Source organism: Trachypithecus francoisi, unplaced genomic scaffold, assembly GCF_009764315.1.
Source record: "Trachypithecus francoisi isolate TF-2019V2 unplaced genomic scaffold, Tfra_2.0 Lachesis_group11, whole genome shotgun sequence".
Lineage (NCBI taxonomy): Eukaryota > Metazoa > Chordata > Mammalia > Primates > Cercopithecidae > Trachypithecus > Trachypithecus francoisi.
The window spans coordinates 102,692,131-103,268,846 of record NW_022681456.1 but is presented as its reverse complement, the minus strand read 5'-3'; the positions used below and the strand labels follow the sequence as shown (position 1 = coordinate 103,268,846).

Sequence of the window (576,716 nt, the reverse complement as noted above, 5' to 3'; positions counted from 1 at the left end):
GTGATGTAACATCAGTGCTCAGTCCTCTCAAATTCTTAAGCACATTTTATTTGTTTAGCTGATGCTCTGTGTAGTAGTTTTTCTTTGGGAGAGAAGAAAATGTGAGTAAGTGCAGAATCTTGCTTCAAGTCTGGCATGAGACAAGAAAATGTGAATAAGTGCAGAATCTTGCTTCAAGTCTGGCATGAGACATAGTGTCCCACTATGTCTCTCCTTTTGATCCCAGAAAAATTTTCAAGAGAAAATCCACTGACTGTCTCTACTCCCTCACCTCTAGTTTAGTTGATACATTCTCTCTGTCAATTTAATCCCTGCCTGTGACTTAAACTACTACTTATAGGTGTAGATGGTTCTCAAGGATGCCATCTAGTCCAGTCTGCTCTCCAGAACTTTGAGCTTGTGTATCCATTTCTACCTAGATGTTACAGAGTCCTGAACTTCATCTTGAAACTTCTAGTTTCATCATCAAAGTCAACATGTCAAATCTGCACTACTCATCTCCCTCTCCTCTCTCCTAAACCTACCCCTCTTTAGGCTTTCTCTATCTTAATGTTACTACTAGCTATCAAGCATTCTAAAGTAGACATCATACTAGACTCTTTCTTCAATCATCCCACTCAGTCATCAAACCCTATTGAATTTACCCTCAATACTATAAGGTAGCCCCTCATAATTTCTCACTTAGAAAACTGCACAAAACATCACTCTATTTCTTAAAGATGATTTTGTGTTTGTATTCCTCACCAGTCTGTGAGTTCTCTGATAGTTAAGACTATTTTCTTCACCTCTTTCTTTAGTTCTGTCTCTCTAGAGACTAGTATTTAACGTAGTTGATCAGTTATCTACTGCTACATAACAAGCCACCCCAACATGTGGAGGTTACAAGCAATACTTCATTTGCTCATGATTTGCAGGGCTTGTCTGATGGCTAGTCTCTGCACTACATGGTATTGGCTGAGCTCACTCATGCATCTGTGGTCAGTTGGCACACTGACTAGGGACTGGGCTGGTCTTATTTGGCCTCATGTACATGTCTGGCAGTTCCTGGGGCTGTTGGCTGGGGTGTCTTGGTTCTCTGCCACATGGCTTCTCAGCTTTAAGAGCGCTTGCTTGGGTTTCTTGGCATGGCAGTCCCCAGGCAGCAAGAAGACCAGAGCAGAAGCTGCAAGGTCTCTTGAGGTCTAGACTCCGAAGTTGTATGATATCACTTCCACTACATTTTAAAAGTCAAAGCAAGTGGCAAAGTCAGTCCAGATTCAATGGGTGGGGAAATAAACTCTACCACCTGACGGGAGGAACAGAAAAGTCATACTGCAAAGGAGTATGCACACAGGGAGGAATGATTCACTAGAGCCACACATTGTTTCTGGAACAGAGTTAAGCTTCATAAATGCCTATAGAATAGACTGAATGGATGGCTGGGTGGATGGAAGGATGGATGAGAGGCAGTACACCATGGTCACTAGAACACTGGATTAGGAATTGTAGTCCTGAGGCTGATTATCACAAATCATTTGACCCTGGGCAAGCCACTGTACCTTTTACCCATGTCTTCTCACCTATAAAATAAAAGTAGAAGACTGGATGTATTTGTTTTATAGCTAAGGCTGTCCCTGAGCTACATTTTATGATTCTATAGCTCTTAATCATATCATTATGTCACAGGTAACAAAAATTGCTTTCTTGAGCTGACTTGATTCATCCATGGCTGTATATTGTTAAGGAAAAATCATGTTGGTGCTCATTTCATAGGAACATCCCAAATGGTGTTTCTATTGTTAGTCAGCCAGCTAGAATCAAGCACATGCCCATAACAGGCATTCTCTCCACTCAATTTTTTTTTTGTGTGTGTGTCAATGGTTCCTTTGAAATGACTATCAAGACTTTCTATTTAACACTACTAAAAACGTAATTCGTGCCCTGTAATACAATTTAGAATATATGGGCTTCCTCTCTGTTTATCCCCCTTAATGGAGACAGTTTGGGAAATACTGTTGTGTGCTTAGAAAAGATTAGGTTTGCTTAGGATTATACTTAACTTTGCAAAATATATTCTTTTAACTCTTTTCAACTTGGTCTCTGTTTGATATAAATAAAACCTTTCAGCCTGTGAGTTTGCAAAGGCTTAATTGCCAGGTATTAAGTAAGTTATTTCCTTTGCACACTGAAAATAATATTTAATCTTTCAAACCCCTGAAAGGTCTTCAAATTATACAGTAAGATAGAGTTGAACTATACAAATATTGTTTGGGTTTTACTTTGCCAATCCCTTGTTTATTGTGAAATGGTACAAAATGCTGTTAGGTTTTCCAATTTTCTGTTCAATACCAATTTACACCATTCGTGGTAGGATGGATGGGGAGGATAGAAGGCAGGGTTGATAATGGCCATAGGTGTTCAAGGTCATTGTATCTGATTTAGTAAATGCAGACAATTAGTCTTTTGATATCCTACCTGAACTGGTCTCTTCCTATACTATTTAAGGCTGGTTTTATTTAGATAGCATGTCTTTTTTAAAAGAGTCTACATGGAAAATGATGTTAATAAATCTTAAAAGAGAGCCAGATACAACTAGTTCTCATGTATTCTTACCTTGGTTAACTCCAAAGTCTGTGTTAAAATGAGCAATTTTGTTCTGTGAGTGGAATTGCTTATAAAATGAACAACTGAGTTATGTGACTCTTGCTTTTAGTAAATGACAAAACAGCTAAAAATACAAAACATTACAATGGAGCAAGAAGGATTAAAGTACAGATCACATCCTGAAAGAAACAGAGCTTATGGGGGAGGAGGAGGGTGGTGGCATTGAAGGGAACGGAGAGGTGATGTCCCAGTGGAAGCAGATGATGCCACGTGGTTCAGCAGCCCATTAATACTGACAGCACCTCCTGTGCTGAGGTAGTCAGTCACTGCTGGTACAAGTTTAAAATAAAAAGACATCATGGAGAAGTAATGCAGTAGAGTTTTGTGTAAGGGTGTTAGTTCTTCGGGGGAGAAGGGGAGATGAGGTTGGAAGTGTAAAGGAGTTAGCTTTCATTATTGGCATTCAGTTGGTTTTCTAGACATCTGATGTCTAGATGTCCAACTCCTAATACAGTGTTCTAGTGCTTAATTCCTTGAATAACGTCTTAGTATTATGTAGAGCTTACTTATTACATGACAATATTTATTGTTATTTATTTGTAATCATCCTACTTACAAAAATGATTTGAAGCACCTTAAAAAGCACAGATATAAATTCCTCAAACTACTAAAAGAAGAATAAAAGTAAGAACTAAGTGTTAGTAGAGATTGAGGTGGGGGAAAATAATTATATCAGAAACCAACAGCTAAGGAAAGTTATGGTAGCTCTGAACTTCTTAATGGTCAAGACAGAAAGTTTTGATAACAAAATATTTTTCTTGGCCTCCAAATAATCTTAAGAGCAATTTTAGTCATTTTAGAGATGAACATAAGTAATTTAACAACCACATGAAAGCAAATTGTGAGAAATGATTAAAGAAAATCTCATCCAACCACTCTAAGATAACCATTAACTTTTACTTTATTTGTGATTTTATTATTTCGGAGACTGCATGTTGCTTTGTTGCCCAGGCTGGAGTGCAGTGGTGCCATCTTGGCTCACTGCAGTCTCAACTTTCCTGGCTCAAGGGAATCCTCCTGCCTCAGCCTCCCAAGTAGCTGGGACCACAGGCATATGTCACAATGCCCAGATATTTTATCTCTCTGTGTGTGTGTGTGTGTATATATATATATATATATATATCTACTGTGTGTGTGTGTGGGTGTGTGTGTGTATATATATATATATTTTTTTTTTTTTTTTGTAGAGAAGAGAGTCTCGCCATGTTGCCAAGGCTGGTCTTGAATTTCTGAGCTCAAGCAATCCTCCCTTTGGCCTCCCAAAGTGCTGGGATTATAGGCACGAGCCACCACACCCGGCAACTTTTATTTATTTATTTATTTTTATTATACTTTAAGTTCTAGGGTACATGTGCACAACGTGCAGGTTTGTTACATATGTATACATGTGCCATGTTGGTGTGCTGCACCCATCAACTCGTCATTTATATTAGGTATATCTCCTAATGCTATTCCTCCCCCCTCCCCCCTTCCCACAATAGGCCCCTGTGTGTGATGTTCCCCTTCCTGTGTCCAAGTGATCTCATTGTTCAATTCCCACCTATGAGTGAGAACATGCAGTGTTTGGTTTTCTGTTCTTGCGATAGTTTGCTGAGAATGACGGTTTCCAGCTACATCCATGTCCCTACAAAGCACACAAACTCATCCTTTTTTATGGCTGCATAGTATTCCATGGTATATATGTGCCACATTTTCTTAATCCAGTCTGTCACTGATGGACATTTGGGTTGATTCCAAGAATTTGCTATGTGAATAGTGCTGCAATAAACATACGTGTGCATGTGTCTGTATAGCAGCATGATTTATAATCCTTTGGGTATATCCCCGGTAATGGGATGGCTGGGTCAAATGGTATTTCTAGTTCTAGATCCTTGAGGAATCACCACACTGTTTTCCACAATGGTTGACCTAGTTTACAGTCCCACCAACAGTGTAAAAGTGTTCCTATTTCTTCACATCCTCTCCAGCATCTGTTGTTTCCTGATTTTTTAATGATTGCCATTCTAACTGGTGTGAGATGGTATCTCATGGTGGTTTTGATTTGCATTTCTCTGATGGCAAGTGATGATGAGTATTTTTTCATGTGTCTGTTGGCTGTATGCATGTCTTCTTTTGAGAAGCGTCTGTTCATATCCTTTGCCCACTTTTTGATGGGGTTGTTTGTTTTTTTCTTTTTTTTTTTTTTTTTTTTTTTTTTTTTTTTTTTTTTTTGAGACGGAGTCTCGCGCTGTCACCCAGGCTGGAGTGCTGTGGCCGGATCTCAGCTCACTGCAAGCTCCGCCTCCCGGGTTCACGCCATTCTCCTGCCTCAGCCTCCCGAGTAGCTGGGACTACAGGCGCCGCCACCTCGCCCGGCTAGTTTTTTGTAGTTTTTAGTAGAGACGGGGTTTCACCGTGTTAGTCAGGATGGTCTCGATCTCCTGACCTCGTGATCCGCCCGTCTCGGCCTCCCAAAGTGCTAGGATTACAGGCTTGAGCCACCACGCCCGGCCGTTCGTTTTTTTCTTGTAAATTTGTTTGAGTTCTTTGTAGGTTCTGGATATTAGCCCTTTGTCAGATGAGTAGATTGCAAAAGTTTTCTCCCATTCTGTAGGTTGCCTGTTCACTCTGATGGTAGTTTCTTTTGCTGTGCAGAAGCTCTTTAGTTTAATTAGATTCCATTTGTCAATTTTGGCTTTTGTTGCTGTTGCTTTTGGTGTTTCAGACATGAAGTCCTTGCCCATGCCTATGTCCTGAATGGTATTACCTAGGTTTTCTTTTAGGGTTTTTATGGTTTTAGGTCTAACATTTAAGTCTCTAATCTATCTTGAATTAATTTTTGTGTAAGGAATAAGGAAAGGATCCAGTTTCAGCTTTCTACTTATGGCTAACCAATTTTCCCAGCACTATTTATTAAACAGCAAATCCTTTCCCCATTCTTGTTTTTGTCAGGTTTGTCAAAGATCAGATGGCTATAGATGTGTGGTATTATTTCTGAGGGCTCTGTTCTGTTCCATTGGTCTATATCTCTGTTTTGATACCAGTACCATGCTGTTTTGGTTACTGTAGGCTGGTAGTATAGTTTGAAGTCAGGTAGTGTGATGCCTCCAGCTTTGTTCTTTTGGCTTAGGATTTTCTTGGCAATGCAGGATCTTTTTTGGTTCCACATGAACTTTAAAGCAGTTTTTTCCAATTCTGTAAAGAAAGTCATTGGTAGCTTAACGGGGATGGCATTGAATCTATAAATTACCTTGGGCACTATGGCCATTTTCATGATATTGATTCTTCCTATCCATGAGCATGGAATGTTCTTCCATTTGTTTGTGTCCTCTTTTATTTCACTGAGCAGTGGTTTGTAGTTCTCCTCGAAGAGGTCCTTTACATCCCTTGTAAGTTGGATCCCTAGGTATTTTATTCTCTTTGAAGCTATTATGAATGGGAGTTCATTCATGATTTGGCTCTCTGTTTGTTTGTTACTGGTGTATAAGAATGCTTGTGATTTTTGCACATTGATTTTGTATCCTGAGACTGCTGAAGTTGCTTATCAGCTTAATGAGATTTTGGGCTGAGACGATGGGGTTTTCTAAATATACAATCATGTCATCTGCAAACAGGGACAATTTGACTTCTTTTCCTAACTGAATAGACTTTATTTCTTTCTCTTGCCTGATTGCCCTAGCCAGAACTTCCAACACTATGTTGAAGAGGAGTGGTGAGAGAGGGCATCCCTGTCTTGTGCCAGTTTTCAAAGGAAATTTTTCCAGTTTTTGCCCATTCAGTATGATATTGGCTGTGGGTTTGTCATAAATAGCTCTTATTATTTTGAGATACGTTCCATTAATACCACATTTATTGAGAGTTTTTAGCATGAAGGGCTGTTGAATTTTGTCAAAGACCTTTTCTGCATCTATTGAGATAATCATGTGGTTTTTGTCTTTGGTTCTGTTTATATGCTGGATTACGTTTATTGATTTGCATATTTTGAACCAGCCTTGCATCCCTGGGATGAAGCCCACTTGATCATGGTGGATAAGCTTTTTGATGTACTGCTGGATTCAGTTTTCCAGTATTTTATTGAGGATTTTTGCATCAATGTTCATCAGGGATATTGGTCTAAAATTCTCTTTTTTGTTGTGTTTCTGCCCGGCTTTGGTATCAGGATGATATTGGCCTCATAAAATGAGTTAGGGAGGATTCCCTCTTTTTCTATTGATTGGAATAGTTTCAGAAGGAATGGTACCAGCTCCTCCTTGTACCTCTGGTAGAATTCAACTGTGAATCTGTCTGGTCCTGGACTTTTTTTGGTTGGTAGGCTATTAATTATTGGCTCAATTTCAGAGCCTGCTGTTGATCTATTCAGGGACTCAATTTCTTCCTGGTTTAGTCTTGGGAGAGTGTAAGTGTCCAGGAAATTATCCATTTCTTCTAGATTTTCTAGTTTATTTGCATAGAGGTGTTTATAGTATTCTCTGATGGTAGTTTGTATTTTTGTGGGGTTGGTGGTGATATCCCCTTTATCATTTTTTATTGCGTCTATTTGATTCTTCTCTCTTTCTTCTTTATTAGTCTTGCTAGCGGTCTATCAATTTTGTTGATCTTTCCAAAAAACCAGCTCCTGGATTCATTGATTTTTTTGCAGGGTTTTTTGTGTCTCTATCTCCTTCAGTTCTGCTCTGATCTTAGTTATTTCTTGCCTTCTGCTAGCTTTTGAATGTGTTTGATTTTGCTTCTCTAGTTCTTTTAATTGTGATGTTAGGGTGTCAATTTTAGATCTTTCTTGCTTTCTCTTGTGGGCGTTTAGTGCTATAAATTTCCCTCTACACACTGCTTTAAATGTGTCCTAGAGATTCTGGTATGTTGTATCTTTGTTCTCATTGATTTCAAAGAACATCTTTATTTCTGCCTTCATTTCGTTATGTACCCAGTAGTCATTCAGGAGCAGGTTGTTCAGTTTCCATGTAGCTGAGCGGTTTTGATTGAGTTTCTTAGTCTTGAGTTCTAGTTTGATTGCACTGTGGTCTGAGAGACAGTTTGTTATAATTTCTGTTCTTGTACATTTGCTGAGGAGTGCTTTACTTCCAACTATGTGGTCAATTTTGGAATAAGTCTGACGTGGTGCTGAGAATAATGTATATTCTGTTGATTTGGGGTGGAGAGTTCTGTAGATGTCTATTAGGTCCGCTTGGTGCAGAGTTGAGTTCAATTCCTAGATATCCTTGTTAATTTTCTGTCTCGTTGATCTGTCTAATGTTGACAGTGGGGTGTTAAAGTCTCCCATTATTATTGTATGGGAGTCTAAGTCTCTTTGTAAGTCTCTAAGGACTTGCTTTATGAATCTGGGTGCTCCTGTATTGGGTGCATATATATTTAGGATAGTTAGCTCTTCTTGATGAATTAATCCCATTACTATTATGTAGTTGCCTTCTTTGTCTCTTTTGATCTTTGATGGTTTAAAGTCTGTTTTATCAGAGACTAGGATTGCAACCCCTGCTTTTTTTTGTTTTCCATTTACTTGGTAGATCTTCCTCCATCCCTTTATTTTGAGCCTATGTATATCTCTGCAGGTGAGATGGGTTGCCTGATTACAGCAGACTGATGGGTCTTAACTCTTTATCCAATTTGCCAGTCTGTGTCTTTTAATTGGAGCATTTAGTCCATTTACATTTAAGGTTAATATTGTTATGTGTGAACTTGATCCTGTCATTATGATATTAGCTGGTTATTTTGCTCGTTAGTTGATGCAGTTTCTTCCTAGCATTGATGGACTTTACATTTTGGCATGTTTTTGCAGTGGCTGGTACCTGTTGTTCCTTTCCATGTTTAGTGCTTCCTGCAGGATCTCTTGTAGGGCAGGCCTGGTGGTGACAAAATCTCTAAGTATTTGCTTGTCTGTAAAGAATTTTATTTCTCCTTCACTTATGAAACTTAGTTTGGCTGGATATGAAATTCTGGGTTTAAAATTCTTTTCTTTAAGAATGTTGAATATTGGCCCCCACTCTCTTCTGGCTTGTAGAGTTTCTGCCGAGAGATCTGCTGTTAGTCTGATGGGCTTCTCTTTGTGGGTAACCCGAACTTTCTCTCTGGTTGCCCTTAACATTTTTTTCTTCATTTCAACTTTGGTGAATCTGACAATTATGTGTCTTGGAGTTGCTCTTCTCGAGGAGTATCTTTGTGGTGTTCTCTGTATTTCCTGAATTTAAATGTTGGCCCGCCTTACTAGGTTGGGGAAGTTCTCCTGGATGATATCCTGCAGAGTGTTTTCCAACTTGGTTCCATTCTCTCCGTCACTTTCAGGCACCCCAATCAGACGTAGATTTGGTCTTTTCACATAATCCCATATTTCTTGGAGGCTTTGTTCATTTCTTTTTCCTCTTTTTTCTCTACACTTCTCTTCTCGCTTCATTTCATTCATTTGATCTTCAATCACTGATACTCTTTCTTCCAGTTGATCGAGTCGGTTAAGCTTGTGCATTTGTCACGTGGTTCTCGTGTCATGGTTTTCATCTCAATCAGTTCTTTTAAAGTCTTCTCTGCATTGATTATTCTAGTTATCCATTCATCCATTCTTTTTTCAAGGTTTTTAGTTTCTTTGCACTGGTTATGTAGTTCCTTCTTTAGCTCTGAGAAGTTTGATTGACTGAAGCCTTCTTTTCTCAGCTTGCCAAAGTCATTCTCCGTCCAGCTTTGTTCCGTTGCTGGCGATGAGCTGCGTTCCTTTGGAGGGGGAGATGCACTCTGATTTTTTGAATTTCCAGCTTTTCTACACTGCTTTTTCCCCATCTTTGTGGTTTTATCTGCCTTTGGTCTTTGATGATGGTGACGTACTGATGGAGTTTTGGTGTGGGTGTCCTTTCTGTTTGTTAGTTTTCCTTCTAACAGTCAGGACCTTCAGCTGCAGGTCTGTTGGAGTTTGCTTGAGGTCCACTCCAGACCCTGTTTGCCTGGGTATCAGCAGCAGAGGCTGCAGAAGATAGAATATTGCTGAACAGTGAGTGTTGCTGTCTGATTCTTGCTCTGGAAGCTTTGTCTCAGGGGTGTACCCAGCTGTGTGAGGGGTGAGGTGTTGGTCTGCACCTGGGGGGATGTCTCCCAGATAGGCTACTCTGGGGTCAGGGACCCACTTGAGCAGGCAGTCTGTCCGTTCTCAGATCTCAACCTCCGTGCTGGGAGAACCACTGCTCTCTTCAAAGCTGTCAGACAGGGACTTTTACATCTGCAGAGGTTCCTGCTGCTTTTTGTTTAGCTATGCCCTGTCCCAAGAGGTAGAGTCTACAGAGGCAAGCAGGCCTCCTTGAGCTGCAGTGGGCTCCACCCAATTCGAGCTTCCTGGCGACTTTGTTTACCTACTCAAGCCTCAGCAATGGTGGGCGCCCCTCCTCCAGCCTTGCTGCCGCCTTGCTGTTAGATCTCAGACTGCTGTGCTAGCAATGAGGGAGGCTTTGTGGGCGTGGGCCCCTCCGGGCCAGGTGTGGGATATAATCTCTTGGTTTGCTAAGACCCTTGATAAAGTGCAGTATTAGGGTGGGAGTTACCCGATTTTCCAGGTGTTGTGTGTCATGGTTTCCCTTGGCTAGGAAAAGGAATTCCCTTCCCCCTTGCACTTCCCAGGTGAGGCAATGCCTCGCCCTGCTTCAGCTCTCGCTGGTTGGGCTGCACCCGCTGACCAGCATGGACTGTCTGACATGCCCCAGTGAGATATACCTGGTACCTCAGCTGAAAATGCAGAAATCACTCTTCTTCTGTGTCCTTCATGCTGGGAGCTGGAGGCTGGAGCTCTTCCTATTTGTCCATCTTGGGTGCCCCCCCACAACTTTTAAGTATATTAACTTGCAGTCTTTGTCCTATACAAACACATTTTAACATTAGATCAATTGCACTACATTTTTTATTCAACTTTTATTTTTCCATAATGGCTAAATATTCTTTAAGTTTCACTGGTGACTGCATATTAAATTGTTTTTAGACTATGAAATAATCAGTCATGTTGTTATAATGTCCTTTAACCATTTCAGTTTTGTTGACCTTGTTTTTAGCATTCTACTATTGTATAGAATCCTGCAATGAATGTCTCCATGTGCATAATTTTTTTCACTTCTGAGGAATTATTTCTTCATTTAGTCAATAAATACTTATGAAGAAATTCTTTTTGTGTGTCAGTCACATGTGATGGATTGCGGACACAGAAGTCAATATTTTCAAGGTACAGAGGAAAGGGACATAATGCTGTTTGCGCATGGAGATACCAAGAAAGGCTTCGGTGAATGTGATGCTCAGATAGCCCCAAATAATTTTTTTATAAAGTGCTTGTCAAATGCCCTTCCAGTTAGGTTTTATCAAATCATAATGTCGACATGGTAAAAGATTTACTCCTTCCTTCTATTGTCAAACTTATACCAATATTTGTGTTATCATTAAATCTAAAGATATTTTAGAATGCTTAACGTTTACCTGCAAGTTGCTCTAACTTACTTAGGTTGTATTTGAGGATAATGTAGAACAGAAGCTATATAGAGTCTGTTCACGATCTTCATGTTTTCAATTACATGGAATGACATGGCAGACAAAATACAGACCTTGGAGTCCCATTTAAAAGACGTCTCTGCCACTAACTAAGCTTGGGTGAGTTACTTAATCTTGTTAAGCTACAGTTTTCTCAGCAGCAAGACTAGAATAACAATCAAGACTTTGCATGATTATTGAAAAAATTGAATGAGAGAATGAACAAAGCATGTGGAATATAATAGGTGTTTTGGGAATAACTATGACTGCTTATTTGCATATTGGGTTTCTCTGTTTAGATTTCGGGAGTTCTTTATACATATTAACTTTCTGTACTATTTAATGGAAATGACTGCTGCAACATGTTGCTCTCCTATTTTCAACTTACAGCATAATATCTTCATATTTTAATTTTTGAAACTGAGTTTCACTCTGTCACCCAGGTTGGAGTGCAGTGGCACGGTCATGGCTCCCTGTATCCTTGACCTCTACACCCAAATGATCCTCCCACTTCCCAAGTAGCTGGGACCACAGTCACATGCCACCACACCCAGCTAACTTTTAAATTTCTTATAGAGATGGGGTCTCCCTATGTTGACCAGGCTAATTTTATATTTTAAAAGCTCCGTACATTTGTTTTTATTTTCTTGATGTTTTAAAGCTGAATCAGTTATTGTTCCTCTACAATTCTGTTAAACATTAGCATTTTTTATTGTTTTTCTACTGTAAGATAATAGAATTCTTTAAATCATCTGAGATCTATTTGGGTGTATAGAAACTTAATGTTTGACATCACAAATATGAGTTGTAATTTTATATGTTTTTACAATAAAAGCTACTGCCTCAATAAATGCAAGTGTTTTCTTTTCGGTACCCAAGGCCACAGATTTCCCAAGTAAGACACAATAGATCTGCAAATTGTTGAGGTAGATGAAACCACACACCTGACGTTAAATCCATGAAATCATAAAGGCTGAGATAATATTTACAAAATTAGTCATGTTGACAAACAGTAAGCTCTGTTCATTATGTATTTGCTTGTCATAGACCACTAAAGGAAAAAATTAATATTTCTTAGAACTGTCTCTATTGTAGTCTGAATCTAAAACTTCAAATGAAAATTCTGGACAATTGCAAAGCCTAACTTACATGATCTGGAAATTTAAATTGTGTTTTTTTGGACATGATTTTGAATTAATATCTTATTTACATTTAAGAGCTGAAAGATAAAGGAAGAGTAACTCAATTAAAAATTTGTGTTTTTAACAGGAGAAAACCCTTTTGCAATCTAGCCTTATTTATTTACATAGCTTCATCTCCCATAGCTTTGACCTTTATACTAGAAGTTCTCAAATTTGAAGAGCTTTTTCTACCTCATATGCCTTTGCACATGATAGTCTGCTTAGGTAAGTCTTATAATGGACTTTCAATTTTTAGAGGTCTGATCAGCTTCTTATTCTTCTAGACCCAACATAAACACAAAAACTTCTCTAAAACCTTCAGGCATTAATGCCTGACTCTCTCCCTTGGTCACCTGGGTAATTATATACTTTCTCTGTTGCATGAAGTTCATTGCATGTGCCTGGTAGGAGGTATTCATTGATTTTGGAGCAAGGACTCTTAAATTAGACATGGGCTTCAGTCCTAGTTCTTCCATTTATTAGCAATGCAACCTTGAATAAGTCAAGCAACCTCTTTATGTCTCAGTTTTCTTACCTGTAAGATGGGGATGACAATAATATCTCATAGCATTGTGAGAAATAAATGAAATGATGCATGTTAAACATCTAGTCCAGTTTCTGACACATAATAAAGACGTTGTGGATGCTGGTTACTCTCTGTTTCTATAACTATTACCTCATTAGTTATCTATTGCTGCAGCACAAATTACCCCAAAACTTGGTGGCTTAAAACAACTAACATTTATTTTCTTAGTTTCTGGGGATCAGAAACCTGGATGCAGATTATTTGGGTGCCTGTGTGTATTAGTCTGTTCTTGCATTGCTATAAAGAAATATCTGAGACTGGGTAATTTATAAGAGGATAGGTTTAATTGGTTAATGGTTCCATAGGCTGTACAAAAAGTCTAACACTGGCATCTACTTCTGGGGAGGCCTCTGAAAGCTTACAATCATGGCAGAAGGCAAAGCTGGAGCTTGCACGTCACATGGGGAAAGCAGGAGCAAGAGAGTGGGAGGGGAGATGCTGCTGCGCACCTTTAAATGACCAGATCTCATGAGAACACACTCACTATCATGAGGACAGCACCAAGGGGATGGTGCTAAATCATTCATGATAAATCTGCCCCCATGATCCAATCACTTCCCACCAGGCCCCACCTCCAACACTGGGGATTACATTTCAACATGAGATTTGGGTGGGGACACACATCCAAACTCTATCACTGTGGTTCAGGGTTTCTCACAAGGCTTCAGTTAAGATATTCGCCAGGGCTGCAGTCATCTTAGAGCTCAACTGGGGAGGATACACTTCCAAGCTCACTCAAGTGACTGTTGGCAAACATCAGGCACTTGCTGCTGTTGACTGGAGATATCAGTTCCTTGCCACATGGGCCCCTCTGTAGGGCAGCTCACAACATGGCAGCTCACTTCCCTCAGAACGAGCCAGTGCGAGAGTGAGAGGGGATGCCAAAGTCAGAAACCACAGATTTTTTTTTGCCATCTAATCTCGGAAGTGACAGCTCATCATTTTCAACTTTATTCTGTTCATTAGAAGTGAGTCACTAGGTCCAGCTCATGCTCAAGACCAGGATATTACACAAAGGCATGAACACCAGGAGGTAGAGATCACTGTGGGGTGTGTGTGGGGGGGTGCATGTTAGAGGCCACCTGTGAAAAATGGGGCTATAGCTTGTTTACTAATTTTTGTGTTTTTATATTTTCAATGCTTCACATAGTATCTGGCTCAACACAATCTTACCGATATGGCTAAGATTTTCTTCATTCTGGGAAATATGAGAGATTCCTCATTGTCAATTGCCCACATAGCATTGATTTTGTTGTTCTATTTTAAGGGAACAGCAATTACCAAGGCAAGACATCATGAAAGGTGGAAGAATGTCGCCCTCAACCTGTCCCACCCTTTGGGACAGGTGGGATGGACTGCCGGATAGCATGTGAGAAGAAGATTAAAACAAATGGGGGAAATTTACACACATCATTTATTTATCTAAAATGTTCTCCCTGTCATGGTCTATTCCCTCTTTAAATTTTGGAAAGAAAAGCCCTAGCATAAGCTGTGTTCCTTTTAAAAATTATTACATGGTACTGCATTTAAAAGAAAAGGAGAAATTAGATTATAATTAACCAGTTAAGAGTTACCTTTTCTGATATAGCATGTGGTTGTAACCGTGGTTTAAGTTGATCAACCACCTACCAGTTGGCTAAATAAATTCCTGATATGCCAGGCATCTGGGATGAACTTCCTTCGGGGAAGCCTTTAGTTCATGGCTCATAAGAATGAATCTTGTTTTGTATGATGTCATTGAGTGTGGAGGTATGCTGATGGAAAGATGGTGCTTAGCAACCAACTACTTATTTTCTTTAGTCTTCCTACAGGGTAACCACTAAGTCTCTCTGCAGGCCACTTAGAAAAGATCTGTGTGCCTCCTTCCATTCTCACAAATTTAAATTTTCCCTGTTGTTATTTTGAATATCTTCCATGTTGATGCTTAGAAGTCATTACAGCAGCCCCTAATAGCTATTTTTAAATCTTTAACTGTTGATAAGTGAAATTGAGAATATTTTCTTTCACAATCCTTTTTTTTTTGAGACAGGGTCTTGCTCTGTTGCCCAGCCTGGAGTGCAGTGGTGCAATCACGGCTCACTGCAGCCTCAATCTTCCAGGCTCAGGTGATCCTCTTACCTCAGTCTCCTGAGTATCTGGGACTACAGGCACACACCAACATGTCAGGCTAATTTGTGTATTTTTGTAGAGATGGGGTTTTGCTATATTGCCCAGGCTGGTCTTGAACTCCTGGCCTCAAATGATCCTCACACCTTGGTCTCCCAAAGTGCCAGGATTAGAGGCAAGAACCACCATGCCTGGCCTTTTTCACAATCTTAGGCATAAGCATGGTAGACCATAGACCCCAAGTAAGTGGAAGCTACTGTAGTAATATTATTACAGTGGTTTCCTCAAAATGACCTGTGAGGTGATTGTTTCACATCAGCTCATGCTCAGGCCCTGTTATTTCTGCATTTATGTGGACACAGAATCCAGGAGGAATAAGCAGTGGTGGGCATATGAACACCCCTCACTGGAAGGACCACCTTGTCTAGGGCGAAGACCTTTTTTGACTGTCCATGATTCTGTTTTTTCCTCTTCTCAATACGTAGGCTGCTATCATTCTTCTAGACTAGCCAACTAGTTCGCAGAGCTTCTTCCCATCCGCCTTGCCATATAATGCGAGAGCTCATCCTATGGCCTGACTTGAGATGTGAGGCTGCCAACACTCTTCCTTTCTCTTCCCTTCTCTTTGGAGTCATGGAGCACCTATTTCCACTCACCCATCCATTCTTTCATTTGTTCATTCTTTTAAAGAAAATAAGATAGGGTTCCTGGGTTCAAAGAGCTTGCAGTCTAGGGGCAGGTGTGGTGGTTCACACCTGTAATTCCAGCACTTTGGGAGGCCGAGGCAGGTGGATCACTTGAGGCCAGGTGTTCAAGACCAGCCTGGTCAACGTGGCAAAGCCTCTTCTCTACTATTAAGAAAAATACAGAAATTAGCCAGGCGTGGTGGTGCATGCCTGTAATCCCAGCTACTTGGGAGGCTGAGGCACGAGAATCACTTGAACCTAGGAGACAGAGGCTGCATGAGCTGAGATTGCACTGCTGCACTCCAGCCTGGGTGACAGAGTCAGACCCTGTCAAAAAAAGATTATGGGTGCAGTAACATCTGAGCACACATGGCCCTGACAGAGTGGCAAAGCAGAGGCAGCGTGAGGGGAGCCGCTGTCCAAAGGTTTTGGAGGGAGAAGAATGAGAAAAGCCTCCTGGAACATATGATGGGGAGGATTCTGACGGGTGGTGATGGTGAGGAGAACATTCCAGAGCATGGAGAAAGGTCCAAAGATATGCAGGAAGAAGCTGTGAATGAAGACAGTGAGGAGTCCAGTTCGCCTGGAACGCAGTGTGTGGTGGGAAGAGCGCTGGGTGTGGGATGTGGAGACTGGGTTTCCGTTCCACCACTTTCCCAATAAAAAACAAAACAGTGCCAGACTGGCACTGAACAGATGACTTAGCCTTTCTAAGTCTCAGCTTCCTCGCCTGAAAAGTGAGGTCTTCTACTCACACAGCTGTCGTGACAGTTACATGAGACCAATGAGCGTACTGTGGCTAGATCATTTTTGAAATATTAACAGATGCCCATCTCCCTTCCCTGTTTGCCCTCCACAATTTCCACTTCTCTCTTCCTACTCCTGGCCCATTCTCCTGGCCACAGGGCAAGAATGTGGCAGAGCACAAAGGAGAGAAAAAAGGGAGTCTCTCTCTCTCTGTTTCAAAATCCCACAGCCTTAGGGGAATGGCAAGGACTCTGGAATTATCTAAATTGTTGAGAGTTCGATGAATATTAGGATTCTCCAGATTGTCACCTGGATTGACCCCAGGAAAGATGGGGCAGGGTGGGGGTATTGAGGCAGTGGTCCTAGACAGCAGGGCCGGCACAGCCTCTTTGACAGGTGAGTTCTAAAACCCACCTTGTCTAAAGGACATGTGCCTGGACCCCCATCCCCAGAGGTCACACAGCTTTAGAAAGGAAATGGCTCTGCCATGAGCCTTGGCAAACAAGGCCATAGAGAGCCTCACCGAGAATCCCACACTCTACCCTAGCCAGAAAACCACAGAATGATTCCCCTCCTCCAAAGGGTGGCACCAGAAGTGGCCAAGCGAGCTGGAGGATCCATGCCTGAGGGCCCACAGATGACTCGGCATAGACGGACGCATGGAGAACCAGGCACATCCCAGACTCCACAGCAGCTTGACATTGTTGAACCCTCGGATCTTCTCTTGGAACCCTCGGATCTTCTATTGCAACCCTGGAGAAAAAGGATTCAGATTGAACGAATAATCAAATTTCTGCAGCTTCCAAGAAATAGGAACCCTAAGTAGAAATGAGGTTGTTAACAGGAAAAAATACTCAAGGAAACATTTTTCTTGCACATCAGACTTGTGAACCAAGATGTGTATCCACTATGGTACTTTACAAAGTTAAAACTTAACATTCAAAAACTTAACATTGATGTGCAATGTGAAGAACTAAAATTGAAACAAAGCTGGAAAGCTAGGGGCAGATGGGGTGTGCACTGCCCTGGAATAGTGTCCTACCAGGGCTCTGAAATGGAACCTGGCTGTTAGGATTCTTTAATTCCCTATTCTCAGCCTCAGAACAGTAAAACTGCGGCACAGCTGTTCTGCCTGTAAAGGGCAGCTATGTAGGGCAGTTTTCCCAGAAGCTTTCTGTGCTCCCAAAGCAGCTCCATAAAAAAGTAAGTGTTCTAAATATCAGGCACGTCGATACTGACAACCACAGCAAATTCAACGCCAAACGTTTTTATCATTGAGGCAGATGGCGGCCTGTTTGTGAAACGGCACTTCACAGAGCAAGGGTGCCCTGCCACACTTGAAATAGCAGGGACCACTTATCATCCTCAAAATCAGAGGAAGCATCAAGTTCTCAGAAAACCTTCGGGGCAACTTAACTGTTTCTCAGCAGCAGCTGTCTGGGTGGAGACCTCATTCCATATCTGGTGCTGCGTTCCCTTCCTTAGCTGAGCACTGTTCATTGATTCAATTAATTAGTATTTACTGAACACACTCTCTGGGCTGAACACCGTGATAGGAGCTGGTGATACAGCCAGGAACTAAAATAATTATTCCAGGAACTTAAATAACTATTATAATATATTAGTAACAATAAACCTTTAAGATAAGAAAGTATTCATCTCCTCATTTTACAGATAAAGGAATTGAGACTTAGTAGAAGGTCAGATCAGCTTGGATGGGCAGACCAGAATTCAGATTATGCTGGATCTAAAGTGCATGCTCCTAACCACCACATTCCAGGGTCCAGTGAGGAATGAGGATGAGCAGGTTGGGATTCCAAGACAGAGTGAGGGGAAACTATGATTAGGTGCCAAGCCCAAAGTTGAGAGGGCCCTTACCTGCCACAGAGGGGCAAGGCCGCTTCCTAGAGGAAGCCACATTGAACAGAAGAATCATTAAACTAAGTGTGTGAGTCAGAGGATTTGTTCTGGGTCTCGGGTCATGGAAGTTAGTCTACTCTCTTTATGAAATTTACATTCAGTGCTTATGTTTTTCTCATACTTTTCTTCTGTGGAACAAGAATCATTGCTTTTTATTGAGGGTGGATTATTTTTTTAATACCTGTCTTCTTACCCTGCAAATATAAAGATAGAACATTCTTGTTCACTGACTGTGGATACTGCCTTAGGGGTGAGGCGGTGGGTGGGGCCAACGCCGTCAGGGCCAGCGGTCATGCAGGCAGTGCTCTGGCTTCTGTCCAGCCCCCAGTTAGTGCTATAACCTCTGGCCCTAGAACAAGACTCCGAGCAGGCATCTGCAGCCTCTGAAAGTGCCATGAGATGTGTCTGTATGAGGCCACCCTGTCTCACCCATGGCCAGCATGTGACCTCACTAAGAGTCTGTGGGGACTGGAGCCACAGTGAAGGAGGGAGTGTGCTGGACAAGGCAGTGCGAGGCAGCAAATGACCATCATTACTGATTTGCCTCCAACAGCAAAGAAAAGGAGAGTCTCTGTTTAGAAGTAAAATTAGACACAGAGAACCAACGCACTGTCCTATTCTCAGCTCTTGAAGATGTCCAGAAACTCCTTTCAGCACTGCTACTGCTACCTACCGTCTTGTCTTCTGTAATTAAATCTGGTTTTCCCACAGGCATCAGGATTAAAGACAACTAAGAACAGTTATTTAATTATGCTTTCCACATTGTGTAGTTACAAATGTTTCAATATATTCCAGAAATTACTATATGTGTTTATTTTTAAAGTATATTTATAAAGTGTAGGTTTAAATATACAGTACCCCTGCTAGTTTGAAGACAATATATTGTACAATATCATTTTCTCTTTTTGATTGCAAATATGTAGTATTTCACCTAACAGGGACTGAATGCATTTGGGAAAGAAGATAGTTTGGGAATCTCACCATTTGTGATGTTTCTTCAGAAAGTATTAGAAATGAAAGTATCGTATCCAGTCTTAAATCGAATTTTAGTAACACATCAATTCAGGAAAGAATGGCACGCATGTGTAAAGGCAGTTGTGATTTTCTATGAGTCTGTTTTTTGGGGTATATTCGATCTGTAATTCAGTGATATGCACCAAACTGGCAGATGTTTTCTTCTTTGCAGCTACTGATGAAAGAAGGAGTCCCTGTTGTACTCTAGGAGCTCATAGAGTTGTTTAATACTCAGGGAGAAATGGGGCCACCCTCTGGGCTTTTGCAGCTTGCTTATGATGTTTTAAAAAGCCCTGCCTGGAACAAAACAGGCAACATTTGTGTAATTGTTAACAGATTCTTAGATCTTTTATAACTGAGATAATCTGTACAAGGAAAGAGGCTCTCTTTATTCTTTTAATGGAATCAGGACCTTGTTCACTTATGCTCTAACTGTCCATCAGGACTGTGGAGTGTGCATCCGTGTGTCCTGCTGAGCAAATGCTCATAAAGCAATACCCCACAAATTAGAAAAGCCTTTGCTACCCAGAGGCAGGGCACAGGGAGCTCAGAACTGAAATCTGTTATTGATATCTGTACAGGTGGGTTAGACAGGGCACCCTGAGGGATGCCCAAGTGTGGGAGAGAGGACTTTGAAGTGGGCTTTGGGAAGGCAGGTTCCTGACCTTCTGCCCTTTACAAATTTCATGGGCTTGGTCTAGTCCCATAACTTTCAGGAGCAAGTTTCCTGGTCTAAAAAACACATTGGAGCAGGGTTTTTATACCGAGGTGAGTGTACTGTCAACTTTGGTAACTGTGAACACGGACCTGGATCCAGCTTATGTAAGCTCAAGTCTGGCAGTATTACTTCGCAGCTTTGTGACCTTCAGCACGTCACTTAGCCCAGCACTGCAGTTTTGGTTAAATAGGTTTAAAGCCTATCTCATACATTATTGTGGGGACTAAATGAGTTAATATTTAGGGCCTGACATCCAATAAATGCTACACAAAGAAGCGTTCCTGTTGGTGGGAGTGTGAATTAGTTCAACCATTGTGGAAGACAATGTGGCAATTCCTCAAAGACCTGGAGGCAGAAATACCATTTGACCCAGCAATCCCATTACTGGGTATGTACCCAAAGGAATATAAATTATTCTTTTATAAAGCTTATTCATTATGCATGTGTATGTTCCTTACAGCATTATTCACAATAGCAAAGACATGGAATCAACCTAAATGCCCATCAATGGTAGACTGGATAAAGGAAACCTGGTACTTATACACTGTGGAATACCATGCAGGCATAAAAAGGAAAGAGATCATGTCCTTGGCAGGGACATGGATGAAGATGAGGCCACTATCCTCAGCAAACTAATGCAGGAATAGAAAACCAGATATCGCATGTTCTCATTTGTAAGTGAGAGCTGAATGATGAGAACACATGGACACATGGTGGGGGGGCAACACCCACTGGGGCCTGTCAGAAGGGAGAGCATCAGAAAGAATAGCTAATGGATACTGGGCTTCATACCTAGGTGATGGGATGATTTGTGCAGCAAACCACCATGGCACGCATTACCTATGTAACAAACTGGCACATCCTCCACATGTACCCCTGAACTTAAAATAAAAAATAATAAAAAAGAGCAGTGTTGGCCGGGTGCGGTGGCTCACGCCTGTAATCCCAGAACTTTGGGAGGCCGAGGCAGGTGGATCACGAGGTCAGGAGATCAAGACCATCCTGGCTAACACGGTAAAACCCCGTCTCTACTAAAAATGCAAAAAATTAGCTGGGCGTGGAGGCGGGCGCCTGTAGTCCAGCTACTCAGGAGGCTGAGGCAGGAGAATGGCGTGACCCCGGGAGGCGGAGCTTGCAGTGAGCCAAGATCGCACCACTGCACTCCAGCCTGGACAACAGAGAATTTCTCTCTTTCTTTTTCTTTCTTCTTCTTTTTTTTTTTGTCTCACCCTGTCACCAGGCTAGAGTGCAGTGGCGTGATCTCGGCTCACTGCAACCTCCACCTTCCAGGTTCAAGAGATTATCCTGCCTCAGCCTCCTTAGTAGCTGGGATTACAGGTACACGCCACCACGCCTGGCTAATTTTTGTATTTTTAGTAGAGACAGGGGCTTTACCATGTTGGCCAGGATGGTGTAAATCCCCTGACCATGTGATTTGCCCGCCTCAGCCTCCCAAAGTGCTGAGATTACAGGCGTGAGCCACCATGCCCGGCCTGGTGTTCTTATAAGCCTCTTGGATTCTGAGCTTATAAAGGGAACTGCTAAAATATCAGCAACAAACTATCACGACTACTTCATGTGAATCAGTTTCCTCAGTATTATGAAACCAAAATGAATTTAAAAATTAGCTGGATATTGAGACTTATATAAGAATGCTACCATCACTCTCAATATTATTCTTTTTTTTGTGGTTATTAAAACAGCCTTATTTTTTCATTGATTGAGTTAATAATAAATGAGTTTTATGAATTTGTATTTACAAAATATAATTACACTGACAAAACAGAGCTTTTGTGTAGTCTGTAGCTGGGTGACTGACCTATCTGTTTTACCAGTGACTGTCCCAATTCTTGCCTTAAAGTCCTTCATTATAAAACCTCTCTGCTGTTCTGGTCAAACTGGGATGTCTAGTCACCCTGTCTATGTATTAGAGCGCTGTGTAAGATTTAGTTTGAAAAAAGGATTTTGCTGCTAACATTGTCTTAAAAGCACTGAGATAGACGGTCTGTGTGGTGAGCAAATAATTTGTTGTTCAAACCAGGACACCCTGGAGAGTGAAGGGTCGTAAACCAGGTGAGAAGCATACACCCTATCTCTAAGGTTCCTCCAAATTCTGAAAGGCTAGTACGCTCTTTGATTGCAAGGTAAGTAAAAATGTTTCAGTAGAAATCATTCTGGATATTTCACGCCATTTTATGCTACAGGATCACTGATCTGAGCATAAATTCACATTTTTAGTTTGATAATAAATATAGAAGATGTACAAGATGAGTCAGAAAAGAATATTTGCGAATACCTGGTTAGACCTGGGAACTGGTTGTTTAAAAAGATGAATCCTTAATGTCAAATGACTTTCTCGTGATTCACTTCATTTCTCGTGGAAGCTAAATGAAAAGGAAAAAATGTTAATTGATGGTTGTAGTAAGTCAGGCTCCGGTTGACTAAGGCTTTCTTTTGTCTAAACCCATCTCCAGGGTGAATAAATAGAACTACTCCATGAAAGAACAAAATTGATGCGGTCTGTTACCTCTGGATCATCTCAAGGAACAATACTTTCAAAGCCTAGCAACTTGCAAACTTCCTGTCTGAGAAGGATTGGTGGTAGGGGGACACTTGGGAACATAACACCCCTGCCCCACACACCCCACATCAGCTGCTTAGAAGACAGGAAGCAGGATCCAGGTCTCCAGGAAATGTGTTTTATGGGATCTTTTCCACACACATTTGGGTCTTCAGCAACCTGCACTAACCTGCTTTATTTTAGTGACTATTACTAACTTTTTAAGCTCTGAATCAGCAAACTCTCTCCCTTACTTTTTTTTTTTTCCTGAGGACACTCAAAGATCATCCATCCCACTTTAGTTAAAGTAGAAATAGTGGCATGGTCACTGTGGGTCTGGTGGTGTCATTTCAAAGCAAATGAGATACCCTTGATGATTCTGGCAAGATGTGGTCTCCCACTGTCGGTCTCTCCCCAATATACGATGAAGGTACTTTTTAGGTGGTAAAGGAATGTCCTTGTCCAGTGGTAGTTAGGAGTAAATACTCTACGTTTTATATTTTTTCTTTGCATGTTGAATATCACACATGGTATAAATGATGAAACCTATCACTGCATTATTCCCAGGCCTTTTCCTTAGTGCATCTCTGCTGTTAGCATTTGCATGAATCTGCGTCATCACTCTGATTCATCCTACTGAATACTCTATTGTTTCTGCTCCCTTTTCCCCATCTTCCAACATCCTACTCAGGGCTGTTTCGGGTGATTCTGAGACCCATTGTATCTTCTACAGATGAAGCACTTTCCTGAAGTTCCTGGAGTATAGTCTTCTGATCAGTGAATGTAAGCAATGTACATGAAGTTTATATGCAGATTTAAGTCTATGGATTTAAATGATGGAGAGCATCCTTTTTCTTTTTCTTTTTTAAATGGTTAGTAATTGGGCTTTTAGTAGGACCATGATGAAAACAGGGAGGGGGCTTGTTTTAAATAGTTGCATGTAAACACACACTAGAACTTTCAAGTTACTTAAGGTCACATTGCTGACTGAACAGATCACAGATACTAAAAACCACTCCTGTTTACTGAGTGACCATGTTCTACACAATTTATATTTATTACTCACTTTATCCTCAGAGCCACTCTATGAGGTAGGTACATTTATTGCTCCCACAGAATTTCGGGACCTTATGCAAGTTCTCCCAAATGGCCAGTTGCAGAGTTACAACAGTGAACTGCTCTAGTTTGCGTGAGGGTTCCCAAAAAATAAACTCCCAGAGTTAAGACTGGCTAAGTCCTTGGCAAACTGGGATGAGTTGGTCTCTCTCTAGGTAGGACCAGCCTCTGAGTCCAGGAAGTCAGGCTTCAGAGGGTACACCGCTAATGATCGTGTTATATTGCCTGTCATGGATGTCTTCAACAGTAAGTCACAGTTTGCAATGGGCATGCCTCAACTTTTTCCTGAAGTAAATATTCAAGAGCTTGAATAAGCCATTAATATTAGGGTAGGCTTGGGAGCATCCTCACGGACAAGGCTTCCCTGCTTCCCTTTTTAGTTGTATAAGCCTGAGCATGTAAAGTGTTCTTATGTAAGTCAAGTCAAAATTATTATTTCCCCCCTTCAGGTTGTAATTTCTTGAATCCCTTCTCTTGTTTTTCCTACTTGCAAACCCCAATTTCTGAAGCTTAGTGTTTCCAAGCACCACTTTATCCCCACCTAAGGAGAGAGCTTTTCTAAAGTTGCTGTGTGCCATAGAGCTCTGCTGTATCAGGTGGAGCATTCTGGCTATCTGTGACTTTAATCTTCTAGTTTACATGATTAAGAGTACAGAAAATTTACAGGTTTTCTTTTAAATCCCTAAAAGAGAGGGCCAACAGGGTTTCTTTCTTCTCCAAGAGCAGGAAGAATTTCTGAGCTCTGAATTGGAGCTAATGATTTTCCCAAGGAGGACTCTCGTACAGTCCTCCTTAAAGACCCAAGCTTTACTTGAATATCTCCCATGATGGGATTCTTGGGAGACCACAAGGCAAACATTTACTTGCAGAAAGGAGTAATCATGTCAAAGTTCTTCCTTAGACTGTATTGTGCTAAGATATGTCCCTGTGCAACGTCATCAATTCACTCTCCTACTTTCTGAAGCAAACTTCTTTTCTTTCAGATAGACGAAGGCCGCTTACGTGTTCCCCTTTAACTTTTTCTTCTCTAGACTAAAGATCCTAGTTCCTTTACTTATTCCTCTATGTCAGTGGTTTTCACATATTTTTAAAAAATTAAATCTTAGGTTGAAATGACAGGAGGAAACCAGTGTTTAACAAGGTAAAATATTTCCTTACGATAAAGTCAATTGAGCATAGTCATGGGACGATACATTAAGAACAAAAACATTGACACAAAGGCTTATAGATAATTACTGCAAATTTGCATCAACATCCAGTTATCGTTTGTATTGAGGAAATCTTGAGTTGCAAATAGTATTAGTTTTTTTAAAGCAGCTTCCCTTGCAATCTTAAGGTTCTCTTTAATTAAACTGATATAAATGTTTGAAAGAGGACTACTGGGATATTTTTGTTTGAAAATTTAACTGCTAATAATACGTATCAACTGCTTGCTTTTCTTATGCTATATACATAAATCATACAGGGAGCTTACAATATGTGCCAAAGCTGTCTTTAACATGATGTCACCATGACTCAGCATGTCATGGTAGTCTCTTCTTTTTATATAACTGATTATTATATGTAAAGGCATGCAGTGAACACACACGCCAGAGCCTTATTTGACATTTATTTGAGTGTGGCATACGTCTACTCAACAATCTGCACAGAAAGAGAGTGCCCATAACTTTATGTAAGCGGATAGACATGCAGGACTGCATTTGTGTGTGGGTGTTTATAATTCTAAGTTATTTTTATTCTCTTCTTTGTTACTGTCTACATTATCAGAATGTTTCTTAATAAGCATGTTACATATTCACTTTACTCCCAGAAATTATATATATTTAATTTTAATTATCAGTATATGCATGTCTTAATACTCTAATGATAAAAAAAAATTATCGCTGGGTGTTGTGGCTCATACCTGTTGTAATCCCAGCACTTTGGGAGGCCGAGGCCGGCAGATCACTTGAAGTCAGGAGTTCAAGATCAGCCCGGCCAACGTAGTGAAACCCTATCTCTACTAAAATACAAAAATTAGCCGGGCATGGTGGCATGCACCTATAATCCCAACTACTAGGGAGGCTAAGGCAGGAGACTCGCTTGAACCCAGGAGGCAGAGGTTGAAGTGAGCCAAGATTATGCCACTGCACTCCAGCCTGGGCGACAGAGTGAGATTCTGTCTCAAAACGAAAACAAAATTGTCAAACAAGAAATTACAGAGAAAATCACTAATATAACTAAGAGGCAAGATTGTGGGAATGTTTCTTCCTACTGCTTTTCCAGGTTTTCTCTTTTTTTTTTTGAGACGGAGTCTTGTGCCCAGGCTGTAGTGCAGTGGACGGATCTCAGCTCACTGCAAGCTTTGCCTCCCGGGTTTACACCATTCTCCTGCCTCAGCCTCCCGAGCAGCTGGGACTACAGACGCCCGCCACCTCGCCCGGCTAGTTTTTTGTATTTTTTTTGTAGAGACGGGGTTTCACCATGTTAGCCAGGATGGTCTCGATCTCCTGACCTCGTGATCCGCCCGTCTCGGCCTCCCAAAGTGCTGGGATTACAGGCTTGAGCCACCGTGCCCGGCCTCAGGTTTTCTTATAAAAATATGTGATTTATTTTGATTATCCATTAATCTTTATTTAATGGGATAAAGTTAAAGAATTACTGCCAAACATAGACATTTTAGGCAGGACGCTATTTTTAAAAATACTATTACAAAACTGCAGTAGTTCTGATGATATTTTCAAATAATTAAAATATACACACAGTGATGTTAGGAGAAGCATTTTTCTGAGAGCTACACAATGATCATATAACAGGGCAGTGCAAGTCAGTGAAATGAAAGCCTGCAATGGACTGAATTTTGATACCTAATATATCTGAATGTTTACATATATTTTTAAAACATTTAAAATGTAGCTTAGAGTAAGATTTAAATTAAGGCATTTGCAGAACTACAAAATATCACTACGTAATGTAATTTGAAAACCTATGTTCTATTAATCTAGTATAAAATATCTATTCTGTAGATTTTGTTCAACATCTGCAGAACAAATAACCTAAATTGCATTTTATACCTCTTGGTATTATTTTAGGTTATGGAGCATGTTGATTTGCTAGAGCTGCCGTAACAAAATACCATAGTCTGAGGGGCTTATGCCACAGCAATTTACTGTCTCAGATGTCAGAGGTGAGAAGTCAGAGGTCAAGGTATCGTCAGGGCTGGTTTCATCTGAGGCTGCTCTCCTTGGCTTGCAGATCGTTGTCTTCTCCCTGTGTCTTCATGTGGTCTTCCCTCTGTACATGTGGCTGTGTCTAGACTTCCTCTTCATGTAAGAGCACCAGTCATATTGAATTAGGGCCCATCTTAATGACCTCATTTTAAATTAATTACCTCTTTAAAGACCCTATTTCCAAATGTGGTCTCGTTATGAAGTACACTGGGTTAGGACTTTAACATACGAATTTTGGAAGAAGACAATTCAGCTCATAACATGGAATTTCATAATTTTCTATATCCTTGTTAAAGAAACATCTTCCTTTTATAGAAAGAAATATCTCAATCTTTAGTTATATATTTATGTGCAGATACATTTATAGAAATAAATGTATTTATGTGTCACATATTCTGCACTTATATTAAATTGTTAAATATCTTTAAAGAATCATTTGGCATTTTAAGAAAAAAAACTGTTTTGGGGGGTTCTGGAATGACTTCACCTTTGGCTATTTGCAATTATCACATGGACTTGTGTAAACCATCCAGTATCAAGTTAAAAGAAAATCAGATCAATGGTTAGAAAAATCAAAACAGATGCTCATTAGATTCGTCGAAGTCAGAATTAACTCCACCTTTCAAATTTTGTGGGAATTGTGTTTAACATCTGCAGAACAAAGCAAATATATTTAATTCACCACAGCCTCTAGTTTATAGTTCAAATTTGGCCTCTCTGATCTATTATATTTGTGCTAAAAAGCTAAGGAAGTAAGTTATAAAAACAGAGAAACTAGAAATATTAATTTTTCTAGTCCAAGATAATCATCCTTCTTAGGTTACATTTTGTGTAACTCAGGGAAGTTTTTGGTTTTAAAGTGGAATACTGTTCATTCTCAACTTACAAACCATCTGTGTTCCAAAAATTCATTTGGAAGTCAGTTATTAGGCTCTCTCAAGAAATTTTCCCATAGAAATCGTGTTATTTATAATGATTACACTCCTAGGCCAGCCCATAAAACCCAGTGTAACTCCCACCACACAAAACATGGTATTCATAATACAGTGCTATGAAACCTCCTTACCGAATAAAACACTGCCTTGCTGGAAAAAGAAATAACGCATGAGAATAATACATATTTTAAAATCTATCAGTGTGCTTTTCTTGTTTATATTTCTCTCTGTTTTGCCAGAGACATTCATTTATATTAGGGAGGTTTAGGATTATTACCGCAAGAATGTGTAGTCTGTATCCAGTGTTTGACAAGTGGGACAGAATTTTTGAGAGCACAGCAAGACAATAGTCTTGAAGTCTAGAATTTATCTAGAGAGGAAATGTTTTTAAATTTCCTAAACACCCATGGCATAGCTACATATCTACATGGAGTTTGATTTTTAAGGTACTGTCAGCCAGGGCTGGATAGAACTCAAGAGCCTCATGGAAGAGGCCACAGGAAAGTGGGTGGGAATCTCCCCATTCTGCCCTGATGGGTGTGGAGGGAAGGAGAGACAACTTAGAAAAGCAAGTCTTGAATGTTAACGATCAAGGATGCATTTAGAGAGATGCAAGGAAAGGTCAAAATAAGAGAAGTTGCTTCATTTCACTGTCCATTTTGAACTCTGGCATGGAGACATTCACATGCGGAGGGAGCTTGCTGCAAGGAGACACAGCCTTGCTGCTCACTGATCACGCCCACTGAGCAGAGTACAGCCCGCAGGCTCGGCTGCCATCGTCCCTCAGTGGACTCCAGCGTGACAGTTTCAGGGACTTGACCAGACATTCTGCAATGGGCAGCAGTAAAAACCAACAGGATAAACACACATCCAAGACTCCTAAAAGGCAAAAGTTACGGTCACTGGACAAATGTGTGCTCTTCACTTCTCTTCATTTCGGTCCACCCCCAGCGGTGTGGGAGGGAGCTCATTAAAAGTATTAGATTAGTTATATGAAATAGAAGGGCTTTATTTTCTTTGTGAATCATTGTACACTTCCTAAATCAAGAAATATTTTTATCATTTTAAAAACATCAACTATATGCACCTATTAAATGTTTAACCTCCGTCTTTAAAGGAATCCTATGAGATTACACCTTTATCACTGAGGAAATTGAAACATTGTGCCCAAAGTTACATCGTTTCTGAAAGAAAGAGCTGGGATTTGAATCAACATTAGCCATGCTATGAAATAGGCTCTGGGCTGAGCACAGTGGCTCACGCCTGTAATCCAGCACTTTGGGAGGCGGAGGTGGGTGGAACACTTGAGGTCAGGAGTTCGAGACCAGCCTGACCAACATGACAAAACCCATCTCTACTAAAAATACAGACATTAGCTGGGTGTGGTAGCATGTGCCTGTAATCCCAGCTACCTGGAGGCTGAGGCAGGAGAATCCTTTGAGCCCGACAGGTGGAGATTGCAGTGAGCCAAGATCAGGCCATTGCATTTCAATTATAGTTTGGAGTATCTGGAGCTTATGTCCCCTTATCTCATTCTTTTCTGGACTGAGGAAACAGTTTGGCCCCGAGTGGTGGCTCTCAGGGCCTGGGGCTGGGAGTGGATGAAGGTCATCCCTAAGGTTGAATGAAGCCTTAGGGGTCAAGGCTTCTGGCTGGTCTAATTTACCAATGATGTTTTTCAGTTTTAGGCTGCTTCATAGATACAGTAATTATTTCTTCAGGAATTCACTTATCTACTTATCAGCACCTAACAAGGGCTGCTCTCTTCTGTTATTTCCCACATTCCTAAAGTCTTTTTCCTTAATTCCACTTTTTCAATGTGACAGCTTCATAAATGGTATAAAATGACACATCATAATTTGATGCATCTTCCTGGAGCTTCAATTTTCCTCAATGATAATTGAATCATTTTTCATATTCAAATAAGGCACATATATAATAAGAAGGCAAAAAGCAAACCTGGTGTGAAATTTTAAGGTCTAATACAAGACTGCTAATGAGAGCTGCTTTGGGCCATACTCCTAGACTTCCGGGGTAGGCGCTTCATGAACTCTGCTGTTTACGGTAGTGTATTTTGTTGGAACACTTACAGAGCCGGAGTGCTAAAGTAAGTATTGAGGGGCTTTTCCGCTAAGAATAGTAGATAAACCAGACTTTCCCCGTAACTAGGGCAGGGATTTACCCCAGGAAACAAAAATATAGAGGGAGGGAGACAAAAAAAATTGAACAACGATTTTAAAAGCTTAGCACTTAGTCATCAGGAATAATTAGCTAAAATAGGAAGCTACCAGATGGCTTAGCCTTGTTATTAAAATCCATCTGTGAGCCACATTACGAATTGGGGAGCTGACTGGAGGAAGATTTGTCCTCATGTCAGCTGTCCTGTTTCAGCTCCAGAATTGCCAGCAAAGACTTTGCTCCTCGGTCCCTCTGGGTAGCAGATGCCATGCTTTCTCTCCCTCTCCCATCCTCTCAACCTGGTTTGCTTTTGAAAAGGTTTGTAAACTTTGTTTAGATTCTCTCTACAAACCTTTGTTTGACTTTATATATACAAAAGAAGAAAGCCGTTCACCTACCACATACGTGATAACTTTTCTTGATTATTTCTGGATGGAAGTGGAAAATGATCGGGGTAAGATAGAGCTGAGGGAAGGGAATATGTAAAATGCAAGTGCTGGTGATACTACTTTAGCAAGTAGGAGTGGTGGGAGGGTAACAAGAACAAGGTGGCATTGTATGGGTTTACTTGCTCTTTCCGTTCCATTCCCTTTGGCTTAGCAGCCATTCTGTCACCTCAGGATGGAAATTAATGGTCAATAGATCATCTCTCAGCTTGGCAGCAGTATTGGGACCATTGCGTGAAGTGACACATGGTAGGATTGCTTGTGACTATAAACACGACTGAGTTCTCCTTTAACTCTAATAGGGCCTTGTCTTGTCTGTTTTCTGCTGCTGTAACACAATACCACAGACTGCTATTTATAAAGAACTGAAGTTAATTTGGCTCACAGTTCTGGAGGCTAGAAGGCCTCAGAACACAGCACCAGCATCTGGTGGAGGTCGTCCCATGGCAGAAGGCAGGAAACAGATGCAAGTGTGAGGGCAGAACTTACTGTTGTATCAAGAGTTCACTCCCACAGTAACTAATCCATTTCCACGATAATGACCTTAATCTATTTATAAGGGCGGAGCCCTCATGACCTAATCACCTCTTAGAAGTCCAGCCTCTCAAGACTGTTGCATTGGGGATTAAAATATCAGCACATGGACTTTTGGGGGTACATTCAAACAGTAGCAGGCCTGCAACTTGAATGTGAAGATTAAAATGATTTCACAGTAGCATGTGTTACAATATGCATATGTGTGTTGCTGATTAACACATGAAAGTCAAAACACCCCAAACTATTCGAGAGACACCTAATTTAATAGCTCTTAATTATTCCCAGAGCTAGGTGTCACACTGGTGTTTAATACATATATGTTTCTGTCTTAAGAGTTCTCCTTTTCGGCCGGGCGCGGTGGCTCAAGCCTGTAATCCCAGCACTTTGGGAGGCCGAGAGGGGCGGATCACGAGGTCAGGAGATCGAGACCATCCTGGCTAACACGGTGAAACCCCGTCTCTACTAAAAAGACAAAAAAAACTAGCCGGGCGAGGTGGCGGGCGCCTGTAGTCCCAGCTACTCCGGAGGCTGAGGCGGGAGAATGGCAATGGCGTGGGCCCGGGAGGCGGAGCTTGCAGTGAGCTGAGATCCGGCCACTGCACTCCAGCCTGGGCGACAGAGCAAGACTCCGTCTCAAAAAAAAAAAAAGAGTTCTCCTTTTCTTCCCCTGACACCAAGAATGTCAGAAGATTATGAAACCTGTCACTCCATGGGTTCTGTAATGACTAGATAAAATGAAAACACATATAAAGTACTTTGCGGAGTCCCTGGCACATGGTGAGAGCTCAGTGAATCTTATTTGGCACCAGAGTAAATGCTCAATGAACCATAATCATTGTTGTTCTAATTATGTGGTCATTAAAATCTTCCTTTGTTCATCAAATACCTGGAATTCTTAGATATCACCAAGTGTTGAAATAATGACAAATATTTTTTTCTAGTCCTTGCAAACTCTCTGCCCCTTTTTACATGACATATGCTTCTAGATGCTTTGGCTACAAATCGGTGGTTATATTAAAGGTATAACTACTTAATGAACCCAACAATGTGAGAGGTGCAATGTAAAGTCATGTAGTGCTCTATAACTTAATCAACTCAATTTCTGCAATATTTTGTCTTAAAGGTTTGGTAATAGAAAAGGAAGACATGAATTCCAAAGGGGAGAAAAACCAAAGCTCAAAGTGTGTGCTAATTTATTATTGTCGGTAGAATAAACTTGGGAGTTGTGACTGAGTTGTCAGACAAAACCATACAAGATATCAAAATTTCAGCTGTGTATTATTTTACTACCCATAGGACCTATGTAGACATGACAGGATAAAAATGAAACTGGAATACAGAACTGAATCAGGTTCAAAGCATTTTGGAGTTGGAAGCCAATCAAGTGCCCAGGTCCATCAAGTTATCAGTCTGGGTAAGAGTTTCAGGCTTCCATGAGATAAATAGAGATGAAGACCATTTTGGGTATGAGACTAGGAGGGACATGAAACCAATACTTCTTTTAAGTTATGGGGTTCCTGTTATAGACTATATATTGGGTTCAATGTGTTTCCCCAGAGTTGTTAACACAAATTCAGGCAGTATCCCAGGCTGAAGCTCTGGTGGAGAAATAACTTCATTTAGCTAAGAAAGTTTTCCAGTGGGTAGACCTAGCACTAATTATAGATGTTTAAGAAAATCAAACTTATAGCTTTAGTATTTTTATAATAAAGAATCTGATATATCTATTATTTTATTTCATAATATTTAAGAACACTTTTACTTATTGTCATAGATCAGCCTTATCATTGCATAAGTAATTTAGACTTGTGCTTTTAACTTAACTCTTAGCAAGCTTATTGAGTACTGGATGAGTTTAAAAAGCATAAAGTACATCATATTTATAGGTTTACTTTACTAGAATAATAAAGTCTTGAAAGTACTTAGAAAAAATTGTTGTCAAAATAGTAGTACTTAAAAAATACTAGTTCTTAAAAAAATACTGTTTAAATAAGAAAGGAATACTGTATTAATGCAGTTAAAATGATTTGCATTTTAAAAGTTTATAAATAGAACAAAATATTATTCTAAACAATTTTCAAAGAAATTATTATAAAAAATTTTGCTTGTAAATAAAATAAGATTTTGAAGGTGAACTCAAAAGCCTAAGGTTTTTAAATTTGTAACTTCAATGAATTGAAAGTTATTTCTTTTCAACTTATATAAACTTACGAGTAAACTTTTCTGCCCAGCAAAACACTTGAGGGCTCAAAAAAAGTCACGATAACATAACTATGTATATTGGAAAGCAGGAAAATTGTTTTTGCTGCAATGGAGAAGATATTTAGGTAACACACACACACACACACACACACACACACGAACTACAACATCAGGACAGGTAAATGGTAGCTTCAGACCAAGCTGCTTCTCACACAGGTATAAGAGAACATATTGTAGCTAATCCCCTCATATACTAAACAAATTTAAACAACAAATTGAACTTTATTTATTTATTTTTTTAAATTTTACTTTAAGTTCTGGGATACATGTGCTGAATGTGTAGGTTTGTTACATAGGTATACATGTGCCATGGTGGTTTGGTGCATCTATCAACTTGTCATCTAGGTTTTAAGCCCTGCATACATTAGGTATTTGTCCTAATGCTCTCCCTCCCCTTTCCCTTGACCCCTCGACAGGCCCTGGTGTGTGACGTTCCCCTCCCTGTGTCCATGCGTTCTCACTGTTCAACTCCCACTTATGAGTGAGAACATGCGGTGTTTGGTTTTCTGTTCATGTGTTAGTTTGCTGAGGATGATGGTTTCCAGCTTTATCCATGTCCCTGCAAAAGACATGATCTCATTCTTTTTTGTGGCTGCATAGTATTCCATGGTGTATATGTGACATATTTTTTTTATCCAGTCTATCATTGATGAGCATTTGGGTTGGTTCCAAGTCATATATACCCAGTAATGGTATAAATGGCATTTCTGGTTCAAATGGCATTTCTGGTTCTAGATCCTTGAGGAATCACCACACTGTCTTCCCACTCCCACCAACATTCTAAAAGTGTTCCTATTTCTCCACATCCTTTCCAGCATCTGTTGTTTCCAGACAGCAAATTGTACTTTAAATCTTAATGATTATCAAAATGATGGTAATGTCATAATTTGGGAGAATTAAACATTGCTGATGGCAAATTTTAACTGGTAAATCTTTTCTATAATAATATGACAAAGCATTTCAAGAACCATAAAATATTCCTACTTTATTTATCTTACCAAAATCTCACTTACTGGCATTTATCCTAAGGAAATGTTACAAAGAAAAGAAAATTTGTTTTATATTTGTCTTTAATCCATCCTGAGTTGACTTTTGTCTATGATGTAAGGGAGGGGCCCAGTTTCAATCCTCTGCATATGGTTAGCTAGTTATTCCAGCACCATTTATTGAAGAGGGAGTCCTTTCTCCATTGCTTGTTTTTGTCAACATTGTCAAAGATCATGTTGTTGTAAGTGTATAGCATTATTTCTGGGTTCTCTATTCTGTTCCATTGGTCAATGTATCTGTTTTGGTACCACTACCATGCTGTTTGGTTACTGTAGTTCTGTAGTATAGTTTGCAGTCAGGTAACAAGGGGCCTCCATCTTTGTTCTTTTTGCTTAGCATTGCCTTGGCTGTTGAAGCCCTTTTTTTGTTTCCATATGCATTTTAAAATAGTTTTTTCTAATTCTATGGAGAATGCCACTGGTAGTTTGATAGGAATAGCACTGAATTTATAAATTGCTTTGGGCGGTATGGCCATTTTAACAATATGGGTTCTTCCTATCCATAAGCATAGCATGTTTTTCCATTTGTTGTGTCATCTCTGATTTCTTTGAGTAATGTTTTGTAATTCTTGTTGTAGAGATCATTTACCTCACTGGTTGGCTGTATTTCTAGGTAATTTATTATTTTGTGGCTACTGTGAATGGAATTGCATTCTCTATTTGGTTTTCTGCTTGGATGTTGTTGGCGTATAGAAATGCTCGTGATTTTGTACCTGAAACTTTGCTGAAGTTGTTTATCAGACCAAGGAGGTTTTTGGAAGAGACTATGGAATCTATATCTATATCATAGATATAGAATCGTGTCATCTGCTAACAAGGATAGTTTGGCTTCCTCTCTTCCTATTTGAATGCCTTTTATTTATTTCTCTTGTCTGATTGCACCAGACAGGAGTTCCAGTACTATGTTGAATAAGTGTGGGGAGAGAGGGCATTCCTATCTTTTTCTGGTTTTCAAGGGGAGTGTTTCCAGCTTTTGCCCATTCGGTATGATATTGCTGTGGGTTTGTCATTGACGGCTCTTATTTTGCAATATGTTCCTTCAATGCCTAGTTTGTTAAAGGTTTTTAACGTGAAGCGATGCTGACTTTTATCAAAAGGCTTTTCTGCATCTATTGAGATGATCATGTGGTTATTGTTTTTAATTCTGTTTATGTGATTAATCACATTTACTGATTTGCATATGTTTAATCAACCTTGCATTCCAGGGATGATACCTACTTGATCATCATGGATTAGCTTTTTGATGTACTGCTGGATTCAGTTCGCTAGTATTTTGTTGAGGATTTTTGCATCTATGTTGATCAAGGATACTAGCTTGAAGTTTTCTTTTTTTTGTTGTGTCTTTGCCAGGTTTTGGTATCAGGATGATGCTGGCCTCATCGAATGAGTTAGGGAGGGGTCCCTCCCCCTCAATTTTTTGGAATGGTTTCAGTAGTAGTACCAACTCTTCATTACACATCTGGTAGAATTGGCGGTGAATTTGTCTGGTCTTAGACTTTTTTTGTGGTAGGCTTTCTATTACTGATTCAATTTTGGATCTTATTATTAGTCTCTTCAGGGATTCAATTTCTTTCTGCTTCAGTCTTGGAAGATTGTATGTGTCTGGGAATTTATCCATTTCTTCTAGGTTTTCTAGCTTGTGTGCATAGAGGGGAAGATATTTTCAAACTATGCATCTGACAAAGGTCTAATATCTATAATCTATAAGGAACTTAAAAAAATTTACAAGAAAAAATCTTACTAAAAAGTGAGCAAATATGTGAACAGATACTTCTAAAAGAAGACATACACATAGCATTTGAAAAAATACTCAACATCACTAATCATTAGAAAAATGCAAATTAAAATCACAAAGAGATACCATCTCACAACAGTCAGAATGACTATATTCAAAGTAAAAAAATAACAGATGCTGGTGAGACTGAGGAGAAAAGGGAATGCTTATACATGGCTGGTGGGAGTGTAAATTAGTTCAACCATTGTGGAAATCAGTATGGTGATTTCTCAAAGAACTTAAAACAGAACTACTATTTGATCTGACAATTCCATTACTGGGTATATGACCAAAGGAATATAAGTCATTCTACCATAAAGACACCTGCATGCATACGTTCATCACAGCACTATTCACAATCACAAAGACATGGAATCAACTTAAATGCCCATTTATGACAGACTGGATAAAGAAAACATGGTAGATATACACCATGGAATACTATGCAGCCATAAAAAAGAATGAGATTATGTCCTTTGCAGGAACATGGATGGAGCTGGGGGCCATTATTCTAAGTGAACTAACGAAGGAACAGAAAACCAAATACCGTGTGTTCTCACTTATAAGTGGAAGCTAAACATCAAGTACATATGGACACAAAAAGGGGAACAATAGGCACTGGGGCCTACTTGAGGGCAGAGGGTGGGAGGAGGGTGAGGATTGAAAAACTACCCATGTTTATTACTACTAATGTTTATTACCCAGGTGATGAACTAATCTGTACACCAAGCCTCCATGACAGGTAATCCACCTATATAAAAAATCTATACATGTACCTCTGTACTTACAATAAAATTTTTAAAAAAAGAAAACTTGTATACATGAAGATATTAATGATAGAACTATGTGTAGAAGCAAACATTAGAAATATCCTAAATATTCAATGAGAAAATTCTATGTTAGGAATACACAGGATATTAAAAAAATTAATATAAAAATGTTAAAGGCTGTGAAGCAACCTGAAGAAATGTGCATGACATAGAAAAAGGGGAAAATTTGGAAAGCATAACTTGATTTATGCTGGGATTTTATATGTATGATCAAGTGTTGGAAGGGAACATAGGAAAAAATGAGTGATTTTGTCTTACAGAAATATTTTTGTACGGTTATGTGTGAAATCAATACTGTTTTTTGGGTTAAAGTTTAACCATGCTTCATAATCTTTACTTTGTTGACATCCTATTGTGGATCTACCATATATGAATTTATCTATATTTAAATCAGGACCCTAGGAGTTTCTAAGCAAGTTCATTTGGAAAAATTTGATAACTCCTATGGCTATCATCTTTAGTGGAGGGTGCATCTGCTGCATTCCTGCCTTGTATTATCTCTTTTTTTCTGGCAACAGCCCTCCCCCGTCCCCTCAATTGGATTCAGCCTTGACAGTATTGTCAATCAAAATGTTTTGATGCTCCCTGGCCAAAGGAAAAAAAAAAATCACCTCTAGTGTCTGTTCCCTGGAACCCAAGAGCTACCCAGGTTCCAGTTGATTCTAAAATCTGACTTTCAACTTCTCTTTTCATTCTTGTAGTTATGCTATATCCTTCTGATAAATTTCTATCTTTGCTTACATAAGACAGAATTCCCCCATTGGTATTATTTAGGTATCCCCTTCTCTCAGGTTCTACTTTCTAGATGTTAAATGCTATGACAGTAGATGACAGGGGGAGTTCTCAATTCTGACTTTGAGGTTGAAGAAGGGTTCTCATAGGAAGTAGCACTAATAATTAGAATTTCTACCAGCAGTAATGGGGAGGAAAGGGCATTTTAAGAACAGAGAACAGTCTCACAGTGTTGGGAGGATATGTGAATATTGAGAAACAGCTAATAGCTTGGTGTTGCCAGTGCTCAGGGTACCTGAATGAGCTCCTATGAGCTTCTTAGTTTGAGAAAACTTTTTTCTTCTTTGTGGTACCAATGTTTACCACAGTGTCTAAAATATATAGGGTTGGGCTGGGCACGGTGGCTCACAGTTGTAATCCCAGCACTTTGGGAGGCCGAGATGGGTGGATGACCTGAGGTCAGGAGTTCAAGACCAGGCTGGCCAACCTAGTGAAACCCCATCTCTTTAAAAATACAAAAATTAGCCAGGTGTGATGGCAAGCACCTAAAATCCCAGCTACTTTGGAGGCTGAAGCACTTGAACCCGTGAGGGGGAGGTTGAAGTGAGCTGAGGTCGCACCACTGCACTCCAGCTTAGGTGACAAGAGTAAAACTCCACTTAACAACAACAACAAATATATATACATATATATATATATATATATATATATATATATGGTTTGATATATATATATTTGCTGAATAGATGGCTGAAGTAGGGAAATGAAAATAGATTTGGGTGGAAAAATGAGATGTCTTGAAGTGCCTTGCTAAGGCATTTAGATTTCTTCTGAAGCCACTAGAGAGCTATCTGTGTTTAGAGTAGGGGAGTGAAACCATCAGATGAATGAGAATAGAGAGAGGGAGAAAACTGTGTGATATTGACACAACCTAAACACTGGAGCTGTTGGAAAAAAGAAACGGGTCATTCTGTAAATGCGTGGGTCATATGTGTTGCACACTGAAAATGTTAAAGTGGAGACTAGCCATCTGTTTGGGACATGGTGTAGAAGATTCTCCTACCCATTGAGTGGGAGTTTGGATCAGATGGTATTCCAACACCTCACACTGCAGACTTCATTTAGCTTCTGAGGAACTAACGTGTTTCGTTGACCCACTGGAAATAATCTCATTGTTTTGTGATGTTACACATCTTTCTATTGCCAGGTCTAGTCAAAAGGTGCTAATCTTATTTGAAAGCAGTCCTGAGAAACAAGGTGACTGATACATTCTGGAAAGAGTTTGGATTGCAGGGACTTCTTCCATACTGCTTTATGCAAATTAGTAGAACTGATGTCTAAAACAATTGTAGGTTGCATTTCTGCAGTGATATTGGCTAATTTTTCAAGTTACTGGAGAGTGGAGTGATTTTTGGCTCTGAGGATGATAGTTTTGTATCAGGAACCTCAGGCGGGGGCTGGCCAGATAGAAGGATTGAGCAATGAACCTTATCCTGCCTTATTTTTAAGCTTTATCATGCTTTACCTAAGCAGGGTCTACCCTAGAAATTCTAAGGATGAGGCATCAGCAGCAGTGATAGCTGATTCATATTCATTGTCTCTCTCATCCCAATTTCCTTTTTTCCCAACCAACAATAAACCACTGGTAAAGAAAATCCTCAAGAATTTGCCTTCTCCACATACTGTTTCTCTCCTCTAGTAGGAATGGGAATTTGTAATTAGATGTCTTTTAGATATTTGCTTTTTACTCAACATATACAAGGACAATAATCTCTTATAAGAAGGAGAGCTGATATGAACCACGCAGTCTGTTCAGAACAGAAGAGGGTTGCTGCCCCAGTGCAGAGAACCCTTGCTAGGAAAGAAAGGCATCTCATCTAGTATTGATGGATTTGTTCACTGGGAAATTTATTTTTATAGTAATTCAATTCCCTGTTTTAATTCTTCTCTATTTAGAAATCATAGAAAAATAAATGTGGACATTTACAGAAATGGCAGGAAAGGCAAACAACAAATGAAAATAGATTAAATAAAAATATAAAAATAATCTCAAAATCCTAGTAAATGTGTTTTCCTAACTTGTGCTCTACCATGTTGAACAAGAAGTAGACATAAGTGAAACTAGAAACATATTGTGCAGTTTTTCAGTTTAAAACAAAACCAAACCAAACCCACTGTATTTCTTTTTCCAAGTTAAATTCTTCAGTTATACCAGTATGCAGTAGCAATTACTGGGTAAATTCAAAGGAGCTTTACTGTATGACCAGGAATACATTTCTCTTGGTCTGAAACAATCTATTAAAGGAAGGCTTAATCTATGCTCTATTATCTTCGTGGTTAAGATTATTATTATTGACTGAACTATTTGGGTCTGAGTTGGTGATGTTTCCAATCAAACTGATAAATGTCCTCATGCCAACTATGAAAGGTGGCAATTTAAGACTTGGTTCAAAATGCAACTACAGCTTCAGCTAGTAGATTCTTGTTCTGGAGTAAAAGGTAGAGGCAGTCTAGTCTAGTTCAGAGCCATAAGTCTTCTTTGCCTCTTTTGTGGTCTGCTGTTCCCCCATTCTCTCCCCACATCCCTAGGGTGGGAGGAGACTCATTCTGGAGCACTCCTCACAGGAATTCCTGTCCCAGGAGCACCCCTCTCTATCTAAAAAAAAAAAAATCCTCATTCTATTAGAACTTGATTGCTTTACTCTTCTGTCTTAAAGCTCAGAGCCTTGACCCATTACTATGCAAACTGGTAAACTGATGTGATCACAGGCGTTCATCTGTCATCCTCCCAGGTAACAGTGACATTTTAACACATGTCTGCTGTAGACTTGTCTTAACTGAGGAGGGACTAAGGGGGATGGGGAAGGGTGCTCAATGTCAGCTGCCCTCTGAAGGGAAGGTGGAAAGACGTTTTGGATCAAAGTCCTCCAAATCAAATGTTTCTTTTCCTTTTGCCTAGTTTTAGACCGATTATTGCTCCAAATCAGTCTATAAAAGAAACTCCTATAGTGGAAAGTATAATTTTCCCATAGATTTTTCTGTATCTTTGGTTTTTCCACTGAGAAATTTTGGTTATCGTTATTCCCAGCTCTTGTGGTGATTACAAGTTGCCCTCTGTCCATCACAAAACAACTTATTGGGCAGGTGTCAACAGGTAACCATGTGGTGTAACTGCTTTTCATCAACACCCAGAGATGGATTTGTATTAGGCTCTTAATGAGGTAGAACCCTTCTCAGCCTCTGACTACCTATCTCCTGGTTTAACTCTTCCACCTTAAATGCATTTTACTTTTCCTGGGATTTTATTAAAATTGTGTAGCTTATATGACAGCTAATAATTCTAGTTTGTGGGAAGGAATTAAGTGGCTTATGTTGTACCTTGGCAGTAGTACATTTGGAAATAAAAGCAGACTCAAAGCACTCTGATTAATCTCGGAAAATGAGCTGCCTTCCCCAGTGGGTATGCCTTCCGCCTTGGCAGCCTAATTCCCGATGCCAGAGCCTGATCTTAGGGATTTTTCATCTTTTTTTTTTTTCTCCCTTCTGTTGTTGTTTTCTTAGAAGAATGAACTAAGCACTACAGTCATGGCAATTTTCCTGTATTGAATTAAGGTTGTGCTTTCATTCTTTCTGAACTCCCTTTGATCTAGATGTTTTGGCTGCCCTTGGGGTAAGGACTGAGCAGCTGCAGCTCGCTGAGCAATGTTCTATGGGATGCTACCTGCTCCTGTGCTGCCCTGCTCACTCTTCCTGGGTTGTGAATGTATGCTTAGCATGGGACCCACACTCTTAAGTTTGCTATGAGTAAAAGACATAGTCATCGTAGAGTAGCATGCTATAAGCCATTTCCAAGCAGCATGGTAATTTGGGCTGAAGCTGCTACAGTTATGGTTAACTCTTACCAGCTGGCACAAGAAAAAAAATGAGTTAAATAGATTTGAGCCCACGGATCCTTGCAGAGAATAATGGATTACATAAGGGCCACTATTTATGGACTCAAAATGCTAAAATTTCAGTGATGCCATCTCTTCTACAAATGCAGTACTTCCTTAGTTCATCTGCGCTGTGAATTCATATTCTCTAAAAATCTTTGAATAAATTACAATAAATAGAAAGGCCAGTTGTTAAGAGAGCAACATTGCACAACATTGCATATCATATCAGGAGACGGAGGGATTAGCAGCGTGTCTGTTTGGGAAATGACCTGGTAGGCTGGAAAACAGACACCAAAGCTTTAATGAATAGGCCATCAGTTTAAATTCAGCATGGCTAGTGGTGGATAAATGTCACTGCCCATATGGCTTGGGTTCTTCGGAAATGTCACTTACTTCTTGCTGTGTGAGACAAGCACATATAAGCTATGTGCTGTGGGACTAGGTCTGAGAGTCATAGAAAGGGAAAGAGTAGCTGTGATCCTAGTAATTTAGTATCTTTATATAATATCTATTATCTAGCTTGAGAATCATATTGACATCATTAGATCATATCAGCACCACTTTACAGATGAAGAAAATGCAACCCAAAGAGATTAAGCAATATGCCCAAGTTCATGCAGCTAAATGGCACAGATGCAATTAAACCTGAGGCCTCCAAATGCCTAGACTGGTTCTGGCCCAACTCAAGTGGAATAGAATGTTTCTTCCCCAACTCTGAACTTTTCAACTTGTGGGCTGATCCAAGTCTGTGAAAACCTCAGTGCTATTATTAGGAATGTATGAGTCCATAGGTATAATTGTGGCTTTAAAATATCTTCTACATTTAGGCACAGTTGTATTTCAAATGTATATAGATGCCCCTGTGATTAACTCTTAAAATTAATTAATTAAAATATAAATTTATTGAAAGCTTTCTGAAAATATAGTAGCATCTGGATACTATACATTAATATACACACCTAAAGTACAACCACAATTATGTGTGTTTGCGTGTGTAGGGGGGTACATAGTTTGTGTTTGCATGTGGGGGGATATGACTTCATGACTGTATTTTAAGTAAAAAGTGATCTTGTGCAAAAACGTTAGGAAGCCCTATCTGGTATAGCAAACCTAGAATTAGAAATTAAGTTGTTTTGCTGCATCTTTTTCTTTCTCTTTGTTGCTCAAATTAGTGGATAATATACTGCAAGGAGGAGGCTGTATGTCATTCATCCTTCTTTCATACAAATATCCCCATCTTCCCAACAATGGCGGTTCAGTCATTCAAGTGTGGAAGACAAACTGGGCTATAGACGATAAAAAACAAGATTCTCCATGTCCTTTGTTAGTAACTGGAAACATCTTCTAGAGGAAGTAGATACATCCTAAAACTCACAGTGCTTAACATTCTAATTACTGAGTGCCCCCACACCTGAGCAGCAAGTCCTACTCTTCAGCCTGAGCTCACAAACAAGAAACAGGGCGGGCCTGAGAGAGGTGCAGCAATCTTGGAAACAAACAGATATATGGACACTTAATGGGTGGGGAGACAAATAATTTACGAATATGCATCCATGTGGCTTGATAAGGTTGGTTTTCCAAATTAACGTTTTGTACCTTGTCCATGTTGTGCAGTCATGGGGCAGGAAAGGCATTAAGAGTTTTCTTTAACTTCCAAGAATTGGAAGCCCCAAGAGATGTTTCTTTAAAAAGGCATTGGACCTTTTGAAGCCAGGAACTCCGTGTGGTAATCTGGGTGTGTTGTATTGACAAAGATGGGAGAAGCCTGCTACACCCAGAAATCAGCTTAAAACATGCCTAGGGACACCCACACATATAAAAGGCATCAAGAAGACTCCATGGAAAAGACGCAGTGTTCCCTGACACTGTTGGGGAAAACAGTTACAGTTTCTAGGTTACTTTTCTTTTTATTTATTCTTTTTTTTTTTTTTTTTGAAGAGTCTCACTCTGTTGCCCAGGCTGGAGTACGGTGGCATGATCTCAGCTCACTGAACAAGGATCATCGCTTGAACCTCTGTTTCCCAGGTTCGAGCAATTCTCCTGCTTCAGTCTCCCCAGTAGCTGGAATTACAGGCACCCAACGCCACTCCTGGCTAATTTTTGTAGTTTAGTAGAGACAGGGTTTCACCGTCTCTACTAAATGGCCACCTACTGCATGGCCAGACTGGTCTCGAACTCCTCACCTCAAGTGATGTGCCTGCCTCGGCCTCTGAAAGTGTTGAGATTACAGGCATGAGCCACCATGCCTGGCTAAATTGCTTTTCGGTAAGATACGGCATCGTCTCAGTCCAGGTGTGTACGTGGATGAGAGGGGAGAAACCAATCCACCTATTACTTTGGCATTGGTGGGTTTAAACCACCTTCCAAGCTGGAGACTCTTTCTACTTGAACGTCACTCTAATTTGAACCTGCTCCCTCTGTAATATGAATTTCCTCATCTTGAGCAATATTTCACTGGACACTGCCTTTCAGCAAATCGTAAGTGGATGGTTTGTTCCCCTAGTCCTGGCATAAAACTAGAAAGTACAAAAAGCTTGAAGTTTATTTGAAAAATTCAGATACAAAGACTTTGGTCCTCAGAAAACATTTCTCATTTTGTTTTCCCGTAAGAGCAGGGTTTTGTCTGTCTTGCTAAATGCTAACCAGTACCTAGAAGACTTGCCAGGCCTATAGTAGGCACTCAGTAAACATTTGTTGGGTGAATAAATGAATCCACTTCCCTCCCACATCTGCTCCTATCATGATGAGATGAAAATGCAGAGGAGGCCTGGCGACAGTTGTTAGGCTGGGCTGCTTTCCACTGGCATTCTCTTCAGCTGCAGAAAGGACAACTAATTGCCACTGCTGCTTCATTTGTATCAGCCTTTCACCATGAACATTGTTATTTTGCCTCTTCTGCCAGCGATCAAATTATGCAAGATTAATTAATCAAATAATTAAGTGAATATAATTTCTTTCTTGCCCTTCCTTCCTTCCTTCCTTCCTTCCTTCCTTCCTTCCTTCCTTCCTTCCTTTCTTTCTTCCTTTCTTTCTCCCCTCCTTTTATTTCTCTCTCTCTCTCTCTCTTTCTCATTTTTCCAGAGTCTCATTCTGTCAGCCAGGCTGAGTACAGTGGCATGATCATGACTCACTGCAGCCTCGACCTCTCCAGGCTCAGGTGATCCTCCCACCTCAGTTCAGCTGATCCTCCCACCTCAGCCTCCCAAGTAGCTGGGACTACATGCACACATCACCGTGCTTGGCTATTTTTTTTCTTTTTTTGTAGAGACGAGGTTTTGCCATGTTGCCAAGACTGTGTAATATTTCTGATATTAGGCTCTCTGGAGCTCTCACATTCAGTCTCTTGCCTTGAGGGGCCTGAAGAGTCAGCCTAGAATAATTTGAATTTGGCTCTATACTGAAAACATTTGTATAGAATTGAAGTCTTGTAATTGTCTTAAATTTAGATATATTAACTAAATAGAATCCATCCCATCAATTATAAATGATTTAATTTGTTCATATACTTTGTCTTATTTTTGAGATTAATTTATGTCATGGGTGTATTTTTCTGATCACACACAAAAAGTTAAAATATTACCTAACTGCACCAAGAACTTCAAACAGGATGTGGCATTTAGAAGACAAGACCAAATTTCTTCTTCTGAGGGCCTAAGTAGCACATCCCGCTATATATACATACATACCTGTGTGTGTGTGTGTGTATATATATTATATGTAATATATATATATAATATAATATATATATATAGAGAGAGAGAGAGAGAGAAAGAGAGAGAGGGAGTGAGAGAGAGTAGGAAACAAGAGAATAATCCAAGGTATCATGGTATGAGTGAAAAGAGCAGGGGTTCTGGGGAATATGTGTTTGAATCCTGGCTTTCCTATTTACTGCTCTGTAACCTTGGACCATTTAGTTATTTTAGTTTCCATTTACTCATCTGAAAAGGGGGCATACCATTACTTTCCATGGGTCATTGTATGGACAGAATGTGCTAAAATACATGCAGTACCTAGGACAACACTTGGAGAGCTGGAAACGCTCAATATTAGTCTCCTGGACTCCATGAGCATCTTCAGTGTCCTAGAGGAGAGACACCCCTGTGTCTATGATGCCTTTCTCTTTTCTTTTTCTTTTTTCTTTTTGAGACAGAGTCTCACTCTATCACCCAGGCCGGAGTGCAGTGGCACCATCTCAGCTGACTGCAACCTTTGCCTCCCAGGTTCAAGCAATTCTCCCACCTCAGCCTCCCGAGTAGCTGGGACTACAGGAATATGCCACCACACCTGGCTAATTTTTGTAGTTTTAGTAGAGATGGGATTTCACCATATTGACCAGGCTGCTCTAGAATTCCTGACCTCATGATCCACCCGCCTCAGCCTCCCAAAGTGCTGAGATTACAGGCGTGAGCCACCACGCTGGGCCTGTGATGCCTTTCTTAGGAGGGAGGATAATTGGAAAACAGATATTCTAAAATCTCTGCCTTCATTTAGCAACTTGAAAACAGTACATGAAAAGGAACTAAGAAATTTTGAGGCCTTATATGTGTGTATGAGGATATATCCTGCAATGGTTTAGATGGAACACATCCATTTTTTATTCATCTTCAAGGCTTATTATGAATCTTTAGATATAGAAAAAGGACCAGCCAACTGCTTGAGCTCTCCCCTCTACTAGATAGAGCAGGCGATGCATTAGAAATTGTAATAATCTGACACCCTCTGCCCAGGAAAATGCAAAGGAAGAGGTCAATTACTGTCAATTTTAATTAGATTCATTTATTCCTGCTCTTTGGCCCATTGAAATGATGATACATGGATGAAAATTCACAAATATTTTAGTAAGCTAAGACCAAGGTGCTGTTCTTAGCTTACTAAAGCTATGTTCTCTCTACTTTAAAGTGAACATAGCTGGGAATAGAGGGGCTCAGAGATGGGGCATTGACTGAATAAATCAAATGGACTAAGAATGGGAGTTCAGGAAAGAGTTCAACCAAGAGGGCAACTATTTTAAAATAAGGGTTTTCAATTTGCAAATGAAGTTCTCAATTTTAATTCCCTTGAAGTTTTAAAATGTGTGGGCATTTGTTCTTGCTTCTCAGGATTGGAACCACTTTCTATTAGGGTGAAGATAGCAAGCACAGAAGCATATGACTTAGGCTCAGTCACCTGGATGCTCCCAACTAGGACTGTGAACTTTGAGGGAATGTTTCAAAGTTACAAAGTTGGTTAAGAAATGTTTCCCAGGGGCAATAGTAACTATTGTCTAGTGTAGCTGTGTCTTGCTGTGGCATGGATGGAGGTGTCAGTGGCAATGTCTTCCACAGATTCTTCATGTGGATTGGTCCTACTGAATGGTCTTCCATGACTTTGGCCTTTTCTCCCTACCCCAAGTTTTTGTTCTCCAGCTCTCTTATTGATTGTGTCATCTAAATCACATATATTTCTAGTAGTTTCCTCTTTTGTTAAGTCCGAGAGTATTTCTTTTGCTTGCAACCAAGACCTGACTCAAACATACTGAGTTTTTAAAAATTACTTTTACATTCAACTTTTCAAGAATACGTGTTTTGTAAGGAAAGATACACCTATGCTTACATCTTGAGGGGATATAAAAGAGAGTTGTGGGCAGGAGCAATGAGGCAGATTTGTAGAGACTTTCTAGAAGAATATTTTAATAGTGTTTGGAAGGCAGCAGTGGATATGGATAAGCCCAGAGAAGGTGAGAATACAGGGCAGGTGATAAGCATATCAGTTATATACAGCCTGGTCCTGGATCCTTTAAAATAAATAATTCTTAAAAAAAAAAAAAAAAAAGAGAAAGAGATCTCTAGTCTGACTGGTTGGGTGCTATTTCCTGTTCAGCTCTTCATGCAATAACCTCACTAACTGCCACCCAATTTCCAACCTCCCATTCCTGGGAAACACAATGGGGAGGGAGGAAGTTGGCTAACTCGAAGAAACACCTGGAGACGAACAGCAGCTTTTTTTCAGTTATGCTTTTGACTTGGACAGGGAGTGGAAATTCTACTGAGGGCCCAACAGGTGATCTCCTTTGGGCTATAGGCAAAGGCCACATGCTCGAGCTACTAGTTAAGCTACCTGTCTTTGTGTCCCAGCCAAACACAATACACAACCTATCTGAATAGAAGACACAGTGAGTCATGCAACCTCAGAATCTCACTTTCGTGAGAAGGCGTGTATCTGTGCATGTGTATGTAATCTGCTCATGGCCACAAAATAGCATTTCTGGCTTTCTTAAAGGTAATTAAACATCATGTCCCAAAGGGCTTATGAGAACACTGCCAAACTGCTGGGAGAAATAATAAAATATCAGGGCTTGCAGTACCATAGAGAAACGAGAATTTCTGTAGCCGGCTAAAAAAATCAGACTCTCCTGGACTCTTGAACAATTGGGGTACATAGAGCCATTTGGAGAGCACTAGGGTACTTCCTTCTTGATTTGTTTTGCGGTCCTCAGCAACTGTCAGTTCCTTGAGTCAAGCTGGTTAGGACTGGAAACAAAAGATTTTTGTTTGAACTTTACATTTTTAAGATATAGAAATGGCAACTTCAAGTGATGACAGGGCACACAATTGCTGTTCAAAGTCAACAGGAAACTTTAAAAGCATACGTTAGAGTCTTTGCTTTCCTGTTTCTCTTACTGTGTGTTCTATTAATGGGTGGATGAGGACTGTGATGTCACGGTAGTCACGAGTGTTTAAGCATACAGTAGGCTGTTTGTTTAAGAAACTGCTTAGTTCCTCCACTCTGTGTTAACTCTTGGTAACTTTATACTTTGTTATAATTTAAAAATTATTTTAAAAATTGGAAGAATAGCACAAGGAACTGATACATATGCTTTATCCAGATTCACTGATAAAATGAATATTTTTCCTATAGAGAAAAGTATTCACATATATAGGAAAACAAATTTATATATGGATATATATGTATACCTATTCCTATTTTTATTCTGAGCTATTTGAAAGCAAGTTGGAGCTATCTTGACCCTTTATGCCTAAATAGTTCAGTATGTAAGAACAAGAATATATATAATTACAGTATAGTTATCAGGTTCTGGAAAATTAACATTAATATCAAACTTGTATTTAATCAACAATCCATATTCCAATTTTAATTGTCCAAATAGTGTCTTTTGCAGTATTTTTTTTCTTACCATGCAGAATGCAGTCCAGAATCACATATAGCATTACTTGTAGTCCAGAATCACATAGAGCATTACTTGCCATGTCTTTTTAAGTTTCCTTAATCTGTAATACTTTTTCAACCTTTCTGTATCTTTTTGATCTCAGTATATTGAGGAATCTATTACTCTTTAAAGAATGGTACCCTGACATTTTTCCTCCTAACTTCTCTAATTCTTCTCATTACTAAGTTCCTGCTACGTGTTTTAACAATTGACTCTGGCTCTTATCTCTATTAATCTTTCTGATTTCCTATTTGTTCCTTTCCTCCATTCTATAATCAGATTTTCTATACTCCTTATAGAAAGTGAAAAATTGTTCCTATCAGTGTACTGAAATACAATAGCTGGTTGCAAAACAGTCCAAGTGCTTATGTGGACATAATTGTTTTACTTTCTTCCTTTTATTGATTAAATAATTTGAAGGCACCTCTTTAAAATTAGACGTTTATCCATCCAGAAAGCCTAGGACAGTTTGTGTAGCCACCTAGATTTTTCTGTAACAACTAAACGTTAGGCTCATTTGTAAATATTTCAGCAACTTGACACTTTGGAGATGTGCATGTCAGAAATTATTTAGGATCTGAATTCAATTAGGATAACTCCTTAAATCCAGTAAATGCAACCATCCAGACAGTCTCAATCTTCTTACTTCTTTACACGGAATAAGGCAAGGCTCCCAAGTTAGTTCCTTCCCATGAGTTTCCTCCTTGAGCAATTTCTCTTCTTGGAAACACTTGAGAGAAGGAGCTGTCCTATCTCACTGGGGCCCAGATGATCAGTGCTTGGCATTCCTTATCCTCTCTCCATGGTATTTTCTTGAGTCCAGTGGTCATTCTGGCAATTGGTTCTTGGCAACACACAAGATTCAACTTACCACTCCAAGGTCGGTAAATAAGAGAATAATACATGGAGATAAACTCTTAATAATTATCCCTGTTTTTATAAAATTTGAGTGAGGTCAGGATGTTCAGAGTCATATTAAAAATTTCTCAGCATTCACTATAATCTGTGTGAGAACTGGGACTCAGTGTTCTGAGAAAAGAGCCATGATTTCTGCCCAAGACCCAGTTCCTGAATATCTGAGCAAGTTACTTTATTTCCTTTAATTTATTCCTCTATAAAATGGGAATAATTATATCACAGAGATAATTTATGAAGCTGCTGTAAAAGTGATAGCAAAGACTCAAGCACAGCATTCCGTAAATATTAAATCAGGACAATAATAATTTGTGAGATTTATTGTGAACTGCTGACCCTGTTTCACACAAAAGGTGGCTTACTGATAGAACGTATTTACCTCCATTCATTTAAAGCAACCTCTACAAGAAATTTTTATGAACAATGATTCTAGGTTTTTGCTGTCAAACAAGCTTGATTAAGCAGCATTATTCAGAATATCAACTGGCATTATAATGAAATTGGCATTTGTGGCGGCTGATAAAAAAATGAAGCTATTGTATGAGCACTTTTTTTTTTTTTTTGAGATGGAGTCTCACTCTGTTGCCAGGCTGGAGTGCAGTGGTACAATCTCGGCTCACTGCAACCTCTGCCTCCTGGGTTCAAGTGATTCTCCTGCCTCAGCCTCCCGAGTAGCTGGGACTACAGGCGCCCACCACCACGCCCCGCTAATTTTGTGTCTTTTTAGTAGAGACAGGGTTTCACCATGTTGGCCAAGCTGGTCTTGAACTCCTGACTTCGTGATTCGCCCTCCTCAGCCTCCCAAAGTGCTGGGATTACAGGTGTGAGCCACCGCGCCCGGCCATGAGCACATTTTAAACATAGTGGAGCCTTGTCTGGGCTTGGTACATGTTGTCTGCCACTCCTCTTATGCCTCAAATGCATATAATTGCACTGTGCATGGTGGGAGGAAACATATGTTCATACCCTTCTCACACACGCATACCACATACCAAACGTTGCCTTTCCTTCAGTCCTTCATTGCCTTTCCTTCCAACTGCTCTGCCACCCATTTCTCTCTACACTCCTCGTCCCACACAAGCCAGTCTTCTCTAATAACAATGCTGTCCTGGACCTGCCATCGTCTCTCTCTACAACAAAACATGTCCAGCTCTGGTCTCATACCCACAGAGTCTTCTTCCAGGTGACAACCATTTGAACTGCTAAGCCAATCTGTTCTAATGAGATCATGAACAATACTGACTTTATGTGTTTCCTCTTCTCTTGCCTATTTCAGCAAAAACTTCTTGTTGTTAGTGTCTTCAAGGATCATGGCAGAACCAGTGAGAAATATTTTTGGTGGCTGGAACTTTCTTTTGCCTTTAAATCACGCTGTTGAGGTAGGTAGTCTGCAAGGGACTAGCTGTCAGACACTGCATTTTTTGCTAATTGAGAAAACATTCTGACTAAACTCATTCCTTGAAATAGGGCCTCAAGTCCAATCATTTTTGGCGATAGAGAAGTTGAATTCAAGGTCAAAACAATGGAGATTGATAGTGACTCCCTTTGTTTCTAAGGTCTCTGGTCTGGACATTTCTAGAAGATGCTTTACCACTCATCTAGGATAATCTTCATGTCTTACCAGAAGAATACCACCTGCCAAGCTCAACTAGTATATCAGCAAGATCTTCTGTTAGGTCAGAATAAATTGCATTTTGATACTGTAGAAAAAAATGACTAAGTGAAATCACCAATTTGAACTGTTGAGGTTGTTGGAATTCCTACTTATGGCATCCAAGGTTAGTAAAAGTCATAATTGCAGGCTTAGAAGGTATATGATTTTTTTTCATTCATTAATCTGTCCTTGTATGTATCATCTTCTTTCCTTAATAATTCACTTTTTACCTTCTCATTTTTGCTTACATGTATTTTTCTTTTATCACTCCTTTACCCCTCCTTATGCTCCCTGAGTTCCTTTCTTCCCTTTCCACAGGCATCCTTTTTTTGTTTCAAGAATGGTTGCTGACTTTTTTTTTTTTTTTTTTGAGACGGAGTCTAGCTCTGTCACCCAGGCTGGAGTGCAGTGGCGCGATCTCGGCTCACTGCAAGCTCCGCCTCCCGGGTTTACGCCATTTTCCTGCCTCAGCCTCCCGAGTAGCTGGGACTACAGGCGCCCGCCACCTCGCCCGGCTAGTTTTTTGTATTTTTTTTAGTAGAGACGGGGTTTTACCGTGTAGACCAGGATGGTCTCGATCTCCTGACCTCGTGATCCACCCGTCTCGGCCTCCCAAAGTGCTGGGATTACAGGCTTGAGCCACCGCGCCCGGCCTTTTTTTTTTTTTTTGACCCATTTCTCAGTTCTTTCATCTTTCCGTCCTGGCTCTTCCTATCCAATTTTAAATGCATCTTCCAAACTTTTGAGGATGAAGCCCACGTTTCTCTGTCTCACTACAACAGGCTGCCATTGAGACAGGAAATGAAACAATCAGCCCTGTGCTGGCATGAACTTCACCTTAACATTAGCCACATTGGAGCCACCACTGAACATACTCATACTAGAATAAAGTTGTCCTGATCAGCATCATGGTCCTGGAGGGCATTACTGCTTCACACTATGGTTACCTCCCTGCCTGCGTACACACATGTACAGACTCATATAGCCACACATACATATTTACTTCTTATACATGGGATTTGATATGGCCTTTAAATTTGTAGTTTGCCTTTACGGAATTTAGTTGCAGTACTTTCAGATATGCTCCCTCAACTGAATCAGTTTTAAGTAAAACATAAATTAGTGGATGGGGACTTAAATTTGCCAATCCAGATAAAGTGTACAGAATCATTGTAATATGAGCTTTGTAAATAAGAATTTGCTGGAATAAATATGATGCCTTGGGGAGATGTTGGCAATATCATCACCTAATTAAGGAGAGAGAAACAGTGACACCACCTTTGGAAGGAATCTAAGATGCCATATAATTCCATTTTATTCTTGGGAAACCTTGATTACCATGACATAGGTGATCCAGATAAAACATTAATTTTAAGACCTTGAGGGAGGGAGAAATTGACTTGTCTCCAGGCCCAGAGCATATCAGCAGAGGGATCAAGACCGGATCCCTGTTCTTGGCAGTTTGCAATACAGATATTTGGAAATGTTTTCCCCCCTGAGAATGTTACTATGAACTTTATTCTTAAAAAAGATTCTTCATACAGTCTTAGATAGAGCATCTTTATGGTAGCTCTCTGACCACTCAAACAGTATTCATTGAGATGAATTCATATGAAGACATGTGGTAGAAAATAAAACACTTGGAATCACTTGATCGATATTGTTAGCACCTCTACAAATGACATAGTCTTTTTTCCTAGTAACTTATTCTCATTAGGCTTGACATATCCTAAACTTCTATTGAAAGGAGAATAACAACTTTATTTGAAGTGGGGCAAAAGTTCACTGGCCTGGAAATTATTAAGTGGTTTGTCTACTAACGTTATGAGCAGTCATTTACATAAAGGCAGTGATAATAGGAAATTTCTCACAGCAAATGTACAGTATACTATAATTTAGATTTATTGACTCATATTCATGTGCTTTTAAAAATTTGGGGCAAAGTCAGGCCGATTATCTGTGGCAAGATTTATGTTTACTCATTAGGCCACCCTAACAATTCCATGAGTGTTAAAAATCATAAATATAAGAGTCAAAAACTTATTAATTATGTGGTTCAACTCCTCATAAGGGCACTGAGACCTTGAGAGATGAAGTGAGGTCTTCTGATCCGGAGATTCTTGCACTCTTCTCTCTGCTGTCTAGTAAGAAGTTGTTGCAGAATAAATCAAATCAATTTTCTCTGACCCCAGGAGGACTCTTGTTATTATTTTTTCAGAGTTGAGCATTTTTTTCCCCTGAATCTTTCTTAAAACCAAGGACTAACATTTGCTGGCAAAGGCTAGCATGAGCTATACAGGATGTAGCTGTAGAACAAGGAGTATTTCCTGTGCAAAATGTACTGGCTTAATCAGAAATTGCATCCTTGATTTCATATTAAGTTGGGAGTTAAATCTTCCCACAACTTGGTATGTGGAGCCAGATATCTGTGAAACACTTGATATCCATGAAAATGGGGAAGAGATAGACATACTCTAGGAAAAGGAGAAGCACAAATATTTTAGTGTTCAGCTTTTAAATGCACCAAATCTGAAAAATCCACAGAATGAGACTGATTTTCGAATCCAAAGAAAATATTTACACCGTTCTATTTACAAACATAAATAGAACCATATGAAATCGCTTTTTCTATAGGCCCAATATATTTAAATATTGGCAATTTCTTACAGTTCAACCAAATATTATATAATAAAAATCGTGGGAAACTAGAACATGTATATACATTTCAAGTGACTATGGTTTTTGCTTTCATACTAGGTTTCTTAAAAATTAATTGGACTATTATAGGCCTTAGTTAACGGTATATAGATTCTGGAGAATAGCAGTGAATGGGTAAGCCATGCTTGTCTGTTCACATTGCTTGGATCTGACCTCCATAACTGCATGGTTTTACCTCCACCAAAGCATTATTTTTTTCAGTATAATCTCCTGGTATTGCAAGGAAGCCAGCTACCTACTTCAAAGGGAATCATCCTGCTGCGGTGTCTAGGCAGTTCTACTCGCCTTCTACTTTGCCTTTTAGGGCCCCTCTTTTTTTCTTTGCTCTGGCACTGATGTGCTCCTAGAAATGCTCCATTGTCTCTTTGTTCCTACATGCTCCAACGCTTCTGCTCAGCTAAATGATGGCTAATAGCAGTGGGATAGGCTGCCAGCTATTATGGGTGCTTTGTGTGGAGCCTATCTGACCTTTTTATTATATAAAAGTGTTAAACCAGTTATTAACGGAAGAGAAACTGAAAAGAAACCATATAAAGAAAAAAGTGGCAAAGCAAACCTACTTATAAATCAGCCGTCCTTTAATTATCTTGGAAGCAAAAACTTCCTCATTATGAATGATGGAAGAAAGTACGGTGGAAGGCTTATCACCTGAGGATAACCCCGTGTCGGCATCAATTATAGGCTTTCTGGATTAATGCATTGAGATGTTGATTTCAGGAGCTCAGACCAGACTTTAATGGTCAAGAAAGCACTCAAGAGAGTGATACAGAAAAGCTGATTCAAATGTGAACTTTGCTGAAAAGGGCATTACTATTTGGTAACTCAGGTCTTGATCTTAATTCAAACAGGTAATGTAACCTCAGACAGCAAAAGAGCTGATGTGTATTTGAAAATGTCTAGATTCCACTTCTTAAGTGCTTTCAAGTTTCCACCCCAAAATGTTAAATTCTAAACTGTGCGTGCTTTTATCTCTTCTCATTTCCTTTACTTGTACAGTATATAGTAAAATTTTTGTTTGAAAAACACCAGACTTGTTTTGGCCCCCCGACCCTCTGAGCCTTCACCCAAAGCACTCACTAAGCTGAATAAGACATTTTTTGAGGTCTGAAAGTGTCTGGTTCACTTTCTTTTATTGCTATTTTTCCTTTGGGTGCACCTCTGCATTTCAATACGTATTATTATAAATATTATCATTTCCAGGCCAAAAACAGGCAACAAGTTCTGGAGGAACACAATTTTGCAGACTATAGATTTTTAGAAAAAATTGGATTAGCTGTGTATAAGCATCTAACTTTGCTTAAAATAGAAAATATCGAAATGTATCACTAGCCCAAATCCCCATCTGACTCAGATCCTTGAAGGTTGCCCTCCATCAGTCTGCCAGAGAGCCCCATATTCTATTCAGTATTGCTTTCTTGGTTTTGTAAAATACAAGGGTCAATGTCTCTAAGGAAGCTGCTGTTTATTTGGTAAGCCTTACTAATCCTTTCCCATTATAACAAAAAGACAATACAGTTTATCACAGAAGTAAAAACATACTGTTGCCGGATATTTTCACATGCTAACTGGCACTAGAGTCTTGTACATTTTGTTTTCATGAGATATCCAGGTTACATGAATAATACACTGGGAGGTTTGGGTGATTTCTCAAACATTATTTTTGGTAGTTACAGAAACCAAAACCGAGAGGAATGTATATGTTTGTGAACATTTAATTACATGTCTATGTGCACAGGAATGAAAAAAATCATTTAACCAATACCTAAAAGAACCTTGTTAGGATGATGCTAACTTGTGGTCTGTGCATTTTGAACCAGATGCTAATAAGCTTTTGAACCTTTTTGATACTGTCACTCAAAGATATTTTGTATTCTTTTCTTTTTCTATTTATCTGATTTGACTGCAATCCACTTTGTGGTGTTGGCTGGGTTTTTGGGTTGAGTCAAATTTTCCATACAACACAAAACTCGTTTGCTCTCACTCTGAGAATGTTCCTTAAATCAAGAATAGAGCACTGAGGAAGGGCTTGTATTAACCTGTCTTGAAAGCAAGTTTGTGTCTTCTTTTTCTTCTTCTTTCTTCTCTTTTAATAAGACTAATAACTAGAGGTCTTAGTTGAAATAATGGAGATGTTGAAAGTGGATTTGAAAATGCATGGTAGCTGCCTAATCATGCTTGAACTTTCTAGTGGCTCACTTGCCTTGTGCTTTTTAATTGATGGGGCAGACATACCAAGTGTTTGGAGATGAACTGATACATGCCTGGATTTATGTGGCCCAGAGGCTAAGTTTGAACTTGCTAGCTAGTGGGAGAGCAGAGGGGTCACGTTCAGCTCTGGTTGAGGCTGAACTGCTGCTATGCAGTTCATATGGGGGAGAAAAGTCATTTTCCAAAAGGCATTTGGTCTGCAACAGAACCACAACTTTTAGTCCTCTGATATGCCAAATGCAGTACTAATGTAATTATCTGGATAAATCAAACCACAGATTGTTTCATACTCTAAGGTAACTATGAGCAATATTGACAATGGGCCCATGCATTTTCTTTTCTTTCCATAAGCTTTCTTCCCCCGCCCCAGACCTCACCTTTGTCAATTTCCTTCTCTTTCTTAAAAAGTGTACAAGCTCCTTGTGGTTCCTTTCTTGTAGCCCCTTGGGGACATGTGAATTTGTTGGACTTACTGCCTTTTTCTTCAAATAACATGTAGTCCTCCTTAAAACAGTATTAAACTGACTGATCCCTATATTTTAATTTATTAATGTAGGGGAGGAGTAGAAAAGAATGAAAAGAAGAAAGCAAATTGATATTTATTGAGAAACCGCCATGAGTCATGAATTTTGCTTGGTATTTTGTGAACATCTTCTCACAAACTTCTGTAATATAATTAAGATATTGTAGGTTAAAATCATTATGAATAACAGGGAGTTATGTCAGCAACATGGAGTTCTCTGGCTTCATTCCTTGCCCGCAAAAGAAATCCAATTAGCAATTATCCACAGGCAAGAATTCCATCTTGAATATCCCAGAATTCAGGAGTGAGGCTGAGACACTCCTTTGAACCACAGAGTCTAAAAATGCCACGAATGAATGGTAAGAGAATCAGTTTTCTTTGACTGCAGTCCCCCTTTTCCAGACTGGCATGGCACTACATGCAGAAAGTTCTCCTGGGTCCACAGCTTCTGCAGTGTGAGGGATGAATTGGAGGTAAACATTCAGCATCTGTACCATTCTGAGACCCTTTGCTGGAGACTTGCTCCTGTCTCATCCTGTAAGAAATATTGGGAGTGCCAGCAGGGCTGGACCACCTGGGGTTAGTTGGAGCTAAGGACGTTGGGTAAGGCTCCATAAGAACCAGTGCATGGATCTCGGTAGCTGCTCTGCATTCCAATCAAAGAAGAAGCCACAGCAGAGAAACTAGCCAACAGCATCATGCTGCAGGCAACACAGCAAAGATTCCAAAACACAGTACCCCCCAGCCAGGAAAGACAACCCGTAACCTGGCCCAATTATACCTGAGAGTTCAGCCAGTGGTCTCACCAGACCACAGAGCACAGCCAGCAATACCATTTAACCTCCACACAGGAAGTGACCCAGCTCAACTAGAGAATCCCACATCAAGGCCTGCCTTTTCGGGGTTGCAGTTAGCCAGCACATACAGAATCCCAGGCTAGACTAAATAGTAAAGGCTATCACCACCAGACAGCAGCTGCAAAGGCTGGAAGAGATGGCCACCTCTTTAAATATGCAGACATCAATGTAAGGACACAAGAAAATTATGACAAATCAGGGAAACATACCACCACCACCAAAAAAAAAAAAAAAAAAAAAAAAAGTGAAGCTCCAGTAATGAACCCAGGAATAAAGGATATCTATGAAGTGACAGATAAATAATTGAGAATAATCCCTTTAAAGAAATTCAGGTAACTACATGAAGATACTGATAGAAAATAAATACAATTTGGAAAACAATTCATGAACAAAATGAAAAGTTTGACAAAGAAATGGAAACAATTTTTAAACACCAAATAGAAATCTTAGAGATATAAAACACAACAACTGAACTGAAAAATTCAATAGAAAGATTCAATGGAGATTTGATCAAGCAGAAGAAAGAATCAGTGAGCTCAAGACAAGACATTTGAAATTATCCAATCAAAGGAGCAAAAAGAAAAAAAGAATAAAAAAACTTATGGGATTTATGAGATAGCATCAAAAGAGCAAATATTTGAGTCTTTGGAGTTTAAGAGGCAATAGAGAAAGACAAAGGAGTAGAAAGCTTTTTTAAGGAAATAATAGCAGAAAACCTTCTAAACCTGAACAAAGATATAAATACCCAGTACAGGGAGGTTAACAGGCACCAATCAGATTCAATCTAAATAAGACTACCCCAATACATATTATAATCAAACCATCAAATATCAAAGACAAAGAGAGGATTCTGAAAGCCGCAAGAGAAAGGTAGCAAATAACTTATGAGAGAATTTTAATGTATTTAGCAGTAGACACTCAACAGAAACCTTACAGGCCAAGAGGAAGTGGGATAATACATTCAAAGCACAGAAAGAACACAACTCTGCCAACCAAAAATACTGCAGTGCTGTCCTTCAGAAATGAAGGACAGGTAAAGACTTTCTCAGACAAACAAAAGCTGAGAGATTTTATCACCCCAGACCCATCTTACAAGAAATGCTAAAGGGAGTTCTTCACACTGAAGGAAAAAAATGCTATTGAGATACACAAAAACATGAAAGTGTAACTTACTGGTAAAAGTAAGTACACTGGTAATAATATTTGGAATAGTCTAATATTTTACTGATGGCATGTAAATCACTTACATATTTAGTATAAAAGTTAAAGGACAGAATTATTAAAAATAATGATGACAATAATTTGTCAAGGGATATGAAATATAAAATGTTATAAACTGTGGCATAACAAATTCAAAATGTGGGAGTAGAGTGAAGTGTAGAGTTTTGTTTTTGTTTTTTGCAACCAAAGTTAACTTTTCATCAGCTTAAAGTAACCTGTTATAACTATAAGATGTTTTTTGTAAGCCTCATGGTAAGAGCAAAGTAAAACCTATAATAGATACACAAAAAATAAAAACCAAGAAATCAAAACATACTACCAGAATCACTTAACTAAAAAGAAAGATAATAAGAGAGGAAAAAAGGAATAAAGAATCTACAAACCAACCAGAAAACAATTAACAAAATGGCAATAGTATGTCCTTACCTATCAATAATTACCTTGAATGTAACTTGATTAAATTATCCAATTAAAAAAGTGGTTGAATCAACTTTTTTTTTTTAAAGACCTAACCATTTTTTGCCTAGAAGAGACTAAGACTCAGTTCGCTTGTAAGGACACATATAAATTGAAAGTGAAGGGATGGAGAAAGATATTCCATGAAAACACAAATCAAAAGAAGGCAGGAATAGTTATACTTAAATCAGATAAAATAGAATTTAAGTCAAAATTGTGAAAGGAGACAAAAATGGTCATTATATGTTGACAAAAGGGTAAATTTAGCTAGAGGATATAACAATTTTAAAGATACATACACCCAACATGAGAGCATCTCAATATATACGGCAAATATTACAGATCAGAAGAGAGAGACAGATTGCAGTATAATTATAGTGGGCAACTCGAACACCTATTGTTTCAGCAGTGGACAGATGATTTAGAAAATCAACAAGGAAACATCAGACTTAAACTATACTTTAGGCCAAGAGAATATAATGGTCACATAGAAAACATTTCATCCGACAGCTGCAGAATACACACTGCTCTCAACTGCATGTGGAACTTCCTCCAAAATAGATTATACGTTCAACCACAAAATAAGTTTATAAAATTTTATGAAGATTGAAATCATATCACGTATCTTTTCTAAGTATAATAGTGTAAAACTAGAAATAAATAACAGGAGGGATTTTGGAAAAGTCACAAATACATGGAAATTATAAAATTTATTGAGACAAATAAAAATTGAAATATACCACATCAAAGCACATAGGATATAACAAAAGCAATTCTCAGAGGGAAGTTTATAGTAATAAACGGCTATATCAAAAAGAAGGCTCTCAACCAATCTAACATTGTATTTTAAGGAGCTGGAAAATTAAGACAAAACTAAGCCCAAATTTAGTAGAAGGAATGAAATAATGAAGATTTGAGCAGAAATAAATGAAATAGAGACTAGGAAAATAATTGAAAAGATCAAAATTAAGAGTTGGTTTATTTTTATTTATTTTTTATTTTGTTGAGACTGGGTCTCACTCCCATCACCCAGATGGAGTGGCGTGATCACTATCACAGCTCACTGCAGCCTTGACTTCAGGTGATTCCCCTGTCTCAGCCTCATGAGTAGCTGGGACTACAGGCACATGCCACCACGCTTGTCTAATTTTTCTGTATTTTTAGTAGAGATGAGGTTTTGCCATGTTGGCCAGGCTGGTCTAGAACTCCTGGGCTCAAGTGATCCACCTGCCTTGGGCTCCCAGAGTGCTGAGACTATAGGTGTGAGCCACTGCACCTAGCTAAGAGTTGGCTTTTTAAAAGATAAAATGGAAAAATCATTAGCTAGGTTGAGAAAAAAGAAGAGAAGACTCAAATAAAATCACAGATGAATAAAGATACATTACAACCGATACCACAGAAATAAAAAGGTTCATTAGAGAATATCATGAATAGTTATATGCCAGCAAATTGGAAAACCTAGGAGAGGTGGATAAATTTCTGTACAACCTACTAATATTGAATTACAAAGAAATAGAAAAACTAAACAGACCAATAATGAGTAAGGAGATTGAATAGCAATAAAAAGTCTCCCATCAAACAAAAGTTCAGGACCTGATGGCCTCACTGCTGAATTCTACCAAAAATTTAAAAAAGATCTAATACCAAATTCTTTTCAAACTCTTTAGATAAATTAAAGGGAGAGACTACTTCTAAACTCATTTTACAAAGCCAGCATTACCCCGATACCAACACTAGACAAAGATTCAGTAACAACTATAAAACTACAGGCCAATATCTCTGATAAACGGAGAGGCAAAAATCCTCATTAAAGTACTGGCAAACTGAATTCAACTGCACATTAAAAAGATTATTCACCATGGTTAAGTTAGATTCATCCCAGGGATGTAAGGATGGTTCAACATACACAAATCAATAAATATGATAAGTCTCATTAACAAGATAAAGGATCGAAACCATATGATCACTTTGATAGATGCAGAAAAAATCATCCGATACAATTCAACATCCTTTCATAATAAAAACTTTAACCAAATTAGACATAGAAGGAATGTATCACAAAATAAGGAATGTATCACCATATATGACAAACCCACAGCCAACATCATAATGAATGGGAAAAAGTTTACAGTTTTTCTGGAACAAGACAAGGGTGCCCATTCTCCACTTCTATTCAACATCATACTGAAAGTCCTGACCAGCAGAGTTAGACAAGAGAAATAAATAAAAGAAATCCAGATAGGAAATGAAGAAGTTAAATTGTTCCCATTTGCAGATGACATGACCTTGCATATTAAAAACCCTGAAGACTCCACCAAAAAAACTGTTAGAACTAATAAATTCAGTAAAAGTGCAGGATTAGCATTTCAATATTCTAGCAGCAATCGATCTGAAAAAGAAATAAAGAAAACAATCCATTTACAATCACTAAAAAGAAAATATAATACTTAAAAATAAATGTATCCGAGGAAGTGAACTATCTCTCCACACTGAAAACAACAAAACACTGATAAAAGAAATTGAAGAACACATATATACATGGAAAGATATACTGTGTTCATAAACTGGAAGAATTCATACTGTTAAAATGTCCATAGTACTAAAATCAATGTACAGATTCAATGCAGTTCCTATCAAAATGGCATTCTTCAAAGAAATAGAAAAAATAATCCTAAAATTTATACAGATCCACAAAAGACCCTGAAGAGTCAAAGTAATCTTGAGGAAAAGTAACAAATCTGGAGCCATCACACTACCTGATTTCAAAATACACTCCAAAGCTAGTGTAACCAAAACAGCATAATACTGGCATAAAAATGAACACATGGACCAATGGAACATCAAAGAGAGCCCAGAAATGAATCCAGGCACCTATGGCCAACTGATTTATGACAAAGTTGCCAAGAAAATACAATGGGGAAAGGGCAATCTCTTCAATAAATAGTGCTGGGAAAACTAGACATCTACATGCAGAGGAAGGACATTAGACCTTCATCTTTCATCATATAAAAAGTAAACTCAAAATAGATTGAAGACCCAACACTATTAGACTATTAGAAGAAAATATAAGGGAAAAGCTCCATGAAATTGGTCTGGGAAATGATTTTCTGGATATAACTTCAAAATCACAGGCAATAAAAGCAAAAATAAACAAATCAGATTATGTTGAACCAAAAGCTTCTGTAAAGGAAACAATCAACAGATTGAAGAGGAAACCTACAGAATGGGAAAATATATTTGTACACCATACATTTGATAAGGGGTTAATATCCAAAATAGATAAGCAACTCAAACAGTAAATGTAATAAACCATACTAACAGATTGAAGAATAAAAGTCACATTCGTATCTTATTAGATGCAGAAAAAGCACTTGACAAAAACAGCCTTTCATGATAAAAACTCTCAACAAATTAGGTACAGAAGGGATTTAACTCAATACAACAAAGGCCATATATGAAAATTCCCCAATACAACCAAGACCATAGATGAAAATCCTCCAGCTATCATCACACTCAATGATGAAAAACTGAAAGATTTCCCTCCAAGGTCAGGCATAAGGCTAGGATGCTCATTCTTACTGTTTCTATTCAACATTGTACTGAACTTTAGCCAGATCAATTAGACAAGAAAAAGAAATTAAAGGTATCCAAATAGGAAGGGAGGAATTAAAATTATGTTGCTGATGACATGATCTTATATGTTGAAAACCCTAAGAATGCCACAAAAAAAACCTGTTAGAACTAATAAATATAGTAAGATTACAAGATACACAATCAACATACAAAAATCCATTGTGTTCTATACACTAACAATGAACTATCCAAAAGGGAAATTGAGAAAACAATGCTATTTACAAGAGTATCAAAAAGAATACAATATTTGGCAATAAACTTAATCAAGGAGGTGAAATACTTGAAAACCACAAATCATTGATGAAATAAATGTAAATAGACATAAATAAATGGAAAGATATTTCATGTTCATGAATTGGAAGACTTAATATTGTTAAAATGTTCATAAACTAAAGTGATCTATAGAATCAATGAAATTCCTTTCAAAATTCCAATGGCATTTTTTAATAGAAAAAAACCCTAAAATTTACATGAAACAACAAAAGACACCAAATAGCCAAAGCAATCTTGAGAAAAAAAGAAGAAAGCTGAAAGCATTAGACTTCCTGATTTCAAAATATATTACAAAGCTATAGTAATTAAAACAGTATGTTACTGATACAATTTTTTAACAAGGGTGCCACGGGTACCCAACGGGGAAAGAATACTGTTTTCAACAAGTGTTGTTGAGAAAACTAGATATCTACACGCAAAAGAATGAAACTGGACCCTTAACACACATCAAGCACAAATATCAATGGAAAAATTATATATTTAAATGTAAGACCTGACACTGAATAACTCCTGGGAGAAAACATAGAACAGAATCTTATGACATTGGGCTCAGCAATATTTCTTGGATATGACACCAAAAATCACGAGCACCAAAAGCAAAAACAGATAAGTGGCATTATACCAAGCTGAAAACCTTCTGCACTGCAAAAGAATCAATGGTCAAAAGGCAACCTACAGAATGGGAGAAAAATATTTGTAAATTATATATCTGATAAGAGGTTAATATCCAAAACAAATAAGGACCTCCTACAACTCAATGACAAAAAAGCAAATAACCCAATTTTAATAATGGACAAAGGATTTGAAGACAAGTTTCTCTACAGAAGACATACAAATGTCCAACAGATATTTATCAAAACACTCAGCATCACTAATCATCAGGGAAACGCAACTCAAAACTATAATAAGATATAACCTCACACTTGTTAGGGTAGCTATTACAAAAAAAAAATCAAAAGGTAACAAGTGTTGGAGAAGATGTTGAGAAATTGGAACTCTTGTACACTGTTGGTAGGAATGTAAAATGGGGTGCAGCTGCTATGGAAAATAGGACAGAGATTCTCCAAACAATTAAAAATAGAACTACTATGTAATCCAGGAATCACACTTCTGGGTATATATCCAAAAGAATTGAAATGAGAACTTTGAAGAGGTATCTCCACCTTCTGATTCATTGCAACAGTATTCATAATAGCCAAGATATGGAAACAACTTAAATGAATAAAGAAAATGTGGTATACACATACAAAGGAATATTATTCAGCCTTTAAAAAGAAGGAATCGCATCATATGTGACAACATGGATAAAGCTAGAGGACATATGCTCTGTGAAATAAGCCAGTCATAGGAGGACAAGTACTGCCTGATTTCACTTATACAGGATATCTAAAATAGTTAATCTCATGGAAACAGAGAGTAGAATGGTGTTTGCCAGGGACTGGGAGGGAAAGAAAAATAGGGAGTTGTTGTTCGGCAAGTATATAGTTTAAGTTTTTCAAGGTAAGTTTTAGAGATCTGCTGTACAGCTTGGTGCCTATAGTTTACAATACTGTAGTGTGCATATAAAATTCTGTCCAGAGGACAGATCTCATGTTAAACGTTCTCACCACAAGCAAACAAACCAAAAACACTAATCTAGTGGGTTTTGGAAGGAAGCCTCTCTAGACAATGGTTGTAAGATCTGAAGTTTAGTTCCTGGAAGTACAAAGAGCTAGCCCTTTGACTCTTCTGTATATTTTCCTGTGTGTAACTTGGGGATGATTTCTGTTAAGGAAACCATTTGGAGGAGCAGATCAACTAAGAGTATTATGAAATAAAAAATTTATTCTAGGGATCAGACTTCACACAATTGTGAGAGCAGCTGGGAAATTTCTGGTCCAGAAGGGAGAATTGGAAAATTACTTAAGTCATTAACCATTCCTCCTGAAGCACTGGCAGTGGTGGACCTCTTTTAGTGATAACAAGTACCAGAGAGAGCAGCTTGTTCTTCATCTTGGATCAGTAAAAATTTCCCTGAGACAATAGGTTTAGATTTGTAAAAAGCAACATAATTGAAGTATGATTAAATGTAATAAAATACACCCATTTTAGTCTACAGTTTGGTGACTTTTGGCAAATATATACACTTGAGTAACTACCACCACAGTCAAAATATAAAACATTTCTATCACCCGAAAAAGTTCTCTTCTTTTCCTTTGCATTTGATAATTCCCCACTCTTGGGCCCAGACAACTGTAGTCTTTCAGTCACTACAAACTATATTTCCCACGTTTTAGAATTTCACATTCATGGAATCATACACTATGCTCTTTTGTAAGTGACTTCTTACATCCATTATGCTTTTAGAATCCTTCAGAATCTTTCAGAATCTTCCTTGTTGCTTTCATCAGTAGTTCACCACTTTTCATTGCTGAGTATTATTGTATTGTATGGACCACATGTGCAATATAATTCATTTGCTAATTTATTAATTTAGTTTATTAATTCAGCATTTGAAATTATTCTAGCAAGGTAACTTTTTAAAATTCCTTGTGATTTCTACATATACAAGCATTGAAATAAAGACTTTTTACCACTTCCTTTCTGAGGTGTAAGGCTTTAATTCATTTTTCTTGCCTTTTTGCACAGACTAGAACCTCCAATACATTTCTTAATAAAAATGGTATCCAGTTTTATAACTGCTCGTGGTAGAAGGATAAATCTGATGTTTATTACTTTGTCATAGGTCCTTGAGTTTTTGTAGGATTTATATGCCATCTTCTAGTATGTATGTGTCTTACCAAGGTTTCTTGAGTAATTACTGTATTTTACTCAACACATTCAATCAGCATGATATCCTCCATGTATTTGCAGAGCATTTGTTCTGTGGAATGGAGATATGACCAAGGTCCTTTGGACTAAGATTGGATATTGAGAGTTGATATAGCTTTGAACAGTGGTAAAACAGTGAATGTCTATTGGTGGCCCTTCAAGTTGAAAGCACAAAGCTTTTGGTGGTTTTTGTTAACAGGCTAAATAACAACCACCACAAAATATTTACCAGATTAATAACCATGCAAGGTACTAGCAGAGATGTGTTGATTTGTTCCAGTAAAAAAACCCACATCTTAAGAGCAACTGTGATTTGACTCACCATCTTATTGAATTTATGATCATACACTGTCACTTTCCAGAATCCATCTGTCTTATACTCAGAATTAAAAGGTTATTTGAACAGGGCTGTGTTAGGTATCACCACTCCTCCATCACTCAATTTCTTGATAATGTCATTAATCTCTACAGTCCTTTCAGGACTGTTGTATTACTTTGGGTTTAATATTTTGGTAGGTGGAGGAAATTCTGGGGCTTTCCACTTGGTCTTTCTTATCATAATAGCTCTTATTCAATAGGTCAGAAAACCAATACAGGGAGTCTGCCAGTTGTTGAATATGTACATTTCAATGATACCTTCTGTAATTTGAAAATAAACATGAGATAGTATTGGAGCTCCTTTACTACAATGAGACAGCTCTGGTCCAAAATTACATGGATCACCTAACCTCCATTACTGCCTAATCTGACTATTGAGCTACAGTGACTTTGAGTCTCAGGAATTAGTGTCAGTTCACAATCAGTGTTCAATAATTTCCACCAAATCTAGTTACTTTCACTTCTTCAATGGACAGTCACAATTATAAATGTCTGTAGTCCTTCTGAGAAAGAATAATTACAATATAAATTATTGGCAATATATCAGACTGAATGCTGGCTTCTACTAGAGGCATGGAACATCTCCAGGCTACCTTTATCTCTGATGTCTTTATACCTATACTGATATTTCTATGTACCTCATGGATATGGTTTGAACAACTGTCCCCTCCAAATCTCATGTTGAAATTTCATCCCTATTGTTGGAGGTGGGGCCTAGTAGGAGGTGTTTGGGCCATGGGGGCTGGTCCCTCATGAACAAGTTGATGCTGCCCTCATGGTAATGAATAAATTCTCACTCTAATAGTTACCGCAGTATTTGATTGTTAAAAGGAACCTTGCACTTCCTCCTGTCTCTCTTGCTTTCTTCCACTTGCCATGTGATACTGGCTCCCCTCAGCCTTCCCCAAAGTCCCCACTGGAAGCAGATGCTGGCATCATGCTTCCTGTACAACCTTCCGAACCATGAGCCAAATACACCTTTTTCTTATAAATTACCCTGTCTTAGATATGCCTTTATATCAACGCAAAACAGACGAATACACTCACCCTAACCAAGGTTCTTTTTCAAGGTGGGAGAGAGTGGTGAAATGCAATTATAGGAATTTGAACTCTCCAATTTTCGTCATCATTTCTTCTCCTCATAAGCCTGCAAGCTGGATGATACTGGATTTCTACTTTGTTTTCCTCTATAAAACGGACTTTTCTTACATCACATCCATCTATAGGTGGTTTAAGGGAAGAAAAACTTTTTCTCCTAGGCTCGGCAACTAGGGTCCTTCAAATTAAACTGACAAAAGACAGATTAACAGAAGAGTTGATTTCTATACAGATGCCTTCACAAAAAAGAGGTAAAGACTCAAAGAAGGGGTTTGACCAATGAGTTTATATGTCATTTTAACAAAGCAATACATTCTGGAGAAGAAACCAGACAAAGGAAGGGAGAGGGTTTGGCTTCTAGGGCAAGTAAATTGTGGAAAGGTAAATATATGGGGAGAAAGAATGGAAGATAAGGGTTATTTAGTAAGGTTTGTTATGCATACTCTGCGTACTCAAACTGGTGCCTTCTCCATTGATGTGAGTCCTCTTCCTTTTCCTGGTATGGGAGAGGGAACCATTTATATAAATGAAAATGTGTCCCCTGCTTTTATACTGAAAGGGGAGGGTTGAAAGCTTTTCCTGAATCAGTTTTTCTCAACTAACTCCAGCTCAGAATAATCCTTATGCCAAAGTGGCGTATTTTGAAGAAGCACCCTTTAATCCCTTCGGTAGCATCTATCATTCTCCTCTTCCTAATTCATAAAGATTGATGGGAAACATTGCTGATAAGTTTACTTAATAGGAAAGAAACAAAACTATTATTCTATTATAGCTTTGTTGAAGCATTTATTATGCTTTATTTTGATTTTAACTAGACTATGCAATTCACAAGTTCTTAAAAGCAAGGACTTGTTATTTCATCCTACTATCTCTACACCTATTGTAATTTTGGCACACAGTAGTAGACACCAATTAAATTTTGTTGAATGTAGACCATGAACGCATGAGTGCAAATGTAAACTAGTGTTCCTGTCAGTAAAAAGCCTGAGTTCTAATTATAAAATTATGCTGATTCTCCTGGGTTGGTAGTGACTTTCGGCCACTGAGTTTTAATGTTTTTTTCTAAGGAACTAGCCATTTCAGGACTCATTCAATATGGGTTAAGAAAAAAAGTCTTGATACACTGAAACCAATTATGTGAAGAAAGAGTTACCAGAGTTATTAAAACAGAAGTAGCCTGACATCTCAGCTTTTGAGAAACAGAACTCTGAGTTAACACTAATAGTTTTAATGATTCCATGTTTGAAGTCTGAAGTTCTGTGAATGATTCACCTTAAGCATATTTAAATGTATTAACCCCTTTGCTTCTGGCAATTTATGTTTGGAAACGTCTTCCTTATGATTCAGTTGAGGAGTCTGGGAAGCAAGTATACAGCCAGGGCCGAGTTGCAGAATCCCAAGGGAAATGAATGTAAGAAAGAACTGACTCCTCTCCTGTGCCTATTTCCCACTCATTCTACACACGCTCTTCGGTGAGTGGATCAATCCCTACTGAAAAAAGGATCTACAAAGTTGCTCTTTTCAGGAAAAAGAAAAGGAAGTAGGAGGAGTATGGTAGGGAATATGGTAGGGCCAGGCATAGCTTGCCTTTGTATGACTGCAAAATGTCTACTAATTGGAATATATCGTATCCTTTCCTCATTTTCATTTAATCCAAGACAGAGGGATGAGGCACTAGCAGGAACAAACTCCAAGTTTCCCTCTTTTTATTCTATTCCAGTTTTTCCTTTGTTGTACCTTACCTCAGATTTTTTTAACACTTCCTCTTCTTCAGAGTGCTCAGTTCTTAAGCTTCTCTGATAGCAGAAAACAAGTGTGTCTTATTCACCATTTACTCCCACAGCCTTGTTAACACAAATAAAATATTAATGTACTTATTCAGTTTAAACTTTTACACGAAATATATATGTGCATTTTTTTTTAAAAGGCAAGTAGTACAGAAGAGCATAGCATGCAAGCTATTTTATCCATCCTTCCTTAACCCCCTCCTTATTTCCATGTGCTCCCAAAACCACCTTAAACAATTCCTGTTTTTAAGACAGGAAACAGTGCCTCATGCTTATAATCCCAACACTTTGGGAGGTTGAGACAGAAGGATCACTTGAGGCCAGGAGTTCGAGGCTGCAGGGAACCATGATCTGTGTTCCAGTCTGGGAAACAGAGGGAGAAAAACAAAAACACAAAAACCCCCAACAATTCCTCTTTTTAGTCCTTCTAGTCATTGTTTTCATTTTTACTGATTTGTCAGTTTTATACAATATCTTTGACTCTGCAATATAAAAGATGAAAAATGTACTTCACTTACAGCATCTCTCAACTCTTTCTTCCAGGTCCGAGTTTTTACAGTTATGTCACCGTGTTAGTTGGTTCTCACACTGGTATAAGGAACTGCCTGAGACTAGGTAATTTATGAGGGAAAGAGGTTTAATTGACTCACAGTTCTGCATGACTGGGGTGGCCTCAGGAAACTTACAATCATGGTGGAAGGTGAGGGGAAAGCAAGACATGTCTTACATGGTGGCAGGAGAGAGAAAGCGGGGAACTGCCAAACACTTTTAAACCATCAGATCTTGTGAGAACTCACTCACCATCATGAGAACAGCATGGGGAAAACCACCTCATGATCCAATCACCTCCCACCAGGTCCCTCCCTTGACATGTGGGAATTACAATTCAAGATGAGATTTGGGTGGGGACGCAAAGCCAAACCGTATCAGTCAAAATTTTACACAATAAATGATGGTTGAATGAGTAAGTACACATTCCAATTTTCCCTCTCATCTCTTTACCCGAACAATGGTACCCTGGTTTATAAACTACTGGAAGCCAGCCCTTGCTCTGCCCAAAAATGAAAGAGCTTTCAATGCTGAGCCATTTGGTTTTTTTTTAGTAAATCCCCCCAATACGCTCAGTGATCACCTTTTTAATTAAAACATTATCCTTCTCAGAAACATCTGAGTTTTAACAGGTCTCAAAGCCATTAACTGAAGGAAGAAGTCCTGATGCTGGAACTTTAAAGCATTGAGGCTTGTTCTTTAAATCCTCCAGGATGTCCTGTAGCTTCTTAGTGAGCTGCTGATTTGGGCTGGGCAAGACTAAGAAAGTGGAACTTATGCTTAGTGACTAGGGATCATCAGCTGTTTTTATTATGTCTGTCTTCTGAGGCTTTCTCTTTGGCTGTTGTTGGATGTATCAAAACAAAACATCTCCAGGAAAAAATATCAAAGGACCTAAAATTAATGTGTTATTTCAGTTTTCTTCTAAGCCAGCAAAAGAAAGTCCCTCTCTGACTAACGTCTGATAATACAAACCTCCCAGGCCAGCCCCTTTAACGTGCTGATTTAGGGCTCATGCCCGTTTTCCTCTCTCCTCATTTCATCTTCGTCTCTCTGATGCAATCAGCATGCTGGCCTTAGGCTCACCTCGGTTTTGTTTTATTTTTTAAGGGGGAAAGAAAAAAACTTTGGTTTCTCAAGAGGATATAAAATTAAACTCTTCTCCTCTTTTACAGCAGATTCTCTAAATCTTAGAGTTCAAAAGTTTTGATTTAAATCCTGCCTTAGAGTGAGTCACAGAAAAGGAAATTCTCATCAATTATCTACTTTGATAGCACTGTTTGGTATTCATCTGTGGGGTCCTAGGAAAAGTATTCAACTCCGATTGAAAAATCTTGCTTGAGTCCTTGATGTACTATCTGCTTGCTGTGTGACTATGGGTAAGTCATCACAACTCTCTGGGCCAAGTTATCTCAACTAAAAATTGAAGATAGTAACATAGTACTTAGCTCACAGGGCTGTTGTATTGGTGCATTTAAGTCAATAAACTTAACTCAGCTCAAACTTAACATATCTAAAATCAAATTTTTGATCTTGTTTTCCAATCCTTCTTCACCTCCAGTCTTTCCTATCTTAGCTGATTGCAACTCCAATCTTTCAGTTCCTCATGTAATGCTTCACATGGTCTTTCTCTCTCACACCAGATCCATCACCTCTTACCAGATTGCTGCGGTGGCCACCTAACTGGTCTCCATATTTTCACCCTTGCCTCTCTAGGGTCTATTCTCAATACTTCAGGCAGATCAAAGCCAATCACATTACTCTTCCATGCAGACCCAGCCTTGGTTTCTTGTTAGAGCTGATATCGTACTGGCTCACACTGGAACGAGGGTGTGAGTATTGAAATCCTTCTGTCTCCTTTGGTAAATATCTTTTCCCAGTTTCCTTCCCTTGAAATTTCCCTAATATCCAACAGGGAGTGTCTTCACTAACTCAAGCAGTAATGCTTGGCACTTCAGGGGGCCTCTAGGATACTGCCTCTGGGTATTCATCTGATTAGCTCTTTTAGCTTCTACAGCTATCTACTCAAGGGTCACCTTTTCAACAAGGCAGTTTCTGACTGTCTTATTTACAATGGAAACTCTTCCCTCTTCCCCGCTGGGAATCATTGCCCTCCATTGCAGTATCTCCATCTGGCAGACTATAGACTTCACCTGTCTATTCATCTATTGTCTGTCACCCTTCTCTGCATCAACTAGAATACAACTGCCCTGAGAAAGAAATTTGTTTGTTCTGTTTACTCTTTTACCCCTAGTCCTAGAACAGAGGACCATAGCAAACCCTCAATAAATATTACTTGGATGAGTGAACTACTCACTGTCCAGTTTTCCCATTTGAATAATAAAAAAAACTGTATCCCAGATAAATTGTGGAAATTAAATCATTGATGTCAAAGTACCTTGTAAGATGTAAGTCCCTTAATAAAGATTAGTTGTCATCAGCCTCCCCTCATTGGTAAACATTTGTGGACCACAGGCACCATATTCTCCAACACTACTGCCAGCCATGGTCTCCATGTTTGAAGGGACTCTAAGTATTCTGTCCTGGTGTCCTGGGTGCTACAGATCTGAGTGGCCCATGATACTGCTTATGCCCTGAATCCTGAGTGGATCAGAGACTTCTTAAGGTAACCAGGGCAAGGAGTGTGGATCAGTAGCCATGAGGAGTATGTGATGCATTCTTGCTATCCCTTCAGTGCTTCTTCTGTGGGCATATACATGGACAGAGCTGGCATCAGCATTCATTCGTGCTGCGGTACTTGCATCAATAAGCCCTTTAAATGGGAAGATACCACAAAAGAGGAAGAAGTAGACACTTGCTTTATTCTCCATGTCTGGAAAGCAAAGTCCAACAGTAGTAACAGGTTCAGCATATGGTAATGTCTACATAACTTCACAAGGATGTTTTTAAAACTTAAAGATTTGCTCTAGGAGACCATTTGGAGACACGGCTAAGTAAGGGTCACAGGAAAGGCAAGAAAAAACATGCAGTGAGCTTTGGAGAAAAAAAAATCCAAGCCTACTGAATCCCCATATAACAGTTCCTATTGAACTTGATGATCAATTCTCACTTCTTAACAAACAAACACAGAGAGGAGTGTACTATATATTTGGAGCCTACACTGTAGCCCTTGCCATCAAGTAAAGCTACTCAAGATCTGTGAAGACACGTGGTCCATCCCACCGAAGGCGCCTTCCTCCTCTTGTGCCTCACACCCTGTACCTTACTACCTCGTATGCTTGTTTATTTGAGATGGGCACCCTTTAGCCAGTAATAAGATGAATGGTTGATGCTACAAGGATAGGAGTGTTTAGATTTGCACAGTGATACATAGCTTTAAGTTAGCGGAAAATAATTTTGGCAAGCAGATCTGTCTCCATGTCATAAAAATATTTCTCTCTAGTATTTTGTTCTGACAGCTCAAACAAATATAATATGAGAATACTACCTGTGGCTTGTCTTTTTTTTTCTTTTGGTTTCTAATGCTGAATTTATAATCTTCTCTAACTTTGTGTGACCACACATATTTAAAATTCCTGTATCAATTTGACTCACTGCCACATTTCCTTCTGTGGGGAAGAGGAAGCTGCAGACCTCAAATGGCTTTTACATAGCCAGCATGACAAGTTCCCTGTGCATATGGAATAGCAGATGCCTCCTTTCAAGGCTGCTCTTGACATTGTGGTTGTTAATGATTCTTCCATTTGGGAATATTTCCGTTCTGCACCAAAAACCTATCTAAGGGGCAAAGGAAAGTGGTGAAAATGGGCACGATACAGATGCCAGCAAGTTTCCCAGTTGGTCATGATCAACACATCATTCCAGAAAGGATAACTCTGGGGGGGCGGGGGGATTAGGGAGGGGAATAAAAACAAATGTTGGCAGACCCAAGCTTAGAAGAAAAACAATACTTTCACCGAATTTAGCCTCTGCTCTCTGTCATAGAAAATTATAATAAGTACATGAGAATTGCATTCAATTTTGGTCAAGTATTATTCTTGGAATATGCATTAGTCAGAATTGGCCTCATTAGAAGGGCACTTTTTGAACAGCAGTGTGGTGGTTCACAAGGCATGCAGACTCCTGAGAGGGTGCGATGCGGGTTTAAGAAGCTTATTTCATGTCCAATATCACTTACATTTCAAACTAGGACTCAAACCAGGGCTTATATTGAAACTTCAATTGACAAGAGGTAGAGCAAAATACATTCATCTATAAACATGCAATAATGTTATCAGAATTGCCACAACCCATTAATTATAAACATAAGCCTAGCTATTGACACTATGGCTCAGGCACTGGGCTTTCTTTCCCCTGCTTCTGAGAAGTCAACATTTCCGTTGAACCTATGCATGCATTAAAATTCTCATACCAGTCTACACTGAGGCATGTGTTTTTATTTTGCTTTCTATTTATAATCTTTATTTTGAAAACAACAATTGTGGTTTGGATTTACCATGAGGCTGAATTTTACACATGGAAAGACTCATTTTTTTTGTAGACTTTTACTTCATTTTTAGCTATATTATCTGATTTGCTATCATCCCATGAGTATAAAGTATATACAGTATACATTACCAAACGCATTTAATGGATGAGGAAAATGAAGGTAGAAGAAAAGTAGCCTGCCCAAACCAACAGTAAAGCTTTAGGGGTATTTCACTGAGTTAGAACTGGTCAAAGGACTAGATTGGGAGAGACGTAGAAGAAAATCTTACCTATGTTTTACCCAGGGCAGAAAGACTAAGCAAATTAAACCTTGAATGGGTTCTGTATCTTGATTCTTAATAGCAATTCCAAAATGTGGTAATCCAGAGCAAAGAAGCCAAAAAGTCAGAAGATATTAAATCTATTTACCTGTGCTCTGGTGGAGGATTCAAGCCCTCACATCAGAGCAAAGGTATTTCCAGCTGACTTGGGCTTTCCCCTTAAAATGTATCTGTTGTCCTTCTATGATACAGACAAGGACATGTTTATTCTAGGCGGTGCCAAAACTGTTTATGTCTTCAAGACGGGTGCTGACTCCAACTCTAGCACCGAGGTACTTTTGTAAATGACTACTTACAGGAAAAGATTGACCTAATTGAACCCACTGAAGCTTTAATCCAGATTTGAGGAGTGTATATTTGAGGAGCTGCATGTCTCTGAGGCAGCAGAAAGAGTACCAGTGAAGCTTGGGCACTTCCCGTCTTCCAAATGAGTGTTTCTCACAGGATTCTGGTTTTCTGCTTCTGACTTAAGCCAGAAAGTACACAGGTGTGTGTAACTCAGTACTAAAGTTAAAATCTATAAACTTTTTCAGGCCTCACATATTCAGGTTTGATTTTATTGTGGCAACTAGGTTTTAGGCAGGTTCTTATTTCTTTTGAACCAGGTCATCTAGCCCATATTTTTCCATCAAAGAATCTCGGTTAACTTTGATTTTTAATTCTCAGACACCCTACTCACTGAACCACCCACCCCGCCTTCATACCCTGCTATTTTATTCCATATAAGGCCTTGAAATGTACTCACCTTACTCAGTGAAAATCCCTCTGGGGCGAGGAGCTGCCAGAGCATTAGAAATGTGATCTAAAGTCGCTATGCTTGTGACTGGTCACGTCCAGGTTGGAAGGTGTCAGGTATAAAATGAGAAAAAAAAATTTTATCTCACAGCGCTTATCAGACCATCTTCTTATAAGACTTTTCTTCTTTAGTTTTTAGTTCATTTCTTGGTTTTTCTGGAAAAATGCTGCAGTTATGTTGCTCATGCGGCCAAAAATCTGCACTTAATTGGGCACATAAAAAAATAGCAGACAGGAAGTCTATTTCCTCACAGAGAGATATTGTGGTTTATGGACACTGCTTTCATACTGCAAAGCCAGTGCATTATTTTACTTTTTAATACACTCCTGGTAAGATGTCCCTGGCAACCAGAGAACTGTCAGTGACCACCAGGAGCAGTATCAGCACAGGTAGAGGTACTCAATTACAAAATATTAGTTTAATATTGGTTTGATTTTTGAATCAACCTTAAGTTTCTGAATTTTTCTAGGTGCTAGAAAAATAGAGAATTTAATATTTATATATGCATTGAAAGGGATATATATATATGTGTGTGTGTGTGTGTATATATATATATTCTCTAGAGAGACTGCATCCCACAAATCAAACTGCATGGACTATCCATGGGTTCTGGGAAAACATTTAAGTTGCCTGTGTGACTTCCCCTGCACACACCCTCATTCCTCTCCCCTTGGGAACCAGACAGTTTCCTGAAGACTATCCAATTACAAAGAGGAAGGAAGCGCTCATCTGCAGATTGACCATGCTTACTTTTCCAGTTGTCTTTCAATCTCTATCCTTCACATTCTTTGTTTTCATGTTCGTATCTCCCATATTTGAGTGATAATAATTAAATTCCCAAGAATTCAAACTTAGATTTTTAGAGTCCAGCTTACTATTTATAAATGAGGAAAGTAAGACAAAAATAATTCAGTTTTTTTTTTTTTTTTCCCTAAGGACATGGAACTTGAGCAGCAGAAACAGGACCGAAACCTGGCTCTTCCCTTATGCCACACTGTCTTTCTATGTGAGTGGAAAACTAAACATGAAATTGCTCTTCTCTTGTCACTTGCTTTGAGTGACTGGTACATTTGGTTTTGTCTAATGTACCCTTTCTATCTGCCTGTCTTGGGCACATTGCCTCATAATTTGGAAAAATATATAAGCCCCACATTTTTTCTAGGGCATGTGAGAAACTGCCATTTGTTTTAAGCAACCTAGTGTCATCAAGTTAGTGTGGGCCTAATCCCACTTAAAAGTTAAATGAGGGCTTTTGTGTAATTGTTTTGCCTTCTAATTCAAACTAAGCCACAGGTAATCGAGTCTTTTCCTAATACCCCAGGCTTTGTAGAAACTAAAACCTATCCGGTTTGTACAGGTATCACTAGCTTCAAACTGGAATTCTGTAATGCTCTGGTCAACTCAACCCATGGAGGAGGTTTACATCATCTAGTGTTTTTGCATAGCCCTTTGTCTGGGACTAATTCTGACACTTTGCCTGCCTGCCAGAGAAGATAAAACTTAACAGTCTTTCTCCAGGCTCTGTGATGGGAACTTGATCAAGGAGAAATCAGAGTTTAGACTTAGTCTCAGTTTCTCCAACTTGTCTCTGGTTCTTTGGCGCAGTCTTCAAAGGAGTAAACCTAACAGGAAACAAACTATTGCATATGGTCACGGCTGGCTGTATTTTGATTTGAAACACAATTCCCATCCTTTCATTATTATCTAGGGGAATCCTAGGTGGGGCTGAATATCTCTGCCAGCTGATTTGGGAATTTGGGAGTGGGGAGTGGAATGGGCACTTTCTTATTTCTGCAAGAATGACTGTTCTAGATTTTCTTGGTGCAGCCTTAGTAGCAATTACCTCACACAGAAAAGGAAAAAAAAAAATTATTATCATTTATTATCAAGTTACTACTAAATATCAGGGCTGGTTCCAGAATCTTCATCTATATTATCTAATCCTTCAAATCACCATACAAGGTATGTTTTATTATGCTTAGTTTATAGATAAAGGGAGGAATCAAGTTCTTTCCATCACTCTCAGTCTAAAGTCCAAATCTCTTAACAGGAAGAGGCAGGAAAGTGTCGTACTTAAGCATACAAACCCTACAGCTAGGCTGCCTGGCGTTAAGTATCCGAACTGCCATTAGTAGTTATACTAACTTAGGCAAGTTACTTAGATTTTCTATGCTTCAGTTTCTGCATCTGTAAAATGGGGACCCAACTCTATATGATTGTTAGAGGGTTAACCATTTAATAAATTTAAAGTGTGTAGAGCAATGCCCAGCACATTGTTTTAAATGTTAGCTAATATTCTTATTATTACAATTATTATTACTATTATTAGCAATAGAATGTTGAATGAGACTTATCTCAGATTTCAGCTAAAGCCTCAAAGTTGAGAACACTAGATGCTAAGGTACCTCCACATTTTAAAGAAATTCTGCAGGACTTCCTGAAATGTCGCTCAGTGGTCCTGATTGCATCCCCCACATTACCACTTAATATAGAGAAAAGATTAGACATTCCAGAATCTTTTGAAATAGAGAATGCATAGGACTAGTACATTTTCAGTAAGTAGTGCTGTAGCATTTCCCCAAGACAAGTAAGAGGTCCTGAGCACCACAAGGCCCCTGAAAGAAGAGACTGAGGCCACATCCTGGAGGCTTGCTATGCTAGAACATCTGCAAGCTGCTCCACTGTTGCCCCTGAAGCAGAATGTGGGAAGAGAATTCTGGGAAGTTTGGAGCCTGACAAACAGAAAGATTCGTGCTTGCCTCTTACCGAGTAGATTCTTACAGAGCAGCTCTTTATAGTACAGTGAGGAAAGAGAACTAGAATGGCCCTAGGTATCTCAGTTCCCTGCCCAGCATGCTTACTTCCCTGGGCCTTGCAGCTTAAGGTGCTGGGCAGGGCCAGAGGAGACATGTTTCTGGGCAAGAAAACACAGAAGAACTCCGTTCTAAAGTTGTGAGTGTGACCTCTGCAGCACAGATGGCTATGTGGACAGCCTATATGGAAAGCCTCAAGAGAGGACATCTTTTATGTGGAGGCATAGTGAAAGGAAACAGACATTGTTGAAGAGTGGGGCTAAAAGAGCGATAATGATTGGCAAGCTCAGGCTGAGAGTGGACACATGCTTGTGGGCCTAAGGACAGCTTGGAAGACTGGCTCTACAACCAGGAGTTGAGTGGTTGTGGCTGGGAGTGAGCATATCACCCACCGGCACTCTTTTGACTGCAGAGTGGGCTATAATTTAATATTCTTCTCAGTGTGGGGCAGAAAAGTGGAAGAGAGTCTCCACTATGAAAGAATCCTTCCTCTGGGAATCTAAGTGACACTGAGGTCCTTATAAAAATCAGAACTCTTAGGCTTAACATCTATATCAAGACCAGAGCCTTGCTGTGATTACCCACACATGGAACTGAGCAGAAACAAATGGCCTGGAAGGCATTCTTCTAGTTATAAAGGAATTGTATTGCCAAAGAAGCCAGAAAACTGGCTGGCTAAAACCTGTGACAAACCAACCCAACTCCTGAATCCATAAATCGACATCAGCAAGAAGCAGTGTATGAAAGCTGTGGTAGCCCCAAGAAGGAATACTGTCCAAAATCCGCTTTAGATGTGGCCATCGAAGACAATGGACAACAAATCTTCCCAGAGAGCTGAAGCCATGGCTCCCAAATGGGCTGACCGAAGGATTCACACCACCAACAGGGTAGGAAGTTTCCACAATTCCTTTCCAACAGGACTTGATAAATCTTGTAGATCGATGACAGCTGTGTGTTTCTCATTTTCCCTTTTCTAACAGAAGTTTTTGCTTTTGTCATCTTGTTCCTGTCCTTCATTTTATTTTGGGTGGATTCCTTGTCTGTTAGTTTATAGCCACCATGTCCCAAAGAGCCACATTGAGACCTAATGTAGAGAGTTGATCTCATCCAGAGAACCCTGACCTAGATGCAGGAACTGGAAGAGGCTTTGGGATCACATTCCTTGGGAGGCGAATGAGGGTTTCTCTGGAGAATTTGGCAAAACTTCATAAAAGGGATGGAATGTCGCTGAGACTATTAGCTGTCCATCAATATTTGTTTTTTTTTGTTTTGTTTTGTTTGCATCTTCTTGATTTTAGGTGGGTACAAGGGCACTCAGAATAAAAATATTTTGCCAGGCTCCCTTGTAGATGGGGTGGCTATGTGAACATAATAGGCTATGCCCAGAAGTGAAGAAAATAATTTCATATTCACTTCTGTCTTAATGGAGGGGGTATGTTCTTCCTCCTTCCTCCAATCTGTTGCTTGGAATTTGGGTATGGTGAGGAGCCATCCAGGACCATGAAGACAGAGAATACCGTAGAGTGGTGGAGCTATAAGACAGAAGTACCTGAGAACTTAGATTTTTGGAGAGCCCTGGACTGCCCACCTGGACTGTTACAGGAGAAAGAATTTTCTATCTCCTTTCTGCAAAAGCTCTTTTGGGTCTCTGTTATACACAGCCAAATTTTTATATTTGAATTCATTTGCCTTTAATACAGTCTGTAATATATGCTGTCAGGGAGTTTATAATCCAGACCCTTCTTTTAATCCCTAAACATTAATATCAATTCCTTATATATTTTTGGGCTGAACAACACAGAGCTAAAACGTTTATGAGCTCAGGGAATTTGCTTATTTTGTTCACAGCTGTGTTCTTGGTACCCAGTAGGCTTTCAGTCTTTATTCCTTTGCTCTATGCTAGTAACTGGTCACTTAATTAAGCAATTTAGAAACGTTTATTAAGTACCCAGTATGTGTATGACTCTGGACTGAGACACATAGAGGCTAGAAATAATAATAACTAGTATTCTTTCTTTCTTTCTTTCTCTCCCTCTCTTTCTTTCTTTCTTTTCTTTCTTTCTCTCTCTTTCTTTCTTGCTTTCTTTCTCTTTCTTTTCTCTTTCCTTTCTCTCTCTCTTTTTCTTGCTTTCTCTCTCTCTTTTTCTTTCTTTCTCTCTCTCTTTCTTTCTCTCTTTCCTCTCTTTCGTTGTTTCTTTCTTTCTCTATCTCTTTCCTCCCCTCCCTCCCTCCCTCCCTCCCTCCCTTCCTTCCTTCCTTCCTTTCTTCCTTCCTTGAGACAAAGTCTCACTCTGTTGTCCAGACTGGAGTGCAAATGGGATGAACATGCAGCCTCCAACTCCAGGGCTCAAGCAATCCTCCTGAGTATCTGGGACTACAAACACACCACTCCTGGCTATAATTAGCATTTATTGAACACTTATTAATTACTAGGTATTACTCCAAGTGTTTTACATGTGCAGCACTTAATCCTTGCCATAAACATATGAAACTAGTTCTATTACCATCCCCATTGAACATGGTGAGAAACTGAGGTACTCAGAAGTTATCTGACTTTCCTAAAGTCACACTGAAGGGAGTTTCTGGGACTAGAATTCTGACAGTTAGCCCCATATTTTCTGTTCCTAAGCACAGCACTCTACTGCCTTTCCAAAGGATATGGGGTATTATTCTCCTTGTTAAACAGCTAATTTAATTTCAAAATACCGTCGTCTCTTCAATGCATATTCTGGAAAATGAATGTTCGTATTTTAAAATTATAAAGCCCATTTTAGACAGAAAGTGTTATGCATTTGGCTAAAATAGCAATTATTTTGTCAGATAGTAATATAATTTCCAAAAACACTAATTTTAATGCAATGGAATTAACTTTCTAATACACAGTTATTTTCTAACTTTACAAACTAGACAATTTAATTTCCTGATCTTTAAACAAAGAAAATTTTAGTGTCTTTGCTGATTATTTAATAACAATTTTGGGAAAAATAGAACAGCATATTTTTCTTTGTAATTACTACTTATATAAACTAAGCAAAGAACTAATTGTCTTATTTGAAAATGATTGTCTAAAATGATATTAAAAGGTATGTACAAAATAATTGCTTTTCTTCAAAAACTAAAAATGATTTTTTGAAAAGATAAATATAGTTACCCAAAGTACAATTCTCACATGAAAGTCTTGACTGCTAAATTCAAAATAGCTTAAAAGCTAGATGGAATAAAAGAGAAATTGAAGACAGATTGCTTATATTCAGAATGCTTAAAACAATTGGACAATTTCTGTGGTGTAAATGCTCCCTCCCACCATGGCCAGTTTCAAACTATGAAGATGAGGTTGTTGAATGTAGACTTGGGAATCTGTCACAATCTGCTCTGCAGAGCTCACAGGAGCAGCCCAGCACACCACTGGCTCCCAAGTCAGCCAATCACGTTCCAGATACAAACACATTTCAAGTGCCTTCTCTGTGTCTTGGGTTGTTCTGGACACTTTAACAGGCACTACAATACAAATAGAGTGTGCCCAAGACTATATGAGTAAGGATGTGTTGTGCAAGTTTAGAGAAGCAACTCTTTCTTTTTGAGACAGAGTCTTGCTCTGTTGCCCGGGCTGGAGTGCAGAGGCGTGATCTCAGCTCATTGTAACCTCCGCCTCCTGGGTTCAAGCAATTCTCCTGCCTCAGCCTGCCCAGTAGCTGGGATTACAGGTGCCCACCATCATGTGTGGCTATTTATTTTTATTTTTGTATTTTTAGTAGAGATGGGGGTTTCACCATGTTGGCCAGACTGGTCTTGAACTCCTGATCTCAGATGATCCACCTGCCTTGGCCTCTCGAAGTGTTGGGATTACAGGCATAAGCCACTGCACCAGGCCTGGAGAAGTAACTCTTGAGCAGAAGGACTACGGAAAAACCTAAAGCAGTTTTGGTTTTGGAGGAATTTAGGAAGGCAAGATGAGGATACACAAATCATTGCAAGTGCCTATTGCATGAGTATTAATTAGCAGTGCCAATTGCATATTTTAGGTGCTCAATAACATATATTATAGTCCAATATGAACATGCTGTTCATCCTACATAGAAATGCCAAATAGTTTTCAAAAGCAGTTTGCACCTTTAGATTTTGTGAGCACCTGTTTTAATTAATTTAGTCTGTTTGTTCTTGCATTGGCAGAACTCAAGTTACTCGGTTTCCTGTACTTCCTTCTACTCCAAAGGTAGCAAAATCAGTTAGAAGAAACTTCCTGATTTCTCTAACAGAAATGAAGTCTAGATCCATGTGGAATGGGCTTGAGAGTTACCATCTGAGTGAATCGTCACACGTTATAGTTATATATTCCTTCAATGTGAGAACTGAGGCGGAGACTACTGAGAGACTCAGGACTACAACTGTCATTTGCAAAATGTTTTCAGATATCATTCAACATGATATTGAATTCTTGTGTAGAAGTAAATATGACACTTAGTTTATCGATGCGGTTTTTGTGTGTGAGGCAAATGGAAAGGAGTAGTACATCAAAGCTGTCTCCATCTACAAGGAATCCTGACATTTCACCAAATCTCTTCTTGCTGCACTTTTTTTTTAACCAGTTTTCCTTCTGGCTCTATAGAAAGGTGATGATGAGAAGAAACAACAGCCGCAGCAACAACTTCCCTTCTTTATTAAAATAAAACTCAGAACCTCTGTCCCTGACTTTTCAGTGGGGCTGCCATGTCAAAGGAGCTAATGGGCTCAATAAATATACCCTTTGAAACTCTCTCCCTGTTTTAATGGAGGGGAGTGTTCAGTTCTACTGGGAACTGTTGGCCCTGGCAATAGTCCATGGGATACTTTGGAAATGCAATAGTACTCTAAGTGAGAGACTCACAGAGGAAGAGGGAAAGCCAGAGAGAAAGGCTAGAAGCTGTTTGATCAGCTGCCTCTTTCCACCTGAGGTTTTCCTTCCAAAGTGAACCTTGGAGATTTATAGATAAAGTTTCACTTCAAGATAGCCACCACCACCACTACCGCCACATTACCCAATCACTAGGGGCCTTCAACTGTGTTTTTTTTTTTTTTTTTTTTGGTAGACAGGTGAACAAATTCCTTTTCTTTCTGACTCATTAAAGACAGTATCAAACATTTTTCTTAAAGTTCTTGCATAGTAACCTTTTGCCTACACCAATAAAAAGTCTACTAGAAAATTTAAAACTTATCAAAACATGAGTTTTTCAGTACTGATCTCTTATCAAAATGTACTTAACATCAGTTTCACATTATAATTTGTCTGGAACATCTAATGGGACACTTGGATTTTAATTTCTTTCCTTAGCTTGCATTTACCAGCAGTTTGGGCATCAATCTTACACGCACCAGTATGGTAGCGAGCTTCCAGTTATCCCTACTGCACGCAGATTTGGTTAAATCCTCCCTCTGCCAATAGCAACTTTCACTTTTCCTGTCAATGCATGTGAGCTCTCTAGTGGTTGCCTTCATACCCAGGTTTCCCTGCCCTTTTGCCTTCTATTTCTTTAAGGCTCTGTGAGAGCTCCTGGCTCCCTGAATGCAGAAGGAATTTCTGGATTTTTTTTTTTTTCAAATATTTCTCTCCTGGACTTAGGAGGGAAACAATTCTCTGCTCAGCGTGGACTTAGTCCACTCACCCTATCCCAGGGATCTTTACTTTGCGCTCCCCCTGCAAGTCCCTTTCACCTCTTCCACCTCGTGCAAATGATTCTTCTTGTCATTGACTGTTTCTCTGTACTATTAAAGTTGTCTGTGATCTGTTCACCAACTTTATGTCCAGGCTGGTTCTCTTCTTGAGTCAAGCCAATCTAGCCTCTGGGACTGGTTTCTCTTCCATCTCCGTAGTCTTAAAGGCTGCGACCATCACCAGGATCCTGTTTTTTTCTTATCACTGCCTCTCCAGGAATGACTGAATATAATCAAGACATCTCAAAGGTCTGCACCCCAGGGAATCCTCCACTTAATCATCTTTTTAGCTTCTGTGTCCAATTCATTTTTTGACCTTCATAGCTCAGGTTATCAGCTTCATTAATCACTCCAGTACTCTAATCATTGCCTTATTTGTGTTTTTCTTTTCTTCTTTCTTTCAACAGGAAGAAAATTTAAAATACAGAGGAAAAGACTTTTACATACAGTAATGACAGTATATTCAGCAGTAGGTGTGACTTTCCCAATGGGAAAAATATTTGCAACTTTCAACACATTATATTTCACATTATTGGTGGTACTTTGTAAGCAACTGATCTAATCTGATAACAGAGTAAGTGGTTGGAACTGAATGTAAATCTGGATGCATTTATATGGAGGAAGTAATTAGAACTATATGAGCAAGGAGTTCATTAGTGCAAATATAAAATTTTAAAAAGTGAGTTAATTAGTGTTAAATTATACAATAATTCCTGGCTTAGATAACTTCCATTGTAGTTTATACCACTTTAATGTTTACTTTTATACTATTAATAGGGTGATAAAGTACATTATTCTCATTTAGAGCAAACTTCATTGTGAAAAGTAAATAGACTTTTAAGTCAACACACCTAGATTTAAAAGTCAGTTCTATTTTTTGCTAGATGTGTGAACGCATATAAGTTAACTTCATTCTTCTCAGTCTCCATTTCTTATGTAATACTAATACCTGTATTGAAGTTGCTCTTGTACCATTTAGATTAAAGTAAATTAAATGATACAACACGTGTACAATGCCCAGGATAGTACCTCATACTTAGTGACATTAAGTAAATAGTAGGTACCACATATTAAAAGATAACTAATGATTTAAATATGGGTGGGACACCTCTGTGTATATTTGCCAAGACTTTTTGTTTCTCAAATCCCTTACTTTTGAGTAATTTTCAGACTACTGAATGCTAAGATTCAGACTTGATATTTTTATAGCATATTAACTAGGTATATTTTCTCTTGGAGGAATTTACTCCTTTCTAAATATGGGTATTGAGTTAGAGTTTAGATACAAATTTTGATTAATAAAATTACTAATAATTTATGCTTTTGTTTAGTAGTTATTAGGGATAATACATGATCAAAGAAAATTTCTTCATCTTCCTGAAAATTGAAGAATTGACAAAATTAAGAGGAAACTTGACTCCTAGTTAAAAGCCTGATATCTCCTTCTAAAGTTCAAATCAATAATTATTTACTAAGTGGGGTGTATTAGTCCATTTTCACACTGCTGATAAAGACATACCCGAGACTGAGTAAATTATAAAGAAAAAGAGGTTTAATGGACTCACAGTTGCATGTGGCTGGGAAGGTCTCACAATCATGGTGGAAGGCAAAAGACACATCTTACATGGTGGCAGGCAAGAGACAGAATGTGAGCCAAGCAAAAGGGGAAACCCCTTATAAAAACATCAGATATTGTGAGACTTATTCACTACCAGGAGAACAGTCTGGAAGAAACTCCTTCCATGATTCAAGTATCCCCCACCAGGGGCCCCTCCCACAACATGTGGGAATTATGGGAGCTACAATTCAAGATGAGGTTTGGGTGGGGACACAGCCAAACCATATCATGGGGATAAATATACACAAATAATCTGAGTAATTGGGTTCCCAAGTTGAGTGGCAAGATGGTAGAAGAAAAAGGAAGGAAATAAAGTAGTACTTTAAAATGGTAGGAATTAATTACTTTTTCCTTACCTAAATATTTCAAAATGATTGTCTATATTGGAAATATTCTTTAAAAATGTTCCTTTAGATATAAACTTAGTAAAGGAAGAGTCCAAAGTATTTTACCTATCCTTGTAAGTATGTATTCTCCCATTAGCAAAGAACAAGAGATAATTTATGCTGGATGAAGAAGATACAGATTTGATTTGCTAAGACTTATGTATTTCTTGGGAGATGAGAAGACTGGTTAAAATTTTAGTAGAATGATAAACATACTAAACTCCTTTTTAAAATGGCAGTTATTGCCAGTTTCTATAGCCTAATTTTGTCAGTTACTGTATTTTAGCATAATAGTGTCTTGCTTATGCCACAAAAAAGCATTATACATGAAGCCATGTTATAGCCATTTCCTTCCGGTGCTTACAATAACTGAATCTCTTTGGATGGGATGAATAAAAACTCACTATTCCAAACTTCACACTGGGGTGGGCTGTGTTATAATGAGACTCTGGTGTGCATGTGATGTTTTTCTTTGTTGACAGTTTTTGAGAAGATCTTGATCTCCTAGTGAGTAAATTTACCAAATCACTCACCCTTTAAAAAATTCAGAATTTATTTCTTGCCTCAGAGGGTAATTTCTGGCCCCAAAGGTAATTTTTTTAGAGGATTATTTGAAAGTTAAATTAACTTTCTTCTTTCCTGCCCCATCCCATGCCAATTCAAGAAATAGAGAACTTTAAAAAAAAAAAAACTTAAAGTTCTAGGGTACATGTGCACAACATGCAGGTTTGTTACATATGTATACATATCCCATGTTGGTGTGCTGCACCCATTACCTCGTCATTTACATTAGGTGTATCTCCTAATGTTATCCCTCCCCTGACCCCCTCCCCACAATAGGACCCGGTATGTGATGTTCCCCTTCCTGTGTCCAAGTGTTCTCATTGTTCAATTCCCACCTATGAGTGAGAATATGCGGTATTTGGTTTTCTGTTCTTGCGACAGTTTGCTGAGAATGATGGTTTCCAGCTGCATCCATGTCCCTACATGAAACAGAGAACTTTAAGGTTTTAGGATTAGTAATTCATTATATCTCCTGGAACATGTAATGTATAGTGATGTTGGTACTCTCATTTCCATTTTTAAGGAAGGAGGGGAAGGTGAGAACTCAGAAAGATAAAGAGGTGGGCAAAGTATTATCACCCCAACTCATATCTTGTGTTAGTTGCCATAGTAGCTTTTCTCGGACAAGCTATTGCTCAGTGTTTGATGTTGTTAGATTATTTCATTTAAATTTTATTTGTACCTAAAATAAGCCACAGGGTCATTGTTTTTATTTTGCATTTTATTTTTTTAAAAAAACAAATTATCTATTAATTCTAATGGCTTCTCAGTACATTGTACTCCTCTAAAATTGTTCACATTGCATCAGAATTCTAGTTGCTTTTTTTTTTTTCTGTCCTAAAACAGTGATGTGAACATGTCAAATGACTTAGTGGTTCTTCTGGCATTAGTAACTGAAAAATTTGAATGCTTATCTGAACTTTATCTGAACTATCTTGAATTTTCTTGGGTCTATAAAATTGGAACTGAAATCTCATGGAAACTGGCTTTCTCCAGAAATTTTTGGTGAGCCAGAAATACTGTGAGAGCAGCCTTTCCCGTGGTGTTTTGGCATTTTTACTTTGGCCCCAGACAGAACCAGGAAGTTCAGAGGTGAATGAGAATGAAAAATAACGAAATGGTAAGAGTGATCTTTTTTTTTTTCCTACTTCAGAAAGATTCAATTCAGAATTCTTTTAAGAACATGTTGAGTCAGTCTTAACAACTACAGACCTCATAGTATGCGTTGAGAGATTTGGGATGCCATGAGTAATTCAGCCCCTCTAAGGTAAAGAAGAAGAAAATTAAAAATTACAATTTCCTCTTATGTTTCATACTATTTACTAAAACATCATTTTTTTGGAACTGCAGATTCTATAAAATTATTGGTCCATTATATTAGCATACATCCCTTGTCTGTAGTGATAACATGGCAGATACATTAATGAACTAATATCAACTTTCCTTAGTATCCCTTAATTCAAATTTCTACCACCGGGCAGAGTGAATTTCTATAGATTCTCATATTTGGAGGTTTAGAATCTATCATTAGAGTTTACAAGAGTTTTTAGCATATGGATTGTCACAGATTGTCCTGGTATCCAAGTTTCTATTTGTAAGCCAAATCATCTAGAAGGTATATTAGTTATTTTCCCAGAAGCATCCTGAAGGAGAGGGGCTTTCTTGTTTATTAAGGTGGCAGTTCTCAAATCTTGGTCTACCTATGGCACTTTTAAAAAGAGACATACTGGCCCACCCCCAGTCTACTAAGTCTGAATCAGTGAGGGTGAAGCCTATTGGGCTATATTTTTATTAAGCTCCATTGGTGACTTTGATATGCAGCAAATTTCTCATCAGGCATCACTGATTTAAATGGTCACTTACATGTCATAAGCTTTTCACCAGGTTGTAAAAGACAATTCAAAATGGCAATTTATATAAGCTTTGATTACTTCATCTCATACATTATTCTCTGCAATCCTTCTCAAAAACTGTGTACAGAGGCTATCACTTTCATCCTAATTTTATGGTGGAAGGGACCAAGACTCAGAGTTTCAATCATTTGCCCAGTTATGAAGCGATAGAGTTGAAACACAAATCCTGCTTTTTTGTCTTGAAGCTCTTGACTTGTGACGTATGACACTGATGTACTGCAAGCAGAAAAAGGAACAACATTCATTCCTACTTTAAAAAATGATTTAAAAAGAACTTACAGTGAAGAAAGGTATAACATTATAAACAGCAATAACACTGAGTATTTGACAGACATGTATTCCTGTAGTAGTTTGTTCTCGCACTGCTATAAAGAAATATGTGAGACTGGGTAATTTATAAAGAAAAGAGATTTAATTGGCTCATGGTTTCACAGGTTGTGTAGGAAACATGGCAGCAGCTGCTTCTGGGAGGCCTCAGGGAGCTTTTACTCATGGTGGAAGGCAAAGTGGGAGTAGGCGTCTTACATGACAGGAACAGGATGAAGTGAAAAAGCTGGGAGGTGTCACAGGCTTTTAAACAACCAGATCTCACTATATCTCACTCACTCACTGTCACGAGAACAGCATTGAGGGAATGGTGCTAAACTATTCATGAAGGACCCACCCTCGTAATCCAATCACCTCTTACCACACCCCACCTCCAACGTTGGGGATTACAATTTGACCTGAGATTTGGATGGGAACACAGATTCAAACCATCTCAATTTCTAAATGCCTTAATTATCTGGAAAGACAGAAGGGTAATTTGAGGACACTGTCCACAAATAGCTTCTTTCAGATACCTATTCCAATTAGTGGGTGTTCAGTGAATGCTTGGTAACAGACTATTGATGTGAAGTTTTTGTTCTTTTTGCAAACCTTTGCAAATCATAGCAATTAGAGTATTAATTGCCATTGCTAAGAAGTATTCATCTGTCTTGCTAGCCACTCAATTATTTCCATGTTCATTTTTGCATTAGAGGCTTGGAAGACCAAAACTTATAAATATTTACATTATAACATAAATATTTATAAATTATAATAAATAACAAATATAAATATATTATATTCCTGTAGTGCTCTAAAAATCCAAAGTTTATGAGCATCTGAAGATTTTCAAACGTTTTGATGAAATTAATGCCCCCCAAAGAGTCTTACTTCATTGTTTTTGCTGGCCATATTTTAAAAGCCATTCCCTTCCAGTGATCTAAAGGACTGGACTTTGAATAAATGATGGCCTTTGGGTCAGTCTGTCTGCTCTGTGATTTGTACAGGATTGGCATATATTGCCCTGGACTTCATCTCAGATATTCATTTGGAATGCAGTCACATAGGATAGGGCAGAGTCAGGGAGCATGCCGGGGCAGGGAAGGATGATTTTCAAGATGAAAGATAGCCCCCTGAAAAAGTCGATCCTGAGAGTAAAAAAGTAAGTAAGATTTGGCTGTGATTAAAGTAGAAGTGTGTAAGGTTACTGAAAAACACCGAAGTGTATAATGGTTTCAACAAACTGCCCTTAGGAGGGTTTAGCGAGTGCAGTTGGCATTCATACAAAAGATAACCTAACCTGACACTAACCCTGCCAGTAGTTCAGGGATAATATTTTCACTAGGATGAACTGCTCTTGAACTGTTTCTGTAATTTATTTGGTGCAAACAGGCTTTCCTTCAACATCAGACATGCATGTCTTATGGCCACCCATTTGTTTATTGTAAAAACATATTTATTATAGCCAATGCAAGCAAAACCCTCCTTTCCAGTGGTGTTTTAATTCCCCTGAAGCCTTCTCATACTGTGTACCACAGCCCTGATGATGAAGTATACGCAAGCTTGTTCCAAAGCATGTCCCATGTTTTCTTTGGCCTTACCTTCAAAAATCTATTGCTAAAGAGCAACTCCTAGTGTTTTATGACCTTTTTACCATGATGGTGCTTATCCTTTGGACTTGAAATGATTTTCTTTCTCTTGACGAAAATGTCAAGTGTGCCTGAGAACCTGGCCAGAAAGTGGACATTGGGTAAGGTAGTGAGAAGGGAGAACAGCTGCCTGTATACAATAGAATAAGTATGTTTCAGAGAATCACAGGAGTACAGTAAAGTAAGGAGTATAAAGTAAGGAGTATAAAGTAAGGAGCATGTTTTAGAAAATCACAGGAGTATAGTAAAGTAAGGAGTATAGGAGTATCAGTTGGTAGAATCTATGTGAAGAACCACAATGTATAATCAGTTTCATCATCACTGTTACTAATATTTATCCTCCATGAAGTCATAAATACTTAGCCTTTGGACTGATCCTGAAAGTAAAGGAGACTTTGGATGGTTCTAGAGATTATGGTCCCTATGGACACTAATTCATTCCCAAAATATTTTCTTGAGTAGCTGCTATGCACCAGGCAGTAAACAAGAAAGAAAAAAAAGTTTAATTTTCTTCACCAAATCTGCTTATTTGTTTTCCATCTGTGACTACCCAATCCCCATTTTGTATTAGCGAAACAACTAGTTTTGGGTTCATTCCAAGTCTTTTGGATGCCAACCATCTTTTTGGATGCCAAAAGAGTCCAAAGACCTGATGAGCATTTTAGATCTCATTTATGAGCATGATAAGCAAAGGAAATGAGGAATGATTCATCTGTTCATCTGGCCAAGGAACATCTTAGAGTTGAAGTGATTCTACAGAAGAATTAACACTAGATTGTTGCTAGCACAGATGACACCTTTTTGTAAATGGGGAAAAAGTGCCCCTCCCTCATGACTTTATTTCAGTAGAGAATATTGCCATAATAAATATGCAAATCCATGACATGTATGATGTGAATGTCATTCTTAGATATTCTTCCTTGTACAGTGTATAGCCATGTGCAGTCATTCTATAAGGCAGCTTTATCAGGCAGTTTGGAGGGAATGTAAACAAATTGGGGCAATACATCAATATTAATATGTATTCTCCTAACAAGGAACATCTGCTGATAGTATTCTGTCACAAACCATTTCCAATAAATCTCTCCTTTTATACGGTTCTCTCTCAAGCACATATCTAGCTGGGTGCTTGGGTTTATCTCTAGTATTTAAACAAAAGCTATTTTTACTACCCTTTATCACTAATCACTCTTTCCTCTCTTTGTAAATTTCCCTACAATTTTTTCTCAGTTGAATGTTCTGCTTCTCTGATTAGTCTAATTTTATTTTACTTTGCAATTCTAAAGCTCTCTTAATCAAAATCAAGTGGATGAGAAAGTCCATGAATTACCTGCCCATAAGACACTAAATCACTGAACTACATATCTAAACAATGTTTGTGTCATGGGAATCTAGAGTCACAAAATCTCAAACTAAAAAAGTAAAAGTTTATTTTCCTGCTTATATTCTAAATGTACTTTCTATTACATTTGCCACATGTTTACAAGGCAGAAAGAAAGTGAATGCAAAGTAAATTAGTGAGGCCCCATCTCCTTTCCTAGCTTCAACATCTAGTAACAAGAAAACCTCCATATCTAAAATTTTAGATTGCTTTTATACCAGGCAACCACCTCATGGATTTTGGGAAGATAAAACTGAGTTTGTTTCTTAGAATTTGGTTAATTTCTAAGAACACGTTTTATATAATAAGACCATGTTTATTCCAACCCAAGACCTATCTGGAATACTCTAATGCATACAGTGTTACTTACTAAACACATGAATCCTTCAACTATCTGGAGACATTTGTATAGTATTCCATAGTACCTCTCAGTTAACATAGACATTTGGGGAAAATTGAAGAACAAAACTAGCAATGGTTCTCATAAAATTTTCTCCATAGAAGTTTGGATTTGGAAAGTCTGGCTTGTTTATCTATTAACCATTAACTGGTTAGTTCTGTAATATCATGAGACCAATTGCCATCCTTCACTTCTTTGTTTTATATCTTTTCACTAGACCCCATTGATTTCTATTTCAAAAATCATACTTTAGTCTGTAATATGGCTATTCCAACCCATATCATAGGATACTACTACTTATCAAAGGCTACTATACATTAAATATATCTGTCCTCAATTATTTGGACAAAATAAATGTACGAGTGTGTACAGTAGGGATTAGGAGATGCACTCCAAAAACCCTAAGAGCATCCATAAAAGAAGCTTAAGGGCTGCAAGGGGTTAAGACAAGGAACCCAGCAGGAGAGACTCATGGTATTGTGTTCTCATTTCAATCAGAAGAATTTTTCTTTTATGTGTCTAATAACTTGGATTTACTTATGAGATTTCTATTAAGAAAAGATTCAATAACTTCCATGAATTTAAAAGCCATTTGCTTAGGAAATGCTTTGGTATATAATCCTTAAGTTATTACCGTATAGCTTCCTTATTCTAACCTTTGCCTCCACCTAAATTCTTACCTCTTCAAGGCAGGCATTGTGTCATAATCAACTCTTTAGGTGGAGCAATGAGTCTTAAACAAGTGCACAATAAAATTGTTAAAATAAGTCTATAATTGGCCGGGCGCAGTGGCTCAAGCCTGTAATCCCAGCACTTTGGGAGGCCGAGACGGGCGGATCACGAGGTCAGGAGATCGAGACCATCCTGGCTAACACGGTGAAACCCCGTCTCTACTAAAAAACACAAAAAACTAGCCAGGCGAGGTGGCGGGCGCCCATAGTCCCAGTTACTGGGGAGGCTGAGGCAGGAGAATGGCATGAACCCGGGAGGCGGAGCTTGCAGTGAGCTGAGATCCGCCCACTGCACTCCAGCCTGGGCAACAGAGCGAGACTCCGTCTCAAGAAAAACAAACAAAAAAAAAAGATTCTATAATTGTATTTATAGACACTGAAAACAAACCAACTGTCACATTTTAAATACAATTTCTAGGGATATTAGTTAGATTTAGACTAAGAGTGGCCTGAAAAGAATAAGGAAATCATAATTGTAAAATAGATAATTCTCAAAGAACAATGATTTTAAAATGCTTTAGTGAACACTGGAGAAAGGACATCCTATTCAATAAATGGTGCTGGGAAAATTGGATAGTCATATGCAGAAGAATGAAACTAGACTCTTATCTCTCTCACCATATACAAAAAATTAACTTAAGAAGGATTAGGCCGGGCGCGGTGGCTCAAGCCTGTAATCCCAGCACTTTGGGAAGCCGAGACGGGCGGATCACGAGGTCAGGAGATCGAGACCATCCTGGCTAACACGGTGAAACCCCGTCTCTACTAAAAATACAAAAAACTAGCCAGGTGAGGTGGCGGGCACCTGTAGTCCCAGCTACTCGGGAGGCTGAGCCAGGAGAATGGCGTGAACCCGAGAGGCGGAGCTTGCAGTGAGCTGAGATCCAGCCACTGCACTCCAGCCTGGGCGACAGAGCGAGACTCCGTCTCAAAAAAAAAAAAAAAAAAAAAAAAAAGGAAGAATTAAAGACTTAAATGTAAGACTGGAAACTGTAAAAATTCTATAAGAAAATCTAGTAAAAACTCTTGTGGACACTGGACTAGAGAAAATAATTCATGATGAAGACCCCAAAGCAATAGCGACAAAAATAATAGACAAATGGGACCTAGTTAAACAAAAAATTTCTGCACAGCAAAGGAAATAATCAACAGAATAAACAACCTACAGAATTGGAAAAATATATTCAAACTATACATCTGACAGAGAACCAATAACCAGACTCCACAAGGAACTCAACTCCACAAGAAAAAAAGCAAACAACCCCGTTAAAAACTGGGCAAAGGACATGAACAGACATTTCTCGAAAGAGGAAATACAAGCAGCCAACAAACACATGAAAAAAATGCTCAACATCACTAATCATCAGAGAAATGCAAATCAAAACCGCAATGAGATATCATATTCCACCAGTCAGAAAGGCTATTATTAAAAAGTCAAAAAGCAACAGATGTTGGCCTGGATGCAGAGGAAAAAGAACACTTATACACTGTTAGTGGGAATATAAATTAGTTAAATCTCTATGGAAAACAGTGTGATTTCTCAATGAACTAAAAATAGAACTATCATTGGACCTAGCAATCCCACTGTTGGGTATCTACCCAAAGGAAAATAAATCATATGTAAAAAAGACACCTGCACCATGTTCATCACAGCACTGTCCACAAGAGCAAAGTTATGGAATCAACTTAAGTGTCCATCAGTGGTTGACTGGATAAAGAAAATGTGGCACCTAATACACCATGAAATACTACTCAGCAATAAAAAATAAATAAAATCATATCCTTTGCAGCAACAAGAACGGAGCTAGAGGCCGTTATCCTAAGTGAACACAGAAACAGAAAACCAAATACTGCATGTTTTCACTTGTAATTTGGAGCTAAACAGTGGGTACACATGGACATAATGATGGAAATAATAGACACTGGGGACTCTGAAAGAGAGGAGGATGGGAGGTGGTCGAGGATTGAAAAACTACCTATCGGATACAATGTTTACTGTTTGGGTGATGGGTGCACTACAAGCCCAGTCCCTGCCAGCATGCAATATACCCATGTAACAAACATGTATGTGTACTCCTTGAATCTAAAATAAAATAAATAAAAATAATAAATGAAAAGATTTAATGAATGCCTGGAATGGCTCCATGGCACTGTCTTAAAGTGGCATTTCATGTTCTGAAACGTTTGATGACTCTAACGACAGCTATATTTCATCTCTGTGGGTGACAGTGAAAAAGTAGTTTTGGGATGTGTATTTATCTGTACATGTACATTCTGAGTCCAAATGTGTTATCAGACTCTTTTGTGGTATTCCTGTGACCTGGGCCAAGTTACTATGTACAAAAACAAACCACATTGGTTTCCAGTTGCCCTCAAAAATCAGAGAAAGGTGAGAGGGAATTGGTGCAGCTGTGGCAACAACTTTATTACAACCTTTTTGTGAGAGAATAAGGGTATCTAATGAAAAAATACCTGGGAAATTTGAGTACAAAATAATTAGAAGCTATGAATATCTGGGTACGGGATTTTTCATTTAGTAGGAAATGTTTAGTTGGAAACTTTCCATGTTGATTAGTTGTTTTTTCTTCAAAATCTGGATATAAATTTAAATCTCTCATTTTCACTAGTTTTACTGGAATTATTGAGTTCTAGCTTTAATGTTACCTTGGGTCAACTTGCTTTAATCATCTGGGGACCTAGCATTCAATCCTTTCCAGCACAGATTACTTGATGGAGAATATCTAAGTGTTCTTGGGAAGCATTAATCACACCCCCATTGCCTCCTATGAAAAATTTGCCAGAAGCCCAAACCAATATTTAGACTATTGACATTAATTCTGTCCCTCTCCCTCTCTAAGGTGGTGTAGTGTAACTTTTAAGATCAAGTTTTTATACAAGCAAAAACATTTTCAGATTTCCAATAATTTTATCTTTCATTTTATGCCAAAGATATAAATTTACATCCAGCATTTGCTACAATCACATGGCCCTCCACAGCTACCCAAGCAAGCAGCCAGCAGAAACAGGAAGTTTAATAAAACCCTATACTTCTATAAAATGTAAGCTGACATGTGTCGTGAACCTGGACCTCCCCCTACAAAACTGATAAACATTTTCTTTTTAAAAGTTGCCTATTATCCTAAGTATATTTAATTCCTTAAGTGACTAAGGGAAATGACACTTCCAACAGTTGCAGTCTTTAATATGAAAATGTATGTGGTATTGTTTTCACATTAGCTGACATGCTATTTCAAAATAATACATTTTTATATCAGCTTACCAATTTCAAATAGAGCATAACTTCTATATAATGATCTTTATAGTAATGTGCATATATTGGAATGAACTGACATTTTATCTGTACATTATACATTATCATGTTTTTGCTTGTCAGAGAAAAAATCTTTTCACAGTTTTCATTGTGATATTTTATTGAACATATAAATATAAAATTTTCTTACCTATAATTCTATATTAAGAAGTGATAATTTAGAAAACTAATATGATTCTGAAATATGTGCCAGAGGTTGTAGGCAAGGCTCTAAGCTGCTCTTTATGTTTTGTAAAGACTATGCCCTAACTTCTAAAATTTAATTGAGCAGAGTTGAAAATAAGTTATAGATAGTCATAAAGAAATAAATGTAACTAAAGAGTTAGAAATGAGAGCAGTGAAGAAATTAAGAGAGTATTTAAAGTCATTGATCATAGAGGTCATTGTTAAAATCTGAATACATGATTTGCAGTTTTAAAATAGGTGCAATCAAGGTGTTTTTTTTTCCCTCTCTTCTTAGAAATCACCCAAATCAATAAGAACAGGAAGTAAAAACCTAAACCTAGAACTTAGTTCTATGACAGGAAGAGGGCCCTCTAACTCTGAATCCTAACAAAGGAAGAAGGTTGCCAGATCTTCTGAAGTAAAACAGGGACACAGGCAGATGCTGAGAGAAGACTCCAGAGGCTACAAATCTCATTCAAGCCTGGCAAAGCCCAACTCTTCTTTATCTGGGTCAATATTACTTATGCTAGAAGTATGGTCTAATAGCAAGAGCTTCCCTAGACCGAGTTTGGTAAAAAGAAGAAAGGGAAGGTAGGGCTGAATGAGCAAATACAAACACAAAAATAAGTCATATCACCAGGAAGCAGTCTACTGGTGCAACAGGTTGGAGGGGAAAGCAGGCATTGTGAGAAGCCCTAAAATATCAACTTCTGTTAGCTAGAGAGAAGTAACCCTGTATTCACAAACTAGTATCCCAAGGAGAATTCCTGCCAGTCTAGAATATAGCCCTCACCTCCCTCAAAGTATCACCCTATAAAGAGCTACTTCAGGAAGAAGTAACTTCATTCAAATAGGAGGTGATTCTTTTAAATAACTTACATAGAACTATCCAAATATAATATAAGGAAAAAAAAAGAATGGCAGGTAATAAACCCTCACCAGATAAATATTTCTACAGAGTTCTTTAAAAACTGTAAACAAGTTATTTACCATGAAATTTTAAATGTTAAGAAGTTAATGCTTCTATAAAACGGGAATTCTAAGCATAGACATGAGAATTAGAAAAATAGGGTGAGGCAATAGAATACAATGAAAATTGGACAGGCAATCTCAAAAGAAGTGAAAGAGAAAAATAAAACCATCATAAAGATAAAGGCCATGTTTGAGCAGCACACAGAAGAGACATACTAAAAACACAATAAGAAATACGGAATATTGTAAAGGGAGCAAAATAGAATAGAAAGTTAAAAGGAGATTAAAAAATTAAGAAGGAAATGATAGATGTGGAAAACAGATATGAAAGATCCAATATACAGAATATCTAACTTAAAAAGAATGTTGCCCCCAAGAACATAAATTGTGAAAGAAGAAAAATATTTAAAGATATAATTAAAGAAAAGTTTATAGCAATATAAGTAGCCTCAGATGTATTGATTAAAGGAGTGCACCTATCAGGGCCTTAAAAAAATAACTTAAAACAATGAACACAGAGACATATCATAGTAAGGTTTCTGAGCTTTAAAAATAAAGAAAAAAATCATTTGGGCTTCCATTCAAAAGCATAATAAGTTTATATAAAGAGTGAATACTAGAAAAGAAAAAAGAAATACTTTCAAATATATTTTTAAAAAGTATAAACTAAGAATTTAATGCCTATCCAAATTTATTTATTAATGGGAGAACATTCTCTGGAAGAAAATTTTTAGTCAACCAAGAACTAAATGGAGAGAGGGAAAAAAAAGTACTGAAATGGTACATTGGATACATTTAACTGCCAAACCCATACAAGGGAGAGTATATTTGTCAGTATAGATTTAAATATTTAAAACACTGAAAATGTAAAAAACCAACAACTAACAGAAAAGACAAGCTTAAACTTGTTAAAAGACAAATGACTGAGGAAAACATGCTCAGTCTCACTCATAAGAAAAGAAATGAAAAATCAGTGATATTCCTTTTTTTTACTTATCAGATTAACAAAGATCAAAGAGTTTGAAGTTATGCAATTGGTGAGAAAGTGTGGGACATATAAACTTTTATACACTGCTTTTGGGTGTATAACTTAATGTCTATGGAAAACAATTGTGAAATATCTATAAAATAGGAAGTGCCTATAATCTTTGGCCTACCAATTCATTGTTAGGAAATTATTCTTCAAAAATACTCCAGTGTTTGCAAACTACTTATGTCCAAAGTTATTTATTTCAGTGTTGTTGCTAATAGCAAAATATTGAAAATAACCCAAATGCACATCTTTATGGGACTAATTAAATAAATTTTATAACATATACAATGAAATACTATGCAGTCATTAAACATAATGAGGCAGCTCTGTATGTAATGCTATGAAGCAATGTCCAAAAATATTAAGCAAAGTCAGTATAGAACAGGTCAAAAAGTACATGGCAATGATACATAAAAAATGATAAGAGACAAACAAAAAGACATAGAAAGTATCAAACACAGGATAAACATCTCTGTGAAAAAGAAATTCAATAGAATGAAAACAACAGAAGATATGGGCCTGCTGGAATCCCAGATTGGAAGCCCATTCCAGGAGTTGGCATAGTTTTGGAGTTGAATGTGTCCTTGGTATAAGATTGCCTGGGGTCAAATCTGAGTGTGTCTGTACATTAGCTGTATGATCTGAGACAAGTCTCATAGCTTCTTAATGATACGAGGTAAAGATATTGTAAAAGATACAGCATGCAAATATTAAACAAAAGAGAGCGGCTATATTAATATTAGTATCAGACTAGATAGAATTTATAGCAAAAATTACTAATAGAAATGAAGACTTACATCACATAATAATGAAAGTCATGATCCATGAAGAATGTATGTTATGAACTTCTATATAGTTAGCAACATAATTTAAAATGATATTCAATAGAAAAAATATAAAAGGGTTAGAGATGCTTCAGCTGAAAAAAATTATGTGGCTCTATACCCCCAAAATAAAAATATACATTCTTTTCAAGTACATATGAAATATTAATTTTGAAAAATTGATCATGTTCTAGGTCACCTAGAACATCTCAATAAATTATAAGACATTAGTGTTATATAGACCACATTCTGTGACCACAATGCTGTGGTTTTTGCCATTACTCTCAAAAGCAAAAACTGCAATTACCTTTGCACCAACCTAATAAATGAGAAATCAATATTGAATAGTAGTTTTAAAGAATCCATATATGTCTGGATTTTAAAACATATTTTATGCTTTAGGAAAATATTTAATTATCAATAACAATGAAAATAATACTGAGGGATACAGCAAAGTACATGATGGCAAAAATAGAACCTTTAACAGAATTAACGTAAATACTTAAATCAGTTAAGTGTTAAACTCAGAAAGTTAGAAAAATAACAACAAAGAAAACAAAAACATATATCTACTCTAAGGAAATGACAAAGAACATAAATTAATAAGTAGAAAATAAACAATAGAAATAATAAAGCTAAAAGCTGGAGCTTTGATGAAAACCTTCTGAAAATAAAAAGCACAAGTAATTGGTAATAAAAAGAAACAAATATAGATATTACAGATATTACAAATAATAGGCACATACTGTGCCAACTGAAAATTTACATGAAATGATAATTTCCTAGGAAAATAGAAGTTACCAAAATTGACGGGAGAAAAAATAAAAAACTTTAATAAACCAATAACTATCAAATAAATTAAATTGTTAGGAGTCTTTTTCCCAAAAACAGTAAGCCAAGACAGCCTACATGTGTGTTTTAACAAACTTTCTAAAGACAAAAATCTGCTGTTTTATAAAAATTATATTTAAGATTTTTAAAAAAGAAGAAAAGTGGCCTGGTGTGGTGGCTCATGCCTGTAATCCCAGCACTTTGGGAGGCTGAGGCAGGCAGGTCACATGAAGTCAGGAGTTCGAAATCAGCCTGACTAACATGGGGAAACCCTGTCTCTACTAAGAATACAAAATTAACCAGGCGTAGTGGCTAATTCCTGTAATCCCAGCTACTCGGGAGGCTGAGGCAGGAGAATCACTCGAACTTGGGAAGCGGAGGTTGAACTCTGTCTTAAAAAAAAAAAAAAAAAAGAAGAAGAAGAAGAAGAAAAGCTGGTTGGCTTAATTTGTGAGGTTAATATGCTGTTGACACTCAAACTAGGCAAGGACACTATAAAAAGAAAACTGTAGCATAATTCTCACCTGAATATAAAATCAAAAATTTGAAATAAAATATTAACAAATTGAGTTGATTCATGTATTAAAAATAGACATCATATTCTAGTAGTATATGTTTTAAGAATGTAAAGCTGTTTTAATGTCAGAAAATCTATCAACCGTATTAGCACATAATCAAATCATAGATGCAGGAAAATGCAGAAAAAGGTAATAAAATTGACACATTGATTTATTTAACAAACACTGATTTAGTATCTACTATGTGTTAGGCATTACCTAGGGCATTGGGGATATAACATCTAAATAAATGGAAAAATTGTCTGCCTCATGGACTTTGCATTTAAGTGGGTGAATCAGAAAATAATCAAATAAACAGAAAAACTGTATAATGTCATGAGGCAATAACTACTCCAAAGAGCAACAAAGCCAAGTAATAAGATAGAATGTAATGAAGCATGCTACTTTGAGCAGATATCTGGCTGAAGTGAGGGAGTGAGACACACATATTTTCAGTGAGAGAGCACATCAGGCAGAGAGAAATACGAGTGCAAAAACGAAAAGACAAGATTTTGCTTGGATCTAGAATCAAGGAAGAACATTTAGAAGCCTGCTTGACAGGCATGAGGAGCAATGATGTAGATGGGAGGGTTGAGCCAGAGAAAAGAGCTGAGATGGGAGAGATTGCTAGAACTCAGATCATGTGGGATTTTGTATCCCAAAGTAAGGACTTTGGATTTTATTCTAAATGTGATGGGAAAACTTTGGAGGGTTTTCAGAAGAGGAGTGACATGATTTGGTTTGTGTATGTGTTGCTTTTGTTGGTTTGTTTGGTCTCGTTCTATTGCCCAGGCTGGACTGCAGTGGCACAGTCTCGGATCACTGAAGCCTTGACTTCCTGGGTGGGCTTAAGCATCCTCCCACCTCAGCCTTCTGAGTAGCTGGGACTACAGGTGCACGCCATCACACCCGGCTAATTTTACTTACTTTTTGTAGAGATGATGACTCACTATATTGCCCAGGCTGGTCCTGAACACCTGGGCTCAAGCTATCCTCCTCCATCAGCTGCCCAAAATGTTGGGTTTAAAGGTGTGAGCCACTGTGCCCTTCCTGATTTGTCTTTTAAATAACCTCTCTGGCTATCATATAGATAAAAATCTATACTAGGGTGAATATAATAGATATGAATCCCATGGAAATGAGACTAGGTAAGAGGGAATGGCAGTATCTCACATGAAATTACTTGGTAGCTTGTACTGGGGTAGTTGCAGTGGTAAGAATGATTGAATTGATTTGTGGATATGATATGTTTGCAAATATATTAGTTAGGGCTCTTCAGAGAAAGAGAACCAATGAGAGAGAGAGAGATAGGTTTATTATGTGGAATTGGCTCATGTGATTATGGAGCCTGACAAGTCCCAAGATCTGCAGTTGGCAAACTGGAGACCCAGGAAAACTGATGGTGTAATTCCAGTCTGAAGGCTGCTGGTTTAAGACCTGGGAAGAGCCGATGTTTTAATTTGAGTGCCAAGGCAGAAAAACACTGATGTCCCAGTTTGAAAGCAGTCAGGCAGGAGGAGTGACCTCTTACTTGCAGAGGATTAGCCTTTCTGTTCTATTTGGGCCTTCAATTGATGAGATAGGGCCCATTCACACTAGTGAGGGCAATCAGCTTTACTCAGTCCACTAATCCAAATATATCAGTTGCATCCAGAAACACCCGCATAGACACACCCAGGATAACTCATTTTATGAGGCCATCATCATCCTGATACCAAAGCCTGGCAGAGACACAACAACAACAAAAAAGAGAATTTTAGACCAATATCCCTGATGAACATCGTGGCAAACCAAATCCAGCAGCATATCAAAAAGCTTATCCACCACGATCGAGTGGGCTTCATCCCTGGGTTGCAAGGCTGGTTCAACACACGCAAATCAATAAACGTAATCCAGCATATAAACAGCACCAAAGACAAAAAACAAAACCACACGATTATTTCAATAGATGCAGAAAAGGCCTTTGACAAAATTCAACAGCCCTTCATGCTAAAAACTCTCAATAAATTAGGTATTGATAGGATGTATCTCAAAATAATGAGAGCTATTTATGATAAACCCACAGCCAATATCATACTGAATGGGCAAAAACTGGAAACACTCCCTTTGAAAACTGGCACAAGACAGGGATGCCCTCTCTCACCATTCCTGTTCAACATAATATTGGAAGTTCTGGCCAGGACAATCAGGCAGGAGAAAGAAATAAAGGATATTCAATTAGGAAAAGAAGAAGTCAAATTGTCCGTGTTTGCAGAGGACATGATTGCATATTTAGAAAACCTCATTGTCTCAGCCCAAAATCTCCTTAAGCTGATAAGAAACTTCAGCAAAGTCTCAGGATAGAAAATCAATGTTCAGAAATCACAAGCATTCTTATACATCAATAACAGGCAAACAGAGAGCCAAATCATGAGTGAACTCTCATTCACAATTGCTTCAAAGAGAATAAAATACCTAGGAAATCCAACTTACAAGGGATGTGAAGGACCTCTTCAAGGAGAACTACAAACCACTGCTCAGTGAAATAAAAGAGGACACAAACAAATGGAAGAACACTCCATGCTCATGGATATGAAGAATCAATATCGTGAAAATGGCCATACTGCCCAAGGTAATTTATAGATTCAATGCCATCCCCGTTAAGCTACCAATGAGTTTCTTCACAGAATTGGAAAAAACTGCTTTAAAGTTCATATGGAACCAAAAAAGAGCCTGCATTGCCAAGACAATCCTAAGCCAAAAGAACAAAGCTGGAGGCATCACGTTACCTGGCTTCAAACTATAATGCAAAGCTACAATAGCTAAAACAGCATGGTACTGGTACCAAAACAGACATATAGACCAATGGAACAGAACAGAGGCCTCAGAAATAATACCACACATCTACAACCTGATCTTTGACACATCAATCTGATCTTTGACAAACCTGACAAAAACAAGAAATAGGGAAAGGATTCCCTATTTAATAAATGGTGCTGGGAAAACTGGCTAGCCATATGTAGAAAGCTGAAACTGGATCCCTTCCTTACACCTTATACAAAAATTAATTCAAGATGGATTAAAGACTTAAATTTCAGACCTAAAACCATAAAAACCCTAGAAGAAAACCTAGGCAATACCATTCAGGACATAGGCATGGGCAAGGACTTCACGTCTAAAACACCAAAAGCAATGGCAACAAAAGCCAAAATTGAGAAATGGGATCTAATTAAACTAAAGAGCTTCTGCACAGCAAAAGAAACTACCATCAGAGTGAACAGGCAACGTACAGAATGGGAGAAAACTTTTGCAATCTACTCATCTGACAAAGGGATAATATCCAGAATCTACAAAGAACTTAAGCAAATTTACAAGAAAAAAATCAAACAACCCCATTGAAAAGTAGGTGAAGGATATGAACAGACAGTTCTCAAAAGAAAACATTTATGCAGCCGACAGACACATGAAAAAATGCTCATCATCACTGGTCATCAGAGAAATGCAAATCAAAACCACAATGAGATACCATCTCACACCAGTTAGAATGATGATCTTTAAACAGGTCAGGAATTAACCGGTGCTGGAGAGGATGTGGAGAAATAGGAATACTTTTACACTGTTGGTGGGACTGTAAACTAGTTCAACCATTGTGGAAGACAGTGTGATGATTCCTCAAGGATCTAGAACTATAAATACCATTTGACCCAGCCATCCCATTACTGGTTATACACCCAAAGGATTATAAATCATGCTGCTGTAAAGACACATGCACATGTATGTTTATTGCGGCACTATTCACAATAGCAAAGACTTGGAACTAACCCAAATATCCATCAATGATAGAGTGGATTAAGAAAATGTGGCACATGTACACCATGGAATACTGTGCAGCTGTAAAAAAGGGTGAATTCATGTCCTTTGTAGGGACATGGATGAAGCTGGAAAACATCATTCTGAGCAAAGTATTGCAAGGACAGAAAACCAAACATCACATGTTCTCACTCATAGGTGGGAATTGAACAATGAGAACACTTGGACACAGGAAGGGGAACACCACACACCGGGGCCTGTCATGGGGTAGGGGGAGGGAGGAGGGATAGCATTAGGAGATATACCTAATATAAATGATGAGTTAATGGGTACAGCACACAAACATGGCACATGTATACATATGTAACAAACCTGCACGTTGTACACATGTACCCTAGAACTTAAAGTATAATTTTAAAAAATGAAAAAAAAAAGAAAGCCCAGAAACAGATACTTGCATATGTGTAAACTTGAAATATTACCAACATGGCACTATAAGTCTGTGAGGAGAGGCAGGACTAGTCAATAAATGGTACTAGGACAGTTGCTTAACTATATGGAAAAAATAAAATAAAATTGGATCCCATTCTCACACCATATACAAAAATAAATTCCAGATGGATTAAAGATCTAAATGTTAAAACAGCTTTTGGTGAAAATAAAAAGTATATGGACTATCTTCATAACATTTATATGTGGAAAAATTTGTTAGACACGACACAAAAAGTAGAGCAAAAGGTTGGAAAATTTGATGACACCAAGATTTTCTTTTAAACTCTTGCATTCAACAAAGACACAAAACATAAAGTGAAAAAATAAACCATATCCTTTGAAAAGAGATTCATAACCCATATTAATGCTAAAGAATGAGCAAAATGTGCACAGGCAATTCAAGAGATAAGTAAATGAATAATAAGCATATGGAAAGATCCTCACCCTACTAATAATTAGGAAGATGAAAAAATAACAGTTAGACATCATCTCAACTTGGCAAAATTTAAATTATAAGAGTATCAAGAGTTGTTATGGTTTTAGAATAACAATAGCTCTCATATACTGCTAGTAAGCACGTGAATTTGTACCACTACTTTGGAGAGCAATTTGAAATATCATAAAGTTAATGATGTTCATACTCTCCAACTTAGTAATTCTACTTCTAGATTTATAACTTTAGGAAAAGTTCATATGTGCAGAAGGAAATTGGTGTAGCAATGTTTATTGTCGCATGGTTTCTAATGAAAAATATTTAAAAGCAGAAATGCCATTTAATAGGAGTATAGATTTGGAAATTGTGATATAGTCATATAGTGGAATTCTATATAGCAATTTAAAATGTGCACTAGAGATACTTGTGTGAAGATGAATATCAAAGAAGTAAGAAGACTGAGAAGAGTCTAGGGGGCGTAGCAAGATGGCTGAATAGGAACAGCTCCAGTCTCCAACTCCCAGCGCGAGCGACAAAGAAGACCGGTGATTTCTGCATTTTCAACTGAGGTACTGGGGTCATCTCACTAGGGAGTGCCAGACAATCGGTACTGGTCAGCTGCTGCAGCCTGACCAGCGAGAGCTGAAGCAGGGCGAGGCATCGCCTCACCTGGAAGCGTAAGGGGGAAGGAAATCCGTTTTCCTAGCCAGGGGAACTGAGACACACAACACCTGGAAAATCGGGTAACTCCCACGCCAATACTGCGCTTTAAGGAAACAGGCACACCAGGAGAATATATCCCACACCTGGCCGGGAGGGTCCCACGCCCACGGAGCCTCCCTCACTGCTAACACAGCAGTCTGCGGCCATCTATCCGCAAGGCAGCAGCGAGGCTGGGGGAGGGGCGCCCGCCATTGCTGAGGCTTAAGCAGGTAAACAGAGCCGCTGGGAAGCTCAAACTGGGTGGAGCTCACAGCAGCTCAAGGAAGCCTGCCTGTCTCTGTAGACTCCATCTCTGGGGACAGCGCACAGCTGAAGTCCAATAGGGGAAGCAGTGGGGGCCGGTGCAGACGCGAACGACTCTGTCTGACAGCTTTGGGGAGAGCCGTGGATCTCCCAACGCAGAGGGTGAGATCTGAGAACTGACAGACTGCCTGCTCAGGTGGGTCCCTGACCCCTGAGTAGCCTAGCTGGGAGACATCCCCCACTAGAGGCAGTCTGACACCCCACACCTCACAGGGTGGAGTCACCCTTGAGAGGAAACTTCCAAAGGAAGAATCAGACAGGTACACTCGCTGTTCAGCAATATTCTATCTTCGGTAAACTCTGCTGCTGATACCCAGGCAAACAGGGTCTGGAGTGGACCTCAAGCAATCTCCAACAGACCAACAGACAGTCCTTCTGACTGTCAGATGGAAAACTATCAAACAGGAAGGACATCTATACCAAAACCCCATCAGTACGTCACCATCATCAAAGACCAGAGACAGATAAAACCACAAAGATGGGGAAGAAGCAGGGCAGAAAAGCTGGAAATTCAAAAAATAAGAGGGCATCTCCCCCTGCAAAGGAGCGCAGCCCATCGTCAGCAACGGATCAAAGCTGGTCAGAGAATGACTTTGACGAGATGAGAGAAGAAGGCTTCAGTCCATCAAACTTCTCAGAGCTAAAGGAGGAATTACGTACCCAGCACAAAGAAACTAAAAATCTTGAAAAAAAAGTGGAAGAATTGACAGCTAGACTAATTAATGCAGAGAAGATCATAAACGAAATGACAGAGATGAAAACCATGACACGAGAAATATGTGACAAATGCACAAGCTTCAGTAACCGACTCGATCAACTGGAAGAAAGAGTATCAGCGATTGAGGATCAAATGAATGAAATGAAGTGAGAAGAGAAACCAAAAGAAAAAAGAAGAAAAAGAAATGAACAAAGCCTGCAAGAAGTATGGGATTATGTAAAAAGACCAAATCTACGTCTGATTGGGGTGCCTGAAAGTGAGGGGGAAAATGGAACCAAGTTGGAAAACACTCTTCAGGATATCATCCAGGAGAACTTCCCCAACCTAGTAGGGCAGGCCAACATTCAAATTCAGGAAATACAGAGAATGCCAAAGATACTCCTCCAGAAGAGCAACTCCAAGACACGTAATTGCCAGATTCACCAAAGTTGAAATGCAGGAAAAAATCTTAAGGGCAGCCAGAGAGAAAGGTCGGGTTACCCACAAAGGGAAGCCCATCAGACTAACAGCAGATCTCTCGGCAGAAACTCTACAAGCCAGAAGAGAGTGGGGGCCAATATTCAACGTTCTTAAAGAAAAGAATTTTCAACCCAGAATTTCATATCCAGCCAAACTAAGTTTCATCAGTGAAGGAGAAATAAAATCCTTTACAGATAAGCAAATGCTTAGAGATTTTGTCACCACCAGGCCTGCCTTACAAGAGACCCTGAAGGAAGCCCTAAACATGGAAAGGAACAACCGGTACCAGCCATTGCAAAAACATGCCAAAATGTAAAGACCATCGAGGCTAGGAAGAAACTGCATCAACTAACAAGCAAAATAACCAGTTAATATCATAATGACAGGATCAAGTTCACACATAACAATATTAACCTTAAATGTCAATGGACTAAATGCTCCAATTAAAAGACACAGACTGGCAAACTGGATCAAGAGTCAAGACCCATCAGTCTGCTGTATTCAGGAGACCCATCTCACATGCAGAGACATACATAGGCTCAAAATAAAGGGATGGAGGAAGATCTACCAAGCAAATGGAGAACAAAAAAAAGCAGGGGTTGCAATCCTAGTCTCTGATAAAACAGACTTTAAACCATCAAAGATCAAAAGAGACAAAGAAGGCCATTACATAATGGTAAAGGGATCAATTCAACAGGAAGAGCTAACTCTCCTAAATATATATGCACCCAATACAGGAGCACCCAGATTCATAAAGCAAGTCCTTAGAGACTTAAAAAGAGACTTAGACTCCCATACAATAATAATGGGAGACTTCAACACTCCACTGTCAACATTAGACAGATCAACGAGACAGAAAGTTAACAAGGATATCCAGGAATTGAACTCATCTCTGCATCAAGCGGACTTAATAGACATCTATAGAACTCTCCACCCCAAATCAACAGAATATACATTCTTCTCAGCACCACATCGCACTTATTCCAAAATTGACCACATAATTGGAAGTAAAGCACTCCTCAGCAAATGTCAAAGAACAGAAATTATGACAAACTGTCTCTCAGACCACAGTGCAATCAAACTAGAACTCAGGATTAAGAAACTCAATCCAAACCGCTCAACTACATGGAAACTGAACAACCTGCTCCTGAATGACTACTGGGTACATAACGAAATGAAAGCAGAAATAAAGATGTTCTTTGAAACCAATGAGAACAAAGATACAACATACCAGAATCTCTGGGACACATTTAAAGCAGTGTGTAGAGGGAAATTTATAGCACTAAATGCCCACAAGAGAAAGCAGGAAAGATCTAAAATTGACACTCTAACATCACAATTAAAAGAACTAGAGAGGCAAGAGCAAACACATTCAAAAGCTAGCAGAAGGCAAGAAATAACTAAGATCAGAGCAGAACTGAAGGAGATAGAGACACAAAAAACCCTCTAAAAAATCAATGAATCCAGGAGTTGGTTTTTTGAAAAGATCAACAAAATTGACAGACGGCTAGCAAGACTAATAAAGAAGAAAAGAGAGAGGAATCAAATAGATGCAATAAAAAATGATAAAGGGGATATCACCACCAACCCCACAGAAATACAAACTACCATCAGAGAATACTATAAACACCTCTACGCAAATCAACTAGAAAATCTAGAAGAAATGGATAATTTCCTGGACACTTACACTCTCCCAAGACTAAACCAGGAAGAAGTTGAATCCCTGAATAGACCAATAGCAGGCTCTGAAATTGAGGCAACAATTAATAGCCTACCCACAAAAAAAGTCCAGGACCAGATGGATTCACAGCTGAATTCTACCAGAGGTACAAGGAGGAGCTGGTACCATTCCTTCTGAAACTATTCCAATCAATAGAAAAAGAGGGAATCCTCCCTAACTCATTTTATGAGGCCAACATCATCCTGATACCAAAGCCTGGCAGAGACACAACAAAAAAAGAGAATTTTAGACCAATATCCCTGATGAACATCGATGCAAAAATTCTCAATAAAATACTGGCAAACCGGATTCAGCAGCACATCAAAAAGCTTATCCACCATGATCAAGTGGGCTTCATCCCTGGGATACAAGGCTGGTTCAACATTCGCAAATCAATAAACGTAATCCAGCATATAAACAGAACCAAAGACAAGAACCACATGATTATCTCAATAGATGCAGAAAAGGCTTTTGACAAAATTCAACAGCCCTTTATGCTAAAAACGCTCAATAAATTCGGTATTGATGGAACGTACCTCAAAATAATAAGAGCTATTTATGACAAACCCACAGCTAATATCATACTGAATGGGCAAAAACTGGAAAAATTCCCTTTGAAAACTGGCACAAGACAGGGATGCCCTCTCTCACCACTCCTATTCAACATAGTGTTGGAAGTTCTGGCTAGGGCAATCAGGCAAGAGAAAGAAATCAAGGGTATCCAGTTAGGAAAAGAAGAAGTCAAATTGTCCCTGTTTGCAGATGACATGATTGTATATTTAGAAAACCCCATCGTCTCAGCCCAAAATCTCCTTAAGCTGATAAGCAACTTCAGCAAAGTCTCAGGATACCAAATTAATGTGCAAAAATCACAAGCATTCTTATACACCAGTAACAGACAAACAGAGAGCCAAATCAGGAATGAACTTCCATTCACAATTGCTTCAAAGAGAATAAAATACCTAGGAATCCAGCTTACAAGGGATGTAAAGGAGAACTACAAACCACTGCTCAGTGAAATAAAAGAGGACACAAACAAATGGAAGAACATACCATGCTCATGGATAGGAAGAATCAATATTGTGAAAATGGCCATACTGCCCAAGGTGATTTATAGATTCAATGCCATCCCCATCAAGCTACCAATGACTTTCTTCACAGAATTGGAAAAAACTGCTTTAAAGTTCATATGGAACCAAAAAAGAGCCCGCATTGCCAAGACAATCCTAAGCCAAAAGGACAAAGCTGGAGGCGTCACGCTACCTGACTTCAAACTATACTACAAGGCTACAGTAACCAAACAGCATGGTACTGGTACCACAACAGAGATATAGACCAATGGAACAGAACAGAGTCCTCAGAAATAATACCACACATCTACAGCCATCTGATCTTTGACAAACCTGAGAGAAACAAGAAATGGGGAAAGGATTCCCTATTTAATAAATGGTGCTGGGAAAATTGGCTAGCCATAAGTAGAAAGCTGAAACTGGATCCTTTCCTTACCCCTTATACAAAATTAATTCAAGATGGATTAGAGACTTAAATGTTAGACCTAATACCATAAAAACCCTAGAAGAAAATCTAGGTAGTATCATTCAGGACATAGGCATGGGCAAGGACTTCATGTCTAAAACACCAAAAGCAATGGCAGCAAAAGCCAAAATTGACACATGGGATCTAATTAAACTAAAGAGCTTTTGCACAGCAAAAGAAACTACCATCAGAGTGAACAGGCAACCTACAGAATGGGAGAAAATTTTTGCAACCTACTCATCTGATAAAGGGCTAATATCCAGAATCTACAAAGAACTCAAACAAATATACAAGAAAAAAACAAACAACCCCATCAAAAAGTGGGCAAAGGATATGAACAGACATTTCTCAAAAGAAGACATTCATACAGCCAACAGACACATGAAAAAATGCTCATCATCACTCGCCATCAGAGAAATGCAAATCAAAACCACAATGAGATACCATCTCACACCAGTTAGAATGGCAATCATTAAGAAGTCAGGAAACAACAGGTGTTGGAGAGGATGTGGAGAAATAGGAACACTTTTACACTGTTGGTGGGATTGTAAACAAGTTCAACCATTATGGAAAACAGTATGGCGATTCCTCAAGGATCTAGAACTAGATGTACCATATGACCCAGCCATCCCACTACTGGGTATATACCCAAAGGATTATAAATTATTCTACTACAAAGACACATGCACACGTATGTTTATTGTGGCACTATTCACAATAGCAAAGACTTGGAATCAACCCAAATGTCCATCTGTGACAGACTGGATTAAGAAAATGTGGCACACGTATACCATGGAATACTATGCAGCCATAAAAAAGGATGAGTTTGCGTCCTTTGTAGGGACATGGATGCAGCTGGAAACCATCATTCTTAGCAAACTATCACAAGAAGAGAAAACCAAACACCACATGTTCTCACTCATAGGTGGGAACTGAACAATGAGATCACTTGGACTGGGGAAGGGGAACATCACACACTGGGGCCTATCATGGGGAGGGGGGAGGGGGGAGGGATTGCATTGGGGAGTTATACATGATATAAATGATGACTTGATGGGTGCTGACGAGTTGATGGGTGCAGCACACCAACATGGCATAAGTATACATATGTAACAAACCTGCACGTTATGCACATGTACCCTAGAACTTAAAGTATAATAAAAATATATAAAAAAAAAAAAAAAGAAAGAAAGAAGAGTCTGAATTTTCCTGGAGAGTTTCCAGTGGAGATGCTTGTAGGAACAAATTCCTATTTAGATTAGGAAATTCAAGAAAGTAGGGGTTAAGTAGATATATGAGAGTTATGTTGGCTTTCCATATTTGCTTAAAGTGGGAAAATGGATTGTGTGGGGCTTTGGCTAACACCCGAAACCAATGTGCTTAGCCAAATGTAAATGTGGTGTTGCAACACTGATGTGAGAGGAAAGGAAATTGTTAATGGGGTGGAAATGCTTCAGCGTGATTAGATAGCCAGTGAGCCAGTTACACCTGTGTTGGCTTGGGGTGAGGTCTGCATGGATTTGCAAAATGAAAACCTGACTTACATTCTAAATAGATTAAAGACACTGATGAATTCAGGCCAGTTTTACTCTGCAATTGAGAAAACTGAGGCTCTCTTCAGTAGTCATCTATTGAAGCACACTGCTTTGCAGTGCTTCGTTGAAGAAGAAGCAGTGTTTAACGCCTATCAGCCTGGAAACCATATCTTGAATCCAGTGTTGGCACTCCTCAAATTGCAGCTTCCTGGTGGCAACTAAACAAGCAAGTTCATATAGCAAAGGCAAGAAAACTAAAAGGTCATAGCATCCCTTCCACGTTTAGCATTCTGTCTTTGACCACTTCTAGTTTCTGAAATAAACAGAAACTTTGTAGTAAAATCTTAAGAAAATGTTTTAATTTTTTTTCAAAATAACTCATGCATGCAGTTGCAGAAAATAGAAAAGTAAGGAAAATCTTATGATGGGAAACAACATTCTTCTTTGAGGTGTTACGGTCTGTTAACGAAAACAGAATAATTTAATACATAATATATAACTTGGCTGTATGTATTTTCAGCACTGTTGGTATGGTTTGGCTCTGTGTCCCCACCCAAATCTCACCTTGACTTATAATAATCCCCACATGTCAAGGGCAGGGCCAGGTGGAGATAATTGAATCATGGGCGTGGTTTCTGCCCATGCTGTGATAGTGAGTGAGTTCTCATAAGAGCCCTTGGTTTTATAAGGGGCTTCCCTCTTCACTCAGTACTCACTTTCTCTCCTGCTGCCCTGTGAAGAACTGCTCTTCACTGAAATTGTAAGTTTCCTGAGGCCTCCACAGCCATGCAGACTGTGAGTCAATTAAACTTCTTTACTTTATAAATTACCCAGCCTTGGGTATTTCTTCATAGCAGCGTGAGAATGGACTAATACAACTGTATTTTAGAAAACGTGCTAAATTAAAGATGGTTGCTACTTGAAAAAAAAAAAAAGTAAGAAGACTGAAAAAGCAAGTTGTGGAATGATACATTCAGCAATATATTATTTATGTAAACTTTTGATACCAGCAAATATAGGCACATTATGTCGTATTATCTACATTAATAGATATATGTATCTAGTAAATATATAAATTATCCATGGGTCTTATAAAACACTAAATCTATGACTGTGGTGGAATGCAAGACAATAATGAAATCAGGAAGGAATACTCAAACAACCTCAACCGTATCTGTTAAGTTTTCAAAAAACTGGAGCAAACATTGGCATTTTGTCTTGCTTTCATACAGCTGTGTGGTGAGTGGATGCAAGGGGATTCATGTTTTGTTATTTTCAGCAGAGGGCTGCCCTACTTCAGACAGAACTATTCACATCATAGTCAATGTGAAGGGTATCCTATGGAGCCGTGTGGTCCACAGCCTGCCTGGTAATATGAAGCAGTATGTTCTCCTTTGTGTGTTTGAAATGTTTTGACATATTTTTAAAATGTTTAATGAGGTGAAAAAGCAAGGTGCTTCACAGAGTGTATAGTATCCTGTTATTTGTTTTATACATTTATGCTTTTACAGGCATACCATCTTTCTGGAAGAATAACAGCAAATTGCTATCAGGTGTGCCTGTTGTGTTTGATGGACAAGGCAATGAGAGAGACTTGTATTTATTGTATACCCTTTTGTGGCCATTGACTACATTATTTATTTTTAAAATAAAATAATATCAGGCCAGCCATGGTGGCTCATGCCCATAATCCCAGCACTTTGGGAGGCCAAGGCTGGCAGATTACTTGAGGCCAGGAATTCGAGACCAGCCTGATCAACATGGCAAGACCATGTCTCTACTAAAAATACAAAAATTAGCTGGGCGTAGTGGTGTGCACTGGGTGCGGCCCGCTACTTGGGAGGCTGAGGCAGGAGGTGGAGGACACAGTGAGCCAAGATCATGCTGCTACACTCCAGCCTAGGCAACAAAGAGAGACTCGGTCGCAAAATAAATAAATAAATAATAAATAAATAAATAAATAAACGTATAAAAAATATTTTTACTACATACTTTTATTTTGTACTCTTCCATAAATTCTTTACCTGATAAGTCAACCCTCCCCAGAAAGGAGTTATTTCTCTTTCTTTTTCCTCTTGAATCTAGGTTCCCAATGTAATAACTTAAGAAAGAGTTTGAGTTTTATGTGTGTATATAAATATACATGTATATGTGTCAGTGTATTTTTATATTTATAAGACCATACGTATGTACATACACAGTCATGTGCTGCATAATGACATTTCAGTCAATGACAGATGGCATTTATAATAAGATTATAATGCAGCTGAAAACTTTTAACATTGTAGCACAACATATTACTCGTGTTTGTTGTGATGCTGGTGTAAACACACCTATTGGGCTGCCAGTCATATAAAGTATAGCACCTACAATTATATACACTTCCTAGTACTTGAGAATGATAATAGACCACTGTGTAACTGACATATGTATTTACTATACTGTACTTTTTATCATTATTTTAGAGTGTACTCCTTTTATTTTATATATAAATATATAGTATGTTTATATATAATAATATAATAAAAAATCTATAATATGTTTATATATAATATAAAATTCAGCTATATATTTAAATATATATCTAATGTCATATATTATATACTATATTTTATTTTATATATATATAGTTAGCTGTAAAATAGCCTCAGGCAGGTCCTTCAGGAGGTATCCACAAGAAAGCATTGTTATCATAGGGGATGACAGCTCCATGAATGTTATTGCCTCTGAAGACCTTCCAGTGGGGCAAAATGTGGTGGTGGAAGACAATATTGATGATCTTGACCTGTGTAGGCCTAGGCAAATGTGTATATCTGTTACTACAAAGGAGTGAAAAAGTTAAAAAAAAGTAAGTTTATAAAGTAAAAAAGTTGCAGTAAGCTAAGGTTAATTTATTATTAGGAAAGAAAAATTGTTTTTATAAATTTGGTGTAGCCTAAGTGTACAGTGTTTATAAAGCCAACAGTTGTATGTAATAATGTCCTAGGCCTTCACATACACTCACCACTCACTCACTGATTCACCCAGAGCAACTTCCAGTCCTGCAAGCTCCATTCATGGTTAAGTGACCTATACAGGTGTATCATGTTTAATTTTATACCCTGGGTTTTTGTTTTGTTTTGTTTTGTTTTTTGAGACAGGGTCTACCTCTGTTGCCCAAGCTGGAGTGTAGTAGCATGATTTCAGTTCACTGCAACCTCCACCTCCCGAGTTCAAGCAATTCTCCTGAATCAGCCTCCTGAGTAGCTGGGACTACAGGCACGTGCCACCACAGCCCAGCTAATTTTTGTATTTTTAGTAGAGATGGAGTTTCACCATATTGGTCAGGCTGGTTTCGAACTCCTGACCTCAGGTGATCTGCCCGCCTCAGCCTCCCAAAGTGCTGGGATAACAGGTCTGAGCCACCATGCCCAGCCTTTATATCTTATTTTTACTGTACTATTTTTATGTTTAGATATCTTTACATACCACTGTGTCACAATTGCCTATAGTATTCAGTACAGTAACACACTCTACAGGTTTGTAGCCTAGGAGCAACTGGCTATACTATATAGCCTAGGTATGTAGTTGGCTATGTCATCTAGATTTGTGTAAGGGCACTTTATGATATTTGCACAATGTCAAAATCACCTAATGACCCATTTCTCAGAATGTATCCCCATCATTAAGCAAATCATGATTGTGTATACACACATATACACACGCATACCAGTTCAGGATGGTTTCCAGAAATTGAGAACTGAGTTGGGTGGTTTTTAAAGCACACAGGACAGTTAGTCCCACTTCTCCATGCAAATACAATCAGTATCTTCTGGCGCCTCACCTGGCTTCTTGAAGACCAAGACCATTTCACATTTGTCTTTATATTCTCAGCATATGAAGCAATGTTTGGTGAATGAATGGACTAACATTTCTCAAATTATTCTTTACATCTACATTATAATTGTCCACAGTCTACCATGTGTTTCCAGGATGAACATGAAAGCACATCTGAGAAACCCTAACCATCCTCACAGAGGATGATTTGTTGGAGAATGAGACATTACAGTTTTCAAATTAAATATATTTCAATTAAAATGATGGAAACTGGAAGTACCAAAGTTATAAAACAATTTCCTATAATGGATATGTCCCTCTCAATTGGGAATAAATTTAGAAGGTGTGGCTTGTCCTTAAATGAAGGACTGTGGAGAAATTTTGAAGTCTGAAAATAAATGAGCTGAACAGATTTCCCCTTCCTTCAAATTCTTAAGACAAACTACAGTTTTCATAAAGTACAAATTCAATACTGGAATTCACTGAGTTGGGTTTTTTTTGCTCCTGTTTCCTGTGTGGCATCAACTTCAGGAGCTTTATTAAAACAGTGTGTCAGAGGCCTTGATGACTTAATGCCCAACTGGGTTTTAAAGTCTTAATTCTTCATTCAAATAGTAATTAAACTCCAAAGCTTAACTCAGTTAAGACTTTTTTTTTCTTTCTTCGAACAGGTAGCATGCTTGTCACGGCAGGGGGTTCCTAAACTCTCTAAGCCCTGATTAAAATATTTTTTGCAAACATGGTACACAATCACCTGATATTATGTAGTTGCTTTTTTTTTTTTTATCTCACAGTAAAAATGTAAGCTGATAACAGCAAAACATTTTTTTTTCTTTTTCACTAATTTAACCTACCAATTAATTTTACTGAAGATCTATTTCCTTGGAAAAGCAACTCATACTTACTACAGAAAATTTGGAAAATACAGGAAAATATAAAGTAGAAAATAAATAAAAGATCCATAGTCACTTAAAGATAATTCCTGTTGAAAGATTAATACATTTTCTTTATTCACACTTAGTCATTACTGCATGCACAGATTTTTGGTTTGGGTTTTACATCATTATGACACACTACAGTTAGCATCAGTTTTTGTTTGTTTATTTTGTTTGTTTAAAGAAAATGATACAAGCTAAAAACATTTGTAGGTCAGTAGAGCTGACTTATATTTTATTTTTTAAAGCAAGATCAAATAAGTCCATTTTGGTTGCATTTTCTTTGGCATAGTTCTTGATTAGTTTCTTTGGTTCTTTCTGATTTAGGTCTTAAAAGCTACGTGTTGTAGCAGAAAGAACGGAGACTTCAGAGTTCTAGTTTCACCTCCTAGTAACTATGTCTTAGGTATGTTCTGTTTAACAAATATGTATGCGGTCCATATTTATACATTTTTTCGGTATGACACATATTATTATTTAATCTGCTTGAAGCAATGTACTTAACTTCTAGAAACTCCTGTTTTCTTACTCGTAAAATGTTAATAATGTATTCGCCCTTGCAGGGTTAATGAAAGAAGTAGAGAAAAAACATGAGAAGCGTGTACCACCAAGTAAACATTCACTGAATGGTACCTATTTTAGTCACTTAGAAAAATCCTCATAGATTTTAAACAGACTAGCCTCGAGATATACAAATAAGCACTATTAATGGCAGAAATGAAAGTAGTTAACTCCAAAGGATTAATTCATTGCTGAAGAAAGTATTTTTCATGAATCAACAAAAGGGTTTCTGAAAGATTTCAGACTATCTAGTCTTTGCTCATGAATTCTGTTTAAAACAAGAAAGTTGAGCCAAAGAAGCAAAAGAATGAGGAGGAGGGGTAGGAGGAGGAGGGAGAGGAGGATGAGGAAGTCAGGAATGGATGAATAGGGTGAGAGAAGGAGAAGAAAGAAAGAAAACAAAGAGAGAGAGAGAAGAAAGAAGTAAAGAGAAAAAAAGAAAGAAAGAGAAAAGAAAGAAAGAAAGAAAGAAAAAGAAAGAAAAGAAAGAAAAGAAAGAAAAAGAAAAAGAAAGAAAGAAAAGAAAGAAAGAAAGAAAGAGAAAGAAAGAAAGAAAAAGGAAGGAAGGAAACAAGGAAGGAAATGAAGGAAAAGGAAGCAGGAAAGACAGAAAGATGGATTTGACTCTGGAAGATTAAAGAAATATATGCAGTGTGAATTGATTAGAAGAAAATCAAGTGTCTATAATAGGTGAAGGATATAAAACCAAAGATAAGAGGAAATCTGCTATCAGAAGAGAAGAAAGTATTAAAGGGTAGTTGCATAACTTGTGTCAGTAAAGGATGACTTGGTGAACCAACTCAGCTGGGTGGGATGGTCACTATGATAGTATTTCAATAGACAGACCTTTCAGGGACAAAAGCAGACCCCCAGCCCCCGCCACTAATTGCCCTTTTCTGACATGGAAATGTGGGGCAAGTGTATGTTACCTCCAGTCCACTGGGTTACTACCTTCTGAGAATAGTGTGACCCTAGTGACAGTGTATCTTTCACAAAAGCCCTAATGTTGGCCAGACTGTCATACCACTGCTAACCTCCATCTGATTTCCACCCCCAGAGCACCTCCGAAAGGAAGAGGAGTTCCGAGAAAGTGAGGCAGGGAAGCAGTGGTATGCCTTCTTCCTATTGAGGTAAGTACTGATTATAATGAAATAACCTCATTGTTAGATTTGTCTGTCTAATTTTTTAAATAAACACTACCAGAATTTTTTTCAATTGTATGACAAAATTTTTAATGGTATGATGAAATGACATATTTATTCAGCAATACTAAGTTGCATTAACTTGGAATGTTGTTTTCTTTATTGTTTTTAAAAGAGATCCTTTTAAAAGGTACCCACTGTAAATATTTAATGCATGCAGTATGTAAAGTCTAGTGAAAAGAGGAAACTGTGATCTTGAATTTGGAGTCAGGCAGAGGGCTGCTGCAATATTCCTGTGAATCAGTGTCAAGATAGAAAGCCACACTTCAGCAGCTTTTCCTCAGATTCCTTCTCATGGAGACAATGCCCTTTTAACTACAAAGAAGTGGAAATTCGTGTTAAGCTTTTCAATGCAATTATCGAAACCTGTAGGTGATACTCCTAACTCTCTGGTTTATAGATTTTGGTTTTATCTTTTTAAGAGAATTTCCAGCTGAGTGTATAGTCTACCAAATAAAAAGTGTGTTTATTTTTATGGCACACTTGAATGTTTTCTATTCCTTTCCTCTTCCTTTTGCTCCTCTTGGATAGGTTTGACGTGGTTCCATGTAAAAAATGGGCCAAAATCATGAAGGTCTTTAATTCTTACTGATTTTTTCCATTCCTTAACAACTATAATCAGAGTCAATTTAAACAAATTTTTAAGCTAGGTTGCTTTTTTGTTTCTTCAGAAATATGAAAATCTCCATCCTTACTTAGAGAATTTTAATCGGAGGTATTCCTCTCATGTACACTATTTCTTTTTATGAAATTTGGAAAACAGCAAAAAGTCACTGACAGCAATAAATCTAAAGATACAAAAAGCACAAAATCTTCAAGCATAATTAAGATAAAATTAGATGAGTAAGAAAGTAACATCAAAACAGAAAAGCAGTTTCTACATGAGGCCAAAAAAAATTTTTTTTAATAATTAAATATAAAATAATGAAATGAGAAGGGAAGTATAAAAAACACATTTATAAGAAATCAATACAGTTAGTGTATAATAACTCTTAAAAGAGATGTATACCAGAAGAGGCAGAAACTATAACAGTAGTTCTTTGTGATACCCTATTTCTAAGTGTTTTCTTTAAGAATGAGGCTTTAATTATCAAAGGAATGTTTAAAATGAATTACTACATACATGTATTACCTAAAACAGTCCATTGTGAATACCATATATCAATCATTTTATACCTTTGAAGATTATACTCTGACATCTTCAAAGTGATCAAGAAGAATCAAATTCAAACCCTAGGGTATAAACAGTAACAGGGAAAGGTCAGGTTGAATTTTTTTTTCCCGTGTTTGTAATGGTGAGAGTGGGTTTAATTCTTGATGGAACAAAGTGAACCTTTATTTTGATAGTTTCTCTTCTTTAGAAAATTGGATGAAAACAGCTGACTTATAGCAGGAGAGAGAATTTCTTGCTGAAAGGAACACACATAATGCTTAATCAAATTTTTCATGGCTTAAAAAGTGTCACAGAATTCTATATAGATAGAGTAGAATGCCAGCTGGCTTGGGCACAAAGCTCCTAGCTTTGTTGAAAATATCCACACGCAGTGAAAATGTGACATTTCTTTCAATATCTTCCTCTCTCTTTTTCAGTATACTGCAAACATTTTCATGATGGGTTTCACCCCATGAGCTGCCCAGTTTACTAATAACATTACGAATATTGTAGTTCTAAAGTCCTTGGCTTGTTTTAACTGGCATAACCTGTTTATTCTTCTTCCAAGAAATATTTTATGTCTAACTTTCTTCAAATTCTGATGCATACTGATAACAAAAGGATCTCTGGTACTTTTTGTGTTTCAGATTAGAAAAGAAAAAAGAAAAAGATATTCACACATTGTGTATAGTCCAAAATAAGCAAAACTGAAAGGCTTCAAGCATCTGGTTTGCTGTAGCTTTCAAAGTGCTCAGCCTTTAAAGGAGATTCTTTTTAAAAGGAGTTTAACAATAGAATAAATTAAAGGAATAAACATTTCTATTATGAGAAAATAAACAACTTTTTAAAAGCATTTACTTTCTTTTAGTTACCATGTACAGTAATTTTTTTCCTGTTTTTATTTAGAAACTAGTGACTAGAAAGTTCTTATTTTAGGTAACTGCAATAATATTTTCTTGGTTAATTAAAATGGTACTCTAGATTAGAAATTGATGATGACATGGTTTGTTAATCTTCCTCTATGTTTAGCTTTCAACTGAAAAATAATATGCCATTAGTCTTCATTATTACATGGCCCAGAAATAGTAACATAGGTTTTTTTTTCCTTTTTTTCAATTTCTAAAATATGTTTCTGTTTTAATTATGAAGCACTTATAAAATTAATTCTTTCTTCATATAAAGAAAAAGTTGCAACATCAAATTCAAGATTTAGAGATTTGTCAATCTTTGCTGAAATAATTTTGCAACAAAATATTGAAATAATCGAAATCTAATTGTATAGATGAAATAAAAACATATAAATGTGTGTTGAGATCCCTAATGTTTGATTTTTTTTTTTTTTAAGCTAATTGCTGCCTTGGTAATTATAGGTACTTTGGATTTAGTTGTTGATCACACTGTTTTTTGTTTTGTTTTGCTTTTTTTTTTTTTTTTTGAGACAGAGTCTTACTCTGTTGCCAGGCTGAAGGTGCGCCATCTCAGCTCATTGCAACCTTTGCCTCCCGGGTTCAAGTGATTCTCCTGCCTCAGCCTCCCGAGTAGCTAGGATTACAGGCGCGTACCACCACAACCAGCTAATTTTTGTATTTTTAGGAGAGACAGAGTTTCACCATATTGGCCAGGATGGTCTCCATCTCCTGACCTCGTGATCTGCCCACTTTGGCCTCCCAAAGTGCTGGGATTACAGGCGCCTGGCCCACACTGGTTTTTTAAAGGTTGTGTAGCTATATTGTGATAAGGCATTTCTTTAAGAAAAAAAAGATAAAATTTTTAACTTCTAAATATCCTATATATGAATTAGCATCATTAATCACAAAACAAAGATATATTAAATTTCAATGCTATAATAAAGGTGCTTCCTGCTTATAATTTTGTTATTATATTCAAAAAAAATTTTATCTTACTAGCTTACAAACACCTTGGTAGCAATTTATTTTTGAGTGGGTATGGTGGCACACACCTGTAGTCCTAGTGACATGGGAGGCTGGGGTGAGAGGATTGCTTGAGCCCAGGAGTTCAAGGTTGCAGTGGGCTATGATAGTGTCTCTGCACTCCAGCTGGGGTGGCAGAGCAAAACCCTATCTAAAAAAAAAAATAAAAGAATTTACCTTTGTATCTACCATAACATGTAGACACACAACCTTGTACATAGTGGGTGCTCGATAAGTAATTTTTCTTTAAAAAAATGTAAACCCAGTATCATTTCATGTGAAATGATTTCATGCAAACTTTCCTGTTACTTCCCAGAAACAAACAAACAAAAAACAGAAAACATTGTATTGAATAGGTCTGCCTCTGTCTGACCTTACTTCAACCCTGAGTACTTAGTCAGCCTTCAGCACAGATTTTTCTCCAACTTCAGTGTTTGTTTGCTAATTAATTCATTCACATTTGATGTTTCATTTATTTATGCTAATATACATATTCTCTATTCCTAAGAGACCATTATGCTGGTAAAGATGATTACCTTATTTATACCAATGATCTAAGGACCAATATCTTTTATTTTTCTCCACTTTAATAGCTCTGGAAAAAATTTTAAAAAGTAACCTCCAGATGTAATAAAAGCAAAATTACATATCTATACCTCTTTCCCATTAATATCTGATTTCTTTCAGAAATGAGTAAGTGGTTTCAAACGTAGAATAACAAAATTATCTTTTTAAAATATAACAGTTTTCATTCTAAAGGACTCCAGAATTCTAGACTCTAAAATACACACACTTCCAGAATTAAAATTCTATGGTTATGACAGAACTTCATCATACCCCCACCAGCTTCATTCTACAGTACTCTTTTTGTACTAAAGAAACACGAATTATTGAGAATAACAGTTGGATGAACACTCCTCTTCTTGCTTTGACCGTAAGGACAATAACAGTAGCACCTTCATTTTTAAGGAAGTATGAAAGAGTTTTTCCATCAATGTCCATTTTGTTTTTCATCTATAGAAAAATTGTTTCCATGGAGATTACTAGTTACCTTCTCTCTACTAGTATTTGGCTGAGGTGATTGGCAAGTGCAACTTATGCTAACAAAAGACATGGAGGTTAAAGACCTGCCATGTGCAAAAAACCCCCTGAAACCTAAGAAGGTAAGGATGGTTGAGTCAGTCAACCATTTGGCAAACACCCGTTTGCCAGCAAGCTGATCTGGTAAAAGCCAATGAGACAGAAAAGGCATTCAGAAGGGGATACACCCATGTCCACGTCCCTCCTCACTCTCTGACTCACTGCTACCTTGGGTATTCTATTAACAATTCTGGGCATCAGGTTGTTCAAATGAAACTTCTAACCAAAGTATTTGCTGACCACCTACCTCACAGAAGTATTGTGAGGCTCAGGTATTAAGTTATTAATCTATTATAAGGCAATCTAAGCACATAAAGTGCTGCATAAGCACTAATGATACTGACTCAGTGAGAAAAGGGAGCACGCTGTACATTGAATCACCTGCATTGTTTCCTTCTTTCAGTCCTTTGTGGTAATTTCCTAAACAACAAAAAATGTGCCCTTCCGGGATGACTGGGTCTAAGCTTGCTCCTGGAAGGTAACTAAGATGATTGAATTGAAAAGTCATAAAGCTATGGGCCATATTACATTTTCAATTTGGGAAAAAGATATTTTTGAATTAATAAACTTTACCATTATTATTTTTATTATTGAGACAGGGTCTCACTCTGTTGCCCAGGCTGAAATGCAATGGTGTGATCACCACTGGGACTCCAGGTGTGCACCAGCACACCTTGCTTATTTTTAAATTGTTTGTAGAGACAGGTCTCACTAGGTTGCATTGGCTTATCTCAAACTCCTGGGCTCAATCGATCCTCCTGCCTCAGCCTCACAAAGTGCTGGAATTACAGGTATGAGCCACTATACCCAGCCAACAGACTTTTTTTAAAGAGTAGTTTTAGGTTTACAGAAAAATTCATCAGGAAGTACAAAAAGTTCTTGTACACACACCCTCCACCTACCCCCTCACCCACCCCACACAGTTTCCCCTATCATCTTGTATTAGTGTGGTACATTTGTTACAATTGTTGGTGTTTAGGACAGACAATCCCAAAATACAGCATGTTGGCATTTGAGAAAACAGCAGAAGCAGGAAGGTCACTTTTACCTTCCCCTCATTTCCCCCCTGCCGGAAGCAGGTCAGAAAATCTAGGAAAGTCACTCTCTTACTTTCTCCCGCCCTTCTACCTTCTACCCCGAAGCAGGTCATAAGACCCTCATGCAAGAGGTGCCCTCTCTAATACCAGAAGAAAAGAACATTCTTATTTCTGATGACCCAGGGACACAGAAAATATGAACAAACAGACCTTGCTAAGTTCCCCCCAGTTTATTACCATTAGAGCATACCTCCTTTGTCCAATCATACTTTTCTACAACCATCCACCTCGTCTCAAACCTAAGCATAAAAAATGCATGTTTGCCTATTCTTTTGGGTCTCCATTTCTGAAGGCGTTCTTAATCATGTAAAACTTAAATAAATATGTAATCTGCCTTGTTAATCTGCCTTTTGTTATAGGTGTCTCAGCCATGAAAAGACTAGAATAAAAATGCTTATTATCCTGATTATCCAGAAAAAAAACAACAAACAGATAGAAATTTACAATGAAAGAATATTCTTCTGGGGAGCAAAAATTATTTCAAGCAAATAAGACAGGAAGAGCCCTTAAAACTCTTGTCTGCAAGTGGTGGATAAAAGCCTGAAGTCAAACTGGGGGTGGAAATTTGAAAGACTGGGTCAGAGAAAAAGAAATTTTAAATGAACACTAGAGGAGGGGAATTTTGACAGTAATTAGTATCTTTCAAAAATAAGAGCTTGCAAATGTTTGAACTGTAATTTCACGAAGTCAAAAGGAATCTTTGAGAAAAGAAATGTTCAACCAGCATACTGACTTTCTAATTTGATTAACATTTTTCTCGTGCAGAATCACCTAAATCTGCCCAGGGAAAGCCCTTTACATATTTCCCTCCATGAAGTATCTTGTGATTTATTGTAACTACCAGTGAAATATGGAGCATTGTGAATGAATTAAAAAAAACATTTTTGTGAGAGTTCTCATTCCTTAATGGGCCCCAACAAGGAGCTTGCTGTTTTTTTTTAAATAAAAAACAAAGTTGAAGGCCCTAGTAATGAGATCACATAATAGAAAATAAATATATAAAATATCAGGCTTCATTGAATCTTAAGAAGTCATCAAGTCAGGTTGGGCATGATGGCATGTGCTTGGAATCCCAGCACTTTGGAAAGTTGAGGCAGGAGCAGAAGCATTGCCTGAGACCAGGAGTTCAAGGCTGCAGTGAGCTATAATCAAGATTGTCACTATCTAAAAAAGAGGAAGAAGAGGAAGAAGAAGAAGAAGAGGAAGAAGAAGAAGAAGAAGAAGAAGAAGAAGAAGAAGAAGAAGAAGAAGAAGTCATCAACTGTAAAAAGCCTGCTATCTTATTTATCACTAAAGAGAAAATTTTTTCAGTTATAATTTTAGGAATATCTTAACTTAGAAAATTTTAAAATATGAATAAATGTGCTTAGAGCGGATGGAATACAGTTTATGGTGTAATCTAAAGGAAGAAATGCTTGATTCTTTCAGACTTCATTTAGAGATGTACTAAACTGCAGGTAACCATTAAATCTTACAATATATAATATTTTCACATATAATCTCCATTAGAGAGGCTTTATTTCTTGCTATTATGTTTTGTTCCACAAGATAGAAGTTATTTATCAAAAAACATCACCAGATTGTCTCAATTTTAACCATCTAATTTTGAGATGCTCTTCTTATCAAAAAATTTTTATATTTTGAATCAGTGTCAGATTGACTTGATTTTTAAGAAGTTACATGAACTGACTAAGACTCAATTTCCTGAACTGTAAAAAGTGTATTATAACAGTAATATAATTTTAAGGGATTGTTATGTGAGACAAAAGAGTCATAAGCGTTGAACAAATATCAGCTGTCAGTTATTATTTGGCATACAAGAATCAGACTGATTTGAATTCACCTTTTGACTCTACCATTTTCTAGTCATAATAATTTGGGCAAATCAAATATCCTCTCTGCCTCATAAATGGTCATAGTGACACTGGTCTTTCAGGTTCTCAGGAGGCTTCAATGAGCTGATAAAATATATCACCTTCCCTACATTATGTCAGCCATATTATGCTGATTAACAAAAAATTTCATAGTAGAAAACGACATTCATTGAGCATTTATGTGCTCAAACTCTTTGACTTCTATGCTCTTTGCCTCATTTAACCTACACGATAATCCAAGGAGATAGCCACATTTATTATTTCTATTTTATAGATGAGGAAACTGAGGCACAGAGTAGCTAAGTAGTGGTCACAAAGCTTTGGCAGAACTGCTTATTGAGCCCAGGCAGCATGGCCCCAGAGTGGCACACAGCTCAAGCCACTTCTTTATTTGCCTTAACTTCACCACTAGGAAGAATACAAGGCAGCCTTGTAAAATGAACAAGGCCTTCTGCTAGGCCAAAACATCGGGGGAATAATAAGCCAAGATATGACTGGTCACCGCAGATGTGCTTTCCAGTGGGAGGCAAAGGCAGGACATAGGACGCGCCGTTAGAGGTGGGGGTTGCTCACAGCTCTAGTACTTGGCACGCAGCTAAGGTTGAGTCATTGACAACTTCCTGCACAGCCACATAAGCTGAGGAATAACATGGAAGGTATTTAACAATCTGTATGAACACGTAAACCCTGTGAAATAATGAGCAATCCGTCACTATGTTAACAAAAAGAGAAATAGTTCTAAGCACATTTGAACATTTGTGAAGACAACCATGTTCCAGGATGAAAGGAATGTACTACTTACACTTGAAAATATGTAATAGACAAGTCATATGAAGTTCAAGGGAAAACAGATTGACTGAAATGATGTAGGGAAAGGAGAAAATTGAACTGTACAGGCCTCGGAAAATGACAAGAGAGCTGGTAAGAATGGAGAAAGTATGAAAACTGAAAAACCACTTCAGCTCATGAACTCATTTCCCCCTGTACTTGTAGTGTAGAGTTTTAAGACTTAATTTTTCTTTGTTTCAAGTGTGTTTATGTGGATTCCTAAGTAAGATTGTAAACTCTGGTGACTGATGTGGTGCAGTGGAAAATTCACTAATTCAGGCCCAGAAGAGAGGGGTCTAAAACCTGGTGTGCCTCCCCAGCCAGATGACCACAGGCAAACCATTTACTCAATGTCTCAGTTTCTTCATTCGTGAAATAAAAATATCTACTCAAAATAAGAATGTATGTGGAAGAAACTTATAAAATATGTCCTACTATGTAAATATAAGGTATTCAGAGGTCGGTGGAGAAACAGAACAAGAGACTAGAAGAAAAAAAACCCTGTAGATCAAAAGATCGAGATTAAGACTTTGCCACTTACTTGCTTCATGACACTGGCCAGAATACAGTGATGCACTCAACCTCAGTGAACTTTAAGATTCCTTATCTACAAAACAGGTTAATAGTACTAACGACGCCAATGGATATCTGTGCAAGTTACATCAGTTCTGTAAGGTAGGGAGTATCACTCCCTATTTTACAGATAAGGAAACTGTGATATAAGATTTCTTCCTGTTTGTTATAATGATTCCCATAAAACCTGTAACAGTTCTCCACCTGCAACAAAAAGTAAGTACATGTTGGTTGATCACTTTTATGTACATAGCTTTCTTAATGGAAGAGACTATTTATCAGATAGAGAATCTCTTATCTAGCCATGAAGTACGTGCACGCTGTAAGATGCCTTCATGGGGTGATTGGCACAGATGATCTCTCAATGTTCCTTTCAGTATGTGATTCTGGGAAGTCAAATTGAAATTGAACAAAGAACATAACTGGCAAAAATGAAATTACTGCTTTTCTGGAGACAGTGCTATTTGTCTGAAAATGTTAAAATGTAGATGGGAAGGAGGAAATAACAGGTCTGTGATTCATGATACTAAAAGCTAAGAAAAGGTGGGTTTTCCTTGTGGCTATAAAACAAACAAAAAAGCATATAAACCCAGTGTTTAAATGTTAATTTGCTACAGTACATCAAATGTTTATGGCAATAATTTGATGGAAGCATCCTATTGAAAAAAACAAATCCTTTCCCATGTCAATATGCTTATAAAAGAAGATACCCAACTGTCTCCAGCAATGCGTATTTATATCTCTGCAGAAAATAACCTGACCTTATTTGCTGCAGTGACCATGAAACAGTGCTTCCATAATGGTAATATGAAATATTTCAGAAGAACAGAAAACCTTGTGGTTTCTTAGATAAAAGAAAAGACTACCCTATCTTGCATTTCTCACATTTGCTGCTATGGACCTGGTTTATCTATTAACCAGTGTACCTGGGGTATTCTGTCACCAGCCTTCAGACTTACTCAACTCTCCACATTTTAAAGCAGAAATTGGAAAGTGAAAAATGGTTCACACATTATCTCATATGTTACAGATTTTAGAGACATTTTGGCAAACAAATTAACTAAGCTTGATTATTCTTCTGAAATAGTGTCCAGGCACAGGACACATATCTCCTCAAACTTTCTTCCTCTAAATGCACTTTTATCCACTTCAAAGTCATCTTATACTGCAGCATAAGTCAGAAAGGAAAAAAGAACTCACAAAATGTCACAGCATTCCATTTTACAAACTGTAATAACTAGGCTGTTCTGTAAAATGTCTGGTCAGGAAAAGAGCTGAAACTACTAACTAAAGTGAGGGCTGAGCTTCTTTTGAGAATTAGAATTCCTTGTACTTTTCCAAGTCCTAGATGGCATAGATAACAGAAAATTAATTTTAATGCTATGATATGCTTAAATTGGCAAAGATCAGTAGTCATTATGGACTGGTTTTTGTTCATGACTTAATTTTGCCATTCTAAACCTTTGAGCAGGATTTAAAATACTTAATACAGCACTCCCCAGGCTCTGGTGTTTACCTTACTTCAAAACTCCATTTTTCATGATTTCACTTTTCTTCCACAGAGAGAAGTTAAGTAAGAGGGCTTTGGGTCAAGATTGTGACTGGATTCAAATCCTAAAGTTTTCGCTACATTGTGTGCCTGTGGGTAAGTTATTAGGCGCCTCTGTAAAATGGAGATGATATCTCACAAGCATGTTGCCTTATGAGTAAGTGAGGATTCAATGAGATAGTATATGTAAAGTGCTCTAGACAGTGTTTAGAAGAATTTTAGCTTTTAATGAATGTTAGCTCTTATTATTCCATCCAGATGAAAGTATATTAATATTTAGATATTTTTCTAGTCAATGCCAAATACTTTTGTGCTTTCTTATTTCTGAGTTACAATAAAAGTTGGCCAGTTACAACTATGTGGAATTTCCCAAAGGAAATATGTGAAATTATACATGCAAAATAAAAATGTTTTAATGAAATGAAAATCTGAATAACCTTAGTAAATTGTTGGGTTTTTTTTTTAAATTCTAAAGTTTTTTGTAACTCTATAAAGCATGTCTTTAAAACTCATAAATAGGAGAGTTTGGAATTGATTTTGTAAGTGGTGAGGAGGAAAGACATTTAGAACAAAATAGAATTTTAGATTTGAAAAAGACTTTAGGTATGTAACTGTAACATTGATGCTATCACCTACTAGCTTTCAGATCTTAAGCAAGTTACTCAACTCTTTGTGCCTTAGTTTTCATGTCTACACAGTGGTGATATTATTAGCACCAACCTCATGGTGCCACTATAAAGATTAAATGAGTTAATGCATTTAAGTATAGAACAGTGCCTGACATCTCTAATGAGTTCTCATTAAATGTTAGCAACTATTATTAATTCATTATTGTTATTTTACAAATGACAATATCAACATCAAGGGAGGAAGTTCATTTCCCAAGGTCATATTTTAGATCTAATGGTAAGGAGAAGGATCCAGGGCTTTTGACTCTCAGTCTACTGATTCTCAGTCTACTTCTCTTTCCACTCTAACACCAATTTCTTCTTCATCTTGGCCTTGCCTCTAGATTTGCTTCAGTTCTGTCACCCTGGATATGGGTTTGTTTTATTCATCAATGGTCTGGATAATGAAGATGTGAGGTCTAGTTATTGGTCTTTATGGTTGGTAGTGTAGAAAGATTAACTTTTGAAAGTGAAAGAGTTAAGTTTCACATGAGATGGAACCTGAAATTTGTGTTCAGTTACTATTTATGGCCTTTTCTCTGCTTAATAATTAGATACTAAAAAATCTGCAACAAAGCAAGAGATGAAGATTAAGAAAAATTGTCAAGAAGGAAGGAGAATTGTACCAACCCCTCTAAGAATTCATGAAGTGCTTGAGCAGACTACTTTGACCTCTTCTCAAACCTGCTAAGCATGGACATACAATAAGAGCACCTTTGGTGCAGATAAACTGGAGAAGGGGCCTGTTTGTATAGTTTTCTTTGAGGAAATCTTCCCTGCAGGAAGTATGCAGCAAAGAGAAAGGCCCATATGTTAAAGTACATTTTCTTTTTATCTCTTCGCACATCCCTACTTTGCCACCCCCTTTAGCCTCTACCTACTCAATCTCCTATGTCACAATTCCAGGTGCACTCATCAGCATGCAAAAAACACATATGAAGGTGGATATATTTGCATATGAAGATGGATAAATCAAATCTGCAAATGGATAATGACATGGGCAAGTCATCAATTTATACTTGTAAACAACTTTTCAGTTAGACCTTGGGAACAAGGAACATGATATTCTCTCTACAAACTCATGTGGCTTTCTTATTTGAAAGTTTTGGAAAGATTTTTGGTTTTGTTTTGAGGAAATTTTCTGAATCTATTTTGAATGTTAGAATTTGGGCATTTGCTAAAAGGAAGTTGCTTGAGCTTGGATGTCTGTGCTAAGATTTCTTTAGGGACAGCTTCTCCAACTTTTTCATCAAAGTCGTCCTAACCACAGCTGAGAGTGAATACCAAGGAATGGGGACAAAACCTGAAAAGGTCAGTCAGAAGCAGCATTTTTTTCATGTTTCATGTATGTATAGGACAGGAGTTAAGAACCTCTTGAAGCAAAATCATCTGATTTAGAATTCCTGTTCCACTAGTTACTAGCTGGGTGATGTTGAACAAATAGTCTTTCCCCTACTTCAATTATTTTATCTGTTAAGTGGTGATGATCATAGTACGCTCTTCATAGGGCTCTTGTGAGGGTGGATTGAATGAGTTAATTTAAGTGCAGTACTCACAACAGGATCTAGCATACAGTGAACATGCAATTAATGCTAACTCTGATTATTTTGAAGATAATCACTTGTGTTCTTGCTGTGATATACTCTGGTTTGTTTAAAATAAAAATAAAGGATTCCTACTCCCCCCAAATCATCAAGTCATTTATCCATTTATTCAGGAAAAATATATTAAGGGCATACTGAGGACGTACACTGTGGTAGGCATTGTGAGAGACACAAAGATAAGTAAAACATACAGTCAGTGCTCAGGGAACTTAAGGTTTTTGAGAGGAAATGCATGAAGTGGAGAATGGTCTCAGTAACAAAACTAAGTATTTACTGATCAAGTACAATGTACCAAGATGTAGGTAAATTAGCTAGGTTCTAAACAATCTTGCAAGGTCGATGTTATTTTCACCCTTTAACAGCTGTAGAAACAGAGGTTCAGGAGAGTCAGGTAACATAAAAGAGCAGGGATTTGAACCCACATCTGTCTGAATTCACAGTCCTTGACTTTTCTGCTTTACCTCCATAATTTTAATCTGTTAAGTTTGTGGTCTCGGTGTGGAAGCTGGAAGCTCCAGATAATGACTGGTAACCAAGGAGGGGCAGAAATGTGAAAAATTTTGTAGGAATGTTTAGAAAATAAGAGGAAAAAAAGATCTCAAAGAAAACCCAGATAATTGGATCCAGACTGGAGAGCCTAGGCCTGGGCAAGGACAATGGGGAGAAATGGGTGTCTTCTCTTGTGCCAGCTCTGCTTGGGGGTTGCTGCTGGGAACCCTAGGTAGAGCAGCCATGTTGGTCACCTGGACCCAATGGGAAAGGGCTTTGTCCTATCAGCAATGTCTTCTGCGGGCACAGGAGAGGGGAGTGGCGGCGCGGTATCTGCAAGCCCCAGCCTAGGGTAAACAGTGAGCCAGAAAAGCAATTAAAGCAGAAACATATGAGGATAATTAGAAGGGACAGCTCTGAAGGGTAGAAGGAGGCAGTGAAACTAAAACAGAGAATTTTAGCTATTTCTGTCAATCCCTTGATGTCTGGAAAAACATTCTTTTTGGTCCAGACTATGGTACCACACCCTGAATAAGACCGAAACCATTCTCAGCACTGTACCCCTAGTTTGGATTCAATGGCATCTCCTGGATTCTGCTAGTGAAGTAGCCTGAACAGGACACAGGCCTATGGACATCTCCATTTGGATGTCCTGCAGGAACCTCAAACTTGACTTCATCACAATTGAATTCATCATCTTTCTTATAAAAGCCTGCTCCTTTCTCAATGTTTGCCACTGCAGTTTAACAGTACCAAGTCCATTCAGTCATCTAAATTAGAAATGAGCTCTTATTTTTTAATAATAAAATGCTTCCCTCAAGCTTTCTGTTTCTGTTCTGTACTACTCCTTCCATTCTCTATTCAAATTGTCAAGTGAGTCAGTTCTTTGAAGGAAGATATGTCATTGTCATTATGGAGAAAAAGGACACCGTTGTCCCTTAGAAGTCCAAAGAAAGCCCAGGGAAGCCGTTGAAGCCAGTCTTAGGGTTATCAAGATTAGCTCCCATCACCTTAGAGCAATCTAGGAAGAAACACTGGAAAAGGGAGTCATAAAAATTGAAGGCACCCAAAAAGTAGAATGGAAAGGAACTGAAAAAACCTTTTCCTACTTTGTTATTCTGCTTGGAAAAGTTACTCTTAAGGAAAATGTGCATAGAGCTTTTGAACACTGGCTAGAAAAAGATGAAGACTGAAAAAGCAAACTGGATAAGTCACTTTCTTCTTTCATTCTTCTATCTCTACTACTTCTTTAACCTTTTAGATGTGTATCTTCATTAGACATGACAGAAGTGATAATTGCATAATTTGACTTTTCATTAAAGCCCTTATAAAATTGGGTTTTATCGATGTAGCCCCAAAGCCTCAGTGCAATATTTATATTATGAAAGCACTGACATCATTTTATATAATTTAGTGTTCTTGGCATACTCAATTCAGAAGAGACCAAAACCAAAGGTGCTGCAGGTCAGTACTGAGGTACATTGGCAGGGCTGTCTGTGGGAAATTTCTGGATGTCTGGTTGGGCTTAGATTAAAGGTGCTACAAATTTCTAAATTACATTTGCCCTAAGTTTCCTGGAGTTTTTAAAGGATGAACCATTCACAGGTCAAAGTAAGGGACTTCTATGATGTAAGTTGATAAATAAGTTGCTCTTTTGAACTATGTTTGTTTACTGAATTTTTTTTTTAACTTGTCATGCTACCTGGGGCAAGTTATGCAAGCCACTAGAGCTTTAGCTTCCTCATATGTACCGTCGGGGTAATAATACGGCTTAATTTGTTGGATTTTTTTTGAGAATAATTGTGGCATGGAGTAAGTGCTCAAATAATGTTAGCTGACGGATAGTAATTAGAGTAATACTACTACCAATGCACTATTAATTTTGAGACAAAGGAATTAACCCCTAGAAACTTTGTCTACTTCTATTACAGGGAGGAATAGTGAAAGAATATCTGCAAAATAACTTTACAGAAAAAGTTTGGATTTCACCTTGTCCTTCTTCGCCACCCCTTCTTCTATTCCTATTAAATCAAAGTACAGTTGGAATGTAATCTAAGAAGTCAAATAATGCAATGGGAATGATAATAAAAAACAGCAGCTACCTAGGTTATCTTCTCTCCACCCAAATCCTGCTCCCTAGAGTCAATCTTTCAACTCTTGATTTCTTCTGACATTCTAAATCACACAGTGATATATTTTCTTTCTTTCCTTGTATTTCAGTATTAGAATTTATCCTTGACTTCTGAGTATGGGAGATAAGAATGCTGTTATTTCTTTTACACACACACACACACACACACACACACACACACATTCCTTCCTCATTCTAGAAGATTTACATTACGTTCAATATCTATGTTTTTCCATTTTGTTCACTACTAAGCCATGTGATGTGCTATGATTGCATTTCTTTTCTTGCATACTTTTTTGGTTTTCCTTAGTGGTAACACATTGTCTTAGTGCATTTGAGCTACTCTAACAGAATACCTTAGACTGGAAGCTCATAAACAACAAACATTTATTTCTTACAATTCTGGAGGCTGGAAGTCCAAGATCAGGGAGCTGGGAAATTTAGTGTCTTGTGAGAGTCATCTTCTGGGTTGCAGACTGCCATCTTCTCATTTGATCCTCACTCTCTCTACACTGTATCTTCACATTGCAGAGAAAGGGTGAGAATGCTTTCTGGGGTCTTTTCTGTAAGGGCACGATTCCATCATGAGGGCTCTGTCCTCATGACCTAATTACTTCTCAAAGGCACTACCTCATAATACCATCACTTTGGGTGTTAAGATTTCCAAAAATTAATTTTAGGGGGACACAAACATTCAATTCATAACACACATAAATGTTTTCTATTTTGATTCTTTGTTTTGTATGTACTTTTATTATTAGTGTATACTGAAATTATCTATCTGATTTATGTATAAAACTGCTGTCAATACAATCCAATATTGTCTCCTATCCTGCATTTTTTGTCCTTATAAGCTTTTATGCTTTAACTGTAATTTTTGTGAGTCTTGGTAGGGTGTGTAGATAAATGCAAGAGTTCAATCCACCATATCCGACCAGAAATTCTAATCTGCTTATTTCTATTAATCTTTTCGACAGTGGGTCTTAAAAGTGGAAGGATCTACCTTGAAAGCCAGAAGCATGGATAACTACAGTCATTCTAAATAAAATGAAATTTTCCTTTCTGTGACTCCCTGTGGATCTTCACAGCTAAAATAAAGAGACAAAATATATTTCTAGAGCATCCCACAGTCCAGTGGTTCTTGCATGGGGTGGGAGCCACCTCCAAGGGGGCATTTGGAAAGGTATGAAGACTATAGTTTTCCTTCTGACTGAATCCCCTTCTCTTTGTGCCAAGCCATGATAGGAAGAATTATACCATCCCAAAATTCAATAGCATGACCACTGAGAAACAGCACCAATCCTTCCCTCAAGAGGGAACCCAGGAATCTTAAGATCCTCCATCATTTGGGGATGTGAGTGGGCTTAGGTGTCTGAATTTGGCTGTAAACATTCTGTTCCTTAGCTGTATTGAATTACACATGGAGGTGGTATCTTAGTCTGTTCAGGCTGCTATAACAAAATAACATAGACTGGGTAGCTTATAAACAACATAATTCTCCCCCCACAGTTCTGGGAAGGCTGGAAAGTCCAAGATCAAGGCTCCAGCAAATTAAGTGTCTGGTGAGGGCTCATTTCCTGGCTCACATACAGTTCCTTCTCACTGTGTCCTCACATGGTTGAAAAAGAAACGCAACTCTGTGGGGCCCCTTATAATCCCATTCATGAGGGTTCTGAAGTCATGAGGTGATCACCCTCAAAGGTCACACCTCCTAATGCCATCATATTGGTGATTAGGTTTTCAACATACCAATTTTTTGGGGGGGGGAAGTGGAAACACACATTCAGCCTATGGCAGGTAGCTGCAATGCTTGAGGTATAATTGGTTATAAAATTACATGTATGTTTGAGTTTCAAGACTTCTGCAAACTATGAACTTTTTGTTTTTGTTTTTGTTTTTTTGAGAGAGAGTCTCACTCTTTTGCCCTGGGTGAAGTGCAGTGGTGCAATCTCGACTCACTGCTACCTACGTCTCCCAGGTTCAAACGATTCTCCTGCCTCACCCTCCAGAGTGGCTGGGATTACAGGTGCACACCACCACACCCAGCTATTTTTTGTATTTTTAGTAGAGATGGGGTTTCACCATGTTGGCCAAGCTGGTCTCGAACTCCTAACCTCAGGTGATTTGCTCACCTTGGCCTCCCAAAGTGCTAGGATTACAGGTGTGAGCCACCATGTCCAGCCCTGTGAACTTCTTAAGAAAAATCAAGTTGTTCTTGCATTCACCATAGCTGTGGACACATAGCAGCTTCTAAAGAAATATTTGTGGATAAAGTCGAGTTCTGATTTTGCCATTGGGACGATAGTTGTGGCGCATTAACTTTAGCAAGTCAGACTTCTGCAAATTAGCTTTCTAGTGAAAAATTTATGTGGCACATATTACTATTACTCACATATATATAGTAATGAAACTTACTTCTTTCAAACTCTGTGAGGAATAATTGCTACATGACTGCAAAGCACCATGAGAGTGTGAAGTATTATGTAAGAAGGAGGTGAGGTAGGTCATTATTACATAATGCAGCTCTTCCTATCATGGTTTGGCTGTAATGTGGAAGGCCTTGGAGGCAAGCCGCAGTGTGTAGACAGTGTCATCAACACACATCAACTCTGAAAAATGAATACTCACCACTTATAATCATAGATACAGCTGGGCCCACAGGAAACATCTAACCTGCAATCAATCTCCTCCTCACTGTGGTCTGGCAGGATGGGTGATACCTGTCTTCATGAATTTTTGTGTGGGGAATTCATTTTTATTTCAAAATCAAAATCACAAACCTTTGTTGACCAGCTGAAAACGTGCTGATGTCCTGTCATGCTGTCACTTGTTTTCCTAACAGCAATAGACCATCCATGGCCACTGCTCTTAATTTCTATGACAGCATTTTTCATGCAAAATGTTATTTTGTTTCAAAGTAGTTTCAGAATCTGTATCATATTAATCTTCCAATCATCTTGTTAAGTGGTTCATAAAAGTGGCTAGACTCCTATGGGAAAGACAGGTAAGCCCAGGGTGTTAAATAATAAGTTTACCTTATATTATGAAAACATGAATAAAATGAATGATTAACAAACCCATGCTGAACATGAGTAAAAAACATCACATTATTTGTGTTATTAAAGTGCTATTTGTTATAATATAAATATTTGGTTTGGTGTGTCAGTCTATCTATTTCAAAAATCCTTATCAAGGGTCTGCAATGTGTCAGACACTATGGAAAAGCAGTATGTGAATTATGCTGTATTTTAAATCACCTTTGAAATATACAGAGAGGCCTGCAATTGTGTGGATTGTATGAAAATAGAATTTTAAAATTTTGTATTTATTTTAATTTTTTAAGAAAAAAATTCTTAAAAGATATATATTGTATGTAGAATTAATAGACCTTGCTTATGATTGACAGCAAAACAAACAGGAAAAATACGTGTGAGAAAGAATAAAGTAAAATACTATTTTTTAAATAGCATTCAACCATTCAACAAGAATATTAAATGCAAAAATGCCTGTTTCCACTTTGTTGAATATTCAGAAACCGAGGTCAAAATACTGCAGAATAATGTTTACTTAAAAGGGAAGTGAGAATACTTAAACAAGTTCCAGCAGGATTAAAAATTTTAATATATCTAAGAAGCAATAATATTAATGGAGGTAAATTGTTTTATAATTTTGAGTCAGAGAAGCTAACAATCATAAAGAAAGGAATAAATAAATAAATGGATAAGCATTATAAATTTCTACAATCAAAAGCAAACCTATATAGACTAGTGGCAAACTGCACATAAGTTTCATATTTATCTAATATATGGCAATCAATATATCTAAGATATGAGAAGCATTTACAAATTAATAATGATAATAAGATACCCTAATAGAAATGTGAGCAAAGACCCTAAACAAGCAATTCACCAAAGAAGAGACCAAGAAATGACCAAGAAATGTATGAATGGCTATTCTTCTCTTGTAACTAATCAAAGAAATGGAAACTTGACATTCTTCAGACATTCTTCACAGATTAGATTTGTAAAGGTGAAAATATTGAGCACCGATGCAGTGAGAAAATGAACGTACTAATCGGTGGAGACAAATTGGTAGTCGTTTTTTCAGACAGTAGCCTGAAACAGATTCCAAATATTTTTAGATGCATTTCCCTTTGCCCATTCCATTACTAGGAATCCTGTTTAAGAACAAACACGTGCACTTAGAGCTAGCAGATCACAAAATGGCATCATTGCAGTGATTCTTGAATGGACAGGTGAAAAGGGTGTCAAGAGACGATTTATCATTCACTCGTCTCTCCCCTTCTTCAAAAATTTGACTTGCTTTTGCAGAAGCCATATTAGAGTAAGGTAGGAAACCATGTGTACTTTGAGAAAGAATCCCAGATGGCTTGGAATCACCACCCCCACCCTTTTTCTTTCCAGATTCTTGTCAGATTGAGAATCATGGCTGTATTTTTTTCCTTTTTCCAAAAATAATATATAAATATGAGCACAGAAAAAATGTCCAGAAACATGTTAATTATAATTATCTTTGCAGGAAAAATATTTAGGATTTTATTTTTTGATTTTTTATTTGTTGGATTTTTTATTAATGAAAGCCCTAATTTTCATTTTTAATAATCAAATAAACAAGAAACTTGATATCCTTGAAAACGGCTATTGGAGAAGTCAGGTGACAGCAATCTAATAGACAACCACAATCAAAACCAGCTAAAAAAGTCCCTAACAATGGGTATCTTTTGTGCTAAACCATAATTACATGCTTCAACCCAAGAAGCTAGATAATCAAGTGCATGGCATATATAATCTAGAGAAGGAGAAAAAGTTAAGAATAAACAGCTGGAAAATAACAGCAAGGTGTCAAAAAAGCCTAAGTTTCTAAAATCATGAAGTATATTGACAGTCATAAAAAATGGGTGCATTTAAAAATTATTAAATAGAAATTGAGGAAAAAACATATATCTTTATATGATAGACAGAAACCTTGGCATTCATTACCCCAGGAAGAGAATGGGGACAACATATATAAATGGGTTAAAGAAAGAATTCTTACATAATAAAATTAATACTAGATTATTAAGAGAAAATGAAGAAATCAGGATTATGATTCTAAATTTTAGTTTGACATTAGAAAATTGAACCACACATTTCCCTGTAAAACATCTTTTATTTTTCTTGCCAGAGACAAGAGACCTGAGTTGAATGAGTCTGGGTCTAACCAAAATGGCAAGGCTTTTTTTTTTCCATTATAAATTCCAAATTAATGGAATACAAAGTAATGATAGCTTACCATTTATTATTTGTGCTCAAAATTGGTAGTTTAAGGATTTAAGTGGAAATATTAGTGGAATAATTTTTTATAGCTTTGCTAAGAAGATTCAAAAACAACACAAAAGTTAACGTTAACTCAATTTTTTTTTGTTTGTTTTCTATGAGTTTGGTGTTCAAGTGAGACTAGTGGTTTAACAGAATTTGGCTGTGCCTGTGCCTGGTTCTTCTGGTTTCTGGAATTGGTAAAGTCACCCCTCTCCCCAAATAAAAAGAGAGAAATTATTAGAAAAGAGATGAACAATTGCTAAGGACAAAAAGGAGAAAGGATTGGGGTTAAAACTAGAGTATGGCAAGTGAGGAATGAGACAACAGTTTAAAATATGTTGAAGAAAGAAAGATTCTGGCCAGGCCTGTGGCTTATGGACGTTCTTTTATTTCAGCTTCCTATTCAAAGAAATACTCTGGCTTGTCACTGTTTTTACAATCTGACATCACATATTGTCCAAAGAAAGAATTTTCTTAAATTAGATGGAAATTTCTTTTGCAAACTGATCTTAATCTGCACTTTTGATTGCTGTTCTTCACTCCATTCTTATCCAAGAATTAGTAGAAATCTTCTTCCTGAAAAGTTATATCAGTCATTACAATTATCCAGGTATTGGATTGCTTAAATTCATAATTCTTTGCTCCAATAGTTCCCAGAATTATGACAAATATTCTTTTGTTAATATGTTTCTTTCCTTGTTCCTTTTTTGCATGAGCACACAAATGCCTTTTCTGTTTAGAAATTCACCCGATCTAGGCTCTGTTCCCCCACAATCTCCACCCCTGTTGAAGTCATAAGTGTCTGAATATGACCTCGTAGTCTAGACTTACTGCTGATGTGTGTATTGTCACGTACAGGATCTTATAAAGTCAGCGACGTGCATGTAGATGCAGGCCTGCTAGAGGATTTTGCAAGGTAGATGGTGACGCACAGGTCCATGTTTTGTTCACTGGGCAGGATTGACCCCACAGGCTGTAAGATTGGTTACTATTTTCCAAATATTTCTAATGGAAGAATTAACAATGAGAAAGTCAGACCTAATTGCTCTTATTTCATCAGTTAGTAACAACAGGCAAACGTTTCTCTTTTAAATTAGTTCAGATACTTGTCTTAAGTAACCATTTCTTTCATTATGAAGGTGTTTGGTTTTTGAACTGTTGCTTTGTCATGCAGTTCTGTGTTTCTCTGAAACTTAGGTTTGAAGAGATTTAAGAAAAAGTTTGCATAATATTATATGCAGTCCAAATGGCACAGGAAAGAAGTACCAAACACCTTCATGCAGCTATTCTCTGTCTCTAGTCATTTTCTCTATTCATCTGTTATTCATTCAACCAACATGCATTGAGCACATATTATGCACTGAGTATAATTAAAGCATTGAAGCGAAGATGAATAAGACATGTTTGATACCCTTACAGGCCTCTAGGATTGACTGAGGCCCCCTCATGTTATAAACTACCACACAATGAGAAAAATGCTAATGGAGACATTGCATCCCCATGCTCATGAATGAGAATGATCATAAGAAGATGCACATAAGGGGGTGATGTTTATGGAATCTTCAAAGACCGAGCAGGAATTTACCAGGGGCACAAGAGGGGAAAACATTTCAGGCAAATGCACCAGCCTGTCGAGGAACATTGAAATGTGAACTAGCATGGCATGTTTGCAAGAAGACAGTCGAGGCTGAACCTAGGGAGTGGTTCAGTAAGGCAGTAAGGCAAAGCAGGGAGATAAAATTAATGGGGGAATAAGGAGCCAGATCATGAAGGGCTGTTTATGTTCATCAAGGAAAGGAGGTGATGTTTTTTCTTATGGGTGTTCCAAGTCTCTGAAAGGTGTTAAACAGAGAAGTACCATATTTTTGTGCTTTTGATACCAGAAGCAAAAATGTAGGCTACAGATTCAAGAGGAAAAAAAGGTAGGAGAGCCTGCCAGCAGTGAGACCTGGTAGGAGGCTACTGCAGCAGAACAGGCAAGAAATGATGAGGCCTGGAAGCAAGACAGCAGCAGTGGTGCTGGAGTGGATTCCACATATATCCATAGTCACAGAGACTGAATGACTGATTGAATATGTGAGCAAGGAAGGGGAGGTGATTCTGAAGTTTCTGACTTGGACACTAAGATATAATTAAATGAAAGGAAGTTGGACTGGAAAGATGATAAAAGAGAATTTAATTTTGGATATGCTACGTTTAAGGCATTTGTGATAGAGTTAACAGGATATCTATTAGGAGCCAAGCAAGTCTGAAGTTCAAGAGAGGTGTTTATACTGAAGATAAAAAGTTGAGAGTCATAAATACATGGTGCTTGATATTATAGGAGTGGGTGAGATTACCCTGGGGGAGTGTATAGAAGAAAATAACAAGTGCAAGTCCCAGCACTTTGGGAGCTTGAGGCAGGAGGATCTCTGGAAGCCAGAAGTTCGAGACTAGCCTGGGTGAAATAGTGAGACCCTGTCTCTACAAAAAAAAAAAAAAAATTAAGAAGCCAGGTGATATGGTTTGGCTATGTTCCCACCCAAATCTCATCTTGAATTGTAGCTCTCATAATCCCCACACGTTGTGGTAGGACCTGATGGGAAATAATTGAATCATAGGGGCAGCTTTTCCCATGCTGTTCTGAGATCTGATGGTTTTATAAAGGGCATTTCCCCTGCACATGCTCTCTTGCCTGCCACCATGTAAGTTGTGACTTTGCTCCTCCTTCACCTTCCATCATGATTGTGAGGCCTCCTCAGTCATGTGGAACTGTGAGTCCATGAAACCTCTTTTTCTTTATAAATTACCCAGACTCAGATATTTCTTCATAGCAGTATGAAAATGGACTAATATAGTCCTAGCTACCCAGGAGGCCAAGGCAGGAGGATCATTGAGCTCAGGAATTATATTTCAGCCTGGGTGACAAAACATGACCCAATCGAAAGGAAGGAAGGAAGGAAGGAAGGAAAGAAGAAAGGAAGATAGGAAGGAAGGAAGGAAGGAAGGAAGGAAGGAGAGAGGGAAGAAGGGAAGAAGGGAAGAAAAAGAAAGAAAGAGAGAGAGAGAGAGGAAGGAAGGAGGGAAGGAAGGAAGGAAGAAAGGAAGGAAAGGGAGAAAAAAAGTGTAAGGACAAAATCCTATCTTGGAGAAAATTCAGAGTGTAAAAGAAACTAGTGTAGAAAAAGAAACTAAGGAAGGAGAAGATGGAGCAAATAGAGGTAGAAGATGAAGTAACTGCCATATAAAGGCAAACATTTCAAATGGCGCTTGGTAAATATTTTAACTTTTTTAGAAAATAGGTTGAAATAATAACTGAAAAGTGCTCATCAGATTTTAAGGCTACAAAGTCTTTGGAAGCCATCACAAGAACGATGTTTTGGGAGCAAAGGAGGGAGAAGCCAGATTGCAATGAATTCAAGAGCAAAAAGGAGGGGAGGGAGTAACAACATGGGGGGGTTACTTTCTTCAAGAAGTTTGAGTGTGAATAAAGGAGAAGAAGATCTCCTCCTCCTCCTCCTCCTTTCTGCTTCTCCTCTTTCTGCCCCTCCTCTTCCTCCTCCTCCTTCTTCTCTTTCTTTGTTTTTAAGAAAGGAAACATTTTTCTCTAAAATAAAGGAGACAGGCTCTATCCCATAACGGTGCTCTGATTTGGGAGATTGCTATAAACATCCACTTTTAAGAATAATTTTTTCATCTTAGGTTTTTCTCATCTGTAGTTATGTTTCCAGGAGCACAGTTTGATCTATGGTAGACCGACCTCTATGTTAATAGCCCTTTGTCCTACATTAAGATTCTAGTCTATTTACACAGAAGAGTATGTGGAGTGAAGCCAACAACTAGAAATAAAGGAAAATCACTCAGCAAAATGTGTAAGAGTGTAACACATATCATAGTATTTTTGATTATTTTCTCTTTACTAAGTTTATTTGATGGATCAAGCATTAATTTTTTTTTTTTAGATGGAGTCTCACTCTGTCACCCAGGCTGGAGTGCAATGGTGTGATCTTGGCTCACTGCAACATCTGCCTTCCGGGTTCAAGCGATTCTCCCTGCCTCAGCCTCCCAAGTAGCTGGGATTACAGGTGCCCACCACCACGCCTGGCTAATTTTTGTATTTTTAGTAGAGATGCTGTTTCACTATGTTGGCCAGGCTGGTCTCGAATGCCTGACCTCAGGTGATCCGCCAACCTCGGCCTCCCAAAGTGCTGGGATTACAGGCATGAGCCACTGCACCCAGCCTCAAGCATTACTTTTTAAAGCTATTCAACATGCACTTATTTTGTACAAAGTTGAAAGTGTTAAAGGTAATCTAATGACAATTATGTACTAACATACCTGAGCCTCTCTCTGTTTCCTTACATTTGTAGAAAAAATGCAATGCATAAAGTGATTCGAATCCATATGGTTCTCAAGTTTAAAACCTATTTCAGACATTACCTTAGCCAGCTTCACAGCTCTAAAAAATTGTTTTTCTGAACTCTATATTAGCACCTTAGGCGGAAAGTAAGGTGTGTGTCATGTTGAATTCTGCCTTCTATTCCAGACATCACAGCTTTTGCAAACAGGTTTGTCTGACCACACGGTTTTTTGAGTCCCACAAATGAAGTACCCTGTTATCTACTTTTCCCACTCCCAGCCTCTGTTTTACAGATGAGAAAACCTGAATGTATATCTTTACAGAGTTTGAAGACAGAGAAGAATCTTGAGGACTAAGGTTGCTTTTTGCTTGTAACTAAAAGCAGGATGACTGGAACTGGCAACAGGAAGGCTGTCTTGAAACCAGGCAGATTCTCTCTCATTTCTCATCTCTCTTTCATTTTTCTGTGTTCAATCCTGCTTCCTCTATGTCTTAGTCGAAAAGGTAGAATATAGCCCTACTTTATACGCTATAACACTAAATATGTCCTAAGCATAAAACACCGAATCTCTTTGTCTCCAATCACAGTTCCAAACCCCTGAGAGAAAGACAGTGGTTCGGCTTGTAAGCTTAATGGATGCTTCTTGTCTGCTGCACAGATACAGCTGGTTCACTGAGACAGTGGTATTGCTATAATGCAAGAGTTTAATTAATGCAGGACTAAACCACGTGCAAGACGGGAGTTGATTACTCAAATCAGTCTCCCTGAAAATTCGGAGACTAGGGTTATTATTTTAAGAATAATTTGGCAGGCAGGGGGCTAGGGAATGGGGAATGTTAATTGGTTGGGTTGGTGATGAAATCATAAGGGATTAAAGCTATTTTCTTGCAGTCTTCAGTTCCCGGGTGGGATCACAAGACCAATTGAGCCAGTTTACAGGTCCAGGTGGCACTAGCAGGTGCATAAGAAAGCAGGGTCTGAAAAATACCTCTGACACTAACCTTAGGTTTTACAATAGTGATGTTATCTATAGGTGCAATTGAGAGGTTATAATTCTTGTGACCTCTGGCTCCATGACTCTTGAGCCATAATTTCTAATCTTGTAACTAATTTGTTAGTTTTACAAATGTGGTTTCAATACTCAAGCAAGCAAGAAGGGAGTAGTTTTTGGGAAGGGCTATTATCTTCCTTGCTGTAAGGTTAAACTATAAACTGAATTCCTCCCAAAGTTAGCTTGGCCTACACCCAGGAATGAACAAGGCGTGCTCAGAGGTTAGAAGCAAGACAGAGTAAGCTATGGCAGATTTTTCTTACTGTCATGATTTTGCAAAGGCGCCTTCCAGTTTGGGTTGAATGTCCTCTCAGAGTACAGTCAGCTGTGGTCCAAAAGTACAATCACATTGCTTAACATGGCTTCCAGGCATATATCTCTGTAGCTGGAAGGAGAAATAGTTAAGGGGATTAGTGTAGGCCAAGCAGATATTCTAAAATGTGTCAATTAGAAAAGCTACTCCCACCTTGTGTTCATCAGGAAAACGACTCCCATTTTGCCTCCGCTCCCCATCCAAAACGCACTATTCTATAGGCCGAGGTTATAAGGGAGAATTCTTGATGCACTTCTCTTTTCACTACATGATTTATCTTTCTTGACAATAGGCTGATTATCATTAAGTAAACTGTAAGAAATACCAGTCCGCTTCTTTTTACACACTCTAAATCCCTTTCTCCTACTTTCCTATTCATTTCTTTCTGAGAAATTAAAGACAATGCTGCATGTATGTTAGAGAGACAATTTTTTCAGAAGGTCTTAGCCTGGTAGTAGCAATTCCTTCTTTTTAAAAAATAAATTTTACTGTGTATATTTGAGTTTTTCATGTTGTTGTGGGATACATATAGATAGTAAAATGGTTACTGTAGCGAAGCAGGTTAGCATATCAATCATCTCACATAATTACCTTTTGGTGACAAGAGCAGCTAAAATCTACTTATTTAACAGAAATCCAATCCAATACAAATTTTTTATTAACTTTATTCCTGTACATTAGATCTCTAAACCTGTCCATCCTTCACATGTGCTATTTTGTATCCTTTGACTTATGTTTCTCCATTTCCTCTCCCTGCAACCCCACTAGTGGTAACCACTGTTTCATTCTTCGTTTCTGTGTATTTGGGTTCCTTTTTTTAAAATCCACATTTAAGTAAGATCATGCAATATTCTGTGTTTGGCTTATTTCACTTAGTATAATGTCCCCAGGTCTATTCATGTTGTGGCAAATGGCAGGATCTTATTCTGAATAATATTTAGTGTGTGTGTGTGTGTGTGTGTGTGTGTGTGTGTGTGTGTAGCATGGGACTGTGGATATCTTTGGTGATTTCACCTCCTTTGAGTATATACCCAGAAGAGGGACTGTTGGATCCTATGGTAGTTCAATTTTTAATTTCTTTAAGAACCTCCATATTCTTTCCCATAATAGCTGTACCAATCTACATGCCTACCAAAGGTATAATACAGTTCCCTTTCTCCACATCCCTCACCAACATTTGTTATCTCTTGTCTTCTTGATAATAGCTCTCCTTATGTGTGTGACGTGATATCTCATAGTGGTTTTAATTTGCATTTCCCTGATACTAAGTGGATGTTGAATACCTTTTCATACACCTGCTGGCCATTTTTATGTCTTCTTTGGAGAAATATCTGTTCAAGTCCTTTCCCCACTTTTTAATCAGATTGTTTTTCTGCTGTTGAGTTCTTAGAGATCTTTATAAATTTTGGATATTAACCCCTTATCAGATAAGTGGTTTGCAAATATTTTTCCCAGTTTGCAAGCTGCTGTTTCACTTTGTTGATTGTTTCCTTTGCAATGCAGAAGTGTTTTAGTTTGATGTAGTCTCATTTATTTCTTTTTGCTTTTGTAGCATGAGCTTTTGGTGTGATATCCAAAAACTATTGCCAAGGCCAATGTTGAGGAGCTTTTCTCCTATGTTCTCTTCTAGAAGTTTTTTGTTTCAGATCTTACATTTATGTTTTTTATTCATTTTGAGTTGATTTTTGTGAAGATTCAATTTCATTCTTTTGCATGTGGAGATCCAGTTTTCCCAGTACCTGCAGCAAATATTTATTAAAGAGACTATCCTTCCACCATTGTGTCCTTTTGTTGCCTTTGTTGAAAATAAGTTGGCCATAGAAGTTTTTATATATTTCTGGGCTCTATATTATGTTCCATTGGTCTATGTTTCTGCTTTTATGCTAGTGCCATGCTGTTCTGACTACTGTAGCTTTCTAATATACTTTTAATCAGAAAGTGTGATGTCTGAAACTTTTTCTCTCTCAGTATTGCTTTGGGATTTTTTTTGTGGTTCCATACAAATTTTAGGATTTTTTCTATTTCTGTGAAGAATTGCCATTAGAATTTTGATAGGGATTTGTTTTTCTTTTTTAAAAAAACAGAATTGCGAGTTACAGGTGCAGATTTCTTACAGGGATATATTATGTAGTGGTGAAGTCAGGACTTTTAGCCTACCCATCATCTGAACATTGTACCTAGTATGTAGTTTTTCAACCCTCACTCACCTCCCTTCTTCCCCTCTTTTGGAGTTCCTGGTGTCTGATATTTCAATCATTATGTCCATGTGTGCTTATTGTTTAGCTTCCACTTACCAGTGAGAACATGCAGTATTTGGTTTGCTGTGTCTGAGTGAGTTCACCTAGGATAATGACTTCCCACTCCATCCATGTTGCTGCAAAGGATACGATTTCATTTTTTTTTTTATTGCTGAGTAGTATCCCATGGTCTATATACATGACGTTTTCTTTATTTGGTCAACCATTGATGGACACCTGGGTTTGTTCCCTGACTTTGCTATTGTGAATAGCACTGTGATAAACATGAGTGCAGGTGTCTTTTTCACACTTCTTTTCCTTTGGGTGGATGCCCAGTAGTGGATTTCTGGGTCCAATGGTAGTTCTATTAGTTTTTTGAGAAATCTCCATACTGTTTTCCATAGATGTTTAACTAATTTACATGATCACCAATGGTGTATAAGCATTCACTTTTCTCTGCATCCATGCCAACATCTGTTTGGTTTTTTTTTTTTTTGACTTTTGTTAATAGCCATTCTGACTGGTGTTAGATGATGGCTCAGTGTGGCTTTAATTTGCATTTCTCTGATGATGGTGATATTGGACATTTTTTTCATGTGTTTGTTGGCTGCTTGTATTTCTTCTTTCGAGAAATGTCTGTTCATGTCCTTTGCCCAGTTTTTAATGAGGTTGTTTGTTTTTTCTTGTGAAGCTGAATTCCTTGTAGATTCTGGATATTAGCCCTTCATCAGATGCATAGTTTGCAAATATTTTTTTCCCATTCTGTAGGTTATCTGTTTACTTGTAATTGTTTCTTTGGCTGTGCAAAGGTTTTTAGTTTAATTAAGTCCCATTTTCTATTTTTGTTTTTATTGCATTTGCTTTTGAGGACTTGGTCATAAATTCTTTGCCTAGGCCAATGTCCAGAAGAGTTTTTCCTAGGTTTTCTTCTAGGATTTTTATAATTTCAGGTCTTACATTTAAGTCTTTAATCCTTCTTGAGTTAATTTTTATATATGGTGAGAGATACGGGTCCAGTTTCATTCTTCAGCATATGAGTTTGATAGGGATTTCTTAAGCTCGACCACCATGTTAGAAACACGAGGGAGATTATCTCTAGAACACGGGGACAAAAGAATCAAAACACATGACCCTTGCTTTCCCAAAATGGATTTCCAAAATATTGAGAAATAACATATGCACATATGAACTAAATAGAGAGCAAAAGCAAATATCTAGCAACATGAGCCACACTGCATATTGATTACTGAAGAAATGGAAAACAAGGACAAAGAACAGGAATCTTCAGGGAGATTTTTCTCAAGAAGGGAAAATTTTAACAGGTCTTAAGGTAATTATGTAATTATGCTTCATAATTGCATAGTAACTATGCTTCAGAGGTCGCAAATTTATGGCCCATGTTTTGTTAGGCCAGCATGATGTTTTAAAAAAACAACTTGGATTTGAATGCCTATATATGAAACATGCCTTTTCCAGTTTAGCCATCCTTGGTGCCACTATGTGGTGTTTTATTCCATCATTTACTCTATCGTGAGTATATCGTTTGCCTGTTCCCTGAGTACATTTAAATTTGTATCCCCTGGATGTAAATTGTCATAAAGAAGTGGGCAATCATTCATTCTTGGAAGACCAGTATGTGCAAAGGCAAAGAGATGTGAGCCATAAATGTGTGTGTGTGAAATAGGGATGTAATAGAAATTGTCATATATGAAGCTTAGAGACTGTTGGTGGAATTATAATAGATGAAAAATGGTTAGTTTCAGAAGGACCAAGTGACTGAGACCTATAAGTACTAGGCCAGATAATTTAAATTTCCCCATTAAGCAGTTGTCTACTACTTTAAGTTCTTGGGTTCAAGAGTTATTTGAGTCACTTAAAAAAAGATATTTGACTGCTATATAATAGTTAAACTTGATTGAAGAGAAAGATACAACCTTGAAAGCTTTGTAGTACTCTAGGTAGAAAATAATAGTTTGGATAAAGGGGGTAGTTCTGGAGGAGAAAAAAAACATAGAAAAGAGAGAGTCCTGACAAGTAAGAAAAAAAGTGTTAGACAAGAACTATACAGAAACAAGTTATGAAACTACTGTTTCCACAGAGAGTAAGAAAATTGGTGAGAAATGGCAGGAACTAACGTGCTGTTACAAAGGTGGCAAAATAAATAAAAGCTGGTTTTCATATTAGCACACAGCAGCTCACAATCCTGTTCATGGGTTTATTGCCTTCCAGCAGTTACTCACGGCTCTAGCTACTTGACTGTGCCTCTTGTCAAGAAAGAAATAGGCAACCATATGGGGTCTTCCGTGTTTTATTCATTAAAGCTTCTTTTATTTGTTGTTCTAATGTATTTAATTCACTAAATTATTACAGATGTTTTATATTACAATACTACTAAGAAAAATACGAAAAGATGCCCAACTTCTTTTAAGCCTGGTAGAAGTGGAAACATTTTTCCTTCTGCCTGTTCAAGTTTCAGTTGATCCTTTCTGAAAATGCTGACTTAAAATGGATGGTCTCTAACAATTTTAAGTAGTGAGAAAGGGGAACAAATTATAAGTGACATTTTGAAGAAATCATTATACATTCTGCTTTGGGAGAGTTCAAGACATTGAGAATTTGGAAGCCTCATGAAAAGCCCACAAAGTGCATTATTTTTTTCCTAGTATCTTCAATACTATTTGAGTACATTAAATATATAGAAATGCGTATAGTATGTTAGCATTTTTTGGTTGTATTTTTGGAGTGTGTGAAAATCTAAGAACCAGCTTTTGTGGATGGCTTTTGTGGGAAGTACACTTCATGTTGAACAAAGGGAAATAGTCTTCCCAAGCAAGCACTGCATTTATGTGTGATTCATATATGTGGATTAGACCACTTAGGAATAAACACAACAAAGAAAAGAAACTTTCCCTCTGGGCTTCATGATTTATATGAATTAAATTTGTCACTGTTAAGGTAGATCCAGAAGGCTCACTTAAGATTGTACTCTCCAAACCCTGGGCTGCATTAAAGCTTATGATATAGCCACAGGTAACGATGTTAGATTTCTCTTTGAACTTGTCTTCTAATTGGAGCCCTGTCACTGCAGAAAGCAGTTTAAATTTAATTAAGGAACAGGAAACTCCAAAGTCTAATTTTGTCCCTGAGCTGCTGTATGGGTTGTCTCTCAGGACTTTAACAGCTGTCGAGTGAAGGTTTGTGAGTGTATACTAAAGCACAACCCAGGGAACATCAAAATCACAATCTAGCATTGTGGCTTCTTTCTACATAGGATAGCTCTCCAATTCCATATACATCACATTAAACCATTAGACTCCTGCTTAGTTTGATGCTGTTTTTAAGGGTACCTTCAAATAAGGGCCAAATTTAATAATAATATAAATTAGAACTCAAACAAAGAACTCAATTTTCCTTTCTTCTAGTCTAGATGTAATTTTCCTAGTTGTTTTTGGTGCTTAATCCTCCCAAAATAACCAGCTCATCTGAATCTGCAGAGAAAAACTGAAATGCAATTAAATTAGAAAACGCATATAAAAAATCTTTGCAGAGTTAGGAAACTTTAAAATATTATCAAAGTACAATTTCAACAAAAACAAACTTCCCAAGACGCATTTATAAATTTCTCTAAGATTGATGCCAACGGGATAGCAGAACTCTCCTTCCTCCATTAGCTCCTTGGAGCAGGCACAATATGCATTCATTTTGAACAGATTGCCTGTGGAGGCAAGAGCTTCGCAAGGTACTGACATGGGAGACTTGCACTAATATTAAATAAAATTTACAGGGGCCATTGGTTTGGGCTGAGCTCCTGCATTAGGCCCAACAGCAAAGTAACCTGGAGTTAGTGATGCTGAAGTTCCACACCATCAAGTCAAAACTAAGTTGTTTATCTGATCTTCTGAAAAACCAGGAGAGAGAGATTTAATGGCTAAATCTCCCAAAGAGGCCCATTTTAGCAGGCATGATAAGGGAGTCCCCACTGCTTTAACCTTTATAAGGAAAGTAACTGAAATGATCAATCCCTTTTTGCTCTGTTTCTGCTTTCTTCAGCTATTTTCTGCCCATAAAGCCAAACTCTCCTGCTCAGCTCATTGGGACGCTCATTCCGTTTTGTAGAATGAAGTGTTGCCTGATTCTAGAATTGCAAATTAAAGCAAATTTGAACTATGTTTGTTATAATTTTGTCTTTTGACACTAACCATGGATGTTCAACTTTTTTTCAGTGGAAATTATATTTGCATATAGAAGAGACATAAAATAGAATTAGTAAGCATTCTCAAATTGCCAACAATACTAACACTTTTTAAAAGCTAGCAGTTTTATCTCAAATGAATAAAACATTGGGATAATTCTGTAGAATCTTTCACTCCTCTTCCAAGTATGTTGCTTTGAATAAATACAGCTTAAGAGTCTCCCTAACATATTGTTACCATGTTACTATGTGCTGCAAATGCAATAGCCTTAAAGACCAAATTCTAACCACAACCATGTATTTCCTTTGTTTTATATATTTAGGTCAGGCGCTTAACATGGCTTTAACATATTTCCTTTGTGGTTTAATTTCCTTTGTGATTATTTATTTTATTTAATGAGAGTGTAAAAATGTCCCAAGGACTGAAAACAAATTGCAGCTCCTTTTTAACATAGGCACTAAGAAGTACTCTGTTACTTTGCCTTTGGGTCAATATTAAACTTTCAGGATCATTTCGGGTAAAAAATGCAACAGTGAGACATTTACATTTTCTTAATAAAACACGGGAGACTACATTCACTGGCATTCTTTCACACCCTCTTGGGCCCAAGTCTTATAACAAACAAGAAATGAGAAAATATGGACTCCTCAGTGTGCAATGCCACTCAGCAGCTCATAATGGCTCCCTGGAGATACGGAAGGATTCCTGGAAGTCTGAAGAAGGAAAGGTGAACTAAATTATCAGGGCAGCACCCCAGGGTCGCTGTGAGCTTCCTACCCATGCAAAGAGAGATGTGTATCCAGTTTGTAAGTGCTAAAGCTGCAAAGAGATTTTTCACTCCAAATTTACTATCCATCCTATTAACGTGTGTTTGCTTTGGACACTTCAGCTTATATCTTGATAGTGAACAGGTCTGTTTTAATGGTATGTGTAATTTTCAATTCTCATTAAAGGTGTTGCTTCTTAAGATAGGAGTTTTTGTGGGGTTTTTTTTGTTTTGTTTTAATAGTCACTTACCTGTTCATTTAGTAAGTAACAGAAATATCTTATGCTTTGGACTTTATGAACATAATGTATTCATCAAATTTTAAACTGCATCTCTACTAGAATATCTTTTTATTTTACCTGGGACTTAACAAAACTTTAACACCTGGATAAATTTAGAGTTCTTTTGAACTAAATGAAATCACTCCAAATCTAACCATTACGTTACAGCTGTTAATAGTTTTAACAACTTTTTTCAGTTGCCCAGAAGGAGGAAAATGTGGTCCATTTCACCTCCTTATATAAAATAAAATGAATTTCAATGGGAACAATAGTTTAAAAAAGGGAAGTCCTGTTTATTTTCATAGGACTAGCATTTCAGTTAATTAAAAAACTAAGAATCATTATGCTTAAATTAAATCATTTTCCTTAAATTAAAAATAAGAATACCGTAAGAAATAGATCAAAAATTAGTAATGATTTTCTTCCAATTCATATTTTCATTATGGGTAGAGAATATATTTTGAAATGACATGGAGAAGTGTTTTCCTAATAACATTTATTGTCTGAATCACGAAGTGCAATTTTCCTAAAATATAGTAAAAGTCAATATTATGTTAAATTAATAGTAAAAAGAAACATATAAAGACAATTTTAAATAGTCATCTTTTTTAAGAGGATGTAGTATAGTCAAGAAAAGAAAGACATAATTATATAATAAATATTATTCTGAAAATATACAAAATTAGTAAACAAAATCAGATATTTTAAAAGCTGGTTTAAAAAATTTAGTATTATTAAAACTTTCATAACTTCTTTTCTTCACCCAAGAAAGTTATGATCACAATACTGCTTAATTTGTGAGGATGTGTTTTACTACATAAACAGATAATTGCATACAAGCATGATTCTGCAGTTCAATTAACAATGTTTAAGACCAACCATGCTGATTTAAATAAAAATATTTCCCTAATAAACTCTTATTAACTTTCTTTTTTCATAAAACATATGTTTCCACTACTTCCAAAGGTCTGGTAATCGTTCATGCAAATGAAAAAAAAAGTATGTTTTCCATACATGCATAAGTTGTTCCACAAACATCTGGTAACGAAACTTTGAAAGCTGCTAGATTCTGAGCCAGCCCAGGTGTTCACTACAACATCTCTAGAACTAAGCAATTGCTCGCAGTAATTTGTTGCAACTCGTATTGGCATTTTTATGGTTATGATGAGGCAAAGGGTGATGACATCATGTACTAATGTTATGAAGGTGCTGTGAATTCAGTGTGAAAATTCCATCAATGAGTGATTGTTACTGAAATTGACTACATTGGTGGCCATCACATGTTGCCAACTGAAACATCTGGGCACAAAGTTAGCAGTGGCACACCTTGTAAATAACTTAATTGAGATTAATTGCCAGAAGTTTGCAGCACTGTAGGCAGTTAATAAGTACCATTTCTCATTCTTCTGCAATGTTTTCGGCTTAAGAATCTTCTATTTTTGAATTCTGTTGTAGTAACTTGTGATGAAAGTAAAACATGTAGAAAATGTATGATGAAACAACAAGACCATAAGGAAATAAAAAACATTATGTAAGGAAGAAAACATTCAACCTTCTATACCTTCTTTCATTAATAAAATTTTTTTCACAAAAATAATTTTTAAATTTATGTATAAAACCATTTTTCAAAAGAGGAATAATTTGAATAAAAGAGGAAAATGTTGAATAATTAGATATAGGTCTCCATTTGTTCAGAAACAAATGTCTAGTATTTTGCCCAAGTTGTAAATGTCAAACGCTTGTTGTGTTGATAAAAACATTTGAAATTATTATATATAATAAAACCACACGTTTGAAGAGACCAAAAGGCTGTTCTGTGGAAAAACTAGGAGACTAAGAAACACAGGTCTTATTTTTGCTGTAGAGATTCTTACACATTTAGAATAATTTTTTACTCAGCCTCTTCATACTTCATAAATGCAGAAAAAGGTAGCCAAAAATATAGACTGCAACAAAGACGTTGCAGTCAACACAAATGAATTGTTGTGTGACTAATGTAGCATTGCTCAGCCTGAGAAGCTGTTCAGTAAATATTAACATCAATTCCTTGTTCTTTCCTTCTTAGCTCTCCTTACCTTTGAATTTTTGCTTCTTAAAAAAAGTTTTGCTAATGTAAAGCTGTTTAAAGATACTGAATGTCGGTATTTTCAAATTGGCTTGAAATAATGAAAACCCAATTAATAAACCAAAGTTTATATTTGCCTTGAAAGTACCACAACTTACATTGATATACTGTGATATAAACTTCCATAATGCCCTTAATATTTTTGAAACTTTTATATTTATTTTTTAAAATATTATTTTGTCCTGTATGTTCAACATGAAGATCCATACAACTAACCTGTTTTAGAGTTTAATATTAGGAAGAAGTTTTCCTAACTAGTATGATTATTTTTATTATATTTTAAAAACCCATGTAACTAAAAAACCCATGTATCTTTTGGCTTGACTACGAAGGTCAAAGCTACTTTTTTTTTTTTCTTAAGTCAATAGCTATCCTGAGGTCAGGCCTTCTAGTACAACCGAATTGCCTTTTCTGCTCTTTCCCTTTTATATTTCTTGAATGTTGTGCTTTACCTTTGCTTAAATCATTAGTTATATCTGTTTTCTATATAAATTAGATGGGGTTTAAATAATACATACTCTAGTTTAGAATACCTAGAACTATCAGCTGGTATTCTCCCATACAAAATATTTATGATTCAAAAATTCTATTCTTCCTAGAGCTGTGGAATGTTTCATATCTGAATTTTTTGTTATTTATAGCTCATTATAGCAAAAATCACACTTTATAAGAAGAATATTTTACTTTGTTTTTGATAACAGAGTCTCTTAGGTTTACAAATTAGCTTTTGATATAACCACACAACCAAGGTTTTACAAAAAAATATTTAGTTTCTTTTTCTGAACAGAAAAAAAAAACCCTTCATCTCTATACCTCTTCATAGAAGTAATTGTGGTACTTTGTCATAATGGACGTATTGTTCAGGCAGAGTGAGTTAAATGCGCTATCCAAATGCAAGAAAGGATTTGATTTAATCTTTGCTTTTGTTAGGAACACGCATGGAGAGTATGGGCAAAGAAGCAGTTTTCACTTATGGTTTTAATCTTAAATGTTTGAATCCCTGTAAGTTTCCTTGAGGATAATATTTTAATAGTATCAGAGCAAATTAAATAGCATGGAGAATATGCGGCAGGAATAGCAGACAATTAACAGAGTCATATGAAATCAATGACAGTTGATTTTTAATCACATTTTCACTCAGCTGGTTTTCACTACAAATGAATTTATTTTATAACAAAAATATAAAAATATTTTGGAGTTGCATACAGAGCTATATGATTTTAGGGTCTATCTCCATGGTTTAAGGAATAAAATAAGTTTTAGTTCTTAAGGATCTTGCTATTAATAACAACAACTGCATGTATTAAAGCTATACAAGAGCTTAGAGGAGAAAAATGAGTCAGGGATTTGGCTAATTAACTGCAGAATTGCCAATTCAGGAAGACTGTTAGGAGGCAGTCCTGAACAGCACTAGAAATAAAGAGGGAGATGTGATAAAAATAATGAAGGAAGGGTCAAGCTAAAAAGTATTTCTCAGATATAAATGAACAGTTCCAATTCTTGTTTTGGTGTAGCATTTGCCAATATGTGCATACTCTAGGAGAAAGTAAATTCTTTGGCTAGTTTTTTCAATCCAAAGCACTTGCAATGGCCTTGAGAAGGTCTTATTTTAAAAAGTGGGATGTAGCGGCCAGGAGCGGTGGCTCACGCCTGTAATTCCAGCACTTTGGGAGGCCAAGGCTGGTAGATCACAAGGTCAGGAGATGGAGACCATTCTGGCTAACATGGTGAAACCCCGTCTCTACTAAAAATACAAAAATTAGCCGGGCGTGGTGGCGGGCGCCTGTAGTCCTGGTTACTCGGGAGGCTGAGGCAGAAGAATAGCGTGAACCTCGGAGGTGGAGCTTGCAGGGAGCAGAGATCGCGCCACTGCGCTCCAGCCTGGGAGACAGTGCGAGACTCTGTCTCAAAATAAATAAATAAATAAATAAAATACAATAAAAATAATTTTAAAAAACTGGGAAGTAGCAAGATAAATAAAAACTGGAAGTAGCATGGGAATGGATTATAAAGATCCATTCTTTCACTCAACTAATTTGGTAGCATCCAATTATGTTTCAGGTCCTCTGCCAGAATCTAGGAATACAGGGCTGATAAGGCTACTACTGCCTCATCCTGTAATTAATATTCATAATAATGATCTTAAATTGTTGAAAAAATATTAAATTACCTTAGTTAAGTTTCATTACAAAAGACTGAGAAGTACAGACAACAAGTTGACTTATCGTGTTAAAAGTCAAGACAGTGGTTACTCTTGGTAGAGATAGGGGCTGGGCAATGAAAGAAGGGATCACAAAAGTGGCTTCTGAGAGTCTGGCAGTGTGTTTCTTGACTGTGTGTGGGTCACAGGAGTGTACATGAGTGTATTTGCTTTTTGAGCATTTGCTGACTTGCACATTTGGGACTTTTCTGAATTTTCACTTTAATAAAGATTTACATAAAGTTTAAAAAAAAGGCAAGGAAATATTTCATAGGTAATTGAAAGATATGTCTTCCTTTCCTTTTTCAGCCAAACTTCTTCAGCTTTCGCTAACTCCTAAAGCCACTACAACATTCCAACAGATTCCATCCAACAGTCCGGTGATCCAGCTCTCTGTAAGATTGCTAATGACAGAATCACCATCTCCCACGGCCACTCTTCAACCCCCTCCTGTGTGGTTCTGGTCCCTTTGATGCTTTAGCTATTCTTTCCTTTTGAAACTTTCTCCTAATTTGGCTTTTGCGACGCTGCACTCTCGCAGCCTAGTTCTAATTATTAAATTGTTCCTTCTCAGCCTCCATCGCTAGATTTTCTTCTAACCACTTCTTAAATACTCGTGTTCTGGGTTCTACCCTCAGCCTGTTCTCCTCCCTTCTTTCTGGTTTTAACTGCAGTCCATCAGTAATGCTCAAATCTGTATATCCATCTCCAAACTTGAGATCTAGTTTTATATTTTGAATCGTTCACTTGGCATTTCCATCTACTTTTCTTTTAAATAACTCAAACTCTGTAAGTTCCAACTGAAATTATTGTCCAAATGTCAGAATTCTGATTTTCATCATCTATTTCCTGTCTCAATTAGCAATCTATCCTTAGCCCAGTCATCCAAGGTAGATATTTGTGAAAAATTCTCTTTCTGTCATTTTTCTCTCTCAATCCCTACATAAATAAACCACCATGTTTGTAATTAGGACCAATTAAATAATTTTCAAATTACCCTCTGTTCTCCATTTCGTTGAAGTAGGTTTAGTTTGGACCCTCATTTTCTCCTTGTTCCATTTTCTTCTTTTTCTTTTTATATCTTCATAAATAGGTCCTCTGTCTAAGATCTGGATATCCCTCTTGTCTGTTATTCACCCTGCTGCTGTAGTCATCACACTGTTATCAATACTATATACAGCACAATTCAAAGAGCATTTCCTGGTTAGGATGGCAGCATGAGCATAGCTGTCTAAATCCTCAATTAACATCTTCCTATTGAAATTCAAGAATAGTTTAACCCCAGCATCAGTACTAGAAACTATGGAAGGGTGTCATTGACCTGTCACAACACACAAGAGATTCCTAATAGTTTTAGGGCAAATGGAGCCATGTTGTGGAAAAAGTCAAGAGAACCTGCTCTTATGAAATAACAGAGGAGACCAGGTGCAGTGGCTCATGCCTGTAATCCTTGCACTTTGGGAGGCCAAGTGGTTCACCTGAGGTCAGAAGTTCGAGACCAGCCTGGCCAACATGATGAAAACCCGTCTCTACTAAAAATACAACAAATTAGCCAGGCATGGTGGTGGGCGCCTGTAATCCCAGCTACTCAGGAGGCTGAGGCAGGAGAATCACTTGAACCCAGGAGGCAGAGGTTGTAGTGAGCCGAGATCATGCCATTGCACCACTCCAGCCTGGGCAACAAGAGAGAAACTCCATCTCAAAAAAAAAAAAAAAAAGGAAAGAAGTAACAGAGGAAAGATCAGAGGCAAATCTATAAACTGAGACAATGGACAGTAATCTTTTTGAAAAAAGGACAAAATTTAAAAGCTGTTGAATGAGAAAAGGAAGATTTAATAAACTAAAAATGCAATGGGCTTTTTAAAAAGTCTTCATAAGAAAAGAAGCAACATTGCAGAAAATACAATTAGTTTTCAGAGAAACAGGGTAGAGAGATGAAGGGATGAGAACAAAGATGATTGATCTATATTTTTGCCATCATAAGCAAGAATTTAAAGACCATTCTTACACATGAATCTTTGCATGTTATCTGCTTATTTCTTTAAAAATTTTTAATTGTAGAAATACTTGGTCATAAGTTATGCACTTAGAAAAAGTCTGGAATGTGTTATCAAATTATCTTACAAAATGATTATATAGATTTATCTGTTTACCAGCAGTGCTTAAAAAATATGAAAGATGACCAGGCACAGTGGCTCACGCCTGTAATCACAGCACTTTGGGAGGCCAAGGCAGGCAGATCACTTGAGGTCACGAGTTCAAGACCAGCCTGGCCAACATGGTGAAACCTCGTCTCTGCTGACAGTATGAAAATTAGCTGGGCGTGGTGGCATGTACCTATAATCCCAGTTACTTGGGAGACTGAGGCAGGAGAATTGCTTGAACCCATGAGGCAGAGGTTGCAGTGAGTCGAGATCACACCACCGTACTCCAGAGTGAGACTGTGCCTGAAAAAATAAAAATAATATAAAATAAATAAATAAATAATACAAAATACAAAACCAAATTCCCTCATATTAAATTTCATATAGCTATTGTAAATGTTTAAATCCTTATGTTGCTATATTGTTTTAAATTCTATTAATGTTTATCTTCAATATTTGAAAATATACATCTCAAAATTTGTTGATAGTTGCATTAAGTTTGCATCAGCGATTCTATTATTTAAATTGAACTCACTGTTGAACTGCCTTTGGTACTCATCCCGATTCCTTTTTTACTATCATTTCTCCTTTATTTTATTGTTTATTTGGATGCATCTCTCATTGGGCTGGGACACCTCTTTGAGAAATTTTTTATTAAGGATATTTGGGTTTTTATCCATAATATGTGCACCCATATTCCTCTTCCTTGGTTCCCTTAACACTCTAACAATTGTATCTATAGCCCAATTTTCTTTAGGAATAATCACATTTTACATAAGATGTATCTATACTGATAACTCCTAGATGTTAAAATATTCAATGAACATGAGCTTAAGAAAAAAATGAATATTTGGGTGGTATACTTTCTGAGCCATACATATAAGAGAATGTCTTTCTGTTACCATCATATGCAAACAACAATCTAGCTGGGCATGACTTTTGTTCTTTTTTTATGGTCTCCTGTCATTGCAGAGCGGAAGCCAAGGGCTACCACTCCTTGTTAGAATTTGCAACAAGAAGCAAGTGCTTCTTTCTGCAGCCAAATACTGCAGAAAAGTGCAGCGGATCAGAGAATCCATGTTGACCAAATGCACCAGCACAAGAGTGGAATTGAATCTTCTCTAAGAGAGCAAGGGATTTTTTGACAAACTCCATAACGAAGTTAATAGTTAACTGGAGTGACTCATGCCTGCAGTCCTAGATACTCGGGAGGCTAAGGTGGGTGGACTGTTTGAGTCCAGGAGTTTGAGGCTGCAGTGAGGTATGATTGCACCACTGCACTACTGCCTGGGCAACAGAGCAAGACCTTGCCTGTAAAATAAATACATAAATACTTTTTTAAAAGAAATTAGTAAGACTTTGGAAAAGATCTGTCGCTGTGAAAAGTACATCAACCATCAGCTTGAACACATGGTTCAAGAATATCCTGCAGTTCAAACCTAGCTAAGTGACGTAAGGAGCCGGCAGAGAAATGGTGGAGTAATTGAAAGGAACAGACTTCTGTCTGAGGTTACAGAAGACAGAACATGTGAAACTAGAAATGGAAGAAAAGTGCAGCAGCATGACTGATGGTGATTCTTTGGTTAAGATTAAATAGAGCTTACAAAACCGAAGCAAGAAACTGTTCAGATGGACAGTTGGAACTGATGTTGTGGAACACACATTACTCCAATCAAAACTGGAGAAGTCCAATGTGATTAAGGACATGTACATGAGAATTATTCCAGAATCAGCAATAGATTCATATTAAAACAGGGTTTTTCATGCTTCTGATTAGTTTTTTTAAAACTTGTAATTACATCTCATGTTGCATAGATTTCAAAACATAATTATACCTCTTACGGCATGTTCAATGGGTATTTTTTATACGCACACACACATATTCTATCATGGTGATTATGATGGTTAAAGCCTTTATATTGAATATAATGCTTAATAAAATTATTAAATTTTTTTTTTTCAAAAAAGGAGCACTCAGGAGTCTACCCCTGTAGGGTAGACGGGCATAGTAGCTCACATCTGTAATCCCAACACTTGAGAGGCCAAGGTGAAAGGATCCCTTGAGTCCAGGAGTTTGAGACTACCCTGAGAAACATAGCAAGACCTTGTCTCTATAAATAAATAAATAGCCAGGCACAGTGGCGTGCACCTGTAATGTAAGTGCTACACTACAACTACTTGGGAGGTCTAGGCAGGAGGATCACTAGAGACTAGGAGTTCGAGACTACCCTGGGCAACATAGGAAGAACCTGTCTTTAAAAAAAAAAAAGTTCCCTGCCTGGTGGTGTGTGCCTGCAGTCATGGCAACTCAGGAGGCTGAGGCAGGAGGATCACTTGAGTCCAGGAGTTTTAGGTTACAGTGAGCTATGATCACATCATTGCACTCCAGCCTGGGCAACAAAGTGAGACTCTGTCTCTAAAAATGTAAAAATAAAAATACAATTAAAAAAATAAGTACATAATTTAAAAAAAAAGAGAGATTTATAGGACACAAGAGGAGAAGCCACTTCTCTGGAGGATTTAGAAACTAATGTGAGCAAACATGAGATTCACAGTCGCTGTCATGAGAGTTCTTGACAACTACCTGTCATGGTGTTTCAGGCTGAGCTCTTGAGTTTTGAACTCCCTGACCTTTGTTTTTTTAGGTCTTCCCACAGTTGAATAAGCTCACAATTATTATAATAAACTTAATATCTTAATTACATGAAGTAACTTCTGTTTTCCTAGATGATTTCTGATTGATATAATATAGAAAATGTATTTGATAAAATTCAACATCCAATCCTTAATCAAAAAATAAAACCCATAATAAACTAAAAATAGATATTTAAAAATATGATAATAGATTCGTTAGGTTCTATCATGTTTAATGATAAAACATTATAGGCATTCCAGTAAAAGTCAGAAATAGTACATGATGCCTGCTAATACTACCACTATTTGCTGATGTATTTCTGTAAACTTTAGTCCACAAACAACAGGGTGTAATTAGAGGATAGGATAACAAAATATTCATTATTGTCAGATGTGATTTTCTTTTACTCTATAAAACCTAAATGAATTAAAATCAGTAGAAACTTATGAATTTTTCCTCATGCCAACAAAAACAAAATCCAGTTAGGAAATGTGATGGGAAAAATTTACAATAGTAATATATAGGCACACACATATGTGTGTGCATACCTATTTACATCATGATCAAACTTAGCAAATCCATAGAAGGTGCATGAAGTAATCAATAAAACTTTTCTTAGAGAGACAAGTCTTGAATAAATGGAAAGACACATTACATCCTTAGATGTTGAAGATTCAGTGTGATGACGGTATCAAGGGCCTTCAGACTGATTTTCACCAGACTAGTCAATTATACTGGTTGTGTTTCAATTTTTTAATAAACAGCACCATTCAAATTCTTACTCCCTCAACAATAGCATAAAATGTTTATGGTGTCTTTCTATTGTTTAAAATTAGAAAAAAAAATGGCCATTGTTCTCAGCCTTAAAGATATATTGGTGATTGAAAGACTTAATCATGCTAAAATGCCAATACTATTCAAAACCATCTACAGATCTAACATAGTCTATCAAAATCCCAAAATTTTCTTGTCTTATGCTGAGTTAGAAAAATTCACCTTAAAATTCATATAGATCTCTCAAATCCAGGAGTTCAAGGTTGCCGTGAGCCATGATTATGCCACTGCACTCCAGCCTGGATGACAGAGCGAGACCCTGTCTCAAAAACATAAATAAATAAATAAATAAATGGGAAAAAATTTACATAGACTCTTAAGGGACCACAAATGGCCAAAATAATCTTGAAAAAAGAAGAAAGTTGGACATCTCACACTTCCTGATTTCAAAACTTGTTACAAAGCTAAATGAATTAAAACTGTGGTATTGGCATAAACACAGATAAATAGACCAATGGAACAGAATAGAGAGCCCAGAAATAAACTCTTGGATATACGGTCAAATGATTTTCAACAAGGGTGTCAAAACCATTAAATGGAAAAGAACAGTCTTTTCAACAAAAGATATTGCAAAAACTGGATATCCACATGCAAAAGAATGAAGTTGGAAACTTACCCTATGTTATGGTTTGGATGTGATTTGTCCCCACCAGAACTCATATTGAAATTTAATCCCCAACGTAGCAGTGTTGGGAAGTGAGGCCTAGTGGGAGGTGTTTGGGTCATGGAGACTAATCCCTGATGAATGGCTTAATGTCTTCCTGAGGGAGTGAGTGAGTCCTCCTGCTCTTGGGAATGAATTGGTTCCTGAGAGATCAGTCGTTAAACACAGTCTGGCTTCCTTGGTTTCTCTCTCTTGCTAACTCTCTTGCTATGTGATCTCTTTGCCCCACTTCTTTTCAGCCTGAAGCCCTCACCAGATGCAGCTGCCCAATCTTGAACTTACTAGTATACCAGAATTATGAGTTAAATAATCCTCTTTTCTGTGTAAATTACCTTGCCTTACACTGTAAGATATTCTATTATAGCACCACTAAGTGGACTAAGACACCTTATATCTTATATAAAATTAATTCAAAATGGGTCAAAGACCTAATGTAAAAGCTAAACCTATAAAACTCTTAGCAGAAACAGAGACACTTCATGATATTGGAGGTGGCAATGCTTTCTTGGATATGATACCAAAACACATAAAAAAAAGAAAAAATGATAAATTTGGACTACATCAAAATTTAAAACTTTGTGTATCAAAGGACACATTTACCGGAGTGAAAAGACAATCCATGGAATGGGAGAAAAACATTTGAGAATCATATGTCTGATAAGGGGTTAGTATCTAGGATACGTAAAGAACTACAACTCAACAACAACAAAAACTAACTCAATTTAAAAATGAGCCAGGATCCTGAATAGATAGATATTTCTCCAAAGAAGATACACAAATGACCAATAAGAACATAAAAAGATGTTCAATGTCACTAATCATGCAAATCAAAACTACGTGGAAATACCACTTTATACTCATTAGGATGGCTGCTATCAAAAAAAAAAAACAGAGAATAAGTGTTGGTGAGGATACCCATAAAATGAGCACTGTTGGTAGAAAGGTAAATTGGTGCAGTCACTGTGGAAAAATAGTATAGTGATTTATCAGAAAAATTTAAAAAAGAATAACCCCATGATCTAGCAATTCTACTTCTGGGTATATACGCCAAAGAATTGAAAGCAGGGTCTTGAAGAGATACTTGTACACCCATGTACATAGCAGCATTATTCACAAAAGCCAAAAGGTGGAGACAACGCACGTGTCACTGATGGATGGAGGAATGGATAAACAAAATGTGGTGTACGCATGCAATACAATGTTATTTAGCCTTAAAAAAGGAAGAAAATCTGACATGTACTAAAATGTGGATGAACCTTGAGGACATTATGCTACGCAAAATAAGCCAGTCAGAAAGAGACAAATACTACGTAATTTCACTTACATGAAGAATCTAGAGTAGTCATGTTGATAAAGACAGACAATGGAATGGTGGATGCTAAGGGCTGGTGGGATGGGGGAAAAGGAGATTTACTGAATGGGTCAGAGTTTCAGTTTTGCAAGATAAAGGGAGTACTGGAGACATGGTGATGATAGTTGCACGACAATGTGAATGTACATAATGCCACCGAACTGTACACTTAAAGTGGTTAAGAAAGTAAATTTTGGCCGGGCACGGTGGCTCAAGCCTATAATCCCAGCACTTTGGGAGGCCGAGAGGGGCAGATCACGAGGTCAGGAGATGGAGACCATCCTGGCTAACATAGTGAAACCCCATCTCTACTAAAAAATACAAAAAACTAGCCGAGCGAGGTGGCGGGCGCCTGTAGTCCCAGCTACTCGGGAGGCTGAGGCAGGAGAATGGCATAAACCCCAGAAGTGGAGCTTCCAATGAGCTGAGATCCAGCCACTGCACTCCAGCCTGGGCAACTGAGCGAGACTCTGTCTCAAAAAAAAAAAAAGAAAGTAAATTTTATGTTAGGTATATTTTATCACAATTAAATGAACAAATAAACACATGCTTTCATACATAAATACTTGAAGCTATATTAGATAGATATTTAAGGAAAGGAAAACTAGAGATTTTTAATTCTCTTATGCTTTCCCATTTTAGATAATAATTATAACCTAATTTCCCTAATACTCCCTTTTCTTCCCTTTAGGATACCAGCCAATGTTGTGAATTTTCCTACTGTCAGTAGTCTTGGCACAAGACAAACTTTTCACTCCCTCCTTGTTTTCTAAAGAGTTCAGGCATTCAGAGAAATTCCTAAAGTAGACACTGTCCTTCCCCTCAGATGGCTTAAATTCCATGGGGGTATATTAACAAGAGAAGAGGCAATCACAGTAAAATGTGGTGGTCTCATTTCCTAAAAGTTCACCCAATGTCCTGAGGGTGCTGAAATCATGAATGCACAAGTAGGTGACCAATCAAAGTGACTCTGATAAATTGCATAAAGCCTTTCAATTCCAATTTGACCAGACATACATTAAAATACAAAGTACAATAGCCCATCAATACTAGAGGCTATTTTTTGTTCCAAATAATTATATAGGTAGGAGGGCAGGGTGGAGAGAACATGATTAATATGTAGAGGACTCCTCTGTTGTTTACACAGAAAAAAAAAATTCAAGCTATAGGGTCTATAAGTACGGGCAAGAGATATCGGTTTAGTAGGTGTTTCAGGGGTCAAGAAAGATATTATTGTAAAACTCATGTGGCAAAAATATGCTCCTAGATTTTGTTTTTTGGTGACCAAGAAATGTAAGTCTATGCTACTTATAATGTCATATACTTAATTTGAGTAGACAAATTAACAGATGAACTCAAGACAACTCCAAAACTTTCTATACAATTGATTGAAAAAATTGCCACAAAAGCAGATGCTTCAGCTTGGAAAAGTTTCCTTTATAGCTTGGTCTCTGGTTTTTGTACCTGTTAACCAAGTTAGGGGAAAATATTACAATATATTTGAGCAAATGGGACTCCATCACAGTCATTTTCAGTTAACACATAAAATATGTTTTTATTAGGGAGTTATATTTTATTCTTTTTTTTCTTCAATGGGATTATTATCGAGTCCTTCAAATGTTCTATCTTTTTTTATTAGAAAGAAAAACGTATAGAACATATTACATAGAAGAAAGGTTACAATTGTCTCCGTGTTAAGCAGAAATTTTCCATTTGCTAAAATTAGGGTACATTTAAAATTTTTAATAACAACTAAGTTTAACAAGCCTTATTTTCCTCAGTGGTGGGAAGACACCTTGCAGCTCCTCCCATTTATTGTGATGATGTAATTCAAGTCTGTTAATCTTAAGTGAACAATATAGCCCTCTGATTTTCACTTTTAACAATTGCAAAACATTCTAGTAAACAAAACTTTGCTTCTGTAGATTTTTGAAGGTATCAAGAATAATGAGCTCTTCAAATGTATCTGAATTAATTTACAAAAGATGAAAAGATAAAAAACTATTTAGCTTCATAAGGATTTTGACTAGGATTTTTTAATTTAAGATTTTTGGTAAACATACCAATTTATTTCCCAAATCTCCTTCGCCTGGGTCCTGAATTTCAATGAATGAAGTCATCATCCTCCTACATCAGCTCAAAACCTCAGACTATGTTTTGACTTCTTTCTGTCTTTACCCCACTCACATCTACTTAGTTTTTACCCATACCAATTCTACTTTTACAGAATCCCTTGCTTGCCTTCTTTATTCTATCTCAAAGCCTACAAGATTAATGAGATAGCTTTTTAACAGATCTCCCTACCTTTGGGAGCTTATTTATCAGTCCATCTCACAAAAAACTGCTATTTCAATTTTTTTTAGTATAAAATGCTGAAACTGATCTTTTACTCCTATAACAACTTCCTGTTGTCAGTTTAGTTTTTGGAGTATGCCTGGTATTCAGTACTCTCAAAGACATATTCACTGTATGACTCTCTAGCCCTATTTCCCACTACTACTATTACCTTTCATACACCCTCACCATCTAGGTCCTTTAATTTTGTGCATCTATGATGTATTCTTTATCTGGCATGTGCTTTCATTAATCTCAATATGCCCAAATGATTTCTGCCTCACCTGTGAGACTCAGCTCAAATTCTGAACTCTGTCTGAATGCCTTCACCTTTTCATTCACTGAATTCTCTTAGTATTTTATATGTAACTCCCACTTTATATAATTTTTATCATGTATTAATTTTCATTTACACTTTAATTCCTTGATAGATTTCAAGCTTCTTGTAAGCAGGATTTATAGGTACTTTATCTTGTTATATCACACATTCTAATTGTTCAATTAATATTCACTGAATAAATCTGTATGCAATGTTGGAAACCCTTGAAAATTCAGGTGTGAGATATGTGAAGGAAGGCTATTTATCCACCAGTGGATATTATACATTTTTAGCCTAAAAGAGAGACTTGACTTCAGCAATGCAAAAATCATTGTCGTAAAATTGAAACTATTATACAGAATTTACTAAACTTATTACATGATCTCTCATGTGGTAATTGGTTAATTTTTCAATATTAAGAATTCCATGTACAGGGCACAGATACAACAAATCTAATAAACAACTTTCATAACCTGTTGTCTTGCCTGTTGTCTGGTTCTGGTTATTTGACATTGGGTTTTCCATAGGAGACATCCAATGCAGGAAGCAAAAGAGTTGATTACTGCACAGTGCCCTCTGGTGAGCCACATGGGTAATCTAGAGGGGGAAATTCAGAGTTGAGAATATAATTCACTCTCCATGCCTAGGATGCCGGTTAGTGCCAAATAATTATGTCACATTTTGTGATGTGATCACTTCTCTCAATTGTATGCTCTCCTGTGTCTACTAATTCTTTCCATGCGGGTCATCAAATGGCCATCAGTTGGTAAAATTTTCCTCCTCATTTAGCCAAAAATGGATCCAAAATATTTGTAATCTTACTAACCCAAGCTTTTCAAAAAATTGTGCTATTACTTCCACTGTGACATTTCCCTGCATCTTCATATACCCCCAAAGCATTGTATGAAAACAATGGTAAAGCATGTTGTATTAGTCTGTTCTAGCATTGCTATAAGGAACTACATGCAACCAGGTAATTTATGAATAAAAGAGGTTTAACTGACTTACAGTTCCACAGGCTATACAGGAAGCATGGCTGGGGAGGCCTCAGGAAACTTACTATCATGGTATAAGGTGAAGGAGAAGCAGGCACATCTTCACATGGCACAGCAGGAGAGAGAGAGCTAAGAGGGAAGTGCTACACACTTTTAAACAACCAGATCTTGTAAGAACTCACTATCACAAGAACAGCAAGGGGGAATCTGCCTCCAAGATCCAATCACATCCCACTAGGCCCCTCCTCCAACACTGAGTATTACAATTTGACATGAGATTTGGGTGGGGACACAGAAGCAAACCATATCACATATTGTCCTCAGCTTTCAGGGAAGTCAAATTCTTTGTAATTGACGTGCTAAATTCTCTACATTCACATAAACAAGTCTTATTGCATATATAAAAACACGGAAATTTCTCATTCTTAAAGAGAAGTCCGGCCGGGCGCGGTGGCTTAAGCCTGTAATCCCAGCACTTTGGGAGGCCGAGACGGGCCGATCACGAGGTCAGGAGATCGAGACCATCCTGGCTAACACAGTGAAACCCCGTCTCTACTAAAAAATACAAAAAACTAGCCGGGCGAGGTGGCAGGCGCCTGTAGTCCCAGCTACTCCGGAGGCTGAGGCAGGAGAATGGCGTAAACCCGGGAGGCGGAGCTTGCAGTGAGCTGAGATCCGGCCACTGCACTCCAGCCTGGGCGACAGAGCCAGACTCTGTCTCAAAAAAAATAAAAAATAAAAAAAAATTAAAAAAAAATAAAAAAATAAAGAGAAGTCCAAAAATCAAATAACCAATCTTATAACATTAGAAGTACTCTTTGATTTGGAAGTAACCAATCTAATAACATTAGAAGTACTCTTTGATTTGGAAGGACCACATGTCTGTGTGGCTTTTGACCATATCAAAACTGCCATATTGCTGGGTGATATTATTTATTACCAGCTGACTGAATACCATTCACAGCTAAATCAATAGTGAAAGCTTCAGAACAGGTATGAAACTGCTCAAACCTCACATTCTAGGAGGTACACAAATCAATAATGAAAGCTTCAGAACAGGTATGAAACTGCTCAAACCTCACATTCTAGGAGGTACACAAATAACCCAGTGTCTAACGTTCATTAGCTTCTGAAATCAACTCTATTCCATTTTTAATTCTATTCCTAACTTCAGGAATCTGCATTTTGTAAAAGTTATACAAATAATGGATGATCTTCAAATAAGTGTAAATATCCCTACTGAAAAAAAAAGACTTGTAAAAATATAGAATAAATGCTTTCTTGTTTAACTGAGTGCTAAACTTGTTAAAAATAACAAGTTTGATAAATGTCCCCATTTATCAAAATTTTGACTCTTCAAACTCCAAGCAACTGATTGATCATCCAGAACCTTCTAAAATAGAAATGTAATTTTTCTTTATGTTCTCTATCATGCAGTTGAAAGTTTAAATTATATAAGAGCCAAAAAGGGGGTAAGGAGGAAACTGGACGGCCAGTGTGAGGGTGCAATTTTTCAAAAAAGAAAAAAAAATTATATAAGAACCACATCCTCTCTTGACTCTCTATCTTTTGTTTTTGTTTTTGTTTTTTTTTTGAGATGGTGTCTCGCTCTGTTGCCCAGGCTGGAGTGCAGGGAAGAGATCTGGGCTCACTGCAAGCTCCGCCTACCGGGTTCACGCCATTCTCCTGCCTCAGCCTTCGGAGTAGCTGGGACTACAGGCACCCGCCACCACGCCCGGCTAATTTTTTGTATTTTTTAGTAGAGACGGGAGTTCACCGTGTTAGCCAGGATGGTCTCGATCTCCTGACCTCGTGATCCATCCGCCTCCGCCTCCCAATGTGCTGGGATTACAGCTGGCCGTGAGCCACCGCTCCCAGCCGACTCTCAATCTTTTAATTGTCTGAGGCCATTTATGTGCAAACTCAGTAAACTGGTTTTTACATATTGTTAGTTTATTTTGCTTTCAAATAAGAAAGCCTTCTGTGAGACGCTTTCCTGCTGGTTTCTGCTGATTTGTTACTTAAATGTGGGTAATAGTTTCCTGAATTCAGAGAGGAGTTCAAATAAAATTGCATCTAAGTTCATTTAACTGTAAAACTCTGTTTCTAATGATATCAGACATTAATGAATAATGATTTTAAACCAACAGATATTAACTGTATGTGTAATATATATTTAAACTCAATTTTTGTATTGCATATTATGTAGCTTAAAAGGTACCATAAGGAGAAATAGTATAAATCAAATTTCAATTTCCCCATAGAAATAATTTACTCAGTTTTATTTTTATTTTGTTTGTTTTTAATCTTCTCTTTTGACTACATTTGAGAGGGAATTTCTGGCTAGCACAGGATCCTTTTCAATTTGTTTCCGTATAATATGCAGCAGATATACTTGATTAATGAACTGATTAGCAACTTCCTTAATTACTTTCCAGTGGTTTTTTTCATTATTAAATGTTCAGTCTTTGAATAAATATCTACCAATATATACCATCACCATTTGATCAAATACAATATATCTGTGTTTTGTATTGTATTGAAACTGTCTAAAATAAAGCAAATACTTATATATCAAATAGGGAAATTGACAGCATTGTGAGTGATACACCACAATATTATAATGCATTATATAAAGTCCTTAGTTTACTTTTTCTTATATCTAATTTGTTTTGGTGGATAGCATTCAAAAAATAAAAGACAACCACTAAGTCATAGAATTTAAATGGCATATTTTAAATGACTTTGACAATTTATACATAATGTTGACATCTTATCTTTATATAAGGCTTTACAATGTTTTTAATTAATAAACTTTATTTCTTAGAGCAGTTTTAGTTTCACAAACTGAGCAGAAAGTACAGAGTTCTCATATAGTCCCTGTCCCTATACATGCCTTACATCCTCCACTACTAGAGTACATGAGTTACAGTTGATAAACCTACATTGACACATCATTACACACAAAGCTCATGGTTTACATGAGGGTTCACTCTTGATGTTATATATTCAATGGGTTTTGACAAATGTATAATGACATATCCATCACTGTAGTACCTACAGAATAGTTTTACTGTCTGAGAAATTCTCTGTGCTCTGCCTATTCATCCTTTCCTCCCGCCAGTCCCTGTCAATCACTGATCTTTTAACTGTCTTTATGGTCTTACCTTTCCCAGAATGTCATATAGTTAGAAGCACAGTATGTAGCTTTTTGCAGATTGGCTCCTTTCACTTAGCAATATGCGTTTAAATTTCTTCCTTGTCTTTTCAAGGCTTGATAGCTCATTATCTTTTAATGTTGAATAATATTCCATTGTCTGGTATACCATAGTTCATTTATCCACTCACCTTCTGAGAATCTCATGGTTCTTTTCAAGTATTGGTAATTATGAGTAAAGCTACTGCAAATATCCATGTGCAGATTTTGGTGTGGACATAAGTTTTCAATTCATTGGTTAATTACCAAGGAGCATGATTGTTGGATCATATGGTAATAATTTATTTAGCTTTTGTATATTAAACTTGCATCCTGCAACTTTGTTATAATTGCTTATTAGTTCCAGGAGGGGTTTTTTTGGTTAATTCTTTCAGATTTTCTACATGGTGTTTCTTATGTGAAAGACATTGTTTTAGATGTTGTGGATACAAAAATAAACACATAATCCATGTCTTCAGGGAGTTCATAATACATAGGGCAAAAGGTATAAGGGAATTACTCCAATGTGGTTTGTGAATGGCTATAATATTGGTATAAATGAAGTGTGATGAGGCTTCAGAGAATAGGCAGCTAATATAATCTGGAATTTTCAGAGAAGGCTTTCCAGAGGAGGTTGAGGCTGAGTTGAATCTCCAGGGATTTACAGATGCTATCCAGGAGACCAACAAAAGGAAGATTATGTCTGGAAGAGGAAACAGCATGCTCAAAAACAAAGATGAGAGTGCTTCATCCACAGAGAAGCTTCCCAGTGGTTTAATGTGCTAGACACTGAGATGCACCCCCAGATTCCTCTTCAAAGAGGATTTCCTATGCAGCTGCAGGAAGTATGGCCAGTAATTTATAGCTGTCAGCTCTTTTCCTGTCTGTTCAGGTGCAGACAGCAGTGTTTTCCAAGGTCCTACTCTTACCAGGGCAATCTGCATCTGGTAAAGGAGAGAAGTCTGAATACAAATGCAGGACAACTCTGATAGACATATCTATTCCAGAGCTTTCTGCTGAGTTGGCTGAAGTTCTGTTGTGTCTGTATCGCAGTTCAACTTCTCTCTCTGACCAATGCTGTTTCACTTCACTTCCTATCAAAGGTTTGATCCCTAATAAACATCCTGCATGCTGAAATTCTTGTCTTGGCTTCTGCTTCCTGAGAATGCAATACATGAATTTGGTACCAGGACTGGTCCAAGAGAGTAGGTGATGGGCTTTTGGCCTAAGTCATTCATTGCCTCCTGGCATTATTTGTGGTAAATGGAGCACAAACAGCTATTATCACAAGGTAGTAATCAAATTGTTAACATTTTCACTGTTTGTGAACTGGCCAGATGAATCATATATTTGAGATGTATGGGGAATAAAGTAGCGATAAAGATAAAGGAATTGGATGGCTATTGCTAAGCGGTATTGATGCTCTACACAAAGATAATGAAAAAATCAGAGTGAATAACAAGCAATTAAAAACCAAGTGAGTTTGTCAGAGGGCCCCTTTGATGGCATAAAAAAGCAACTCTTATTTCCTGCAGGAGGAGGCTGGAGAAAGATGAAGACCAAGACTAGGACTTTATAGTCAGAGTAGCTGAACTTCAAAGATGGTTATATGCCAACCAAGCTAGATGGTCAACAATAAGCAAAGTTGAAATGCTAGGATTGCCAAGGAAGAAGGTTGAGGAAGGGAAAGGCTGAGGAAAATATGCATGCTGGAATGAAAATACAAATAAGGATGGAAGACTGAGAGGAATATGTTCCATGGGAAGGCCCAAAGGATATGCAGTTTACCAAGGCTATAATGAGTGAGCTGGTGAAAGAAGCAGTAGCAGCACTAAAAAGCAGAGTAGTGATGCTCCTCTTTAGGCCAGAGGTCACTGTGCAAGAGACCATTACAAAACCTGACTCATTGACAACAAAGAAGTTGATAGAATCCTGGAAAAACAGAGGCCAGGTGTGGCATTTAACTGCCAGAAGCCAGGGATTTTAAATAATTGTGATCATCAACAAGGTCAGAATGGCAGCACAGAAAGAACCACAGAATTATGGAACATATTAATAGAATTTGACAGTGCTAGGGACAAAATAAATTGGTAGTGACAATGGAATCACTCAGCATATACTGTTAGAAGAAATCAAGCACGAATAACAGAGTGACACTTTATTGTGTCATAATCCCTTGCCCAGTTTACGGGCCTGAGTCAATTTTCAGACCTGTATCTCACTCATTGAAGTGTTTGGGTCTCCTGGGGATGGACCCTGTGATGCCATAGCAAGTGCACCTGGTAATGATTCCCTTAGTCCTTCTTCAAAGGGATCAAAGGAGATTTACTTGGTGACATGGTTTGGCTCTCTGTCCCCTCCCAAATCTTGTCAGAAAATGTAATCCCTACATGTTGAGGGAGGAACCTGTAATCTCCATGCGTTGAGGGAGACATGTGATTGGATCATGGGGGCAGTTTCCCCCATGCTGTTCTCATGAGATCTGACGGTTTTGTAAGGTAGTTTTCCCTGCTCTTGCTCTTTCTCTCTCCTGCTTCCTGTCAAGAAGGTGCCTGCTTCCCCTTCTGCCATAATTGTAAGTTTCCTGAGGCCTCTCCAGCTGTGCAGAACTGTGAGTCAATTAAACCTCTTTCCTTTATAAATTACCCAATCTTAGGGAAGTTCTTTACAGCAGCATGAAAACGGACTAATACCCTTGGGTAATGCGAACCAGCTGGATATTTAGTTGACACTGATACTAGGAGAACCACCACATCATCAGGGCCTTAATTTATAGTTGGAGCATGTGAAGGCGAGTTTTAAAAATGGAATTCTGTCCAGGTTCAGCTTATATTGGGCCCACTGGTTGCAACAAGGACCACCTGACTCATAAAGCTTAAAGTGTTAACTATCTCTTCCTGTACATAAAAAGTTTGCTAACCCCAGATCTAAAGGACACAGAAATGGTCATACCCATCCCTTGGATTCACTCGTCTTCCTTCTGAAAAAATAGGATGGATCCTGAAGAATGACTATAGACTTCCTCAAGCTCAACCAGGTAGTACTAGCCCTCCTGACAGTTATTATGCCAGATGTGGTATCTTTATTAGAGTGAATCAACATGGCCTTAGGTACATGGCATGTGGTCTTCGGTTTGGTGAATGCATTATTTTCCCTCCCACTCAGATTACAGGATCAAATATCATTCAATATGCATTCACATGGAAAGAATAAATATACATTAACAAGGCAGTAGCAGCCGTGAAGTAGAGGAAGGACAGCGAAAACATTTAAGGAACTGCATATGTAAAGAACCGGTGGTTATTCCCCTCTACATATCATCCTACTCCTCATTATAATAAAATCCCTGAGTTTTAGCAGGCCACAAAGCTTCCCAGACAAAGAGCGCAGTTAGAAACTTACCCTGTAGCTACATATGGCTATGTGGCCAAGTTCTAGCCAGTGAGATGTGAGAGTAAAATATTTACCTTCTGTGCCCTGCTCTGATAAAGAAGAAGTATGTCTTTTACTTCCCCCTTTCCCTTTTCCTGCTAGTTAGAATGCAGACATAATGAAATTGGAGCACATATATTAGACCATGGGAAGGACGCATATGTTGAAAATGGGAGAACAAGATGTAAGGAAGTCAAGTAGTGTCTCCTTACATGGAGCCACTATATCCACCCTGGATTGCCTAGGCTTATGCTTTTATGTGAGATTAAAAATAAGAACTTTTCTTGTTTAAGTCACAATTATTTTGGAGTCTTTGTTAAAGGAGCTGAAACTAATGTTCTAACTAATGCAAGTGCTTACAAAAACAACTGAGCAAGGAGGTTGGATAGGTTGTGTGGAGGACAGATGACAACTTTGTTTTGGAACACAAGAGTTCTGATTTCTTGTGGGACATCTATGTACATATCTAGTAGGCAGCTATAAAATCTAGTCTTAACTGAAATCTATCCTTAGCTATTCTTAGATAATTCTGGACTGAATAATTAAAAAAAAATACCAAACTTTCATTGGATCATCACATGTGGATATGGTAAATGGGTTTTGGGTGGGTATGTAGAATACATTAATGTAGATTGAGAAACAAGTTTATGTAGAAGATACATGTGTATTCCAGAATTATTTACATTAAGGTGATATCATTTGTGATGAATAGAAAAGATTACCGGAGAATGCCTAAATCCAAGTGAGAAGAGAACAAAGGATACAAACGTGCACCATAGCTACAATGAAGAAGGTGAAAGGAGACTGTGAACTGCATAAAGAATAGTCTTAAAAGTCAGAAAATCAGGACAGAATAATTTTGTTGAAGTTAATACAAGAGTAAATTTCTATAGACAGTGACTTGCTCTCTCAAATGCATGTGTATTTTAGTGAATAAATATAATTATGAGTTAAATATCTCCCATAGCTATATGTAGTGATTATAAAGCATATTCATGTCACTACAGATGATTAACAATGGATATTTATGTTATTATTATAAATTTAGGGTAATGTTGCCTATGCAAGAGGTAATCATATAGTGATTAAGAATTGATAACATTTTCTTAGAAAGCAAAGAACATGGTGTTATTCATATTATTTTAATAGGATTCTTATAATCCATATTTTACTCAGGAGCTTAATTATCAAATATTTCCATAAGGGATTAACTTGTGGGTACCTTACAAACGTAATTGTTCTAAAAATATCACTTCATTAAACTAAAAGCTAATTTTATTGCTACTTAATCTTTAGTGAAGGCATTATCAACATTTGTTAAATTGTATAACTTTGGTAGAAAATTATTAGGCAAATTATCTATGACTCTAGGGTTTAAGATACACATCTTAAGCAAACAGTCTAATAAGTGTATGAAACTAATACGTAATATGTATAATAGGCAAAATAATGCCTTAGTTCTTCGTGAATTTCCTTTTCCTCTTAAAAACACAGTGGGTTTGTAACTTACTACCAGAGGAAGATTTAGACAACTGCAGACTTAATACACTCTCTGACTTTATGTCCTTATAACTATGTCTTCAAACTTATAAAAATGTTATCAAATAAAAATTTGACTAGTTTTTTATTTATTTGTATTTTAAATTGGAAGCCAAATATTCTTGAATTGACAATATAACAAATTTACAGGCAGAGTTAGGCCCCAATAGAGATAATTTTCTTTCAGATGTTTGGGTAATTTTTTCTCAAAGTTAGGTTAAAGTTTGATATAAGAACACAAAGTTCCCTTTTATCATTAGGATCATATGAAATCCCTAACCTAAAGAAAGAGGAAAAAGCAGGAGGACCTTCCACTACTCACATACAACACTTTACTTGTTCTTGTCAAGTTAAAAGAGTGATCAGGCTCTCAAGAGAGTGCTGCTTAGGGTTCAACTGTGTTCTTTCAAACTCCACTTTTCAAACTTTAGAGTTTTCTCATGATGTGTAAATTTTGTGGTGCACCAAAAATTTTGAAAAAGTTTAGTTCAAACTCAATTTATCTTAGTCATAGTAGCTCTTGCCTGGCTTTCTGCCCAGAGTATTGCTTGCTACATCTGCAAAAGTGGTGGAGTAACTACTAAGGAAGCAATACAACAGTTTATTACAGATGTAAAGCCTAGCTTGCTTTTTGATTTTTTAATGTGTATCATAAAAAGTAGCATTTAGTTGGAGAAAATATTAACAAACCATGCATTCAACAAAGGTCTAATGTCCAGAATCTATAAGGAACTTAAATCAACAAGCAGAAAACGACCCTGTTAAAAGTGGGCAAACGACATGAACAGACACTTCTGAAAAGAAGACATACATGTGCTCAACTAACATATGAAAAAATACTCAAGATCACTAATAATCAGAGAAATGCAAATCAAACCCAAAATGAGATGCTATCTCACACCATTTAGAAGAGCTACTATTTAAAATAAAAAATAACAGATGTTGGTGAGACTGCAGAGAAAGGGGAACTCTTATACACTCTTGGCAGAAATGTAAAGTAGTTCAGCCCCTGTTGAAAGCAGTTTGGAGATTTCTCAAAGAACTAAAAATGGAACTACCATTCAATCCAGAAATCCCATTACTGGGTTTATACCCCAAGAAAAATCATTCCGCCAAAAGGACAAAGGCACTTGTATGATCATTGCAGCACTATTCACAATAGCAAAGACACGGAATCAATCTAGGAGCCCATCCATGGTGGACTGGATAAAGAAAATGTGGTACATAATCACCATGGAATACTATGCTGCTATAAAAAAGAATGAAATCATATCCTTTGCAGCAACTTGGATGGAGCTAGAGGCCATTCTCCTAAGTGAATTAGTACAGAAACATAAAACTAAATACTGCATGTTCTCACTTATAAGTGGGAGCTAAACAATGAGTATGCACAAACATAAAGATGGAAACAATAGACGCCAGAGACTACAATAAGAGGGAGGAAGTGGGGGAAGGGTTGAAAAACTATTTATTGGGTATTATGCTTACTACCTGGGTGATGAGTTCAATCATATCCCAAACCTCATCAATGTGCATTATAGTCTTGTAACAAACCTGCACATGTATCCCCTGAATCTAGAGTAAAGGTTGAATTTTTTTTAAAGTAAAATTTAGCAGCCAGAGGTATGTTGTTTAATAAATGATTAAAAATTATGTGAATATTTAGTTGTTTAAATTAATCCAGAATATAAAAATATTCCAGCATAAATTTTTAGTTTTAGAAAGTTTAATTTCACAAATAAAAGTTATTTGTTTATTTATGTTTTTTAAGCATGTAATGAAGAGTAAAGGAAATAGAGTGGACACATGTACCTTCTATTGATAGTCACTACATTTTTTAGTTATTTGGAGATAATAGTTGAAGGCAATTTACCATATAAATTAATTTTATGAAATTATTGTAATGATTACACAGATGAAATCACGGCTTCTCTTCTCTTTCTGGCTTGGGCTTTCTTTTCTGTATTAGGCTCTGAGATACTTGAAGCAATTTAATGGAGTGATTCTTCCCCAGTTGTGAGTTCAGCTAAACCAGGCAAGCCAATATGGTGACCAGTGACAATTTTCAAAGGAGTGAGAAGTTAGGGATCGTGTGTCTCCTAGGTAATGGAGATTTCATAAATGGGTTATGTGCAGTACTGAATCCAAAGGAGACCTGATTAGAGAAAGGGCCAGAAAAGTGTTATTTAAAACTTTCACAGCTTACTCTTTAAATACTTTGCATATACACAATGTTACAAATAAATATTTGAAATACTTTTCTATTGGTTTAATGTGGGAAGCTGAGTGGCGCACGAATCTGAGAGAACTGCACTTTGGAAGAGTAGCTCATATTCAACCTTACTCTTGCATGAGTACGGACACAGAATAAAGTAGTTATGGCTCATTTCCATTTTTATAAAAAGACAATTCATTTTCTAACATTTAATAAGAGGTTAGAAATACAGAATCTTTCTACCAGTTAAAACATTTGGGATTGCAAGTAACAGATACCCTAATTCAAACTAGGTTAAACAACAGAATGGATTGTTCACATAAATGAAAAGTCCCATGGAGGTGAAGGAAGCTTTAGAATTGATTTGATCAAAATTTCAGCTCCATTTCCCTGCATGATATCAATTTAGTTTTACTGTCTGCATCTGCTTTGTCCTCAGACTGGTTTCCTTTATAGTCACAAATTGGTTGTTAAAAGCAGGAGGGGTTACAGGTTTCATCACTTATAGAAAGTTCTTCCTGACAACTATCGAACAATTGTCCTGAGATTTGTACTTGTTGGATAATCCCTGAAATAATTCGTATGATTAGGGTAATGCTATGATTGGCCTAGGACAGGGTTGTGCACTCACAATAACTGTGTCAAGGAGGTTGGGGTAAATTTTAGCTTAGACCAATCAGGACTCACTCTTGGAAAAGCAAGGTGGGGGGGTCAATCTCATTGAACACAGCTGAAAGCTACACAATGTGGTAAGGGTAAAATGCATGTTTGAGTAACAAGTACCAGGTCCACTGTAGTATACTCTTGCGCTCGCCAACCATTGTAATTAGCATGTATCTTTCTTTTCTCCACTCCCTCTCTTTCACTCCACAATATGTGATATGGTTTGGCTCTGTGTCCCTACCCAAATCGTATCTCCAATAGTTATACCCATGTGTTGAAGGAGGGACCTGTGATCCCCATGTGTCGAGAGAAGAAAGTGATTAGATTATGGGGGGCTCCCCCATACTGTTATCATGATAGTGAGCGAATTTTCATGAGATCTATGACTTTATAAGTGTTTGACAGTTCCTCCTTCACATGCTCATGCTCTCTCTCTCTCTCACCTGCCACCATGTAAGATGTGCCTGCTTCTTCTTCTGCCATGATTGTAAGTTTCTTAAGGCCTTCCCAGCCATGCAAAACCATGAGTCAATTAAGCCTCTTTCCTTTACAAATTACCCAGTGTTGGGAAGTTCTTTACAGCAGTGAGAAATTGGACTAATACAATACGTTAGGCTTACCTGGAGTTACCTTCCTTATGGTCTAGCAACTAATGACAAACATCTTCTCACAATATATGCAAAAAGCAATGAAAAAGAAAGGTCAATATCACTGCAATAAAAACTCCCAATTAAAAAGGGGACACAGGTTGGGCACGGTGGCTCACGCCTGTAATCCCAGCACTTTGGGAGGCTGAGGCGGGCAGATCACCAGAGCTTGGGAATTCAAGATCAGCCTGACCAACATGAAGAAACACTGTCTCTATGAAAAATACAAAATTAGCTGGGCATGGTGGCACATGCCTGTAATCCCAGCTACTCAGGAGGCTGAGGCAGGAGAATTGCTTGAATCCGGGAGGTGGAGATTGTGGTGAGCTGAGATTGCACCACTGCACTCCAGCCTGGGCAACAAGAGTGAAACTCTGTCTCAAAAAACAAAACAAAACAAAACAAAAAAACAGAAAAAAAGGGGGACACAGTGGTTTCTGATCCCTGTCATATTCTATAGACAGGAATAATTAGAACTGCTGGTTGGCAGTCGTATGTGTTCTTTCAGCAGTTACTGTTTCGCTCTCTGTGTCCTCCACTGCCCAACCTGAGATGGTCATTGGGGAAGATCCTCTTTTTGGGAGGTTGCATCATTTTGCCAGCTCATTTCCTATTAGGTTGAGTTTAGATATTTGAGGATACTCCTAAGATTAAATAGTTACAGGTTATCATAAGCCAGCCTTGAGGTTTATTTAACAATACACTTTCCCTTAAATATTAGGTTTTAGAACTATTTGCTTCTTGTTATTTCTGTAGGCAAGTAACCGTGGCAGAGACCATGTCTAGCCCTAGGTTTTTCATCTTGGAATTTGTTTCCCAGTTATCCTTCATGTTCTGCTGGTCTAAATTTAGTTTAATAGCTTATCTTGATATCTTCATTGGGCATATTTAAAAAATGAACTTGCAGGGTAGAGGGAAAGGCAATAATGTTTTATTCCTTATCTCCATAATGGGCATGATGTCTATAGTAATCTTCATAATGAATATGATTCTCTCCTTCGTTAAGCAGAACATTAAACTTTTCCACCTTTGACATGCTATGATTACTGAAATTTTAGACATTCAGGTTTGAAATTTGAAGGGTACTATTTCTAAGTGTGTAAGCTACAGGGTTTGCTAGCTTCTTATAACCTTGCTCATGTAAGGTAGGAGCCGTCTCTGAAATATATTATCCAATCTACATATGGTTAGCATCATTGATTCATTAATGAGAGTCTATTTTTAACTTCCATTACCTTAATTAACAAACCATTAATTTCACCCATTAAAACCTATTTTTAACATTCTTTTTTTGATTAGCAAGGTCTCAGGTAATGACATATAATAATAAGCACTAATGGTGGCTACATTTGGAGTGCAGTTCTTCTAATTACCTATCAACCAAATATTCCTAGAGTATAAATTCCATATTATGGCAACTGACAATCATTAGAGGGTAGGGTAAATCTTGAAACACACATGTACATTTATATCACATTATATACACTAAAGTATTTTAAGGTGAAGTATAATAATAACACATTCAAACGGACTTAATATTCAGTACCAGTAAGGATAAATAGAAAAATCAAACTCTACATTAATTTGACTTAAAAGCTGCCATAACAGAAGAAACCAGTAGATTAAAAGGAAGGAGGCAGAAAAGTGTTTATTTAAAACTTTCACAGTTTACTCTTTATATCCTTCTTCTTATATACAAAGTTATAAATCTTTGCTTATTTGATCAGGGTTCCAGCTTTTTTATTTTCTTGGTTACAAGATGACTGCCCTCAGTAACAAGAACCACATGCTTTCTCATTTATCAAGGGAGAGAAAGGAGCCACATCCCACAATTTTGGGGCTAAAGTCCTGTAATTGGTGCTGATTTGCTCAACCCTGAACAACTTCTTGTGGCCAGGGGAACAACGTAGGTTGGGATTGGGTTATCTTAACTGGACTATGGCGATAAAGGTGAGGTTAATTTCACCTAAATTTCTTAGGTGTACTCTGCACAATGTGGGAAGAGTGGAATAAATGTTGGGAGGGCAACGACAGTGTTCATTAGTATCACTTTCAAAGCATATAAATATGTAACAACTATATTGTTAGTTGCAGTTAAACTAGATCTAAGAATATGTAATTGTGTCTGACATCATTTTTTATGTTTGATTCTTGATAAATTTTAAGTCCTCACCTGTTCCCTTTTGTACCATATCTGGATCTCAGCAACTTGATAAGAAAGCTTGCCCAGATCCAGATATGGTACAAAATAGGTGTTTCCTATTTTGGTGCTGGTGGAAAATTCAAGCCATACAGTCCCTGCCCTGTGTGGGCTTTTTCACCCAAGCTCCATGTCCTAGCCATGAAAAAAATCCCAACAGCTTTTTCTCCTACCCTCTCAAGTCATTTTAAAACTGCTTAGGAAGTCTGCTGTACTCTTCCTAGAAAGCCTCATTATGTAAGTAATAAACCTTTTTATACCCTGTTGGTGCATATGTGGTATGCTAAGTCTTGAAATATGAGCCAAACTTTGGGTGAGGGTTCATCTCATTTCTGTGGGTGACTGCAACAGCACATAAACTTCAAGGATAGTCAGTTTAACTTCCTGTAACCTACCTGCTGTGGTCTGAATGTTTTTGTCCCCCCACAATTCATACGTTAAACTTAATCACCAATGAGATAGCATTAGGAGGTGGGGCCTTTGGGAGGTGATTAAGTCATGAGGACAGATGCCTCATGACTAGGATTAGTGCCCTTATAAAAGAGGCTCCAGCGAGCCACCCCGTCTCTTCCACCACATGAGGACACAGCTAGAAGGCACAATCTATGACCCAGAAAGAGCCCCACTAGACATCCAATGTGCTGGTGTCTTAATCTCGGACTTCTTAGACTCCGGACCTGGGAGAAATAAATTTGCATTCGTAAGTTACTCATTTTTTTTTTTTTTTATAGCAGCCTCAACAAACTAAGATACCATCATTGTAGTGTCTCATTATTCTTATTACCAAGTGCCCAATCTTCCTCTTGATGATTAGAGTCAGAAACCTGGAATATATCTTCAGTTCTTTCTTCTTCTTCTTTTTAGACAGGGTCTTGCTCTGTCATCCAGCTGGAGTGCAGTGGCACAATCACGGCTCACTGCAGCCTCAACCTCCCAGGCTCAAGTGATCCTCCTACCTTGCTGGGATTACAGGTATAAGCTACCGTGCCTGGCTTCTTTCCTCTTTTTTTGTTGCCCATGTGCCTTTACAATCCTTTCTGCCAATTTCATGGCTAACATCTTGGCTCAGGCAGTCATTAATTCCTCATTTTATTTTATGTCTTCTAACTGACTTATTTGTTTTTCTAGTCTTGGCCCCATCTTTCCTACCCAATAGTCCTTCCTCTACACTGCTGCTGAATTCTTCTCCAACCTTGCTTAACTAATCCAGCAATTTCCCACTACCTTCAGGATACAGTTCAAACTCCTTAACACGGTTTACAAAACTCCTCATCATCCTGCCATCTACATTTCCCATTTCTCCTGCTGCATACCTACATACCACAATGTTTGCTTCTATGGTATGCTTACCTGCAAAATATACTTACCTCCACAGTTCATAGACAAGGAAATATACACAAAGGTATATGTTCCTTTTTCTGGAGCATACTCAACGTCTTTCATTAGCTTGGTCGATTCCAACGTATTCTTCAAGACTAATCTTGAGCTTTGATACATTCTATGAGAAGTACTTCCTGTTTAACCTAGGCTGAGTGAGGTGTTTTCTCCATATTTTAGCAATAAACTTTATTTCAGTGTTTATTATCACTGTAATATCTGATTTTATTGTATATTTTTCTACATGTGATTCTCTTAAGGGCAGGCACCATATTTTTCATCTCAGAAGGTCACAAACTATTAGGAAAATGGGCTTGCAGATACATGTACAACAAACAATAATAATTCAAGATGGCTCATGGAAAAAGTATTCTGAAAAGTAAGAGAGACACATGTTCTAGAAGAGACAAGAAAAGGCACAATAGAGAAATTAGAGCCCTCATACATTGCTGGTGAGAAAGTAAAATGGTACAGCCACTTTGGAAAACAGTCTGGTAGTTCCACAAGGGGTTAAACATAGAGTTACCATGTGACCCCACAATTCCACTCTTAGGTATATATCCAAGAGAAATGAGAACATATGTTGACATGAAAACTTGTACATGAATGTCAACAGCAGCATTATTCATAATATTCAAAAAGTAGAAACAACCCAACCGATGAAGGGATAAATGAACTTTGAAAACACGCTAAGTGAAAGAAGCCAGTCACAAAAGACCACACATTGCATGATTCCATTTATATGAAATGTTCAGGACAGACAAAAGCATACAGACAGAAAGTGGATTACTGGTTGCCAGGGCTGGGGAAAGCAGGCAGAAGCTTGGGAGAAGTTGGGGCCAAAAGGTATGAGGTTTCTTTTTGGGGTTGTGAAAATACTCTAAAATTGATTGTGGTAAAGCATGCACAACTCTGTGAATATACTAAAATCATTGAATTGTATAGTTTATAAGGAAAAAGAGATTACTCTGGGGAAGGGAGAAAGATTTCATGGAGTTGGTAGGATTTGAATTCACTGATAAACAAGTGATATAAAAAGCAAAGTGATGTGCTGTAGTGAATAAACAAGTCCTTCTGTTGGGCAGATCTGGCTTTAAATCTACTTGGTCAATTTACACTTCCTAAACCTGTAACCTCATCTAAAGTGTAAATATATTAATATACCTACTTTGTAAAATTATTGTGGTAAGTTATATAAGGGATTTAAAATATTTAGTCTAATGCCGGGTACATAGCAAATATTAGTAAGAAATATTAGTTACTCTTAATATTATAAATCTGTTTAGTATTGAATGGGACACAGTGAACGTGTAGATACATCAACGGGAAGGAACTCTCAGAAACTTATCTGGTTTCCAGCAGAAAGAGATATGAGAGACAAAATAATATAAATGTAACTTTATTAAGTTTAAGAAATATTTATTGAATACCTTTTTCCTAACTACTAGACACTTTCCTAGACTGCTGGATATACAAAGACAAATGAGAAGTGAGTAGATTGCTGGATATACAAGTGAGAAGTGGTCCTTGACTTGGTAGTCTAGCAGACAGATAAACAAATATGCGTAAGAAAGCATTATATTTCTTATAATAGAAATGTTTTTTGTATGCACAAAGAAGGGGGTGGGCTGGAAAAATAATGTAGTCAAGGTGACTTGCTCAATACTGAAACTGCTCATTAACTACTTAGGCCAGCACTTATGGCACACTTCTTAGGATGCCTTGCTAATATTTTCCGCTTCCAGTACAGAAGAGAGATTACAGGTTTAAGCCAATTTTATTCAACAGCTGAGAAACCCAGTGTCCAAGGATTAAAGAATACTTGTTATACAAGGAATGCGAATATTCCAGAAATTTATGCCCAAAGTCCCCAGGTTATTGTCTTTGTTTCTCACTAGACTGTAAGCTCCTTGAAGACAAATATCTTGAATGTTACCTTGTTCACTCTTGAATTGTCAACACTTGGCCCAGGACTAGGTATGTGGTATACAATCAATAAAAAACCGTTGAATGAATTTTTTCAAATTCCTCCCATGACAAAAACGGAAGAAACATTCACGAGTGGACTGCTAGTTGACTGTTTCTCTCATCACTATTTACAGTCTGAAACGGACAAAGACATCTATATAATCATTCCTTCCTTTAAATAAATAATCTGTGAGTTACGCTATTCTTTTCCTATTGCTTCAGGAGAAGCTATTAGGTAGAAAGCTTTTAAGAAAGGCTTTGCAAGAAAACTCTTCAACAGAGACGGCACGTATGAACTGCTGTGATCTGGAGTTGAAGACAAGAACAAAAGTAACTCTAGCGCATAATTCTTTGACCGAAGTCATCTTACTGCACTGGTCGGCGGAGGCGCTCATCCTACTTGCATCCGGTGCTTGAGAGTTCAGATAGGCAAAGGTGAGAGGTAGCATCTAGTCAACATCCATTTCTTGAGCACTTACTACATGTCACTCACTTTGCTTAGTCCCCGTTTTTACTCTACTCTGCTTGGAAGTTGTGAAGAGATTTGGCGGGATCTTCTTAGGACCAATCCTACAAAGTTCCGGATGGAACTCATTTTGATTCGGGGGACGGTTTATTTGCAGGGATGAGGTGGAGAAACAGGGCCTGCTACTCAAGAGGAATGAGAAAGTGTAACTAACAGGAGGTAGACTGGGAAGGAGCAAGGCAAAGTCACCCCTTTTCACAGGGCAACGCTCCTAAGACCATGCTCAAGCTGGGGTGGCAGGGCTCTGAACGTGGGGCCCCGACCCGGGTCTCAGCCTGGGGCCACGTGATGCGCGTGTTTACGCTGAGGGACGGGCGCTGGGTTGGGCGGGCCTTGCCGGAAATCAACTTCCGGGGGCAGAGGTGTTCGAAGCCGGGTGGTGCGTGGGCTACTTCAACCTGTGTGACTGGGCCGCGGTCTCACCTCAAGGGCCTGGGGCCGTGCCTCGGGTGTACGCGTAGGGTCTGTGTGCTGGGGGTGGCTCACAGGGCAGCGTGGGTGAGCGGCGCAGCGGCGGCAGCGGAGAGCGAGAGAGGGGAGCAGGTAAATGAACGTTCGCCTTCCGGGGCCTGGGTCTTGGGGTAGGGGCTGCGCGGGGCGGGCGGAGAGCGCCCCACCCGGAGGAGGAGCGCGGCCGAATTTCCGCCGCCTGCAGCCCGCCTGCCCCGGCCTCGCCCTTGGCGGTCGCAGCGACCGGGAGTCAGGGGGCGTGACAACCTCCCACAGGAACGGAGCCAGCTCCCGGGGCTGGGAGTGCCCACTCGTTCCTGCGCTCGCCGGTAGGTACCGGTACCTGCACGTCCCAGAATCGAGTGTTTTCGAAGGTCTACGCCCACGAACACGTGATTATTGTGTCACCGAAGCGCCTATCGAACGGAGAACTTGAATCTTGCTTAGATTTCACAGAACGCGCCTGGTTTCTGTATCCCCTTTTACTTTGCCAAGTACACCGGGATAAAAGCTCTACAGCGTCCGCCAGCCACATTTCCTTAGAGTTTCTTGGGCCACATGTTGCAATAAAAGGGGCATTTCAGGGTCAAGCTAGGAGCCAGTAACTTTGCCAAGTGGTGAGGTATCCTGTATCCCCGTTAGCGCGCCTCCCTTTCCCAACAATAAAGATATTTCCTCCATCTGCGCGTGTCGCCAGCTGCGGAGGAAAGCTTGGGACATGAAACCTATTTTTGGCTTCACTTTAAGGAGTGGAACCCTATTAAAAGCTGCGCTGAGTGTTTTTTTGGTAGGATGATGTTGCTGCTGCTACTCTCACTTGCTTCCCTGATGAGAGTTGGGGCAGAGCTTGATTTCCTGGAGGGTGAAGTCTTGGTCACAATTTTAGGTGACTCAGCGGCCCCTTCCGAATTCTGACTCTTTCCTTCCCTACCCTCTCAGCTATGCGGATACTGTTGCCACCTTTCTCTGCAAATGTTAATCCGGGTGGGAGTTGGATGATGGTTTTTGGAAGCAGTTTGCATATTGCGTGGTGGAGTTATTGGAGTGGGCTGACATTTGACTTCACAATTTAAGGCAACCCCCCCCACAATATTTAGTTGGGTGGGGTGACAGGGACTGACAACAAATTCGCTGTTGTGTTCTCTGCTGTCGGAGAGTTCTACACTTCACAATCACCTGATTGCCCTCTGCTACAATTTCGGTTGTGTTGAGGGGATTGTTTATACTGTCTGTACCTGTTAGGTAAATGTAATAAGGGGCATGCCAGGCAGAGTGCACCTGCGTGGTGCTGGCTAACCAGTAAACTGTGTGGTAGAGAATTGCCTTGGTTACGAAGTTTGGTATCCTCCAGGCTGCCTAGGAGGGTGTTCTGTGGGCTGGGAAATCTTATGAACTGGTTTCTTAGCAACAGTATAAGCCCAATGGAATAAACATAAAGAAAACAAAGTGATGAAAGTTACAACTTACCTCTTTTATTAAATGGAAAAATGTAGCTTCTTTTTGGAGTGATCCACTCAAAACTTCTGAGACATTTTTGTTTATTTTGATCATCTTAGTACTTAATAACAGACAAAAGAAACTGCAGAAAATCATCCCAGAGGGACATCACTTTGTTTTTGGGTGGCATTAAAAAAGAGAAAAAAGACGTTTAACAATGAGCTTGTCTGAAGCTTAAATGGACAAATAGGAATTTTGTGTGGTAGGCATTTTATGTTGTACTCTTATCTATAAATGTGTAAGATGTATGCATTAGATATGATTGTTATAAATGAAGATAGTAGAAGACGGGGTGAAAGTGGAGTGGGGTGGATGAGTGGATAAGACTGGTTCCATTAAGTAAAATGGAAGGGGAATGTTTTAGCTAAGTTGTTCCCAAACTCTGGGTCATAATTACGGCACTCCTTTATCAACCTGTTCCTTGTGTTTTTTAATCTTCCTTGAAAGTTTATCAAATGTTCTAATTTTCTGTCCAAACAATGAGCACTTAATTGAAAAAGACATCTCTCTTTAGATTAACTCTTTGTGTTTATGTATATCTGTTTCTTATTTACTAATAATAAATTAATATTTTAGATTTCCAGTATTTTAAGGATTTTTGGTCTTCTTACTGTTTCTCCCTGCCCCATTCCCATACCCAGTAAGTTTGGTTTAGCTCATTTAAATTGATCCTTGTTTTTAAAAAGGGCGTGTGTTGCTTTTTTTTTTTTTTTAAATTAAGGTTTATTGAGGTATGATTTATAAGTAACAAATAATTTTTATTATATTGCTATATAAAGTCTGACAAATGCATATGGTAATGGAACCACTGCCACATTCCAAACAAATAACATTCCCATCATTCTAGAAAGTTTCCTCCCCTCACTCATAGGTCCTAGCAACCACTGATGTGTTCTCTGTCCCTATGTATAGCTTTGTCTCTTCCAGTATGTTATGTAAATGGAATCATACAGTATGTAGCCTTTTGTTTCAGGTTTCTTTCACTTAATGCTTTGATTCATCCATGTTGATGCATGTTTGTTGATGCTTGGTTGTTTGTTACAGCTGAGTAGTATTTCATTGTGTGAATATATTATAATATGTTTATTTGCCATTTGATGAACAATTTTTGGCATTTAGGAATGAAGCTACTATAAACATTCATGTGCTGTTCTTTGTACATTAAGTACAGGTCTTTGTGTAGACATACGTTTTCATTTCTTTTGGTTAAACATCTAGGAATGGAATTCTTGGACCATGTGCAAGTGCAGGTTTAACCTTATAAGAAGTTACTGACTGCGCCCGGTGGCTCAGACCTGTAATCCTAGCACTTTGGGAGGCCTAGGTGGGCGGATTATGAGGTCAGGAGATCGAGACCATCCTGGTCAACATGGTGAAACCCCGTCTCTACTAAAAATACAAAATTAGGCAGGTGTGGTTGCGTGTGCCTATAATCCCAGTGACTCAGGATGCTGAGGCAGGAGAATTGCTTGAACCAGGGAGTCAGAGGTTACAGTGAGCCGAGATCATACCACTGCACTCCAGCCTGGTGACAGAGTGAAACTCTGTCTCAAAAAGAAAGAAAGAAAGAAAGAAATTACCAAACTGTTTTCCAAGGTAACGGTTTCATTTTGCATTCCCACAGCTGACGTTTGATGTTCCAGTTGCTCCACATTCTGGTCAGCACTTGTCATTTTATTTATAATATTAGCTGTTCTAATATGCATTTAGTGAAAACTTATTTATGTTTTAATATGAATTTTTCTTCTAACATATTGAGCATCTTTTCCTGTGCTATTTTTTGCCATCTGTTTATCTTCTTTGATGGAATGTTTGCTAAAATCTTTTGTTCATTTTTAATAGGGTTGTTCATTATTGGTTTGCAAGTGTTTTATACAGTCTGGATACAAATTCATTATCATATGTATGTTCACAGTGTTTCCTTTGAGTCTGAGTCTGTAGTTTGTCCTTTCATTTTCTTAACAGTATCTTTCAAAGAGCAGAAGTTTTAAATTTTGATGAAGTACAGTTTATCAGTTTTTTTCTCTTATGATTTGTGCTTTTTTGTCATGAGAAATTTTGCCTAATCCAAGGTTGCAAAGATTTTTTTCTTACGTTTTCTTCCAGAACTTTTATAGCTTTAGATTTTAGATTTAGGTCTGTGACCAATTTCTCGTTAATTTTTGCATGTAGTGTGAGGTAGGGATCAAGTCAGTCTCTCTCTCTCTCTCTCTCTCTCTCTGTATGAATGCCCCAGTCTTGCAGCACCATCTGTTGAAAAGACTATTCTTACTATCTTTTCTTTGTTAAATTCTCTTGGCTTGCCTTGTCAAAAATCAGTTGACTATGTTTGTGTGAATTGCTTTGTGGACTCTATTTTGTTCCATTGTTTTGTGTGTCTCTTTGGCCAAAACCTCAGTCCTTTTTATGGTAGCGTTATATCGTACCTTGAAGTCAAAAAGCCTGAGTCCTCCAACTATGTTGTTATTTTTCAAAAATTTTTGAGTATTCGAGTTCTTTTTCTTTCCATGTACATTTTAGAATCTCTTTATTTCTATATAAAAGCATTGTGGAAATTTTAGTAGGATTGCATTGAAGTTATAGACCAATTTGGGGAGAGTTGACATCTTAAAAATGTTTTCTAATCCGTTAATAAAATACCTTTCCTGCCCCACTGCTGTGGCTCATACTTGTAATCCCAGCACTTTGGGAGGTCAAGGTGGGAGGATCGCTTGAGCCCAAGAGTTCAAGAGCAGCCTGGGCAACAGGGCAAAACCCCATCTCTACAAAAATTAGAAAAATTAACTGGATGTGTTGCCATGCACCTGTAGTCCCAGCTACTTGGAAGGCTGAGGTGGGAGGATTGATTGAGTCTGGGAGGTTGAGGCTGCAGTGAGATGTGATCATGCCACTGCACTCTAGCCTCTGCAACAGAGTGAGAGCCTCTTTCAAGAGAGAAAACAATGAAACAACCTTTCTACATTTATTTGGTCTTTGACTTCTCTGTTTTTAAGTTTTAGAGTAAAAATGTTACACATATTTTGTTACGTTTGTATCTCAATGTTTTACATTATTGGGTGCTGTTGTAAATGGTAACCTTTAAAAATTTTTAAATTTCCAATTATTTATGTACGTGAATCAGTATTTTAATATTGATCTTGAATTTTTGAATTTTACAACCTTGTTAAACTCACAAATTAGTTCTAGTAGCTTTCGTAGCTACTGCTGTCTGCTAGTAGAGACAGCTTTATTTCACGTTTTCTCATTTGTTTGCATTTTATTTTGTTTTCTTGTCTCTCTGCACTGGCTAGGACCTCTACTAATATTAACTAGAACAAGTCAGATCAGCGCAGATATCCTTGCATTGCTCTTCGTCATAGTAGAGAAGGTATGTAGTCTTTTACCATTGAGTAGTTAGCTGTAAGTTTTTTGTTGATATCATTTTGACCCAGCTGAGGAAGTTCTTTTTAACTCCTGCTTAGAGCTTTAAAATTTAATCATAAATGGATGTTGTATTGCTTTTTTTGGTTGTGAACATGATAGTTGATTATAGTAGAAAGTTGGAAATGAAGGAAGACTATTAAAAAAGTTACCCCATTTTCAGTAATCTGAGGTAACTGCTGCAAACATTGTGGTAGCTTTTGTTGCAGTCTTTTCTTTTGCAAACATATTTTAAAGACGAAATTGTTAATATTGTTTTATATTTTGCCCTTTTCACTCCGAATCACATTGTGAGTACATCATGAATTATTTTGAGAACTTGATTTGTAATGGTTGTGGGTTATTGTGTTATATGGATATGCCTGTCATTTAATGATTTTCTTTTTGTTAAATAGTAAAATTCTATTTCAGTTTTCCCTGTTGAAATTAACATTAAATATTTGTGCTTAACTCTGATAATTTTTCAAAGTAATTTATAAAAGTATGATTATCACTCAAAGTATATATATATGTTTTCAGGTTCTTACTGTCCACTGCCTCTGTTTAGTGTTCTTGAAATTTGTTCTTTAGGCTATTGTAAGAAATTTGGAGTCAGTATCATTAGCTTTTTGGGCATCACTTTAAGGTAGAATCTTTGAGTTTCAGAAACAGTTCCTTGGAGATTGGTCTAGTTCAAACCATTTTTTAAGAGGTTTAGAGTCTGTGATCATTAAATAACTTTTCTGCCTGTGCTATTTGGTTTCTACTGATCTACACAGAATTCCTGATGAACTATGTATAATGTAATATATCACCTGTGCTCTTCTTTTGATTAAGAATTATGGAAATCTTTGTGTCTAGCATCATGTAAAACCCTTTATGTATGTCGTTTTACTGAATTCCAACTGCTACTTTTTGGTAGTAACATTTTTTCCATTTCATAGACAAAGGAAACTGAGTCTCCAAGTGAGCAAACTTACCTAAGTTTGTATTAACAGTAAGTGGTAGAGCTTGAGTTTGCTCACATGTCTTCCTGAATCTGTGCTTTTATTCATAGGCTATACTATGAGTATTATGTTATTTTAGGTATTTTGTATATATTATGTTTGTTTTGAATATATTAATTTTAATGCTAACAATAAATTTACTAAGCAGATTAACAAATTAGCATGAGATGTTTTCAGTACTTCTGAAATGTTTATCCAAATTTATATCCTCTTAAATCTATTCTTATTTTCTGAGTGGCACAAAGATTATTGTTGGCTATATGCCATCCAATTTTACTTAAATAATTAGGACCGTATCTACTGTGACTAGTAGAGGATATAACAATTTATTTTGAAATATGAGGAATTTTGTACTTATAGGTTTAATAAATGGAGATAAAAAGTAATGTTAATTACTTTATAAAATGAGCTCTGTTATAATTCTGGTAAAATAATTTGTTTTCCTTAGAAGGATAGGTACAATTTGGTATTTACTTTCAACATGGACTATGTGAATGAAATAATGTTTGTGAAGTATGAAATCACTTTTTCCGTGTATTCAGAGAAGGCTGACTTTTCTGTGTCTACCATCTCCTACGTTTTTTATTATGTTCAGACCTGTGGTTAAAGAGTAGATCTACATAATCATTTTAAAAAGCTGCTTAGATTTTATATTATGAGAGTTCAGAACTTCTGCAATTGTAGTAAAGACAATGCTGCAGTGTTATGCAAGATCCATTAATTTATGAATACGCTTCACTGACAGACGGGCTTATATGAATATTATTTAAAATCTACATGCTTAGACATCAGTAAAAGATAATGATTAGAAATGAGATTAAGTATTATTTTAATTATGAATTTTATACAGACAACTTAAAATTAGGTTAGACCTTTTGTTAGTTTGCCCAAATTGGGCATGAAAAACAAAATAAGCCTGTGAAAGCTGAATGGCATTAAATGGGCCACCCCGAATCAGAAGACAAGTTGAAATGAATACCTATTTTCCATTTTGCTGAATGAGAAGAATGTTTAATAAATGGTGATAGTTTTCATGAGATGTTTAGATATTTTAAGTTTTGTCTCTTGTTGGTTGTGCAGAAGAGATTTATTAATTTCTCTTTTTATTCAGTCCAGGAATTTATGACTTATGAGTGGAGTGTTGAATCCATTTACAATTAATGTATTTACTAGCACTTAAGATAACCTGTCATTTTGCTATTTTTTCTGTATATCAAGTAATTTTTTTGTCACTCCTTAATTACTATGTTATTGCTTTCTCTGCCTTTTTTGTATTAAGTATATATTTTCTAATATACCATTTTAATTTCCTTGATGTTTCTTTTTTTTAATTTTTATTTTTTAAGAGACTCAGTCACCTAAGCCGAAGTGTAGTGGCACCATCATACTCACTGCAGCCTCCAGCTCCTTGGCTCAAGTGGTTCTCCTGCCTCAGCCTCCCTAGTAGCTAGGACTACAGGTGTGTGCCACCATGTCTGGATTTTTTTTTATTTTTTGTAGAGACAGATTCTCACTCTGTTGCCTGGCTGGTCTTGAACTCCTGGCCGCAAGTGATCCTCTTACCTTGGCCTCCCAAGTGCTGGGAATACAGTTGTGAGCCACTGCACCCAGCCTTGATGTGTCTTTTACTAAATATTTTTTGAGTTATTTTCTTAGTGGTTGCCCTGAGACTTCCAAATAGTACCTTATTTTGTAACAATCTATATGGATTAATATTAACTAAATTTAAGTTTACAAATTTTGTTCCTATATATTCCCTCCCCTTCCTTCATGCTATTATTGCTACGTCTTTCTGCATTAATACAGTGTCCATTAATACTGATTTATAATTCTAGATTTATGCAGCTGTCTTTTAAATCACATAGGAGAAAGGAACCACAACCACACATACATTTATATTCTCTTTTATATTTACCTCTGTAATTATCTTTACCAGTTTTCTTAATTTCTTTACGTAGATACAGGTACTGTCTCTTGTCCTTTCAGTTCAGCCTGAGGGACCCACATTAGTATTTCTCGTAGATAAGATGTGCTAGCATGCATTCTCTTTGGTTATGTTTATCTGAGAAAGTCATAATTTATTCATATTCGAAGAATAGTTTTGCTGGAATTAGAATTCTTAGTTGGCAGTGTTTTTCTTTTAGGAATTTGAATGTATCTTTCCACTGCCTCTGGCCTCCATGGTTTTTAATGAGAAATCAGATATGAAATCTTATTGATGATTCCGTATTTGTGGTGAGTTGCTTCTCTCTTGTTGCTTTCAGTATTCTCTCTTTATTTTTTGAAAATTTGGTTATGATGTGTTACAGTGTGGATCTCTTGAATTTTATCCTACTTTGAGTTTATTGAGCTTCTTAGATGTATAGATTAATGCTTTTCATCAAATTAGAGAAGTTTCCTCTTATTGTTTCTTCAAATATTCTTTCTGCCCCTTCCTTTTTCTCCTCTTTTTCTGGTACTCTTTTTATGCATATGTTGGTATGCTTGATGGTTTCATATAGGTCTTTGATTCTCTGCTTATTTTTCTTCATTCTTTTTTCATTCCGTTCCTTAGCCTGGATAATCTCAATTGACCTGTCTTCAAGTTCACTGATTTTTGTGCCAGCTCAAATGTGCAGTTGAACTCTTCTAGTGAATTTTTGAATTATTATACTTTTTAACTCTGCAATGTTTGTTTCTTTTTTTGTAATCTCTGTCTCTTCGTTAATAATCTCTATTTGCTGAGATATTGTTGTACTTCATATACGGTTTTCTTTAGCTATTTGAAACCGTATCTAATAAAATATTTAAAGAAAACATTTTAGTGTCTTTGTCTGGGCTTAGTGTCCAATGTCTGGGCTTCCTTAGGGACAATTAACTGCCTTTTTTCTCTCTCTGTATAGATCATCCTTTCTTGTTTCTTGCATGTCTCACATTTTTTTTTTTTTGTTGAAAATTAGATAATTAAATAATTTTTAATGTGGTAACTCTGGAAATCAGATTCTCCTCCTCAGGATTTCTTCTTGTTTGCTGCTCTTGTTATTTGTTTGCATAGTGACTTTCCTGAACTGTTTATGTAAACTTTGTATTCTTTTTCTGTGTGGCCACCAAAGTCTCTGCATGATTAGTACTGGACAGCTAATGATTGGACAGTTATTTTTCTAATGCTTGGAAGCAATGAGTCTCCCAGCCTGTGCTGATGGTCTCTGTGTGCATGATGGGGCATGCCTTCAATGCTTAGACAGGCAGTTTGTAACTCTGCTTTAGCTTTTAGTTCCCACTTGTACAGAGCTTAAAGTGTAGCAAGAAGTCAAAGCTTAGGTCGCCTTTTCAGTTCTTTACTGAGCACTTGCGTGAGCTTGGCCATCTGGAGTTGAAGGAGTATGTTGGATCTTATCAAAACCCCCTATTGACATTTCATTACCTAGCTTTTACTTTTAAGATTCTGGTCAGCTTGTTGTTTGCCCCAACTGTTACTGACACTTCAGGCAACTTGATGTTAAATAGTTGGCCTTGTTTGCCTTTGATAAATGCCATCTGGGGAAAACGTTATTGGCACTGGGCAAGCTCTGAGTCAGGTCAGATAAAGACAAGTAAAGGAGTGGTGTTTTCCAGGGAACTGCCAGACAGGTCAATAATGACAATTTCTGAGAATGGGGTTTTGGAGGAGCTCCAACCCTATTGTGCCCCTCCTGGTAGCTGCTAGGCTGCTGGATTTTATTGTGATTTTTGAGCCTCCTAGTTTTCAAGGCCCTCATGGTACTGGAGATAGAGGGATGAGATTAAAATGCCATAAAACTTGTTCTTAATGAAAATCAGCGATTTTTCTGTAGTACATTCTCCCTAGATTGTTGCAAGCCTTTGATTAATTTCTAGAGTTCTGAAAAAAGTTGACTTTGACAATTTTTACCACTATTGTTCTTGCTAAAATTTATGGAGGAAAGGATTTTTGATTTCCTTAACTCCACTATTACTGCTGATGTCACTGTGTAGTATTTTAATAGCCCAAGTTCTTCTTAATGTCACCTTATCCCAATTATACTTATATTCCACCACTTTGCTTCATCTTTATCAACTATGCTATACAGCTTCATATAAGAGATCATTTGGGGATTATTCTAATTCAGATATGTAAAATCTTCCCATATGTAGCAAATCATTTAACAATATTAGGCATCTGCTTAGTGCTGTGAAAATTCTATAGGATAAAAATTACACTGTTCCTATATTTAGGGAGGTGTCTGCAGTATAGTTAGTATTTTATACATATAAAAAAAGTTGAATTATTGATTACATGAGTGAAAGAGATCTGATAAAGTAGAAGGTAAGCTACTTTTATTAATAATAAGTAGTATGCTGTAGACATAGAGCATTATTAGCTATTATGTAATTTTGTTTTTAAATAATTTGGGTCAGTTTTAAATAGAGGAAATCTTCAGCTTAGGCTTGTGAATTATGGCTAAAAATTAAATTGAATTGCCAAAATGATTGTACTGAATATTATTAGTGATCGTTAAACACTGTGTGCTATGCCTGAACATATTACTTGGAGAAATTGGATTTTCTGGTTAATGAAATTTCCTAGTAAAAGAAAAACAACCAGAAGCCCAGTTTTTCCTTGATTTTGTGAAAATATCTAGACATGTATTTGTGGGTTTTGATGACTTAGTTGTTGAAGGTAAATGACCTCTCCTCCTGCCCCTTTTTAAAGCATTTAGCTGAATGCTTATCAAGCTATGGTATCTGGCAGTCATACTTGAGAATACTGTTTTCCAGTGCTGCAGAAGAGAGTCACATGCTTGTTGCCCTCAAATAATTGGTAAGAACATGGGGTTAAAATGTAGTTGTATTGTATCTTTGGGCTCTTACAGTATGAATATATGTAAGTTTTTGTGTTTAATTTATATCACTTTTCTGCATGAGGAAGACATAAATGGTTTGCAAATGTTGTAAATGATTACTAGAGATGCCTTTTCATGCTCATATTAGCCAGGCCCTGATACGCATTTATTTTTATTATTAACTTTCTGATTAAAAATAAAATTATGCATACTGGCATTTTTGGGGGAAATAATGCTATTATTTATTTCACCATTCAGAATGCAAAATTAGCAATTCCGACTGTAAGCAATTTCAAATTTTCACACTTACCATGTATTTAAGGATACAGACGACCTGCTTTATATTCCTGCATTTTTTTTTTTTTTTTTTTGTGAGGGAAAGTCATGTTAGGTATTTCTAAGATGTGTTTTTCTCTTCTCTTTACTCTCCTTATTACATTTGAATCATGTGTAGTTTTAAGCTAGGTATTTATTTACCAGAGAGATGTCCCATGTTTGGGTGGTATATATTGCTGCCGAAGGCTCACCATGACATTGCTCAAGGTGAAGAGAGGCCTTAGCACCACTCTTTGTTACCATCATTTGGATTTCAAGTCTCGGCACGTCATTCATAGGTTACAGTACCCTCATGGTCACACATTTCTTTCAGCTCTTGTCATTCCACTTGAAGAGAGACCATTAGATGTTCTAGAGATGGCTGCATTCAAACGTTTAAAACCTTCGAGAGAATATAGTGCATTAGGGAGACTATTATTATGACTATCGGGAGGATAATACCAAGAGTTTGGAGTATGCTCCTTACCCAGGGTCCCCATAAACCATACCTCTTAAACTCAAATAGATCAAAGAATGAGCTAGATAAGAAGTCTACTTGCTTAACTAAGTAGTTTTTTCATTAATCCCCTGCAACTGAATTTCTATAATGCCTGATGTTTTCTCTATAGGCCATAAGTGCCAGTGGCTGCACAGATACTTCTGTGTTTAGCCACTTTTACTATTTAGCATAACTTTTACAAGAGAATTTAAAGTCTATTGTATAATCATAGCCTTTACAGTATATAAAGCCTATCATGCTAACTAGCCTATCATGAGGGATACATTTCTAATCATTGCCTGTTTTATTCCAAACCATGGAAAAAGGACCTAACAAACGATGCCCTTCCAGAGGAGTGAAGGCCTCCAGGCAGTGTTTTCTTTAACCCATGATGTGGGTTAAGAGGAGTGAATCAGTGTTCTGTTTCTGACTGATTATGAGGCAAAGTTTCTCACTCACATTGGGCCTTCATCTTTTATCTATCAAAGTGTAAGATTATCCATGTATAAGGCTGGCTGCAAAATTCTTCACAAATAAAAGTATATCCCATAAGTGCACACAACAGACCTTTTTTCCACTTCTATTCATAGAGGCATAAGCAAGGAAAAAAATATTTAAAGATAAGAGTCTAATGATAGTAGAGAAATCTTGATCTACGATCTTGGGAAAAGCTCTTCACATCAAGGATGCCTTCTTCTTCTGGGGAGAAACTTCTCTAGTTAGCTTTATGTTAAGGATTTTGATGAGTGTACAGTTCCAAAAGTGTGGAGGGACCCTTCACAGTTGTGAGATTATGAACCCAAGGTGCAAGGTTCCAAAGTTTTGTTGCAGAGTGGATGGCAAGGGCAGTCTTACTCTGATGTTCTCAGAAGATCCAGTCTTTGGATTCTACATTGTAAAGGGGTTGATTGTCCTCCAAACCATAAAAAGCTTTATTGACCTGATGAAAATACACTCTAGTAAAATAATTTAGTGTTGTAACATCAGCCCTCTTGCATGGAAAAGTTTTTATACAACCAAAAACATGCATTGAAAATGAATGAAATCGTTTTGTAAAATGTTTAAATGGCCCATCAGGTAGCCGAATGTACTTGAAGCTTTGATTGTCTTCTCAGGAATATAGAATAGAACATTGGTTATAAACTATTTTCATAATTTATAAGTCACCACATCAATATATTTAATTTGGATCATTTTATCTTTTCCATGATGAGTCATGTAATGCAGAACTTTTAATAATGAAAGGTTTAAGGACTCAATAAGGACAAGGCAGCTGTTCTGGTTTTTCATGAGTCTGTACTTAACATTGGATTTGATTCTCCAAATTAGATGCATAGAACTGATAACTGATGGGTAATCATAGGTAATTTGACTTAGACCATGCATTTTATTCAAATTGTGTATCTAAATAATTTCAATATTTGGTCATTTAGCATGAAAATCTGGCAAAGTACTTCCTTGGTATTTAATTAATTTTTGTTCTACTTGGATCAGCAGTTTTATAACCCAGTCAGTCTTTTCATGAAAGTTCCAGGAATTCTTACCCAGCTCAAATGACATGATTCTAAAGCTATTAGAAACCTGTATTCAAGAGTACTTTTCAGGGTCCTCTCTATCTTTCATGAACCTCCTAAAAGACGCCATGCTTTTGAAATTTTGAGAAACTGCATCAGCTTTAAGCAGTTAACTATGGAAATGATTTTAAATAGTTATAATTAACAATACAATTGACAAAGAAATTTTGTTATTTCTGTGGTCTACAATAACATAATAACTTTAATTATGATTGATAGCATATACTCAGACATAATAGAATTTTAGAAGTCCCATACAATTTTGGAACATATATTAATATAATTTACTAAAATATAACCTGGAGACTAAACATTATTTTTATTTTGACAAAGTTTCCCATGTAACTTAGCCAAATAATCCTGTTTACCTGTCTCTTAAATGCTTCAGGGGCCCTCTGGAGGATTCCAAAATTCAATGTCAGAAAAGACCATTTTAAAGGTGAAATTTGATTTTGAGAAGCCTATCAAATATGTTAAAGGTTTAAAATACTTGATATTATGATATAGAATCCAGGTTACTATAAGTCATTCATTTAGCCAAAATGATGACTTAAAAATCCTTTTTTTTTTTTTTTTTTTGAGACGGAGTTTTGCTCTGTCACCCAGGCTGGAGTGCAGTGGTGTCATCTCGGCTCACTGCAAGCTCCGCCTCCCAGGTTCACTCCATTCTGCTGCCTCAGCCTCCTGAGTGGCTGGGACTACAGGTGCCCGCCACCAAGCCCGGCTAATTTTTTTTTTTGTATTTTTAGTAAAGATGAGGTTTCACCATGTTAGCCAGGATGGTCTTGATCTCCTGACCTCGTGATCTGCCTGCCTCTGCCTCCCAAAGTGCTGGGATTACAGGTGTGAGCCACCACACCTGAGCCATTATCTTTTAATATTTCATGAAAATCTTGTTCAAGAGAGAAAGCCAAATTTCACCCTTCATTAGTCTGTTAATGTTAATCCCAATTTATAATAAATCTTATAAACAAATCACTTCAATCTTAGTCTGACCAGAAGGTGAGATTCTCATAAATCGTTTATAACCTTTTACAATTTTTGTGAAAGAGAAGATTAGTGCTTTAAGAAAAACCTTGTTGTGCCTTTATTCCCATTTTCAATTTATGGAAAAACCGAATAATACTGCTTTAAATTTGGCCAATACGTTCACACACAGAGTTTCTTTTACAACATTAATTATTTATTATTTCCTCTTCTTATTTTTTGAGACAGAGTTTCACGCTTTTTCCCAGCCTGGAGTGCAGTGGTGTGATCACGGCTCACTGCAGCCTGAGCCCCTTGGTTCAAGTGATTCTCCTGCCTCAGCCCTCTGAGTAGCTGGGTTTACACGTGCCCGCCACCAGGCCTGGCTAATTTTTGTATTTTTGGTAGAGACAGGGTTTTGTCATGTTGGCTAGGCTGGCCTCGAACTCTGACCTCAGGTAATCCACCTCCCTTGGCCTTCCAAAGTGCTAGGGTTACAGGTGTGAGCTGCCATACCCAGCTCAAGATTTTTTATAACACTTTCACAACTTGTTTAAAACTTTAGCTTTATTTTATCTAATTTTAAACAATCCTTTAACTCTTTAAACTAGGCAAGAATTTATATTCCCATGCTTTCTTATAATCTTTTACCAAAACACATTTCGTTTCTCAGTAGTCTCAATTATATGTTAAAATGGTAATTCTTAACAGCTTTCACTTTTGGTGCATACATTTCATTATTCCATTCATAACTTCTATAGACCATCTACAACATGCTTGGACTTTCTGACTTATCCTAAACATCCTTCTTTTTAAACAATCAGTCATTTTTCACTTTAGGACAATAATTTACGTTACAAGATCCTTTCTGTTGTAAGATCTCTTTTCTTTATAACCTTCTTTGTATAGCTAGGGGACTTGACTAATTCCATATGTCCCCAGGCCTTTAAAGTCAAGGCAGTGTATGACCTTAAAGCATTTAACAAACCTAGTATCTGACCTGAATAATTTAGACCACATATCTTTATTTTTGCCAAAAATCTTTAAAATGTTTTATTTCCCAAAGATTACTAAAATCACCTGAACTAAAAGGCATTACAATTTTTATTTTTCTTTCAAAATATTTGATTTAAGTGCCTATTTTTCTTTAAACCAATTAATTAGAGCTCTTTTACATAAACATTACACACACAACACATGTATAACTACACAGACAGAAGATTATTACAGTTGTTGTAAGTTTCTGTTTACCAGTTTCCAAGTTTTTAAATTGTATTACCGGCTATAGGATGAAGTCTTTGGAAGAACAGGGCCAAGAAAGGGTCTCTGGTGCCTCCTGTTTTCCCCAAGGAGACCCAGGCTGTTAGAGCTTGTATATCTGCTTTTAATTAAGCTGACTTTTAACCATAGCACTCTTTAATAACAGTTTTTCTAAATTTTTTATTACCTGACTTTAGCCAGGCCAAACAGCTGATATTTTTGTGTTTAAAGAAAGAAAAATGGAAGATGATTTGTAGAGGTTAAGATAATTTAAAAATAGTAAGGGTCACCCAAATATGAATGAGAAAGTACTCTTTGCCTAAGCTGGGAATTGAACCCTGACCCAGCAGCCATTTTGATGGCAGAGACTGAGAAAGTATTATCAAATAGTTACAAGGTCAACCTTCCAGGGACATACAAAACAAGATGGAGTCTCATCTATTTTTTCCTTTTTTTTTTTTTCCTTTTTCTTCTTTCAGGGATCTGCAGCAAAGATTATTACTGACCAGTTTGCTGGGACATCTTGAATAGCGTGCTTCCAGGGTTTTAGGCACGTATTTTATCCTAAGGTATCCCTCTTTATGACAGAACAACACAGAAAGACAAAGCACACTAGATTAACTACAGCCTAAGACCAGCCTCAGAATTCTTTTTTGTGTTAATTAAAACTTCACAGAGGAGATAAATAGTGATTTTTACCATTCATTTAACCCAGTTTGGGCAGAGAAACAGAGGCCAGAAATCTGAGTGGTGAGAAATTCTTACCCTTTTGCCAACATGCCAAGCCTCTGGGTTTCCTTTCCCTGAGTGGTCCTAGTGACCTGGCTTACCACACCATAACCCTGAGGGCCAAGCCACAACACAAAGGAAAATTATCTTTTTCCATTCTGGCCAGTGCAAAATACTTGTGACAAAACATAGACATTAGCGAGTCTGCCTAGCACCCAATATCAGACTGGCAGGGCTCAAAATTGCCCCCAGATGGTCCCCATCATCTCTAAATCTTTTTTAGAAGCTTCTGCATATTAATAGGCATCCCTAGATGAGATTAATTTGGGAAACTTCATTTTTAAATACACTTCTGTGTATTGTTCACTTGGAATGTTTTACTGTAAGTTATGTTTAGTAAGATTTTGTCATTTCTGTAAGACTTTATTGTCTCTTGGGTCTAGTGTATAGCTGGAAGGAACTCAGTTTTCTAGAAATTAAAGATCCCGTTTTTTACCTAAAGTGTTGGCTTTACTCTCAGGTTCTCTTGATTAACTTAGCCGTATTTTTTTTTTTTTTCTCCTCTACCTAAGCACACCAGTAAAATGAAACAAAGGGGTGGAATATAAAAATCCCTGTGAATTTTCAAATGCAAAATTTTATAACCCCTACAATATTACAGTTTCTTTCTGACCCAGTCAGATGTAAGAGACCTCTAACTGGACCCTAGCCAGTTAATTTCTGGATTAAATCCATTCCTGGACCCAGTCCAGTTTCTGTCATGACTTCCAAACCCAGTTTGGATTAGAAATTTGCTCAAAGAAACTTGGAGAGCTCAAAACACAAATCCATGGAGTTCAGAAATCCAAAAGAGAACTTACTGCAATCCCCAGCCACACTTAGATCAGTGGACTCAAATAGGTCCTGCATGTACCTTGCTTGTTCACTCAGTGCTCCTGGGGGTCGTTAGAAGCTGTAGTTTGGATCCTGCTTCTGACACTATCAGTTAAAAGTAAAGCTTCAGCCAAATTAAATTTAAAGGAGTTTAACTGGGCAATGAATGATTTGTGAATCGGGCAGCCTCCAGAATCACAGCAGATTCAAAGAGACTCCAGTGTGATCACATGGTAGAAGAAGATTTATACACAAAAAAAGGAAACGACATACAGAAATGGGAAGTGAGGTACAGAACAGCTTGATTGTTTACAGGTTGGTGTTTGCCTTATTTGAACACAGTTTGAATGCTCAGCAGTATATGAGTGATTGAAATACAGCCACTGGGATTGACCAAGACTCAGGTCTTTTACAGGCGCATACCCTTGAGTTAGGTTTTCAGTCTTGTCACTCTATTAAGTTAGATGCAGTTCAACCACAAGGACTCCAATATGGAAGTATGGAATCCCTCTTAGTCTTCTTTAACACAAGTTTTCTATCATCTTGGGAAAATGTAAGCAAACTAGTTATTTATGTGTTTCCCTTGGTGAACAAGTCTGTTTTTTTATTAATGAGGCACTACTAGCAGACCTTTGATTGATGCATAAGCAAAGATTTACTAGTTCAAAACTGAGTCTATGAAAGTTAAATAATGCAGAACTGAGATATGTTGAGAAGCAAAATTCAGTTTAATAGAAATCTTTGAGTCCTGACTATATTTCAGGTGACTGTACTAGGCATTGGGGGATACAGGAGTAAGTGCCACCCTAGGTCTTTAAAGACCTCACAGTCAATTATTTAAGAGTTTTAATAAACAAATAAGTTATAGTGAGGTTATTGATTGGGAAGGAATGGGATCCTGAAAATTGGAATGGGGATGTATGGGAAGACCCTGATGAAGCTGGGGACTTTGAATCCCTAAATTCTGATGAGCCTTCTTTGCCAATTGAAGAGACCTCCACACCCTTAGTGGGAATGGCCTCTTTACCCACCTCCCCTCTGTGCCTCCCACCCCACCAGGGGAATTAATTCTGCATTGCCTAAGGAAAACGTAATGGCTTTCCCTGAGGAGGTTCCATGCAAGACAATTCTCAAGACCCCTCCCCACCATTTCCTCTTTGTTTCTAGACCTATAACTACACTCAGGTTTTAGTAGGCCCGTAAAGATGAGACACAAAGTGTGACCCATGAAGACATGTACTACACTCCGAAAGAAATACTGAGTTTTCTATTTATACAAACAAAAGTCCACGTGTGATAAAAACATTACCTAAAATGTTGGCTTTACTCTCAGGCTTTACTCATACACAATGTTATGTTTATGTGTATGTGTATAAACAAAAGTCCATGTGTGATAATGGATATTAAGGGTATAGGATAATGCCAGAAGGAACATAAAGCTGGATTAGACCAAATGTATTGATGTGAGTTCACTAAGCAGAGATTCTGCTGCTTGGGGAATTATAAAAGGCTCTAACACTTTGTTTTCTTCATTTGCTCCCGTCGTGAAAGGGACAGTGTTTTGTTCTTATTCCTGCTGGAGTAGACATTGGATATAGATTTCCCTTCCCTACATGCATTGCTTCTACCAAAACTACCAGACATGGATTTAAAGAATGCCTTATCTACTATCATGGTATTAATATTACACACAACATTGTTTCTGATCAGAGAACTCACTTCACAGCAAAAGAAGTGTGGCAGTGGGCCCATGTTCATGGATTTCACTGGTCTTAAGATGGTCTCTACTATAGTGAAACAGCTGGCTTGATAGAATGGTGGAATGGTTTTTTGAAGACTCAATTATGGTGCCAGTGCCTTGAAAGGCTGGTGCAGGATTCTCCAGAAGGCTGTGTATATGCTGGATCAGTTTCCAATATATGGTGGTGGTTCTTCCATTGCCAGGATTCATGGATCCAAGAATCAAGGAGTGGCACCAGTCACTATTACCTCTAGTGACTTGCTAGCAAAATTTTTGCTTCCTGTTCCTGTGAACTGTCTGGATGAGGGGCGAGAACAAAGACAACTAAGATGGCGCATTTCCGGGTTCTTCATCACCAACTTACCCGCATGCGGGAAAATGCAGCCCGCGCCCAGGAAAAATGCAGACCAACTGCGCAGGTGCAACGTGAACGTCCCATGGAGGAAACTGAAACTCACCTGGCCACGCTTGTGGAATGCCCCGACACGCCCGTGTCCCGCCTATTGCCCTCCCAAGCCCTAGACAGAAAAGCTGCTCCCGGCAGCCGCGCGGTGTGAACTTCCTCGGCCCCTCCTCATATGCGGACCTAGGAACCTCGCCTGAGAACGCCGGAGCGACTTCCTCAGCCTCCACCGCAGGAGGCCGGTGAACCTCGCCCTTCCCCCTTCACATTGGCTAGCTAATAAAGCTTTTGTACTTCGCCTACTTGCCTCATCTCTGGTGCCTGATCTGGTGGTCGCATAAAACAAATCATGAACTTATGCCTTGATGACCCAGAGATCTTAGTTCCAGATGGAGGAATGCTTTTACTAGGAGATAAAACATTGATTCAATTGAATTGGAAGTTAAGATTCTAGGCTGGTCACTTTGGACTCCTCATATCTCTGAATCAGCAGGCAAAGAACAGAGTTACTGTGCTGGCTGGACTGATTGATCTTAACTACCAATGAGAAATTAGATCGCTGTTCTATAATGGAGGTAGAGTATGTCTGGAATACAGGGTATCCCTTAGGATGTCTCGGTCAGTGGAAAACTACAACAACCCAACCCAAGCAGGAGTACTATGCCCCAGATACTTCAGGAATGAAAGTTAGGGTCACCCCACTGGGTAAACAGTCACAACCAGATGAGGTGGTTGGTGAAGGCAAAGCAAATACAAAATAGAAAGTGGAAGAAGATAGTTATTAATACCAGCTATTAATACAGAAACAAGGCCTGTAATTGTCATGTGTATTTCCATCTTATTTTATTATGTTTATGTGTATGTGTATAAAATAAGTATCTTTGTTTTCTTTCCTTTTTTATTCCCTTATCATGTATATAAGATAGTTTGACTATATATAATAGTATTTAAGTATTGTTAGTTTTACATCCTAGTGTTTAAATTACAGGATATCAAGGAAAATAGAAATATCATTCAAAGTCTTTACTTCCTCTTCTTGGAAAGGGGCTAATACATTTCCAGTTGTAGTCAGGACAGTTGCATCATGTTAGGTGAAATTATGACCTTGTTATTTTCTTTATTTGGAGACTAAATATGATTTGAGGAGATGCAGATGTGTGCCAAGTGGACTTGTGATGCTTAATTTTATGTGTCAACTTGACTAGGCCATGGGGTACTCACAGATTTGATTAAGCATTATTGTAGGTATATCTTTGATAGTATTTTTGGATATTAACATTTGAATCGGTAGACTGAGTAAAGCATATTTTCCTCCCTGATATGGGTAGCCCTCATCCAACCAATTGAATATGTGAGTAGAATGAAACAGTTGTGTAATAAGAAACTGCTTCTTCTTGACTGCTTGAGCTGGAGTGCCAGTCTTCTCTTGTACTTGGACTGTATCTGACACTATTGGCTCTTCTGATTCTCAGGCCATTGGACTCAGACTAGAACTTACACCATCAGCTTTCCTTGTCGTCAGGCTTAACACTATTGATTCTCCTAGCTCTCCAGCTTGCTGACTGCATGTCTTTAGATGTCTTGGCTTCTATAATCTCATGAGCCAATTTCTGAAATTAATGTTTCTCTATTTACATACACAGATATACTTCCTCTTAGTTCTCTTTTTCTGGAGAACCCTGATTAATATACTTACCAAAAAAGTAGAAAATTCGTTGATTATTTCCTTTTCCAGTATAACCAACAGTTTGTGGTTGGCATGATGTAATGTCAAATATGAAGCTAATAAAATTTTGAAATAATGTAGGATTATCTTACCACTGTGCCTATTAAGAAGAGTGGTCTTTAGCTTACTTCATAATTTGCCTTTATTGTTTGTGATATCCCAAAAGCAACTTAAGAAATAAATGACTGTATACCATGTAAAAGGAAAATGAAAAAAATAATGAAATGCTTAAAATGCCTAGTACAAGCAGAATTTATAGTAAATATTTTAGAAAGCCAGACATAGACAGAAGCAATGTACGTACACTGTCAAGCTTATGAACATTTAACAACAGTGACACATACCTGCTTTGGCTTCAATATATTTGATAATTCTCAGGAATTGGTACATCTTTTTTATTTTCACCACATTGCCGTTTTAGGTTATAGAAGATAGTCACTATGCCCCTGTTTTCTCTGTTGAGGGCTAAAATGTTAATCAGATATACTGGGGAAAGACAATATACTTAAAATGGAATCTTATGCTGAATAATGCTGCTTAAATTAAAAAGAGAGGAGAAATCCATTAATAGCAATACTTAGTAGTGCTTAATCGTCGTCGTTTTGTTGTTTTAAGTGAAGAATGAGTTAGCATGAAGACTCCAGGATTTCCTCTTTGATCAAAAGCTTTTAGGAGAGAAGAATGATCCTTTGTGTATTTTCAGCATTTAAAGCTGTCTAATTGCCACACATTCTTTCCGTTGTGATTGTGTAGCAATGCTGAGGTCTGGAATTATGCAGATCATTTAAGCTTTCTTTGTTGTTCATCAGCTCTCACTACAGTCCTTTCTCTGTGTTTCTCATGTTGGATTATATGGCAAGCTTTTGTTGGTTCTTATTTTCAGAAAATGTATAGTCATTTTCTAAGCACAGCACATACGTATTTCTCTTGCAATTCAGTTACTTTAACATGGTTTCAGTAAGTAAAATAAAATATATATAGTGCCTCAAAAATATCACATAATTCAATTATGCTAACCAAAATTGTGCCATCTTTTTGGGAACTTATGTGTAATGTACTGGTGGACTTTGTCTACTCTCCCAGAGGAAGGTAATCATGATAATTGAATAAAACACCATTAATTGGTTTTGTATGTAGAGAAGTTGGGGTGTGTGTTCCTGCATGTGTATAAACTTTAGCATTCTTTTTATATAGTTATATATTTTTATTCATTCTTAAGGTAATAAGCAATTGTTGAGAGCAGTGTTCCTATAATTGCTCTCTTTGTCTATGAAACTGAAATTTCTTGATGGCTTTAAGTGTGTTTGTTCAGGAGAGAGAAAATCATTGTGAGGGAAGTAAATAGAATGTTACTTTCATGTTAAGGGATTCTTTGTTTTATCATTTTAGAATATCAACATCAGGGAATATCATAAGCATCAGGAAATCACTTGTAATGATGATAAAGGAAGCAGCACTTCAGAGAATTGCACTTACACATAAAGACCTGTCAGAAAATGTTTAAAATTAGAAGCAACTCAAATGTGTATCAACTAGTATCTGGATAAAGGAATTACAGTACATTCGTACAGTACTACTCAGCAGTAACAATGAACATTACTACTATTGCTTCCCTGTTACCCAAAGTGTACACGTCTTTCCCTCATGATAAGGAAATTATGTCCCGAACTAATCTCTTAACGTACTACTAGGAAATATGCAAAAATGAGCAAGATGGTAGTATTGTGGTACTGACAACAGAGGTTCTAGAACAGATTAGAATACATAATTGAATATATGTACATGTAAACACAAAATATATATATGTAAACACACAGATTTGAAATTTTTAATTCATTATATCCTTTAAATATCCTGGGGTGGTAGTAGTTTGCAGATAAGCTAAGTTTAGTTGAACATACTTGAGTTATACGTAGCTTTTGGAAAAATTTTAGGAAATTTTCTGAAACAGCAATTTTGAACTGACTACTCAATCTTACATTCATTTTTATAGGTAGCCTTCAGATGTTTTCCCGTGTATTTGAGAAGTTGAAGTCAGTAAGTGAATCAAAAGATACTAAGTATTTATTAATTAACTATTTTTCTGTGCCACAAAGGGACAGACTTTTTAGAATTGCTGGAGAAAGGCAGAAGATAAGACTGTAAAGGTAAATTTGAGCCAAATTGTGAAAGGACTGTAGGATTTCATGGTAGGAATAGATTACCAGCAGCAGAGTAGGAGAAGTAAGTATGGGCATGATGAAGGCAACCCTAGGCAGGGGAGGATAAAACTGTATGTAATCATTATTTTATGTAACTACCTGAAAAAAATAAGGCTTTAGTTTGGATGCAGGGTGGTGGTATGCTCTTACTTTCAAATTAAAAATAAGATACAGACGTTTACTAAGCAGAAAGATGATTATAATTTGGAAGAACCTGATAACTTCACTTTCCATGGCAGCTTAGTTTACTGTAGAGAGCTTAAAAAATCTTGACGGAGGTGACATCCTTTTCTTATCATCTAAGGTTGTCTTCCTGTTTACCTATTATAACTGTCCCCTCCTATTCCAGTCTCACTCATTTTCTAGTTTGGTGACTCCATGCTCTGTTCTCACTTCCTCCATCTTCCGTGTTTGATCCCTTTAGATATCCTTTTTTCAAGCTTACCTGCCTGAGACACTTTACATACACATTGCACATCTTTTTCCCCTAATATCTTACTCCTTTCACAGTTTGATTTCGGTAGCAGCTGTAGTTCTACCTAAGAGATCAACTTTTTCTCTGGCCTTTCAAGGGAATGCCTATTAGACTGTTGGTCTACTGTGATCTTTCTACTCCCATTCCTGCTAGAGGAAGGGATTTAGCACTAGTGACAAGCATAGAGGCCATGATAAAAGTCTGTAACAGAAAGCTCGTTTTCATTGCTTCTTTTTGTATATTGTAGTGATTTAAAGATCAGTTTTAATTGAGGTGTATAAATAATTAAAATCACCAGTAACTCCTCGAGCTGAAAGACAAAATAAAAAAAAAGAAATCACCAATATTTAGTATATAATTTGATGACTTTGACAAACACTTACATATGAGAAATCACTACAGTATTATGTGGAATATTTAATGACTGCAAAATGTTCCCTTGTTCTCTTAGCACACTTGGCTAATTTTTTGTATTTTTTTAAGTAGAGACGGGTTTCACTGTGTTAGCCAGATGGTCTCGATCTCCCGACCTCATGCTCCGCCCACCTCAGCCTCCCAAAATGCTGGGATTACAGGTGTGGGCCACTGTGCCCTGCCCCCAATGTAATCATTTTTAAGAGTACAGTTCATCAAAGCTTATGAGATATGTATACATTTGAATATTATAGTATCTTGATTAATTTATCTGTCATTATGAAATTTTTCCCTTTATACTCTAATATTCTAATTTGTATAATATTAATATAGGCATTTCAGGTTTCTTTTGATTGATGTTTTCATGGCGTATCTTTTCAGCCCTTTAATTTTATCTCTTGTGTTTTCATAGTAAAAGTGATTTTTTTTGTAGGTGGCATACAGTTGGGTCTTTTTCATTCAGTCTGCAATCTCTGCTTTTAAATTTAGTCGTTTAGACTACTTACACTTAATGCAATTATAATTTCATGGTTGAATTTAAATATATCATTTTACTGTTTGTTTTCCTTTTTTTCCTTCTGCTTTTTTCCTTGTTTCCTGATTTATGTTGCGTTTGAGGATGCTTTACTTTTAATGATTTCATTTTAGATCCACTGTGGACTTTCTAGGTATATATCTTTGCTAATTAATTAATTAATTAAATGCTTCAGTGTCTACACTTTCACAATTTGGCTCAAATTTACCTTTACAGTCTTATCTTCTGCCTTTCTCCAGCAATTCTAAAAAGTCTGTCCCTTTGTGGCACAGAAAAATAGTTAATTAATACTACACTACTACTATACATCTTTAACCTATTAGTCTATCAGTATTTTTCCATTTTATGTACAGTGTAAGAACTTCACAACAATATACCTTTATTTCATCTCTCATTGTGTTATTGGTACGCAGTTTACTTCTACATATTCTATAAAGCCAACATTTAAAAAAAATTTTTGCTTTATATATTCAGTTATCTTTAAATTTTTATATTTACCCACCTGTTTAGTATTTCTGGGACTCCTAATTTCTTTTGTGTAGATTCAGATTTCAATCTGGTTTTATCTTTCTTCTCCCTGAAGAAATTTCCTTGATATTTCTTTTAGTACAGGTCTGGTGGCAGATAATTCTCTTACCCTTTGTTTATCTGAAAAAAAGAAAATTCCTCTTCAATTTTTAAAGGTATTTTTTCTGGGCAAAGAAGTCTGTACTGCCATGTGTTTTTTCCCCTTTAGGTTGAAAGACATTTCTCCATTATATTCTGGTTTACATGGTTTCTGGCAAGAAGCCTACTTTTATTCTTATTTTAGTTCTTTTGTAGTAATGTGTTCTTTTTTTTTCTGGCCTAAATGCAAATATTCTCCTATATTCGTTTTCTGTAATTAGATTTTGATGTGCGTTGGTATGATTTCTTTATGTTTGTTCTTTCTTGCTATTCTTTGTCTTCTTGGATCTCTGGTTTTATAATGTTCATGAAATTCAGAAAATTTTCAGCCTTACTTTTTAAAATAATTTCTTCTGTATCTTCCCTTTTTGGGGGTCTCCAGTTACACAAGTTTTAGACCACTTGAAATTATCCATTTTTTCTCAGTATTTTTTCCTGTCTGTACTTTGTTTTGAATAGTTACTATCGCTGTTTTTTTTAACTTCGTGATCTTCCAGTGTTTAATATGCTGTTAATCTCATCTTTTATATTTTTTATTTCAAAGTTCTCCTCTGTAAGTTTCATTTGAAACTTTTTCATATCTTCCATGCCTCTCATCATCATGACCATTTTTTCTCTACTTTAAGTTATAAAACATATTTATAATAGCTGCTTTTACGTATGCTGATTCTCTCCATCTCTCTCATTTCTGTGTCTGTTTCTGTCAAGTGATTTTTCTCCTGGTTATGGGTTATAGTTTTCTGATTCTTTTTTTTTTTTTGAGACGGAGTCTCGCTCTGTCACCCAAGCTGGAGTGCAGTGGCCAGATCTCAGCTCACTGCAAGCTCCGCCTCCCGGGTTCACGCCATTCTCCTGCCTCAGCCTCCCGAGTAGCTGGGACTACAGGCGCCCACCACCTCGCCCGGCTAGTTTTTTGTATTTTTTAGTAGAGACGGGGTTTCACTGTGTTAGCCAGGATGGTCTCGATCTCCTGACCTTGTGATCCGCCCGCCTCGGCCTCCCAAAGTGCTGGGATTACAGGCTTGAGCCACCGCGCCCGTCCCTGATTCTTTATTTGAATGTTAATTCTTTATTGGCTGTCAGGCATTTTGAATTTTTTTTTGTTGATTGCTGAATTTTTTTATTTTAAATAGTTTTGTATTTTGTTCTGATTCTTTGCTGTGTCACTAGCAATCAGTTTGATTATTTTGAGGCTTACTTTTGAGATTTGTTAGCATGGCTCCAGAGCAGCCTTTTGTTTAGGTCTAATACAGCCCCAGTACTAAGGAGATTACCCCCTGAGCATTCAGCTGAATGCTCCATATGATACTAGGTTTATCCACTCCGACTGATAGGAATACAAACTCTTGCCAGCTATGTGTGAGCTCCAGATGGTCTGTCCACTCACTTTTGTTGTTCTTTTCCTGTCCTTAGGTAATTTTCTCCCACGTATATGTAGGTTAGAGCTCAATTTAAGACTTGAGAAGACCTTTCTGTCTCTGGAGCTCTAATTTTCAGATGCTTGCACTTGTAAATTCTAGCTGCTTTGTGAACTCTTAACTCTGCCCCTTTAACTCAGTGAGAGGTCAGCTTTACTTGGCTTCCCCCATCATACACTTTGGAAACTAACTGGAAACTGGAAACTGACTCCAGTTTGTAAGTTTGGCAGTTATAACCTTGTTTCCTTTCTTTTGGGAATCACAATTTTGTACCGTTGTCTAGTATTTGCACATTATTTCATCTTGTACATCTTTTGTTCAGTTTTCTAGTTGCTTTTTCTCTTTTGTTGTTCATTTTTCTAGTTGCTTAGAAACTAGAGGTTAAATCTGGTCTTCATGTGTCCACTTTGGTTGGAAGTAAAATGCTATCTGTATACTGTAATTTATATTTCCTTTCAACCTTTATCATAATTTTACTTTGAAGTAACCACAGTGTGAAACCACAGGGGTGGCAGTGGTGGTGGTGGTGCTTGTGCTGGTGAGATGTCTGTGAGTAAGCTATTGGTGATATATAGGAAGTACCTGTTTTAATTTTTCATTTACTCTGTTCATCTTTTATAATACTTTATAAAGTAAATCTTATCACCCTGTCTGTTAATCTTTGCATAAAATTTATACACTAGGGATATGTACCATATTTTTCGGTAGTTTTTAGACTTCTCACTTGCTATTTTTACTAAGCCTTGAAAAACCAGACATTTCTTATTTCTGTATCCATAATAAATCATGGTATTCAGCTGCTACTTAGAATACAGTTATTTTACCATAGAATGAATTCTGGTGTACAAATTTTATGTTTGGTTAGTTAGAGATCCTCAGTATAGTTACAGGATTTCCCTTTTCGTTTTCTGCAATGGATCTTAATTAGTCATTCTTTAAAACTGTTTTCTTTCTGAGGAGCTGACAATCCTAGGGCTTTTCATCCTTGGCATTGTTATCCTTTTCATTGTGTTGGAACTGTGTAAGATAGCTACAACTGCACCTAGGTGGCTCTTAGTACTTTTGTCTTTGTAGGATTTATATATGTGATAACAAATACTACCAATAACATCATCTCTAAAGATTGAAGACTGTAGATACATAGAATTTAAAATTGTTTCTTTTGTGAACTCATCTATTTTTCCATTCTTCTTGTTTCTTCTGGAAATTATATGTGTTCTTTAAGGTTATGCAGGGTCTGACAAGGTGAGCTTTGCCAGCCTGTCCAAGGATAACGTCAGCACCTTATGTAAAATCAAAGTAGAGGGGGAAAAAACCTAGTTAATTTTACTGGCAATATGTCAGGAAATTGAAAGCATGATGAAGCCTGTGTTTGCACATAAAGGTGAACTTGTAGCTCTTGCATGTTTCTGGGTTTTATGGTGTTCTTATCTCTCGTAGGGACAATATAAGCCATGTTTAAAAATGATCTTTTGCTTATTTGCTTAAAGGAGTAGGTGGACAATTGGTGATGCTGAGGGTCGAGATAAACTTTCTGTTAAAGTATCTAGTACCTGTCTGATATTTCCATATGTAAATGAGTTTCTTTGTCATCTTTGCATTGTACTCTAGATAATGCTACATGCTAGCCTGACTGTGGTTTCACTTGGCTTCCTTTTTCTGTCTCTACCTGTTCAGTGTACCTAGCTTAGCTTCTAGCATTCCAGTGTAACTACCTGCCACTCATTTCCTGCTTTCTCCTTTTGCCTGTCTCGTAAACAATATTGTCTCCTGTATATTTCTTCCTTTCTCTTTTGAAACTTACCTCAATATGGTATATCTGATGTAATATCTCACTAGGCTATTATTATGTAATTTGATAAATTGAGTAATTGTATTAGTGATGCTGCTACTGATGCAAAATCAGTTCTAGGATATGTTAACTTATACTATTGTAGTGTTAAGCACTTTTGAGTTAGATTTAATTTAATTTATTTTATCTTCAGAGTCAATTTTTAAGCTTTATCTAGAGTCTTACTGTGAGGAAAAGAAATGTCTTCTTAAAAGAAGTAGGCTCTTAAACTGTAAGATTCTCCTTGGAGAAAATTATTTCTCTTGAAACTCAGGCCATTGGAGGTATGTTTGCAGTGTTTCCTTGGTAGTTCTCAATCAGGTATTTTCATGGATGTTCTGCTTGTCTCAGAAAGAGAGCCTAAAGTGGAGTCTTTTACTTGGGGAATGCTTAAGTGCTCCACAAATCAGTGACCAGAATCGTTTCATTTTGTGCCCATGTGGTTTCTGTGGGTGGTTTGTTGTTTTAAAAACTGTTTCAAAGAAGTGCATTTTTTTTCCTGGCAATACGTGTGTATCCTGTGTAAGTATTTTTCATTATTAATAATTTTGAGAAAAACCAACTCCAGGTCATAATGCAGTTGGCATAAGTTAGGGGTTTTGGGTCTGCTTTACCAACAATTTATTAACCTGAGGTTCCCAAAGGGCATGTTTTGCACTGTCACCAACCTTTTTTTGGAAATTATTTTTGTCCATTTTGTGTAAATCAGTAGTTTCAAAGAGAAGCTTATGAGACTTTTAGGCTTAATTTCTTCTAGGCTTATATACTGCTATTGGAGGGGTATTTCCTCTCCTTTTCTTTCTCTCTGTATAGAAATTTCCATTTCTGTTTGTGACTTGTTTATGATTCCAGCTTTTTCATTGTGCTTTGATTTTCATCTTCTTCCTCATTTAGGCTTAGTGGTTAGAAATCTTGTCGTTAATTGAATTTCAAAGTGGTTAAGTTTTTGTCATTTTCCATTTTCCTGTCCAACAGGGAGGGTTTGCATCTGTAGGTACACTGAAACCTTTAATAATGAACTTGGGTTTAAAGAGAAATTGAATTAAATTCTTGAGTTGTTTCAGAAGTTGTAACATCATGCTATTCACATTTCTGGCCACAGTGAAAGTTTTTGTGAAAGTGAAGTTTTGTAGGAAAAAGCTTCATATGTCATCAGCCCATAGTCTTGGAATGGATCTTTAGGAATTGGCTAGCGCAGAATTACAACAGTAAATAGTCTGCATAAATTTTCTAGCTAACAAGTGAATATTATTTTTAATTAGGAAATAACCAGGAATAAGACTTGAGAGATCATCTCTCCTAACTTACTAATTTAAGAAAGGAGGAAATTAGACCCTAGATATTAGGTGATCATCTTAAAAAATGCTGTAATTTAGTTGGAAGAATTAGGACTAGAGCCCCATGCCCTGATGCCAAGTTTAGTGCTGTTTCCACTACCTTGGGATCTCTTCTCATCCTATTCTAACAAAATAAAAGTTTGAAGTGTAAGATACAAGATTCTCGTTTGAAAATATCCAAATACATTGTATTTTTGCAATATAAAATTGGAGTGATGAGAGAAGACTTACAAATTCATGTGCCATTTTCCCCCTTGATCTGTAAAACAGTAGTGATAGTATCTGAGGTTGTCATTTGGTTATTTTAGGAAGGAAATTGTGTGGCCCTTATTTTGTTTGAGTTTCTTCTTCATCATATTAAGGTAATTTTTAAAAGTTCTTAAGCTAGAAAAACATGCAAATAAGAACCTTCTGTATTGGCTGCTGTTGACTGCCTATTTAACATTACCCCTTTTCCCACTACCCGCCCGCTTTTTTTTGAGACAGAGTCTCACTCTTTTTGCCTATGCTGGAGTGTAGTGGCATGATCTTGGCTCACTGCAACCTCCACCTCCTGGATTCAAGTGATTCTCCAGCCTCAGCCTCCAGAGTAGAGTGGGAGGGATTACAGGCACCCGCCACCACACCTGGATAATTTTTGTATTTTAGTAGAGACGGGGTTTTGCCATGTTGGCCAGGCTGGTCTTGAGCTCCTGACCTCAGGTGATCTGGCCTGCCTCAGCCTCTCAAAGTGTGGGGACTACAGACGTGAGCCACCACACCCAGCCTCCCACTGCCTTTCTAACAGATTCTCTGTTTTGTTTAGGCATCTGACCCTCCTTTATGTGACTCAGAGAAAGGAGACCTCATTCCAAGTTCTAGGATTGATTCCGGTAAGTCTAAGTGAAACATAGTAATTCCTTTTCTTTGCTGGCAGTGGGTTTAAGGATGGGCAGATCACAATCTCAAAATATTTTTGTCATCTTGCTTCCAGTCTGTGGATGAAGCTAAATATAGGAGGCCAGAGCCAAGGGAATTAGAATTTCTGAAGCTCTGACTTGCAGTACTTAATGACTGTTCTACCTTTGGCCTTCTTGTTACATGAGATACTAGTTATACATCTTACTGATTTAGCCAGTTTGATTTTGGAATTCTGTTACTTCCAGATGGAAGTATTTTGTCTCATGCATCTAATACTTGTGAATGAAGATTCATAATGATGTAGGTTTTTGGCAGTTAAATGGTTGTGACTGGAACAGGGAAGACTATTAATAGGTTGGAAACTAGGAGAATCTTTTATGAGATTTTTAACTGGGTGAATAATAAAGTCGTGGTTCATAAGGCATCATAAACTAACTGTGATTTACCTTTTATTCTTGTAGCTCCACCTCATTTCTTTTCCCAGTGACCTCTTAAATTCAGTGGATTCTATTTGTTCCTTATCCTCTTTGACCTCTATGACATATATTAGACCTGTCTGTGTCTTTCTGTATTTCTGGTCATGCCTTTTAAATTTTATTTACTGACCTGTTTTCCTCTACTTATCCCTTGAATAGTAATGGTTTTCTATGGTTTTATTTTTGGCTTAATTAGAAATATAAACATTATTTAGAATGGTTTTATCTTTATAGAAAATTATGATAATAATATAGAGAGTTCTCATAAACCTCACACCTTTTATTAACATTTTACATTTTTGTGGTACATTTGTTTAAATGAATGGCCAATATTTATACATACTTATTAACTAAAGTCCATACTGTGTTAATATTCCCTTTATTTTTATCTACTGCCCTTTTTCTGTTCCAGGTTGCTGTCTAGGTTACCATATTACATTTAGTGGTCATGTCTCCTTAGACTGCTCTTGGCTATGACAATTTCTTAAACTTTACTTGTTTTTGATGACCTTGACAGTTTTGAGGAGTATTAGTCAGACACGTCTTGGCTGTGATGGTTTCTTAGACTTTACTTGCTTTTGATGACCTTGACTGTTTTGAGGAGTATTGGTCAGACATTTTGTACATTGTTCCTCAACTGAGATTGATATGTTTTTCCTCATGATTAGACTGGGGTTAGGGTTTTTAGGAGGAAGAGCATAGAGGTGAAGTGCCATTTTCATCACATCGTATCAAGGGTATTTACGATCAACTTATCATTGCTAAGCTGTAACTTATTGTGACTTATTGTTGATGTTTACTTTGATCATTTGACTAAGGTGGTTTTTATTAGGCTTTTTCACTGGAAAGTTATTCTTTTTCTCTCCGTATTGTACTCTTTGCAATGAAGTCACTATGTGCAGACCACACTAGATGGGGAGTTATTTTCCACCTTCTTGATAGTGAAGTAGCTACATAGGGTTTTTTGGAATTTTTCTGCATGGATGACCATGGATATTTATTTTCTACTTTGCTGGGCCAGTTTTAAAATTGTTGATGTATATCGATGATTTCTGAATATGTTTATCCTAGCGATTATTTCTACCACTTTTTTTGAACTCTTCCTCTTTCCAGTCAACTTCCTATTAGACCTTTTCCTTTTGGTCTTTTGTTGAAACCTCAAACTCAAATGTGTCCATATTGCCTAAGCGCAAACTAATTATTCTATACCTCATTTATTTCATTTTATGCCTTTTTACACCCAGACTTGCTTTTTCTTCCCACTTACTGAAGGTAGAAACTGATGGGATCCTTTAGTTTTCCTTTTCCTTATTCACACTTCCTTATTACCTCTTACTTTGGATTGTTAGTTTATTGCATAGATTTCCCTCAAACTAGCCTATTCTACTTTCACACTGTTATCCACATTGCCTCATAGCCATTGTTTTCCATTACGCATGTCACTTACTCAAAATACGTCTTATTTCTCTTTTCAGAATTCTTCAATGAGTTCTGTGTTTGCCTCTAATTGATTTTAGGTAAATTACTTGATCTTGCTCTAGCATAAGTTTTCTTATTGAAAAAGAGGAGGTGATACAGGGATTTTCTAAGTATTAAAAGTGATAGTGTGTCTAAAGAGTTTAGGAATGTGTCTGCAACAAATTAGTACACTCTAAAAGACAGTTATTTTTATTGTTCTTTGCCTCCTCCCAAAGTCCTTATCATGACTCTTCATAATTTTGCTTCTAGCCACCTATCTAGTATCTTCATTTGTAGTTATTCTCCCACCATAGATACCTTATCATTCAACAATTCCGCATTATTTGTGTTATTTTTGTTTTGCTATGCTATGTGCTTTATAAACCTGTCCTTTTGGCTATGTCTTCGCCAGGAATGTGCTTATCTTTTTTGACAAACAGGAAAATTGGCTTTTACTTATTCATAGTATTTAACTTAGATATCCTCACCGATGGAGAGTACATTACTATCTTTCTCAGTTGTTGCGTAGATATATTGTGTACCATATATATGTTTGCAAGTCTGTCTTTCTGTTAAACTGTGATATCCAAGGACATAAGGACTTAATTTAATTCATTGTATGATTCCTAGCACTTAGTATTCACTCTGTTAACACTTGTTGTGTAGATTACCTCACAAATACAGAATTTTTATTGATGGTAACCAGGTTTCTGCTTGAACCCTTCTAATAGCGGGAAATTTATAGTTGGAGAGCCAGTGATTACTTGTGGACAGACCTAAATTTTAGGAAGTTATTTTCATACAAGTTTGAAATCTGCCTACCTTTAACTTTCATTTGTCTGTTCTCTGGACCCGTAAAGAGTTAGTCTCTGCATTCAGCATTTTCAAGTATTTGGGTACCAAATATGTGTTAAGCACATTTCAGAAGTCTTTTGGTTGGAAATGAAAGAAAGCTGAAACATGTTAGGTTAAAAGAAAGAAATTTGCTCATTAACTTTGTCTCCAGACTTTTTGATTGTTCACCTCTACCAGGAATACATTTTTGAGGATGCATCCTCAGTATTGGTATATTTATCTGTACATTTGATACATATATGATTATAACAGTACATTATGTACATTATAAAACACAGATTATGGCACTTTTCAAAGGATAGTGCAACATAAAAGTATCTTATTTTATGCGTTGTAGTCTTTTCTTCTCACATTCTGGTGGATTGTCTTACACATCGCTCTTCTCGGAGGTGTATACATACCATTTTAAAGGCCACCTATATATGTAATCAAACTCTATTATGGGCAGGTTTGGAGCTGGTCTTAGAGATGACTGAAGATAGCTCTAGGAGTTCTACTTTTTTCATTGCTGCTACTGCTGCTGCTTCTTTTTTTTTGATGACTTTACTCTTTCAGACTGGCTTCTTCCTGGGGCTAGGACCATGGTTGCTGCTGGCTTTGGGCTAATTTATTCACAGCTTCTATTGATTAATTCAACAAATTATGAATGGAGTGCATATCCTGAGCCAGGTACTATTCTAGGTGTTAGAAACACAACAGAGAGTATAAAAAAGAACAGTATTAAAGTGGTAAGTGCTATGCAGAGAATTAAAATAGAATGATGTGACAGTAATTAAGTGACTAGGAAAACCTTTGTCTAGCAGAGACATTAAAGTTGAGATATGAATCAGAAGAAATAGCTAGCCATGTAAATATCAGGAGGAAGAGCATTCCAGGGACTGGCTAGGCAAGATTTCTAAAATGAGCCTGAACTTTTGCATGTTTGAGGAAGTAAGAGAAGGCAGTTGTTGAGTTTAGAACTTAGTAGGTAAGGAGAGTTTTGTGATCAGAGAGAAACAGGGTTTTTCTTCTTCCATCTCTAGTTGGAAACATCCCAGGGAAGGACTCTGATTGATCCAGCTTGAGTCAGTTTCCTGTCCCTAAGACTGATTATTAATGGTGGGGACATGTTTTGTTTTGTTTAGCTCATGTTGGACTAATTGTCTAGTTTATGGCCAGAAGAAGGTTTGGAGGAAGGGTTTTGAGTTGACAAAATTAAGAGATGCTACTTATTATGGACATTGTGAGCCAAGAGCTTTTCATTATATCAGCTAAGAGAGAACTCTTACTCTCTTACCCTACTTGAAGATACCCATTCTTTATCTTTGTTGCTTTTTAATCCAGGCTAAACTTTTCATTATTCATTCTTCTCGGAAATGATTCTTTAACCACAAGTATTACTTTAACCTCGCATTGTACTTCTGAGGGTGACAGATGGAAAGACAAGATGGAAATGTCAGTGTATTTTAGGTATAAATCCTTTCCTTTCCCTTAATGTCCATTTGTGTATAAAGGATATGTGTAATCTGGAGTCATTCTGTACTTCATTGCCTAAGGCAGGGAAATTGGCCAATGTATTTTTGATAGTGCTTCTTAAATTAAGTTGAAAACTTAATCCTCCAAATATTCTGGGTAAGCAAGTTTTGGGTGGCATATTTTTGCTTCTTGGCTTTTGGTGGTATTAAAAGCTTTGATAACTTTGGTAGTGAGGTTTGTATGGTTGGAATTCTGTGCAGCAGTGAGTGGACATAATATTAAATAGTGGTATTTACTAGTGGGAGCAAAACAGTACTAAATTTCGATGTTTCTGAAATGGTGTCGTTGCAATAGGTCAACAACTACATGCATATTTCTTGAAGTCACTGGAAATAGGTGCCTAAAAAGAAGCATGAGGCTAATTTCTACAAAGAATTGAATATGAGATATATTCTTATTAAACTGTAATAATTATGTATTTGATTTTTTAAAAGAAATTATTATTTTTTTTTTTGGAGACAGGGTCTGTCTGGGTCTTTCACCCAGGCTGGAGTGCAGTGGTGTGATCATGGCTCAGTGCAGCCTTCACCTTCTGGACTCAAGTGGTCCTGCCACAACAGCATCCAAGTAACTGGGACTATAGGTGAGCACTACCATGCCCAACTAAATTTTGTATTTTTTTTTTGTAGTGGTGGGGTTTCACCATATTGCCCAGGCTGGTCTCGAACTCCTGGGCTCAAGTGATCTGCCTGCCTCTGCCTCCCAAAGAGCTGGGATTATAGGCATGAGCCACTGTACCTGGCTTTTATGCCGTTATTTAATTTACAGTGTTCAAACTAGCTTAGGTTTTCCATTGTAAAGCCAGATTTCTTACATTAGAGTACCAAGGTAAGCCTTCTGTGTTTGAGTGTTTAATTTAGATGTGAAATATTGTATAATATGGATAGGCCACTATACTAGAGGCTCTAAGAAATAGAGCTCTATGGTGAATTTCTTTTCTTTACTATTATAGAATTCTAGTAATACTTTTCTGTGTTGTAATTTTGGGTTTGTACATGTGGGTTGTGAGAAATAAACTGGAAATCCTGTCTCTGTGGGTTGGAATCTGGTGTGGCTTCAAAAGGCAAACAAAATATGTTAGCATTTACATGCCAGGTCAATTTTTTAAATGGACTTTCCATAGGTTCCAAACTTCTGAGGCGAAATAATATAAAGTAATATTGTAGTTGCAGACAGACTCCTGTTGGCATACATTTGGTTTCTTAATTTATGATGGGACATCAATAGCTGATTAAGCAAACAACCTAAAGAAATATCTTTGTACATCCCAGCTTGTTCCTGCTCATTTGTGACAAGTTGTTTGGGAAAGAGTTTTGAGATGGCATGCTAAGACTCGATATCCTAAAAGTCTAGTGGGTTTTCTTTGTATTTTAAAAGTGAAGAGTGTATTTCAAGATTGAGAATTTTCTGCTTTTTATAAAAAGGACTTTATAATTGGAGTAATTTTAGATTTTTAACTGTACTTAAGTGAAGATGCACATGTTTTTATCCCCTCCTTTCTTCTATTAATAATTTATTAGGTAATTTTAAGAAAGGAATATTATAGTATTATGGTGGCCAGATTCAGAAAGGTCTAGGTGAATTTACTGTCTTTCAGTTCACGTTATTCTTGTTTATATGAGTGGCTGGAGATATCACATATAATTTGAGGTTTACGTCTGGTTTTCTGTTAAGTGAATCTGATTCAGGCACAGCTATCTTCAATGGTGATTTTCCCAGCTGTAAATTAGGAACTTGGCATTGAACACCATGTGGTTTTGTGTAAGCAGAATTCAGATTGTGATGTTTTCTGTCACTTCATAATTCTAATTTTAGATTTTCAAAGTAGGATAATTCACTCCAGAAAAGTCTGAAATCTGTGATTTTCCATACACTGCCAGGTACATTGATGTCAGTGGTTTGAATCAAACTGAATATCCTTTATAAAAAATATGGTGGATCATTTTATCTGTCTACCGATAGAATTGTGACCATGGATTTTGTGTGTTTTTTTTTTTTTTTTAATTTATAAAAATACAGGTGATTCTTTGTATTTGCATTTGAAAATTTCTTGGAAACACAGAATACAGTGATACTTATGGACTTTTCCTGCAGTGGTAGTAAATGTGAAGAGTGAGGGATAAGTTTAGAGCACAGGCCTCTTACTGGTCTTTTGCTTTACTTACATTTTTTTTTTCACTTTTCTAATTACTTGTCTGAATTGCACAGGGTTTCAGTTTGAATATTGCAGGTACCATGAAGTCTTTCTTAATAGAAAATTATAGAAAATTTTCTTAATAGAAAATTGTGTAATGCCATCTACTAGATTATAAATGCCTTGAGCATAGGGGTTACTATAAATTCATCTTTGTATTCTATTGTACTTAGCTTCTCACATAACAACTATTATAGAATAAGTATAATGAGTTTGTTGAATTAAATTAGATTGACCTGAATTAGAGGGGAGGAATTAGACATTGGAAAAACAGGGATGAACTTAGAGAAGCTAAGTTTTGTGGTCATTTGAGGTATCTTGTTAATTTAGTTTTAAGTAATCAAGAATGGTGATGTTTTATTCATCTCTAAAACTGTTATGACTGAATGGTCAGAAATGATAGTATGTCTTGTTCTGTTACCAACTAGCAATTTACGTTTCAGTAAACTGCTCTATGTAATAATTCTGGTGTTAAAAATACCATTACTCAAAAATTAGCTGGGCGTGGTGGCACGTGCCTGTAATCTCAGCTATTCAGAAGGCTGAGGCAGGACAATCTCTGCACCCAGGAGGCGGAGGTTGCAGTGAGCCGAGATTGTGCTCCAGCCTGGGCGACAGAGCGAGACTCTATCTAAAAAAAAAAAAAAAAAAATACCATTACTGGTTTCAGGGGATACATCTCATGAATTAATTTTTAGACTGATTTCCTAAGTCTTTTTTCCCAACCCTCTATTAAAAAAATTAATGTGTAATTTACATATATCACAAAATGTATGGATAGAGGGTGTATAGTTTGCTGAACTCTGATAAATATATACCTGTGTAACAATACTCCAATCAAGATACAAACATTTCCATTTCCTCAGAGAATTCCCTCATTCCCCTTGTAGTCTTTCTCCATACCATTCTCCCCCAACCCCTGGTGTCTACTCTTCTGATTTCTGTTACGTATATTAGTTTTGCCTGTTCTTGAACTTCATATAAATGAAATTGTATAACATGCATTCTCTATTACTGGCTTAATTTATCTAACATGTTTTTGATTTTTTATTATATTTGTGAAGCTTTTTGAATAGTGTAGTGAAAAATGTTAGAGAACATCTTGTTATTGGTGAGAAAATTCCTGCGAATGTTAATATTTAATTCAGAGATTAAAGAAGAATCTATGTAAAGTGACAATACCTACAATATCCTTTTTTGACCCAAATGGGAAGTAGTTCTTTTGATATTTTGAATATTGAATATTGGAATATCTTTGTGAATACAAGGTCCGGTTTAATCTGGAAATTAAAATCTTCATTTGTTTGTTTTGTCAGCATAAGTCAGTTTTGTCCTAATTATTGAAAACTGACTTTTCTGAGAAGATCATCTTTCAGGTTTGGGAGGAAGAAAACTATTCTTATTTAGTTTTTAAACTCATATTTGTTTTTTTTTTTTTCGTGTTGTTAGGTAAGGTTATGTAGACATGGGCCTCTGTTACTTTGACAGTGCTTTTGAAACAGCTCATAGTTCATTGGGCGACATAAGTCAAATATGTATTGCTTAACTCTTGGTATCATCTTTATTTTTTCAAAATTGTAAAATACTGGTAAAATTGATCATCTTTACTATTTTAAAGTGTACAGTTCAGTGGCATTAAGTACTTTATATTGTGCTGCCATCACTATCATTCATCCATAGAACTCATCTTGCAAAATGGAAACTTCATCATTATTTCTTAATTTAAAAAACATTTTTCAAAAAGGGATTATAATACTAGCTTCTTTATTCATTTAAATTGGGCCTAGTAATTAAGTTTATAAAAATATTTTTGGCTAAAATAGATAGTCATGAAAATGATATGGACATGCTTTATCACATATTTGTAGTCTAGCCTTTTGTTATTAGACCCAAATCTTTTCTTTTTTTTTTGAGACAGAGTCTCGCTCTGTCACCCAGGCTGGAGTGCAGTGGCCGGATCTCAGCTCACTGCACGCTCCACCTCCCGGGTTCATGCCATTCTCCTGCCTCAGCCTCCCAGGTAGCTGGGACTACAGGCGCCGCCACGTCGCCCAGCTAGTTTTTTGTAGTTTTTAGTAGAGACGGGGTTTCACCGTTTTAGCCAGGATGGTCTCGGTCTCCTGACCTCGTGATCCGCCTGTCTCGGCCTCCCAAAGTGCTGGGATTACAGGCTTGAGCCACCGCGCCTGGCCGACCCAAATCTTTTCTATGAATGCGTGTCTCCTTATTGGAATTTATTGTAAATTTTTCTTAAATCACACCTTTAAATATCCTCTTTAATTTCTAAGTATAGTGATACAGTTGCAAAATAGTCTCAGTGGAGATTGTCCTAAATTTTTATAGTATTGTGTCTTGACAGAATTTTTTTAAAAAGCAAGTAGTCCTTATCAAACTGTTGTAAGTAGTCAACTTTTTCATGGGAACAACTACTTCCACTGCTATCTTACAGATTTTTAGAGATATTTAGTAAAATTATACATTAATAGATATAACCCAGATAAAAATGTTTGGAAACAAAAATAGTTGTTTCTTGATAGTTTACAATTCAGCTAATGGGAGCTTAAGTGCTAGGTCTTGTCTTATTAACCTCTACCCCTTCCTTCACACTGTGAGAATCAAAGGTAATGGAGAGCATTGGTTAATATCATGACCCATGAATTTGTTATGTGGCAATTAATGAAAAGAACTTGTAGCATGGATAGTAAGTTGATAATTTGAAAGTTTTTTTTTTTTTAAAGTTTCACTATCTTACAGCTACCAATTGTCAGTCTTCTTTTCTGTTGTTACAAATAGTGAGTTCATACTGTAAAATAAAATTATAGTTTTTGTTTTAGTTATTGCTGTGTAACAAGCTACCCCAAACTTAGCAGCTTAAACAACTGTGTCATTTTCTCATAATTTTGTGAGTCAGGAATTTGAGAAGGGTTTTGCTGGTCTTTGCATAACTGGCAGAGTGCAAGTTTGATTAGGTGTGTTCTTGTTCTGTCTTTGTGTGCTCTCTCCACATGGCTAGTTGGGGCTTCTTTATAGCATGGTAGTCTCAGAATAGTCAGATTTCTTATATGGAGGGTGGTTTTCTCCAGAGTAAGTATTCATAAGACAGGAAGTGGAAGATGCCTATTTCTTAAGGCCTGGGCCCAGAAAATGGCACATTTCTCACTCATGCTACCAGTCAAAGGTTCCACAAAGCTCACCCACATTCAGAGGTGGGAGACATAGACTTCTTCTCTGTAGAAGGCACACCAAATAATTTGTGGCCATTTAAAATCTGCCAAAGGTTTAAATGGTGTATATAATTAATGGCATTCTTATTTTTAAAATCCTGAGAATATTTCTGGTAGATGTCAATATTGAAGGCTATGGAAGAACACATAGGTCTCCATTTGACTGATTCAAATTATAAATGAGTATGAAACACCTAGAGAGAGTAAAATTGACAAAGGATAGAATGCTGAGCACAACTTCTTTATGATAAGGAAATTATCATAAATTTTACAGTAGAATTTCTGTAAAATTTCTATTTATTAATCCAACCCTTGTTCTCCCACAATTAGGTGTGAGTTAATGCCTCATAGCATTAAAAAAAAAAGACAAGGAAAATGAAATTCAATAATGTGTACAGATGAATTTGAGTTACAATCTTTTGGCATGCTGCAGATCCCATTTGGATTCCTGGTAACAGACATTTTAGACCACAGTATGAGATACTTTTGTTAAGTGGACTAGGTCTGAGTATCATGTTTGAGAAGGCAGCATTTTAAAATGAATTTGACATTTATAAGTAATTTTTTTCTTTGGTACTTAAGCTGTGCATAGTGTTATTTTTGTATATAAGGAGGTAAATTTTACCTTGGATTTTTAAATATAGTGTCTTGTATCATCTGTAATGATAAAGAACAGATTTTCTCAGTAACATTTTTTCAGTGACAGTTTTTCATGACCAGTGAATGATAGCTGAAGAAACTGAAAAATTTCTGAAATTATCAATATAAATCATTTATTTCCACTAGACTTTGCTATGCTTTGCTGTTCAAAGTAAATATAACTTTTCCTAAGATTAGTCAACATTTATTGAGTTTGCGTCATGCTTGTTAGATGCTGAGAATAGATCAAAGTTTGATCTCTGTGTTTTATTTAATTGATATCAAATGAACTTAATTAGTGATGATGTTGAATTTTTTTTAATACAAGAATGAAAATGCCCTTTCTCTTTGTGATTGTTTGGTACTAGTTATTAACTTTGTTCCCATTTTGTATAAATGTTGTGTATTAGAAGTTAGAGGCAGTTTTCTGTGGAAGAGTATTTCTACTTGATTTTGTGTTATTTAATATATAGATGTTTTGAATAGCAGCATAAAGTTAAATGTATAAATTTAATATTATTGCTGTATTGTAATCTTTTTCTGTTGAATTTTTTGGCTTGCATTATTATAGTCCAGTAAACTATTTTGTATCTGTTATCTTTATGGTGATGTATCTTTTCTTCATATAAAATAAAAAACTTTGAGAACTCTGCATCCAAAATACTAAATATAAAAGTTTATAAATTATATTAAAATATGTCTCAGATTATATAGAGTGATACGTAGTCATTGTTACCTTCAAATTAGCCACTTGGTGAAATATGTCACTTTTTAGTTGCTAGACTATGTTTAAAAGCTGTAAAATACTGGCGAGCCACAATTTAAGACCACATAAAATGTGAAAAGATGGTTTATGGAAACAGATTAGAATTTATTTTCATTATGGAATGCTTTGTTTTCAAAGTTTGTTGAAAAAATATATTTTGATGTATAATAAAGGTATATAGTATGATGTTTGTGAGATTATTTTTCAATACTTTAAAAATACTTTTTTTCATAAGTAACAATATAATAGTACATTTCAAATAAAAAATTTATTCAAATCTGAATCTCCCTTACAAAGCTAATGATTTTATATCCCCCTTTAATGTGTTTTATTTGAATGTAGTAGGTACGCTTTTTAGAGACTTCTTTTATGGAAAATTGTAGGTAGAAGTATATACATGTAAGGTAAGTGTACAGTAATGAAAATGGAAAATCAAGTCACTGAAATTTTGTTTGTATATCTCATATTATATTGTAAGTGATTTAGTTATTTTCTTTGATTTTCATGCAACTCGAAGTATATCCCTCACTAATAGTTATGTTTAATTTCTCCCATCCATTTATGTTAATACATACATACATGTGTACTCACACACACACGCCCCCCCCCACACACATTTTCTTTTTTAAAGTTGTTGTAGGCAGAGTAATGTCCTTCAAAGGTATTAGGTCCTAGGAACCACAAATGTTACCTTATGTGGAAAAGGGTTTTTGAAGATATGATTAAGTTAAGGGTCTTGAGATGGAAAGATTACTCTAGATTATCTGTGTGGGTCCTAAATACTATCACAAGTGTACTCATAAGAGATAAACAGAGGCATAATCTACAGACATACAGCAGAGAAGGCAGTGTGAAAAAAGAGTAGAAAGAGATTTGAACATACTAGCCTTGAACATTAGAGTGAGGAGGCTACAAACCAAGGAATACCAGCAGCTTTTAGAAGCTGGAAGAGGCAAGGCTTGGATTCTCTCCTAGAGCCTCCAGAGGGAGCCAGCCTTCCCAACTCTTTGATTTCAGCCCAGTTTGAACTTCTGGCCTCCAGAATTGTGAGAGAATAAATATCTGTTGTTTTCATCCACCAAGTTTTGGTACTTTGTTACAGCAGCCACAGGAAACTGTTACGAGTGAATATACATTTTTGAAATCACTGAAAGATTTAATTATAAAATAGGAAGGGATCGCCGTCTTAATTGACCCTTTTCCTTTGACCCGCTCCTCTCTTCCTTTGACGTGAACATATTCACATGTGGACTTCTCTATTCTTTTTACTATTATTACATCCTTATACGTTGGGTCACAGCTTTAATATCAGCTCCACAGATGAGCCCTCTTTTACCACTGAATTCTTAATTTTTTCCCTGTATCAGTCCCTTTTTTGTTTTCTGTAGCATTCATCATGTACATTCTTGGGGTGAGGAAAATCTTAACCACCATTGTAAATCTACAAGCTAAAAAGAAAGATATATTTGTATGAAACTTAACAGTTGAGTGGAAAGATATACCACACAAACAATTGGTAAAAATATGTACAGTGCAGAGAAAGGACAGAGTTGATATCTGTTCTATATGATAACTTCTTAGATGACAAAAAGGAAACAAACAGCACTATACGAAAATGAGCAAAAGATATGAAGAAGCCAATCCAAATGGCCAACAACATATGAAAAGATGTTCTAACTCACTAGTGTGATATATAACTTCATCATATTGCCTCCTTCAGCCCCCACCTTTAATGAAAAGAGAGAGAAAGAGAGAAAAGAACCAGCAATAACATTGTATTGGCAAGAACCTAAGGAAAGAATTAGTTTTATATTTTGCTGGTAGAAATGTGAATTAGTAGAGCCTTTGTAGACAGTGGTCTGATAATATCTATTAAAAATAAAAAATGTATTTATGCCGGTTGACCTTACAATCTTACTCTTTGAAATCTAACTCATAGAAACATGCTTCCATATATAAGCATTTCTGTATGAGCATTTGTTTCTAGTGGCAAAAACTGGAAATGCAATTTATGTCTATCAGTAGGGGAATTGTGAATGTATTTATTATGTATCTACATAATATATCTGCATAATAGAATCTTAGTAGTCATTAAAAAGAATGAATCAGATATGCACCAGTAAACTTGGTGGGATTTGCATGGGGAATTATTACATGAGAACAACTAAGATGATTAAAAATGTGTGTGGCAGCCAGGCACAGTGGCTCATGCCTATAATCCCAGCACTTTGGGAGGTCAGGGTGGGCAGATCACCTGAGATCAGGAGTTCGAGACCAGCCTGGCCAAAATGGTAAAACCCCGTCTCTACAAAAGTACAAAAATTAGCTTGGCATGATGGTTGGTACCTGTAATCCCAGCTACTCGGGAGGCTGAGGTGGGAGAATCGCTTGAACCCAGGACGCGGACGCGGATGCGGACGCAGAGGTTGCAGTGAGCCGAGATCGCGCCATTGCACTACAGCCTGGGCGACAGAGTGAGACTCTGGCTCGGAAAAAAAAAAAATATATATATATATATATGTGTGTGTGTGTGTGGCATCTTGTATTAAGAAATGTAGTGATAACACCATTATATATGTAGACATATGTATGAGAATAGAGATATATAGTAGGTGGTTAACTTGGACCATTTTAGTGGGCAAATGTTGTGGGAGAGAAGTTGGAGAGCGTATTTGAGGTAGGGAAACATGCCTACTAATTTATGCTTTAAAGTTAAAATTAACATTTATGTGTTTATGTATAAAGATTTTTTAAAAATTGCATGTGATGACATTAATTTAGTATAGCTCCTGTGGAAAGTGATGCAGTAAACCATGTCAAGCAGTGTTCATACTCTTTGAGCTAATCATTCTATATCTGAGAGTTCATATTAAGGTATTAAATTTAAAGAAGAAAAATATTAATGTGTAAAGACATCATTGTGGCATTAACTATGTAATATGGAATATTATATGCTAGGAAAGATAATAAAGTTTATCCAGCATAAACTCATGCTGAAACTTTCTCTTTTTGGACTTTAAATCTAGAAAAATGGTCACATTGATGGGATGTTACACACATGTAAATAATACAATTATGAAGACTACAATTATAAAGGCTATTACTTAGAACTATAGATTATATAATAAATGAAAAAGAACTTATAATTGCATGTACAATTAAAATATATATGTATTTGAGTACTAGAAGGAGATAAGATAAAATGAAAACAGCGTGAGGGGATTATAGTAAATTGTTTTTATCTTGTTTTGACAGTAAAATCTGGAGAACAGCATTGCTCAAATATTAGCAAAATTTAGAAGAAACACTAAAATTTAATATCTAGCTCTTTTAACTGTGGAATATATTTTCTTTATAATAAAACAATTTTGTAATTTTGCCGTAGGCATTGGCAGAATGTTTAAATTTGGAATTAGATTGGTGTTTCTATCAATAGTTACTCTGAAAGCTGCAGTGTCATGACTCATTAAAGATAAATCTTTGATTTCATGTGCCATATTTCTTACTGGGGAAAAAAACTAGGTCTAAGTCCATTTTACTCTTTCTAATAGTTTCTTTCTATCTGTTGATTCCCTCTTATGCATGTTTTCTACCATTTTCACAGTGTTCTTGTATTAATCACAGTTTTTAAAAAAGTTTTTGTCTTAATGCTTTAATGTATAGATTATCTCTTGGTCTAGTTTTGTTGATTACTTCTTGACTTTTTTTTCCTTTTTGTTTATCTCACAATTTTTGCCACCCGCTGTAAAAAACTGAGATGAATTGTATTTATTCTCTGAAATGGGAACACCTACTCTTCTGTCAGGTCATTGGTATGTGTTTCTAAAATAAACTAATGTGTTATGGAGCTAAGGCAGATTGGTGATAAATTTGTAAAGCAATTGAAGGAAAAACGCAGTAAGTCAAAACACATTTTAAAAGAGACACATGTAGTTTATTTTATATAAATGGAATTTTTCGTTATATGACCTTTTGAGATTGACTTTTTTTTTTTTTCTTCACTCAGCGTAATACCTTTGAAATCTCTCCAACTTGCGTGTGTCAGTAGTTCTTTCCTTTTTATGGCTGATAAGTATCATAGTGGTAGTGATGTGGCACAGTTTGTTTAGCCATTCACTTATTTTAGGACATTTTGGTTGTTTCCAGTTTTTGGCTGTTACAAACAAAGCTATGAACAATCATGTACTGGTTTTTGTGTGGACATAAGTTTTCATTTTCCTGAGATAAATACCAAGGAGTGCAATTGCTTGGTCTTATAGGAAGTATATATTTAATTTTTAAAGAAATGGAACAACTGTTTTCCCAAGTGGTCATACTGTTTTACACTCTCACAAGAAAAAGTGGATCTTTCAAACCAGAAATGTTGGAAACAGCCACTTTCTCCACATCCTTGCCAGCATTTGGTATTGTCATTACATTTTATTTTCGCTACTCTGGTAGGTATGTGGCGGTGTCTCATTGTGGCCTTAGTTTCCGTTTCTCTAAAGACTGGTGACGTTTGACATCTTTTTATTTGCTTAGTTGCTATCCCCTTTGTATATCTTCTTTGGTGAAATGTCTCTGTCTTTTATCTATTGAAAAGAACATGCTTTCTTTTCATATGTGCATGGAACCTTCACCAGGATAAGCCATATCCTTGGTCATAAAACAAATTTCAGTAAATTGAGAAGCATTTCCTGTTCTTTTTTCCTGAAAAAGTTTGTGTACAATTTGTGTTCTCTCTACTGACTCCTGAAACTTGTCTGGTTTCAGAGGGTGGGAGGGTTTTCTGCCTTTCCACCAAGTGTCAGCCTGCAGTTTTGCTTTGTATGAAGAATAGTTCTAGGATATGAGTAGCTAATCATTTCCTTCATTTCTCAGGTAATCTAATCTATCCTCATCTTTCTCTTGAGTACTTACTAGAGTTCTCGATGGGCATTTGGGTTGTTTGTGGGATTTACTGTTGCAAACAGTGTTACCATGAATATTCTTGTGCAAGACTTCTGGTATACATGGGTGAGAGTTTCTCTAGGGCATGTTACTAGAAGAGGAATTTCCCAAAGTATACCTGTGTTCTTGTAGGGCATGGTGGCTCACACCTGTAATCCCAGCACTTTGGGAGGCCAGGGCAGGCAGATCACCTGAGGTCAGGAGTTCAAAATCAGCCTGGCCAACATGGCAAAACCCTGTCTCTACTAAAAATACAAAAATTATCTGAGCATGTTGGTGGGCACCTGTAATCCCAGCTACTTGGGAGGTTGAGGCAGGAGAATCCTTGAATCCAGGAGGCGGAGGTTGCAGTGAGCCGATATAGCGCCATTGCACTCCAGCCTGGGCGACAGAGTGAGACTCCTTCTCAAAAAAAAAAAAAAAAAAAAAAAAGTCATATTAGGACTGATCACCTTGTTATCATATAAAGTTGTTATACTGTCGTATTAAATATACTGTCATATTTTTCTTCTAATTTTGTCTTGAGGTCTCTCAAGTGGGTGTAAACTCTAGCCCTGCCCTGAGGGGATGCCAGGGGATTTGGTCATATGGATGCTTATAATGGGCCTTTCACAGGATACTTCTTTATCCCTGTGGACAGCCTGGGTGTTTGACATGTGACCAGGTGTCCTTCTCGTAACAAACATGGAAGTTTGTTTATACTGTAACAAATATGGAAGTTTGTTTATACTGTAACAAACATGGAAGTTTGTTTATACTGTAACAAACATGGAAGTTTGTTTATACTGGCAGATGCCCTTTTGGCGCTTGCCTGACCTGTGTCCAGTTTATTCTTAACAAGTTAGCTATTCTCTAGGAGAGCCCTGACCAGGAAAGAAGTTAGATTTAGATGTGTTGGTCAGGTGAGGCACAGAGGAGGCAGCACAACCAAACATAGGAAATAACAGAAGCAGTATATTACTTACGGATCCCACAGAAAAGAGGGCAGCATGTTTCTCAGGGCCAGATGGTAAGGGGGAAGACATCTGGGGCTCCACCAGTGGGTGGGGAGAGAGAGAGAGAAAGAGAGGGAGAGAGCAAGGAACCTGTGAGTCAAAGCCATTATTGGGGTCTAGGGTGTTACCAAAGAGTTTTCCTGCAGGGAATTCTAATTGGTGGGTGATGTGGTTTGGATCTGTGTTCTCACCCAAATCTCAGGTCAAATTGTAATCCCCAGCGCTGGAGGTAGGGCCTGGTGGGAGGTGCTTGGATCATGGGGGCAGTTCCTCATGAATGGTTTAGCACCATCCCCTCCATGCAGTGCTGTTCTTGTGATAATGAGTGAAGTTATCCTGAGATCTGATTTAAAAGTGTGTAGCACCTGCCCCCAACTCTTGCTCCTGCTTCTGCCATGTAAGATATGTCTGCTTCCCCTCTGCCTTCTGTCATGATTGAAAGTTTCCTGAGGCTTCCCCAGAAGCCAAGCAGATGCCAACATTGTGTTTCCTGTACAACCTGCAGAACCGTGGGCCAATTAAACCCCATTTCTTTACAAACTACTCAGTCTCAGGTATTTCTTTAAAGTAATGTGAGAACAGACTAGTACAGTGGGTTTACAGCAAACAGACTTCAATTCCTTGGTGATGCTATGACTGAGAGATGGTCACTGCAGCTTATCTGGGCAGTCTGCGCAGGGTATGGGAGTCAGTAGGGTGACTCGACAAGGTTGTATCTAGCTGTCCCATAGGGAAGTTGTTCCTGGGAGGCGATCGTATAAGGTAGATATCTGGAACAACAACATGGAAGAACTAGGTGGAGGCAGACAACTGAAAACTGTGTTGAGTGTGACTGAGCCCGGTTTCTGATATGAGAAAGTTAAACATATTTAAAATGTATGCCAAGGCAACATAACATTATTAGAATTCACTACATTCACCAAAAATATATAACATCAAATAGGTAGCAAAAATTTGATAGACTGATATAGGTAAATTAGTACCTCTACTATTAAAGTAGGAAATTTTAAATTAACGTTTGTGATTATTGATAGATAAAAAAATCAGCAAAGGATATACAATATATGAATAATACAGTTCATGGATATATAGAGAATTCAATATGTAAAGAATGAAAAAGATATATAACATAAATCAGAGATTAAAAAGAAAGTGAGAATACTGTTAATTATATGTGATCTATGTAAAAATAGACATTTCTAGGAAAATATTACTTGTAAAAACCGAGGGAGAAATTAAAAGTTTGAATCTTCCCACAAAGAAAGCAACAAGTCCAAATGGTTTGCCAATAAATAACTCTCTACTAAAATTTTGAGAAATAGGTTATTCCAATCTGTTGCAATCTTTTTTAAAATTGATACAAATGGAGGATGATTCCCCAGCAAGTTCTGAAAGCCCAGCATAATCCTGACATCCAAATCGAAAGAAGATACTAAAACAGATGACAATTACAGATGTATTTCACTTTTTAATATAGAGCCGGTAATCCCAAACAGGATAGTAGCAAATTGAAGCTGACATTTAAAGAAGACAAACATCATTGCCAAATTGGATTTTTCCCAGGTATGCAAGGATGATTTACTAATAAATGATCCATAAATGTAAGCAACATTTACACTGATAGATTAAAAGTGAAAAACCATATAATAGATACAGAAAATCATTTGATAATCAACATAAATTCATGATAAGAATGCTTATTAGCAAATTAGGAAAAGAGGGAACATCTCTGAACTCAAGAAATATTTATAAAACAACCAGTCAACCAACCATCATCAGCAGTCTTCCTAAATGGGGATAGATGAAAAGATTCTCTTAAAGTCAGAAATGATAAAAGCATGCTTATCACATGATCTGATTAGTATTGCTACATAACAAATCCAAATTTAATGGCACAAAGCAACTGTTTTATTATGCTTATGAATTCTGAGGGTCAGAAACTTGGACAATGCGGAAGAAGGCTTTTTTTTTTTTTTTTTTTTTTTTTACAGCTCCACTCTTTTCAGTGCCTCAGTTGGGATGATGTGAACGTTGAACACTGGAGGTGACTTGCTGGCTAGGGGCTGGATTCATCTTAAAGTATCTTCATTTAGCCGGGCGCGGTGGCTCAAGCCTGTAATCCCAGCACTTTGGGAGGTCGAGACGGGCGGATCACGAGGTCAGGAGATCGAGACCATCCTGGCTAACACGGTGAAACCCCGTTTCTACTAAAAAATGCAAAAAAACTAGCTGGGCGAGGTGGCAGGCGCCTGTAGTCCCAGCTGGTCGGGAGGCTGAGGCAGGAGAATGGCGTAAACCTGGGAGGCGGAGCTTGCAGTGAGCCGAGATCTGGCCACTGCACTCCAGCCTGGGCTACAGAGCGAGACTCCGTCTCAAAAAAAAAAAAAAAAGTATCTTCATTTATATGATTTATATGTCTGGTGATATGATGCTGGCTGTTGCCTGGGAACTTAATTAGGCAGTCAGTTGGAAAACTTAGACATGGCTTTTCCGTGTGATATCTCTGTGTGGGCCAGTTTGGTCTGTCTCACATAATGGCATCTAGGCTCCAAGAGCAAGCAATACAAGAGCAAAAGACAGAAGCACATTGCATTGTTGTATCCTAGCTAGGGAAATCACACAATGTTAATTCTAATATATTGCTTGTGGAAGTCATATCAGTCGACTCAGATTCAAAGGGAAAAGACAGAAATCCTTCCACTCAATGAGAGGAGTATCAGTGTCACATTCTTGGAAGAAATTGTAGAATGAGAGATATTTTTGAGACCATCTTTGGAAAATATAATCTGCCACATTACCTCATGTACTTAGCATTGCATTGGAGGACATAGCTAGTACATTAAGACAAAAATAAATTAGAGGTATAAGAATTGTAAAGAAGGACATAAAAGTGTTGTTATCTGGATGCAATATGTTCATTCATATGTAAAATCAAAGTTATATACAGATAAGGTATTAGAAATAAGAGTTTACTAGGTCGGGTGCGGTGGCTCACGCCTGTAATCCCAGCACTTTGGGAGGCCAAGGCGGGCAGATCACCTGAGGTCAGGAGTTCGAGACGAACTTGGCCAACATGGTGAAACCCTGTCTGTACCAAAAATACCAAAAATTAGCCAGGCATAGTGGCGGGCACCTGTAATCCCAGCTACTCAGGAGGTTGAGACAGGAGAATTGCTTGAACCTGGGAGGGCGAGGTTGCAGTGAGCCGAGATTGCACCATTGCACTCCAGCATGGGCAACAAGAGGGAAACTCTGTCTCAAAAAAAAAAAAAAAAAAAAAAGAAATAAGAGTTTACTAAAGTTGAGTGGGTAGATAATACAGAAGTCAATTGGATTGTTATTACAGTAACAACAAATAACTAGAAAGTATAAAAGAAGACATTAAAATAGTATCATAGAATATCAATAAATAGGAATACACCTAACAGGAAAATATGAGACATCTTTAGGGATATTTATAGAACGTTATCAATAGTCCTTTTAGAAAAAACTTAACCATGGTATTTCTTAGTGATTGGGCTCACTCACTATCGTAAAGATTGCATTTTTGCTGAAATAATCCTATAGCTAGAAACAGACCCACAGTGTTTATAGGTCTGTTTATACTAGAATAAATTTGGTGTATGATAAAGATGGCATATCATATTAGCAAGGAAATAAGTCATTGTATAATAAATGTAATCAGGAAAAATGATTCATATCAGGAAAAAAGAAATAATTAGATTTCTGCTTCCACCATATATAAGTACTCAAATACAGATTGCTGAAATACTTAAATGTCAAAAATAAAATTTCCTTGTAGTAAATAAAGGTATATATCTTTTATAGATGGCAAAGGATTTAAAAAATAAGACTAAGAAACTGATAAATTGTTATTAAAGAATAGATTAGGAATTTCTATTCATCAAGAGCTGCCTTAAAGAAAGTGGAAGCACATGCTATAAACTAGAAGATGTTTGCAATATACACAGCTGACAAATGATTAATATCAATAATTATTTTAAAAAAGTATCCAAATCAATTAAAAACACAACACAGTAGAAAAATAAAGATGTAGATAGGTATTTCACAAAAGAGGAACCACATATCATTGATAATCATATGAAGAAATTTTAATTTCATTAATGATTAGGGAAGTCAAATTCAGTACAAAATGAGATGCTATTTAAAACCAAGTGTCAGGAAGGATGAAGATTTAAGGGACCTCTGTATTTCTGCCACCATTTTGGAAAGTACTTTTTCATTTTCCTGTGAAACTAAACAGACAAATGTTACAACCCAATGATTTTACTCATAGGCATATACTAAGGGAAGTTCTGTGTATAAACAAAAGTAGATGTATTGAAAAATGTTCACAGCATTTCTGGTCTCAATAACAAATCCTGTAAACTACCCAGATGTCTCTTGATAGGAAAGTGGCTGAATAAACTTTGGCATATTATTAATATAGCCCCCAAAAGAATGAATAATAGCCATAATAATATTAACAACATAATATCATATGAAAAGTTTAGGTCCCCCAAATTTATATACTGCAGGATACTCTTTAAAAATAGTTCAGATAAAAGTAATATGCTTTCTGGTAGTAAATATAGAAGAGATGAAACTTCATTCATTTGAAAGTAAGGGAATGATGAAAAAATAAGGATTGTGAGTCCAGATAAGCACAGGGAAGATTTATATATATTACAACTTATTGTCAGGGTCTTCAGTTTCATGTTGTCAACACTGATTTTACTGTGATTACTATGTAACACTTTATTATTTGTTGTATAGAGCACATCTTGTGCCTTGATGTTGTGATATATTTGTAGACTTTTTTTTACAGGACATATTTTTACTTTTAATCATTAGTACCAATGCAAATCACAATTTTGTCATCATGCTTATTTTGCTTATATGGGGGACTCCAAAGATCATATCCCAGAGAGGCATGTATTTGGCATTCTTGTTTTGAAAGATTTGGAGTTGAGATTGACACGATAGTTTTAGGGTCTAAAACAGTTATACTGTGTAATGAAAGGATTGGAGAGCAGAACGACAAGAAGTAAGTTCTGGTAGTTTTCAAGAAATAGTGATAGAGATCCAGGCCACAAAGATGGTCACTGGAGGAGACAAGAAAGGATGAGTGGGGAAATTATATAGAATTGACTAACTTACCTGCTATGGTGTAAAATGTCAAGTGAAGAGTAAAATGTTACAGCTGGGTTTTGCATCCCAGATGGGATTAAAGAAGGATAATACTATTGACTGAAAAGAACAGATTGAGGAGAGAAAGTAGTTTGTGGAGAAGAGGTGAACTTGGCTATAGTAATAGTGTAGTTTCATATATTTAGAGTATCTTAGAGTGTAATACCTTAGAAGTCCTCTGGTCAGCCTTTTCATTTGACATGAGGACACTGTGACCCAAAGAGGTGTAGTGATTTGGCCAGCATCATACGGTTCAAACACAAATTTCTGTATGATTACAGGATATGGATCTGATGGAGATGAGGATGATAGCAGCAACTAGGTTACAAAGGTGCATTAATTGTCAAGAATTTTTACTTTGTAAAATAATGAGAAGCCATTGAATAAAGTTTTAAATAGGAGGAGTATTTAGAAGGAACTCTTGGGTAGCAGAGTGGAGAATGGACTAGAAAGGAGCAAAATTGGAAGCAGAGAACTGTTTAGGACATTGATGGCTATACCAGATGAGAGATAATGGTGGCCTTGCATAGGGTGAAGGTATTGGGGATTGAGAGGAGTAGATGTATTCTAGAGGTATCTGGGATAGCGGTCCCCAACCTTGTTGGCACCAGGGGCTAGTTTTGTGGAAGACAATTTTTCTATGAACTGGAATGTTGGGGGATGGTTTTGGCATGAAACTGTTCCACCTCAGATCATCAGGCATTAGTTAGATTCTCATAAGGAGCACACAGCCTAGATCCCTCATATGCACAGTTCACCTATAGGGTTTGCGCTCCTTTGAGAATCTAATGCTGCTGCTGATCTGATGGGAGGCAGAGCTCAGGTGGTAATGCTCGCTTGCTGGCCATTCACCTCCTGCTGTGCAGCCTGGTTCCTAACAGGCCAAGGACCCAGACCGGTTCGCCGTCCGCGGGTTGGGGACCCCTGCTCTAGGAGATAGGATTTTGTGATTGATTTTGTATATCGGGTGAGAGAGTGAAGTATGAGGCAAAGATGACTGCAAGTTTTCTTGTTGACCAAATGTGTTGTAGAGGTAGTGGCAATCACTGGTCTAAAGACCCCTGGAGGAAGGGTAAATTTGAGGTTGGTGGGGGAGATCTTGAATTCAATCTTGAGTTTTAGTTGTATTGAATTTAAGGTGCCTGTTAGATTACAAGAGAAACTATTCAGTTGTCTCTTGGCTATATAGATCTGGAGCTCAGGAAACACATCTAAATTAGAGATAGAGATACCATAGCTTATGTTTGTAAATGAATCCAAAGATGTGAATGAGATAGTCCAGGGAATGTATCTAAAGTGAAAAGAAAGGAAGGGTTAGGTTGGAGTCCAAAATTTAAAGGATAGGTAGAAGAATCTGCAAGAGAGATTGAGATAAAGCAGTCAGAAAACTAAGAAGAAAGAAGGAAGGAGTATGATTGTCTTATATAGCATGAAGTGAGAGTGTTTTGAGAAGAAAAGACTGGTCAAATAATAGTAGTGTTCAAGTAAGACAAGGAGTTGTGTTTCTTTTTGCATAATAAAAAGGATGTAATTGGTTGCAGGCATGAGATACAGGAATAGTGTCTGAAGTTGAGCTGTGAAAAGGATAGGACTGTGGTTGGAGGACACTGTATTTGAGGAAGGTTTTGTTTTTGGTTTTGTTCTGTTTCATTTTTAAACTGTAGGACTTGGAACATGTTTCATCGTTAATGAGAAAGAGCTAAATAAGAGGAGGTTGAATAATTAAGAGGAAACAATTGAGAGAGCCAAGTCTCTTGAGAGCCCAGGTTGCTGGGAGGGTTTGGGGGTTAGCCTTAAGTAGGCAGAAGGGTTCCTTTCTCTTTGTGAGCAGAATGAGTTGTAATAGCTGAGTACAGATGCTGGTAGCTATAGTTTGGGTGACAAGAAGTTGAGGGACTTTTCTTAAAATGCCTTCTGTTCTCTTTGTTTAGTAGGAGGCCTGCCTACTTGCTTTGATTGCAGAAAGGAATAGAAAGGCTGGAAGTTTGAGGAGAGTTGGCAGTCTTTGAAATAGCTTTTCTGGAGAATGAGAGAAATAACTTTAAAGAAATACTGAGTGTGTTGGGCAGCACTGTGAATCCAATTGAAGAGGAGAAGCATGAATTTTATGTGATTTTGTTCTGATAGTTGTCAGCAGAAGACAGGTAATTGGATATTGTTGGTGGTTCCTGGAGTGGGAGGGAGGTGTTATCAGTTGCCTTGCAACCACTCTGGATTCTGAATCAGCTGAGGAATAGAACCAAGCGTTGTATAGGAATCAGAGTAGCAGCTTTATTGTTAAAACCTGGCTTGGGCCTAAAGCTGAAATGAGGTCTCCCACAGGTTTTCTTTTAAATTAAATTTACCCATCTGGTCACAGGCAGAATAGCTAAAAAAGTCTCCATGCTTAAAGAATGAAGTTTTTCCCTGGTGAGCTTCTTTATGGGAGCTAAACTACAAGAATAGTATATTGTTTGTAGGCATCAAGTTCCCAGTAAGGAGCTCAAAGAGGTTGAATTTTGCATGTACACTAAATTTTAGAATTAATCTTAGCTAACAGTGACACTTAGGGATGTTTTGCTCTTACTATTTTTATTACTTTTTTTTTTTTGAGAGAAGAGGCTAGAGAAAGGACTATAGTACTTCTTCAATCACATTTCCTTCTATTGAAAACAGGCCTGTGCCCTCTTTTAAAATGTGAGGAGAGGAAGTAGTATATCTTACCTCTAGCATTCATTGAGCGATGAGATTTTGCCGAGTAAGAATACAGTTCATACGGTGAGAATTTTGAGTTGATAGAGGGATAGCCCTGTAAAAATGTTCATTTTTTTGGTTGGGAATATACGACTGGCCCCTGAGAAGTGATTAGTTGTGGAAAATTTGTGTAGACCACTAAGATTATGAGAAGGCATACGTTTTTTGAAGAAGATAATGAGATAGAATTAGAGGGCTATCAGTCTAGGAAAAGATTGCTATTAAGGAGTTGGAAGTTGAAGACAACCAAAGAGGGTGAGGGTAGATAGAAGGGTTTGGAGAGGAAATGTCTTGTTGTTTTTATTTTTGTTGTTACTTTTTGGGATGTATACGTTTTCTGAATGAAGGTTGGTAAAGACAGACTTAATTGATAACAGATGAAAATTATAAAGGAAAATTTTTCGTTAGTAGTAGTTGGGATGTTTTCCTATTGGATTATTTATGAATATAATGTTTTTTAGGTAATAAATTTACACCTCAGTTTGTTTTCTTTGGACTTGTGATAATCTGCCACTGGCAAAGGTTCACTGCTAGTAGAATTTATGGTATGGCAATACTTTAATTCATCTTCATAGGCAGTTTCAAAATTATTAACCCCAATAATAATTGGATACTTGATGAGAATATAAAGTAGCAATGTAATATCTTTTAAGATACTGGTCCTTAGGCACAGGTCTTAATATGGGTAGAGCTGTTTTAATGCTAGCAACTGGGTCCTCTAGTGCCCAAGATCCGATGTAATTTTCTTGGAAAAGTAAGAGAGAAAAGGAAGCCATGTGGGAAGTGTTAGCAACTAATTTGCTTTCATTCAGTCATTTATTCTGAAGGTATTAATTCAAAAATAATCTTTGAGCCCTTACTATGTGCTAGGAACTGCTCAGTTCAATTGCTGGAGGGTAAAAAAAAAGAAGAATAAAGGATCTCCACACTACCTCCAGATTTCTTATATACTTAGGTAGACAGTTACATTTTCTTGACCCAATAAGCCTGAAATTCTGATCTTACATATTTTGACTCTTCTAATTATCTCAGTCTTAATTGCTTTCTATTCTTAACTTTGAGGTTTGAGAGTGCGTGTGTGTGTGTGTATTTCCTTTGTTCTGTTTTCTTTAATTTCTGTTTGCCCAGAAAAGTCAGAAAATAAAATCGCTTCTAGGAAACATAGCATTAAACAGGATCAAATGGAAAAGTATTATTGCGACTGTGAGGATGTTAGCAAGTAGTTTTCCAGATCAGATGGAGATTTAGTTAAATGCTAAGTAGATAGTGTTAACTAATAGGATGTTTGGGGATGATCAGATAATTTGGGTGTTCTCTTGAGATTTTATTTTTCGAAGTCAGTTATCAAATGTCTTTTTCTCTGTTAGGCTTTTTTTTAGACGGGGAGAGGTGCAGGTTGGTTAGGTTTTGAGCAACTTTGGTGTCTAGAGATACAATCTTACATTTTGTATGAATATTTGTAATATGGGAAGATGTTATAATGGAGACTGTTATGAAAAATCCTAATTTATTTGTTGAGTAAATGCAAATGTAAAGCATTTATGTGTTTTATGGTTAGTTTTGTAAAGAAAAACTTTCTTGAGTTTTTCTCAGAATATTTTGATAGAACTAATAGGTAGTTGGCTCATCATGCCATTTTTTTTGTGCTCATAGTTTAAAATTGTAATAAGGCTTGCTATGAAATACTGCTGTCTTCTGTGTCCTCCATGCTTTTCCAGCCTCCTCATCTCCTACATACTGGTTTCTCCGTTTTCTTTTTCTTTTTTCTTTTTTCTTTTGAGACGGAGTCTGGCTCTGTCGCCCAGGCTGGAGTGCAGTGGCGCAATCTCAGCTCACTGCAAGCTCCGCCTCCCGGGTTCACGCCATTCTCCTGCCTCAGCCTCCCAGTTAGCTGGGACTACAGGTGCCCGCCACCACGCCTGGCTAATTTTTTGTATTTTTTAGTAGAGATGGGGTTTCACTGTGTTAGCCAGCATGGTCTCCATCTCCTGACCTCGTGATCCGCCCGCCTTGGCCTCCCAGAGTGCTGGGATTACAGGCGTGAGACACTGCGCCTGGCCAGTTTCTCCATTTTCATTTGGTTAGTTCTCTGGTCACTAATTCAACTCTGAATTTTCCCCTAGTTGTTTAAAATTACACTCATGGTGGTAAAACATACGAGCTAGTCTATTTCATTTCTTGAATACATCTCTCAGGAGCTTTCTGATCTGCTCCAGTCTAGACTGGAGGTATCTCTTCTTGCTACATAGGTATTGTGGAACTCAATTCACTGTTATTCTGGGATAAATCCCTTTGCTTTTCACTTTAGTAGGATCTTTTCTAATCCTATGTCTTTTTCTTTCTTGTCTTATTCTCTTGGTTTACTCCATAGCTTTTAAAGGAAGTGTGCAATAAAAATTGTTTTGAGACTTTACAGATGTGAACATGACTTTATTCTTCCCTCAATTATATGTTGATTTGGCCAAATATAAAATTCTATGTTGTAAATCATTTTCCTTCAGAATTTTAAAAGCATTGGTCCATTGTTTTTTTACCTTCCAATGATGCTGTTGTGAAGTGTGAGATCATTATGTTATTGATCCTTTGAATGAAGCCTGTTTTCCCTCTGGAAGCTTGTAGGATCTTCACTTTGTCTCTACTGTGCCTTGCTGTGGGTTTTTGTTCTTTTTTTCTCTTGGATACTTGATAAACCCACTACTGGATATGATATCCTTTTGTTTTAGAAAATTTTCCTGAATTATTTTGTTGATGATTTCTTTGCTTTTGTTTTCTCTTTTCTGTCTTTCCAGTACTCCTAGAATCCTAATAATTAGATATTACATATCCTAGGCTGGATCTTATAACTTTGTTTTTACTCGGACTTTCCATTTTTTTATTTTATACTTTTTTAAAAGAAAATTTCCTTAATTTTATTTTCTACCCTGCAGTTTTTCATTTCTGCAGTTATATATTTTTTTATTTCCAAGGCCTCAGTCTTGTTGTTTACTCCTATCTTAATCATCTTCTCCCCTGAAATTAGGGCATCCAATAAGTATTCATGAATTAAGAATACTTAATTCATGGATGAACTATCTTCTGTTGTTAACTTTCTGAAGATACTATGGTTTTGTTTTTTTCTTTCTTGGATAGTCTTTATTTCATCCTATTTTTCTTTTATGGTTTGGTCTCTATTTTTTTTCTTCTTTTAATTAGATGCTTTCTTCATTTCTTTGGTCGTCCTTGATAGTCTGTTCACATGTAAGAGTGAGGCACTAATAAAGTAGCAAGCACTTACATAATGCTTAGAATGTATCAGATACTGTTCTAAGTGCTTCAAATATTTTAACATATTTAATCCTTGTACTGACTTTAGGAGTTAGCTATTATTATTTTTGATAGATGAGGAGACTGAGGCACACAGTATTTTAAGTAAAATGCCCAGTGTACACAGTAAGTGGCAGAGCTGGAATTTGAATCCATCCATCTTAACTCCCTAGTCCCTTCTTTTAGCCTTTACGCTGTTCTGCCTGTTACTATAATTAGAAGCTAATTGGAAATTTGGTGCTTGTGGGTGGGGTTTGTCAAAGTAGTGTTCCGTGAGTGAGCTGTTTCTTTGTGGAACGTCTGATAAGGTCCTTTTCATGGGTTGATTAGATTAATCAGAGAAGAATCTGCAGCTCTTCTGATAAGGGGTTTCAGCCCAGCTGCTGTTGTTTTGGTTGCTGAGTAGTGAAAGATGACTGGAGTTACTGGTCTACATATTTAACCACCCTCTCCCCTCCCCAAGATATAACTTCACCTAGTTCACCTGTGTTGATATCTTCCTGCCTGGAGACCCTCAGCTTTACCCTGTCCAGGGAATGAACCTCCAGTTTTCTGGTATGGTCATAAATTGTAGGTTACCCAGTTGTGCTACAGATTCTGGGAGGGGTCTTAGTGTATACCTATGACTCCTAATTTTGAGTTTCACTTTTACCTAACTTTCAGTACCGCCCATTGCTGAGCCTGTCTTAATTTAATTTAATTTAGGAGAGCTAAATAATTAAACATAAGGCCAAAGTATATAAGAAAGCAGCGGCCTTTTATTGCAAATATGCACACACTCTCGGGTGAGGTTCTCCGGTCCTCAGGTATGGGGCCAGGGAATTCGTGCGGGCGCTCTCCGGTGAGGTTCTCTGGTCCACAAGTAAGAGGGGCGGAAGAAGTCACACCGGCTCCTGCCAGCGGCGGACTTTTATGCATTGGTACTGGAAGGGGGAGGGCAGTGGGCGGGATAAGGGCGTGATAGGGGCGTCTCCATAGGCGTGGCCAGGTAAGTGTCCATCTCTTCGGATTGACGTCACGTGGCGCATGCTCAGTTGATCTGTATTTTCCCGGGCACGGGAAAGTTAGTGATGAAGAACCTAGAAGCAATCGGGACTGTGCCATCTTGTTCACCTTACTCTATTTTGTCCCTTCTCCCTTACCCAAACAGAGTCTTTTGAGGATTCTCTTATGTATTCATAAATGTGATTCTCATTTTTCCAGTGACTCATTTTCCTTGTATTTGCTTTGAAATTTCTTGCAGTTTTCTCATTTCACATTCTCTTTGACCTCGTTTTTATGCAGAAGCCAACAATCAAAAGAAATCTTTGTTATCTTAGAGGGATACCTTTCCGTAAAGATGAATAAAATGTGTGTTTTAATGTGCCATTTGACATTTTCTGTCAGATCTTTCTCAAATGTCTCATGTCGTAGGCATTTAATGGTGCTTCCAACCAGATATATCATCTTCTGAAAATCTTTCTTCCTACCTTAGAAATTTTTTCTTCTCTCTTAAGACTCTTTTACATCTCGTGTTATTTGTATTTGCATGCTTTTCTTGCACTCTGCCCTCCTCCCTACACCAGACTATAAGTTCTTTGAGGACCTTAACTGATACAGAATTGCTGAATAAAAGTTTATAACATTGTGTATTCTGTATATGTTTTGTCCTTTTGTGTGTCTTTCTTGTAAAACATTTTTAGAATATCAGCAGTGTATTAAATATTGACACTAGCAAAGTAGGCAATTAATACAGTAAGGCAAAAAAAGAGATTTAACTTAGATGTAAAGAAGTCTGAGAATTGTTAGACCTTGATATTGTGAAAACTTTAAGTGTAGATTCCTGACCATAATGAAGTATACCCCTGTCTTTCTGCCATGACACAAAAGAATGAATTACGTGATCTGTTAATGTTTTGGCCAGGCTTATGATTCTGTAACTTAGATGTCAGATATATTTGCTGTTGCTACATTCTTATAATATTTGTAATTTAATGGGCTATAATGTTAAATGCCAGAATATTCTAAAACACTTGATAGAAATGAACTTTAGATAAAGTAAATATTTTAAATGTATTGGAGTAGCTAAATACATAAAGCCCACATTTGTATATTTCCTTTTAAAAACTGTTGATTTTCGTATTTTATGAATTTCGTTTTTACAAGTCAATGCTATTAATTTTCTCCTATTTAAAATGCTTGGAAATAAACTATTGCAGGAATTGAAGTCTCAATTATTTGGAGAAAGATTATTGCTTTAAAAAATATTTTTCTAGTATTATATGTTAAGAAACTTGGGACATATTTGCTTTTTTAAATGTATTAATATTTCTTTGAAAATAAAAGGAAGACTATCATCTGCTTTTTTGTTTGTTTGTTTTTAAGATGGAGTTTCACTTTTGTTGCCTAGGCTGGAGTGCAATGGCGTGATCTCAGCTTACTGCAACCTCCACCTCCCAGGTTCAAGCAATTCTCCTGCCTCAGTCCCCCAAGTAGCTGGGATTACAGTCGTGTGCCACCATGCCTGGCTAATTTTTTGTATTTTTAGTAGAGACAGGGTTTCACCATGTTGACCAGGCTGGTCTTGAACTGCTGCTGGCCTCAGGTGATCAGCCTACCTCAGCCTTCCAAAGTGCTGGGATTACAGGTGTGAGCCACTGAATAAATAAAAGTTGCTGGAGTCTGGAAAATATCGGTGGTCACTAGTATGTTCTTTTGCAGAGCTAAATCAGAACTTAGGAAACTGACGGTATTTGGTTCATTACCACAGTCAAACAAGCTGAAATGATTGTTAGACGTGGGTATTTTTATTTTCAAATTTTCTGTCACCTTACAAATAATTTATTGGGAAGTGACTTAAGAAAACACATAGAAGCATTACTCTAAAAATTCCATTCTTTTGAAACCATATTATTTGAGTATAGCATATACTAAAGATGCTATAGATGCTAAAGCATTTTTTGTTTCTTGAGACTCATGGCATACATGTGGGAAAGAGAAAGTTGGTGTTTGTAGTTTAACTTGGTTAATTCTTAATGTCCATATCACTCTTCTTTCATAATTTCTTCATGAAAAATGTAGCCACATACAGATTTCTGTTCACTTGCAACACAACATAATGTGAGTTCCATTTCAAACTAAGCATCATCAAAAGTTTCTGAAAGTCTGGTTTATATTTTTTAAGTGCTATATGTGGATGACCTGCTTAGTTTTAATTTTTGGAGAAATACATTTTATAAAAAATTTTCATCAGATTGCTAAGATTGTGAGTAATGGTAATGATACCATGATTATATTCTGCTTAATTTAATACTTTTCCTATTTATAATATGTTTCTGTCTAAATATATATTTTTTAGTGTCATTACCTACTGAGTTTCTGTGAAAATAATTTGCTTTGCCTATTAAAACAAAACAGTCCTTGAAATTAATGTTTTCACTGTTTTTTTCTTTGACAGTTTTTTGAATTTTGTTTTTGAAGGTGTTAGCACTAGTTTCGAGAATGTAAAGCACGGATATAGATGACTACTTAAAGCAAATGACCTTAGAAAATGCCCTTAAGGTTATTGTTTAACATATAGTTTAATATGTGTAGCTATTTGTATTTTAGAAGTGGGAAAGGATTGTTTTCCTGTAATCAAGTCCATCTTGTATTACTGAGTCAAGGAAACTATAATGAAACATTTGGGTATGTTCACTTAAAGTTTTCTTTTTAATTTAAAACATTGTTTTTTAAATTAACTTTTAGGTTAAGGGGTACATGTGCAGGTTTGTTACAAAGACAGACTCCTGTCATGGGAGTTTGTTGTACAGATTATTTTGTCATATGTTCACTTTTGAATGATAGAAAAAGAAACCAATTATTATTGATTAGAGTATTACTTGCAGCTATAGATTCACAGTTATAGGTTCCAAATTGTAAATTAAAAAACAATCTATATGAGAACTTATTTTTCATTTTAATGTGTACTTTCTGTTACTAATTTCACCTTTTCAGGTTTTTTAGTTCTTGGCGTGGTTTGTTTGATAAAGCTGCTGCTCCATTTTTTTTTTTTTTTAAAGCCGTGATACTAATGGTTTTATCGGTTCATTTTTGTGATACACATTTAGGACTAAAAAGGCAAATATTATTTGAGTGCTTGTCTCTCTTACATACTTTAAGAGTAAAGAAAAGAGGAATTCTGGATTTTTTTTGTGTTTTTCTCATCCCTTATCTCCCATGAATACATGACTTGATTTATCTTGATCAGCCTAGTAACTTGCTCCACATTTTTCCAAAAGTACAGAGCAGTTTCAGCTAAAAATACACATATCAAAATGATCCAAAAGTTGTGGCCACAGCTCAAAAATGCTGATCAATTTTGAAAATCTAAATCAGTGTTGGCCCTGAAACCGAGGGAAGAACCTTTGTGGTGGGGGACAGATTTCCAAAAACTCACCACAGTCCTGTTCTTAGCTGGAGTTTGTGCTGATGTTGCCAGACAACTGAGGAATAGATGCAAAAAGCAGGAAGCATTATTGAATTGAACGCTAGTGCCAATTTGGGAAAAGCAAATTAAAATGTAAAAGAATATTTTTCCACTCCTGGCATCTCAACATAAAATGGCAAAATACATGGTTGCTGAAAAAGTTACAGAAATTGCTAATTTTGCCAAAAAGTAAAAGCCAATTGCAAATTCTTTTTTGCGTTAAAAATGCATAGACAGAAATAATTTTATTTTACGAATAAATATGTATACTTTTAAGTTGGAGAGTATTTTGATATAAATGACTGTGTGTGTGGGGGCTTGTTTCAATATCTTATATTTTTCAGGTGCCACTTGAAGAATGGATGATGATGATTTTGGTGGTTTTGAGGTATGCACTGTTATTTACATTAGTTTGTTTTAACTTTGTGGGATTACAATGGAGTAAACTATTTTGAAAATGTATTATATTTCATTGGCATTCATGATCTTTCCTTGATCATTTTAATGTAATTCTGGAGTAAAAAGATGAAATCAAGAAAAATTAAAAAAACTCTCTAAAAATTAAAACTGATGTATTATTATGGAACATTTGGACTTGCCCATAGGAATGGTTTAAATTGAGGTAATTAAGTGCTACCAGTTTAAGCACTAAAGGAAAGATTTAAAAAATTGTCATCAGATGATTTTACTGGGATACATCTCTATTAGGAAATACTTGTGAGATGACGGATGAGTACTAAAGATCTTGTCACATATTTGCATAGCTGTACCTGTAATGAGTTGATTTAGTATATTAAGTACATAGCCTTTTGGTGGTTATAAAGTTAATTAGTATGTTTGTATTATTAGATTATTGTAGTAGGTTAGGAATGGATACTTTGTAAGTGGAAATTGTTAGCTGAAGAAACACTGTCTTTTCCTTAATCCTTTTCAGTGTGTATTCATTTTATTGAAATATTTTATAACCCAGTTATTTTTATGGAGCCAGTATAGTCTTGCAGGAAAATCTCTGGATTAGGAGTCAGGAGGCCTGAGCTCAAGTCCTGGAACTATCATCAAGTGAATGCTGTGATTTTTTTTTTTTTTTTAAAGAATTTTACCTACTTTGGATTTGGTAAAAAGGGAATTATAAAAACTAGGGAGTGTAATTAATGACCTTAATAGGATAAATAAGATGTTAAGTATATATTCAGTGTTGTGAATTTCATCAAAGAATGGTGTGAGGTTTTTGTTAGGATCTTCTTCTCTTTTGCTGATCTTTAAAATCAGTCAATGTGGAGTATAGACATGGCTGTTTTCTCTGTTTCATCTAAAACTGCTTTTTGTATGCTTTCTGGATTTTGCTTAATGTTTTGGGTTTTGTTGAGTGATTGAATCTTATTTATGTTACTGAAATGTAACATTTATTTTTGTTAAAATGCCTTGAGGAAAATGTATGTTTCAGATACCATCTGGCTTAGTTTATTGTTTGGAAGTTGTTATTTGAAGGTTACAGTCTGGCATAGTCTTCTTTATTTAAACCACACTTCATGTATTATTTAGGAAAAAAATACAGTGTATAGTGTTCTGTAGAGTAACAGTATTACACTTTGTTACATTCATCAAATTGATTCCTTTCAATACTACATAGGTACAGGTTAACCAATATTACAAATTTAATTGTAGTTACTAGGTTTTTTTTTTCTTTCCAAATCCTGCTGTATAAATAGGGAAGGTCTTTACCGTTGATTATATCAAATATGTTCATTTTTCATAGTTGTAGAGAATAGCTACTGTATTCTGTGTCACTTAGCTCCTGTATCAGATTACCCCTTTTAACTTCTCATTAAGGCATTGGCAACTCAATGGAGAATACAAACTGAAATTCTGGCTCTAATGTTTAGTAGAAAATTTGCTGTGACCTGGGCATCTAACTGACAGAAAACTCTGTGCTCTTACCTACAAACTCAATATTCGGTAATTGTTACAAAATAGGACGGCTTGTTAATTGAAAACTTGAGTTTTGGGAATTCTCTAAATATTGAATGCTATTAACTCTAGGTAGTATATTATTCAAGATAGATGAATCCTATGTCTTTGAATTAATCTCTAATTGAGTCTTGTGCTAATTAATTAAAAGGATTTGGTGTCTATATATTTTTAAAGACAAATATTTTTCCTACATAGATGGTTAAATGTGGTAAGTTAAAATACTTAAATATAAAGTTTACAAGTGAAAATGTGATTAAGGATATATAAAATAAAAATTTTATTGACTAACAGTAGAGTTATTTGAATAAGGAAGGAAAATTTTTACTTGAAGATAATAAAGCATGGGTACTGCGGGTGGCGAGTCATGATAGGAGTGGTAGCAGTTATCATGCAATTATTTAGCAATTATTTAGAGGGAATATGAAAGTGTCTGGTGTATTATAGAAGATATGCCTGTAGAACTGGAATGCTTGATCACTTAAATAGCATTTCTGCTTTTCACATCTTCTAAAATAATCTTGCCTTTGTTTTGTAGGCTGCGGAGACTTTTGATGGTGGAAATGGTGAAACTCAAACAACGTCTCCTGCTATTCCTTGGGCTGCCTTTCCTACAGGTATTGGTATCCAGGAATTAGGTTTTTTTTTTTTTTTCCCGTGTAACATTTTTGGCTATTCTTTGAAACCCTGTTTCTCACTTTTTTACTTGTCCTTCTCTGATCTGAAAAATGGAGTGATCCAGATTTACTCTTTAGGTTTTTATAATAACAAATTGTGAATTATGTAACACATTTTGTTGAGGCCTGATTCTAAAGATGATATCAGGAACATTAAATGAAGTTAAAATACAATTTACATTTTTCAATTTATCTTGGTTTTTGGAAAGTGAGGTGCCCAATAACTTTTTTAGGTTGTCCAGTTCATTAAAGACTCCTTTTTATAGTCCAAAAATAATTTATCATCTCCAACATATTTAAATTTAGAAGTGTGTTTGCAAAAAAATCACTTAAAAGTATTGAAAATTAAAATTGCCTTCTGAAAATTAATTACAAAAATTCATTATTGACAGATGTTTCTTGGAAGACCTCATGTTTAATATTAATTTATGTCAAAAGAATATTTTGAGCTTTCAGAGTTTTCTATTAAATCTATTAAAGTTAGAAGATGAAAGTATTTTTCTTCAACGGCTCTGCCTAGACCTCAAATGTTACAGTTGTTTATTGTAAAATATTAATCAAATGCTTATTATGCATTAGGCACTATGGGGATATGGAGATGTATGAATTTAGTCTAGTCCTTTACTTCAAGGGTAGATAATATAGGCAAATGGATATTTGCAATATGAAATAGATTTGTCATTTGGTAAGAATGATGATTCTATCATCCATTTATTTAGCAAATTCTTATTTTCATACCTGGTCTGAGTCAAGTACTAACCTGGCAGCTAGAAATATATATATATTTATATAGTTGATCTGGTCTCTGAAGGGTGCATATAATTTCCATAGGCAGATATGGGAGAATGAGGAAAGATTTTGAAGGGAGAAAGATAAATGGAACAAAAGTGCAAATGAGAGAAAGGTGATGGCATTGTTAGGATGCTCATTCTTCTTTGAGGGCTGTGTGTTATTTCCTTTGCTGGGAATTGTCTTTATTGCTTCTCATTGCGTTCATTTCTACTCCCTTACGATACTAACTCCTGTGTTTTAAAAGTATTATTTCTTGCTTTAATTTTTTTTTCTGGGTCCCATTCCCAGCAATCCTTCCATTGTCTATATGCACCTATTATCTAACTTTCATGTTGGACAGCAAGTTTTGTGGGTTAGCCACTATGTCTGTTTGTCCTGTTGTTATGTCTTAAATATGGGGCATAGTATCTGGCTTATAGTTGGCTCTCAATAAATATTTGTAGGATGAATAAAGAATAAAGTGAGTAAGTGAATTAGCAACTGAATGAATGAACAGATTAGTATGGCATTGGAAATGGATAGGGAGAGCTGGGATAGTAGATTATATTTGTATAGTGGCTCAGGACTTTTAGTATGCTGTCCTGCATTTGTTTATTGTAAAGTAGGCAAAGCAACTGTACTCTTTGCATTGTGTGGATGACAGAATGGTTTTAAAAAGTTTTACCATTTGATACACATAACTGTGTTTAGGGATGACGTGTATTCTTTCAGATTCTATTTCAGTTCTTTTTCAGTAACTCAGGTTTTTTGGAAAGAGTTATCCACAGGACTGTCTGGATGTGACAGTGAAGGAGGAGTTAAAATTGATTTTTGAGGTTCCACGTCTTGATTCTCAAAGAATGGTGTTACCATGAACAGAAATAGAGAATTTGAGACTTGGTTTGGGACAGATGGGGCTTAATGAATTAATGTTAGACATTAATTCATTATGGGACCTGAAACTCAGAAGAAAGGTTAGGGCTGGAAATCTTGGTTTAGGAGTTTTCCCGTTGATAATGACACTTAAAGCTGTAGGAGATTGCTGGGAGGAGCAGTACATAGATAGAATAAGGTTCAGTAGATTAATTTGGATGTTCCAAGGTGGGGAATAGGAGGAAGTAAAAGAGGTCTGAGAAGTAAGGGGATTTTGGGCTAGTGCTGCAACACAGAAACTGGAAGTAGAAAATTTCAAAGAAGCTATGGGCACTGGTGCCAAAGTCATTAGAGAGGTCAATGAGATTGGAGGCTGAGAAAAAAACCATAGATGGTCATAAGTGGCTTTTGAGGAATGATTTCAGAAGATTGGAAGTTTAAGGCAAATTGTATTTCTTTTTATGAAAGCATAAGCAGTCTCTTTTATTATAATAATAAGGTGGCAAAGTTCTAAAGAATTGTATATTATGAGCAAATTAACTCCTGTTCTCTAGGAGTGAACATTATATGTCACATCTGCACATGTCTGTATATTAGTGGGTAAAATTCTCAAACCTTCGTGAAACTGGAATTAAAGGACAAGTCATCTGGCATACACACACACTCACACTCACACACTCTTTTTTTTCTTACTCCCTTTGAAAAATTAGATCTGAAGAATTAACTCTTTCTGGATTTTCTCAGTGACTTGCAAAATGGAGAATAAGAAACATGGCTAAGAGCTGAAGTTAAAGACATGGTACATGTTTGCTCAACCAAAGCTGTCTTTTTCCTTTGTTAGTTTGTCTTTCTCTGCCTGGAGAAGTCTGCCTCTGATTCAGGTAGTTGGAAGTTGTTTAGGTGATTGTGATGTGAACAGCTTACTTAGCATAACAATGTAATCATTTCCACAGTAAAGACCTGAGAAGATAGGAACCCTTAAGAGATCTAAGGCAGATTCTTTTCAGTTTAAGAAAAGAGTAATTTTCTCCTTTTTTTCCCACCTACCTTTATCTTAGCTGTCTATAATCCATATGGAAAATATTTTAAAAAGAGATGATGATTAACCAAGCTTTACCACAGCTTAAAATCCAAGAAGAGAACTAAGAAACGTTTGGTTTACATTTTTAAAGTTTTTTGGGGAAAATAAAAGTCTTCATTCTTGGGGTTAGGATAAAGGATTTTGTTAAATAAAGAGTGAGGTGGGTTTGGTGAGCCTCGTGATTCTACTGCTTCAGGACAGGCGAGTAGGTGGAGGAGGATTTTGTGATAGCAACTGGGATAATTAATGTATTTCTTAAAGTGTCTGTATAGCCTGCAGTTCTGTCAATAGGTTGAGGTACCTGAAGACATGCATCTTACTGTATATTAGCATTATTTACATAGTGAACTCTTAAAATGCTAGCTTGTAGGCAATGTTGATGATGAAATTAATGAATTGTCAGTAAGAATAAATGAAATGTGCATGCTGATGCTTTGTACAAAGTATTATCTCTAGGCCTGTATCTCCTTAAGTTGTAATATTTAACCTGTAAAATGTGTCTTTACACCCTTGTTATCATAGAAATTGGAGAATGTAAGTAAGAGATGAATGAATATGAAATTATCAAGCTCTTTTCCTATTTCGTTTACTCTCCATAAACATGTATAAATTATTACTTTATTTTAGTGAAAGCTATCCAAGGAGAATTGCCTTTCTTTAAGCATTTTCCTCTCTTATTTCATAGCCTAACCCTCCACATTGCCTTCCATGCTATTCCGCTTGAAGCCTGTAAGCCAAACTGTGGTCCACATAGTGTTCCCATTGTCTGTTCCTATATTTTTGTCATTGCTCCTGATTGTATAAGTTACCTCATCTTCCATCCACTTACTTGAGTCTTACTTTTCTTTCAAGAAAACGTATGGAGCTGTCACTGACTTTGTTCTGCATCTCATTAACTGCTGCTCCTTCTGAGTTTACCGTTGTTTTATTTCTGTACCAGTTGTTTGGTCCTTAGCATATGCTAATTTGTATTTTTACAATTTGTAGTAAAACAAATATAACATAAAATTTGCCGTCTTAACTATTTTTAACTATACAGTTCAGTATTGTATATGTAAAACTGAAACTGTATCTACCAAACAACTCCCCATTGCCCTCTCCCCTCGGCCCCTGGCGACTAGGATCCTATTTTCTATGAATTTGACTATTCTAGATACTTCATAAAGTAGAATCATACAGTATTTGTCATTTTGTAACAGGCTAATTTTACTTAGAATAATGTTCTCAAGGTTCACCCATGTGGTAGCATGTATCAGAATTTACTTCCTTTTTAAGCCTGAATAATATTCCATTTTGTTTCTCTGTTCATTTGTTGATGGACACTGGGTTGCTTCTACCTTTGACTATTGTAAATAATGCTGCTATAAACATGGGTGTCTAATTTGTATTTTTAAAATATTTGATCAGTATGACTCCCATCTCTTTATGTCTATGTTAGTCTGAGATTTGGAGGGCAGTGACTGTGTTTTAATAAACCTGTTGAATCCTAGGTGTCTAGCATAGCACTGTGCCTTTTTAATAAACAATGTTTAGTAATCATTTCTTACTGAGTAGAGCAGATTTACTTTGTTAACTCTTCTTATTTTTAGTTCTTTGGTGATAATTAGTCTTTCTATCATAAGTTGAAAGAAGGCAAAACCAAACTTGCCTTCAAAAATATGTTAATCTCAGAAATCTTGGCTAATTACTCAAAGGCAGCTAAGAACCTTTTTTTTTTTTTTTTTTTTGGTGCTCAATTAACTTTCCTCGTCATTCTCAATGCAAACATATGACCTGGAAATCATGATTAACAAGAGCAGTCACAGATTTTCTGAAAGAAAGAAGAGTTGTTTTAGTGACCTTTTCTCATCTCTTACTTGGTCCTGCTGTATGCCAGTAGGTAACAATAGAGACTAGACTAAATTTTAGTTTAATATATTACAGATCTAGAAGGAATAAGAGTAGTATATAGTTCTTTTGCCTTCTTTTTTTCTAACTTATTTTTCTAAACATTTTTTTCCAAAGAAAAATCGTTTCCAACTTTGTAGAGCATCTAACATAAGAAAGTTTTTGAGTTGGCTACTCATAGCACTGTATTTTTTTAAAAAATTAGTAAATTTTTTTGGCTAAGAAATCTCTTTTAAAAGAAATTATTTTCAAGTAACTGTCTTTTATAAACGTTCATAAGGCTAGTAATGCTCTACTTTTTAGTAAACTAATAAGAGCAGAGACTTTTCAAAATGAATGGCTATCTTCTTATATACAAATATCTATGTATCTATGTGTATAATAATATAGGTACATGTATATATATGTATATGTTTGTGTGTGTGTGTATATTCTGATTTCTTCCTTTTCCCTCTCCAATGTAAATTCTCAACCTGTACTGATTTGAAAGGACTATATCATGACTTGACCTTGCAATTTCTAAGAACTGTTAGTCTTAGTTTGGTATTACTACATGTTTTTTATTTTATTTTCTCATTGTAACAGACTCAAAGTTTCAGAATCCATGGAGTTTATTTAAATTAATTCTTTGGTTTGTTTGTTCATTTGTTCATTCATTCACTCACTTAGCATACGTTTGAAAATGTACTATGTTTCAGACACCAAATGCCATGTGCTGTGCACCTTATTTCATTTTCAGTGATGTCGTATAAAAGCTGTCATCTAGAAGGACAGGATGTTTCATGAAATGTGTTGTTAATATTGGCAAACACTTTCATCAGTAACTTTAAGTTCAAATCTTTGATAGCAGCTACATGAAAAGAATATTATGTCAGAAAGTGTTGTCATGTTGCCATTGTGTACAATGTGGGTGGTGCTGTTTTAGAGGCAAAGAGCTGTTCACTTTTTATGTTTAACTGTATAAATATAAATTGTCTAGAAGGCGAGGTGGGAGGCAAAACCTTGAATAGTGTCCTTTCTAATATGTTTCTAAGTTCCTTGTAGCACTACACAGACCACATTAGAATGCATTGACCCTCAAAGGGAAAAAACAAGCTATCCAGATAGATACTTTAATCCAAATTAGCTCCTTCCAGACAGCTTATATAGAGGGCAAACTAAACTGTCTGTCACAAGCTGACCCTTTAGAAGGAATAATGGGAATTGGACCAGCAGATGTTGAACCAAATAACTTAGATGTGGTTCACTTTGCATCTGGAGCTATTTGCATACAAAGCCAAAAGGAAAGTTCAAACATTTTTCTCAAGACATTGGCAGAGAGAAACCTGCAAGACAGATGCCTTTTTGATTTCATGGTTCAATTTTTCCATTCTCCATTCTGTCCAGGAAAGCCTAGGACAACAAATCGGTCATTTTATTAATATCACGTTACTCTCCTTACTAACCCTGTTTTTCCAGTAGAATCTGTGTTACACATCTATGAGAGCTCAGAACCTGAGTCCACAAATTTTCGTTTGAGGAAAAATTGTTTCAGTATTTTTCTTCAGATTAATCTGTAGTTTGTACATAGTAATAATCAATGTTAATCAAATTCATTTGTCTGATTTATATTTGAGGTAAAATTTGAAGGTGACTTATTACATAGTCACATACGTGCATTATAGTAGGCAATATAGGTAATGCTTAAAAACTTTCCATCTGTCTTTGTATCTACATTAGACATTTTTGTCAGGACATAAACCAGATTTCTATTGAAGTCTAATAATTTCATAGTGTCTTTACAAAGATTATTTGAATAGAAAATTGTCACATAACTTCTTTTTGCTACATCTTGTATTTTCTGTTTAACTCCGAGGTTATTAACTCACCTTCTTTCACTCTGGAGCCAGTTTTTAAAAATGATGCCTAAGATGATAGCTTCTATAAAGCTGTGAATTATTACTGTACATATAGATACTAGTCTTGATGTGAATTTTCAGTAATTTATTGCAGTTCATGTTTTTATTAATGCATATTATAGGAAGTATACAGTGTTATTTGCTATACTTCTGAAAATTAGGTTTATTATAGTGTGGGTTAGAGTCAAATATCCCTGTTGTGGAGTGAGGAGTTCTGTCTTTGCCTTCAGCTAACTGTGTAACTTCTGTGAATCTCAATTAGCAAATCTATAAATTGAAGGACTAGATGATATCTAAATAATTCTATGAGATTTTGAATTCTCAGTTTATTATTTTATTTTATGGTCGTTATCTGCAATATGAGTAGCTTTTACTAGGTGAATTATGGTGCTTGGCTTAACTGTGTGGTATAACTGACAATACTAGTCTAATAAATAACAGTGGTTCTAAAAACAGAACACAAATATTAATGTGAAGAACTGTAATTCTTAAGAGAAACTTTGTCTTTTTCGGTATCTTTTAACAGTCAATTACTGTTCACATTGCTTTTTCTTACAGTATTTTATGGTACCTTTATCTTTTCTATCTGAATCTGAATTTGCTTTTTAAAGACTGTAGTGTGCATTTTAGGATATTTTAGGATATATTTAGAGAAAAGTAAAATAGTTTAAAAATAGTGCTATAGAGATTTTCTGATACTGCTAAAAAATGAAGGTTGGGGAATGAATATTTTTTCTATAATATGAAGATAGTGCTCTGACTCTTTATCATTATAATCCTAAGTTTGCCCCCCCACCAAAAAAAAAACACCGGAAATAAAACAAAACTTAGATTCTATTTGGCTCAGTAACAGTAGAAATCATTGCCTACTATTCTTACACCAATGTATACAATTCTCATCAGCTGTCCATCTTGAATTACATTTTTTGGCCTCAGAAAAGATACTTTTTATTGTTTTTGAGAGACAGACGTATATACATATATATAGTATAAGAGTATGAAAGAAAAGGGAAATAATGCGAAAGATAGACAGTGAAAATTTTTCTTTTATCTTGGTTCTCTAGTCTCACTTCTGATGCAACTAGTTTTATAAATTCTTTTTTAACCATCCGAATATCTTCTAGGCATGTGCAATTGTGTGGTGTCTATTTTTTTTAATAGGGATGACAGTGTATTATATATACATAGTAATACTCCCTGCTTTTTTTCCCACAATAATTTGGAGAACTTTCTGTAGAAGTACTTACAGATTTTCCAAATTCATTTTTAGTGGTTGCATAGTACTCTTTTTCATGGATTACTATTACTAATGTAACTAGCTATTTTTACTTTAATTCTTGCTATTACAAACAGACCTGTAGTGAATATTCTTGTATTTTCAGCAAAACTATTTTAATTAGCATGATAATGTATATTGTTTCTGTGACTTGAAAGATTATTTAAAATTAACAGTTTACTTACTAATTTTACTAATATAAACATAGAACAAAACATGCTGTTTAACTCTGAACAGTGTCAGATTTTATGTTTGAGGTCATATTTACCTAAGGTCATACATAAGAAAATGTTGGCCACATTGAAGGTGATAATTTTATGAGTACATTGAAAAAGAAAGTCTTCTTTAGCTAACCGTGGGCAAATTCATAGTAGCATGGTTGTTGAAATGGTTGTGTTTTTTAAATGTGTAAAATAACGTTTATTGCAACATTGTTTGTAATAGCCTCAAACTAGAAACAACTCAAATATTCGTCAAAAGTAGAAAGTTTAATATTTTGGGTTATATATAATAATAATAATATTATATTTATACTATATTATATATTTACATGTAATATATAATATATTCTTATATAAAGATAATGATAATTATTATTTTTTGAGACAGAGTCTCGCTCTGTTGCCCAGGCTGCAGTGCACTGGCACAATCTTGGCTCACTGCAACCTCTACCTCCCGGATTCAAGAGATATTCCTGCCTCAGCCTCCTGAGTAGCTGGGACTACAGGTGTGTGCCACCATGCCTGGCTAATGTTTTGTAGTTTTAGTAGAGACAGGGTTTCACTGTGTCAACCAGGATGGTCTCCATCTCCTGATCTCATGATCTGCCCACCTCGGCCTCCCAAAGTGCCAGGATTACAGGTGTGAGCCACCCTGCCTGGCTGGATTATATTTATATAATAGAACACCATACACCTGGAAAATTAACAAACTATAGCTACATATGACAACATGGAAGAATCTCATGATCATCTATACTGTCCTCAGAGTACCTTTAAGAGATCAATAGGAAGCCTTAAACTGACAGACTATTCTATAATGTTAGATTCGATAACACCACATTTTCTTTTTTTTTTTTTCTTTTTTCTTTTTTATTTTATTTTTTTTTTGAGACGGAGTCTCGCTCTGTCGCCCAGGCTGGAGTGCAGTGGCGCGATCTCGGCTCACTGCAAGCTCCGCCTCCCGGGTTTACGCCATTCTCCTGCCTCAGCCTCCCGAGTAGCTGGGACTACAGGCGCCCGCCATCTCGCCCGGCGAGTTTTTTGTATTTTTTTTAGTTGAGACGGGGTTTCACTGTGTAGACCAGGATGGTCTCGATCTCCTGACCTCGTGATCCACCCGTCTCGGCCTCCCAAAGTGCTGGGATTACAGGCTTGAGCCACTGCGCCCGGCCCACATTTTCATAGAATCTGTGAAGTCTTAGAATATCAGTCTCCCCTTGGGTTCTGGAATTACTCTTGTTCATTAGAATGAGGACTCCATTATTTTGGCCACAGAGCTATACCCAGGACTGCTTCAGAGCAAGCCCCATGTCTGAATCTTCAAAGGGTAGAGGTTGTCATCCTGTTTACTCAGTAGGGATGGCATGGGGAAGGGAGGAGAGAGTAGATTTCATCTAAAATCTACTGTGGATGAATAGTGCAATATGAGACTAAGAAAAATTTTTGAATCTGACCTCAGGTGTCTGGTATGGAGGTCACAGACTAAGACTGGACCTGAATCAAACAGAATAACCTCCATCACTCACTTCCTCCCTCCCTTTACCCCTGAGATTCTTGTATTGGACTCTTCGGCCTAGCTGTAGCTGGAAACAGTAAATGCTTCTGCTGTATGAATTTTCAAGTGGCCAGGCAGGGTTGAGGGACTCACAGGAACATGAGACTTACAGGGCCAGTATAACCAGAGGTTCTGACAGATATGCCCTATGCACACTTGGCTTGATGTCTCTGTACTGATGCCCCTAATGAATACTGTTGTTTCTAATGTGTATTTTAAATGAACTTATACTTTGTACTTACTCAGGTTGAGTTTTCATGTACTTCCTTCCTCTTTGTAAAGGTTGGACATTTGAGCTTCTTAAACGATGTCTCTAATTCTTGATGATATTCTCTTCTGTATTTGTGGTACTTCCTCTTTGTGGCAGGGGGTGTGGGGGAGTGGGAGGGTACCATGATTTCTTGAGATTCTGGAATCTTCCAACACCTTTTTTTGCCCATTCTCTCCTTGTGATTATCTATTCCATAGCCCACCCATCAGCAATTTCTGTAGTTTCTGAGTTCATTCAAAGTGGGGATCTTTTCAGTTCTCTCCACTTCCCTGGTCACTATCTCAGTCAAAGCCACCATCATGTATTTCCTAGATGACTGATGCAGCTTTTTTTTCCTGCATCCACTCTCACTGTCTGGTCCCCTCCACCCGCCCTGCTACCCATGACTCCGTTATTTTAAGTGGCACCAGAGAGGGCTGGAACACAGTGAATGATCAGTAGACGTTGCCTGTTTATGACATTTGATTTTAAAGTGTAGAAATGCTTAGAATTTATTTTTTCATTTGTTGTGGATTCCTGAATATCAGTAAAACATGATTTGATTATAATTTTGGAGGTTGTAATTTTGACTTATGATAGTCCTCTGAATATTTTGGTTGTAATTTCTGTATTGGGTTCTAAAGATTTGTACCTGTTGTTAGGAATAGCCTGAATAAATTTTACAAACGAATTGCAGTTATAAAATCCTCCATGATTTGGGTATTGCTATTGTGCCTAATCACAGTTTTTTTTAGTCCCAATTCTGGTTTTTGTATCAAAATGGTTATATTGGCTTGCAGCTAGTATGCATTAATTTTTTTCTTATTAAAGCATTGCTGAGGTGATAATCATTTAAATAATGATTTAATAATTTAATAATTTTAAATAATAATTAATAATTCATTAATGAAAATTTCCTTCATTGAAATTAAAATGGAAAATCTTCTAGATTTGTTTTTTTGGAGTGAATGTGTTAAAGGCTAGTGTTATTGTGGACCTCCTCAGATAGATTGTTTTAGTTAATGGACCTTCCCAGGTAATTTTAGAATAAATCACAGAGACTGCCTCTGAAGTACTTAGAACACAAAGATGTTTAGAGATATACTTTGGAACTGTGAATCAATAGGGAAGTTCTTACTTAAACTTAATCCTATAGAAAGTTTGCTAAAGATATGAAGAGTTTGATCATTTTGTATCTGTCAAGTCTGAGGTCATAGAAAAGTGGATAAAAGGTGATTTAGCTGGTTTGGAGGAAATTTTAATTCAATGTGGCTGACAATACAGAGTTGACAAAATACTGTAATAAAATATTGTACACATTTTGGTTATTAAGAAATGCTTTAGTTATGTAAATCAACTGTTACTTTTCTTCCTCCATCCCTTAAAAGGTTCACAATATTAATTTTTTTTATTTCAAGGAAACATTTGCTGATAGAATTGTTCATTAAACATGCGAATAAACATTTACTCACCAATTCATTAGGTTCCTAAAGGAGCAACCTTAAAGCAATTTCAACTCTTGGTCTTATTAATCTAAACACAAGTATTTTGCTTCAGTGGAATGTGTTTGATTAAATTTGTGAAATTTACTTCTAATTTTTTAAAAGAAAAACTAGATTCTCATTGGTTATGATCCTGCTTGACATTAGGAGGTAATACTGTTTGTTTTCAACCTTCTATTGTTTGATTTCTCCCCCATTCAACAAATTATTGTATATCAAGCACAGGGGAGACAATCGGGAACGAACAAGACAAACAAGATGTGTGCCTTCATGGCTTTTGCAAACTATTAAGGTACACAGAAATTAAATAATTGTTCAGATGTTTAATTATGACTAGGATACACTTTTAAGGGGAGGTATGGAGTGCCAGAATAGCGTATAGTAAAGGGATAGAGAGAGTGAGGTAGGTACTGCATTATAGCTAGGAAGAATATCAGATACAGAAGTGTTTGAGTCCCGATCAGGATTAGCAAGGCAAATGCCTATGATGGTAAGGGAGGCAGGGCTTACCCAAAGCATTACAGCAGAGACAGAGGGAAACAGCATGTTTTCAAGTGTTAACTTTTGGCAGTGTAGCTACACTCTCAATTTTATATTTGTTTTCTGATTAATTTCTCTTTTATGATCATTATTTTCTATTGTCTATTTTATTGTGTTTATTATATTTTTCCTAATTTTTAAAAATTTTTTATGCTTATCTTATTACTTTTAACCTTTATTTTCAGACAGAAGTATTCCAGGCTATGATTTTCCCTCTGATTACTGCTTTAACTGTATCTTGCCAATTTTATTTTTAAATTACAATTTTCAGATGAAGTGATACTTGAGTTATTTTTAAAAGTATTTGCTAATTTCCAAGTGTGGGGCTTTCTCATTTGTTTTTATTGTTATTGTTTTCTAATTTGGTTGCTTTTTATTGTTATTGTTTTCTAATTTGGTTGCTTTTTATTGTTATTGTTTTCTAATTTGATTGGTTTTTGGCCAGAGAAAGTTATTAGTTTGGAAGTTACGTACTCTGCTTCTTTTCTTTCAGTGGTATCCCTGGACATTTTCACAAGCATTCTTAACTCACTAAAACCTGAAACTAATTAGTATCTTTAGCCTTCTCTTGAAAAATACAAAGAATATGGAACATTTGAAATGTATTAATTTACTCTTTTGTTATTATGCTATTGTGTAGCATTTTAAATGTGTATATATATAAATATTGTATATGCATATGAAATACATACTTAATACATAATATATGCTATATATTACATATAAGTATAGATATATATTATATGTATAACACCACAAGACATTATTATCAGCGGTATTATGCTTGTTTGAAAATGCTTATTCCTGTTAGATAGATTCCTCTGGTTTCTATGTTGACATTTATTTCTTTGCTCTGCACAATGTAGATATTACTCCACCATCTTCTGATTTCCATACTTGTTTTTGGAAAGTTAGTTGATTCCATTAGTTGTTGTTCCCTTGAAGATAATTGCTCTTTTCTTCCTGAATCACTTTATGACTTAATGCTATGTAATTGGTGTTCTATAGTTTTACTGTGATGTACTAAGTAAGGATACCTTATTTTCTTTGATTAGAATTTACTGGGCTTCCGCATGTGTGGATTGAATCTTTAGATTTAATAAGCCCAAAAAGCTCAACAAATTAATTATGGGAAGTTTTATTACTTCTGAACATTCTTGGCCATTGTTTTTACCCATGTTGTTGTTGCTCCATTCTCTTTCTCCTTCTGGAACTCTAGTTAGTTAAGTAGCTTTTTTTTTTTTTTTCTTTCTTTCCTTCCTGCTTCTCTCTTTATTAATATATTCTGCCATTTGATGCCGTAATGTTCTCAAAAGTGAAAAACTATTCATGTGAAAAAGGAAGCATATGGGGATCTTATGTACTAGAATCTGATATTAGTGTGTTTCTACTGCTAAGACATTTGTGCCTTTAATGCACTTCAGAGTATTGTATCATTATTGTAATTTATGCTTATGGCCTACTTAGAAGTGATGTCAATTGTGCTTGTATAAAAATTCTTTTTTCTTAGATCCATGGCCTATGTAAATAATTTGTGAATTTGTATTCCTTGATTATTTTTAAAGACATTTGGCATCTTTATGTAATTGAATATTGTATGTATGTGTATGTTTGTGTATATATAATCATGTAATATATATGATTCTCAGAATTTTTGAGTGATGTTTCTTTAGAAAGAAAGGGAATTATTATTGGTCATGATAATACTGTTTATAACTTAAACCTGATGTCATTTCGGATTCACTGGGTGTAAACCAAAGAGATATATTTGTTTTCTAGAATCTCTTATAATAAAGTGAAATAAATTGGCAACATACTTCACAAGTGCATGACGAAAATAACTATTTTATTTCTCTTAATGGGAAGGATATAAATTATATGAATAGTGGAAAATGTTTCACATTTTCCTATTTCTATCATATACAGTGTGCAGTTCCCTGTGTAACTTATAAATTGATAAAGATCTTGGCTGAGGGGTAGATTGTAATTTATGCCTTACTCAGATTGCTGAGTACTGTTAGGTTCTTGAGTCTGAATCAGCCTTTCAAGGTCTTGGAGCAAATGATTTTTCATCTTCATAACAGGACAGTGATTTTTTTATGTTTCAGAGTATAGAAATTTAACTGGTCATTTACTTTAGAAAAACTGTTTATTGTTTTGCCCATTGTAAATATTAGTTAAGATTTTTTGTAGGCTCACAAAAAAATCTAATGTAACAGGATCCGTGCTATAAACCCTGTGTTCATCTGTTGAAAATTATATGTATATTTTTAAAGGTTTATATACAGTTATATGTATAATTTAGAGAAATTTCAGCTTTTTGTATTAGATTTTAAATTTTTAATTATGTTTTACTTACCCGCTAAGACTTACGGGAAGTGAAATTTCAGAGATATGCTATCAGTTTTCCTAAAGGCTAATTGAAGCCATGTTTCATAAGCTTATAACTTACAGTGATATATTTACAAGTTTGGTAAGTAATGTTAAATATTTCTCTGTAAGATCACGTAGACTAGACATTAAAATTAACAAATATCTTAGAACTGAAAAAGCCTGTGTTCAAATATCGTTTTATAAGAATACACCCAAAACTGACCTTCTTCATAATATTGAACATTTTAGAGATTTATAAATGACACTGTCACAAAGGGAATTTCTCATACTCATCATGAGTTCTATAGGTACTACTTTAATTAAATTACAGTTTGAGTTTTTTCTTTAATGAGGATAATAAAATTTTGGTATATCAGATGCTCTTTATTTTAAACTTATATTGCTTTTTAGCTAATTCAATTATTTAACTTTTAGCAAAAACTGAATACAACTGCATTTGTTAAGTACTATTATAGGTTGAACATCCCAAATCCAAAAATCCAAACTGTGAAATGCTCCAAAATCCAAAACTTACATGATGCTGAAAGGAAATGCTTAATAGAGAATTTTGGATTTGGGGTTGTCAAATTTGGGATGGTAAATATTCTGAAATCTGAAAATCTCTGGTCTCAAGCATTTTGAGTAAGGAGTACTCAACCTGTAGTCAAATTTTTTCTGTTTCTTGCATCAGCCTTCCTCCTTTTTTTCACTTTGATCAAGTAGGTCAGATTTAACATCTCATCTGGACTGTTATAACACTAATTTAACTGGTTTCTTTGCCTTGTAATTCATTCTATACATGGTTTCCAAAATAATTTTTATATAGTCATCTTTACATAGTAGTTAGTTTAGAACCACCCTAAGTTCTTTTGTCTCTCTTTCAAGGGCCATTATGATCTGGTAGTAGCCAGACTCTGTAGACTTTCATTCACTGTTACCCTTGTCATACTAGTGGCACAGTAAAACTGAAAATTACTTGCACTTCCTGGCACATATTTGCAATTTATTCCTACCTCTGGTTCTTTCTTCTAGTTGTGCTATTCAGCTAAAACATTTTCTCCATCTCTGCATGTTCAGATCACACTCTTCCTTCATAGCCCAGTTCAAAAGTCTCTTTCTCTGCTGAGCTTTTCTGTCAGTCCTCTAGCCTGCCTAATCCCAAATTTTGAAGTGACCTTTCTTTTTCATTAATTACTGTTTAGTTTCATCTGTGGCATTTTATGCTGTTAGCTAGTCTCTTTTCTGTTGTCAGTCATGACACTTTATACCCCTGGTTCTTTCCTACTACTATGATCTTCCCTTTTGACTTCTTTACTTATCTTCTCTCTCCCTTCCTTTTAACAATTGTTTTTAGGGTTTTGTCCTTGACCCTTTTGTATTTTCTCTTTGATGAAATCTTTTACTTGAAGATACCCAAATTTATGCCATCATTCTTGACCCTTCTTTGGAGCCTTCCTGCCTTGATATGTAACTTAAAGTCAACATCTCTAAAACATATCTCCCCTTTTACTGTTTCACACTTGAACTATTATTTCTTTTCTCACTTAATAAAAATAACTGTTCATCTAGGAGCATAAGCCAGATAACTACCTGTATAAGTCTTTCTCAAGTCTTTTTGTTTATTCAGTATAGTTAGGACTGGAGTGTCTGTAATCATCATGTTCCTTTTGAGCTCTTTACTTTTCAATTATATTGAAGTACTTGCTGTTCCCTAAACACATCCTGTGGTTTCATGACTCTGTAGCTTTTAATATGCTGTTCTCTTTGCCTGGAAAGTCCTAGTAAGAATTATACAGACTTGGATATGAATCCTGGCTTCACCATTAACAGCTATGTAACCTTGGTCAACTTAATAAGCCTTTCAAGTACCTGTTTCCTTATTTGTAAAATAGTAATAATATCTACTTAAAAAAAGTATTGTGAAAATCAAGTGTGAATATGCACATATACATGCATACATATTATATAACATATATACAGATACATTCATATATACAATTATGTGTATATATGATTAAAATGATAATATATACTATTAAAGATTAAATGTGTATATATGCCTGATATGGTACAGTTTAAATACTCATTTTCCTCTTTTTCTTACCTTTCCTTTCTCTTGCAAGTTCTGTGTCATATATTAAGCTTACCTTAGGATCATTAGTTTTGTGAAGTCTTTCTTTTTTTAAATATGATGTAATCCTTTTCTTCACTGTACTTTTACTTTAATATTCCAAATCTTTAATGTGATATAAAAGTTTGTCTATGTATCTTTTCTAGAATGTGAGCTTTAGGATTGGGAAACTGTCTTGTTTATATTTGTATCCTCTTGAATAAAACTTTGAAATAGCATCCTATGAGATCCCTCAAGTTAAGTACAGAAGTCATGCACGTATAAGTATATAGACTTACCTAGGAGAGAAGTTCATAATTTCTTTTAGATTCTCAGAGTAGTCTATTCTTAAGGTGAAGACTCACTGGCCTAGATTTCGATGCATGAAACAGATATTCCACTGAATTAAACCATGCATTTCCTGACCCTGGGAAGGGAGGCACCAGCTCCTTTCTGGTTCTGGATCACTTCGGTGGGAGAGTAAATGGAGAGCTGCTGATCCCGCGCCTCACTCTCCTGACTCAACTTTTGGTCCTCCAGCACTTTCAATTATGATTTTGTAATCAAGAATTTCCCTAACTTAAAGCTTTCGCTTGAAATTTCTAGAGTAGTTTGTCTATTCCACTAAACCCTTTTTTTGTACTAGCACATTATAAGTTTTGGTTGAATTAATAGAATATTATGTGAAAAAATACTAGAAACTTTATTTTTCTTTCTGTAAAGCATGGTGTTGGACAGATTAAAAAAGAATATATTTTCTTTGCAATATCTGTTTGTGCATATATACGATGAAGTGTTCAGTTGTACACTTTTGTTTATGTAGTCAGGTGTGGTCTAAAATATAGCATATCTACTGCTTTAGATATAGCTTATATTTATCTACCTCATTCATTTGAGTAGTTGAGAATATAAACAGAGGAAATGGAATTACATCTCCAAACATATTTGATTCTTTTAAACAATTTGTCTCAAAGGCACTCTGATATGAGCAGGGTGTCACCTTTTGGAACTTCACACACCGGGGCCTGTCGTGGGGTGCGGGGAGTGGGGAGGGTTGGCGTTAGGAGATATACCTAATGTAAATGACGAGTTAGTGGGTGCAGCACACCAACATGGCACATGTATACATATGTAACCTGCACGTTGTGTACATGTACCCTAGAATGTAAAGTATAATAATAAAAGTCAGTGAACAGACTAGAACAGAAAGTACACAGTTCTTTTCTCTGATATTTCATCTATTTAAACTAGCAATCATGCTTGTATTTTGATAATACTGGAAGATTTTAGTAGACCTTTTTAATAATCTTATGCAGTTGAATCTTTTATGTTGTATTGTGAAGAGAAAAAAATTAAGTTAGTTTTGTACATTACCTTCCCATTCTTCTACTCCTGTAACTGTTTCTCATAGGTCTTTCACTTTTTTTTTTACTGTATACGTCTCTGATGTTTGGATTTACCATCTGAGTATGTGTTTTATGATTTAATTCAGTCTGAAATACTGTATTTACAACATGACACTAGCTGTAAAATCATTCTGTCTGTGAGGTAATTACTGATCTTACTGTAGTTGTCATTTCTGTTGAATAAGTAATATGTAATACAGAATTCTTTTTATAATCTATATGTCTATAATGGTGATGTGATATATTAGATCTTGGATTAGAAGAACATATAGGTAAATGATTTCTACCCCTTTGTAAATACCTTCTATTAAAGATAATTGCTAATTAACGATTAGTGAGTTACTAAACCTTTTATTAAGATATACTGTGCAGCCTTGTGCAGTGGCTCATACTTGTAATCTCAGCACTTTTAGGAGGCTGAGGCAGGAAGATCACTTGGGGCCAGGAGCTCAAGACCAGCCGGTGCAACATAGTGAGACTGTGTTTCTTTAAAAAAAAAAAAACAAAAAAAAACAAAAAACCAGGCATGGTGGCATGCATGTATAGTCCCAGCTACTTACCTGTAGTCCCAGCTACTTTTAAGACTGAGGTGAGATGATCACTTGAGCTCAGGAGTTGGAGACTGCAGTCAGCTATGATTGTACCACTGTATTCTGTCTTTGGTGACAGAGTGAGATTCTTTCTCAAAAAAAAAAAAAAAAAAAAAAAAGCTCTCCTATGCAATATGGCTTTCTGTTTGAGACTTATACTGTCCATTTTTTTCCATCTCTGCATGTCTTCATTTATCACTTAATTTTTCTAGAAAGGGTTTGAAGCATTAATATGTTTTTTGGCAATAATCTATTTAGTCTTAATGCTATTTGGTCTTAATAAATTGGGAAGTTTTTATTCATTAAGCAATTTTGGGAAAGATTTGAGTATCATTTGTTGTATGGACATGGTATTTGTATCAGTCATGGTTCAACCAGAGAAGCAGACCCAGTAGGAGATATATATATTAAGGTATTTTTTTTTTTTAAATAAATAGTTAGCTTACATGAGTGTGGAGCTGACTAGACAAGCCTGAAATTCATAGGACGGTCCATCAGGAGGGGCAGGTTAGAACCCATAGGCACAGGTTGAAACTGCAGTCCACACACAAAATTTCTCCTTTACTAGGGAACTCTCAACTATGCTTTTAAGACCCTTCAAAAGATTGAATCAGGTCCATAATTATCTAGGGTAATCTCTTACTTAAAGTAAACTTATTATGGACTTTAATCACATACAAACCTTCACAGCAACATCTAGATTAGTGTTTCATTATTAGCTTATCCAGGTTGACATTTCAAAAGGCTGTCACAGTATTCTTATTTTCTTTTGTGTATATGTATATGTCTCTGAATCTATTTAAGTATAGATTTTGCTATAATAATTATTATTTTTCCTTAGTCTGCCATTAGCAATGGTGTTGTTAGAGTAGTGTATAGAAAGTAGTTGACATAATTAAAAGGGAGTGATTTTAACCCAGTCTTTTGATCTTGTTTCTGTTTTTGCAGTTTTGTAAGTTTTGAGAAACTTGCTGACCAATGTTGTTGCAAGGACATACTTTTTTGGTTTGACTTATCCCATAGTACCCTGGATTTAATGTTAACAGTGGGATAATCTGTTAGAATATTTCTATTTCTCTTTTCTGTGCATGTATAGAAAAGACTTGTAAACTGTTGAATTGAAATATTGATTGAAAAGATATTTTAAAAGATAAAGGAGGCTTCTGAATATCATAACTTAAAGGTAGAAATTACATATATCACAGGTAAAAGACAAAAAGGATAACTAAAATTATGAAAATGAACTTTACTCAGAATATTTACAATGAATAAAATAGAGCCTCACGTACTACCATTAAGTTGGTAATGCATTTTATTTTTCTTACCTTTGATAATTTCCACCATCCTACCAATACAAAACATTTTTTTACTCCAAGTTAAATCTAATTAAGATGATTTAAGGAGCATTGGGGGATAATGATGCTATTTGTTGTAGAGGCTGACCATTCTGTGTGCTTTTGCGTACCCATCGCTTAGCTACCACTTACAAGTGAGAACGTGTAGTATTTGTTCTTTTGTTCCTGAGTTACTTCACTTAGATAATGGCCTCCAGTTCCATCCAAGTTGTTGCAAAAGACAATATTTCATTCTTTTATATGGCTGAGTGGTATTTCATGATGTATACATACCACATTTTCTTTATACACTCGTTGGTTGATAGACACTTAGATTGATTCTTTATCTTTGCATTTGTGAATTGTGCTGTGATAAACATACACCTGCAGATGTCTTTTTGATATAATGATTCCTTTTCATTTGGGTAGATATCTTCTAGTGTAATTGCTGGATTAAATGGTAGATCTACTTTTAGTTCCTTGAGAAAGCTCCATACTATTTTCATAAAGGTAGTTTAATTAGGTTCAATTTATTTATTTTTGTTTTTATTGCATTTGCATTTGGGGTCTTAGTCATAAATTCTCTGTCTAGGCCAATGTCCAGAAGCATTTTTCTTAGGTTTTCTCCTAGAAGTTTTATGGTTTCAGGTCTTAGATTTAAGTCTTTAATCCATCTCGGTTTAGTTTTTACATGTGGTGAGAGATAGCGATCCAGTTTTATTCTTCTACACGTGGTTATCCAATTTTCCCAGTACTATTTATTTAATAGTAGGGTGTCCTTTCCCTAATTTATATTTTTATCTGCTTTGTTAAAGATCAGTTGGTTGTAGGTATTTGGCAGTATTTCTAGGTTCTCCATTCTGTTCTATTGTGGCCTATGTGTCTACTTTTATACCACGTCTGTGCTGTTTTGGTTACTATAGTCTTGTAGTATAATTTGAAGTCAGATAATGTGATACCTTCATATTTTTTTCCTTTTGCTTAGGATTGCTTTGTCTCTTTGAGCTTTTTTTTTGGGGGGGGGTTCCATATGAATTTTAGGATTTTTTTTAGTTCTGTGAAAGGTGATGTTGGTATTTTGATAGGAATTGCATTACATCTGTAGATTGCTTTGGGGAGCATGGTCATTTTCATAATATTGATTCTTCCTATCTGTGAAGATGGTATGTTTTTCCATTTGTTTGTATCATCTGTGATATCTTTCATCAGTCTTTTGTTGTTCCTATATAGATCTTTCATTTCCTTGGTTAAGTATATTCTTAGGTATTTTATTTTTTTTGTATCTCTTGTAAATGGGATTGAGTTCTTGCTTGATTTGATTCCTAGCAGAGTTGTTACTGGTGTATAGCAGTGGAATATTTTTTTGTTTCATGAAAGTTAATGGTTGTTAAAGGTTGAGTATCCCTTATCCAAAATGTTTGAGACTGGAAGTATTGCGGATGATAGAGTTTTTTGGATTTTGGAATATTTGCATTTATATAGTATTTCTTGGGGATGAGACCCAAGTGTAAACATGAAATTTATGTTTTATGTATAGCTTATACATATAGCCTGAATGTAATTTTATACAAGATTTTAAATATTTTTAAAATATGAAATGAAATTTTGACTGCAGCCTATCACATGGAGTTAAGTGCAGAATTTTCCATTTATGGTATCATGTGGATGCTCAAAAAGTTTCAGATTTTGAATTATTTTAGGTTTCAGGGTTTTGGATTAGGGATGCAAAGTCTGTGTTAGTAATGAATTTAGTGGGGGGTATGTTAGTCTGTCTCTGCCAGGCATGTTATTCTTTTTCAGCAGTGAGTGTGTTTGACATGGTCTGGTTCTTCTGAAATCAGATTTCTCTTGTAGCATATTTAACAGGAATTTGTAAAGTGTTTTCTTATGTAAGAATAGCACTCTTTCTAATTGTAAACATTCATGATACAGCTTTTTTTTTTTTTTTTTTTTAATTGAGTGGGTTTATTTCCATTGAACTATTGGAAAAAAGGAGTTTTTAGGCATGTACTTATTGTCATATGGAATACTGGTAAACTTTGTTTTCTTGCTAAAATTTTAGTGCACGCAGGTAGCTTTTGAAGAAATCTAATGCAAATTAGGCTTTCTGGACTGTCTAGCACCCTTTGCCTTTACCTTTTGTGATTATACTTTTTTGTATTTAATGCATATCTATAGAAATAGTGATTGTTGGTTGGGTATGGTGGCTCATGCCTATAATCCCAGCACTTTGGGAGGCCAAGGCGGGCGGATCATCTGAGGTCAGGAGTTTGAGACTAGCCTGACCAACATGGGGAAACCCCGTCTCTACTAAAAATACAAAATTAGCTGGGTGTGATGGCGCATGCCTGTACTCCCAGCTACTCAGGAAGACTGAGGCAAGAGAATCGCTTGAATCCAGGAGGCGGAAATTGCGGTGAGCCAAGATCGCCCACTGTACTCCAGCCTGGGCAATAAGAGTGAAACTACGTCTCAAAAAAAAAAAAAAAAAAAAAAAAAGAAAGAGAGAGAAATAGTGATTGTTAGCCAGTCCTTCTCCATCTCCTTGAATATGCCCAGATATTGCTTAGGTTTAATGAATTGTTATATGTTGGGATGAAAGTAACATGATTGTATTCATAGTCAACAGTGCTTCTTAAATAAAGAGGGGCTATTTACTCTGAGATATATTCTTTCTTTTTTTGCCTAGTTGTTGGACTACCACCTCTGAAATAGCATATATTAACTGTCTCCTCCTATAAATATATTCTAATGAAGTAAGGTTTTTACTATGTAAAACATAACTCTGTATGAACTCAACTTGTTTTGAGGAATATTCTCCAAATGGAATTCTAGTATGGAGGGTTGGTGGAAAGAGCACTGCTATTAGGAATCAGAATCAGAAAATGTCCATTGTAGTCTTAGTATGTTAATGCTTGACAGGGTAATTTAGGCAATATTTGATTTTTTTTAGAACTCATTAATTGTAAAATGTGAAAATGGAGAGGATTGACCTGGTTATCTAAGGTTTCTTCTGTATGCTGTCTCGTTTGCAGATACTGGGATGTCATAACCAAGTGAGAAGTTTTTCAGAGTTTCTCTGAAGGGGCTTTAGAGATGAACAGTTGTTTTCTTGTTAAGTTTGCTCCTGTTTGAGATTGGAAACAGAACCTTGCAGACTCACTAATCTCGTTTTATCACTATATCGAGAGTAAATCCATCTCTCAGAGACAAACTAAGCTTATGAAACTTAAATATGAAGCCTGAATGTTAAGTTGATTTACAAGGAGAAATTTCTGTGCCAGAGACTGGAATATTCAAGGTCTATTCTCTCTCTGCATGCAGAACAAATGTTAAGTCATATTATGATTAAAAGGTACGTAATGAGTGTGGAATTGGAGTAAAGAGAATGAAATAAAATCGAATTTAATGATATTGCAGCAGTTTGCCAATAGGACTGGTAAAATTTAAAATGTTGGCTTAAGTGCCCTTTTCTCTGGATGATACTTAAATGAATCCTGCCAGTGTTTATCTGTGTTTCTGTATTTAAATTTATTTCCTTTATTTAAATTTCTATGGCTGATTTACCAGTCTTTCTGATTAATCTTATTATTTATCTAAATATATTAACTGGATATATTAATATTTTATATTTTAATCTTTCTGACTTGGGAATAGCTAGCTCTCCTTAATTTGGGAGACTTTGCATATCTATGTTTTGATCACCTATTTGATGATTATTCTGATAATTTTACTTCATAAAACAATTCCCCAATCATTATAATTATTTATCATAAAACTTTTAAAAGAAAAATAATGTTGTTTTGCTCATTTTCTAAATGGGGAACCTAAGGCTCAGTGTCTACCCTGGAGTGCTGAGCTCTCATGTAGAACTGGGATGTGAATCTAGTTCTCAAATCCAAGTTCTTTTTCTACAGTTTGCTTTATATGTAGAAGTGGCTTGAGTTCTCTTAAAGGCAACAAAAAGAGCTAAATATGTATTTAAGGTATTTGGAACTTCCAATATAGAAGTTTTTTTTTTTTTTTTCCTTATTTAAATTGTACCTTCATAGACATTAAAATAAAGCTTCTTTTAAAAAAACTTTTATTTTAAGTTCAAGGGTACATGTGAACGTTAGTTATATAGGTAAACCTGTGCTGTGGGGGTTTGTTGTACAGATTATTTTGTCACCCTAGTGCCCATTAGTTATTTTTCCTCATCTTCTCCCTCCTCCCATCCTCCACTTTCTGGTAGGCCCCAGTGTCTGTTGTTTCTCTCCATGTGTTCTCATTATTTAGCTCCCACTTATAAGTGAGAACATAGAGTTTTTGGCTTTCTGTTTCAGCATTAGTTTGCTAAGGGTAATAATGGTCCTGAGCTCCATCCATATTCCTGCAAAGGAAATGATCTCATTCCTTTTTATGACTATATAGTATTCCATGGTGTACATGTAACACATTTTAAAAATCCAGTCCATCCTTTGATGGCCATTTAGGTTGATCCCATGTCTTTGCTATTGTGAAATGTTGCAGTGAACATACACTTGCGTGTGTCTTTATGATATAGCAATTTATATCCCCAGTAATGGGGGGATTGCTGGGTCATATAGTAGTTCTGTTTTTAGCTCTTTAAGGAATTGCCACACTGCCTTTCCACAGTGGTTGAACTAATTTATACTACCACCAACAGTGTATAAGTGTTTCTGTTTCTCTGCAACCTAGACAGCATCTATTTTTTTGACTTTTTAACAATAGCCATTATGACTGGTATGAAATAGTATCATATTCTGGTTTTGATTTGCATTTCTCTAGTGATCAGTGATGTTCAGCTTTTTTTCATATGCTTGTTGACTGCATGTATGTCTTCTTTTAAAAAGTATCTGTTCATGTCCTTTGCTCATTTTTTAATGGGGCTGTTTTTCTCTTGTAAATTTGTATGAGTTCCTTATAGATGTTGGATATCAGATCTTTGTCAGATGCCTAGTTAGCAAATACTTTCTCCCATTCTGTAGATTGTCTGTATACTGTAAAAATACTTTCTTTTGCTGTGCAGAAGCTCTTTAGTTTATTTAGATCCCATTTGTCAATTTTTGCTTTTGTTGCAGTAATAGCTTTTGGCATGTTTGTCGTGAACACTCTGCCTGTTCCCTTGTCCAGAATGGTATTGCCTAGGTTGTCTTCCAGAGATTTTATAATTTTGAGTTTTGCATTTAAGTCTTTAATCCATTCTTATGTTAATTTTTGAAAATAGTGTTAAGGAAGGGGTCCAGTTTCAATCTTCTGCATGTGGCTCACTAGTTATCCCAGCACTATTTATTGAATAGGGAGTCCTTTCCCCATTGCTTGCTTCTTTCAGCTTTGTAAAAAATTTGATGGTTGTAGGTGTGAGGCCTTAGTTCTGGGGTCTCTCTCCTGTTCCATCGGTCTGTGGATCTGTTTTTGTACCAATAACATGCTGTTTTGGTTACTGTAGTCCTGTAGTATAATTTGAAGTCAGTAGCATAATGCCTCCAGTTTTGTTTTATTTGCTTAGGATTGCTTTGGCTAGTTTTTAGTTCCATATGAATTTTCAAATAGTTTTTTCTAGTTCTGTGAAGAATGTCATTGGTAGTTGAATAGCAATAGCATTGAATGTATGAATTACTCTGGGCAGTATGGCCATTTTAATGATACTGATTCTTTCTATCTGTGAGTGTGGAATGCTTTTCCATGTATTTGTGTTATCTCTGATTTCTTTGAGCAGTGTTTTGTAGTTGTCATTGTAGAGGTCTTTCACCACCTTGGTTAGCTGTGTTCCTAGTTATTTTATTCTTTTTGAGGCAATTGTGAATGGGATTATGTTCCTAATTTTGCTCTCATCTTGACTGTTGTTGGTGTAATAGGAATGCTAATGATTTTTGTATATTGATATTTTGTATCCCAAGACTTCATTGAAGTTATCAGCTTAAGGAGCTTTTCGGTGAACACAATGGGGTGTTCTAGACATAGAATCATGTTGTCTGCAAGCAGGGATAGTTTGACTTCCTTTCTTTTTATTTGGATGTACTTTATTTCTTTCTCTTTCCTGATTGCTCTGTCCAGGACTTCCAATAGTATGTTGAATAGGAGGGGTGAGAAAGGGCATCATTGTTTTTTTCTGGTTTTCAAGGGAAATGCTTTCAGCTTTTGTCCATTCAGTATGATGTTGGCTTTGGGTTTGTCATGTATCTCATTATTTTGAGGCATGTTCTTTCGATACCTAGTTTATTGAGAGTTTTTAACACGAAGGAATGTTGATTTTTTATCAAAAGCCTTTTTTGCATCTATTGAGATAATCATGTGTTTTTTGTCTTTAGTTCTGTATAGGTGATGAATCATATTTATTAATTTGGGAATGTTGAACCAACCTTGCATCCTGGGAATAAAGCCTCCTTGATTGTAGTGGATAAGGTTTTTGATGTGCTGCTGGATTTGGTTTGCCAGAGGTGTTTTTGCATTGATGTTCATCAAGGATATTGGCATGAAATAATTATTTCTTGTTGTGTGGCTACCAGGGTGATGTTTTAGTATCAGGATGATGTAGACCTCATAGAATGACTTAGGGCAGAGTCCCTCTTTCTCAGTTTTTTGGAATAGTTTCAGTAGGAATGGTACCAGTTGTTCTTTTTGTATCTGGTAGAGTTCAGATGTGGATATGTCTAGTCCTGGGCTTTTATTGGTTGGTAGGCTACTTATTATTGATTCAGTTTGGGAGCTTGTTATTGATCTGTTCAGGAATTTAATTTCTTGCTGGTTCAGACATGGGAGGGTGTATATGTCCAGGAATTTATCCATTTCTTGTAGATTTTCTAGTTTGCATGCATGGAGGTGTTCATAATGTACTCTGATGGTTCTTTGTATTTCTGTGTGGTCAGTGATAATATCCCCTTTATTGTTTCTAATTGTGTTTACTTGGATCATTACTTTTTTCTTCTTTATTTGTCTAGCTAGTGGTCTATTTTACACATTTTTTCAAAAAGCCAACTACTGGATTCATTGATCTTTTGAATGAATGAATGAATGAATGTATGAATTTGTTTATTTTGTCCCAGTCTCCTTGAGTTCTGCTCTAATTTTGGTTATTTCTTGTCTTCTGTTAGCTTGGGGATGGGTTTGCTCTTGGTTTTCTAGTTCTCTTAATTGTGATGTTAGGTTGTTAAACTGAGATCTTTCTAACTTCTTTGTGTGGACATTTCGTGCTATAAATTTCCCTTTTAACACTGTCTTACCTGTGTCCCAGGGATTCTGGTATGTTGTATCTTTGTTCTCATTCGTTTCAAAGAACTTCTTAATTTCTGCCTTATCTTCGTTATTTACCCAAAGTTATTCAGGAGCAGATTATTCAATTTTCACGTAATTGAATGGTTTTGAGCTATTTTCTTAGTTTTGAATTCTATTTTTATTACACTCTCATCTGAGAGAATTTGTGTTATGATTTCAGTTCTTTTGCGTTTGTTGAGGAGCATCCTATGTTTGATTGTGTGGTCAATTTTAGAATACATGCCTTGTAGCAATGAGAAGAATGTGTATTCTGCTGTTTTTGGGTGGAGAGTTCTGTAGTTGTCTTATCAGGTCCATTTGATCCAGTGCTGAGTTTAGGTCCTGAATATCTTAGTTATTTTTTTTTTTTGCTTTGATGCTCTTTTTCTGTCAGTGGTGTTTTGAAGTCTCCCACCATTACTGTGTGGGAGTCTAAGACTCTTTGAAGGTCTCCATAACCTTGCTTTATGAATCTGGGTGCTCCTGTGTTGGTTGCATATATGTTTAGGATAGATCTTCTTATTGAATTGAGTCCTTTGCCATGATGTAATGCTGTTACTTGTCTTTTTGGATCTCTGTTGGTTTGAAGTCTGTTTTTTTCTGAAATAAGGACTGTAATCCCTGCTTTTTTTCTGATTTCCTTGTGCTTGTTAGAGTTTTCTCCATCCCTTTATTTTGAGCCTGTAGGTGTCATTGCATGTGAGATGGGTCTCTTGAAGGCAGCATACCATTAGGTCTTTGTTCTTTATCCAACTCACCACTCTGTACCTTTTAATTAAGGCATTTAGTCCACTTACATTCAAACTTAGTATTGAAATGTGTGGATTTGATTCTGTCATCATGATGTTAGCTGGTCATTATGCAGACTTGTTTGTGTAGTTGCCTTATAATAGTGTCACTGGTCTGTGTACTTAAGTGTGTTTTTGTAGTGGCTAGTCCAAATAAAGCTTTCATTAATGCAATAGGAGCCAATTGTTTTTTATATTTTGCTCATTGTAGATGTAGGATCATATTACAGTTAAATTATCACTTTTTAAGGAGTTAAATGTTAAGTATTCTAAATTTCTGATTGATATTAACCTTAAAGATTAGTTTGTGAGGTTTCATACCCAACTCATATGTTTTTTAAAAGTATACTGTATTTTAGCATTGGTATTTCTTGTTAAAATATTTAGTTTTTATATATTTTAGTTTTTTATGTTCATCAAGAGGTAACTTTGGTATTTTACTGTACTCTTGTGGCAAAACATTCTTTGTGTGAAGGCATTTCCTCACCACTCTATCCCTATTTTTCTTACTTTGAAAAAATATTAGGTTGATGCAAAAGTAATTTCTGTTTTGGACCATGAATTTTCTTTTTTTTTTTTTTTTTTTTTTTTAAGGCGGAGTCTTGCTCTGTTGCCTGGACTGGAGTGCAGTGGCCGGATCTCAGCTCACTGCAAGCTCCGCCTCCCGGGTTTACGCCATTCTCCTGCCTCAGCCTCCCTAGTAGCTGGGACTACAGGCACCCGCCACCTCGCCCAGCTAGTTTTTGTATTTTTAGTAGAAACGGGGTTTCACCATGTTAGCCAGGATGGTCTCGATCTCCTGACCTTGTGATCCGCCCGTCTCGGCCTCCCAAAGTGCTGGGATTACAGGCTTGAGCCACCGCGCCTGGCCTGGACCATGAATTTTCAGTCATCATAACTAGGCTTGAACACATCTTTATTAAGCAAATTAGGAACCATTACAATCAACACATTTTTGCCAACAAGAAAGAAGGTTGTTTATTCCTGTAGTGTAAAATTCCATGCTTCAGCATTCAGAAAAAAAGCATTTTCTGCACCCTGCTGGTTGTAGAAATGTTTTCCCTTAAAAAGTTGTCGAGATGCTTGAAAAAGTTGTAGTTGTTTGGCGAGAGATCAGGTCAATATGGCAGATAAGACAAAACTTCATGGCTCAATTTGTTCAATTTTTGAAGCATTGGTTGTGCAACATGTGTTCAGGCATTGTCATGGACAAGAATTGGGCCCTTTCTGTTGACCAGTGCTGGCTGCAGGCATTGTAGTTTTCAGTGCATCTCATCGATTTGCCAAGCTTACTTCTCAGATGTAATGATTTTACTGGAATTCGGAAGGCTGTTGTGGGTCATACCAGCAGCAGACCACCAACCAGTGACCATGACCTTTTTTTTGGTGCAAGTTTGGCTTTGGGAAGTACTTTGGAGCTTCTTTTCAGTCCACCTACTGAGCTGGTAATTGCCAGTTGTCATATAAAATCCGCTTTTTGTTGCATGTCACAATCTGATTGAGAAATGATTGTTGTTGCATAGAGTAAGAGAAGACAGCACATCAAATGATGATTTTTTTGGTTTTCGCTCAGCTCATGAAGCACACACTTATTGAGCTTTTTCACCTTTCCAGTTTACTTCAAATGCTAAATGACTGAGAATGGTCAATGTTGAGTTCTTTGGCAACCTCTTGTGTAGTTATAAGAGGATGAGCTTTGATGATTGCTCTCAATTGGTTGTTGACAACTTCCAATGGCCAGCTACTGTGATCTTCATCTTCAAGGCTCTTGTCTCCTTTGCAAAACTTCTTGAACCACCAATTCACTGTACATTTATTAGCAGTTCCTGGGCCAAATGCGTTGTTGATGTTGCGAGTTGTCTCTGTTGCTTTACGACCTGTTTTGAACTAAAATAAGAAAATCGCTCATATTTTCTTTTTGTCTAACATCATTTCTGTGGTTTAAAATAAACATAAAATAAACAGCAAGTAATATGTCATCAGCAAAAGAACATAAAGTGATAAATGCCCGTTTAAATGATGTATGACATAACCACATTAATTTAAGAATGTGTTCTAACATCAAAGAGCGAATTCCAACAATGCAAAAACCGCAGTTACTTTTGCAACAACCTAATACAAATGAAAATCTACCATTTTCAATATATTTCACCTTTATGGCTGATTAACTTTAATGGATATAATAACAATAGAACTTTATTTAAACTATATATTTCTTGTAAATTTGGGCATATAACATTTCTTGGAGGTCATTTAAGAGTTTAGGTGTCTAGGCCGGGTGCGGTGGCTCAAGCCTGTAATCCCAGCACTTTGGGAGGCCGAGACGGGCAGATCACGAGGTCAGGAGATCGAGACCATCCTGGCTAACATGGTGAAACCCCGTCTCTACTAAAAAATACAAAAAACTAGCTGGGCGAGGTGGCGGGCGCCTGTAGTCCCAGCTACTTGGGAGGCTGAGGCAGGAGAATGGCGAGAACCCGGGAGGCGGAGCTTGCAGTGAGCTGAGATCCGGCCACTGCACTCCAGCCCGGGTGACAGAGCGAGACTCCGTCTCAAAAAAAAAAAAAAAAAAAAAAGAGTTTAGGTGTCTAATAGCTGTTATTTCTTTTAACCTGCTTGAAAAGAGGAGATAATGACACCTAACGTTGATGAGAGTCATAGTCTTTAGTAGGTTCAAATTTTGCTTTTGAGTCCCTGTTATAGGTTGATGGCACACGTGTTTCAGTATCTATCTCTAAGTATATGTTGGTGTGATGACTAGATTGTTAAAAATAAATAGTATTTTCACCATATCAATATGAAATAGGCTGGTCTTCTGCTGTTGAAACTATTATGAGTATCAAATTTATAAAAGTCACAAGAATGTCATATATAAATGGTCAGGTAGATGTACATTGCCTTTGTTAATACTTAAATAGAGTACTCTATTTGGATAGTACTTAATGCTTCTCAAATTGTAGATGTAAACTTGGGCAAAGTACCCTTCAAACCTCTAAAGTGAATAATTCTGTTTATATACAATGATACTTATTTTGTGTGTACTCTGGAAATTATTATGAGACTGTTTATTTCATTTTAGGATGCTGAGTCAGCTTCTGGCAAATTATATATTTGTGATCTACTGATACCTATCAATAAGGTGCTAAAAGGCTTTTTTTGTAGATGTTTGTATTTTGTGATTTAAATAACAGGCAAAGAAAAGAAGATTTTAATTTCAAAATACATAGTGATTAAGTCAAAGATTATTAATAGACATTATAAAAAGATTAACAGCAAGAGTGTCTTGGGCATATAGATAGAAAATAGTAAGAACAGAAGAAGCCCATTCAGAGAATAAGAGATAAAATCTACAACTGAAGAAAAACTAGCACACATAGAAGTAAGAGAACCGAAAATAATCCTCGTAGCTTAAATGAATGCAAATTGTGGCAAGCTTTATATTGAAGGTTCAAAGAAAGAGAAGAAAGAACAAATAATTGTGTTTCATTTTGCTAATATTCACATACTGTAACTAGATTTCCCATTATAATTAACTGGATGAGTAGAAGGGGACTTTAAAGTAGTTTTGTTTCACTTCATTAAGTTTTGTTTTCTACTGGCAGTAGGATATAGTTAAGAGCTTATTTCAGGACTGTTGCTTTTATTTTATTCTTTTAATTGGCATTGTTAAGTCACTATATATATGCTAGCTAGTCATGTTTTGCTTTCTCTTTAGGCATTTCATGATAGAACAGTAACTTCTTTGTTGGTATCAATTTAAATATATGTTTTATTGAAAACATTAGTTTCTTAAAATTCTTTTTGAAGTTTTCATCTCTTTCTCTCTCTTTTAACCTATGCTTTTTCTATTTGGTTCTCTGTATTCTGTTTCCTTGTCTGTATTTTTTTTTCTCCAAGACACGGGGTCTTGATCTGCCACCCAGACTGGAGTACAGTGATGTGATTATAGTTCCCTGCAGCCTCGAACTCCTGGGCTCAAACCATCTTTCCACCTCAGCCTTCCCATAGCTGGGACACTGTGCTCACCTCCTTGTCTGCAGTGCACCTGGCTCCTTGCCTGTATTTTTCATTGTTTGTTTACCTACTAGAAAAATAACACACACACATGCCCAAAATCTTAACATGATTTTAACTTGCATTTTTAGTACTTGTGGAGTGGAGAATATGAGCTTGAGCTTTAGAGTCAAATAGACATGAATTCTGATCGTGACTTGACAGTCTTCTAGTTTGTAAAATCTTATACTTTACAATTAAACTCAGAATCTTAGATTCTTCATTTATGAAATGGTTGTTATAGAGAGGATGAAAGTAAGTTGACACACAAAAAAATATATTTTACAGCACCTAGATCATAGTATGTACCAGGTCAGTGACAGTTCTCTCCCCTTTTTTCATTTCACTTAAGAGAAATTTGAGCTATTCTTTTTCGTCATTGATATGCTTTGGCTCTGTGTCCCCACCCAAATCTCATCTCGAGTTGTAATCCCCCCATGTCAACGGAGGGACCTGGTGGGAGGTGATTGGATTATGGAGGTGGTTCCCCCTGCACGCTGTTCTTGTGGTAATGAGTTTTCACAAGATCTTCTGGTTTAAAAGTGTCGCCCTTCCCATTCTCTGTCTCTCTTTCTCCTCCTGTCTTGTGAAAAAGGTGCCTGCTTCCCCTTTGCCCTCTGCTGTGATTGTAAGCTTCCTGAGGCATCCCCAGCCATGTGGAACTGTGAGTCAGTTAAACCTGCTTTCTCTCTCTCTCTCTTTTTTTTTTTGAGACGGGGTTTTGCTATTGTTTCCCAGGCTGGAGTGCAGTGGCGCGATTTCGGCTTACTGTAACCTCTGCCTCTTGGGTTCATGCGATTCTCTTGCCTCAGCCTCCCCAGTAGCTGGGATTACAGGCATGTGCCACTACACCTGGCTACTTTTTGTATTTTTAGTAGAGATGGGGTTTAGCCATATTGGCCAGGCTGGTTTGGAACTCCTGACCTCAGGTGATCCACCTGCTTCAGCCTCCCAAAGTGCTGGGATTGCAGGTTTGAGCCACCATGCCTGACGTAAACCTGCTTTCTTTATACATCACTCAGTCTCAGGTAGTATCTTTATAGCAGTGTGAGAATGGCTTAATAGAGTCATGTAAAAAAAGATATTTTAAAATGAAAACTATTCATTGTCTACATTCAGCACAAGTTTTAGGGTTATCTGATTCTAGCCCTGTTCACTGTCTTTGAGTTATTTTACATTTACAGCTCTTCATGTGTTGTAGGAACTGATAGACCTGAAATTCTGATTGACTCTGCACCTTTGGAAAAAAGCAGTTGTACCTCCATTTGCAATTTATTTCATTTGTTCACTGTCTATAAATTTGTCCTGTTTTAAATGATTTTTCTTTTGAAGTGGTTATAACATTTGCCTGGTTCCCTCAATGTATGAGTAGAATAAAATATTTAATATATATCTACTTTATCTCTGTGAGAGTCAAGATTTTATCTTCTTTTTGAAAATCATATTTTGATATTTAAAATATTTCCAAGAAATGTCTAAATGAAATTTTTAAAATAAATTGATTTATTGAACACCTTTGATGTACAGCACACTAATATTTTTGTCCTATTTGGAGTGTTGCAGTGGTGATATCAAACTACAAACAATGGCAAGTCTTCCCATGATATCTAACAACTAAGTACTTTAGATAATAATTTATTTATTTTTTATTATTTTAATACCAACGTGATATTCTCAGGGTGAAGTTTTCTGATATAAAGGATTGCTCTGTATCTTACATTACATAGTGTCTTGAATATGGTGCTACTCTATGATTGCATTTTGAATAAGTGATTAGATAAATGAATCCAATAAAGAAGACAGGCACTGTTTTCTTAAGTGTGTCATTATGTTCTATTGAGTTTAAAAAATTTCTTAAGGATCTAGTTTCCAGAGACTCAGGAGCCAAAAACTACCTCAGCAGGAACCTAACATTTTAAAATGATGTGTTTGAAACATACCACGTTAGCTTAAGGTGTGATATAACTTTTTTGTTCCACTTCAGAAATTGCATAGAATTTTGTTCACTCAGTGTGAGCAAGAGTTAAAAGAAAAAAGCCTTTCATTTTTAGATAGTAAATTTGGATAAAAGATACTATGATTTTGGAGTATTCCTCCCATATTCTTCAAGCGTTTTAGACTCCTTATATCATTTTTTATTATAGTTTACGTCATTAGTTTATTTCTACTTTCATTTATTTTTAGATGCTGTGAGATTTTCTTCTTGCTGTGATTTTTTTTTTTTTTTTTTTTTTTGAGACGGAGTCTCGCTCTGTCGCCCGGGCTGGAGTGCAGTGGCCAGATCTCAGCTCACTGCAAGCTCCGCCTCCCGGGTTTACGCCATTCTCCTGCCTCAGCCTCCGGAGTAGCTGGGACTACAGGCGCCCGCCACCTCGCCCGGCTAGTTTTTTGTATTTTTTAGTAGAGACGGGGTTTCACAGTGTTAGCCAGGATGGTCTCGATCTCCTGACCTCGTGATCCGCCCGCCTCGGCCTCCCAAAGTGCTGGGATTACAGGCGTGAGCCACCGCGCCCGGCCTGCTGTGATATTAAAGAAGCAGTGGGGAATGAACTTTTTTTAATTTTACTTTTTAAATTTTTTATTTTTTTAATTTTCCCATTCAAAAAGTTATATTTATGTTTATATTATATAATTTTATGTTGACTATGCTAGCAAAAGATTACGAGGTCTGTTTCTCTGCATCTCTTTTAGAAATGGAAACAATTTTTTTTGTCATTTGCATAATTCTGAAATTTGATTATTGCAATTTGTAGTGTACAGGGTTATCCAAACAGCCCTCTGGAACACTGTTATTCCTCAAAGAAACAAGTAAGGGTGAGGTCTTTATTTATAGTATGCCAATAACTCTAGAAAATAATAAAAAATAACTAAAATGGTAGAAATTTTATCAACAATATAATCATTTTATTAAGGGAGTGATCATTTCTATTTCCTGTGTTCCTCCATCTTGGCTTTTTAAAAGCTATTATATATTTTTCCTTCAATTTCCAACCTAGATGTCTTAGATACATCCTAAAATCCATTCTATTACATCTATATATCTATACATATAATATATAAACATATACATTATATATCAAGGGTCATTTCCTGTAAGGAACCCTTCCTTGGGTTAGAAACAATGATTTTCTAAACACTGACTTTCACTGTTTTCTGTAAATTTTAAAAGAAATGTGTACGCTTAGTTTCAATTTTTTTTTAGTAACAGATCTTCATATTTAGATATGCAATTTGTATCTCCATAAGCACTTGCAAATTTTTGGTTTCCATAACAGTGACTTCCCTACATGAGTGATTTTCAAAGATGTCAACAATGAGCATTGAATAGGAAGATGTGGGTTCAACAACATAGACCTGAAAATACATTTGGGGATCAGAGGTGAAATGACAGTTTACGAAAGCAGGTAGTCACCAGCCTCTAATGTACCTAAAAGATGAAAGAATGGAATTAAAAACGAGGACCTGCTTTGGATAATAGGATGTTTGAATGAAAATTAAAGGCCAAAACTATTTTCTGAGTTACAAGTTACAAAAATCATTATTTTATTGGCATATTCCTCTTGAATTATTTTAATCATTAACAGATAAACAGGTTTATTTTTTGGAGTATAGGTAAAATTGCATGGCTATTTTTACCCATTTCTTATTTAGAATTAACCAGAGTTATTATGTTTATGTAAAATGAAACAGAAATGACCACAAACAGAATTACTGGAAAAAATAATTGCATACTGTTTGGAAACTTGGTGCTCCTTCGCCTGTGTCATGTTTTGACATAGCTTTTTGTGCTTTAGAGGAGGTCTGTCAATGAAAAATGATATGTCCAAGTGACTTGCTAGTTACCCTTACAAAGTTAAAAATGAAGAACTGCCATTCATTGCACTTCTGATTTGCTTTGTAGCTGTGAAGGAATATTGTGCTGACTCTGTATTCTCTAAATCTTAAAAAACCAAGGATTTCACATTTAAAATGAAGCAAATTGTATCTATACTCCTGTTTAAGCCTTAAAAGCAAGCAAACAAACAACATGTCCAAAGAAACGAAATTTTATAGTTTTCTACTTAAAAAATTTTTGGCTGTGTTTTCGTGGAAATAGGTGTTGTTGGGCACACCTGATTTCCTGCCTTTGAAGATTTTGGGCATGAGGACGGACACTATACAATTTTTAATAGACCAAAGAATACTGTAAGCACTTTGAAACTTAAAAAATTGTACCTTGACTAAGTCAGAAGATAATGTTTTACATACTAGAATTTGTAATTTTAAAATTATGTTTATAATTTCCCATTTATTAAGTACACACATTTAAAACATGTATACCATCATTACTATACAATAATATTTTGTGTCTATGTACGTGGACAGTATTTACCAGGACAGATTTTTTTTCTGGGGGTTGGATGTTATAGGGCAGTCACCTTAAATTAGTGAAGCTATGTGAATTGTAGCATAGCAAAAAATGTAGAGGTTTATCTGAAAAAAACCTAGTTCTCACTTAGAGGGAAATTATATGCTCTCTTTTCTTTTACAGATGCCATTCATTTGTTTTCTCATTTTATATTAAAATTTGGATTTGGATTATGAAACACTTAGTAAACATAGTATCAAATTCAACAACTTTCTGAAAATTCCTCTGATGCCTCATAAATTGAAAGTGCATATGAATAGTAAGCACTTTACATTCTACTTTCCATATGTCGTATTGGTCTGATTGGCAGGATGCCAGAAAGGCTTGCATCTCCAAATCTTGTGTTTACTGGTGTGTTGCTGATTGGGTTTTTTTTTTTTTTTCCACCAAAGCTAGTTGGCCCCTGTTAGTCTTTACTTTGAAGCTAGATCCTTTCCTATCTTATTAACCCAGAGCATGCTTTGATTAGGGGTTAATGTGACTCCTGGGGGTTGATTATTCCAGTTAGAAAGGATATTGAAACAAAAGTCTTTAGAAATATATTTTTAAGCAGGTATAGTTATTATTTTTTCTTTGTCATATTTAAAAATAACACACATGAATCTGCTATTTAACTTAAGAACTAGAGTGTTACCAATTTCATAATTTTTCTTCTATCCTATCTCTTTGCCTTTGTCCCTGGAGGAATCACTGTCCTCAATTTTATGTTAGCGTTTCCTTGATTTTGTAAAAAAACAAAAACGAAAACAACAACAAAAATTTGTGTGTTTGTGTGTGCATGCATATATATATATATATATATATATATATGAGCTTTGCTTGTTTATGTGCTTTATAAAAATGGGTTCATACTGTTCGAAATATTCAGGATTTATATTGTTAACCCAAATTTTTGTCTCTGAGATTCAGTCATGTTGTTTCATATATCTGTAGTTTCTTTATTTTCACTGCTAAATAATTGATTATGTTGCAACTCAGGTACCCATTTAATGTCAGTGAGTATTTAGGTTTTTGCCACTTTCTTGCTGTTATTAACAGTAACTGGTAGGAACATTCTGATATATATTTTTAGTGGTAGCAAGTCTTTCTTTATTTAGCAGTTTGCCTAGGGAAGGATTTTGTTGAGACCAAGTTATTTTTCCTCTGATGAGTAATTCTTTAGATGTGTGTTTTTTTAAATTATATAATTTCCCCTTTGCTATTTCCTCTTTAATTGTGACTTACAGAAAACCTTCAAGAAATGGACAAATAATTCCCATATATACTTCCTTCATTTTCTTCAAAGGTTAACATTTTACCTCATTTGCTTTATCATTTTCTTCTTTTTCCTTCTCATTTTTCTTATTCTTCTCAGTATTTATTTAGTGTTCTTTTTATTCTTACACTGAGGGCATTCAGTCAAGATTCTATGTCCCAAAGTTACTTGGGTTAGTTTTTTCCCCTCCCTCTCTCATACTGTGTTATGTGATCAGGTTATTCATTTGCAAGTTCATTTGTTGTTCTTTGTAATCTGTTTAGGATTTCTCATTCCCCTGCCTGTTGATTTTGTTTTTCTTTTATTGAGTATGTGAAACATTAACATGGTGCCAAAAGTTGAGAATTGTATTAAAACCTATATTCAGAGAAGAGAGATTTCTTGCCATTCATTTCTTATCTTTCCACCTCATTCCTATCTTCCACTATCCTGTTTGTTTTTGGTTTTATCCTTCATACATTTCCTTTACAGCAAATAAGTAGATGTGTGTATCTTTGTCTTTTCATATATTTAAGGGCCTTTTGTATGTTTTCATTTTGGCAAATCGTTCACATCTTTTGCTCATTTTACTATAGGATGTTTTTTATTCTCTTAACCTTTTTTTCCCCCTAGGTTTTAAATGTTCTTTATTTATTAGGAATATTGGCCCTTATCTGTGATACATGTTATACATATTAGTTTCTTTTTCTAACTTGTTAGTTGGTTTTTATATTTGTTTTGACAGAAAAAATATCTTATATATTCTGTAGTGAAATTAGTCAGTCTTTCCTTGTGTCGTATCTATAATCTAGCCATAGTTAGAATGCCCTTTCTTATGTCTAAGGTGAAGAAGAACTCACTTATGTTTTCTCCTAGAGTATATGATCTCATTATTAAACTGTTTAGATCCCTGATACTATTTGGAGTTTCTTTTTGTGTATGATATATGAGTTTAATTTTATTTAACACATTTTTTTCCCAAACAACTAATCAATGTTCTGTCACTGTTATATTAACAAGCCTATCTTTGACGCAGTGATTTGAAACGCTGCTTTTATCACATACTTGCTTCACACGTATTTGGATCTATTTTTGGAGTTTCTGATGTGTTCTTCTGATCTGTTAATTGTTGCACCAAATAATCTACTATCTTATTTATAGAGGTTCTATAACATAATTTAATACAGCAAATTTTGATAAATAGTAGTATGTTTTAATATAGTTTAATTTAGTAGATTTTAATAAGAGGGAATGGTATTCCCCATATAGCTTTTCTCTTTTAGTGTTGTTCTGTTCTTTCAAGTTCACTTTTTTAATGTGGCATTTAATGCCCATTTATCTAACTTCATTGTAAAAAACTTACTGGGATTGTATTAAGCCTATACGTTAATTAAGAGAGGACTAGGGATTTTTGTGATATTTAGATGTTCTGTCCTATTACAAGAGATATCTTTACCTTTGTTTAGGTCTATTTCTTTGTCTTTCAGGAGTGTTTTAAAGTTTTCTTCACATTTCTTGCTAAATTTATTCTTAAGTACTGTATTGTGTCTTTGTTGCAGTGAAAAATAGTTATTTTCTCTACAATTACATTCTCTAAATGGTTGTTTTTACATATGAATTATATTGGTTTCTGCTGGTTAAGTTTATGTCCTCTACTCTACTGAATGCTTTTATTATTAGAGTTAATTTTATATGTATTCTCATGATAGAAACATGAAATTGTTTTCACCTCTTTTCTGTTTTTATGGTGCTATTTCATTTCTCTTGTTTAATTGCATCGATTTGTGCCTTTAGTACAATGCTTAAAAGTTAGAGAGTTAGTAGGCATCCTTTTCTTATTCCTCATCTGTATGGAAACACCTTTAATCTTTTCCCATTAATTAAGGTGCTGCCTTTAGGGCTGAGGTTTATATATTTTATTATCTTAAGAAAGTATCCATCAGTTTCTATTTTCTGATTGTTTTTAACTGAAATGGGAGTTCAATCTTATCACAGGCCTTTCCAGAGTCTGGAGATAATCATACAGTTTTTCTTTTTAAGTTTGTTAATATGGAGTATTAATGAATTCTGTAATAGGTAACCAGTCTTGCATTCCTGCAGTAAGTTCTGTTGGTTCATTGCATATCATTTTAATATGGTGCTGGATTTATTTTGTTAATATTTTATTTAGAACTTATACTTCATTATCTATAAGTGATACTCTAATCTGAAAATCGTGAATTTTTCTGATTTTTAATGTCTTTGTAAGGTGTTACTATTAATGTTATGTTAATTGTAGTAATGCTAGTGAAGTTTTCCTTCATTTTCAGTGTTCTTCTCAATTTTAGAATATTGGGTTTATCTAGTGTTTGAATTTTTGATAGAAATCCCCTTGAAACAATCTGAGCCTAATGCTTTCTTTGTGGGGTAGTTGCCTAACTTTTTTTCCACAAGAAAATTTATTTTTGAAAGTTTAAAAAAATACTTAGATCAACTTTTAGAAACTACATTCTTTAGGAATTTTTTCATTTTTCTAAATGCTTTGGTTGATTTACTTAGCAGTCTGTAGAAGAACCTTATTACTTTCTTTTATTTATTATACTTTATGTTCTAGGGTACATGTGCACAATGTGCAGGTTTGTTACATATGTATACATGTGCCGTGTTGGTGTGCTGCACCCATTAACTTGTCATTTACATTAGGTATATCTCCCAATGCTCTCCCTCCCCCCTCCCCCCACCCCACAACAGGCCCCGGTGTGTGATGTTCCCTTTCCTGTGTCCAAGTGTTCTCATTGTTCAATTCCCACCTATGAGCGAGAACATGCGGTGTTTGGTTTTCTATTCTTGTGATAGTTTGCTGAGAATGATGGTTTCCAGCTGCATCCGTGTCCCTACAAAGGACATGAACTCATCCTTTTTTAAATCTGCGTAGTATTCCGTGGTGTATATGTGCCACATTTTCTTAATCCAGTCTGTCATTGACGGACATTTGGATTGGTTTCAAGTCTTTGCTATTGTGAATAGTGCCACCATAAACATATGTGTGCATGTGTCTTTATAGCAGCATGATTTATAATCCTTTGGGTATATACCCAGTAATAGGATGACTGGGTCAAATGGTATTTATAGTTCTAGATCCTTGAGGAATCACCACACTGTCTTCCACAATGGTTGAACTAGTTTACAGTCCCACCAACAGTGTAAGAGTGTTCCTATTTCTCCACATCCTCTCCAGCACCCGTTGTTTCCTGACTTTTTAATGATCGCTATTCTAACTGGTGTGAGATGGTCTCTCATTGTGATTTTGATTTACATTTCTCTGATGGCTAGTGATGATGAGCATTTTTTCATGTGTCTGTTGGCTGCATAAATGTCTTCTTTTGAGAAGCATCTGCTCATATCCTTTGCCCACTTTTTGATGGGGTTGTTTTTTTCTTGTAAATTTGTTTGAGTTCTTTGTAGATTCTGGATATTAGCCCTTTGTCAGATGAGTAGATTGCAAAAATTTTCTCCCATTCTGTAGGTTGCCTGTTTACTCTGATGGTAGTTTCTTTTGCTGTGCAGAAGCTCTTTAGTTTAATGAGATCCCATTTGTCAATTTTGGCTTTTGTTGCCATTGCTTTTGGTGTTTTAGTTATGAAGTCGTTGCCCATGTCTGTGTGCTGAATGGTACTGCCTAGGTTTTCTTCTAGGGTTTTTATGGTCTTAGGTCTGACATTGAAGTCACTAATCCATCTTGAATTAATGTTTGTGTAAGGTGTAAGGAAGGGATCCAGTTTCAGCTTTCTACTTATGGCTAGCCAGTTTTCCCAGCACCATTTATTAAATAGGGAATTCTTTCCCCATTTCTTGTTTTTGTCAGCTTTGTCAAAGATTAGATGGTTGTAGATGTGTGGTATTATTTCTGAGGACTCTGTTCTGTTCCATTGGTCTATATCTCTGTTTTGGTACCAGTACCATGCTGTTTTGGTTACTGTAGCCTTGTAGTATAGTTTGAAGTCAGGTATCGTGATGCCTGCAGCTTTGTTCTTTTGGCTTAGGATCGTCTTGGCAATGTGGGGTCTTTTTTGGTTCCATATGAACTTTAAAGTAGTTTTTTCCAATTCGGTGAAGAGAGTCATTGGTAGGTTAATGGGGATGGCATTGAATCTATAAATTACCTTGGGCAGTATGGCCATTTTCACGATATTGATTCTTCTTATCCATGAGCATGGAATGTTCTTCCATTTGTTTGTGTCCTCTTTTATTTCATTGATCAGTGGTTTATAGTTCTCCTTGAAGAGGTCCTTCACATCCTTTGTAAGTTGGATTCCTAGGTATTTTATTCTCTTTGAAACAATTGTGAATGGGAGTTCATTCATGATTTGACTCTCTGTCTGTTACTGGTGTATAAGAATGCTTGTGATTTTTGCACATTGATTTTGTGTTCTGAGACTTTGCTGAAGTTGCTTATCAGCTTAAGGAGATTTTGGGCTGAGACGATGAGGTTTTCTAAATATACAACCATGTCATCTGCAAACAGGGACAATTTGACCTCCTCTTTTCCTAATTGAATACCCTTTATTTCTTTCTCTTGCCTGATTGCCCTAGCCAGAACTTCCAACACTATGTTGAATAGGAGTGGTGAGAGAGGGCATCCCTGTCTTGTGCCAGTTTTCAAAGGAAATGCTTCCAGTTTTTGCCCATTCAGTATGATATTGGCTGTAGGTTTGTCATAAATAGCTCTTATTATTTTGAGATATGTTCCATCAATACCGAATTTATTGAGAGTTCTTAGCATGAAGGGCTGTTGAATTTTGTCAGAGGCCTTTTCTGCATCTATTGAGATAATCATGTGGTCTTTGTCTTTGGTTCTGTTTCTATACTGGATTACATTTGTTGATTTGCGTATGTTGAACCAACCTTGCATCCCAGGGATGAAGCCCACTTGATCATGGTGGATAAGCTTTTTGATGTGCTGCTGCATTCGGTTTGCCAGTATTTTATTGAGGATTTTTGCATCGATGTTCATCAGGGATATTGGTCCAAAATTCTCTTTTTTGTTATTGTGTCTCTGCCAGGCTTTGGTATCAGGATGATGTTGGCCTCATAAAATGAGTTAAGGGGGATTCCCTTTGTTTCTATTGATTGGAATAGTTTCAGAAGGAATGGTACTAGTTCCTCCTCGTACTTCTGGTAGAATTCGGCTGTGAATCCATTTGGTCCTGGACTTTTTTTGGTTGGTAGGCTTTTAATTATTGCCTCAATTTCAGAGCCTGTTATTGGTCTATTCAGGGATTCAGCATCTTCCTGGTTTAGTCCTGGGTGAGTGTGTACGTCCAGGAATTTATCCATTTCTTCTAGGTTTTCTAGTTTATTTGCATAGAGGTGTTTATAGTAGTCTCTGATGGTAATTTGTATTTCTGTGGGGTTGGTGGTGATATCCCCTTTATCATTTTTTATTGTGTCTATTTGATTTTTCTCTCTTTTCTTCTTTATTAGTCTTGCTAGTGGTCTATCAATTTTGTTGATCTTTAAAAAAACCAGCTTCTGGATTCATTGATTTTTTTGAAGGGTTTTTTGTGTGTCTATCTCCTTCAGTTTTGCTCTGATCCTAGTTATCTCTTGCCTTCTGCTAGCTTTTGAATGTGTTTGCTCTTGCTTCTCTAGTTCTTTTACTTGTGATGTTAGTGTGTCAATTTTAGATCTTTCATGCTTTCTCTTCTGAGCATTTAGTGCTGTAAATTTTCCTCTACACACTGCTTTAAATGTGTCCCAGAGATTCTGGTATGTTGTATCTTTGTTCTCATTGGTTTCAAAGAAGATCTTTATTTCTACCTTCATTTTGTTATGTACCTAGTAGTCATTCAGAAACAGGTTGTTCAGTTTCCATGTAGTTGAGCAGTTTTGATTGAGTTTCTTAATCCTGAGTTCTAGTTTGATTGCACTGTGGTCTGAGAGACAGTTTGTTACAATTTCTGTTCTTTTGCATTTGGTGAGGAGTATTTCACTTCCAACTATGTGGTCAGTTTTGGAATAAGTTCGATGTGGTGTTGGGAAGAACGTTTATTCTGTTGATTTGGGGTGGAGAGTTCTGTAGATGTCTATTAGGTCCTCTTGGTGCAGAGTTGAGTTCAATTCCTGGATATCCTTGTTAACTTTCTCCCTTGTTGATCTGTGTAATGTTGACAGGGGGGTGTTGAAATCTCCCATTATTATTTTGTGGGAGTCTAAGTCTCTTTGTAAGTCTCTAAGGACTTGCTTTATGAATCTGGTCCTCCTGTATTGGGTGCATATATGTTCAAGATAGTTAGCTTTTCTTGTTGAATTGATCCCTATACCATTATGTAATGGCCTTCTTTGTCTCTTTTGATCTTTGTTGGTTTAAAGTCTGTTTTATCAGGGGCTAGGATTGCAACTTCTGCCTTTTTTTGTTTTTCATTTGCTTGGTAGATCTTCCTCCATCCATTTATTTTGAGCCTTTGGGTGTGTCTGCACGTGAGATGGGTCTCCTAAATATAGCACACTAATGGGTCTTGACTCTTTATCCAATTTGCCAGTCTGTGTCTTTTATTTAGAGCATTTAGCCAATTTAAATTTAAGGTTAATATTGCTATGTGTGAGTTTGTTCCTGTCATTATGATGTTAGCTGGTTATTTTGTTCGTTAGTTGTTGCAGTTTCTTCCTGACATCGATGGTCTTTACACTTTGGCATGTTTTTGCAGTGACTGGTACCTGTTGTTCCTTTCCATGTTTAGTGCTTCCTTCAGGAGCTCTTGTAGGGTAGATCTGGTGGTGACAAAATCTCTCAGCATTTGCTTGTCTGTAAAGGATTTTATTTCTCCTTCACTTATGAAACTTAGTTTCGCTGGATATGAAATTCTGGGTTGAACATTCTTTTCTTTAGGAACGTTGAGTATTGGTCCCCACTCTTTTCTGGCTTGTGGAGTTTCTGTGTAGAGATCCACTGTTAGTCTGATTCCCTTTGTGAGTAACCCGACCTTTCTTGCTGGCTGCCTTTAATATTTTTTCCTTCATTTCAACTTTGGTGCTCTTCTCGAGGAGTATTTTTGTTGAGTTTTCTATATTTCCTGAATTTGAATGTTGACCTGCCTTGCTAGATTGGGGAAGTTCTCCTGGATAATATCCTGCAGAGTGCTTTCCACCTTGGTTCCATTCTCCCCGTTACTTCCAGGTACACCAATGAGACGTAGATATGGTCTTTTCACGTAGTCCCATATTTCTTGGAGAGTTTGTTCATTTCTTTTTACTCTTTTTTCTGTAAACTTCTCTTTTCACTTCATTTCATTCATTTGATCTTCAATCACTGATCTTCCATCCTGTAGATTGAAATCGGTTACTGAACCTTGTGCATTTGTCACGTAGTTCTTGTGTCATGGTTTTAATCTCTATCAGGTTGTTTAAGGGCTTCTCTACATTGGTTATTCTAGTTAGCCATTTGTCAAATCTTTTGTCAAGGCTTTTAGTTTCTTTGTACTGAGTTCGTACTTCCTTCTTTAGCTCGGAGAAGTTTGATTGCCTGAAGCCTTCTTCTCTCAACTCGTGAAAGTCATTCTCCGTGCAGCTTTGTTCCGTTGCTGGCGAGGAGCTGTGTTTCTTTGGAGGGGGAGAGGCGCTCTGATTTTTATAATTTTCAGCTTTTTTGAACTACTTTTTCCCCATCTTTGTGGTTTTGTCTGCCTTTGGTCTTTGATGATGGTGATGTAAAGATGGGGTTTTGGTGTGGATGTCCTTTCTGTTTATTAGTTTTCCTTCTAACAGTCAGGACTCTCAGCTGCAGGTCTGTTGGAGTTTGCTTGAGTTCCACTCCAGACCCTGTTTGCCTGGGTATCAGCAGCAGAGGCTGCAGAAGAGTGAATATTGCTGAACAGCAAATATTGCTATCTGATCATTCCTCTGGAAGCTTCGTCTCAGGGGTGTACCCAGCCGTGTGAGTTGTGAGGTGTCAATCTGCGCCTAGTTGGGGATGTCTTCCAGTTAGGTTACTCAGGGATCAGGGACCCATTTGAGCAGGCAGTCTGTTCGTTCTCAGATCTCAAACTCCATGCTGGGAGAACCACTGCTCTCTTCAAAGCTGTCAGACAGGGACATTTTCATCTGCAGAGGTTTCTGCTTCCTTTTGTTTGGCTATGCCCTGTCCCCAGAGGTGAAGTCTACAGAGGCAGGCAGGCCTCCTTGAGCTGTGGTGGGCTCCACCCAGTTGGAGTTTCTTGGCCACTTTGTTTACCTACTTAAGCCTCAGCAGTAGCGGGCGCCCCTTCCCCAGCCTTGCTGCTGACTTGCAGTTAGATCTCAGACTACTGTGCTGGCAATGAGGGAGGCTCTGTGGGCATGGGATCCTCCCAGCGAGGCGCGGGATATAATCTCGTGTGCCGTTTCCTAAGACCCTTGGTAAAGTGCACTATTAGGGTGGGAGTAACCCGATTTTCCAGGTGTTGTGTGTCATGGTTTCCCTTGGCTAGGAAAGAGAATTCCCTTCCCCCTTGCACTTCCTGGGTGAGGCAATGCCTCGCCCTGCTTCGGCTCTTGCTCGTTGGGCTGCACCTACTGTCCAGCACCCACTATCTGAGAAGCCTCAGTGAGATGAACCCTGTACATCAGTCAGAAGTGCAGAAATCACCTGTCTACTGTGTTGCTAACGCTGGGAGCTGGAGACTGGAGCTGTTCTTATTCAGCCATCTTTGCACCACCCAATGTTACTACTTTCTAGTTTCTTCTATTATAATAGCTATATTCTCCTTATCATTTAATTTTGTATATTTGAGTTCTTTCCCTTTTATTGTTAGCTACGATTTTGTTTAATTTTCATTTGAAATCCAGGATTTTGAATAGTTATATTTACCCTTTTTTAATCTACTTCAGTGATTGCAGTATTTTTATTATTTTCCTTATTCTACGTTTTAAATTTTCTTTTTTGTTTCTTTTTTAGTTTGAGCTGGGAATTTAATTTATTTTTTGATTGAAGTGTTCCAGGGCTATGAAGTTTTGTTTCTAATCACTGCTTTAAATGTTTCCCATTTATTGTTATGCAATAGTTTGTCACTATTTCTTAAAAATCTTGTAGTATCTTAACAATGGAAAATTAGAATTATTTTGTGCTTGGGTGAATAATGGGATAGATGTGAAAAGATTTCTAGAAAAGCTTGTTTTGAATGTTGCCAACTTATAACTTCAGTGACAACTTCCATTTACTGAATGCTTACCATGTACCTGTCACTGAGCTAGGTGGTTGGTATACATTATCTCATTTAAGCTGTACAACATCATTTTGAGCTACCTATTATTTCCCCATTTTCACAAGAGGAAACTTTGGCTTAGAAGGGTTATTGTAATTTGCCTAAGGCTGCATAATGCATAAATTGTTAATGTTTAAATTTGAATCCATTTCTGACTCTAATGCCTATGGCTTTTACCTAGAGAATAATATTGTGAGGTCACAGAGGTACTGAAGAAACGTGGCATAGTCAGGGAATGTTAGTAATACTGTGTGACTGGAGTGAAGTTAGCACTTAGTGGTATCATTTCTGGCTTGAGCAAATGGTTTTTTGAGGTATTATTAACTAGATGGAAAACATGAAGCAAAACAGGTCTATATAAGATGATAGGCAGGTTTGGTATATCTGTTGGACACCTGAATGAAACTATCTGGTAGTAAGGTGAGTATAGATCTAGATTTCTGCAGAGTGATTTATACCGGAGATGTATTGAGTATCATTAGCTTAGAGGTGGTAATTTAAATAATGGGTTTTGAAAGTGGTAATCCAGAATATTCTGTGCAGTGAGAAGATCAGCAGATATATGAAATAATGAAACTTGAGGTTTATTGGAGAAAGAGCCTGAAAAGGAATCAAGAAAATGGTAGTCAAAATGTTAGGTAGAAATATAGGAGATCTTGTGTAACAGGGACCAAAGGAGGAGTTTTAAGAAAAATGGAGGGTCATCATCATGTTCTCTGAAGAACTGAAGAAAGATAAGATCAGATGTGTTTATTTAATTTAATAGCATCTGATATGACAAATAGTATCTTAAATCCAGTGGAGTGATGAAGATTGGGTCGAGGAAGAAGAAAATGGCGACAGGGGTTATGAACTGTTCAGTAATTTGGTTATGAAGAAAAAGGGTCATAGTACAGTACTAGTTAGTATGTGACTCTGGGTACCTTCATTCCCTCTCTCTACTGTTCTCCTTCAACCTCTCCCTTTCATCTCTTTCTTTTCCTCTTTTCTTTCTTACTTGCTCCCACTCTTTCTGTATTCTACTCACTTTCCCTCCTTTCTCCCTAATATGATACACTTGAACATTTAATGTTACAGGAGAAGAATTTAACTTGGGACAGCATGACATCTTATCTTATGCCTATAAATATGAATAACATACATAAATATTGATATAGGTGTTAGATCAGAATGAAACTGTTAATAGTTTCTTGAATACAGGATCACAGCCACATATATACCTTTAAATAAACATACTTGCTTAATAAATTTTAATAATATTCTTTAAATATTATTTATTTAAAATAATAATATAATATCAACACTGTACTAAATGCTTTACATGTTTTCCACAATTTAAACCTTATCAGCAAAATCTCTGCCCATTTTATAGATGAGGACACTGAAGCACAGAGAAGTTAAGTAACTTGTCCATTGTTCTATACCTGGTATGGTAGTGTGGTTCTAGAGTCTATGTTCTTAACCACAAGGCTGTATTCCTTCTCTGTCCACTATACTAGTTATATTAGTAATATTTTTGTTGTAAATTATGATACAGAATTAGAAGTGGAAATATTTTGACGTTTTGAAGAAATCTCTTTCACTATTATACTTGTATAGAATAGTGAAGATTAGAAAAACATAATTTCTGAAGTAGGGACACCAAGTACAAACATGAATTAAAATTTCACTTTTCTGTATTTGAGTTAAAGAATTGAAATGCCTGGCCGGGCGTGGTGGCTCATGCCTGTAATCCTAGCTCTTTGGGAGGCCGAGGCGGGTGGATCAGCAGGTCAGGAGGTCAGGAGGTCGTGACCATCCTGGCCAACATGGTGAAACTCTGTCTCTACTAAAAATACAAAAAGTTAGCTGGGCTTGGTGGTGAGCGCCTATAATCCCAGCTACTTGGGAGGCTGAGGCAGGAGAATTGCTTGAACCCAGGATGTGGAGGTTGCAGTGAGCCGAGACTACACTATTGTACTCCAGCCTGGGCGACGGGGTGAGACTCCGTCTTAAAAAAAATAAAAAAGGAATTGAAATGCCTGGCCAGGCGTGGTGGCTCATGCCTGTAATCCCAGCACTTTGGGAGGCTGGGGCATGTGGATCATGGGGTCAGGAGATCGAAACCATCCTAACTTGGTGAAACCCTGTCTCTATTAAAAATACGAAAAGTTAGCCGGGTGTGGTGGCAGGTGCCTGTAGTACCAGCTACTCCGGAGGCTGAGGCAGGAGAATGGCATAAACCCGGGAGGCAGAGGTTGCAGTGAGCTAAGATCGCACCACTGCACTCCAGTCTGGGCAGCAGAGCGAGACTCTGTCTCCAAAAAAAAAAAAAAGGCTACGGGTGAAGCTAGACTATATTATATAGTATGACACATAATGTCTCGAAAATGCAATATTGCTACCTAATAAAAATGTATTTAAGATAATTGAATTCTTAGAATATCAATCACAAATTGATGTATTTGTTATTTTGTTTATATCTAACAGCCTTATAAATGTCTTTCTTCAGGGAAACATGCAATTTCCATTGTGAACTGCCTTCCAGAGTTTATGATAGAACTTCACTGACGTTGCTACTGATGCCAATGTGGAATAAAGGTCTTTATAGTTTAGAAAGTCAAAATGTATGAATGGGCTGTACCAAAAAATGACTCACTTTCCTTAAATTTTAACACACCTAGTACAGACTTATTTGAATTTTTAGAAAGAACATTTGAAAATCAAGTAATATATGTACGACCTGTTTATCTTGCTCATATCCGTACTTTTGTCCTATGTCATACTTGATATTTGGGTTTCCTTTCAGAACTTTTATATTTGAGCTCTAATCACAATCTAATTTTTTTAAGCTAGTTGAAAAAGAAAAATTATTATTTTTCTGTATGGACAATTCAGCAAACTTAAATTGACTTTATTTTAGCATGAAAATTATTTTATTTGTCACAAAAGAAGACCTTAATGCAGATATTGTTGGATTAGTTGTTTCAAAGTAATTGATTTTTTCCCTTACTCATTTTATTGTTATAAATATTAATTGGTTGACTTGCCTACCGAGTCGTAAAGCCATTGAGTACATGGGTGCATCTGTATCGCTCACTGGTGTCTCTTCAGTCCCTAATGCCTATGACTGGCACTGGTAGGCACTCTAGTGCTTTTTAAAAAATTAATTCGGTTTTTCTGAATGAAATGAATGAATATATTATATATATAATATATATATTTTCTCATATATATGATATACTCATATGTATATATGAGTATTTTCTCTATGCTAGAAATGTGCTTCTTATGGCACTATTACACTAAGACTTTATAAAACTGTTTTGTTTGCCTGGATCTTACATAGAAATGTCATGTTAAATTAAAAACACTAGTTTTACCTCTTAGCGATTAGGCCCTGAGAAATAGTCATAGAATCCTGATTTTTCACTCTCATTGCTTTTACTTTCCTTACTTTTCTCTTTTACTCTATTTCAGCTTTCTTCCCTTCAACCTGTTTTCTCTTTAATAATCCTATCCTTTTTGTTATTGTTTTTTATTTTTTTAGTATCTGGAGTCCATCTTTCACCATCTTCTCCTGAGATTGTACTGGACCATGACCACTCTTCTGCCATTGGCTGCCTCTCTTCTGATGCCATTATTTCATCACCAGAGAATACACCAGAAAATAGCATTATGAGTCAGACTATTCCTAAAGCACAGGTAAAGACAAGCATATTTTTAAAGGAGATGTGCACTTAAAAAATTGCCTGCTAATTTAATTGATGTTTTTTAAGTTTCTTTTTCAGCCAATTTGTCTAAAAGAAGTATTTCTGCAATAGAGATTCTAATTTTGAGGCTAATACGTAGAATTCAAAAAAACTAGATAATATGTTTGTGTTTCGTGGCACAATTGCAAAATATTTAAGTAGCCTCAGTTACCAAAGTATGATTTGCGTATCTTTTATTAAACTTTACCTGGCCTTGCATTTCAAATCTTGAACTTGAAAAGGGAAAATAATACAAAGAAGAATAAGTATTTCTCTTTTTAGCAAATCTTACCACATGTTTTCAGGTATACAAGCAACTATTTCAATTTTAGAGTAAAAACCAAAAATATAGCAGTTATGAGGTTTATTCATTCAAATATTTTTTAAACCAAGCATTTATGCTAGCTGCTGGAGGTAGTCCCAATTTCTAAAGTGTTGTACACAATTTTGAGTCACCTGTTAATTTTGCGAGACAGTGATGATCAATAGAGGTCATTGATAAATTTCAGAGTTCAATTTACAGTTTAAAATATAAACAAATTCTAGGTCTGTGTGTAAATTTTAAGAACTATTAACAACCAGATATGTCTATCTTTATTCATACATTTTCTAGTGTAGGAAAAAGTTTTAAGTCTTTTAGTGCATTGGTAGCAAATTAAGGAATACATTAGATTTCAAAATTAAGAGGAAATTTTGTTTCTTACAACAAAGATTGGGTTGTTGTAACAGTTTGAGGTCTTCTCTTGATTTACTTAAAGGGTGAAATAATTTCAGAACCTTTTCAACAACTTAATTTCCAAATGTGGTTTCTAGTGCCCTTTGGATGTTTTCATTATTGGTATAGTGTAAACTTTCCTCTCTTGTATATATTTTTTTTTTTTTTGTAATGTGGTTTAGATTCAGCAATCAACACACACTCATCTGGATATCTCACTTTTTCCATTGGGTTTAACTGATGAAAAAAGTAATGGAGCAATTGCCCTTGTGGATGATTCTGAGGATCCTGGAGCCAATGTATCTAACATACAGCTTCAGCAAAAAATTTCAAGTCTGGAGATTAAACTCAAAGTATCTGAAGAAGAAAAACAGAGAATTAAAAAGGTATATTTAAATTTGCCTAAAAAATATTTGATTTGCAAATATTAGAAATTTGATATAATCTCAAACTCTGATTAAAAACTCATCAGAGGAAGAAGATACTTTTCTCCCTTGGCTGTAGGTTTAAAACAGTCATGAGCTAATCACTTGGAAAAGCCTTTGATGAGAAATGTATTTTACATATGTACTTTTAAAGATATGAATATGTTTTACTAGGTTTTTTCTAACTGTTGCTTTCTTTTTTTGGTTTATTTTTATTTACTTTGAAAGCAGATAATATTGTATTTCTTATGAAGAGGCGAAATTTTGTGACATCAACTTTTCCCTATGGGAAGTTAGGCATCATGGGATATTTGACAAGAGTACTTAGGTATACAGCCATTTTAGTAAATTCTTTACTTATGCGTTCTTCCCTGTGAATATATCTGTCAAAAGAGCTTACCATATTTATAGAAAGTGTATCTAGAAATAGATTATGTTGATGAAATTAGTTGAGGTGCTCATATTCATTTGTTGGAATGAGTAAATGTTATGTCCATGTTTGATATTGTCCTAGAAATTAGATGAAGCATACAGTTTATAATATTGTTAGATTTTAAGCCATACTTCCCGTGGATTCTTTCTCTGACAAATGTTTTCTGATACGTTCATTGAAAAAACTAAATATATTTTAAGCCATTAAATATTACAAAGCTTGTATTTGGATTTTTGTTTTAGGATGTGGAATCATTGATGGAAAAGCATAATGTCTTAGAAAAAGGCTTTCTAAAAGAAAAAGAGCAAGAGGCCATTTCTTTTCAAGATAGATACAAAGAACTTCAGGTAAGAAAATTGAACTTAAAATTTAAAATGTAAGCCTTTTGATGAAGCATGTGCTATAATTTCCAAAAGTACATAATGAGTATCTTATGAATGAAGAATCAGTACTTGCTTAAATATATAAAACTGACTAACATGGGTTAAATTAATGGGAAGACGCCCATTTTGAAAAATATGAGTTTGTGAGCAGCCCCGAGGATTAGTAGTTTGAGGTTCAAACAATTTGGTAAGAAATACTCTGTTTCTAATGGATACATTTTGGGAACTGCTTATTCTAATTTTTGTTATAATAATTACATTTGAATTACATTTAGAATCGTGTAATCCAGAACTGAGATATTTAACTTTTCAAAATAAATTGTCTCCTTTTCTCCTTCCTAAATTTCCTTATGTATTTATTCTACAGTCTAACTTAACACAGTAAATGACAACTCCTTCCTGTTAATTGCTAAGACTAAAACTTGCACATTCGTTTTTGTACTTAATCAATGTCTGTTTCTTTAGCAGGATTTGTTGGCTGTACCTTCAGAATATCCAGGTTTCAACCGTTTATCATCATGGTCACCACTGTCAACATATTGTATATTATCATTATTTCTCCCTTGTGTTACTAAAGTATATTCTTACTAGTCTTTTGCTTTTGTCACTGCCCACGCGCAGACCATTCCCCCCATTGCAGCCACTGTGATCTGATTGAAACTTAAAGCTGGTCATGTCATTCTTCTGTTCTAAAACCTTCGGTGGCTTCTTATCTTACCCACACTAAAAGCCAAGTCCTTAAACTGGTTTTCAAGGCTCTGTGTTCCCTTATGTCCCTTCTTCCTGTCTTTTCCTTGCCTCTTTTTCCTCAGTCATTTTTCTTTTTCCTAATATCCAGAGTACTCAGATTTCCTCAGATACCTGCATGGTTTTCTTCATAGCCTTCAAGTCTCTGTTCAAGTGTTACCTTATCAGATAAGGCTTTCCAGACAATGCTGACATCCTCTTCATCCACCTTATCATAGTCTTCTTTATTTTTCTTCCTAGCACCTTTTACATTTGACAAATCATATATTTATTTGTTTATTTGCCTGAATCACTGTAATAGTCTCATAAGTGGTCTTCTAGCTTCCACTCTTGTTCTTTTCCATCATGAGTTTTTAATTCAGCAGGTAAGAGTAGTGTTTTAAAAATGTAAATCAAATCAGATCCCAGACTCAATTCCTATTTTCTTTCCAATATACATTTTCAAGCTTCTCCAGTTTACCCTCAGGTATTTATTTACACCAAGCTTTACAATAAGGTATAGGTGAATGTGTGAGTATATGTGGGGAAGGACATTCTTTGCCTGTTGGAGTAGTATGATCCATGATTCACTCACATATCCCTGCCTGGAATGTTGTTCCTCCTGTAGAGTAGTTTTTTAAAAATACAAAACTTGGAAATAAGGAAAAATGCAGGCAGTGTGTCTTTTCAGCGTTTGTGATGACATTGTTTAATGTGCCCACCTCAGGCGTACTTAGGAGAATGTACTTTATTTGACTCACTGTTTACTCTTGAATAAGTCTCAGATGTAGTGAAGTTACATGTTAATTTATAGAATTTTTTCCCCCTGAAGAGATGCAAATAATTCTGTTTGTTAGAAAAGATAACTTCAGAGAATATAATTAATTGCCCTGTAGGATATTAACAAGTTTTATCTCTAACCTAGTGCTTTTAGTCTAACACTCCATGTTATTAACTTTCCTATCTAAATCTTGTTCCTTAAACGCTGTTTGAACCAGTCTTAGCATCTTATTCATTCGGTCTTACAGGATATTAACCAGTTTTGTCTCTAACCTAGTGCTTTTAGTCTAACACTCCATTGTTAAATTTCCTATATAAATCCTGTTCTTCAAATGCTTCTTGAACCAGTCTTAATGTCTCATTCATTCAGTCTTAAATGATTAATTCATTAGTAAATGAACAAAATAAATCTTTGGTATATCTTCAATTTGTATTTACATGAGTCAGATTAACTTTTTGAAAATTATACTTTTAACAGCTCTCACTGAACTCTAGCTTCCTTCTGATATTTGCTCAAATGCTACTCTTGTAGAGGCTTTTCTTAATCATGCTGTATAAAATAAGGTCCTGTGTACTTGCTCAGCATTCCCTAGCCCTTTTTATTTTTTTCTTTCCCATACCACTTATTCCTACCTGTTGTTTTATTTTGATTTGTTTATTTTCTGCCTTTTCTCCATTACAGTGTAAGTTTCTTCAGATTAAGAACTTTTCCTTGCCAGTAGTACCTGGCATATAGTGCATGTTCAATGAATACTGTTGGATGAATCAGTAGATGAACTAATATCATGCACCCTGCTCCCCAAGGACTAACTACATTGTGTACAGCCACACTTACTGACCTCATCCTTGGACTTGTGGTGCTTATTAAAAGGCATAGTACTGAATAATGAGGTAACTGTGTTTTTTTGTCTCCATTGAATGACTTATTCTGGACCCTTTAGTGAGACATACATCTTTGAGAATTCAGTTTTTCCATCTATAAATGGGAACAGTAACATATCAGAGAGACTATATAAAACCTAACATATATCACTTTGGGTTGTTTTTACATTAATGACTAATATAAATGCTATCTGGCATTATCATTGTTGTCTCACTGCATTTACTATTAATAGTCATAATCTAGGAGTGATGACTTGAGTCTTCAAAGCTAGTTCATTTTATAGGAATCTGTACTTTCAAAGAAAACTTTTTTCAGATGACTTCATTTTAGGACCAATAGGCTTCTCTCTCCTTTTTATAGCATGGGAATAAAAGAGTAACTTATGGAGTGTTAAACACCTTGGCTAAATAAATTATAGAAAAATGTACCAGGAGGTCTCATAGCCAAATCGAAGTTAAAGTAGGCATACTGTTCAGTTTATATGTCACCGTACCATCCATCTCTGAGGAAAGGATTTCTGTCCTCAGTTCCTTCTGTTCATTTCATGTGCCAATTCTTTGTTTTTTATTTGGTTATCGTATTTTTAGTTCTAAAGTTTCCATTTGGCTTTCCTTCATATATTCCATTCTGTGCTGAAACTTTCTATTCTGTTTGTTTCAAGCATGTTCATAATTCCCTGCTGAAGCATTTTTATTATGGTTGCTTTAAAATCCTTGTTAGGAAAGTATCATCTCAGTGTTACCGTTGGTAGTATTTTCTTGCCCAAGTTGAGATTTTCCTGATTCTTAGTATCATGAGTGTTTTTTAATTATATCCTGCATATTGTGGGTATTTTGTATGACACCTTGGATCTTATTTAAATCTTGTATTGTAGCAGGCCTCATCTGATACTGTATAGTTTGGGAAAAGATTAACTATTTTGTTAATGTGAGGTGCAAGTAAAATGACAAGTTCTCCACTCAGCCCTCTTTGATACCCTGGATAGGAAGGATACCGCCTTACTCCTGGGATAAAGTGGGATTTCAGGGCTCCCACAGGCCTTAGCAGATGCGTCCCTGGCTGGGTGGGGGAGAGGCACCTTTTTACTGTTCCACGGGTGCCTTACCATGAGATTAGGGGTGACCTTGTTACCTCTGGATAGTTATAAAAGTTCTAGCTTCCCATTCAGCTTCCTCTGACACAGGAATGGAGGGTGAGAGAGTTTTTTTCCTTTTGGATGGGGATAGAAGTCCTAAAACTGTCTTCACAACCACTTGGTTTTCTCTGATACCACATCAAGGTCATCTATGGGCACTTCATTGTTGCTGTGCAAGAGTGGAAATCTAGGCTCGGTACTTGGCCTTTTGTGACAGAGGTGGTTTAAAAATAAAGGTGAAACTTGGAAATAAGGAAAAAGGTGAGCAGTGTATCTTTTCAGTGTCCTATGGGGACATTATTCAATAGGCCTACACTATGACTATTTAGAAGAAGGTATTTTGTTTGAGTCATTGGTTACTATTGATTAAAAGTTTCAAAGTTAGGGCCTTTTTTTTTTTTTTCGTGGTATTCGGTTGGTGTGCGATGTTTATTGTCTAAAAGCTTTCTGTCTTGCTAGATTGTGCCTTTCATGGCCCTTTTGCTACAGAGGATTGGCTTTTATTGGGGCTTTTGTGCCTATTGGTGTTTCCTGGTTGCTGGCTGTTCCACTCCCTAGTTTGGGATATATGAGGCTAAAAGAAAACTCACAGAACTTACTGCTTCGTCATTCCTTGGATTCCCAGGTCCCTAGTAGATCTGCCTTCCTTCTACGTTCCGGAATCCTCTTACATTAGTTTTAATAAAATGTCCAAACTTTTTAAATGTATTTATTGACAGAAATAGGGAAAAGTGTGTCTTTTTAATTTTAATCTGAAAGTGGGATAGAAAGCAACCTTTTAAATTTTAGGTATTCGTTGCTGTAGCTACATCAGGAAATTGATATCAAAACATTATTTTGAAACAGGTAACTTTGAGTCAGTTTTTTTAGGGGGGTGGGGGAAACAGGTTAATGAGCCCCCATGGAGTCATTCTAGATAGAGGAAGGATGGATAAAAATATATGGATAATTCAAAATGGGAGATAATACATAAATCTTTTTATCTGCTTTATATTTACTAAGTTTGTGCATATATATGAGTATGTGTTAGATATTTTGAAAGAGTATTTTCAACAAAAACATTTACATTGTGCTGTAAATACCTGATTCAGGAAGAATTTAGAAATCTTAGGCTTCCCTATTTGACCTTTCTGCAATCCAGTTCTTTCTGAGGGTTATGGACTTTTTTTTTTCCAAACTAACACAAAGTTGTTTCTACCTAATAATTTCTTAGGAATAGGAGATGTGATTAAATTTGTGAGTGTCAAAGGAGGCTACTGTATGTTAAATATCTATAGGATGAAATATTAGCAAAGTGAGTTTTTAAATAGTGATATGGTTTGGCTGTGTCCCCACCCAAATCTTATCTTGAATTGTAGCTTTCATAATTCCCACATGTTGTGGGAAGGACCTAATGGGAGATAATTGAATCACGGGGGTGTGTCTTTCTTGTGCAATTCTCATGATAGTAAATGTCTCATGAGATCTGATGGCTTTATAAAGGGAAATTTCCCTGCACAAGTTCTCTTCTCTTGTCTGCTGCCATGTGAGATGTGCCTTTTACCTTCCGTCATGATTGTCAGGCCTCCTCAGCCAAGTAGAACTGTTGAGTCCATTAAACCTCTTTCTTTTATAAGTTGCTTAGTCTCGGGTATGTCTTTATCAGCAGTGTGAAAATGGACTAATACAAACAATGAATATATATATTAAATTTCTTGTTTGGATTTATGGTCTGCCAGTCATCCTCTAGATAATTGAGTCTTATTTATGACATATTTTCTGTAGAATATGGCAACTTTTTAATATCAAGGTATCTAACATATAGGTCTTTTAAATGTTTGTGGAGCTTAATTAAATGAAAAGAGTTATTTATGATGACGGGAACAATATACTGGTGCCTGCATCTCTGTGGTATCCTAAATAAAGCACAACATTTAGGAGTCCAGTAAGATAATGCTAGATGATATTAGCTGAGAAGTCTTTCTCCTTAAGAAATGTTAGTATGTTTATGTATTTATAAAAATAGTATGTTTAGTCTGGAAAATGTGGACAATATAGAAAAAGGAAAAAAAATTTATAGCTATTTCTCACTATGCAAATTCTCAATATTTTCACCTGATTTCAGAATACTGGGCTCTGAATTTTCAATTTTGAAAAATCTGCCCCTCTACTTAGGCCAGGGTTTGGATGTATCTTTGTCAGAATTTTATTCTGACAAGAGAGAGTAATTAATAAATGGAATGTTTGTAAAACCTTTAAACAAACTTTTTAAAGACAACATTAATGATTACAGAGAATTCTAACAGTGTTATTTTATGTGATATGGTCTGATTACCAGGATAGGTGGAGAGGCGTGAATGTGCCATAACAAAAGGAAATAAATACTGTGAACTCTATAGTACAATGGGGGTGTGTGCTATGTCCCCTTTTCCTGTTCTGTCCAGGGTGTGTAGCCTAACCAGAGGAAGAAAAGTGAGTCATGCTGCATTTATCAGAAATAACTATTTAAAGGACTTTCACAAAACTTGAATAGAGAACTCCTCATTTTAGTACAGCATGGATTCCAGTCCCTTTTGTATCCTTTCTTTGACTTCTGTAACAAGTGGGTCAACACCTGTGACAAGCACTTAGGAAACTTGCCAGCTCATCAGATACCACATGTCCTCATGCTGCCACATTTCTAAAAATTCAGTAACCAGACACAGCTGGTTATAAAATTATTATCTTTGATAGTCGTCAGTATTGGTATCTATGGCTAACTCTGGGAATTTTTTTTGTAAGCTTTTTAAAGACTGGACCTATTCTTTCACATTCCATTTTCTATTGCAGTGCCTCCTGGCTATAGCAGCTTGATTATTCAGCTTGAGAATTTAATTTAAAAAAAAATACTGTTTTATGAAAATAAAATGTTTCAGAGGACCTTACATTTACCTAATAAATGGATTTATACAGCCCCAGACTACTACTTACATTCTGTTGCTAATTTCACAGATTGTATTCCTTAAGTACCAGTAGATATTAATCTCAATTTTTTCATGTACTCTTTAAAAATAAGTACTAATCAGGTGTTGAACATTGGGCGCTTGGCAAGAGGCTACTATAATAATTGTGCTTTATAAATTTGGTTAAGGGGTAGATTAGATCAGTTGCTTGACTACCCAGAATAGTTAGCTTGATGATCTGGTATGTAGAGAATTTAGCAGTTATGCCTAGGTAACCCAAAATATAGTGTGTGGTCTTATGTAGGACTGGAAAATGCTGGAGGAAATGTTAGTATACATTAAGCATCACTTGAAGACATTCTGTTTATTCACATATTTTTTGGCATGACTAAACACTCTGAAGATGTATTTTTGTCAGAATTTTAGTCTGACAAGAGAAAGAGTAATTAATAAATGGAATGTTTGTAAAAAATGAAAGAAGAATAAGGATTTTATGTTTTAGTTGGTTTTACATGCATTTCTTTTAGTAGTATATTTTATATTAGATTTGATGTTGGGAAATGTATGTAATTCTGTTACTAGGAATCCTATCCTCTTCACAGGCCTTATAAAAGGAGAGTCACTGTGAGAGACGAATCGTTTGGAGATATGGTCAAGTATTTTCTTTCTTATTTCAAAGCTAATTGAATGATTGAATTATTCAGTCCATAAAATTTGGAAGACCTCTTTGTCAAGCTGTATTAGAATAATAAACATTGCCATAGTAAGCATTTACATTCGTTAAGACATGTCTGTGTAGTCTAGAAAAGTTTATCCAAAACAAACAGGTAGAATTATTTATATAAAAAAAACATGTTAAGGATATTTTACTTAATGTGTCAGTTATATATTCTTTTTTTTTTTTTTTGAGAAGGAGTTTCGCTCTTGTTGCCTAGGTTGGAGTCAGTGGCAAGATCTTGGCTTACTGCAACCTCCACCTCCTGGGTTCAAGCAATTCTTGTGCTTCAGCCTCCCAAGTAGCTGGAATTACAGGCATGCACTACCACACCCTGCTAATTTTTGTATCTTTAGTAGAGACGGGGTCTCACCGTGTTCACCAGGCTGTTTTGAACTCCTGACCTCAGGTGATCTGCCCACCTTGGCCTTCCAAAATACTGAGATTACAGGTTTGAGCCACCGCACCTGGCCTTGCATATTCTTAAAAATAAGACTTTCAGGTCCAAGTAGTAAACTTGAAAATTTTGCTTTATACAGTAGTTTTCTTGAATTTCTGCATTTCATCTGTTTTGCTTCACTCATTTGACTTCCTTAAATTTTAGAACAATAATCTTCAATCCAGGCTCACATTATAATTTCCAGGAAAGTTTCAAAAAATGCTAAGTTACTGGCTCATGCCAGTTAATGTATTCAAGTGATTCAAACGTCAAAAACTGCATATAGTAAATAAGGGCATATAGTGAAAAGTCTACACCTCATCCTCTGCTATATCCACCTAGTTCTTTTTTCCCCTCAACAGATAATTCCTGGTTTTTTTTTTTTTTTGTATCCTTGTAGAGTATTTTATAATGCAAACCAAAGCCAATCAGAAATACACATATATCTCCTTCTTTCTGTCTTATTTAGATAATAATGTACTAAATATTTATTTATTTAGTTAAGGTTATTTCTTGGAGGCCTTTTCACAGTGACTCATATAGAAATTCTTTATTCTATGAACATCTGAAATACATGATTTTCTTGTATCATAAAACATTGCTGTCAAAGTCTAATACCAATCTAATTCTTTCTCCAGTTTCTTGTTATATCCTGGTTTTGGTTATTTTTGATTGATTCCTCTAGGTTTACAATAGTCTTTCTAATATATGTAGTTTCAATTTCTTTCTTTACAGTTTTAAGAAGTTATTACATTATAAATTTAATGTTTGTTTTATTCTCTGACTGTCTTCCTTATGGTGACTCCTGTTATTTGTATGTTGGATAGTCTTTGCCTTCTACATTTGTCTTTACTTGACTCCTTTTTATTGCTTCGTTTTTTTTGATCTAAAATTTGCTCCCCCTTTTATTCTTTAGTTTACATAATCATTTCTGAAATGATTTATTTTGTCATAATTCTTTTCTAAAATCTCTCATCATTTCTGAGTTGTTCTAACTTTGGTTTATGTTTTTTAATCTATTTTATCATTTTCTGAGTATCTTTTAGCTCACTTTGTGTTGAGTTTTTAATTTTTCTTTTTATTTTATTTATTTATTTATTTTTACTTTCAGCCAACTCACACCATTTTTTTTTTTTTCGCTATGCTTTTATTTTCTGTAGGGCTGTCATTCTGTTCCTTCTTTTTTCATATAATAGCATTGTATGGGATTCAACTAATGGTCTTCTGTTGTTTTTACATGAAATTAGTTCTCTTCAACTTTTTAAATGAGTCATGTAAGATAGTGTTTTCTCTCATTTTAAAATCCTGTGTTTTTGTCTGATTAAAAAATATGGTGAAAACATTTTATAATTTTCTGACTTCATTTACTTCTTCCACCTTTATCTTGATCCTCTTTTTCTTCTCTCTCTATTGTCTCTGGTTTGATCAATTTGGATTTTCCCAGCAATGTATCCTCAGTGTGGGGCTTTATCTTGAAAGTATTTAGAGTTTTTTTGGCCCATTGACTCCTTATTGAAGACCACTTGTACTTACCTGAAATTGTGTAGACGTCTCTCAGTTTCAGCTACTGTTCTTATTTTGGCATGCTGACCTCTCCAGTGAGTTTCTGTTAGCCATTTCAGAGTTTTAATGTCTGTCTGATGAGCTACTGTTCTTATCTTGGCATGCTGACCTCTCCAGTGAGTTTCTGTTAGCCATTTCAGAGTTTTAATGTCTGTCTGATGTCCTATTACTTTTATCTTTTTTCCTGCACAGATTTGGATGCCATACACGTCTTGGGACTATTGATGGTTTGTCTCACCTGTTCATATTTTGGCATTCATAAGGGATATTGTGAGATATAGATTTGTGATAGAAATATCTCAGTTTGTGCTTCTATTTTTTAAAAAATGGGTTCTGTGAGGGATTTTTGAGACATCTAAAAATCATACCTTTGTTAATACCATATTCTTAGATTCTTTTTGCTGCTAATTGCTATTAAAGGGAATTATGTGTGGTGAGAAGGGTTAAACACATGCTTTCCCTGAGAATACATATTTTTTATGGAATTAGTAGTAGATTGCTGGGACTTGGCGTTCTCAATCTCATAGCAATAAAAAAACTTAAAACTTGAAACATTTTATTTATTTTTTTGTACTATTATTAAGCACTTATGGGTGTCTATAAGAATTGTTGAAATGAAAAAATGTTTGGAGAATAATGATTTTTTCAAGTAGTTTTTTATTGTTTATTTTCACCTTGAGTTTTATAGAAAATTGATCATACATTTGCCTAAGAGCCACTAAATTTGACAAGCTTCTTTTTTTTTTTTTTTTTTTTTAAGAGAAGATGATGAACTAGTTGTATGTCTGTGTGTAGGGTGAGTGCGGTGATTACAAGCATATCTGTAGGGTTACTACTTATTTGATTCTGTGCACTGAAACATATAACTTGTATTTGTACCTTTTTTTTTTATCAGTATTTACAGATACTGATTACCAACACCATGATTGATGTTCCTAATAAGCACCTTAAGTCATTTCTTTCCTCACCAAAGTGTTGATTTATAGAATAAACGTTTCACTTTTATACTGTTTATCCTCATTCACTGTCTTTATTCTCTGATTAGCAGTTAGCTACTTAAATAAAATAAGGGCCATTTCACAAAAATAAAAATTTATTTTTAAAAATGAAAATAGCTTTAACTTTTTTAATTAAAAAAACTAGCTTATTTGATACCATTTAAACAATTAGAAGAGTATACAAATTTTATTAATTTTATCACCTAAATATGCAGTTTTTAATAGAAACAAAAACAATTTCTTTATTACTTTTCTAACCATGGGGGGAAAATATACAACTTAGTAATCTGAATATTAGTGCAGTCGTTCACACCTGTAGTCCCAACACTTTGGGAGGCTTGGCAAGAGGATTGCTTGAATGCAGGTAGTTGAGACCAGCCTGGGCAACTTAGTGAGACCCTGTTTCTCAAAAAAACAAAACAAAACAAAACAAAATTAGCTGCTGGGCATGGTGTGTGCACCTGTTGTCCTAGCTATTTGGAAGACTGAGACAAAAGGATTGCTTGAGCCCAGGAGTTTGAGGTTGCAGTGAGCTGATTGTATCACTGCACTCTAATCTCAGTGACAGAGCCAAACTGTCTCCAAAAAAATTTCTTTTTCAATTATTTGTTACTGAATAACAGTAGCAATGAGAAAATTAACTGACATTTTAGTCTCAAAAAATGCCAAGAATTAGAGATAGTTATGAGAATTAATATAGGTACAGTTTTTTGAAATTCTGTGCTGGCTTTTATTTTAAGGGGCTTATGTCATTTTCTTATCCCTGTTCTAATAATTGAGAAAATCAAATTGTCATTTTATTTATTGGAACTGAATGAAACAGTTTTGAAGTCATTGGGAGAATATCATTTTCAAAATCCCACAAACTAATTGATGCCAGTGAGAATGTTTTTCTTCCTCCTTGCTACATTAGTCATCATCCACAGTAGTAGACATTTAAAGTAAATACTAGTACTTCCTCAAGTCCAAGATGACATAGATGTTTAAGGAATGCCGTCAATTTACTAATAGGTTTTGAGGGGACAGAAAAGACTAAATTAGATTTTAAGACCACCTAATTCAGAAATCTTAAGATGTGATGGAATATGCATCTTAGACTTGACTCGATAAGTAAAATGAATTTTTCTGTTCCAAATGTTTTTTAAGATTTTTAGAATTTGTAAACAGTTAGTTTGGTAATTTAAAATGTTTTTAGAAGAAAAATCAAGTAAACTGTTTTGGTGAATTTTAGCAAATAAACTTCAAATATTTTAGCACATAGAAAATAAAAAAATTATGCTTATAAATGTAAAAATAGTTCCATGATTTAAGCAAATTAGCAAATCATTAAACAGATTTGCAGCAGAAAAAAAGTATTAATGCCAAAAAATGGATTAGAAGTTTCCACCTTAAATTTAGTTGCTTACATTCTCAAGATTCTGCATAAAGTCTCTTAAGCAAACATCTATTCTATCAGCAATAATTCCGCCTTGGATAAACCTCGTTGGCTATGGTACTGCTATCGTGCAAAGTTAAACATTTATTCTAAATACAGTTGTCCCTCAGTATCTATGAGGGCTTGGCTCCAGGACCTCCCTTAGATACCAAAATCCATAAATGCTCGAGTCCATGATATAAAATAGCATAGTATTTGCATATAACCTGTGCACATCCTCCTGTACACTTCAAATCATCTCTAGGTTAGTTATAATACCTAATACAATGTGAATGCTGTGTAAATTGTATTATAATAATACAATATAATAATAACAAGAGAAGAAGTCTATATATGTTCAGCACAGTTGCAATTTGTTTCTTCTGAATACTTTTTTCCCCCCAGTTGGTTAAATCCCTGGATTCTGTACCTACAGATGCAGAGGGCTGACTATCTTCACCTGGCCTTACAATTTTTACTCATTTATTATTGTGAGAGATTCAAGGCTGGATGCTGAATCTTCGTATTTTCTTGCAAAGTTAGACAGTATATGACCTCTTTTGATCTATGCTAATACCAAGGTTTATATGAATACATTTCAGAAATGCTATACTATTATAATTATGATACTTTTTCTATGACATTATTTCATCTCTTATAAATTTAAGAACCCTTTAGCATGGTCTTTTCAGGAACATGTAATTTGTTAGAATATGGTTTTAACATTTATTTATGGTTACTCCATATACTATTAGGTTGTTTATAAGTACATTTATCACTTTAGAGGGATATATTTTCTCTTCTTTACTAGATAGTAAATCACCCAAGGAACATTCCCAGAGTGCACACAGACTTTATTTTTGTACTCAGTAAATGTTTTTGAGAAGTGCTTAGTGAGTTTTTTTTTTTTTTGTGCTTAATGGCAATGCCACAAAGTAGGAAAACATGGACTTACAATGTGGCTAAGCCTCCTCCTCATGCAGTGGTGAAACAAACCCGTTATTTTTGAATATTCTAGTTTACAATCTCAAGGGATGTATTTACTGTATTTCCCTACTTATCTGAGGGCAGACTTTGACCTCAGCCATTCTAGAACAAAGCCACAGACCTCAGCAGTAAATGAAGACTGGTTTGAAGCAAATTCTTACAAAATCAATACACTTTATTTGGCAGGTAAGTAAGTCATAGAGTATCTCAACCAGACAGTTACATATAAAATAAAGGAGAAAAGATACATTTGATCACAGTGGCCAGAAAAGCATGTTGAGGAGAAGACGTTCAGAGTTTGGAAATTTGAGAAAATTTTGGTAAGGGTTAGGTGGCTCCCAGGGCCTTTGTTTTCTTTATATTCATTTGCTGAATTTTGAACTTTGGACTTTTCTCAGGTATAAGTGATTTAAGCGATATTGCTATATGTTGGTAAGAGTTGAAGAGCTGTACTCTCCTTTTCTCTTTGAATGTTTACTTTTGAGAAGGCCGTGTGTGTTTACATATTCTATTTGAGGGAAGAAGGGCATTGTGGTTTTGAAAGGAATAGGTAAGAAATCTACTATGTAAAGCTGTTTAACAATGCAGAGAATGGTGTCCTGAATGGAAGAATGCTTACGTATAGTAAATGCTATTTGAGCATTTTTTTTACTTGGTTTAGTTTGTTCATTGCTGCTTCATCTTTATTATTTAGCTTTCTATTTCAAAGCCACTTGCTGAGACAGGCTTTTTCTGACCCTTCTGGATAAAGTAGTTCTTCTTCCCCATATCCCATTCCTCTTTTATTTTCCTCAAAACTTACCTGAATCATAGTTGTTTGTATAGTTGTTGTTTGGCTCTTTCTCTTTCCTCCCAGAATGTAAGTTCCTAGTGGGATGAATTGTCTTATTTAACCATGATATTATCAACTCCTAGAATAGTGCCTTGCACACACAAAAAATGTTGATTGGTTGACTGAAATGTGTGGTTTGTAGACTGCCATAGATTGAATGGTTTCCCCCTAAAATTCATACATTGATGCTCTCATCCCCATTTTGATGGTATCTGGAGATGGGGCCTTTGGGAGTAAATTAGGTTTAGATGAAGTCGTTAGGATGGGGTCCTCATAATGGAGTTAGTACACTTATAATAATAATAATAGACATCAGAAAACTTGTTCTCTATGTCTTTGCCATGTGGGGACACAGTGAGAAGGTAGCTGTTTTACAAGCCAGGAAAAAAGCCCTCACCAGAAAATGATCATGCTGGCACCTTGATCTTGGACTTCTAGCCTCCCAAATTGTGAAAAAATAATTTTTTGTCATTTAAGCTACCTAGTCTATGTTATTTTGTTTTTTATATATATATATATATATATATATATTTTTTTTTTTTTTTTTTCTTTTTTTTGAGGCGGAGTCTCGCTCTGTCGCCCGGACTGGAGTGCAGTGGCCGGATCTCAGCTCACTGCAAGCTCCGCCTCCCGGGTTTACGCCATTCTCCTGCCTCAGCCTCCCGAGTAGCTGGGACTACAGGCGCCCGCCACCTCGCCCGGCTAATTTTTTGTATTTTTAGTAGAGACGGGGTTTCACCGTGTTAGCCAGGATGGTCTCGATCTCCTGACCTCGTGATCCGCCCGTCTCGGCCTCCCAAAGTGCTGGGATTACAGGCTTGAGCCACCGCGCCCGGCCATTTTGTTATATTAACCTGAGCAGTCTAAGACATAGAGTATAGCTGTTTTATATTTAAAGGTATAGTGTATTATATCATTATGTATATCATATATTACATCACTATACATATATCACTATACATATAGTGTATATATGTGTAGTGTATAGTGATACGTATATAACTATAGTGATATACATGTAGTGATGTAATACATTATAGTGATGTAATACACTATAGCTTTAATTTATAAATATATGGAGGAAGTTTTTGGGATACAAGCATTAGAAATGTTTATTTTCTTTAAAGCTAAGAAATGACTTCTCCCCTATTAAATAATGTTTTCTAGGAAAATACTGAATTTACTTTTAGCTACAGATACAGTATAGAAAGCATTCTAATTATGAAAAATAGATGTAATTATGTTACCTACTCCATCTGCATCTAAAATTACAGGATAGTTGCTAGGGAGTCTCACAAGTTAAAGCAGCGTGTGAAATCACAGAGCAGCATGAAATCTGCAGAATCTGAAGAAAAGCACCCTTCATGGCAAACATTAACCTGCTCTTTACTGCATAGGAATTTGTGGATGTGGAAACAGCTCCAGTCCTTCTTCTGCTTTGAGATGTTACCAATGACCTCACACTTGTAAAAAATCCTTGGCCTCTTCTTTTGCTTTTAATTCCCTGAAACTTTTCTTCTCTATCATTTTGGACTTTTTCCCCACTTGGTTTTTGAAGTTTCTCCCATTTTTTTGTAGTTTCTTATTCTCAAGTCATAAGTTTACATTTCTTTTTGGTATGTATATATTTTCTGTGTGTCTATTATACCTTCTGTGCTTATTTTTTCTCTGTCATACAAATTTTTTGAGGTTTTTCTTAAAACACATAGTTTTTCTGATAACATAGTCTAGTAAAAATTTCAAATACAGAAATCCATAACTTAGAAACTAAGATGCCTATAATTTTATACTTTATGGATAACTTTTAGACAGATACTATTAACTTGTCTTCCAGAATATTGTACATATTATGCTGTCACCAAGAAATACATGAGAATGCCTGTTTTACCATATCCTTGCCTACTGGGTATTGCCAGACTTTTAATATGCCAATTAGAGAAGTAAAATATATGTTTTTATATTTTAATTTTTATATCCTTATTAGTATGTTAGATTTTTTTCACATGGCTGTTGATCATTTTCTCCTACATTTCCTATATCTCTTTATTTTTAATTTAAAAAAATTCTGTTTATCTTGTGATTTATAAGAAACTTTATGTATTAGGATTATTTACATTTTTGTCATATATTCTGGAATATATGATAATTTTTTTGTTTTTTATGTTGATAGCTTTTTCTACAGTTAATTTAAAAAATCAACTCTAGTAAATTTTTGTTTTTTTATGTTGATAGCTTTTTGATAGTAAATTTTTTAGTATATAATGGTATATACTATACTATATATTTTAGTATATAATAGTGTAAGGGTAGTCTCTTATATATGAGTTTTGGGTTAGAAAATATTTGTGTATGTTTAATTCCAGTCATTTTGTAGTTTAATTTTACATTTAACTTTTGATCTATCTGGACTTTCTATTGATAGAGTGAAATAGAGTCTAATTACTCCTTTCCCCACACAGTTAGCTTGTTACCGTGACAATATTTGTAAAACAGTCTCTCTTGTCCCTTATTTGGAATGCACCTTTGCCATATACTAAATTTCTGTATATACTTAGATATATTCAGGATTTGATTTCCATTTCTGTTGATATGTGTCTGTGTATTTCTGTGGTACCACCTACATTACTGTTTTATTGTACATTTAGAGATTTGATAGGGCTATGCTTTCTTTTCTTAACTATTCTTGCCTGTTACTCTTAACAGTTGAATTTAATAATCATTTATTCAAGGCTTTAAACCCTGTTGCGATTTTGATGGAAATTTTGTTAAATTCTTAGATGTATAGATGCAAAATGGACACTATTCTCTATTTTTAATCCTTTAATTATAAGATATGTTTCTTGTGGCAGGGCATGGTGGCTTACACCCATAGTCACAACACTTTGGGAGGCTGAGGTGAGTAGATCGCTTGTGGTCAGAAGTTGGAGGTTGCTGTGATTTGACTGCACCACTGCACTACAGGCTGGGTGACAGAACGAGACCCCATCTCTTAAGAAAAAAATATGTTTCTCCATTTATTTCAGACCCTTTAAATATCTTTAAATTGAGTTTTATGACTTTATTCTTAGAGCTATTGACATTTGTTAACTTGTTCCTAAAAATTTTAAAGATTTTTATTTGCTTTACATGTAATGATATACTCCTTATTTAGACATCAGATTTCTTGTAATCTTTTCAGTCTGGAGGGCTAAAAGTCTTTTGAGTGCCTAAAATTGCTCTCAGTTTTGTGCCTGAATTCACTGTAACAAACTAGGATATTTGTACTTTCCCAGAAACTATGTCAGGCAATGAAAACACAAACATGTACATTCATTGAGTTAATAATGAATGAGTGAATGAATGTAAGCAGTTACCATACAGTCTTATAAGGTTTCTAATGGAGATAGTTTCCAAATAAGGAAGATCACAAAGGAGGGGGAAGTCATTAGAGTTTAGACTCAGAATATAAGTAGGTCTTTGCCAAATTGTCAGGTGGGGAAGGTAGCTTCTTATAGAGGGAGTGGCATATGCAAAGCCCTGCACTTGTGAAATGACATGACCTGTGTGAAAACCTGCTAGTACTAGAGTTTCAGTAGTGAGGGATATTGGTATGTCAGCACAGGATGTGAGGGGAAGACAGTTTTGTAGCTGAATCTGAAAAGGTTATTAGAAGCTGTCAAAATGTTTTTAGCAGTTGAGTAACACTAAACATACTTACATTTTGGCAAGATATTTCTTGCGGTTGATATGGATGAGTTGGAGGGAGATGAGATGGAGTTAGACCTTTTTAGAGTCTGCTGCATTAGTCCAAGAGAAATATGAAAGAGAGCTTAATAAAGTGGAGAAATACAAATAAAGATGGAGAAGAGGGAGAGATGTTTGAAGGATATTTAGACAGAAAATTTAGAAAATGTCGTAACTTGGGGGTGAGAAAGAGGAAAGAATCTGTAATGGCTTGGCTTTGAGATTTGTGAAATTCTTCAGACCCTAATTTGTAAACTTTCCTTGTGAAACTTAAAAAAAAAATGTATGGTTCACAAAAATAGTGATTGTTTCTTGCACTCTATAGCAAATTAATAACAGCAAAGTGGGGTAGGGGACTGTCAAGAAGTGGACAAATAACCTTCACGTGCATTAAATCTTCTCTTCCTCAGTCTCTCTCAAATCGTTAACATTCTTTACCTCAGCAATGCCATTGCCCTATTCTAGGGAGCAATCACCTTTCACTCAGATTACTGTAATTTTACTTTTCTCGAATCCAGTATCCATGCTGAAGCCAGAATAGTTCTTCAAATCTGATCGTTTTATTCTCTAGCTTAAAACTCTTCAGTGGTTTTTCTCTTTTCCTTAGGATTAACGCCAACCTTTGAAAATACCTTACAAGGTTTCATTTTCCTTACTTGTAAAGTAGTAGTAGTAATAATATTAATAATAATACTTCCTTTTTGAGTTATTATGAAGATTAAGTTAGTTCATGTTCTGAAGTGTTTAAGAGCAATGCCTGGCACACAACACTGTTATAAATGTTTGCTCATGTTATTTTTATTTTTATTTTTAGTATCTTACTTTCCATCCCATCTAGACTGTAAGAACCATAAAGTTTGAAATGATGTCTTTCTTTTGATATGATGTTCTCAGTATTTAGCACAGAAAATGTTGAATATTAAATGTGTAACACATAGTTTTATGAATGAATGTCATTTGGAAGCATAATAAGGAAGTATTCAAAAGCCCTAAAGCAGAGGCAGAATGTACCATTTGTCATAATGTAATAGGAGAATGAATTTTCATAGTATTCTGTGTTGCTAAGAAAAACAATTGCATCCAGTTGCTTTCGTTATAAGACAGCAGCTCTGAAATGTTTTTATTGTTTGAAGAAAGATATTAGATAAATTGGGAATAACCAAAGTAATTGAATATATACAAATAGAAAAGAAAAGCAATGACAGTGTTTGGTTATTAACTAAAATTAATAGATATCATAAGTGATTTTTTTTTTATGTAAGAAAAAGTTGCTCTACTTGGAGGTCTGAATGTACTTTTTCTCCTGAAATGGTTAAGAAACAGGTTTATTCATATATTTATTCATCCAACAAAAATTTAAAAGATGCCTTTTGTGTTCCAAGTTCTATTTTGGGTGATTGTGATACATTAGTGGAAAAACAACAAAAATCACTGTTTATGGAGTTTACATTTTAGTGGATAAGAAAGACAGTGTTTAATAAACATAAAAATAAATAAATTATAAAGTAGAAAGTGAGTAAGTGATGAAAACTATAACAAGGTAAAGGATACATTGTCAGTACTGGAGTAGAGGAGGGGTGGGTTATAATTTTTAATGAAGTGATCAGGATTTCATTTAAAAGATGTCTTTAAAGCGAAGAGTTAAAGATGGCAAGGAGAGGAGATTTTAGGCATAAGAAACAGCCAATGAAAATGCACTGGATTAGTAATCTGTTAAACTAGTGTTGCGGAAGCAGAATAAATGAGGGGGAAGTATAATGGGAGGTGAAGTTACTTAATGATAGAGGTAGGGCAAGGGAGTGGGGAGGGCTTAATGATTTTGACTTCTATTTAGGAAATACTATTTTATTTCAGTTGTGTTTAAGTTTACATTTTAAAAAATGTATAGACCTTATCGAATTGTGTTTAAACAGTATGCCACAGTAAGAGGAACTATAGGAAATAAAGCATTTTACATTCTGCAAGATATTTGATAGCAAGCATATTCTTTGCAAAAAAAAACCTGATCAGCAAAAGTAGCACTCTTTATTCCTTTATAGTTGATGCATATATGCCTGGCCATATGCTTTGCTTCCAAAAAAATTTTTTTTGTCTAAGAGATATTTGTGGCAATCTGTATTTTTCCCTCCAGTGAACCCCTCATTTGTTCTCTGTGCCATTATATACATGACGCTGAGATTCTGCTTAGAAGTAAGACACACGTCCACATTTGTTCCACTACAATTGTGAGACATTGCTGTGGCTCAAACTAGGGTTAGTTTTTGAGCAAGACTACATTTTTTGGACCATTTGGGATATTTTTTATTATACATCTTTCGTGGACTTACAGCAGATTTAATGTTTGAGTGATTTTTAAAGCTATTTTCTGAGACAACTTTAAATCTCCATTCTATGTATAGAAAATTCCACAGCTAATTTTTAAAAAAGAAACAAGCGATGATAAATGAAACTGGCTTTATTATAAACAGAGTTCAAAGTGTTACTGACAAAGCAGGTTCCCCCAAAATGGGTTTCTCTTTTGGGTGCCATAAAGCCAGTACACAAAACTGAAGGTGAACAACAAGCAGTGAAGGTTTTATTTGATAGAGTAGAATTGAGAAGTAGGAGGTTGGCTCACAAATCAACTTCTCAGCTCATTAGAGCCAGAAAGTCACAGGTATAGGACATCTTTAATGAAGAGGTTGGGCCTTAAAAGTAAGGAGAAGAATATTCGTGTCTGTTCTGCGAATGGGCAGAGAATTTCTCGAAACCAGAGCGCTACCTTTTTGTCCTTTTAGGTTTCTTCCAGTACTTGTCATAGTGATAAAGGAGTTAAAAAGAAATTATTTAGGCAGATAGGCAGGGTATGGAAGTCCTCAGTAAGTTTTTCCTTTTAATGAAAAGCAGCCCCCAAATCATTTTCTTTTCTAACAAAGAGCAGCCTGTAAAATTGAGCTGCAGACACAGACAAGCAAGCTGGAAGCTTGCACAGGTGAATGCCGGCAGCTGTGCCAATAGGAGAAGGCTGCCTCGAGACTATGCATGTTCAACGTGGTGGCTTCATCTTCCCTTTCTCTTCCCAACCATGTGTGTGTACAGTAAGGAGCAGGCAACATGGTGCTGGCCAAGTAGAAAATCCATTTGTATAATAAAAAGATTAGGGTGGGGTAGCCATCTTCCTTGTGCTATGTAAATGTCACACCTGGTCCAAAAAATCTTTGGGTCCTATGTAAATCAGACCCTGCCTCCTCCAGCTAGTCTGTAAAAGCCCATGTACTTCAGCATGGGCCAGAAATCTCACAGGAGAGAGAGAGCTATTCTCCTTTCTCTTTCTTTTGCCTGTTAAATCTCTGCTTCTAAACCCACTTCTTGTGTGTCCACATGCTTGATTCCCGTGGCGTGAAACAACGAACCTTCGGTATTTACTCCAGACAACGACGCCACTTCAATAGTGATTGTCAACTCTCCTGGCACTGGTTGGAGTGTCATTTAGCATGGAAATTAGATTATAATGAAGTTTGAAGTTCTTCAGAGGTCAAGTGAGCTGCCATGTTGAATCTCGTCGGTCTTAGCAGGTTTGGTCACAATAGAGAACTTTTGACCTCAAGCATCCTGTTACCTAAAGATAAGCAGAGTTAAGGTAAGATAGGAATTCACCTAGGTAGATCCTGTAGGCATTATGCTGGGTAACAAAAATATCCCCCTGTATCATATATCCTTGGTAATATAGGGGCACTCTGTTAATTTAATACTGAAATTTAACTTTTAAATTTCTTTGCCTTTCAGGGCATCACAATTTATTTGATGTTTGTATACTGTCAACCTCTCTAAGAATACAGGAAGAATGAGTCTTAGACATATTGCCATTTAGCCTTACATTATTATCTAGAGGAATGTATTTGAACAACATTTCAACTTTGATGTCCACATCAGCTGTTTGTAGCTTTGGTTGTTGTTTTCTGTGTGCGAAACGTGGTGTTTTTTTCCATTTACTTATTTGCAGCTCATTTTTCTGTACAAAAGTTTTGGATGTCTTTTGTAATTTTCAACATCAAACTAGAAAACTATAAATTAAAAAAAAATCAGAATTAGTGACTATACACATAGAATGGAATATTGAGGCCAAGAGAAAAATAAGTCTGTATTTAGTTATTTTCAAAACATTTGTTGAAACTGAATGGCAGATTTTATTTTCAGATTGCCAATTTAGAAAGAGCATCATAATAATTTGTAAGGAAAAGCTGACTCTTTGCATAGTGAAAGTTGTATAGACATTTCATAGGATTTGCAGTAATGATCCCTTAAACTTTGGGTGAAGTGCTTGTGGTTAAAAGCAGGTTAAGATGTAGTGAGAGAATATAAAACTTTCCTCTGTCTGTAATGATGTTCTGTTGTTCGTTTTATGAGAGAGGCATCACATTTTCCAAATGGCAGTGACTAAAAAATTATTATTTTTTGTAAACGTGTTAGATGTGATATAAACAGATGCGATTTTTTTTTCTTTTTAACTCCTTTTTTATTTATAAACTGAACGTATTCTTAATCTTTCTTTTTAGGACACTCAGCTATAGGATAGTTTATTGAATATAGATGCTTAAAATAAGATCAAACAGTTTGAGTCAGTAGCTTGAAGGTAGGAGGCAAATGATAAACTTCAGACAATGGAAAAGAAATGAGAACCAGTGGTGTTTGGAAAAAGATTGTAAACCATTTACTTTCCACTAACCTCATAAAATTTGTCTTTCAAAAAATAAAAATGCATTTTTCATACCTGGACTCTACATATGGTTTTCAATGGAAAATAAAGAAGTCTTCCTGAAATAATACTGAAGAAAGCAAGTTAAAATGTGAATCAGTTGCCTGTTATGCAAATAATGATTCAGTTCAATGTTGGATTTCAAGAGCCAATAATTTTTATGAAAATATTACTAAAGAAAGGTGTTTGGGTTGGATTTTAAAGTCTATGTCCTTTGGTTGACTTTCCATTGTTTTATTCATTTTACAGAGCTTGTTTATAATATTGTGGCATGTATTTTATTCCCACCAAATTCTTCCTTTTGCATCCTGGCACAAATGTGGACATACAGGATCTAAAACCTAAAGATGTATTTCATAGGTGAAACTTTTTCCATATGTCATAAACCCTCTTGTGCATATACCTAAATATATTTAATTTTATATGATAAGGTCTACATATACTTGAGACACCTTTTTATTTAAATAGAAACTTGAATCAGTAATTACTGACCAAATGACAGAAATAGTGTATATAGATGGTATAAATTGTCAGATATTATTAAGGACATTATTAAGGATTTTTTTTTTTTTTAATTATACTTGAAGTTCTAGGGTACATGTGCACAACGTGCAGGTTTGTTTCGTAGGTATACATGTACCATGTTGGTTTACTGCACCCAGTAACTCGTCTTTTACGTTAGATATTTCTCCTAATGCTGTCCGTCTCCCAGTCTTCCATGCTATGACAGGCTCTGGTATGTGATGTTCCCCTTCCTGTGTCCAAGTGTTCTCATTGTTCAGTTCCCACCTATGAGTGAGAACATGTGGTGTTTGATTTTCTGTCCCTGTGATAGTTTGCAGAGAATGATGGTTTCTAACTTCATCCATGTCCTTGCAAAGGACATGGACTCATCCTTTTTTGTGGCTGCATAGTATTACATGGTGTGTATGTGCCACATTTTCTTTATCTAGTTTACCTTTGATGGACATTTGGGTTGGTTCCTAGTCTTTGCTATTGTGGATAGTGCCACAGTAAACGTACATGTGCATGTGTCTTTATAGTAGCATGATTTATAATCCTTTGGGTATATGCCCAATAATGGGATGGCTGGATCAAATGCTATTTCTAGTTCTAGATCCTTGAGGAATTGCCACGCTGTATTCCACAATGGTTGAATTAGTTTACACTCCCACCAGCAGTGTAAAAGTGTTCCTGTTTCTCCACATCCTCTCCAGCATCTGTTGTTTCCTGACTTTTTAATGATTGCCATTCTAACTGGAGTGAGATGGTATCTCATTGTGATTTTGATTTGCATTTCTCTGATGATGAGTAATGATGAGCATTTTTTCATGTGTCTCTTGGCTGCATAAGTGTCTTTTTTTGAGAAGTGTCTGTTCATATCCTTTGCTCACTTTTTGATGGAGTTGTTTGTTTTTTTTTCTTGTAAATTTAAGTTCTTTGTAGATTCTGGATATTAGCCCTTCGTCAGATGGGTAGATTGCAAAAATTTTCTCCCATTCTGTGTGTTGCCTGTTCACTCTGATGGTAGTTTCTTTTGCTGTGCAGAAGCTCTTTAGTTTAATGAGATCCTGTTTGTCAATTTTGGCTTTTGTTGCCATTGCTTTTGGTGTTTTAGTCTTGAAGTCCGATTAAGGACATTATTAAGGATTATAAAGCAACATTGAGGTGGCTGCTACAATATTTTCATAGAGTGCGTTGATGGGCACACTTATGGGGTTGCAGCTAGACTGATAAATCTGACACTTGAGATTATTGCTCTTGTAGAGCTTATTACAATCCAGTGGGTTATAGGTATTTAACTGTGATTACTTCTCCTACTTCAAAGTTTTACCCTTTAAAAACCAAAACAAAAACCCATCAGATATTGGAGAAAGCCTATTGAGAAGAGATTGTCATCACAAGTGAAGATAATGAAATTGATTTTTGCCTGCTCTTTTGGATTTGTTTTATTTCAGCAAAGAAAGGTTATGCTTCCAGATTAGAATTTATTTTTTGTATTTTCAATAAGATATCTAAGACAAAGGCATCTGTTAAAACTGTGATCTAGTGGCTTCTAAATGTATCAAAAAAATTAGGAAATATTCTGAGGCAAAGAGTTATTGATTAATTTCCTTTTATATTTATTTCACCTTGGTCATATAAAAACTGATGGAACTACAGGCTAAATACTACTTTCTAGCCCCAAGATATGTTTAAATAGAATCTTAACGCCATGCTTGTGGTTTTTGAGTTGCCAGTAATCTCCTGGATGAATATTGTAGACTGGGTATTTGCAGCCAGCGCAGCTGTCCTCCTGACAGAGGTTCATGTGAGGAAAAAACGTCAGCCTGGGCAAAAATTACAGGACAAAACAGGATCAAAAGGATTGTATCCTATGAAAATGGTGATGGTGGTGTAGTTTTGCCATAAGTCCTTTTGAAAAATCATTTTTAAAACATTGTGGAAATAGTTTAATAGCCTATTTAATAGCCACAGTTCTTGAAATATTTTTTCCCCTTGTTTTGAAGCCTAAGATATTATGGGGACAATAGACATAACAAATTAGAATGTGTTTGGAAAGATTACTTTTTATGTCACAGTTCTTTACCCAGAGCTAGGAGATAGTTCACTGTTTTTGTGCAGTTATATTAGCCCTAATATGCCTATTTAGTAAGCATATAGTAAGCATGCTTTAGTAAGCATGCCTTTAAAATCATTGTTAGAAACTCTGGTCTTTGAAGTGTGCCTCTTTGGCAACACATTTCTTAGGACTTGGAAAACAAACAGATTCTTACCAGCCAAGCTCCTAGTTATTTCTAGGAATAGATTATGAAGGATATAAAAATATATGAGAAATGGTTCCTACTCTTAAGAATCAAACACTGGAGATATGATCATATGTATAAGACAGTGTGGTATGTGATACATTTTATAAGGGTGGAGTTTAGTAATTTTGTAGATGGGGGCTACAGTCTTCAATCCTTCTTTAAAAGAGTTATTTATTTCCTTCATAGTCAGAAAATACTTAATGTGATTAAATGTTTCATTAAGGTTTTTACAAATGAATATGTACATTTATTTTTATCCTTCAGAAAGGATTGTGTCTATACTTACTAGGAAATTACAATTACATGTTTTGTAATTAAACAGTATGCATACTACTCATAACATACTGACATAGGAATAGGTAAACCAGATCTAGGACTTGTTGCTTCAGTAAGGACAAAAAATATCAGTAAATAAAAGGTCCAGATAGTAACAGGATGATATATTAGCTTGAGTTAAGGTGTGTTTAACATCTCTTAAGTGATTTAAGAGTGGCTTTCATGCCTAGTTTTTACAGGTTCATTTTAAGGAAGATACTGAAAATCCTGGAGGAGATTCAGAATAAAGCGTCCTAAGTAACTAAAGGGGAAGCATGACCTAAAAATATGGTGACTTTTAAAGATTATTTTTAAAAAGATGATTAAAAAACACTACTTTTGTATACCTGTATATTACCTTTCATAGGAATAATTTAACAAATGATAAAAAAATTTGATCCAACTACTTGTCTTGACTTTTGATTCAGAAAATGTGCTCTATATTTTGTGGAAGTTAATAAAGATTTGGGAGTATTAATGGTCTTAAAATGGACCAAACTAGTTTAATGCCCTACTCGTCGTCCCCTCTCACTTTTCTAGGACGTCGCTCCTCAGTTATTTTCCTCACTCATCAGTATATAACTTTGCTTTATGTGTGTTTCTGTGGAAATCCCCTTAATAGATATTCCTGATTTATTAACGTTGACCTCATGGCCAACGGCGCTGTAACTCATGCCTGAAGGAAGCTTATTTAACACAAGTGTTTTTTTTGTAAGGCATGTCATAGCCTTTGCACTTATAAATATTAGGTAGCACCTTAATACTATGCTTGGGGACCATTTTAAACAGTGATATAACCAACAGTAAGCAAAAATTGTGAAAAACATGATGTTAAAAAGACCATGAAAATGATACTTGTTTATAGTATGACAGTTGAAACAGGAATCGTACAATGCTGTAACTGGTATGACTGTAGCTGAGAATGTGTATGTTGGGCAACTGGAATTTTTTTCCACTTTGGAGTCGGGCGTGGTGGCTCAGGCTTGTAATCCCAGCACTTTGGGAGGCCGAGGCAGGTGGGTCACGAGGTCAGGAGATTGAGACCATCCTGGCTAATACGGTGAAACCGCATCTCTACTAAAACTACAAAAAATTAGCTGGGCCTGGGGACGGGCGCCTGTGGTCCCAGCTACTCAGGAGGCTGAAGCAGGAGAATGGCGTGAACTGGGAGGTGGAGCTTGCAGTGAACCGAGATTGTACCGCTGCACTGTAGCCTAGGCGACAGAGCAAGACTCCATCTCAAATAAATAAACCAATAAATAAAGAATAAAACTTTTTTTCCCACTCTGTGCATGTCCTCAAATGACCACAAAAGCACCTAGGGTATTTATTTTTGGGTTACAAATAAGTTTAGCCAGTAGACAAACTCTCACATATGGAATCTTTGAATAACGTAGATTGACTCCGTTTGGGAACAGATGACTCTATTCATATCTCATCTTTTGCTTTTCACTTTTATCTCTGTCTTGGTATCTTTCTAGAGATATTCTTCAGGGAATCTCATCTTCCATTATTTTATTTCCTGTACTTGAAAATCTCTTCATGATTACCTTTATTGCAGCTTTAAATTTAGAAATCATTAGGATTATTTTTCAGTGGCCTTTCCTTACCTCAGATTATATGGACTTTATGACAGTCTAGTTTCTCACAAGTGTAATTTGTTCTTTTAAGTTCTAATGCAAATGTGAGTTACAAGTTTTCCAAAATGTTTTTTCTGTGGTTTTGGAGGTACATCTCTGTTGAAGATCTTTTTGCTAATCACTGAGTTATTACCGTTTAAACAATATAGATGATCATTTATTTTGGTTTGTTTTTGTACTTATATGAAAGACTTCTGTGCTTATCTTTTATTTGCAATTGAAATGACTTCTGACAGAATTTGTGTGTGTGTGTGTATGTGTGTGCGCGCACATCTCATCCTTAAAGTATCGAGTGCAGCGAGGGGTTTATGACTTTTGTTAGAAGTCTTAACAGCTTGAGGAATGTGAGGTGCTATAGGTGGCAGGGATGTTTTCTTCTGTTTGGAAGACCTGCTCTTCTGTATTTGGTGTGGGAGTTAGGATTTTGTTTGTATAGTTCTATTCTTTATCTAGCTTGTGGCCTCGGGCAATTTGAAGGAATGGTTTTTGAAGAGGAAAACGGGTTTCGTTTTCTTGGCATTATATTAATAGGTAAAAAAAAAACTCTTTAAAGAGTTCAGGTGGCGTAAAATCATCTATTTTTATTTATTCTCTATCCTTGCCTATAGCATCCTTTGTCTTTGGTCTAGTCTTTGGAAAGGTTAGAATCCACATAACTAGCCTTGTTCGAAGTGCTCAAAGAAGGCCGCAGGTGGCTTCTGTATTAGGGTTTGGGAATGTTCTCCTTGCACATAAATTCTGGAGTACAAATTTTGGATGCTTTTATTTACTCCTTAGGATACATTTTTTTTGTGTGCTTTAGAAAATGGTTTTCTGGATTTCTGGTTTGCCTAATAAAGTAAGGAAATCCAGTGGGGTGGTATCATATACATTTACCTTACAGGAAGTGTAACTCAATGTAATGGCAAAAGCTGAAAACACTTTTGCGCCAAGCAAACATAACAGTATGCAAACATAACAGTAACAACCCTCATTTCCAAACAGACAAAATTAACATATGCCCTAGAGTCTGAAATGATAGGTATAGCCTGGTCATTTCATCAGTCAGTCTTCTAAAATGTCTCCTTAATAGTGTTTAGAGAGGATACAAAATGCTAGTTACTGTTTAGTTCAATGTTTAATTTATGTGTGTGTGTGTATATATATAAATATATACAAATATAAAAATATAAATCTATAAAATATATAAATATGTAAGTATATATATTTATAAAATGTATAAATATATAAGTGTATATATAAAATATAAATATATAAGTATATATTTATATATAAATTTATATATTTGTTATATATATTTGCTATATATAAAATATAAATATATAAATATACAAATTTATATATCTATTTGTATAATTATATATTTATATTTTTCTATATTGTATATATTTATATACACACACATAAATTATATATAATTATATGTATATATAATTATATACAAAAATATAAAATATTGTTTAATTTATACATTTATATAATTTATATAAATTTATATATTTATATATAAATATATTGTATATATATTAGAGAGCAGGTCTCGCTCTGCTGGAGCCCAATGGTGTGATCATGGCTCACTGCAGCCTCTACCTTCTGGGCCCAAGCCATCCTCCTACCTCAGTCTCCTGAGTGGATGGGACTACAGGCGCACTCCACCATGCCTCGCTGTTTTATTTTTTGTAGAGACTGAGCTTTCCTATGTAGCCCAACTTATCTCGAACTCTTGGCCTCAAGCAGTCCTCTGGCTTTGGCCTCTCAAATTAGTGAGATTGCAGGCATGGGCCACCACACCTGTCCTCAGGATTTTAATTTTAAAATATTTTATTTAAATACTTCAACCATTTTTAGTAGAATTCTACCATAAGGCAAACATCCTTATCTCCCCCTTTTTTTCGTATTATTTTTGTGTTTTTAGAGATTATATTAACTCTCTGTTACCATATATTTGGTGGAAGGACAGCTTTGTGAGTGCCAATTCTTAAACTGACATGTAAACAGTGTTGCTTCAAGGCCTGTAGAAAAGTTTGGACTGTTTTTTTTTTTTTTTTTTTTTTTAAAGAAAAAAAAACCACACAATTTTTTCACCTTATATATAGCAGAGATATTTGCCATAGATTTTATTTCCTGAGAAAGGATTATTGGTTGATTATCAGAGAGTAAATTTGAACTACTTTTTTTTTTTTTTTTTTTTTTACCCATAATCCCCTTCTGAAAGAAACACAAATGGATCATTTAATTTCTTAGTAATAAATGGAAAAAGTAAACAGGCAACTCCTAGTCACCAGGGCCCTTATTCGGAAGAACAGGATACTCCCAGAGTAGAATTGGTTGGAATATTTTATGCTTGTCTAGCCTGGTTAGTTGTGAGCAGAAAGTAATTACTAATTGATGGCAAGGAAGGAAGAGAATCTGATTCATAGGTACTCTAATCAGAAAAATAATTATTGGAAAATTGGGACATATCGTATTATTTTAAGTGTGATTTTTAAAGTGTTCCTTAAGTCCTACTAGAACAAAAAAGATTTATACTGTATATTATACATATTAGAAATTTTAGCAATGGTTCCAGTGTTGTGATTTTTGTAGTTATAGTTACATTATCTCTTAAAGAAAACTTGCATAGGCTTAATAATTCAACTTCTTTTTTTTTTTTTTTTTTTTTTTTTTTTTTTTTGAGACGAGTCTTGCTCTGTCGCCCGGTCTGGAGTGCAGTGGCCGGATCTCAGCTCACTGCAAGCTCCGCCTCCCGGGTTTACGCCATTCTCCTGCCTCAGCCTCCCGAGTAGCTGGGACCACAGGCGCCCGCCACCTCGCCCGGCTAGTTTTTTGTATTTTTTTTTTAGTAGAGACGGGGTTTCACCATGTTAGCCAGGATGGTCTCGATCTCCTGACCTCGTGATCCGCCCGTCTCGGCCTCCCAAAGTGCTGGGATTACAGGCTTGAGCCACCGCGCCCGGCCCAATAATTCAACTTCTAAATTTTATTTTAGGCTAACATTTTGGCAGGGGTAGGCTTAGTCTATTGGTGACTACTTTCTGAAGCTTGAAAAGTTTTGCTTAAATCATAGTAAATTATTATTTCCAGTATGCATGGCATTTTTTATTCCTAGAAATGAAGAAGCAGTTTTGGAGATGATTATGAAACACGAAAGTAGACAGGAGAATAGGAAGGTCTATCATTGTTCATACTTTTACAGCTACAGGTAATTCATTTTCAGATCACTTATTTGCCCTTAATGTAATATTCCCATTCCTGAAAGCAGAGAGGAAAAAAAGTAGTCCTTGCTAGAATGCCCTGTGAAAAAAAATTTTTTAAACTAAAATTTGATAACTATTCAAACTTTATATATTTATATGGATTATTACATGTAATATTCACTTTTAAAAAGAATTAACTGAAGACAATGTTTTTCATCTTTCAGTATATTCAAATTCCTTCTATAATAAAATCGTCAATAGCTCTGTGTTTCATCCTGATGATGTGCAAAATGCTTTTCTTGCATCATTGTTTGTTCAAGTTACTGAGCGTCAGTAAAGCCTCAGTATCAAGTAGCTTTTCCATCCAGGTCAATTGCCCCAGTTAGAAATAATTAGTTTCATTATATTTATCTCAATTTATCGCATAGTTTTGAAGGTAATCACTGTTTCTTGGAGATAATCTTTCATGCCAAGAATCAGTCATAATATTTCCCATAATACTTCCATCAAATAACGTGTATTTGATGTTTTTTCATTAATGAATAATTTGAATGTGATTGAATTCATACTGCTCTTATAGCATTATCTATGTAACATAACAAACCTGCCCCATTTTAAAAATAAATTCTTTATTAACATAACTTTATAATATCTTGTCTTAGGAATGAAACATGCTTTTCAAAATTATCTTGTTGTTTTATATCTGGAATATTATTATTTTCTTTATTATTTAAAAATCATGTTATTTCTGAATATCTTTATGCAGGAAAGCCTGTCTTGATTCATGACCTTGTTTTTTTTTTTTTTCTTTAAAGTTACAGTTATTCGAAGAGGAATTATCAGATCATAGGATGGAAACATATCCTTAAAATTAAATTTTTTTTTTTTCTGAGATGTAGTCTTGCTCTGTTGCCCAGGCTGGAGTGCAGTGGTGCAATCTAAATTAAATTGGTTTTATGAAAATTTGAACCAAGATTCACTGTCAGTGCTTATTTCATACTCATCTGTTGATCTACTTAATACATGTAAAAAGAGTTTTAGTACTTGAAAATTAGAAAAAAATATTACCTTTGAATTTGAATTTTTGAAAATTACACATTGCCTTGGACTAAAATATTTTTATCAGGTAGTTTTTGTTTTGTTTTTCTTAACTCTCTATTCTCATTTTTTGAACATTTTTCCTTTTGGGATTGCAATATTTCTTTTAAATTTCTATAGATGTTTTTTATGCTATGAGTATTGATTTAAACTCCATTATCTAAGTTCTGTTTTTTGGTGAATATTTTTCCTAATAGTTTAATGCATGATTAATAAATAATGAGCACCAGCTAACCAGGTATTGTCAGGGGAGAAAATTCTGAACCCAAGAGACAAAAAAAGTCCTGAATTTATAGTCTATATTTTAGTGGGGTATAGACATAGAGCAAATAGATGAATTTGTAGTTCGTCAGGTGATGATGGTGCTTTGAAGAAAAATGAGGAATAATAAGCAAGCTGGAAAATGGTAGGATATGGTCTTTTACATAGGTTGATAATGGAAGGCCCCTCTGGCAAGATTATATTTGAGTAGAGACGATTAGGAACTACAGGTATTGGCCTTATGAATCTTTTTTACTTTTTCTTATGTGCTTATCACAGACTTTCCCCTAAACTCACCCCCGTAGTGGTTGTTTTTTTTTTTTTAATGCTTTAAGTTCTAAGGTACATGTGCACAATGTGCAGGTTTGTTACATATGTATACATGTGCCATGTTGGTGTGCTGCACCCATGGATCTTGATTGTGTATGTGGGTAGAGAAAACAGTGTGAATGCCCTGAGATAAGATTGTGCTTGATGTGCTTTCGGAAAGTACAAGAATGTTTGGGTGCTAGAAGGGGTAATCATGCAAATAATAGAGAGATACCAGGGGGCCAGCCTATATAAGGCCTTGTAGGCCAAGGTAAGGATTTTGCATTTTACTCTTATTGACGTAGAAAGCTATTTTAAGCAAGAGTGCTATGATTGTTGTGAGTTAAAAAAGAAAATCACTCTGACCTCTGTGGGGAAAATACACTGCATAGGGTGGGGAGAGACCAGTAGGATGCCATTGCCATGTTCTAGGGAAGAGAAGATGGATGGATGGAGGTGGTAAAAAGTGGTTGTATTCTGGCATATTTCTTTTTTTCTTTTTTGGAGACAGACTCACACTCTGTCACCCAAGCTGGAGTGCAATAGCACAATCTTGGCTCACTGCAACCTCCGCCTCCCGGCTTCAAGCGATTCTCCTGCCTCAGCCTCCTGAGTAGCTGGGATTACAGGCATGCACCACCAGGCCTAGCTAATTTTTATCTTTTTAGTAGAGACGGGGTTTCACCATGTTGGCCAGGCTGGTCTGGAACCCCCGACCTCAGGTGATCCACCTGCCTCGGCTTCCCAAAGTTCTGGGATTACAGGCATGAGCCACTGCGCCCAGCTGGATTCTGGTATATATTTCAAAGGCGGAGCTGACAGGGATTTCTGTCAGACTAACATGAAGCATGAAGGAAAGAGAGTAGTTTAGTTTAGGTCTTTGGTCTGAAGAGCCTGAAAAATTTTCCATTTACTGACATAGGAAATCTGAGGGAAGAAAATGTTTGGGGAAGTGAGGGAATCAGTTCAGTTTGGGGAAGGTTAAATTTAAGAAGACTTTTAGTCATCCAGTTAGATAGTTGAATAGGCAGCTGGTACATGAACCTGGCGTTAGGGGTTTGGGGCTGGCGTATTTAAACATTTGGCTAAATGTGATCACCTTCAGAGTAAATGTAAATACTATCATCCCTCCTTATCTGTATCTGCAGATTTGATCAATTGTGGATCAAAAACATTTGGGAAAAAAATAAAACAATAAAAATAATATAGATAAATATAATATAACAAGTATTTACATTTTGTTAGTATAATAAATAATCTAGAGATGATATGATATAAAGTATGCAGAAGGATATGAATAGATTATATGTAAATACTATGCCATTTTATGTAAGAGACTTGAACATCTACATGTTTTGGTATTTGCCTGGGATCTGGAACCAATCCTGCATGGATACTAAGAGACAACTGTGGAGAAGTTTGAGCCCTGAGAGGCAGTGCCCAGCCACAGACTTGAGCCAGAATGCCCAGGTTTGAATCTCACCTCAACCAGCACCTGGGGCATGTTGTTTACTCTTAATGAACCTCAGTGTCCTTGTCTGTAAAACAAGGATAAACACAATACTTACCTGTTAGAGTTATTGTGAGGATCAAATCACTGTATTAATATAGATATACACACATCTATATGTATATATACACATATTACTTATAGCTAATAAGCTCTGTACCACTGGTTGCTAAATATTTTGACATTAAGACCCCTTTACACTCTCAATCATTATTGTGGATCACAAAGAGCTTATGTTTATTGATATTTACCATATTAGCATATAAAGCTGAGAAATTTTTAAAAAGTTTAACTCATTTAAGAAACTATTGTAAACCTTTACATATTGGATAATATTTTGGGAAACACAGCTATATTTTCCAAAATAAAAATAAATTTAGTGAGAAGAAATGCATTGTTTTATCATTTTGCAAATCTTTTTACTGTCTTCATGGAAGACAGCTGTATTCTCGTATCTCCTTGTTTATTCAGTCTTTGGTGATATCATAGGTCATGCAACCTCTGGAAAACCCCAGTGTATATTCATGAGAGAATGAGAGTGAAAAAGATAGTATCTCAGTAGTTTTATGAAAATAGCTTATGAACTCTCTAAAAGGGTTGCAGGAATACTCAGTTAATTACATTTCTTTTGCTGTTGTAACAGCCTTCATTCCTTGGCTCATGGTCCTCTTCCATCTTCAAAGCCAGAAATGGCTGGCTGAGTCTTTCTCATACTGCATTACTGAAAAGGGAAAGGTTCCCCTATCTCCCTTGCAGAGTGTGCGATGGGGGTGTGGCTCGCTTCTTTGGTGGCCCGCTACTCAAACCTCTAAGGGAGCATACAGATGGGCAGGTTGTGGGGCTCCAACCCCACAGCAGTGTCTAGGGGTGAATGTTTACAGCTCCTGAGGCCCCAGTGGGTGTGTGTTATCATGTGCTCTTTTAGTTTAGCCATCCATGGGCTACTTGTGTTAGTCAGCTTAATTAGACCCCTTGCCTTATGGCAAGGACAGAGGGCTTTTTGTATCCTGAGGTTCTTGCCTTTGTGTACTGGAAGAATTGGATCACATGTGGGCTTGGAGAATGAATGCAAGGTTTTATTGAGTGAAGGTAGTTTTCAGCAGATGGGGTAGCCAGAAGGGAGACAGAGTGGGAAGGTGTTTTTTCCCTGGAGTCAGGTTGCTCAGTGGTGCAGGCTTTCTTCTGTCCACCCCAATCAAACCCCATGTCATTCTGCCAGTCGATGGTCTGCTGCCCTGCTGGCATCTGTCAGTGTGCTCTTCCACTGGTGTCCTCTCAACGTCTAGCCACTGCATCTTTTGCTGATGTGTTCCTCTTGACATCCAGCTGCTTGTGTGTCTGCCTGCTAGGGTCTCAGGCTTTTTATAGGCATAGGATGGGGGCGTGGCAGACCAGGGTGGTCTTGTGAGATGCAGCATTTGGGTGTGAAGGCAGGAGTGCCTGTCCTCACCTAGGCCCATGGGCACAGGCCTGGGGGTGGAGCCTTAGCCAAGGACCATGCCCTTCCCTTCCCAGCACTTTCCTAACCCCCTCCCTTATCATCACTTCGATACTAAGTCTTCTGGCTCCCTGTTCCATATTTAAGGACTTTTATGATGACATTAGACTCACCAGAATAATCCAGGATAATCTCCCTGTTTTAAAATCATCTGATTAGTAACATTGATTTCATTAACTACCTTAATTCCTTTGCCATGTAACCTGATGTCTCCATAGGTTCCAGAAATTAGGATGTACTTATCTTTAGGATGCCATTTTTATGCCTATTACACTTGGGGTTCCTTGACCACACTTTGAAAACCATAGTTCTGTGTAGATGTTTCCTGCTATTATTTCATCATCATCATCATTTCTGAAATTTGAGGTAGAGAGATGTGGAGAAACTAGTGAAAGGAGGCTGAGAATGAGTGGCTAGTGAGTTGTCATCCAGGGCAAGAAAAGTCTGTTTCAAGACAACAATAGTCAACTGTGGCAAATGCTGCTAAAAGTTATCTAAAATCAGGACTGAGAAAAGACTGTTGTATAGGTGTATTAGGCAAAATATTGCCCTCTTAAGATGTACACCTCCTAAATTCCAGAATCTGTGAATATGTTGCATGGCAAAAGGTTCTTTAAAATAGGTGTAATTACGATTCCAGACCTCAAAGTAGAGAGATTCTCTTGGATTCTCCTGATGGCCCCAGACAAATCACATCATTCCTTAAAAATATCGAACCTTTTCTGGCTGTAGTGAGAGACGCAGAGAAGCATGAGAAGAATTTGATGCCCTGCTATTTCTGAGATGCAGAAACTGTGTGCAAAGAACTGAATTTTGTCAACAGTTCAAATTAAGAAACAAAAGAAGCCCTTCCCTAGAGCCCAACCCTACCAGCATCTTAATTTTAACCCAGTAAGACTTGTTGACTTCTTACTTATAGAACTATAAGATAATAAATGTGTGTTGTTTTAAGCCACCGAGTTTATAGTAATTTGTTATGACAGCAAAAGAAAACTAATATAGTAGGCCATTTGTTATCTCAGTGGCCAGTTTTGGCATAATGGTGGGGATGAAAGTCTGTTGGAGTGAATTTAAGAGAATGAGAGGAAAGGAAATGGAATCATGATGAGTATAGAAAATTCTTCAGTGTATGAGGGGCAAGAGAAGATTTATTTTTTTGCTGAAAAATATTATAGCAAGCTTCTATCATGGGATTGATGCAGTTGAGTGGGAAAATTGATGACCAAGTGAAAGAGAGGCCTTGAGGGGTGAAGGTGGGGAGAGCAATACCCCTGAGTAGATGAGGGAATATAGGATCTAGTGGATAAGTATGCAGTGTTGTCTTTAGATGGAACACAGTTCTTACAGTAACAGCAGGGAAGACTACATATGTGGGTTCAGGTACATACAGACTAGTGGATGTAATAGGCACATGTGGAAAGGCGTTTCTGTTAGCTTCCATTTTATAAGAATGGAGTAAAGAGAGTTGAGATATTGGAGGTTTGAGTGTGAGAAAAATGTGAAATAGGTTCAAGTGTATAGACAGACAGGATCACTAATACTGCATATCATGCTTGTTTATTTGACATAGCCAGATAACCTTAGGTATTCCTCTTAGGAGTCTGGCCTATCAAACTTAAGGCATTGAAGAGTAGAAAATGCATGTTTTGTGTAGTCAGGGATGTGTTTGGTGGGGATAGGGAGGTGGAGAGAGAGATTGAGAGATGTTGAGAAAAGAAAGTAATAAAAGAAATATATTGAGAGAGACTGAAATAGATTGAGAGCAGGAGATATACACATATATAGACATATATCGTATATACATATATATTCAAATACATATACAACCCCTCTCTTAATATCCCTATCAATTTATCATATAAATAGCATAATGTAATGTATACACATATGTTCATATGTGCATACACACATATTCATTCTCACAGCCATATATCATACTCATGTATATAGAGGTGGGGACGAGAGAGTAGAAGGAGGAGTCTGAGGGAGAGAGTTTGAGAGGAATGATACTGAGCCATACATTCTCAGCTTTTCCTTACCAACTCAAGGATTCAGGTCACCTCACCTTTTATTTGTAGAGAGGGAGAGAGAAAGGGTGGGGTAAGAGGTCAAGAGAGTTCTTGAGTTTCCTTTGTCACAGAAAAGTGAGCTTAGGGAAAAGGTTTCTCCAACAGTTCAATTTCTTTACCTGTACTTCCATTATTTATAAAATATGGAGGGGAGAGGAATGTGCCTTTTTCATCTTTATAGTCTTTTCTGGTTCTATAATTACATAATTCTAAATTTATGTAACTGATTTGATAGCACATTTTATACAGCTAATTCTTATGGAATATTTGTTTCTCATTTTATAAAACGACTTCTCTAGAAATATGTATCATCTTACCTTTTGGTACACTGGTAATTTTGTAGTCGTATCTAGGCTGATGTCTCTGTTTTTTTGACAGACAGTATGTATTATTCTAACATTAATTTTAGGAAAATTGACATTACTCTTCTAAGAGTGAGGTAATGTTTTTGCCGGCTTGCCAGCTACTTTTGCCAGGATAGGGGAAGAGAGAAAAATAGCATCTGAAAGATGTGATTCATATTTTGTAAGTCAAAAATAATTTTTTGGTATCTTAAATTCATATCTAAAATAATTATTTTATACTTTGGAACCAATAGATATTTTAACAAAAGGAAAAAGAAACAGTGCAGTGTGAAATTTTTGGAGCATACTTGTAATAAGAAGTCAAAGTTATACTAAAGAGGTAACATTTATGTAAGAATCCAATGTAGTCACTAACAAACTTAAAAAAAATCTTACTTGGAGTTAATAAAACCACATACTAATCATTGCTTGACTAGTTTTATAAGGAAATAGGGAAATTTGGTGATTTTTTGCCAACAGATAATATTTGCCTATTTTTCCTTCTGTTTCCTTTTTATCATTGTTGAACTCCAATGAATATGTATTAGAAAAAACATCATCTTTGTGGTAAAATATAGAGTAGAAGAAATTTCATGTTGCATGGGCTTTCTTTCCATTTCTATGAATATTTTATTCTCTCATTTGAAAAAGATTTATTTCATATGTGTAATATGCTTATCCATATTCACCGTCAAATTTTATCGGCATATATAGTCTTCATTCTGAGACAGAAAGTTATGATAAAATCTCTTTGAGTTATTATCCTCCCAGTTTTCATAAAAAATAAAAGGAAGACTATGAGGAAACTAATGTTTCCTGACTGGTTACTATGTGCAAGGCACTATGCTATCTACTTTGAATGCATTTTCACAATGACCCTGTGAGATTCTTACTATCTTTGTTTTTGGCTAATTTTCATTGTGAGCTTGTATACATTTGATCTTAATTAACTGACTTCTTGGGACTTAATTGACAGTTCTGTGCCTCTCAGGTGAATTTGTGGTTGGTTCTGTTGAGAGCTGTGAATCTCAAGTGTCCTGGTGCTATGCTGGTTATACATCCCAGGGTCTTTAGTGTAGTTGTCTATAACTAGTTATTGTAATTTGTTGCCACCCCAGTGCTTGTTTTTCTGATTGAAAACCATATAAAAACCTTTGTCATTGGGACAGCCTTGACTTTTAGAAGTGTTTTCCCTATAAAAATCAGGTTACAGTTCGGTTTTGGGTTTTGGACTCTTGGAAATTTCCCTTCTTGTACGCCAAGTACTATTCTAAGCATTAAACTATGTTATGATTTAGTTGTGTTTTTACTGGAGACACTTTTAAGTATACAATAGTGCTGGAGATGGAGTTTCTAGGTCTATATTTGTCTATTGTCTAGAAACTCTAATCATCCCTTCAGTGTGTAGTATTTAGTTATGGGAAATTTATTGAATTAGTTTTTTACTTTTTTATATTTACTGGTTTATTAAGAAGAATATTTTAGAGGATACAAATAAAATAGCTAGATGGAGAGATACATAGGGCAAGGTATGGGGAAAGGGCATGGAGCTTCCATGTGCTCCCTGGGATTGCCACCCTCCAGGAACCTTCATGTGTCCAGTTATCTGGAAGCTCTCCAAATCCTGTCCTCTTGGTTATTCATAGTGGCTTTATGCGGTAGGCATGATGATTAAACTCTTGGCCATTGGTGATCAACTTGACCTTCAACCTCTATCCTTTCCCTTGAGGTTGGGAGACGGGACTGAATGTCCCAACCCTCTAATCCTGCCTTGGTCTTTCTGGTGACCAGCCCTATCCTGAACCTATCAGACAAAAGACACATAAAAGACAGCACTTCGGAGACCCCAAGGATTTTAGGAGTTATGAGCCAGGAACTGGCAGTGAAAATCAACATATGTGTATACATCATAATACCAGAGGCTATCCTCTGGTTTTTGACCATGGATTTCTCACATCAAAAGAATATACATAATCATTAATAATTTGTTCAGTCCATCATATTGTTTGAGGGTCTCCCAGGGTGAGGCCACTCAGGTTTGCAGATTTTCTATCAATCTTTTTAGATTCCAGAAGCAGAAGTGGTCCTGACAAATGCACAGCTTTATTTACCCTTTCAGGGATCTGGGACAATTGAGCTAAGAGACAGTATCATCTCTTGCTCTGAGACTCTTTAGAGTTGTTAATGTAATACTGAATTTCCTTCAGTTAATAACCCACTTATTCATTTCTTTACTCTCAGTTATTATTTCTTCTTCTGTCCATTAGTACCCTATCACCTTTGGAAGGGACATTAGAATTGTCGCTGTGTTGGTCTGGATTTCAGGGAGCAGGATAAGTTTACCAAGTACCTCTTCCTCAGTCCATTCCCATTCAGATTAGGTACAGTTACATAAGTACAGTACTAGTGAGCTATTTTTACCACCAGGCAATATACCTACATTCACTTTTAACCCCAATTTTGCTAGATGGGGGTGAAGATGCAGCCCACCCCCATCAGGCCCTTTAGAAATTGTGAAATGAGGTTTAAAAACATAGTGACAATTCCTTGCTTAGACATCACCTGTGCTTTCAGCATTTGTAGTTGCAGCTCTGGTCCTAGGACCACTGTATCAGGTAGGGGAAAAAAGGTATTTTTAAAAAGTGATTTGAGGAAGAAAGAAAAAATATAGTTGTTATATCAGTGTATTTCTCCCTCGGCAAGAATTGCGTAGTATGCATCATCCCTTCTCCCTCTTTCCCAGATCAGCCAGAAAAACAGAAATCTAGTGGGGACACTCTTTTAGTCCCACTTATGTTGAGTGTGAGCACACAACCTGTGAAGGCATGTAAGCCAGCCATTCATGCTTTTATTTCCCCATTTTAGACAACCAAGGTTTCAGCTGCCCATTCTATTTCTCTATCAGACTATTATATTACTCTAAGGAGGCCATCTCTCTGTCCATTGTTGGACATTATGGGCTGTACAGTGTGTTCCTTAGTGTGAAGAAATGATGGTCAGCTATCCAAATTCATGTAATATCTTCTACTCTGGTGGAATACTGTCAGTTCCTGTCAAGACCAATGTGTAGCCCTCCATAGCTGCCAGCATCAATCTCACTTGCCTGCTATGTTTAGGGCCACCAGGGAATTTGCTCCATAGCCATCAGCAGCCTCTGTCTCCCTTATCGACAAATAGAACAGTTCCTACTGGCATTATGTATCTGAGAGTGTACAAAAGGAACATGTCTAGATTCAGCCCATGTCGGCACTGCTGCAGTGCCCCTGTACCCACTCATGTCATAGACTCAGGTGGCCACCTCAAGGCAGCACACAGGGATATCTGCTTGTTGATTTCAGTCACCTTCCAAATATGGAACGGAGTTCTAATGAGCATTGACTTGTTCTGTTTTAATGCATCCCTTGAAATATTGATAGCACCATGTTCCACATGAACCTTGAATTATTTTTGATGTATTACTGTTTTGTTTTCTCTCTTCTTTCTGTAACAACTATTATTTGGTTGATAGATCTATGGAACTGCCTGTTTTATCGATTTTTCTTCCCTTTATTTTCTCTCTCCAATCTGTCTGATTTTCTTAACTATTTTTCTTTTCTTTTTACTTTTTAGTCAGGGTCTCACCCTGTCACCCAAGCTGGAGTGCAGTGGTGTGATCTTGGCTCACTGCAACCTCTGCCTCGCAGGCTCAAGCGATCCTCCCACTTCAGCCTCCTGAGTAGCTGGGACTACAGGTGTGCGCCACCATGTCTGACTAATTTTTCTACTTTTTGTAGAGACAGAGTTTTGCTGTATTTCCCAGACTGGTCTCAAACTCCTGACCTCAAGCAGTCCACCCACCTTGACATCCCAAAGTTCTGGGATTACAGGTGTTAGCCACCATGTCTGGCAATCTTATTTTTCAACTGATACTTTTATATGAGTTATTATGTTTTGTATTTCCAAGAGCTTTATTTTTTGTTGTTCTTTGAGTCTTCTATTTTTATAGCATTTGGTTCTTGTTTTATGAGTGTCATATCTTCTCTTATTTCTTTGAGGATGTTAATACTATTTTTTATTCCTACATAGTGTTTCTTCTAACTGTGCTTTTTCCTTTTCTTTTATTGTCTGTTGATATTTGTCTTTCATTTAGAGGCTTTCTCTAAATGATTTGTTTTCCATAGGTATCTCTTATTTAGAAATAGGGCGCAGAAGGTTGTTTGGAAGCTCTATGCTGACAAATGGGGCATGATGTAGAGCAGACTTGACTGTAGGGTTATATGATAAGGCTGTTTATTGTCAGCCCTCTCCCACTATCAGTATCTTTGAGCAGGGCTAGTTTTATGAGTGTGTAACCTCTGCATTTGCACAGGGCCCTATGCTTATAAGACCCCCATGCTTGGTTTAATCTACTATTGACATCTTTAATTTCTTAGTTTTTGAGTAAGGTTTCCACATTTTATTTTATACTGAGTCTCAAAAATTATTTAGCTGGCCTTTCTCGCTTGGTTTGATAACATTCTCTAGAGAAGGTCCATTTAGTCTCCTGTCCGATCAGGATAATCCAGGCTAAACAGGAAAGATTTCAGGGCCTTTATATTTACTGTGGAAACTTTCACTCCTTTTCTTGTTTACTGTGGTACTCCTGCCCTCATCTGTGCCTAGTGTTCCCAGTTTAGAGACCTTCTGTATTCCCCACTTCAGAGAATAGACTCTCATTCCTCTACTACAATTGTATAGTGTCAAGCTCTGCAGAGTGGTGGAAGTGATCTGGGGAGGACTACCTCTTAAGCAAACTTTCAGGCAATCATCCTGTTCTTAGCATTCCTTTTACCTACCCTTCCAGAGTACTTTGCTGCTGTGAAATCCTGAGTATTTTGGGTTTTCTGCAGTATTACTGAATTATTTTTCACTTTTCACAGTACTTCTTTAAGATTCAATTTTTTTTTTCATTTTGCTATTACAGTTAGCACACATACATCTGCTTTTAGTCTTTTGTTTTCTCAACTTTGACTCTTTGCCTTTATACCTTTGTACTATTACAAGCAAAACAAAACAAAACAGAAAATCTACTGTTTTTCAGATGTTTTAGTTGCATTTTAGGTGGCAGCAACAGTAGGTACCTATGAATAATCTGCCATTTCTTTTAAAGGTCTGGTATTATTGCTATTAATTATTATTATTAAGATCTATGTTAAATAGTTGATATTCTGTTTAGGAGAGGTAATTTAGACAAATAATTATTTTTAGACGATTAGACAAGTAATTATTTTTAACACTTAGGTAAGAAGTAATTTGAAAAAGCCTATGTCATAATCAGGAGAAATATCTTATTGTATTAATGTACTGGTGTCCCAGGCATACACTGGACAAAGTAAAAGTTGAGGTACTTGAGGTTTTTTGGTGTGTGAAGGAAGAAGCTCATTCAAAGGACAGTGGAAAAGTACAGTTATTTGATTTCTAGGGCTGCTATAACAAATTACCACAAACTTGGTGGATTGAAATACAAGAAATCTATTCTCTCACAGTTCTGGGGATTAGAAGTTTGAAATTAATGTGTCGGCAGGGCCACACTCCCTCTGAAGGTTCTATGGGAAAATCTTTCCTGGTCTCCTCCAGTTTCTCATGGCACGTGACATTTCCTGGCTTCTGGCAGTATGACCGAGTCCAATTTCTGCTTCTGTCTTCTCATGGCCCTCTTCCCTGTGTCTCAAATATCCCTCTCTTTTCTCTTAAAAGGGAATCAGTCATTGAATTTAGGGCACTTTCATAAATCTTTACCTCATGGTAAATCTTTACCTTAATTATAATGCAAAGACCCTATTTCCAAATAAGATTACATTCATAGGTACCAAGGATTAGGACTTGGGCAAAACTTTTTAGGGGCACAATTCAATCTGTTACTGTGTTCTTCCTGGCCCCACAAAATTCCTGTCCTTCACTGTGCAAAATACATTGATAGAGTCCTAATGTTCCCAGAAATCTCAACTCAGTACAACATCATCTTTACGTTCAAAATCTCATCTAAATAACATTAACTCAGAAGTCTCAATGTCATCATCTGAATCATCTAAACCAGATGAGGGCGAGACTGAATGTGATCAAAGTTCTTTTATTAGTAGACCTGTGAAACTAGAAAACAAGTCATCTGCTTTCAGAATACAGTGGTGGTTACAGGCATCAGATTCCCATCTGAAAGAGAAAATTGGAAGAAATAAAGAAATCACCAGTTCCAAACAAATTTAAAACACAGGAAGGAAAATTCATTAGGTTTCAAGGCCTAAGACTAATCCTCTATGGCTTGATGCTTTGCCCTGTAAGCCCACGACTACAGGTTGGTGAGTTTCTGGACTTGTGGCTCTAGTGTGATTATTGTCTGGGCCTGTGCTTCAGGTCGGTTGTCCTCTGTGCCCATGGCCCTGGCTTGGTTATGTTTTGTACTTGCAGTTCTGTTGCCATCTGTTCCTGTGGCTCTGCTGGCCTTTGACTCCACACCCATGGCTCAAGCTGTGCCTCTGGGCCCTGGGCTTTGCAACCGTAGATCTAACCTCAGGTTATTCCTTTTTTTTTTTTTTTTTTTTTTGAAGATTAGCACATATTTATAGCTTTCTGGTCTAATCAGCCTACTTCCTTCCTGTAGAATCTCAGCAGTCTTACAGTCATTCTTCATTTCATTTATTTCTCCTGCATCCTAGGCTTCATCCCAGGCTTGCTATATTTTTCTTAGTATACTATTTTCAAAAGCCTTGTGAATCCTCTGAGTTAAGGGGATTCATGCTGTTGGACAAATGAGTTCTCCACAGATCTTTTCTGGATAACCCTATACAGGTATGCCTTAGAGATACTGCAGAGTTTGGTTCCAGACCACTGCAGTAAAGCAAATGTTGTAGTAAGTGAGTCAGATGAATTTTTTGGTTTCTTAGAGTATATAAAAGTTACGTTTATACTATACTGTAGATTATTGTGTGTAATACCATCCATGTCTTAAAAATGTGCCTAAATTAAAATGCTTATTGCTAAAACATGCTTACAATCATCTGAGCTTTCAGTGAGTCATAATCCTTTTGCTAGTGAAGGATGTTGCCTCAGTGTTGAGAGCAGCTGTTAATAAGGGTGGTGATTGCTGAAGGTTGGTATGGCTGTTGCAGTTTCTTAAAATGAAACTGTAATGAAGTTTGCTGCATCTATTGACTCTTGCTTTCATGAAAGAGTCCTCTCTAACATGCAGTGTTGTGTGACAGCATTTTACCCAAAATAAAACCTCTTTCAAAATTGGAGTCAGTTCTCTCAGTTCCTGCCACTGCTTTAGCACTTAAGTTTATGTAATAATATTCCAGATCCCTGGCAGCCATTTCAACAATGTTCACAGCATCTTCACCAGAAGTAGATTCCATCTCAAGAAACCAGTCTCTTTGTTTGTTTCTAAGCAGCAGCTCCTTATCTGTTCAGGTGTTATGTGATTGCAGCAATTCAGTCACATCTTCAGACTTTACTTACAACTCTAGTTTTCTTGCTATTTCTACCACATCTGTGGTGGAAAGGAATTTATTTATTATTTATTTATTTTTTTTAGCAGTAGTTCTTAACAATGGTCTTAAAATATTTGGTACTGAGGCAGGAGAATGGCCTAAACCCGGGAGGCGGAGCTTGCAGTGAGCTAAGATCCGGCCACTGCACTCCAGCCTGGGCGACAGAGCGAGACTCCGTCTCAAAAAAATAAAATAAAATAAAATAAAATATTTGGTAAACCGTGCTGTAAACAGATGTGCTGTCATCCAGGCTTTGTTCTTCCATTGATAGAACACAGGCAGAGCAGCATAATGCTTAAGGGCCCTGGATTTTGTGGATGGTAAGTGAGCATTGGCTTCCACTTAAAGTCACCAACTGCATTAGCCACTAACAAGAGTGTCAGCCTGTCCTTTCAAACTTTGAAGCCAGTCATTGACTTCTTCCCTCTGGCTGTGAAAGCCCTGCATGTCATCTTCCAAGAGAAGAATATTTTGTCTGCCTTGCAGATCCGTTGTTTAGTGTTGCCACCTTCATCAGTTATATCAGCTAGAACTTCTTGATAATTTGCTGCAGTTCTATATCAGCACTTGCTGCTTCACCTCATATTTTTATCTCATGGAGATGGCTTTTTTCCTTCAACATCATGAACCAATCTCTGATAACCTCAGGTTTGTCTTCTGCAGCTTCCTAACCTTTCTCAGCCTTCACAGAATTGAAAAGAGTTATGGCCTTGTTCTGAATGAGGCTTTGGCTTAGGGGGGAATGTTGCAGCTGGTTCATTCTTCTCCCCAGACCACTAAAACTTTCTCCAATAAGGCTGTGTCACTTTCTTATCATCTGTGTGTTCACTGGAGTAGCACTTCTAATTTCCTCCAAAACTTGTCCTTTGCATTCATTCCCAACTTGGCTGTTGACCTGAGAGTCAGCCTGTAGCTGCTCTAGCTTTTCATATGCCTACCTCACTAAGGTTAATCATTTCTAGCTTTTGATTTAAAGTGAGAGCCGTGTGTCTCTCTCTGTCACTTGAACACTTAGCTGTTATTATAGGGTTATTAATTGGCCTGATTTCAATATTATTGTGTCTCAGGGAATAGAGAGGCTCTAGGAGATGGGGTAAATGGGGAAATGGTTGGTTGTTCAGTCAAAACACATACAACATTTATTAAGTTTGCCATCTGATATAGGCATAGTTTGTGGCACCTGAAAACAATAGTAACATCAAAGATAACTGATCACAGGCCACTGTAATAGGTGAACTGATAATGAAAAATTTTGAAATATTACAATTACCAATATTTGACACAGAGAACACAGAGTGAGCACACAACTTTTGGAAAAATAGTGCTGATTCATGAGGGGAACAATACACACTGGGGCCAGTTGGAAGGTGGAGAGTGGGAGGAGGGAGAGAGGATCAGGAAAAACAACTAATGGGTACTAGGCTTAATACCTGTATGATGAAATCGTCTGTAAAATAAACCCCCATGACCCAAGTTTTCTATGTAACAAACCTTCACGTGTACTCCTGAACTTAAAAGCATTCAATTTGTAAAAAATGCAGTATCTGTGAAGCACAGTATAGTGAAGTACAGTAAAATGAATTACATGCACTTAGTGGCTTAAAACAGCAGAAATTTATGTTATGGAGGTCAGAGTTTTAAAAATCAACATCTTGGCAGGGTCATACTGCCTCCAGATGATCTAGGGGGAATACTTTGTTACCTCTTCTAGCTTCTATTAGTGCCTGATATTCTTCAGCATATGGCAGTATAACTCCATCCTCTACTTCTTCCTTCACATGCCTTTCTACTCTACATCTCTGTCTCAAATCTCCCTCTCCTTTCTCTTATAAAAATACCAATTATTGGACTTTTGGCCCATCCTAAGTCCAGGATGATCTCATCTTACGATTCTTAACTAATTGTATCTACAGATACACTATTTCCAAATAAGGTTACATGCACAGCTACCAGGTTTTAGGACTTGGACAAACCTTTTAGGGAGGTCATAATTCAACCCACTACAAGTACCACTTTTAATATATTTAAATATGTGAAGGCAAATATAATACTGTGAACAGAAAAACTCACTGTAGATAAATGACAAGAACATTAAAAAGTGATTTTTAGTATTCAGCCATTTTCCTTTTGTTGATCAAATTTTAAAATGTGTTGAGAAGCTGTGTTACTAGAAAGTTCCTTTCTGCTTCTGGGGTTAAAATATAATCAAACTTTTTGGAGACCAGACTTAAAATGGGGAAAGTCACACAATATTTTAAGAATTCTAGAGTGTTTTAGATTTTTTTTTTTTTTTTTATTGAGACGGAGTCTTGCTCTGTCCCCCAGGCTGGAGTGCAGTGGCCGGATCTCAGCTCACTGCAAGCTCCGCCTCCCGGGTTTACGCCATTCTCCTGCCTCAGCCTCCCAAGTAGCTGGGACTACAAGCGCCCGCCACCTCGCCCGGCTAGTTTTTTGTATTTTTTAGTAGAGACAGGGTTTCACTGTGTTCGCCAGGATGGTCTCGATCTCCTGACCTCGTGATCCGCCCGTCTTGGCCTCCCAAAGTGCTGGGATTACAGGCTTGAGCCACCGAGCCCGGCTGAGTGTTTTAGATTCTTATTGACTGGGATGTTTGTAGATTTATTGTGTATATATAGGTTATAGACCCTTTCTTTAACATTCAGTGACTAGAAATTGTTTCTTGCTATAACCACAAAGTAGGGAGGATTTGTTGTAATTGTCCCATGCAAGTAGGCACAGCTGGTCTTAGGATTGCAAACTTTGTCTGCTCTTCCCTTCTCCCCCCTGCCACTCCTTTTTTCCTCCTCTTTTCTCCCTCTTTCTCCTTCCCTCCCTGTCCTTCCTTTCCTTGATATTTTCCTCTTTTCCTACATAGTTTTCTTCCTTCTTTCTCCCTTCTTTTTTTTTTTTTTCTCCTGTGCTTGGCCTGAGTTAGTTTTGAGCATCTGCCTTTCAAGGCTCCATGCCTTTGAAGATCTTAACAAAGCTAAAAATAAATAATAATCTGAATCTAATGCCAATAAACTGAATCTGATGGAGGTTCTTTCTTCTTGGAGCACTTAATAAGGCGACACTGAAGTAGCAGTGGGAACAGAACCAATCCAATCAACAAATTAACCAGGATCTCAGCTGGGGTTTCGCAAAAGACTACTTTTCTCAGGCTGTGCAGGATTTGGCCTTCATTCTTCAACAGAATGTGATTGGTAGAGGACATGTTGTGCTAATGGAGAATTGACAATGGCAACAATCATGGCACTGTTGTAAACATATCATCTTCTCTTAGGAATTTCATTTGAGTAGTTGTTTTCATCTTCAGGGTGATGAATTTAGTGTGACCTGTTTATTTATTCCTCTTTTGCTCAGCACTAATTTCTTTCCTTAGTGTTTTGCCTTAGACATGGATGTGAAAATATCATGTCTGGGGTTTGTCAATTAACATATAGGAAAATTGATTACTTCTGTGCATGTATGAGTAGATTGTGAGGTCCTTTGCATACCTTCTTCATTGTATCTGTTAGGAGAATTCCAGGAGAAGTTTGCTTTTTTAATCTTGTTTTTGATTGAGAGGATTCAGCAAAGCTGATGGCTTTGGATTCTGCATGCCATGAAATTCATGCCATGTGTTAAGGCAGCCATTATTGGGATAGGAACAGTGATTAAAATTAGTATTTTGAGATTTTGGTTATCTTACTCTAGAGGGACAATCTTATTAAGGGCATCCATTTTAGTATTGGAGATAGATTGCTATGGCAAAATTCTTTATTTCCATTTGTAATATTTATACTTTTAGACTGATTCTTATCATGTTTGTTTTTTTCTTCCATTTTATATTTGTCTAAATTATGGAATTAGTTTTTGAGACTGGGTTTGATTTTGAAGGGTCTGTCATGTGCTATTATTTGTTACTACATGTATAGAGAGACTGAGAAATAAGACAGAATGGGGAGGTGGAGACTAAACATTTATTCTACGGGAAAGACTTCTGTTTCATAATGCTGTGTCATGCTCATGAAACCTACTTTCGTTGCAAGGATTATGGCTCGTTTAGGAAAAACAACCAGGCTTATTGCAGCTGTCAAGTGGTGTGGTTGATGAGAAATGAAGAGGTGTTGTTTTGTTGTTTTTCTTCTGTGCTGATGGTATGCACATACGGTATAATCTTATCTTTTTTGCACTACTCTGGCATTTATAATTAGGCCATTTAGGTGTGTTGGATTTTTCAAATTTTGGGAGGGGTAATTTTGTACCATTTCTCATTCAGAATGTTTTCATGTATGGGTTGTATGTTAACCACCATCTTTATTTTGATTTCTTGCCCTATAGATTTCCTTTTGGAATATCTGGAGGTGTTTGTGTCTGCCTTCTCCAATATAGTTGATTAGTTATTGTGAAAGGGATGTAATCTTGTGGCTTCCACAAAAGTGGTGGTGAAGCCTATATTGGAAAACCTTTCTCAATCAGATATTGTTTGCTAATAATGTTCTGGTAGGCTAATTGTAGACTGGCTCTTGACCAAATAATTTGGAAGGGGAGAGGCAGCTGGTTTCTGATAGATGGAATATAATGTGGTTAGTTGATCTTTGGAATTTCTTTTTAACATCACTGTAATAATTCATTCCAAACACATCAATTAAATGCAATTAAATGCTGACTTTTAACCATCTGTGTAGCAGAGGATCCTGTTGCTATGCATGAATTAATTTCTTAGAAGTATTAGCAGAGGTTCTATTTGGCTTGGTAATTACCAACAAAAATAGAATATGAGCTTTTTAAAAGAAAGTCTTGATTCAGATGTTCATATCATGTGTTGCTGTCAATATACCAGTGATGGTCACCAAAATTTTTTTTTGGTTAATATTTCACTGTTTTGGAAAGCACCTTTATTTGTTGATTGTATGGTTCCTTGTTTACATGTGTATCTTTTGAAAAATTTCTTGAATACTCATCATGTCCAGGCATATTAAGAGTATGAGACTTAGGTATATTTAATCATTTTAGCTAAGAAGCAGTTGGGATAGAAGCAGTTATGGGGTAGAGGAGGATCGGTTGGAATGTGCTTACATTTACCTTTGAAAAGCACCTTTGGATCAGTTTTGTCAGATGAAAACTTCTGGTTAGTAGTAATAAATTGATGAATGAATATTTCAAATTTTACAGACCATGACTAGTTACATGTCTTTGCTTCACCACAATGTATGAAATATGATATGTGATTCTGTGTTTTATTGAGTTATATACAGAAAACATACCTGTTGATGAGGGAATGAGAATACATTCAAATAGCTTGATTTTTGATAGGATATTTTCAAATAAGCAGCATTAGGGTGGCTATCAGGAGATCCAGTTTAGGCTTTGCTGTGCCCTTACTGAACAATACCTGGCACACAATCATTTTAGTGACTTTGAAAAAATTTTTTGACTTATCTGGGCTTCAGTATCTTCATTTATAAAATGAACATATTGGAATAGTTTACTTTTGAAGTCTCTTTTTGCTTAAAATTTCCTTAGTTTTATTTAAGGTGAGGACATTTGCCTTTGTCATCTCTTTCTAGTGATGTTTTGGGGTTTGACATTTTGAAAGAAAGTTATCATTGTGGTTAAATTTGGCTTGACTCCTTTAAAGATGGGCTGTAAATTTTTGGCTGTATATTCTTGAAATGAATTTTAGTATGACTACTTGGTTATTTCTGTGAACAGACTGTTGTGTCACATTGTGGTTGTATGATTGCCATTAGTAACTTTGAAGTAAGCAAAGGAGGGTTGATTGATCTGTTTGTAACATACTGTATTATAAGATAGTATTAAGAAAGTTGGAAGTTGGAAGTGTATCTTAGAAATAATTTATTCCATCTCCCTCATTTAACAGATAGAGAAACGTACCCAAAAAATATTTTTTTAATTTATATGCTTAGCTTGTATCAGAAAAAGAACATTGATTTTATTCTCATTCAGTCATTCAGCAAACATCTACTTGAACCTGTCAGGGAGCCTCCTTTTGAAGACCAGGTTGTGAATAATGTTATTAACATTTTTATTTTGATGTAAAATAGTTCTGTCTCTCTTTGATGAAGAAGGAAACACCTTTTGCTCTTCCCAAATATGTTTGGCCTTCAAATCTTGACCATTCTATTTCTTCTTTATTCAGTGCTTTTTGACTGAGCTCATATTCTATATAAAGCACCATTTAAGGTACATATATTCAGTGTCAAGTAAAATTTCACCCTCTCAAATTGAACTTACTATCAAACTGTGAAATCTTTCTGATGTCCTTTATTCCTCACTTTAATAAGCGCCATAGTGTTGTGGAGTACTGGCACTACCTCTTTCAATATAGTTGGGGCACATAGGAATGAACAATAAATGTAAAACATAGTGATAGGTGCTATGAGAAAAATAAAGCGTGATTAGTGGATATTGATCAGTGGTGTACTCTTTTATATATGTGGTCAGGAAAAGTCTCTCTAGTAAGATAATTTTAGAGCATGATGTAGAGGAAGTGAACATTCAATATCTAGGGTAAATAGCATTTGAAGCACAGCAGCAAATAGCAAGTATAGCAAGTGTAATAGTCTTACACTTTTAATAGCACACCAATACTTCTTTTTTTCTTGTTAAGATGGAGTCTTGCTCTGTTGCCCAGGCTGGAGTGCAGTGGCGCAATCTTGGCTTACCATAACCTCTGCCTCCTGGGTTCAAGCAATTCTCCTTCCTCAGCCTCCTGAGTAGCTAGGACTACAGGCTCCCACCACCATGCCCGGCTAATTTTTGAATTTTTAGTAGAGACAGGGTCTCACTATGTTGGCCAGGCTGGTCTCGAACCCCTGACCTCATGATCTGCCCACCTTGGCCTCCCAAAGTGCTGGGATTACAGGTGTGAGCCACTGTGCCCAGCCCGTACACCAATACTTTTTAATGACTAATGTCATTCTTCAGAGCCATAGATATTGAATGATTATACTATAATTGAAATGATGTACATTTATTTTCAATTTGTAATTAAGTAGGCCAAAGAATATATTCTTCTTTAGCTTCACTTAAGGCATCTAGGTTAATTTGCTTTGCTTTAGGCTAATTAACTCTTAATTTTTAAAGATCTTTAAACTTTTTTGGTAGTCTCTTCAATTTTTAAATTAGTAATAGTTATTGTCAAGAGAGAAATAAAATAATATTTAATCAGATAAGTTTAAAAAATGCTGGTTTTACTAAAGGTAAACAGATTACTTACGAGTTTGTCAGAGGTTTTTAATGTGTGAATATATGTTGTTAATTTCCACAATTTGTTTGACCATGGTAGCCTATTTTATGTTAGCTTTTCTGTTTTATAAAGCACTCTCTGGATAACACTAGTGTATCTGACTGCATATATCCCCAGGGTAGAATGTATGCATCCCAAGAACTGCCTATGATGATCCACTAGGTTATAAACATAAAATGGCAGAATATTTATTTCTATTTAATTTTAAAAATCTTGAGCAATGAAAATAAAAGCAATGAAAATAATATTTAGTAAATGGGTTGGTGCTTTTGCCTTACCTAGTTCCTTACATGAAACAGTAATATACTATTTGTGAATTATAACTTGACATGAATGGGAGTTCCGAAGTGATGAGTTTTAGTGATGTCCTCATTTGTTTGCTTGTTTATAGTGTAGTATAATACAAGAATTTTCTTAAACAGGTAAATGTATTATTATTACCTAGTTTTAACTAAAATAGCTCCCACAAAAATGGGAAACTATCTTAAAATAGATTGTTGCCATGAAACATGTATTTATAATCATACTAATAAAAATCTGTGTTTATGACAATTGCTGTTGATTCTTTATGATTAGGTAGTTGAGCAAATTGTGATTTAACTGTAATATGACAAGTTAAGAGCTTATCGGAAAAAAGAATTAGATGTTGATAATGAAATGTGACCTGTTTAATCAGTAAGGTATAATAAATAAGGGGAATTGATGAAAAAGGTAGTGGTAGCAGTAAATGGACAAGAACTATCAGCATTCTCTTTTTTCCTAAATATAGTTGCAGCTTAATTTTCTCTCAGAGCTCTTTCAAGTGACAGTGAGTTATTCTTTGCAGTCATTCACGGTGGGTCACAGGCTGGCAGAGGCAGCGCCAGTTGCAACACGTGTCTTCTGCTGTCATCTTAGGCAGTGACACCCAGCAAGCCAATGTCAGAAGAGGAGTGTGTGCAAGATTGTATAGGAGGGTTATGTGGTTCATCACTCCAACCAACCTGGCATTAGTATAATAAATCCCACTTGATTGAGATGTATTCTTTATGTCAGTAGGTTTAATTTGCTGTTATTTTCTTTAGGATTTCAGTTTTTGTATTTATAAAAGAGATTTAACTCATAATTTTCTTCTAAACAACTTTGCAGATTTTAGTATAAAGGGTATATTTTCCAAATAAAATATGGTAGGGAGTATTCCTTCTTTTCACATTCTCTGGAAGAGTTTGTGGAAGATATCTGTTAATTTTTTCTTAAATGTTTCTTAAGATTCACCTATGAAACTTTCCGTGTATAGAGATTCCATGTGTCTGGAGAATTTTTTGTGTATGTGATTTTTTTTTAGTTAATAGAGGCACAGTTTCTTTAACACATATAGTACTATTCAAATTTTGTAATTCTTGTTTTAGTTTTGGTAAATTGTGTTTTTTATTTTGTAGTTTAAAAATTTTATGTAAAATTTTATATTTATTGATGTATTTTGTAATATCTTCTCATTTTTTGAAATATTTATAGATTACATAATGTCCTGCATTTGTGCCTGATGTTGGAAGTTTTATGGGTTTTTTTCACTTCATTATTATCTTACTACTTATTTCACTTTTTTCTCGTCTTTTTTCTCTTTTTACTTTCTTTGACTTACTCTGTCCTATTTTAAAAGATTCTTAAAAATATTTTCCATCATACTATTCTTTTTGCTGTAGTTTTTATTTTATTTTATTTCCACTCTCTTTTAGTTTCCTAATTCTGTTTCCGACTCTCTTTAATCTGATTATGTCATCTATTGAGTTATTAATAGTACATATTTCTCAGGTCTAGAATTTCTATTTTATGGATTCCAGTTCTCTGGTGAAAGTCTCTGTCCTCTCCGTTTTCTCCATTTCCCTTCTGTTTTTCAGATGTATTAAGAACTCTTACATACATTTTAAAGACTCTGTAATAACTAGCATCGAAACCACCTATGGCCCCATCTCTGGACCTATTTCTTTTGTCTTATCTATTTTCCATGTGCGTGGGTGTGTGTGTGGGTGTGGGTGTGGATGTATGTTCCATTTTAGTTTTGTTGTTCTTATTTCTGATAATTTTGTTTTGGAAGCTGGGCATCATATTTGAAAAACTGGAAAGACTGTAGGATGTTAACAATGTCCAAAGAGACTTCATCCTCTCCTGTCCTAGGTAGGTAGAATTGGGGGCTAATCATCTTATTCCAGTGGTTCTCAAACTTTGGGATGTATTAGATATACAGAGGCCAAGGCTTGTTGCAGTGACGCAGGGTCTCCCATCTCTTGATCCAGGTCAAGAATTGCCAGATACCCCAAGGGAAAGCACCTTTGCCTTGTGTTATCTCGCCTGTCAACATGGTTTTCCTTTTTCTGTTATTTCCCTTTAATTCCTCATTGCTTCAGTGTTCCCCAATGCTTTTAAGCAAAGCTTGTACATATATATATATAAAATATTATATATTATATCTATAATATATAAATACATAATACATAATATAGATATCTATATTATATAAGATATATAATATATAAATATGTATTATATATATAAAGATGTATTTTATATATATACACTTTTTTTTCCTGTTTCCAGCTGTAGCATTGATGTGCTACAAACCACTGAATCATGCGTGGAAGCAGCAAAAGTCTATGATTTTATTATTTTGAAAACAAAACAGACGAAAAACTCATGGTTTTAGTTTCCTTTTTCTTTCAGGAAAAACATAAACAAGAATTGGAAGACATGAGGAAAGCTGGTCACGAAGCCCTCAGCATTATTGTGGATGAATATAAGGTAGAGGTTTGAGAGTATTGTTTACTTTTTTAAACCTCGGATAACTTTAGTAAAAAATGTATACATGTAGGTATGTGCAAACATATGCAAATTATATGTGTAATCTTATTTTGCTACAGAATTTCTTTCCATTCAGCAATAAATATCCATTGAAAACATACTTGGTGGATTACAAAAGTTAAATTAGACACTGTTCTAGATTTGAGAAAGTTTGAGAATATTTGAGAATATAATATCAGCAGGTGAGGAAATTTAAGTACAAAATAATATAGAATTAATTACTAGATTATCTTTTTTGTCTGTGCTGTGGTTCTTCTGACAGGAAAAATATTAAGGCATGAAATGTATCAGAAAAAATATTATTATACCTTTTTGCTTTTCTTTTCTTAAACAAATTAAATCGATTTAGGTACACTTTAGCAATAACAAATTATAATGTCAATATCACAGATATACAGCAAAACATTAATATTTAAAATTATTTTAAAAATTATTCAATTCTGTGCTTGCATAAGCTGAATTATTTAAAGCACATTGAGCATTTAATGTCAAATTTTTATTTCCCTTTAAGCTTCATGTTAGATCATTTTTCTTTTACAAGTAATGAAGGAATGAATACATATTTTGAAATAAAATTCAATTATCTCCAGAAGTAACCAGTATTGGCAGTTCCATTTTACATTCTTCTAAGAGATTCTCCATCTACTTGTCTATACTTATATGCTCATAACATGCAATATAGTTTTCAATTGATTTAAAAAATATTATCTTACTAAATTTACTCTTTCTTGCTGTATTTACTCACTGACTTGGAGACATTTTCATATCAGTATATATAAGCTTTTCCTATTTTTGTTACTCTTCTATAGTTTTCACAGTATGAAATATACCATAATTTGTTTAACCATACATGTTTAGATAGGCATTTTGTTTTTCATTGTTCATTATAATAATAAATATAAAAAAATTCTCCCTATTACAGTTAGAATATAGAAATTTTTGTGTTGTTGATTAAACTTCCTCACTAGACTTGTTAGAAGTTAATGTCATTTTAGTTGATAATTTAGTGTCAAAAGCTTCCTTAAGAAATCATTTGGGCCGGGTGCGGTGGCTCACGCCTGTAATCCCAGCACTTTGGGAGGCCGAGGCAGGTGGATCACGAGGTCAGGAGATCGAGACCATCCTGGCTAAAATGGTGAAACCCCGTCTCTACTGAAAATACAAAAAATTAGCTGGGCATGGTGGCGGGTGCCTATAGTCCCAGCTACTCAGGAGGCTGAGGCAGGAGAATGATGTGAACCCGGGAGTTGGAGCTTGCATTGAGCTGAGATTGTGCCACTGCACTGTAGCCTGTGCGACAGAGCAAGACTCCATCTCAAAAAAAAAAAAAAAAAAAATTATTTGGATAAAAGTAGGAAAAGAAGTAGATCCAGAATTAAGTGAAAAGTGTCTTTTTTTTTTTTTTCCCACCTAGGGTATTAAAATAGTCTACTAGATATGTCTTGGGACATGAAAGGCCATTTTTGTGACCACACCCAATATAGTAGTTGATGCTTGTTGTTAAAAAGGTCATTAAAAAATGTCTGATTTTGGTGGAGCATAGTGGTTCACACCTGTAATTTCAACACTTTGGGAGGCCAAGGAGAGCAGATCACCTGAGGTCAAGGGGTCCAGACCAGCTTGGCCAACATGGTGAAACCCCGTTTCTATTAAAAATCTAAAAATTACCCAGACATGGTGGTGCGCACCTGTAATCCCAGCTACTCGGGAGGCTGAGGCAGGAGAATTGCTTGGATCCTGGAGGCGGAGGTTGCAGTGAGCCAAGATGGTGCCACTGCACTCCTGCCTGGGTGACAGAGTGAGACTCTGTCTCAAAAAAAAAAAAAAAAAAAAAAGTCTGATTTTTATAGCAATGATAATTGGCCCTTTTATAATGTTTTTAATATTATTAGTATAAACCGGTTTTACAGTTATTGAGTTGAGGAAAAGTCCTATATTATTATAGTATTGATTTTGACAACTTATTTTATCCCTAACGCTGAGGGTGGGAAGAATTAAAATACAGTTGGCCTAATGTATTTGCAGATTCCATAACCATGGATGAGAAATATTTGGAGAAGAAAAGCAATAAAAATAATAGTACAACAGTAAAAAGTGACACAAATTACTTGCTATCTAAAAAAATAGAAGCATATGGTAAAATAATTATCACATGAACTTCTTATGCTTGAATCTAGAATCGGTAAAAAAATCATTCCACTTCTAGGCCGGGCGCGGTGGCTCAAGCCTGTAATCCCAGCACTTTGGGAGGCCGAGACGGACAGATCACAAGGTCAGGAGATCGAGACCATCCTGGCTAACACGGTGAAACCCCGTCTCCACTAAAAAAATACTGGCCGGGCGCGGTGGCTCAAGCCTGTAATCCCAGCACTTTGGGAGGCCGAGACGGGCGGATCACGAGGTCAGGAGATCGAGACCATCCTGGCTAACACGGTGAAACCCCGTCTCTACTAAAAATACAAAAAAACTAGCCGGGCGAGGTGGTGGGCGCCTGTAGTCCCAGCTCCTCAGGAGGCTGAGGCAGGAGAATGGCGTAAACCCGGAGGCGGAGCTTGCAGTGAGCTGAGATCCGCTACTGCACTCCAGTCCGGGCGACAGAGCGAGACTCCGCCTCAAAAAAAAAAAAAAAAATACAAAAAATTAGCCGGGCGAGATGGCGGGCGCCTGTAGTCCCAGCTACTCGGAGGCTGAGGCAGGAGAATTGCTTGGATCCTGGAGGCGGAGGTTGCAGTGAGCCAAGATTGTGCCACTGCACTCCTGCCTGGGTGACAGAGTGAGACTCTGTCTCAAAAAAAAAAAAAAAAAAAAGTCTGATTTTTATAGCAATGATAATTGGCCCTTTTATAATGTTTTTAATATTATTAGTATAAACCGGTTTTACAGTTATTGAGTTGAGGAAAAGTCCTATATTATTATAGTATTGATTTTGACAACTTATTTTATCCCTAACGCTGAGGGTGGGAAGAATTAAAATACAGTTGGCCTAATGTATTTGCAGATTCCATAACCATGGATGAGAAATATTTGGAGAAGAAAAGCAATAAAAATAATAGTACAACAGTAAAAAGTGACACAAATTACTTGCTATCTAAAAAAATAGAAGCATATGGTAAAATAATTATCACATGAACTTCTTATGCTTGAATCTAGAATCGGTAAAAAAATCATTCCACTTCTAGGCCGGGCGCGGTGGCTCAAGCCTGTAATCCCAGCACTTTGGGAGGCCGAGACGGACAGATCACAAGGTCAGGAGATCGAGACCATCCTGGCTAACACGGTGAAACCCCGTCTCCACTAAAAAAATACTGGCCGGGCGCGGTGGCTCAAGCCTGTAATCCCAGCACTTTGGGAGGCCGAGACGGGCGGATCACGAGGTCAGGAGATCGAGACCATCCTGGCTAACACGGTGAAACCCCGTCTCTACTAAAAATACAAAAAAACTAGCCGGGCGAGGTGGTGGGCGCCTGTAGTCCCAGCTCCTCAGGAGGCTGAGGCAGGAGAATGGCGTAAACCCGGGAGGCGGAGCTTGCAGTGAGCTGAGATCCGGCTACTGCACTCCAGTCCGGGCGACAGAGCGAGACTCCGCCTCAAAAAAAAAAAAAAAATACAAAAAATTAGCCGGGCGAGATGGCGGGCGCCTGTAGTCCCAGCTACTCGGGAGGCTGAGGCGAGAGAATGGCGTAAACCCGGGAGGTGGAGCTTGCAGTGAGCTGAGATCCGGCCACTGCACTCCAGCCTGGGCGACAGAGCGAGACTCCGTCTCAAAAAAAAAAAAAAAAAAAAAAAATCATTCCACTTCTTGTTCTTAATGTGCCACAAGTCATCAACACGTTATGATTTTTTTCTATATGAATTATTTTACCTTTTTTCCATACTATTATGAAAGCCGATTCTCAGCATATTTTAGAACACCTTGGTTATGAAATTTTACATGACAGCCAATATATCTGATAATATTTCTCCTCAGAGTACTATAATATTATTGTATAAGATCTATGGGGAAATATTATTGTATAAGATCTATGGGGAATTCAACAAGTCATATGATTAATCAATATGCAGTGAATTTTCACTGATTTAAAAGTATTTATATCCTTTGACTATATCCTTTGACTGAGCTATGAAATAAAAAATTAAATATGGCCGGGCGCGGTGGCTCAAGCCTGTAATCCCAGCACTTTGGGAGGCCGAGACGGGCGGATCACGAGGTCAGGAGATCGAGACCATCCTGGCTAACACGGTGAAATCCCGTCTCTACTAAAAAATACAAAAAACTAGCCGGGCGAGGTGGCGGGCGCCTGTAGTCCCAACTACTAGGAGGCTGAGGCAGGAGAATGGCGTGAACCCGGGAGGCGGAGCTTGCAGTGAGCTGAGAACCGGCCACTGCACTCCAGCCTGGGCGACAGAGCGAGACTCCGTCTCAAAAAAAAAAAAAAAAAAAAAAAAATTAAATATAACTTTGTAGGTAATTTGATTGAATTCCTAATCCATTTAACAAGTCATCTAAACATCTGAAAATTTTACATTTCTCTTTAATTAAGTGCTAAGTAATGACACTGTACAAATACGTAAAATGAGTAGCTCTTAATCAAGTTTCTTCAAAATGGCATTTGTAAATACTAGAATAGTTATCACTTACGATTTGAACCTCCTTAGTTGCCAGTATTGAAATTTATACCAATAATTATGTTTGCAGCAAAGAAAATATTGTGGCGTTAGAACCAAAACAGTGATTTAAAACATCAAATACCAACCTGTTTAGAAAAACAGCTAAGCACACTCACAATAACAAGACAAATAATTTTTCATTAATATTTTAAAAGCCATATTTTACTGTAGTGCATGAAAATTTGATAGATGATTCATTAATTATTAGGTATTTCAAAAGGAAACCAAAATATCTCTAGTTACTATTGTTAACAAAAGTTGTGTGAACATTCTCGTTGCATTTATTCATTTCTTAATTCAGCAAAGATTATTGATTATGTTCTTTATGCCACGGATTATTGTAAATACAGCAGTGAGCAAAATATTCAAATCCTTGTTTCAGTGGGATATAATTCCGCATCTGCATTCCATGACTACATATGATATTTAGGAAGGAAGGAACTTAAAATCATAGCATTCCTTGACATTTCGGTTTTCAGGGCTTCACACTTTTACCTCTCTCTCCCCTGTAAATGTTTACTCAAATATGCAACTGGAATAGAAAAATCTGCTACTGTCTCACCACCAGTCCTGGCTCCTGGGGATCTTACATCCTTCTAGTTATCCTGGACTAGATATAATCAATCACTTCTTTCCTGTCCAAGTTGAGCTGAAATATTGTTGAGGAGTTTGAAAAAATATTCCTTAGAGAAGAAAGTGGAAAATACCAATAAAGTAAAACAAAAATGGCAAAAGCCTAAAATGTAATGCATAGTAAGATAACTTATCTTTGTATAAACTTTTGCTTCCAGAAATAATGAAGACATAACTTTCGATATTTTTCCTATTTACTACAGATTAAAAAAAAACCTGGATGTTTTATATAAAAGTATAGTACCTGAAATAAGTCCCTGAAAGTAAGACAGAAACAGGCAGACTAGCTAGGAACTATGAGACCCAAGTTACTACATGGTAGTGGGTTCCCTGGATTTTCTTTTTACCCTTTTTGTCCCACCAAAGTACTAGAGAAGTGAGTAACCCAGAAATGCCGATGGGCATATAAAAACAAACCTCAAGAAAAACCTACTCTCTCTAACCAAAATCCTCCACCTAGTAAGACAGAAAAGTATTCGATAATAGCCATTTTACTTCCACCAAACACCATAAGAAAAAATGGCAGTGAAGGCTTGTTAGAGCGAGAACTTAGATTTTCACTCTTATCAGGTTATAAATGAGGAATTGTAGCTCCTCACTGGGGTGGTGTTAAAGAAGGTGGAGCAGGGAACTAGGACTTTAATTCATCCTGGGCAATAAACCCCCTTCCTGCGAGTGTCAGGATAGGCCATGTAGGAAACTAGACTTCTACCCTAAGCTGGTGTTGATAAGGTATTCCTCCCTTACTGTGTTGGGAAGGTATCAAGGGATATCTAATGGGAATCAAGCCTGTCATTACTGCTTGGTAGAAATGAGGCCACTCCTCTGTGGTTTCAGTGGATGGTTTGTGGGGAACAAGAATGTGACACCCTTACTCCTCATAGCCGGGTTGGTATCAGTGGAGGCCTAGTGGGAAGCTGAACTCCCAATCATGTCCAGAAATAACAAGGAGATCCTTGTTCCCTGTATGCTGAGTGCTAGTAGAGGCTGAGTTGGATACCTAGACTTCCACCCTACCTGGAGGTTTTCCTTTTTCTTTGCTGGAGTGGTGTCCTGTCAGAAGAAATCTCCTGAAACATGATTTCAGATGTCTAGATTTCAATTAAAAATTACTTATATCAAGAACCAAGAATATTTTGTCTTGAATGAAAACCAAAAAGGAAAACAGATGCTGAATTGAGCAGCTTCCAGTTTTAGAATTATCTGACAAGAATTTTAAGTATCTGACAAGAATTTTAAATCATTAATTACAAAAATGTTTTAGCAAGTGATTATGAACATTCTTGAAACAAATGTGAAAACAGAAAAAATCAGCAAGTGTAAGCAAAGTAATAGATTCTATAAAGAAGAACCAACTGGCAATTTTAGAAGTAAAAATGTAGTAACCAAAATTAAAACTCAGAGATGGGCTCAATAGTGGAATGGAGAAATAAGGAAAGAATCAGTAAATTTGAAAAAACTAGAAATTACCCAGTTTGAACAGTGTAGAGAAAACAGACTGAAAATAAATGAATAGGGCTTTAGGAATTTGTGGGATTATGATGAAAGACCTAAAATGTATATCATCCAAGTCCTGGAAGGAGTGAAGAAAGAGGGCAAAACTTAAAAACATTCAAAGAAAGATTTGCTCAGAATTTTCCAAATTTGGCAAAAAATAATACTGCATATTTCAGAAGCCAAATGAACTGCAAATATGATAAAGACAAAAACAAACAAAATGCATGTCAACACCCACTATAATGGTTAATTTATACATCAGCTTGACTGGGTAATGGTTTCTAGATATTTGAGCAAATTTTATTTGAATGTTTTTGTGATTTTTTTTTAATCAGATAAGATTAACGTTTACATCTGTGAACTTTGAATATAGTAAATTTCCCTCCATAATGTAGGTGGGCATCATCCAATCATTTGAAGGCCTTAACAGAACAAAAACTGACCTTCCCTGAACAGGAAAGGATTCTGCCAATAGACTGCCTTTGGATGCAAGCTGCAATGTTAGTTCTTCTCTGGGTCTCCAGCCTGGTCAGCCTTGTTTGCAGATTTTGAACTTGATAGCCTGCATAATCACATGAGCCAATCCCTTAGAGTAAGTTTTTCTGTATATTTGTACATATATGGATTTGTTTCTCCGGAGACCTTAATACACACATAGCTAAACTTCCCTCAACCAAAAATTGAAAATCTTGAAAGCAGCCAGAGAAAAATGTCATTTTACCTACAGAAAAACAGAAATGTGATAGATATTTCATTAGAAACTATGGAGGTCAGAGGAAATGGAACAAGTGCTGAAAAAAAGAACTTTTAACCACAAATTTTGCAACCAACCCATATTTCTCCTTTAATTCTTTTGTCATTGAATAACTTATTTTTGGTGACTTTAATTCTTTTAAAATTACTAAGGCTTACTTTATGGCCTAGCCTCTGATCTATCCTGTGCACTCGAGATGAATGTATATCCTGCTATTGTTAGATGGAGTGTACTCTACATATCTGTAGGGATAGATGGTTTATAGTGTTGCTTAGGTTTGCTCTATGCTATTGAAAATCTGCCTAATTTTTCTAGCCTTTATTTAATGTGGGGTGGTGAAATCTCTAAATATTATTGTTGAATTGTTTGTGACACTTTTAATTCTGTCAGGTTTTACTTCACGTAGTATTTGGATATTTTGTTAGTTACATATATGTTTTTAGTTGTTACATCTTAATGTTAGTTTGTTTTCATACTGCTATAAAGAACTACTAGTGACTCATTTATAAAGAAAAGAGGTTTAATTGCCTCATAGTTCTGCCTGGCTTGCAATCATTGTAGAAGATGAAGGAGAAGCAAGCACCTTCTTCACAAGACAACAGGTGAGAGAGAGAGAGAGAGAGAGAGTGAAGTCGCAAGTGCACACTTTTAAGCCATCAGATCTTATGAGGACTCACTCACTACCATGAGAACAGCATGCTGGAAATCTGCCCCCGTGATCTAGTCACCTCCCACCAAGTCCCTCCCCTAACACATGGGAATTACAAATCAAGATGTGATTTGGGTGGGGACACAAAGCCAAACCATGTCATTCTGTCCCTGTCCCTTCCCAAATCTCATGTCCTTCTCACATTTCAAAATACAATTATGCCTTGCAATGTCCCCTAAAGTCTTACCTCATTGCAGTATTAACCAAAAGTCCAAGTCTAAAGTCTAATCTGAGACCAGGCATATCACTTTTTCCTATGAGTCTGTAAAATCAAAAACAAGTTAGTTACTTCCAAGATACAGTGGAAGTACAGGCATTAGTAAATGCTCCCATTCAAAATGGAAGAAATTGGCCCAAACAAAATAGCTACAGGCCCCATGTGAGTCTGAAACCCAGCAGGGCAGTCAATAAATCTTAAATCTCCAAAATTATTTCCTTTGACTCCATGTTTCACATCCAGGGCATGCTGATATAAGAGGTAAGCTGCCAAGGCTTTGGGCAGCTCTCCCCCTGAGGCTCTGCATGGTACAGCCTTGTGGCTGCTTCCACAGTCTGACATTGAGTGCCTACAACTTTTTCAGGTATACAGTGCAAGCTCTACCATTCTGGGGTCTTGAAGATGGTGGTCCACTTCTCACAGCTGCACTGTGTAGTGCCCCAGTGGAGATTCTGTGTGGGGGATCCAACCCCACATTTCCCTTCTGCACTCCCCTAGTAGAGGTTATCCATGAGGGCTCTGTGTCTGTAGCAAACTTCTGCCTGGACATCCAAGTGTTTACATACATCCTCTGAAATGTAGACAAAGGCTCCCAAACCTCAATCCTTGCCTTCTGTGCACCTGCAGGTCCAACACTAAGTTGAAGCTACCAAGGTTTGGGGCTCACACCCTCTGAGGCAATGGACTGAGCTGTACCTTGGTCCTTTTTAGCCACAGCTAGAGCTGGAGTAGCTGGGACAGTGTGCCATGTCCAGAGACTGCATAGAGCAGTGGGGCCCGGAGACCATCCCACACAACTATTTTCCCTCCTAGACCTCTAGGCCTGTGATGGAAGTGGCTGCCATGAAGATCTTTAAAATGCCCTGAAGACATTTTCCCTATTGTTTTGGCTATAAACATTCAACTCCTTGTTGCTTATACAAATTACTGCAGCCAACTTGAATTTCTCCCCAGAAAATGGGTTTTTCTTTTCTATTGCATGGTTGGTCAGTCTGCAAATTTTCCAAGCTTTTATATTCTGCTTCTCTTTTAAAGATAACTTCCAATTTGAGATCATCTCTTTGTGAATGTATGACTGTGCGCTTTCAGAAAAAGGTCATTTCTCAAATGCTTTGCTGCTTAGACATTTCTTCTGCCAGATATCCTAAATCTTGTCTCTCAGGTTGATCTTTTTTATTTTTTTTTGAGACGGAGTCTCGCTCTGTCACCCAGGCTGGAGTGCAGTGGCGCGATCTCAGCTCACTGCAAGCTCCGCCTCCCGGGTTCACGCCATTCTCCTGCCTCAGCCTCCGAGTAGCTGGGACTACAGGCACCCGCCACCTCGCCCGGCTAGTTTTTTGTATTTTTTAGTAGAGACAGGGTTTCACCGCGTTAGCCAGGATGGTCTCGATCTCCTGACCTCTTGATCCGCCCGCCTCAGCCCCAAAGTGCTGGGATTACAGGCTTGAGCCACCGCGCCCGGCCTCTCAAGTTGATCTTACAGATCTCTAGGGCAGGGTGAAAATGCCGTGAGTCTCTTTGTTAAAGGATAGAAGAGTGACGTTTGCTCCAGATCCCAATAAGTTTATCATCCCCCTCTAAGACCACCTAAGCCTGGACTTCACTGTTCATATCAGTGTCAGGATTTTGGTCAAAACCATTCAACAAGTCTCCAGGATGTTACAAACTTTCCCACATCTTTCTGTCTTCTTCTGAGCTCTTCAGCGTGTTTCAACCTTCATCTTCTACCCAGTTCCCAATTTGCTTCCACATTTTTAGATATCTTTATAGCAGCCCCCCCACTCCTGGTACCAATTTTTTGTATTAGTCAGTTTTCACACTGTTATAAAGAACTACTTGAGACTGGGTAATTTGTAAAGAAAAGAGGTTTAATTGACTCACCATTCCACATTGCTGGGGAGACCTCAGAAAACTTATAATCGTGGCAGAAGGCAAAGGAGAAGCAAGGACCTTCTTCACAAAACAACAGGAGAGAGAGATGGCGAAGTGGGAAGAGCCACACTTTTAAGCTGTCAGATCCCTTGAGAACTCACTATCATGAGAACAGCGTGGAAGAAATTGCCCCCATGATCTCATCACTTCCTGCCAGGCCCCTCCCCTGACATGTGGGGATTATAATTCAAAATGAGGTTTGGGTGGGGACATAGAGCCAAACCATATCAATCTTCCTGATGGATTCTCTCTCTTAGTATATTTTTTATCTCTAGTAAGATTTTTTTTGGGCATAAAGTCTATTTTTTTCTGATGTTTAATATAGCCACTCCAATTCTATTTTGCTGGTGGTTTGTATAGCAGGGGTCCCTAACTCCCAGGCTGTGGACTGGTACCATTTTGTGGCCTATTAGGAATGGGGCTGCATAGCAGGAAGTGTTGATGGGCAAGCAAGCATTACTGCCTGAGCTCCACTACCTCAGATCAGTGTCTTTATATTTTCATAGGCATGCAAAACCCTGTCATGAACTGCATATGTGAGAGATCTAGGTTACATGCGCCTTATGAGAATCTAATGCCTGATGATCTGAGGTTTAACATTTTCATCCTGAAACCATCCCCTTTACCCTAGTCTGTGGAAAAATTGTCTTCCATGATACTGGTTCCTGGTGCCAAAAAGTTAGGGACTGCTGTATGTATTTTCCCATCCTTTTACTTTGAACCTATTTGTGTCTTTGAATATAAAGTTTGTCTCTTGTACAAATAGAATTATATGCATATTATTTTAAACAATTGCTTTTTAAATCAGTTAAGAAAAGAGAAGCAGCGTCCAATTATGCTGTCATTTAAAATTACCCTTATAATTATGGCTCCCTCCATATCAGTGGGTTCTGCATCCATGAATTGAACATTATATTCACGAGATGAGAAATCCATGCATATGGAGGGCCAAATTTTTGTATCTACAGGTTTCTCAGGGCCAGGGGCTTGAACAATCTCGTATGAGATTTTCGTATGATTAGTGGTCCTGGAATCAGTCCCTTTATATATGAAGTGGCATTACTACCTTTACTGGCATGCTTTGTTTTTTCACATAGATCAAATTATTATCTGGAGCTGCTTGCATTAGTGTGAAGAACTTCCTTTAGTATTTATTTTCTTCAAATTTTATGGTTTTAGGTCTTAGATTAAATCTTTAATTCATCTTGAGTTGATTTTTGTGTATGGTGAGAAATAGAAATCCAGTTTTATTCTTCTACATGTGGATATCCAGTTTTCCCAGCACCATTTATTGAATAGAGTGTCCTTTCCTCAGTTTATGGTTTTGTATGCTTTATTGAAGATCTGTTGGCTGTAAGCATTTGGCTTTATTTCTGGGTTCTCTATTCTGTTACATTTGTCTAGGTGTCTAATTTTTATACCAGTATGATACTGTTTTGGTTACTATAGCTTTGTAGTATAATTTGAAATTGGATAAATATGCTTCCAGATGGGTTCTTTTTGCTTAGGATTTCTTATTTGGGCTTTTTTATTCCATATGAATTTTAGGATAATTTTTTCTATTTTGTGAACAATTATGTTGGTATTTTGAAATTAATTTCATTGTATCTGCAGATTGCTTTGGGCAGCATGGTCATTTTAATGATACTGATCCTTCCAGTCCATGATTATGAGATGTATTCTCAGTTATTTGTGTCATTAATGCTTTCTTTTTTGTTTGTTTTAGCAGCGTTTTGTAGTTCTCCTTGTACAGATCTTTCACCTACCTGGTTACATATATTCCTGGGTATTTTAAATTTTTTTGGTAGCTATTGTAAATGGGATTACTTTTTTTGTTTCATTCTCACCTTGGTTGTCATTGGAGCTACTGATGTGTGTACATTGATTTTGTAACCTGAGACTTTACTGAATTCATTTATCAAATCTAGGATTTTTTTTGGAGGAGTCTTTAGGGTTTTCTAGGTATGCAGTCATGTCATTGGCAAATAGAGATAGTTCAAATTCCTGTTTTCCAATTTAGATGCCCTTTATTTCTTTCTCTTGTCTGATTGCTCTGGGTAGGACTTCCAGTACTGTGTCATCTCATTGCCTTCTACATATGAGAAGTAAGCTTTTAATCTTTTTCAGATTCTCTTATACACGAGTTATTTTTATCCTGTTTTCAAATTGTCTGTTTTTCACTTTTAGTATTTTGACTATGATGTTTCTGGGTGTGTGTCTTTTCATTTATTCTACGTGGAAGTCATTGAGCCTTTTATATGTATAGATCGTTTTTCATCAATTTTGGGAAGTTTTCAGCCATTCATATTTTTTCTCCTACTTCTCTTTACTCATGTGTTACTTTCATTATGTATGTATTCATTTTCTTAATGGGGTCTCACATGATTTTTAGGCTCTAGTCATTTTCATTATCCTTTCTCTGTTCTTCAGATTGTATGATCTTTATCAGTAGTTCTTAAGGTTTACTGATTCTTTCTTCTCGTAACTGACATCTATTAATACAACTTTCTATACATTTTTCTGAATAAATGCTTCTCAGTTTGTTGTAAGACCTTTGATCAATTTCCAGAGACTGAATGATTGCTTTGCCAATTTGCCATGTCACGTGATTTGGCTATGTCCCCTTCCAAATCTCATCTTGAATTATAGTTCCCATAATCCCCACATGTCGTGGGAGGGACTCAGTGGGAAGTGATTGGATTATGACGCAGTTTCCCCCGTGCTGTCCTAGTAATAGTGAGTGAGTTCTCACAAGATCTAATGCTTTTATAAGTGTCTGACACGTCCCGTGTTTGGACTTCTCCGCCCCACCTCCCCATGAAGAAGGTGCATTGCTTGCCCTTCACCTTCTGCCATGATTGTAAGTTTCCTGAGGCCTTCCCAGCTATGCAGAACTGTGAATCAATTAAACCTCTTTTCTTGATAAATTACCCAGTCTTGGGTATTTCCTTCTAGCAATGTGAGAACGAACTAATACACCCTGCTTAACAGATGACATTCTGGAATAGAGGTTCCCCCCCACCACGCCCCACCAGCTCCTTATAATGCCATTCCAGAAGTTCCACCCCCTTTCTTATTTTTTTAATCCAAATTAAAATAGTGGTTACTTTGTTACAAATATTCTTTATTTCAAAAATGATTATTCTGAGGTCAGTATCATGAAAGACTCATGACATTCTCTTTATTCTCAGTGCATTGACGAAAGTTGTGGGTTTGTTTATGTCATCTTTCATATTGGATCACCTCAACCCATGAATCTTTGCTGATTTCTTTTTCCAATTCTTTTTTTAAAATGTAGGACTGTTCTTTTGCATGAATAATTTGAGATTACACATTTCATGAATGTTAGAATATATTTTGGGTTTATCATTTAAAAAATTGCTTTTGCTTCAAATATTAATTTAAACCTTAATAAAGTGCCATATTTATTTTCTTCATGGATAATCAGATAAAACAATATCCTAAAGCACATTTTTGTTAGCAATATCTTATGTACCTAATACTATTTAAATGAAATAGCACTTTTTTTTTTTTTTTTTTTTGAGGCGGAGTCTCGCTCTGTCGCCCAGACTGGAGTGCAGTGGCGCAATCTCGGCTCACTGCAAGCTCCGCCTCCCAGGTTCACGCCATTCTCCTGCCTCAGCCTCCCAAGTAGCTGGGACTACAGGCACCCGCCACCTCGCCTGGCTAGTTTTTTGTATTTTTAGTAGAGACGGGGTTTCACCATGTTAGCCAGGATGGTCTCGATCTCCTGACCTCGTGATCCGCTCGTCTTGGCCTCCCAAAGTGCTGGGATTACAGGCTTGAGCCACCGCGCCCGGCCTGAAATAGCACTTTTTAAAGCTCCTTAATCATGTGATCAGCAGTTTCTGATTTAAAAATAACCATAAGTTATGATAGGACTTACACTTTTCACAAATAATTGAAAATTCTGATTCACCTAGAAATAGTCTTGTATTTAAGAGATTAGCTGACCTCATCCAATTGGAATTTACTTATTTTGAGTATGTAACTCTATGTTCATACACCTTTAAATCATCTATTCCAGGAGCTGGCTAAAGAAAATCTGTAACTCAATCCCATGTTTAAGCAAATTTAAGACCTAAAGTTATTATGTTTTATTAGGCCTAATATTCTTATTCTGTCTTTAGTGATTTTATATAATAATTTATAGACCTTAATTCTGTGATTTCGTGAAGGAATGTTACATGCCTACCAGAATTTATACTTTGAGACTGCTAAGTACTTCTATTAGTAGAGCTGATTAATGTCTTAATTTAATTTAATGTAACTTAATTTAGGAGAGCTAAGTAATTAAACATGAGGCCAAAGTACATAAGAAAGCGGCAGCCTTTTATTGCAAATATGCACACGCTCTCGGGCGAGGTTCCCTGGTCCTCAGGTATGGGGCCAGGGAAGTCGCCCGGCGCTCTCGGGTGAGGTTCCCTGGTCCACGAATGCGGGGGCTGAAGAAGTCACCCTGGCTCCTGCTGGCAGCAGACTTTTATGCATTGGTACTGGAAGGGGGGGGGCAGTGGGTGGGATAAGGGCGTGATAGGGGCGTCTCCATAGGCGTGCCCGGGTACGTTTCAGTCTCTTCGGATTGATATCACCTGGCGCATGCTCAGTTGATCTGCATCTTCCCGGGCGGGGGCTGCATTTTCCTGCGCGCGGGTAAGTTGGTGATGAAGAACCCGGAAACAACAGGTACCGCTCCATCTTGTTCACCTTCCTCCATCTTGTCCCTTCTCCCTCACTCAAACAATTAAGAGCTTAGATTTTCAAATTCAGACAGACCTGGATCAGAGCCCCACTCCTGCTATTTAGTAACATTTTGACCTGGGGCAGTTTTTTTAAAAAACTGTTTTAGCTTTTTCTTCAGTAAGTGATGGAATAAACCATGGAACCTATTCATAAGAGTGTTGTGGGGATGCAGTGAGAACAATGAATATTGCATGGCTAATAATTAAGCTCTTAATCAATATTAGCTGTTATCATTCCTATATGTAACATATCAGATTTTTTTAGCATAGCAATTGCAATACTTTTTCATTATCTCATAGCTGATTATTAGTTGGTTGTCTTCGTACAGATTCTTATTTCAGTCTTCTTAGAAATACCCACTTCAGAGTAAAAGATTGTGGCCCACCTCTTTACCTTCTTGGGCTCAGTTAAAGGTAGCATTCTTTTGTTGACTTAGAAAATAAATAGATCGCTACAGATTGATGAAAAGGACATGTGAAATTTTGTTGAAGTACAAAAGAAAAACGTAAAACTAACCTAATGTGCCTCATATGCCAAATTTTCCTATAATGTTTACTTAGTTTTGTTTATTTTTTTCTCTTATGTCATGATTTCAAAAATCTTTTATTCTGATAATTAACGGCAGTAAAGTTGACATACATCTTGGAAGACTTTACGTGGGCACATGCCTATGATTGTTTACCACAAGCAACATAAGAATTTTCCTTATTTAATTGGGCTTTTGTCTTGAACTTGTCATTCTCTAATATATGCACTGGCTAAGCCTTCATGAGTTCTTAATGTCTGTGGTTTTCTTCATCAAAGATTACTATTTATCTGTTATGCAGAATGTAATATTTTTGAGATAATGAGGAATTGTATTAGCATGATCCTTTTTTGTTTTAAGATCCACTCAACAGTTGTGATTGATCATGTTCCTTCAATCCTTTGGTTCTCAGCTTCTGCAGTGCATAATAAGTTATTTGTGTTGCTTTTTAAAAATATATATGCCAAGGAGTTTTCTTCCCTGGAAATTCCGAATCTGCAGGTGTAGGTAGGGGCTAGATATTCGTCGATTTTTTCTTTTCTAAAAAAATTCTATTAAGTTATTCTGCTGCCCCATGGGCATTATTAAACATTGTCCTATCTTTTTACATTTGTTGGTGAATCTATTCTATTTTCTTTCAGCCATTATCATTTTTCTAATTTTTATTATCTAATTAATAATGAGTCTCTTAAGGTTTTGTGGGTGGGTGTGCATACACCTATGTGCTTATATTGTGTCCCATTGAAATTACTGAGAAATTTTTCCACATAAGAAAGATGAAAGAAGCAAACCCTAACGGAAACAAAGTGAGTGTAGGATGGACTGCTGTTTTTAATAGTTAAGAAAAAAGTGAGTTTTAGCTGTAACTAAGAAACAAAAACTTGTTCTTAATCAAGATTAAAAAAAACAAAAACTTATTCCTTGTTTTCCTTGATGTGGTATAAGTGATCACAGTAAGAAAAGAATTCTTTATAGTGGAGGATTGGTATAATAGCACAGAGGGACTATCAAAGAAAGTCATACATGGAAAAAATACAGGCATATTTGCTAAAATAGATGTAACTTTATAGCTTGAGGAATACGGTGCCTTGTCTTTTTAAAGAGAAAGTGTCTTTTTGCATAGAGGTGTTTGCTTCTTGTTTTCTTTTCAGAACTTTCTCCATGTACATCTATTCAGTTAATAAAGTAGATATTAGTGCTTGAGGTAAAGTCATTTCAAATGTTAACACATTCTCAAAATGACTATTCTTTGCATCCTAAATAACATTTGGGAAGAATTTTCCGAAGGAAGTATTTAGTTGATGCAATCAGTTTGTTAAAATTCAAAGCTGGAATTCCTGCTAACATGGTATAATAGTGAGTGGAAAGCACTCAAGAAATTAAGTTCAACGTGTTTTTATCTCACTTTGAGCTCAGTTCATTAAAAATTCCAACTTGATGCAAATAAGATGTGAACATGTGGGTTAAAATTTTTCTTTTGCTACTATGTAAGGAATCTCTTTCAAGGCAATGACAGCTACCTCCCCTCTTCCCCCCACTTTTTTTTTTCTTTAACATGGTGTTTACTTAAAGGTAGATCAGTTAGAAAAGGGGCTTTCCCTTTTGAAACTCTCATATAGAGAAGTTTTAAAAATTTCATTCTGTAGTGATTTTTACAGGTTGTTTTTGTGGTTCTGGCTTACCTTGTTTATTTTTGATGTTATACTCCGTGTTTTTGTTTTTTAACTTAAAGGATTTAGACATTTCACAAATTATAACAGATAGGAAAAGTGTTGAAACATTATTGAATTTTGATGTAGTTGACAGATTGACAAGAATGCTAAGTAGAAAAATAGTCTGAAAAAGGCAAAAAATAAAATGTAGTTTGTTTTAATATTTTATGCACACACCAGATAAATTATAACTTTACTGATTTAAAGTTGTATTTATGTTTCTTGACCCATCTGTGGGTGCCTACACTAAACATTGTCTATATTGTTTTTGGTCATGTGAAAATTAGTTACTGATTATTACATTCATTTTGAAGCCAGAAGGGTTTATTTTTTAATTTTTTTATATAATCTTCTCAAACTCTAGGATTTTCTCCTCTGATATTTTGTTTGCATGCATTTGGCCAAGCAGAATACATTTTAAAAAGTTATCCTTATAAGTACCTATACATTTCAAGATATTGCCGCTACAGCTAGACATACTGACACACAAACTCATTTTGCTTTTGCAGCCTTTGTTTCTGAAGCTTGACTAACTTGGTGATCTTTAGTTCTGTGTATTATATTCTAGATGGCAAAAAACAGTCAACGCTGGGCACTTAAATAGTACTTATAAATACTTTACCGTCTTAACGAGAAAGTAAGGAATGAGGACATTGTTTTCGAAAGCCTTAGATGATTTTATGAAGAGAATTTCCTGATATTTTTCTCTTCCTCTTATATTTAAATATTAGGGTATTGAATCAGGTATGATGAAGTTTTAACTTATTAGGAACATGAAATTTCTGCTACTTAGAGTGAAAAATGATGCAAAATTGCTACATACACTTTAGTAGCTCTAAAATCATTGTGTTGAGAATTCTTAGTATACTAATTTCCTATGTTAACCAAAGTGTGTTTTGTTGAGAGTTTTGGTCTTTTGTGCATTTTCTGAAAAGGTCAGATGTACCCTAGATACTTTTGATAAGGATTGCTTTTAATTTTAGCAATATAAAATATGTCACATGCCAGCTTGAGTATCACATGACTGCTGTATTCTTATTTTTCAAAAGCATCCACTTGCTAGTATTTTATTTGAACTCTTGAATTGTGTGTACTGTTTTATAAAGGAAAACATATTACATTTAGGAGACCAATATTTTCCCAGGGTGTAGAGTTACTTGTATTGTATAAAGTTCTTTTCCAAGGAGAGAGAAACAATTTTGTTTTCTCTTCTTTTGATATTTTCCCTTGATTAGATATCGCTAAGTTTTTGCTCAAAGAGAGGAAAGTAAAAGTTAAGATATATGAGACCTGACAGCATATCTTTATTTGAATTCCACCATTTTGTTAATCCAAAGGTATAAAATAAATTTATAGTTTGTTATTTGATTGAATAAAGATTCTCATAAATTCCAGCTTTTATCATATGATCAGATTTTTCCTGGACAAATAAAGATGTTTGCTATTGCCAGTAGAGTTTGGCTAATAGCATGCTAGCTAGATACTAGTGATTGGTTTGGAACTAAGGACTTGGCTTGTCCTTTCTTATCCCTCCCACCAAATTAACCTCAGTGGAGGACTGAGAAAGATTTGGTAGTTGAGAATACTTCTGTGTGCCTCTGTGTTTCCTGGGCTTAGCCAGAATTTTGCATGCAAGGCTATTCTTGTGGTTTTTCTAGGCAGGCCAAAACCAAAAGGTATTGGAAACCTTGCCAGAAAACTTATTCTAATATAGATTTAAATCTTGCCTTTGTATTGTGACTGGTCCATTAGCTGATAGTCAAAGGAATGAAGAGGAATACTTCATTCTATTTTAGGAATAACAATTTCAAGTTTCTGCTGTGTAGCAGACCTTTAAAAATAATTCCAAAGATAAAAAACCTTAAGATGTGTAGAGTTTACATAAAAACCCTAGAAGAAAACCTAGGAAATACCATTCAGGACATAGGCATGGGCAAGGACTTCATAACTAAAACACCAAAAGCAATGGCAACAAAAGCCAAAATAGACATATGGGATCTAATTAAAACTAAAGAGCTTTTGCATGGCAAAAGAAACTACCATCAGAGTGAACAGGCAACCCATGGAATGGGAGAAAATTTTTGCCATCTACCCATCTGACAAAGGGCTAATATCCGGAATCTACAAAGAACTCAAACAAATTTACAAAAAAACCAAAAAACAGAAAACAACCCCATCAAAAAGTGGGCGAAGGATAGAAATAGACACTTCTCAAAAGAAGACATCTATGCAACCAACAGATGCATGAAAAAATGCTCATCGTCAGTGGTTATCAGAGAAATGCAAATCAAAATCACAATGAGATACCATCTTACAACAGTTAGAATGACAATCATTAAAAAGTCAGGAAACAACAGATGCTGGAGAGGATGTGGAGAAATAGGAATCCTTTTACACTGTTGGTGGGAGTGTAAATTAATTCAACCATTGTGGAAGACAGTGTGGTGATTTCTCAAGGATCTAGAACTAGAAATACCATTTGACCCAGCCATCCCATTGCTGGATATATACAAAGGATTATAAATCATTCTCCTCTAAAGACACATGCACACGTATGTTTATTGCGGCACTATTCACAATAGCAAAGACTTGGACCAACCCAAATGTCCATCAATGATAGACTGGATTAAGAAAATGTGGCACATATATACCATGGAATACTATGCAGCCCTAAAAAAGATGAGTTCATGTCCTTTGCAGGGACATAGATGAAACTGGAAACCGTCATTCTCAGCAAACTATCACAAGGACAGCAAACACCACATGTTGTTACTCATAGGTGGGAACTGAACAATGAGAACACTTGGACACAGGGCAGGGAACATCACACACCAGGGCCTGTTGGGGGCTGGGGGCTCGGGGGGGATAGCATTAGGAGAAATACCTAATGTAACTGACAAGTTGATGGGTGCAGCTCCAACATGGCACATGTATACCTATGTATCAAACCTGCACATTGTGCAAATGTACCCTAGAACGTAGTTGTTTTTAGACATGTGAGAACTGCCTTTTCCCTCAATTATTTTCACCTACTAAAATGAACTTTTCTTTTTTATACTACATCAGGTTAATATTTGTGACTAATGTTGCTCAGATCTGAATGTTGTAGCAATGTCAGTCTCATTCTATCAAAATATTGATTAATTACAGATTTCTGCTCATTATCATTAAAAATTTAGGCTACTATATCATTAGTGTCTTCCAAGGTCCATAATGAGATTATTTATTCATTTTGACCTGATTGAGATTTGACCTGTTCTGATGCAGTTGAAAGTTTTTTTTGAATCTATTTCTAAGCTTGTGCAATAGGGTTCTATCTCCAACAGTAATGCTGGAGGACTGATTATACAGTAGCATTTGTAAAGGGCATATTTCTTTAACAATTTTAATCAACATGATATATCAATTATTTAGTTTTTAATCTTTCATTCTTCTAATGAACTGAATTATCAGTAAGGTCTATCTAGATTCAAGCATTTTCAATATTAGAGAAAAACACTACCTAATTATACTGTAGGAAAATACATATGTGTGTACTACAGATTTATTTTTATTTATTAGCCACCAATATTTCCGTTTGCGAAAGGCCACACACTATAGTTGTTACAGGCAAGGGAGATAAACTGATGAAATTGAGACATGCTTACGCTCATTAAATTTTCTAAGTCCAAATAAGGGTATGTACACAAAAACTATTTGTAAAGATGTTGGTCTATAAAAGTTTACTTTTGATTTTTAATTTCTTTCTGATTTGAATAGGTATTGAGAATGGAAAATTATTATTTATTCTGAACTATAAAACAGACTGAAAAGAAAAGCAGAGATGTAATAATTAATGTGAGGGAGAATAGCATTTTAACATGTCTGTTTTGTTTCTAATTGCAATCTAATATTAAAATGGAGGTTTTGATTTTAATCCCTACATTCTAGGTAATCAACTTTGGGAAACTTGATTTATGAGAATATTGATTTTATACCAAGGGTAAATTATTAGGGGATATAATAATTTGCCTTATCAAAGTATCGTATTTTTGTCATGGTAACATATGCACTGAATTCAAAATTCAAAAGATATAGAACTATGTATTATAAAAATTAATTTTGCTCCCATTGGTATTTTGGCATCTCTCTTTTTCCTTTGTCTTTTCCAGAGATGGGATAATATGCATAAAATTTTCACATTTCTGATTTTTGGTAATTTGACTGTCAAATTGCTTTATAGCAATCAGAGAGGAATTCCATTTGAGAAATAATCCATAGTCTGATTTAGTTCATTTTACTCAGATCATCAAATTCAAAGGTTACTGTATTTTGTTGTTTTAGTAGGGTATTCATGTAGCCATTTTTTTTGGTAATTTTGTAACCACCCAGTCTGAGCTGTTGTTAAATCAGCAAGCACTACTTGGTGCCATTTTATTATAGTGAGGTATTTCCATATCAGTTACCATAGTAATAATTCCCCTGAGCCACTTGGATGACTTTGTCCCTTCCTCTGAGGCTTCTTCTCAAGTCACAGTCAAGCTAGAGCTTGGAACTGCAGGGCACCTCTGGCCCTGTATCTCTTCTGGGGATGACATCTCTCCTAATTTTTTGATGCCCAAACTAATGGATTTTAAACATTTTTATTAACCCTTAATGTAATCACATCTGTCATGTATTAGTGATAACTTTAAACTGAGAAAGAACTAATAGAAGTATTTATACGTGTTACCTAAGTTCACAAACTCATTCTCTTAGTCTCAAAATCTAGTCTGATTCAAAATTTAGTCTTAACATGTTTGCTGTAATAAAATTGATTTAAATCAAACCTTTAATCTCTTTCTTGATGACTTTTCAGTATGAGGAAAAGTTCTAATCTTTGAGATCTATATTTTATGAATGGAACTGAATTTGGAGGAAGATACTAATTTTAAAATATTTATAATATTAAAATTTAAAAAATTTATTTTAATCATCATAAACCTAGTAATTAAAACAATAATGTTGATCCTAGGTTGAATCCACAGAACATGAATTTCCTATGTCATAAAAAGTAAGTAATTTAACTCTCAAACAACAAACTGTCAGAATACAGGATTTCACCATTAATGTAAAAAAAAAGTTAAATGTCATAATTTGTCTGAATGCCTTCATCACTGGCAGAGAAGAAACTCTTCTTCTCCTTATATATGAGATGAAATGAGGAATCTGATACATAGAGAAACATGGTGCCTTGATGGAACACATGTAACCAGCAGAAGAGGAGTTGTAAATAAAAGCCACATCATTTAAGGCTTGATTCAGGGCTCCCTTCAAAAGAATATACCGCCTCCTTGCAAAGTTAATTCATATGTATTTAAAACAAATATTTTAGACATGTAGATGAGTTTATTTCTTCCCATGATCAGTGATTTTATATTTCAGAAAATGAGATGCGTAGGCCTTTACTGTATTAATACCTAGGTGCTCTACTTAATTGTATGAATGATTATGAAGAGGTTATTTCGGTCAGAATTCTTTTTTTCTTTTCTTTTTTTTTTTTTTTTTTTTTTTAACTGAAACTGTAGCTCTTATTCAAGTCACAAGGAATAATGTGGCATCTGAGGGAGAGGGATATCCATATGGCAGCCTTTCAGAAGGTTAAAGTAGCTGGAAGGCAGACATGCAGAGTCTCTGTGCTGTACTTAATTTTAGAAACTTCTTAATTTTAATGTGTTGTCCATGGCACAAAAGAAATTTTCACTGGGAGACTTTTGTGGTGTTTGAGGTAACAACTCTTATGTTACTAAATTCCCTTAACAACGAGGCCAACAGGAATGATTCCCTGTGTCCTGAAGATTTTCTTTGGCTTTCACAGCCTCCAAGGCACTTTATAACATGGCTAGACTGTATTCAATTTTCATGTTTAGATCTACACCCATAAGTTAACATTTTCCTTTTTGAATTGTATACGACTACTGCACTGTAATTCAAATACACAGAAAAATCTGAGATTCATTGCAATTCCATATGCTTCAGATCTGTAACAGGATAAATTTTCAGCAGCCTCAACTTGACCTTGCTACTTCTCCTCCTTTTTTAAATTAAGGAAAAAGGAAGGGAGAACTTGTTTGTTTCTTAATTCAGTTTTTCCAAAATTTTAGGTAATAGTTTCCATCGCTATCACTCTTCAGACAACGGTAATTTACTCTTGAGAAACATGTACCTTCATTCTTCCCAAAGGTTGAGTTCACAGAGTCTGAATGTTGCCTAACTTCTGCCAGACTGGGCCACAGGAGACCATGACCCTGGACTTGAATTTGGATCCAGATTTGAGTAAATGCAATTTTTAAATCTAAATTGAAGTGTTTGTACTAGAAAATTACAAAGAATTTTACATTGAACTTTTAGATCACCTTTTGATGATAAATTTTACTCATATTATTTCTTTTATATTCCAAAAAAATTTTCTGAAATATCTAAATACTGTTTTCAGAGATGCCTAATGTTTCTCCTCTAATACAACCATGTACCTCAGAGATTATTGCTCACTGATCTGAAGCTCTTTTAAAATACATGGATATGTGTGTATTTGTGTGTATGCATGAATTAAATCAAGCTCTCAGTTTATTCTCCTGAATTATAAGCAAACAAAGCTATAGATTGAAGTTTTAGACCTCCAAATTGGCTAAAGATATATTCAATTAAGCCAAGAGCCATTGGGGATTAAGACAAGTTGGTAACCAAGAGCAACATTCAGAGCCAAATCTAGTCATTTGCCATCATTTGGATACTATTTCTTCGTTTTCATAGTCTTTTTTTTTTTTTTTTACCAGTCTCTTCATCATAAAATGGAGAATGTAAGTATTGTAGAAGAAATATGTATTAATAGACAAAGTGTCCAGATGAAGTTCAAGTAATTATTACTTCATAGATGTACTTGCAATAAGTATATAATTATTACTGATAGTAACTATATTTATAGTACTGCTTGTAAGGACATGTAAAAACATAAACTCATGTAGTTCTTATTAGGATTAACTCTTTCACTACCAGAGAGAATAATTGCATTATCTTTAATTCTAGAGCATATACAAAAAATTCATGCATGGTGCATGAATTATCAGTTTCTAACTTCCATGCATATATGTAGCCCACAAAAATCAGTGCTACGTATTTTCATTCTTATACATTGTCCATTAATGGAGAAAATTTTAATAGCATTTGAGTGTCTTTGGTATTTTTCCAGTACCTAGAACAGTGTTTAGGAAAATATTTATTGACTAAATGAATAATAAATGAATAGTTGAGTGATAAAAATGAAATAGCTGCTTAGTTCACGAAAAGAGAAATCTGCTTTACTGGGCTAGAAAAGCTAAGACAAATGGAAACAAAGGGGTAGAACTGAATTTTTTGTTCCACTGTGTCTTTTCATGTGATTTTGGGCACATTTATTAACCACAGTGTCTGTCTTCATTTGTAAGGCAGATATGTAAAGTTCATGGAGGAAAAATAGATGAATGGTTCTGTAAAACGACTGAGATTCATCATTTTTACAAATGTACCTCAGTCAAGTAGGCTGTCTTTTTGAATAATAAACTTATGATTTGTTTGCAATTTTGAGGGAATATTATAAGACATGCTCACAATTTAATATCCTTACAAAACTTGAAGTAATATTTTGATGAAAAAAAGGACTTGTGCCAGAAAAAAAAATGAAAATATCTCTTCGTAGCATTAGCTTATTCATTTGGCAGATACCTTTCAGTTTTGCTCATATTATTTTTAGTTAAAAATGAGAAAACAGAAGAAGTAATAGAAATAAATTTTTTAAAAGATAGAAAAAATAGATGTTTAAATAACAATTTGTGATATTTTTCCAAGAAAGGCAAAATTGTTGTTGATTTCAGATGATACTTTATGATTATTTTGTATATACTACTGTCCTCAATAAGCTAACTAAGTGTATAATTACAGGTATAATGAACATGAAAGTTTTAATAATTTCTGGATGAAGGGACAAATAACCAGGCTTGCCTAAATCATGATTCATTTATTTAGTTATTCAGTGTATTTGTTATATATCTTCTATATGTCAGGCACTGTTGTAGGTGCATTGGATATATCAGTGAGTTAAACACAGATTCCTATTCTCCTAGGTCATAAATTCTAGTTGATAGATTATATTTGTTATACATTTTTCTTCCTGCTTGCACCATATCTTTATATTGTTCTCCATTTGTAAAGTATGACTTAATGGTTTGTTAGATAAGATTATTTTGTGACTTTCAATATAATCTAATTATTGTGGCTTACAATTATCTATGTAGGATTCCTTTATGGTCACATAATCAGTACAAAGATGATATTAATATTTTGAAGACCTTGTTCCTTAGACACATCTGCTTTGTAAATCTGGACAATCATTTAATTTGATGAGGCTGGAATCAGATCTGTAACAATGGGGCTATATCAAGGGAGGAGGAATCTGTGGATTTGTTGTGACAATGGACTGTAGTCTGGGTTGCAGTAGTCTACTCTGGCTATACTTATATCATTCAAATTCCAGCATGCAATCAGTTCCACTAAAGAAATACACATCTAATTCTCATGTGTATTAACAGTAGGGGTGGTGTGGCATGGTTTTTGACTTAATACCTTTGTTTTTTATGTGTTTATAACATACTTTTCCTTCCCAGAATTTATAGTCCTTCACACTGTTTACTCACAATTGAGCTCATGGGGTAAAAAGAATGAATATTTCTTGTCTTAGATAATAACTTTAAAAATTGAGATCTGTAGTCGGTACCAAATGAACTTGGTAACAATTTTGGTGACTTGTCTTGGTAGTTATAATTTGAAACTTAGTGAACTTTTTAATAAATACTGGTACTGTTGATAGTATATATTTATGTAATATGAGTTTTCACACAGGGATCATCACTTACCAAGTAACTATTACATGGCTGGTTATGTACAAGGCAGTCTGTAAAAAGCTGTTCATGAAGTTATAGTTCCTATATTAAGAGATCTACAAATTTTTAACACTTTAAAATGTATTCTTTTTTCTTTATTTTTGAGATGGAGTCTTGCTCTTGTCACCCAGGGTGGAGGTCAACAGCATGATCTCAGCTCACTGTAACCTCCGCCTCCTGGGTTCAAGCGATTCTCCTGCCTCAGCCTCCTGAGTAGCTGGGATTACAGGTGCACACCATGATGCCCCGCTGATTTTTGTATTGTTAGTGGAGACAGGGTTTCATCATGTTTGTCAGGCTGGTCTCAAATTGCTGACAGTGTGATCTGCCCGCCTCGGCCTCCCAAAGTACTGGCATTACAGGTGTGAGCCACTCTGCCCAGCCTAAAAATTATTCTTAAAGTGTGATAGTTTTCCTTAAGCTTAGCGAATTAAATCCTCTTGGATAATACTATAAATCTCTGATACAACTGTGGCTAAGATGTAAATATGTTCAAAATCAACAAAACATTTTCTGCCCTTGATAGCATTCTTTTCAATATAGAATATGTTGGTATGTATCTTGGCATTTCTATCTGTATATACTGTGGGAGTCTTAATGCTTTATGGGTGTTTAAATAGTTGAAAATAGAAATGAAATTATTCTTTCATATATCTTTTTTAAATGTGTATAAACTCAAGGAAGTCCTCTTTTTAAGCTCAAGGAAGGCCTCTTTGTCTTGGGTATCTGTAGAGATAGTTAACAGAAAAAGACAATAAGTCAGCAAATGTTAAGATTGTATTATGAGATACGAGAAACGTAAAGGAGTCTTTGTGTATTATGATACATTAAACTGGAAGATAAATATTCAGTATATAATAATAGAGCAAGTTATAAAGGCATGTGGCTAGTATCAGTGTGTATTTGTGTATCCACAATGCTTAATCTAGTAGTAGGGGCAGCTTTGGAAATTACCTTGTTTGCTTGGATTATGGCGCTAGTCATCACAGTGTTGAGCAGTAGGACCAATGCTTAAACTCCTTGTTGTCATACAAGTTCTTTTAATACCTGACACCTGCCTTCTTGCCTAATCATTTAGCTCCACTCTTAACTCCAGCTTCGGTACTCTAGCTATTCTTAGTTTTGTTTTTAATTTTTTATTTCCATAGGTTTTGGGGGAAACAAGTGATATTTGGTTATAAGAGTAAGTTCTTTAGTGGTGATTTGTGAGATTTTGGTGCATCCGTCACCTGAGCAGTATGCACTGAACCCAACTTGTAGACTTTTATCCCTTACCCCCTTCCTACCCTTTCCCCCAAGTCCCCAAAGTCCATTGTGTCATTGTTATGCCTTTGCAACCTCATAGCTTAGCTTCCACTTATAAGTGAGAACATATGATGTTTGGTTTTCCATTTCTGGGTTTCTTCACTTAGAACAATAGTCTTCAGTCCCATCGGGTTGCTGTGAATGCCATTAATTCATTCCTTTTTATGGCTGAGTACTATTCCATCATATATTTATACCACAGTTTCTTTATCCACTCGCTGATTGATGGCCATTTGGACTGGTTCCACATTTTTGCAATAGCGAATTGTTTTGCTATAAACATGTGTGTTCAAGTATCTTTTTCGTATAATGACTTCTTTTCCTCTGGGTGCATACCCGGTAGTGGTATTGCTGGATCAAATGATATTTCTACTTTTAGTTTTTTAAGGAATCTCCACACTGTTTTCCGTAGTGGTTGTACTAGTTTACATTCCCACCAGCAGTGTAAAAGTGTTCACTTTTCACCACATCCCTTCCAACATCTATTTTTTTTTTTGATTTTTTGATTATGGCCATTCTCGCAGGAGTAAGGTGGTATCGCATTGTGGTTTTGATTTGCATTTCCCTGATCATTAGTGATGTTGAGCATTTTTTTCATGTGTTTCATTTGTATACCTTCTTTTGAGAATTGTCTATTCATGTCCTTAACCCACTTTTTGATGAGATTGTTTATTTTTTTCTTGCTAATGTAAGTCCTAGCCAGAGCAATCAGACAATAGAAAGAAATAAAGGGCATCCAAATCGGTAAAGAGGAAGTCAAACTGTTGCTCTTTGCTGGTGTTATGATTGTATACCTAGTAAACCCTAAAGGCTTCTCCAAAAAGCTCCTAGAACTGATAGATTAATTCATCAAAGTTTCAGGATTCAAAGTTAATGTACACAAATCAGTAGCTCTGCGGTACACCAACAGCAACCAAACTGAGAATCAAATCAAGAACTCAGCCCCTTTTACAATAGCTGCAAAAACAAAATACTTAGGAATATACCTAACCAAGGTGTCTAAAGACGTTTATAAGGAAAACTACAAAACACTGCTGAAAGAAATCGTAGATAACACAAAGAAATGGAAATACATCCCATGCTCATGGAAGGGTAGAATCAATATTGTGAAAATGACCATACTGCCAAAAGCAGTCTACAAATTCAACCCAATTTCCATCAAAATACTACCTTTGGAGAAAGCAAACAAAAACATAAAATGGAGAAAGGACACCCTATTCAGCAAATGGTGCTGGCATAATTGGCAAGGCACATCTAGGAGATTGAAACTGAATCCTCATCTCGCACCTTATACAAAAATCAACTGAAGATGGATCAAGGACTTAAATCTAAGACCTGAAACTATAAAAATTCTAGAAGATAACATTGAAAAAACCCTTCTAGGCACTGGCTTAGGCAAGGATTTCATGACTAAGAACCCAAAAGCAAATGCAGTAAAAACAAAGATAAATAGGCAGAACTTAATTAAACTAAGGAGCTTTTGCATGACAAAAGGAACAGTCAGCAGAGTAAACAGACAACCCGCAGAATGGGAGAAAATCTTCACCATGTGATTCAAAGGGCTAATATCCAGAATATACAAGGAACAGCTATTCTTATCTTTGAATGTTCTTTGTGTATAGTGGTGAGTCTAACAGGTCACCAGGGTTGGGGCAACTTTCTTTCTCTGATAGGCATCCAGCATATACCTACAGTGTGTGATTATCAGGGGAATGATTGTCTTCAACTTCAGACTGAGCACAACGTGGAAGACTTTTGAAAAAATCATTATATACCTACCTTTGTGGGTAGATCAATGGATTTAGATGACTGAATGGGGCTAAGATGAGACATTTGAAGTATGTAAGAGGCCAGTTACTCTTGCATAAATTTCCTTTATGCTCCCTTATCACATCTTTGGCTCTTATTTTACTCATTATCCTCCTTGACATTTCAAGGAGAATGAGTATATGGCACACAAATCAATCCCTAGAGGAAGACTACCTATTCAAATTGTGTTTCTTAATTATGGAGTGAGAATATTATTTTGTTTTATTAACTCACCTGTCCTCCAAAGGATATAATATACTACAAATTGCAGTTGAATATTGAGTATTTAACTGTTGAATATTTCAATTGTGGGATTATTTGGAACCATGGCAAATAGGGAAGTGAATCCCTATTTGCTTTCTGTTAAGCAAAATGATTCTATAATATCCCAAGTCCCCAAATAGAATGACATTTTTTTCTCTTTACAAAAGATGCTGTGATTATTCTAAGGAAATTTTTTATAATTATATTATTTTTTAACTTTTCTGAAATCCCAACAAATAGTATGTTTCCACACAGGTAAACTAGATTTATATCATCTAGTCACAGTTTAAAAGGATTAAACTTTTGTGCCTTACATAAATTAATCACTGTGGAATCTTTGGAAGGCACTGTAAATCAAGGGCTAAAGCAATTCTAGTAAGCATTTTCCTTATATTTTGATAAAACTCAGAGTTTCATTTTCCTTTATTAATTTGCTACTAATTTTGCAGCTTCATAGTGACGAATACTGAATTGTAGGAGTAGTAGCATCATCAGAGTCTTACTTTTGCGCAAGAAAGTTAGTTATTTGAAAATTCGAGACTGACTTAGAAGTTTTACAAATATTTTTGTCTCAGCTTTTAAAAATACATGCCTATTTATCCAGCATCTTATTGCATAGTGTTTTCAACCAAGTAAATCTATTTTCATAACAGAGATTAAGAGATTTGGCTGATTTTTTTTTTCTTGGTGAATGTGCCAACGGTCTGTTTTCTATAAGATGTGTCTGTTTCAACTTATTATTTTGGTTATGAGTAGTTTATTATTTAAGCAGACACTTAAAAATAGAATATTTGCTATAATTCTTATAGAATGATTTAGAGTTTATAAATAGCATGGAAGATATTACTGAGAACTTGTTGATATAACATACAAAACTAAACAGTGGGAAAGAAAAAAGATGATAATATTCTAAGCATCTCTAATAAGGAAGTGAGTGGGTGGAACATCATCAAATGCTGATTTGGTTTTCCTTGAAACAGTGGTAATATCTTTATATTTATCTGACTTAAGTTGCAGCATTTACAGTATCCAATTAAGTGTGCCCAGTCTCCCAAATTTTATTACTTTTTATGCATACTGCCTTGAGACTCTGACTTACGTACTTTGACTTATACCTTTTCACATTAGGAGCGTGAACTTTCTGGAGGGGGGCAGTTCTTTTATGTTTGAAGTTGCTCAAAGTTTCCATCTGCTTTTACTTGACTTGTGGTCTTGAAGATCATGCTTGGCCCATGGGATATTACAGTGTGCCGAGAGGATGTGGAGTTTTGTCAGCCAGTGAAATATGTCTGGCTTTTTTTTCCTTTTCTCTCTCTTTTTTTTTTTTTCTCTTTTTTTTCAGCAGCTTTCATACACTCTTCATCCTGTGTGGTCTTCACTGAACCAAATTTATATTTAACAGAACTACTCACCCTCTCTATCATCTTCTATGACTTGGCCTTTTTAAGGAGAAGATGTGTGGAAGGAACATCTGAGCCAAAAAACTGTTATCTTGGCAATAGGAAAATATAAAAGCAAAAGCTGAAAGTAATGTTATATATAAGTGTGCTTCAGTATTAACAAATACATATTTTGTAATTTAGGAGAATATCATATTACAGTATGTACAACTGTCAAAAATATTCTCATGCCAACAGTAGATTCCAAGTTTTGTCTGTGATCCAAATGATTTTTTTGCTTGTTTTTAGGCACTACTGCAGTCTTCAGTTAAGCAACAAGTAGAAGCTATTGAAAAACAGTACATTTCTGCAATTGAGAAACAGGCACACAAGTGTGAGGAGTTGCTAAATGCTCAGGTAATAAAAGTGCACATCCATTATATATTTATACTTTTCTCCTGACTCTCTCCCCTGAGAGCTCTATAACTGTTTATTCAGTTCCATTCCATTTACTTTCCTTGGTATATTTTGGAGAAAAAATATGCTTATGTAAACTCAAAGATTGAGATTTTATGACAGACTCAAAATAGAACGAAAGACCCGAAATATGTGGTTCTCCCCCACATTATGATTATTCTTGTGTTAATTTATGGTTATAATATATTCTCCAAATAACAGAAGCAAAGAGATATCCATGAATGCATTATAGCAAGTAAATGATTTTTAGTGAGATAAGATTTGTAAATAATATTTGAATTTTTAAATCACTTATGTATGTTTATGTTACCTTTCATTTTATACAGGAATTGGCTTCTATTTGAGCTTTTCTGTTCAAATTTTTTTCTTTTCTTGATTTAATATCTTGAACAGCTCAAATTATTAGCTGCTTTTCATTAAACAAAGCAGCTGAAGAAGATTTATAGATGGGTCATAGCATAAATAATGTATGTAAGAATTCCTAGTAATATTCTCAAAGATATAAAATTTGCTATGTGAAAATTAAATTGACTTCATATAGAGCATCTGTGTTATATCATTGGAAGAAAATTTACTAAGAATTAAGAAATAAAATTAGGAGTAGAATTTAAATGGAGATTATAAATGAACCACCCTATTCTCAAGATTGGGGTCAGTTCTATTAAATATTTTCCAATGTCATTTTAATAAGTGGCTTGGAAGAGGAAATACACAGAGAAATACACAAATATAATTATACTGTTTTAGGTAGTGAAGTACCAGGCTGTCAAGAGATATGAAATATAAAACTTTATGAATGGATAGAAACAGCATGAGGCATATATTAGCCAGGATAGACTTGGTTATGCCCTAAACTCTCTGGCTTCAAATAGCAAAAGTTTATATTTTACTCATGCTACATACTCATTGAGGTCTGTCTTGGGGCCCTGTCTTATGTTGTCCTCACCCTCGGAACTCAGCTGATAGTGTAATTCCAACGTGGAACATTACCTGATATAATTTCGATGTGAAATAGAGCCGTGTTAGATTTGTATCTGTAATTAAATACTCTGGCCTGGAAATGACACATTCGATTTCAATTTATATCCACATGGTTCCACCCAGTCATAATGGGGCCAGAGAGTGAGAGCCTACTATGAACTTAGAAGGGAGAGAACTGGAAATACTTAGTGAATAGCACAAATATACCACATTCTTTTCTTTTGTTCACCAAATATTCAGAGGCAAATTAACATATCTTGTCCTCTTGGGAGAAAATCTGAAAGTTCCATTCAGCTGGAGCCTCAAGCTCAAAAGTCCAGGGACTCTGGGTAATAGGAGGGGAATAGTGTGCTGCAGTCTCTACATTATCAGGTCCAGATATGGTACCTTTTGACCTGAAGAAGTAGAACTACAATCTAAATTGTTTTTTCCCAACATGCCTAGTATACAGTGGTGAGACAAAGGCAGGGTGTTTACTGTAAACATTCGCAATAGGAAAGGTGAAAAATCAGACGCACACAGCTATCACTAGTAAATAACAATTTTAAAATCTCACTGGATAGATTAAATAAGAGCCTTTGCTCACGAGTAGGGATTGCTCTTTTATTTACCATGATTATCTTTTCAGAGTTTTTTGACTGGGTTCCTAGTATGTTGCTCCTTGTGATCTTGTTGGTTTTTTAATTTTTAGTATCTTTGTTGACTATATTTCAAATGAATTTTGAAGATTATACCATTTCTGAACCTGCTTCCTGTCTACAAAATACTGGGACTTCCAGGTGTCGTTTTAGGTAGCAAATAGTTACAGTTAAGGGTACTGATTCCTTTGGTATCTTGTCTTTTATAGTAGTCAGCTCTGTTAAGGCCATATCCGTAGTTGTTTTAGAGAACTACTTGCTATTTCTTTTCTTTATGAAAAAAATTGTTTTTACTAGCCTGCCTTTGTAAAGTTAGAGAACCACTTTCTAGATTTAATATGTTTATATGCTTTGAACCTCATATTTGTCTATCTGTCCTTCTATTTTATTGCAGAGATATATTCATTTTATCAGACCAGGGTAGAAGAAATCTTGTGGTCTCTTTTCCCTAAACCATATAGCCTAAAACAGCCAGAGCTTTATCTCTGCTTGGGGGCACTTTATTGAGTTTTTACACACATAGTGAGTGTGGCTAACACACTTAGTTTACTACTTGCTGCAAGGCCAGATGTAGCTGGTATTTGTTGCTGAAAGCCTCCTTAGTTGTTTTTAAGTGGTTGTGCATGCAAGTCTTCAAATTTCTGTACTTTTCTATTTCCTTTTGATTTGATGCTTGAGAATTTTCTTTTTTCTATGAATTCAGTGTTGAGCTTGTCTTTTTCTTATAATGCCTTGTCAAAAGTGGCCTATTATGGAGTTATTAAAATGATTCAGCCAAGTTACAGATTAAAAGGTTAATACATGAAAATCAGTGTGTTTCTACACACCAGAAATGACAGATTGGAGAGGGAGTTAAGAAAGCAATATCATTTACAATAGTATCTAAAAGAATAAAAGATAGGAGTAAGTTTAAGGTGATAAGAAACTTGTATTCTACAAACTACAAAACATGACTGAAAGAAATTTAAAATGACCCAAGGAAATGGAAAGATATCCCCTGTTTATTGACTGGAAATACTTGGTGAGGAATACCACAGGACATTTATAGGGTTATAAGCAGTTTGGTATGATAAAGTGCGCTTAAAAAGCAAAGATTAGTCTTTGTGGTGCCTCACGCCTATAATCCCAGCACTTTGGGAGGCCAAGGCGGGCAGATCACGAGGCCAGGAGATTGAACTATCCTCGCTAATAGGGTGAAAACCCGATCTCTACTAAAAATACAAAAAGTTAGCCGGGCGTGGTGGTGGGCGCCTGTAGTCTCAGCTACTCGGGAGGCTGAGGCAGGAGAATGGCGTGAACCCGGGAGGCGGAGCTTGCAATGACCCAAGATCGCGCTGCTCCACTCCACTCCAGCCTGGGCGACAGAGCAAGACTCTGTCTCAAAGAAAAAAAAAAAAAAAACGCAAAAGGGAGATTTGATTAGTATGTATTAATAAAATCATGTAGGATATAGAAATAGTGACTCCACATTTGTTTTTCAAATTATATTTCTTAAGATACCATTTGAAATGAAATTAGTACATTAAGTTTAACAACAACAGAAATGTTTTTGAGAAAGTGCAAATCTAATAGTTGTATGGTTCCTTAGGAATCATTTAGTTCAACCTTTTCTGTTTCTTGCTCTCTGTCTCTCCCTTTTTCAGAATAAGAATTTAAGTTAATTCTAAAGCAGAGTAATTAGAAGCATGCAGTCTAGAGTCAGACTGTATGAATTGATCCCTGGCTTTGTCACTTAGGGCAAGTCTCTTAATCTCTCTATGCGTCATTTTTGTCCTCCGTGGGTGAGATACACAAGTAATTACTACCTCATAGTACTGTTACATGTATTTTATAACATCAGATTTGCATAGTGCTTAGATTAGAACTTGGCATATTCTGTGGGTGTTTATTGGCTGCATTATCTTAGTAATTCTTAGCTAAGACCATTTGTATAGCTGATATCAGAACCAGGGCTGGGATTCAGGTTTTCTAATTTCTAGTCTTTAGAATAAAAGTTTGTTACTGGTATTTCATATGTTGTCTTGTCAAAGAACCTTTACTTTTTACAAAATTTACTTTGGTGTCACTGTTGTATATGAATACTAGACAAACCTTTTCTTCCTCTGTACTGTTTCAACTCACACTTTTGACACCAGATGTGTAGGAGTTTTCTGAATCAACAACCAGTTCTCCAACTTCCTGGACACCAAATTGGTATTCTACAATTCAATTCCATTCTGACACTAACTCACCAAAGTTAACGTTCAACTTCACAAGTTTAACAACTCCGTTCCAGACTGACCTCACTTCAGATGCCAGTTGCAAGTATTGGGTCCCCAGGGTACCCACACTTTCCTCTGACTTGACTACAGAGTTATGAATTTCTATAACTGGTCTCCCCTTCCAGTTTGATAATTTGCTAGAATGGCTCACAGAACTCAGGGAAACATTTTACTTATGTTTCTTGGTTTATCATAAAGGATACAACTCAGGAATGGACAGATGGAAGAAATACACAGGACAAGTTATGGGGAGGGAAGGAGCCATGCTCTCTCTGATGATGACACCGGCCACTCTCCCAGCACTTCTATGTATTCAGCAATGCAGAAGCTTTCTGAACCCCTTCATTTAGGAGTTTCATTACATAGGTGTAACTTATTAAGCCATTGGATGCTGGAGGGATGAGGCTGAAAGTTTCAACCCTTTATTCATGTCTCAGTTTTTCTGATGATAGCCCCCATGCTGATCTCAAAGCTACTACAGACACTCTTACCACCCTGAAAATTCCAAGGCTTTAAGATCTCTGTGCCAGAACCAGGGGCAAAGACCAATATATTTCTTAGTGTATCACAGTCCCTCTCTCCTCCTTATTTAATGAGGGACTTTTGTATGACATGGCACTTGGCTTGGTTATAGGAATGTAACAGAGAGGGAGTGAGATATAGTTCTTCTAGTAAGCAGTAGAACAGATGATATAATTTTAAAATCATACAAGTTAGGATAGAATGAATAGTAATACAAAACTACATTTAAGGGCATATAGTTCTGTAGTATTAGGTGAAGGAAGACTTATAGGACTAATGATGACTTCTGTCAAAGTTCAGGGATCTAAGTGAGGTCAGAACTGAGAGATTAGCATGAAAGAGGCAGATGGAATCGCATATTAAAATCTTTCATTTGAGAAAATATAAGTGTTAAGGGTAAGGCCATATGAGAGCGCTAAATTTTTCATGACTGTATTTCATAGGAAGGATCGTAAAGGACCTTATCTGCCACATTGTCTGAAAGAACATTGGGTGCCATTAAAAGGCATTATCTAGAAAGTGACATTTGTTCAGATTTCCATTTTAGAAATACTACTGTGGCTAAAGTGTAAAAATTGAATTGATGGGAGGGAATATTAGTAGCATGTAGTTAAACAGCTGTTTTAATTACGCACTTGAGAATGTTGGTAGCCCAAACTAAAGTATGTGGGTAAGAATAGAGAGATTTTGATGGTTTTGAGTGATATTAAGGGAAGAGAAACCAGAGACTTTGTGGGAATACAAGAGCAGCAGTAGATGCTCATTGATAAAGGAGAGAGTGTGTGTGTGTGCATGTGTGTGTTTGTGATACAGATATTTTATATATATAGTATTATATAAGTATGTTTTTATGCAAGAGAATATGTTTTTCTGTATGGGGTCCAAATTTTTGCTTTTGGTAATTCACTGAAATAGGCAACTTAAGACACAAAGCATGGTTTGGCTTGAAAATTTTTAGTTTTGGATATCATGAGTTTATACTGCCTCTGCAAGATCAGAGCTGTCAGATAGTTGAATCTAGGGTGGGGAACTTATGAGAAAGCTGGTAGTAGATGAATTTGAAAGTCATGTAAGTATATAATCCTACGTATATAGATGGTCATTGAAAGTATAACTATGAATGACATCAGAGAATATATAGAATGAGAAAATAATTCAGCTTTGAGAGACCTTAACATTTAAGGGATAGGCTAAGACAGCTCATGAAGGAAACTCTCTGGAAAGAAAGGTAGTAGGAAACCCAGAAATGCAGAGCGTTTTGCAAAGAGGGGAGTTGCTAACTATTTCAGAGTTTGCAGAATAAACAAGATAAGGATGCAAAAATGACCATTTCATGTGGCAACAAAAAGTATCACTAACAAGAGTAGTTTCAACAGAGTGGTGGAAGAACTTACAGGATGAGTAGTAAATGAAAGGTGAAAGTAAAGAAACAGATGACAAGTCTTTGAGGAGCTTAGATGGTAAAAGTAAGAGACAACACTGTAGGTAGAGGGACCTGTGAAGTGGAAACATTTTTATTTGTTGGTTTCCCTTGTATTTCGGCCTAGAAGTAGAGCTCATTTAAATGTATGGGTGAGAGCCCCAGTCTAAAAAGATTTAAAAAGAAAAAAATTAATGGAGTGGAGTCCTAAGAAGAAGGAAGCAATGGATGGAGATTAACCTGTCTTAGGTAAGCAAATATTTTGAGGGGCCTACGTGTGCATGCAGTGGGGTATACATGTGTATAGATGTAAATATAATTTTAAATATTATTTGTATCTTTGATAATAGCATTTATGAATTTTACTTGAGTTACTTTCCATCACTACTTATAAAATCCAAATTCCTATAAGGATAAGTACAATATGCTATTTATCATTCCTTAAGTGCTAATAACAAATATATATATATAATGCTGCCGATACACATAAGATGGAGATGCTATCTGTATTATTATGTTGCCCTTAACCTTTTATTAAAAAAGAAAACCAAGGCTGTCTTTTGCCTATAATGCCTTGTCAAAACTAACCAATACCAACCCACATACATTTTAAACATATTCTTGTTTATTCCCTTAGAGTTGCAAGTACTTTTTTTGAATTGAGTGCTAGAATATAAATTCCGTGTGAGCTGGGTTGTGTATTTATTCTGTATTTCCCAAATCTGTCAACTTTTTGGAGTGTGCTCTACATAAAATTAAATGTACTCATTCTAGAGAAATATATACACTCATATATCTGATTTGTTTTATGCGACCACCGGATCAGGTACCAGAGATGAGGCAAGTAGGCGAAATACAAAAGTTTTATTAGCCAGCCAATGTGAAGGGGAAAGGGCGAGGTTCACTGGCCTCCTGCGGTGGAGGCCGAGGAAGTCGCTCCGGCGTTCTGTGGCGAGGTTCCTAGGTCCGCATATGAGGAGGGGCCGAAGAAGTTCGCGCCGTGCGTCTGCCGGGAGCGGCTTTTGTGTTCTGGGCTCAGAAGCGGGAGGGCAGTAGGTGGGACAAGGGCGTGCCATGGGCGTCTCCATAGGCGTGGCCGGGTAAGTTTCGGTTTCCTCGATCAGACGTCATGTTGCGCTTGCGCAGTTGGTCTGTGCTTTTCCCGGGCGCAGGAAAGTTGGTGATGAAGAACCTGGAAATGCGCCATCTTAGTCGCCTTTGTTCTCTCCCGCCCCGCCCTGTCCAGACAATATCTATCATCAACAATCAAGTTATAGAATATTTTGGTCTCTTATCCTTTACAGTTATCTCCCTTCTATAAACTCTGAATCCAGACAACCCACTAATCTATAGTCTCTCTATTGATTTGTTTCATTTTTTCTATTATTGCATATAGAATGAATTATATGGTATCTATTCTTGTGTGTCTAGGTGCTTGTATGTCTAGATTTTTTTTTTTGAGATTCATCCATATAGTCACATGTATTAATAATTTATACCCTTCGATTATTAAGTAGTATTCTATTGTATGGAAACATAGCATTTTGTTTATTCATTCACTTATTAAATATTTAGATTGCTTAAGTTTGGGGCTGCTTTAAATGTTCATGTATAAACTGTGGGGATATATATGTTTTTATTTTTGTTTGTAAATAGGTAAGGGATTGCTGTATCATATGGTAAGTACATGTTTAACTTTATAACCAACTGCCAAACTTTTTTTTCCAAAGTTTTATTATATTTAACATTTTCACTATCAATATATGAGAATTCTCTCTGATCTGCTCTCCCAGCACTTGGTATTGTCCATGTTTTTCACTTTAGCCAGTTTGGGGGATGGTGTGTGATATTTCATCTCATTGCACTTACTTGACTGTTGAAGGTTGACATCTTTTCATGTGCTTTTTATTTGTACATTTTCTTTGTAAAGTGTATATTCAAATCTTTTTGCTCATTTTCTTATGTTGTCTACCTTCGTAAATATTTATTCATAAGAGTTTTTCATAAATTCCAGTGCAAATCCTTTGACAGATATGTGCATTACAAATATTTTTTCATACCAGTGTCTGTCTTTTCACTTTTTGGATGGTGAAAAGCTTTTTAATTTTTATTTCAAATTTATCTTTGTATTAGTCTGCTCTCACACTCCAAATACCCAAGACTGGGTAATTTATAAAGAAAAGAGATTTAAGTGACTCACAGTTCTGCATGGCTGTGGAGGTTGATTAGTCTGTTTTCACCCTACTAATAAAGACGTATCTGAGTCTGGGTAATTTATAAATAAAGAGGTTTAGCTGACTCACATTTCAGCAAACTTAACAATCATGGCAGAAGGGGAAGCAGACATGTCCTTCTTCACATGACAGCAGCAAGGAGAAGTACCGAGCAAAAGGGGGAAAAGCCCCTTTAAAACCATCAGATTTTGTGAGAACTCACCTATCATGAGAACAGCATGAGGGTAACTGCCACCATGATTTCCTCCCACTGGGTTCCTCCTGCAACACATAGGGATTATGGGAACCATAATTCAAGATGAGATTTGGGTGGAGACACAGCCAAACCATATCATTTCACCCTGACCACTCCCATATCTCATGACTTCACATTTCAAAACCCAATCATGCCCTTCTAACAGTCCTGCAAAGTCATAACTCATTCCAGCATTAACTCAAGAGTCCAAGTCCAAAGCCTCATTTGAGACAAGGCAGATCCCTTCCACCTATGAGCCTGTGAAATCAAAAGCAAGTTAGTTACTTCCTAGATACAATGGGGTTATAGACATTGGATAGATGCACTTATTCCAAATGGGAGAAATTGCCAAAAATAAAGGGGCTACAGGCTCCATGCAAGCCCGAAATCCAATAGGGCAGTCATTAAACCTTAAAATTCCAAAATGATCTTTAACTCCATGTCTCACATCCAGCTCACACCGATGCAAGAGATGGGCTCCAAAGGCCTTGGGAAGCTCTACTCCTGTGGCTCTGCAGGGTACAGGCCCCTTCCTGGCTGCTTTCATGGACAGGCATTGAATGTGGCTTTTCCAGGAGCACAGTGTAAACTGTTGGTGGATCTACCATTTTGGGGTCTGGAGGATGGTAGCCATCTTCTCACAGTCCCTCAGGCAGTACCTCAGAGGGGGCTCTGTGTGGGGGCTCTGACCCCAGAGTTTCCTTCCTCACTGCCCTAGCAGACGTTCTCTATGATGGGTTGAGCCCTGCAGCAAACTTCTCTGCCTGAACATCCAGGCATTTCCATATATCCTCTGAAATCTAGATGGAAGTTCCCAAATCTCAATTCTTGATTTCTGTGCACCTGCATGCTCGGCACCACATGCCAAGGCTTGGGGATTGCACCTTCTGAAGCAATAGCATGAGCTGTACTTTGGCCCCTTTTAGTCATGGCTGGAGCTGAAGCAGCTGGGATGCAGGGCACCATGTCCTGAGGTCTCTCCACACCCCCACCCCCACCCCAGGCCTGGCCCAGGAAACCATTTTTTCCTCCTAGGCCTCCAGGTCTGTGATGAGAGGAACTGCTGCAAAGACCTCTGACATGCCCTGGAGATATTTTCCCCATTGTCTTGGCAATTAACATTTGACTGCTTGTTACTAGTGCAAATTTCTGCTGCAAGCTTGAATTTCTCCTCAGAAAAGGGGTTTTTCTTTTCTGTCACATTGTCAGACTGCAAATTTTCCCAACTTTTATGCTCTACTTCCCTTTTAAATGTAAGTTTCAATTCCAAACCATATCTTTGTGAATATATAAAACTGAATGCTTTTAATAGCACCCAAGTCACAACTTGAATGCTTTGCTGCTTACAGATTTCTTCCACTAGATACCCTAAATCATCTCTCTCAAATTCAAAGTTCCACAAATCTTTTGGGCAGGGGCAAAATGCCGCCAGTCTCTTTGCATAGCAAGAGTGACCTTTGTTTCAGTTCCCAACAAGTTCATCTCCATGTGAGACTACCTTAGCCTGGACTTATTGTCCATATCACTATCAGCATTTTGGTCAAAGCCATTAAGTAACTCTCTCAGAAATTCCAAACTTTCCCACATTTTCCTGTTTCTTGAGTCCTCGAAGCCTTTAGGAAGCTCCAGACTCTCACATTTTCCTATCTTCCTCTGAGTCCTCCAAATGGTTCCAACCTCTGCCTGTTACTCAGTTCCAAAGTCACTTTCACATTTTTGGGTATCTTTACAGCAGCACCCACTCTCTGTGGTACCAATTTACAGTATTAGTTCGTTTCATGCTGCTAATACAGACATACCCAAGACTGGGTAATTTATAAAGGAAAGAGGTTTAATTGACTAACAGTTCAGCATGATTGTGGAGGCCTCAGGAAACTAACAATCATGATGGAAGGGGAAACAAACATGTCCTTCCTCACATGACAGCAAGAAGGAGAAGTGCCAAGAAAAAGTGGGAAAAGCCCCTTATAAAACCATCAGTTCTAATGAGAACTCACTGTCACAAGAACAGTATAAGGATAACTGCCCCCATGATTAAATTACCTCCCATCAGGTACCTCCCATGACATGAGGGGATTATAGGAACTGCAATTCAAGTCGGCCTCAGGAAACTTAAAATCGTGGCAGAGGAGCTGCTTCACAGGGTAGCAGGAAAGAGAGTAAGTGCTGAAAGAAGAGGGTAGCCTCTTACAAAACCATCAGATCTGGTGAGAACTCGCTCACTATCAGGAGAACAGCATGGGGGAAACTGCCCCCGTGATTCAGTTATCTCCACCTGGTCCTGCCTTTGACACATAGGGATTATTACAATTCAGGATGAGATTTGGTGAGGACACAGAGCCAAACTATATCAATCATGTTTTCTATTATAGATTGTGTTTTTAATGTTGTATTTAAGAAATCTTTGCCTAACTGTATGTCACAAAGACTTTCCTGTATGAAAAGTAAGTTTTATATGTTTTCCTAGTTTAAGTATGTGATTCTTAATCATGATTAATTTTTTGAGGTAATTTGGAGGTATGGTGTGATGAGATATTCAACATTCTTCTTTCTGCCAGTCTATTCCAATACCATTTATAGAAAAGACTATCCTTTTCTTTGTTGGATTACCCCATACTTTTGGACAAAGTCTTAAAACTGTATGAAATGCAGATTTCTGGACTCTGAATTTTGTTCCATTGATCTAGTATTTCTCAGCATTGGCATTATTGACATTAGGGGTTGAATTTTTTGTGTGTTGTGGGGGATTCCCCTGTGTGTTAAATGATACTTAACAGCATCCCTCATGTCTACCCCTAGATGCCGTGGCACACCCTCAGTTGTGATAACCAGAAATATCCCTAGATATTGCTGACACTTTGACAATATTGAGTTTTCTTATCTATGAACGTTGACTGTCTTCATTTTTAAATAGTTCTTTGATTTCTTTCATCAGAGTTTTGTAGTTTTCCTCATATAGATCTTGTACATATTTTGTTAGATTTAAAGCTAAATGTTTCAATTAGAGGGATACTAAATTAAATGTTAATATGTTTTTAATTTCAGCTTCCACTTGTTCACTGCTGATATATAAGAAAGTATTTGGCTTTTTTGTATATTATCCTTGTATTCTACAACTTTACTATAATCATTTTTCAGTTCTAGATTTTTTTTTTTTTTGTCTAGAATTTTCTACACAGACAATCATATCATTTGAAAAAAAATTTTTATTTCTTCTCAATCCATATAACTTTATTTCTTTTTTTTGTCTTACTGCATTAGCTAGGATTTCAGTGCAATGTTGAAAAGCAGTTGTGAGAAGGGGAATGCTTTTCTTATTCCTGATTTTATTGTAAAAGCTTCTAGTTTTTCACCATTAAATATGATCTTGGGTGTATATACTTTTTATTGTTATTCTTTATTCTTTATTGTTATTGTTAAGGAAGTTCTCTTCCTAGTTTGCCGAGAGTTTAATTATGAATGTGTGTTGGATTTTTGTAAAGTGCTTTGACCATTTTATTGATATGATTATGCTATTTTTTTTTAGCTTGTTGTATGTACGGTGGGTTCCATTAATTGATTTTTAAAAGTTGAACCAGATTTGCACACTTTGGCATAAATGCCACATTGTTGTCATATATGATTCTTTTGCTATGCTGCTGGATTCAATTTGTTAATATTAAGGATTTTGGGTGTCTTACACAATGTTTATGATTATTGATCTATAGTTTTCTTTTCCTGTGATGTATTTGTCTGGTTTTGATATTAGGGTAATGCTGGTTTTATGGAATGAGTCAGGAAGTATTCTCTCTGTTTCCATCTTCTGGAAGAGATTGTAGAGAATTGTTATAATTCTTTAACTAGATATTTTGTTAGAATTCACCAGTGAAGTTATCTGGGCCAGGTGCTTTCTGTTTGGAAGGTTGTTGTCTTAGCCTCTTTGGGGTGCTATAACAAAATACTGTAAACGGTGACTTGTAAACAATAGAAATTTTACTACTTACAGTTCTGGAGACTAAGAAGTCCAAGATCAAGGTACCTGCAGATTTGGTGTCTGTTGAGGGCCTGCTTTCTAGATGGCTGTCTTTTTACTCAAATTTCACATGGCAGAAGTGATAAGGGATGTCTCTGGGGTCTTTTCCCTTCTACCATGACCCCGTGTCTCTGAGATCTCTTTAATTAGGGTGCTAATCACCTAACTCTCATGACTTAATACCTCCCAAATACACCCCCCCCCCATACCATTAACTTGGTTTCTAGGATTTCAACATATGAATTTGGAGACACATTCAAACTATAGCAGTTATTAATTATTGATTTAATGTATTTAATAGATATAGGCCTACTCAGATTGTCTGTTTCTTCTTGTTTCGGCAAATTGTCTTTTAATGACTTGGTCCGTTTAATGGAAGTTGTCAAATTTGTAGGCATACAGTTGTTCATAGTATTCTTTTATTTTCCTTTTAATGTTCATGGGATCTGTAGTGATATCCCTTATTTCATTTCTGACATTAGCAATTTGTGTTCATTTCTTCTTTTTTCTTGGCTGGTCTGCTAGAAGCTTATCAGTTTTTATTGATCTTTTCAAAGAACCAACTTTTGGTTTTATTGATTTTTCTATTTCTTGTGTTTAATTTCATTGATTTCTGCCTCTTTTATTTTTATTATTTTTATGTTATTTTAGATTTAATTTAGTCTTGTGTACTTATTTCCAAAGGCGGAAGCTTAGATTGTTAATTTTAGATCTTTCTTCTCTTCGAATACATGAATTCAATGCTTCAGATTTTCCTCTAAGCACCTCTTTTGGTGTGTCTATAAATTTGGTAAGTTGTGTTTTAATAAAAATATTTTCAATGTCTTTTGAGCTTTTTTTCTTTTTTTTTTTTTTTTTTTTTTTTTTTTTTTTTTTTTTTTTGAGACGGAGTCTCGCTCTGCCGCCCAGGCTGGAGTGCAGTGGCCGGGTCTCAGCTCACTGCAAGCTCCGCCTCCTGGGTTTACGCCATTCTCCTGCCTCAGCCTCCCAAGCAGCTGGGACTACAGGCGCCCGCCATGTCGCCCGGCTAGTTTTTTGTATTTTTTAGTAGAGACGGGGTTTCACCATGTTAGCCAGGATGGTCTCGATCTCCTGACCTCGTGATCCGCCCGTCTCGGCCTCCCAAAGTGCTGGGATTACAGGCTTGAGCCACCGCGCCCGGCCTGAGCTTTTTTTCTTTGTTTAGTAATGTGTTATTTAACCTGTAAATATTGTTGGATTTTCTAGCTATTCTCCTATTATTGATTTTCTAGTTTAATTCCACTGTGGTCTGAAAGCAGACCACATTTTGTGATTTCTACTCTTTTAAATTTCTTGAGTTTTGTTTTATGGTCCTGAATGTGATCTCTGTTAGAAAACGTTACATGTGAGTTTGAGAAGAATGCATATTCTGCTATTGCTGGATGCAGTATATAGACTTCCTTTATATGGAGTTGATCTTGGTGTTGTTGAATTCAGCTACATCGTTTCTGATTTTTTGCCTGCTAGATCTGTTTCTGAGAAGTGGGGTCATTGAAGTCTCCAACTTTCATAATGAATTCCTTTATTTTTCCTTGCAGTTTTGTAAGTGTTTGCCTCATGTATTTTGTTGCACTGTTATATTAGGGACATCCATATTGAGTATTGCCATGTTTTCTTGGAGAATCAACACTTTTATTATTATATAATGCTCCTCTTCATCCTTAATAACTTTCTTTGCTCTAAAGTCTTCTGAAATTAATATAGCTACATATTTCTTTTTATTAGTGTTATCATAATACATCTTTATCCATTTACTTTTAATATAAATGTGTCTTTACATTCAAAGTGGATTTCTCATAGATAGCATACTGTAGGGTCTTGTTTATTGCTCTCCTCTATTTCTGTCTTTTAATTGATGTTTTTAGACCACCTGACATTTACAATAGACCATTAACATTTACAATAGACCATTGACATTTACAGTGATTATTGATATAGTTGGATTCATTTCCACCGTATTTGTTACTCTTTTTTTTTGGTTTCTATTTTTGTCTTTCATACTTTTTCTACCTTTTCTGGTTCTAATTGAAAATTTTATGATTTAATTTTCTCTCCTGTCTTAGCCTATTAGTTATACTACTTTTTTTTAAGTGGTTGCCCTAAAGTTCACACTGCACATTTACTAGTAACCCATATTCATTTTCAAATGATGTTATGCCCTTTCACAGGTACTGTGAATACCTTTCAATACTAAAGTATTCCAAGTTTTTTTTTTTTTTATCCTGGTGCTTATATCATTGCTGTCATTCATTTTATTTACACAGAAGTATACATACTCATATATATTGTTGCTATTGTTATTTTAAAGAAACCATTATATGTTACATCAATTAAGAAAAAGAAAAAGTTTTAGTTTATTTATTCCTTCTCAGCTACTTTTTCCATCTTTATATAGTTTCAAGTGCCTGACCTATATAATTTTTCTTTTCTCTAAAGCTCTACTTTTTCTTTGGCCAGGTCAAAAATGTTTCTTTTTATTCTGGTGAACACAAGATGACACATGAATTAGCCTCAGCTTAAAGGTACTCACTGAAATTTGAAAATGCTGAATAATTGTCTTCAAAGCATCCATCACTTTCAGGGCTCCTATTTTTCAACATGTGACATCAGAATAAACTTCTGTATTTTGGTTTTGTTGGCTGGAAAAATGACTTCTTTGATAGTGGTAGAAAAGCCAAGGTTTGTGACTTGAAGGTAGATTGTGATGCTATAAGCAAATTTTGGATTTTTTGAATACTTTTTGTCCTATATATTTAGATAACAGATATGAGATATGTAGATAAATAAACATATGCAAGTACATATAATTATAATGTATATGTAATGTCCATTCAGTAGTATGTTTTTTAAAAAAAAAAAATCTCCAAAATAAGAGTATGTCAGCGGTAACTACCCTATGCAGCCCCCTTAGGAATGGTGAATCCAATCAGGTAATTAGCTCATTCCAGGTGATTCCCATCAGCCAGCTAGCTCAGCCCAGGTGACATTATTTTTTCTTCAGTTTTTAAGTTCCAGGGTACATGTGCAGGATGTGCAGGTTTGTTACATCGGTAAGCATATGCATGGTGGTTTGCTGCACAGATCAACCCATCACCTAGGTATTGAGGCCGGCATCCATTAGCTATTCTTCCTGATGGAAAGCTCTACTTTTAACATTTCTTGTGAGCCTTTTCTTCCAATAAAAAAAGAAATCCCTCAGTTTTTGAGAAAGTCGCTATTAGTGTACAAGTCTTGGTATGGACTCATGCTTTTATTTTTCTTGGATAAATTATTAGCAGTAGAGACCTAGCTAGTTCATATGATTAAATACCTAGCTAGGTTGTATGGTAAAGTATATGTAAAATGTGTTTTCAAATGTTTTGCTCATTTGTTGTTTTCTTGTGATTGAGTTATGAGAGTTCTTTATATATTCTAGATATAAACCCTTCATCAGTATGTGATTTGCAATTGTTTTTATCACAGTCTATGGCTTGTCTTTTTATTTTCCTGATATGTTTCTAACAGCAGAAGTTTTAAGGTTATATGAAATCCAACTCATCAATTTTTCTTCTGAAGTTATAGTTTGGGTGTCTTACCCAAGAAACCATTGCCTAACTCAATGTCAAAGAGGTTTTTCCTATGTTCTATTAAAGTTTTATAGCTTTAATTCATAGTTTATGTTTATGAATCATTCATTTTGAGTTGATTTTTATATATGATATTAGATTTGAACTTTTTTTTGCATATCAATACCTAACTCTTCCAGTCTTATTTGCTGAAAAGCCTATTTTTTTTACCAGTGAATTTCTTTTGTACATGACATGGTTTGGATCTGTGTGCCCACACAAATCTCATGTTGAATTTAAATTCCCAGTATTAGAGTTGGGGCCTGGTGGGAAGTAATTGGATCATGGAGGCAGTTTTCTCATGAATGATTTAGCACCATCTCCTTGGTTCTGTGCTCATGACAGTAAGTTCTCCCAAGAAGTGATTGTTTAAACACATGCCACCTCCCACCCCATGTCTTGCTCCTGCTTTTACCATGTGATGTGCTTGCTCCCCCTTTGCTTTTCAACATGATTGGAAGCTTCCTGAGGCCTACTCCCCAAAAGCAGATGCTGCTGTGTTTTCTGTATAGCCTGAAGAACGGCGAGCCAGTTAAATCACTTTTCTTATACATTATCTATTCTCGGGTATTTCTTTATAGCAGTGCAAGAATGGAATAATACAGTATGTTTGTCAAAATTCAATCGACCATATATATGTGGATCTATCACTTGATTCTCTATTCTCTTTCATGTATCTGTTTGTCAAATTTTATTCCATTATGATACTGCTTTATTTAGTGTAGATATTTAGTCAGTCTTGAAATCAGGTACCGTAAGCCCTCCACTATTTTTATTTTGCAAAGTTGTTTTGGATATTTTAGGTTCTTTGCATTTCCACATAACTTTCATAATCCAGTATTGTTTTTATTTTACAAAGTTGCTTTGGATATTTTCGGTTCTTTCTATTTCCATGTACCTTTTATAATCCACCCATCAATTTCTACAAGGCCTGTTGGTATGTTTATTTTGGTTGAGTTGAATCAATTTAGGGAGAATTGACATTTTCACAATATTGAGTCTTTGTACCTATGAATCTGGTACATAGCTTCATTTATTTAGATCTTCCTTAATTTCCCTCAGCAGTGTTCTAAGTTTTCAGTGTTTAGGTTTACTACATCTTTTGCCAGATGTATCACTGACTAGTTCATATTTTTCAATGTTAGTTTAACTTTTATAGTTTTTAGTTTTCAATTTCAGTTATCTCATATTTGCTGCTAGCACATAAGAACACAATTGATCGTAATCATATATATATATATATAACTCTAAGTTCTGGAATACATGTGCAGAACGTGCAGGTTTGTTACATAGGTATACATGTGTCATGGTGGTTTGCTGCACCTATCAACCTGTCATCTAAGTTTTAAGCCCCACATGCCTTAGGTATTTGTCCTAATGCTCTCCTTCCCCTTGCTCCCCCAACCCCCAATAGGCCCTGGTGTGTGATGTTTCCGTCACAGTGTCCATGTGTTCTCATTATTCAACTCCCACTTAAGAGTGAGAACATGTGGTGTTTGGTTTTCTGTTCCTGTGTTAGTTTGCTGAGAATGATGGTTTCCAGCTTCATCCATGTCCCTGAAAAGGACATGAACTCTTTCGTTTTTATGGCTGCATAGTACTCCATAGTATATATGTGCCACATTTTCTTTATCCAGTCTGTCAATGATGGACATTTGGGTTTCTTCCAAGTCTTTGCTATTATAAATAGTGCTGCAGTAAACATACTTGTGCATGTGTCTTTATAGTAGAATGATTTATAATCCTTTGGGTATATACCCAGTAATGGAATTGCTGGGTCAAATGGTATTTCTGGTTCCAGATCCTTGAGGAATGGCCACACTGTCTTCCACAATGGTTGAACTAATTTACACTCCCACCAACAGTGTAAAAGCATTCCTATTTCTCCACAGCCTTCCTCCCATCTGTTGTTTCTGACTTTTTAATAATTGCCATTCTGACTGGCATGAGATGGTATCTCATTGTGGTTTTGATTTGCATCTCTCTAATGACCAGTGATGATGAGCTTTGTTTCATGTATTTGTTGCCTGCATAAACGTCTTCCTTTGAGAAGTGTCTGTTCATCTCCTTTGCTCACTTTTTGATGGGGTTGTTTTTTTTTTTTTTTGAGACAGAGTCTTGCTCTGTCACCCGGGGTGGAGTGCAGTGGCATAATCTCAGCTCACTGCAGCCTCTGCCTCCTGGGTTTATGCAATTCTCTTGCCTCAGCTTCCTGAGTATCTGAGATTACAGGCGTGCACCACCATTCCTGGCTATTTGTATTAGAGACAGGATTTCACCATGTTGGCCAGGCTGCTCTTGAACTCCTGACCTCAAGTGATCCACCCACATCTGCCTCCCAAAGTGGTGGGATTACAGGTGTGAGTAACCATGCCTGGCTTTAATCTTATATTCTGTAATTATCTAAAATTGTTAGTTTTAGCAGCAGTTTTTTTAGAGTTCATAGAATTTTCTACATAGATATGTTTTCTGAATATAAAAGGATGTTGTTGCATCTTCCTTTTTAATCTCAATACCTTTTATTACTTTTTCTTATTGCACTTGCCAAACTTCTAATACAATGTTAAAATAGAAAGATGAGAAGCAAATACTTTTTGCCTTTTGCTTGATCATAAGAAGAAAGCATAAATTTTTCCATTAGTTTAGCTACAGCTACACCTGTCTTTGTCAAAGCCCCTTTATTAAGTTGAGTATTTTTCTTTCTATTCCTAGTTTTTTTTTCCAGGAATAGATGTTGAATTTTGTTGAACAAATATGTATATATACATATGTTTATCTTTGTGTTAAGTATATTTGTATGCATGTTTTTCATATATTCCCCTATCCTTTTAAAATATCTATAAACTTTAGTGATATCTCTTGTCTTGGTCTAGATAATTGTAATCTATGTTTTCTTTCTTTATCCTGATGAGTTTGTTAGAGATTTATCAATTCTTTTTTTCTTAACCTTCTCAGAGACCAGCGTTTGGTTTCATTGATTTTTATTTTTTAAGTTTCTATGTCACTGATTTCTTCTGTAACCTTTATTATTTAATTTACGTAGCTTAATTGGCTTTGAATTTGCATTTATTCTAGTGTCTTAAAATAGGGGCTTAGGTCTTGGATTGAGGCTTTTCTTCTAAAATGTAGACATTTAATGATGTAAGTGTCCTTCTCAGTACTACTTTAGGTGCATTTTTCACATTTTCAAAGATCATGATTTCATTTTCAATTAAAAATACTTTTAAATTTATCTTTTGATTTTTTTTAACCACTAGGTTATTTAGAAGAGTTTTTATTTAGTTTCTAAATATGTTAGTGTTTTTCAGATGTATTTCTTTTTTTTTATTTCTAATCTCATTCTAGTTTTGATAGATAACATACTTCATGTGGTTTGAATACATGTTGAAGTTTGTTTTATGGCCTAGAATATAGTCTGTCTTGGTAAGCATCCTGTGTCTACTTGAAAAGGTTGTACATTCTGATGTTTGTGGAGTTTTGTATAAATATCATTTAAGTCAATTTTTTTGGTGTCTTGTCAAGTCTTGTGTATTGTTACTAATTTCCTACTTGTTCTGCTGGTCGTTGAGAGGCAGGTGTTGAAATATCTGACCATACTTTTGGATATGACTAATTCTCCTCACTGTTCTAATTATTTTTCAAGTAGTGTTGATACACTTATATTTAGTGCATTCACATTTAGGATGATTATGTCTTCTTTATATATTTGTCCCTTTATTACTATTAAGTGCTCATCTCTTTCTCTGGTAATATTGTTTCCTATGAAATCTACTCTATAATATTAATATAAGTTCTCCACATTTATTTTATTTTTAGTATGATGTATTATCCCCTATTCTTGTAATTTTAATATATTTGTTTCTTTATGTTTAAAATGGGTTTTCTTGTAGGAAGCATATTACTGCATCTTGTTTTTTATCCAGTCCAACAATCAGTAACTTTTAATTGTGTTGTTTTTGTTTGTTTGTTTGTTTGTTTGTTTTTTTGAGACACAGTCTGGCTCTGTCAGCCAGACTGGAGTGCAGTGGCATGATCTTGGCTCACTGCAACCTCCATCTCCTGGGCTCAAGCAATTCTCCTGCCTCAGCCTCCTGAGTAGCTGGGGCTACAGGTATGTGCCACCATGCCTGGCTAATTTTTGTATTTTTAATAGAGATAGGGTTTCACCATGTTGGCCAGGCTGGTCTCGAATTCCTGACCTCAGGTAATCCATCCGCCTCGACCTCCCAAAGTGCTGGGATTATAGGCGTGAGCCACCACAGCCAGCCTTAATTGTGTTTTTAAAATCCTTTACATTTAATGTGATTATTGATATTTTTTCATTTTAAATGTATCTCCTCATTCTTTGTTTTCTATCTGTTCCTTGTGTTCATTATTCCCCTCATATTTTTTTGCTTACTTTTGAATTGGGTATTTTAATGGTATCATTTTGTGTCTCCTTTGTTGGCTTATCATCTATGTCTTTGTTATTTTAGTGGTTGCTTTAAAGGGAGGTTAAATAATTAAATGAAGGACAGTGCATACTGTGTAGTAATGCCTAACAACTAAAAGGTATAGTTTTGATGGCAAATTTCTTAATTAGTTCTTCTGTGGTTACTTTTACACTAAGGATGTCCATTCTTCTGAAATACAAGAAATAGTTCACTCATACATTGTTACAGATTTTTTTAAGGTTTTCTTTTTGAAAAAAAAAAAAGTATGTTTTAAAATTTTACTGCTCTTACCATTAGCATTTAGCAGGTTTGTGTTTTTAAAACATATGATTTCCTATGAAATATGGAAAATTTTTTCCCCGTTTGGTTTTTGGAAGTTTCTATATCACATATTTTAATTACAATATTTGTAATTAAATTGAATAAGCACAAAAATGATATAGACAGTATCAAGATTTAACAGATGATTTTACTGTGAGATATATGTTCCAGATATATTTAGAGGAAAATGTTAGAAATAGAGCTAACTCTTCACTTCTTTGTCATATTTCTCTTTCTCTTCCTTGCCTAAAGCACCAGCTTTATGCAGAATTTACTGTTTCTACTCTTTCCTTCCTGTACCCATAATTGTTTAGTATACTCATGCACTGAATAATGATGTTTTGGTCAACAATGGGCTGTACATAAGATGATGGTCTCATAAGGTTATAATAGAGAAGAAAATTTCCTATCACCTAGTGACATCGTATAAATGTCATAAATGTCACAGTGCAGTGCATTACTCATGAAAATCTAAAATGAAAAAATAAACAAAACAAACCACCATGGAATATTTCTGAAAAGAGTGATACCTCAAGAAAAAGCGTCAGGCAGGTCCTTCAGGAGGTATTTCAGAAGACAGCATCACACCATTCATGAGGGATCCACTCCCATAACCCAGATACCTCTCACTAGGCCCCACCCCGCAACACCACCACATTGGAGATCACATTTCCACATGAGTTTTGGTAGGGACAAACAAACATGGCAAATATGTTTAGATGCACAATAGTTACTATTGTATTACAGTTGCCCAGTGTATTTAGTATGGTAATATGCCATACATGTTTGTTAGCCTAGGAGCAGTAGATTATACCATACAGTCTAGGTGTATAGTAGGCTATATCATCTACTTTTGTATAAGTACACTCTGTGATGTTCACACAATGATGAAATTGCCTAATACCACATTTCTCAGAATGTGTCCCTGTCATTAAGTGATGCATGAATGTATTGAGTTCTTTGTTACTCTTAAATTCTTCCAAATATTATTATTGTTATTTATATTTAATCCTGTGGGAGACTAGAACATGCTACCCCAAAATATGAAGAATTGTTGAGTTGAAGGCAGTTAAGAAGAAGCAGATACAGGAAAGCTCTCTGCCTAAAAGCAGGACAGAGATTTAGAAAGGTAAGGTATCCTGCCGTCATCTCTTCCCCTTCTTTCACTCACCATTCTGGAGTTGGTTCCTGCCGGTGGGTTCATGGTCTTGCTGACTTCAAGAATGGAGCTGCGGACCTTCGCGGTGAGTGTTACAGCTCTTAAAGATGGCATGGACCCGGCCAGACATGGTGGCTCACACGTGTAATCCGAGCACTTTGGGAGGCTGAGGCAGGCAGATCACAAGGTCAGGAGATAGAGACCATCCCGACTAACATGGTGAAGCCCTGTCTCTACTAAAAATACAAAAAAAAATTAGCCAGATGTGGTGCCAGGCGCCTGTAGTCCCAGCTACTCGCGAGGCTGAGGCAGGAGAATGGCGTGAACCCAGGAGGCAGAGCTTGCAGTGAGCCGAAATCACACCACTGCACTCCAGCCTGGCAACAGAGTGAGACTCCATCTCAAAAAAAAAAAAAAAAAAAAAAAAAAAAAAAAAAAAGATGGCACAGACCCAAAGAGTGAGCAGGTAGCAGGGTTTATTGTGGAGGGAAAGGACAAAGCTTCCTGAGCTTCGAAGGGGACCCAAGCAAGTTGCCGCTGCCGGTTGGGGTGACCAGCTTTTATCCCCTTATTGTCCCCTCCCATGTTCCGTTTCTGTCGTATCAGAGTGCCTTTTTTCAATCCTTCCCCCGATTGGCTACTTTTAGAATCCTGCTGATTGGTGCATTTTACAGAGCACTGATTGGTGCATTTTACAATCCTCTTGTAAGACAGGAAAGTTCCTGGAGTCCCCACTAGACCCATGAAGTCCAGCTGGCCTCACCTCTCAATTCCACCAGGAAGAATAAAGGTTACCCACTGAAAATAACTTTAAATCCTTATTGGCCTGGAGATGGTACCAGGGGAATCTATATTAATAGGCTTTACTAACTAGCTTTTACTAACTAGCTTTTTATTAATAGGCTTTACTAACTAGCTTTTATCTACCATTTATTTGTCTCACAAATTGCTCCCTCTAGAGACTCAAAAAAGTCCTTTTCCAATTTCTCCAAAAATTGACTGTTCTTTATTAAAGATACTATATAAGCTGGAATTCAAAACCACCTCTTTGAAAACTACTCATTTCCTGGGCATCTGCCATATATATATGAAATATGCATGTTAATAAACTTTTGTTTTTCTCTTATTAACTATTTTTTTGGTACAGGGGTCCTTTCCAACTAAGAGCCAATTGAAGTAGAAGAAAATAATTATTCTTTCCCCACAGTTCTGAATGGATTTTTACCCCCATATTTTAAATGCTCCTAGTTGCTTCTTGCCTTTCCTTCCTCCTCATGTGTTTAATTTCTTTCCGAAATTATAGTCTTTATTAATTGTAAAGTGTAAACTTTACTAATACTTGTTTTTCCTGAATATTTTTGATTTTTTTAAGGTAATTTATCTTCTCTCTTTGGTTGTTTTTAGTAGTTTTACTTATTCTTGATATTCTGTAATTTTACTTAGATGATCTTATCATTTTTTAAAAATTTATTTTGTATACATCCTGCGAGGCGTGGCAGTGATAACAAACTGCCCACCTAAATTTGTTCTGCCTCTTTCTTAGTATAGCGTTGTCACTGGCAAGTTGCTGCTCCCACAGGGAACCTTTTCCATTGCTTCTGTCAGATGATTGCAGTTCATAAAAGCATGCTTTTACCTTTATGCTCCCATGAATTATCTTTCCAATAAAGCAATTGATATTAAATAATACTTTTCAAATTCAATAGTTTCACTTGTGATTTTCCTGGACAGTACACAAGGTCCAAGTTGCTTAGTTTTTACCAATGATTTGTGAGTGCAGGAAATATGTTTCACTTGCTGATGAAGATGGTACATGTCCTTTCTCTACAGTCTCTTTCCCTTCTTGCCTGTTAGATAACACATTAAGATCTTTGTCAATGGCAGAACCACAAGTGAAAGGAAATTGGGCCTGAGATTTACCAGTTGGAGGGAATACCCTCATTTCTTGGAACATTTCCAAGAAAGAAACTTATGTTTGTTAATTTACTAAAATTTTGGGGTTTATTTGTTGATGGTAGCTACCTTTAATACATCAAGACTCATTTGTCTTTGTCTTTCTGAAATTTTCATACTGTTAGATATATATTTTTTACAGCCCAAAATTTATGACAGGAGTATATAACTCTAGAAATGTGTAACAACGTTTAACAAGTTGAGAAATATTGTAATAATAAATGAGCATAGACAATAAGTCAGATGGTTTGGATGCCAAGCAAGTAAAAATATTCTTATTTTGTCTGTTTGTAGGGGAAGTAAGAAGGTGAAAGTTGCTTTTAGCTTGAAAACAGTTATAGATTACGATCTAAATATTAATGTATGAAAATATTCAAAACTATAATTGAAATGTTCAAAAAGTACCCCAACATTTAAGGAATTGTTATAATTTAAACATTTTATTTTTGAACCTGAATACATTGTATCTGGGTTTAATTAAGATTAAGGAATGGGCCGGGCGCGGTGGCTCAAGCCTGTAATCCCAGCACTTTGGGAGGCCGAGACGGGCGGATCATGAGGTCAGGAGATCGAGACCATCCTGGCTAACACGGTGAAACCCCGTCTCTACTAAAAAAATACAAAAAATTAGCTGGGCGAGATGGCGGGCGCCTGTAGTCCCAGCTACTCCGGAGGCTGAGGCGAGAGAATGGCGTAAACCCGGGAGGCGGAGCTTGCAGTGAGCTGAGATCCGGCCACTGCACTCCAGCCTGGGCAACAGAGCGAGACTCCGTCTCCAAAAAAAAAAAAAAAAAGATTAAAGAATGGGTGCTTTATGCCCGGTCTCTGGTCTCTTGTGAGTCACATGATTCTTTTCTGTATGGCGCAAGCATTTGATCACACTTGGCTATTCATTTGAGTATCAGTCATTACATTTCCAGATCATGGTAATGTTTTAAAATATTCCTTGTGTTCATTTAGAGGAAAATTGGTAACGATAGACTCTTACAAGACACCCACCCATTCTGCTTGGGAAGAACAGAAAAATATTGTGGTCTTGGCACCTTAAACATAGGGAAAAGAAACACAGAGTGATGAACTTGGGGAAATAAAGTAGAAAAAAAGCAAATAGCATATTGCCAAATAACACACAAATGAGATACGCCAAGGTGAATGCCTTAGAAACAATGAAAAAACCCATTCCTCTTGTTTAATGCATTAACACTTTCATCATATTGAAAATTAAATTCTTTCTTTCTTTGGGAAGACACTTTTTTTTACTGGTCAGATAATATAGAAAACACTTATGGAGAGATACCTCTAGGGTTTTAAATATAATTAGCTAACATTTTGGTAATATTATGGGCTAAGGTATTCAAGTTATTTTGTTTTCTAGACTACTTTGATTTATCTATTTTTAATTTTTTCTACTTTACTTTAAGGCTCTTCTCTTTAGATAAATTTTAGGAGCCATGTGAAATGTTATTTGTTTGTAAAACAAATTTTAAAATGAGTAGTTAAAAGTAAGTCTTATTGTTACTGAGGATATATCCATGAAAAAAAATTATACAAACATGGAAAAATTTTTTGTAATATTGATTTGCATATAGCCTTTAAAGAATGTAACTCTCTCTATATATAGTGTGTGTGTGTACATTTAGTTTTCACTACAGAAAAATATATTTTGAGTCAAAATTTGCCTCCCTACCTGAAAATATTCTTGTTAACATATATAGTGGTTATAAATATGGAAGACATGATTTTAAAAAATAAGAATAAAATGGAAAAAAGACAATGTTGACATTATTTTCTGGATTTTCAGCATATTTTGCAAATTAAGTCTGGTTTCATTCTTGATATCATTCAATACCAAAGGTCTTCAAATGTAATTTTCAGGCTGTGACCTGAATAATCAGTACTGAACAATGTTTTTGTTTTTTTCCTTTTTCTTGGAAATCCAGTTATGAGATAATTTATCATAAAGCAGGAATGGCTCTTAGCACTTTTTGTTATATTTAGATGAGGAGTCAGCACCTAGACAGCACTCCCCACCCTGCTTCTGCTTGGAGTTCCCAAAAATCTAACACAGGAAGAAAGGGTACTAATGTCTTTATATCTAATAAGCTTCTGATTAACTTTTATGTTTTTATACATTATTTTTGACAGTAAATGTTATATCCCCACAACTGCTATCATTGTTGTTGCTGCACTAGCTTAGCGTTTATATTGAATAGGTAGAGACTGTTTCTGGAATTGTACTTTTATTAAACCAATTCTGTCTTACTCAAAAGTTTCTGGTGTGTATCAAAGGGTATAGATACTGTATGGTGTGTACTGTTAAAGAAAAAATTATTCTGACACTTTTTTAAATGGTAAGGAAGACTTTATTCAAGACTACTGCAACAGAAGAAAGAAATTAGGCTCAACCCTGAATACAGTATAAGAATAAGAGGGGATGTATGGGCAAGAATAGTGGCAATGGGTGGGTGGGTGGATGGAAAATTGCTGAAATGATACAGCAAGGATAGGGGGAATTGTTGCTAAACTGACCTAACAGGAGGGCAGGCTAGGATGATCAGATGGCAAGGATCGGGATGAGGAATTTGATCAGATATCAAGAAGGGGGGATTTTGTCCAAACCTACTATGTTAGATTCTTGCTGAAAGTGGGTTAAGTCTTTCTGGCAAGAACAGGAGCCAGGGTCAAGGCCTAGTCAAAAACAGAACTTAGAAGAGTCTGACTCAAGATTTTAGTCAAGCAGAGTATCTTGTCAGCACTCAGATACTGACAACTGTAGCAATGATTATATGCACACATACTTACCATGTATGTAGTATTATGTTTATGAATATATATGTGATTATAGACATAAATATATGAATTGACCACCTCCTGTTGGCCTTGACCTTTCAATTTAGTTATGTTGCTTTGATGGCTTCTGGTTTCCTCTTTTTCTGTGTATGTATCCGGATCTGTTGAGGCTTTCTACCACTCCTCCTCTTTCTAGCCTTTGCTGTATCTGTGATGTTCAGTCCCTTAAATAATGGCAGTAGGAACCTGTGTCAACTTCTAGATGTTGAGCCTGAAATTTAGGGTATTTGCTTTTACACAATTCTTTACCTTTAAAATGTGTGGTTATTGGGTTTCCTTTTTTATAATTTTTAATTTTTTTACTTATTTGTGATGTTGGCTTTTATTTATTTTTTCATTTAAAAAGCTATAATTTGCATGCAGTAACATTTGTCATTTTGAAAGTACAGTCCTGTAAATTTTGACAAACACAATCATGCAGCTACTACCATAATCAGAATATAAAACAATTCTATTACCCCCAAAAGATTTCCTCATACTCTTTGTAGCCAGTCTTATTCCCCATCCCTGATACTTGGCAATGATCTGTTTTAGATCTCTATTTTTTTTTTTTTTATTATACTTTAAGTTCTAGGGTACATGTGCATAACGTGCAGGTTTGTTACATATGTATACTTGTGCCATGTTGGTGTGCTGCACCCATCAACTCGTCAGCACCCATCAAGTCATCATTTATATCATGTATAACTCCCCAATGCAATCCCTCTATAGTTTTTATTTTTTAATAGTATTATATGAATGGAATCAAATAATATGTTATCTTTTTTGTTTTAGTATTTTTCTTTTGTCTTTTTATTTTTCCATAGCTTTATTGAGGTTAATTGTATATATTAAAATTGTATGTCTTTAAGGTGTACAACGTGAACCTTTGAGATATATATATGTATATATATCCGTGTATATATATACATATATACACACATTGTTAAATGATGACCACAAACTAATTATTAATAACATATCCATCACATCACAATGTTACTTTTTTATGTGTGTGGTGAAAACGTTTAAGATCTACTCTCTTAGCAAGCTTCAAGCAGGCAATACTGGATTGTTAACTGTAGTCCCAATGCTGTACATTAACTATGTTGCCTTTTGAGTCAGGTTTCTGTTATTTAGTATAATATATTTCCAGTACACCTGTGTTTATTCATAGTTTTTTTCCTTCCATTACTGAATGGTCCTCCATTGTGTGGTAAATGTGTTATATTTTATCCATTTAACAATTGAAGGAAATTCAGGTTGTTTTCAGTTCTTGGCAAATGAAGAAATCTGCAATAAAACATACATGTGCAGCTTTTGGAATACATGTAAGTTTTACCTTTTCTGAGTTAAATACTTAGGAGTAGGCGGATTATTTGGTTAGTGCATGTTTAATTTAATAAAGTGTCAGACTGTTTTCCAATGTGGCTGTACCATTTTGCATTCTCACAAGCAGTGTATGTGTGTTCAGATTCCTTTGGATTCTCAGCAGCTCTTGGCATTGTCTGTTTTAAGCCATTGTAATAGCTTACCAAAATTTATGTAATTTACCAAAAATGTAATTTGTAGTAGAAACTGACAACAATTGTTAAAGCTGGATAAAAATTTAAAAATGAAATAAACATTCATCAATAAACTAAGACAAAAATCTTTTAATTATTATAAGATGGGAGGTAGTATTATATAGTTGTCTGAAGCAGAGTAAGGTAAAATTCAAGCTGTGTAACTTATTAGCTATTGACTTTGCCTCAATTTCCTCATCTTTTAAAAGACCATCTTCTCAAAATTATTTTCCTTTAATGAGATATAATGTGCCTTAATTGGGATATAATCTCAAAGCATAGTGCTGTCCTTTAGAAAACACTGAATAGTAGCTATTGAAATTATTATTGTGTTAATGGTAGATTAATACTATAAAATAGGTTTCAAAGTTTTTAAAATGTGATATTTCAAAATTAGATTAAACTGCTGGATTCTTAGAATAGAAGAAAGGATGGGGCCAGAAAGGTCTTATTTTCTTCTTCCTTAAATTAAAAAGTTTTGGTTGTTATTATATGCAGCCACATTTAGATAATGATGATATTCAGAATGTTTGTTGAGAGCTTTATTCTGGCTATTATGGAATTTAAAATGTATATATAGTTGAATATCTACCATCAAAATAATTATACAAGATAAAGGCAAGTCAAAGAAACTCCAACAGTTAAAAGTAAAAATAAGGTCATTAATTATAATGTTTAATGAGGACTAATCATGTTCTAGGTATTTGTCAAAATGCTTATGTACATTATTTTATACATCCATCCATTCATTCACTCTTTATTTATTTATCGGATATTCTACAAGAAAAACAAACATTTTTTTACATATGTTTTATACCAAACCCTGGAGTGCGTCCTAGGGATATAACAGTGAAAAAGTCTGTGTCAATAAAAACCTGCAACACATTGTGGAAAGCCAAACTCTAGTACTAGGCAGTTACAATAAAATAAGAGCAATTAGTAAGAAAAGGATAAGCCCAGAATGCTATAGAAATCTTCACAAGACCATTTAATCTCACTTTATTCTACCGCATCTGTGTAGAAACAGCATTGGAGTCAGGCCAACTAGTAAAAGTATCATGACAGTAAATATAAGTGGTCTTATTTTCTTTGCAGTACAAAAATTTTATATCAGATTAGATTTAAAAGCAAAATTCAATCATTAACTCCTTATAGGAGTCATAAAAATTGACACAAGAAAAATGTAAACCAATAAACCTTTTTTTGTCAATCTAATTTCAATAAAAAGTAAGATGTAGCAGTATTAGCAAAATGCCTACTTTTGTCTAAGTCGAATATTGGACAAAATTTATTGAAAGATGTTTTGTAAGTCTGCTTTTACTGATATTTGTCAATCAGTATATTTGTCAACCACCTGGAGACATTTACTTATTAATCAAAATAATTAGTATCATCAATTCAACATTTACTATGTGCCAAGTAATGCAGTTGGTCTCTTTCATGTGCTGTTTTTTAAATTAGCATTTTTTGTTTGTTTGTTTGTTCTTTGAGATAGGATCTCATTCTGTCACCCAGGCTGGAGTACATTTGTGTGATCATGGCTCACCATAGCCTTAACCTGCTTGGCTCAAGCTATGCTAACACCTAAGCCTTCTGAGTTTTGGGAGTACAGGGGCACGCCACCACACCTGGCTAATTTTTGTGTTTTTCGTAGCTACAGGGTCTTACTGTGTTTCCCAGGCTGATCTCGAACTCCTGAGCTCAAGTGATACTCCCACCTTGGCCTTCTAAAGTGCTGTGATTAATGGTGTGAGTCACCATGTCTGGCCTAAAAATTTCTTTGGAAAACCACTGTAAGATAGTAGAGGTGATAATCAATGATTCAGTAAAATTTAGGAAGCTGACCCAAACCACATAACCAATAACTAGTAGGTAACAAAATTTAGATTTGATTCCAGATCTAACTTCAAAACTTAAAGCAAAGAAATCACAAATCATTACAGAATGCATTCTGTTATGTAGAAAATTTGATACATTCAAAGTTCGAGGTGAAATTTTTCTGTGGCTCGAAACTCTTCTAGACAGGTTTAGATTAAATGGATATGTTTTAGCACACTGTTATTAGCTGGACTTTGATAGTCACATAGCTCTAAATGAAATAGAAATGTGAAGAATCCTTTTATTTAACGTATTTTTGTGTTATTTTTCCTATTTTAAAATTCTAGTAATCATTAGAGGAATAGTTATATGCCATCTGTATGTATCAGACACTACTGAGTGCTAGCTGATTGACAGCACATAAGACACAGTCCTTACGCTCAAGAAGGTTTGTTTGTTTACCTCAGCGTTTACATGACCCATGGAAAATGAAAGATAAAGGAAGAAGAAAAGCAAACACATAGTCTCACCACTTAAGCATTGTTATTGTATTTCCCACCTATTTGTTCCTTTTCCCATACTTGCAATTATAGATTATATGACATCTTCCTGTTTTCACTTAACAGTGTTGCAGGTGTGCATTTTATTTTATTTTTCCAGTAGCCTGAATCTGAAAACTCACTGAGGGCAGTGATATTTCATTAAATGTTTCTTTATTTTCAATATCTGACATTTAGAATCAGTAAAACAATTTTGAATGCAGAAATGTGTTTTGAGTTCTTAAGTAAGTTTTTACTGGTGGCTTTCTATTGTCAGAACTTAGGTTATTCATGTATTTTTCCAGTGTACAGAATGTTGCTATGAGTAATTATATCCATGTGTTATTTTCCTTTTTTGCAATTTTTTTCAGCATAGATTTCTAGAAAAACTACTATATGCAAGAACCTTTTTTCTCTTCATCTTATTGTTCATGTTATTATTAACATTTTAAGACATTTTAGCATATACTGTGAAAATTCTTTGTATACCAATTTATAAATCACAATACAAGATGATGATTTTGCACTTAGCTTTTACCAACATTTAAAAAACGATTTTTTTTAAACTTTTATTTTAGGTTCAGGGATACATGTGCAAGTTTGTTATATAGGTAAGTTGTGTGTCATGGGGGTTTGGTATATAGATTATTTTGTCACCTAGGTAATAAGCAGAGTACCCAGTAGGTAGTTTTTAAATCCTCTCCCTCTTCCCACCTTCCACCCTCAAGTAGGCCCTGGTGTCTATCATTTCCTTTTTTTTGTCCATGTGTTCTCAGTGTTTAGCTCCCACTTACAAGTGAGGGCATGTAGTATTTGGTTTTCAGTCCCTGGTTAGATTGCTTAGGAAAATGACCTCTGGCTCCATCCATGTTGCAGCAAAGGATGTGATCTCTTTCTTTTTTATGGCTGCATAGTATTCTATGGTGTATATGTCTGTCATTGATGGGCATCTAGGTTGATGAATCCGGTCTGTCATTAATGGACATTTAGGTTGATTCCAACAGTTTCCTGAAGAAGAAGAAATTCTTCCTCAACAGTGTAACGTAGAAATTCTGCCTGTGTTTACAGTCTGCCTGTTTGCCTTAAGGATTTTGTACTTGCTAGCCCCCACAAGCCTGTGAGCCTGTTCCTTAAAATCAGCCAATCTCCCCCTTTTCCTTCAGCCTTCTTCCTATCGCTTCCCTGTATCCTGTCATTTCTGTTCCTCTGGGGAACCCTGGCTGATACACTTTGTAAATTTGTCTTTATTTGGTGATCCTTGGGATGGATATGACTTTGTAAGGACTCTTAAGTACTTGTGGTGCTTCTCTAATTTGCCTACTTGTGCTACTTGTCTACTGGAGTCTTGTTTCACTATAAATGTATAATAGTCTCTGAAATGGTGGAAACCTATACTTGCCTCAATCACTCTATCACTTTAGGATTTGCTAAATGCTTTAATGTAAATCATGTGATTTATTTATACATTTAGACAGAGATTGTGGAATTCTGGTTGTTGTCTTTAACATAATATGCAAAAGTACCAAAATCAATCACATCAAAATAGTTTGGCTTTCTTATAAAATTGAAATGGAATTTATCCAATTAAATTTAATTTAATACTTTTTTGGTAATTACCTTTTCATACTAATATTTGTATGGGTTATAGGAGGTAAAAGGGTACTTATCAAAACATAAATTTTATAGTAATTAATGGCATTTATTATTGTATCTTCTACTTTGTATACAGTGGTTATAAAAATAATACTAATTTTATTACTTTTGGTGTTGTTATTCTAATCCATTCTAAGCATACCATCAGGATCACTTGAGTTTCATTCTCATAAAATAAGCAGGAAAAAGTGTGCCTTGAGACCCTTTATTTGCCAGGAAAAACACATTTTATTAACTGCTAATTATTGTCCCAAATGTATATAGTTATATGTTAGCAGATTGTGGCTAGCCATGAAATTGTTTTTCTCTTACCACATACTTCACTTTTCTTTATTCTCCACATACAGTAAATTTAAGAGTTATTACAAAGTGAAATTTCAAACTGAAATCTGTTAAAAAATAAGAATTTTGTTTTCTCTTTAATGTATTCTTTGAGAGAATAGGAAAATCATCATCCTCACTTTAAAAGTATATGTTCACATTAGGAAAACCAGGGAAAGAATTTTCCTACTCATTGGTTGGAGAAAATTTGTAATAGTAAGAAATAAATTAGGACTTCTTAACTCCTGTTTAATACTTTTTCTGTAATTCCGAGGTTGCTGGTGGTTGTCGTTGTTGTTGTTGTTGTTTTGGCTCATTGATCTCCCTCAATACAAAGATAACTTCTTTCTGACAGAGGAAATTACTAAAAGAAAACAGAAACTCTAGGGTAGTGAAAAGACAGCATTTGTGCACCAAGCTGTTGCCCTGTCCAGGAGAATTGTGACCAAGGGACATGCAAATGAAAAATGAAACATTTCCTGTAATCTTTTGAGACATTTAAAAATAATGCTCTGAGTACCTTAGACTACAAATAGAAAAAAAAAATCTTAACTTTCAAAAAGAATATTAATATTTTGCAAACTGTTGATTGTCAGGCTAAACTTAACTTTTGAGATTTGCTAGACTAGTCAGTCAAGAAAATGGGGAAGGACTTTAAATATTAATAAGTTTCTCATGAAGTTCTAGTGAACAAAAGTATGAAATATACAGGGATAAAGGCATTAGAGAAATAATTGGACACACCACATATATCAATGTATGGATTGATATCCACTTGGAGGATAGGTCTATAGTAGAATGTCAAGGGGTACTGTCTGTATCTTTGTTCTGCTCAATATTTAGTGCTATGAAAATATTGAAGGCATATTTTCACATTTGCATATGACATAAGGTCATATTTAAAGTATTTTAAAAGGCTGGAATAGTGGGGCTGAATTCAAAGTGAAATTCAAAAGGAATAAATACTATGATATTACAGTAAAAACTTCTGCATCAGAAGAGGATTTGGAGGAGCCAAACTCAAGCCATACAACATGTATTTAATATTTTTAACAGCAAGTTTTCAAAGAAAATTTTAAAAACTAATCTAATTTAATTGTGTATAATTGAAATTTAGTTTCCAAAAAAAAAAAAAAAAATGGGAAGAGGTAGCCCCAGTCTAATTTAAATTTATATCATGTAATTCCTTTTAGTTCTGCATATCATACTTTTGAAAGGTTGTATTCAAATTGGGACATATTAAAAAGACAGTGAATGCAGAGTTGTAGAACAGTTGAAGGTACTTGAAGTAAACTGCATATTTGGAAGATTGTTTTATGGAACTTCATACTTATGGACTTGAGTGACCCTGCCACCTCAGCCTTCCAAGTAGCTGGGACTACTGGCTTGCATCACCAAGGCTAGCTAAATTTTAATTTATTTTTGTGGAGATGGGATCTTGCTATATTGTCCGTGCTGGTCTCCAGCTCCTCACCTCAAGTGATCCTCCTGCCTCACCCACCCAGAGTGCTGGGATTATAGAAGTGAGTCACTGTGCTCGGCCCTAAATCCCATATTTTTAATATCTATCTGTTACTATGTGAAATATAATTAACTTTTTCAAATTAAAGAATCCAGTGTATGAATCCATCATGTTTTTACTATCTACTTTCCCAGTAATTGGTAGATAATAGGTTATGCATATATTTAAGTCCTGCCAGTTTGTTCATCAGGATGGTGCTGACAGGCTACAGTTCTACCAGTAATGCACAGAGATCCCCACATCCCTTTTCCCCGCAAATAGTTAACATTTTCTAGTTTCTAATTTTTTACTCTTTCAACAAGTGATACCTCATTTCTAATTTGCATTTGTCATAAATTTGTTAACTTTTGGAATTACCTTTTCATTAAATTGCCTATTTATTAATCTTTTCTTCCATTGAAGTTCATCTGTTTTTCTTGTTTTGAGGGATGTCTCATATTAATAGTTTAAAATATTGCCGGGCACGGTGGCTCACGCCTGTAATCCCAGCACTTTGGGAGGCCGAGGCGGGCGGATCACAAGGTCAGGAGATTGAGACCATCTTGACTAACACGGTGAAACCCCGTTTCTGCTAAAAATACAAAAAAATTAGCCGGGCGCGTTGGCAGGCGCCTGTAGTCCCAGCTACTCGGGAGGCTGAGACAGGAGAATGGCATGAACCTGGGAGGTGGAGCTTGCAGTGAGCCGAGATCGCGCCACTGCACTCCAGCCTGGGTGATGAGCAAGACTCCATCTGAAAAAAAAAAAAAAAAAAAAATAGTTTAAAATATTAATCCTGAGGCCGGGCACGGTGGCTCACGCCTGTAATCCCAGGACTTTAGGAGGCCGAGGCGGGCAGATCACAAGGTCAGGAGATCGAGACCATCCTGGCTAACACGGTGAAACCCCGTGTCTACTAAAAATACAAAAAATTAGTCAGGCATGGTAGCAGGCACCTGTAGTCCCAGCTACTCGGGAGGATGAGGCAGTAGAATGGCGTGAACCCGGGAGGCAGAGCTTGCAGTGAGCCGAGATCTTGCCACCGCACTCCAGCCTGGGTGACAGAGCGAGACTCCGTCTCAAAAAAAAAAAAAAAAAAAAAAAAATTAATCCTGAAAAGCTTTTGGGTAGAACACATTTCTTTCATCTGTAATGTGAATACTAATGTTGTCTTTAGCTAAACAGAATCCCTAATTTTCATGTAATCCAATTCATCAATTTTTGCCTTGTGGTTTGTACTGTTTTCTTTAAGAATTCCTTTATGTCTTCTTTAGTCAAAGATTTACTCTATGTTTTTTTCCTCCATTAACTTTATAATTTTGCCTTTCACAGTTTCGTATTTTACCAGTTATAGAGTTCAACATTATATATGATGTGAGGCAAAGATCCAACATCCATTTTCATTTTCTTTCTTAAAGTGAGCCTCTTTTTCTAGTAGCATATGCTTGAGGAGTCCAGATCCTGGTTAAAATTGTGATTTTTTTTCAGCCTGACCAGAAGTATTTCAAAAGACTTTATTTAGCAAGCTTCACAGGGAAATACTACTCTTCCCCCCACCAGACTTGGTGCACAGCCAATACATTGTAGTCTTTGAAGGAATTTGCCATGCAAGTACTCTGGACTTCCTGGCTAGCTATACTCTTCATGTATTTCCATTACTAGCCCAGGCACCTTTTTCCCTAGTTCTCTTTATCTGAGGCCTTTGGCAGAGGTCTTTATCAGGCAACTCTGTCAAGCCTCCTTTTTGGAAGTAGGAGGGAGAAACCTTAGAGACACTTTTACCCCCTCTTACTCACTGTTCAGTACTTTCTACTCCTAGCCCTCTCCCCTTTCTTCCTCATCTGCTCCAGGCTCTATAAAACTGCCAGAGCCTTTAGTTTGGGGCTCCTACAGCAGTGAGTTGACCCCATTTTTCTGCTTATCTATCCACCTGACCTTTGACTTGTGTGCTGCTCCATAGGGAAATTAGAACAGAAAGAAATTAGTGCTTTCTCAAGTTTTAGCTTCTCTGTTGTTCTATAGCAGTTAACAATTACAGACTTTCTCATTACTTTCATTTTGGTTTATTATTATCTAATTTTTTACTCTGACACCTGATGCGTGAGTGCTCACGGAACTCTCTCCAACTCAGTTGAGCTCCTGATAATACTTAAGCAGTGATTCTCAAAGTATGGTTTTTGGACCAGCAGGCTTCAGTATCAGCATCATCTGGGAGCATGTTAGACATGTAAATTCTGTAGTACTTCCCCAGACCTACTATATCAAAAACTCTGCATGTGGAGTTTGTTTCAATAATCCCACCATATGATTGAGATGTATACTTAAGTTTGAAAACCACTCAGCTAACAAACACTGTTCCTTTCACACAATGTTCATCCTGTTTCAGTATCATATATCATGTTACTCTGTGTATGTGGGCCTGTGTTAGAGCTTTCTATTCTGCTCCTGTAGTCTGTTTATTCTTGCATAAATACCATAATATTTTATTACTTTTATTATAATGTGGTATATCTTAATATGTGATATCGCTAGTCTCTTCTCTCAACACTAAATATTTCACTTCACTCTTTTTTGCTTACATGGTTTCTGAAGAGAAATCCACTATCAAAGCATCTATGAGTTAGATGCTTTGGATCTCTGGCTGTTTTCAAAATGTCTTCCTTTTCTTTGGTTTTCTGTAGTTTGAATATAATACATACACTTTAGGTGTACATTATTTGATATTTATGCTGCAGTAGTGTTCCCTGAGCTTCCTGAATCTGTGCCTGAATGTTTGTCATTAATTTTAGAAAATTTTTGGCCATTATAACTTCAAATAGTTCTTCTGCTTCATTCTTTTCTTCCTTTTGATTTTTCAGTGTGTTACACCTTTTCCAATTATTCTTGGCTATTTTTGTTTGATTCTTTGTCCTTTATTTTTTCCTAAACCTAAATTGTTTGCATTAAATTTAGGAAGTTTTTACTGATCTATGTTTATGCTTGTAAGTTTTGCCTTAGTCATGTTGAGTCTACTAATGAGCCCATCAAAGGTATTCTTCTTTTGTTTTGATTTCTAGCATTTTCCTTTGATTCTTTCTTTGAGCTTCTGCCTATACATTATCCATCCATTCTTGCATATTGTCTCTTTTTTCCATTAGACTCCTAATTATATTAATTATTGTTATTTTTAAATTCCTACTCTGATAATTTCAAAAATGTTTGTCATATCTGAAACTAGTTCTGATGTTTTCTTTGCTCCTTCAGACATTTTAGCCTTTTAGCATGTCTTATACATTTTTATGATGTACTACATAATAGCAACTTAGGTTAACAGAATTTTGTGGGACTGTTCATGTAAATTTGGCTGAGAAGCAGGCTATGTTTAATATTTTCTCTTGCTGTAAGTTGCCAGAAGGTTCAAGTTCCTTAAGTATTCCTGTTTTTGTCTCCCCTGTTGTCTTTGCCTTCCCTAAGAAGTCCTCCTTAGATAGAGACTTACAGCTTTTTCAGCTGTTATTTATTGTGAATATACCACAGCCCTCTTGTTTTGGTGGCAAGGGTTGGGGAAAGAAGCATTCCATAATATTATGATTAAATCTCAATGAGCCTGTGACTTTAACAAGTGTTTGCTAGCTTCCTTCCTGACCCCCACCTCCTTTATGTGAGATAAAAAGGCTAGAGGGAGCTGGACTCTTGGGAATGCCCTGACCCTAGATGAGATAAGATTCGGATAAAGTATCTTCACCTGAAGAATAGGCCTTTCCTATTAAGAATGCTCTGGGCATATTTCATAAGGGTTACACTTCTCTTCCCTTTGCCAGAACCATGAGAAGAGCTTTTATGATGCATTACAGTGAGATATCGATGGGATTCCTGGAGGGAAGACCCATGAAAGTATGAGAGCAACTAATCCCCCACCCCCACCCCCACCCCTCACCACCCCCAGAAAGTCTTCTGCCCCCAGGAGTTCTCACTTTCATGTTTATCCCCACTCAGCCTCCAACAATTCCTCAAAATTGTCATTGAAATAATTGAAATATTTTTACCAGTTTATATCTCCAGCAGCTTCTGCTGTGGATAAACAGATTTTGGCTGTGATTCACTAGATTTCCGTATTTCTTCAAATTTTGAAGTGGCAGTTTGGCTATGACAGTGCAGATGGATATAAGGGAGCATCATTGATCTTTAGTTTGTTCCTTTTTTTTCGTGTTGTAAGGATAGGAGGAGCCTTGCATGCCTTTTATGTGTTAGAGCTGAAATTAGAAAATATGTCTAAATATATGTTTTCATTATCTAGCAGTTTTTGAAAGTTTATTTCAAACTTTAAGCCTTTTCTTAGATTAAAAGCTTTTTTGGAAGACCATTCTTACAAATAAGACCAATAAAGGCATAAAGTAGGGATGAGGATGTTTAGTACTCTGCTGTAGGGACTTTGAAAATTGTTGGTACTAAGTATAAACTAATCAGGACCAGAGCTGAACACTTCTGAATACAGTTATTATTTATCAAGTAATCTGTCTTTTATTGATGTTAGTACTTAATATTCTCTTTTTCACTGCACATATAGTACTCAGTCATCATTATTCACAGTGTTTACTGTGTGCCCTCATATGCTTCATAGGAATATAGTTTATATTGGGGACAGGAAGTGTATCGTATTTTATAATTTTTAATATTATGTGACTGTAGAAAACAAAATACTCTGCATGAAATTCTCCTTTTTGGCCAGGCGTAGTGGCTAACGCCTGTAATCCCAGCACTTTGGGAGGCCGAGGCGGGCAGATCACCTGAGGTCAGGAATTCGAGACCAGCCTGACCAACATGGAGAAACCCCGTCTCTACTAAAAATACAAAATTAGCCAGGTGTGGTGGTGCATGCTTGTAATCCAGCTACTTGGGAGGCTGAGGCAGGAGAATTGCTTGAACCCAGGAGGCAGAGGTTGCAGTGGACTGATACTGCGCCATTACACTCCAGCCTGGGCAACAAGAGTGAAATTCTGTCTCTCTCTCTCTCTCTCTCTCTCTCTCTCTGTCACACACACACACAAAGACACACACACAAAGACTTTTCATCTAGGAAATGTGTTTCTTGCATATGGAAGAGTAAGGCATTGTCTTTTAATTTTCTACATTTTTTCTTTAGATGTATGTGTATCTTTTACAGAAATACATCAAAAGTGTTTGATGTGATTACTTCATTTCCTATCTAGAATACATTTAAAATATGATAATATTTCTCAGTATGTTTCTTATCAAATCTGCATTTCATCATAATTATAAGGTTTTTGTGAGTGAACAGATGAACTTTTCTTAGGTCTTCTAACAACTTAAAACTCTCAGCTAAATTTTGAGGAGTGGGGCAGGGTGTCTAATGTCTATATAAATTTTTTTTTTATTGACCTTCCAATTTCTGTCATGTTATACATGCTTCTGACCTGTTTTGCCACTAAACCAGTAATTTAGTCCATTACTGGTCTGTGTAAATCTTAGCCACAGCTATTTCCCAAGGTGGTTTTGGGTCTAACTAGTGGTTGGTGTTGATGTCCAGCAGGAAATCTTGCAAACCAGATGATTGGTGTGGTTCAAACTGTAACCTTGTTAAAGCATTGGTCAGGTTGCACTTAGGGGAGTTATTTAATTAGTTTCCCAATAATGTTTGTGTACAGTTTTTAGGTGACCACTGTTTTTTTTTTTCTTTCATCATGATTCAGAAAAAGACAGTTACTTGTTTTTATCACAGTCAAGTTTTAATCCAATACTCTTTTTACTTTATCTTTAGGCAGACATTTTGATAACCAGTAGTACTGCTCTTGAACAAGAGTATCTGTAATGATATTATGAACTTAATTTGAGGGCTTTCAGTATACCAGGCAACATACTAGAAGGGATTTTTTAAAAATATAAAACATTCTTTGCCTTTAATAAGCTAATAACATTATCATGGGAAACATATAAAATGAATTATAATATAATAAACAATACATTAGTGATAGAAACATGCTCTGGGATTACAGATAACAGACCAATTAATTCTTGATGATTTAGGGAAGAATTCACAAAAGAAGCGACATTTAAAGGGCCTTGAAAGACTGGCTTTTGACTAACAGAGAAAGTAAGGGTATTATACATAGAAATAATATGAATTAAAAATTAAAATACTTAAATGCATGTGTATTTTTTCTTCAGGTAGATTGAAATATTACTCATGTAGAGTAAGATGCACCCGTTGTAGGTGTGCAGCTCTATGAATTTTTACAGACTTACACAGTTTTGTAATTACAAATCAAGATAAAAAAAAAATTTTTTTCATCACATCCCAACAAAACTCTCTGACGCTCTGTTGTAGTCAATCTGTAATGTATTTTTAAGAACTATCAAGTAGAAACTTTTAGTGGAAATTATTTTGACCTTTTCTGATTTTTGAGTCACTTTATTCTGTATGGTATATTTAATCAGGAATTTTTTTTCTAGCCTTCCATATGTGGCTTATTTAGTTGGGTGTCTTAGTAAGGTAATTTAGGGAAGACTATTATAAATGTTAACTTTTAATAATATTACAAATATTAATTTTCATTTTATGTTACAGTAGCTATTTCTAATAAGTGGGAAGTGATATGATTAAAATAATCTTAAATAGAAAACTTAGTTTATGATTTTTATAAAGGTCAAGGCATCTCCAAAAAAACAAAATGATGGTTTTTAAAAGGAAAGAGTGGAAATAGAACAAGGGAGAAAATGGTTAAAATAAGTATTTTGACTTACAAACTTCAAGATAATAGTACCTAAGATGTAGAATTTACTCTATATTCTCAGAATAATTCTCAGCACATTCTTGTATGATTTCCAAATGCAGATATATTCACTGCCCTAAAGGAGTTCACACTCTGGAATGGAAATCTTATTACTAACGTTATATTTATTTACACACAACATTATTGGAAAAAGTAGACATTACATTGAATTTGTTATGAAGATATTACATACTGTATATATTAGAATAAACTTAAGAAATTATGTATAGATTCCATTAAATTTTTGTATATGAAAATGTTAGCATTCACTATTTAAAGGCTAGTAACCTTCATTACAGAATTGATAATCCATTTGTGAATTTTTCCATAAACTATACTTATGTATTAGCATAAAAATTATTCCACACTTCTCTGTTTCCATATGTAGTTACTTTTCCTGGAGAAATATTTCTGGACATCTTTATATCACACTCACTGTTACCCAGTGAAGGAAAATTCCTTATGTAATATGTGAGTTTAGATAAATAAGCTTGGCTGGTTTAGTTCCTTCTCACCATGCTTTTCTTGGGATCTGCTTACCTGTAGAGAGTACATTTTTGACTACTTGTCTTCATATTAGTTTATTTAGAGAAATGCTCTGCCCATGGCATGAATGGCCTGTACTTGCTCGGTTTTGTTGTTGACTGAGGCTTATAAGTGTGTTTGCTTCAGCACAAAATTTTATGTAGAATATTTAAAAACTTTGCAAGTATGACATTTTTAGTCTCTCTTCATTGTTGAGTCTTAATTATTACATTGTGTTCAGATAATTATAACACACATATATGGTATTAATTCTTTGAAATGTGATAATGTCCTACTGTTGGGTGAGTTTTCATAAATGTTTCACATATGTTTGAAAAGAATGTATATTCTCCGACCGTTGGCTTTGGTGTTTCCTATATATCTATTAATCAAGCCTGTTAAATTCACATTTTGTTACCATACTGATTTACCATTGCTTGATCATTGATTATTGAGAGAAGCATGTTAAAATCCATTACTACAATAATAGGTCTGTCAGTTTTTCTGTCTCTCTTCCTGCTTGCTTTATGGTAATATGAAGTTATGTTATTAGGTACAAACAAAACTGTTCTGTCTTCTTGTTGTTATTTTGTAGTTATGTCTACTTTTGCCTAAAGTCTATTGTAGATATTAATATAACTATTTCAGTTTTATACTGGTTACAATTTTGTAATACCTATTTTTCGATTAATTAATTTTCAGTTTTTCTGGGTTTAGATGTATCTCTTATAAGCAGATTCTAGCTAGATTTTTGGCCTGATAAACTTTTTTTTTTTTTTAATCACACGTTCTTCACAGAATGTAAAGTGCAGAAAGTTCCCATATACCTCCTGTCCCCCCAAGTGACATCTCTCCCATTGTGAATCCCCTGTACCTTTGTTACATTCCATGAATCTACATTGATATATCATTATCACCATAATTCACATTGGGGTTCAGTCTTAGTGGTATACATGCTAAGAGTCCTAACAAATGTATAATGACATATATCCAATAATGTAATATCATACAAAATAGTTTCACTGCTCTAGAAATTCACAGTGTTCCATCTGGTCATCCTTCTGTCCCCCCAATCCCTGACAAACACTGATCTTTTTACTGTCTCTATAGTTTTGCCTTTTCCAGAATGTCATATATTTGGAATCATACAATATGCTACAACCTTTTAATACTTACTTTTTTCACTTAGTAATATGCGTTTAGGTTTTCTCTATGGCTTGGTAGATTATTTCTTTTTTCTTCTTTTTAAATTAATTTAATTTAATTTTAAGTTCCAAGATACATGTGCAGGATGTGCAGATTTGTTACATAGGTAAACATGTGCCATGGTGGTTTGCTGCAGATGATTTCTTTTTAGTGCTGAATAATAGTTCATTCTTTGGATGAACCACAGTGTATCCATTTACATAGTAAAGGACATTGATATGGTTTGACTCTGTGTCCCCACCCAAATCTCATCTCGAATTGTAATTCCTGCATGTAGAGGGACCTGTAATCACCTCATGTCTAGGGAGGAAGTATTTCATTTATGAGGGCGGTTTCCCCATGCTGTTCTCATGATAGTGAGTGAATTCTCATCAGATCTGATGGTTATATAAATGGTAGTTTTTCCTGCATGCTCACACTCTTTCTCTAGCCTGCTGCCATATAAGACGTGCCTGCTTCCCCTTCCACTGTGACTGTAAGTTTCCTGAGGCCTCCCAAGCCGTGTGGAACTGTGAGTCAGTTAAACCTCCTTGCTTTGTAAATTACTCAGTCTCAGGTATTTCTTTATAGCAGTGTGAAAACAAAGTAATACAGACATCATGGTTGCTGCAAAGTTTTGGCAATTATAGATAAAATGTATATAAATATCCATGTGCACGTTTTTTGTGGACATGAGTTTTCAACTTATATGGGTAAATACCACAGGAGCGTGATTTCTGGATTGTATGTTGAAACCACATTTAGTTTTGTAAGAAACTGTTAAACTTTCTTCCAAAGTGTCTGTACCATTTTGATTATGCACCAGCAATAAACGAGAATTTCTCTTGCTCCAAAATTCACCAGATTTTGGTGATTTCAAATGCTGGATTTTGGCTATTCTGATAGATGTATAATAGTATCTCATTTTAATTCACATTTCCCTGATATGTGAAGCATCTTTTCATATGCTTACTTGCCATCTCTGTATCTTCTTTGGTGAGCTGCTAAAGTCTTTTACCCATTTTTTTTTAACTCAGGCCTCTTTTTGTTGTTGAGTTTTAAGAGTTTTCTGCATGCTTTGGAAAATAGTCCTTTATCTGATACATCAATCTTATGTATTTTATCCCAGTCTGTGGCTTGTCTTTTCATTCTCCTGACACTATCTTTCACAGTGCAGATGTTTTTCATTTTAATGAAGTCCAGCTTATCCAATATTTTTGTGTGTGTGAATTGTGCCTTTGGTGTTGTATTTAAAAGTCATTGCTGTACTTAAGATCATCTAGATTGCTTTCATATGTTATCTTCTAGAAGTTTTATAGTTTTGTGTTTTATGTTTAGGTCTTATTTTGAATTAATTTTCATGAAGGTTGTATGGTCTGTGTCTAGATACAGTTTTTGGCATGTGGATGTTCAGATGTTCTAGCACCATTTTTTAAAAAAAACTATCTTTTCTCCGTTTTATTCCTTTGCCGCTTGTCAAATATCAGTTGACTATATGCAGTTCTATTTTCTATCTATTCTTTTTTTGTTATTCATCTGTTGATGAATATTTATTTGATTTTTTAATTAATTTATTTTTTATTATACTTTAAGTTCTAGGGTACATGTGCATAACGTGCAGGTTTGTTACATATGTATACTTGTGCCATGTTGGTGTGCTGCACCCATCAACTCTTCAGCACCCATCAACTAGTCATTTACATCAGGTATAACTCCCAGTGCAATCCTCCCCCCTCCCCCCTCCCTGTGATAGGCCCCGGTGTGTGATGTTCCCCTTCCCGAGTCCAAGTGATCTCATTGTTCAGTTCCCACCTATGAGTGAGAACATGCGGTGTTTGGTTTTCTGTTCTTGTGATAGTTTGCTGAGAATGATGGTTTCCAGCTGCATCCATGTCCCTACAAAGGACTCAGACTCATCCTTTTTTATGGCTGCATAGTATTCCATGGTGTATATGTGCCACATTTTCTTAATCCAGTCTGTCACAGATGGACATTTGGGTTGATTCCAAGTCTTTGCTATTGTGAATAATGCCGCAATAAATATGCGTGTGCATGTGTCTTTATAGCAGCATGATTTATAATCCTTTGGGTATATACCCAGTAATGGGATGGCTAGGTCATATGGTATTTCTAATTCTAAATCCTTGAGGAATCGCCATACTGTTTTCCATAATGGTTGACCTAGTTTACAATCCCACCAACAGTGTAAAAGTGCTCCTAATTCTCCACGTCCTCTCTAGCACCTGTTGTTTCCTGACTTTTGAATGATTGCCATTCTAACTGGTGTGAGATGGTATCTCATTGTGGTTTTGATTTGCATTTCTCTAGTGGACAGTGATGATGAGCATTTTTTCATGTGTCTGTTGGCTGTATGGATGTCTTCTTTTGAGAAATGTCTATTCATATCCTTTGTCCACTTTTTAATGGGGTTTTTTTTTCTTGTAAATCTGTTTGAGTTCTTTGTAGGTTCTGAATATTAGTCCTTTGTCTGATGAGTAGATTGCAAAAATTTTCTTCCATTCTGTAGGTTGCCTGTTCACTCTGATGGTAGTTTCTTTTGCTGTGCAGAAGCTCTTTAGTTAAATTAGATCCCTTTGTCAATTTTGGCTTTTGTTGCCATTGCTTTTGGTGTTTTAGACATGAAGTCCTTGCCCATGCCTATGTCCTGAATGGTATTCCCTAGGTTTTCTTCTAGGGTTTTTATGGTATTAGGTCTAACATTTAAGTCTCTAATCCATCTTGAATTAATTTTCATATAAGAAGTAAGGAAAGGATCCAGTTTCAGCTTTCTACTTATGGCTAGCCAATTTTCCCAGCACCATTTATTAAATAGGGAATCCTTTCCCATTTCCTGTTTTTCTCATGTTTATCAAAGATCAGATGGCTGTAGATGTGTGGTATTGTTTCTGAGGACTCTGTTCTGTTCCATTGGTCTATATCTCTGTTTTGGTACCAGTACCATGCTGTTTTGGTTACTGTAGCCTTGTAGTATAGTTTGAAGTCAGGTAGCGTGATGCCTCCAGCTTTGTTCTTTTGACTTAGGATTGACTTGGAAATGCGGGCTTTTTTTTGGTTCCATATGAACTTTAAAGCAGTTTTTTCCAATTCTGTGAAGAAACTCATTGGTAGCTTAACGGGGATGGCATTGAATCTATAAATTACCTTGGGCAGTATGGCCATTTTAACAATATTGATTCTTCCTATCCATGAGCATGGTATGTTCTTCCATTTGTTTGTGTCCTCTTTTATTTCGCGGAGCAGTGGTTTGTAGTTCTCCTTGAAGAGGTCCTTTACATCCCTTGTAAGTTGGATTCCTAGGTATTTTATTCTCTTTGAAGCAATTGTGAATGGAAGTTCATTCCTGATTTGGCTCTCTGTTTGTCTGTTACTGGTGTATAAGAATGCTTGTGATTTTTGCACATTAATTTTGTATCCTGAGACTTTGCTGAAGTTTCTTATCAGCTTAAGGAGATTTTGGGCTGAGATGATGGGGTTTTCTAAATATACAATCATGTCATCTGCAAACAGGGACAATTTGACTTCTTCTTTTCCTAACTGAATACCCTTTATTTCTTTCTCTTGCCTGATTGCCCTAGCCAGAACTTCCAACACTATGTTGAATAGGAGTGGTGAGAGAGGGCATCCCTGTCTTGTGCCAGTTTTCAAAGGGAATTTTTCCAGTTTTTGCCCATTCAGTGTGATATTGGCTGTGCGTTTGTCATAAATAGCTCTTATACTTTTGAGATACATTCCATCAACACCTAGTTTATTGAGCGTTTTTAGCATGAAGGGCTGTTGAATTTTGTCAAAAGCCTTTTCTGCATCTATTGAGATAACGTGGTTTTTGTCTTTGGTTCTGTTTATATGCTGGATTATGTTTATTGATTTGCGTATGTTGAACCAGCCGTGCATCCCAGGGATGAAGCCCACTTGATCATGGTGGATAAGCTTTTTGATGTGCTGCTGGATCCGGTTTGCCAGTATTTTATTGAGGATTTTTGCATCGATGTTCATCAGGGATATTGGTCTAAAATTCTCTTTTTTTGTTGTGTCTCTGCCAGGCTTTGGTATCAGGATGATGTTGGCCTCATAAAATGAGTTAGGGAGGATTCCCTCTTTTTCTGTTGATTGGAATAGTTTCAGAAGGAATGGTACCAGCTCCTCCTTATACCTTAGGTAGAATTCAGCTGTGAATCCATCTGGTCCTGAACTTTTTTTGGTTGGTAGGCTATTAATTATTGCCTCAATTTCAGAGCCTGCTATTGGTCTATTCAGGGATTCAGCTTCTTCCTGGTTTAGTCTTGGGAGAGTGTAAGTGTCCAGGAAATTATCCATTTCTTCTAGATTTTCTAGTTGATTTGCATAGAGGTGTTTATAGTATTCTCTGATGGTAGTTTGTATTTCTGTGGGGTCGGTGGTGATATCCCCTTTATCATTTTTTATTGTGTCTATTTGATTCTTCTCTCTTTCTTTATTAGTCTTGCTAGCGGTCTGTCAATTTTGTTGATCTTTTCAAAAAACCAACTCCTGGATTCATTGATTTTTTGGAGGGTTTTTTGTTTCTCTATCTCCTTCAGTTCTGCTCTGATCTTAGTTATTTCTTGCCTTCTGCTAGCTTTTGATTGTGTTTGCTCTTGCTTCTCTAGTTCTTTTAATTGTGATGTTAGAGTGTCAACTTTAGATCTTTCCAGCTTTCTTTTGTGGGCATTTAGTGCTGTAAATTTCCCTCTACACACTGCTTTAAATGTGTCCCAGAGATTCTGGTATGTTGTATCTTTGTTCTCATTGGTTTCAAAGAACATCTTTATTTCTGCTTTCATTTTGTTATGTACCCAGTAGTCATTCAGGAGCAGGTTATTCAGTTTCCATGTAGTTGAGTGGTTTTGATTGAGTTTCTTAGTCCTGAGTTTTAGTTTGATTGCACTGTGGTCTGAGAGACAGTTTGTTATAATTTCTGTTATTGTACATTTGCTGAGGAGTGCTTTACTTCCAATTATGTGGTCAATTTTGGAATAAGTGCGATGTGGTGCTGAGAAGAATGTATATTCTGTTGATTTGGGGTGGAGAGTTCTATAGATGTCTATTAGGTCCGCTTGGTGCAGAGATGAGTTCAATTCCTGGATATCCTTGTTAACTTTCTGTCTCGTTGATCTGTGTAATGTTGACAGTGGGGTGTTGAAGTCTCCCATTATTATTGTATGGGAGTCTAAGTCTCTTTGTAAGTCTCTAAGGACTTGCTTTATGAATCTGGGTGCTCCTGTATTGGGTGCATATATATTAGGAGAGTTAGCTCTTCCTGTTGAATTGATCCCTTTACCATTATGTAATGGCCTTCTTTGTCTCTTTTGATCTTTGATGGTTTAAAGTCTGTTTTATCAGAGACTAGGATTGCAAACCCTGCTTTTTTTTGTTCTCCATTTGCTTGGTAGATCTTCCTCCATCCCTTTATTTTGAGCCTATGTATGTCTCTGCATGTGAGATGGGTCTCCTGAATACAGCAGACTGATGGGTCTTGACTCTTTATCCAGTTTGCCAGTCTGTGTCTTTTAATTGGAGCATTTAGTCCATTTACATTTAAGGTTAATATTGTTATGTGTGAACTTCATCCTGCCATTATGATATTAACTGGTTACTTTGCTCGTTAGTTGATGCAGTTTCTTCCTAGCCTCGCTGGTCTTTACATTTTGGCATGTTTTTGCAATGGCTGGTACCGGTTGTTCCTTTCCATGTTTAGTGCTTCCTTCAGGGTCTCTTGTAAGGCAGGCCTGGTGGTGACAAAATCTTTAAGCATTTGTTTATCTGTAAAGGATTTTTTTTCTCCTTCACTTACAAAACTTAGTTTGGCTGGATATGAAATTCTGGGTTTAAAATTCTTTTCTTTAAGAATGTGAATATTGGCCCCCACTCTCTTCTGGCTTGTAGAGTTTCTGCCGAGAGATCTGCTGTTAGTCTGATGGGCTTCCCTTTGTGGGTATCCCGACCCTTTCTCTCTGGCTGCCCTTAAGATTTTTTCCTTCATTTCAACTTTGGTGAATCTGGTAATTGTGTGTCTTGGTGTTGCTCTTCTCAAGGGGTATCTGTGGCGTCCTCTGTATTTCCTGAATTTGAATGTTGGCCTGCCCTACTAGATTGGGGAAGTTCTCCTAGATGATATCCTGAAGAGTGTTTTCCAACTTAGTTCCATTTTCCCCCTCACTTTCAGGCACCCCAATCAGATGTAGATTTGGTCTTTTTACATAATCCCATACTTCTTGCAGGCTTTGTTCATTTCTTTTTCTTCTTTTTTCTTTAGACTTCTCGCTTCATTTCATTCATTTGATCCTCAATCGCTGATACTCTTTCTTCCAGTTGATCGAGTCGGTTACTGAAGCTTGTGCATTTGTCCCGTATTTCTCGTGTCATGGTTTTCATCTCTGTCAGTTCGTTTATGGCCTTCTCTGCATTAATTATTCTGGTTATCAATTCTTCCACTCTTTTTCAAGATTTTTAGTTTATTTGCGCTGGGTACATAATTCCTCCTTTAGCTCTGAGAAGTTTGATGGTCTGAAGCCTTCTTCTCTCATCTCGTCAAAGTCATTCTCCATCCAGCTTTGATCCATTGCTGGCGATGAGCTGCGTTCCTTTGGAGGGGGAGATGCGCTCTTATTTTTTGAATTTCCAGCTTTTCTGCCCTGCTTTTTCCCCATCTTTGTGGTTTTATCTGCCTCTGGTCATTGATGATGGTGACGTACTGATGGGGTTTTGGTGTGGGTGTCCTTCCTGTTTGTTAGTTTTCCTTCTAACAGTCAGGACCCTCAGCTGTAGGTCAGTTGGAGATTGCTTGATGTCCACTTCAGACCCTGTTTGCCTGGGTGTCAGCAGCAGAGGCTGCAGAAGATAGAATACTGCTGAACAGCAAGTGTACCTGTCTGATTCTTGTTTTGGAAGCTTCGTCTCAGGAGTGTGCTCCACCATGTGAGGTGTGGGGTGTCCGTCTGCCCCTAGTGGAGGATGTCTCCCAGTTAGGCTACTCAGGGGTCAGGGACCCACTTGAGCAGGCAGTCTGTCCCTTCTCAGATCTCAACCTCCGTGTTGGGAGATCCACTGCTCTCTTCAAAGCTGTCAGACAGAGTCATTTGCGTCTGCAGAGGTTTCTGCTGCTTTTGTTGTTGTTGTTGTTGTTGTTGTTGTTTAGCTGTGCCCTGTCCCCAGGGGTGGAGTCTACAGAGACTGGCAGGCCTCCTTGAACTGCTGTGAGTTCCACCCAGTTTGATCTTCCCAGGGCTTTGTTTACCTACTTAAGCCTCAGCAATGGCAGGCGCCGCTCCCCCAGCCTCACTGCTGCCTTGCAGTTAGATCGCAGACTGCTGTGCTAGCAATGACGAAGGTTCTGTGGGTGTGGGACCCTCCCAGCCAGGTGTGGGATATAATCTCCTGGTGTGCCCGTTTGCTTAAAGCACAGTATTGGGGTGGAGTTACCCGATTTTCCAGGTGTTGTGTGTCTCAGTTCCCCTGGCTAGGAAAAGGGATTCCCTTCCCCGTTGTGCTTCCCAGGTGAGGGGAAGCCTCACCCTGCTTCAGCTCTCGCTGGTCGGGCTGCAACAGCTGACCAGCACCGATTGTCGGGCACTCCCTAGTGAGATAAACCCAGTACCTCTGTTGAAAATGCAGAAATCACCTGTCTTCTGTGTCGCTGGCGCTGGGAGCTGGAGACTGGAGCTATTCCTATTCGGCCATCTTGCTCCACCGGCCTTCTCTCTGTTCTGTTCCGTTTATCTATTTGTTGATTCATGTGACAATATAGTTTTGATTACTATAGCTTTGTACTAAGTACTGAAGCCAGGTAATGTCAGTCCTCCAACTTTGTTCTTCTCTTTTAATATTGTTTTGGCTATTCTGAGTGTTTGTCTCTCCCTGTAATCCTTAGAATCAGTTTGTTGTTATCCACAAAATATCTTGGTAGAATGTTAATTGAAATTTCATTGCAACTCTAGACCAAGGTGAGAAGAACTGACATCTTGACTCTTCTGATTCATGATCATGGAATATGTCTCAATTTAGTAATGATTTCATTCATCAGAGCTTTGTAGATTTTCTCGTATAAATCTTATGCATATTTTGTTAGATTGGCAATTACTATTTCCTTTTTTGGAGGCTAGTGTAAATAGTAATGTGTTTTTAATTTCAAATTCCACTTGCTTTTTGCTAGTGTAAAGGAAAGAGATTGACTTTTTATATAAACCTTGCACTCTACAAGCTTACTATAATTCCGTATTAATTCCAGGAGTTTTTTCATTGATTCTTTGGGATGTTTTTATAGGCAGTCATGTCTCTTGTGAACGAAAGATGGTTTTACTTCTTTCTTCCCAAGATGTAACATCCTTTGTTATTGATCTTAACAGGAAAGCATCAAGTCATCATTAAGTATGTTAGCTGTAGACTTTTTGTAGATGTTCTTTATTAAATTGAGGACATATCTCTTATTTTATAGTTTGAGGGTTTTTAAAAAAAAAAAAAACTGATTTTGTCAAATGCTTTGTCTGCGTCTGTTGATATGATCCTATGATTTTTTTTCGTCTTTAGCTGTCAATGTGATTGATTACATTAGTTGATTTTTGAATGTTGAGCTATCCTTGAATACCTAGGGAAAAACCCAATTGATTGTGATATATTATTCTCTTTATACATTGTTGGATTTCATTGCTAATCCAGTTAATTTGCTAATTTTTGAAGAATTTTTGTATTTATGTTCATACTGCTCTGCAGCTTTCTTACTATGCCTTGGTCTTTTTTTTTTTTTTTTTTTGGTGGGGGGCGGGTAATGCTGGTCTCTTAGAATAAGTTTGAAAGTATTCCCTCTGCTTCTGTCTTCTGGACAAAATTATATTGAATTAGTATAATTTTTCCTTAAATATTTGATAGAATTCACCAAACCCATCTGAAGTTGGTGCTTTATGTTTTGGAAGGTTGTTAATTTTTTAATTAATTTCTTTAATAAGTGTAGGCCTGTCCATATTGTCTATTTCTTCTTTGTGAATTTTGGCAGATTTGTGTATTTTAAAGAATTGGTCCATTTTGTTTCGGTTAAAAAACTTGTAGACATAGATTTGTTCGTAGTATTATTTTATTTTCCTTTTAATTTCCCAGGGATATGCAATGATATCCTCTCTTTTATTTCCAGCATTAGCAATTTGTGCCCTCTCTCTTTTCCTTGGTTAGCCTGGCTAGAGACTTACTGATTTTTATTGATCAAATAAAAACCAAATAGCCAGCTTTTGGTTTTGTTGATTTTTTTTTCTCTATTTTCTGTGTTCAGTTTCGTTAATTTCTGCTCTTATTTGTATTTATTTTCTTTTGCTTGCTTTAATTTGCTCCTCTTTTTTTCCTAAAATGAAAGCTTATTGATTAGTATTGATTTAGTATTTTTCTAATGCTAGAAATATATTCGGAGCACTGCTTTTAGTACCTGTCACAAATTTTGATAAATTGTGTTTTTTTCTTTTAGTTCAGAGTGTTTTTAAATTTCTCTTGAGACATATATATATATATCTCATAAGTTATTTAGAAGTGTGTTGTTATCCAGGTATTTTGGGATTTTTCAGCTATCCTACATCTATAACTATCTAATTTCTACTTGAATTCCGTTATGGTGGGAGAGTGAATATTCTATGATTTCTATTCTTTTAAATTTTTGAAGGTTTGTTTTATGGCCTAGAATGTGGTCTATGCTAGTGAATGTTCCATGTGAGTTTGAGAAGAATGTTTATTTTGCTGTTATTTAATGAAGTCTACAGATACCCAGTATATGCAGTTGATGACAGTTTTGTTGAGTTCAGCTGAGGTCCTTAGAATTTTTTGCCATCTGGATCTGTTCATTTCTGATAGAGGTGTATTGAAGTTTCCAACTAAAATAGTGGACTCATCTTTTCTCCTTGCAATTCTGTCAACCTTTTCTCCCATATTGATACTTTGGTTGTAGGTGAGTTTGCATCCAAATTGTTATGTCTTTTTGGGGAAATTGACCCCTTTATCATTATGTAATGTTCCTTTTTATTCCTGATAATTTATTTTGCTCTGAGGTTTGCTGTGTCTGAAATATAACTAGTATGTCTTTCTTTTAGTGTTAGCATAGTATATCTTTCTCCAACTCTTAATTTTAATCAACACATCTTTACATGAAATTTTTTATTTTGGACAACATATAGTTCAGCCTTTTTTGCTCCACTTCGACAATCTCTGTCTTTTAATTATTGTATTTAGACCATTACTGTTTAAAGTGATTATTGATCTATTTAGAGTAGTGTCTACCATAGCTATTCTTGTTTTCTGTTTTTTACCCTTTTTTTTCCTAATTTTGTCTTCCACACTTTTCTGCCTTCTGTGGTGGTTTTATCTGACCATTTTATATGATTCCATTTTTTCTTTTTCATCAAACTTATCAAATCTTTCTCTTTTTTAATTTCTTTTTATGGTTACTTTAAAGTTTGTACTGTACAATTACAACGAATCCAATTTAACTTTCAGAGAATACTATGCCACTTCATAGATAGTGTTAATACCTTATAATAACATAATAATTCAAATTCTTCCATTCTGTCCCTTGTATCCTTGTTGTCATTCATTTTACTTATACTCAGCAGATATTAATATATGTATAAGTGTACATATCAAATATATTGTTGCTATTATTATTATTATTTGTTTTTTTTTTTTTTTTTGAGACTGAGTCTCGCTCTGCCGCCCAGGCTGGAGTGCAGTGGCCAGATCTCAGCTCACTGCAAGCTCCGCCTCCCGGGTTCACGCCATTCTCCTGCCTCAGCCTCCCCAGTAGCTGGGACTACAGGCGCCCGCCACCTCGCCCAGCTAGTTTTTTGTATTTTTTTTTTAGTAGAGACGGGGTTTCACCGTATTAGCCAGGATGGTCTCGATCTCCTGACCTCGTGATCTGCCCGCCTCGGCCTCCCAAAGTGCTGGGATTACAGGCTTGAGCCACCGCGCCCGGACTGTTGCTATTATTTTAAACAAACCACTAGATAAATTAAGAATAAGAAAAATAAAACTTTTAAAATTTTACCTGCACTTGATACTTCTCCAGTGCCGTTTCATGTGGATCTAACTTACATCATTTTCCTTGTCTCTGAAGAACTCTTTTAACATGTCTTGTTGAACAGATTTTCTAGCAACAGATTATCTCATTTTATCTGATAAAGTCTGTATTTATCCTTCACTTTCAGGGATAATTTTGCAAGGTACACAATTTCAGATTTTTTTATGTATTATTATTATATCATACTATGTATCTCAGCATAGAAATCTAACATGTTCTGTAGAAAAACATGGCAATGCATACTTTTAGGAATTCATGTATACTCTCCTCTAATCTTATGGTTTAAAGTGTCCATCACCTTATTAAAGATTTTATATTAAAATTGTGCAGCTGCTATTAATCTTCTTTGATCCATGAAATTCTCTTTTCCTTGTAGGTCACTCCTAATACTTGCAATGCCATTTTCTACAAAGTTATTCTATACTTCTTGTTTTAGATTGTTGTTAAAACAATATTTAATTTAAAAAGAATAAAATTCCATCCATGATTTCTCAGTAAAGTGTCCTGTTTTATGGGCCTTTTCAATATTTATTCACGTGTACGTTATTTTACATAGTTACAGTGATGATAATGGTTTCAATAATTGCATATCTTTTCTTCAAATAACATTTTATAAACATATATCTAGCTTGAGGCATAGTTTTTATTTAATTATACCATACTCCTTGTTGTACATTTAAAATGTTTTGGGTTTTGCACTTTCTAAGGAATGTTGCCATATACATCTTCATGCATATTGTTTTTATTCCTTTGTATTACATGAAGTGCCCTGCTTTTACAAATAATCCATTGTCAAAGATACAAGGCTGATTAATAAACTTTCATGATATAAGAGTTTTTATTTCCATGAGAGCTAAAAATTTTGACATTGATAATTCTACTTTACCTTTACAGCTAGATTCTTCAATTATGTTATTTCAATATTATGTTCTGGTCTTTGAATAGAACTCATGTAGACTGTCCTGTGTCCAATAAATATCTAGCTAAGGCTGACAATTCATTTGTTTTAAAACGTTTAATGTTTTTCATTTTATCACACTTGCATTCAGCTTATGAACTCTGTGCCTCTTATCACTTGTTTCAAGACTTTTCATTTTCCTTTTTTTATAACAAAATAATTTGGGTGAAATTCAATGTTCTGTCATAGAAACACAATACAAATGATAAGAGCTATGCACCTGAAACTGATTTCATGTCTGGTAGATTCTCACTCTGCAATAAAGTATTCCTTTGTCAACTGATTTTTTTAAAAGTCTGATTCTAACTATATTAGGCACTTTACTGTGTAATTTATGAAAGTGGAGTTTATAAAATAGACATGCATGAAAAATTGAAGACTAAGTATGTAGTATTTTCTGATGATAAATTTTTAGGAATAGGAATTGTAGAGCATAAGGATGTTTATGACACTTAAGCATCAAATTGTTTCCTGAAAAGTACTGTGTTACATTATGCTACACTTTGCAAGTGTGCATTAATCTGTTTCTTTTTTTTCTCTTCTGCTATGGTATGGATGTTCATGTCCCTTCTAAAATTCCTACTGAAACTTCAGCTCCTTTGTAATGTCCATATCTCCAGTAGTAAGAGGTGGGCCCTTTGAGAGTTGATTAGGTCATGAGGACTCCACTATATATATGGGACTAGTACCTTACAAAAGGGCTTAAGGGGCAAGTTTGGCTCTTCCACCATTCCACCATGTGAGAACATGGCCTTTGTCTGCTCAGGACATAGCATTCAAGGATCGTCTTTGAAGCAGAGAACAGGTCCTCACCAGATACTGAACCTTAGACTTTCTAGCTTCCAAAACTAAGAGAAATTTTTATTATGTATAAATCACCCACTCTGTGGTATTTTGTTACAGCAGCACAAATGGACTAAGATACTTGCTAAAATAATTATCTTATATACATGCATTATTTATTTCAAATGCCCATTTGTAGGCAACTGTTAGGTTGAAATACGTTTATGGATGCTCCCTTACTTAATGATGGTTTGACTTCGTATTTTTCAACTTTCTGATGTGAGAAAGCTGTATGCATTCAGTAGAAACCATAACCCCATCATGAGTTGAGAGACTTACAACTTAAAATAGTTTCACCTTAGGATGCATTTTCAATTTATGATATTTTTGACATAGAATGGATTTATAATGGCATAACCCCATCTTAAGTTGAGGAGCATCTGTACTGTGTTGTTCATAGGCACTCATAGGGAATAATAGAGTTGGGAAACATTTTCAAAAGCTATTTCACTTGAAAATGGTTGAAACAGAAATAATCCTCTGCTTCAATTCAGGATTGTCACAATCTTTGGCATTTAATAAAACATACACTGTCCAAATATAGAGACATCATTATGAAAATATAAACCAGGCCCGCCTTTTTAATGCTGATACATCTCCCAATTTTTGTGTCATTCCTAATTACTTCCTTAAGGCAAAGTCCTACTTAAATAGGAAGAACAACTTATTTGCTAATTTGTTTCTCATACCTGTTAGTAATATGGCTGTTTGGTTGAAGTAAATCTGCTATTATATTGTAGTTTTATGTTTTATTCATAGAAAGAAGCTTATTGCTATTATTTTGGGTTTGTAGTAACTTCTGTAAGTAGACTTAATCTCACAGTTTATCTATGCTAGGTTTTCTTTCCACGTAACATTTAATTTGTTGGCCCATAAATGGGTGAAATGTTCGTGAATCATTTTAAGAAGTTTCTTAAATTTATTTAGTGTCTTTTAAGTCATGTTAAGTGGAGGCATATTTATGAATATGTGTGTTTAAGATAATCTTACCAGATCCCTTGGTCTTATTCAGTGTTTAAGTTTATGGAAGGTAAAATAAGATGCTCATGAGTTTCTGTTACAGAAGATATACTAACCCCCCCCACATACAAACAATACACAAAATAATGTGAAATTTGTGAATGTATGATCAGTGGAATTTTATACCTGAACATGAGCCACCGTGATTGCTTAGTCTAAAATTTAATGTACAAAAAACTGCCACGTGTGATTGTTATTAAATCTGTTTACAGTATCTTTTGTGACTCACATTGCAGGAAATAAGTGGTTTTTTATTTTTGTTTTTGTTTTTTTATTTTTTATTTTTTACAAGAAACAAGTAAAAACCATAGAACCTCTATATTTATATTTGAGTCTGAATCAAACATTTTCACTTGGAATAATTTTTTCCAAAGCGGGGGAAAACAACTCTTTTTGAATGCCTTTATTTTAGGTTAACTTTTTCAACCTTTAACACCCTTGCATTAAGTATCTAATGTATTAGTGGAACTCTATGGTTTGCATTTATTTCTTCAATTTGCTAAAAAAAAAAAAAAGTCTACTAAACTTTCAATTTTTAAAAAGTGATTAATGGAATATCTTAGATAAGCAAAGTGTAATAAACTCTTCACTATTTTTAGATGAGGTCTACTGATACAGATTTCAGTTAATTTTCCTAATGCTTTTTTAAATTCTGGAAGGCCATCTTGTCAACCAGCGCAACCAGGGTAAATGACCACATGTAACCTATGTTACTGTGAAAACAAAGCAATATTAACTTTTCTTTAACTAGTGACTTTGATTATAAGTAGGAATAGTAGTGAAGCTGTTTGGCCTGTTTTCTTTCTCCTATATTGCCTTACTAGGTATGATGATAAGTAGTTATTGCCTAATTACAGAGCCCTGCTGTGAAATGAACACAGCCTGCATGTGTCCTATGCCTTTAACCCAGTTTGTATACAAACCAATTAGTATACCAGTCTAAAGCTAATGATTGCACAACTCTTAATTTTAGATTGATCATTGTTCTATATGTAAAAACTCTTAGAAGAAAATACAGTAGAAGATCTTCTTGACCTGGATGTAGGCAATAATTTTGTAGAAAACACAAAGCAATAGCCAAAAAAGAAAAATAGATAAATTAGGGTTTATCTCATTGAAAACTTTTAAACTTCTGCTACTTGAAAGACATTGTTGAGAAAGTATCAACAATTGCTGCTTAGTAATAAAAAAGAATCAACTACAGATACATACAACTAACTTGTATGGATGAGTATTACAGATTTTTTGGCAGAGCAATGAAACCTGTGTGTATACATATATGTATATATCTCATATATATACATACCTATATGCGTGTATGCATATGATATATGATCAGAGGAGAATATCAGAACTGTTGTTGCTTTGAGGTAAAGGGAATTTTTGGGGGCAATGAAAAAAGTTCTATATCATGATAAAGATGTGTATCACACAGCTAAGTGCATAACTAAGATTGTTCAAAATTGTATAGCTAAGATTTGTGTATTTTCATGTATGTAAAATTTACCTAAAGAAAAAGAATTTTAAAATCATCATTATCAAGTAGGTAGTGGGTGGCATTACAGATGATAAAAGATTGGCAGAATGTTGATAATTGTTGAAAGTGAATGATAGGTGTAGAGAGTTCCATTATTCTATTTTGTTTACTATCTATATGTTTAAAGCATTCTGCAGTAAATGTTTAAGTATGAAAAGACCAACCACAAACAAAAGAGGAATTACTAGTGCCTGTTTATTCAGAGAACACATTGAATGCAAGAGGATGTGTTATCATTCTCTAGGTGATAGACTGAGGAGTATTAAGAATGAAGTGTTGAGAAAAGGCTATTTCAGGCATTCATGAAAATTCATGGCATATTTTACTTAGAACCACATTGTTATGTGTATGAAATGATTAGGAGTTTAGACTCTATATGATAGACCAGAGTTTTTGAGTCCTTGTTTGCCAAGGATTCTTTGAAGATTTGAACTCACAGTGTCATTGTACATAGCTCTGAAAACATAATACAAGGGCAATTTTCTGAAAAGGCCAATTTGCTGCTGTGAATGGCACATACTGTGTAATAAGGCTGTTTTAGATTTTTAGAATGATCTGAAAAAGATTTGTGAAGTTTGAAAGTTTCACATACCAAGAACAAAAATATACTTTCAACTTCCTAGCTTATCTTTCTTGTTCACTCAGAGGGCATGGATCTAGAATACCAAATTAAAAAGGGAGTGAGTATGAGCTGGGACGATAAACTCTTGAGTGAGTATTCTGTATTTGCAGTAGATAGCAATGAGAAAGTGTATATGTTCATTTTAGATCAGAAACAAAAACCGATTTTGAAATAATTGACAATATTTTACAAGGGAACAGGGTTTTAAAGTATTTTATGATCAAATGTCAAAGTGTGTTTGTTTGTTTGTTTGTTTGTTTTCATGAATGAAGGGAATAAGTGCCTAACTTGTCTCAGATTTTGGTATCAATTCTATAACTGTTTCCTATAAGAAGAAAGGCCTGTATAAAATAATACTGAATATATGCAGGAGGCTTTTGTAAGGTAACCTTGTTTATGTGTCCATATATAGATTGTATGTTACAACGGCTCACAGCTTAAAAGGTTTCTAGTATCCTGTATCTGTTGAAGTTGGAAGGAGAAGAAAATACGATGTTCTGTAATTTTTTTAAGTAGAAATCTGATGGTTTTAATTTATTTCTTCCAAGTTCTAGTTTAATGAATTATCTGTTATAATCTAGATCTCTAATTCTTCTCCCTTAATGGTTAATTAGGATAATCCTGAAAAGGAGTCCTAGATTAAAAAATGAATAAATAAAAGAGTTAAGCAACATTTCTTAGTCTAGGTTATATTCCATTTTCTTGTCAGAGCTATAATTTGCTGCCCTTGACCTCTCTTCTAAACTTTAAACTAATACTTCAACAGACTTCTGAACAGCATACTGAAAGTTAATATTCCATTGGCATCTTTAATTCAACATTTCCAAAACCAAGCAATTTGCTCTGTTGTTCTCAAGCCTATTTCTCTTCCTTTTGTCTGGTTATGACATCACCATTTGTCCAGGTACCCAAGCTGCAGATCTTACTCATCTTTACTCATTCTTCTGTCTTCTCTGCCTGATTAATTGCTATCTCTTAGTGACTCTATGTTGTGAAATTTCTATTCTTCCTTTCTAGTCCCACTTCCCATATTGTTTTTTTTCTGGTTGAGGAGTTTTCTTTGCCCCTTGAAATTTTATTCTTTTCATTTCACACACCACTCTGCATCAGGTAGTATGATTATCATACAAGCAATTTAAAAATGTTCTATTTCTTAATTTGCAAACATCCAGACAATTTGACCTCATCCTACCTTTGTTAGTTTAAGCTCCTCCCACAGCCTTCACATATTCATGCTTGTGTTCCTGGAGTACTCTTTATTTCTCCTAGAATAGGAACTAACATGTTCCTTCTGCCTAGAAAACCCTCTTTTCCTTTTTTTCTGTTAGATCCCACTTTTACCTTGGAGCCCTTCTCACATTTAACTATACAAATTGTTTCTGATATGCCTTGTCAGAAATTAAACAATTATTTCCTATACCTTTACCTAGGTATTTTTTCCTTTTTAATGTGATCTTATGTTTCATGTTACTTTTTTTTTCATTAGATTATGACAAGATCTTTAGGACCATGTATGCAATCTGTTATACATATACACATTTGGTAAGTTGAGTTTGATTCCCCAAATGGATTCTCAGTGAATGTGTGCAGTTATTCAAATGGCGAACACTGGCTTATCTTGGTACTTTACTGAACCCTAAATATACAAAATTATGCCTTAGATTTGCCTTAATATATGGTTATTTGTAGAGTTTGGATTTACACTTGGATGGTGCATGGACACATGCCTTTGTTATCTTCTCACTTTGTGATACAAATTATGATCTGGTTGATCTAAAAAGAGGACATTGATAGTTCATGTTGTAGAAGTGGCTAAAAGTCCATTTGCTCTATCCTCTTTTTATTCACTAGCTGAATGTGGAGGGCTTTATGTTAATAGGACAAGATGGGGCCACAGAATGAAAGGAGACTGGGCTTTCAAGTCACTGGTGATGAGACCATCCATGAACATTGGACTGTTAGAAACATTAAAATTAAACTGATTGTATTAAACTCTGAGACTAAGGGGTTGTAATAATAGCTAATATTGCCCTAATCATCACTGCATATATTATTTTTATTAATGGCTGCTCTCATGAAGACAGTACATGGTTAAACATCTTGAGGAAAGCATGCATGGTTTTAAGGGAATTGAAACCAGGTCACATGAAGAATCACTAATGCAAGTGTCAGTGTCTGATCTGGAGGAGAACTTTTGGGAGATGTGAGGAAAAGCAGGATTGTTCTTTTTAATTTTTAAAAAGAAGTTAGACTGTTTTTTGTGACTCAAGCAGACCGAGTTGAGTTTGTATGAAAACAAGTTTTTAGCTCATTATAACATAACTTTCTAGCACAGTGGAACAAACTCATAGGAAATGGTATTTTCTGCATATATATGGGGATATTTACTCTGGGAGACCACTTGTTTAGATTGTTTTTGTTAACAAACTCTTACATTTGTAAAGAGTTATAACACTTTTTAAAAAATACTTTCACACAGATTATTTCAGATGGTCATCATGTTAGTCCTGTGAGGTGGCATTTTTCTCATTTTGTAGAAAAACTGAAGCGATGTTACATGACATGACCACTTCATCTGAAGGAGCTAATCCTTCCTCTTCTCTTACTTTTTTAATTTCATCAACCTTTTATTCCCTTCACAGCTCATAATAACTTCTGAAATTACATTATTCCTGTATTTATTACTTGTTTGTGGTGATTTTCACTTTTTAGAATGTGGATGTCTGAGAGTAGATACTTTTCACCTGTCTTTTTTACTTGTTACCCCAGTCTTATGACTACCTGGTACAATGCAGGCAATCGGTACATACTTATTAATAAGTATATGAATGATTTGTCCTTCATTCTGCTAACAAATGTCAGACCTAAAACCAGAACCATGTTCTTCAAATTCTATGTCCCTTATACTTTCTGTTGGTAGTAGAACTAGATAATGTAAATTTCCTTTCCATCATAATATTCTATCATTCTGACATTTGCTCAGATTATCTAGTTTGTCCTTCTCCACTTGTTTATTTTTGTACAGGTCTGTTGGTGCATTCCCTCCTATTATTCATTGATTGGATTATTCATTCAATAAGCATTTGTTAATTACTTACCTGGCCTCATGCTAGGAGTTAGGAACATACAAACAAGAAGAAAACAGGAGTCCGAGTCTCAAGGATACACTCCTGTTAACCTCAAATATCTGAAAAAAGCAGTGAGCAACAGTGAAAACAGCTGATTACTATGGAACTTTATCAGGCAGAAAGGAAAAGAACATACTTATTGTAAAAATAATAGTTAAAACAAAAATAAAAACTGACCACATAGCAGTAATGCCAAGGGATATAGAGAACAAGAGACAAAAACAGGCTGAGAAAAAGCAAATAAAAGAGGCTGTGTAGAGCAAAGTGTTTGTAAATTTTTATTTATTCTTTCATTCATTCATGCATGCATGAATGCCTGTGTTTGCTTTATTCCATAAATACACTGAGAGCCTCTAGAGGGTAAACTTCTGTAAGGTCTAATGGAAGCAACAAATGGATGGCAGGCAACAGAATGTTTGATAGTACTTAATGCCAACAGAAAGAAAAACTACTATGACGATGAAAAAAAAGAAAAATGAGACTAGCAGTAGAGCCATTGGCATTGAGACTTAGACATGTGTGTGTGACACTATTAGCATGTACTCTTGATAGTTTCTCAAGATAACTGAGATAAAGGAGCATTTTTTAAAACTCTGTCAGGGGTTTATACTTGCACAAAACAGAATAAAATTACTAGAAAAACAAAATGGAAAATAAATAAAGTATAACTCTGATGTTTTATTATTAGGTCCAATAGATATAAAAATTAATAAATGTTTATAAAACTTGCTAAACACAAACTATAAATTTCTATACTGTGGTAACAATAGTTTACAGAACCTGTTTACTGGTTTTTGACCATATGATTTCTATATCCCTAAGCCCTTCAGTCTAGGGGAATGGTGATAGCATCATTGGTCATAGGCCTCTAGGAATAGCATAGCCCTATTTCTCTAGGGTTATTTAACAAACTGAATGATAGCACAGTAAATTCATTTAATGTGCCCCTGATGGAATTGTTGTGCTAAAGAATTTATTCGTTGTAGAAGTCTGCCCATCAGCAACAAATTAAATTATATCTTATGAAACCTATTGAGATGGAGAAAAATGGCATTCATTTACAAAAATTTTCTATCACAATTTTTAAATGCTGAGATTTGTCTTGGGGCATAGATAACAATAATTTAGAAATTTATTTTCCTCTGAACAATTCATATTTCAATTGTGATGGGTAAGATTGTATGAATGTAATATTTGTGAAAAATAATCACAAAATAAAACTTGGGCAGCCAACTAGCCAAGAGAGATGACATTTGGAGAATAGTACCAATATAAGTCCTGTGGAGATACTTCCTCTACCATTTTAAGATGGAATACTATGCAGCCATTAAAAAGACAAGGTCATGTGTTTGTGGGAACATGGATGGAGCTGGAGGCTATTACCTTTAGCAAACTAATGCAGGAATAGAATACCAAATACCTCATGTTCTCACTTACAAGTGAGAACTAAATATAAGAACTCATGAATACAAAAGAAGGGAACAACAGACACTGGGGTCTACTTTGAGGGTGGAGGGTAGGAGGAGGGAGAGGAGCAATAAAGATAACTCTCGGGTACTGGGCTTCATACTTTGGTGATGAAATAATCTGTACAGCAAACCCACGTGACACAAGTTCAACTGTGTAACAAACTTTCATGTGTACTCCTGAACCTAAAATAAAAGTTTTTCTTAAAGATTTTTTTTTTCCCCCCAAAAAAGCAATTCCTTCTGTTCAATCATGGGAGGATAGAAAGATTAGGAATTTATTAAAAACAATAGAAACATTTCAGCAGACAGTATCCTGCCCCACCACCTTTTCTTTTTTTTCTCACTTCTATATTAGCTAACCTATACCTTTTCTCCTTCTGATGTTTTGACCTAGTATCATCATAAAGAAATTTAAAATGTTAGTCTTAGTTATATATCAGTTTGTTTAAATCTATTTTCAAAGGAATGCTATCTAACACTTACATTTATTATTGGCAGGTACAGTTTTAGGAACTAATATCAAGTGAGTGATAATTTAGTTGACATTTGACTATTTAATGGTGGGTATTAGAATTATTTGGGATGGTTGGATAACTTGCCAAGGGTTCAGAGCTGGATTTGGTGAATTAAAACAGTAATCTGTCCTACCTCTTAGTCCCCCTCCCCCACAAAATACCCCAGATCACTAAAATGACACATAAAGGGACTGAAACAAAGCCAACAAGCAAAAACTAACTAGGACAAATAAAAATGAAAGGAGATAACAGGTGTACAATTGTCAACTGATTTAGCAGAGAAAAGCAAGTTGTAATCTTAGTTTATTGAGGTGAAACCCATGAAGAAGCTGGTTTGTCCTGCAAAACCCTCGAAAGCCATGGGTACAAACACTAGGTGCCGTGTAGCTCTGAAAACAAGAGGAATGGTTGAAAGTCCATATGACTTAGCAGTTGTGTTCCCAAGTCCTCTTGTGCACTGTTTCAGTCAGCTCAGGCTGCCATTAAAAAGCACCCACCATAGATTGGCTTAAACAACAGGAATTTATATTTACAGTTCTGGAGGCTAGAAAGTCCAAGATCAAGGTTTCTGCTGAGTAGGCCTCTTCTTTTGGCTTATAGGTAGCCACAGTCTTGCTGTGTGCGCACACAGAGGGAATGTGCGAGTGCGCTTTTCCCTATCCTCAGGACTTTGTCTAACCCCAGTTACCTCCTAAAGACCCTATCTCCAACTGCTATCACATTGCGGGTTAGGGCTTCGGCATATAAATTTGTGGGGGAGGGAGGGAGGTAAAAAATATTTAATCCTTAACACACACCATACTTAAGTAGGGGACTTATTGTACACCCTAGCAGAACAAAAGAGAAATCAAAGCAGATAATCTCTGAACTCATAAAGAGCAAGAGAAGGCATGGGATAAAAACAAGGAGATTAAACCAAAGACCATTACTGAGCAGTGAGGTCTCCACTATGCTTCTTAACACATTGATCCTAGAATGCTGAAAGTTTGACTCATAGTACCACTTAGGAGACTGGAGAATTTTTTTCTAAGCAAGAAGACTGGCTCAAGAGAAAATGTTCATAGAACTAACATTTGGGAATCTCCACAACCATGAAAAATTAGTTCAATACCTTTTGTGGCTATTGTGAAGCTTACTCACATACACAGAATTTCCTTTCAACATTTTTGTGTTTGAGGTTTTAATATGAATGAACATAAAATTGTTACCAAACAAAAACATCTCAAATGAAAAAGTTACTGACTCGAACAAATGAAAAGAAACTTCAAGGAAACAGAGACAGTCCAGAAGTAGGGAGAGCCCTCCCCTTCAAAAAACTATAAAAAATATTTATATAGTTTTTTGTAGTTTTAATATAAATACAGTTTTATGAAGGTGAGAGGTCCTCCTACTTCAAGTGATCCTCCCACCTCAGCCTCCCAAGTAGCTGGGACTATAGGCTCATGCCACTATGCCCAACTAATTGTTGTATTTTTTGTAGAGACCAGGGTTTTGTCCTGTTGCCCAGGCTGATCTCTAACTCCTGGACTCAAGTGATCTGTCCATCTTAGCCTCTCAAGGTGTTGGATTTACATGTGTGAGCCACCTTGTACATCCTCAAAAAAACTATAATTATGATTTGTAAGAGAGAGAAAAGAACCAAATAACTGCAACAAAAATGCCCACTTCAGAAAGGGAGAATGATGAAATAAATAGCAGTGATTGGTCAGTAGTAAATACAAAGTATTTCTGGACAAAAAGCAAGGATTCCTTTCTCCAAGGGTGGAACAATTTCATTGATTAGTTGCTCTAACAGTCCATGATTCTTTTCTGTAGAGGTGTCTCCTTTGTTAGAAAAGGTGTAATTTGGTGTTTTTTCTAGAGTACAGTTTTTGAGAGTATGCAGTAAAATATAAAACTTGCTCAATCTTCAGCCTGTTAATATGGTTTCTAGGAGTTTCTCGTAAGGCTATAATTGTAAAGTTTCACAAAGATGCATGCACAAAAATAAACATTTTTTAAAGTGAAAAATTGGAAACAACGTAAAAGTCTATAAAAAGGAGAATGGCAAAATATATATTAAATTTAACAAAACAAAATGAATAATGCTATACCATAGAGTTCCAAAAGGTTACAGAATAATATTTATATATAAATTCATTATATAAAACATTTAATAAACAGCTCTCCAGAAGGATGTTTGCCTAAATGCTATCAGTGATTTTCTTTGGGTAATGAGACACTGGGAAATTTTCACTTCTTTATATTTTGTATAATTAGCATATATCAGTTTTACAAAAATCAAAATATATTTTATTGAAGCATATGGATTTTGAGTAGCCTCTTGTGAATTATTTGTTTGCTTTACAAATTATCTGTGTTTAATTTTAAGATCTAAATTTTGGCTGGGCACGGTGGCTCATGCCTGTAATCCCAGCACTTTTGTGGGAAGCTGAGGTGGGAAGATCACGTGAATCCAGGAGTTCAATTCCAGCCTGGTCAACATAGAGGAGGGAGGGAGGGAGGGAGGGAGGGAGGGAGGGAGGGAGGGAGAAAAGAAGAAGGGAGGGAAAGAAAAAGAAAAAAGAAAGAAAGGAGAAATTTTCCCCTTGCCATTAAGTATCTTTCTGAATCATCTGTCTTAATACCAATTGCAATTTGTTCAGGAAATCATCTTATTTTAATAGTAATAGTAGTCTGAAATGACCAAATTGGAAGCATAGATTAGTCTTATTCTATTACAGCAAAATCAAAATGAGGTCTTACTTGACATACTGATTACATTATGTAGCTTTTATTTACTATAAGTAATAACGAGGTATAATGTACTGGGCTGCTTTTAGTATTAATTACTACTACTGATAATGATTATATAGGGTATGATTATTGTTGAAATAATTAAAGACCTAGTAACTTACCTAGGCTCTCTAAGTCTCCGCTGACTCATCTGAAAATGAGAAGAATGTGGACGAATACAGCAGTTTGTTGTGAGAGTTTAATGTGGTACTACTACATGTAAAGCACTTTCAACAGTGCCTGGAACCGCAAAAGTGCTGTTATTATCTGTAAGTTTGAGAAAAGCCAGTAACCCAGTTGTATTTTCTCAGGTGAATCTGTGATTTTACTTAGGTTACATTTTATGTAGGATGCTTCTTTCAAACAGTAATTTCAGGTTTATTCTTAAACAAGTTCAAAAATTCTCTTCTATTGTAGGATACTGTCAGAATTAAGAAATGACATTCAGGAATGAATTTTATAAACATTACATTGTCATTTTAGCTAATGCACCCTCTTCAAATTTAGTTTTTATTGGACCAGTTAGGGAATTTCGCCCACTTATAACAAATCACTTAGTGATTTATATTAGTTTCACTTTGCTAGCATTACCAGTTCTTTTTAAGCAATATTTGTGTTCTAATTTTTAATAACTCCAAAAAATTTATTATATATTTTAATTCTAAACATTTTTGTTTTATTTGTGTTATGTTTACCTCTTCCCAAGTCTAAACTGAATATTTTCAGTCTCTTATAATTTTTTATCATTTTTAAGTCTAATTATTTGCCTGGTATATATCTTTGCATATTTTCTCATATGTATATTTCAAATAGGATTAGGTATTGTTTCTGATCCTATGAAATTCTGTGTGCATCTAGATTTATGTAGAATACAAAATTAAAGTCTGTTATTAATACTTATACATTAATTATGTGGTAAGTCTACTCATTTGTTAATTAGCTGCCTTACATAATTTCATATAGTACTCATAATTTCTGAGTCATGTAATGATTTATATCACAGTTTGGATTTGTTGTTAAGGAAAAAAACACATCTTTCATGTGATTTTACTTATTCTCTTGAAAAACAGATGAAAAGTAGCATAATTAGAAACAAGAATAATAGACTATCTTAAGTAGACATGGACTGCTTGGTCACTTACTCTCAGTATAGACTCTCTCCCTAAAAATGTTTTAAATAAGAACAACTTTAAAAGACATAAATCTTTTTTAAAATATTGGATGTCAGATGAGTTCATATTTAAAGGAGGCTTGGATATAAATAGCATTCCAAATCTGAGAAAATATCTTACTTGCCTTTAATAACTTAATGAAAAATATATGAGTAGCAATACATATTTTTTAGTTTTGTTTGCACATCAGTGCACTGTTCTGGAACAGTATTTGGCTCATGGCTATTGGAGATACTGAGGCTGCAAAAGTTGAATATTCTCAGAAAACTCTATTCAAACATCAAGTGCTTGGTCCATGATAACTGGTTGATAGTTATGTGAGCTTTTTCTGTAGCACATCAAAATGAAAATAGATACATTAACTTTATACACATTTATATTACCTGTTACATAATATTTCTTGGACTCATTTCATAGATTTAGTTTTTGAATCTGTGGTAAAATCTTGAGGTGACAACAATTAATAAATCTTTCAATTTTTTTTAACAATGCCTTACTAGGAATGCAAATAATCTGTGATGATAGTTGTTCATCAAGCAGATATTTTATGTTTCTCAGTTATCATCTAATTGTTTCATTGCTTCTGTTGCTGCAAGCTAATAATAATCACTTTAGTGAGTAATTTTTCTAAACTTAATTTTGGAAAAGACATCATTTTCTGAATAATTTTTCAATTTTGACTAGTTGTTCTTAAGTTAGATTTCTTGTCATATACTCTGTTGAACTTAGGGCTAGGAAATGTATCTTGGCTGATTATAGAAAGGTGATTTTAGTGATTTTTTTCTCCTAAGCCTTCATTTTAGGGAACTTCTCATTTTTTCCTTTTGTAACTACTTCAATATTTCTGGACAAATGAATTCTACCAGCTACTCTCCTTGTTGATAGATCATCTGTCTCAGAGCCATAATATAATTTGCTTATCATTTCTTGTAGCATCAGAGGCTCCTTGAAATGCTAGATACAGAGAAGGAACTGTTAAAAGAAAAAATAAAGGAAGCTTTGATTCAGCAGTCTCAAGAACAGAAGGTAATACTTTCACTGTGCTCAGAGTATAGAAAGAATGTGTTCTGTTACCTCAAATAATACATTTAATGTCTTTCCAACTGTCCTATCATTTGACAGGAAATATTGGAAAAATGTTTGGAGGAAGAAAGGCAAAGAAATAAAGAGGCATTACTATCCGCTGCAAAGGTATTTCCATTTGTAATAGTGGGTTGCTTGTAAGTGGAAATTAAAAAACTGAATATATTAATAATATGCTGAATCTTTTATATAATATTTCATTCCATAAAAATCAACACTTATTTTTTATTTACTTTTAAACTTAAGATATGACTACTTATATTCTTATTAAATTCACATCACACAATATAATGGTAGCATTGAAATGCTTTACCATATAGGTTATTAGTTACTTGTTATAAAGAACATATATGTTGCGACACTAATATCCACCTGCGATTGTTGGATCTAATTAGAGATTGTGTGTGCCTCTGTGTATCAAGGTAAGTAATTTTTTTTTTTTTTTTTTTTTTGAGACGGAGTCTCGCTCTGTCGCCCAGGCTGGAGTGCAGTGGCCGGATCTCAGCTCACTGCAAGCTCCGCCTCCCGGATTTACGCCATTCTCCCGCCTCAGCCTCCCCAGTAGCTGGGACTACAGGTGTCCGCCACCTCGCCCGGCTAGTTTTTTGTATTTTTTAGTAGAGACGGGGTTTCACCGTGTTAGCCAGGATGGTCTCGATCTCCTGATCTCGTGATCCACCCGTCTCGGCCTCCCAAAGTGCTGGGATTACAGGCTTGAGCCACCATGCCCGGCAAGGTAAGTAATTTTTAAAGCCAAGTTTAAAATAGCTCATCTAAATCATGTATTCATAGATATAAAATATACACACACCAACACTTACTTTTGAGTTTTAGATTTAAAATTAAATTTAGCAAACAAATATTGAATGTCTCATATCTATGTGTCACTATGCCAGGGTTAAATTTAAGGGTGACTATGATTTTGTCTTTTTCTTAAATAATTTATAATCAGATAAGAAAAATATTATTTATATACCAAGAGGGCAAGGAGGAATGCATTAAATTATTATGAGTATGTACATCATATGTCTATGTCTTAGAAGTTTTTAAACAATAAATTACTTTTGAATTCAGCCTGAAAGGATGGCTAGCATTCTGAACAGAGTTTGAATTTTATTCCACAGGGTAAGGGAGACATACTGATATTTTAAAAACGTGTTTGTGATGTAATGGTAATTGACATTAACTTTTGGGAAATTAGAGGCAACAAAAGCTAGAGGCAGGGAAAGAATTCATAGAATGCATCAAAAGTCTGGCTACGAGATAGTGAGTGGTAGAAACAGACCAGTAGTAGTAGTTTGGAAAGAAAAGAAATAGGCACATTCTGGAAATATGGAGAAGATGGAGTCAACGTATATGTTTGATGTGAATAATGTAGAAGGTGGCCAAGTTGTATACTGCTAGAGTATGGATTTAAGAACAAAATGGAAAGTAGCACTCTTTCTTTGGAATAGAGTTTGAGGTGATTTAAAGCAAAAAGTCGAATTTTAGAAAATTTGTATCTGTTTTCCAATATGTATGTTCCTGAATAAGATTTATGGTAACATTAACAAATGTGATTTTAAAATTTTGGTACAAAGAAATGTGTCAGCATCTGGAGAAGACATGTAACTCAATAAATCAATATTTTTCCCATAAAAATGTTAAAAATTATGTATCGATAAATGATTCATTCAGAGTACAAGAAAGGACTGTAATATAATACCATGAAATTTTCATTTGACATAATTTTATTTTCATTATGCCACCTAACCTTTAAGAACTAGGCCTTGTCAAGTTCTGATGTGAAATCATCAAGAATATCTACAATTATCTAAACTGGCTACTAAATACTCAGTTTTTCCCACTACCTATCTGTGTGAGACTGGATTTTCTTTATATACTTCAACTAAAAAACACCATTACAGATTTCACACAGAAGGGAGAAAAAGGAATTAATTTAGCTATCTTGTATTAAGTCAGATATTAAAGAGGTTTAAAGACACATACAGTGGAATTTTCCTTTTTTAATTTTGGAAAGCAGTTATTTTTCATAAAATATATTAATATCAATGCAGTTAATGATACTAATTTTAAATGAATTTTATTTTTTCTTGAATTTCTAATATGGTATGTATTAATACATGTGATCAGCATAAACAAAATCTCTTTGATAGCCTCAATAATTTTAAGATTGTAAAGGGATCCTTAGACTATATAGTTTGAAATCTGCTACTTCACCCTAAGACCTGATTTCTTTGAAGATTAGAAATGCCATGGAAATTAAGTAGGAATATTTGTATAAAAAAGAATAATAGATTTTATTTTATAGCAGTTATTTGCTATGCATAAAAATAGCAATGTGAGAACTAAACACTATAGGATCAAAGTTTTTTTATCTTTTAGGTTAACCAAGTCTGTCTTACTCAAGAAATCATTATGCAGTCAATCTTTCAGATTTGTTCTGGTCTTTATTTATTTTGAAGCTTGAAAAAGAAGCAATGAAGGATGCAGTTTTAAAAGCCATAGAAGAAGAAAGAAAAAATTTGGAAAAAGCCCATGCTGAAGAAAGGGAATTATGGAAGACAGAACATGCAAAAGATCAAGAAAAAGTATCTCAGGAAATTCAAAAAGCTATACAAGAACAAAGAAAAATAAGTCAGGTTAGTAATATTAACTGTTTGTAAATATTTACTTTTTTTCTCATTTTTCTCAAAATGAAGTACCCTTACTCTTTTATTTTACTTAAAACAACCTTAGTAGATATTTATGACTTTTTAATTTTTAATTTTCATTTTGATGTTAATATTTTGAATTAATCATTTTTAATATTTTAATGTGCTTTCATCTTTCTGATATTGAAAACTTAGTAACTGACCATTTTACCCTTTACTTTATTTTCTAAAAGGTCAAAACAACATTTATGTTTAGTCATTGCAAATACATTAAACTTTGTGTTATTTTTCCTTTTCTCATACATAGAGACACACACGCACACGTGCACACAAACTCAATCAATACAAAATAATATATTGGTGTAGAAAACAATTTGATTCAATTAATTTATAATTCTAATTTGTAAATCTCTATACCTATAGTTGGTAACAATAATTAATAAAACCTCACAAATATTCCCTATAGTCTCATAAAGATACATAATGATCAACAGGTGTGGCCTACATGCAAAATAACTTTTGATTGTTTATCTGAACAATTAAAAACACTACCTTAGTTTGTTTTTCTGTGATTAAATTTGCACAGTCCTATTTTATAATTAGTCTTTATATATATATAGGCAGAAGTACTTAAATAAATCTTCCCTTAAGTATCAAAAGCAAAAGAACTCGGTTTCTCATGTTCAAACTGTTAAATATACTACAATTGTTCATTCACATTATAATTGCAGCTAAAATGACTAACCTTTCAGATCAACCCAGATTTTTTTTATGACTCATTAATCTTAATGAAGCCTTAAAAAGCTCAGAGTTTTTAATACCCCAGATAAAAGTTACATTTTTTAAAGATGTCACTTGTTTATTCTCAGGAACACACAGTTACCCATTTATTACAAAAATTAAACAGATCTGTAGGTAGCATCTGTGGTAAGATAACAGTACTACAGTAGCAGATCTTTTTTTTTCTTGCATTTTTTTCACTAAAGCAGTATTACCTTTTAATTCTTACTGTAACCTATCAATAAATGTATATTGAGTACCTATCACATATAAAGTGTTTGTCTGTCACTTCAGTTGGTTGGAATTTCATGCCAGTAAGGTCAAGTTCATTGGCTAAGTTCTTATTTGGGAGAGTTTATTTAAATTTGTTTTATGACCCCAAACATTCCTGTAACCTCACATTGATGTGGGCCATTCATCCCTTAAATTGGGTAAGAAGGCATGAAAAAATCAGCACATATTCATCATCCTAATGGAAAAATATATATCTTAAAGAGCACACTTCTCTGCTGATTTGTCAAGAGTCTACAAGAAACATGCAGTATATGGTACACTACTTTGAAATTTGTCCTCTGTAGGTTCAGTATATGGTGAAGACAATCTAAACATGTCTTGAATAAATTACATTAATTTCCTTACATGTTTGCATGTTTTGCTAGAAAGTCTCTGCCAAGTTAAATTATATATCTCTGTATCATTTAGGTGGATTTCAGGACATTTATTTCTTTGTTTGGAACATTGTTCCTTATTTATTTTTCTTGACTCTGTATGTTGGTTTCTATCCATTAGAAATAACAGCTACCTCTCACAGTCTTCATTGACTGGCCTTGTACTGGTGAAGAACCACACCTATCAACCTAATCAGAGATTTTGTGGGTCCCTCAAATGTTTATGCTAATCCATACTTCTGTGTTTGTTGTTGGCACCCCATAGCTGTCTAAAGTACATGGTGTTCCAGTGCTCGCAGAAAGGTGAGACAGAAGCCAGTCTCCCAGGAGCCCCTGGAAAAATTAGAACTTTGGACATGTAGTCCAACTCTTTCCCTCCCCAGGGAGAAGCTGCAATCTGAGGTTTTTTGCCCTCTTTCTTGGACTGAGCAGGCGGGTGGGCTATAGCAACTGTTTACTTGTTAATTTAATCCACCATCTTTTTTCTCACTGGCCCCTAGGCATCAGTAGTATACCAGGTCCTGTTACTGCTCTGAGATAGGTAAGACAGAAGCGGGTAACCTGGGCAGTTTCTAGGAAGGTTGATTGGACATGTAATCCAACTTTCTCCCCACCAGAGAAGTTGAGAGCTGTGGATTTCCTTTGGATCATATGGCACTGTATTGGGTGTAGGGATTTTGGTGAGAGTTAGGTCTTGAGTTTTCCTACCAGTTTCAGTGTAGTTGGTTTCATGCTTGCCCAGGGTGAAGGACTCTCTCAATTTGTGTCTGAATTTTCTGCAAAGGATATTTGTACATGCATCATTGTTAATTGAGTGTGTCCATGGAAGGACAAAGGATCCAGGGTTTTCCTGTTTCACCTCTTGTTGACATCATCTGGTATTTTAACATTTTTCTAAATTCCCAAGGTAAAGGAAAAAGTAAATTAATAATGTATCTGATTATAATCATTAAACAAAATGAAAATTATGCTAGTTGTAAGATACCAGCTACAAGAAAAATAAGCATGTAGGAAACATGCAGTAAATATCCTTGAAGGGTACACTTCCCAGAAGATGCTTTTAATGACTTAATTGTATTTGTCCAAAATTTTCAAATAAGTTTATAGATGGCATTTATTAATTATATTAGTTTCCTAGGAAAAGCCAATTGGAAAAACTAATATATTACTACAGATTGGTTTGTATAAAGTCCCATGAGTTTAATTAATTGCCCAAAATTAGTTTTGTTGCAAGACTAGAAATATAATTTATAAATAGACTTTACCCCTGGGCTGCTAGTGATAGGAATCTGAAATACTGCCTCTTCATTCTGTGCATATCCTGGAGGATTTTAACTGTGAGTTTCACATTTATAATTAATGTCCTTGTTACTTCTTTTAGGAAAATCCCTCAAATAAAGGGCATTACAAAAGCTGACAGATCATTATCTGATAACAATAAGGGAAACAATAATAGTTCCCCATATTCAAGTTTCATTAAGTTGCGTTTATTCTAAGCAAATATATTGAGCTAGTTTAGCTAAAAAGGTATTTTTATTTATTTTTGTTTTTGTTTTTTTGTAGCTTTGCCTGCAGAAAATAGTAGCAGTAAGATAATAGCAGAACTGGTAGTGGTGGAGATGGCAATAATTAACAATATTGACTAATTAATTCAATTCTAAGTGCTGAGCACTTTTCTAATTTTTTTAGATGTTTCATCTCAATTCCTCACAACCACCTTATGAAGTAGGTGCTATTATTATCCCCATTGATACAGATGGGGAGACTAAAGATTACTTGTTTTAGGCCATGTGACTTTTTAGGAGAGTCAGCAGGCAGTATTCAAGTTCAGGCAGCGTAACTCCTGAGGCCTTGTAATTTGCCACTACTCGATTCTATCTCCCTGTGTTCTCATCTTAGTATAAAGTACAGATTTATGTCATTTATCATTTAATATTTGAAATGATCCTAGGAAATTAACAGGTAAGTTCTATAGGCAAAACTTTAAGAAGGTGTTACTTTTATATATTCATCCATTCTGTAACACTTATGGTGCCTCTGCCATGTATTGGCACTGTTAGACATTTCTGACACACAACATTAAGCAAGATAGACAAGGCCCCTGTGCTTTCATAGAGCTAACATTCAAGTTGGAAAAGAGCTATGATACGCAAGATAATGCCGTGTAGTGCTGTGGGCTAGGAAGAAAAAATTCGGGGTTATATATTTAGCTGATAATGGTTGTAGGGGATTTCTTTAGACAATATAGTTAGGAAAGAAGCCAAACCCAGTAAATTTTCATTTCATATAATTCAATTTATATGAGATTCTAGAGAAGACAAAAGTGATATGAGAGAAGACACATAGCTAGTTACAATATCTGGGGGCAGGGGAATTTTTCGAGGGCAATGATAATGTTTTATATCTTGATTGTGATAGCGCTTCTATTTGGCAAAACTTACCAAATTACACATTTAATATTTGTGAAAATTATATGTAAGTAATACCTTAATAGAGCTGATTTTAAAAAACAAATGACTTTCAGAATAACTGGATGGATGGTGATTTTGGATGTAATTTCATTTACTGAGGTGAGAAAAGGTTAAGTTTCATGGGATTAAAAAATCTAATTTGTGGCCGGGTGCAGTGGCTCAAGCCTGTAATCCCAGCACTTTGGGAGGCCGAGACGGGCGGATCACGAGTTCAGGAGATCGAGACCATCCTGGCTAACACGGTGAAACCCCGTCTCTACTAAAAAATACAAAAAAACTAGCCGGGCGGGGTGTCCGGCGCCTGTAGTCCCAGCTACTCTGGAAGCTGAGGCAGGAGAATAGCATAAATCCGGGAGGCAGAGCTTGCAGTGAGCTGAGATCCAGCCATTGCACTCCAGCCTGGGCGACAGAGCGAGACTCCATCTCAAAAAAAAAAATAAATAAATAAAATCTAATTTGTGTGTATTAAATGTGTGATGCTTATTCATGAGCCTAGAGGAAATGTTGAGTAGGCAGTTAGAAATATAGAAATGGAATTCAGGGGAGTTGTCAGGGCTGGAAATAGAAATTTTCGATTAATAAGCATATAGTTGTTATTTAAAACCAAATAAATAAAAAGGAAATATTTTCTGGATCGGGTTTTATGACATTCTTTTATGGATTGTGTCCATCTTCTACCTAGAAAGAATATGGCCACTTTAGATTAACTGTGTAATACTGTAAATAGTTTCACATGTAACAGTTGTACTTCAGATGAAATAATGAAAGTGTTAAACTTACTGGTGCTGTCTGTGTCACACTGTAACCCATGATTGAGTAGCCAGGCATTCATCCAGACTTTCTAGGAAGCTCAGGTCACCACTATGAACAGCAGCTTCTGCCACTTTCTACTGAGCCCCTGCCTAGATGCAGAGGCCAGTGCTCATTCTGTCTGGCAGTTAGTTGGGATACATGGAGACTGAAGAGGCCCTCTCCAGGGACCTACAAACTGTTCTGAGTATTAACTGAAGGGACTGACTTTGTTAAAAGCTTGGAAACCATTTTTAAATTCTAAGGTGTAGGTCACTTCACAGCACTTGAATGTTCTTTTATTTTTTTGTTGTTGTTGTTGAGACGGAGTCTCGCTCTGTCGCCCAGGCTGGAGTGCAGTGGCCGGATCTCAGCTCACTGCAAGCTCCGCCTCCCGGGTTTACGCCATTCTCTCGCCTCAGCCTCCCGAGTAGCTGGGACTACAGGCGCCCGCCATCTCGCCCGGCTAATTTTTTGTATTTTTTTTAGTAGAGACGGGGTTTCACCGTGTTAGCCAGGATGGTCTCGATCTCCTGACCTCGTGATTCGCCCGTCTCGGCCTCCCAAAGTGCTGGGATTACAGGCTTGAGCCACCGCGCCCGGCCTCCTTGAATGTTCTTTTAAAGAAAACTAAAACCATAATTAACAGCAATTAATATATTTCTTTGTCTACTAAGTCACAGTAGAAATTAGGAAATGATCTAGTATGGCAACGCAAAAACATTGTGTAACTTAAGCCACCTAAATTATTTCTGAGAAATGAAAAGGGAAAAATCAGCTTCTGCTTTAGAATTTACCTCTAGATTTCCTCTCTGCTAGTACTGGATTTACTGAGGAGATAAATGTTAAACTGTGACAGAAAACCTAGTACCTAAGGATTGTGGTAGATAATTCTCAGAATTTATTTGAGAGATGTTTTCCTTTGGCCTTGATCGCAAGTTAAGACTAATTTCTTAGCATTGATTGTAGATTGTACATTTTTTCTGAGATACTAAAAGGAAATTTATGACCTTGGCTTATTGATTTTCATATTAAACTAATTCTGAGTCACTTAAAAGTCTCTATTAAGTAACGGAAAGGACGTTTGTTATTGACACCAAAGTAGGCAAAAAGAGGATAGTCATTAATTTTGCTGTTCTAGCAAAGTCCTGTAAAAGAACTCCAGTGCATACAGACCCTGAAACGATGTCTGACGTTGGAAGCTCTTCATAATAGTTTATAACCACAGCCACTGTAATTTGGGGTTATGTTTTCCCCAGAAGCCACAGACATTACAATCAGTGGTTAAATTTTCCTTAAGAAATTTAGTACTGCCACCTGACCCCTCTTTTAAAAAAGGAAATAACATTTCTATTTTAGCTTAGCAGGCTAGTTTCACAACCCAGAAGTTTTTCTGTGCTGACTTCTTTGGTTTTGATTCATTCATTCATTTTTAAGTTCTTATTTATGGCCGGGCGCGGTGGCTCAAGCCTGTAATCCCAGCACTTTGGGAGACCAAGATGGCCGGATCACGAGGTTAGGAGATCGAGACCATCCTAGCTAACACAGTGAAACCCTGTCTCTACTAAAAAATACAAAAAAACTAGCCGGGCGAGGTGGCAGGCGCCTGTAGTCCCAGCTACTTGGGAGGCTGAGGCAGGAGAATGGCGTGAACCCTGGAGGCGGAGCTTGCAGTGAGCTGAGATCCGGCCACTGCACTCCAGCCTGGGCAACAGAGCAAGACTCCGTCTCAAAAAAAAAACGTTCTTATTTACAATACTTTGATAGTAACCTAGTTGGTAATAAAATCATAATGACATTTTAAATTATCAAATGTATCATATCTATAGAGAAATGATACCTTTTCATCCAAGTCCTTTCTTCCTTCTATTTTTCTTCAGTTATAGTCATTCAGTGAGATGTCTGTAACACAACATCTGCCAAGTTCTCCAGTCCAAAGAATGAGAATTCATCCTAGATTTTCCCTTTTGTCCTCATTTGCATATCTTTTTTATTTTATTTTATTTTATTTTTTTGAGATGGAGTCTCACTCTGTCACCCAGGCTGGAGTGCAGTGGTACCATCTTAGCTCACCGCAACCTCCGCCTCCTGGCTTCAAGTGATTCTTCTGCCTCAGCCTCCCGAATAGCTACAACTACAGGCGCATGCCACCATGCCTGGCTAATTTTTGTATTTTTAGTAGAGATGGGGTTTCACCATATTGGCTAGACTGGTCTCAACTACTGACCTTGTAATCCACCCACCTCACATCTTTTTAATTATCAGAACCTTTCTATTTTACCTGAAAAATAATCCTTAAACATATACACTTACTTCAAACCTGTTATCTTTGTCTCAGTAAATATTTTTATTGCTTACCTTGACCTCCTATATAGACTTCTTTACCTCCAGTTTTGTGTCTTTTCACAAATGGATGCAAAAAATGGATGTCATTCTCCCACTTGAAATTCTTCAGTGCCTCCCTGTAGCCTGTAAGATAAAAGTTCAAACGACTTAGCATAAAACATACATCTTTCATTGATCTGGTCTTTACCTGTCTAACTCATCTTCTGCTGCTCTGTTTCACATTTCCTGCTTTTAGAAGCAAATGGCTGGTACTTATAGTGTTCTATTTTATGGTCTTGGGCCTTGGTTCATACTGCACCATCAGCCTAGAATCCCATTGCTTCCTGCCTGGCAAAACCCACTCTTATTTCATAATTCACCATTTTTTACCCTCCATAAAATTTTTATTTCCTCCTTGCAGATTAAATCAAGATCTCCTCTTGAGCATTCAGTATATAACTATACTACTGCTCAGCCATATTATTATAAAAAGACCCATGTCTTCTCCAACAGATTACCTTGAAAGGAGGAGCTGAATCTTAACAAACTGCAATAGATGTAATATATAGGACCAGCACTTTCAGATCTCTAAATGGGATTAATAATACCTGCTTTGCCTAGTTGTTGTGAGGCCCTTAGAAACAAGTCCAAAAAGAAAGATAATAGATTAGTGAAAAAGCTTAGAAACCATAAATAGCATGCAAATATTAGGTGGTATTTTGACAAAGCAGGAAACCTTGTCACATACTGTTAAAGGAGGTGAAGCGTTTAGCCTTGAAAAGAAAGAAAGATAAAGCCACATTCTTCACATATTTGCATGCATATATACTTTTATATGTATGAATGTATGTACTTTATGTATGTATACTTTATGTATAAAAGTATATATGCACATACTATATATACACATACAAAAGTATATATACTGTGTATTTATTATATTTTAAGGAGACATACTAATCTTTAAAAAATCAACTGGGTCTCCAACAACACAATTTGGCTCTTAGAGTTTTGGTAGCTTTTAATTGGAACATTTTACCAAGATTAGAGTTATTTAAAATAGTGCTTTGGATGTTATTATCCCATTTTTGAAGAAGTATTCATCACACTGTCAGTTGGATGCCAAACTGAACTGATTCTTATTATTGTTACTCAATGAAAAACTTGGAAAATGAGAGGTCAAGGATAATTACTTTCAACTTCAGAAAAATGTTTACTTTGAACAACTAGTGTATATTTGCGCTACAGTGATGAATGGCTGCATGAATACAAGTAGAATTTTTAGGTCATAGTAAAGTAGTACACTCTCTTTCACTGGTCAAATAGAAGCATTACATTTAATTATACCATTCATATACATTCAAAAGATACCATGTTTTCAAAGAGACATTTCCAAATCAGAATGAGAATGTCTTAGACATTCATTTGTACCTCCTCAGCATCTATTCCTCTGTTCCCAATGTGATAGTTTATTTTTTAGCGATGTGGTTTAGAGGAAATTTAACCTACTTTCTAATTTACATATAGGTACTTGTTGATCTAGGCTAATAATTGTTTTCCATCCCCATGTTCCAAGGATGCATACATAATTTGAGCCAAGCTCTTCAGACGCAATTTGAGGACTTGCCTCCTCAGGTATATTAAACTCTGTTTTTCACAGTAAGAAAATGAGAAAATCTTTAAAGCTGTTAGTAATTGTCTTGGGAGCATATATGTAGAGCTTTTGAGAAAATAGAAACAACATCATTGGCAGAACTAAGAACTGAAGAAATTGGTATCCCGATCACATTGTTTGCATGCTAGATGGAGCCCACACTAAAGTTCTTTTATGTTCTCTCATGAGACTGTAACTTTCTTTTTTTTTCCCTTCAAGTCAATTTGTGCTGAATTTTCTGTTACTTGTGATTAAAAGAATTTTAACCGATTGTCAAATAAATGTGCTGAGGGGTAAAGAGGGTTAGATTTGAGTCCTAGCTTGTGACTCATGTAATTTTGGCCAAGTTTTAAAAATGTATGAGGCTCCACTTTCAGATCTCTAAATGGGATTAATAATACCTGCTTTGCCTAGTTGTTGTGAGGCCCTTAGAAACAAGTCAAAAAAGAAAGATAATAGATTAGTGAAAAAGCTTAGAAAACATAAATAGCATGCAAATATTAGGTGTTATTGTGATAAAGCAGGAAACCTTGTCACATACTGTTGAAGGAGTTGAAGTGTTTAGCCTTGAAAAGAATAAAAGATAAAGCCACATTCTTCACATATTTGCATGCATATATACTTTTATATGTATGTGTGTATATACTTTATATATGTATACTATATGTTTATGTATAAAAAAGTATATATACATATATGTGTATGTGTATACTTTTATACATGTTTCTTCCTCTTTAGTTATATATCTATAGATAGATATATCTATATATTATATGTATATATTTTTATATATTATATATTATATTACATATTATTTTATATATTATATATCTATAGATATATGTGTGTGTATATATATATTTTTTAACTTAGCTGAAGAGGGACAAATTAGAGGAAGTAGGTGAAAATTTTTACCTCACTGCTGTCTTTTGTCTCTTCACCATGGGGATACATTCTGAGAAATGCGTCACTGGGAGATTTTGCAATGCAGATCTCATGGAGTATACTTCTAGAAACCTAGGTGATATAACCTACCACACACTTAGGTTATTTAGGTATAGTCTGTTGCTCCTAGGCTACAAACCAATACAGCATGTTACTGTACTGAGTACTATAGGCAGTTGTAACACAATGGTAAGTGCATATCTAAACAAAAAAAGACAACAGTAAAAATACCTATTATAATCTTAAGAGACCAGTGTTGCATACACGGTCCCTCATTGACAAAAATATCATCATACGGTGTATGACTGTACAAGCTGAAATTATGAAATCACAATTGATCTAGCAAAATGTGCATCGTTATATGCAGTATTAAAAAGATGGATTGGGTGGAAGGTTGAAGAATGTGTGTATTAAAGAATATAATCTCTACTGTTCTTTCTACACTATGGATATCATTTCTATTCCTGTATTATAGGTGCAGGGCAAATTCCTACTTCACAGATTTGTACCCAATTACTAATATTTCACAAATTTATCATTTTATAATTTAATTGTAAAAAGTTATTTGTTTCTGAAATAATTACTGTAAAATCATTTTACAATACATTTAAAATACTTATATTGTTGTTTTATAAGCTTATAAATTTGGTTAAGTAGCCTAAGTATTCTAAATTTCAGGATATACATGCCTCTCAAAATCATCCTGAGGATCAAATGATAATATACCTGACCATTTTGTTAAATTTTAACCCAAAAATGTAAAGCATGACTTTTATATTTTTATTTTAATACTTTTTATATTTATTTCATTTAGCTCTATGTCTTTCACACACATCTTTGTTGGGTCACAGAATCTTCAGTACCACTAAATTGCTAATAAGGCAGCATAAATTCATTTCATTTACTTAACACAGTGCCTGGAACATAGTATGTGTTGTTCTTGCTAGGATGGCCACTGTTGTTGATACTACTGCTACTATTATTATTACCATGTTATTTACTGATGTAATTTTCACACCTAGCATAGTGCCATGCATAATAAGCAGCAGCTAAACAGATGGGTACTGATGATTACCAAATGCTGTAGTTTTCCAAACTGTGTATCAAGAGGGGGGTGCTGCAAAGAATTCATAAGGATGCTGAAGGTTTTTTGTTTTTGTTTTTGTTTTTTAACCAGAAGGTAATGCAGCAATACTTGAGCTCTTGAAACCAGATGAACTACCAGCTTGTCAATATTTGTTTATGTTACGTTTCTTTCTCTTTTATTATATCTTTGTGAAGCTGGCATTTTGGATGCTGCTGAGATAAAAAGCAAGTACTATGCAAAAACCAATGTGGAACAGAACACCAGAGTATTATTGTCCCATCTTATTCCAAGGGTTAAGAAGTGTTGCAGTGCATACTATGTACAAAATTCTCATGAGTAAGGAACTATAGTTAAGGATGAAATAAAGCCGGGCGCGGTGGCTCAAGCCTGTAATCCCAGCACTTTGGGAGGCCGAGACGGGCGGATCACGAGGTCAGGAGATCGAGACCATCCTGGCTAACACGGTGAAACCCTGTCTCTACTAAAAATACAAAAAACTAGCTGGGCGAGGTGGCGGGCGCCTGTAGTCCCAGCTGCTCGGGAGGCTGAGGCAGGAGAATGGCGTGAACCCGGGAGGCGGAGCTTGCAGTGAGCTGAGATCCGGCCACTGCACTCCAGTCCGGGCGACAGAGCGAGACACCGCCTCAAAAAAAAAAAAAAAAAAAAAAAAAAGGATGAAATAAAAATAGTTTCCTCTCAATTTTTATATATTATCTTTCCAAATGGCTAAGTTATCACCTACCTAATTAATCTATGGAACAACTAGGTATTTCTTTTGGCCTAGTAGGAGCATGAAAAAAATTGCTGAAACAGCAAGAGAGCCATAAACTAAGACAGTTGTGAGAAGCTGTAATCTAGTGTGTACCCATTGAGTAAGTTGCTCTGGGAGACACAAGAAATGTAATACATAGTCTCTACTCTTAAGTAGGTTTTCTTTGAATTGGGGAAACAAATTCACATGTTCATTACGATGAACTGTGCATCTGTAGTCTGTACCAGATACTATAGGGTTGTATTCTAGTTATAAAGACTATGCTGTGTCATAAATATAGTCTGTGGTTTCAAAGGGATGTCAAGTTGGTAAGATGGACAAGTAAACTGATAATTATAATTTTGAGCTACAGAGTGCTTTGAGAGTGATAAAATATAAGGTATTCTATGAGCACATTTGAGGAGTACTAGAAGGCCTGAAACATTTCAGGAAAGGCTCCTAGAGATGATGATACTTAAACTGAATCACGAAGAAGGAGAAGTAGGTTTATTAAACAGAGGAGAAGCATGAAGAGAAATCATTCCAAGCTTGGAAAGCAAAGCATGGCATGTCCGGGAAACTGCAGTATTTCCTATATACATGACATTAGTATTTACTATATACATGAAAACATGGTAGCTTCTACAGAAGTTACAAGTATGAATGAAACTTTCTCATTGTTTTCAAAGACATTACAATGAACTACAGAAATATGTCAAATTTATAAATCGTTCCAATTTGAGACCGAGTGAAATATTACCAAGTACAACATGTTGAGGCAGTTGAAAACACAGAGATGGAAATGAGCACAGTGTTTGGTGGATATCAGTTTAACAAATCGAAATGTTTTTTGGGACAGTATTGTAAAACAGAGATGGAATTAATATACATGAGCCAATTATGAGAACATTGAAGTCAAAGAGACAAATTTGGATTTAATATTATCACAAACAGAATGCCACCAGAGGCTCCACTGGCACAAAAGGGACAAGAGCTAAATATTTTTTATGGAAGATTAACTGGACAGCCTTAAATGTGATGCACAGAAGCAAGAAAAAGTCTAAACATAAGAATACTCTCTAGAAGTTGCTGGAATACTTGATATGCATGAAGAGGGCAGCGTAGCCGACATGATGGCAGTTGAAATAGTGAAGAAAGGACAGTTAAACATTTTCAGGTGAAGACTGAACCTGGTGACTGGAAATAGGATATGAAACCAAACATGTCTCTAAGGCTTGAAATTTTGGTGACTGACAACATTTGCTTCTGATAAATATAATTCAGCATGTCTGTCTCTGGGGGTAATAACAAAAATTGACCATTTTGGGGTAATCCTGGTCAGAATAACAATAAATGAACAAAAAAACTTTTTATTTGAAGAAGTGTAGCAAGATGGTGGAATAGTAATAGAAGGCTTCACTGACCATCCTTCCTGCCTGGACACCAGTTTAACAACTATCTACACAGAAAAAGCAGCTTTATAAAAACTGTCTATTTCTTTATAAAAGAAACAAGTGAGCAAAGTACTTGATTTTTACTTTATATTGCTGATAGAGACACTGAAGAGGTAGGCAAAACACTCTTGAATCTCTGATACCACCTCTCCCCATCCAAAGAGTGTCTCTCTGCCCTGGGGAGAAGAGCCAGCAATTGGGAGGCATTGAACTCAGTGCTGCCCTTGTTATACCAGAAAGCAAAACCAGACCATACTTACCTGACACCTGCCCACTGAGTGAGCATTTAAATCAGCCTTAGCCAGAGGGGAATCACTGATCCTAGCAGTCAGTAAGAACTTGAGTTCCCCCAAGCCTTACCACGATGGGCTAAAGTGCTCTGGGGCCCAAAATGAATGCAGAAGTCTAGGCCACAAGGACTGCAACACCTAGGCGAGTCCTAGCACAGAACCAGGCCGAAAGCCAGTGGAATAGCAGGCAACCTACTGAGACACTAGCTAGGATGGCTGAGGTAGTGTGGCATCACCCATCCCCAGCCCCAGGTTGTACAGCTCCCAGCTCCAAAAGAGACCCCTTCCTTCCACTTAAGGAGAGGAGACATAACAGTAGGGAAGACTTTGTCTTGCATCTTGGATACTAGCTCAGCCACAGCAGGATAGAGCATTGGTGAGAGTCACAAGGCCTCCTTTCCAGGCCCTAGCTCCTGGGTGACATTTCTAGACACATCTTAGGCAGAAGGGAACCTGCTGCCTTGAAAGGAAGGACCCAGTCCTGACAGGATTCATTGCCTGTCAACTCAAGAGCCCTTGGGCCCTGAATAAGCAGCAGCAATACCCAGGTACTATATCAAGGGCCTTGGGTGAGCCTCTGAGACTTGCTGGCTTCAGATGAGGCTCAGCACAGTCCCAGCTGTGGTGGCTAAAGGATGAGACTCCTGCTAGAGAACAGTAGAGGGAAAAGTAAAGGGGACTTTGTCCGGCACCTTAAATATCAGCTTGGTGTCAGTGGGGTAGAGCACCAAGTAGACCCCTAGGGTTCCCAATTCTAGGACTTCGCTCTTGGATGACATTCCTGGAACAGTCCTGAGCCAGAGGAGGAGTTCATTTTCCTGAAGGGTGAGTCCCAGCCCAGGCAGCCTACACCACAAGCTAATGGAAGAGCCTTTTGGCCTTAAGGGAACATCAGCAGTAGTCTGACAGTACTTTCTCTAGGTCTGCAGTACTTCACGTAGACCTGAGATGGAGTGGCCACTGGGTGAGGCTCCTCTGCCTTTGGAAAGGGGAGGGAATAGTGGGAAGGATTGTACCTTGTAGTTTGAGTTCCAGCTCAGCCATAGTATAATGGAACACCAGGTAGATATCTAAGGTTTTTAACTCTAGTCTCCAGCTCATGGATAGCACCTCTGGACCTGCCTGGGGCCTAAGGGAACTCACTGCCCTGAAGGGAAGGACATAGGCCTGGCTCACCTTGCCACTTCCTGATTGTGGAACCCTCGGGCTTTGAGCGAAACTAGGTGGTAGCCAGGCCTTGGGCAAGACTTAATGCTGTGCTGGCTTCAGGTCTGACCCAGCACAGTCCTAGGGATGGTGGCCCCAGCTCTAGTTGTCTCAGAATAGAGAGAAAAACTTCATTTGTTTGGGAGAAGCTAAAGAATGAGAACAAGAATCTCTGCCTTGTAGTTCAGAGAATTCTAGATCTTGTCCAAAACTATCAAGACTATACCTTTATGAGTCTGAAAGAACCACAGCATTACTGATCTTGGGGTCTCTAAAGAAAATCCAGCTTGGATTACAACATCCAAGTTTCTTTCAAATATTTGCAAAGCCTCCCCAAGAAGGATGGATGCATCAAAGCCCAGACTGCAGGGACTAAAGTAAATACCTAACTCTTCAATGCCCAGACACAGACAAACATCTGCAAGTATCAAGATAACCCAGGATTAGCCGGGCGACGTAGCGGGCGCCTGTAGTCCCAGCTACTCGGGAGGCTGAGGCAGGAGAATGGCGTAAACCAGGGAGGCGGAGCTTGCAGTGAGCTGAGATCCGGCCACTGCACTCCAGCCTGGGGGGCAGGGCAAGACTCCATCTCAAAAAAAAAAAAAAAAAAAAAAAAAAACCCAGGAAAACATGACCTCACCAAATGAACTAAATAAGACACCAGAGACCAATTCTGGAGATACAGAGATATGTGACCTTTCAGACAGGGAATTCAGAATGGCTGTTTTGAGGAAACTCAATTTAGAGAAGGAATTCAGAATTCTATCAGGTAAATGTAACAAAGAGATTGAAATAGTTAAAAAGAATCAAGCAGAAACTCGAATTGAAAAGCGCAATTGGCATACTGAAGAATGCATCAGAGCCTTTTAATGGCAGAACTGACAAAGCAGAAAAAAAGAATTACTGCACTTGAAGACGGGCTATTTAATAGCAGAATTGATCAAGCAGAAGAAAGAATTACTGAGTTTGAAAACGGGCTATACATAAAGGAGACAAGAGTAAAAAACAAGTATGCCTACAGGATTTAGAAAATAGCCTCAAAGGGGCAAACCTAAGAGTTATTGGCCTTAAAGAGGAGATAGAGAGATAGGGATAGAAAGTTTATTCAAAGGAATAATAACAGAAATTCTCAAACCTAGAGAAAGATATCAACATCCAAGTCCAAAAAGTTTGTAGAACACTAAGCAAATTTAATCCAAAAAAGACTACGCCTCAAGGCATTTAATAATCCAGCCCCCAAAGGTCAAGGATAAAGAAAGGATCCTAAAAGCAGCAAGAGAGAATAAACAAATAACGTATAATGGAGCTCTAGTATGTCTGGCAGCAGATTTTTCACTGGAAACTTTTACAGGCCAGTAGAGTGTGGCATGGCATATTTAAAGTGCTGAAGGAAATCAACTTTTACGCTAGAATAGTACATTCAACAAAATTATCCTTCAGACATGAAGGAGTAATAAATGCTTTCTCAGACAAACAAAAACTATGGGATTTTATCAACACAGGACCTGACTATAAGAAATGCTAAAGGGAGTACTTCAGTTGGAAAGAAAATGACCTTTATGAGCAATAAGAAATCAACTGAATGTACAGAACTCTCTGGTAATAGTAAGTACACAGAAAAATACAGAGTATTGTAACACTGTAACTTTGGTATGTAAACTCTTATCCTAAGGAGAAAGAATAAACAATGAACCAATCAAAAATAATGACTACAAGAAGTTTTCAAGACATAATACAATAAAATATAAATAATAACAAAAAGCTAAAAACTATGGGGATGAAATTAAAGTTTTCCTTGATTGTTTATTTGAGCAAACAATTTTAAGTTGCTTAAAATAATGGGTTCTAAGATAGTGCAAACCTCATGGTAACTCTAATCAAAAAACATACAATGAACACACAAAAAATGAAAATTAAGAAAACAAATCATATCACCAGAGAAAATCATCTTCACTAAAAGGAAGGAAAGAAAGGAAGAGGAGACTACAAAACAACCACACACACACACACACACACACACACACACACACACACAAGGCCAGAGTAAGCCCTTACTATCAGTAATGACATTTAATGTAAATGGACTAAACTCTCCAATCAAAAGCTATAAACTGGCTGAATGTATTTTTAAAAAGGCCCCTTGATCTGTTGCCTATAAGAAACAACACTTCACCTATAAAGTCACACAAAGACGGAAGAAAAAGGGATGGAGAAAGATGCTCCATGCCAATGGAAACCAAAAAGGAGCAGGAGTAGCTATGCTTAAACAAAATGGATTTCAAGACAAAAATTCTAAGAAGAGACAAGAAGGTCATCATATGATGAAAAAGGAGTCAATTAAGCAAAAGGATATAACAGTTTTAAATATATATGTACCCAGTACTGGAACACCCAGGTGTATAAAGCAAATATTATAGCTAGAGAGAGAGAGAGAGAGAGAGAGAGAGAGAGAGAGAGAGAAAGAGAGAGAGAGAGAAAGAGAAAGAGAAAGAGAGAGACTCCAGTAAAATAGTAACTGAAGATGTAAACAGCCCACCTTCAGTACTGGACAGATCTTCCACATAGAAATCAACAAATCGACACTGGAGTTAATCTACACTATAAAGCAAATGGATCTAATAGATACGTAACATTTTATTCAGAGGTTACAGAATTCACATTCTTCTCCTCAGCACATGGATCATTCTCAAGGATAGACCACATGTAAAATTACAAAACAAGTTTTAAAACATTTTTAACAATTTAAATAATATGAAGCATCTTCTATGACCAAAATGGAATAAAATTATAAATTAATAACAAGAGGAATTTTGGAAACTACACAAATACATGAAAAGGAAACACTATGCTCCTCAATGATCAGTGTGTCAATGAAGAAATTTCAGAAAGAAATTGAAACATAATGGAAACACAGCATACCAAAACCTATGTGATACAGCAAAGGCAGTACTAAGAGTGTAGTTGATAGCTCTAAGTGCCTACATCAAAAAAGAAAAATTTCAGATAAACAACCACGCATCTTAAATAACTAGAAAAAGAGGAGCAAACCAAACTCAAAATTAGTAAAAGAAAAGAAATAATAAAGATCAGAGCAGAAATCACTGAAACTGAAATGAAGAAAACAATACCAAAGATCGGTGAAACAAAAAAGTTGAGTTTTTGAAAAGGTAAACAAAGTAGACAAATATTTTCCAGGGTTAGAAAAAAGAGATGATCCAAATAAAATCAGAAATGAAAAAGGAGACACTACATTTGGTATCTCATCTAGTACCTGTACTACATCTGGTATCTCCTAGTGGCTACTAGGAGCAACTCTTTGCCTATAAATCAGAAAATGTAGAAGAAATTGACAAATTTCTAGATACATGCAACCTACCAAGATGGAATCATGAAGAAATTTAAAGCCTGAACAGATGAATAAGAAGTAAGGATATTAAAGCTGTAGGAAAAAGTCTCTCAGTGAAGAAAAGCCTGGGAACCTGATGGCTTCACTGCTGAATTTCACAAAACATTTAAATCAGAACTAATACCAATCCTTCTCAAACTATTCCAATTAATAGAAGAGAATGGAATACTTCCTAACTCATTCTATGAAGCCAGTATTACCCAAAGACACCAAAAAAAAAAAAAAAAAAAAAAACTGCATGCCAATATCTCTGTTAAATATTGATGCAGAAATCCTAAACAAAATATTAGCAAACCAAATTCAGCAATATATTAAATAATTGTTCATCATGACCAAGTGAGATTAATCCTTGGGATGCAAGGATGGTTAACACTTGCAACTGAATTAATGTGATACAAAATATTGACCAAAGGAGGACAAAAACCATTTGATCATTTCAATAGATGTTGAAAAAGCATTTAATAAAATTCACCACTTCTTCATCATAAAAACCCTTTAAAAACGGTATAGTAGGAACATACTTCAACATAATAAAAGTTAAATATGACAGACCCTCAGCTAATATCATACTGAATGGGAAAAAACTGAAAGCCTATATTCTTACATCTGGAACACAAGAGGGATGCCACTGTCATTACTGTTATTCATCATAGTACTAGAAGCCCTGGCTAGAGTAGTCAAACAAGAAAAAGAGTAAAAGGCATCCCAACTGGAAAGGGAGAAGTCAATTTTTTTTTTTTCAGATGATTTTATCTTATATTTGGAAAAATCCTAAAGATTCTACTGAAAAAACTTAGAACTGATTTCAAAATTCAGTAAAGTTGCAGGATACAAAATCAACATACAAAAGTCAGTAGCATTTCTATATGCTAAATGAACAATCTGAAAAAGAAAACAAGAAAGTAATACCATTTACAATAGGTACCAATAAAACTATTTAGGAATTAACCTAACCAAACAAGTGAAAGAGGTGTACAATAAAAACTATAAAACACTAATGAAGTAAATTGAAGTGGACACCAAAAAACGGAAAGATATTCTGTGTCCATGGATTGGAAGAATAAATTAAAATGTCCATATTTCCCAAGGCAATCTGTGAATTTAATGTAATCTCTATCAAAGTACAAATGGCATTCTTCACAGAAATAGAAAAAAAAAAAATCCTGTAATTTGTATGGAACCACAAAAGTCTCAGAATAGCCAAAGCTATCCAAAGCAAAAAGGACAAAACTGGAGAACTCAAGTCTCAGAATAGCCAAAGCTATCCAAAGCAAAAAGAACAAAACTGGAGAACTCACATTACCTGATTTCAAATTATATTGCATAGCTGTAGTAACCAAAGCAGCGTGGCACTGGCACAAAATGAGACACACAGACCAGTGGAACAGAATAGAAAACCCAGAAACAAATCCACACACCCACAGTGAACTCATTTTTGACAAAGGTGCCAGGAACATATACTGAGGAAAAGATAGTCTTTTCAGTAAATTGTACGGGGAAAACTGGATAGCCGTACGCAAAAGAAGGAAACTGGACCCCCATCTCTTGCCACATATGACGTCAAAATGGATTAAAGACTTAAGTCTAAGACCTCAAACTATGAAACCACTACAAGAAAACATTAGGAAAACTCGCCAAAACATTGAACTGGGCAAAGATTTCTTGAGTATTACCCTACAAGCACAAGCAACCAAAACAAAAATGGACAAATGGGGTCACATCAAGTTAAAAAGCTCCTGTATGGCAAAGGAAACAATCAACAAAATGAAAAGACAGCCCACAGAATGAGAGTAAATATTTGCAAACTACCCATCTGACAAGACATTAATAACCAAAATATATAAGGATTTCAAACAACGCCATAGGAAACAACCTAATAATCCAGTTAAAAAATAGAGAAAATATTTGAATAGACATTTCTCAAAAGACATACAAATGGCAAAAAAAAAAAAAAAAAACGAAAAGATGTTCAGCATCACTGATAATCAGAAAAATGCAGATCAAAACTGCAATGAGATATAATCTCACCCCAGTTAAAATAGCTTATATCCAGAAGACATGCAAGAACAAATGCCTGGCAAGGATGTGGAGAAAGGGGAACCCTCATACACTGTTGATGGGACTGTAAATTAGTACAACCACTATGGAGAAGGGTTTGGAGCTTCCTCAAAAAACAAAAATAGAGCTACCATACGATCTAGCCATCCCACTGCTAGATATATACCTGAAAGAAAGAAAATCAGTGTATCAATGAAATATTTGCAGTCTTCTGTTTGTTGCAGCACTGTTTACAATAGCCAAGATTCGGAAACAACTTAAGTATTCATCAATAGATGAATAGGTTAAAAAAATTGTGGTACTTACACACAACAACGACTATTCAGCCATAGAAATGAATTACATCATTGTTAATGAGATTAAGTCATTTGCAATAACATGAGTGGAACTGGAGTTCCTAATGTGAAGTGAAACAAGCCAGGCACAGAAAGACATACATTACATATTCTCACTCATTTGTGAGATCTAAAAATCAAAACAGTTGAACCCATGGAAATAGATAGTAGAAGGATGGTTACCAGAGGATGGGAAAAGAGTGTAAAAACCCAAAGAAATGAAAAATAGAAATGAAAAGATCAGAAAATTAGACAATCAGTTGAAGAAGTTCTTCACATAGTTTTGAAGAAACAAAAAGCAACACAATGCAGGAAATCATAATACTGTGTTATTATCTCATGAAATTAAATCTGAAATTAAAGAACATGAATTTCTAGATTGTAAGACATGAGTTTCTAGATAGGCCTGTAACTAGGTTCATCATGAAATTTTTGAGGAACGGAATAGAGCCTAGATACGTAAAAGTTCTCTCAGAGGGAAAAAACAATTTGCAAATTATGAAGATTCAGAATAGGCTTCTCAATAACCTATGAAATTCTGCAAAAAATTTCAACCTAAATATCTACACTTGACCAAACTATCAATTATGTGTGAAGGTACAATAAAGGCATTTTACAGATAAACTAGATATCAAAACATTTACATCTCATATATTTTTCTCAGGAATCTCCTGGAGGACCTACTCTACCACAGCAAAGAGTAAACCAAGAAGAAATAATCCATTGGGATCTAGAAAGCTGGGAGATTCAATTCAAGGAATATATAGGGAACCCACAAGAATAGGACTGAGGGAGATCCCAGAATGGACATTTATTTAACAGACCTAGAGAACAACCAATCCAGTTTGGAGATAGGTCAAGGAGTTGTATCTCCAAGAAGACAAACAGAAATGTTTCATATCTTTAAGCATATTGAGAGGATATATACAACTAGGAGGTAATTTGGGCATTAACTCGTAATAATTATTTACTCAAGCCAATATAGTATAGCTAAAGTGACATTGTTTTCTTTCTTTCTTCTTTTCTTTTTTTTTTTGAGGTGGAGTCTTGATCTGTCACCCAGACTGGAGTGCAGTGGTGCAATCTCAGCTCACTGCAACCTCCACCCCCTGGGTTCAAGCAATTCTCGTACCTCAGCATCCCTGAGTAGCTGGGACTACAGGTGTCTACCATCATGCCCGGCTAATTTTTGAATTTTTAGTAAAGACGGGGTTTTGCCATGTTGACCAGGCTGGTCTCGAATTCCTGCCTTTAAGTAATCAGCCCGCCTCATCCTCCCAAAGTACTGGGATTACAGGCATGAGCCACCACGCCCGGCCCATTGTTTCATTTCTGAGATCATGTCTTAACTGGCCTCACATGCTTTCACACTGTTTTGAAACCTTTTTCAACTTCCATGTGAAAAATCTTGAACTAGTCTACTGGAGAATGGGAGATGACAGAAGAAATAGACAAGCACTCTTATCTGAAGCCATGCTAATAGTAGCCAGCTACAATAGATTGAGCGGCTGATTGCAGATACATGAAAGAGCCCAGCTAAGAGAAAAAAGAACCACACAGCTGAACCCATCCCAGATTATCACCTTGCAGAATCATGACCTAAATCAGAGATTGGCAGACTTGTTCTGCAGAGGTCAAGATAGAAGGCTTCATGGACTAAGAGGCTTAATTGAGAATATTATATAGGTGCTTATATAATGAGAAAAAAATTGTATTGAAATTTAAAATATATTAATAATGGATTACAATTTTTAATATAGATCTAATGAAAAGAGTAGAATTCTCTTTGGGGTAATAACATTTGCTTATTTAAAGCTAGTTATACCTATCATGAAAATTGGTCACAAATGTTCATTAGTTGGTTGTTAATGCTGATCTATAATGAAATTCTACATATTTAATCTTTAAAATGTCTTTTCACACAGACAAGTATGCTAAATATTTATAGTAATAAATGAATATATAATTTTGATTGAGTATAGTCATTACTGGGAGGTATTTATAGAATTCTAGGTTCTCTTAATATTTTCCTTTTAGCATGTCATTGCAGTGCAGATCAATTACTTCCAGTTGAAAGTTAGATGAAAGTTTCTGAAATGCATAAATGGATTTGGAAATATAGAAGCTTCCTTTGCACTTGCATCTATGTCTGGAACTTCTGGAACTGTAGTTTGAGTTCATAAATGTGTGGAAATAGAAGCCTTACTTTTTTTTTTAAGCTGTTAATGCATAGGAAGTGTATAAAGGAGCTTGACTTTACTTGTGATTCAAACAGTGTTGAGTATAGTTCAAATGACTACCCCATAGTATAAGTCTTGCTGCAGATAAGTGCTATTGTGCATTGTAATTTTTTATTTAATTCATTAAGAAACATTAGCTTGAAACAAAAGCTAATGTCTTAAGCTATTCATTATTTGGTAATTGTGATTGAGTGGTTCTTCTTATTCAGAAAAACTTTCAGTCAAAGCCCTGAGCTCAGAAACAATCACAGCAAATCTTTACTACTGCTAAGCCATTGGACTGCTGTATAGGATGGCAAGTCAGGATATTGAGCTTCAGTTTCAGACAGAAATTAATAGAACTGACAATGGCCTAGTCCACACAAGCAAAAGAAGTTCACTGTTAGTAGTGCTTGTTCAGTAATACATGGTAAATTCAGATATTTTCTTCAAAACACTTCCTGATAAGTAACTATGAGTTTTAAATAATTTACTTTTTCACAAGTTTTAGACATTTGTTCAGCTAAGCCTTCTTTCATTCCACACATATTTTTACTGTCATCAGTTGTTAACACATCTTAGCAGATTCCAAGCCAGGTTGTACTATATTAATGTTTCTCACCTTTTTTGAAAAGTTTCCTACCTATAGTTGTTCCATGCAGACTATTCATAAAGCCTAAGTTTGAATAACTTCAAACTTGGCATTGATTCCTGAAATAAATAATTCAATGAATCATCTGACTCATGAAGAGCCGAGAAAACTACTCAAAAATCATTTACTTTGTTTTTTAATTGACTATTGATTTTGCTACCGATGACCTCAATCTCATCAAGCACCTGTTCTCACAAAAAGCTGTTCAAACAAGTTCCTTTCTTCCCCCTCAGAAGAGCATTTACTTGGCTGCTTTAATTAAGCACAATTTTTAAAACTTATTGATAAATGGCTTTTCTGACTTGACTAACAAATGATCCGCTTGGAAATTTAATTTTAGTTGAAGTTTATGTATGTGTGTGTGCACGTGTGTAAGAAATCTGTTGTCTTGAGGGATTTTAAATTTTGTAAATTTTGTAATTTTTCGATAATTACTTGCCTGTTGAGAATATTGTGATGAGTGTTTACTCTGGTAATATACACATTTATTATTTCTTTTAGCACAGTTATGGTCTCATTGCATAATAAACACTTTTTTGACATCTAATCCATTATCAAAATAATCACACTCTGCCTTAAAAGTGCAACAAAGTCGTTTTTTCTTGTTTTGGGATGATAGACATGCAGTGAAGTTAAAAGTGATAATTCTGTTACATTAGGACAACATTCGTGGCACTGAAATGCAGCCAAATTATTGCTACATCACTACAGTTTGTAATACACCAAACAGCCGTATGATTGGATGAAAATCATGCCATGAAATATTCTCTTTTTTTCAACATTAAAAAGTGTAAAGTATTCTAATCTAGTGGATTGTACCAAAACAGGCAACGGACCGGATTTGGCTCATTGGTAGTAGATTGCTGATCCCAGGTCTACATAAATGGTTGTTATTTTAAGCCACTAAGGATTAATGTTGTTGTTAAATGGCAAAAAGTAATATATTTACTATAGATTTACCCAAATCCATAATCTATCTGAAGTGGGAAGATAGGGGGACTAAAATATCTATGTGTTAGATTTTGGAGTGGTTCTAAGAAATAAGGCAAATTCCTCATCCTCCACACTGAAAACTCAAAAGTAATGCCGGAAACTGTAAAATTGCAATAAGAATGTTAGAAATATTGAGAGAACATGAAACGGGAAAAAAAAAAAAAAGAGGTTAAGTGGCTTCTTTTGGGAAATGGGAAACTGGTAAGGATGAAATTCATAGGGATGGTTACACAGGGACTTCACCATTATCGAAAATATTCTACTTCTTAAACTGAGGGGCACATAGTGTGCTGTGCATGGTATTTTATTTATCTTATTTTGTATGTTAAAATTTTTCTTTACATATATTAACATAAACAAATTTTAAGGAATTAGAGAGTTAAAATTTTATTCAAGAGAGTACAAGTGTTGACTCATGTTTATCTGACCTGGAAGTCAACTCTAATTCACTGCCTTCCTTCATTTTTTTAAGGCTTATTGTCACTGAGAAGATCATGCTGATCATGTGAAAACATTTGCAGGGATAGAACGTAGGATACATGAACTCACACTGAGGGAGAAGGAAGTATTTTAATCCCTTCATAAGTAGCTGTTATAGTATTCATGAAAATATTTTGGTAGCCTTACTTACTGTGATTTGTATTATACTTTTAAGCTACATGGTACTGTATATCTATTAAATTTTTAGAGGATTAAGATTGTGAGATTTATTGATACAGTTTACAGATGGGCTTGCAGCTCCTTCCTAGTAAATTAACTTTGGCCTTGGTTGAGAACAATACAGAACAACTTTAAAATTATGTGTGTTGCAGGAAAAAAGTTCATTGTATAATATCATGTAATACCACATTTTGGCCCCTATTTTCCCTCTGTCTTGAGTGCTCTTGCCCTCTCTTACCCTCTTTTATCATGTAATGTATTCTGCCATGTTATGATGCAGTAAGAAAGCTCTTACCAGACGTGGCCCTTGGTCTTGGACTTCTCAGGCTCCATAACCACGAGGCAAACCATGGATCAATTTTCTGTATAAATTACCCAGTCTGTGATATGTTACAGCAGCAGAAAATGGAGTAAGATATCTATTTAGTAATACCTATGAATGGAGACATTATGGTTACTAGAAAATTACATTTCTGATTATACACACTTGTTTCATTTTGGGGGTTGCTTGTTACAGACACTAAAATGTCACTTATTTTCCTAGTATTTTGGTTAAAAAAACTGCATTCAATACAAGGATTATAGTTTATTACCCCCGAATCACTCTACCCATACTACCAAATATTAGTTTTTCTTAGTAAGAATGGAATTTTGGACAATCTAGAAGACTTTCTCCTAACTTTAAATGAAACTGTTCTATTTGTACATTGGGATTACAAACACAGATACAAATTTCTGACATATATACCCTAGATCAGAGTTGTTGGCTGTGGACGTAGGATGATACTGTATGAGTAATACTTTGCCCATATAGGAAGGAAATGAAAATGTGTCTATTGTTTTCTTTGTTTAGACCAATGTTTAAGAGTTAGCAACTTTTGAAGATGTTGTGCTAATGAGCTCGCCTGTTTCCTTTTGGTATATCATTGGGGGTGAGGCAAGGATGACTATGTATGAGGTTAATAAAGACTATGTTTGTTTGCTGACTTATGTAAAGACTATACAAGTGGCAAGAAGAGCAACCAGTCTATATGCTGTTATTGGTAGCTCTTTACATCTTGGGTTGCTGACATCAGCTGTAAGCCTTCAGGGTCCCCATACTTGGTTCCAGCCTTCCTTTCTTTCCACTTTTCCCAAGAGAGCCTTCATTTGTAGCCAGAAGCCTCAAACATACACTCAGGTTCTATTTTTGCACTGTTGTACCGAATGTCATATAAGCTATTATTCCTAAATAACATTCAATATTAGCTACTTATATGGATCCCTCGGTCTTCATCTTCTTTACACACACGAAACACCTATTAAACCTCAAGTCAGAGCTCACCTATTTTTTTAAGGTTTTCTCTGACCATTGTAGACATTGTGATATCTCCTTCCTTATAACTCAAACAGTATTACCACCACTCATTAACCACAATGTCCTTTAAGATCTCTTTTAGTATACTGTTATTTCAGTTTCTGTGCATTTATATTTTATTTTCACAAGTAAATTAGAAACTTATCAAGAGATGGACAAATGTAGCTTTCAGTATTTGGGACTATTTTTTATACAAAATAGGTATTTAGGACATATTTGACAGATGAATGTATGAACAGGGTTTGCTACCAACCACAAACTAGAACCCAGTATAACATGTGATATCTCGTCTTTGCATCTCTAGTTTATCACTCATTTGCTAAGGTGCGTTTCTACAACCACATGTAGCTTTTAAAATAATACATAATTAGATAATATGCATATATTTTGTATAGGAACAAAAAATAAGTAGAACACACAATTTCCTCAGAAAATTACACAACCACATAGTACTATGGTTTACAACCCACAGACCAGAATTCAGTTAGTTGGTGATACTTGTTTTCTGTAATTGAGCTATGTTTACAATCCTTAACAAAATTGCCCTGATAAAGGGCAGACAACCACAGGCATTTTGCTGGCTCATAATCCTGTGATTTCTGAAATGTATGGTAGATTCAATGGATACTAAAGCATAACCACACTTTAAACAGTAAAGAGGAATTATAACATCTTGTATAAAGTATCATATAAGCTTTTAGCCCTGAATGACTTTCAACATGACCTACTTAATCATAACAGTATAAAAACTAATTCCAGTCATTTATTTTTAAAAAACAGTATATGGAACTTTCTCCACATTTAAACACTAGTTAGATTATCATTTGGATAGGATGTTTCTGCATATATTTTTAGATAAAAACATTCCAATATGACAAGAAATATGACTGATATATTTTCACAAATACAGCATAACATATATACAATTGAGTACCTTTCATTCCAAACTATTCACCTTAGGATAGTGTTTCTCAACTGGAAGCCATCTAGTGGATAGATACTAGGTATGCCGCTTACACACAGGATGCTCCCTCACAGCAAAGGATTGTCAGTAGTTCCAAGGTTGAGAAACCCTTCCTTAAAGAATATTGTGCAGTGGTGGTGTTACCACCAAAATATTTTGGAAAATACTTTTCAGAATTTCCTATTTGAATGTACTTATTGGTGGCAACTGTTTATTCCTTGCAAGCTATGTTTTATTTTAGATTACTTCTCATGACTCCCAGGAATGATATATTTAATTTATGGAACAAACAAAACATGCAGGCAGATATTCACATACCACTTGCATACACGCAAACAAAATGTATTAATCAGTTCTAACTAATTCAGAATTGGGCCTGATTAGAAAGTGGAAGTCTTAAACTTTACTTTTGTATAACATTCAAAGGAATAATTTATAGATGAGCAGTTTTTCAGGATGAGCTTCACAACCTTGACTGTCACTTAACTCCCAACTGGGGAGTTTAGAATCAAGGGAAATTTTGTACTGTAAATGGTCCTTTGCCAGCTCAAAAACAAGGAATTGTAGAGCCTCAAAAATTTCAACTGAGAAGGTATTAATAATATAAACACTTAGCTCCCTCAAAAGTGTTAACTGAATAACTTTCACTAACTCTTCATGTTTTTCTGGTTATAGCCCATTGATTTAAATTGATGCTTTTTGCTTTTAATCATACAGGCCTGGTCAGATTTACTAACATGCTTCTTATGACAGTTTTTTATCTGCAGTTGTAAAATTTCAAAAGCCCTGAAAACTAAAGATTTTTGTAACTCACCTGTTAGCAAAACCTGACTTGAACTAATGTGAAACTATTAATACCTTTAATTTACTCATATAATGTGAATATTCATATTCTTCACTACAGAATTATTAAGGTGTTTTATTTCAGAGAGCTTAGTATGTAATATTTTTATCTTTCTAAATTTGAATAACTTCAAATTCTAAATTTGCAAGTGTGAAGTCAATAAGAATTATAATAGCAGATGCTAAATAGTTTTATTCTCATGTTTTTCTTTTATAAATTGCTATAGTTTTTCAACTTTAATCGTTTGAAATAATTATGGAAACAACTTTGTACTCTATCAATGGAACCAACATTTAGTGTACTCGGTGACCGAAAATAAAATAGTAAAATTTATCAAAGACTTTCAGAATTTTCAGTTAATTTTATAAGGAAGGGAATAAATAAGTATACCAATATTAAAGTGGTAGACGATATGATCAAGCAAATGACAAGAGAAAACGTGTGTATTGCCAATATATATATATATATATTTTTTTTTTTTTTTTTTTTTTTGAGACGGAGTCTCGCTGTGTCGCCCAGGCTGGAGTGCGGTGGCTGGATCTCAGCTCACTGCAAGCTCCGCCTCCCAGGTTTACGCCATTCTCCTGCCTCCGCCTCCCAAGTAGCTGGGACTACAGGCGCCCGCCTCGTCGCCCGGCTAGTTTTTTGTATTCTTTAGTAGAGACGGGGTTTCACCGTATTAGCCAGGATGGTCTCGATCCCCTGACCTTGTGATCCGCCCGTCTCGGCCTCCCAAAGTGCTGGGATTACAGGCTCGAGCCACCGCGCCCGGCTATTGCCAATATTTTTATAAATTAAATGCTCAACTCACATAATCTTTTAAAAGTACGGGATAAAATTCGATATCATTCTCCGCAAGTAGGCAAAGATTGTAAAAACCGATGAAAATAAATGTTATCAAGGATGCAAGAAATAGCCATTCTTATGACCTGCTTATAAGAATAAATTTGTACAAAATGTCAAAAGATATATTGAGTTTAAATCCTTTGGCCAAAAATGATTCCACTTTTTGAATTGGTTCAAAGTAAATAACTGCAATGTAGCACAAAGATACATATGTGGATGTTTGTCACTACTGTATTTTATTTAAAATGACCAAAATACCCATGATTAAAAATTGGTAAAATAAATTATTATGTAGCCCTATAATATGATATAAATCATATTATAAAGAATATGTAATGTCTTAAGAAAATGTCCAAGATATATTCTATGTAAAAAATGCTAGAGTTTAGAAAATAGTATGTACAGTTTATCCTATCTTCTTTATATCCAAGTATATATATATGTGTGTCTTGCTTTGTGTTTATATATTTCCACATCTCCATTTTTTACAGTAAATAGATTTGAAATACAGAGTCCTTTCTATTATTTTATATTTTCTGAGTTACATATAAATATCTAAAATTAATTGGGGGAAACTAAGCTAAGTCCTACATACACTCCACAAAGAGCAGAACCTCCAAGAATCAAAACTGAAGCAAATATTATGAGAAACTCAAGCCATTTTCCAATTCATTGCCTTGATGTCCAATAAAAAAGATTGGTACCTACAGATGGGAATGAAAAGATTTTGCTTCGTGGCATTCATTCCATTTCATGATATACTATTGTAGCAGAAAATATCATGACTTCCTGAGAAGTGTTGTAGTTTTACAGAATTTTAGCTTGCTTTCTGTATTTGCAATTCTGAAATCTCTTCAGTACCTGATTACTATTTCAATAAACGGAGAGTACTATTTCCCTCCCTGGATCTCTCATTTCTAATATTAGCACACTGGGTGGAATTTTTACCTCTTACTTATGGTGTCCAGCTCACAACATCTTAACCTGGCAAGAGGACCAAACTAGCTGTAAATCTTACCACTCAGACCACACTTGATTATTGTATGATGGCAGTATTAAACGTGAATAAAACAGCTAGAGCATTAGAGTGTTCTTGGAAGAATAAACACAAGTTGGAAGTCTTATGTGGATAGTGCAAAATACAGGAAGGCAATGAATCATGTAAACATCAAATGAAAGGTTGGTAAGGAAGCCATTGGAGTCTGTCAGGCACTCCCTGCAGTAAATGGCATATTCCATTCCTTTCCCTTTCACTCAGTTTGGGAAAGGGGGTTCTGTGAAATCTCTAAAAGATCCCAAAAGATTTTATAAGTTCTTATTCCTGTGTAAAGGTACACTTTGAATAGAATGAACTGAAACCCGCTGAAGAGGATTTTTAGTTTATATGAAATGGACACAAATATGTCATGGTGCTTACCTCCCTGACTGTTTTGCCTTCTCCCACAAACAGGAAACTGTTAAGGCAGCAATAATAGAAGAGCAGAAACGAAGTGAAAAGGCTGTGGAAGAGGCAGTGAAAAGAACAAGAGATGAATTGATAGAGTATATAAAAGAACAGAAAAGGGTAAGTATCTCCTGAAGAGTTTTAATTTGTACTTCAGTAAACTCAGTCAGTGACTTCCATACAATACCATGAAATTGTAAAATATTTAAAATGCCCTCTGTCATCTAACTTACGAATCTTCATCTAAGGATATTTTCTGATATAATTATATATTCTGATAGTTATGTCTATAAACATAAATCCCATCTGTCAGCAAAAAGCAACAGTGAATAATTTCTTGGTAGACTCCTAGAAATAACCTATAGCGTTTCCAGTTTAGCTTTACTCACAAAGATAATAGACAGTTCTACATTTTTAGTCTTTTGCCATACATTTGTTAATTTCTTATAATATTTATAGACATGTATATGCATCCTTTAAGCTTTCTGACTGTATTAACACCACTGTAGTTCTAATGGACATAATTACAGTTAGCAAATTCAGGCTCTTCTGCCATAGTGCCACTTCAAAACCAAAACTCAGAATATGCTTGTAAGAGTTTAGAATGCATATTAAAGCTTTGAAACAAATATCATTTTCATACAATGTGGTTTTATTAATGTTATTCTGAGCAGTAGCTGAAAATGATGGAACTAACTTGATTTGTTGTCTTTTCAACAAATATTCAGTCCTCTAAGCAATACACAAAATAAGAAACTCTTTATTAGATGTTTACTGTAATCTTCTCTGTAATAAATATATATATAAAATATATAATAAAATTTTTCACATACAGTGTTTTAGGATGTTTTCTTTATATACTTAGTATATGTTATATATTATATAAATATATTTAAATATTTGTGTGTAAATATATATATTGCAAACATATATTGCATTACATAATGTAACAAAACAAACATAAACTGTGTGTATGAGGTAATTTGACACATAGCTAAACTTAATTGGTGGTCAGAATGGCAAAATAAATAGAAAACGTACGATAAGATATTATCCTGCATTTGGCAGTTCAAGAAGTGCACTAAAAGCTCATGACACTACTTTAGTCCTATACTTTTTTTTTTTTTTTTTTTGAGACAGAGCCTTGCTCTGTCGCCCAAGCTGGAGTGTAGTGGCGCAGTCTCTGCTCACTGCAACCTCTGCCTCCCAGATTCAAGCAATTCTTCTGCCCCAGCCTCCTGAGTAGCTGAAATCGCAGGCAGCTGTCACCATGCCCGGCTAATTTTTTTATTTTTTACTTTTAGTAGAGATGGAGTTTCACCATGTTGTCCAGGCTGGTCTTGAACTCCTGACCTCAAGTGATCCACCCACCTCAGCCTCCCAAAGTGCAGGGAATACAGGCATGAGCCACCATGCCCAGCCATCCAATGCTCTTAACTTGAAGTCAAATTTGGTATGATACAAAGAAAATCGCCACCTCCTGATGGCTACAATTAGGTTTCAACAAAGGAGAATTTGTCACCAGAGTAAAAACTTGCTAAGTAGTCTTTCCAGATAAATTAACCATTCACAGAAACATTTTATGTGGGATTAAATCTTTGTACAGTTTACCTCAGAGTGTTTTTAAAAGCATTTTCACTCAAATTCCTGATAGATGTCTAACCTTCTAAAGAGTAAATTCTGAGCCAAAGAGTCAATTGACTTTTCAAGGAGTATTATGTGCTCAGAAAACTCCTGTTTCCATATGTACCCACAAAGAGTTTATTTTAAATAATCTTATTCAAAAGTAATCATTCAGCAAAGGAATTACAGGTACATTTATATGCATACAGGGATTGCAATTGTGAAAGAACTTAAGTATCAAATAAATTCAAGACTTCTCGTGGGTATATCCTTTTTTATCATCTCTTTTTTAAATTATTTATTTTATCTTAGTAGGAACACTCAACATGAGATCTTTCCTTTTAACATTTTAAGTCTATAATACTTTATCATTGACTATAGATGTACAGTGTTGTACAGCAGAGCTTTAGAACTTATTCATCTTGCTTGACCGAAACTTTATGCTGTTGTTTGGGTATTTCCTGTTTCCGTCTAACCCAATCCCCTGGTATCCACCCCTCCACTCTAATTCTATGAATGTGACTAGTTTAGATACTGTATATAAGTGGAACCATGTGGTATGCGTCTTTCTGTGACTGGCTTATTTCACTTAGCATAATACCCTCAAGGATCATCCGTACTGTTCCATATTGCATCAAAGGGTTGCAGTCAAAGGATTGCAGAATTTTTCTCATTTTTAAAGCTGAATGATATTTTGTTGTACATATATACCACATTTTTTATCCATTCATCTGTCAATGGATATTTAGTTGTTTCCACATTTTTAGTGTCTTGTCTTAATAGTATATCAATCTTTATTAGTACCAATCCTTATTTGAGCTCTAAATCTGAATAAGAAATTATATAACAAAGCAAACTCATTCATAAGATTGTTTTAGACTAACATTTCTTCGGTTGAGATGGAAGATTTTTCTTGAAAGAAAATAATTTTAAAGATAATGTTACTTTTCTGACAAAGGGAGTTACGTGGTTACCATAAGAAGTGCGTATAATAAGAATAAGAAATGCCTTTTTAAGAGATACCTGGTCCCCCCATGAAGCAAATTAACTTTGAAAAGAACTGACAATGAATTCAGGCATTTAGTCTGTATGGTCTTGCAAATCATACTAAAGGCCTAATATTCACTTGTATTAGTCAGTAAATCAGTTACCACATGCAGAGACATTATTAAAATAACAGTAAAGAAACCATGACATTAGGTTTCATTTGCACTGAAGTTCTACTTCTCTTTGCTTGTTTCCTTATATATTAAGGAGAATAAATCTAATACCTACCTTACAGAGTTGTTATGAGTTAATACATCTAATAACATAGCAGCTATAGTAAGGACTCAATAATATATGTGTTATGCTAATTATCATCTTTACCATGTTATTTACAGAAAATAGAAACGACGAGCAGCATTATTGTTGCTAATTTTAAAATGTGCTCTTTAGAATAGTGTTTGGTGTTCTATTTCTTCTGAAGTTTACAGTATGCTAAAGTTTTATTTCACTTCTGTTACAGAATATTAAAACTGATTTAATCAGTATACTTGTAGGAAATTTATTACTTACACTTTGGGATTTTAAAGTTTTATTAATAACACATACTGTGGCATATTTTTAATATTTGAATGTTTGTATCTTTCCAAACAGAAAAGCTATAAAAAAGAAAGTCAATGAATGATCTGAAATGAAAGCACCAACTAATTACTAGACCTCTTATGTAAATTTTTAAAAATTGAGATTCTCTATATTCTTCTTTTGCAAAAATGTATTTCAGTGTTTTGAGTGAAGTTTTATGAGTATCTTGGGGTTTGGAAAATTTTCATACACAAAAAAGATATCTCAGAGTTTATAAACTAATACTTAGGAAAAACAAAAGTATTTTAGTAAATTCATAATCTTCTTGTCTGTTTTCCAAAAGACTAAGTTAGGGCAACTCACATCTACTTCTTCCTTTGGAAGATGGATTTCTATTTACATCAGAGAAGAACACATTTCCAGAACAAAAATTTTCCTTTCCCTTCTCCAGGATTTTTTTTTTTTTAACTAGAGAGTCAACTTGAGATTTTCAACATTAGTCAACTTAAAAGCCCGATAGACCTTGTTTCCAACTGAGCTTGAATTTCAGTCTGTGAAATTCTGTTCTTGAAGTTTTTGAAAATCTTTGAAGGAAGAAGTCTACTGTGTATTAGGTCCTACCTTTTATGTCTTTTGTCCTAATAGTCTTTCATTAGGCATCATTGTACTTTTACAGAATTCACTAAAAGTTTGAAATGAAGACTTTTCCAGTACATCTTTTTTTAGTCTTTTACTTTTAAAAGACAGAAAAACACAGAATGAAAACTTCAAAATACTTAATTTTTCAAATAACTTATGGATTATCTAACAATATAAACACAATGGATTTATAAATTGCTATATAAGGTTACATAGCTCTTTCTGTGTCTCTGAAATTAATAAGTATTTAATAAGTTATCCATTCCTGTTTAGTAAAATTACACTCAGAATTATACTAGAATTAAAGTTAGAATTCTACTGAGAAAAATTTTAATTTTAAATGCTATTTGCCAATTTTTGTGTGTCAAATCAATAGAGATTTCACTAAACTTTATAAATAACCTAGTATTCGTCTGGTCTAAACATCTTAGGACAAAGGGGCTAACTGTCCATGTACTAATTAAGTAAAGTATAATTTACATTCAAATTACATCCTAAATTATTTACTATGTCAGATACATAGTACTTGTAATATTCGTCCGAGTCATAATCATTACCAAAAATTACTATGGAATGAAAATATCCAAATAAGGAGAGCTTTTAAAATGATCAACCAGAAAAATAATTTAAATCAATGATGAATTAGTTTTAGTGATAAAAATGCCTTTCTTATAAGAATTCTACCTCATAATCTTTTTAGAAATTTCTCTGAAAAATCTCTCATGCTAATCCCGAGGAAAAAAAAAGATCATTACATTGAATTTATGACTTTAATGTGGAATCAAAAAGATAATCTGTGGCCTCAACACTCATGAATTTTCCATCAAACTTGGCAGAAATTATCTAATTTTTAATGGATTTAGACATTTCCAATATAACATACAATAGAGAAGAAAAGGCAAACAGGAAAACCTAAAAAGGTTTAAAAATATATTTAATCTTTCTGTGGATCAGCAAGGTACCTGCTAGTACAGTGATTTGCATTGAAGGACCATATCATATAAATTCTGTAGTAGAAGTTGCAAACTACAACTTATGGGTCAAATCCAGCCTGCTGCCTGCTTTAACAAAGTTTAATTGAAACACACATTCATATCCATTCATTTTTGTATTGTCCACTAACTGAAGCCATGCTTCAGTAGCAGAGTTGAGTAGTTAAGAGAGGCCATCAGGACATATAACCCCAAATATTTACTATCTGGTTCTTTAAAGAAGAATGTTTATCAACTCCCATTCTAAATCATCAAAATTATATTGCGGGGAAAGTTTCTTCCTTTCAGCCCTTTAAAATTTTTATTCACTTATTATGCCTCAGGGTAACTAGACAATTGAAGTCTCTTAGGTGCTATTCTGGAGAAGATTTCTCTCTATGTATTAATTGCCACGTAAGGTATTATAATACATCGTATCTGATCATTAGTGCCATAAACTTTATTTTATAAATGAAGATGGCAGAAAAATGAGATGGAAAAGAATACATCCCTGACACTTCCCTAGGGAGGAACAATTTGTGGTTCATAATGACCGACAGCCCTTGCATTAGAATGAAGAGTTCCAACCCATCCCAAAAGTTAAGACTGTTACACATGAGTTTGCTATGAGGAAGGAAGTGTGAATAACATTCAGCAAGCAACAACTACTCACAGCCAAGCAGTGATTCCTAAAAAATAAAATTTCATCCAAATGTAATAAAATATTATTTTTCCTCTTAAGAAACAAAATTATTGCCTGTGTTTTCTAAATCACCTCCAGGAAAATAACCTTCACTTTAGAGTATCCTTTTAATTTAGGTTTTTAGAGAAGAGTAAGAAGCAATTTTCTTTACTTCACAGGTTTTGTGGTCAAGGCATTGTCAGAATTTTTTAAATATAAAAGGACTCTTTTAATCTAGTTTTGCTGCAATATTCTTGGGCGTTTGCATCTCCAACTATTAAAAGATAATATTTAGACAAAATGAACTTACCTTATTTTCTGACCAGTTACACAGTTAATTGAATAAACCATTATTTCAATATAAGTTATTTAATATCTCATGGTCCCTTACTTTTCTCTTCTTAGAAACATGGAAATTTGACTAGCTGACCTCTAATGACTCTTAAAGTCCTAAAATTCTGTTAAGACTATGAGTAACATTTTCCTTGACAGTTGATAAACCTCTTGAGAGGTTTTTAATTCTTGATATAAATCAGTTGCATCATAGTAGTTACATTATGTGGCATTTATACATTAGTATAGAAAAATGTCACTTTCCTGACATTCCCTAGCCTCCTGCCCCGTTCTCATCCTAATTAATCTTCTATCCAACCTGGAGGAGGCTGTGTAGTTGTATGTGCAAGAAGGAGCTCATTAACAATTCAACTGTGGTCTAAAGCATCTGCCCTTGTAACTTTTGATTTGGGTCTCATATTTGAAAATGCTTTTATGTAACCAACTCATATTAGAAATCATACTATACCCTCACATTCATTGTTGCCTGTTTTCAGGTGTACCTCATTTTTTGATGCCAGCGGGAATTTAGCCTTCTCTGCGTAAGCTGTATTGTAATTTAAATCATTAGAAGTTTACTTTCCAAATTTGTATAATTGTATCCATCTCAGGTGGCACAATAAACAAATGGAAAATATTTGGATTTAGAAAAATAGCCAGTACTAACCATCTTGCCAAATGATGTTTCAACTAGGTCACAAATTTATCCTGCTCCTTAAATTAAAAGCATAGGAAATTTGATTTGAAAGAGAGGTTAGTGAAGCCAATGAAGTAAACAGATTTTAAAGGTTTTATAGTTGTTTAAGGTTAATATAATTATGATTTTAAAACTTATTCACTATTTTTCTATCTTAAACTCTTTAACAGCTTATTTCACAAATTATACTTTAAAACCAAATTTATTGCTATCTCCCACTTTATATTTTATCAGTCTTCTTGATGATCTGTCTTGTTTTGCTGTTCTCACTTGCATAAGAACAATCTTGAAAAAGCTTACTGATATGTGGACAATCACACACTTTGGTGAGACAACCCTATTTGTTATTTCCATTTCAACAGTGTGTTAATTGAGATGATGTTAAAGATAAAGCCCAATGCTTAGATTATATCCCATTATTCCTGTAGCAAGGAATATAAAATATGTTTTAACTTAAAATCAAAATGTAAATTTGTGCATGTACACGTAAAAACTAGTTTGGTGTAGTAGTTAATGCGGTATTTTTCATTGGTTTTTGGATGGATTCTAATCAAGGTACAGTGAGCATAAAGACGTTGGAGGCATCTAGTATATGAAAATGTTTATCTCTCTTTTTACCTAATGACTCAAAATTGTTCATCTCAATAATCACTTCTTTTTGAGATGGAGTCTCGCTCTGTCGCCCAGGCTGGAGTGCAGTGGCGGGATCTCAGCTCACTGCAAGCTCCGCCTCCTGGGTTCCCGCCATTCTCCTGCCTCAGCCTCCCGAGTAGCTGGGACTACAGACGCCCACCACCTCGCCCAGCTAGTTTTTGGTATTTTTTAGGAGAGACGGGGTTTCACCATGTTAGCCAGGATGGTCTCGATCTCCTGACCTTGTGATCCGCCCGCCTAGGCCTCCCAAAGTGCTGGGGTTACAGGCTTGAGCCACCTCGCCCAGCTAAATAATCACTTCTTGAATTACTATAATGGCAGCTAACTTTATTCGTTGGTAAAATGATTTAACTTTAAAAACATGTATTCACTGATGCAGGAGAATCACTCGAACCCAGGAGGTAGATCAAAAAAGCTGTGCGAGACCAGAAGCACCATGTCTTTTAAAGCTTAAAGCCTTATTTTGGAAGGAAAGTATAAGAACGTACTCCTTAGGGAATTACATGAGGTCAAAATAATAGCTTGAAGCAGTAATAGACACCACTGACACATGACAGTGCTTGAATAAAGACCTAATGCATTATGCTGACAATAATTGACAACAAAATTCTGGAAGATCACTTAAGACTATGATGATCAGCTTGGACTTTTGGTTTCTGTCAAATGAAAACATTTTAGTTTAATAAAAAGAGGAAAAATAGTCTGTGAGAAGCCAAAGGATTTGGTTTCTTAAAAGAATAAGCAAATTTATGTATACAAATTTTTGTAAATAAGTCTATTTTCTAGATTCTTGATATACCTTTTAGATGCAATTCTAGAATATCTGGGCTCATAAAGCTCAGATTATTGGGGGCAACAGACATGGAGGGAATTTTTTTGGGTTTATTATATTGATATGCCCTTCAGCCACCCTTAGAAGTTAAAAATGTCTGTGTGTGTGTGTGTGTGTGTGTGTGTGTGAACGTGTAGGTGTATGTATGTGTGTGTATGTATGAAAGTGTATATGTGTGTGTGTCTGTTTGAAGGACCTTTATTTGTGAGATGTTTATTAAGGGCCCACAATTGCCTTCACTGTTCTCACTCCAGCCCATACTATTAAACTGTTTAGAAGGAAATGGAGAATGAAGTGTTATTACAAATTGCCTGCATCTTAATCTGTCTATATATATCTGTATGTTTACACAGTGTGCATCTGTGTATACTTTTCACTATCCCATCTTAAACTACGTATGGAGAAGCTTCAGTATAAATTTTTTTTTCATTCTATAAAGAAATATTATGGATACCTTTAATAGTTGGAGCACTGTGCTTAGGCTACAAGGACAAATAAAATAACCAATAAAGAGAGCCTATATCCTAGTATTCTTAATAATGATATATATTTGTTTAGCAACTAAAATTTATAAAGTTTTTTATATGTTATTTGACTCTTATACTTTATAATCACTTGCATGTTTATTATCCTTTTGTAAACCAGAAAATCCAGATGATAGAAATAACATTTCTGAGATTACATCTAATAATGGCATATAGCTAAGACTTGATCCAGAGCTTTTTCTACTATATCACACCAATGGCCCTTGTCAACTTCCTGTATACTAGCCATTTCACTTTACTATCTAGGATGAAGCCAATATCTGAAGAAAATTATTAAAGCCCACAGTAGTTAGAACCAGTGAAGAGTTACAGCTGTAACATGAACAGTTAAGAGAACTAGAAGGGCTGGAGGTACTCAGTAATATAGAAAAGGACTGGCCAAGAAAACAGTGAGCCCACATGTCACCACTATATTTTATTATATGTTTTAACTATAAAACTATGTTGTTTTTGTTTCTTATGTAGGAAAAGATGATGACAGTTTCATGGAAATCATTGTTCAAAGTGAACTGTTAAAGATATAACCTTGAAGAAGAGTTTCAAAGATGGGAACTTGTTCAACTAAGAAAGAGTTGCTTGCTGTAAAAACTCAGCAATATAGACTCCCAGAAAACAGTACTACTGTATGACCTCAAAACTAAATAAATACCAATTAAGTTGAGTATGCATGCATACTCACCTTAATGGAAATTTAAGTAAAATGTTCTATATTAGAAAAAAATATAAAATAAACACCATTTATTGGGTCCCAAGTTTGTCCAAGATACAATAGTGGGTACTTTATAATTACTGTCTCAATCCTCACAACAACCCTAAAATAAGACCTCATTTTACAGGTAAGGAAAATTGAGAGTCAGTGACATTAGATAACTCCCCAAGATCAGTAAGAGGGTCAAGATTTTAACTTGGTTCTGTTTGCTACAAACTATACGGTGACATTGTAGGATCGTCCTTGGTAAATTTTTAAGACTGATTGAATAATTTACACATTATTTTTCATATAATATTTAGGAATTTTTAGTTTTTCCACTAACAGGAATTTAGTATACCTTTCTGTTTTTACAGGCTCCATCTAACTTGTGCCTTTTCAATAAGACCTAGATAAATTGGGAAGAAAAGTAGAACTTTGGTCACATGCCTATTTGTGTGCAGTGAACACAAAAGCAGCTAAGAAAATACTGTTTGTGGATTGTACCTTAGAGGGGCAGGACTTATATGCATGGAATATGCCCCAACATGTAAAGATTTTCAAAAAGTGGCCGGGCGCGGTGGCTCAAGCCTGTAATCCCAGCACTTTGGGAGGCCGAGACGGGCGGATCACGAGGTCAGGAGATCGAGACCATCCTGGCTAATACGGTGAAACCCTGTCTCTACTTAAAAATACAAAAAACTAGCCAGGCGACGAGGCGGGCGCCTGTAGTCCCAGCTACTCGGGAGGCTGAGGCAGGAGAATGGCGTAAACCCGGGAGGCGGAGCTTGCAGTGAGCTGAGATCCAGCCACTGCACTCCAGCCTGGGTGGCAGAGCAAGACTCCGTCTCAAAAAAAAAAAAAAAAAAAAAAAAAAAATTTTCAAAAAGTGCTAAAACAAGAAAACGTAATAAACATACACTACCTGGCTGTCTAACATCAATATATAGCCATTGCCAATATTTAAACCTAACCTTCAAAATACATTCTTCTTCCATACTTACTTATAGTAACAGTAATATCAACTAAAATAATAATAGAAGCTATCACTTGTAAATCAAGCTATCACTTATAAAAACAAAAATATGCTCACTCATTGTCTACAGAGAGGATGACCTGAAATATTTTGTGGCACCCAACCACAAGACAAGTATTGCTCTGAGCCTGAGTGGTCTGATCATTCAACTTCTGCTGTCACAATCATCTTGAATCTTTGTCCATGTATATGAGAGTCATTTGATACGGCTTTCTACTTGAGCATGCCCGATTTAATAGATTGGTGGATCAGCTAAAACAAGTTCATTTTGGGCAGATCAGGTCACATTTGTTTTTTCACAGTCAAATATACAATGTTGAATAACACTTAGGAATGAGATAAGTGCTGCTTTTCAAAGGGCTAAGATTTTCCTGTCTGATGACTTTGTTCCAAAACCTTAGAGATTTCTACTGGGATTCCTCTATTAGAACTTGCCACAAGCTCCGCATAGAATCTCAATAAACTGCTAACAGTTCTAACACTCACTGAATCTATTGCTCATTAATTAGGGCCAGGTAGATGTGCTCTAGTCTGGACTAGCAAAGAAGCCTCCTTTTTCTCTGGGTCCCACTCACAACTGGAGGCTTTCAGGTCACTTCATACAATAGGTCAAAGCAGGACTCTCAAACCAATGTATAATACCACAAAGTTCCACCTAGCAATATGCCTCTTTTTCTTAGTAGTAGGAGGTGCAACATGCAGTAAGTTGCCTTTAACTTTGTAAAGTCTATCCTGGTATACGCAAGATCACTGGACCTCCAGAAATTTTACAGAGGTATAGTTCTTATATTTTCATGTGCTATATCTTACACCTTAACGGATTCATAGGTATACTTCCCCAAAGATTCTTGAGTAGTTATTACTTCCTGGTTTCTAGGTTCTGGACACATATGTCATCAATGTAGTTGTCATATATGATGGTGAGACACTAATGATCTTTGTGAAATATATTGTGGTACAGAGCCAAATAATTTATATAACCCTAAGATGAAATGGTTTACTATTGTACCTGTCATATAAATACAGCTGTTATAGTTGTTCTCTGTGTATTGAGATACAGAGAAAAAGCATTTGCCAGATTAATAGTTGTATACCTGGTCCTAAGAGCTCTAGATGTACATTTTTAAATTCACATCTATAACAGCAGCTGCATTTGAAATCACTATCTGATTAAGTCTCTTATAAATCACTCTCCTCCAATGTCTACTGCATACTCTGGAGATAACTATGTTACATGTGTAAGGCCCAATTGGGCTAGATATGAGACAGATTCAGATGGAAACTTCATTCACCATTTGATTCTGATAACATCCATTCTGACCAGTAGTACAAGGCGGTATTCTAGTTCTTCAGTTTTAGTCTTAGTTCAGAGTTATTATACAATGGTACACAAAAGACCTGATATTTCCTTTTCTCCAGTGGAGCTACCTAGATGAGGAAGACCAAACTGAAGATTTACAGTCTCTTATCTGTGCTATTATTGCAATAGACATTTTCAAGGAGGTGCAATCTCGTCTTCACTCAAAAAACCCTGGGCATGTGAATTGACTCAGGACTGGACATTGGAGAAGACATTACAAATTTTTGTTGTAGTAGCTCATGTCAGGCCTTTGTTTATTAAGTCTGGATATTTTTATAATTTTAAGTTGGACTTTTTGGGATGCCTATCAGTTTTGTTCATATGGTTCATCTGATCAAGTACCCAAAGCTAATGTCCCTGTAGGTCAGAGCATTCTGATTACCATTTCCTCCTGCTTCTTATAATTAGGTGTGTCTACTTGAGTTTTGCTACCTCAGCGTCCCATAACATTGAAAGCCATGTAGCCCACCAGCATTCGTAGCCTACAGAAGACAGACACTGTTGTTCACAGACACTGACTTTTACCTTTCAAGGAGCAATGTTGTGGAGTAAATGGTAGCCTTGATTATTGCTTGAATTGAGAATTTAGCATCACAAGACTTTATCTTTTTAAAGCTGTTGTGTGAAATTAGTGTGTGTGAAACTAATTTTGTTTTTGAATTCTTCATGTTCTTCAAATTTTTCCATGTCCATAGCCCCTGGATCTGGTAATAGAAGAATCCAAATGTTGGGCCATTGAAAATCTTGCCTTTGGTGATCACTTTATTTCAAGTAGCTGTAGTTAATTATTTGTTACTTTGCTACAGCACGCTATGAACTACCAGATTTTACATTTTTACATTTTTTACATTTTACATTTTTTAAAGAATGCCAGTTGGATTTTTACAGCCATCAACCCTTACAGAACCAGGTAACCAAAATCTTTCTGATTTTCCTGAGGTTATATTGTCTTCAACCACTTCTAGAACCAATTTATATTATCAACCAGGGTTCTTCTTTTAAATAACAGAAGCTGCTTTCATCTGGCTAAGCAGCAGAGGAGTTTATTACAAGGATATTAGGTAAGCAACCAAGTTGTTAGAGGACTGGAAAACCAAGGTTAAGCTTCCATGAACAATAGCAAAAGCTACACTGCAAAACTGGCTGAAGATAAACCACTCTTTGCTACACATTCCCATCAAGCACTGGGAAAAACTATTGTATGGTTCAATCATTTCCATCCCCCAAATTTGGATACTTCTATTATCATCCTCACGAGCAAAATAGATGCTATACAGAGACCTCTAATTCCTCATTTATGAATCAAAGTCTTGCACATTTGATTCTGGTTAGTGGAGCCTTAGGAGCAGAGCAGGCTAGATAATTGAGTTTTCTGGGTTTTATGCAGGGGAATCATACCTCATAAGGCTGGAAATTTTTTAAACATAGGGAGTATATCAAAAATCAGAAAACATTACAAATGGCCACTACATTCTTTCGTAATTTCTCCCAAGTTGCTATGGTTACTGAAGAAATATTTTTCCAGCTTTTTAGTCTTTTGGCTACTTCTAAAACTGATCCTTTGAAGTTAAACTAGGTGGGTTTCATTCTTACTAGAACAGAACATTAGCAATTGCTAGGTTCATCATCTTGTAGAAAGTTTGCAACTTGGCCACCATAATATCATTCTTTTTCAAGTAATCTGAGATTTTCTACAGTTAATGCCTAAGTTATACAACACTGTTCAGAGGATATGCGATACTTTGGATAGATTAGGTTTTGGGTTCTATGTAGTTGTACTAAAAATAGTTCTTAAGGTGTATATATATGTATGTATATATAGGGTATATATACACATATATAGGTGTATATAGGGTATATATACAAATATATGTATATATGTGTATATATATGTGTGTGTATATATGTATGTAGGGCTTTTTATAAATTTTAGTGATTAAACTTATGATTTTGTTAATCAACAGTGTTTCCCCCTGATTACTCAGGGGTATTTCATATATGTTAGTAATAGTACTTTTTTCATGGAATGATGGCCACAAAGTTTACTAAAAGAAGAGCTTAAATTTCTTTCTACTAAATTCATCTAGATTAGATTTCCATTGTTTCTTGAGTCCTTGGCATCATCTGTTCTCTGTTTTTGTTGTCCCTGTAATCAATTAATCTGTTTCTTCTCTCCTCCTCCCCATTTTCTTGCTATTGAACCTGTTATCCATGGCCTCTGCTATTTTTCAACTCTGATTGTAAGTATAAAACTGAAGAAAACAATGAGAAACTAGACAGCAGAGTACTGTTTATCAAATTAAGTCACACATGTTAAGCTTAAACAAGGATCAATTTCCATCTTAACTTTGTGATAAGTATACAGGTTTTCTGGTATCTGTTTTCACAGGTTCTTATCATATCTTTGATTTTCTGGTTGTTAGAGAAGGTTGTGGCTCAGGACATTATACTACTAAATTGCAAAGTTAGATTCCACCAACCCATTTGAGTCTTTTCCAGATGACTTTTTTTCCAGTGTGGATGATTTTATGTACATTTGATTTGAAGTAAAATATTCCAAGATAAGCCCTATATCCAGCAGTGTACATTGAGATTGAGTCATAAAATAGTCCCACTACTCTTTTCACTATGGTTTTTTATAATTTTTGCTGTATACTGTGATTAATACCTTGTACTAGGAGCATATTAATCATATTTTCTTTGCCATTTTACAAAAATTTAAATGTATACTTTTTATTCATCTGTGGGGATATTTGATGTTTAAAATAAATTTATGGCTTAGTTTTTCCTTTGTCGTTTAGAGTACTTATTCATTTAAGCTTTAGTGTGACTATAATATATTCAGCACTTTGCTTTTGTCCTCAATATTTACTCCATTCCTGTGGTTCATATTTTCCTTTTCTTATATATCATGTGTTGAAAATGAAAATATCTTGTCTGGGGTGGAACTTAGCCATGGAGCTAAACAAACATGCCCTCTCCTTCTGCTCTTAGTTAGTTTTACTGGTTAAGTTACTTAACAATCCTGTTAAGAACAACAAGAACAGCTTTACATACACCTTTCTGCATCATTATATAACCATAGTTAGTAAGAATCTCTTTCACTTCTTCCACCAGTGTGCAGTGTAGTTCATTCACTCCTTTTATATTTATGACTCACACATCAGTAGAGATTATTGAAAATAGCATACACATTCAAAAATGAAAGCCCTTGAATTTAGCGAAAGAAATTAAGCCACTTGAACAGAGTTTCCAAAACTCAGAAGGAAACTGTGATGATGTGAACAAGGCATGTTCTTCTCATGTCAGTAGCAGAGTGCAAGAGAGAAAGCCCAAACAGGTAAACATTGCAAGCTTCTGATTGTGCGTTATCTGCTGATATCTCCAAAGCAAGTTATATGGTCAAGTCCAAGGTCAAGCAGCAGGGACGTACATTCCATATACCATGAAGCCAAAGCATGTCATACAGTCAAGCTCAACATCAATGGGTGAGAAAGCCTATTTATCCAACAGAGGTGAGGAAAAAGAATGGCTAAATATTTGCTCAGTGTTATGTAATCTACCATACCACCCAATATAAATTAACTATCTTCCCTCCTACCAACCTTACTGTATAATGTCACTACTCAATTTTTTCTTCTTAGTGCATAAAACGCTTTGAAATTATGTTAATGATTTTATCACTCACTATTCATTCAGTGAACAAATATCATCAAATACCTAACATATGCCAGATAGCACTCTGAGTGGTAGGGATATATCAGTAAATAAAACAGACAAAAATTCTTGTTAATTATCTTTTTCCCCTACTAATAAAATATAAGCTCTAAAAGAGAAAAGACCTCATTTGTTTTGTTCACTGCTGTATTCTCAGTATGTAGAATAAGCCTGAAACATAACAGATGTTTAATGAAATGTTGTTTAATGAAGGAGTTCCATTAAACATTTATCTAATCTAACTCTGTTTGTTCAAATTCCTTGCTCACTAGGCAGCTTTCTGATTGTGATTTGTTTCTAGCATAGGGGAAGTTTTTATGGTCAGTTTTATGAACTTGAGTTATTTCAAATCTTCTCTTAAGGAAAAGATCTATGCTTGGTATTTTGATAAATCTGTACCTGCATAGCTGAAAAGTCAATCTTGAATGTAGTAAACTCACAGACGTAAAACCACCCTGAGCCTGAGCAACTTCTATTGGTTAAGTAGTATACCTTTAATTCCCTTCTAAGCAGATGCAGTTATTAACAGTAATGCAAAGAGTTTTCACTTGAAATATATGGCACCTCATTTTTCTATTATTATTATTATTATTATTATTATTATACTTTAAGTCCTGGGGTACATGTGCAGAATGTGCAGGTTTGTTTCATAGGTATACACGTGCCATGGTGGTTTACTGCACCCATCAACCTGTCATCTACATTAGGTATTTCTCCTAATGCTATCCCTCTCCTAGCCCCCCCCTTACAGGCCCCGGTGTGTGATGTTCCCATCCCTGTGTTCATGTGTTCTTATTGTTCAACTCCCGCTTATGAGTGAGAACATGTGGTGTTTGGTTTTCTGTTCTTGTGAGAATAATGGTTTCCAGCTTCATCCATGTCCCTGCAAAGGACATGAACTTATCCTTTTTTGTGGCTGCATAGTATTCCATGGTGTATATGTGCCACATTTTCTTTTTCCAGTCTATCATCCATGGGCATTTGGGTTGGTTCCAAGTCTTTGCTATTGTGAATAGTGACACAATAAACATATGCGTGCATGTGTCTTTATAGTAGAATGATTTATAATCCTTTGGGTATATATCCAGTATTGGGATTGCTGGGTCAAATGCTATTTCTAGTTCTAGATTCTTGAGGAATCGCAACACTGTCTTCCACAATGGTTGAGCTAATTTATACTCCCACCAATAGTGTAAAAGCGTTCCTATTTCTCCACAGCCTTGGTTTTATACGGTAAATACATACTCTAAGACATAGTTCTTGAAATAGCTAAACTTACCAAAGTAAGTAAGTAGAAAAATTTCATTAGACTCAAAACTTGGTATCTGTTTATTTAGCCATTTGCCAATACCTTCTGTGGTGCTACGTATGAGCCTAGTGAGAAATGACTTGTATCTTATTAAGCTATTTATTTTTGGCAGAAGCCTTGAAGCAAAAAAGATGATGTATCTAAAGTAAGCAGGATCCTCAATGAAAAATGAGGTGCCCCTAGAAGAAAACCTAGGCTATTCAGGACATTAAAAAGTCAGGAAACAACAGATGCTGGCAAGGCTGTGGAGAAACAGGAACTATTGGTGATGTAGCACCAATTCTATAAGAAGCACTCTAGTAGAAAGAAGTTTTTGTACAATCCTATACCAAGAAACGTTTCCCAGTACTTTTATTGACAAGAGTTTTGAGTTCTGTTGAGTTCTATTGCATAGATTTTATTTATTCTATTCATTTATTAACAAATATTTATTGAATATTTATATACTGGCTATATACCAGGTCCAGGATGGTAATGAACCAAGCTCTGATGGATCAGAGAACACTTCCCAGCATAATAATTTCTAAGCTAAAATTTAAAAAATAACTTCTGTCTCCACTTCCCTCATATCCAATACATAGTGAAATCTATCTTCAATATATATTCAGAATCTGATATATATTGCTGTCAACTCTTATCAACTCTTGCTATCACTACCGTCCAAGCTATTATGTTTTGCCTGATTTCTACAAGAGTCTCCTAACTGGTATCCTTACTTCTACTCTTACACTCCAAAGTTTACCTGGCTCCTTATGTTTGCTTCTTTCTTTCACAAGCTATGTACGTAGGCATGCTTATGTCACTTAACAGATTCTTATGCATCTGTTTCACTTATAGACCAAGAAAAAATGCCCTGTCTGGCAGCTAACTGACTTAAGTGAAGTTTAGTAGAAGTTTAGTAGAACAGTTTCTCTGTTGTTATAAATTAACCTATAGGAATTCTTTTGGAGTTGTCATTTCAGTTTTAGAGACTTGCAACAAAAATGACAGATCAGTAATGGTACTTACAGAAAAACGTAAACTATACACTTCAGACTATAAAAGATGTTTCCAGTAGTACTGAAAATAACGACGGTTACCCATTTGTAGTATCTGCCAAATGAACTAATTTTTACCTTATGTTTTTTAATAAATATTTTGCCAAAATATTTGGCAGAATTATTCAGCAAGAGTCAGAAAATTTTTGCCCTTCTTATTTAGTTTTTCCAAATTTCCCTGCTCAAAGAATCATTACTCTTTGCCTTTTTTCTAATTTGGGATGTGGGAAAACTAATGGAACACTGAATTTTGTATTATCAAGTGATGGGAAAGAAAAGATTTTTGTACCCTGCACTGAAATGCCATCTTACTGGCTTCTTATTGCTATCGAACTGAGAGAGGCATAATATTCCATTTCCTTGAACGAGTTATACTGCAAATCAAATGCTACGTAACTCAGAGAATTGAGTTTCATTTACGGCCATACCACCCTGAACGCACCCAATCTCATCTGATCTCGGAAGCTAAGCGGGGTCTGGCCTGGTTAGTACTTGGATGAGAGAGAATTTAGTTTCATCTTCCCACATTAAAAAATGAAGTTAAAGCATCTGTAAAGCAAAACCCAAAGTGATTATTCATTTCTTTCCTTGTTTAAGAAACATGCAGTTACTACTGCTACACTCCTCTCCTAATGATCCTCATGCCAGGAATTGCAGATTGAGATTTACCACACAGAGTCTTGACCCACAGCTATACCCCAAAGAGCAACCACATCCAAGGCACAGAAGTAAAGCCAAAAATACTGAAAGCTTCTGTATCTGAAAAGATTCTTATTTAAGATCTCAGGTGAGTCTATAGAATTGTGGACTCAGGCAATCAAACATCAATCAGACATTCAGTTTATTTTCATTTGCCTTGTATTTCTTGAAGTCCTACCAAGAAGTGCTCCAACGGAGAGCAAACAGAGATGACTGCTTAAACAGCACCTTTGCACCACAGGAAAATTTCCTTTAGGTAAACAGTGTTTCAATTCCTATGTAGATTTCACTGTATGTGGATGTGTATGAGGGCTAAAATCAAAAAGCAAATTAATGATTACACATTTCTGGAAGCAGAGACAAATTACTAAGTCTTATTTGTATTTACTTTAGTTAAACAGCTTAAATGTTTCATGTGAATGTGATGCATAGCTACTCTGTATCTATAGGGTCCTTTAATTGCAAGCAATAGAAACTGAATCAGACTAACTTCAGGAAAAGGGAATTTGTTGAAAGGTTATCAGAGGCATGATAGGAAGCTGTATACCAGACTTGGTAATGGGCAAAGAAGCAAGACGTCTTTGGAAACTCAGAGGCAGCAGCCTTAACAGTGCTCTCGTAATGAAAAATAAACTGTACAGGGCACCATTACTAGGGATGAACAAAACTAACCATTCCTGTGTCTTTGTTTCTCCACTGACTATGTAAATTCCAAGGAGGAATCATCTTATTAAGCTAGTTTGGGTCACATGCTTTCCTCTTTGCTAGGGAAAGGCAGGATTCCTAGTCACAGTCCAGTGAGTAAGAATTAATTCCCCAGTGGAATTCAGGTTGTCATTAGGAAGGAGAAATAAATGCTGGAAGCCAAAAAGCAGCAAATGTTTAACACAGCCGCTATTTATTCATTGTGTATGGTTTACCAGTCACTTTGATTCATGTGTATTATCTCGTTTAATGCTTATAACAGGGCCAGTAGTTCAGATCCTGTTATAATCCTCATTTTACAGGTAAGAAAACTAAAGCTTTGGGAAAGATCAGGTAGCTTGTGCAAGGTCACACCACTGGAAAGTGGTAGAATCAGAACTTCACAGAGAACACTAGCAAAAACCATACTTCTCTTGACAGAGCTGTGTATTAACATTGATGATAATATTTACTGAATCTGTCCTTCAGGAGTAAAAAGACAAAACCAAAATGATAAAAAACATGGTATGTAAATAGATCAAATCCACCAGTAGTCACATAAAATATAGACATTCTTTATGAGAATCAAGCTTTGGGAATAAATGTTGTATAAATGCAGAATTCATATATATGCACATAATTTTTCTCTGATGCAAATTCATGATTTAATTTCTTAATACAATGAATGATTTGAATATCTTAGTGAATGATAGTCTTGAGCCGCCTGCAAATCAAGCTTTATAAATAGGCTTGTATCGTTCTTGGTTTATAGAGAAGAGATTAAGGGGGTAAAAAACTTCCAGTGTTACATAGTGGCTGCCATCTGGAGATGCTAAACTATCTTGGTAATCCCAAGAATGAAATGAGATAATAAGCATAATGTGCCTGGTAAACTCTAAACCACACTTTTGTAACCTTGGCATAATTGACATTTTGGACCAGATAATTCCTTGTTGTGGGGGCTCTACAGTCACTGTCCCATCTGTAGCAGCATTTGGTGACCTCCACCCAATAGATGCCAGTAGTAGCCACCCCCTAGTTGTTACAATCAAAACAGCTGACTTCAAAAGCACTGCCAGTTTTCTCAGTGATATTCTTCTGGTCACTAAAGTAAGTATTCTAAGTTATAAAGATATTTGTCCAAGGGATTATACAAACTATTCTGAGTATTTGTCAGTTGTCTTTTCTTCCTTCCCTCCCTACCTTTGCCATTTTTCTAAATTCATCTTTGGAGAAAACACTGTTTGCCATTGAACAGGATATTCTTCCTAATTCCTTCCAGCTCTAGGAGTTAATGTCTTTTACTGTGCTATACCCAGATTTAATAATCAGCTGATACTAGATACTACTACAGTCTTTACCAGTTTGCCTTCGGTCAGATGCCTTCAAAAAGGGCTCTGTGATAGAGATTCATGTGCAGAAAATTAATTAGGGAATGCCCTGAGGTTCAACACCTATTGGGAAGAAGGAAATGTAGGATCGTGCAAAATATAGTTGCACAAGGGCTTCAGCTGATCCCTTAAGGAGCCCTGGAGCTGGGATGGCCCTTCAGGGTTGAATCACCTTGGGGAAAGGGGACTGATCTTTTGATCTCATACACTGACCGTCGATTGGATGGGGGAGGCCCTAAGGAAGAGTGCGTGACCTTGGCCAAGGTAGCAGTTCTTAGAGAGCGACCCAACTGAGTACCGCAAACCACTACTTCCGGCAGCTGAAGAAATTAGTACATTAGTCCTGAAGGCAGGCTCTGCACCACAGTCCATGTTTTGTACAGTCAGATCCACTTCCTCTATATAATAAGTTCTTGTAACAGCTCCTCTAGGATCCTGTTAGTTTCTCTGGTCTTCTTTTCTGGGGAAACTTAAAAGAGAAAAGTTAGTGGGAGAAGCTGTAACTCCTGCTACAGCTGTTCTCAGGAGCCAACTGATTTTTATCTCCTTTCTCTATTCTTTTTTCTAGACTCCTCTTATGCTTGGTTGAACTCTTGTTCTAGGGGTTTACCTAATGGAATAGCACAGGCCTGTATCCATGGGACCTATAAGGCCCTGGCTGCCATGTAATGGCTATGACTGCTGTGCTTGTCTGTTTACAGTCAGAATTAGGCAAGGGAGTTCTAAGAGATACCCTACTGGATCACTTGGATGCCAATCGTAATTTTACTTTATCCCATTGTGTAACAGCCCTATCTCCTTTTATTGATCAGGATCAATTACCTTTGCTTTCTTTCCTTGTATAGAGTTCTTGACATGTGGAGCCTGAAGTGACCAGGTAACAGTCATAGCTAAAAGTGTAATGAGATGCATTCTACTGTTTCCTCTGGTGGAAGCATCCCCCCTTCAGGAGTCAGTACCTCTAAAGCCCAGAGTTTGCAAGAGTAAGAAGCACATATTGTCTGAGCCAGTTATTAAGAATGGCGATAAGTAAGTAGGGCCACTCTTATTTCTACCCCTTGGTTCCTGAACCCATAAATTCTACTTTGGGGAAACATAGCTCTATTTAATGGTTATTGATTTACGGTGTATTCTGTGACCTAGAGAGTGGATTACAGGATATGATCTCCAAGGTGAGGTCTTTGCTGTGCCTTCAATAGGCCATTCCATCATTCTGTTAAGCCAGTAACTTCCAGTTGTGTAGTCTGTGATAAGACTTCTGTCTGCCACAGCAGTATGGCATTTCTGTTTCACATGATGTGGACTGCTTTCTGTACGCTTCCAAGAGCCACCATAGTTATGTCTTAGCATTATCTCGGGTAGTCTTGCTGGGGTGCTAAATCCTGGGAGAGAACGTGCCCATATCAATAATTTCTCCATTACGCAAACACAGGTTCTATCTCCTCTTGATCTAGCACTCTCTCGTATGTAGTCTCCTGCCTCCTATGGATACATGTTGGCTGGGTCCTACAGTTCATTTGATATATAGTGCCTTTCTAAGCTGGATTGTGATGTAACTTGATTCATGGCATTGGTCTGGGATCCAGATGTGGAGGTGCAAGGCAGATCTTGGTGACAGTATAGGGGTGGTAGTAGTGGAATTTCATGTTTCCTCATCAAAGACTGAGGACTATTATCTTTAAACAAAAGGGAAATGCTAGTCTCTAGGTAGGCGTATAATACACATCAACAGTTTAATAGAGCTTATTTCTGGATGAAGACATGAGTGACTTAAAGGGTTTTTATTTATATCATTTTTTAAAGTTCTCTTTAAAAATAATTCTCTATAGATAACCATTGTATAATTAAATACTGTATTTAAAGAGCCATATATAGGCTGCACACTGTATTAAAAGATAGGTGTGATAGCCAGCTAGGTACTATTCAAAAGAAAATATTTGTGTTGCTCTTCAACGCTGATGATTATGGGAACAAGAGAGTGGGGAGAAGAAGGAAACATAAAATTTCTATTTCTTACAAGTGGATATTAATATAGTAGACTCACGTGTCAAGACTATTTCTAGTCCAAAATGTTTGGTAAAGGAATATTTTCTCATAGGTATGAAATCCATATCTCCCGATCCAAGAACTCACCTCCTATTTCTGGACTGGTAATAGTTTTGCATGCTTTAGTAATGCATCCATTCTCATCCTTGAACTCTTCTTTCTTGAGAGTATGATTATAAGGCAAGTAGGGGTACGCATGTAGAAGGGAGTAGAGACACCAAAGGCTGAATCTTAAAATTACAAAGGATGGAGAAGCTGGTTTTTAGATAATAAATTGAAATAAAAGACTTTCCCTGAAAACCTTTCATGCTTCTTACCTAACATGAAATTATTTTCAAATAATTAGACTTTGAAAAATAGTTGGTGTATTAGGATTCACCAGAGAGACAGAGTCAATAGGGCGTGTGTGTGTGTGTCTCTGTGTGTGTGTCTGTATGTGTAGAAAGAGATTTATCATAAAGGATTGGCTCTCATGATTATGGAAGCTGAGAAGTCCTAAGATCTGTAGTCAATAAGCTGGAAACCCAGGAGAGCTGATACATGGTTCCAAAGGCCTGAGAAGCAGGAGGATGGTGTAAGTTCCAGACTAAAAGCTGGAAGACTTGAAATCAAATAAGGGCTTATGTTTTAGTTTCAGTCCTAAGACCAGAAAAGATCAGTGTCAGATAGGAGTTCCTTCATACTCAGTCTTTTTGTTTTAGTCAGGTCTTCAATCAATTAGATGAGGCCACCACATTAGGGCAGGCAGTCTGCTTTACTCAGTCTACTGATGTAAATGTTAATCTCATTTATAAACACCTTTACAGACACACCCAGAATAATCTTTAGCCAAATATCTGTATCTCAGTTTAGTAGATACATGAAATTAACCACCTCAGATAATGATTTGTTGCATAAATTCATTTATCATGTATTTATTGAACCTCTGTCATGTGTTTAACCTTTTGAATAATATAAAGAACTATGAGATAATTTTTTTAGCTTGAGGAACATAACATCCAAACTCCTCTTTTAAGTATAGTTTTGGACATGAGCTGGAAAGAAAGTCTTAGTATGTTCAAAACAGAATTCTTGATTTCCACCACCCATCGACCTGCCACATTTGCTCCTTCACAAGTCTTTCTTTTCTCAATAAATGGCACCAGCTGCTCAAACCAAAATCCTAGAAGTTACCCTTTCTTCAAAGCTCACGTAAAGTCTTCCGAAAAGGTTGACATGTGTACTTCATAATAATTCTCAGTTCATCAGCTTACCACCTTTCTTCACTGCACCCGCTGTAGCCCAAGCCACTATGAACTTTCACTAGGTCAAATCTGTCTTCAGAATATCTCTTAACTCTGTCACTTATCACCATCTCCACTACTGTGTCAGAAGACCAAGCCACCATTATCTTTACGAGGACTACTGGCTTTCACTCTTTCACCCACTCCCACCCTGCTACAGTACATTTTCTCTACAGCAGCTAACTTCCCAGAGCAGAAATCAAATCACTGCATTCCCATACTTGAAATCTTCCAAAGGTTTTCCAAATGTCACCTCTTCAGAAAAGCCATTTATAGCCAATTTAGGTAAAAATAACTGCATATTCTCCTCCTTGCACCTGGCGTGCTCTACCACCAATGCATTGGTTTTTTTCCTAGCACTTATCAGTAACTGTAATTATCTCATTTACTGTTTCAAATGGTGGTCATCTATTTTGCCCTCAAGAAGAATGAAGGGCCTTAAAAGAGCCATGTGTTCCCAATATATGCAAAGGTGCCTGATAGTTTGTAGGCACTCATTAAATATTTGCCAATTAAATGACAATGGAGGTCACAGCAGGAATTCCTCCTGCCAAAATAGTTGTTCTTTTCAGCGGAGTCTGAGAAAAAGCTGTACTTGTTTTGTACTTTGTTTTATGAAGGAGCTTTTGCACTGTGTCTGTGAACTCATATGTCAATTTTGTGTTGGAAAAGTAAATGTGTTGGTGTGGTCCCTTGCTGTCATTTTATGCAGCTAGTAGGCTTCTGTTTCCACCATAACCAGGAGCTTTGCTTGTCGCTGGCAGATGAACATGATTATCAGCCATGAGAAAATAATAAAAGGCTCTCAGTTCTAGGGTACTCTAGGACTTTTCATGTTTTCAATGAAGTAAATTAACTCTTTTCTTTCATTTTATGGAAATGGCTCTGAATCTCATTAAAAACACGTGTATGACTAGATGGATTTTGGGACTTACCATCTTGTGTTCATCTTATTTTTTAAAAATCTTATTTTTAAAATTCCAGCCACTGTTGCCTACTCGGAACACCCATATTTGGGTTTCTGTGGTGCATTCCTCTGCGAATAGGTTCTTTTTTCCAGTGTACTTTCCTACCTTGTGTACAAATGTCTTTTTTTTTATTTGCAAGGGAAAAAGTAGCATGCCAAGCACCAAAGTTTATGCTTCTCCATCAATATTACTTTTTCCTCCGTTTTTTCCCCCCTTCTCCCAAGGGAAAAACACGTTAAATCAGCATAAAGAATATTCTCTGTAGCTAACTCATGTGGAGTCTGATTTAGGAGAGAAATAAGTGCATTCCACTTTTCCTGTTTTCTATATTTTCTTTTTCAGTGCCATTGACTCTTTCAAGCAAGTCATATTTACTAAGGCCAGCTATCTATCTAACACAGTAAGACAAATTGTGGGATAAAGCAGGGGACAGCAAAACATGGCAAATGTGCCAAATCCAGTTTGCCCTGTGTTTTCTTCAAGTTCTGTTGAAACACAGCTTCACCCATTTATTTACATGTTATTTATGGCTGCTTTTACATGCAACAGCAGCAGAGTTGAGTAGTTGTGATGGTGACCACATGGCCTACTAAGCCTGAAATATTTTCTATCTGTTCCTCTACAAAAGTTTGCCAGCCCCTGGTGTATAAAGCATGACCTCCATTCCCATAGGGTTTATGAACTAATTGGGTTGCTTGTTAAAACATGAAGCAATTACTGAATCAATAAATGCGAAGTTGTGTGGTACGGAAGGGATTAGATGCCACAGAATGGTTATTGGTTAGGAAATAAATCTCATTTATAGAGAACTGATTAGTTAAGTATGTCAAAATGCAGAAAAGGTCCTTATATTATATGGCCTTTCCTCCCTCATGCTGTACTTATTTTAAGTCTCAGCTATGCTGTAAAATTAAAAGATACTCAAAACTGTTGGCAAAGCTTTTCCTAGATGTAAATCTTCCAGGACTCCCTCAAAGGTATGCTTGGCAGAAACAGGACAGGATTAAGATTGCCACATTGTTCAGAACCCTGCCTGGCAAGTCATAGATCTTCAGCTATTGTTTGAATAAACAAAAGAACAGGCAAACTGTAAAAGAAGGGAAATCCTATGCTGCTACATCATAGTAATTCATAATGTTGCTGGTATTTCTCAGCAGGAAATATCCTGATTCTTCAAAGATTAAGTGGTAGTGGGCATGTAAACCACTTAGTTCAGTGCCTAACACATGGCACATTATAAGTGTTTAATAAAAGTTTTTACTGTCATTTTTTTTTTAAAGGAAATTGTATACAAATTGAGAATCGCCAATCTGAAAATTTGAAGTCCAGAATGCTTTAAGTAAAAACTTTATGAGCACCGACATATGTTGCTCAAAGAGAATCCTCATGGGGATATTTTGGCTTTAGGCTTTTTGGATTTGGGATCCTCAGCTGATAGTTATAATGCAAATATTCCAAAACCAAAAAAATCCCAGATTCGAAACACTTCTGGTCCCAGGCATTTTGGATAAAGGATACTCAACCTGTGTTCTCTTTCAGAGAGAGTGCTAATTATACTGATATGCATGAAAGAAAGAAAAGCAGATAAACTGACCCTTTATTGCATCACTCTCTTGATTAAGCATTAAGAAAACATTTGTGTTTGATTTTCTAATCCTGTGTTAGTTTGTTAAAGATAATGGCTTCCAGCTCCCTTCATGTTCCTCCAAAGAGCACGATCTTATTCTTCTTACGGCTACATAGTATTCCAGGGTATATATGTACCACGTTTTCTTTATCCAGTCTGTCATTGATGGGCATTTCGGTTGACTCCATGTCTTTGCTATTGTGAATAGCATAGCAGTAGACATATGCATGCATGTGTCTTTATGATAGAATGATTTGTTTTCCTTTGAGTGTATACCTAGCAATGGGATTTCTGGGTTAAATGGTAGTTCTGTTTTTAGCTCTTTGAGGAATTGCCCATTTCTTTTCACGGTGGTTGAACTAACTTACACTCCTACCTACAGTGTATAAGCATTCCCTTTTCTCCTCAACCTTGCTAGCATCTGCAATTTTTTGACTTTTTAATAATAGCTATTATGACTGGTGTGAGACAGTATCTCATTGTGGTTTTGATTTGCATTTCTCAAATGATCAGTAATACTGGGCTTTTCTTCATATGTCTGCTGGCCAAATGTATGTCTTCTTTTGAAAAGTGTCTGTTCATGTTCTTTGCCCATTTTTTTAATGGAGTTGTTTTTCTCTTGTAAATTTGTTTAAGTTTCTTATAGATGCTAGATATTAGACCTTTGTCAGATGCATAGTTTGTGAAAATTTTCTCCCATTCTGTAGGTTGTCTATTTACTGGTAGTTTCTTTTGTTGTGCAGAACCTCTTTAGTTTAATTTAATCCCATTTGTCAATTTTTGCTTTGGTTGTAATTGCTTTTGGTGTCTTTGTCGTGAAATCTTTGTCCATTCCTATGTCCAGAATGGTATTGCCTAGGTTATCTTCCAGGGTTTTTATAGTTTTGAGTTTTACATTTAATGGCCGGGCGCGGTGGCTCAAGCCTGTAATCCTAGCACTTTGGGAGGCCGAGACGGGCGGATCACGAGGTCAGGAGATCGAGACCATCCTGACTAACACGGTGAAACCCCGTCTCTACTAAAAACTACAAAAAACTAGCCGGGCGAGGTGGCGGCGCCTGTAGTCCCAGCTACTCGGGAGGCTGAGGCAGGAGAATGGCGTGAACCCGGGAGGCGGAGCTTGCAGTGAGCTGAGATCCGGCCACAGCACTCCAGCCTGGGTGACAGCGCGAGACTCCGTCTCAAAAAAAAAAAAAAAAAAAAAGAACCTCTTTAGTTTAATTTAATCCCATTGTCAATTTTTGCTTTGGTTGTAATTGCTTTTGGTGTCTTTGTCGTGAAATCTTTGTCCATTCCTATGTCCAGAATGGTATTGCCTAGGTTATCTTCCAGGGTTTTTATAGTTTTGAGTTTTACATTTAATGGCCGGGCGCGGTGGCTCAAGCCTGTAATCCTAGCACTTTGGGAGGCCGAGACGGGCGGATCACGAGGTCAGGAGATCGAGACCATCCTGACTAACACGGTGAAACCCCGTCTCTACTAAAAACTACAAAAAACTAGCGGGCGAGGTGGCGGCGCCTGTAGTCCCAGCTACTCGGGAGGCTGAGGCAGGAGAATGGCGTGAACCCGGGAGGCGGAGCTTGCAGTGAGCTGAGATCCGGCCACAGCACTCCAGCCTGGGTGACAGCGCGAGACTCCGTCTCAAAAAAAAAAAAAAAAAAAAGAACCTCTTTAGTTTAATTTAATCCCATTTGTCAATTTTTGCTTTGGTTGTAATTGCTTTTGGTGTCTTTGTCGTGAAATCTTTGTCCATTCCTATGTCCAGAATGGTATTGCCTAGGTTATCTTCCAGGGTTTTTATAGTTTTGAGTTTTACATTTAAGTCTTTAATGCATCTTGAGTTGGTTTTTGTGTATGGCATAAGGAAGGGGTCCAGTTTCAATCTTCTCCATATGGCCAGCCAGTTATCCTATCAAATAGGGAGTTCTTTCCCCATTGCTTGTTTTTGTCACCTTTGCCAAAGATCATATGGTTGTAGGTGTGAGGCCTTATTTCTGGGCTCTCTATTCTGTCTCAGTGGAACAACAGATGCTGTGACCTACTAGAGAGGGTAGAGGGTGGGAAGAGGGAGAGGATCAGGAAAAATGATTAACGGATACTAGGTTTAATACCTGGGTGACGAAATACTCTGTACACCAAACCCCCATGACAAAAGTTTACCTATGTAACAAATATGCACGTGGATCCCTCAACTTAAAAAAAAAAAAAAAGGAGTGACAATGGAGGGTCATGGAGGGTCTAATTTACAGTCTGTATGCAGGTCAAATACTCTACCCAGACTCCTTTCTTCTCCACCCCCAAGAAAAAAAAGAAATCATTTGTGGTTTTTTTCTCCCCAACTGTACCACCACTACTCCAGATCTCAAAACCAATGGCTTCTAAGATTGCTATTTTCTTATTTCTTATGGGGTACTTTGGCAGGGAAAAATTTTTGAAAGGCAAAAAATGACTGGAGAAGAGGACTTTTTTCCCCATTAGCTAAAGATTTCATTTTGATGAGGTACCTCCTACTATTGGTTTTGTGAAATGTGACCTTCTCCCTGTTTCACGTAGCCATATATTCTCCCCTGGATCTTGTAAAGAGGCCTCGAGAAAATAGATTGGGGTTTCTAGAATATTTTAATAATGTAGCCCTGTTGGTATTTCCCTAATTGATCTTATAACCTTTTTGCTAACTCTTTAGTTAACTCTTTAATTCAATGTAGACTATTTATAAAATAAATTCAGTGGATTTAACCTTAAAAAAAAGAAAACATTCTTGTTTAGAAAATACATAGGAGAGTGATAAACGATAATCTAAAACAAGCTGTTGTTTCATCAATGTGGAATCATTCTTTTTATTTAGTAATGCTGATTATCAATAACCCATTAATATGTTTTAACTATCAACAAAAATTGTAATATCTGAGGCTGCATCTACTCCGAAGCTTACTTTTATGAAAACTCAGTTTAGTTTAACATAGATTCTATGTTATTTTTTTTTCCTCAATGAATTTTCATGCAGGAAGCACACCTGTGTAACAAGGACTCAGGCCAAGAAGCAGAATATTACCAACATCCCAGACCCTTCCCTCCCCATCTACCTCCTTCCAGTCACTACCAAAGGGAACTACTCTCTTGCCATAAAGAACATGTATTACAAAGACTAATTGAAAGGTGTTAGTTAGCATGTTCTTTTAATAAGTTCACAGAAGTATTATGAGAGCAGTCTGCCATTTGAAGAAGAGAATAGTCTTCTGACATTGAGGCATTTCATGCTAAACATATCAAAATGTTTTCTACATCATCAGTAATGTGCTCAGACAAGTTTAATATAAAAGCCTTCAAGAGCAGACAGCTATTTTCCTCTTCTTAAAGAGTGAGACAGACTTTACCTGAAAAAGTTAATGAACAGAAATTCATTATCTAGGCCAAGCACAATGACTCATGCCTGATCCCAGCACTTTGGAAGGCTGAGGTGGGCAGACTGCTTGAGCCTAGGAGTTCAAGACTAGCCTGGTCAACATGGCAAAACCACATCTCTACAAAAAATGCAAACATTAGCTGGGGATAGTGGCATGCACTTGTAGTCCCAGCTACTCAATAGGCTGAAGTAGAAAGATTGCTTGAGCCCTAGGAGTAAGAGGTTTCAGAGAGCCAAGATTGTGCCACTGTACTCCAGCCTGGGTGACAGAATGAGACCCTGTCTTAAAAAAGAAAGAAAGAAAATTTATTTTCTCACAGTCTCACAGTTCTATTGGGGAGGAAGTTCAAGGTCAAGGTGCTGGCATTTGGTGAAGGCCTTCTTGCTGTATCATCCCGTGGCAGAAGATGAGAGGGCAAGAAATAGAGAAGGGGGCTGAACTCATTCTTTTATAAGGAACCCCCTTGAGATGTCAATCCTACTACCTCAATAATGACATTAGTTATCCCTTCACAAGGACAGAGCCCTAATGATAATCACCTCTTAAAGGTTTCACCTCTAAATACTGTTATAATGGCAATTAAATTTCAACTTGACTTCTGGAGGGGACATTCAAACCACAGCAGATGCCCACTAGTCAGTCATGCAAACTAGCCAGAAATAGAGATGTGAAAAGTAAATTTGAGTGAATCTTTGTTATCCCAATACCATATACATTCAGTAATTTTATTTTTTTATATTTCATTAATGTCTATAATCAAATTCATATCTCTCCTTCTCCTGTGCTCCAAAGGCTGTGCTAATCTATCCTGACAACTACGTGTGTACCCTAAATAAGTATGAATATCCAAGAAAATGCTTTGAAAAATATCATGTTTTCTACTTCTTAGAATTATTTCTTCATCCTAGTTTTTTCTTTGTTTTACTTCATGTTATATGCTTTGAAATTACTTAAACAAAAAAGGATGTCATTATAATTGTTTTTCCCAAATGTTTAGTTTGGCATCTTTTGCAAGGCCTTAGTTACAGTCTGAAGTGCCAAAAGCTTGAGCTGAAAACAAGAATGTGGTGGGCAAGCCTGAGATCTGAATTCAGAAGTGGTGTTTATATTTTCCCAAGGGCCTTATTAGTGAGAGTCCAAGCCCTAAATGTTAACTTTCAACACATTTGAACAGACTGACTTTTCTGTTCTGTTAAGTATAATAGCACATCATCTCTATGGTTACTTCTGTAAACAATCTTCTCTTCTAACTGCCCTTTAAGCTACTAAACAATGTTATCAAATTGGAGGCTGTATTTTTGTTCAGTATTCCATGGCACATTGTCACGCAATAGAGTTTTGTTTTTATTTATTTATTTCCATAGATTATTGGGGAGCAGGTGGTATTTTGTTACTTGAGTAAGTTCTTTAGTGGTGATTTGTGAGATTTTGGTGGTATTTGGTTATATGAGCAACTTTAGTGGTGATTTGTGAGATTTTGGTGCACCTATCACCCAAGAAGTATACACTGCACCCAGTTTGTAGTCTTTTATTCCTCACCCCCTTCCCACCCTTTCCCCTGAGTCCCGAAAGTCCATTGTGTCATTTGTATGCCTTCGCATCCTCATAGCTTAGCTCCCACTTATGAGTGACAACATATGATATTTGATTTTCCATTCCTGAGTTACTTCACTTAGAATAGCAGTCTCTGCTCCCATTCAGATTGCTGTGAATGCCATTAATTTATTCATTTGTATGGCCTAGTGGTATTCATCGTGTATGTAGACCACAGTTTCTTTATGTACTCATTGATTGATGGGTTCCTAATGGGTTTCACCTTTTTGCAATTGTGAATTGTGCTGCTGTAAACATGTGTGTGCAAGTATCTTTTCATATAATGACTTATTTTTCTCTGGGTAGATACCCAGTAGTGGGATTGCTGGATCAAATGGTAGTTCTACTTTTAGTTCTTCCATAGTGGTTGTACTAGTTTACATTCTCACTAGCAGTGTAGACGTGTTCTTTGTTCACCGCATCCATGCAGACATATTTCTTTTTTTATTATTATTTTCTTGTTATGGCCATTCTTGCAGTAGTAGAGTGGTATTGCATTGTGGTTTTGATTTGCATTTCCCTGATCATTGGTGATGTTGAGCATTTTTTTCATATGTTTGTTGGCCATTTGTATATGTTCTTTTGAGAATTGTGTATTCATGTCCTTAGCCCACTTTTTGATGGGATTCCTTGTCTTTTTTATTGCAAGTTTGTTTGAGTTGGTGGTAGATTCTGGATATTAGTCCTTTGTCAGATGTACAGATTGTGAAGATTTTCTCCTATTCCATGGGTTGTCTGTTTATTCTGCTGACTGTTCCTTTTGCTGTGCAAAAGCTCTTTAGTTTAATTAAGTCCCAGTTATTTATCTTTGTTTTTACTGCATTTGTTTTTGAGTTCTTGGTCATGAAATCCTTGCTTAAGCCAATGTCTAGAAGGGTTTTTCCAATGTCAGGTCTTAGGTTTAAGTCTTTGATCCATCTTGAGTTGATTTTTGTATAAGGTGAGAGATGAGGATCCAGTTTCATTCTCCTACGTGTGGCTTGCCAATTATCCCAGCACCATTTGTTGAATAGAGTGTCTTTTCCCCACTTTATATTTTTGTTTGCTTTGTCGAAGATCAGTTGGTTGTAAGTGTTTGGATTTATTTCTCGGCTGTATTTTGTTTTTGCTTAGTCTTGCTTTGGCTATGCAGGCTCTTTTTTGGTTCCATATGAATTTTGGGATAGTTTTTTCTAATTCTGTGAAGAATGATGGTGGTATTTTTATAGGAATTGCATTGAATTTGTAGATTGCTTTTGGCAGTATGATCATTTTCACAATATTGATTTTGCCCATCCATGAGCATGGAATGTATTTCCATTTGTTTGTGTGGTCTATGATTTCTTTCAGCAGTGTTTTCTAGTTTTCCTTGTAGAGGTCTTTCACCTCCTTAGTTAGGTATATTGCTAAGTTGTTCATTTGTTTTGTTTTGTCTGAAGCTATTATAAAAGGGGTTGAGTACTTGATTTTATTCTCAGCTTAGTCGCTTGGTGTATAGAAGAGCTACTGATATGTGTATGTTAATTTTGTATCTGGAAACTTGGTTGAATTCTTTTATCAGTTCTAGGAGCTGCCTGGAGGAATCTTTAGGGTTTTCTAGGTAAACAATTATACCATCAGCAAACCGTGACAGTGTGACTTCCTCTTTGCCAATTTGGATGCCCTTTGTTTCTTTCTCTTTTCTGATTGCTCTGACTAGGATTTCCAGTACCATGTTGAAGAGGAGTAGTGAGTGGGCAACCTTTTCTTGTTCCAGTTCTCAGAGGGAATGCTTTCAACTTTTCCCCAGTCAGTATTATGTTGGCTGTGGGTTCGTCATAGACGGTTTTTATTACCTTGAGGTATGTCCCTTGTATGCCAGTTTTGCTGAGAGTTTTAATCATAAAGGAATGTTGGATTTTGTCGAATGCTTTTTCTGCATCTATTGACGTGATCATATGATTTTTGTTTTTGATTCTGTTTATGTAGTGTATCACATTTATTGACTTGCGTATGTTAAACTATCCCTGCATCCCTGGTATGAAACCCACTTGATCATGCTGGATTATCTTTTTGATATATTGTTGGATTCGGTTAGCTAGTATTTTGTTGAGGTTTTTTGCATCTATGTTCATCAGGGATATTGGTTGGTAGTTTTCTTTTTTGGTTATATCCTTTCCTGATTTTGATATTAGGGTGATACTGGCTTCATAGAATGATTTAGGGAGGGTTCTATCTTTTTCTATGCTGTAGAATAGTGTCAGTAGGATTGGTACCAGTTCTTTTTTAATGTCTGGTATAATTCTGTTGTGATTCCATCTGGTCCTGGACTTGTTTTGTTGGTAATTTTTTTTATTACCCTTTCAGTCTCACTGCTTGTTATTGGTCTGTTCTAAGTATCTAATTCTTCCTAATTTAAGCTAAGAGGGTTGTATCTTTCCAGGAATTTATCCATCTCCTCTAGGTTTTCTGGTTTATGCACATAAAAGTGTTCATAGTAGCTTTGAATTATCTTTGTATTTCTGTGATGTCAGTTGTAATATCTCCCATTTCATTTCTAATTGAGCTTATTTGGATGTTCTCTCTTCTTGGTTAATCTTGCTAATGGTAATTCAATTTTATTTATCTTTTCAAAGAACCAGCTTTTTGTTTCATTTATCTTTTGTATTTGTTTGTTTGTTTGTTTGTTTCAATTTCACTTGGTTCTGCTCACATTTTGGTTATTTCCTTTCTTCTGCTGGGTTTGGGTTTGGTTTGTTCTTGTTTCTCTAGTTCCTTGATGTGTGACTTTAGATTGTTTGTGCTCTTTCAGACTTTTTGATGTAGGCGTTTAGTGCTATAAACTTTCCTCCTAGCACCACCTTTGCCGTATCCCAGAGGTATTGATAGGTTGTGTCACTATTGTCATTCAGTTCAAAGAATTTTAAATTTCCATCATGATTTCATTGTTAGTCCAATGATCATTCAGGAACAAGTCATTTAATTTCCATGTATTTGCATGGTTTTGAAGGTTCCTTTTGGAGTTGATTTCCAGTTTTATTCCACTGTGCTCTGAGAGAGTACTTGTTATAATTTCCATTTTCTTAAATTTATTGAGGCTTGTTTTGTGGCCTATTGTGTGGTCTATCTTGGAGAAAGTTCCATGCACTGTTGATTAGAGTGTGTATTCTGTGATTGTTGGGTAGAACATTCTGTAAATATGTTAAGTCCATTTGTTCCAGGGTATAGTTTAAATCCATTGTTATTTTGTTGACTTTCTGTCTTGATGATCTGTCTAGTGCTATCAGTGTAGTATTGAAGTCCCCCACTATTATTGTGTTGCTGTCTATCTCATTTCTTAGGTCTATTAGTAATTGTTTTATAAATTAGTAATTGTTTTATAAATATGCATATATGTATATGCACATATATATGCACCTAACATTCGAGCTCCCCAATTTAGGTATTTATGATTTTGATATTTTCCTGTTGGACAAAGCCTTTTATCATTATATAATGTCCCTCTGTCTTTTATAACTGCTATTAAAGTTTGTTTTATGTGATATAGGAATAACTACTCCTGCTCACTTTTGGTGTCTATTTGCATGGAATGTTGTTTTCCATCCCTTTACCTTAAGTTTATGTGAGTCCATATGTGTTAGGTGTGTCTCTTGAAGGTAGCAGATATTCAGTTGATGAATTCTTATCTATTCTGCAAGTCTGTGTCTTTTAAGTGGAGCATTTAGGCCATTTATGTTCAATGTTAGTATTGAGATGTGAGGTATTATTCCATTCATCATGCTCTTTGTTGCCTGTATACCTTGGTTGTTTTGTGTTTTTTTTAATTATATTTTTGTGTTATAGGTCCTGTGAGATTCATGCTTTAAAGAGGTTCTGTTTTGATGTATTTCCAGAATTTGTTTCAAGGTTTAGAGCTCCTTTTTGCAGTTCTTGTAGTGCTGGCTTAATAGTGGGAAATTTTCTCAGCATATGTTTGTTTGTCTGAAAAAGACTATATCTTTCCTTCATTTATGAAGCTTAGTTTTGCTGGGTTCAAAATTCTTGGCTGATAATTGCTTTGTTTGAGGAGGCTGAAGATAGGACCCCAATCCTTCTAGCTTGTAGGGTTTCTGCTGAGAAATCTGCTGTTAATCTGATTGGTTTTCCTTTATAGGTTACCTGGTGTTTTTGCCTCACAGCTCTTAAAATTCTTTCCTCGATCTTACCTTTAGATAACCTGATGACAGTGTGCCTAGGCAATTATCTTTTTATGATGAATTTTCCAGGTGTTCTTTGAGCTTCCTGTATTTGGACGTCTAGGTTTCTAGCAAAGCTGGGGAAGTTTTCCTCGATTATTCCCCCAAATATATTTTCTAAACTTTTAGACTTCTCTTCTTCCTCAGGAACTCCAATTATTCTTAGGTTTGGTCATTTAACATAATCCCAGACTTCTTGGAGTCTTTGTTCATATTTTCTTATTCTTTTTTCTTCATTTTTGTTGGATTGGGTTAATTTGAAAACTTTATCTTCAAGCTCTGAAGTTCGTTCTTCTGCTTTTTCAATTCTATTGCTGAGACTTTCCAGAGCATTTTGTATTTCCTGAAGGTTTGTTTATTATTTATGCTATTTCCTTGAATAGTTCTCCTTTCACTTGGGGCTTTGCCTTTCTCTGGTGCCTCTCTGATTAGCTTAATAACTAACCGTCTGAATTCTTTTTCAGGTAAATTAGGGATTTTTTCTTGGTCTGGATTCATATTTGATGAGCTAGTGTGATTTTTAGGGGGTGTTAAAGAACCTTATTTTGTCCCATTACCAGGGTTGGTTTTCTGGTTTCTTCTCATTTGGGTAGACTCTGTAAGAGAGGTGGTCTAGGGCTCAAGGCTATTGTTCAGATTTTTTTGTCCCACGGGATACTCCCTTAATGTAATACTCTTCCCCTTTCCTAGAGATAGAGCTCCCTGAGAGCCGAGGTGTAATGATTGTTATCTCTCTTCTGGATCTAGCCAACCAGCAAATGTATCAGGCTCCTGGCCAGTACTGGAGGTTGTCTGCACAGAGTCCTGTGATGTGAACCATCTTTGGGCCTCTCAGCCATGGATACCAGCACCTACTCTGGTGGCGGTGGCAGGGGGGTGAAATGGACTCTGTGAGGGTTCTCAGCTTTGGTTGATTAGTGTGCTATTTTTGTGCTGGTTGACCTGCTGGGGGGTGGCACTTGCAAAAGAGCATCAGCTGTGGTAGTATGGGGAGGAACATTTGGTAGGTGGGGCCCTGTAACTCCCAAGAGTCCCATTGTCTTCAGTTACCAGGGTTGGTAGGAAAGGACCATTAGATGGTGGCAGGGCTAGGCATGCCTGGGCTCGGACTCTACTTGGGCAGGTCTTGCTGCAACTGCTGTGGGAGATGGGGGTGAGGTTCCCACATCAATGGAATTATGTTCCTAGGAGGATTATGGCTGCCTCTGTTGTGTCATGCAGGTTGCCAGGAAACTGGGGAAAAGACAGCGGTCACAGGCCTCACTCAGCTCCCATGTAACCCAAAGGGCTGGTCTCACTCCCACTGTGTCACCCCGCCAAGAGCACCCAGTCGGTTTCCAGGCAGTGAGTGAGCAGGGCTGAGAACTTGCCCCAGGTTACCCACCTCTCAACTGTGAAAGTAAGCAGGGCTTTCCTTCTTCCCCCACATGTGGAGTCTGCACACTGGATTCATGCCCTCTTCAGAGTTCTGGCCAGGAGACTTCTCAATGAGTTCAAATTGTTGCAGTGTTCCACTGGAGGTTTCCTTTTCCCTGTGGTTTTTTCTCAGTGCCTCTGGCAGCCCTCCTGAAGGACCCCCGTAAGACAAGGCAGCAATGCCTTGCTAGGGGACCCTGGCAAGCCCACTGGGCTTTGTGTGCTGCTTCCTCTACCTCTGTATTTCACTCGGCTCTCTAAATTGACTCAGTTCCAGTTAAGGTCAGAATCTTCTCCCATAATCTAGAGCTTCAGGTTCCCCAGTGTGGGGGTGTATTAAGGGGCAGACAATCTCCCTTTCCTGCTTCCACAGTTTGGGCACCCACAGTATTTGGGGTATCTCCCAGGTCCTGCAGGAACAATCCACTTCCTTCAGAGGGTCTGTGGGTTCTCTTGGCTTTCTTAATGTATTCTTGCACTTGTTCTGAAGCAAAAGTTCATGATGTGAGCCTCCACATGCTGTTCTGTATGTCCAAGTGGGAGCTGCAATCTAGTCCTGCCTCCCATCTGCCATGATCTGTGTTTCACCCCACTGAAGGTTTTTGAGCAGGAGTAGCTAAGTCTCACATTTGTGACTTACGCAGAGGATGGTTTAGGGGTTTTTTATGTTTGTTTTTTTGGAGACAGTGTCTTGCCCTGTCACTCAGGCTGGGCGATCATAGCTCACTCGAGTTTTATTTTTTGATATTCTCAAAATTATAAACAACTTAAATGTCTATCAATCAGAAACTAGTTAAATGAACTATGTTACAATGGAATACTATGCATCCATTAAAAGAATGATATTTATCTATATTTGTTGATACAGTTGCAAAATCACCTGAATCATATGATCCTGACTATTGAAATATATTTTGCTGTATCTCTTTCTATGTGTGTGTGTGTGTATAAAAGTATATTTAAATAAGCAAAGGAAAGATGATTGATGCTCTTCTCAGAGAGGTGGGATTGTGAGAGATTATGCTTCCTACCTGATACTACTTTGTTTAAACATATGGCGTACTGATTATATCTTACCTCTAAAAAGAGAAAAACAATTTTAACAGATGGTTGTTTTGTGTTTATTTCTTATATGTCTAGTGTTTTGCTGTTTTTCTTTTAAATTTTAAGTTTATTCAGAATCCTCTGCAGAGCTTTGCCTAGAACAGCACACAGGTTTGACTTGAGTATACCAGAGAGATGTAGCTTAAGAGTTTGAGCCATGTCATGCATAAGGGGACATGATGACTAATGAAGTCAATACCAAAACTGGCAATGGTATCAGGGTCAGAGAGAGTTCTTTAGCTGAGTTTTCTACTCATTCATCTAGGGTAGTTTTGTAGCTTTAATAGGACTAGAGAAACATTTACATTGAGGCATTAGGAGCAAGTTCACACTGCTCAACCCACAGGATTAAGAATGAGATTTATGTAAAGTGAATAGGGTTAGATGAGTGTTTGCACTTGGTCCTCCCTTTTTTCTACTTGCCGAAGAAGCGCTTTGAGAATGGGGGATGGGAATGTATGTGTAGACAAGGGCATATTTTTCAGTGAGACACGATAGGAAATATTCTTCAGTAGAATGAAGTTAAGAAGAAAGGCGAATCTAGTTACTAGTGGTTTGTTGAAATAAAACTAATTTGGAAAGTAATTTGTTTCTCATAGATATCTCCATCAATTATTAATTTTCCATATATGTCTTTTTCTCAATCTGGCTTTTTCATACATACCAAATCCCATAAAAATGGAAGTTATTCTTTCTGACTAGAAATCAGAGAAAATTTATTACCTCTTGTAATTTAGGTGAATATTGATTTACTGCAACAGTCAGATGAACTGGAGATAACGTTAATACCCTTAGGAAATGAAGAATGCTAAGAAATACTACTTAATTAGAAACTGTGACAGATTGTATTTTCCAAAGATGGCCATGGCAGCATCTTCAGTCCCACATTCTCTCTGTCAGTAAATAGCATCTATTTCCCTTCCCCTTGAATATGGGGCTGAACTTTATGCCTGTCTCAGCAAACTGAGTGTGATGGATGTGACACTGCATGACTTAGAGGCTAGGTTATAAAAGGCAATAAGGCTTCTACCTACCTCTTTTTCTCTCTGAAAACACTCACTTTTGGAACCAGCCACTATGCTGTGAGAAAATTCAAACTAGCCTATGAAAGAGGATCCACATGGAGTGGCCCACATGGAGATGAGCTGAGGTCTCCAACCTTCATCCAGCATCAACTACCAGATGAGAGAGTGAACGAGCCTTCATATGATTCTAGCTCCTAGCCTTTTAGTCTTCCTACTGAAGTCCCAAACATGGAGCAGAGACAAGCTGTCCCAGCAACGCAGTGTTCAAATTTCTAACCACAGAATTTGTGAGCATAATTAGTAGTAATTTTACACCACTGAGTTTTGCAGTAATTTGTTTTATAGCCATAGTAACTGGTACAGGGCCATTTCTCCTATATTCAGAGTGGATGAGGATATATTAGCAGAAAAGAACACGGTTCTTTTTAAGAGATAATTTTATATCTTCATGGTGTGGCTTGGATTCAACAAGTAATTTTTAAAGATATTTGTAGCTAATATTTTGTTTGAAGTGCACAAAGAAGAGTAACCAGAGGACTGGTTATTTTAAAAACTGCTGAATAAAGCAGTTTTTCAGTGACTACTGAAAGGAGTCTCCTTTAGGTCCAATTAAATACCCCTTGAGTGCTGTGGTTTGAATGTGTTCCCAAAAAACATATGTTGGGAACTTAATCCCCAATGCAACAGTGTTATGCCAGTTACAAGAGGGCTCAAGGCTCTCTCTCACGTTCTCTTTACCCTTCCACCATGGGATATCACAGCAAAAAGTCCCTTACCTCCAGAACCATAAGCCAAGAAATTTCTGTTCATTATAAATTACCCAGTCTTAGGTAGTCTGTTATAGCAACACCAAACGGACTAGGACGTTGAGATTCTAGGTTGTTTTATGATTTGGAATGTTATCCAGACTGATAGGCCAATCCAGAATATTGTCGTATGTGCTTTTCAGAGATATTTCAACATGGCATTAAATAATTCTTCCAGTTTCACAAACACAGAATTGGTAAGGCCATGAAGAAATTAGGTGAAAGCGCTCAATACTTTAAATAGATCTAACAAAGTTTGGAGAATGAATGATCCTGAGTAAATGAAGATTTTATGATAAAAATTAAGATGCTTGACAAATTATCAAAATGTTTTATGAATTTCAAAATGTATATAATTTTCAAATAATCTCATATATTATTACTAATTTTGTTTTCCCCTATTCAGGTTGATTATATGTGTGTACCATAAAAATAAAGGTAACCTGCTATCTATTATTTACTGATGCAGACCTCTTTTTCATGTGATATTATATTTTATTAATAGATAATATAAAATTTAAAGAGTACCATCATTCATGTACTGAGTACGTTGAAAAATAACTTGCAGTTTCTTTTCATTGTTTAAATGCACACATTATTTTTGATGGCAGAGTATCATATTTGACTTCTGAAAATTTTCAAAATACCTTTAGTTTTTTGGAACAATTGCTAAAATAATTAGTAATTGTCTCTTCTATTTTTGTTCTTTATTCAGTAAATTCAGCAAACATTTAATCAGCTGCACCATGTGCCAGGTACTGCTCTAGCCCTTGGAAATACAGAAGTAAATACATCAGAATCCCTGCGTTTCTAGGTTTGTCTTAGGGAGCTTATATTTTGGTGGGGTATGGAACTGACAATCAAGTATGATATTTTGGGATAGTAAACAGCATAAGGAAGGAGCAGGGTAATGAATTAGTGATACAGATGAAGAGCTGGGGTGCTCTTTTAGATAAAGTGAGTGAGATCAGGCCTCAGAGATGAACTGAATTGACACTTAAAAAGACGACTTGAATGTAGACAGTGTGATCAGTCATGCAGCTATTTTGAAGAAGGAAGTTCCTTATAGAGGGCACACCAATACAAAGCCTGACTGATAAAGAAGAGAACCTTTGAGAAAAGGTAAGGAGAATAGGATGGCTGGAGTTAAATGAGCAAATGGAATACCCTTACGAGATAAAGTAAAAAAAAGTGATGGCCCACAAGGAAAGTGAAAAATGTGATTGAGATGGAGGGGTGAATATCTCTATCAAATATTGCTAATGTGTCTAGTAAAATGTGGATTTACAATGGAGCAGTCGTTAATTCATGTAGTATCTTATTATCTCACTTTGAAAGGACTCTCAAAAAATTGTCATTTAATGCCTAAAAGGGATTAGTATATTTACAGTCATAGCAATTATTTTTAGTTTTTAAATACCTATATACATTTCAGAGAAGTAAATAGATGAGAGCTAAGTTTTATGCATAAGCTATATTACAAGGTTAAAATGGGAGAGACAGAGGGATGAATACAAAAGTTTAAGGAAAGAGAAGGAATGATGTAAAATTTTCTAGGTTTCAGAGAATATGTTTATATATTTTTAAAATAGGTGATGGTTAAGTATACATAGGTTATATCAAAAAGAGTAACTGTTCTGGTTATTATGTCAACAAGCATAGAACACAGGAAACTCCATCTTTTATAGCTAGGAAGCTTATGATAAAGTTTTAGATGGCAACTTAAAAATATGTGAGGGTCATACAAGACCGAATATTTGAAGACCACTGAATTAAACCAATTTGAGAACAGTATCAAGGATTTGTAATATATTGGTTTATAGTCTTCTCTATTTCATATGATGTATTGTACCTCTAACTTTTATCAGCCATGAAGAAAATGGGTATCATTGGCCATTGGTCCAGGAAAATAATATTAAGATGGATCAGTATAAGGTCTGTTTGAACCCGTTTCAAAACACCAAAAAGTTGTATGTCTGAAATCAGTAGCATAGCCATAGTTAGAACATGTAAGTGTCTAGATCCAAAGTCTGGACTCATACTTCTACAGGTATTTTAGTGGCATCCCAGTTGCATTGTACACTTGGATAACTTTTTTTAAAAAGAAAATTATTCTCCCTTCACCCTTATTAATATTACTCTCTAACTTCAGTACATTCGAAATGATGCTTGGTAAAGATTGGTAACATAAAACATTTCAAGTAACTTTTACCAGATTTTTTTCTGAACTTTGTTCTCACCTATAAAACATATGTGGGAAATGGGCCGGGCATGATGTCTCACGCTTGTAATCCCAGCACTTCGGGAGGCCAAGGCAGGTGGATCACGAGGTCAGGAGACCGAGACCATCCTGGCTAACACGGTGAAACCCGTCTCTACTAAAAAATACAGAAATTTAGCCGGGCGTGGTGGCGGGCACCCGTAGTGCCAGTTACTCGGGAGGCTGAGGCAGGAGAATGGCACGAACCTGGGAGGCGTAGCTTGCAGTGAGCCAAGATCGAGCCATTGCATTCCAGCCTGAGCAACAGAGCAAGACTCCATCTCAAAAAAAAACACAAAACACAACAACAACAACAAACCATATGTGGGAAATGGAAAGTTTTATCTATTGAAATAACGTTTTAGAATGCAGATAATGGCAAAGGGACCATTTCTATAGGAATTGTTCACAACAATTTGCTTGTTTGGGATAGCTAAAAATCAAGTATAGTAGGCCAATGTTAGTTGACAAGAAAAGAGAATGACTGAAATAGAAACAAAAGTTGCAATAGCTTTTATGCCAGCCTCATAGATTCCACAGAGTTATGGCATTAACTTAACAAAATTTCCATCTAAAGTGCATACAATTGTGCTTTGTAAATGCCCCTACAGGTTGTAAATGAAAAGGACAGAAAGATCATTGGCCTTTTCTTGCTTTCATTTGTTTAACATCGCTGCATTGTCTCATTTTATTGAAAAACCTAGCATTAAACTATAGCATGACCTAGAAATATGTTTCATCATAGAGAAATATAGTATACAATTAGGAGTATGGGATTTTAAATCAGATTTTCTGGATTAAAACCAAGCTTTGTTTTTTATTGGATGTGTACATTTAGACAAGTACTTTCACCTCTCTGGGCCAGTTTGTTCTTCTGTACAATGGAGATAAAATACTGCCTACTTAATTTATGATAGTTATGAGAAATAAATGAGTTAACACGTGTAAGGTGCTTAGAACACTGCTTGGGATATAAGAAATTCACTTTCAGCATTAGCTTTTAATGCTTTTATTATCATTGGGATGAATTTTCCTAAATGTATGATTTTGATCAGAATGTCTTTGGTTCTACTCATTCTTAAAGTATTTATTAATTTAAATACCTTTTTTGTTCCAGAAGTGATTGTGGCAACTTAAAAAATATATCCTGTTAAAACTGGTGAACAGAAAATGAGCATCAAAATATTGAGACTGAAACTGATGTTCAGTATAAATATATATGCCATAAGATCCTGCCTATCAAAATTGTTTTGCAGAACCAGCTTGTTCTGGGGAAAAACTACTATCGTATTTTATCCATGATATTTATAATTTTAAGTTGATTAGGAACCTTATATTTTTGTCACAACCAGAGTTAAATTTGTTGTTTTGGAAAAAATTCATTGCTGTAGTTTAAAATCCATCCCCATAATATATTTTTAACCTTTTTAGGTGCTGTTTTTTTTATTTTTCACTATTCTAGCTATAACTGCAAATGTTCTACATAGCAGAGAAAAGGAAAAAAAAAAAAAAAAGAGGAGGCACTTGCCCATGCAAGTTAAACATATTTTCTTTCATACATATATGTTCAGGTGATAAGCATAGCTTGATCATTACAATTTTTTTTACTCTTTATAGACTCTTAAGCTATTATAGGAAATTCTTTTCCATTGGTTGTTTTCCAGTCTTCACATTAAAATTTCCAACTTTTTCATAAATTTTAGTGTCATTCATTTACTATTTTGAGCTTGTTCTCAACTCTCAAGCTGATCGTCTAAAAACTAAATTTTTGTTTTTGTTGTAACAGATATACACAGTATAAAATTGGTACCTTTATCATTTAGGATTTATATTTGCCTCTTTGTACCATAAACTAGAAATAACAACAGCATAAGCAAGTTCAGAAGTAAACAGTTCAGAGCTAGTACAGAAGCTAAACAAAGTCATAAAAGGATTCAGAATCATTCTGTCTTTGTACTTTTTCTATTGTTAGCACTGACTTACATCATTAAGGCTACGAAAATGACTGCTGGAACTCCAGCAAAGATATTTGTGATGATTGGGGGAAGAAAAAAAAATTCAAGGAACAGAAGGGGAAAAGAACAAATGTCTGTCCCACTTTTAGGGAGCACTGTTGATGATCTCGCCCAATAACTGCCACTCATTTCTTGGCTATTTCCATCTGGAAGGAAGTCTTGAAATAATGGCCTGCATGCATGTGCATTGTTCCTAAAATTAAATGGGAGCTCTATTGGTAAAGAAGAGTACATATTAGAGAGGCAACTGGCAGGTTTTACTATAATCCCTAACTTCTCATATCTTCTTTTTGATAGGTATTTAGTGTTGTTTCTCAACATCTATTTGAGAAGGTGCTATTACCATTTTTAGGCAATAACATCCAAGTTTAGCTGTCTTAACTGAAAGCAAATCTCCTTTACTTGTTTACAAGAAGTAGGGATGTTGGGATTTTCTTACCTTCTTAGATCTAGGTGGGAGGCAGCAGTGATTTTAAAAGTACTGACAAGGAGGGCGTTTTCCCGCTTTGTTCCCTCAGTAGGATAAATCTGTTTTAAAATGTGCCAGATAGATGGTATTATTTGTTTGTTTGTTTGTTTAAGATTTCAGTGATTCATCACTGTAAAATCCTGAATGATGAGGAAGAGCAGCTCTTTTTATGTAAAAAGAAAGAAAAAAGTCTGTTCACAGTAACTTTCATTTAATTAAGTGGTGCTTTGTTATCTTGGTTTAATTTTGAATACCAAGGTCTTAGAATTCCTAGTGGGAATCAGGCAGCTTTCACTTGTGTACTTAGCCAGTTTTATCAGTAGTGGAAATATGAAAGTAAGTAGGTAAAGATTGTACAAGCCTAGCAGGTAGCACAAGGTGAGATTTGTACTCCACATTGTCATTATGCGTGTTTCTCCTTTATTTCATCATGAACCTAGAAAATAGTAAGTAGTCTGTCGTTTTTATATATAGCCACTGAGGTTACATATTCTTTAAGGCAATGATTTTTTATATGATGTATTTAATGTGCCAGGTTTTTTAAAATGCTTCTGTTGCATTTTCAGGGAACCATTTGTATATTGCTATAAAGAAATCTTTCTGAATCTACTGTTTATTAAGAGAAGATAATTACATGGTTTAATGACTGCATCTACAGGGCTTTTGGCACCTTAACAGGTTTTTGCATTAGTGTAATACAGTGCAAGAAACTCCTGCATATTTACAGCAAAAGAGATATTGTGCCAAGGCCTCTAGCCATAACTGAAGTTCTTATCTGAGAAGACAGTGTAGTATTGTGGTTTAAAGAATAGATTTGAGTGTCATATGCACCTGAATTTCACTCCTAGCCTGCTACTTGGGCACATCATAACCTCGCTAAGCCTTAGTGGCTTCATTCATATAGTTACCAAGAGAGTAAAAATTTGGTCATACATTGTAGATATCTCCAGTGGTACACTGTCCTTATTAATCCCCTGCCCTTGAATCTGGGCTGGACTGAGTGAGATTGGGCTATAAAAAGATTATGGCTTCTGTCTTATGTGCTCTCTCACTGTCATGTTGTACTCTTGCTTTCTTTCATATTCTCTTGGATTGCTTACTTTGGGGGAAACCAGCTGCCATCTCGTTAGGCAGGCATTTGGAGAGGCTCACATGGGCTTACATTGGAGCTGGATGTTTTGAGGCCTGTCAACAGCTACTGAGTGGGTTTGGAAGGAGATCCTTCCCCAGTTGAACTTTGAGATGACTAGAGTTCCAGCCTACAAGTAATTAAAGTACATGACCCAGAGGCACTCCCGTAACAGTGCCCAGTTTCTTGACCCATAGAAACTGTGAGATGATAAATATTTGTTGCTTTTCATTTTAAGCTCCTAGCTTGTGGGATGCTTTGTTACACAGCCACAGATAACTAATACAGCACATAAAGAGGTCACCTGTGCATAGCAGGGAGCAAGTACTACCAATCAAGAAGTATTAACAGTATTCTTAAAAGAAGAAAAGGTCAGACTTAATCTAGCATTATAGGATTATTTGTAATGTAATATAAAGTAAGTTTCCATATGTGTGTGCAAAGAACTCAAGAATAAGACTTGTGGACAGTCTCTTGCTTGTTTCTGTAGATTGAAACACATAAGGTGAAATATCAATCGTTTGAGAATTTAAAGATAGTGTAGGAAGACAAGAACTTAAAGGTCATCTAATTCTTCTGCTAAGATTAGGTTTAAATTGTTAAAGGTCAAAACAAAAGGAAGGATACATAGTAATTGACAGATGTTGTTCTTTAGATTGAAACAATAGGATTCCTAAAATCTATAAAAGTTGAATCGATAAAAATACAACAGAAGTTGTGTTTGTTACTTGAGCAGTAACCTGAATGATATATTTGAGATCTCTATGTTCATTTAATTTAGAAAAGACTATCCAACAGATTGTAATATTTTTATTATATCATGATCTTGAAAAAATGATATAGGAAAAGGTTTTTCATTGTTTGGAGCATGTAATCAAATTAGGTTAGAAAACTTTATGTGGCCTGTCATATTAAAATAAATTAGCCTGCCTTGCCAGAATCAATTCATCTTATATTTGAGATAAAGTATTTATTTACCATTGAACTCTATAATGTGGAACATATTTATTAATATTTTACATATTAATAAATATAGCCTTATGGATCAGAGCCCTAAGATAGGATTTCTGTGCAACTACTGTACAATATTATCCACCTTTGCTTTTCTCTGAAGTTCTAAATCTATGGCTTTTGTTTTTTAAGTTGTTTTGGAAATTTTTAGATTTTCTTTGGAAGCTGTCGGAAACAGTTATTACCAGAATTATTTTCTTTTCAAATTCATTAAACTTTACATACGGAAAATTATAGTAGATTCTGCCCAGATGATTTCTTGAAGAGAAAAAATGAGTATTTCCATTTCCCAGTGGATTTGGATTATATGGTAGTTTGGGATAAAAAGGCAGAACTATGCAAATATGTAGAACTTACTTTAGATGACTCAAAACAGAGAATTTACTTACCAGGCATCTTAAAGCAAAACAAAACAATTGTTATTTAGTTGTGGCCAATAGGATTTAAGACTCTATACCCATTTTTCATGCTCTAAAAGAGCATCTGTAATTCATCTTTTGCATGCTGGGAAGTTACACAGCTTCTTTATATGTTGACATTTTTGAACTATCTAAATAGATAGATGTGGAATATACTCTAAAGTCAAGAAATATTCTCAAAGAATAGGAGACATGAACTCTGAATTGGAAGTCTTCATGGAATGTGAATGATGGCTTTGAATGTTCTGGTGAAGAGGTTAGGCCTAAATTTTCCGAAGTTCAAGATTGAAACACCCAGCATTGCCTTAGTTCAAACCACTGCCAGATTATGTTGAATATTTTAGAGTCTGAATTATTCTTAACATGTGTTTTATGTAAAACTATTATCCTGAAATTGGTTCAGAGTCTCTTTCAGTGATTCTGAGAAGTTCATAGAAAGTGAACATTTTTAATCCTCCATTTCCCAAACTTACTTAGCTTAAAGGTATTTTTTTTTTATTTTTAATAAGCAGAACACTTGCTGTACAGAAATGGCATTTTGTGAAACACATTGTAAGAAACACTAATATGGGCCTTAACAATCTGGAAAATAACTGTTTCCTAGGGCTACTGTGGCAGTTTACAACAAACTGAGGGGCTTGAAACAAGATAAATTTATTTTCTTACAATTCTGGGGCTCAGAAGCCCAAAATCAAGATGTCAGTGGGGCCATGCTCTCGAAGGCTCTAAGGAAAAGTCTGTTTCTTGCCTCTGTCTTAGCTTCTAGTGATTCGGCTTCCATCTTCACGTAGACTTCTCCTTGGTATCTGTGTCTCTTCTTTTTTTTTTTTTTTTTTTTTGAGGGAGAGAGAGGGAGTCGCTCTGTAGCCCAGGCTGGAGTGCCCTGGCCAGATCGCGGCTCACTGCAAGCTCTGCCTCATGGGTTCACGCCATTCTCCTACCTCAGCCTCCCTAGCAGCTGGGACTACAGGCGCCCGCCACCACGCCCGGCTAACTTTTTTGTATTTTTCGTAGAGACGGGGTTTCACCTGTTAGCCAGGATGGTCTCGATCTCCTGACCTCGTGATCCGCCCATCTCGTCCTCCCAAAGTGCTGGGATTACAGGCGTGAGCCACTGCGCCCGGCCTCTGTTTCTCTTCTTGTAAAGGCACTAATGATTGGATTTAAGGGCTACCCTAATCCAGTAAGAGCCCATCTCAATTTACATCTTAATTACATCAGCAAAAACCCTATTTCCAAATAAGATCACATTCATCACATTCACAAGTGTGGGGGTAGGACTTGAACATATCTTTTTGGGGGACACAATTGAACCCATTACAATAATTATCTGTTGAATTGAATATCCATCCCACTGTTCTCTTACAAGATCATGTGCTAGCAAGGTTGTGCAACCCGCCTTATTTTCTTGTTTTCATTGTATTTTGTTTTGCTTTAGGCTTTTTTTTTTTTTTTTTTGAGACGGAGTCTTGCTCTGTCGCCCGGACTGGAGTGCAGTGGCCGGATCTCAGCTCACTGCAAGCTCCGCCTCCCAGGTTCCTGCCATTCTCCTGCCTCAGCTTCCCGAGCAGCTGGGACCACAGGCGCCCGCCACCTCGCCCAGCTAGTTTTTTGTATTTTTTAGTAGAGATGGAGTTTCACCGTGTTAGCCAGGATGGTCTCTATCTCCTGACCTCGTGATCCGCCCGTCTGGGCCTCCCAAAGTGCTGGGATTACAGGCTTGAGCCACCGCGCCCGGCCTTTACTTCAGGCTTTTAGCAGCTTGAAGCCATGGTTTTCAGTTTCTGTTTCTAGTGATAAGCAGAAAAGAGCAATGAGGAAGGGACTTTACTGGCCCAACCAGAAATAGAAACTAAGAACCCATGACTGTATTATCTTCCTTGGACATCCCTGAGTGTCCCAGGACTTAGTCCTGTAACCTTTTCTCTTTTATCCATATTCATTCCCTAAATATTTTATCTATGCTTTAAATGTCTTCTATATGCAGATGACTTCCACATTTTTATTTCAAGGCCTGATATCTCCCCTGAACTGCAGACCTTATATCTGATATCTTAACATGTCTGATAGGTTTTGACAAATTTATCATGTCTGAAACAAAACAGTTTTCCTCTGGCCAACTCACTCCAGCTCTAGTCTATCATATCTCAGGTTAGGGAACTATTATTCAAATAATTACCTTTTATTTCTCTTTTCCTTTAATCTATACTTCCAATCCATCAGCAACTCAAGTTGGTCCTGTCTTAAAATCCTAAACCTGAACTGTTCTTAAACCACTACTAACAATAGTCTGGTCAAATTTATATCTTTTCCAGACTAAATGTCTGCTAGATGGCTTTTCCTCTTCCACTTTTGCCCCACTACAGTCTGTTTTCCACATAATAACTTGTATGATATTTTCAAACACAGAACATGGTCATACTCCTGCTGAAAACTCTCCAGTGTCTTCCCATTCAAATTGCAAAACTTTAGGGCCCTTTATGCTCTGGCCTCCATCTACTTCTCTGATCTCCTCCCCTACTCTCCTCGCTAATTTTGCTCCAATCTTAATGGATTTCTTACCAGTTCTCCATCAAACCAAGTCTGAACCCCCCTTTTCGAGTTTTTCCTTGTGATTTCAGCTACCTTGGGAATTTCTTTCCCCATGTTTTTAGATAGCTCCCTTCTTGTGTCTTTTCAAGTCTCTTAATTACTACCTTCTCTAAGTGGTCTTCTCTAGTCACTTTACCCATGAGTGGATTTGCTGGATATCTATCCTACCGAGCTTTTTGGAAAAATGAAATGATTTTTAAGCATTAATTTAAAATATGTAGGAGTGTAAGTTGGAAAAGTAACATTGATAAAGGTAGATATTACATGTTCACGTTTCTTGGTATATTTTGTTGGTAGAAGCTCAAAACATTGAAAGTGCATTAGTACGTGTATTTGACACACAGACACACATACACACACACACATATATATATTATTATACTTTAAATTCTAGGGTACATGTGTACAACACGCAGGTTTGTTGCATATGTATACATGTGCCATGTTGGTGTGCTGCAGCCATTAACTCGTCATTTACATTAAGTATATCTCCTAATGCTATCCCTCCCCCCTCCCCCCTCCCCCCGCCCCCACCCCACAACAGGCCCCAGTGTGTGATGTTCCCCTTCCTGTGTCCAAGTGTTCTCTTTGTTCAATTCCCAGCTATGAGTGAGAATATGTGATATTTGGTTTTTTGTCCTTGCGATAGTTTGCTAAGAATGATGGTTTCCAGCTTCGTCCATGTCCCTGTAAAGGACATGAACTCATCCTTTTTTATGGTTGCATAGTATTCCATGGTGTATATGTGCCACATTTTCGTAACCCAGTCTATCATTGATGGACATTTGGGTTGGTTCCAAGTCTTTGCTATTGTGAATAGTGCTGCAGTAAACATACGTGTGCATGTGTCTTTATAGCAGCATGATTTATAATCCTTTGGGTATATACCCACTAGTGGGAGGGCTGGGTCAAATGTATTTCTAGTTCTAGATCCTTGAGGAATCGCCACACTGTCTTCCACAATGGTTGAACCAGTTTACAGTCCCACCAACAGTGTAAGAGTGTTCCTATTTCTCCACATCCTCTTCAGCACATGTTGTTTCCTGACTTTTTAATGATCGCTCTTCTAACTGGTGTGAGATGGTATCTCATTGTGGTTTTGATTTGCATTTCTCTGATGGCGAGTAATGATGAGCATTTTTTCATGTGTCAGTTGGCTGAATAAATGTTTTCCTTTGAGACATGTCTGTTCATATCCTTCGCCTACTTTTTGATGGGGTTGTTTTTTTCTTGTAAATTTGTTTGAGTTCTTTGTAGATTCTGGATATTAGCCCTTTGTCAGATGAGTAGATTGCAAAAAATTTTTCCCATTCTGTAGGTTGCCTGTTCACTCTGATGGTAGTTTCTTTTGCTGTGCAGAAGCTCTTTAGTTTAATTAGATCCCATTTGTCAGTTTTGACTTTTGTTGCCATTGTTTTTGGTGTTTTAGAGATGAAGTCCTTGCCAGTGCCTATGTCCTGAATAGTATTGCCTAGGTTTTCTTCTAGGGTTTTTATGGTTTTAGGTCTAACATTTAAATCTTTAATCCATCTTGAATTAATTTTTGTAGAAGGTGTAAGGCAGGGATCCAATTTCAGCTTTCTACATATGGCTAGCCAGTTTTTCCAGCACCATGTATTAAATAGGGAATCATTTCCCCATTTTTTGTTTTTGTCAGGTTTGTCAAAGATCAGATGGTTGTAGATGTGTGGTATTATTTCTGAGGGCTCTGTTCTGTTCCATTGGTCTATATCTCTGTTTTGGTACCAGTACCATGCTGTTTGGGTTACTGTAACCTTGTAGTATAGTTTGAAGTCAGGTAGCATGATGCCTCCAGCTTTGATCTTTTGGCCTAGGATTGATTTGGCAATGTGGGCTCTTTTTTGGTTCCATATGAACTTTAAAGTAGTTTTTTCCAATTTGGTGAAGAAAGTCATTGGTAGCTTAACGGGGATGGCATTGAATCTATAAATTACCTTGGGCAATATGGCCATTTTCATGATATTGATTCTTCATATCCATGAGCATGGAATGTTCTTCCATTTGTTTGTGTCCTCTTCTATTTCATTGATCAGTGGTTTGTAGTTCTCCTTGAAGGGGTCCTTCACATCCCTTGTAAATTGGATTCCTACATCTTTTATTCTCTTTGAAGCAATTGTGAATGGGAGTTCACTCATGATTTGGCTCTCTATTTGCCTGTTACTGGTGTACAAGAATGCTTGTGATTTTTGCACATTGATTTTGTATCCTGAGACTTTGCTGAAGTTGCTTATCAGCTTAAGGAGACTTTGGGCTGGGATGATGGGGTTTTCTAGATACACAATCATGTCATCTGCAAACAGGGACAATTTGACTTCCTCTTTTCCTAATTGAATACCCTTTATTTCTTTCTCCTGCCTGATTGCCCTGGCCAGAACTTCCAACACTGTTGAATAGGAGGGGTGAGAGAGAGCATCCCTGTCTTGTGCCAGTTTTCAAAGGGAATGCTTCCAGTTTTTGCCCATTCAGTATGATATTGGCTGTGGGTTTGTCATAAGTAGCTCTTATTATTTTGAGATACATCCCATCAATACCTAATTTATTGATAGATTTTAGCATGAAGGGCTGTTGAATTTTGTCAAAGGCCTTTTCTGCATCTATTGAGATAATCATGTGATTTTTGTCTTTGGTTCTGTTTATATGCTGGATTATGTTTATTGATTTGTGTATGTTGAACCAGCCTTGCATCCCAGGGATGAAGCCCACTTGATCATGGTGGATAAGCTTTTTGATGTGCTGCTGGATTCAGTTTGACAGTATTTTGTTGAGGATTTTTACATCGATGTTCATCAGGGATATTGGTCTAAAATTCTGTTTTTTTGTTGTGTCACTGCTAGGCTTTGGTATCAGGATGATGCTGGCCTCATAAAATGAGTTAGGGAGTTTTCCCTCTTTTTCTATTGATTGGAATAGTTTCAGAAGGAATGGTACTAGCTCCTCCTTGTACCTCTGGTAGAATTCAGCTGTGAATCCATCTGGTCCTGGACTTTTTTTGTTGGTAAGCTACTAATTATTGCCTCAGTTTCAGAGTCTGTTATTGGTCTATTCAGAAATTCGATTTCTTCCTGGTTTAGTCTTGGTAGGGTGTTTGTGTCCTGGAATTTATCCATTTCTTCTAGGTTTTCTAGTTTATTTGCGTAGAGTTGTTTATCATATTCTCCGATGGTAGTTTGTATTTCTGTGGGTTGGTGGTGATATCCCCTTTATCATTTTTTAATGTGTCTATTTGATTCTTCTTTCTTTTCTCCTTTATTAGTCTTGCTAGCGGTCTATCAATTTTGTTGATCTTTTCAAAAAACCAGCTCCTGGATTCATTGAATTTTTGAAGGGATTTTTGTGTCTCTATCTTCTTCAGTTCTGCTCTGATCTTAGTTATTTCTTGCCTTCTGCTAGCTTTTGAATGTGTTTGCTCTTGCTTCTCTAGTTCTTTTAATTGTGATGTTAGTGTGTCAATTTTAGATCTTTCCAGCTTTCTCCTGTGGGCATTTAGTGCTATAAATTTCCCTCTACACACTGCTTTAAATGTGTCCCAGAGATTCTGGTATGTTATGTCTTTGTTCTCATTGGTTTCAAAGAACATCTTTATTTCTGCCTTCTTTTTGTTATGTACCCAGTAGTCATTCAGGCGCAGATTGTTCAGTTTCCATGTAGTTGAGCGGTTTTGAGTGAGTTTCTTAATCCTGAGTTCTAGTTTGATTGCAGTGTGATCTGAGAGACAGTTTGTTATCATTTCTATTCTTTTACATTTGCTGAGGAGTGCTTTACTTCCAACTATGTGGTCAATTTTTGAATAAGTGCGATGTGGTGCTGAAAAGAATGTATATTCTGTTGATTTGGGGTGGAGAGTTCTGTATATGTCTATTAGGTCCACTTGGTGCAGAGCTAAGTTCAATTCCTGCATATCCTTGTTAACTTTCTGTCTTGTTGATCTGTCTAATGTTGACAGTGGGGTGTTAAAGTCTCCCATTATTATTGTGTGGGAGTCTAAGTCTCTTTGTAGGTCTCTAAGGACTTGCCTTATGAGTCTGGGTGCTCCTGTTTTGGGTGAATATATATTCAGGATGGTTAGCTCTTCTTGTTGAATTGATCCCTTTACCATTATGTAGTGGCCTTCTTTGTCTCTTTTGATCTTTGGTGGTTTAAAGTCTGTTTTGTAAGAGACTAGGATTGCAACCCCTGCCTTTTTGTTGTTTTCCATTTGCTTGGTTGATCTTCCTCCATCCCTTTATTTTGAGCCCACGTGAGATGGGTCTCCTGAATACAGCACACTGATGGGTCTTGACTCTTTATCCAATTTGCCAGTCTGTGTCTTTTAATTGGGGCATTTCGCCCATTTACATTTAAAGTTAATATTGTTATGTGTGAATTTGATCCTGTCATTATGATGTTAACTGGTCATTTTGCTCATTAGTTGATGCAATTTCTTCCTAGCATCGATGGTCTTTACATTTTGGCGTGTTTTTGTAGTGGCTGGTACCTGTCGTCCCTTTCCATGTTTAGTTCTTCCTTCAGGAGCCCTTGTAGGGCAGGCCTGGTGGTGACAAAATCTCTCAGCATTTGCTTGTCTGTAAAGGATTTTATTTCTCCTTCACTTATGAAACTTAGTTTGGCTGGATATGAAATTTTGGGTTGAAAATTCTTTTAAGAATGTCGAATATTGGCCCCCACTCTCTTCTGGCTTGTAGAGTTTCTGCCGAGTGATCTGCTGTTATTCTGATGGGCTTCCCTTTGTGGGTAACCTGCCCTTTCTCTCTGGCTGCCCTTAACATTTTTTCCTTCATTTCAACTTTGGTGAATCTGACAATTACGTGTCTTGGAGTTGCTCTTCTCGAGGAGTATCTTTGTGGCATTCTCTCTATTTCCTGAATTTGAATGTTGGCCTGCCTTGCTAGGTTGGGGAAGTTCTCCTGGATAATATCCTGCAGAGTGTTTTCCAACTTGGTTCCATTCTCCCTGTCACTTTCAGGTACACCAATCAGAAGTAGATTTGGTCTTTTCACATAGTCCCATATTTCTTAGAGGCTTTGTTCATTTCTTTTTACTCTTTTTTCTTTAACCTTCTCTTTTCGTTTCATTTCATTCATTTGATTTTCAATCACTGATACCCTTTCTTCCAGTTGATTGAATCAGCTATTGAAGCTTGTGCATTCGTCATGTAGTTCTCATGCCATGGTTTTCAGCTCCATCAGGTCATTTAAGGACTTGTCTACACTGGTTATTCTAGTTAGCCATTCGTCAACTCTTTTTTCAAGGTTTTTAGCTTCTTTGTGCTGGTTCGTAGTTCCTCCTTTAGCTCTGAGAAGTTTGATCGACTGAAGCCTTCTTCTCTCAACTTGTCGGAGTCATTCTCTGTCCAGCATTGTTCCGTTGCTGGTGAGGAACTGCATTCGTTTGGAGGGGGAGAGGCGCTCTGATTTTTAGAATTTTCAGCTTTTCTGCTCTGTTTGTTCCCCATCTTTGTGGTTTTATCTACCTTTGGTCTTTGATGATGGTGACATACAGATGGGGTTTTGATGTGGATGTCCTTTCACTTTGTTAGTTTTCCTTCTAACAGTCAAGACCCTCAGCTGCAGGTCTTTTGGAGTTTGCTGGAGGTCCACTCCAGACGCAGTTTGCCTGGGTATCAGCAGCGGAGGCTGCAGAGCAGCAAATATTGCTGAACAGCAAATGTTGCTGCCTGATTGTTCCTCTGGAAGTTTCGTCTCCGAGGGGTACCTGGCCGTTTGTAGTGTCAGTCTGCCTCTACTGGAGGGTGCCTCAGCTCCATGCTGGGAGAACCACTACTCTCTTCAATGCTGTCAGACAGGGACATTTAAGTCTGCAGAGGTTTCTGCTGCCTTTTGTTTGGCTATGCCCTGCCCCCAGAGGTGGAGTCTACAGAGGCAGGCAGGCCTCCTTGAGCTGCGGTGGGCTGCACCCGGTTCGAGCTTCCTTACCTACTCAAGCCTCAGCAATGGTGGGCGCCCCTCCGCCAGCCTCGCTGCCACCTTCCAGTTCAATCTCAGACTCCTGTGCTAGCAGTGAGCGAGGCTCCATGGGCATGGGACCCTCCAAGCCAGGCGCGGGATATAATCTCCTGGTGTGTCGTTTGCTAAGACCATTGGAAAAGTGCAGTATTGGGGGGAGTGACCCAATTTTCCAGGTGTCGTCTGTCACAGCTTTGCTCCCTGACCCCTTGTGCTTCCCAGGTGAGGTGATGCCTTGCCCTGCTTCAACTAACACTCAGTGCACTGCACCCACTATCCTGCACCACTGTCCGACAAGCCCCAGTGAGATGAACCCGGTACCTCAGTTGGAAATGCAGAAATCACCCATCTTCTGTGTCACTCACGCTGGGAGCTGTAAACTGGAGCTGTTCCTATTCGGCCATCTTGGAACCGCCCCCACATACATATATTTCAAAACAATGAATCAGATCTTTTTGGATGTGAACAGTCTTCTTAATAAACAGTCCAATTAAAATAAGCCAGATGTGTTTGTAATTGACTTTGAATGTTGCACTTTAGACCAATGTGAATTCACCATCGTATTGCATTTTAATGACTGGCAAATAAAAATCTAAGGTCGAGAGATGTTTTATTTTTCTTTTACTTTTGCCGTGGCAAGAAACACTCATGGAAGGGTAAATCTAATACATGAAATTATTAAAAAGACATGCTATTTCCCCCCGCAAGCTTAATAAAATTAAAAATTTTAATAAGTAGTATGTTTCTAAAAGGCTTTCAGCAGTTATACCAGCAAACTGAAGCCTAGGTGTCTATTTCAGAAACTGAAGAATTTCCAGATTTTTTCAGATATCTGTAAGAGCTAAATAGAAATTAAAGCAACAGAAAATGGAAGAGAAAACAAATCGGTTAGAGCTACACTATTATGAAGAGATTTTAACCCCATATCAAAAATTTGCCACCACTACTCTGGACATAATTTTCATTACTATGTCACAGAATACAAATCTTTGATTCACTTTGAAATGAAAGCCACAAATACTGAACTAAGTCCCATGCCTTAAGGAGCAAAAAAGTTGAATGTTTTGCCAAAATTCTTCTTGCCTCAATAAAGGATAATAAGGTCATGCCTAATAAAACAGTAACTGTTGAAATTCAGGAATTTGCCAAGAACATCAGTTTGATGTGTTTGTTTCAGAGAGAGGAATTCAACATCTTTGTAAGAGAAAGGTTATATGTGTTCCATCCCACAGCCATGATCTATGTACCATACCCAAGAAGGACCCACAAAAGTGGAAGCTCAGCTTTGTGATGGCCCAATTTCTATTTCCTTCCTCATACAGTATCAGTATCGCCTTGTTGCATCTTAAAGTATTGTGCTCCTGTTTATTTAAAGGATTCTTACTTTCAGAGCGTTCTAGGGAGGGAGTGTTAAAGATGTGAAGTGAGCTTTGGCAGCTGCCTAAAACCAAAACCTTTATGCCTATCATCGTATAGTCAGTAATTCCGTGGTGACATCTAACACAAGCAAGAGAAGTGTGTGGTATGTTTAAACAAATCTATCAAACTTTTTTTGTCCATATATATATCCTCTTAAAACATTACAGAAATACTCATTTTGAATGCACAAATTCAGATTATTGTTACTTAGTAGCCATCAGAGGTTGAATGCTTTTTACACAATGTGAAATTGTGCCATATTCCCTCAAAAGAAAAGTTTCTCATTTATCTAGCTTCTAAAAATTCTAAGATATTAAGTCATATTTGTTTTCAATCTATCTCCTGATTGCTCTGGGGGATTTGTGAAAGATTTTGAATTGTTAAAGCTAGCACATATGGTACATGTACACAAGTTATGACGCATAATAGTAAAACAAACACCCATGAAGCCACCTCTGAACGGAATGATGTATCTCATCCTGCCAGACTTCATCCTCCAAATACAACTCTCCTCAGTTCAGTTTTTATTGCGTTGTTTACTTGCCTTCAAAAGAAATAGGTTTTTGCCTACTTGTATGTGTCAAGATAATATACCGCTGAGTTCTGCTTATATTTTGTGCCTATGATAAAAGAGGTATGAGACTGTCTGCAGTCTGGTCACTTCCTTCTTAAACTCAGTTTTCTTACAAATGCCCAGTAATTTATATACTTCTGAAATATTTTATGTTGGCAATATATGATGTATTGAGGTTTATTATAAAGCTGTAATATTAAAATGCATTACATTTGTGTAGAGATAGGTGAATTGTCCAGGGGAACAGGATGGAGAGCCTAAAGACAGATTCGTGCATATGTGGAAAGCTGATTTATAATTAGAGGTAGCATTGCAAACTACATATTCTTTGACTCAATTTCCTCAGGCTATACTAGCACACGTATAGAGGTCTGTGTTGAAGGATGTTCATTACAGCCTTAATTATAGTAGCCAAATAGTATGAACAATCTTAATGTCTATGAATAGAATGCTTTAAAATACTAAAATGTCTGTTACATATATTATAACTATAAAATAAAAACTATACAACTGTTTAAAAGAAAAAACAAAAACAGGAGACACTGATCCTCTCATAACACTGTAGTTGGGACTGATAATATACTCTCTGGAAAGCAGTTTGGCAATATGTATTACCATTTACAATATGCAGATGTGACACTGACATTTCAACACCTTGAACATCTTTAGAAGGGTGTGCACTCAGGTTGTAAATGTTATTGGTTGAAAAACAACAAAAAGTTAGAATAAACTTACCTGCCTGTCAATGGGAGAGTAGCTAAATAAATTATGAAATACAGTTAAGCAATTTTTTTAAACGAGATAGGGAAAACTTCCAGTAATGGCAGTATAATAAAGCGATTGTGTGGACCCTCTCAAACTTAATAATTATAAGAATTATAACATGTGGACCACATATTTTTTAAAACTCATCTTTAAATGCTTCAAAACATCCAAAAGTAGACAGAAATCACTGGAGAATGGACTGGAACTGAGTATTGGTGTATTCTTCTGTGCTGTTTAGTTTAGACCAAGTGCAAAATAATTTTAGAAGCTGAAAATACTTAGATTTCAATCTGTTTTACATATATTAAAATGAAACTTTTAAAACTATGACTTTAATCTCCCATATACCTTTTAGATTAGGTTAGCATGCTTTGGTTCTTAGCATTAAAAGTACATCTGTCATTTTCCAATAGATTGCCTTGATGATTGGGGTTATGTGTCTCGATTCATTCAATATCAGCAAATATTTATTGCTTGTCTAACATGTGCCAGACTCCACTCTAGATGTCAGGGATAAAGTAGTTAGCAAGACAGATAAGATTTCTGCGTACCTGGGACTTACATTCTAAGATCTCTTTTGTTTAATAGTCTTGTAAGCATAAGGCATGGATTCACCTGAAGTTATCATCCAGTAGAGGAAGAAGGAAAAAAACTGTGAGGAGAAATGATAATCAGATATCTTATTTCTGTATATATAATAGAATCTCTGAATATTGGAATTGAAGGGATCCAGTATAATTCAATTATTTTACAGGAGCATTTTGCTAAATATAGTGATTCTGTTTGATTAATTCTTAGAATATTTCAATATTTTAATCATCCAGTTTTTCAGCCATTTTGAGTATAGTAGATTATGGAAGTATAATTTAATAGAGAATTATTGTTTGGGTTTGTCTTTGTGGGGGATGCAGGGACTTGTGAGAAGAATGTCAACTTTTTCATAAGTATGACAAATATATTATGAAATGGAATTTATTTGTCTTTTAATTCTTCCATTGTTCTGTAACCTATAGGGAATGTATTTTCCTAGTTTTGTTATTTTTACCCCATGGACAAATTTTTTAGGGCCAAAAAGTTTGAAGCTTTTCTTCTTGTATTCAATAATCTTTACCATCCAGAGAGTTATTTATTATATGTAATCCAAATGATTTCCCTTACTAACCCTCTTGTTTCGTTTACTATACGAGTTTGCTATTGAAATATTAAAACATCTAATGAAACATCTCTACCTTAGCCGAGGGACAAGACAAAAATAGTTTCAACAATATCAAATATATATATATATATATATATATATATATATACACACAAATTTTTTTTTTTTTTTTTTTTTTTTAAACAGAGTCTCACTCTGTCACCCAGGCTGGAGTGCAGGGGCACAATCTTGGCTCACTGCAACCTCTGTCTCCTGGGTTCAAGAAATTCTTTTGCCCCCACCTCCTAAGTAGCTGAGATTACAGGTTTGCACCACCATGCACAGCTAATTGTTTTATTTTTAGTAGAGACGGGGTTTCACCATGTTGGCCAGGCTGTTCTGAAACTCCTGACTTCAAATGAGCCTCCCACCTCAGCCTCCCAAAGTGCTGGGATTACTGGCCTCAAATGTTTTTTGAAGCATACTTTTCCCCAGAACTTTCTCTAATTTCAGCAAATTGTTTATCTCCTCCACAGGGTTTATTTTTTCAACTGAACCCTATGCATGATGTGATTATGCTGTGTTTCTGTACTATGTATTTATTTTATTACCTGCATCTATAATATATTTGTGGATGTTTGGTTGCGTGTATACATTAAGAACTGGCATTTTAATACTTTTTTATGTTTTTTGAAAGCATTCTGATCAAATGTATGGTATTTCTCTAATAACTGAATAACAACATCAGTTATAAAACCATAATGATTATCATCTCATCTTAGATGATTTAGGCCAGAAAGAGTGACTATACTGTCATTCAGTTTAAAGTACTATTTGATTTCCTAAATTGTCTCATCTAGAAAGTTTTTTCTAGTGGGCTTCAGTGACATAATATTCTTTATCCTTCAACTAAGTATTTTTTTTTCTCTTTCTGTCTCTTTAAAAAATTAAACAGCTCGATCAAGTCATCCGCCAAAGAAGCCTGTCCAGTTTGGAACTGTTCCTCTCCTGTGCACAGAAACAGTTAAGTGCTTTAATAGCTACGGAACCAGTTGACATTGAATAAAAAGAACACGACAAGCAAACCCACGCTGGCATTGGATACATCATGTTACACCTTCAAAATACATGCTCTGAATTATAAAGATGTGTTTGTTTTCTTTCCGAATCATGTAGAATTGATTTCCAGTTCAAGGATAAACCAAAACAATATTTAGAACTATCAAGTGATCTAATTTCTTTTGGTTTCTTCTTTACGTTTACTTTTATTTTATTAGTAGTAGTAGTAGCAGCAACAGAGTATGATACGACCCAAAAGCCATTGTAAAGTGCCACGTTATCAAAATTAATTAAGTAAACTTTATAGCCTGTGGTAGTCTATTATATATTATTTTGCAAAAGTAGTAAATATATTATTGTTTCATGATGACTCTTGATGAGATGCTAGAATGTAATCATACATTTATCTTCTCTTGAGGATAGAAATAGCATGGATTTCAACATCACCTGTTTATCTGTATAATTGGAAATGAAACACCGATATGATAGAAAATCATTCCGGCATTACCTAGCCTCTTTTCTGCAGTTGGATCTATGTATTTTCATTGGTCTACTGAAAACAAACAATACAATTAAAAGCACTAAAGATTATTATATTAATTCAGCTTTGATCTGATATATCACTTAAACTAAAGGGGTGTGTGTGGTATATCCCTGTTTCCTATTTCTGCTCTTTAAAGGCACTTTGAATCAATGAAGCCATTAGTCTGCAAATCAAATTGTAAACTTAATCCCTATTTTTAGGAATTCAGGTTCAAGTACAGGATATATGAAATCTTTTCCCAGTATTTCAGAATGTATTTAATTCACAGGCAGTATACTTCAAAGCAAAATCATGAATATTTTTAATTCAAAACTAAAATGTCATTAATATGTATGTATGCAAATGTTTTATCTTATTTTCTGAAATGCATCTACTTTCTTGGGCTTTGTACTTTTTTGAGATTTCTCAGTGTAATAAAAAGAGCTCCCGGCCGGGCGCGGTGGCTCAAGCCTGTAATCCCAGCACTTTGGGAGGCCGAGACGGGCGGATCACGAGGTCAGGAGATCGAGACCATCGTGGCTAACCCGGTGAAACCCCGTCTCTACTAAAAAATACAAAAAACTAGCCGGGCGAGGTGGCAGGCCCCTGTAGTCCCAGCTACTCGGGAGGCTGAGGCAGGAGAATGGCATAAACCCGGGAGGCGGAGCTTGCAGTGAGCTGAGATCCGGCCATTGCACTCCAGCCTGGGCGACAGAGCCAGACTCCGTCTCAAAAAAAAAAAAAAAGCTCCCAAACTTATTTGGTTGTTACTTTTTGTTTTTTTAATTTCTTTAAAATATATACATATATTTTTTACAATTTTTCTTTCTCAAGTTGAAATTTTCTATCCTAGGTAGTTTTATCACACTACTCGAATATTTTAAGAACAAGATTAGCCTTCCTTATAGACCTGCTTGGCCTTCTAGCCCTGCTAAATTTTAATTGTAGATCCTTAGACAAGCTGTCTAATCAATTTGAGTCTCAGTTTTCTCATTTGTGAGGTAGAAAGAGTTATTTTTATAGGCTATTTAAAAAATTAATATTGTAAAATACCCCATATAGTGCTTGCTGCTATAGCCTCCAATTTATAATAATTTCCCTTTCTCTAGAAATTAATCACAAAATGCAGGCGTGGGTACCTACAAACAAGTGGCTAAACCATAGCATTCTGCCCCTCTAACCTTGACTGACCGACCCACACGTGAAGACCTGACCCCACATGGGGCTCCTAGGAAAAGTCTTCTGGTGACATCACTTCAACTTCCTTACCATAGGGAGACAGACATGGACCCCTATTTCTGAGGTTAGAGGTTACCCCAACCCTTTTTTCCTGAGTCTCAGATTCTGTGAGATACCAGAATATTCTTCCAATATGTTAGCACCACTTACTTTTTTCCCTTAAGCTAGCCAGAGCCAGTTTCTATTATGTGCAACCAGAAAAATATTAACCCAGGCAGTCAAGCACAGATCCCAGCAAGTAATCCCTGGATACTTGGCACTTGTTAGTTCCTCATTTCCTCCACCATACCAATCCACATCCAAAATGGGAACACTCTTTGATTTATTTTAAGGAATGTTAAAAATATAACTGAACCAAAGCCTCTATTGTCTAACAAAGCCAAGTAAATCACAGATACCCAAAACTATGAACAAACAGTGCCCTATTTAAAAGCTTTCTGTCACTCAGAATCTTGAGTAGAGGTTTAAACTCCGCTTTGCTGAATGCTGACTCACGTTCCATTTCAAAGTAGGCTTACTCAGTGATTGCTTTGAAATCAAAACCAGAACAATGTCCCTATGATTGGTGTTACTCTTCAGTGAGTCAGTTATCTATTATTATAACTTCTTTTTTTATCTGACAAACTGAATGGAATCAGAAAATGTTCTCTATATTTAAAAGAGCAATACATCTGAATAAGTAAAACATGTATGTATAAGCCTGGAAAATATTTATAAAACTCCAAGAGAGAAGGAGACTTGCATCAAAGCACTTTGCCTCTAGTCTTCTGGTTACATACCAGTAAACAACTCTGCTGTATCTCCAAAGACTCCACTAACAAGAGGCAGAAAGCCAATGTGTTCTGAATCCACAAGCTCCTTACTTGGAGGCATCACCATCAGCATCATAGTAAGTGGATGTTATCACTATTTATGAGAGCCCACAGTTGTGACTGCTGGGGTTTTTTTTTAAGCCAGGCAAAACTAAAACTGTTCTCTGAATTTCACTGATAAACACATTTTTAACACACCCAGTCCCCCACAATGCATGGGCTACTTGCTCACCAATCATTAGTATGTGTAGGTAGAAGGGAAAGAGCAGGTAGAATTTTCTTTGATCTGGTTTTGTTTTATCTCCACCTTCCCAAGCATTGATTCTCAACAAGTTGCTCCCCCTTAAATTGTCCCCATTCCCAGAGTCACTATATATTGAACTTTTCCTGTGGGGTACTTATGTAATTAAATAATGTTTTAATTGTTATTTATAATTAATAATTTATGTTTTTCTTTATGTCTGCCTCCTCCTAAGCAGAGAGACCACATCTGTTTTTTTTTGCTACATCAATGCATTTCATAGTGCCTATCCTGTAGTAATTGATTCAATTAATAAATAATTGAATCAATAAAACAATTATTGCACCTGCAATGTAATTAACCAACTAATTCCCAGCTAATAGATTCTGACTACTGCCTTAAAAGATTTAGCTAAAGTTGCTGTGTTTCTGAATGAGATCCTGTAAGAAAATTAACCCTCATAAAACAGTAAAACCTACCTTCTATATAAATCAATAAAATTTCTGAAAACTCTAAAATGAACTCTGCATTTCCAGTGCTACTCAAATGACTAAATCACATTGATTGAAATGTGCTACCCAAATTTAGAAGATCCTCTAAATATAAGTAGGGACGAACATACGGGAAATTATATGTGAAATCATTTCATATGGTACTGAGAAGGGCCCAGCTACAAGAGTAAGCAGCCTCTGCTTGAGAGAACTGTAGAATAGTGTTAAACCTACTGGTCCATCAGTCTCGAGTTGCAACACATAGGGAGCAACAACGTTTAGAGGACAGACTGAGTGCATAAAGTTTTGTGATCAAGAATAGAAGATTCAGAGGGCCCAGTAGAAGAAGTTATGTGTAAGGAGAGGAGAGGTGCTTAAGATTGAGTCACATGAGGGAATGTCCAGAGCAGTGTGTGTGAGTCCTGGTGATAACAATGCCAAGAATATCTGACAGTCTTTTCAATTCATCTCTGACTCTGGATTGTGATACAAATTGGCCTTGTTTTGAGAAGTACACAGAAATCAAGAAACAAATTTATTCAAAAGGTAGGAAAATTTGACTCAGTCCTGGCAAACATTTGGTTCTCAGAAGTCTGGTAGCTGATTTAAAAAGAAAAAAAAAAAAAAATGAAGCCACAGAGTGTACAAATTGCTGACTTCAACACAGCTCAGATACTGAAACAGATAATGGAAGATTTCTTGTGGCAAGATATGTATGTAATGAATTTTGAGTTTTGTCCCTTTTATTGAGGTACTTTTTTCTGAAATTGTTACAACCACTAAACAGCACTACATTTTTTGAAACATTTTTCCTGTAATGTTTTTTGGTCTTTTGCTTGATTAACTGCCAAATATAAATGTTTAATTCAACTCTACAAAAATGTTTAACACTTAGTGATTCAATTAGTAAGTTTATGCTTATTGTCTCAGTGAGCTATTCTTTAAAATTCATTATATGTTGTAATTTTATAGGCAAACTAATATGTTTTTATGATTCTGGGCTTTTTATAGATAAAAATAAGCAACAATGCATTTTGTTTTTCTTATAATTTTCTCTTTTTTTCTCATAAAGCAGGAAAAAATTTCTATACTCCATGTCAGTTGGTTGTAGTTATAGAAAATGAGGTAAACTAGGTAGAAATATCAAATAAGATTTTTAGAAAACTCTGGTCTATATGGTTCCAAGCAATCCAGATAACCAGCTATGGTCGTTGAAGAGTAAGATGTATTCACTTCTATATGAATGAATTCAAAGTGCAACAGTGATTCTACTTAATATAAATCCTTTGATATACTAGCATTTCCCCACAGGAAGAATACTTGTGTTCAGAAATATGTGTTTTATGCCTATTCCTTAGAATTTTAGATGCATATTCTCAATTATACGTATTAAGTAGTCCACAGAGAAACCTAAACTTCTATAAAATTCATAATGCAGTGTTATTTAGACACCAACCTCAAAGGTAACAAGGATGGTACCCTCATTATTTTATTATTCCCTTTTTCTATGTGATCTCAACTGATTCCATGGCTTTAAATAATCTCCATATGCTAAAGACCACCACATTTGTAGCTCCAGCCCATTTCTTTCTTCTTAAGTCCAGAGTCCAAGATTCAGCTGCCTACTTAATATTGCCACTTAGATGTGGTACTTAACATATCAAAAACAGTATTCTTCATCCTCACTCCACCTCTGCTGCCCACATTCTTTTCTGATGTGTGTCTTTTCTAATATTCCTCATCTCAATGAATGTCAGCATCATCCCTCCCTGCTTCCCCTCCCCATTTCCTACACCAAACTCAGTCCTGGCAGCTCTACTCCAAAATATATCCTGAATCCATCTGTCTTTTTCCATTCATTCTGACCACCACCTTCCAAACCAGTCTTTATGATCTCTAGCCTAGACTTTTGAAATGGCCTCTTAAAAGAGTACTTGCTTCCATTCTTGCCCCCAAGTATTTATTATAGCCAATGATCTCCTAAAACCTAAATTTATTGAATCATAAATGTAATATCTTTATGGGAAAATGTATTCATTGTCTCCATTCAATTCATTCTGATTCCAGGAACATATACAATATAGTAGGAATAGATGTAAGACATTTGTTGTGATGTATGTCACTGGGGCAGGGATGCTAACAGAATCAAGTCTGCAGATGGTAAAAGTTCAAATGAGTTGAAGAAAGGGATAAACTAAATGAATAGATAGTTAAGAGACATGCAAACCTCCACTGATATGTATGTAACCTCTTGGGAGTCAGCTGGCTTCTTTTTCTTCCCCTTTTCTTCTGTATGACTTAGTGGAACCTGCCTGCTTCTTTCTCCTCTACTGTTAGTTACTCTCAAACAAAAGTCTCTCTCCTTGAAAGTTTACTTGGAAACAGAATTCAATGTTATAAATATCCACACTCTCTTTCGGTTTTGATTAAGAGTTCCATTTGTGATGGTGAGAAATCTGGGAGTAAAAAAGGACCCCTTCCTGTTGTCTTTTCCTCTCTGGTCCCATTACCTTTTGGTGAATCTTTTCATACAGAATTGTATATGCTGCAAAAGAATATGCAGCTTCATACTATTCTTGACATTCTCTGACTGAGTTGGAGTGTCAAGCAAATAGGACCTTGGTACAGGGTGGTTAAGGAAAAGCCGAGCAGGGCATGAAGGCCCAACATGTAATTAGCCTCACTGGCCATGAAAAGTTTATTCTTGTCTCTTCTCCTTGCTGTGTGGCATCCCCAGTTCTGTCTTCATGGCAAACGCTGACCAAGAAATAGCAGATAGGAAGCTTTTATGGCAATGGGGTCATGAGGGAGGGAAAATTGCAAAATCCAAGAAGTCTTAAACAGGAGCAGCAAGAAAGGAAAGGGCCATTTTATTGCCTAAAACCACCTAGCTTAGGTAACAGTTCCAGCATGTCCTTTTTTGAATAGCTATTCTAATTATTATATATTCAGCTGATTAATAGGAGTACTTGAGAGGTGGCCTGTGTCAGGTAACCTCAGGCAATCCTGCTTCAACAAGCTGTCAGGGGGCCATGCCATGCTTCTTTATGACATAGGTGAATTTGATAGGCTCACCAGCAGAACATGGGATCACAAGGCTGGAACCATTCCATTTCCATGAAATAATTTAAGTAAGCCAATACAAGGGGAAGGGATGGGAATAAAGGTCTGAGATAGTCTTCAGTTTTACATTTTGTGCTAGAGGTATTTTTACATACTTTTTATAGAATAGAGGGTGCCTATATCTTAGTACACTTCTATAAGAAAGAAAAATTATACTGTAATTGGGTATCTTCGTTGTCAATCATTTGGCAATGTTACCTGATAAAACTTTCTGAGATGATGGGAACTCTATATATGCACAGCCCAGTTTGCTAGCTCCTAGCTACATGCAGTTACTAAACACTTGAAATGTGGCTAGTGTGACAGAGAACACTAACTAATTTTATTTTATTTAAATTTATATAGTTACATGCGACTAGTGGCTACTCTTGGAAAATGCAAATATAGAGATTCCCTTGCCAGAGAGGAAGCAGTAATCAAGTTATTTCCCCTAATCACACAAACACCGTTACGTTACGTTTGTTTCCTTCCACCTCTTTTAAGATTGGTGTATAGAGTAGGCATGTGATGAGTACAAATGCATGCAAAACACTTCAAGGAAAGAAGAAAGCTGAGAATCCAATGCTGTTGATATATTATTTAATTCTATCATGCATAAAGATTAAAGGAGACCTTACTGGAAAACTTCCTAGTGTATGATTGATGATTCTTCGAGCTAGAAACACTTCTAGTTTAGTGCCACCAAGAAGGGGTTTCTCTGATCTTCGGCCAAAATTATCCTAAAAATCAGAAACTGTTCTCTTTAAATTTGAGTAAATAATATGGATTCTGCCTTGGTTTGTTTTTGAGAGTTGCCTGGAGAATCAAAATGACCTTAGTTTTAAAGATTAAGCAGAAAATGAGTAACTGCATATAAGGATTCAGACTTCCAAAATGGACTTTGGGGAATGGAAAATGTCTATTATGTCTTTGAAATTATTTTACTTACACCTCCCAACCAGTGATTGAATTTGTTGAGAAGTAGCTTTTCATTTAAAAAAAATTACTGAGCTTGTATTATGCCATGTATTGTGCTAGTCATATTACAACTAGTGAGTGCCTTTAACAGTTATATGAGGTAGATACCTCCTGTTAAAGAAGAGGAAAGCAATGCTTACAGAGGCTAATTAACTTACCAATGATCACTGCCGGTTCTATACCAGGTCTGACTGATATCCACACTTTTCACAAGGGCAGGTATTGCCTTTTGTGAGTTAACATTCACCTACTTTTTAAAATTTAGCCACCCATTCTGTTTGGATTCATTTTGTAATATATCTCCCACCAAAGGATGCTAATGATCTTTCTTAGTACAAGCTCCAGGCACAGCTTTTTGGTAACCAGATTATGCTGAATGGTATATCACCAAAGTTGCACTAAGCCCTGTGGCCTGTAGAGTGTCAGAACTTTTGTATGCTGGTGGGACAAAACCGTGGGAAAATCATTTCCCTTCTATGCCAAATTTTGTTTAATTGCTACTGTTTACCTAGTGGGAAAAGACTTACGTTCCACAGCTCAAGAAAATCAATCCTACTTCAATACAGGCACTTAACCTGGAGTTACATTAGCCTAATGAAAAAAAAGCCTGGCTGAAATATAAAATCAAGGAATCAGCTATAATTAGCTAATATAATGTAACAATAAAAATTCTTCCAGAAGATTAATCTTCCCCAAAGCTCTAATCGATTCTTAAAATCATCAGTCCAAATCAGTAAGTCAATGGCATAATGAGCATTATAATCTTAACAGTTTCAAAGAAGAAAATTGGAAGAGTGAATAAAGTAATTTCATTCTGTTCTAAATTTTATTCAAAGAACATAACACAAAACCAAAAACTACCAGCTTCTTTCCTCAAATTTTACCTGTTCATTGAAACTGCTACAGCCCATCCATGATATCAGCATGAGAAACCACATCACATATTATTTGGAAATACATAAATGAGTACTGTTCCCATTGCAAAACTGAGAGATTTGTGTTCCTCCCTTTCATAACTTACCATAGTAAGCATGGAGCCAGCCTCCCTGGTTCAAGTCTCAAGGCTATCATCTACCAGCTTAATGTATAAGCTCCCCAGTGCCTCAGTTTCCTCAGTTTTAGAAAGAAGACAATAGAATGTACTTCATAAGATTGTTTGAGTGTTAATACATAAAAAGCAATTAAAACCGTGTCTGACCCGTAGTTAAGAGTTTATGTTCTGTATTCATAAAGAAACAGTTGCTTTTTACATCATCCTTACTTTAAAATTTGTCATTATTTTTGTTAATATTTTTAGGATCGATGATATATTATTTTTTGGCTTTTAAAAATATATTTGGGCTGAGCACAGTGGCTCACATCTGTAATCCCAGCACTTTGGGAGGCCGAGGCAGGTGGACCACGAGGTCAAGAGATCGAGACCATCCTGGCTAACGTGGTGAAACCCCGTCTCTACTAAAAGTACAAAACTTAGCTGGACGTGGTGGTCCGCCTGTAATCCCAGTTACTCGGGAGGCTGAGGTAGGAGAATCACTTGAACCCGGGAGGCGGAGGGTGCAGTGAGCCGAGATCACGCCATTGCACTCCAGCCTGGCGACAGAGCAAGACTCCATCTCAGTATATATATGTATCTATATTTGTTATACTGTTATATATATTATACATATATATATGTTATACTGATTCATTTGTTCTGATTGATAGTTTTCTGTTAAACCATATGCTTTATTTAAAGAGTGTTTATGATCTATCATCTTCCAGCGAGATGTTCTGTTAGCTTCTAAGTAAGAAGCTTAGAATTCTGCAAAACATTTTCAGAGAGGGTGCATAAAAATAATGCTTTATTGTATGACCTTTTTTTGGTGGCAGCAAATATGTTGAGAATCCTAAGATGCTCTTTCCTTCAGTGGTTATCTAAAAATTGTTAAACTGTGAACATCTGGCTGGCATACAGCCTTCATGTTTCACTGTTGTGATTATCTCAGGCAGCAGATCACAGGCATGTTTACCTTCAACAGTCTTAGTCCCTTAGTTTCTTCCCCGTCCTCCTTTTCCTTCTTCCCCAGTCTACTGAATTCCTGTCTGCTATGAAGAGTGGTGACAAATACTAATCTGCACTAGACCACAGTCATATGAAGTCAGATTGAGTACTTGGCCTTGTATCAAACCTGAAGTGGAAGGGAAGGGTAGAAACTGCTGTCTTGTAAATAGCCACCCAAGGCGTAAGCCCTGAAAATATGTAAATATCACTATGTCCCATATGCATTATTTCTCAATTTTGTCATGCTACCTTTGCCAGCTAGTTTAACTGAGTATGATTTGCAGTTATTTTATTGAACATTTTTTGACAATTTGAGTACAGTTCTGGATGTAATATTAAATCCTCTTCTGGCTCAGCAGATTGCAAAATTGCACGTTCTGTCTACACATCAAATCCTAGGTCTGGAGGGGAATTGAAGACTTTACCTAGTCCAGCACATCCAGAAAGTACTGCATTTGAGCTTTTCCATAGCAGATGATATTTCACCCTATCCTAAATGACATCCAAACAAGAAGATTGATTATATGATTAAAGACTGTGAAGAAAGGTTAAAATTAAGCTTGGCTTCTATTTCTTTTAAATTCATAACATTTTTTCTTCTTCAAGGATCTCTAGCCAATTCCAATGGCTGAAGCAATAAGCTTAGTCATACCTTTCTGACTGTAGAGGAAACTAAATATGGTAAATAAATGTTAACAATTTAGTGCTAAATTATTTTTGTCAACTTTATATACCAAATTTGGGATTGATCAGTTTTTTAATCTATCTGGAATCTAGTGTTGAAAAGTCCCAGGGAAAAAAAATAAAGCTATTCTAAAGAAGTTTCAGGGAATGAACTCAATTCTGGTAATGCTTCATACCTGAAGACTGAGTAATTTATGAAGAAAAAGGTTTAATAGACTCACAGTTCCATGTGGCTGGGGACAAAGGAAGAGCAGTGGAACTTCTCACATGGCAGCGGGTAGGAAAGTGTGTGCCGGGGAACTGCCCTGTATAAACCCATCAGATCTCAACAGACTTATTCACTATCACAAGAATAGCACAGGAAAGAATTCCCACAGGGTCCCTCCCTCAACATGTGGGAATTATGGGAGCTACAATTCAAGATGAGATTTGGGTGTGGACACAACCAAACCATATCACTCTTTTATAGATATTTTGCAATGACCAGAAACCAAAGCTTTGCCTACATGAGTTTACATTATAATTACATTATATTATAATATTTTTCTAAGAATTCCAAGAAAAAAGTGTAAGTGGTCCAAAGAAGAAAAATTTGCTTTTATCAAACTCCCATTTGTTGAATACGATATGTTTAGCAATAAAATGAATATTTGGCTCAGAACAATACATTCTAATCAGCTTTCCATTGAACATGCCATGATCACAGTTTCTATAATTATTTCAAATTCTTTATTCAGCTATAATTGACAAAGGAAAGATAGATTGCATTAAAATATTAGATACATGGCATTTAAAAGTTCTTTAAAAATAAGTTCCCATTGATTTTAAAGTAAGCTTTGGTTAGGTTAAATAAAATGTTTTCAAACTCAGAATTCCCCTCTATAATCAGCACCTAAGATCTGATGTTACGTTTATTATTACTAAGGAGTTTCTTCATCAGTTCATTTTTTATGATTTCTCCATCTTTAAGGCTTATGATGCTGTTATGAATTTCATAACATTATGAGATCTCTGCTTCTGGGACAAAAGGAAAGATTGATCCTATTTCCCTACTCCATAGCAGGTAGTTGGAGCAATGCTATGAGCACTGCTGGGCTGCAGGCAGAGTGATGTGTATCATGCCAAGCTAAGCCATTTATTTACTGCTGCCAGACCCTCCAGCCCAGAGCTGTCTTCTCCCTTTGGGTGACAGTAGAAGAGGCCTTTTGTTGAGATTGCGGAGACACAAGATCAAAACAGCATCACTGAGTTACCACATGAAGTACAGTTACTTTAGAGGGTCTCCTATATCCACAAATGGTTATAATTGAAAAATCAACACTTTTTGGATTAAATCACTGAGAACTGGGAGTTTTCTGTTATTATAGCATAACCTGATCTATCTTATAACTAGAAAAGATAAAGCAAACCTCAGGAGAACATCTGGCCTCTTTACATTACCATTCCTTCAGAATCTCAAGAGACCTACCTAAATGTTGTTGTTCCAAAGATCACATCAACCTCAGCAACGATTATTTGTTCAATCTAATGTTTATATGCACTACACAAGATCACCTGGGATGCAAAGATGATGAGAATACAACCCTTTGCCTTCAGGTTAATATAAAAGCATTTTCCAAGGTTATGTTGAGTCATTTTCTGTTGGGAAATTTTACTGAAAACTTTTTCCATTTTTAAAAAATTTCTTAATTTGAAAATGGTGTGCACATGTATACACGCACATACATTAAGAGTGTATGTTATATGGTGTTATACATTCAGTCTGTATGAATGTTACAAACATGCATGAGTATATACATTTGAAGGGGTAGGGGAGAGAGAAGGATACAAGGTGCCACATGCCTCAGTTTGTCTTTCAATAAATTCCAAAATCCAGACATAATAAATTTATAATCAGTGTAATTGTAACCTACCTACAACATCTTGCACAGAATAAAAAATTGTTTCCAGATGATAGGAAAATCACATAACTCATTTCCAGCCAGTTTGTAGCTGGTATTTTTTTCTTTTTCTTTTTTCCCACAGTTGTCTAAAAGAAATTGGTGCAATAAAAAATAGTTTTGCTATTACATTATATTTACACTTAGTAGCAGTGTTTTATGCTAAATCAAATGCATGTTTTACTGAATTACTGTTAAAGCCAAATAACTGCTTTTCACCCACTCCTTAGCACCTTAGCTTGCCTCTGGCCTGGGTATGTCACTGAGTGTTGACAAGCCCGTCCTTCATACTTCAGATAAGTGAAAATACTAATTTATGGAAAAGGTATGTGTGACATCTGGGCTTAGCTTTTCTTCATTTAGTTTGATAATCCAGTTTTTAAAATTGTCAGTAATAAAAGGTTCATTATTAATATTTCTTTTCTGTTTCATGCTAAAAGTTTTGTTTGTTTTTAACCTATATTATCTCATTCATCCCTATACACTTCCTTCAGTGGCTAATGGTGTTATTATGGTATGTATTAGGAGAGTAAGACTAATTAATTTCCCTGAGGCACACAGATACCAAGTGAACAAACTACCATCCCGGCTCAAGTCCGTGCTTCCATCACATTTTTTAGCATCACAATTTTTAATATAAAAAAATCATTTGGCCAGGCACAGTGACTCACGCCTGTAATCCCAGCACTTTGGGAGGCCGAGGCGGGCAGATCACCTGAGGTCAGGAGTTTGAGACCTGCCTGGCTAACATGGTGAAACCCCGTTTCTAATAAAAATATATAATATTAGCTGGGTGTGGTGGCACACGCCTGTAATCCCAGCTATTCAGGAGGTTGAGGTAGGAGAATCACTTGAACCCAGGAGGGAGGTGAAGGTTGCAGTGAGCCAAGACTGCACCATTGCACTTCAGCTGGGGCAACAAAAGCCAAACTCTGTCACAAAAAAAAAAAAAAAAAATTCATTTTGCTAATATTGCCCTCTCTAAAGTACTTCTTTTTAAATCACAACATTTCAAAACTCCAGATTCCCTTTGGAATTGCTAAATAACCTCTAACAGGGTTTCTAGAAGTGTGGACTATGGGTTACCTGCATCAGAATTACTTACTTGGGTGATTGTTAATCATGCAGATTCCTGGTTCTCTGCCTAAACTTTTCGAATCAGAATCTCCTAAAGAAGCTTCAGAAATTTTTATTTTATTTTCCAGATGATTCTAATACACATAACCATTATTCCCAAACAATTGAAGAAATATCTCTAAGTCATCACAGAGGTGACTGACTTCATCAAAAGTGTACTTCAGCAAGTCCCTTTGAGTTGACCACTTCATGTATGTCAAGAATCTGAACACTGAATTGACTTTAGCTAATGGTAAGAGCCAAGAAGGTGCAATGGTAACTGAAGAGAAAAGGGTAATAAGAAAACTTTTTTCTTAATTTGAAGTGTAATTTGAAGAGACACTCAACATAAATATACTAGCAGATTAATTTTAAAATATAATGTTAAAGAAGTAGAGAGTAGAATGGTGGTTACCAGAGGCTGGGAAGAGGGGTGGATGGGGAAGATGTTGACCAAAGGGTATAAAATTTCAGTTAGAGAGGAGGCATAAGCTTTAGTGATCTATTGCACAGAATAGTGACTGTGATAAATAATAGGCACTGTATATTTCAAAATTACTAAAGGAGTAGGATTTAAATGTTTTCATTACAAAAAATGATAAGCATGTGAAATGACGGATTCAGTAATTAGCTTGATTTAGTCATTCCACAATGTAAGCATGTGTGAAAATATAGCATTGAACCCCATATATAGTTATTATCAATTAAAAATAAGATTAAAAACAGGATGACTACAGTCAATAATAATAATTTATTGTTATTTTAAAATAACTAAAAGAGTGGAATTACAATGTTCCTACTACAAACGATAAATGCTTGAGGTGATGGATACCCCAATTACCCTGATTTGATTATTACACATAGTGTGACTATATGAAAATATCACATGTACCCCATAAATACACACATCTATTCTATACCCATAATAATTAAAAATACAAAACTTAAAAATATATGTAAAAAAGTCAAAATATCAAAAACTAAAAAATTTAAAACTAAAGATGAGAAAAAATATGATTTTATAGAAAAGATCATCCAAATAAAATGTCTATTTATAAATATATTTATATTTTTAAAAATAAATAAGATACCATATTGAATGCTGACTTTAGGAAACATAAAAAACAAAATTTGTAAGCTAGGAAGCTTATAAGTAATAATTTGAATATAAAAAGGAAAATGAAGCAGGTTCCTGGTGGAGAAGTGAGGTGGGGGTTGTCTGTCCCTGTGCAGAGGTAGGAAAGAGGTGTGGAAGGGAATAGCCTTTGAAAACAAAATAACCTTTGCACACATTCTTTTAACCCAAGGTTAAGTAATAATATCCTGTTTTCCAGTTTAAAATTTGAGTCACAGAGAAATTCCATGAATTACCAAAGGTCAGTCAGTTAGTCAATGGCAGAACTGACCATATTCCAGTGACTCCAAATCGGCTACTCTTTCCACCGAATTATATTGTATTTTCTTTTGTTTTAAGCCTTCCAACTAATTTTCAGCCCATCTGAGGATTTCATATCTGCCCAAGTCAATTTGAATTAATGTAGCAAGGCCTTGGGAAACCACATTCGTATTTGTGTGCCTTTCTTAGTATGTTGTTTTCCTGCAGAATAATTACAAACTTCTGTGTTTTAATTACAGTGACTTTTAGGATGCTGCAGATTTCTTCCAATCAGTTGGCTTTTGTATTTTCTTCCTGTACCTTTTCAGCACAAGACTTCTAAACTCTCTTATACCCGAGTGGGAGTGTTCCTTAGGCAGAAACCCTAACTGATAGAGCCTGTCTCCATGGCGTGATGGAGGATCACTGAAATAGGCTCTACTGAATATTAGGTGTAAATGCTTTCAGGTAGCCCTTCTTGGTTGAATTAAACTACAAAGCAGTATTTCTTTCAAGCCATTTGGAGGCAATTTACAGGCAAAAAAACAATGTGGTCTACATAAAAGTCATAACTCTGATTTCCATGTGTCATGTGCATGTTGCACAACTCTACAGATTATTCATAGAAACAAATTAGGAAAAGGAAGCAACTCCACAATATGTTTTGATGAAAGAATCGCTGAGCATCTCTTACTTGGCTGATGGTTAGTATCCATGTTTGTTTATAAAACATATGCAAATGTAATGAAATGGCTCCTTCTATGGTGTGCAAGGAAATAGATGATTGTATTATTACGACAGTTGTGCCTTTTCCATAAATAACTTAAAGGCCACTTTTCTCTCCCCATTAAGAATCACTTCCCTATGCAATTTAGTTCATGTTTGTTTCTGAGGCATCACTAATTACCACTCATCTGAGATACATAGATTCCCGCTCTCTTCCTTAGTGTGGCACTGCCACATCTTCAAAGGCTTCTGTGGAGCAGGAGATGGTCAAGGAGGTGGTGACTGAGCATGGGATAAGCCTCACTATCATTGACGGTTCTGCCATTACTCTCTTTACTGCCACCTCACAAAGTTATACACATGTAGTTGACTATTCTTGTTTTCTTTCTTTTTTTCCTGCTTCAGGTTTATTTGTACAAATAGTACAGGAAGACACCAGCCCCATGCAGACGACAGCCCAGGGGGATCGCACCAGTCCTTCTGTCCTCACATTGGCAGACAGAGATCTCTACTCTGAAGCCTTTGTAGGGCCATGGGCACCTTTGGGAGCCTGAGCTGGAACTGAAGCTGGAGCTGCAGGCTGGGCCTTGGTTTGATTCTTGGCTTTTGGCGGGCACAGCCTGAGCCCCTTGGCAATGCAGGCACGAGCACACTTCCTAAGCTTGGGGTGGACAGTGTAGGCAAGTCGATCGAGCTTGTGGCAGATACCCTTTGGGATCTTGGACTTAACCTCCTTGGACTTTACAAGGGCCTTGATGGCCTCAGCATGTACACTCATGGCCTTGGTATTGTTAGCCTGCATCTTCTTTAGGCCTTTCTTGTTGTGCTGGCAAAGTGCATGCTCCTCAGGAACTTGGGATCCACTCCTTTTAGAGATTAGTGACTGGGGTTTCTTTGTGATTGGGGTTTCTTTGTGATTGGGGTTTCTTGATGCCATTTCTGTGCCATTTTCGGGACTGGTTGTGTGTAGTGTGGTTCTTGGACTTGGCCATGTCTGCACCATAAGCCACGGCTCCCATAGCTGACTATTCTTAAGTACGAGGCGAAACCAAAGAGAATTCTGATATAATGTGGGAAAAAAAGTTGGCCATCCACTTAATATTTCCATAATCAAAAAATCCTCAAAGTTAAGGCTTCATAAGCAAAGTCCTGTCTATCCCAGTTCCTAACCTTGTTTCTTGCCCCCAGTTCTACTTTTCTTTCCAAGATATAATGCCCTTTTTTATTCCTCCACTCTTTGAAATCAACACCTACTTATTGGGAAATTTCACTGTTTATCCATAAAGGTTATCACCACAGGACACATCCTGTTAGCATTATTTTTGAAACTCTAAGCATATTCTTGGAACTATTAGGAATAAGAGGCCAGTGTGGTGGCACCTTGGGAGGCTGACGAAGGAGGATCTCTTGAGCTCAGGAGTTTGAGACCATCCTGGGCAATATAGGAGACCTTGTCTCTACAAAAGATAAAAAATTATCTGGGTGTAGTGGTGCATGCCTGTGATCCCAGTTACCTAGGAGGCTGAGGCGGGAGGATCACTTGAGCCCAGGAGTTTGAGGCTGCAGTGAGCTATGATGGCACGAATGCACTTCAGCCTGGCCAACATAGCAAAACACTGTCTCAAAAAAAAAAAAAAAGAAGAAGAAGAAGAAAGCATCAAGTACTAAGTTATAAACATTAGCCTACTACCTTATAAACTTAAGTGGCTCCCTTATCCTAAAAAATCCTGGGCATAGGTTTGAATTTATTGCCTGAATTGGCCTAATTAACCTCTTAGACAGATATCATCCTTCTTGCCAGTCTCTGTGAGATGAACAGGCCTCATTCATACTTAGGGAGTTCCTCCAGTCTCTGGAGAGGTGGGGGGTGAATTATAGGTAGGTCATATTTATGCAGTCATAAGGAAAGAAAGGATTGAGCCCAGTGAACAGATTACAAAGCATTGGTGTATTGATCCTGTATTAGTCTGTTCTCACACTGCTAATAAAGACATACCCGAGACTGGTTAATTTATAAAGGAAAGAAATTTAATGGACTCGCAGTTCCACATGGCTGGGGAGGCCTCACAATCATGGTGGAAAATGAAGGAAGAGCAAAGGGACTTCTCACATGGCAAAAGGTAAGAGGGCGTGTGCAGGGGAACTCCCTTTTATAAAACCATCAGCTCTTCTGAGACTTATTCACTATCATGAGAACAGCATGGGAAAGATCCACTCCCATAAAGATTCAATTACCCCCCACCGGGTCCCTCCCATGATGTGGGGATTATGGGAGCTACAATTCAAGATGAGATTTGGGTGGGGACACAGCCAAACCATATCAAATCCTTAGTAACATGAGCATTTTATGATGTTATAAAATCACTCTTCTTTTTGTTGTTTCATGAGTGATGGATAACTTCAGAAGATTGTGTTGGGATTTACCTCGGTTTGAATGAGGCATGTTCAAAATTTGATAGATTTTTAAATATTTAAAAATAATTGTTGAGGAGGAGCAGTCCTTCCCCACTTCTTATGTGACCTTCCATGCAGATGGAACTTATAAGTATAAGGCTCCTGACTTCTCTCTGTCCCTTCACCCACTCTGCCTCAAAGCGGCTAGACTAATTTTCGGATTGGTCGATTTGAAATGAATATGATTAAGTTTAATACCTCTATCCCTCTTCCTTTGGGAGTGAGTTGTCTACATGAAAATCCTTGCTCCACCACTCCGTGGGGTCAGCCTTCTCCCCATCTGCAGGAGGCAGCTCTCACCAAGTACCACCTACCACCACTGAGTTCAGTGGACAATGAGGACACCCAACCGCCTCGTTCTGAGTTGTGTCTTCCAACTTCATCTTTAGTAACTCATCTCTTATCTCTTCACCTCCTTGTCTTATTTTTCTAAATGTTCATCACTCTAACTGGGAGGTGAGATACTGTGTCTTAGGTGCCCAGCCCTCACAAACTCCGGCAACAATGAACACTAAGCTACACAATGTAGATACAAATAAGAACTATTGACTGTTTTGTGAGGTGAGTAGTTTGTATTAGGTAGAAGAAGAAAGGGTAGGTGAATCTTCTTTCCTTCAAGGAGCATATAAGCACACATAAACGGTTAGAAACAGTAAGAGAGGGTCTATAGGCCTTAATGAGTGGAGCAGACAGAACTAAGGAAAATTAGAGGAGAAAGATATTGGTTGGAAAGCCTAACAGGGAGTTAAAGTTTCAGCTGAGCTTTAAGGAAAGGTTGGTACATGCATTCCAAAAAGTGCAGAGTGTTCTATTAATGGAAAAGTAAGCACATCGAGCTGATTCTATTGCAAATATGTATTTATAATTACATCCTGTAAGTAACTGAAAACTCTATCATTACATTAAAAAATGTAAAACCTTCTGGAGCAGCCGAGTACATGGCAGCAGCTGCAACATCAGCATGTTCTGTCTCACTCTCTGCCACAGACAGCACAACTACTAGTGATGTTCACACAGACTTGGGAGAAGTTTTGACATGAAATAACTGTGATATTTAAGGAAGAAAAAAAATGCTGAAAGTTGATACAAAAACTGAGGTCTCTCCCATGTAATTACAATGAACATGCTAAACAAAGATGGAACTAACTCTGAGAACTTAAAGCCAACAACAGGAGTTGGCTGCACCTGCATCAGGACAAAATGTGCTGGTTGGTCCCTGACCTGGCATAAGACAGGAAAGTCACCTGTGTGGTAGAATTGTGGGCACAAGCACACACTTCATTCAGGTGAAGGCTCAATGAGAGATCTTCTGTCCTGTCCTGCCCTGAGAGATGGAGGCTTTTAAGTAAGCACAGGGAAGGGGGTAAGAACCCCAGCACATGGAGGGAGAACAAAAGTCTCAGGCAGGAAAGTATAAGAGATGCTTGGAGAAGACAGGGCAGGAGTGCAGAGATTTTGATGTCTATAAACCTTGGTTGACATCTTTTAATGCCATTATCTCATGTTAATTAATAATGGCAACTTACCTTTCCGTCTTCATGGCATTGTGACAACACTGCCTTTCAGCAGCCATAGTGATGTTACTGATCTGCTTTTGCCTGGTTTTCTGTGAGTAAACTGTGCTCTGAGCCAGCCACACGCTGTGACTCAGGCCTTCTTATGACCAGTACCAGGCACTCACACTGCTGTTGGCCAAGAGCTGCCTGTGGCCATACAGCAGAGACAAATTAATACTAACACCATCCTTACATTTGGGAGACAGGCTAACAGTTTACAGGCTCCAGAGCACTTTCCCATCCCTTCACATTTAATCCTCGGATCACATCTGGTGTTATTTAGGCACAACTGGAAGGCCATGTGCGGGTGGACCACATCTGGAATAGCCTGTGTTGAGAGACACATCTGGCACTCTCCGCCATCACCCTCCTTCTTCTCTCTTCAGGGAACTCGGGACATGGAGTCAAGACACCTGGCTTTCAAGCCCAGGTCTTCTATTAACTGACCATGGGCTTGTGGGCAAAGTCACACCACTTCTCTGGGTATAATTGCATACTGGGTGATTTCTAAAGCCCCTTCCTGCTCCAAGATACTATTATGCTGTGACAAACTGGAGAAGTAGACAGTGACTATAATGATATCCTCCTTAAAAATGGAGACCCTGTTATTCAGAGAATTTAATGACTTCTACTCCAAGATTACACAGATGGTAAGCAGTAACATCTCTGGATGTTTCATTTAGTGTTTTTTCCACTACATCGCACACATGTGCATGAGCACAATGTGGATTAACCTTGACCTGCTTAGCTCTAGCTCAGATAACCAGATGCAGATGGAGGAATCCATGCTTTCAGCAAAACTACATTAATTACTTGGACAGTATGTGGCTAAATAAGATTCCACAAACTGACAGCCTGCAGACAGGATTTGTCCTGAAGCCCTGTTTTATTTGGCCCCTAGCGTGTTTTATTTAAAAAATTGACATGTTGCTATACTTTAAATTTGGGATATTTACATACAAATCCAAAAATTCAAGTTCTCTTAAAAAGCTGAAAGTTTGGCAACATGATAATGACTGGTTGAAATGGGCTCATCATTATATTGTCCCTTCAGTTAGTGTTTTCAAACTTCCATACTGTTGACATTTTGGACTGAATAATTCTTTGTTGTGGAGAGGCTGTCCTGTGGATTTTGGGATGTCTAACAGCATCCCTAGTCTATACTCACCAGATGCCAGTAGCACCTTCCCCTCTGTTGTGACAATCAGTGTGACATTGCCAAATGTCCTTTGGATGGGGGCCACAAAATTCCTTTATGCTGAGAATGATTGCTGTAGGCATTTGAATAGGGATCCTTGGACAAAAGAAGAGCTGGAGAAGATGTAGTCCAATGCTCTCCGTTTACAGAGAAGGAAACTGAAGTCCAACCAGAAAGGTTAAGTAACTTGCCCATAGTGACACAATTGAACAATGGTGACAGAGCTAGGACTGGAACCCAGGTCCTCTGATGCCTTGTGCAGTGCACTTTTCACCTCAATCTGCTTCCAGAGCTCTCACCTGCCAACTATGTGAGATGATGGGTACATTAATTTGCTAATTTCCTGCCCATTTTAATTGCTGATCAGGAAGGCCTGACTGTTGCTCTCCCTTCCTTGCAAGTATGTCCAGAGTCAAACAGAGCAGCCCTCCACTCCAAGGGAGCGTTTCCTGGACTAGGCGGCCCATATTGTTCCCCTCAGATGGGAAAGGGTGTTACGTAAACATTTACCTTATTCTCTGATCCAGTCATTTATATAAGATTTTTCTCATTCCCAGCCAATTCAGATCATCAGTCTATTTTGCATTCTTGAATCAACATTTTCTCTAAAGCCACTAAGAAAGTGTGCAGCCAGAAACAAATGTTTGTGTGAAGTCATTTGTCACTCTGCAAATTCCTTAGGAATGTGGTTATACAACAAACAGTTGGATGTTATCATTTATATGCTTAGAATTTGTTTCATCATCTCAAAGCTCATCCTTTTTGATAAAAAACAATTTTAGAAGTATATTAACGATTTATCACAGGAAGCATTTCCTTTTCATAATAATAAATTCCTCTGATGTGAGAAAGTACCTACCAGGCCTACTGGACCAGAAGCCCTGAGTGCTTAGGCTTCAGTTTCGGCTTTATCACTATCTAACCTGATGGCCTAAACAGGGCCATATCTTTCTCAACGGTGTTTGGGCGACAACTGAGATCCCTTGACACTTTCATATTGTATGAGTCATATTCCTGTTTCATCTGTTAGTGTCCCTGGGAGCTTTCTCCTATAATTGGTTCTTGTTCTACCTGGTTTGCCTACTGCATTTTTGACAGAGAAAGCCCAGAAAACATCTATTGTAAAATGTTGTTTACCCACTTACAGTGGGACCAACCCACAGGTTAATTTGAAAATTTTCTAGTTGTCAGTGAAATATCTTAGTCAGAAAGTAACTTTGCCCGACAGTAATTTTAAACTCTGCTTCGAGGGTACAATAGTCCCCCTTATCCAAGAAGGATATGGTCCAAGACAGCCAGTGGGTTCCTGAAATCACGGATTGTAGGAACCCAATCAAACACAGTTCTGTTCACATCCACCTACAAATTTAATACCTTTTCCAACCTAACTGAGCACTCGTCATGCACTGTGCCCAGAGTTTTGTAGTTTAAAGGGCAACAGCAAAACTAGCACACATTTTTTTTCCTCTTCACAATTTAACAGATAGGTTTGTTTCTGCTGTATCTTTTAGCAACCTCAGCATACAATTCTTTTTTTCTTATTAAGTTGAGAGCCTCCTCCTTTTCATGTAAAGAAGACTATTTATGGCTTCTCTTTGGCATATCCAAGTTGCCAGAATCACTATTCTTGTGGTTGGGGCCATTATGAAGTAACGTAAGGGTGCCTTGAACACAAGCACTCTGATACCATGACAACAGATCTGTTAACCAAGAAATCTACTAAGTAAATTACAGACAGGGAGGGTAGACAGCATGGAGATGCTGGACAGAGGATTCACATCCTGGGTAAGATGGGGAGGGCGGGCACACAGTTTAATACTTATGAATTGTTTATGTTGGAATTTTCCACTTAATATTTTCAGACCATGGTTGACCACAGGTAACTGAAACCACAGGAGTGAGAGACAGGTAAGGGGTTACTACTGTACATCCTTCTTGGATGTCCTACTGAGTGTCAGAATCATTTGAGAATGCAATGATGTAGGAATCAACCTCCTCCTGCCTCCCACTCCCCTTCGTCCTCCCCCTCAATGTGGTAGGACTTTTCATATATTGTGACCTGAAGTTTACAGAGGACTGTTGTGTGACCACTCACTACGGTAAAATCATACTGCCATAAATGTATTCTTATTTTCTTGGCTTCTATCCTGGCACATCTCTCTCTGGCACAGTGTCCATCCACCTCAGCTTCTGATTGTCTCTTTTCTTTCTTTCCTTTGAACTTGATAGGAGATCAGAGCATGAAAGACAGGTGGCTATAAAGAATAACAGAATTGTCACATATGCAAGAGTTGTGTGTCACCTCCCTTGTGTAATGTTTGGGTGGACTTGATCATAAGGTCCATTTAGACAAGTGGAGGAGGGGAACAAGTGGGACAGAGGCTCAGATGCATGAGTTGGAAAAATGAATAGAGTGTTAAGGAAGCTGCAATTTGGACTCACCCAAGATAGGTCAGATTCTGAACATAGAGCTGTAAGACTCCCTGCCAGAGAAATCCTGATTAGGATTAGTTGAGGCACTGGGCAAGGCTGGGCCCATGGATAAAGTCTTCAGTACCCAGAACTGAGCAGGTCCAGGAGGCCAATTCACTTTATCTCCTAACATCACTCATTCATAATCTGACTCTTACTGTAAGTCTCTGTGTGAAGGTATATTTTTATTTTGTCTCCTTATCAAGAAGGAAACCAAATTGATTGACTTAAATTTTTGCTTATTAAAACAACGTTAACAATTAGCATTGAACATTGACTTTATGTCAGACATTCTGCCTGTACTATTTTAGCAGAAGGTCACAGGGAAGTTTAAGGGTAATTGTTGGCCATTCTTGAGTATGCCTTCTTCCTTGCTTTGTTAATTACATAAGTGCTGAGTTTTAACTGGGTCCATGGTATCCCAGCTAAAGATTATATCTTCCTGCTTGTCTTACAGATTGATGTGGCCATGTAACTAGGTGCTAGCTCATTGGATGTGAACAGAAAAGGTGTAAACAACTTGAGGTTTATGCCCATAAGGAAGGATTGTGCCCTCTCCCTCCCCTTCTCCTTTCCCTCTGGCTGGAAGGTGAACATGAGGCAAGAGTTGAGAAAAGACAGTGTAGCCATGAGATGAAAACTGAGTGTTGAAGATGCAGAATAGGCCAGGAGGAGTCTGGTCCCCAGACTGTGGAGCTGTCCTCTCAGCTCTAGACTGATTATGTTCAGACTAGCACAAGAGAGAAATAAACGCCTGCTTCTTTTAAGCCACATTATTTTGACTTTTGTTATAATATCCACACGTGTTTCCTAATTGTTACTGGTATTCATTTTGTACCCTTTGTGCTAATCAACATCTAAGCCTCAAAAAAGACAAAT

The 576,716-nt window shown here is 36.4% G+C and overlaps 2 protein-coding genes, 1 long non-coding RNA gene and 1 pseudogene across 18 annotated transcripts; 2 read left to right on the top strand and 2 right to left on the bottom strand.

The window, feature by feature from the left end:
- Nucleotides 1-184,002: 184,002 nt before the first annotated feature.
- Nucleotides 184,003-188,227, bottom strand: LOC117090892. The gene is made up of 2 exons (XM_033223492.1): nucleotides 188,121-188,227; nucleotides 184,003-186,602 (listed from the first exon to the last, which is right to left on the bottom strand). The coding sequence occupies exons 1-2, from the start codon at nucleotides 188,225-188,227 to the stop codon at nucleotides 186,170-186,172; spliced, it is 540 nt and encodes a 179-aa protein (XP_033079383.1). The 3' UTR covers nucleotides 184,003-186,169.
- On the top strand, nucleotides 186,135-553,861 carry CCDC91 (coiled-coil domain containing 91). 16 transcript variants are annotated; one of them, XM_033222555.1, is made up of 15 exons: nucleotides 186,187-186,319; nucleotides 216,718-216,784; nucleotides 249,881-249,924; nucleotides 252,043-252,121; nucleotides 301,298-301,386; nucleotides 302,336-302,490; nucleotides 303,435-303,638; nucleotides 304,353-304,457; nucleotides 358,853-358,930; nucleotides 390,402-390,509; nucleotides 459,129-459,221; nucleotides 459,318-459,386; nucleotides 461,744-461,920; nucleotides 492,137-492,250; nucleotides 552,786-553,861. In XM_033222555.1, the coding sequence occupies exons 5-15, from the start codon at nucleotides 301,368-301,370 to the stop codon at nucleotides 552,894-552,896; spliced, it is 1,233 nt and encodes a 410-aa protein (XP_033078446.1). In that variant the 5' UTR covers nucleotides 186,187-186,319; nucleotides 216,718-216,784; nucleotides 249,881-249,924; nucleotides 252,043-252,121; nucleotides 301,298-301,367; the 3' UTR covers nucleotides 552,897-553,861. The 16 variants fall into 16 exon arrangements, with proteins under 16 accessions (XP_033078437.1, XP_033078436.1, XP_033078444.1 ...); XM_033222546.1 differs by lacking the exon at nucleotides 301,298-301,386 and having other exon boundaries at nucleotides 186,135-186,319; XM_033222547.1 differs by lacking the exons at nucleotides 186,187-186,319; nucleotides 301,298-301,386 and adding an exon at nucleotides 196,902-196,927.
- LOC117090344 lies at nucleotides 352,937-358,310 on the top strand. The gene is made up of 2 exons (XR_004439977.1): nucleotides 352,937-353,039; nucleotides 358,230-358,310. It is a non-coding gene; the product is annotated as an uncharacterized LOC117090344 (long non-coding RNA).
- Nucleotides 553,862-568,665: 14,804 nt separating the features above from the next.
- Nucleotides 568,666-569,149, bottom strand: LOC117090342 (annotated as a pseudogene).
- Between the last annotated feature and the right edge of the window lie 7,567 nt (nucleotides 569,150-576,716).

Bases quoted from the DNA above. Each gene is read 5' to 3' on its own strand.
- LOC117090892 (XM_033223492.1), bottom strand. From the start codon at position 188,227: ATGTCTTTTTCAATTAAGTGCTCATTGTTTGGACAGAAAATTAGAACA. The intron at 186,603-188,120 runs GTAATTATGACC...TCGTGGGCGTAG, and splicing joins CAGGTTGATAAAGGAGTGCC to ACCTTCGAAAACACTCGATT.
- CCDC91 (XM_033222545.1), top strand. From the start codon at position 249,895: ATGGATGATGATGATTTTGGTGGTTTTGAG. The intron at 390,510-459,128 runs GTAATAAAAGTG...CATTTCTTGTAG, and splicing joins AGGAGTTGCTAAATGCTCAG to CATCAGAGGCTCCTTGAAAT. The intron at 492,251-552,785 runs GTAAGTATCTCC...AAAATTAAACAG, and splicing joins ATATAAAAGAACAGAAAAGG to CTCGATCAAGTCATCCGCCA.